The 460,639-nt window shown below is 40.9% G+C and overlaps 19 protein-coding genes and 1 long non-coding RNA gene across 56 annotated transcripts; 14 read left to right on the top strand and 6 right to left on the bottom strand.

Moving 5' to 3' along the window:
* Nucleotides 1-13,298: 13,298 nt before the first annotated feature.
* Nucleotides 13,299-21,273, bottom strand: LOC116692898 (protein Wnt-7a). Its single transcript, XM_032521483.1, has 4 exons — nt 20,889-21,273; nt 20,069-20,295; nt 17,116-17,387; nt 13,299-14,991 (listed from the first exon to the last, which is right to left on the bottom strand). Exons 1-4 carry the CDS (start codon nt 20,957-20,959, stop codon nt 14,509-14,511), a joined length of 1,053 nt encoding a protein of 350 aa, XP_032377374.1. The 5' UTR covers nt 20,960-21,273; the 3' UTR covers nt 13,299-14,508.
* A 657-nt stretch (nt 21,274-21,930) lies between these two features.
* On the top strand, nt 21,931-34,265 carry fbxw12 (F-box and WD repeat domain containing 12). Of its 4 annotated transcripts, none has more exons than XR_004332765.1 (11): nt 21,931-22,129; nt 22,228-22,265; nt 22,388-22,554; nt 23,713-23,837; nt 24,400-24,606; nt 25,106-25,270; nt 25,414-25,624; nt 26,079-26,260; nt 26,386-26,516; nt 26,652-26,886; nt 34,253-34,265. XR_004332765.1 is itself a non-coding variant. In XM_032521209.1 (11 exons), the coding sequence occupies exons 1-10, from the start codon at nt 22,031-22,033 to the stop codon at nt 26,746-26,748; spliced, it is 1,422 nt and encodes a 473-aa protein (XP_032377100.1). In that variant the 5' UTR covers nt 21,931-22,030; the 3' UTR covers nt 26,749-26,769; nt 31,966-32,558. The 4 variants fall into 4 exon arrangements, 3 of the variants coding, with proteins under 3 accessions (XP_032377100.1, XP_032377099.1, XP_032377101.1); XM_032521209.1 differs by lacking the exon at nt 34,253-34,265 and adding an exon at nt 31,966-32,558 and having other exon boundaries at nt 26,652-26,769; XM_032521208.1 differs by lacking the exon at nt 34,253-34,265 and having other exon boundaries at nt 26,652-27,876.
* On the bottom strand, nt 26,784-32,088 carry ptpdc1b (protein tyrosine phosphatase domain containing 1b). 2 transcript variants are annotated; one of them, XM_032521206.1, is made up of 11 exons: nt 31,845-31,970; nt 31,335-31,368; nt 31,172-31,259; nt 30,514-30,679; nt 30,310-30,390; nt 30,074-30,192; nt 29,860-29,997; nt 28,780-29,759; nt 28,133-28,315; nt 27,900-28,010; nt 26,784-27,799 (listed from the first exon to the last, which is right to left on the bottom strand). In XM_032521206.1, exons 3-11 carry the CDS (start codon nt 31,215-31,217, stop codon nt 27,665-27,667), a joined length of 1,959 nt encoding a protein of 652 aa, XP_032377097.1. In that variant the 5' UTR covers nt 31,218-31,259; nt 31,335-31,368; nt 31,845-31,970; the 3' UTR covers nt 26,784-27,664. The 2 variants fall into 2 exon arrangements, with proteins under 2 accessions (XP_032377097.1, XP_032377098.1); XM_032521207.1 differs by lacking the exon at nt 31,335-31,368 and having other exon boundaries at nt 31,845-32,088.
* A 1,079-nt stretch (nt 34,266-35,344) lies between the features above and the next one.
* LOC116692357 (protein bicaudal D homolog 2-like) lies at nt 35,345-82,196 on the top strand. The gene is given in 11 exon segments (XM_032520589.1): nt 35,345-35,860; nt 54,372-54,471; nt 54,474-54,583; nt 66,023-66,175; nt 67,051-67,265; nt 67,357-67,603; nt 69,303-69,560; nt 69,679-69,882; nt 70,107-70,655; nt 71,186-71,337; nt 76,434-82,196. Coding segments are annotated over 11 exon segments (2,556 nt in total). The 5' UTR covers nt 35,345-35,647; the 3' UTR covers nt 76,789-82,196.
* A 6,522-nt stretch (nt 82,197-88,718) lies between these two features.
* Nucleotides 88,719-142,100, top strand: fgd (faciogenital dysplasia). The gene is made up of 19 exons (XM_032521070.1): nt 88,719-89,038; nt 122,003-122,173; nt 124,276-124,477; nt 124,726-125,332; nt 127,550-127,639; nt 130,320-130,456; nt 132,009-132,165; nt 132,344-132,482; nt 134,032-134,090; nt 134,603-134,749; nt 134,846-134,938; nt 135,037-135,116; nt 135,714-135,744; nt 136,581-136,685; nt 137,146-137,199; nt 138,009-138,110; nt 138,275-138,403; nt 139,319-139,459; nt 140,554-142,100. Exons 1-19 carry the CDS (start codon nt 89,017-89,019, stop codon nt 140,782-140,784), a joined length of 2,697 nt encoding a protein of 898 aa, XP_032376961.1. The 5' UTR covers nt 88,719-89,016; the 3' UTR covers nt 140,785-142,100.
* A 12,488-nt stretch (nt 142,101-154,588) lies between these two features.
* Nucleotides 154,589-159,915, top strand: susd3 (sushi domain containing 3). 2 transcript variants are annotated; one of them, XM_032520980.1, is made up of 6 exons: nt 154,589-154,892; nt 154,923-155,124; nt 156,774-156,968; nt 157,874-158,021; nt 158,732-158,902; nt 159,022-159,915. In XM_032520980.1, the coding sequence occupies exons 2-6, from the start codon at nt 155,040-155,042 to the stop codon at nt 159,338-159,340; spliced, it is 918 nt and encodes a 305-aa protein (XP_032376871.1). In that variant the 5' UTR covers nt 154,589-154,892; nt 154,923-155,039; the 3' UTR covers nt 159,341-159,915. The 2 variants fall into 2 exon arrangements, with proteins under 2 accessions (XP_032376871.1, XP_032376870.1); XM_032520979.1 differs by having other exon boundaries at nt 154,589-155,124.
* Nucleotides 159,234-167,950, top strand: LOC116692577 (caspase recruitment domain-containing protein 19). 4 transcript variants are annotated; one of them, XM_032520984.1, is made up of 6 exons: nt 159,234-159,358; nt 161,687-161,832; nt 161,991-162,147; nt 162,723-162,791; nt 164,767-164,832; nt 165,046-167,950. In XM_032520984.1, exons 2-6 carry the CDS (start codon nt 161,749-161,751, stop codon nt 165,168-165,170), a joined length of 501 nt encoding a protein of 166 aa, XP_032376875.1. In that variant the 5' UTR covers nt 159,234-159,358; nt 161,687-161,748; the 3' UTR covers nt 165,171-167,950. The 4 variants fall into 4 exon arrangements, with proteins under 4 accessions (XP_032376875.1, XP_032376872.1, XP_032376874.1 ...); XM_032520981.1 differs by lacking the exon at nt 159,234-159,358 and adding an exon at nt 160,132-160,373 and having other exon boundaries at nt 165,046-167,944; XM_032520983.1 differs by lacking the exon at nt 159,234-159,358 and adding an exon at nt 160,135-160,388 and having other exon boundaries at nt 165,046-167,947.
* A 12,544-nt stretch (nt 167,951-180,494) lies between these two features.
* On the top strand, nt 180,495-233,402 carry LOC116692587 (serine/threonine-protein kinase WNK2). The gene is given in 32 exon segments (XM_032521007.1): nt 180,495-181,127; nt 181,517-182,332; nt 198,724-198,896; nt 199,022-199,242; nt 199,337-199,494; nt 202,787-202,875; nt 203,352-203,571; nt 206,301-206,577; nt 206,665-206,780; nt 207,100-208,008; nt 208,588-209,706; nt 210,781-210,975; nt 211,208-211,630; nt 212,333-212,668; nt 212,918-212,961; nt 214,094-214,253; nt 214,357-214,473; nt 216,729-216,899; nt 217,107-217,158; nt 217,453-217,551; nt 219,330-219,947; nt 219,950-220,036; nt 220,039-220,115; nt 220,711-220,768; nt 220,861-220,928; nt 221,125-221,774; nt 222,612-222,838; nt 223,044-223,259; nt 227,343-227,441; nt 229,854-229,898; nt 230,423-230,724; nt 230,841-233,402. Coding segments are annotated over 31 exon segments (8,334 nt in total). The 5' UTR covers nt 180,495-181,127; nt 181,517-181,690; the 3' UTR covers nt 231,207-233,402.
* A 388-nt stretch (nt 233,403-233,790) lies between these two features.
* brpf1 (bromodomain and PHD finger containing, 1) lies at nt 233,791-246,591 on the top strand. Of its 6 annotated transcripts, none has more exons than XR_004332731.1 (16): nt 233,791-234,044; nt 235,260-236,047; nt 236,410-236,599; nt 236,699-236,986; nt 237,617-238,134; nt 238,540-238,744; nt 238,834-238,965; nt 239,512-239,640; nt 240,116-240,551; nt 241,416-241,724; nt 241,855-242,133; nt 242,235-242,382; nt 242,696-242,801; nt 243,276-243,409; nt 244,516-244,631; nt 244,735-244,868. XR_004332731.1 is itself a non-coding variant. In XM_032520989.1 (16 exons), the coding sequence occupies exons 2-16, from the start codon at nt 235,305-235,307 to the stop codon at nt 245,659-245,661; spliced, it is 3,966 nt and encodes a 1,321-aa protein (XP_032376880.1). In that variant the 5' UTR covers nt 233,791-234,044; nt 235,260-235,304; the 3' UTR covers nt 245,662-246,591. The 6 variants fall into 6 exon arrangements, 5 of the variants coding, with proteins under 5 accessions (XP_032376880.1, XP_032376885.1, XP_032376882.1 ...); XM_032520989.1 differs by lacking the exon at nt 242,696-242,801 and adding an exon at nt 245,478-246,591 and having other exon boundaries at nt 244,735-244,889; XM_032520994.1 differs by lacking the exon at nt 242,696-242,801 and adding an exon at nt 245,478-246,591 and having other exon boundaries at nt 238,540-238,729; nt 244,735-244,889.
* On the top strand, nt 236,398-258,018 carry LOC116692581 (uncharacterized). 2 transcript variants are annotated; one of them, XM_032520999.1, is made up of 18 exons: nt 236,398-236,409; nt 248,453-248,667; nt 248,872-248,887; nt 248,995-249,099; nt 249,186-249,268; nt 249,397-249,468; nt 249,553-249,655; nt 250,128-250,276; nt 250,361-250,429; nt 250,522-250,588; nt 253,770-253,954; nt 254,047-254,094; nt 254,182-254,227; nt 255,414-255,565; nt 255,675-255,743; nt 255,830-255,881; nt 255,999-256,106; nt 256,297-258,018. In XM_032520999.1, exons 2-18 carry the CDS (start codon nt 248,569-248,571, stop codon nt 257,301-257,303), a joined length of 2,430 nt encoding a protein of 809 aa, XP_032376890.1. In that variant the 5' UTR covers nt 236,398-236,409; nt 248,453-248,568; the 3' UTR covers nt 257,304-258,018. The 2 variants fall into 2 exon arrangements, with proteins under 2 accessions (XP_032376890.1, XP_032376889.1); XM_032520998.1 differs by lacking the exon at nt 236,398-236,409 and having other exon boundaries at nt 248,361-248,667.
* An 843-nt stretch (nt 258,019-258,861) lies between these two features.
* Nucleotides 258,862-268,176, top strand: wu:fl23c11 (uncharacterized). The gene is made up of 16 exons (XM_032521000.1): nt 258,862-259,191; nt 261,412-261,439; nt 261,526-261,663; nt 261,856-261,930; nt 262,057-262,169; nt 263,258-263,369; nt 264,254-264,292; nt 264,441-264,568; nt 264,681-264,743; nt 264,842-264,899; nt 264,993-265,219; nt 266,214-266,261; nt 266,379-266,430; nt 266,616-266,711; nt 266,794-266,832; nt 267,165-268,176. The coding sequence occupies exons 1-16, from the start codon at nt 259,060-259,062 to the stop codon at nt 267,974-267,976; spliced, it is 2,160 nt and encodes a 719-aa protein (XP_032376891.1). The 5' UTR covers nt 258,862-259,059; the 3' UTR covers nt 267,977-268,176.
* Nucleotides 268,177-268,756: 580 nt separating this feature from the next.
* creld1b (cysteine-rich with EGF-like domains 1b) lies at nt 268,757-274,043 on the top strand. Its single transcript, XM_032521003.1, has 11 exons — nt 268,757-269,052; nt 269,906-270,026; nt 270,116-270,198; nt 270,589-270,699; nt 270,840-270,931; nt 271,134-271,313; nt 271,422-271,517; nt 271,614-271,697; nt 272,248-272,343; nt 272,436-272,576; nt 272,661-274,043. The coding sequence occupies exons 2-11, from the start codon at nt 269,910-269,912 to the stop codon at nt 272,879-272,881; spliced, it is 1,221 nt and encodes a 406-aa protein (XP_032376894.1). The 5' UTR covers nt 268,757-269,052; nt 269,906-269,909; the 3' UTR covers nt 272,882-274,043.
* Nucleotides 273,859-275,693, bottom strand: LOC116692586 (uncharacterized). 2 transcript variants are annotated; one of them, XM_032521006.1, is made up of 6 exons: nt 275,354-275,693; nt 275,106-275,180; nt 274,874-275,001; nt 274,727-274,786; nt 274,406-274,595; nt 273,859-274,304 (listed from the first exon to the last, which is right to left on the bottom strand). In XM_032521006.1, exons 2-6 carry the CDS (start codon nt 275,154-275,156, stop codon nt 274,194-274,196), a joined length of 540 nt encoding a protein of 179 aa, XP_032376897.1. In that variant the 5' UTR covers nt 275,157-275,180; nt 275,354-275,693; the 3' UTR covers nt 273,859-274,193. The 2 variants fall into 2 exon arrangements, with proteins under 2 accessions (XP_032376897.1, XP_032376895.1); XM_032521004.1 differs by having other exon boundaries at nt 275,106-275,242.
* A 124-nt stretch (nt 275,694-275,817) lies between these two features.
* mbd4 (methyl-CpG binding domain protein 4) lies at nt 275,818-279,967 on the bottom strand. 2 transcript variants are annotated; one of them, XM_032521001.1, is made up of 8 exons: nt 279,724-279,967; nt 279,293-279,607; nt 278,480-279,186; nt 277,441-277,506; nt 277,203-277,337; nt 276,954-277,103; nt 276,198-276,301; nt 275,818-276,107 (listed from the first exon to the last, which is right to left on the bottom strand). In XM_032521001.1, exons 2-8 carry the CDS (start codon nt 279,436-279,438, stop codon nt 276,033-276,035), a joined length of 1,383 nt encoding a protein of 460 aa, XP_032376892.1. In that variant the 5' UTR covers nt 279,439-279,607; nt 279,724-279,967; the 3' UTR covers nt 275,818-276,032. The 2 variants fall into 2 exon arrangements, with proteins under 2 accessions (XP_032376892.1, XP_032376893.1); XM_032521002.1 differs by lacking the exon at nt 277,441-277,506.
* Nucleotides 279,833-300,722, top strand: ift122 (intraflagellar transport 122 homolog (Chlamydomonas)). 3 transcript variants are annotated; one of them, XM_032520995.1, is made up of 30 exons: nt 279,833-280,001; nt 280,944-281,010; nt 281,104-281,188; nt 281,275-281,353; nt 281,443-281,519; nt 281,659-281,725; nt 281,813-281,959; nt 282,779-282,854; nt 284,286-284,477; nt 284,871-285,009; nt 285,475-285,677; nt 286,541-286,678; nt 286,866-287,030; nt 287,243-287,440; nt 287,768-287,908; nt 288,251-288,304; nt 288,949-289,110; nt 290,368-290,534; nt 291,321-291,492; nt 293,108-293,210; nt 295,424-295,564; nt 295,678-295,778; nt 296,029-296,097; nt 296,894-296,994; nt 298,145-298,310; nt 298,449-298,566; nt 298,655-298,783; nt 299,550-299,626; nt 299,747-299,911; nt 300,024-300,722. In XM_032520995.1, exons 1-30 carry the CDS (start codon nt 279,958-279,960, stop codon nt 300,108-300,110), a joined length of 3,630 nt encoding a protein of 1,209 aa, XP_032376886.1. In that variant the 5' UTR covers nt 279,833-279,957; the 3' UTR covers nt 300,111-300,722. The 3 variants fall into 3 exon arrangements, with proteins under 3 accessions (XP_032376886.1, XP_032376887.1, XP_032376888.1); XM_032520996.1 differs by having other exon boundaries at nt 295,681-295,778; XM_032520997.1 differs by lacking the exon at nt 296,029-296,097 and having other exon boundaries at nt 295,681-295,778.
* Nucleotides 300,723-301,307: 585 nt separating this feature from the next.
* exorh (extra-ocular rhodopsin) lies at nt 301,308-312,597 on the top strand. Its single transcript, XM_032521008.1, has 5 exons — nt 301,308-301,729; nt 302,542-302,710; nt 302,918-303,083; nt 304,179-304,418; nt 311,612-312,597. Exons 1-5 carry the CDS (start codon nt 301,369-301,371, stop codon nt 311,738-311,740), a joined length of 1,065 nt encoding a protein of 354 aa, XP_032376899.1. The 5' UTR covers nt 301,308-301,368; the 3' UTR covers nt 311,741-312,597.
* A 129-nt stretch (nt 312,598-312,726) lies between these two features.
* On the bottom strand, nt 312,727-377,234 carry plxnd1 (plexin D1). Of its 2 annotated transcripts, none has more exons than XM_032520986.1 (36): nt 375,842-377,232; nt 373,401-373,577; nt 369,645-369,776; nt 368,982-369,082; nt 363,854-363,983; nt 359,276-359,453; nt 358,909-359,017; nt 355,220-355,319; nt 352,823-352,921; nt 351,147-351,236; nt 350,735-350,843; nt 349,563-349,720; nt 345,640-345,785; nt 339,607-339,712; nt 338,113-338,252; nt 337,595-337,780; nt 337,137-337,221; nt 336,373-336,639; nt 332,818-332,967; nt 330,003-330,117; nt 329,311-329,418; nt 327,652-327,764; nt 326,485-326,589; nt 325,400-325,530; nt 324,274-324,472; nt 324,020-324,166; nt 323,691-323,847; nt 323,228-323,331; nt 320,260-320,323; nt 318,961-318,995; nt 318,238-318,342; nt 317,886-318,049; nt 317,650-317,797; nt 314,838-314,978; nt 314,648-314,722; nt 312,727-313,717 (listed from the first exon to the last, which is right to left on the bottom strand). In XM_032520986.1, exons 1-36 carry the CDS (start codon nt 377,051-377,053, stop codon nt 313,601-313,603), a joined length of 5,703 nt encoding a protein of 1,900 aa, XP_032376877.1. In that variant the 5' UTR covers nt 377,054-377,232; the 3' UTR covers nt 312,727-313,600. The 2 variants fall into 2 exon arrangements, with proteins under 2 accessions (XP_032376877.1, XP_032376879.1); XM_032520988.1 differs by lacking the exon at nt 312,727-313,717 and adding an exon at nt 314,408-314,507 and having other exon boundaries at nt 314,617-314,722; nt 375,842-377,234.
* A 3,208-nt stretch (nt 377,235-380,442) lies between these two features.
* Nucleotides 380,443-423,870, bottom strand: tmcc1a (transmembrane and coiled-coil domain family 1a). 17 transcript variants are annotated; one of them, XM_032520522.1, is made up of 10 exons: nt 423,753-423,849; nt 422,955-423,060; nt 422,648-422,726; nt 414,792-414,908; nt 412,191-412,236; nt 410,335-410,714; nt 386,016-386,273; nt 385,125-385,816; nt 383,138-383,273; nt 380,443-381,543 (listed from the first exon to the last, which is right to left on the bottom strand). In XM_032520522.1, the coding sequence occupies exons 2-10, from the start codon at nt 422,987-422,989 to the stop codon at nt 381,229-381,231; spliced, it is 2,058 nt and encodes a 685-aa protein (XP_032376413.1). In that variant the 5' UTR covers nt 422,990-423,060; nt 423,753-423,849; the 3' UTR covers nt 380,443-381,228. The 17 variants fall into 17 exon arrangements, with proteins under 17 accessions (XP_032376413.1, XP_032376416.1, XP_032376412.1 ...); XM_032520525.1 differs by lacking the exon at nt 422,955-423,060 and having other exon boundaries at nt 422,648-422,725; nt 423,753-423,870; XM_032520521.1 differs by lacking the exon at nt 423,753-423,849 and having other exon boundaries at nt 410,335-410,615; nt 422,955-423,215.
* LOC116692331 (uncharacterized) lies at nt 392,214-393,851 on the top strand. Its single transcript, XR_004332683.1, has 2 exons — nt 392,214-392,432; nt 392,628-393,851. It is a non-coding gene; the product is annotated as an uncharacterized LOC116692331 (long non-coding RNA).
* Nucleotides 423,871-455,716: 31,846 nt separating the features above from the next.
* trh (thyrotropin-releasing hormone) lies at nt 455,717-458,165 on the top strand. Of its 2 annotated transcripts, none has more exons than XM_032521654.1 (3): nt 455,717-455,912; nt 456,366-456,573; nt 456,987-458,165. In XM_032521654.1, the coding sequence occupies exons 2-3, from the start codon at nt 456,384-456,386 to the stop codon at nt 457,604-457,606; spliced, it is 810 nt and encodes a 269-aa protein (XP_032377545.1). In that variant the 5' UTR covers nt 455,717-455,912; nt 456,366-456,383; the 3' UTR covers nt 457,607-458,165. The 2 variants fall into 2 exon arrangements, with proteins under 2 accessions (XP_032377545.1, XP_032377546.1); XM_032521655.1 differs by having other exon boundaries at nt 455,790-455,950.
* Nucleotides 458,166-460,639: the final 2,474 nt, after the last annotated feature.

Below are 460,639 nucleotides of genomic sequence, written 5' to 3' on the forward strand. Positions count from 1 at the left end.
ATATGCTGATTTCTTGAAGTTTCAGGTACTCAAGTGTAAAAGTAGTTGAGAGATAGAAGATTTGAGCTGATTTCAGATTTAGCTTAAGACTTAGCTCAGACTAGAACAACAATGTTTTATATCTTATACTTGACATGTGCATATACAGAATGTTATAATTCAAAAGATCCTGGTACCAAATGTACATATCTTCTTCCACTGCCCTGTTTGAACTGTGTATAAGGTAAAGTGCAAGCAACAAACACACAAAGAACCACACACACGTGCCAAGATTCATGCACAAGCACAGGTATGCACACAGAGGGCAGCTCTGAGCCAACAATTCAGTGCAAATGAAGCCCTGCACCATGGCCAGGGCCTGCAGATGCATCTGCTCAGAACCCTGAAAACACCTGTGTACTCAGCGTTAAATGCAAACATTGTAAATGACCAGCCAACAGATGGGCTGCACAAGCAAAAACACAACAAAATGTTTTTACTAGATAAGCTTCGAGTCATCTTAAAAATCCCATGAAACAAATGTCTTTATTGAGTTTTATAATGGTTAGTTGTGCCCATGAAGTGTATTATGATGGTACGGCTACATGACAGGTCTTTGACGAAGGCCAGAAGCATGGTTAGTCTGGCGTTCCAAATCCCTTGGCAATTACTACACATATGGTGTTGAAAGAGGAGTTGTTGTGCTGTTGTTTTGGCTTACAACAGAGCCTGAAAAAAGGAAACAGTCTCATAGATGCAAGACACCTTAAACAGCCAGGCTCAGCAAGTGCCATTGGGTGCAGACCTGCACCTATCTGGCAAATAAAAACAGCAGTTTGGACCCGCAGATGCAGATGTGCCAATGTCCACCATCTCCAAATAAGCAGAGAAACAGCTTCCAATGAGGACAGAAACAGCAATCTGCAATTTTGAAGACTTCTACAAACTTAAAAATACTAACCAAATAAGTTTTTCTTAAAAAAAAAAAATGGAGAAAAAAGACTGCTGCTGTAACATTCATGCCCTACAAGTGGTGCAAATTACAATGGCAATTAAAAAATAGTTCAACGTTTTGGAAACTACGCTTATTCGCTTTCTTAGCCAGAGTTAGATGAGAATATTGATTTATGTAGAATATTGATTTCTTGGCCTGACGAGGTCACAACGTGGAGTCTTGCAACGAATACATAAAAAAGGAAGAGTCAAGTGAATCTCAGGTGCAAAGACGGTAGTATTTTTGGTATTTAACCAACCAACCATCAAACTGTTAATGCTAACATTAGCCGGCTCTATCAATAATTGTTCCTGCTATTGACGCTATTCCCCACATTTTATATCCCTCTGGACTTTTATCACTTTGCTGTCTAGTACAGTAAGCTACTTGTTACTTTGTTTGTCAATGAACTAAGTTAGCACTTGCTTTGTTTAGCTAACATTAGCCTGAAATACCTCTGTTGAGACGCCCAACATTAGTTTGGAGAACAACTGTTGACGGGAGAAATAATCCTTCAGTGTAAAAAAACACACAGGGAGCTGCAGTGTTGGTGAATGATAGAAAATGTTACAGCCTCTCTAGCTTACTGGTTGTCATGACCTTTGTGTGTGCTAGCTAATATAGGCCAGATGACTAGTAGGCTACAGATGTAATTCACTAAGACAAACTGCAAGGTATTGAAGCACACGGTCAAGTCCTTCTAGTTACCCTACCATGACAGGCCATATCATTGAGTCCAGCCTGTTTTAATCAGAGCCTTTATAAATTGATCTGGTTATGATTGCAGTCTTCAGTAGTTGTAGTTCAAATTCTTTCAAATAATAAATAAATTTAGCCCTGCATTCCCCATAGAATATCTAAGTGAAAGAGACATGATTGCTTCGGGACAGTGCACTTCTATTTTGGCTAAACACACACCTGTATTTTTTCTAGGCTTGAGATTTGATACATTTAGTAGGTCGGACCTGCCCTGTTTGGTCATCATGATGCAGTGTCCCTATCTCGGACCAAACAGGTTTGAGTTGAGCTATTACGTTGTACAGCTGGTAGAAAAAGCCATGATCTGTTTGGCGACCAATAACAAGGAAAACAAACGCTCACATTTAGATAAAAAACGTCATTCAGCATCACATAATGTGTTTTATGTCAGAGGTGAAACAACACATGACGTGATGGGTTATAGTGGGACTTGCCACCCCATTAACTTAAAAGAACTGGCACCAAAGTCTGGCACCAATGCAACATTCTGATGGTGTTACGGTGACGTAATGGCCCTTCCTTCTTTTATATATTGGAGTCTTGTAGTCACCATGAGGTTGCCAGGTGGTGACCGTGCCCGCCAAGAAATAGTCTGGTGAAAAGCTTAAAGTGGTGTCAATCTTTTAATCAAACTATCTGCAAAAAAGAGAATAATATATCCCAAAATTTTAAACTATGCCTTTTCTTTTTTTTGCATGGGGACAAAGTAGAACCCAGTTATGTGAAATGTTTTGCATCCCGAAAAAAAGACTAAAAAATAAATAAAAACAATTACGCAGTCTTATTTACTTTGGCATGGTGCTTATCTACCTTGATGACATTTGTTTGTTGGGTGGCCCTAAAAGAGAATCAAAACCTGGATATCCTACTGTGACTATCTACCGTTTGTCAATCTCAGTCAGGCTTTGAAGTCGCAGTTCCGGAATCATTTTGTTTATTATCTTGCGTTAGTCCTCGCTTTTTAAATCAAGTGACCTTGTTATGTGTGAGGTAAATTCATGATGGGAATAGATCTTTCACTACCCAACAGCTTTGTGAGATGTATCACCCCTGACAAAAGAACTTTTGTTTGGTCTGAATATCAAAAATCATGCGTGTGCATTTTCTTCCTGTTCTGTTGACATTTGACGACGTGGCCTTTTCTCTTCATGCACGGAAGTCAATTCAACCACTTTCGAGCTTCCTCCTTACATGATTATTTTTTTTACCTGCAGGCCTATGTTTTCTGAGTTTTCGCTCTACTCTGCCTCATTGACTCTAATATGGGCTTCCTGAAAGGGTTATCTTCAGACTTGTTCCCACAGGAGCTGATGACTCAAAATGATTTCAAAGATGCATGATGAGAATGCAGATCTTTGTGGTCTGAAACAACTGGATTTGTTGTGATTTATCCTACAGACCCTAATCAAAACTTCAAAGACAGGAAAATGTTGCAAACAAGGAACACAGAGGCCTAAGGAAAATGGCAGGACAGCTGTGTTTCTCTCTTCTCTACTTTGTGCAGATCAGAAGCCCTGTGGTCTTGAGGCAAGTGTGTTCCCCAGTCAGTCCACACCCTGTCATGTTCCCTCCCCATTAGATCGGTTATGCAAAGAACAAAAGCTTCTGAAGGCAACTGAATTAGTGTGAAAATTAAATTAAGAGTGACTTCAGAGCACAAATGGCAAATGTTGACTGGGATACAGTAAGGCTCTGAAGTTTACAATGTCAAACATGTATTGTCATAACTTAAAGTAGCTACAAGGAACTTTTAAATGTTCTGAAACTGTTTAATTTTCCATCTGATGATCACAAATGACCTGTAACAGCAAATGAGACCAACAGTGAAAAGAATGCGATTTTTATATAGTTTTTATAGTCACAAAATGATTTACGGCAGGTAGACGACACAAACAGAGCACGCATTCTGAAGGGTCACAAATTTCAGCTTAACACTAGAAAAACCTGTGTTTAAGAATCCTGCCAGGTACAAGGAAGCTGGAGATGTCTTTATGTAAGCCTAATTGTATTTTAGAAGTCATCTGTTGTAGTCATGGCAGATATTGGAACAGAACACAGAAAAGAAGGAAATGAAACTTCGAACAGCTAAAAGGGAGAGTGACAGAAGACGAGTTGAACACCAGAGTCAACCTCAATCGGGCTTTCAACAGATGGAGACAATTACGGGATTGTAAATTATTCAAAACCGACGGGATCGTTTTGTGGTCATGACAGTCTGCACTTATTAACCGGCAATAATCTATTCGTGGTCAAAAGCACTGGAGGCGTGGCTTCATACCTGAGATTTCATCAGCTGGCACAAGGCCTTCTACAAAAACCTTCTCTGCTCTCACAGCCAAGCAGCTGCAGAATGCTTGCAGTCTACTCTTAAGTGGATTTGAGGGAGGTTAATAAATTTTCTGTGGGTGAGCAATGGGCAGAGTTGTATAATGATGAAGAGTTGAGGCTTGCCTTGGAAGAAACAATGTCACCCAAGTAATGATCTGACTTCAAGTGTTTGTTATTTCAAAAGGCATTTTTCCTCTTCAAGGTGCAATCGTCATACAGTTGTGGACTGTGCTGTGGCATGTTGTACTCAATGGAAAACATGGAGAGGGATTTGTTATTGGCATTCCCAGAAATGCAGTCAGTCTGTAAAAAAAAAACACACCCAGAATCCAAAGATAGTATGTCTGGATGTGAAGTTGGAACGATTAGCGATTAGACATTTACTGGTTAAGGGCCTTGCACAAAAATCTCTTCTCGCCTGGATGAAATTGACAGTTCCAGTAGCTATTGTTCAAATTCTTTCAGCATAATCATCAATTTTAGCCCTGCATTCCCCATAGAATAGCTAGATGAAAGGGCCATGATCGCTCCGGACAATGCATTTCTATTTTGGCTAAAAACAGACCTGTCTGTATGGATCTCTAGGCTTGAGATTGGATGCATTTAATCTTTAAAATAATGGACCCTTTAAAATAACGATGTTCCAGCACACAAGAACAGGCAGGAATCACCACATGACATGACGACAGGTATGCCTTAAACTGACTTGCAAACTGCTGTTTTCAGGAATGAGAAGAAGATAAACAAACAAAAGTGTTTACCATGTTTTAATTAGCAGTTTTGAATGTAATGAGCAGCTGCCGAATGCATCTTTTAGTGTCATCTTTTAAAAAGAGGACAATTCAACTTACCTAAACACCTGGGGCTATTTAAAGCACACTGTTGCATTTTGGCACGTTCCGTGCAATATATGCCTGTTAATTCTTGCCACTTGATCAGTTGATTACAGCATGAGACACACTTCATGGCGACCATCAGACAAGTGTAAAACAAGTGCACCGTAAGACACTCTGTTTACCTAACCCAGAAAGTCATCAGGCATCGTGTTGACTGTTTTCTTTGTTTTTACCAGCAACAAGCAGCTGGAGTTTTGATCTTAAATCATTGTGTTCTTGGGTGTTAATGTAGGAGGATTAACCTGCCATCATGGCAGCCCTTTTATTGCCGTTCTCCTACACATGAAAAGAGGCTTCCATGTGCAAATACAGTTATGCAGGTTGGCACAGAACTCTGAAGGAATGTGCTGCTCTTCTTTTTATTGAATGCATAAATTCAGGAAGTCCAAACATTCGCCGACAGCGCTCACTACCCAAGATTATTCTCAGATAGCATGTTACCAAATGTAACTGCGCACACTCAGTCAATCCCACTCACCCATGCTGGGATTCTACCTCTGTCAGTGTGGCCCTCTCTGATGGAATTACTGTCATAGTTGGCATGATGACTCTCTTCAGGTGATAAAAGAGGTGTTGATACAGAAGCATCTGGCAGGCCTCTGAGCTCCCGACAGATTCTGCTCTCACCCAAATCTAACCACAGGCAACATCTGTTTGTGCTGAAGAATAGCCTAGTTAGCTGATATTGTGAATTGCAATTGGATTGTTTCTTTTGCAGAACAAAATATTGATTTTATTAACACAACTTAGATTAATCATAACTTCACCCTGTGGAGGAGTGTTCATACTCACCTAAGCCATCTTCAACATCTCCTCCTCAGCTCTCAAACAGCAGGGTTTTTCCTGAATATGTTGCCCAAGGCTTGCTTTCGAAAGGTTTTGATTGATCACCAGGATTTAGGGAGGAATCTCGCACAATTTAACACAAATCATGAAAGAGAGTAAACCACTGGGATGCTTGTTGCCAGTGGCATTCAGAGTTTTACACGGTTTGAAACAGACTGAAAGAGTACTACCAGTCTTATTTGGGATGTTGACAGATCTGTTAATTGAGATTTGGTTGATGACAGTTTACAAACTGACAGCCGATTTGAATGTTGTGTCAGATTAAACTTGTTAAAAGTTTCCCAGCGTTGGTATCAAATAGACACAAAATAAGAAATTATCATTCACATATACACATATACACTGTTTCTTCGGTATGTCAGAGTTTCCCCTTTTTTCAATTTCACACACACTCACACACACACACGCACGCGCACGCACGCACACACGCATGCACGCACGCATGCACGCACGCACTCAAACACATAAAAGCATGCAAAGACACTTCTTCAGTCTCTGATGTGGCCAAAACCCCTGGAGGGACCAAAGCCATTTTTCATGTAATTACAGAAAACCTGCCCGACTGGCTTTGAGGCAGCTTGTGAAAGGAGGTTTTTCTTACATTGTACAGTACATCTAACTAATGGCAAAAGTTATTTTCAGTTGTTTCACTTTCATTCGTTGGTCCAAATTTGTCGGTCACATCTAAGAATTCTTAGTCATGGCAGGTTGAACACCACAAGTGTGAAATCACCTCCTGAAACTGCTTTCTTAAATAAAGCGTAATTTGTGCTCGTAAAATGTGTTCTTTTGTTAGGTATGGAGTTGAGCATTCCATCTAAGTCTATTTTTAATGGATGACAATTTGTCTGTAACGATTCAACGAGTAGATTTCACCTGAGCTTTGTGTTCTCTTGTCTGGCCTCCATCTTTTATCCTGCACATGTCTGTAGTTTGAGCTTTCAGCTTTGCTGTTCATGCATGTGTTCACGATAGTGGAATTTTTCCATTGTCGAAACACACAAATATATCATCATATGACCCAACTCTGACAACTACAGTCTGCTACAGAGAGGGACAGTAGAGGAAAGGAATTTCCCCCGGGACAGATCAGTACAGACTCGGTGAACTAACGCTGTCTTTGGGGTGTGCGGCAAGCCTGCAGCGGCAACTGGAGGAGGCAGCTCTGAGGTAATGTTTGTCTCTGTCTCTCTTCAAGATAAACCTGTCATTAGAGCACCGATGAACCTGTCACATTCTGACTCTGTTTTCCTTTTTATTTCCTCTCAGTGAAAAAGTGCTGGACTTGGTGAGAATACAGAAAACATTGTGAGCCATGTTACACTCATCTCTCTTTTTGATGTTGGTCCCCGGCTGTGAGGGGGCGACTTTGCATTTTCTCACAATACATTAGCCCATTCTTCTTTTCCTGTGATGCCTTGCTAAATAATTGAGTTGTTTTAGCATGTCTGTGCCCCCAGGGTGCTCATTACTTTAAAGACTCACGATACTCTTGGTACTGCGTTACAGATTTTGTATAAAACTGAGACATGGCTATTCCACTGTTCATCTGACCTCCCTGACTCTGTGGGTGCTCAGGATTTTTACCAATTGGCGCATGGCTTCCCTATCTGCTGCAGCACAGTTGTTTGATGTCTTAACATGTCTCCCACTGCTTCCTTTGAAGGTCTGCCACCTGTAGCAAGCTTCCACCTGTTACAGGACGTCTACCGCTATCTCCTGCCAAGCTTCATCTTGTAAGAATTGTAGATCTTTTGCAAATTTGTTTTTCATCAGCGTAGACATCCCAATTCTTTTGTTTATGTTTTTTGTCAAGGCTGCAATAATTCATGTTTTTTATATTAACATTGGATCACATGACTACTTGTGTATGAAAGGGGTCGCTTGTAGATGATGGACTTTGGAGTTCCCTTCAGCTCTACAGAGCTTTTTAGCATCTTTCAGCACAATGTTTTGCTAAATATCAGCACAATACATACACAAACGACTATGTACTATGTAAGACTATGTAATTACTCTCAAATAATCACCATTGTTTGACAGAATTTTTGAAGAAGGCCCTTAATGGAATGCATCCTGATTCTGTGAGTCTGCTCTGCTGGTGTCTTCTCAGCAGAAACCATCAGGCACTCTGAGGACCTGCTTCCACGTCATCTTAGTTTCTGTCACAGCAGACAGCGCTGTGTTCGGCCTGCTCGTCCTCTCACCAGACACCTGCAGTATCCTTTTGAGAAGCTGTGATTTATGATTGAAGAGATCACTCTGGTATCTGTGGCAACTGACAATGCTTTGGTCGCTTTTGTTCCCTCTTCAGGAGTTGCAGGTGACATCAGATAATAGTCTGGATCATGTTCATCCTCTTCTCCTTGTGTCAAATGTAGGCGATATACATCTATTTCCCTGTCAGTGCATGGCAGGGTCATTTCTTCGGCTGAAAAAGGGCAAGGAATCTAAAGACTTTCTACCAGAAACCCTTCAGGGTGTTTGTCACTGTCTGGCACAGGATCAAGAGTCACTACCCATCAGGCTTTCATTCTGGATTTAACTAGGCCAAGAGGAGACACTCACTAATGAACACCCAGCCAAAGAAAATACCATTTGCATTGCTTTGTATTGTAAAGACAACAACAGCAATATAACATTACAATTACCATAAATCAACATACTGTAGGTACAAAGCCTCTGTAAAATCATTAAAGGCGAGTGAAAGTGATTTTCTCCCCTCCCTCGCTTTCTTTATCCTGCTTCCCTTTTGTCCTATTCTTTATCTCATTACCATCACTGAAGCTGAACTCAGAGCAGAGCATCCAACTGTGTTCCTCTGCCCTACAGACAATCCTCTGACCCCGCGCTGAACTGCTGGATCATCTAGCACTGTCACAGCCTCATCTAGCACTGTCACTGAATGACTCCGAGGTCAGTCGGTCCACATCAATACAATTCAGTTTGGTTTAAGGTGAACTAGAAACTTAATAGTGGTCGTGCATGTATTGTTGGGGAATGAGTGACAAATGGAAAATATCTTCAGAGGAATGAATAGAATGACCTGAGATACCACCTGTCAGACATATCTTCAGAGGCCTTTACCTTGTTTACAGCCAACACTGGCTATTATTTACAGGAGTCAGAGACATAAAACATCATACAAGTGGTTATTACAGTTCATGACATCTGTAAACGCAATTAACCACATACAAAGGCCACTTTGTGACACATACTGTACACACAGAATGTAATTGTGCGGAACGTGTTCAAAATCTTTTTCTGGGATATGCATTTCAATCCAGCAGCAGGGAATGAAACGAAGATAATATGATTGAAAAGGTCTGTGGCACTGACTTCAAAACACTTTTGTCACCAGCATTGTGGGATACATATCAAAAGAAGTACTTTCAGGTGTCTCTTTACCTCTTTTGGGCTGAAGGTGAGGGTGTTTCCATCTCTTGGCAAAGCATGAGTGGAGAGAGGGAGAAGATTAATGCTATAATAGCTCTGACCACATGGTTTAGTTATTTAAACTGGCAGCATCAGCTCAAATTGTTTCATAGCTTTCTGCAATGATACATTTAGAAACATGCCTAGACAGGTTACAAGATGCTAGAGGAGAGTCTTCATTGTAACTCCCTCTGAACTGTTGAGCCAAGAGACGGGAACTTGGAAGCTATGACACCATCAGTAAAGTACACGCAGAATGTTTACCTGTTTGTGCACCTTTCCTTTGGTAATTGGTTGCCTAATATACAGATTTCATTTCAGCACTGTCTCCATTTTCATGCAAGGAAAATATTTCCTGATCAGGAGATGACAAGTGAAGCCTAACACAGTGGTTTATGATGAAGCGGCCGGCTTGTCACAACAACAACAAACAATTAAATCAAAAAGCGAAGCTGCCAGCGCTGTGTGGGTATGGAAATGGCTGTCAGGCTAAGAATGTGGCTGGTTGACTGTCATGACGTCTGATGAAGATCAGTGATATTTCCTAAGCGTCTCTGAGTTTTGCGGGGTTGTAGTGAGTTTGGTGTTTTTGTTCAAAACATCCCGTGTCAGGACGCCCGAGACGTCGGTGGATTACTGTAAGCTTAGCTCAGGTGACGTCTTCTGGAGGAGGGGAGGGGTGAGCAGGTATGAGGGCCCTCTATAACCCTGTTTCAAACCACTCAAACAACAAGGAAAGTATCATATGGGGTGCTCAGATCATTTGAAGATACAACACTACACGCCATCAAAGACAGCTTTTAACACACTCACTGGAAGTTCTCATTACCCCATTTATCAGATGTATTACTGTTCCATGATTACATATTTGAAAAGCTTCCACAGGCAGGTTAAGCGGGCCGGTATGTTCACTCAGATCATTGTAAATGGCTCCTTCAAAATCCCCCCAAAGAGCTGATCCAGCCTGTGTTCTTACCTTAATGCCGCTCACAATACCTTAAAGCTATTTGACCACTGTGTTTACCTGTAAAATCAGATAGACCATGGGAAGTCAGATAGACAGCCCCCCCTGCGAGTGCCAAACTGTTGTGGATCTCTCTTGTGGGGAGTGGATATTGTGTGCTATCTCTGGCTTCCATCGCAGAGTCTCAAACAGCACTCTGTTAAGAGAGTGCATGATTGAGCTCTGCGCCCATGCAGTATCTCTGGAATCACATAAAGACAACCTTGTGCTCTGCAATTTACTGTGCAGTGCTCAGGTGCTTGTGCATGTCTCAACCAGAGGAAAAACAAAAGTATGACTGACATAATCATGTGTCAGAAGATTTATGGTCAGAGAGAGCGAAGGGGAGAGAAAAACTGGAGAGCATAGTTTCTTGCTCCTCCTCCTCCTCTTTCAAATTACTGTCTTTAGTGCTGTCCACTTGTTTGAGTGAAACGTTGGAAGTTGTTGAAACAGAGTAGCTCACACACACACACACACACACACACACACACACACACACACCACACACACACACACACACACACACACACACACACACACACACCACACACACACACACACACACACACACACACACACACACACACACCACACACACACATACACAGAGCCTTGAGTCAATAAAGGCCCTGTAAAATGTATGATTTAACTGTGAAATTATGAGTCATTTCCTTCTTCATTGGTGGTATATTTTCAGTCGTCTTTAGAAGTAAACACAAGATGCCATCTATGTTTCATGGGTAACTGTAATTCTGTGAGTATGTGTCATGCAGACACAAAAAAGAAAAGAACAGGTAAGACTGTATGGAGAAATGTGATCCCTTTGTTAGTTGTACTTAGTTTTAGCTTTATGAGATGAATTGGAAATAAATCCTGAATTCTATCACTGGTTTCAGCAAATGTCTTTTTAATTCTGATTCCATCTATCAATCTCATCATCAACGCTGTCAAGGCCGATCTAATGATAAAACAAAAAGCAGGATGGATCTTGCTTAAATATGTGTTAAAAGACTCATTGTTGGCTTTGACATTAATTGCTGGCTGGAGCACACTGCCGGGCCGCCCTGATGTATTGGGTCATGGGAGCAGATAGGGAAGCTGTGGCAGGCCTCCAGTAATAACACAGGGAGTGAGCCAGACTACCAACCATAAATCTGCTGCTACCACCAACTACTGCAGGTGATGGGTGAGTATGTGTGTGTGTGTGTGTGTGTGTGTGTGTGTGTGTGTGTGTGTGTGTGGTGTGTGTGTGTTCTCATAAACAAAACTCCAAAGGGTAGTGCAACCCCACTTCACAGCAACATGGATATTACACCCCTGAACATTTTGGCAACCCTTGGTCCTGTTTATGGAGAAACACAGCTAAGAGTATAATTAGCTTTTCAGTGATCCTGCAGGGTGTCTGACTTAGGCTGTGATATCAAAGAAGGTGGTATTTTGTGCTTGTGACTCAATGGCGATGAAGTGACTGTGGCCTCTGTGTGGTGGTGTTTTTACACCTGACTGGAAAACACTGCAGGTGGATTAACTAGAACAGTGGCTAAACTACATTGTTTGTTTAAAAAAAAAAAAAGACGTGTCATGCTGTAAATTATAGCATAGCAAGTTTTGATGGTGTAACTGATGAATCTGCATTAGTAGAACATAAGGGCACCTTGTAACCTTAGACCACCACATTCAAAAGTATCTACACAAACCTGGGGTTTTTACCCGCAAGTGAAGGTACAGTACATAAGTGACACATACAAAGGATTCTAAGAGGTACGTTGTTTTGTTCACGAGATAATGTCATGTGCGTCTTACACACAAAACTCTAGTTTAGGTATAACCAGAGCTTTTGGAGCAGCTGTCTTTTCTTATGCGCGAATCTTTTGTATCAATATTATGAAAGCTGAAAGCTTTTGTCAGACAGAGACAAGCCTCTGTTATTATCCCCTTCATGCCCTTTTCTCTTTATTCTGGACAGATTGTCACTGCCAATGACACATGATAGGGCTAATCTACTCAAAATTAAACCTGAATTCTCAGCTTTTTCTGTGGGGAGAAAAAAAAGGTAGGTTTTGCAAGGAAAATGCCCATGTGGGAATGTACTAAAATAAAAGCACAGGTGAAAATTTTACAGGCTACATTTGTCAATCCCAGGAGATTATTGGGAGCAGGTTTTCCGTCAACACCTCGGGCCTGTCTCCCCACTCCACTTCCAGGCCGGTGAGAGTGGAATCTGTAACGACTGTGGGCTTTAGCATCGTTAACATTTCCCTGACATGTCGGTCGGCCTCTCTTGGAGACTGCCCTGCATTTTCTCTGCTGCACTGGAGTTGTTGTAGCAACTAGTGGCCCAGGAGTGAATGAAGCAGATGTGCGAGTCATCTATCACCAGACAGCTCCCACTCCCCCGGCTGAGCAAGTCATCTCCGTGACAGTCTGCCCAACCAATCTCATCAATTACTCCGGTACCCTACCATTAGAACACAAACACTTTTCTCCTCTGACACATTCAACTGCTTCCCAGTCTGCAAGATGGGCCCTCAATTAAGCCTGAATAACTTTCCACTCTCAAAGGACATCGCTCTTTCTGCAGCCCAGTTTTGCACACATTGTTCTTGTAGGATAAGCACTTTGAGAACTGATTTATCTCCATGGTGACCATTTGAATTACCATATTTGAGAATATTTATCCCTATTTTATTGCCTGATGATGATGTAAACCACAATGTAGCTACCATTAATAAAGATTTACATTTATGTTCATTTGAAGATGTAAGTAATGAATCTAACGGTTATTTGATTCCTTTATAATGAGCAATTAAGGTACTATTTACATTCAAAAAACGGTCGTTGGCAGTTTTACGGGCAAGAAAATGTTAAGGTCAATTTTCTCTTTTTTTTTCAATTTTCATAGTTATGTACTACCTATTTCTTTGTAATATACTAATCTAGCCATTTGCAGCTCATTGCAACTGTAAAAAACAAAAACTCCATAGTTTCTTTGTTGATGTTATTCCCATGTTCTTTTGTCATAATCAGACTGAGACCTGGATGCAGGAGGAAGCAATAATGGAAATCATTTCTTTTTAGTGTTATTCTGTTCCTGTATTTCATCAGTAGTAGTCATGAAACGCAGTAAACACAGACACATCTAAACAGTTTCTATCATTTACAATATGCAACTATGGCAGTGACAGACAACAGCGGCCAACTTACTTATATCAGCTTTTTTCACAGGTGTCAGAGTCAAAACTTGACATTGAATATGCAAAATATATAAATAAGACATTCATATAAAAATAGGCTTTTACAAAATATACTCTATGAACCAATATTTACCAAAAGTGGAAAATGTGCCTGTGTTTTTGATCAGTGAATAAGTCCTGTTAAGCTAAATCGGCTTGAAGTAAGCAATGCCATTGAAGACAGTCAGTAGAGCGCACAGCCTTCGACCTCAACAAGTGGGATTCTCTAGACTAGCAGCAAAAAGAGGGAAGACAAACTCATGAGAGGGTCAGAAGGTCAATGTGAGTAGCCTACATCCAGTTTCATCTGGAAAAAGCATTATTCTAAAACACTAGGCAGATTCCAATCCAGTGTTTAAACAAGTGTGTGGACAAGTTTTGATTACCTTAATAAACTAAAACCCAACATTTAGTTATTTTTGATCCATAATGGACAAAATCAGTAGTTTTTTTCTTTATAGAATAAATTAATATTAATTATTTTCATTCTCTAAATACAGTATGTTAAATATTCCAAATGGCTGTGTCATTTCATCTGCGCACAGAGTGAGAACTACAGCAGTGTGTCCTGTCCAGCAATGGTATCCACCATAATGCATTTGCATAGTCCATTTACTAAATGTCCATATAGCTTAAAAGTCTTGAAATTTTGCTTTACTGGCACACACTGTGGGCACCCGCTCCCACATGCCAGGGTACACAACGAACACAACAGTCCAAGAAGAGGGGTGAACAGCTTTGTGTGCAAAAGAATCATGACTCCCCATCTTCATCTCACTGTTTACACAGTATAGTAGTTCCTCGTTATGTATGAAAAGACTGCAATAACAGCCTTCTTGTAAAGTTTGACCGTTCCAGTTTGTCCATGAAAACACAAAGACACGAAGCCACATTCTCACTTACATCATCAGGCACACACACGCACACACACGCACACACACACACACACACACACACACACACACACACACACACACACACACACACACACACACACACACACACACACACACACATATCCAATAAATATTCTCATTTGCATGTGTACACCTCTGTCCTCTCACTGCAGGTGTTGCATTTAACATAGCAGCACCACAGGAACTTGCAGTTGCACTGCCAGACGCGGGAGTACTGGTGTGTGTTGTATCCCCGGCCGCAGCACATCAAGTCACAGCCGCTGATGTGCTGCGTCATAGTCTTGTTACACACCCTGCCCTGTGTCCCCAAGCTCCCCGTCACAAGGTCCGCCTCACAGTAGTTGGGCGACTTGTCTATGTACACCAGGTCTGTATCCATGGGCTTCCGGTAAGAGTAAGGCTTCTTGATCTTGAGGAATTTAGGGCGCTTGTTGCGGCTGGCTTTGATTGGCTCCACGTGCACAGCATGGGCATACTTCTCCTTGAGAATGTAGCCCAGCTCGCGGAACTTGGGAAGTGTAGTCCAGCAGGTTTTGGTGGTGCAGGAGCCTGAGACACCATGACACTTGCATTCCAGTCGCATGCTCTTCTCCAGGACCTAGACACAGAAAAACAACTTAGTAACATGGTAACAACTGTAAAAACACTCCAGTGATGAGTGATAAATACACTCTGATGATAGGTTAATAACAGCCATAGTAGATTATTAAAATCAATTACCATGCAGTTTACTATAATAATGCCTTGCTTTTATCTGAAAGAAATATGATTGTGTTTATATTTATGTATTTATATTTTCCACAATAGAATTACGAATCATCCTATGTCTACGTACAGACATAGAATGAACCCCTGGTGTCTCTCAAACTCTCTTAATTCACATTTCAACTCTTGCACTTCAAGGTAAATGACAAATGTGCAACTTAATAACAATGTGACTGACAAATACAGCATGGTTGGGGATTAAATACAGCCCTACCACATAACTGTGTGATACCACATAAACAGAAGCCAAAATAATGTATCAGATTTCAGTCTGTGTGTGTGTAGTTATCACACACAACACGTAAATGTCAAGAGTGACTGTACAAGGCGCCGAGTGACTAGGATTACTGCTAAACCCCAAACTGATGACAATGAGAAGTGCCATTGACTGAAACTGGAATTTTCTTTAGCAACAAGGTCAATTGCAATTTCCTTTTTTCTAAAATGTTAGGAGTTTGGTATGCGATATGGTCTCCTAAAGCCATTGACAAGGTATTTATGCCTCCATGTTCTTGGCAAGTGAACTGTAACAATAAACCCCAAATACAGACGTGGTGTGAACAAGAATCGAAAAAAAAACCCTCTTCCTTAGCAAGCCACTCCATAAAACCCTTGGCTTCAACCCGTTAATCCATCAGTTGTTCTGTGACCAACACTTGTGACAGCTTTTGTCCGGACGTCTGCGACCAGGGAGCTGTGAACAGCGCTCCTGCTCAGTGTCACTGCTTTTGATTAGCATAAAAAAGGAGGAGGGGGTTACTATCAAAACAGAGAGGCCATTTATTAGCAAAGGGAAGTGAAATGAAATAGCAAAGTTTAAATCCACAAGTATAGTCTTTTTCCTGGGAGGCAATTTAGCTGTCCAGATAAGCCAATTTGAATTCATAGTGCACATAGAAAATGATCTACTGGGTACGATTGTGTGCGAGGAGGCTTTTCAGCCACTGTGGGGATGGACGTGTTAGTTGTGGGAATCAGGCTATTTGGCACACCGAGAAAGAGGGAGAGAGAGAGAGAGAGAGAGAGAGAGAGAGAGAGAGAAAGAAAGAAAGAGAGAGGATATGAGTTAAGTTGGGCAAAGCTGCTTCTTTATTCTTCTAACTCCAACCTCACTTTAGCTGTTTGGCACATTATTCCACTCAATCTCTAACCTCGAGACTTACTGGAGTCTCTTTGTGACTTTGCAGTGTTCTGCAGCCATGCATGCAGAAAAGCCATTGAATGAGCAGGTCAACATATCATGAAAACCCTCCTTTTCCTCATTGCATCATTGCATTTCGTTTTTATGTTGTATGAATGTCCTCTGTAGCGTTTGCATTAGGGTCCAACAGTAAAGAAAAAATCGCATGGTACATTTAAATTAAATAATATATAAGGAAGATCCAATTTGGACCTTATGCGTAATGACTTAATCAAAATTGTGATTAGAGTTGGTTTGCAAGTGAAGTGCATATCACTAAAATCTTCTATACAGCAACAGAGACGCACTAATCAATGATGATAACCAAACAGTAAACACCCCTGTGTTACAAGTACAAGCACATTGCATCTAATGTGGGTTTATGATGCCAGAGACATTGTGGGTGGGGATTGTCATGAAGGTAACTGTATTCTGTCCCAATGGTGCCGATCCCATGGGGAGGGGAGGGGGGTTTGGTCTAATGCCTTTTTGTACAGTGTCAATCGGTTTTCAGTGCAGAGATCTGGGTTGTAATCAAACCCTGCCAGTTAAAGGTCCCTTAAAAGCAGCCTGCTTGTTCAGTCTTGGCAAAGTTCACCCACACCACATCATCGCACTTATAATAGTTACTGAGGGCAGCATTAGACTTAGAAAAAAAAACTTAGATTATCTTTTGTCTTATTCTTTGTGCCTTTAAAGAATTGAAATTTGGAGAACAATTCCATGATCTTTAAAGTCATTGTGCCGAATGAGGAGACCCACTTGCTAATCACTTACCTTGCGTCCCACCTCATTATTATGGAGGTTCATTAGTGTCCTTGCATTCTGTTTGACTTCCCGAGCGTCGATAAATACTTTGGAGAAGCCCAGGCCGTAGCTGATGTCTGCCGAGCAGCCTCCCCACTTCCAGCCCTGGTCTTTGCTGTAGTAACCCTGCTTCTCCTTATCACAGCTACAGTCACTCAGGTTACCCTGTGTACAGGCGGCTGTAATGGCATGGGCCACCCCTGCCGCAATGATGGCGTAGGTGAACGCAGCCTCTTTACTGCCTAGTGGAGCAGAAAAAGAGGGGGATGAATAAATATGTTGCAGGTATACATTGCTATATTTTGAAATGGAGAATGTCATGGTGTTTCTCCTCAAGTTTAAGGGAAATACAACAAGTACGTAACAGGAAATAAATAGGAATCGGAGATGAATCATTAACAGTATGTGTGCTTACATCACAGTCTTGCTGACATATCACTCAAGGGCTGCAGTGTTTTGAAACCTGACCTGGAAACTGTCCTGCCCATGAACCAAAAATGGACACTGGCAGCATAGTCAACAAAGCAGTATGAATAAGAGGGTTGTCAGAAAGGAAGGGCTATTGATCCGCTCAGAAACTGTCACGTTCTGTGTAAACTCATAAGGCACTGACATCAGAATCTTCATTCTGCCGTTATCTCACCCAAGTCCAGCTAACAAATCATTTACACCCACACGGAAATATCGAGGAATAACTAAAGGTTAATATCCGACATGATTCATATAGACAAATCCTCAAGTTCTCAAGTCGAATAATAAGCGAGAGTCTAATACATCTTGATTCAAACAAAGCAATACTTTTCCCTTCTAAAACAATGTAAAAACAGCCCATGGTGTAATAGTCATGAACATGATAAACGAGTAGTATGTTTTTATTTTCAGATCTTAGATTTATTATCATGCAAATAGGAAACTCTTGGTTATAACGCACTACATCATATCTATGTGTAAATAAACTCCTCTTGTCTCTATTTGTTCAAAACAAACATACCGTGTTCGTGTTTCCTCCTGCCACCCGGTGCACTATGTAAAGCTGCCATGTTTTTTGATAAACATCTTGGATGGGTGCCCATGCCATTGAAAAAAAAAACTGATATTGAGGCATCAATTATGTGGACGTTTTTATAGACTTAATGGGCCCCGTGCCAAAAAAGAAGGTGTGTCAGTTAGTTCAGACTGCACCGTTGTTAATTTTTTCCCCTGCAGTTCTGAGTGCGTGAGTTCACCACAAAGAGATGATATGAATTCTTCCCTAACCTTCCAATGAGAGATGGAAGGTATTAAAAAAGAGAGTGGACAAAAAATTCAAACGCCTCTTTAAGTTGAACTAGAAGTGCCAGTTCACTGTTCTTCTGCCATGTTTGTTTCTCTTTCATCTCTGCAGAGTCATGCACCTCTCAGTATCCCGCCTCTTTATATGGACCTCATCTCATACAGCTTAGTGTAACTACAAAGTTCAAATGCAAACACAGTTGAGGCCTAAAATGGCTCAAAGCTGATGCACCTTGCATTACCAATAAGGATTATGTCAGTTCACGGGTCATTTGCTCTTTCGCTTAAAGAACAATTGCGAGCTCCATAGCTCCACTCAGCCTGGGCATCAACAATGGCATTCATTTACAACCATTGGCCTTCTATGCTATTCTGATCAGTGAAACCAATCTATTTGATATGGCTGTCCGAGCCATAGACTTAAACTCCTGTCTTGGAAACACAAACCAAGACTCTTGATGAGCTAAAACCACTCATTCATAAAGGAACAGATTGTCAAACTGTTTTCAATTCAACAGCATGAAGAGATAATCCGTTCTTTCCAATAGCAGCAGGCAAGATGGCCTCAAACAGCTGGTCCAAGCTACTGACCATTGCACAAAGAGGTATTTGGATTTTTTGTTTAACATCAACAGTTCTTATAAAACTAATCTACAACTAAACTACTTTTCACTAAATTACAATCATTGCAAGGTTTTTATCTAAAAAGTTTTACAAAGCATCATCTGTTATCAACCTACTACATTCACTGTGGCCATAAAGGCATCATTAGACAAAAGATCATTAAACCTTGTTAGGTATTCCTGCCATTGGTATCCTGGATATCCAACCGTCATTGATCCATTTAATCAGTTCATAGTAGCCAACAACAAAGCCACAAAACTCCAGCCGTAATTACAACATCCCCTGCAGTTCGTCCATTCTCGAAAAGGAGGCTTTTGTCTCAGCAGTACGAATATTAATTTGAACTCATTTGTTTCTCTAATTTAGTACTTTCAGGTCTTGCTTTCCTCTTGGCTTTGCCCCACTGTAACTTATACCCGTGGTAAGATCTACGTCCTTACAGTGAGAGCCACAGCACCCATCACTAGACAGGATAAAGAACAGAGAATATGTGTCTCCAGAGACTCTGCTGGGCTGAAAAGAAAGGCTGCCAACAGTCACAAGAGCTTTGTTACAGTGCTGGCTTCAGATACCTTTTATAGAAAAGACCTTCTCAATGAAACGTTCAGAGAAAATGACACTGACTCTTTATGGGATACTCCTTATACTATGAATACAATAATGCAGGACAGATGACATTCTGGTGCAGGTTTTGGCTGGAGATCAAGAGCACCAGCTTTGAGATTATATTTGGTAAAATGAGGTACATGATGCATGTGAAGGTCATTTTTTTTATTTTTCAAAAACATCGGATAATAATTTAACTTTTTGATTCCCCTAAATAAGGAAATTCTGTTTTGCACTGTGTTTTGGGAATATTAACCATTATGGAGGGAAATCACAAAAGTGCCAGAGATATGATTACTGTGCGCATTTTACGCACAATGCGCATGAATACCCATTGTGCAAGGTGATTGACACATTGTGTTTAATGCTGGAGGAAGACAAGTTTCAGACTGTAAACAAACGTTAACAGACAGCAACATACCCACTTTCAACTCTTTTCCGAAGACTGTCCTCTCTCCAAGCGCAGAGCAGTTCCAGCGCCCGTTTTTGAACTGAAACTGACACTCGTTGATGCCCATTTGGGCTCCCTCTCCGATGACGATAATGGCATCGGGGCGACTCTGGCAGATAATCCGTTGTCTGGGGGCCAAACCGGGGATCTTGTTACAGATTATGCTCGCACCTAGAGCCACCACCGACGAGAAGCCACTGTGAATGGAAGATGGATATGACTGAGAAAAAGTAGCCATCGACCATGCAGTTTCCAATTTTAATATGATTGGCTCTTAGTTAGAGTTTATTTTTAATCTCAAATGTACAAAACATTTTTTTTTTTTTTTTAAATAAAAAGCATATTTAGTTTAATAAATAGTAGTTAATGATCATAACTCAATTACTATGTCCGCGTAAATACGCTTCTTTACTACGACATTTGCATTTTAGCAGAATTGTCATCAAAAAGATTTTGTTCCACTTCAAAAGAGATTCTTTAACATCTCAGAGCTAAAATGCTCATTTTTATAAGTTGTAGATATTTTTTAATTATTATCATACCGGTATGATTTTTTCCCCCAGCCTTTATCATAAAGTAATGCCATTAGCCTAAGTGATAAGGACGCAGTTGCCACGAGTCCAACTGGACTTAATTTGTTTTCTTTCGTAGCCTATGTAAAATCACCTGCCTGCTGTAGGGCACACATGGGATACGATAGGCGCTTGAAGGACAAACCACAGATACCAATGTAAAGTATTTTGTGTTTGAGAATAAAGGACTAATGTGAAGTCAAATAAGCGCAGCTCACCCAATTTTTAAATAAACAATTCCCAGACAAAGTAAAACTCTTAAAATCCAGCGTCTTGTTCTCCGACTCATTGCGGCCCCGCACTCAGTTTCATGCAACGATCCGAAGAGCTGATGAATAACTCGGTTCGCTTATTCTCCGATCGATCACAGCCCAGGTAACTCCAAAGGAACTCCAAAATGACGAAAAGCATTTAAAAAAAAACAGTAGACGGTCGGGAAAAACTTTTTTTTTTACAAATTGACGACTAGTGTATCATCCAAATTCCCTTTATGTGGCCCCCTTTCGCTGGGCCCTCTTGTCATTGCGAGGGTGTCACAGGTAACTCTTGGTGAGGTGAGCAAGTGCGATTATCTCTTTCTCACAGTTCCTCTGCTACCCGCAGGTCTTGGTTATATATCTGGCTCATCTATCTGGGGCGTGTTCACAGGAGACATGGGGCCCTGCTGAAGAATCCCGCCAGGGCTGAATCTCACACACACACACACACACACACACACACACACACACACACACACACACACACACACCACACACACACACACACACACACACACACAAACACGCACACACACACACACACGCGCGCGCACGCATGGACACACAACACACACACACTCCGTTGCAGTGAGTTCACCTTGACTGATTGGGATGACGTTTTATTTGGTCATTATGAGCGGATCAGGATTCAACGTAATACGGACATACGCTTATTTCTACGCAGATATTACTCACTTGCCAAAAATAAGCATAACAAAAAGCTGCGGATAAACCATGTTAAGACAAAACAAGTAAGAAGCATTGCCTTTTATTTATTTATTTTTACTTCAAAAATAGACTGCGTTTTTATTTAATACATGCATGTAGTTACTTTTTTCTAAATCCACTTCTTAGTAACGCATCTGATGCGCGCTGCCTGTAGTGCGCATCGCGTCCCCCGGTCCTGGACATGTCCCTGGATCTCCTGCCTTTATTTTGGCGACATCTGGTGGCGCAGTGAAGACATTGCAGGCTAAAACCTGAACAGAACACTCCCCGTTGTCCCAGTGTTCTTTCCGTAGCCACCCAAAATGACGCTTCTCTGTTGACTTAGCCTACAGTTGGGAGTTATCGGTGTGAAGTGTTTTATTATTGACGTCAGAATGGATATTCATCACCCGCACTTGATCGGTGATTGCCTTATTCATATTTTTACATTCCTGACCGAGGAAGATTTAATAAGTGCCTCGTGTGTGTGTAAGGTAAGTGTCCGACTTGCGGAAGTAACCGTGCAATAAAAAGCTAAGCAATTATAATTCCCCAAAGTGTCTGTTTGATCACATCCATGATGTATTTTTAGGATTGGAATGAAGCTGCAGAGACTCCATGGTTGTGGAGGTACTTTCATCTATGTCTTAAGAAGTGAAATGTGTATGTTTGGGAAAGTTAAAGTAGAGAAGGCATCTGGGGAATAACATTTCAAATGAAAACGTTTGCACTGAATTGTGCGGTCCCCTCAGGAGGATGTGTCTGCAGAGCTGGGGTTTCTGTAACCTCGCTGTCCTGGGGAGTGGACACGGGGCCCACTCATGGAAGAGATACTTCCTGCGACGATGCCATTTAGAGATGAAGATGACGAAAGGGAAGACAGGAGGTTACACCTGCAAGAGCCTCAGAGGACACACAGGTAGGCTACGCCGTCTCTCTCTCTGTCTCTCTCTCTCTCTCTGTCTCTCTCTCTCTCTCTGTCTCTCTCTCTGTCTCTCTCACTCTCACACTCTCTCCTACAATTCTTTTTTTTCAATTTCATGATGCTTTATTGGCATGACAAAAAAATCCATCTGTGTATGGAGCTAGAATTGTTTCTTTATTACATATGAGAAAAAACAGCTCTCTTTCAAAATACTTTTTTAAACTCTAAAATATATATTTTTAGCTATCAGTGTGTGAAAAAAAAATCTTTTTTTCGTTTTGAGAGAAACACTTTTTTTTTGAGAGATTTCACAGTGTGAAAAAAATCTCTAAAAAAAAGGGCAAAAAATATATTTGAGAGTTTAAAATAAGTATTTTGAGAGAGATTCTTTTTGCTGTTGGTATAAAACCTTTTTCTCTCAAGCATTTTTTCATACCAGTAGCAAAAAAAATCTCTTTCAAAATACTTTTTATTTTTTTATTTGAGAGTTTAAAAAACTATTTGAAAGACATTTTTTTTTGCTACTGGTATGAAAACATTTTCTCTCAAATGTTTTTTTTCCTCATAAAATGCTTTTTTTGCTATCACTATGATAACTTTTTCTCCCCAAATTTTTTTTTTTTCTCTCAGATCATTTATTTTCTCGCATGTAATAAAGAAACAATTCTAGCTCCATATCTGTGTTGCCAATACATAAGAACATACATATAAACAACAACAATGAGTAAAAACATCTGATAAACTATAACAAAGAATAGAATAATAAAAATAATAATATCTAAAATTCTCTATATATTTGGCCTTATATTGTGGCAGTAGACGACATATTTAGCTGCTAGCCATGCCGTGCTTTTATCTTCTCCTAATAAAAAAGGAATCTTTTTGTCCTCAGTGTAGGTAATAAAGCCTGGTATACAGTATGTTTTTCAAATTTTTGGAAATATTTGGTTCTTAGGTCTTCATATTTGGGACATGTACATAGGAAATGTAATTCTGTTTTGATATCCTGGCGGCAATGTGCACAGACACTTTCCTCTCTTGGTCTCCACACTTTTAAATAGATCTCTCTTTCTCTCTCTCTTTCTCTCTCTTGGATCTCCTTTGCATGACTTCATAATGTCTCTCATCAAATGTTTCCATCTTGTCCATAAGGCAGGGTGGTGGGGTTGGTGTACCTGGAGGGGAATTCAGCTCAGCGTCCTGACATCTGGAGCAGCGGTGCCACAGTGTGCAGCGCCTCTACTGATGGAACAGTCCGAGCATGGGACATCCAAAATGTCAGTGCCAACACCTTCGGCATATCATCCTGCATTCTCAGTATTACCATGTTAAAGTAGTTGTACCAATGCAAAATGTTGTCATGTTTGGAGGCACAGAGTTTGATTGAAAAGGTATTTACTTAATCCAAGTTTCTGTATATATTTATCGATATGTTTTTGATTAGGTTTGTTTTTCATCTGTCCTAAATTGATTGCAGGACTTTCATACAGTAATTATGGATCATTCCTCAGAAAACATGTACAAGTCCACTTTAATGCTGTCCATATCTAAAACCTACATTAACCAATGTGGTTAATGTTTTTTTTAGACCCGAGATGGCAAAAGGTAAAGCCAGAGGTAAAAGTGACATTGTCTGAATGTGGGCATCATATTGCATTCAGACCTTTCATCTACTCTGGGCTATGAGTCATATGTACTGCAAGCCAGGTGTATGCAGGTTTCATTCCAGCTAAACATTACTGAAACTCTGACAGTTCCCTCTTCTTGGGTGAAAGTTGCAATTCACTAGAATAAATTCCCTCACCACGACACCTGATGTTGCTCCTTTATTTCCCTCAGGGTAAACTCCTGTGGTGCAGTCCCGTGCAGAGTCCCTTGACAGTGATTGTAAGTGATGAAAAGCATGACGTTGTGATCACAGCAGACTCCACAGGCCTCATCAAGACCTGGCAGGGTCAGACCGGCCAGGAGTTGGCCTCCTTTAAAACTGCATCTCCACCCTGTACTATACTACAGTATAATATCAACGACAATTGGTTTCTGACTGTAAGTAACTTCTGAATTTCTGGGCTTGGAAATCTTAAAAGTAATAAGTAATAGGGGTGGGGGGGGGAAATCGGAAATCGTATTGTGATGTTTTTGTGACGACTTTAGAATAGATTATTTTCCCTAAAATCGTGATTTTTTTTCTTTTCTTTTTTATAATAATATTATAATAATATTGTATGTAATTTTGTGTTTTTACCATATCAACGTCAGCAGCTACATCATATCCGTTTCCAGCTAAACAGAGCAAAAGCGGAAAATGCAAAAAATCCATGTTACGTATTTCTTTACAAATGAAATAAATGTCAGACTGACTGACTGACTGACATTTGATATGCATTATTTTTAGAAACCAATTCGTTTTTAGAAATGTCTCATGATAAATTGTCTCTACAAGTGTATTATTCAACTTTTGTTTTTCATGAAAGAATTGAATCGGGATGAAAGCATATTGTCCCAGCCCTAATAAGTAGTAATAAGTCATTATATTCTCTTCCAGGTTGGAACCAGTCAGGGATCTGTGTGTACGCTATCTGATTCAGCTTTGACCAAAAAGTCCAGCGTCATGGTGTGTGACACATTTAAAATCAACACACTCCTAGTTTCACCTGACAAGAAATGGATCATTGCTGGAACCAAGGACAATGATGATTTAAGTCCAAAGGTATTTCTTGTTGTTTTTGACAGTCTGTTCTCTTGTGTTTTCTTTTTACCAAATTAACTCACGGTGGGGAAATAAGTGTCCATAGATGAGAACAATAAAACATTACACACACATTTTTAGATTTATGTTTGGTTTGTTGGCAGGTGATTTACAGTGAGAGTTTGACCTCCCCGTCTGAGGACGAAGAGCCTCTGTGCCAATCTGTGCCGGTCCCCGGCTGCCAGGCTGCTGTCTTCATACCCACCCAGCCTGCCAGACTGGCCATCATCCACCACAACCAGCAGCCAAACAACAAAGCCCTCACTGTCTTCGATGTCAGCATTAAAAAATCTAAGTACAAGTCAGAGATCCAGGGTGAGGACTGAGATATGTGCAGATAGACTTTGATACTGAATGTGGTACTGAATCTTGTATAAGCCATTAGAAAATGGCAGTCAGTTGGTGAATCACTCTTTGGAAAATCCACTTTTGCCATAACTGCAGATATTGTAAAGCTGCTGGTACAGATACAGCTAGATTGGATCAATTTGTTATGGTGTATTTTACGTATTCCCTGGATGGCTAATATGCCAGCTTTAGTTGAATTTAATATTAGTAAATGTCATTATGGGAAATGCACGTAAACAAAAATTGAAATATATGGAAGGTAAACAGGTTGATAGTAAAAGTGGGTAACCCAAAACATGTTTATTACAACTCCATATCACAGAATTAATGCTGAAATCTACAGTTTGAGAATGCACAAGATTTTTCCCCTTAAATGTTTTTAGCTTGTGCTGATATCATTTTGAATGTCTTTTCATTGTAGTCCAGCAGGTGGAGTCCTTCCCCTTGACACCGACCACCGGGTCCTCACACGTCCTTCTCGAAGCCAAGGACAGCAACTGCTTAGTGTTGGCAGCTGATCAGCAGCTGTGGGTCTACTCTTTGAAAGGAGCCCTGCTTGCTAGCTTTAAAGAGCATACTATGCCTATTTCTTCTATGTCTGTGGTAGGTTGTTTTCACATTTGGAATTTAAAGAAATATCCCTTCATCTGTTGTAACTCTTTGTTTCTGATACAGTACAAAATACCCTCTGTGTAGAGAGCCAAGTATAAGTGTCTTCACAATTACAGGACAGCTTTCGCGTGGTGACAGCATCTCGGGACCTCTCCTTACGAGTGTTGACATGGAGAAATGACAGAGACCACGGGTTGACCCTGGAGAGCCGCTACCACTTACTGGGAGGCTCTCACACAACGTCCAGGTATGATATGCTGTATGCTGTAGTACTGGTCTGCTGTATCAACAACAGCATAGTTCCTAGTTGTCTGTATCTTCATGTTGCTTCTGCAGTAATTTCCTAATCTTGTTACGTTATGCTCTGTGCCCCGTTTTCTAGAGGGTTCACCCATGTTGCATGTGACTACTCCAGCATCGTGGCCACCGCAGAAGGGATAGACGGAAAAGATGTCTTAAAAGCGTATTCTTTCTCATGAGCGTCGCTGCTCCAAAAAAAGGTGCCTACAAACAGTTTGCACAACCCTCCAGAAGGAGGATCCTTTGCTTTTATTATGACCTTTTCATCATATATGCAGACATTAGGATGGGAAGTCTATGTTTACACTAACCAGAATGTATTACAGAATAGAAATCCTCTATTGGTACACTGTGTAATAAACGTGCTTGTTAAGAAAAAATAAGTTTTTAAAGATGTAAGGGTAATGTTCATTAACTACGCTTTGGAGCCGAGGTATGTCACTGTTGAATATGACCAGTCTTAAGGCATAAATGTTTGCTAAATATTCTTTTGTCACCTGTCACCTGCTTCAATATGTCACTACAGAAGAAAATACTCAGACACATAGTTATGTGTTAATGACAAGAATCTCTAATAAAATAATCTAGTGACAAAATGTATGGTGATACATTTTTATATTTAGCCCAAATTGGCAAGCTCTTGGAAAAGTTTAGCCTGGGAAAATCCTGACGAACTTCGGCAAATTTGAGATTTGTTCTGAAAGTCTGTCTGGCCAGAAGCCCATTCAAGCCCATTTCCAATTTTTCCAATACAAGGCACAAATCAGAACCGTTTGAGGCGGGCTTTACACGATTTCCGTGAACGGGCTCTGCAACATGCTCCCTGGTTGAGATGTTTTTCCTGTCGCTCTGGATACGTCATGTCCTTCCTCACTCTGATTGGCTTTAGGTCTATCCAATTGCACCCAGAGGCATTTAAGCGTCCGTTGGTGATGCCCCTTTGGAAATGTGCTGTGAGTGAACCTTCCCCAGACCCACTCTGTGACAACTGAGAAGGTTCTGGTTTCAACCAGGCTAGGAAAAGTTATCACATTTGAAACAATTTGCCCACAAGGCACAAAAGCATCCTTTCACCGTATCCATGTCTGGTAGTTCCTATGTTAAAGAGAAGGGAGACGTTGGCATCTCATCTGCTTTGATGACCCTAGATCTCATGTCCTCAAGGACACATCGTAGGGCTGTAGTCATGGATTCGTACACTTTGCTTTCATCCTCTGAGTTATTTTTGATCTGTTCAAAGGCAAACAAAACTCATGTTGTTGAAACTAAATCGATGAATGAATTAAATTGTTGAAATGAATCCCAATGATTAGGTGTTTGATTTTCTTACCCAGGTAAAAGCTTTGATAGTACGATTCAGGAAAGCATTTTCAACCTCTTCTGGTATTACCATCATATTAGCCATACAATTTAGTATGCATGTTAATGTTTGTTTAGAGGCCTGGAAAGAGATGCAAATGAAGGTTAAACAAAACAAAAATTATATTTGGGAGCTTCATAGTGCACGCAATTTTCTGTACTATTGTTGTTTCAGATGTGAAACAGCACATAGTACGCACTGACCTGGTCAAGTGTGTTGAGGACAGTTTGAGCATCAGTGTTGTTGGCGTTGAGGGATTTGGCGTCCTGGTTGGAGATGACTGGCTCTTTAAGCTGCTCCAGCCAAGCCCACATGAGCCCAGTGAGGATAAAGGGATCCCGCTCCATACATAGCCTTTCCCAGCCACCACCTTGGTTCAGTTCTGCCTGCACACATTCGGCAGTCGTGTTAGACCAAGTCTGCCTGTATGTACTGTGCCTGTTCCGCCATAGCAGCAATGTGAATTAGAATTTTTCACATCATTAAAGCATCTTTGAAATTATTCTAGACATGGGAGGTCTTTTGTGACACTATCAAAGCTATAGCACAAATGAAGATTAAAAACTGACATTTGTATGTCATGTACCGGTCAGATCATTATAGATCAATTTGTTTGGGGCTGGATTGTTCTTTACTTTTAATTTGGAATGGTCACTGTCCAAATTTTGAGTTGACAACATTTAGAGCAGTGTGCATACAATAATGCCTTTGGCTGTCATGAGCAGCTGTTAACTGACATATATGACATGTTAGCATAACGTTAGTCTTTGCAAAAAGTGTTTGTTGCATTTCTACATGAATGTCCTCCATTTCTACAAATACCACCGAATCACTGGTATGGCTCACTTACCTGCCAGGTCAAGACGTAGTCTTTGTGCTCTTCTTCTCCATCAAGAAATAGGTCCACTGCCAAGGCCTGTGCCACGAGCAACCTCCGGGCGTCCAGGGACAACTCTGACTGCAGGGTAATAAAGGGCACCTCTGACTTCTCCGAATGCTCCACTCCTTTGTCTTGAGGCTTCATCCCATTCATTACTAACTCTTCCCTCTGCTCTGCCTTCCATCTGGACAACATGCCACTGTATTTGGTAGTCTCATTGTTTCCCACTGACTCACTGCGTTGAAAGGTTTTCCGCTTCACTTTCTTCAGCAGAACGGATCCATCTTCTATATTCTTGATTTGCCAGAGTGAGCCTGTTAGACTGTGTGAAACGCCAGAAGTGTCATCATATGGGCAAAGAGGTATCTCAAGACTATTCTGTGAAAAGGAGCTCGGAGGTTGTGTGAGGAGGTTGAGCTGTGAGCCCAGTCGTCTCAGGTCGGACTCACTGTAGCTCAGACTTTTGCGATGGTAGAAGATTGGTGGCTCGTGGAAATGTCTGGGTAATGTGGGTGTACCTGGCAAGCGGGGCTTTTTTGTAAATAACTCAGGGCCCATCTTCTCAATGACGCTGAGAGTCATCTCTATGTCATCAATATCAGGGGCCTCAAGAATGTCTTCCTCAATCACCTGTCGATTCTCTGCAATGTCCAACAGCAGCCTACACACCAGCTGGACAATCTTTGGGAGGTGCCTCAGCTCTTTCCTCTCAGTGCCATGCAATATGTGTCTCTGGCGGTTCAGATACTGGGACAGGGTGACTGGGTTGAATCGAGGCTCAGCACAAGAAAACACACTCCTCAAAGGGGCAAGGAACTGGACAAAATGTCTGACACAACTCAGCTGACCTCGGGTCTGGATGGAGTTGGGCCGTTTAGCACGTACATATAAAATAGCCTGGTTAGGAGTCATCCTGGTAGCATAGGCCAAGAAGCATGCTAACAGCACACCTGTAGGGTAGAAAGGGGAAACTTGTCTTTGTATGTCAGAGTATACAGGTGAAAGACCAGGCTGTCCTGATACTTCATACAACTTTCCTGACAAATCTACCTGTTCTGCCAAGACCAGCGTGACAGTGGATTGCTATCTTTCCCTCCTGCAGTGCGAAGGCCATGACTTTCACCATGTCCAGCACAGTGGTGAGGTTGGCCACTCCATAGTCACTCCAGCCAAAATTGTAGAAATAAACTGAAATGGTAAGATGTTTTCAGTCAACCTGAGCAACAATACAGATACAATAAGGCTTATTGTATAAAGCACTTACTGTTGTTTTCCATGAAGACCTCTGGACGGTATGAGAAGCCGCTCTCTGGCTCCAGAGGGTTCCCGCAGCTGGCATGTTCACCAGGTATCTGTAGGTTGATCACTGTTTTAATACCATTCCTTGACACAGACACACACACACACAAACAGAGATATGAACACTTCATTATTCTCATTTCCTCAGGTGCTGTGTGCTCTTAGTCAAGAAGTTGCGGAAAGAAACAAAGTTGTGTATACCTTTTGAATTGATCAATGATGTTATACTTCTCAATGATTTCTGTTGAGGGTCTGGACATAGCGAGAAAATAATCAGAAACCCTATGACAATGGAGAAAAGTTAGTCAAATATATAGATACTGACACTGAAATAGAACAGAATGTTTGGAAAACTTATATTTTGTGGTACTATCACAACGGCTAAAGTAGAATGAGCATATGTACCAGGATGAGTAGAGGCCCTTTATGGCCTGTTGGTCATCACTCCAGTAACTTGGGTTGTCATACTTGCAGGCTTGACCTCCACAGCCGATTGAGCATCGCATATGTTCAGGAATAACATGACGTATAGCTTCTCCTACCATTGTGTACTTCGCCCTGGGGGCTCTGACTGGAGTTATTATAGGGTGAAAGAAAAGAAGATGAATCTGATATCACACAAAACTTTAATCTAAAATTGTTAGTAATATAAGTGACATGCATTCTATTTATTTTCCTTTGTCAAAACATACCAGCAAACTATTAGATGAGTGCTTTCTTAGCTTAGTAAACCACTATTATAATTCAGTACAAAGTTTCCTTAGAATCTATAGTGCAACACCAAATGTAGATTGTTCTAATTAACACTTAAATGTTTAAGATCATCAGTGATAATGTGCTCACTTAGATGTGTTTAATCCTTGTCTGGCATTGCATAGATTTCAACAGTGCTGTGTCAGCACTATATTGCTATATAGTGTATATATATATTAAATAGCAAGTCTGTCATCAGGGCGTTACAGTCAAAACAGCCAGTGGTGCATTAGAATTGCATTTTTATGTAGTCATTCTTTAAACGCTAAGAGATAAATTTTGTTGATGAACAACTATCATCCTTACTTACTGAATTCCATCAGAGCTCCACCTCTTGTCTTTGCTTGGAGTTCCATATGAACAGTCACTTAGACTCACATCCACAGTCATAGCAGAGCCTGGACAGACACATATCTACCTTGTTACACTATATCATACACTTTCTGTAAACTATCTGTGTTGTGGAGCTTTCCCTTAAGCCTGAAATACAGTTCTATAAGCAATTTCCTAACATAGTCAAGAAACGGCATCTCATTAATAACCAAATCTAGGTTTGCCCCTGATCTCAACCAGAACAAATATAAAGACATAACATGTCCACGAGATAAAAACACATTAACAGAACTAAGATATCTGCATTGTATCAACAATCAACAACATGATGAGATAACTCCAGTCATTGCATGATAAGACAAGTTAAAGAGAACCACTTACAAATACACATTTTGATATCAGATATCAACATCATGAATCATATTCAATCAAATGTAAAGCAGACATAATTCATTTGAAAGGATTAGCAAGCTGCTACTCTTAGCTGGTAGTTTGACGTCAGTAACTCATCCACATTCGTTATCACTCTTCAAGACCAATGTGCAAAATAATCAACTTTAAATTAGCTAACAAAGAAAAACCAATCTAACAACGAATAAAACTAAGTAGACTACAATATATTTAATTTGAAGAAAAAAAAAAAGATTTACCTGTTGTAAGTAAGACGAGATGCTTGTCACCACCATCTTCAAACACAATGGTTCAAAGCTGCAGTTGCCAACATTTTTAACATCAATCTCCACAGCTCTGACGTTGTCTCTCCCTCTCCAGCTCTGTGGAAAGTCAATCCTTTGGCCTTACTTGCCTTGATTCGTCTCGGATTATCCCTGTGCAGCGGATGTGACAACACAAGAAACCCACAGGATCCCGTGCGCTGCTGTGTGAATGCCACCTATCTCAACAGGATGACAGATCAAGCATGTGAATAAATTAACCTCAAGAAGGTGTTGAAAGATAGCAGAGATTGTGTGCTTTGTAATTATCTCCATGAACAGGTTCCTCCAGTCTGCAGCTCTGGGGGGGGGGGGGGGGGGGGGGGGTAGTGGTTGGGCTATTCCTGAGTCCTTTTGGATTAGACTAATCTTATTATAGTACAGGTATGAAAATAGAGCACCCACTCCTCAACAAAAAGTCATACTAAAGCCACATCACTATTGACTTCTGCTGAACAGTTGTGAAATACGATGAGCCACAATATTTTGTAGTCTATTTTATATTATAATCTGTTAATGCACACATTGTCATTAGGAAAGACCATTCCAACTGTTGACCTGACCCGATTCTCAACATGTCTAATATGTATTTTGATTAATGATATGCATGTCTATAGTTGTGAATACATTTTAACAGGTTTTGTATTTGTGTCATGCTGCTACAAATAGTGAAACCTTGGTGACATAGAAAGTAGATAAAATCTGATTGGCTTACCTCTCAACTCGCTAAAGCTTAGGTTGATGGGAAAAGATTAGTCTATGATGTACAGGATTTGGAGAGACTTCTAAGCCAATAATCCCAATGCAATCCTAAATTGTTGGTGTCCACATTACTATAAATGAAAGAAAGACTTTCTGGATTCTGGATCCATTCCTAAATTCAGAATATGATGATTGTGTGAGCAGAACGATCCACACCTTTTTCAACAGTGTTTGTTACATCTTATATAAATGCTGCTTAAAATTGGGAATTCTTGCATGTTTATCCTTACTCATGTTGTTTAAAAAAAAAAAGATTCTGAATATTGTATTATATATTATGAATAGTCACTTTATATTGTTTATACATCTAACATACTGTATATTTTCACTAAATCATTTATCATAAATCCTATCATCTAATTTGTTAAATTTGGCAAGATTTTGAATATGCAGTTTACAATTTAGAAATAGCATATATAAATAATCACTGAAAGTCTGTGATGGGTCTGTACGGATCCAGAAAATCACTTAAATGTATTTCTATAATTTGTTACAAACAATCCATTTTGTATGTCATCTAAAACCACCACTAAAGAAGAACAGGCACAAAACAGTCTGTCTGCACAAAACTAGTAAATGCCTTACATGTACTATACAGTATATAGGGTGAAGCCCAGAGTAAATATGTAAGACATGTTGGGTTTTCCACTTGGGGTCAATTATATGAAAAACTTAACATGCTATAAACAGAAGGATGGGAACAAAGAACACTTACACCAAGACAAATCAAAAATGGTTTATTATGTAGAATAATAGCAAATCATTTTTGACAGGATACTTATTGTAACATTTTGTAACTACATGAGTAAAATATGTTCACAGGCAGAAAGACACTTTTACAACCAAATGAAACCAGTGTTCACAGTTACAAGGGAACAAAACAAGTATCCAGTCATGAAACATGCAGGATTCATTATTGTCTTACTATAGAGCATATAGAATACACCAATACAGCTGGAAACATGTCACAGTGTAAAAGTAGTGGTGTGTAAAGAACTCCATTCACCACTTTAGTAAAAGTAGCAATGCCACACTAGAGAACTACAAGTAGACATATTGTATTTAAAATATGACTTGATTCAAAGTAGAGAAGTGTTATCAGCTAAATGTAGGCTAGTTAATGGTATATTATAGGTACTATTAGAAGTAGTATACTACATTTTTGGATTGTTGATGAATGAATTAATTCATGCTAATGATATACCGTTAGGTTATTTTATCTTAAAAAATAATGTCTAACTTGCAAAATAAATATTACATTGCCAGTGTGTGAGGGAGTTTTTTTCTGCTTTTGACCTATACTCGTCCCCCTCTGATACATCTGTTTCACGTTATAGAAGTGTATAGAAGTATTATTATAGAATTCTTTTTCTGATCTTTAACAATTAGCATATTTTTTAATTCACCATAGTTTTTGTAAATGTAACCATAGTGAAGTGAAAGTAGTGGAGTTAAAATATAAAGCAGCCTTAACTTTACAAGTAGGCCTACGTCAAAATGGAATATGCAAGTAGGATATAACCTGAATAAATGTAGGCCTAATTAGTTACTGAGTGACCGTCACTGAAAACAACAGGTGTAAGATAACATTAATCATATCTCTGTTTTCATTCAAGTGTCACCATAGGCTAAGCAAAGCGAGTGAGGCAGCATGCTCAAAACCTGGGCCATTAACCCCACCTGTGCTTGTCCTGCAACAAAACTTCAAAGTAGCCGCCTGAAAAAGGTGTAGCGTTATACTCTAGACATGGTGTACCAGGCAAGCTACACTACGTTTCCATAAATTAGATATTATATAATACAACAATACAATTAATGAAAGCATAAAGTAATAAAAATTTATGGAAATAGAGACGGTGAAGGTACCAGTCAACTCTGAGCCCTGAATAGCGTATAACGTTTTAAAAATATTGGTTAGCTAACCTAGCTAACCTAGACCGACGCAGCAGCTAGCTAGGTTAGTTAGAGTAAATAAGGCCTTTTATGTGTGGCCACGGGGACAAAGGTGTGAATAGCATACTGGTATGTTATATGCATAGATTACATGTGACTATCCAATGCATTTACCTGAAAAAAATAATGTATTAACGTTTCCGACAGATGGCAGCAGATATGCATTTGGCTACTGCTAAGGAGCAGTCGGTTGTTCGTTGAAAGCAAACCGAAACAAACGGCTCGGACAGATTTCCGTGCTCCACATAAGCAAATTAACAAAGCCTGTTGGGAAATGAGTTCAATTCCTGGCGTCGGTAGACCCCTTTCGTTGGCTTCACGTACTACAAGTACTATATTTCCCGACAAGCACTGCCGCCCTGTAGAAACTGTCCCAGCTAGTTACGTAGGTGCGTTTTTTTTCTTCAAACGGACCGTTCAGCTGTTTCAAATAAGCCGGTGTTGAAAACATTAATTTACCGGAAGTTGATCAACTGTGCCTTCAAAATAAATTAAGAGAGCGTGACACAGTCGACTGACGCTAAGATATTATCAATAGGTTTTCACGCAATTTGTACTCTCCCTTAACTGTATTTTATTCTCATTTCAATACGTGAACAAAGCAAAACAAATCCACAACGACACATGGTAATACATGTTTTCATATTTTCTTTGTCGACAAGCGTTTTATTTTGAAAGTACAAACCAGAAGTTTACACAATTTTTCTTGTCTTTGCAATTGGTACTCCTGCTCCGGCGCAATTGCTCCAACAAGCCGGGGGAGAGGTGAAGGAAACGCAGGAACTCAACGATGGAGCGTTTTTAGGAGATAACGACGAGCTCCCCCGTCGGAACTGATTCATCTACATGACCAAAGAAAGAAGACCAGCAACGAGAAACCCAAGCGTAACAATCATGCAATTTAAATACAGACGAATTTAAGCAACCGCTTCTTCTTCAAGGTTACACCTCTTGAAGACGCTCCAACACCCCCCCTTGTCGCAGATCAGCTGGCGTACGTTGGTTGATCGTCACCGGTACCGACCATGTCCGTTTGTTTGTTGGAGGCCGCGCCGGAGTGGATGCGGGCCGAGATCGAGCGTCTCTCCCGGGAGCTGAGTGAGACCACGAACGAGAAGATCCAGGCGGCGGAGTACGGACTGGCGGTGCTGGAGGAGAAGCAGCAGCTTAAACAGCAGTACGATGACCTGGAGATCGAGTACGAGGCTGTCAGGCAGGAGGTCGACCAGCTGAAAGAGGTAACGTTAGGCTGCAATTTAAAATCACAGAATATGCCTTAGATATCATCTTGCATTTCTATGCCCTACGCATCAACCCCAAAACCTTAACATCACATTTAATTTAGGCGTGGGCCTTACCCATTTGGGCAAAAAAAACCTAATGACTTATGGTATGGCCTAATCACTGGACTCTTCTATAAGAACTTGGTTTGCTGTGACATATGGACAGATATCAGCCAAAAAATAGTCTGTAATCTGTCATCCTACAAGGTCAAAACTGCAAGATGAGGAGGGGATGCTTCCTCTGTGGGCTGCATCACACCCCACCCCCTCTTTACTCTGAGTGTCCCCCATTGCACTGCCACCTTTATTTATTTATACAGTTCCTATGGCCTCTTTTTGTAGACATTCCTGTCTAACAGCTAGTCTAGGTCTGGTGTGTTTTCACCCCCACTTCTGTAATGTCTTAATCATGCGTAGATGAACTGACTATATTATTACAGGAAATCATCTGCAATACTTTGCTGTGCATGAGTGATATGGGACTTAAAAGTGATCTGAGTCATTCATTTGTATCCTGTTTTAAGTTAAGATAATTTCTTCAGGCATATTTCAACTTTTAAAATTACATTTATATGTTAACACTAAACACTTTTAGATGTTTTTGAGCATGGGCATTAAATGTCTTGTCTAAGTGTTTCTCTGCTTAGATGGGTCCCCCTCTGTGAACAAGAATTACTAGTTAAGTTGGGCGGGAGTAGGTTTGAATTTTGAACTTTCCCGCTCAGAAGACAGAGGGATGATTTAACTTGCAAAGAAAACCAGACGGGTTACGGCTGTTTGGGAATGGAAAGAATGTTGAGTGATACTTCAAGCTTGGCTAGAGAGTCAGATAAAGGATGTGTCTGTTTTTCTGCACAGTGGTCGGACTTATTCCCTACTGTTGTATCACACTGTGTCCAATTTTCTTCACTTGAGCAGCAGTTTTACATCTTGCAATTTAGAAGTATGGCTGGAGAGTGACGTTAGGCAGACGGTCCTGACGGCAACAACTGCTGCCTCTAACTCTGTCTGTGCCCCTTAAGCAGTCATGGAAAAAAAGACACAGGCTTGCTCATGGTAGCTCACATCCTCCTTTGAGATAATGGGTTCTTCCTGTGTCCTCCCGCTAGGCCAGACAACCAATGGCTGAGAAAGCTGAGTTCATGGTAAACCCCCTATTGCCTTGCCAGAAATCTGCTCATATCCCCCTTGGGTTTTTGTGCATTTCAGTAGAGAGACGCATACTGAGTGGTTTTCAGCTCTCTGCTTCTCCGTATTCTCTGCTCGTCTTCCAGTGACCCTCTCTCTATTCATTGTTAATATCTTTGGCAAGAAGGCCTCCAACTGCCACAGAGGAATGACAGCAGAAAGATGTGAAGAGAAGAAACGGTTTAAAAGAGTAGCCATGGCAGCAAACTAAAGCAAATAAAAGCAGGGACATTTGAGAAGGTTTTTCAAAATACCAGTTGAAGTCTTGTTTAAAGAAGCTCTCATTGTGAGTCTGGTTGTGCCTGATCTTTCTTTCTGTGTCATAATGGAACACAAACATCCATCTGTGTGGACAACACACTCAATTTGCACAAAGCTGTGGCAGAGGTTCTTTCTGTTGCCTCAGAGTTGGGTTATCCTGGTTGTAGATCACTGATCAGATGTTACTTTGAAAGACCATAGCTATTTTCCTCTATGCCTCTCTACCCCACCCCCCAACCCAGCCTCTGTATGAAGGGCAGACGTGATCCTATCACAAGAGAAGCACAAACACATTCTTCTGATATCTCTCTCCATTTCCTCTCTTATTGTCTGTAGAATAGCAGTAGTGGAGAGCAAACACAAGATACGCTACTGTCACAGCAGGGGCTAAAAATCAAGTTTGTCTCTGTGTTCAGTTTCCACTCAAAATCCACATTTATAATTCAATAGATCACTGCAATTGTGATAGACAAACTGTATTGATCTGTCTCACAGTCTTTGGCTCTGATTTTTAGGATGTTGTAGTTGCGACGTTGTAGCTGGTGTTGAAGTAGGTAGGTCAAACTGATCAGTGTAGCTTTGTTCCACAGCCGTTGCAAAGTAAGTATTTCTTTAGCCGGCTGTAAATGCCATGTTCCTTTTTATTAGACATCTTCTATTTACACTGACGGCAGCAATGTTTGGATGACCCTTCTTTTTTTTTCGAGAACTTGGGCAGATTGTCTGGGTGATTTACAGACTATGATCCTCTCCAGTGACCCCAAACATCTCCTCTCAATCACTAACTGGAATGCTAAAACGAAAAAAGCAAGTTGCCAAAAATGATTCACAGTGATGTAGGCTACATGCTTAGATACCCCTCTGTTGTCTCCTGCCGGATGTGAACACCCAATCAGAAATCCTCACGACAGGGAACCAACTTCCCCTGCCATTCAACCAATCCTCAGCCTCTCACCTACCCTTGGGCAGGGCACTTACATTAACACAAAAACACCCCCCCACATACATGCTACACTTGAGGCAGGAAGATGGAGGAATTCTGTGCACTGCTGTTGCTTAGTAACGGCACAGCGCTGCCTTAATTTGAGCAGAGATGTACATCCTCGTCAGCAGGTGCTGCTTTCTGAGTGTGTTGGTCGGGGAATTCTTAGGGATCATCTCACAGCTAGCTAGAATATCATTCGTCAATTGGCTGGAAGCAAGGTGCAAAATGAATTTTTTTTGTCCACCAGCCAAATGCCTTGTAAATTTTATCAACCACTCAATAGATTTTCATTGTTTCATCGCTATTTATCTGCTTGACAATCCCTTTTTGCAGCAATAAAATTAACGTGAAATTAACAAACAAAGATTTTTTTTTCTCTTTTTTTTAGATAAAACAGATGTTGACGGTTTTCTTTTGGGGACATAATTGAAATAGGGAAAAATTTGAAGTTGGAAAAAAGGTAATAAATTATCGGTTTAAAATCGGGATATTTTATTGTGACATAATTATCCTGATGATATTGTTTTGTGAGGCCTCTGGTGTTCTGTAGAATATATCTTATGGTCTTTGGCATACTCCTGCAGCTGCTTTTCTACTTCTTTTCTTTAACTTTACAGCCCTCTAACCACAAAAGTATTCACATCCATCTTTTCCCTCTTCACTCCACTGAAAGGATGGTACGCACTAAGTGGACTGTTTTTAGTGATGGGCACCATTTTCTTGTAGCACCTGGCAGAGTTGCAGTGCAATGGCCTAACAGAGATCCATCTGCTGGTACATTTGAGTGAATGCGAGTCACTTGGCCCGCTGCCCCAGGCCTGGAGATCTGGACTGTAACACACTGCCAAGACTTTATATGTTCTCTTTGCCTGATCATGCATTCTTTGTGATTGTGCTACTTTTCCTCATGGACATTTGACACACAGTACATTATAGCTTAAGTCAACAGCTGATTTGTACTCAATTATCTGTTCCCTCTTAAAACAGTGCTCTGATCATTAACTGCACGCTAGCAGTGTAACAGTGCAGTGTGGTGGAAGGCGGTGCTCCCTCAGCTGTGGTTGATATCCTTAAGTAAAGCCACTCACAGGTGACATGTGCCACACACCTCCAACTGTTAATGCAGTTCTGAGGCAAGTGCTTGTTCCTGCACATAGTCTTTGCCTATATAGAAGACTAGAGAGGAGATTGGAATCTTAGGCTTTGCATTGGGTTGGATGTTTAGCCGTTTTTCTACCTTTCTTAGGTGAATGTAATGAGATAGAACACAGTGGCCACAGAGATGTCATATCCTATCCAAAGACAACAGACCAATAGAGCAGTCCTCAGTTTTTATTTTCTGATACGGGTTCTTTATTTTTCCACAGACAATGACACTTTAATAAAGGCCTAGAGCTCCTCTGGTCCTTGTTGCACTGCGGCGGGTGTCTGAGACCACACTAAAGTCATTCAGTCGCACATTGACCCTGTTCCTCCCCTGCAACGCTCCCATCGGTGTAGCGGCAGCTGTGTTCTACGTTGTGGAATTCAACCAGGCAGTCCCAACCCAAATATTGTTAACCGCAGTAAAACTTGCATCTTCTGTGTTTGGCTCGTTGGCCCTTTGTGTGTTTGTCTGAGCCAACTGGGGTTAACAGTTCTTGGGTGTCACAGATGTAGAGAGGGTTAAATGCCAGCAGAACACAGTGTATGACAAAGGAGAGTGGGAGAGGGGTTCCATTGTGGCTACATTTGAAAGGATTGGTCACTTTTGTCCCTTTTTGAAATGGCAGATCACTAAAGGATATACCCCAATGTCCTTAAACAAAGCTATCTGGTTTGACTCTAAGCCATTTTCTGTGGTGTTAAATGGATTGGATGCTGATTGGATGTCAGTAGAAAATACAAGGACACAAAGCCCATCTGGTCCCTTATATGAAGAGTCGTAAATAAAGTCAGATTCATGTTATTGGATTGCCACACCATGACACCAAGCTATGTTTCATCAACAGCTGCTCATCGCTTACATGCTTACATACATTGATTTCTCTTTTTGCATTTACTTCACCCATTCTTGTATCTTATCCCAACCTCCCAGCCTGTCCTACAAGCTCATTCAAGTCACTAGACTCAATTATTGTTTTATTTCACTGCACATTTCTGTGTTTAGTTAGCCTAGATGTTTTTGCCTCCATCTGTGACTAACATATGCATAAACCTTTCAGTATTGTTTGGGGTATTCTTTTATCCATAATATCTTTTGCTGGACGGCAAGTCTGCAGTTAAGGGGTAATCTTTTCTAAATGGCACTAAATACAGTCCCAAATCCCCTACCCTCTGGGCCTAAGAGGATGAATCCCAGCCGCCATGCACAGGGCTTACGGCGGTCTGGGAGTCTGCCAGGCCCATTCATACGCGGCAGCCTCCATAGCCAGGGACAGGTAGGTGAATGTTGGGGTAAGTCTGGATAGAGGCTGTCAGCTGCTCTTGGGAAATTGCCCTGTTCTCCCTGTCCTGGCCTAGAAGCACACTGCAATGGCCGCCAAGCCTTGCAGTCTGTTCTGAGAGCTCGCACTTTTGCTATAGGAATCTCAGCCTCAATAAGAATGTGCAAGTTATTGCAAAGACCACCCACACAATACATTTTGTGAAGAAATGTCTACTGCAAAACAGTATTAAGTGCCCAGACAGGCTGGTCTCTCTACAAAAAGATCCATTCACAAAGGCTAATGTTGCCTTATGTGACACAGAAGGATGGCCATATGGTATTTCAAAGTAATGAAAGAATAATTCCACCCCGTTTAAGGTATAATGGCCTCACTGTTAATCTGTAGTGATTTTAAGGGCTTTTGTCCTTAACTCTGACAAACAAAATACCATTATCAGCAAGCATCCACCGTTTAAAAAAGAGGCTACATTTACTCTGGAGCATAGTGGGTTAATTATTTGGCTGCTTGGAATGTTGTTGCTTTTTATGTGATTTTATTTTATTTATTTTTTATAGTGATTTTGCAGTGTGTTCAAATGAAAAAAAATGAGGCTTTAGTTTAGTCCTGCGTTGATAATGGGCAGTGTAGAAGGAATATTTAGTCCTCATGGTATTTAGCAGTTTGTTGGCTGATACATGCCTTCAATTAAACTTACATTATTTCTTCCCAGGCCTTATAATATATATGTTGTGACTGCCCAAAGGGAAATTGTATAATCTAATTTTGTTTAAATATATAAAAATAAAGAAAAAATGTTTTTTTTAATATTTATTAATCAGAATCATTTAAAATGACAAACAAATCTTTAAAAAGTAAAATTAAAACGGACGGTCAACCATGTTATAAGTATTGGTATTAGTAGAGTATTGAAATTGCATATACTCTACATACCCCACATACTCTACAAGCCCCCTTTTGGGCCCACAGATTATTTTTTTATTTTTTTAATATTTTTTTTTCAAAGGATTTTAAATTTTCACATTTAATTTTGTTTTAATGTTTTATATTCAGAACTTATATATTTTGATTCCTTTTTGTAAAAAACAAATTTTTATCATATATTTTTGGAGAAACCCAAAAAAAATACGCTAAATAATTTTAAATATATTTTTTAAAAAAAAAATTTGTAGGGCCTTTAAATTTTTACGGTTTTTTATTTTTTTTTTAAAAAATTTTTTTTTATATTTTTTTTTAACTTTTTTTAAATGGGTTAGGAATATTTGTGAATTTAAAAAATTTTTTTTTTAAAAAATTTTTTTTAAAATTTTTTTTTTATTTTTTTATAAAAAAAAATTTTTTTTAAAAATTATTTTTTTTATTTTTTGGTTCTTTTTAAATTTTATATTTTTTTTTTTTTTTTTTATTAATTTTGGGGTTTAAAAAAAGATTTAAATTATTTTTTAATTTTTTCAAAACTTATTCACACTTGTTTGTTTTTAATTTTTTATTCGAATTATATATTTTGATGTTCTTTTGTAATAAACAAATTATTATCATTATTTTTGAGAACTCATAAATAATACGCTAACTAATGTTTTAAAATATCGATTAAATGAACAAATTTTGTATTGACGGCTTAAATCTTACGGTTTGGCTCTAGTTTGTAGACCCTGGGATCTCTACAGACCACGTTTTTTTTATTATTTTTTTTTTAACAGTGTGTTTTGGGGACAGGCAGCTCGCGGATAGTGAGGAGATATTTGCTGAATGTGACAAATGTTGTAGCCTAAAACATGCGTGACATTGCTGAGAGCACCTTTTAATATCTTATTATTCTATGCACTAAAAAAGTATGTATAAAGGCTTTAGGCCACCCTACACGTTATTGTAGGCTTAGTTTAATATGCAACTTCATTTCATACAATATCATTAGTAGGGTGTCCCTGCTCCATCTCTCTTTCAGTTACGGGGTCCTTGGTTTAAAAGACTTTGAAGACCCCTGCCCTAGGGTATTATGATTTCTTTAAAACATTCAAAAGAAGTCAAAATGACATGTAGAGAAGTTGTATAGCCGCCCAGCAGGGTCAGGATTCTGCCAGTGTAATCCAATTACTGAAGACCAGGGCCAGATCCGGCAGGAGCCCAGGCTAAAAGCAGTGGATGAGGTTCTAGTAATGGCTGTATGCCTCCGACAATACAACTTAGTTCACTCAGGGAATAGGCCAGTCTCCAGTTTCCATTCTCCTACACAACATAGCAGCTATAAACTATTCTGTCAACAATGAAGCCAGTGTGCGTACACGTGACTGAGATAGATGTGTGTGTGTGTGTAAGATATAAAAGGCCTATTTATCCCTTCTCCTCTGCTTCTCCTACATAGCCAGCTGTTGTGCAGTTTGATTGTCTTTTGCTTCCCAGTTTGTACTTTCACCATTAAACCTAAACCAACTCTACTTTACTTTTATCACCACAACTGGCCTTATTTTGTTATTTAGTGTGTCAATTTATCTTTTAAATTGATTCAGATTAAAATGTGCAGATTTTGTATGGCCATGGTCTGTTTGATAAAAACACTAGGCTGTGTGTTAGGTAGCTTCGCTCCACAGTAATACTACCTTACTGTATTTCATAACACAAGGTACCATGTTACATAAATGTCTGAAATAGATACTCTAGTCCCATTGAAACAAATTATAGATAGTGATTCAGTTTAGTTAATTTCAACTTAACCAGTTTGAGGTATGATCATATTTATTTTGATTGGTTTGTGGTTGGTTTGGGTACGTGTTTGTTTTCGACCCCGCCTGCATCATTCCTTTATTAGAGTCTTCAGATTAAGTCTGGGGGCTTTGTCAGAGTTCCCACAAACCTTCCTTATCTTTTGTGCTACATAATACAAGCAACATGATTGACACAGAATGACACTCTCCTTTTATGTAAAACATGCTTGTTTATGGCATTGTGTTTTGATAATAAAAAATGACAATAGTTTTCCTGTAACCATAAGGCTTCTTACTGAGTCCATGCAAAGCTCTGCTCCATCAAATCTTTCTTCTTCCTTCTATTGAAATGAAGTCAGAACTCACGCCCTCTGCCCCCGCTCTGCATCCTGTTTACTTGTGAGGAGTCTGGCTATTTACAGCAGATAGGAAACATAAGAAATATGTCTCTGTATCAGTCCGGATATCTTTTTAGTGGATCAGAGGAAATGACCACATAAGGTTCATCAGGCAAGTCACTTCTGTCACCTCTGTTCAACAAGAAATAGGTCTCAACAATGCAGTTTGTTTTAATGAGAGGAATGCGCTTGCCTTCCCTCGCTGTGTTAACATCTACACTCATTATGCCGCATTTCCTTTCTATGTTCTGACCATTTCCACGGCAACAGAGACAGGAACTGGCAATCACTACGAGCCATATAAAGTTCCCTAGCTTTAGTTCACACTAAATATTTTGTGCCTCAAAAGCTGTTGTAGTGTTTTTTTCCCCTCGTATCTGTGGGTGTTTAAGATATATGCTGAATTAATAATGATACGATTTTTAAATAATATCAGCATTTGTAACTAACATTCTATATGCATTGGGAACTTTTTTAACTGGTTAGAGGTAGATTTTCAAGATTTGAGATGGTGGTGCGACATCACACGTTTATATACGAATAACAGTAATAAGCGTGTGGTAGCTATCCGTGGACAGAAGGTGGGCGCCCCGTCCCCACTCCTGGATATACCCACACACATATCCAAATGTTAGGACTTTCCCCTCCCATATCCTCCAACTAAAGTGGAGTTTGTTGTGCAGTTTCTTCTCTGTCGTTTGTCCCTGGGCATTCTGTGATTTGGTGCAGTACATGAAGAGATCAGGGATGAGATGTTGACAGATAGCACTTTCTGTTTACACGAGTACATTCTGGCACACCCCTCTCTGGTACCTCTGAAATTCTACATAGTCCGCTCATCTCAATTATCTCCTGAGTGGCAGAGTAATGCCTCCCATCTCACCTAAATTAATTAAACCAGAGGGCAGATTCTCAAAACATCTTCTCGTTTTAATTATTCAAACATTAGCAAACCCAACTTCAAAGTTGCCCCTTTGCCCTAGAGGTCCTTTTAACTTCACACCACAGTGCAATCTGAGAACAGCGGTATGTCTCCAATCTCTCCACACTTCATACCCACTCCCTGCCACCAGCCTCCACTCCTCATTCCTCCCCCGGCTCCCACTGTAAATAGGCTAGTGGGTCTGGGTCCCCCTGTCGCAGTGTGTCGTACCCGAGTCTCATGGAGCCCACGCTTTGAAACCCTCAGGCATGGTTGAACAGAGGAGAGAGAGGGATGAATTGGGAATAGAAAAAGGGTAAAAAGGAGGGGAGATAGGACAGAGTTGTATAGCCAGGCAGGGGGTTGCCTGTACAGCAATAACGATATTAAACATTAGACTCAGAGAGAGCGAGGAGAGGAGGGGTTTTAATTGGATGCGTGCCAGTCTTTCAGGGGTCCTTGAGAAATCGGGATAGCACACAGAGAAAGGGAGAGAGGTCTGAATGGGAGGGGCACCTGGCAATGGCTGTGTTTCCTGTGGGAACCAGCTCACTTTTTAAATGACAGAAGAATATGGGTCCGTCTATCAGCTGGCTTAATGAGTTTAATGTGCTGGGACTTTAAATAGAAAATAACTAGCTACAGTATGTCTTGTTTTGTACAAACCTAGCTTAATAAATATGAATCTCATGTAAGAACAAATGCGTTTTCCAGCATTTGTTTAGGACTTAAGGACATTGTGTGAGAGTTGCGCTTATCTTTCATCTCTTTTCATTATTTTCTTGAATGTTCTGTTGTTAGAGAGATGTATAGGTATTGTAGAGTTGACAAAGTATTCTTTGAACATGGAATGAAAGAACATTATTTGTAACGCAAACCATAGACAACCATTTTTTTCTGCTGGATGCATTGCATACTGTTTTCTATTTTCATAAGCTTCGATACTATTTACACATGTACACTTATGTACGTATCAATCAAGTATCTATTATGTACAGTATTATGGTGAAGCTGCTAAGCCCCCACCTCCTTATTTTCTGACATGGCCATATATGGAAGGCTTGCCATCCTGACCCATGATTTCACCTCCTTGGTAGAGAGAATGTGCGCACACATCACATACAGGATTTAATTACAGCAAATAGGGAAGGGAGGTCATTAGTTTCTGTCTGGCCCGGGAGCAACAGCAGGACCTGCCCAAGAGACCATCTTCTGGGTTCGGGAGGGTGAATGGAGAGATAGTTGGAAGTTGAGGACAGAACATAGATTGAGAGATAACTTTGGCCTTGTTTGTGAGTGGAGGTCAAGCAATCAAGTGGCAACATATGAGGCAGCTTGGATAGAAAACCTCAATAAGAAGGCAAATGTAGTGTGTGCAGTCCCTCCCCCATCCTGTCAATGCTTCACCCCGATTGATTAGACGATGTCTCTCCACTTATGGATGAGTCTAGGATGATGACGGGATATTTACAAGGGTCTCATATATGATATTAATCTAATAGTTGATTATTGATAAAATGGCGGAGGGCCAAGGGTTTGATAATACTGTCTCCACTTACAAATAGATTCCATGTCAACTTCACCTTCTTCCTTCAAAGCTGACCTTAGGGGGGGTGTGTGTGTGTGTGTGTGTGTGGTGGTGTGTGTGTGGGTGTGTGTGTGTGTGTGTGTGTGTGTGTGTGTGTGTGTGTGTGTGTGTGTGTGTGTGTGTGTGTGTGTGTGTGTGTGTGTGTGTGTGTGTGTGTGTGTGTGTGTGTGTGTGTGTGTGTGTGTGTGTTGTGTGTGTGTGTGTGTGTGTTGTGGTGTGTGTGTGTGTGTGGTGTGTGGGTTGGTGTGTGTGTGTGTGTGTGTGTGTGTGTGTGTGTGTGTGTGTGTGTGGTGTGTGTGTGTGTTGTGTGTGTGTGTGTGTGTGTGTTGTTTTTTTTCCTGGCACCAGCTGCAGCCCCAGCTTCTCCTATCTTCTGTGATTTATGTAAACAGAGAGGGGCTCTTCAGCTGTGGATGTCATACGTAACTAAAAATTCCACAGGGAGCCGTTTTCTTTTGGAAAATATGCTATAATACTACTACTAATACTTACTAAATAGAGACTCAGTCTGATGAACTGATTGTTTACTATGATGTAGGCTTGGCCAGATAGCAAAGATCAAAAGCAAAAATACTTCAAATCATGAAGACCAGAAAACTCTTTGTGCGAGCAAATCTGAAATTGGAGGGGCATGGGTGAGGACTGTTGCCAGAGAAAGAGGGAGGAGAGCAAGCTGTGCTAGGCTGAGCTCTGAAACTGCCATCTGTGTCAGTGCCCTGCCTCTGCTGACCGCCTCTCGCTCTGTCACTGTAATTGGCATAGTAACTATAACGACGTCTGTTCCCCTGGGGTTTGGGCGCGTGGACCTGGGAGATCTCATCCAGCCCTAGAATGTCAGGCTGAAAGGGGACCTTGCAGGCTGACTACAGGCAGGCACCGATAAGGCTGCCTTTGCATTGCAAATGATTGAGGTTATGATTGGTATCAACGTTGCCGCGAAATGAGCGATGATTAAGAACTCAGAACCCAGCTCAGACGGCAATGAGACCTATTCAATCTCTGCTCTCCCTTGAGACACCGGCTTTCTCCTCCATTCTATAGCGGAATTAGCGGCTGAACAATAGAGCCAATAAGCAGCCAGGGATAAACAGATGCTTCCTTGTGATTAACTGACTGCTAAGATCAAATACTGAAGACAGAAGTAGAGTTAAAAACATTGTGGTTCATCTCTCCCGTTGCAGATGATTTTTTTTCATGTCATCATAGAAGAAACAAAAACAGTAACTCAAGTCAAGACAAACCTTCTCAGGAAACCCTTAACCAAACAGAAATCAGCTTTTTCTGCAAATGTCAATAGTGGAACATGGTTTGTTTTTAGGCTTAGCTTGTATTTCACTCAGGAGGGGCAAAAGGACCTTTTCTCATTATACTGCATATTTTGTAGCATGTAAACGCTGCTTTGGTTCACATATCATATCCACTGAAGGCTAAATAAACTGTGCTCACACCCAGGTTCTTTAGCTCACTGCCAGAGGCATAATGACTGTTTTTACCCTGTAATAATAACACAGAAGTCAGTCCGTGAACACCCACAGTATAGCGCCTTCAGGCTGACAGACACTATAATAGCAGTGGGGGGCTTGGTTGACCTCTCTTTGCAGGTGTTTCACATTTTATAAGGAAGATTCAGTACTGTGCAAAAGTCTTAGGCAAGTGTGAAAAAAGGCTGTAAACTAAGAATGCTTTCAAAAATATAAATGATTGCTTACTTTTATGACTTTGCAAAATCAACAAACAAAAGGAAAAATCTAAATCATATCAATATTTGGCGTTACTACCCTTTGCCTTCAAACCAGCATCAATTCTCATAGGTACACTTGCAAAAAGTCCGGCAACGTTGAGGATCGTAGACGCAGTGGTCGGCCAAGGAAACTTGCACTAAAACATAAGTCGGAGGTAAGGCTTTTTGGCTGCAACTCTATCATGAAGACCACTTCTGGCCAGACTTCTCCAGGCAGTAGATGGGTGTACCTGGGTCCCACTGGTTTCTGCCAGTTCTGAGCTGATATGTCACTGCTGGACATCTTTCGGTTTCAAAGGGAAAGAAGCTTGATGTGTTTTTCATCTGCTTGCACCAAGTTTCCTCGGCCGACCACTGCGTCTACGATCCTCGTTGCCCAACTTCTTGCAAGTTTCCCATTAGGAATTGATGCTGGTTTGAAGGCAAAGGGTAGTAATTAACGGTGATTTAAATGTTTCTTTTGTTCGCTCACGTTGCATTTTTGAAAATTGGTAAAAAATAAACAATCATTTATAGTGTTGAAAGCATTCTTAGTTTACCGCATTTTCTCACACCTGCCTAAGACTTTTGCACAGAACTGTATATTTTCTAAAGCTCCTGTCTTTGTAGACGTATGATGAATATAGATAAGCAAGCACCATGTTTGAAATTGAGCTCTGATCTGACCAAAGGCTGACTTCACACAGTTTTCGTGCTGACTTCAGATTAGTTGCCTGTGTAAAGTCAAATAAAACATGAAATGTAGATTTGCCCAGCCAGCTCTGAAGAAAGCACTAACTAGCGCTTAATCATTACAGATAAAATGTATCTAGAGATTTTATATCACAGATTGCAGCCCAATTAGGCTATTCTGATATTTTTATATGGTTGAGGACGACTTCTTCAGTGAGGCGTGTAAAGGGCCTCTTGAGTCTGATTAGCGGATCACTCGTAGCAGAGACGTGGTGTACGTGTGTGTGTGTGTGTGTGTGTGTGTGTGTGTGTGTGTGTGTGTGTACGTGTGTGTACGTGTGTGCTTTAATTGTATGTCTTCCTTCTCCCAATGGCTCCATCCCCTCAGGCGTTCTCTCCTTTTCTGTCCTGCCCTGCAAAATCTGGCACAGCTTTGTGGTAGTTTTTAGGAGGTTCACGCCCTTAAAGTCTCATGAGAGTTTATTGCTCAACCAGTCCACTTGAGGCAAAATCATTTCTTTTTAAGGAAATATGCGTCTCAAATACTCACACGTTGTTAGATTTATCTAACCTCTGCTTTCTTATATACACTGTTGTGGATTCCTTGCCTTTGGCATGCATTGCTTGTATGTGTTGACAACATGAATTGCACCCAGTGTTGGTGGAACCCCTAGGATGCCTCTTCCTCCTTTATCTCAGAAGGGAGAGCGAGCCTCAACACGGCAACACCAGGTGCTGCAGTACGGCCGACCTCGGGCACACTGGGGTGTTGTGTGTGTGTGTGTGTGTGTGTGTGTGTGTGTGTGGGGTGTGTGTGTGTGGGGTGTGGTGTGTGTGTGTGTGTGTTGTGTGTGTGTGTGTGTGTGTGTGTGTGTGTGTGTTGGTGTGTGTGTTGTGTGTGTGTGTGTGTGTGTGTGTGTGTGTGGTGTGTGTGTGTGTGGTGTGTGTGTGTGGTGTTGTGTGTGTGGTGTGTGTGTGTGTGTGTGTGTGTGTGTGGTGTGTGTGGTGTGTGTGTGTGTGTGTGTGTGTGTGTGTTAACCCAACGGCTCTGTTCTATGCGGTGAATCAATGTGGCTCCGTGCCAAGCAATAGCTAATTTGCATTTCTCTCACCCTCTTTTTCCTTCTGTTTGGCACATGTAAAGCCTTATACATCTGTTACATTTTTTAAATTTCTTCTACTTATTCTAGAATTACTCCTCTTGTAATTTTGCCATAGTAAATTTCTGCTTGAAAAGGTCCAATTTAAGAGCTGCTGATTTGGTGAGAAGCAAGAAGGGGAATATTTAAACCAGTGGAGAGTTAATCATAATCTCCACGGAATTGTCGAGGGATGAAAGTGAATGTTCAATCCCACTGAAGAGTAAAGTCTAACGTAAATAATTATTGTCTCTGTTACTCATTATAGCAAGTGTCATTGGTTTTGGCATAACATGCCCTAATCAGCTACAGTGCTGTCAGTTGAGAAAACTCAAACAAGCATGCACCGCCACGGGACACGGTTTGCATTCCTCACAGGACAATGTTAAACAGAAGGCAGAAAATGACATAGTTAGCTAATGTGTCCTAAAGAAATACATGATGTCTGTGTGAAATAGTGGGTCAATGTGCAGTGCTCAGTCATACTGTACATATAGGTTGTAGGAAGCCACTCTGGCCCCAAGAGATCATTATAATGAGCAGTTTGATAATTGACAGCTAAATATAGAAACACACCTTAAAGCAATCTGTCCCTCGCAAGTCGCTGGCTGCACAGTGGGCTGGGAATAGAGACAGAGAGACGGATGGAAAGAGGTAAAAAAAAGAGTGGACGTCTCTGTTTATCATCACTAACTGTGAGTCCACGTGAGCTGTGAATCACGAGGCAGAAGAATTCAGTCATTGTTTTGTTTTTTCCTGCTCCACCTCTCCTCCGGCGCGATCGCCTACAATGACAACTGGAAGGCTAACCAGCCTTCAGTGTTGCTGGACCACTGGCATCCAAGGTCAACTCCAACACTCTCACCATCTGTATGACTAACTAAATTGATCTAAATTGACATAGCGTTATATTGTTCAGCATTCGTCACAGGCTGTCTTTGTCATAGCACAAGAATGCTGCTGTAGAGACTGAAAATCAACCCACTCGAGTCCACAAGTCTTGCCAAATAAATGCATTCTCAAATTACATTTCTGCATCTTGAGTTTGTGTCATCTTGTATTGCACAGTAGGCATGCCCTGCTGCAACCTATCTGGCATCTTCTAGTGAGATTATTATTTCAGTGTATGTGTGTGTTGAATGTCCAGTGTTTTTTTTTCTTCATGATCTGCAGTAACCATATCTCTGGTTACATTTCTATTTTACCTTAATACCAGAGAGAAACACTAGTCTTGCCAGCGGGACAGAAACTGAAAATACATTTGGTTTATTTAAGCTCCACAGGGCCTCGGAGACTGGCAGTATCGATCTGTTTGTTACTTGTCAGAGACCCAAAGCTCTTCTCCCTTGTGCTCTTGGCTCAAAGGATCCGAAAAACATGGGCAGGAGGATTCTGAGCGGGGAAAACCACGGTGAACTCTGTGACTTATTTTCTCTATGCTTTAACATCCTACACCATGTAAGGGGTTGAACATTAGCAGCAGAGCTGGAAGCTACAGAAGTGTTTAGCATTCCCCCTCTATTACTTAACAGGCATCACATTGCAAAAAAAAACAACCCGTGAATGACCGTCCTGATTTGTCTCACCTTCTAATCAGTGGACTTTGCCTCTAAAAGCAGTGTCTTTGATCAGATTAGAGGACAATGCAACGATTACACTGTGTTCCAACATGCTTCCAACACAAGCAGTCACGCTGTTATAGCAACATTTGTTGTGCTGAAAGAAAGACCTACAGATTGAGTTTAACAAGTGGGTGTATAATACACCTCATTACCAGAGAAACCAGTGTTTTGATGTAGGCTGTACCTAAAACAAAAACTGCAGGAGTAGCAAGATCTTTTCTTAAATTAGTCTGCATTCACGCACCCATGCAATACTTTTATTTATACCTTTTGAAAGTTTCCATGTGTTAATCTTATGACTGGGTTCTCTGTTCTGGTGTCAGCAGTGTATGGGGAAGTAATAAAAATAATACTGACAGCTGAGAGAAAATGAACTAAGACCAAAGGTGACTCATCTCATGTTATCAACCATCCTCAATCACATGATGCTTTTGATCACAGTGATTTACTTTGATCTCCACATGGCAGCCCACAGTATAAAGACCAGCCCAGCAGGGTGTCTAACCTCAGCCCATCATGCATGTACTCATCTGGAATCAGACATTGGTTTCCCATAAGGGATAAATCTCCTGAACTATTGACTTTTTCTTATGCAGCGCCATAATGTTAGCCATAGCCTTCTGTGAGAAAATCCAGCCCAGACAGCATGCTAATGACTAAAGAACTGCCTTTGATTAGCTTTACAAGGGATTAATAACCCACCCATGCTAACATATCCAATGGGAAAAAAACTGTAACATATGGCAAGCTAAAGATGAATTTTAAATTTGGTGGGCAGCTCACTGTGGGATTACAAGGCTTGGTCGCGTGCGTCCCCAATTTAGCCTCCCCTAAAAGTAGCCTAAACCCATGCTTGGGTAGTTGAGATTAAAGTACTTGGGTCAGAGGGTTTTTGGCTAGGGGCTCCACTTTATGTTTGAAGAACAGGCCTCTTAGATTGGATTGATTGGAGTCCCTTGATGGTGGTGGATATCCAACATACAAGAGATGGGATTAACCCAATTAGAAACCAGGGGAATCCATTTTTATAATCTTGTTGTAAGGATTTTTAATCAAAAGGGAATTTCCCCATTGTGGGATGAATAAAGTATTATCTAAATACAGTCTCGTGCTGATTGATGGTAGGTTTCTGTTAGAAGGGAGGTAGTGGGAAAAGGTATGAGGATATTTATTTAACAGGTCCAATGTGATATCTTCAGTCTACATGTGTTTTTTTCTGACCAAGAGTCCAAAACCCAAAGGTATTAAGTTTACAATCACATAACACAAAGAAGAGCAGCAGATTCTCACAGCTGAGCAGATGAAACTTGGCAATTCCATTTTAACTTAAGAAATGTTACTATCCAAATTCGGATTTGTTTTTTGTCATTCAATTAATCAACTAATTTCAGTTCTCATGTGTTGGCTCAGTAGGTATGTTAACTGCTGAAACTGGGGGGAAAATGTTTTCACCAGCTCATCTAGAAACATTTTAAATGTATGAAATTGGCACAATGAGGCATGTGCTAATATGTGGTTTGCCACAGATGAGTTTACTTATGTTACTTACAAAGTTAGTACCATTTCAAACTGCTATTGCCTCTAAATAAAGCATATTGTGTCTCAGTGTGAGAGTTTATTTGTTCATCCTTGCTATCTCCCTGTTCACCATCTTTCCTGGAATGTGAGAGATATTGTAGCCACCCTGCACGAGACACGAGGCTACGCACGTCTGTAACCCACTGAAACAGTTTTAGTCCTGCAAGTAGGCCAGTTTGACTAATGCAAATTTCCAGATTTTCCATTCTCTAAAGGAATTACTCATTAATATGACACGCAGTGAGACAGAGAAAATCCTGCAGCAGCCAGTCACATGCAGATGGAAAGGGGTAGCAGGTCAGAGAGAAGAGCATGTACTGCAGCTGGAAACGAGGTCAGATTTAGTGCCTCAGGTGATTTCAGATTACTGCCTGCACTCGAGCTGTGAGGAGAGATGAGAATCAGAATTTCCATCAGATGAGTGTTTGGAAATGAACTCTGCTATCAGGGGATAATCACATTTCTAGAAGACCGAGTAGCCTATCCTAGATTCTGCTGCAGTTAAGGTCTCACTGTCTCTCCCTCTCTGTCTGTCTCTGTCTCTCTGTTCATATTTTGCTGCCTTGCAGTCGCCCATTAACAAATTTAAGGTCAAAATTAAGGCAGCCCTAATTATAGTGAAACTATCTTTCATATTGCACAGTCAAACCACAAGACTGATCTTAGCCTTTCAACTGCGAAAGGCAGAAGGCAAACGCCTTAGTCTATACGTCTACATAGTTATTTAATCTTAATGAATTTCATCCCTTGTGGGCAATCCGCAAAAACCAACTCATATCTGCTGACCTTCCCGTACTCTGCTATGATCTCCTAAGGTATTAAGAGCATTAGAATACAGGGCTTTAATGATCACCCAGAAACTACTCCATTTGCTCTACTTTGCCAGTTTGGTTTTTCTATCTGTGGAGTCACTGCAGAGCACGTGCAGTGGAGGCCACCGTCCTGTGGGTAGGGGAGTGAGAGATGGGGGAATCAGGGGGAAGATGGGATAATGCAGACCAGATGGAGCCTAACTGATTTTTTTTTTTTTGTTGTTGAGTTTTTTAGCACCAGTCCCAACTGAACCACAGTTGCAAAGATTACTGTCACTTTAAAATGGCTTAATCACAAAGCAAACCTTTGTCAGTTACAACCCTGATTGTATTTAGATATATTTCCACTAAATAGTGGCCAAAAATATATATCTCATATTTCTGAACACTGTAGCTTCTAACAGCTCTTTTCCTCCTTTACTGTATCTCCAGGCCTTTGGACAGGCCTACTCCAACCACAGGAAGGTGGCAGCGGACGGGGAGAGTCGTGAGGAGTCTCTTATCCAGGAGTCGGCATGTAAGGAGGCCTACTACGAGCAAGGGTCCTGGAGCTGCAGACCGAGCTCCGCCTGGCGCGCAACATCCTCACCAATACCCAGTCTGAGAATGAACGCCTCAACACCATCTCTCAGGAGATGAGAGAGGTAAGAGTCAGGGATACACAATCAGAATTAGAACAGAATTATTATTTAAAAGGGGGGGGTTACAATTTTATCTGTTCAGTTCGGTCAGCTGGAATGTATCATAGGACGATGCTACTAATGCATGCTGCATGTTTAGAAAACGTTAGAAGAGGACCGTGTAAAGTCACTTCAAAGAATATTTCTGTTCATCAGAAGACACTGTATCATGATGGTGTTTTTCTTGCGTCAATACTGTGAAAATGAACTCACTTCTGAGTTGAAACAGAGGGTCATGTCTGTTCCTGTTTGCCTGCAGCGTGTTTCTTAATGCTGCAGAAAAGAAAAAAGATACACATCCCGGATTAGGTCCCAAGCCCTGTGCTGTTTAGCACATTCAATCACCTCTGTTACTTTCAATGTTGTTGTCAAAGCATGTATTTCTATATTTTGAGTGTGACTGCAGAGTCAACAACTGGTATGTTTTTGACATGCTAAGAATAAGACTGGGTATCGTCACTGATTCGCTGAACTGATTTGATTCCAATTCACAAGGTCCCAATTTGATCTGATTTTCAATTCATTAAAATATTTTAGTTGCAAAAGCAATTTTGCTTGGATATGAAAGAGATTATACAATTATACAAGGTAAAAGGTAATGTTTACATTAAGAAATGACCCCAAGGCAGTTGCATTAAAGTACTTTTTATTTAACATGTACACACTATAGCAGTCAACACAACAACTCTACAGACTCTACAGTCAGGAGTACTGAATGTACTGTAGGAGTCCAAGGGACCCCTTTCAAAATGGCCATGACACTTTTTCCCCTTACCAAAATGCAGCCTGTCTTTGGAGCCTTATTTGACCCCCTTTGCCAACAAGCTGGCATGGTAATTGGTACCAATGGAATCCTTTAGGTCTTCTTGTTTCATATGACACAGACAGAGATCGATTCTGGATTTTTTTAATTGATATCAGATCATTCAAATGAAAAGCGAATTTGATTTAGAAACTTTTTTTATTTATTTTTTAAACCCAGCCCTAGCAAAGATAAAACTATGCACGTTGTACTAACTGTGGGACAGAGACCAGGGGAATTAAGCAACACCTTGCCTTCAAGCCATAATGTGATTTCCTCCACCCTTAATTGTGATGCAGGGTGGAGTCATAATTAAAAACTGAAACATGCTCTGTTGCAAAAGATGGCATGATCCTACATGAATAATGATTCAATTAAACACGTATATTTGTGTGAACCATTGAATGACACTAGTGCTTAACCGGTTGCCCCAGCTGTGGCATTAGTGACATGCCTTCTAAAACCCCACCTCAAACCGGCACTTTAACTGAAATCTGTTTTGCTGAAGCACGACAAAGCCATTTCTCTAAATCGGCGCATAACCGTCACACATTCCAGCAAACATTTTCATATTACTCTCTTAAGCTTCTCCAACCACTGTGTATCATAATTGCTAACCGTTATTGTCTGCGCCCTGCTTTGGACAATGTCTGACCTCTTCACTGCTTCTATTTCCATATACTCACAGCTAATTGACCTCATTAGAAGAGACAAGAGTACAGTGCAGCGCGTGGGTTGTGTGTCTTTGGCTTTACATTTGGCATTCTGCAGTATGACATTTAGCACTTATTTTTTCCTCCTCTTTGTATAATACTCTTGCTATGTGGTAGTTAAACCCATCCGTATTGTAAATCTCCCCATGGTTATGCACAGCAGATCTAGCTGAGTCTTCTGTTCTGCAGGTCAAGTTGGTAATTCCAGTGTAATTGGGAGGGAGGTGGGGGCGAGTTACAAAGGTGCCCCCATCTGGAGTGAGTCTAAAGTCTTCGGCTGACAGCTGCAGGGATCCCTGTTGTTTTTTGTGAGTCACTGCTTAAGACAGATGTCAGCTGCATTTCCTACTGAGAAAAGACTTCAAATTGGCATGTCCCTCCAAACGACTTTAATTCCGGAAAGCTCCAAATTCCACTATAATTAGGTCAGCTGCTGCTCAGCTCTGCAGCTAAGTTGGTATAAGTCGGGCATGATGGAAGCCAGATGTGCCTCATCATCAGACATGTTTTTTGAAACAGAACACGAGTTTCAGTGTATACAACTTTACTGCCTGCAGTCATTCAACACTTGGACATTATTACTTTCTACAAAGACACTATGCCTCTTAAATCTCCCACCTGAGGGTATGTACTTCCTATAATTTATTTTAAAGTTGAGAAAAAAGGGAATACCATGCGTCTTGGACATCGGATCTACTGCTTTGGTGTAACTGGTGTTGCACTGGTGGTCTGCATGATGGCCTTTCTGCAGGTGCCATTCCCAAATAAAAACACCCTAATGCACCATGGGCCCCGGCCAGCTCTAATTGGCAAGATAAAAGGGGCTGGAGTGTAAATTGCTTCATGTACGGGAGATAATGACACCCTTCTAATGCTACTTCTGGGTATGAGTGTGTGGCAGGCAAATGAAGGGAGCCTGGGCACTGACGCTGGCATTGTGACCAGACTGACGGGACTGAAAGAGACCTTTGTTTCCTGGGTTTCAAATTAGCCCAAAAGCTCAGGCAGGGAGGGAAGGGGGTGGTGGCGGCACTAGGAGACGATGAGAAGGGTACAAAGAAAGAGAAGGAGGCCTAAAATCCGTTAGAGAGAGAGAAAGGCTTAATCAGAGTAAATTCAGCACCAATGGTGGACTGTGCTGCTTTTCTGAGAAAGCATGGCTAATCATATTAAGTCACGAGGTTCAATAAATAACTCAATTTCATCAAGGAATGCATCTGACAGTCCGGCTGTAACTGTTGCCTTTTGTGTTTTGTTTAAAAGTGAAACGTTCACTTTGTAAAGGTACGATGTATTTAGGATTTGAGCTTTCATGACATCAGTACAGCTAAAAGAAGGTCTGTAAAAGCCTTACAAATGTAATTTGACTGTGTGTTGTTTACAAATCAATCACTAGATAACGTCATTATTACACTGTTCCACAGATCTGGAAGCTAGGTTCAGTGTTAAACGGCTTTTGTCTCTGTACGAACCAGTTCATTCACAACCATTTAGATACAGCATTTCAGCTGTGTACTGACATCACCATCTTCCATGCCAAAGACTGTTAGCCCCAAGCACTGATAAAACACATTTCCCTGCTACGCTGCAGTCTACAGGATTAAACCTCTACAAAGAGCCAGTATTGTATGGAGGCGCACTCTAATAGGCATGCCTTCATTAAATTCAATCTCATGTCTTCAGAGGAATGGGCCTCCAGTGATGACTGCCATTATCCTTGCAGAATGAGGATCCCCACTGCCTGCTTCTTAGGAAATTATCAAGCAAAGCCAACGATAAAAACGCTGAGTTGCGTGTTATCAGTGTTCAGTTCAGTCTATCTTTACTCTCTAGTCACACTCGGGAAAAATGTAATGCGTTTCCACCTCATCATCACCTGGTATATAATCACTGTTATATTGGTGAATACTGTATTGAAATCATGATCATTTAACAAGATCTTGATGACTTCTGGAAAGATGTTGCAATTATTGAACTTAAAAAAACAGTGGATAAAGTTAAATAAATCAACAGTAAAAAAACACATACATCTGTGAAATTTGCCTTAATACTTTTCCTCTGTAAACTTTTATTCTTTCATTCAGAACACAAGAAAATAAGAGTTTAATTGCAAAAGGTAATGAGCCAAATAATTGTTTTTCTCGATTAATTGCACAGCTTTATGCGATTTGCTTCCAGTACTCCCTTTGTCCATATTTCTATCTTCTATTTCATTTCTTATCTCCATATAACTCAGGTTGTGCTAAAACAGTAACTGTTGTTGCCTTAACAACTGTCATCCTGACATGATTCACTCGCTCTGACCATTTCTTCACTGACAGACACATAAATCACGGCGTTGTGCTTTTTGTCAATTGCCATAATGTGGTTGGCCATTTAAATAATAAACATGATCGTTTTTTTCCACCTCGTTGACACGGCCGATGGAGCTGTCAGAGATGAGGCTTTCCCCTTAATTGAAATGCTGATTCCATTGGCTGGATTATACACCTGACAGACGTGGGGGATTGAGCGAGGGAGGTATCTGCATTGATAGGATGAGTTTAAAAGGTCGGAAGAGGGCAGACGTTTAACGCTCATTGAAAGGAAGGCCATAGTAGTTGCAGTCAGAAGAAATGAGAGTGCAAGGCTGCAGGTTTTCAGGGGAGCAGATGGACATAGTAGAATTTCAATTGTCACGCCAGCGCTGGTGCTTTACCTTGATTATTTAAAGGTCAGAGGAAGGTTGATCTTTGTTCTCTGGTATTATTGTCTGACATGAGGCTAATGTAATAGAATTCCTAAAGGGCTCTGGTGCTGTTGACTGCCTTATCATATATTGTCACATTAATGTCGAGACAGATCACCTCTTGTTCTGTGCTAGTTGGAGTGGTTGGGCAGTATAGAAAGACTAACAGAGAAAAGGTTGAACATTTGGTCTCCAGATAACAAGCCTCATGACACGGCAGAGAAATATGACATGAAGAGGTTTGAAAACTCAGACACATGCTTAATTTTCCATATTTGCACCAGCCATTACTGCTACTATTGTCACGAGTGACCCACAATTAAGGCCTCCAGATGTTATCTGGCCACTGCACCTAATCCTACTCCCACTTCAGCTAGCTGCCTCATGAGTGGCATGTCTCACCAATTGAAGGCTATTGTTAGCCTTTAAGAGGGGTGCGTGTCTAAAATACATTTAGAAGATGTGCCATTGATCCCCAATGGTGTTTGTCTTTTAGTATCGGCATCAAGGAAGCTCTGAAAGTGTCAATCTTGATTTAAGCCCCTGGCTGACGCAAAGAAAAAGAGGTTTTCAATGCCGGATCCTAATAACTCTACTACACACACATATACAGGCCTACACAATCACTTCAGCTAAAGGGTGTAAATGTACTGATGTGCACATTTCTCCACTTTCAGCTAACGTGACCTCAAAATCAGTAATTCACTGTTAAGTGCAGGCTGACACACTTTCACCCCGGGGGCTCTTCAGCAGTCACACACTGGGCAAAGTACTATCAGACACGCACTCACAAGATTCCTTTGACTTTTTAGATTTTAATTTTCTCATTGAAGAGTGTGACCTTGACTGTGTTTTCTCTTCGTAATGGAGTCTGCATAGACATGACAATTGCTTGCAGCGAAGAGGAGGATAAAAGGAGATCTGCTTTCACCCACATTCTCCACTCTGACAGTAGCAATAGGCCCCTGAGCTTCATTATTCCTTTGCTCTGTCTAAATGGGGAGGGGGTGGGGGGAGAGCTGTAGTGCATATGTGATATATTTCTCATCTCCAAAAAAAGAAAAAGAAAAAAAAAGACATACACGGGGGAGGAGAAGGTGGGAGGAGACAGTAACAGACAGCCGAGTGGAGGTCAGTGGTATTAGAAATCCGAGAAGGGGAGAAAGGGGTTGGAAAAGCAGTATTGACCTGAACTTGGTGCCATCTGAGAACCCCTCTGCACTGTAGGAAAAGCAATTTGGGGGAAGAAAGCCAATGCATGTGCATTTTTTCTGAAGTGCAAAGTGGTCTGGACGGCAAGTGAAAAAGAGGTCAGCGGAGTGAGAGTGCCAGAGAGAAAAGAAAAAGAAGATAGAAAATATATATTTATATTGAGCCTGTCTGTGCTTTTATATCCATTATACAGTCTTGTGCCATCTGGGAGTTTGCACAGCACTTTCAAGGGAACGAAACCAGGGGGTTAAAGCTAGCAAATATGGATTTGCTGAAATGCATATTTACAAAATTCTCTGGAGTTATTAAGACCGAAACAGGGCCTTTTAATAAAGCATTAAAACAGTCCTAATCTACACTTGTGTTAAGCCTTAAACCTTGCCACCGTGGCTTACTAAGTGATGGAGTGGATTTCCCACAGAAGTATGGGGCTCAAACATATTGAAAAATTACTCCGAGCTTTACTGAGATTTAAGCAGGCTCAGCCCCACTGTGCTGTCGAAGGTAGTTTAATAATGAAAAGAAAGATTTAGAGTTGAAAGTGAGAGAGTCCGTACAGTTGGAAAAAGCTTGACCCCCATGAAACCACTTGTGACATTTTTAGCCCAGTTTGACCTACTAAAGGTTCATTAGAGCAAAAAAATCTATACTTTATCCTGCATTACAGTGGGTACGGAAAGTATTCAGACCCCTTTTAAATTTTCACTCTTTGTTTCTTGCAGCCTTTTTCCAAAAATCAAAAAAGTTCATTTATTTCCCGTAATGTACACTCCCGCAACCCATTTGACAGAAAAAAACAGAAATTTAGAAATTTTTGCATATTTATAAAAAACAAAAAACTGAAATATCACATGGTCATAAGTATTTAGAAACCCTTTTTTCAGTATTAGTAGAAGCACCCTTTTGATCTAATACAGCCCCTGAGGGGTTTGGGAAAGATGCAACAAGTTTTTTACATGGATTTGGGTTTTCCTCTGCCATTCACCTTGCAGATCCTCTCCAGTTCTGTCAGGTTGGATGGTAAACGTTGGTGGACAGTCATTTTCAGGTCTCTCCAGAGATGCTCAATTGGGTTTAAGTCAGGGCTCTGGCTGGGCCATTCAAGAACAGCCACGGAGTTGTTGTGAAGCCACTCCTTCGTTATTTTAGCGGTGTGCTTAGGGTCATTGTCTTGTTGGAAGGTAAACCTTCGGCCCAGTCTGAGGTCCAGAGCACTCTGGAAAAGGTTTTCGTCCAGGATATCCCTGTACTTGGCCGCATTCATCTTTCCCTCGATTGCAACCAGTCGTCCTGTCCCTGCAGCTGAAAAAACACCCCACCAGCATGATGCTGCCACCACCATGCTTCACTGTTGAGACTGTATTGGACAGGTGATGAGCAGTGCCTGGTTTTCTCCACACATACCGCTTAGAATTAACGCCAAAAAGTTCTATCTTGGTCTCATCAGACCAGAGGATTTTATTTATCACCATCTTGGAGTCCTTCAGGTGTTTTTTAGCAAACTCCATGCGGGCTTTCATGTGTCTTGCACTGAGGAGAGGCTTCCGTCGGGCCACTCTGCCATAAAGCCCCGACTGGTGGATTGCTGCAGTGATGGTTGACTTACTACAAACTTTCTCCCATCTCCCGACTGCATCTCTGGAGCTCAGCCACAGTGACCATTGGTCTTCTTTGCCTCTCTCACCAAGGCTCTTTCTCCCCGATAGCTCAGTTTGGCGGACGGCCAGCTCTAGGAAGGGTTCTGGTCGTCCCAAACGTCTTCCATTTGAGGATTATGGAGGCCACTGTGCTCTTAGGAACCTTAAGTGCAGCAGAAATTTTTTGTAACCTTGACCAGATCTGTGCCTTGCCACAATTCTGTCTCTGAGCTCTTCAGGCAGTTCCTTTGACCTCATGATTGTCATTTGCTCTGACATGCACTGTGAGCTGTAAGGTCTTATATAGACAGGTGTGTGGCTTTCTAATCAAGTCCAATCAGTATAATCAAACACAGCTGGACTCCAATGAAGGTGTAGAACCATCTCAAGGATGATCAGAAGAAATAGACAGCACCTGAGTTACATATGAGGGTCACGGCAAAGGGTCTGAATACTTATGACCATGTGATATTTCAGTTTTTTCTTTTTAATAAATTTGCAAAAATTTCTACATTTCGTTTTTTTCTGTCCAAGATGGGGTGCTGAGTGTACATTACTGAGAAATAAATGAACTTTTTGATTTTTGGAAAATGGCTGCAATGAAACAAAGAGTGAAAAATTTAAAGGGGTCTGAATACTTTCCGTACCCACTGTACATACACCACATGCATGTGCTAGTCCGCACTGTGCTATTAAACATCTAATATATAACGCCTATCCTGCATGTTTATGGTATGGCTGTACTGACTTAGTGTTTACTACCACCCACTTTGCATGGAAGTGACACGTGTGGGTGTGTGGGTGGGTGGGTGGGTTAATTACTTGAGCGTTTTGAAGCAGCTGTCCAGACAACACCTGAAGTGACAGCCGGCAGGGAGTCATCAATAACCACACAGGTCCATGCTCATGAAAGGCTACCCACTGACAAGCTCTTTATTAGTGGCACCTGACATGGCCTTAAAAATCCCACACCCCAGTATATATACACACACACACACACACACACACACACACACACACCACACACACAACACACACACACACACACACACACACAACACACCACACAACCACACACACACACACCACAATACAATGCAGTATATCACAAACATTCCGGGAGAGGCATACACACGCTCCTTATAATTAATGTCATTCACCTTTATAGCAGGGACGCACATGGCCACCACAAACCCTGACGAGTTTACTCAAATCAACTTCTGTCAGGAAGCAGGCCAGTGTAAACCCTCCCCCCCCACCCCCCGTGAGGGGTTTAGAGCAACAGAGGATGTGGAATCAAGGGGAAAGGTCAAAGCGCTGGTTTGCATTGTAATCAGATTGGAGGAGGATAATAATCAGGTTCAGTAGTGGCCTGTATTCATCGGGACCGTACAGCCATGACCTTCCAGCTGAGGCACATAACCCCGGCCAAGACCTGAACAACCAGCTGGCACAGCTTTGATGAGTTAAAAACAAAAGATTACTCCAGCAGTGTGGTGATTAGGCTGAGAGTCTTAATGAAATAATTGTGTATATGTCTGTATATGTAGTCGGATACTTCAAAGCTGACAACTAGAGAATGTGGGGGGGGGGGGCGAACTAAGTTGAGCTGAGTCCTTTGCAGCAGCCCGGGTTTGAGTCCGACCTGCGGCTCTTTCTTACGTGTCATCCCCCATCTCTCTCCCACCTCTCCTGTCTATCTACGGTCACTGTCTCTAATAAAGGGAAAAAATGCCACAAAAAACAACTAAACAAAGCTATTAATGGTTTGACTGATTCCAGCTCTTTTTTTTGCTTAAATTCAGTTCACGTTCAGAAGTCAGGACCACTGCATAGAGGCTTAGTGGTATGACTGATCTGTATTGTAAGCCTATGCATTATTCAGTAATGCATTAACATCAGGGCTTTCATACTGCAAACACCCACGCTCATTTGACATGCTCAAAACCCTGATGAATATTAATGCACCTTTAAACGTCAGCCACAACTCAGCTCTGCACATAGTGATGAGTTAGGGTGGTTTGAGCCTGTTCAAGTCCCCATACGGACCAAAGCATGGTGGTGGACTGGGGAGCTGGAGAGGTGCCGGAACACCCAACTGCTCGGGGCCATGGGCAGCCCCCTCACTCTGACATTTCTCTATTTAGTGTATATGTAGGTACTGAGCATGTGTGTGTGTAATTCAGGCCTGTGTTTAATGTGTGTAATAACAACAGTGTAAATTGTAATTTCCCCTTGTGGGATTAATAAAGTATACACTATTATTTTTAGTTTTTTGATAGGCAAGAGGAGCTTTTTTCATCACGGGACCCAGCAACATCATTTTTGCCAGTAAATTTCCCCCTTTTTAGTAACCCCAAAATGAGCAAGAAATTTAAAATTTAAAGAGAAAACAAAAAAAAACAAAATTTGTTGCGGTGTCCCTATCCCATTATTAGATATAAAGCGTTTTTTTATCTTTGGGTTTTTGAAAAAACCCCTGATTCTATGAATACTCACCATAAATGGTGAGATTAGGAAGTTGTCTTTAATGCATCACTGTTAAGGGGTCCGTCTAGTTTAAAAAGGGGGTTTTTTGGGCCCTCAGGATACCTGTCACCCCACTTTTTTCCCCTCCATTTCAGTAATAATACACTGTTGTTTTCCATTAAAGGGGCAGGGTGACATGAGAAAGTCGCAAAGTGAAGTTTCTCACATTGATTCCGCAATTGTTAAAATGACCCCAAAGCAGGATAGTGACGGCATGAGGGGGCCCCCACCGGAAAAAGGACGGGGAGGAAAATTGTCCCTTTTGGGTTCTGTCTGCCAACTCTGCGGGAAAAGCCACCCTCACACACAATCCCACTCCCAAAACACAATCAAATCCAACCATATGAGATAAAGGTCAGTTGTCCTCTTACTGTCTCACACTTGTAAATAGATATACAAATTCTACACTGGGTGTGGTTGTGGGTGTGATTAAATTCATGCGGACACGTAACACTGCGTGCTTTCGCACACCATCTGCCCACAGTGTGTGCAGGTGATGTGCAACTTAAAAGTGACATACTTGCTAGCACAAATGAACATTTAAGGTCAGCTCAGACAGTGAGATGTATTTCAGAATCCGCTTTATTTGCCAGGTATGAGGACACATAGAAGGTATTTTTCATATCCTTTAACCCCCTCTTTCTCACATTAAGTTCACACATCGCGCATGTTCGTTTATTCGGTTTAAAAAGTCCTTCAGGGAGTATCCCCTTACTTCAGAGCTTTTATCTGCCCTATCTCCAACGGCCGCCGGCTAAGATTTCCCCCACCCAAAAGTCCTGTTGGGCTCTTATGTTTTGGGATAAGCCAGTCAGCAGGGTTGGGGGGGCAGTGTCAAACCTTGAAAGATGAGGACGGAGGGTTAAACAGGGTGATGAGGTAGAAAGGATTCAGGTGGCTCAGTAGGGCTGATTGGATTCTTCGTTTTGTGTCAGTCTACAAGTGGGGGAAGGGCTTGTTTCTTTCCTCTCTGACCTTTTATATAATTAATGAGGCCTTTCCTGAGCAGCAAGAAAGAGCCAGCTGCACATACAGTATATTACAAACACTAGTGCTTGCTTGTAACTAGCACTTGCGTTATTAAAAATTAGAAAATGTTAGCATGTTAAATGAAAATGTCAGATTTTGAATTCCAACTGAAATTGAGACACTTTTTGCACAACTGGTGTCTACAATTCGCATGGATTAGTCCTTGTGTCTCTCTGTACATAGAACCGAGCCTAATTCAACTCCTCTATAGACATTTAGACCACTACAGTGCTTCTCGGCCGCTGAATGCCTGTCACCACAAGAGAGATAAGTAGGCTTCAGTCTTTGTGGTGCCGTCTGAGCTGGCAGGCGGGCACACTTATGGCCCACTGCCCGGTAAGACACCTGGCACCTCCCTGTAAAACAGCTGAGATGTTAAGCTCTCCCTGTCAATACACGTGCTAGAAAGAGTTTTGGTTTGCTAATATTTTATAGACCATGCCGAAATATTCACGCACAACAACACACACACACACCACACACACACACACACACACACACACACACAACACACACACACACACACACACACACACACACACACACACACACACACACACCAGGTTTGGCCAGAAGGGAGCCCTTCTTATTTAGCAATCTTTAGAATGTTAAAGAGCATATGTGATACTAACAGTAACACTAAAGCAACAATAACCAGTCAATTAGAGTCTCTCCCACACTCAGTCAAACAAGATTGAAAAAGTCCTGACAGCTCTTTGTCTTGTCCCTCTGTCTATTTGTTGGGCGCCACAGAGCAGCCAGGTGGTGGAGCTTCAGAGGAATCAGCTGCGTGATGACATCAAGGAGTACAAGTTCCGGGAGGCTCGTCTGCTGCAGGACTACACCGAGCTGGAGGAGGAGAACATCTCGCTGCAGAAGCAGGTCTCCGTGCTCAAACAGAGCCAGGTGAGGATGGAACACGACTGCAGCTCTAGATGTTTGAAGTTTGATTCATGCAGCAGAACATCCCCTTCTTGGTAAATTTTTTTCTTTGTGCTGGTTATCATCACGCACTCGTCTCTGTTAAGTTTTATTAAACTTGAAATTTCAGGCATCTCGTCCAAGTACCCCAGTAGTTCTTTAAACACACATGTACTGTGTATGCTATCTTACAGCATCTTACTCTAGTACCCTTACAGGCCCTCCACCTTCCACTCATCATCCTTGTACTGATTAAACAGCCCAAAGAAGCATGCGCGGCGCATTCAAATTCTGATTTAATTACGATAATAAAGATCCTCTGAAACAGTAAAGAGATAAGTGGCTGTCTTTGTTTTTTCAAATGCCTGGAGCTGCCGTGTTTGACAGACTCTTTAACAGCTATCATCCTTCAGACAGAGATTCTAACACTTCCTCGGTTTAGTCAAATGAAAACATCCACATCTGCAAACGTAAAACAGAGCTGAATTAGGATATTTCCATTTGATGTTAGCTTTTATGCTGGAGCTGTTAATTCTGGAGCTGTTAATGCTTTCCATATGTCATTGTCCTCTTGAAATCTGTTCTCTTATTTCCATCACAGAGGACTTATACTTTAAGACATCCAATATAAAAGAGATTTCCCAAATCCAATTAACGTAGAAACTAATTAGAAAGGGAAATTAAATGGACAGTTTCTCAATTAACATTTTCTTGAATAATCCCGTTCTTTGTTGATCCTGCTGGTTTGCCACACATGAAGTAGCCTGACAGCTCATTTTTATTGAAGCTGCATCAAGTTGTATTTATTTATCTGTGACTCTGAAATGCATTGAAGGTGTTCCCTCTCCTCCTTTGTCCAGGTGGAGTTTGAGGGTTTGAAGCACGAGATCCGTCGTCTAGAGGAAGACACTCAGTTCCTTAACAGCCAGCTGGAGGATGCCATCCGACTGAAAGAAATTGCTGAGCGTCAGCTGGGTGAGGCCCTGGAGACCATCAAGACTGAGCGTGAGCTGAAAGCGTCCCTGAGGAAAGAGCTCTCCCACTACATGAACATTGGAGACACTCTTTGTCACAGGTAAAACTCACGCAAACAAGACGCACACAGGCCTCAGCATGCACTGTAAAAGAACACTAAATGACACACTGCTCCCACCTTTTCCCCTCAGCCCTCTGAGCATTTCTCTGGATGGTCTCAAGTTCAGCGACGATGCCGCCACTGAACCCAACAACGACGACGCCCTCCACGGATACGAGAACGGCTTCACCAAACTGGCCAATACCATCACCTACGACAACCGCATCTCCGCGCCCAAAAAGGAAGAGCTGTTCCATCCTGCGCCCATCCTCGTGGATGACCTGCTGAGCGAACTCAACATCTCAGAGATCCAGAAGCTCAAACAGCAATTGATGCAGGTTTGTTCTTAACCCCCGTAGAAAACTGAAAACATTGTCTTTTAAATCGATCGCAATCTTACAGATTGGCATGTAAATCGTTTTTTTTTTTTTGTTGTTGCAGTATTTGCGGTTACTTTAGATGTATTCAGTGAAGAGAGAATCAATAGTAAGCGACTGAGAGTCAAAAGACATAAATAACCTTGACTACACCAGATATTCTTGATATGGGAAGAGATATCTCTGCTTATTTATCATACTATGAATACTGTGTTGTTCCTAAAAACAAACTAGATTGACAATAGTTACCAAAAAAACAAAAAAACTCCTGACAGCCGGACTATGTATTTGACTAGGTTGGAGGTGTGTCTGAAAGAGTGAGTTAGTCAGTAGATCCTGACCAAGGCTGCTGCAGGGATCTAAATCCCCTTCTAGCAAAGTTAATCCAGGGAGACACACACACCCTTCAGGCTCTGTTGGGCTGGGAGGCAGCGGGTGGTGGCACCAGTGGACCTGCCATCTGCTTGCTCATCACCCCATGAGTCCAGGGCCACGCCTGATTGGGCACCATGGTTACCAGAAAGAATGGGGAACCTGTGGACAACAATTGTTTTGAAGCTTAAGGGATTACATTTTATTTATTTTTTTTCTCCCGTCATCACACACACATCATAAACACAGTTGCTGGATTAATAAAGTAGAGTTGAAGTTACCTCTCTGCTGCCCTGCTGTGGGCACCGTTCTGGTTCTCAACCTGACCATTGGGATAAATCTGTCGGGCTGTGACAAAGCTCGGTGTTTGATATGACCCAGCAGCATGTCTTACTGCCTGCTAAAGCCTCCTGCCAGGTCATTCCACAGATTCCAGGCAGGAATCGGAGCAGAGTAAACAAAAAGCTTCCTTGGCTAATTTAGCTTTACTCTGTTCTCTTCCTACCTTATCTCATTCTATTGATTAGGTGCTCAAATGATCGATCCAAGACCTCCTCTGGTATTGCCCTATTAGGTCCCTGGCAATGTATAACAACACGAGGAGGATGGGCAGTGATGTGTGTTAGCTGCCCACAAGCCCTCTTCCAAATACAAGTAATGTTGTAAATATGTGAGAACAGTGTCAGCATATTTGAATTATGGATTTCTTTTTAAATGACAAAGGCCTCAAGCATTATACAGTGTCATGCTTTCATACTTTATATTTCAAAAAGTGATATGTAGAGGGCTCCTCAACATGACAAGCAAGCTTAAACAAACTTTCCATCTCTTTTTGAATCTAATCATCATTATATATTCCGTACTAATAAATAATGTATGCAGATGAGCATGTACATGATCCTTTTACATTATTTACAGATCAGCGAATTTACAAATAGCTCAGTGCTTATATCAGCAAAATATGTGTAAGACGACCCGCCCAGTGTTGCTGCCTGTGCTGAGCTGAAGCTAGTGCAGCAAATTATCAAAATTATCCTGACTCTGATGCTGGGCTACTGGGAAATGAGCCTCACATACCTTGGCAACACAAGCCTGATACTGGGTAGAGTTACCACTCTAGAGGACAGATAATCCACTGATTTAATCTTCAAAGGAATCATTCACATCATCATGTTACCAAGACATTCAAATGTGAAATTACTTGTGTGTAATAAGCCAAGCAGAGAGTACGGTACAGTATGATGACCTCACGTCTTGCCCCTCTTTGTTTCTCTGCCTCTCTCCTCAGATGGAGCGTGAGAAGGTCAACCTGCTGTCCACCCTGCAGGACTCCCAGAAACAGCTAGAGCAGGCTAACGGTGCTCTCTCCGAGCATCAGGAGAAGGTCAACCGCCTCACGGAGAACCTCAACGCCATACGCAAGCTCCAGGCCAGCAAGGAGCGCCAGTCTGCCTTGGACAATGAGAAAGAACGCGATAGCCATGAAGATGGAGACTACTACGAGGTGGACATCAATGGACCTGAGATTCTGGAGTGCAAGTACAAGGTACCTACATGTCTTCTTATTGTTGAGGCTAGACAGGACAGAAAAAAGTGAAACGTCCTACAACACATATCTTCTTTGTTTTTTGACATATTCTCAACCATTGCTCTTGCTTCGCTAGGTTGCTGTTTCTGAAGCAGGAGAGCTGAAGGAGGAACTGAAGACTCTGAAGACAGAATACCAGGCCTGTCAGTCACGTTACGAAGAGGAGCGCACCCGTCTGGAGAACGATGTCACAACGCTGGGAGGCAAGCTGGCAACTCTGGAGAAGACCAGTCAGTCAGAGAGAGAAGAGAAAGCTAAGCTAGAGAAGGAGCTGCGCAAGGTGAGAAGTCGCACTCTCTCTCTCTCTCTCTCTCTCTCTCTCTCTCTCTCTCTCTCTCTCTCTCTCTCTCTCTCTCTCTCTCATCTCTTATATCTATATATCATATATATAGATATATATATATATCTATATATATAGTCCTTCTGATAAGTGCTTGTTTTGATGTTTTTACAAACTTTGTAAGAAGACGTGCCTAGTTGATGCCTTTCTCTCTGTGTTCTCAGCTGAGCGATGTGGCTGGCGAATCCCAGGGTAGTCTAAGTGTGGCCCAGGACGAGCTGGTCACCTTCAGCGAAGAACTGGCCACCCTCTACAACCACGTCTGCATGTGCAACAACGAGACACCCAACCGCGTCATGCTCGACTTTTACAAGCAGGGTAAGGGTGGTCGGAGCAGCCCGGAGGGCCGTGGCCGACGCTCTCCCATATTGCTCACCAAAGGCCTCTTCCCCGAGCCTGGTAAGACCGACCTAAGCGACGGAGCCCCTTCACCGGTCTCCTCACTGCCTTCTCCTGTGTCTGACCACCGCCGCGAGCCGATGAACATCTACAATCTGGTGGCCATCATCAGAGACCAGATCAAGCACCTGCAGCTGGCTGTGGACCGCACCACAGAGCTGTCGCGCCAGAGGGTGGCCTCTCTGGAGCTCGGCACTGTGGCGGACAAGGACAAGGACGCCTGCATGGAGGAGATCCTCAAACTGAAATCCCTGCTCAGCACCAAGAGGGAACAGATTGCAACCCTGAGGACTGTCCTCAAGGCCAACAAGCAGGTCGGTTGTTTTGTCTTTTTTTAACTAAGTGGGTGTTACTCCCAAACATTTGTCCGTTTTCATTGAAAGACAGAAACAGAAGAAGAGGGTGCCGGCTGTTATAGGTCTAATCAGCTGTTGCAGCAAATGCACTGCAGATAAGATCTATAAGAAACACTGGTGGAGACAGCAGCAATAGTGTCAGCTGTCCAGAGTATCTGTGTGGTCAGGATTGGAGAACAGCCCTCCAGAGCACAAAGAACCATAACCCAGAGACACACTGTCCATGCAGTTGCTCTGGTAGTCCTTTTAAAGAATGTGTGTGGTTACTCAGTGACTAAAGAGTGCAGACATGAAAGCCCCTCATAAACCACACACCTATGGGTTTTAAACCAGCAGCTAACAATAGCAACTACAGGCTGCTGCCTCAATGACTTGAAAAATGGAAAAAAGACGATGTGGTCTGAGTTAGCAGACTTCTTGCGACAGGAAATACACCCCATATGCCTTCCAGCTGCTCTGACCCTTTTGTTCTTCTCGTCCACCCACAGACAGCTGAAGTTGCTCTGGCCAATCTGAAGAGCAAGTATGAGAACGAAAAGGCCATGGTAACCGAGACCATGATGAAACTGAGGAATGAGCTCAAAGCCCTGAAGGAGGACGCGGCCACCTTTTCCTCTCTCCGAGCTATGTTCGCCACACGGTAAGAAACCTGCTCAGTGGACCTCACTGGAAAAATATTTTTCACTCATCCTGCCTTCCAAGACTCATATATGAGAGAAAAGCATTTATCCGACACACCATTATAACCTCATTTTATAGTCACATAAGCAGTCTTTGTTTACCCACGTGGTTTTGCATGAATCGCAAACCGCAGATTAGTTTGAAGAGGCAGCCGGTAACACAGCAGACAACTAACTACTGCACATGCACCATACAAATATCATACCCACTATAACCAGGTAAACTAAAGATAATATCATCATGGTGTAATCCATGTTTACCATATGTGTCTCTGTGGTCTTGACATGTTTATAGTGTTTGTTTTTGCGAATCGCGGTCAGGAAGGGATACCAGCATTAATCCTGACTATAGAGCACAGATAGTATCTAATCTGGGTATCATTTAAATATGTCACCTACTGTAAAGTGTGTGTGTGTGTGTGTGTGTGTGTGTGTGTGTGTGTGTGTGTGTGTGTGTGTGTGTGTGTGTGTGTGTGTGTGTGTGTGTGTGTGTGTGTGTGTGTGTGGTTGTGTGTGTGTGTGTGTGTGTGTGTGTTGTGTGTGTGTGGTGTGTGTGTGTTGTGGTGTGTGTGTGTGTGTGTGTGTGGTGTGTGTGTGTGTGTGTCAGATGGGCTGACACACACTAATCTTTTCTGATTCCAAATAGAAGCCGGTCAAAGATTCTGTGCATAATCCCACCTCAACTTAGTCTGGATTAAGCATTCACGCCTCAACACGTAGTAGACTTACACACTGCTTGTTTGTTTTTGTGTGTATGCATAATGTGGAAGGTAATAAAATGAGTGCTAGTGCCCTTTGCCAAGTAACACTTACAAGGAATTTACCTTTTGTGGTTGGTGTATACATGTAATATGAAATTAACAATAAATACAGAAACAAGCAATACAATATAGCTGTTTAACATTAAGAAAAAAAGAGAGTACAGTTTAATGCAGGATGTGCAAAACTTGGAATCATAGTGGTTTCACTGTTGATGCACAACTCCCTTTTTGAGTTGCTTTTCCTCTCTGTGGATGTCCTTAAGATGCTCCATTTTCACGCAAATATAAGCTCCGGTCCAGATGGCTACGCTGAGATGCTGAGACAGTCTTTCTTTCTGCATTTAAGACTCCTCCACAATCCACAGCAAAGCTCAAGCTGTGCAAAGGGAGGAGAGGTAGAGGAGGAGGGTGGGGATAGACAGTATTATAGAGGGAAGGTGTGGTCAGCTCAGCGCCTCTCATCCTACCCATTCAGTAGTCTAATAGCTGTCCTGGATGTGTGCTCGCTGAAGTTACTCCGTATACCTGCAGTGTCTAATCAGTTGGTAACAGGAGGAAAATTCCCCTGTATGCAAATATGATAGTGTATGTTGTCATAGGGCTTTTGGCGCACTGCAGAGCCAATGTGGTTAGAGGATGGGGGTGTAATGCTTATCCATTTGGACTAAAGGCAACCAGGACAAAGAGGAAACCAGACCTTGCTTTGTGATGTCATTTTGTACCCTCTAGGGACGCATGAGTTGTATCACTTGTCATTGTTAGAGCAGTGCAGAGAAGGTGTGAGATCATATTTGCTGTGAAGAAGTAGAGCCATTGTGAAGTGTCTGTCATTACCTTAAGCCTCTCCAGCAAAAGAGGCTTAAAGATACACACACATACACATCCCAGCTTTCTGTTTAGCGCCTGCATCAACGCACGTGTTTTTCTCCTTGTGCACAAAACCAACTCCCCTGATGGTGATGCTCTTGAGACTCCAACCCCGGTAGTCTGTCACTGTTCTGGTGCCTATGCATGAATTACAGTCTGTCCGTTTATGGTATTCACATATTGGTATGTAAATTCTGTCCTACACGGCACAGAGCTGGGTCAGGGGACTCATTGAGAGGCTGGGGGACTCGCCCGATCGAGGTTTCCCACACTCCCCCCCCCTTCCGTCCTTCCTCATCACCAAACACCCGGTTCTATAGTCATCTGAAAAAGAAAGAGAGGAAGGGGGCAGGCCTCCAGTTAAAGCCCACTACAGGAGCCCAATTTGACTGATTTGTCTTTTTTTTCATGGTAATCTCCGCTCACCACACAAAGTCTGTAAAAGATTGATTTCTGAGACGTGGAAAACTCTCAGATACAAATGTGTGGTCTTTGAAAAAGGGGAAGAAAGGTGGAGTGGAATTGAAAGAATGTGTAGATTTTTGTGCCTTTGTGTGATTTCATGCCGCTCTCATAGATTAGAGTTACTTGAGATTTCTTTAAAGTGTATTTCGAGACACTGGGTTGAGTGTTTGTCTGTACGTGCTTCTCTCTCTGTTTCTGTGTGTGTGTGTGTGTGTGTGCATGCCTCTTCAGCTGCAGCCTCTGGTGTCATGTTAACAGTAAGCTCCTGCCTCTAACATTCCTAAGACATGTCACAACATGCTCGCAGCTCCTGCTCATACTGATTAATAGTCAAACTATTATCCCAGGTCACATTTTCACCTCTTAACTCACACCCTCAGTCATCCTGCTGTTCTCTGTTCTGTTGTTTGTTGTATTCCCTCTCCATCGTTCTTTCTTTCACTCTGTTCTTGCCTCCTCCTCCCTGCTCACTCTCTGATAGCTATCCCACCATGACCAATCAAGCTCCAGACAACAGCTGAGCTGAGGTTGTGTGTATTTCTTTGCTTTGGAGCCATTATGGATTGTGAAGTGAACGAAGAATGATGCAATAGTTTATAGGTTATTTTAGGCATCCATAAATGACATTGGTTAATGTAACAAGTTTGTCAGTGATGTGAACATGATGACTGTTCATCTTCAAAAGACTAGCAGCCGCCTCCCAACCCCCTTCAGACATTGTGCCACCACACCCCATCAGCAGGCCAAAAAGGCTTCCATTGTATCCCTCCAGTCCCAAGAATAGACTCCTCTGTTTTTTCCCGGGAGAAACACACTCTCTCCCCCCCCCCATGCAAGAGGGGCTGAGCCGTCTAAAGGCGCTGCCAGCCCCCCTATCCCCTCCCTCCCGGGTCGTACCCCCATCTCATAGTGGGTTTAATGAAGCAGCACTGATCCCTGTTGTCTGTGTGTGTGTGTGTGTGTGTGTGTGTGTGTGTGAGAGTCCCACTGGGAATCAAACTGCACACACAAAACGGGAGGGTATGGTTTGTTTGTATGGTGGTCTGGCAAGGCCAGAGTTCACGTGGCCCACAACCACGTGCAGCACCACACACAGCAAAAACATCTGCTGTTGTTGGTGTGATTCGAGACTATTTGCATGTGGGCCTAGACAATTCAACTTGTTCCTAGTGCAGCCTCTACATATAATAACAATCCCACAATCACACTTGAATGTAGGAAATATTTAAAAAACTGTTTATTTTGGTTGGAAAAAGGTCAAGAATCTCATTTTACTGGCAGATCTGCTTATTTTCAGAAAAATCATTTATAATTTTTCAGTGCATCATTTCAAGCAGTCAAACAATGACCAAACAATACCATTACATCTCACACGCCTACTGAAAAAACAAAAGTTATTGCTGGAATACAAAAGATGAGCAGCATGACATAAGTAGGATTTCTGCATTCTTGTGGTTTTGAAAGTTTAAAAGTGTTGGTTAAGTGTAGGTTGTGGCATATTAGATGCCGCTTGCAACATAACAACCCCTCCCTTCATAGAGGTGTGTCAGCCATTAATAGAGAATGACACTCCGATTGCTTTGTCAGCAACAAAGAAAGTAGGGATGACGACGATAGGGAGAGAGAAAGTGACTGACGCAGACAGAGGGAGACTGCATCGAGGAGGCGTCAGAGGAAGAAAGGCTGGAGAGGCATGATCAGAGCTGGGAGAGAGGATGTGATGGAAAGAGAGATGAAGGAGAAAGCAAGGTAATGAAAATGGGGAAGGTTTGGCAAAGGAGAAAAGCATGAAAACGAAAGGTGAGGACAAGAACGGCAGATGGAGAGTGTAGATATGAACCCCCCTGCCTAAAAATCCCTCTGGGTGACCCACTTTCTTTACCTGTCCAGCCTTAGACAGACACACACACACACACACATCGGGAGCACAGGGAGCCAGGTAATAATGTCGCAGTGCAGCACTCAGTAATATTTAGCGGTCGGGGGACAGTTGTGCTATTTGGTACAGAGATGGGAGTTGGAAGAGATGGATAGGAGTGATACAGTCTCACCCCAACTGGAAAAGTGGCGATAAGGTGTGAACACCTTCAGCCTGGAGCAATGAATCCTATTTCTTTTTTTCACATGTTCATTTTTCTCCTCTCTCTGACCCCTCCCCAGCCTGTTCCTCATGTGACATACAAAAGATCTTCTAAGGGACCCTTAGGTTAATGCTTCATCCTTAGTGTATGTGATGTATTCTTAACTTTGACCACACATACACTCCTCATATTATTCACAGAAGCTAAATATACAGTGTGTATATAACTTTTTTTTTACTATTCAGAGTGAATCTTGTGTTCCAAGCTCTTGGAATGTCGAGTCATTTTCAGGCATGGCAGGGGGAAGTTTACTATGTCGCATTATTCAATTAAGACATGTATCACCAAGTGATGGCAGCTGTGGACAGACAAAGGTTGTCACTATGTATGGTAAAGGTTTTACTCAAATTACTTAAAATGAGCCAAAGACATTTCAGTTTGTGAAGTTCGGCGGAGGTTACAGAAATGGGCGTTGAAATGATTAGTTAATAATGCCGGAGCTCTGCTAGTCTCATCAGGTCTGTACTATCTGGATCAATGGCTCCCCCTGGTGGTGGCAAAAAATACACTGTACCCATGGGAAAGGTCATGGTGCAAGTGCCTCAGATGTTTTAGTCTTCAAGACTGTTGCACTGCAGTTTTGCAATGCTTTAATGCAGACATGACCAAAAGCCAACTAAGTTTTTGCTTCATTGAGGCAAAGGCTGTTTAGTATTATTGGAACTGCCCGTAGGCTACTGTCTTGTGGAGAATCTAAATTTAAAATCTAAATCTAAACAGAAAAGGTTTTGATGGTGTAAAAACATGCTAATATTTTTCAATTACAGTTCAAAGTGAAAACAGCCGTACCTGACTACAGTTTTCTCTCTGTCTGTCTTGCAGTTGCGACGAGTATGTCACTCAGCTAGATTTGATGCAGAGGCAGCTGGCTGCAGCAGAGGATGAGAAGAAGACCCTCAACTCCCTGCTGCGAATGGCAATCCAGCAGAAACTAGCCCTGACTCAGCGTCTGGAAGACCTGGAGTTTGACCACGAGCAGACCCGCCGGGGAGGCAGCACCGGTCGGGCTAAGGCCCGCAGCAAGGCCACCAGCGGCACCTCTGTAAACCCCCACGTAAGTCCGAGTCTCACCTGCTCTGGCTCCGGCCGACCAGAGCTCAACAATGCTGTGCCCAACGGCATTCTGGGCGGCCCTTCAGTCTTTTGCAGCGAGAAGTACAAGATCTACTGTGACTGAGGCGGCTGAGAAGTCTGCAAGGGACTGCTGTGTACAGAGGGGAGGGGGCCTGATGGGCCAAAACCTCCCTGCCTTAGTGTTAAAGAGCCCCACTCGCTCGCTTAGCTCCCTGGCCAGCCTGCGCTCCTCTAGGGACTGCTGTGTGACTAACCGGCTGCTCGTGTGTGCTAGTGTAAATGCTTAGGGGAATGCGGATGTACAGTGTGCACTAGACGTTTGGACTGTAGTAGACATATATGGCATGTGGATTATAGGGCCCCGGTCATATTGGGGCATTGTGGGTATAATGGAGTGTCTATTCTTTCCGCTGTCACGGTGCTGTACGTATAATGTAAGTGGTGGCACTGACAGCTTTTGTGCTTGTTTTTTTCTGCCCCCCTGAGTGTATTGCCTGGTAACAGTAACATATTGTGGGGTTGGGGACTTGTAAAGATGTCAACCTGACGGTGTTTTGTCTGTCGGCATGGGTGCTCCTTTAATAAAAGCCCCCTTTTCTCTCCTGCCTCTCTGTCCTGGCCCCCCCAGGACAGAATTGTGTCCAGCAGCCCACTGTCTAAATCAGGTCACTTTTAAAGAAAAAGGAACTTTTTGAAGAGAAAGGAACTAAAAATATGCAATCTCCCTCTGCTTTCTTGCTAGGGGAGCACAGTATGATTCTACACAGGAATTCAAAAAATCATAAGTGGGTTGGCTACTGGTTTTATTATAGAATTGTTTGGGCAGAAAAGGAGCACCTGTGACCACAGGTGTTTATTTCAGGGTCATTTTGAAGCTGTGATGCTAGCACACCAATACAAAAGGGTCAGTAGAATCGCATGGCTTGCAGCTAAAAACGCTTATGAGCTTTTTGAACAGTTTTTCTGTTGTCAGATGTGTGATACAAAGCAAAAGCGTGTACTACAGGGCTCTACGCTGTAAAAAAAAAGAGGAGTTATTTGTTGTCTGGTGAAATACAGGAGGGCTGTTCCATGTGACCCATATTGTTGCGATGGATTGTTTCTGAGCCATATTATAAGAGAGAAAGAACGTTTGACAAATCGATCTCCACACCCAAATTAAGTGCACTTCCGCATAGGTGCCTCAGGTTCCTACTTCTATTAAAGTGGACATAATGATTACTGTGAGCAGAGATACAATATATAGTTTTGATCAAAGACCATTTTTTAAATACGGAGGAAATCCTAGAAGAGCACAAATCAAAAAGGCACCCACGTGCACACAGTAAATCTGCAAACAAAACCAACCGACCACTCGGCAAAAGTGCCTGTTGACCCAAACGACGGTATATTTATCTGTTGATGTAAAGCCCCGTCCTTGAACTGTTCTTTTTCTCTCCCCCATTCTCTATTTTTGGGTGAACGCTCAGAGCTCTCAAATAATTTCTGTGTGGTTAACGTGGCTTAAAACCCTTTCCTAATTTCTCTAATCTGTCTTGTCGCTCGGTCGCCACGACGACCGTCTCTCTTTTAGATTGTCAGCAGCCTGCTCCCCCAGCATCACCACTCACCCTTTAACTAGAATAAGGAATTGTGGGGAAAGTTGCCCTGAATATTTTCATCAGGTAACGTCCTTGCATACGTTGTGTTCCCGATATTTGTGTGTGTGTGTGTGTCTGTGTGTGTGTGTGTGTGTGTCAGCGTTTACGCAAAGGGCCCTCATGTGTGTATTATGTTTTTAACCTTTGCAAATGGAGGGTGACTGGTTTGCGAGGACAGCGACGTACTGTTTTTGTATCCACAATAGCTTTAACCCCTTGCAAGCTAGCATTACGCAAATAGGAAAAAAAAATAGTGGGGATTGTGTTTATTAAATCCATGTATCGCTTGTGGATCATAGACACAATAGTTTTGTGATGCTAAAAGCAGGGTTGATGTGAGAAAATCCTGCAAGATTCATCAAATTATGCATTTTCTACTACCACTATGCTATATATTAAAATCTATATTCTTAAAATGATCATGTTCAGGTTATAATCTTGCAGGATTCTACAGTATTCCTTACTCTTAAATATGAAGCGAGGGAGCCTAATTATTCCTCTGAAAATGGAACAAAGTCAGCGGTCAACCCTGCTTGAGTGTGCATCCATAAGCCGCAGCTCACAGCATGGAGACACGGCTATCGTACACACCTCCTTAGAGGTCAATCACTCTTAAGTTTGAGATTCACTTAACTTACAAGTGTGACGTATTCTTTCTATCAGTTTGCGCTGACGCAGAAAAGGTTTAGAGAGTAGCGGAGGGAGAACTACTCATGTTGTAAACCAGCTCCTGAGAGAGGAGATAAGAAAGCCAAACATGCTGGTGATGAAAGCCAGCTGTCAGGCTGAGAGCCGACCAATAAATGAGTCCAGGGGTTTCCTGAAGGAGAAACTCCTGGTCATTTTTGGAGGAAAGATAAAGAAACTGAAGACTGGTTGCTCGATCAACCAGAGGACATTGATTCAAATTCGTTAAGCCCCTAACCCTTCTCCTTGTATAGGCTCTGTGGAATCACTGAGCAGTAGATAGACCCCAGGACGTGATTGTGACTAGAACCCCCTCTCCTTATGTAGATGAATTCCCACTTTGCTCGGTCTGGTTTGAAATCAATGTCTGGCTTATCTGGTGTCATAACAGCATGCCACCTGACGAGCTCCTCCTACCTCTACTTGCAGGCTCCTCCCACATCACCTTAAGTTGTACCACACGATGCATCCAGTTTCTGATTTTATAGCAAGCCTGCATGTCAACAACATAACCCATTTTTCATTAACTTGCATGGCATATGAGAAAGACCAATTTCCTTTGACCTGGGTGGTCGGGGTATGGCTTCAACTCTGTGCTGTGAATCAAAGATTCTGGAACTTGTGAGTCATTGGCTTCCTAACTGCAGCTGCAGGAGAATTTGTGGCGAATGCGCTTTTTTATATCAGTGAGATTGGCTGCCTCAAGGCTCCTAACATGGCTTCTGCTGCTTTGACTAACTACAGCCGCCGTCTGCTTTGTCTGTGTGGACTCAGCTGCCATATTAACGGTCAGTTGACAAATAATGCCGGACTATGCAGCCCGGCATTATTGCCCAGTGAGCCGCCGGACTATGGCTGCCCGCTTGGCAAGTGAAGAACAATTATATTATGTGTTTAATGCTAACGCTGATCATTTGTTTGTTTCTTCATTTTTCAGTAATGACGAAGTATCAGCACAAGGTCCATTCTCACTGCCGATTGAGTTCGCCGAAACGAGTTGGCACTAAAATTCGGACTTGAGAAAAATTGCTAAAAGAAAACACTGATTTTCAGTCTAACAAACAGCCCTACTTCCTTCTTATTGCTTTTAAAATTTGATGGCTATTGGAATGAAATGTTTGCGTGCTGCTGCTGGAAGCCAATTTCTCACGGGTCTAATAAACTGAAATTCTGACAAGAGTTTGTGATTGGCTAATCGAAACCTCCAACGAGAAGCCAGGGGACATGGGGTTGTTTCTCAATGTAAATCAACGAGCAGTTTGGTCTGTTTTTTTATCTTTTGTTTTATTTTAGTTTATTGTTTTTTTGTTATCTGTGCACTTTCATTATATAGAATTATAACAGACTATAATTAACCTATAGGAAAATGTGGTAGTACTATGGTTTGTGAGTTATTCAGTATAGGTTATTATGAGACTATAGGATTATACGTCCTCCTGCATCATCCAAACTTAAATACTGTAACAGAAACTATTTACTCTAGTAAAAGCTCCACAAACCACAGACCTACTATTATGATTTCATCCTCAAGATTTTATCCATCAAATAATCCTGTTTTTAAATTGTTTTGTTACATCATATTTTATGCTGTTTGTTTTTATTTTTGTGTTTGTTCTACTGCCATGTTCATACAAAAAAAATCCAGGGTGATCAAATTCTGGTTTTTTTTAATGTATTTATTATTCCTAGGAATAGTTCAAAATAACACAATGAAACTTGACAACGCTCTGACTCGAATAGGTAAGTTGTGTTTTTGGGAAACATTTGAGTGGTATTATATGCTTTTCCTAACTTCTTACCGAGGGCGTTCCACTGAAACGGGATCACTGACTTTCAGAATTCTCTGCAAGTGCGACAATTAAATTCCAAATTGGAATTGTTTCATTCTCTCTTTGTTTATCGTGCCAAATCTTGGTGCACCGTTTAGGTTGAAAAGAATCAAGACTCTGAAAGAAGACAAACCGTCACTGAGAAAGACGTCGTCGGGGCCATGGCTCTCCGAGCGAGGGCCGGGGTTTTGTTTTGGGTTTGTTTAGTTCTTTGTTTCTGACCAGTAGTGCCTTCATTGTTTCAAGGGAGAATCTTAGACTAGTATTTTATGTTTGCTATTTTTTATATAGGCGAGGACTTTGGGTTCAAAATGACTGTGAGCGGCAATAAGTGCAAAGGGAATTTTCCCGTTTGCTTGAGTGACATGATCGTTTTAAAATTAGCTCAATAAAACTGAAATTGTATTGAATTCTGCAGGTCATTGATCCCACTCAATAAATTCAGGGGTATTAAGAAAAGGTTTTTTTTTTTTTTTTTATCAAACTTTGGGAACCAAATGATATCCCTTTGGCTATTGAACAAAATGCTCCAAGCATCTGTAATGTGTTGGAGTAGATTGGTGTACTATTGGAAACATCTCCGCATCTCTAGCTTTGTTTGGTGAAGGTAATGTGATATCAATAGTATTGTTGAAAAAAATGTGCAGAGAGCGCATTTTCTTTCTTTTTGTCCAGTTTGAGTTTTTGTTGTGTTTTTTTTTTATTCTTGAATCTTTTTTTTCTTTTTTTTATATCTTTGAACATTATGTTTTCAGGAAACAGAAAACAAAATAAGCATCAACAAGCTTGACTAGTGCCATTATAGCCAATGCTTGTTTGTTGAGGCGTTAAAGTTACCAATATGGACGAAAAAGCTAGGAAATAAAAGTGCAATTCAGATAGTTTTACATTTAAAAAAAGGAATAAAGTTTTCTGTTTGCTGGAAGCGATAGCATTGTGATAATAAAATTAGCTGTGCAAACTTTATATTGTCCTATTGTGTTTCAGTATTGATCCATAATGAGAGTTTGATATCTTTATATGAAATAACGACTTCACCTGTATGTTGGTATTTATTTGAATTGTCATGCAGTACTGTATTCTTATCAATAATGTGCATTACGATTAGTGACATATTGATTACAGCTAAATGTCATATGCATGTTTTTCAGTCATGGAACCTTTACACAGAATTGAAAATAAACATGTAAACTTTTGTCAGGGTGTTAAAATTGAGGGGAAAACAAATTAACTTGAGTCTGATGTATTACTGCTGAACTAATCCTATGAAAGTGTTGATGTTTTTCAGTAGAGAGGGGGGGATGTCTGTGTAAAGGTAGTCATACTGGCTAAAATCAATAAATGTGACTTAAGTTTCAAGGCGTTTGAGTGTTGTTATTTATAGCTCCTCCACAGCAGCAGCAGCTGATGAAGGGTTAACCACAGAACTATATGGTCTGCAGCCCCGGTGTCCCCTCAAAGTGCTCCCAGTTGGAAGCCAGGGGCAGGGGAACTTCCCAGCTGTCTGAGCGGTTCCAGGACGTGATCACATTTCACACAATGCACAAAAAACACTTCCACCACCTACTCCCCCCCCCCCCCCCCCCCCCCCACGCCAACCCTTCTCTCTCATTGTGTTTTTTTTTTCTGCTGTCTCACTTAAACCTCGCTATTCCCTCTCCCTCCTCAACTTTTCTCCATTTCACATTTCTTTTCCTTTCCTCCCCTCTCCCTGTTATCTGGAGATACACCCACACACGGATCCGAGCAGTTTCTTCTGACCTTTGGTGCACCCAGCACTTCCTGTCCAGGCTCTGGAGGCCGGGGCTCTGCCCAATTAATGCTAAATGTGTTCCTGTGCAGTTTTTTTTTTGTTTTTTTTAGATGGTGGAGAAATGCTGTTGCTCTTTCAAAAACAAAACAAAAAAACTTGAATTTAAATAAATTATTTCATCTTTTAAATTAGAAAAATTCTTCTTTACAGGTTGTGTAAATACAAGTCATTTTAAACCTGTAGCTTACTCTAAATGAACAAAGTTATGAGAACAAACAAAGGATGAACATATTAGAATAAAGGTGCATGTTGCATATTTTCCTACAAGACAGTGGTCTTGCATATGTTTAGGCTTGGTTCTTTTTTTCTATACTTTGGTCAAGTCTGTGTTTATACCATAGACTGTATATATATTGATTGATTGATGATATTAATATTAACGGTCTATGGTTTATACACTTAGAGTGCCAAATGCTAAAAGCTTTAAGCATGTATCCATTACCTTTTGCAGTTCTAATTTGAATCCTCTGCTAACTAGTTCTCACACATTCTTAGTCTCACATGTGAGGTGTCGTTTGTGCAGTTGGCTCATTATAAGTAGTAGTTTATTGATTTTGTAACAATTAACATACCAAAATCAGCCTCACACCAATTTGTAAGCTTTTATTTGTTTTGTTTTTCCTTCTAAATATGTTTTTTTGTTTTTTTTTAACAACATAATTTCTTTTATAGTTTTTTCAAATTAGCTACTCCACATTATCCTCTCATATTCCCTGGAAACTGCAGATGGGAACTGCTGATTTAAATGATATTCAAACAAAAAATGAGCTGACTTGTTCTGAGAAATAACTACAAACATTGCTCTCATGAACACACAGTTCCATATACCGTAAAAGGTCAAGTATGTCATTCTGACTTAATTAAACTAAATCCCGTGTTTGGCCCTAACAGCCAATTCTAATTCAGCGAGGCTCAACAAAGTGGAAATGGTCCGACAGTCACCCCTAATCCGAAATGTGAGGGTAAAGGGGGATTCTGACCATCCGACAAGTAAAGATTTATTTGAGAAATGAAGTGAAGTTCAAACCAAACAAATTGAATATCATCTTGACTGAGCCTTAACAGCAAAAATGTAGTTCAATGAAAATATTATTTAATGGTTACTCCAGAAATTTGGTAATGCACTCTCATAAAGTTGTGGGAAATACAAATTAAAAGTTAAAAAAGAAAGGTCCAAATTAAGGGAGCAGAGGCAAAGATATCTTAACTTTTAGCTGAGCTCAAAACACTTCCCATAATACAAATTAACAGGGCTGGTCCATCAGGGTTATTTTTTGGAAGTTTGGAAAGCTCTTCCCTAAGAGCCACAGAAGACATACCGTAAACTGAACTTCATGGGTAAAATCGATTGGGGCAACACATTATTCAAACCAGGCACGAAGGACTCAGGATTCCGGTTGTGGGCTGAAAAAGGATTAAGCAAAATTAGTGATCTTTTTTGGGGAAGGAACGTTGATGTCGTTTGAGCAGATATCTACTAAATATAATATTCCAAGAAAACATTTTTTTTTAATATTTACAGATATGGAGTTTTGTTCTATCTGTGCAGAATTGTTAAGCTTGCCAGTACTTTCTCCCTTGGAGGAATTAATTACTAAGAAATGCAACAATAAAGGATTAATATCAGTTTTTTACAGCTGGCTTGCATCAGGGTCTACTGAATCGTCTACCCCGAAACTTGAATTATGGAGGGTGGGATTGAGAGAGGATATATCTGAGGATGAATGGAGACAAATATGTACAAACTCTCAGAGACAGTCAGGTAACGTTAGCTTAAAACTACTTCAGTATAACTGGTTGATGCTGACTTATGTAACTCCTGTCAAATGAAATAAGTTTAATAAGAATGTGCCTGATACATGCTTTAAATGTAGAGAAGCTCAGGGAACAGTTGTTCATTGGGTTTGGGAGTGCAACATTATTAGAGAATTTTGGGTAAAAGTGATCAATATTACAAAGATAATTATATCCGTGAATATTCCTCTAGAAGCAAAAAGGATTTTGCTACACTTGTATCCAAAAAATAGGGAACATTTATAGATCTAGCTGTACTGCAAGCTAAAAGAATGATCGCTCTTGGCTGGAAGAGGACTGATCCACCAGTTGTTGGAGCTTGGATTAAGTCCATGGCACAGTGTATGGCCTTGGAAAAAATAACATATTTTAATAAAAACAAAATGAATGTCTACGAAGAGATATGGAAGACATTTATTTACTACATTAAAAACAACAATATTGGTCACTTTTTACAGGAGGTGTAACTATGAAGTAGGGCTTTTCATCAGTAGATTGGATTGTTTATTTATTTTCCTTTCTGTTATAGTGTCTTGCTGGAAAATGTAAATTTTGTGTGTAAATTACAGTAATGTATATTTGGTTTCTGGGTACCTGGCGTTATTTGTTGTGTATATAGATCCATTCTTGTTTGATACCTTTGTCTTTTCTTTTAAAGTGAAGAGAGCAATGTGTTCGGTTGTGTTGGGGTGGGAATTAAGTGTTAATAATGTCTCTTTGTGAACTGTCTTGTATAATCAAAATTCAATAAACACATTGTTAAAGAAAAAGAAAGAAATCGATTGACTCACAAACTTACATAAAATAACATTTCACTTACAGGAATAAGAAACTTGTTGGCCTACTCTGTAAATGCCTATCACTCATCATACAACCCAGTGACAATATTGTCTGCTCCTAGTCCTCTCATAATTAGATAACCTGGACTCAACTACATTACCTATCATGACACCCACACTGTGCTGTGATTCAGTACAGTGAAAACAGTTGTTACCATTTACAATATGCCTTGCTGATTGAATTTGAATGACAGAGTATAAATGAAAGCCAGAGGGAAGAGGTCAAATCGTGGATGACATCACTGTTTAGCAACAGTGCACCCTTTGTTGGTGCCAGTCTCTCCTTATATCATCCCCACCCAGGGCTTCACTGGAAATATGGGTCAGTGGGATTCATTCCGTGGCATTAGTGCTGCTCTCTTATTATGCAGGTGCTGTGATTAAACTGTGGACAGCGGAGCAGCTGTTTCAGATCTCAGCTGGTGCACTATTAACTTTCACCACCTGGGGTCCCTATAATGCAGAGTTTGACATCCTGGTGAGCAGACTGAATCCTTAAAAGTTACTTTAAGGTCTGGCCTTAAGAAAACAGAGACCGAGTGTGTGTTTGCACTCACAAGGAGTCAGCTCTATCATGTGATGAATCCATGTGGAGCCTAAAGGCACAGAGAGCAGTGATCAGCTGATTTGGAGAAGCAGCCCCAATCAACAACACCACACATGCCTCACATGGATTTCCTTCAAACACACACACTCACCGAGATACACACATTTCTGAACAGCTGTACTGGAGCAGAAATAATACCAATGAGGATGTTAACAAATTTATGACCTGTAGAGAGTGAGCTCAGCCATGATGCATTAAACATTCCTTAGTCCTGACACTGGACGCAGGGTGTGTGTGTCTGTGTGTGTGTGTGTGTGTGTGTGTGTGTGTCCTCCCAACTGTGACTCATGCATTATCTCCATCGAACTTTTGGTGTGGTCTCATGATGGCAGGTTTGCCTCAGTATCGTCTGTGTCATATAGTAGATGGAGTGTTGATTGAATCGGTATGAGGCTTTAATTTGCACCTGAAAAAAGAGTGAATGAATAAATTCTGAGTGTTAGAGCGTGATTAGTTGCACGACAAGTGTAAAAGCACAACATGGCTCATTTCACACTCAGCTGCACGAACCTTCACACCTATCCTTCGGATTGCCACGTCTCCTTTCTCCGTTAATAGGCCTTTTTAAATACATCTCACTCTGTCTCTCACTTTTCCCCCCTCTCCCTTTAATTTCCTTCCCCTCTCTCTTCCTCCTCCCTCCCTCCCTCTCTGTGAATGCTTTTGTTTCACTCGGCACTTGTGGAGGAGCCCCAGGGAAGCGGAGGAGAGGATGTATCCCAGGGGGCTGTTTGCTGTTCTGCTTTCTGTGGGCCAGCAATGCCCCCGGCGCGCAGACAGGCAGCTCCTTGCACTGGTAGGAACTACCAGGGGCACCAGGCCCCTGATCTATTTAAAACACGAGTTCAGTCATCCACAAAACACTTGGCCTTTCAGACTCTGCAATGACATGTTCCGAATTATTCACTAAAGGAAAAAGAAGTAAAAAAAAGAAAAAAGGTTCAAGCAAAAGGGGGGATGTGTTGTTCTATGCTGGTATTTGCTTGTGTCTGCAAAATGAAAGTCACGTTTTGCAACTACTTGATTATGTGCGATGAATAGAGAGAAGAGGTGATGTATAGATACAGCATAATAGAGAGGAGTACAGGTCAATGAAGTGGCCTATTGCCTGGCAAGCTGCCAGACAGTGACGATTTATCAGTAGAGACCCTGCTGTTGTCTGTTATTCTGAGGCAGATGAAAAGCGTGCAGGCACAAAAGGGGTTAATGATGCGTAGCTGAGTCGACACGTGTTTCAAAAAAGATGCTTGGCTGCACAGAGAGAGAAACACAGAGAGGGGTAAGGAGAGTTGGAGGCCACAAAGTCGTGCTCTTGAAGAGTGGTTGAAAACAGTCACATCATTGAGGAAATACAATGACATACAGAAAAAAGTGGGGGAAGAAGTATTCTGCCTTACTTGAGTTAAAGTACAACACAACACTAGAAATCCTTGATTACAAACAAAAGTTGTTATTCATTTCTTAAAAAGCATAGAAGTATTATCACCAAAATGTACTTAATGTGTCAAAAGTAAAAGTGCTACAGTAATTCTGCAGAAAAATGCACACTGTCACTGACATATTATCATACATGACATTGTTAGATTGTTACAGACGCATCAATGCAGAAGTACTTATGAGGATGAGATGAGATAATTAATGATAGTTGGAAAGGAGAAAAATAAAAAATAAAAAAACTTGTACACACACGACTTTTCTCTATTCTTGGTGTTTTGAAAAAAATGTCTTTGGGCCTCAAACTGTTTTTGGGGTTGTTTTTTTTTAAATGAAACCATCTAGGAAATTTAGAGGGGAAATGCAAAACACTCAAGGACATCTAGGGGAGACACTTGGCACTGCACTTGTGTGAGGGGACACGAGCTACAACAGTTTAACAATGTTTATCTTATTATTTTTTGTGTGCAAAATGTTAAACTGAAAGCATAGCTGAGAAATGTAGGTGGGGGGGGGGGTGGGGGGTTCAATATTTCCATCTGAAATGTTGTAGAGTACAAGTAGCCTATAAAATAACATGAAAAGAAAATTCTCAAAAAAGTAGTGGCTCACAACTGTACTTCAGTACAGTCGGCTACTTGAGTAAATGTCGTCATTTACCTGCCATCGCTGCAAGAGACCTGCAATGCTCCTTAAAAGACTTTGAATGGCTACTGCATGTGAATAACTACACTGCTTTCAAACAGTAATGTAGTCAAATAGTATCAGACTTTGAACTTTGGAAATGCTGTAGGCCTACAGGCAAATACACAAGCAACATAAACTACATTTTATGACTTTAACGATTTGCAAATTCAAGATTTGTTCTTGTCCTTCCTTGTTATTCTGCACATTGATTCGCAGAGGCAGCTGACAGCATCCATTCAGCTGGCTGGAAACTCAAGATAATCAATTAAAAGATCATGAGAAAGCCTGAGCAGTGACATGGAAATACAGTGCCAGTTGGCCTAGTATTCCTGTTCCAGGCTCTTTTTTTTCCACACTAATAGGCAGCTGTGGAGTTTGCAAAGCTTAGCTATCTCTTGAAATAGTCCTCATCCTTTTCATGACTTCACGTGACAACCCATGGCATGCCTCTGTGCCGATGGGCAAATCATGACTGAAGTTGTATCACTAGAAACCTATAGTTTAAGGTGACACGGAAACATCAGAATAAAGGAAATATAGCAAGCTATAGGCGATGGCAACTGCTTTAGAGACAAATATTGAGTTAAAGAACAACATTAACTTTTAGTTTTTTTTTCAATCTTTCATTCTAGTACTCAATGAATGGGGTTGTCGTGCTCGCGCCTCGCACCGGGAGCGCGCATTTTCTTTTCTTTTTTCCAATCGGCGCAGAGGAGAGAGTTCTGTTACTGGAGAGGGAGGAGAAAGAACTACATGGAGGACTACAGTTAGCTTTTTCTACACTAAAATTACCCGGGCAAAGTCTCTCGCGTCCGTTAGGAAACCATGAAGTGTTAGTGTGTGTGTTTTTATTATTCTCGGCGAACAGGAAAAGGGGGCTTGGAAGTGGACGCACTCTTCTGAGTTTAGTCCCCCCGTACGCTGGAGCCGCTGCTGTTGCCAGTTTCTCCGAGAAAAGGACGGATTCAGCAGAGAAAGACCGGAGAAGAACTTTGTGCAAGATGCAGGGGGTTTCAGCTACTGGTAAGGGAATCTCTCTCCTCCATTCTCTCTGTCTTCTTTTAAAACTATCTGCGGTTTCATCTTAAGTTTGTTTCCAAATGCCTATGGCTTGCAATGCGCACTGGATTTCATTTCCAAAATGCCTTTGCCAGCTGTCAACGGGGCAGCTGCAGGCCTGCATCAACTCCGAAACAACGCTTGCTTCACACGCGCTGATACACAATGAGAGGAGCATTAATGATCTATTGGGGGGGGGCTTCAAGCTGACATAGCAAGAATAGGAGCAAAGCCGTGCCAAACCCTGTGCCCCAATCTGACACACGCACACACACACACACACACACACACACACACACACACACCACACACACACACACACACACACACACACACACACACACAGATCACCAGCATAAACCAATGTCTGCGTGTTAAGTTGACTGAAGTTATTATGTGTGTAGATGTGACCGGAAATCAAACAATTAGAATAGCCTATTAGATTAGATAATAAATGAATAGAAGAGGAGTCATTCATCCTCCTCCCTACTGTGTGTGAGTGTGTGTGTGTGTGTGTGTCACACTCACACATTGTCTTTGTGTGGAATAGGATGTGAGAGGAGGAGAGAGTGCATTCGATTGTTTGCTACAGAGCTCATGAGATTAGAGAGGTGTTGAAAGTGTCTGTTCATCTGTCTTTACTCTGGAAGGATGGTATGGTGTTTGAGGAAGAGTGTGTGTGTCAGTGCGTGGTTTCCTCTCTGCATTACTTGCAGTTATTTTTGACCATGAGAGAGATGCATGTCTTAATCACACTTCTACACCACCACAATGACAAATGATGGCTACTTTTTCAGTTTCGTTTATTATTCGCCTGGTCCAGATCATTGTTCATGGGTTACGTGTTATGTTTCGCATAGTCTCAAGGTGACAGATCTATCTGGGTCATTTGGCTTAATATGCCTATCAGCTAACCTCAGTGAGTTACTGTGAGAACCAAACTCCATAGAAAAATCAGCCAAATCTTAACATCTTTCACAGATGCCTCGGAATAAAGTGCTAGCATGCAGACAAAGAAGGGGGAGGGGATACTGATAGAGATGAAGTGCTGATGGGATGATATCAGGCTGCAGAAGAGGTGAGCTATGCAGGGAGAAAAAAAAGAGTGTGTTTGTTGTGAGGCTCAGGGGAGGAATCGATCTGCCGTCCTCCTAGCTGACTTTCTTTTTCCGGCAGTCCAGCAGTGCATTGTTTCTCTCCCACACACACACACACTCCCAAGGCCTTGCTTTATTTTTTCATATACAATATATATATATATATATATATTTTATTCCTCTTTCTCTCCCACACTGTCCCCGATCAATCTCTCAGCCTTCCTTAACCCCCTCCCCAATACATACACACACACACACACACACATACACACACACACACACACAGCTCTAGTGCTCACTGCAAGCACCATCCGATGAAATATATCTATTTTTTACTCTTTTCTGAAGTTCCCTCAACTCTATTCCTTCCACATGGGAAACCAACCAGCCTGTGCGCTCTCTAATGCTTATTTTGGTGTTTACGATGGGAGGGTCAAAAGGGTTGTAGGCAGCTCACATCAAATCATGGGAGAATCTATTCAAATAAACCACATCACAAACAAACTGCAGTGAAATAGATAGCATGCCTCTTAGTTTGAATTCCACCTCATTCCTTAGGCTTGTTTTCAACTCTGAACACGTCAGTCTTTCTACACTGTAGACAGTATGAGCTGTCTCATATGATCTGTCTCAAGTGGCTGAATGTCTTCTCTACACTGATGCAGGACAACGAGGGTCCACGTGTGGCAGCTCGATGCTCCAGCGTTGATGTCCTGGCTTGCTGTTTTGGTTATTTATTATTAACAAAAGCTATTCGGCCCTCTGTGTTTAACCAAGCTAATGTAAACATCTCCCCTCCGTGTTAGATAAACACAGAGCACGGGAGTCAGAGAGGAGGATGGTGAGAATATTATGTTGCCCAGCCCCCCTTGTTCCCACTTTTTGGAGCTCAGATGACCCTGCTGTTACTCTCTTGTGCTTTTATGAACCTTTGCCATACGTCTTGGCAAGATCGGCCCATTCCATTGGTCAGTTTTACCCGTTTAAGTGATGAGGACAGAAACACAGAAATGATCCATGTAATGCAAAACCATGCTGCTTCATGTTAACAGTTGGCTCTGGTGAGAAATAGTAGGTTATTAGCGATGTGTTTCTGAAAGTTGATATCGAAATAATGATGGACTGTTTTAAACTACCAGGAAGTAGTTTTCCTTTTCCATATAAGAAGTAAATGTGGTGGTGATGGATGAGGTCTGTTTTCCACTTGCTGTACATTCCCTCTAATACTGCCAGTGTTTGTTGTTTTGGGTGGATTGTAGGCCATGTAACCAACCTTTTTATTTTCAGACGTAAGCTCAGGGACTAGTTATTTGGCGAACAAAAGCCGGGCCCAGTGATTGTGTGCGGCTTGTTGTCACAGTGAGGTTTTAAGGGTTTGGTACCATCTTTTGTACAGAGACCAAAAGCCTGTGCTCGCTGAGTGCATCTGACAACAAACACGTTACAGCCAGAGATGCTGCACAGAAACACTGAGCAGACAGCAAGAAATAGCTCAAACAAATACCTCCACCCAAAATCACAAATTGGCATTTTTCAATCTGTTTATGCATAGGTTAAACACATCAAATACAATGCACTAATAAGTCTGCTGTAGAGCCATACTAGGTGTTTCCCCCTGCTTCCAGTCGTTATGCTTAGCTAGACTAAACACCTCTGGACTCCAGCCCATACATTACACACATATGACATTGATATTGAGCTTCTCATCTCTTTCTCAGAAAGAAATTGAATAGAACTGACCTGGAAGGATGAATAAGTATTAAATTGGGTCATTTAAGTAGTAGAAATGTGAAAATGTTTTAGAAGTTGGTGCCTTCTAGACTGAGAAAAGCCAGAAAATGTATTTTTGGCTCATGTGGATGAAAGACAACAACTCCCAGAATGAAAAGTCAACTCAAATGTGCTTTTATTGTCATTTCAACCATATGCACAGAACACCGTGCTTTCACCGTAGCTCTAGTGGTGTTAGACATTTAAAATACATAAAAGTGACATTGTATAAAAACGACATATACATGCAGAACTAGCTGGCTGTAGTTCATAGCCTGTGGACAAAAATGCTTTGGATGACGCTAAATGACGATTTTTGCATCATCAGAGGCTTTTTTCCCCAGACCTACAATACAGAGAAATCTAGTCTCAGGGGGACATGAGGGAGGGAAGCACGGTCATTTGAAAAAGCTATCGTGTTTCTGCTGATACAAAGGTTATCAGTGAAGTATCGCTTTTAAAGTTAAATGTTGAACCGTTCCGTTCAGCTTCGTCAGCCTTGCAGACAGCTGAGTCACAGTGCTCACATTGGCAAAAGGGTTTCTAAATTAGGTTCTCAGGTTGACCAACAGACCAGTCACCTGACAACTTGGTGTATTCCTGTAAGGACTGATCTCTAACAACTCCCCCATTTCTGTGTGTGTGCGTGTGTGTGTGGTGTGCACGTGTGTGTGTGTGTGTGTGTGGTGACAGCATGACTCAGTTCCAGGCCCATTCAGAAGCTTCAGGCTCTTTCCAGTTCTGCCTGAGTGTCACATTGATTTTCCTAAGGGTGGTCATGTGTGGGTCCTGATGTTGCAAAGGCTTCAGCTAAGATGGCACTGCATTGTGTGTGTGTGTGTGTGTGTGTGTGTGTGTGTGTGTGTGTGTGTGTGTGTGTGTGGTCGTGTGTGTGTGTGTGTGTGTGTGTGTGTGTGGGCCTCTGATATGATTGACTCCTTTTCTGACAGGCCATCTTTTGATTTTTTTTTTTTAATCTGCACTGCATGAGCTGAAGCTAAAGAAGCTAAAGCCCCCGACACACCGACGGCTGACCGTCGGCAGAAAAGGCAGTTGGATTGATCAGCCTCCCCGAGTTGGTCAAAAAAGTACCTTTTGGAACACACCAAAGCGACGAGACGTAATACGTCTCCCTAAAAGCATGTGCTGCTAATCTGTATTGTCCCTCAAAAATGAAAACGCATCACATGGGTCTGGCTTGTTCACAATACGATCTTATATTGTGTTTCTGAAAGCATTTTAAGCAAGTAACAGGCCATGCAGTTGCTGAATCTGTCTTCATTTCAGATCGACAAAGATCAGTTAAAAAGATTTCTTTCCGATTTTGAGAGACTCTAGTCACGCTCATCCCGCTCCTCGTTTCCGGTTTTGCACTGATTGGTCATTTGAGTCTGACTGCCGGCAGCGCCCGTCTTCCGACTGAGCATGTCACGTCGGCCAAAATGAAAGCTGCCGGGCCCTCCGACGGACGACGGCTCGGAACACACTAAACAAACTCGAGTCACCGACCTCGCCAGACTGTCCGACGACCGATTATCTGATTGGTGTGTCACGGCCCTTAAAGACTTTGCCTGAGCTTTCAGATAGACTGTAAATGTCTATCATGTCAAGTTGTTAGTGTGTGAATGATCTTTGCACTAGATCAGATTTTACTTCATTGGTTTTGCTGGTTTGTCATTAGACTGATGTGGCCCAGAAGACACAGTGGTATAATAACTTTACACAGGAGGGGGATTAGAAACTGGTTTGTTCTGACGTACCTTCTATAACTGTAATGCACAGAGTGTGGCGTTACATCGACATTCCTGTTTAACAGGTTGTTGAGTCTTTTGCAAGCTGGCTGCTTTCAGAGGTGTGTTCAATATGCACTTGTAAAGCAATTGTTATTATTATGTACCCTTAGTAATTGAAAAATAATATTGTCAGAGTGACTGTTCTTTTCACCACACCTGTCTGTTCTCTTTAACTAGAAGTAGCCTATAAGACGTTTTTTTTTTTACAGTTTTGACTTGTGACCCCTGATTATAGATTCTAACTTTAGTGTGGACATGAGTTTTGTTTCTTTTTCTTGGATTGTGAACATAAAATTAAAATGTCTAAAGAGTTTAAAATAAATCTGAAGAGTTACATTCAAGCTGTTATAGTTAGAGATGTTCCAATACTGATACCAGTATCGCTATTGCCTCCGATCCGCCTCTGATCCGATACCACATAGTAAAACCTTAAAGAAAATCTTTGTTAAAGTACTTTATTTATGTTCTTCTTCTGTTATAACTGACAATAACTGCATAATAAAAGAAAGTTCTGTGGCATTCATTGTTTGAGAGTTTAACGTGTGCCAGACCGACCATAAAGATGGAAATCATATCACATCCATACAGGGATAATAGTGTACAGCTGTTAAAACATAATAAAATATATGACACTGGTATTGGATCAGTACTCGGTATCGGCCGGTACGCAAGTTCAGGTATCGGAATTGGTACCGGGAAGCTAAAAATAGTATCGGACATCTCTAGTTTTAGTAAGAGTAAGTTTTCTTTGTTTTGTAGGGCCCTGACCCCTAGGTTGGGAGACTCTGCAATAAGATGAAATTATTTTTTTATTTCCACATAATAATAATGACTAATCACTGTTTGAAAAAAAGGATCTTTATTATAATCTTAGCCACAGTTGTGCAGCCTTGTAGTAGTAGTAGTAGTAGTAGTAGTAGTAGTAGTAGTAGTGGTAGTAGTAGTAGTAGTAGTAGTGTTTGATACCCTGGGATGTAGGCCTGCACAATTCGGGGAAAAATATGAATAACGATTTTTTAGCTTAGAACTGACATCACGATTCCCTGCCACTATTTATTTCTCACAAAGTGTAATGCATATTAGACATATAAACCATGACAAAGCAAAAAAAATTGGCAGTACCAAACATACATTTTTTGGCACCTATAGCACACTGCATCACCACAAGCCTGCAAACACAGAGGCTTCAATGAAGAGAAGGGAGAGGATTGCAGAGGAGCGCTCTATGTATGTGTACACAGTCTACGTTTAAAACTCACAGAAGAAAGTAGTAGCGTGTGTGATGCAGTTGGCTCGTAAAATTAAATGAGAATCAAAGTCATTAAAAAAAAAAAGAGAGAGTGTTATGAATAATATATTAGAAACCACGTCAGAAGATCACACTAGTGTTTTATGGCTTTATAAGAGTAAGCTGGACTGTGACAGCAAAGGTAGCTTTAGTTATGAGTCGAATATTGTTTGGTAATAGGATGTTTCTGTTCCGGAATAGCACTTCTTCCTGCACAATATGTTTATACTGGAGGTCCTTTGGCTTATAGTAGGGTCTCACACACCACACACACACACACACACACACACACACACACAGGGCTGTGTAAGTGACCTAGTTTTCCTAAATGGTACCAACTGTTGAGGCCTTCTAGAAATGGACAGTAATACTTGGTGTCACCCAATAAAGGACTAAATTAATCTCATCCCGGTCGTCTATATAGAGCAAGTTGTATTATGTGAGCCAGATGCCAGTCTGGAGAACTTTTAAGCTTGGGAGACTGGGAGTGCTCTGGAATATTGACTAAAAAAAAAAATCTGAAATCAGCATTTTTGCATTGACCGATAAACAGGCCAGAGAAAAGGCCACGTTCTTAGCCTAAAATACTTTGTCTGTGTCTCAGTCACAGGACGAGAAGGTCAATTTTCCACTCTGTGTCTGTCTCACTGTGTCTCTTCTCCAGTCTGCTGTCTGTCTGTCTGTGTCTGTCTGTCTGGATTGGACCTACCCTGATGAGGGGGATTTTCCTGGGAAAGTCATATGGAAAAAAACAGAGCCTTAATAGTAAAAGCATGTTCCATTCAATTTCTCTCCCTTTGTGTGTGTGTGTGTGTGTGTGTGTGTTTTATGAGTTGAGCTCCTTTCTAGCACACTGAAGGCATTGTGTTTTTCCTCTCTGATCATCAGAAGAGCAGACTCTCTAGAATCGGAGCTTCCTGTACACACTGCAGTGAAGCAGGGGGATTTGGAAAAAAGGGAGGAAGAGGGGGAGAAAGAGAGACATAGAGCTATAGGTGGTGGTCACCTCTAGGTTAGTGGTGACTCTAGGTTGCAACACTGTAGTTTATTGTGTGGCAGTTCCACACACACCAGCCTGCTGGTGTAAAAACTCTCAACTCTCACCAAAGCTGCTGCTGAAAATAGTCCCCAACAAATACACTACTTTTCTCATATCTGCAGGTCATGTACAGTAATCATATATAATCTGTTTTTTAAAGATATACTGTACGTCCTCAGTAGGCTTAAACTGGCCACAAACAGGCTAAAGTGAGAGATAATTGAGAGATGGACTAATGAATTGTTGGTTTTGGTCTTTTCATGTGATTTGTTAACAGTAGCAAAAATAATCTATAGAATATATCCAGCCTTATCCTTTAAAGGATTCTCATTTGGTTTGTTTATGTTATGCGCTGGTCAAATATTGTATATATAATCCTCAAAAATCTCTGCTGTCTGTATTTCCCAAAGTATCTGGTGATTTTTTAGATGTATTATTATATTCCAGGCAGACATTCCAGGTTTTCATAGATTTCTCAGTGGTATAAAAATCTTCCAGAAACTCAGCTCATTATTTTTTCATTCTGTTTATGAGCAGGAACTGTTACTCCCAATGTTAGTGGTTTCAAGGACACTCATCCATTGAGATTTGAGTTTGCTATAAACTAATTACCAAAACACGGAATTGGTTAAAAGGATAGGTTGAGTTAGGTTATTTCTTCTTGTATTACATGTCAGTCTGCTGTTACAGTAAATGTTGGAGCGTCCAACAGTGATTTTATCGAAACAGTCCCTGCTAGCAGCAGCATTTCCACACGCTGATGTTACAGCTTCGACAATAAAATCGATTATCCATCTCAAATATCCAGAACTTTTTATTAGACAGTAAAATGAAACCAGTGACTTCCTGAAATGTAGGAAATCAATTTAAAATGTGATATGATGTGCTGTAGAAGATGGCTCAGCAGTAATGTAAACTGCCCATGATTTGCAAAGTCATGTATGGCCCTTTAAGACTTTTCCTCCTGGTCATTTTAGAGCTACGTTCAGCCCACTCCCCTTAATCACCACACACACTCCACCGTTCACATTCACTCACCTGATGTAGCCATAAACCATGTTGTAAATGTCGTCCTAGTCTGGCTCGTTGCAGCCAACAAAGGCAGCCTGTGTTGAATTCTCCATACTTGCTTCCCTGGGTGTCCTCCCACCCCACCGCCCCCTTCTGCTCGGCCCTTCTGTTGTCATTAACTATTGTCTCACCCCTTCCTCTTCCTCTCTTTAAGCTTGTGTATTATTGTTACGGAATAAATTGGACGGGGCGTTAGATTTTGCCGCTGAAACACGACACTTACATGAACTGCTTAACATTTTTGACATTCTTTTTTTAAAAGCTAACTCTTCACACTTCATGGTGGGTTACACACACACAAGACTCAGGGCCTGTAAGTCAGTAGGAAACTTGGCCTGGGTCTATTCTCCTTTTCTCTTTCCCCCACCACCACTCATAGCCTGACACAGATTAGCTCCTTTTTAAATGGAACAGCTGTTTGAACAGGGCTCTTATTTAGTGCATTATAAGGCATTGCCAGAGAGTCAAAGTTGTATTGTTCGCAGCATTTCTGTACATGCATTTTACCATTTAACAGTCTTCACTGCTATGAGTGTTTGTGCCTTGAGCCCTAGTAAGGGTATGGTATTAATTTAATACTGTAATTGTGTGTTTTGATGAGGAGAGATGCTGCTGTCAGTGGAAAAGCTTTGTGTTATGATTTATATCAACCTCAGATTTATTTGCCCTGATTAAACCCGGCTGCCTTATCATGTCGCTCTAAATCTCTTTTTTAACAGTCACTCATTAAATGCTGACTCATGACATAAAGCAGAAAAAACAGCATGTCCTGCACTGTATATAAACATCTGTCTTGTATTTATTTTGGTGTGATTTTATATTGTCACAAATGGTGATTTCATTGCCTATGTTTCTCAAAACAAATCTGTGAACTGCACTGCTGCTATGCTGAGTGTGCATCTGTTATTGTACCACTAGATGTCACTGTTATGTCATTCCTGCTGAGGTCTTTGTTCCACCCAGTGGTTAAATGAAGAGACAGGAGACTAAATGATCTTTTTCTCTTTAGTATGGATTTTAACTAATAATCACTAAATACTTTTTACAGTAAGAGGGTAGTTTAAAGCAGTGGTTCCAAATCTAGGGGTCGGACTCACAAGACAAAGACAAATAAATGTGACAAAATAAATGTGAAGTGTCATGAGTATGATTAGAAAAACGTGTTTCTGCAGCACAAAAACACGTTTATTTATAACTTTTTTCTCCTTGAATGAACTATTTCGGACTTATTGAAATTTATTTTTAAAAAAGCAAACAAGTTTCTCTCTAATTTAAGTGGTCAAAATGGGTTTATTATGTAACCGGTGGTGAGTGGTGGTAAGTAGACATTGCTTTGTTTTCAGAAGTCACAATCCCAAAAGGTGTGGAACCAGTGGTTCTTCTTTTATACCCATATTCTTAAAGGTCTTTGACAAAATCTACAGAAGTTAACGGGTGTTTTGTGCGCTCAGGTCATCATTGCCTCTCTCTGTGCTGTGTGACATTCTGGGTGACATCGAGGTGCTTCACACTGAAGGTCACCCTGGCAACAGCAGGCTGACTCGCCACTGTCTCCTATTATAGTCCCAACTGCCTGTCAGCAATTTATCATGCTATACTGCTCTCTGTAATGACTTTGTGAAACAAGATAGCATCATTTCATAGGAGCGAGATCTGGATTTACAGCTTTGATGGCTACAGCGAAAACTACACCATAAGATGACTTTTGGACAGTAGTAGATTTCTCCCTCCTGATGTTAAGGAGCTACACCTAGATCCTCCCTTTGTTTTAAACCGTCACCCAGGGATTTGAACTTGTGAGCTTCTATGGCCACTGCACTGCGCCGCCCTCTCCCCAGCATGCCTTGCACAAGCCACAGCTCTCATCACAGGACAGTCATAACACCATGTGCCTAATGAGGAGATGAGAGCTACATCCACACAGATGGATCCTGTTCCTGTGGCCCTCAAACAGTTATTTCAGGCTTTCAGCATTCTTTCTTCTCGCCGAGGCCCTAATTCACTAACAGGCACTTTATTAGATTTACATCGATCTCGAAAGGTCAAAATGTAATAAAACAAACAAACTGCCTCATGCTGCTTGGTATCTCTGTTTTAGTGAATGCATGTGTGTATCTATGACTGAGGCTAAATTGTTCCTTCCAAAAACATCCTTAAAATAAGAAATGCATGTGTTGTTGGTTGTTTAACTGCCATCTATCACTTTGCAAAGCTGAATGATGAGTCCTATTAAGCTAGGACACACACACATACACACACACACACATGCTGGCTTTCTGCTGCATCACTCAGCTGCTGTGTCTGTTTGTAATCGGTAAGGGATAGAGAAAAACAAAACATCGACACACGCGTCATCCTCCTCTAATCTATTTGACAGCTGGAAGAGTGTGCCAGTAATACACTTACAGCACTCACCACCACAGCAAACTTCAACCCTTTTACAATAAGTAGCTTGTGAGCTTGCTTTTCAAAATGGTGAAAAAGGTCGAGGATTGCATCATTGTTGTTTCTTTAACTACTCTCAGTTTCAGTGGTTGTGATAGCCGAGCTGTCAGAGGTATGAATGTGTCGACATGCAATGTGGATGTTTTGCATGTTGCCTTTGCTCTCACTGTTTATCTAGTGTTTAAATCACAAGCATGTCACTGCAATCGCTTCATCCTTATAGGTGTAGCTTAAAAAGTTGATGATATATATATTCATATATATTATATATGTATATAAAGTACACGTTGCAGTGTTCTATTAATGGCAAATTACTTTCTTGGGCACAAATAAGCATACAGGCACTTGCACTATACAATTCAAACAAATGTCATTGTTGAACAGATTCTATAGCTTTCCCTCCAGAGCAAGCGCTTCTTGTAAACGCGACAAGAGTTAAATGATGTTGGTTCAACGAAGCGTTGTTCATTTTTCACACTGCTCTTTTGGGTGTGCTTTACTTGCCAGGGTGTGATCCATCTTGTCACATCGCTGCTAGTGACAACTGCCCTTGTGTGTGTGTGTGTGTGTGTGCGTCCCTCGCTAGAGATATTCCCATCAGACACACACATACTCAAACACACATGCGCAGATCTTCCCCATCCAACACCCGCCGACCCCTACACACCTTTCCCTTTTAAACATGAAACCTGAGTGTCTAATTTTGGTTCTGCGAAACTAAAATGAATTGGAAATGATATGTAGCTGAAATGGTTTGTGTTTCTGTGCAGAAGGAGGTGTTTGTGCATGTTTGCCTTCGATACTGACGCATCATCACCCTCGCTCTATTTCTTTGACCTCACACACACCTTGTATTTTTATTTGATTTTGTGCCAACTTTTTCCTCATTTGAACTCTTTATTTTTAGTCTCTCCATTTTCTTTCTATCTGTGCTAAACAGTAATCTCTGCTGAGCCGTGCATAATCACAGGCCATCTGGGCACTGTAGGGAGAGATGAGCCTGCAGCTCATCAGATGACCAAACCCACCGTGGGTGCACACACACTCCCGTGTCCACACACACACACACGCACACACACACATAAACACACAGTCACACCTTTTATACCTACAAACCATCACAGAGATGCTCACTTCTATCACACCTTTCAGGACCATGCTCAAGGACATAAATACCATCCAAAGGACCATGTAACACAGTGGAAATAAACAGTAAGGCATTTGAAAACAAATCCCACCGTGTTCAGCACCACATAATGATGTTGCACAAGCAGAATGTTGCACTTTAAAGATGGTCAAACACACACCAAAAACATTTCCATTAACTGAGTCTCCAAAACCAATAAAACAAAAGATATGGTGATGTCAGTGGTTTCTCATTTTAGCAGTTTTTGCTTTACAGAGAATACAGTAATCTGTCCCCCAGACAGGGATCCAATTTAAAAAAACAAAAAAACTATGCCCTGTGTATTTATGGTCTGCTGTTTCTAATATCTAATAAAATTGCTTCACTGTCTCCTGGACTCCCTGCTCATCTTCTCAGAGGGGCTCCACAAGAGCTCAAAGGCATCATTACTGAAATGCTGACTGCTGGTTAATTCTAAAACATTCCCCTCTGGTTTAAAGGATGCTGCTCGAGACCCTTGTTGTAATTATGTTATTATTATACCACTGAGTTTTATGTTTTGAGTTGGAGGATGCAACAAATTAACATGTATGCTACAATAAACCCCAGCAGAACCCACCACAGTATTGAAGATGTTTGCCAAGAAATAGTGGTAGATACACATGGCTTGTTTGGAGCACTGGACAGATGGAGGAAGGATAAAATATAAAAATATATACTCTTTGACATCAGTCAGCATCTATTATTTTTGTCAACTAACTGTGTCCAGTAAGATTTGTTTCATAGTTCACTATGAGAGGAGCCACTGGAGTGGATAGGGACCAAGTCAAATAAAGACAGAGTATCTGCTTGGGTTGGGCGAAATGACAAAATCCCGTTTTATGCAATCTGTTATTTCATATCTGAATATTGAGATTGAGGTTATATCCATTTGAGGTGATCTTTAAAGATCAAGTAAACAAAAGCTTTACTTTTATTAATTATAAATATATATATATGTATATTTATATATATATATGTATATGTATATATATATATACTGTATAAATAATGCATAGAAGAGATATTAATATCAACTTAAACAGTGTGGCAAAATGTATGTATGTTGTTGTATTTTTCCACACGTTATTCAAAATGAATCTTCCAAAAATCCACTTCTTTATCTTAGAGGAAAAACAAAAATTGTATTTTAATTTAAGTTGACTTTTCATTTTAGGATCTCTTCCTTTAGCTCCTTGACTTTGTTTAAGCCAAAGGATCTCATTTTCTCCCCTTCAAGTTAATCTTTCCCCGTTTTGATTTGTGCTCTGCACCCTTCATCTCCACCAGGCCGCAGATCCAGCCCCCCCCCTCAGTTAGCATGGAAACAGTGTAGAAATACAATTTCCAGATCTCACCACCACCTGCCCGCACTGCTCTTAACAGAGTGGGAGCACAGCTCTAGTGCATCCAGTGCTGTGTCAGGGGGGTAACATAGATACATGGATTATGTGAGCATCCAGACTATTTGTTATTCAGATAAGACCTCTCTACTCCAGCAGGTTTAAATATTAATAATAAATTAAAAGACTCTCCTCTGGATGAAATATTAATGACTTCTTCTTTAAAGAGAGGCTATGACTCCTAAGAGAGGGAGGATGGCACTGTGCTTGTTAGAGTACTTTAAACATCTCTTTGATTTTAGCTGCTGAATGTGCAATGAGTTAAGGTAAAGGTGGTTGTCAGGGTCAGTGTTTGAGCTGGCAGATATTTGGGAATGACCATTAAAGATACTTTTATTCAAGGATAAAAGAGGCATACCAATTAAATCGGACATATAAGATCACCTGTCTTCATTCATAACTATAATCTAACCTTATTTCTTTCTAAAAGCTCTAATTGATCTGTAGAGGCAAAGCCCAAGCTTTAAGCCCCTGAGGGGCTGTTCCACGGGTAGAGTAATTGACACATTGTTTACCTTTTTGATCAATGAAAGTCATATTTGCAGTTAAAACCATTGGTTCCATTTATTTCATTGAGATCTTAGTTGGGTTTCCAGACAAATAACTGTTTTTATGTATGCCTGTGTAGTGTTGTGGTGTTGGTGTGTGTGTGTGGTCAAAAACTTGGATGTGCTACTGGGTTGCACCCGAGGAACCAAAAAGTGGTTCCTATTTATACCAAGAGCACTAATTGGCTCTAACATGATCCCGCTATTGAATCTTTTGAGAGTGCAATTCCCCTCTGAGAAAGCCGATCCATGGCTTAGTGAGTCAGTGTCAGGAACAGTGGAAGACTTTGGCTGTGTTAACTATGTCCTTCCTCCACCTCCGTCTTTTGCTGAGATTTGTCTGGATGTTGTGTCTTGCTGGCACTCCAGGACCTTCAGAGACGTGTGAATGTAAAAGTGATTCATTTTCACAGCTGAAGCCTGTGTATATCTGTCTCTCTGTGTGTGTGCGTGGAATTATTCATACGCATGCCTGTGTTGTCTTTTTGTGAGCGGTCTTTTTGGAAAAATCCTGGAGTTGGGTCAACATGCTGTGGAATGTGAATTGTCTCCATGACAACAGCCCAGTGTCCTGCTTCCGGCTTTCATCCGCAGGGTGCGTGCCGAGACAGCCAAACCAAGTGTGCCATGGCATCAGCTCACTGATTGATCTGAGTTATCAAAAAAACAGACTTGTTTATCTATGCAGATTTCTGGACCAGGTCCCCTCTGACTCTAACTGGGCTAAGTCCTCAGTGTCCCCGCAGTAGCCCGGGACTAGATCAAGAGTCCTTCTAAAGCTAGTCAAAAGAACTTCAGCAAGCGTTAAGACAGCGTTAACGCAATATTTTGCAAGTTATTGACAGCGATGTTGTTTATGTCTCTGTATTTGATGCTTGAAGGGTGATAAACGGTGGCATCATATGCTTCTGGTATGAATTCAGTGTAATCCATAGATAGAAGGGTAATCACTGACACAAGATTTGTTGCCTCTGTCTCCTGACCTTCTTTTTTGCATTAAGTGCTGAAATAAACAATTAGTTTTCAGGGAAAAATAAAACGTTGAGTGGTATTTTCTATCCCTGTGTAACTGTCTGACAGGATGGAAGACAGTGTGTGTGTGGTTGGTGATCCTATTGGGCAGATGTGTGACAGATGCCCTCCTTAGACTAGTAGAGCAAGGAAGATTTAGACTAGTCGTCAACATTGCAGTGTGATTGTGTGTAACAGAGACTGAGAGTAATCACACACACAAGTTTCTTCTTTGTGGACAGATGGAAAGAGATCATTGTAATTAGAGAGAGTGGTAAAGGGTGACAGAACGGCAGAAGAACTGTGCCGGCTCTGTATGTTTCCACCATCCTCTAACTCCTGTCAGTCAATGCACCACTCTCTGTGGGCTTATTCCTGGCTTTAACATGGAAATCAAAATCTTTCAGTTGTGCCTTTAAAAGCCAAATTCTACTTTAAGCATCAATTTGTGCCGTAATGAGCTAAAAACATGATAACAAGATGGCGAGAGGTTGAACATTCCTCCCTAACCCATAGCTCACATTCCTCTCTTTGGTGTAAAGACGGGGCACAAGCACCATGCCTCATTAGATAACCCACAAAGGCGAGGCTCCTATTCTCATTTGAAATTGGGTTTACCCCCCTTTTTTGGATTGCCCTTCGGGGGGCAGCTGCAGCACCGATATGTTATCTCGTCTTTCCCTCATGTGAGAATATTTCACCTCGGCAGGTCTGCTGGGTTGAGCAGCCGGCTTTATAGCCAGGGAAAGCAGCACCTGTTCTCCCGTCCATTACGATGCATAATTCACTGTGTTGAGAAATCCAATCAGTTCCTCAAGAGGTGGCCTACAACAAGCTCCTGTAGCTGGATGTTGTTATTGTTGCTGCTTCAACATGAGGACAGGAAGATCAATAGGGGGCCATTTTAACCCCCTCCCAGGAACTCTCAACTCACCTCCAATTTTAAAGCTCCTGCGTTTCTTGAATCTAAATCGAACACAGCCACCCATCCCCCCCCTTTACATTCTCCCTCTCTTCCGCTCCTCTCCTCACACCCAGCTTTAAAGCCCTGTTATCGTTTAGGAACTGGTGGATATTCCAGCAGGGTTTCCATGGTTATTGGTGGCATCCGTATGTGGGTTCAGAGCCGGTGTCGAGTAATGTCACCCTGTCTTTCAGGCCGATGTCACTCCAACCATTGAGTGGGAAAAGGTGGAACACAGGGCGATATGAAGAGGGGGGGTGGGGGGGGTGGGTGGTGGGGTTATAATTATATGTGCATATGAAGAGGGTTGGAGCAGCTTGGGCGCGTCATCCTGGCAGCTTTTGTGATCCACATGTCTGTGGGGGGAAGTTGCACAGAGACACGGATGTACTCCCCAGAGACTCCTGGTGAAGTCGCTACCCAAAGAATATAACAACATTTATTATTTACACATCAGAAAGACAAATTATTTTTAGGACAGAACTAGTGGTGAAATGATCAGTCAATTGACAGCAGCAATTTTGTTCGTAGGATAATCATTTTAGTTATCAGTTGGGCAAAAATGGCAAATATGTGCTGGTTTGGATGTGTTATTTTGTGTTATATGTTTTTTAAAGTACACATCAGAAATCCAAATTAGTTACTGTCCAGGAAAGAACAACTTTCAACAGGTTCATTGATTATCTTGATAATTGATTTTTGAGTAATTTAACTAGATCACATGCTTAACATTTGCTATTTTGATCTTCTTAAATGTGTTTTTTTGCGGATTGTCTTTGTTTTTGCATCATTGTAAATTCAATATATTTAGGGTTTGGTCTGTTGGCTGTCACAATCAATTTAAAGGAAATTGGAAAACATGTTTTATTTATAGACTAATCAATTAATAGATAATGAGAATAATTAGTTGCAGGCTTAAAAAGACAACTCTACCTCTGTACTGTGTTTTCAAAAGAATTTCCTCCCGAACCTTCTCTCCTCTCCAGTTCACTCATATCCACACACACACACACACACACACACACACACACACACACACACACACACACAGTTCAGGCACACCCACTGATACTTACGTACACTTCCCCCCCTAAATTTCATTCAGACACTTTTTTCCTCTCGCCCTCCTCCACACTACTCTCTCACTTAACTCTCCCCTCCCGCTCCATCTTCTTCTCCCCTCCTCCCTCCCCTCTCCAGCGGGCCGTCGTTAGTTTCCATGGTAACAGTTGGGCAGCATTATTGCCGTCTGAGAACTGCTCCTGGGTTCCTTTCAGAACGGCGGCGGCGGAGGCATTGTTTAGTCCGCTGCTCTGAATGGTGCAGGGATCAGGACGGGGAGAGCTCAGGACAGGAGGAGTCCTTTTTTTTTTGGGCCAGGGACAGTGCGTTTGTAGAGGGTAAGGGGGAGGAGGAAGAGGAGGAGGAGGAGGGGGGGAGGAAAGAGAAGGAGGAGGAGGAGGAGGAGAGAGAGAGGCAGCGTGGTGGTGGGTAGAGAGAGCTGATGAAGGAACAGGAGTAGTAGCAGTAGCAGACTCATGCCGTCTTTCCGAGAGTACTACTAAAACATCCAGAATCCTCAGGCAGCCTGCTCGTGGCTCAGTGCTGGACTCTGCTTTTACGTTTGTGTCGCACAGTAGGAGATGAAATGATCTACTGAGATTTCAGACAGAGAGTGAAAACAGAGAAACATCGAAGGCAGATGGCAAACTAATTTTAGCTGGTGAGTTACTCATTTTGCTTCATCAGCTCTAAATCGTAGATGTCTATGCATTTTATGTGGGAATGAACATGTGCACAAAACATTGCATAAAGATGTTTTCAGACTTTGATATGCTGTACGTGTATTTCAGTGTATGTATGTAGCAGGTGCTGCTGCTTTACTAAATGCATGTGTCGTCTAAACCAAACCTCTGTCTGGGTTATGTTTGGGTTGGCTGACGGCCGTCTGCTGAATGTGGGGTAATTCTCGCTGCCCTCTGAAATATACATGCCGCTCTGCATGTTTTATTGAGAACGTACATCGGGGGCAATTTTCTGCTGCCTTGATTCTTAGATTCCCTGCAGTGTTTTTTCAGGGAATTTCTGAGTGGGACAGCGTATGTGTGTTTTGGTTGTAGTTTGTTTGGTTTTCTCTTTCATCTACACTACAGTGGATAATTAGGGATGAGAGCTGAGCCCTCTGGCTTCTTGAACAAGTGATGTGTGGTGAGTAATGTAGTGAGCAGCAAACAGTGCCAATGTTTTTTCAGTTCATTGCCCCCTGTGTTGTCTGATTTTAAACAACACTGACTACTTTCCTCTGACAATTTTACAACTTTGAGTCGATTCATGCTCACTCAATGAATGTACAAGGTGTTATTGAATAGAAGTGGCACAGTGATGACCACTACTAGCTCAATGATGTCATTACATGGCTGCATGACAACGGCGACTTCCAATATGGTTTATAGCTCAACCGATTGCTTAGCCACTACTTCTCAATTTTGTCAGTTATTCAGCGTTGGTATGTTAGTGTTTGAATTCAGTCTCTAAGGATTTTTTTGGCACACTATAATTTAGCTGACTAGGTCTTAAGGAGTGGGGAGTCTGAGTGTTTCCATGACGACCGGCAGCAGCTGTGTGAGCAGAGCTGATGCTGAGTGTGTAGCAGACACTGTGGCATTGCCTAGAGACTGCGAGACTCTAATCAACAACCTTTTGACCCAGATCAATGCATTATGCTGAGCCAAGCAGCGTCTGGCCGACATATATACAGTACTACGACGCCGGTGTTGTACAGCTGCACAGCTGCTTACATTTCCTGGATCATCGCAGGCTTCACTGGCTTCAGAGCGGTGTGATCCTCTTAGATTGGTGGGAGTATTAGTGTAGAAAAAGGCTCCTCATATATCAGCATAATCATGCCCATTAGATGGATTTATTATAAGTGTAATTAAAGTGTGATCTTTGAATAGCCAAGTCTCTGTTGCTAGTTGATTCCTAATCTTGCTGTCCTTGAAGTGGTGTAATTTAACATGGCGTGGACAAAATCATGGAAACACCACATGTAAAAGGACTGAGAACAAAACCCCAGTACAGAGGGAAAAAAGCTACCCATCCAAATTTATAAAAGGTTGTTTACAGTACATATCAGCTTCACCAGTGTCTTCCATTCATCCGCTTCTATGTGAGTTTTTAAATGCTTTTTCACCTATGCTTTGCTACAACAAGTACAGAGTTCTTTAACTTCTTTAATTTGCCAAAGGCAAACAGTCTTAAAACAGACAACTACATCAGAAAAGAAGATTGGTGGTCCAAAGATGAAAATGAACTGGATTAGCACTTCTGTGTCACAGTCTCAACAAAAACAGTTCATCTTGAGCTGTCTGTCAAGCCATAAACACCATAAGCTGGTATTTATGGTAAGGGTGCCATGTACTGCTTCTCCTCAAGGCCAACACACAAAGACTTATACAGTAACCTTGTGTAGAAGGCAAAATATCCCAGAACACCGGGGCAGTGGAAAAAGTAGTGAGTCATGTTTCACCCTTTTTCCTACGTCTGTACAGGTTTACTTTTAGAGAAAGCCAAAGGAAAGGATGTCTTTAACCCACAGTGTCCACAAGTATTTAATACAAGGGTGGGTCTGTAACTGTGAGGGCAACAATTCTGTGGGAGTCATAGTTTAGATGATTGCTCTGTACACTTCCTTAGAGCCTTTACTCTAATGGTATTTCTATTATTTTGTCCTCCTACTGTACATATAAACTCATCAAAGTAATGCTGGTGGTTTTCCTTTCATTCCTTGGTTGAATTAGGAGGAAGGAAGTGCCCCATATTGGTCAGAGATGCATGAAAACTTGTGGCAATGCTGACCAATCCACACACAAGCAGAAAAACACACACACACATGCAAATGCCATGTTTAACAGTCACCCTGATTAGTGTACTAGTAATTATAACCACAACTTCCTCTGTACCCACGGCACCTAGGATGGCATTTCCTGTGGTGTTGGCATGATAATTATAGGAAATATTAGGAAGTGATTAGGTCATGATGGATCAGAAGACACTGCTGCTACTGTCTTAACCAAAAGAAAAAGTGTGTGTTTTATTTGTGTTATTTGCAGCCGTCTTAATACAGCACAGTTCCTGTCTGATGTTACAGTACATCCAGTTTGAACTTCTACTTGCATTCTTCAGGTTAGACAAAGGACAGGAGTGTGTTGTTTTTCTAGTAATGTGTGTCCTTGCGTCTTTGCGTGCATATGCCTTTGTGCATGACCTCTACTTCTCTATTTTTTGGGGGCAGGCAGTCGGAATGTGTTAGGAGCTCTCTTGTCTCCAGTGAAGCATGTGTGTTGCCTTTGTTAAGAGACAGGAGAGGAATATAAATATTACATATAATACAGTTAACACCCTCTTTCTGACAAATTTCAATGAATAAGTAAGATTTAACATATTTGAATGTGACCTGCTTCAGGGGGAGAGGCCATTTTCCTCTAATTGTTGCCTCAAGTTTTAAAACCACTGCCCACTTTGAAAGCCACAAGGTTTCAGTGTACACGCTGGAACTGTCTTTGTAGTTGTGTCCTACCGCTCATGAGAGGATGAGGGATGTCTTCTAGAGGCCAGTTACAAAATATTTAATGATTTTCTGCTGCGGGGCATCATGTGAGTACATGTACCCGTGTGAATTTGTGTTTGTTGCTATGTGCTTGTTTGCATGCATTTGTGCGCAGTTAAAATATATATTTCCTTTAGGGATGTTGGACTGGATAATCCTTTCCTGCCATTTTCACTTCAGGGGAGAACTTTAATGTCTCCTTGTAAAGTGGAAAGTCAGTACCTGTGCACACATGGAGCTGTTTGCAGTAACTGTGGAACTACCATAAATGGTAAATTTCAAGACAGTAAGCTGTTCTTAGTGATCTCCCAGTTTTGTAGTTCACAAAGCTTGACTGATGTTTTTTTGGCATTGGTGGAAATGGGGGAGAAAGGAAAAATAGGATGTATATTTTGTAGCATTTATGTGTTATATTTACTGAAATCAAGCCAACTGGGGCTTAGCGGCACGCTAGAAAATGTATGAATTGTGCAGCAAATTCAGCATTATTGTGTCAAATCACCCCGGGGATGTACAGAAATAGCTCTTGCCTAGGGCTGTTTCTGGTTGCTCATTGACGTTGACCAAGTAGCAACAATAACAGCAGCCCTCTAATTGAGCCCTCTTCCATAATTCCCTCCATCAACCTTCAGACCCCCTTGAGAGACAATCTGTTGCAGGTAACACCGATAACAGATGGCAGGTGGGCAGAGCCGCCGGCTGCAGCCGATTGCGGTTCTCTGCAGCTCATTCTATAGAAATTAATCAAGCTATGATTTAGCCATTTGGTCATGTGACAGATTTGTTATGAACAAGGTAGATGCTAGAACAAGTTTAAATGACACTTATTGATTTCATGACAAATATTTGTAAGGATTTTGTGTTTCTTTATTTGTTAAGTTTTAACTTTGTCTTGCTATTAGCTATGCCATGTGATACTTTGTTGTACTTAATAATTCTGCTTTTGCTTGTTGACTTTGAAACGGAAAAGAATAAACTGCATCATTCTAGGCTGTCCTTTAATCTACCGAGATGCTACAAAACGTTACCATATTACAGTGAACGCGGGCCCCAAAGCTCAAAAGAGATGGCAGTGATTGATCAATCTTTGCACATTATTTTAATGCTAATTGACCGGAACCCAAATTCATGAGGGAAATAGAGTTGTGAGAAGTAAAGACTAAAAGCTCAATCATAAAGCGTACAGTCTTGAGTTTACTGTACTATAAACCTGTAGCATGTTTTACTGTGTGAAAACTGAATAAACTTCTAATGAGATAACTATATTTACTTTAGAGAAATATATTTGCTTGATATAGAGCTGAAACAATTAGTTAATTAATAGATTTGTCATAAATTGAATTGTTAACTATTTTGATTATCAATTCTTTGTTTAAATGTTTCGTTCATGCAAAATGACAATCATCACCCTGTTCCAGTTTCTCAAATTTGACGATTTGCAGTTTTTCTTCAACTAATGTGATGCTAAAAGGAAAATCTGTTTTTTTTTTTTAAACTGTCATTTTGGGCTTAGGGAAACGCTAGTCGATATTTTTACCTTTTGCTGACATTTTATAAACCAATCAAATAATGAATTAATTAAGAATATATAAGCCGATGAATCTATAAAAAAATAATTGTTAGTTGCATTTCTGATTGGATCTAATTTTTAATATTCATACAGATTACAAAAGGGTCCTTTGATGTCTCGTCTGCACATGACTTATGTGTACATAATGGATTGTAATGATTGCAGATTTTATTCCCAAAGGAGAAAATCTGTTTTATGTAAATTAAAGTAGGCTGAAAGGGTCAGCTGGATTATAGCACCAACATGGTTAACTGTTTGATGTAATCTCTTTAGTACAAATACTGCAGCTCTGAAGACAAATTTGCATGCAGCAGTAGGTCAACTTTGCTATTTTGGGCGATAAAACAGCTTCCTATATTTGACGCTGTGTATAGGACGCTGGCCCTGGCCGTCCTTCTGTCTCCTGTGTGCACTAACGGGGCTCAGAGCACTGCAGTGCTGTGCTGTAAGGGGGAAAACTGGAGCCATTAGACAGGAAATAGGAGCCTTTATTAGTCTGTCTAGTGTACACCTGGCTTCTATAACAGGCAACTCCTTGTACAGTGATTTGTGTGTGTGCTTATGTGTCTTGGTATGTCTAGGCTTCTTAGTCTCATGTCTTAGCTAATTATGGCCCCAGAAACCTCATCTTGAAAAGGTTTCAGCGATTAAAGGTTTCCATTCAAGGTTCTTCCTACACAAATGAATTTAGGCTGCTCCCTCAATGACATTGTACGGTTTTCTCAGTTTTTAAATTTGAGTGACTCATCTTAGAAAGTGCAGCCCAGTGACTGAGTGTCAAAGTAATTCGTAAGTTTAGACAGACTGACAGGAGCTGCTTGCCTCAGATGCTCCTGGCCAGAGAGAGCCCATTGCTGACACTGCCATTCAGGAGCCAAGTGACATTTCGAAAATGATTGTGACGTCAAAGAAGACGCGTCAGTGTTGAGTGCACAGTGATCTTTTTGTCTCTGTGTGTATGTTGGTGAGAGTCCAGTGTGTATCAGCATAGAGCAGCAGTGACAGGGGAGGAGGCTCTGAGATACCCCCGGTTCCTCTCCCTTAACCTTTCTGTTTCACCAACCCAGCCTTTTACATCTACACACCCTTTCTGAATTAAACCAACCAGACTGAACTGGACTGGAATGGGCAACAAATTGACCTGTACTGGGCAGGGCTTTGCCCCTCTGGGACACTTTGTCTGTCAGCAGCCTTATAGACACTCCTCTCCACATGCTGACATCCATCCTGCTTGGAACAGATGCAGGGTGGTGCGTTGGGCACCCGTCCACCTCACCTAGTAGTACTACTACACAGCTCTGAGAATAGAAGCTGAGTTGGGGCCACAGGACATTAAAAGGATAGTTTTATACTTTGTATAAAGTTTGTAAAAAGTGAATGCATGTGGAGGCATCTCATTCAAGCAGTATTAACTGTTTTTCTAATTTCTTTCACAAAGTAAACGTAATACAGTACCTCTGGATGGATGGTGGACTATATAGGTGAAACATTGAATCCTGCCTCAAACTTTCCTGTTCTTATGGCAAAAAGACAGACTTCTACAACAAAGGTGCATGCAGTATGTACACTGGATTTGGTAGCCATGCTCTGCATACACCACTTCCCAATGTTGTTCTATTGGGGGGAGGATTGGCTTTTCCAGGGGTGTAATTGTGGTCATGAGAGGTGTGATTTGGTTGGCTGTGAAATGTTGTCTCAGTATGGGGTGCTTTTTATTTGGGGGAGGGAATGATTTGGTCAGCCGTGTTTTTGGTTGCTGCTGAATGTTTTTCTGTAGTCGCAGTGGAACACTTAGCAGCAGACAGCAAAGCGGTTCACAGTGTAATGGTAACGTTGATCCAAGTAAAGTGTCAAAGTGCTTTTGTGGTCTGTACTGCAGATGGGTTTCTAAATCAAGCGATCAGGCTTAGCCACCGAACAATGTATGCAAGTGCATGTTTAAATGCATATCGAGCACATGTGTTTGTGTGTCTGCATGCATGTGGAGGTTGGTGTGTGGATCGGAACCATTGTAGTCAACATCTACTATGTTTAACTAACACGTTTTGATTTTGTCGGAACATCAATACAAAGACTGACGCTGACTCAGTTTTATGACCACCTTACACCAAACGATTGAGACGATGAGAGAGCTCCCAAACTCTAGCAAGACTCTCATGATTTCATTCCGGTATTGGAGATTAGTCTGTGACAGTGGATTTGCCTGAACAGTCGTTTGGTGTAAGGTTGGCATAAGTCATTATTCAGTCAGCAATGAATCAATCATGCTGTCACCCAAATGGCCTGTTTTAACTGGTCCTGTACAACGCAATGATTGGTTAATCCCATCAATCAATAAATGGTCAAATTATCAATGCAGTCACACTTCAGAGACCCTTAGTCAGTATGAATAGTGATCACGCCTTAATCTAGAAGATTAAACTGCATATTTCTCATTACATTATAGCCTTCTAGGACAGGGAATGATTGAATTTTTTTGGGGGAAAATGCTATTTCAGGCATTGTGTGCTGTGATGACTCATGGATCAGACCTGTGTTTGTTAAGAACTCCCCCACCCCCAGTGGGAATGGAAAGAGCTGGAGTATATTTTTCCACCACGTGCAGTTAGAACCTCCCTTGCTTGTAAAGGTGTGTTACTGTTTAGTAAACTAAGGAGAAAAGAGGGACGCTCCCACCGTGATTGTTGTGAAAAACGGCCATTTGGGTTTTAGTGTTACACAGAGAAAGCCACCATTGAGAGCTGCTACAGTAGGCTTCAGTAGTTTCTGGGACAGTTAGGGTTAGTCATCTTTCTTGTTCTCCTGTGTGTGTGTGTGTGTGTGTGTGTGTGTGTGTGTGTGTGTGTGTGTGTGTGTATTGCCCTACTTGCCAATCTGTGGCTGCTTTCCTTTACAGTAATGCTCTGGGCTACTGCACTGCATCCAGACAAACAGAGGCTCACTTCTCTGCACTCTGTAGCATTTGTGGTTGTGGGGGAAGCTGTGAATTAGAGAGACTACTGTGCAGCTGTACTATTCTGGCATGTGTCTGATGATGATGATGATAAATATGAAATAGTAATCATCCCTTTGTCATGTTCTCATATCATAGTGTTACTTACTGTCCCTTCTGAGTGTTCTTCTGTGACTTAGACTGTGCGTTTGAAAGCTGAATAAAATGGTCAATGGCTCAGGTCAGTGACTGTGTCATATCTCACCCCCTGCTTTTCTTTTCAATGGGGAAAATAGTCTGCTCTTTGACCCATGTCATGTGCATGACGTCTACAGACTATTAATGTGTGTGCATTACATTTACTGGCTATGACTAAGTGCTGGATGGCGTTTTTTCCTCCGTCCATGGATGTAAAGGAAAACAGCAAGGATGCTTCATGATTAATTAATTTGTCAAGACATTTATAATGCTGCTGTTGTCAGAACTGTGAATCTAATGGAAGCCAATGTGGTTCTTTATAGTTCCCCATGACCTACCTACTATATTAGCAATATAGATCAGCATTGTTGCCATAGCAATAGCGTCTCCTTTGGTTTTCTCAGGGCGCAGTGAAGGAGAATCCTTTCTAGACTGACTTGATTTACTTTGGGTCTCCACAAGGACAATGCCTGTCTGATATTAACTCTTCAGTCTTTGCTTATGTTTAGCTCTCTGTACAGTTGCAGTGTATCATTACAGGAACTGAAAGCAGATGGGTGTGTTTCCTCCCCACTGTATTTACAGCGTTCACTAGGCTATTGTATGTTTGCCAACACAACTCATCACTGTTCTTGCCTTTGTCATGCTTCCGACTTTCTAGCAAAACCACTCTGCTATACTTTATCTTATCCCTCTACTGTTTCACTCATTTGCATTCTCAGTTTGTTTTCTGTTTCCATAAGAGCAGGCTATGACTTTCCTTAACACTTTCCAGCCATCTGTTGCCTCCTTACCCTTGTTCCACCCTCACAGTCTCTACCCATCTTATCCTCCTGAAATCCCAGGTTCTAATCTGTGGGAGCTGCTGGAATCCTCCCACTTAGTGTGGGAGACATGTCAGTGAGCCCGCTGCGCCCACTGACCTGATTTAGAGGGAGAGGACAGACCTAACAAGATGACTTACCTCCCCCTCCTTTGCCCCCAGCCCCAGGGAAGCCATGATACTGGTGAAACCTAAAACGCCTCTTGTAAACAAAACAAAAAAAGGTCTTTACAGAAGTCTCCACAGTAATGGAGGCTTTGACAAATAGAACATGACTGGCTATAATAACAGCATTACAAGAAATAGATGAATATGGATTTGTAATCGGGGGACAGATGCTACTGTAAAGTATGTGATTGGAGAGCTGTTGATCCTTTCTGTATGTGTGTGTGTGTGTGTGCATGATGGCACATGTGTGTTCATAAACCCTGTGGTGAAGTGGGAGTTGGAGCCTGGTTACTCAATAAAGGAGATCTGCTGATTGTCAGAGATTGAGGATCTGCTCTACCGTAGATACTGGAGCAGCAGTTGTTTTGACACCAATATTTCCTCTCTCAGTGTGTGCATTTGGATAAGTCCTCTTGAAGTGATGCTCCACCCAAACTTTTTTTTTATCAGACAAAGTTGTGTCTCAAACCCCTTGAGAGGTATTGTTGAAGGCTAAGTTCATTCACATTCGTAGGGTTAGTTTTTGTGCACTGTATAGAGTATTCCTTGATTCCTTGATTCCTTGATTCCTTGAGGGAACCTGATGCATTTTTCGATTTACTTTTTTTTAGAGTATGACTTTCCCATCTCACTGTCCTTAGGTCTGACACGCCAATATACTTAATTCAAAAATGTGTATTCATGTACTAGTATTCAAGTGTGGATTTCTAGCTCAAGGCTTTAACCATTGCGGTGATAACTGAAAAGTAGATCAAGGTCAGAGCACTCATTACTGTCTCCTGCTGCACAGGGAGGGAAGAGACAGGGTGAGGCGAGAATAGAGGAGTGGATATGCAGTGGTAGATGACATGGTGTTAAAACTAATGATGGTAGTTGACCTCTCCATTATCTTTGTTCCCTCCTATCTCTTGTTTTAGTTTTGCTTTCTCTACTCTTTATCCTGTGTAGCTCACTTTCCCTGATTCTGTTTAAAACACTAAATTGAGTCATGTTAAAGGGTAACTACCTTTTTTTCAACCTGGGTTGACCTCATCCACATTGTCGAAAACATTTTAATACTAAGCCTTTATACTTAAAATCTTTTAGAAAACAGGAGCCTATAATATCTGTAGCCTACTCCAAAACAACAGGCTACCTGAACGCTTTTATCTCGTCTCGCGTTTCACTCGCCACACCGCTTTTTTCAGACAAAAAGTCACGTCCTGAGATCAATAATGTTGTCAGACACTTTTAGTAACAATCTGAGCCTGTCATTAACAAAAAAAAACTTTTATTAGATAAAAAAGCCTCCACAATTGCTCCATTAGGTTACATTGTAGCTTGTTTCGCGCCAGCCCGTCATTGCGATTTTAGACCAAATGCAAAGATTTTTAGTCACAGTGTATTAGACATAAATGCATGAGGAATGCCTGGTTGCTTGATTTAGAAACCCATCTGCAGTACAGACCACAAAAGCACTTTGACACTTTACTTGGATCAACGTTACCATTACACTGTGAACTGCTTTACTGTATGCTGCTAAGTGTTCCACTGCGACTACAGAAAAACATTCAGCAGCAACCAAAAACACGGCTGACCAAATCATTCCCTCCCCCAAATAAAAAGCAACCCATACTGAGACAACATTTCACAGCCAACCAAATCACACCTCTCATGACCACAATTATGGGGCCCAAGTTGAAAAAAAATGGTAGTAACCCTTTAAATCTCCTCCTGTCTGTTATGTAGAACTGTAGAGCTGTGTAGAACTATTACGAGAACGTAACACTGTCATACTGGCAATTAAAACGTCCCTTCTTAATACGCTTCCAATGTAAGTGATAGGGGACAAAATCTACGGTCCTGGTGTTCTTTCAATGTTGATTGTGAACCTATCCTTTAAGCTCTGTCTCTCTCCGATGGCCTTTATAAATCGAAGAGCCATTAGATATAAAAGCTGCCTGTCTTTGACTCAGTCTTTTAGGCTAACAGACTAGAGAAACAGGATCAATATGGTTGAGACAGACCCAAACATGGACACAGAATGAGAGGAGAAGAGCAGGTTTAACGCAGGCAAAGAGACTGGGGGATTTGATGTTGATATGGGAATAATGAGTTGCCATGCCTCAGAAAGAATGTCATTGGGATTCAGCTAGGTCTTGGTGGGGAAGCGGGGGGGTGGTTGAAGTGATGGGAGCGGGGGTGTCAGCTCAGCCTCACCAGGGGTTGGTATGCGGGTAGGAGACCTGATTGACTGGCTGCCTGGCTGGGGAGACTGCTGAATCTGAGTGGTCTGTCTCCCAGACAGCACTGGGGCGAGAGAACTGTACTCAAGGGATGATGGGTAATAAATGACTCTGAGGGGGGTGCCTCAGGTCTGACGGTGACTGACGGCCAGCTAGGTCTGTGCAATTTAGGAGGATGTGTGTTTGTTTCTGTGTCTCTTGGGTGTTTATAGAAAAGGAGAGAGGACAAATGAAGAGTTAGTTCTTCTGTGTCAGATTAGCTACTGCAGATTATCACGCAGACGATGGGTTAGTATTCAAGGCTGATTGTTAAGGAAAATTGTTATATTTTGTATAATTAGTTTTTTTTCAATATTCTTTCAGGTCACACTTTTACTCCAAAATGAAAATACTATTACTATACTGTTTAGGTTCTGACAGAAAGAGTCAAGTACTAAAAGCTAGTATTGATTTGATTCATTTCATGTTAACTTATTATTTTTCATCAGATAATTCCCGATTTAAATCAAAATATAGATCTTTATTTAGGCAAAAGTATTGAGCAGCTGCTTGCGTTAATTTTCCATTTCCTTTTCTTTTTTCTGTTGAATGAGCAAGAGTCTACAGCATGCAGCTGAACTTAGGGACACAGTGGGGCTTTGAGCTATGCTAACGTCAGCATGCTGACACAGCAATGCTACAGTAACATGCTGATGTTTAGCAGGTATAGGCTAATGTTTACCATGGACACCATCTTAGTTTAGTGTGTTAGTTTACTATAATTTGCTCACCAGCAATACACACGAATGTCTATAATCGTGTATTGGACAAATTAAAAATGTTACCTAATGAGGCACTACGTGGAAAGTTACATCAAGGTTATTACAGGAAATTATACACAATTCATCCTGAGGGCGGATCATGAATCTCTGTCTGTACCAAATGTCAGGTGTAGAAAACATTATTGTTTTATTTGTACCGAAACTCAGGCGTGGTACCTGCACTAAAATGCATAAAGGTGAAATCACTTGCACACAGACTCATACACACATCGATGTTATGTGCTAGCGACACAAGAGGGACATACCTTAGGTTTTGTTATTGTGACGGCATCCCAGTGTCACCAGAGATTTGTTGAGCTTTTTTTACTCAGACAGAGAGAGAGAGAAGGCGGAAATGTCTTTACATTCTTTTAATGTGCCCCAAAGAATCTGAATATTTCCATGAGTAAGGTACACGGTGGCCCTTCACTATGTTTAGAAATACATTGTAATGCAGTCTTACAAGCTAAAATACTTGCTGTGTTCTCTGGGTGCTGTTCAAACAGGTAAGATAGACAGAAGATGTGTTAGCTTGTTCGCCTTATTCACGGTACGTATAGTGACTAATCGGGGCTAAAATTGTTACAACTGGGCGGTAGTCATGGTAACCCACAAGATTACAGGGTGCGGTGGTGATAATGTCCTCGGAAATGTTAATTCTTGTCTAATTGTCCATTCATCTGTCTTTTAGTAACTGGAACTGAGCAGAGGAAATTAATGAGCTCAGAGCACTGTTCTCCTGTGTGTCTTCACAAAAGCCTTCGTACGATTACACAATTTCAATAATAATCTCATCTCTTGAATCCCTCAGAGTCCAAATTAATTAGGTGACTGACTCATAGCTTCAAAAAGGGTTTTGGTTGTTGTCAGCTTTGCAAGAATGGAAAAACAGTGCAGTCTAATGATTTGTGCATGTTATGTAGCACTTTGAGATTTGTTTAAATATAAAGTGTGTTTAATTATTATTATTCCGTGTTTATAGGCAAGGCTAAATGCTGTGCCCCAGTTGTAAGATCCTGCTGGGATAGCTGGGCTCCATAGTGACTCACACGCATGTCACTTTGGCTCTTGGAGGAGGTACTTGGATCAAGTTTGGCATGTGAACAGACAGGTGCAGCTCCTCGAACACACCTGGGAAGTGAAGGATCGCTGAATGTGTTTGTGTGTTTGGGCGTAATGCAGGACTTTGCTTTGAGGTACTTGTTAGGGTGTGTGTGTGTGTGTGTGTGTGTGTGTGTGTGTGTGTGTTTGTTTGCCACAAAGCCTAGTCTCAGTTGCATAGCACACTTTGGCAAACTGGGAGGGCAGGATATGTTTTGATATTGACTGGATCGTGTGAGAGATTTTTCCGTTCACTTGTTCTTTGGACTTTGGATATGTGAAACTGAACAGTTGGAGGCAAGGTAATTAATCAGCTCCTTTTTTATTTTTTATTATTAATTTATAAATTGTAATTGTTTTTTAATTATAATTTTTATTATTATTATTATTACATTACTTTTCATTTATCTGACACTTTTATCCAAAGCAACTTACAATAAGTGCATTCAACCATAAAGGTATAAACTCGGAACAGGAAGAGTCACATAGAAGAAGTACATTAACTATAAATAAGCCACATGGAAGAACAACATGTAAATGCAATTTTTTTTATGCTGTGAATAAAAAAGTTTGAGATTTCATTTTGCTATGTATTTCTTAGTTAGTAGTTTAAAGTCTGTTTTGTAAGATTTTAAGTTTGAGCTCCTCTCTCTGTTGTGTCGTCTAGTTCCTGTTTGGTGTTAAGCAGATTCATATGAGAACCAGGTTTTGCTCTTGGGTAACCATGGCTACGCCGAGTTTCCATAGGTACAAGCCCCTATGCCTTCGTCTTCCACCGCTGTTTGTTTTTCCCAGGAGCAACTCAAGCCTGTCTAGGGTCACAGAGTTCTTCACAAGGCAGTCGTTTGGCTTTTTATGCCTGTTCACTTGATCAAAGGTCAAGCGTTTTCTCTCCTAATACCACCTCTAAATCAGAGATGACTAAAGGTCCACGACAATAGACACACAATATTTCTGTTGATAGGGACCAAATAGTCAAAATGAAAACCTTCCTACTCTAGGATTTGTGATCCTTTGTGGATAAAATACAATTTCACATTTTTTACCCCAGAGAGTTGTGATAGCAGCCTGCAAGCTTCATCTTTTCCCCCTGCCTGCACTTATTCCGCTGTGGTGCAGAGATGGTGGGAAAGCCTGCAGTGTGTTGCCACATGGGGCAGACAGCGTAACAGGACTCATTACAGACTGAGTTCTCTCCTTCCACTGCCTGCAGCACTGCTGAAAAACACCAAATTAGATGGGCCTGGACTTTAGTGGTGGCAATTTTGGGGTGTAATCCAGTTGAGAAAGAGTTGGGATGACTAGTATGAATCCATGAGCCTGAAGGAACAGACATGTGGCTGTAGTCTGCATAGTTATTAACCTAATCTACTGAGTGGCGTCGCTTTGTTCTAATGCACAGACACATCACATAATAACTAAAACTGACAAAAACACCGTCCGCCAATGTATTCACGATGTGGGTTATCGAGCACATACACGAATGAACACACAGACACACACACATACACACTGTTATTGTTGCAAAAGCTGGGTTTCTTTCCCTTTCACTGGACTTCTAAGATGTTGTATCTGCAGCTGACTGTGAGGCTACTGCCACATTTATTTTAAAACCTGCTGCTTTTGTCTCTCTGTCTGGGTTCACAAAAGTCAGTTGGATTGTGTATACTACAAGCTTATCTTTTTCAGTTTGTATTTTCCCCTAAATAATTGGATAGAAAATAGATAAAACAAACTGGAAAATGTAAATGTGAATGTAAACATGTATAACTGCTATTAACTGTCACATGTTTTGTTACTTACTGTAAATACGATTTGCTGAATAATTAGCGCTTCCTTTCTGTTTTATCACAACTTTACTTATCACTTTTTTTTTGACAGGAAGACATTCTGAGCTTTGCTCATCACAAGCGGACTTCTTACAGCAGGGACGACTTGACTTGACAAGCGTTGCCTGTGTAAAATAGCTGAAGCCTGATATAGCTCATTTAGCTTATTTAACTTTGCCATGTACAGGAACTTTCATTGTTGCTCCAGAAACAGTTAACAACACATACTTGAACCATACTGTTGCACTGGGTTTCATGTTCCTTTATTACCATAAACATGGGCACTGTAGATTATTTTTATTTGATCCCTACTGTACTGTCCTGGTGGCACTTAATCTGCAGCTGAAAATAGTCCCCAAGAAATATCTGTTTTAACTGAGGTACAGTTTAAGTAATACTCCTTATACTTCAAACCAATATGCTTCTTTAAATTGTGTATTTGAGGTATAATTAAGTATAAAAAAACGAATGAAACAAAATAAAGCACAGGTGCTTTCAAAGACAATAAAGGTCAGACTAATCCAACCGAAATCTGCCATTCCTAAAGGACACATTCAGAAACCCAGTCAGAAAAACACAATTGTCCAACAGAAATTTGTCTTTGATGTGACTCACAAACAATCCCCCATTATTAAGCTAATTTCTCTCTATCTCTCTCTCTCTCTCTCTCTCTCTCTCTCTCTCTCTCTCTCTCTCTCTCTCTCTCTCTGTCTTTCTCTCTCTCTCTCTCACGTCCACACAATCTATTTACAGACACTGTGTCCAGAGAATATTAGATATAGTCAATCAGATACAGGCCTATCAGAGAGTGTGAGAGAAACCAATAGCAGCTCTACTGCCTCAGGCCTGGTGTCAGGATCGATGCTGCAGAGGTGCTCTTCTCCTCTCTGGTCCCACTGCTCTCTGTCCGAAGGCGACATCCTGAAACACACACTGAGGTCATTCACCTACAGTGTTATCACTGCACACCACTGCATTGCTGTAGCAGGATTTTGCTGGCTTGTGGACGTGTGTTTTAGATGAACTCATTAAATTGATCAATACCTGATATTGTCCTTCTTCATGTCTCTTTTCTCCAGACCTCCCTGCCTCCTCCCTGCAGTACCAGTGCGGATCAGTGGACTACCTGTGTTCTCCACGGCTGGTAAAGAAAGGTCCGACTCCAAGACAATGTCACGACAGGCCTGCCATCAAACCCCGGCCCCAGCCCTCCACCTCACCCAGACCGCCAACTGCACAGAAACCTCAAGGTAATATTCTGTGGCACGGTGTGGCCCCGTTTCATGGCCAAATTTGACATTGGGGCTGTCATTATAATTGAAAGGGGCAGCAAGATCAGACCCCTGCTATTGAGCTGTCCTTTATACTGCTCTGGCAATCACTTTTCTATAACATGGTACGTGTCAGCTGTCAGAGTAGGTCACCTCTGAAACAGCTGCTGGTGTAAAGCAGGCCAGTGGATCCCAAGTGTTGATGCTAAATATGAAAAACATGTGTTGTTTTTTGTAGGACATTACACAGACTTAGCCCCAATATTTAACTATCCAAAGTCTGCTGGAGAATTTATAGAAAGAATGCTCATCCTCATTATTTTTACTATATATTGCCTGCATTGTTATTCATGATAATATGATTGTGATTGACATCTTAACATATACAATTGGGTGACAAATTGAAGGAAAAACTCACCTAATTTATCATTTGAGCATTTGCTATGTTTCTCTTCTCGTTGTTTCAGATTTTTAGCCCTTTGATTTTTCACCCCTTGTGTGGTTTTATTGATTGGTTGGGTTACGTTATGGGGATAACAACATTACTTGCGATAAATAAACAGATGTTAAAATGTACTCAGTTCTGCTTCTCTGCTGCTTTTAGTGTTCTTCTAAAATACACCCAATTCCTTATTGTATTTGAAACAAATAAAAGGAAATCATTCCAACGTTATATTGTTGAACATATTAAAATTGAATTGCATGTAAAAGGTACCACTAAAAAAAGGATTCATTTTACATTTTAACAGTGCAGTTTTCTACTGATATTTACTTTCAACTATCACAGAAAATCTCTGAGTATCTTTCGCGATATGTCACAGTGTTTCGCGATGCGTTTATTGCGCCATTTGATACTGCAATGACGATAAAATAAAACAATATATTGTGCAGGCCTAGTTCCTGGCCGGTGTTTGTGTAATTTTAGCTGCTCTCTTAGGATTAGTAACTAGAATTAAAGTGCTTGAAAAAAATAAACTATTTAAAAATATAACAATATGAACCACCAGTCATATAAACAGGCTTTTAAAAACAAAGTATTCTGTAGGAAGTAGGAAATACCTTTTATGGAACTACCAGTGATAATACTGTGCTTAAAGACGGAATCTAATTATATTGTATTTCCTCTGGGCCAAATGTGCTATCTTATTTCTAAGCATAATTCTAATAATGGTAGTACATTTGAATACATACAGTGTTTCCCACCTGACAGGATGAACTTCCTCTTTAAAGCCTTTCTATTCCATTTGTATGTGAGAGAATCTAACATTTCATCAAACTTCTTCAGGTGCCCTCCTTTACTAATTGTATGTAAAAGTACTGTAACGCCAGTTCTGGAGTCCCTAAAGAAGGATCGTGAAAAGCTCCAGTAGTCAGAAAATGGTAAAACTTGTAACTGCCAAATTATATGACAAACAGACTCGGGGACTTAACTAACTAAAACAACATGGGACCAGTCCTGTCATTTACACATAGTTTATCTCTCAATGTTTGTAAAGTAAAGTCTACTCAACCTCTCTTTTTCAGCATATCAGTGACACACACAGACACAAAGGAAGTGCTTAAATTAACAATGGTAACACATCATCACATGTCCTGGTTGCAGACATTTAGGTTTCTGAAAATGAAATACATGCAAATATACAGACTAGACAGTGAAATGCTAAGCCCATAGTGTGCAGGCATGCATGAGCGCAGTTTGCATTTTAAAGACAGTTTCGTCATTTTTTTGTCTGTGCTTTTTTTTTTCAATCTAACTGGAACCGTGATGACTTGCGCACACGCTCATCTCAGCATCCTGTTCTGAAATAAGGAAGTTGTCAGAAAGCTGAAGCTCAGTGTTGGTCTTGCTCTGCACTGCTACTATTCTTTCTATCTTGGACTGTATTTTGTTCCCTTTGGAGATTTGTCTTGACTTTTTTATTTTCATGAAGGAACAAACAGGCTTTACACAGAGATTCAGCCATGGAGGTTTTCTCACCCGGATTAATATATGTGACCTGATTGCTTTTGTTAATGTCTGCCGCCTAATGCTTCTCTATCGCTCTGCTGTTCTTGCCTCTTCTGGATTTCTACATCTGTAGTGCCCCCTAAACCTTCGCACCTGCTCGCCCTTGGGCAAGACAAGAAACCAAAGAGGATCCCCCCACCTCCGTCGAGGCCTCTGCCAGCTCCACCTCCTCCTCCTAAACCAAAGCCCAGTCTAACTCCTCCTGGTTTGGGAGCACAGCCACAGAAAGAGGCCCAGAAAGTGGGGCTGCTCATCGAGAGGTTCGAGAATTCAAGGTAAGGCCTTCAACTTTCTTGTCTTACTTGTCACATCATATATGCATTGGAATGTTTTGGGTATGTGTGGATGTGTGTCTCAACGTTCAAAGAGTGTCAACTTGAACGTCTCATGGGGGCTGCCTGAATTTTATTGCTTAAGGATGATATTTTTAACACTTTTATCTTCTCATTATTATTACAGTAAAAAAAGTGTAGTGATTCTTCATTTGACTATGATTGATAATGCACATTTTAAATTTTCCCAGGGTCCCTATCCTGGGGGTGCTCCCACGGTCCCAGCTGCACCTGTGTCTGAGAATGGACACTGCGTCTGACATCACGTCCTCCTGTGGCCAGGACATCACGGCGAAGGTTGCAGGAGACTCCTCCCCCGCGGACAAACTTGCACTTGGCACCTCCGAACGGACTGACGAGGTGTCCGAACTTTCCTGTCTGGCTTCTGTGCACATCGATGGTTCGGATGAGGCACCATTGGACGACTGTGACATCACACACGGCGTTGGTTGCCTTGATGACGTGGAGCGGGAGGATGGCTCCTCCCACGAGCTCCTGGACAATCCGGACTCCTCGGAGCAGAACGGAAAGATTCCTAATCGGGACAGTGGCATCGACAGCCCGTCATGCGCTGCAGAGGGGGAGGTGTTCCCCAACGAGGACGCCATCGATGAGGAGGATCATTACGACAGCGTCACTGAAACGGAGAGCGTGTCCTGCTGCGTTACCCTAGGCAACAAGCGAGACTCAACACAGGATGAGGACAGTGACTTGGATGAGGGGAGCAGTGGAGAAATACACTCTTTGACAGATACACAGACTGGGTATCTGACAGATGCACACACAGAGGCGCACAAAGTGAGTACCTCACATGCTTTAGCATTATTAAGTTATAACCATAAACCTGAACAACCATAATTAAAGTCTATAATTAAAGTTACAAAGTCTGAATCAACCCCCCACACCTCTGGGATGGTCATGAATGTCTCCCAGTTACTTCCTTCCCCTACCTCGGTAATTTACATTTCATGTTACATTACATTTCATGTTACATCATGACTTTGAGGAATTTTCACAGCATGTTTGAACTGAGCACACCTTGCAAGTTTAAAAGCTTCATCTCAGACAGTCAGACTGCCTTTCATGTAGTGGAAAAAGTTGCTTGTGTCTATTATTACCTCAGCCTGGGTGAACAATATCAAAGAATACTTCTGCATGAAATGTTAGAAAATGTTAGAGCCTCCGTTTGCGGGTCACAAGTGACTGACTTGTATCTAAAAGCAGCTTTGCTGTTTCATAAAAGGATGAATACCTGCCCAAAAGCTGCATCAGGAGCTTGTGATGGCTGCTAGATAAAAGAGTCCGGAGACGGATATCTCCCCCACAGCTGATATAAAGTTTCATTTTTCTCTTGTCCTTCAGTTTGACTATTGATTGTAAACAACACTGATACCTCAAGCAGCGCAGATACGATTCCTTGTGGCCTATATGTGCTGTCAATGTGTCCTTTTTGGGAGACACAGTTCCTGATATAAAAGCATCAGGGACAGGGTAAAGTCTTAAAATATGCTGGCATACTAAAGAAAAATAGATTCCGGAGGTGACGACTGAAAGATGAAACAATGTCAAATGAGAAGAGACTTTAAAGACAAACCCAGAAAAGCAGAAACTCAGTGCAGAGTTTTAGTAATTGAACGGTTATGTAGATTTACATTGAATTGCTAGCAGGGGTATGAGCAGATGTGGTTCTCAGTCCTGTTTTAATGCTGTAAAACACACCCAAAGCTTACATGAATGTCACAAGTGCTGCATGGTTATGCGTGTAGGTGGGAGACAGAAGTTGTGAAACCCACTTTGTCAAAACAGGCTAAATGTTTTGTGACCCTGATGTGTGTTGCATTTCATTGGGATGAACTTTATCAGCGAGCATCATTTCTAAAGTTTAATCATACTTTTTTATGTCCTCACGTGACCAAAACGAAAGATTGAGAGAGATCTTCATTTTCACCACCTTAGCTAATAACGTTTCCTATTAGTTTCACATGACACCTCTAACCTAAACTAAACCACTGACTAGAATAGAGCTTTTTGAATGTCAGTTTACAGTAATCTGCTCCGAATGCTGCTGACTGTTTCTCAGCCATAACTATTAAAGGATAAATCTGCTGATATTTTATATTTTTCGTAACTGTCAAGAAATCCCAAGGAAAAAAACTATACTAATATTGAATATAAAGTACAAATAAATGTTGTCTGTGTAGAGAAAGCCTGATATAGCGTATTTACCTTCTACCATAGAGCTTTATTGTTGTTGTTAAATACTCATTAATGAGTCACACTGTTGCACATGTTCTATTACAATGGACGTGAGCTCTATAGTTGATTATGAGGCGACCCCACATACACCATCCTGCTGCTATAAATACTAGAGCACAAAATCCACAATTAACTCCGGTTTGATTAATGTTTCCTGAAAACTACAGTGCCAAGCTGTTTTAATAAATTATTTAGGCTTTTTTTAAATGTAAACTGGGCCTTTCATGTGGATTTACATATTCGGTTGGAACATATTAAAGTTAATGCTGTTTGTGTTTGACTGATATGAAGTGGTGCTTTCTTCAAATATTGCTTTAAATTGAACAGTATATAACAAACCTATTTAATTGTTTTTTTACACCTACGTATGTACTAACAGTCCTCGAAACAAATCAACTAATGTCATTTATAAACAACTTTGATACAAGTAGTATACAGGTCGTGCAGGGGAGAGAGTTTTTCACTGTATTGTATGTTTTGGTTGACTGTGGTGAATATACATATATGAATGTGTTGATGTGGAGAGAGAGTCTTGTAGTGTTAGTCACATAATCCTGTTTGATATATGCCTTGTAAATGACATTAGAACTTTTTTTCAGAGAAGAATTTGTGACTTGTCTGTGTTGAACTTGGGTTAGGATTGTTGATGCTGAAAACTTATGTCAAAAACCGAATATCTAAGAGGGGTTCTGTTCACATGTTTATATCTTTGTTTTAATGCCTCCGATGTAATCCTTGGTATCTGCCTGTTTCCCTCAGTGCTCAGAGACTCAGAAGCTCCTGAACATCGCCAAAGAGCTTCTCCAGACGGAAGAGGCCTACGTCAAAAGACTCAACCTTCTCGACCAGGTAACTTTGGGCCTCCGTCTCTTTCTCCGCTAGCGTGTTTGTGAGTGTGACAGTCTGTTTTGGATGCCTCTGGTCCAAATTCCAATCTCCTAACTGTGCCAGTGGTTTTATTGACTGAGATCAGGGCTGAGCTGGATTAAAACTGGAACTGTGATGCCCTTGACAACAACCCGTTCCTCTGTTGACTGGATTACTCAGAGCAGCGTAAGCACGATCGTGTGAGAAACCCGTTGTGTGTGCGTGTTTTATATTTATGCATTTTCGGCATAAATATAGCTTTGTATATAGTTAATTGTATGTGTCCACTGTATAAAGCAACTCATATTTGTGTGTGTGTGTGTGTGTGTGTGTGTGTGTGTGTGCGCGCGTGTGTGCGTGTGTGTGCGCGTGTAAATGCGTGCATGCGTCATGCCCTCGCAGTGCCCTCCTTTACTAATTGTATGTAAATCTTGCAGATTAACAGTGTGTGTTTCTTGATTCTTAACTGGCTTTATAATAACAAAGCTCCTTAAAAAAACCTTGTTTGTCATTGATAATAAATTCGGCACCATCAAGTCTCTGATTTACAAAATTATTTTTTCGATGAATCTTTCAGTCATTTTTTATATAAAATACAAGTTGACATATTTAAATTCCTTGTTTGATCTGATCAGCAGAGCAAACCCCAAATATATTCAGTTTATTATTTTTGGAAACAAAGCAGTGCATTAAGTATTGATATGACATTTGAGTGATATAGCTGGAACAAGAACATTTTTTAAACTTTTGCTTAAAAAATTATTTAAACAATTACTTGATTATCACAATTATTGTCTAATTCTAAATCTCATGTAAGATTTCTTCATCATACTTTACACCCTGATTTCTCCTGGTGTTTACTCTCATAAGTTATGAGCTACTCCTTCACTCTGCTCTGGTGGCCTTTACGTTTGACCGTCTCTCATTTTTGTAAATGTGTTATTGTACATCAGCTTCTATTTGGGTTCACTCGTGTTTGTGATGTGAATTTACTTGTGGTGGTTGAGTCTTCTTCCTCTTTGTTCTGTTCATGTGGTACAGAGTTGTACAGCTGGCCAATCACAGAACAGATAAGGTGTATTTGCTGCTGAGGGCAGAGAACCCTCACAGTTAACTTCCTGTTTTTGTCACAGCACGTTTGCACGATACTGATTTTCATGAAAGCAATCGTATCAATTCATTGTTGTGACTAGCAGGGAAGCAAAGGGTGATGAAAGTGATGGATGATGCAATTTAAGTCAGGAGTTATGACACACCATTATGTTTAAATTCAACACTTAACCCGGACATTTTAAGACTGCTACTGCAAGATGAGATTTTATTCCCCGCTGACATTAACTTGTAATAGTACTGAAACAATCAGTTGAATAGACAGAAAATGAATCTTTAAATAATTATTCAAATGGATTCTCCACTGATTAGGATTGCAAGTTGTTGGACTAAAAATAAAAGCATTGAAGGAACAGAGGCTGAGATATCCAGAACTTGGTATGGGTCAACCACAAAAAACACAAAATTCTATGCAACCCATAGCATTTTTCATTAGAGCCTCCCTGTCTGTTAAACACTCACGGATTTCAACCTCCACATTTCCAGTTTGTAATCCAGACTATCTGTTACAAATGTGTCTTTAAGCGGAGATAACCCTTATGACCTCACAATGACGCCAACAGGCTTATTATTCTGACAAAGGTCCCCAGGTACATAAAGGACACAATACCTCACAGTGCCCCTTTGAGTCATTTATCAAGTAAAAAATGCCAAACGTTGGCTTTGTCTTAAATTTGACAATATATTTTATATCATTGTCAGTGGAAACTCTGTGTTTTGGTTTTGGTCGGACAAAACAAGCTTTTGGAAGAAGTCACTTTGGGCTCTGGGTAATTGTGATGGGCACCTTTCATAATTGTATTAAACAATCGAATTGAAGAAATAATTCTTAGTTACAGCGCTAACGTATAATCTGTATATACACTACCGGTCAAAAGTATGGGGCCACTTACAAATTTCCATTCCACTCGATGTTAGACAGAATACCAGCTGATCTGAGTGGGGGGCTGATCTTTAATGCAATATCTACATTACCCATTATCAGCAACCATTCATCCAATGTTCCAAAGGCCCATTCTGTTCACTAATCTGATATCATTAAAAAAAAACTAACTGAGAAAACATTGGAGAACCCTTTTGCAATTATGTAAGCACATAATGTAATATGAAAACTGCTGCGCTGGTTAAAAAAACAATGCAACTGATCTCAACTGGTAATCTGTCTATAATGGAGTGCAATGGAAATTTCGAAGTGACCCCAAACTTTTGACCGGTAGTGTACGTATAAAACAGGAATTGTGAAATTATTTTTAACATGTCAATTACAAATGTCAACAGTTGTTTTACCTTCAAAATTAAACTCAATAATGTATCCGTCAAGTTTAAATTTTATTGTTTATAAGTGTGTCCCAAAATGGCGGATGAGGCGCACGTTTGGACTCGTATCAAGCTGTTGGTCACACTTAACAAGCTGAAGCTGGAGAAAATGTTAACTGTATGTGAATAAACAACAACATGTCTATGTTTACATGCCTTCTGCATGAAATGGAGCCAGATTTGGATGTTTTTGGAAACAGCTGCATAAGTGTTTGTATCTTCTTTTTCTCTGCAGGTATTTTGCACTAAGCTCACAGAGGCTGGAATCCCTCAGGACGTGATTACAGGGATCTTCTCCAACATCTCCTCCATCTACTGCTTCCACGACAAGTTCCTGCTGCCTGAGCTCCAGACACGCATTACTGGAGAATGGTGAGGAATAAACGCCCGGCATTTCATTGGCTTTCCAAATGGCATCAGTGTGACATGATTCTAAAGATGGCTTGGCTGTTTGTGGTCAGTTAGGCAGTTGGTGTTGGCTGTAAAACGTAGACAGCTGGGCGGCAGTGAAGGGCATTCTTTTTCAGTGGTGTCAGGTTGCCACGTTGTGTGTTTTCTGTGTGTGTATCGGAGTTGCAGAATGAACCCATTTTCTGTATTTTTTCACAGTTTTTAGAAATGTACCCGCAGTGTGTGTTGTTGTGCCAGCATCAGCCACTCTTGGTAGATAAAGACTCCTCTAGAGGAGGATGTGTTCATGGAAATCATCTGTCACATAATGGTTAGCCACACATTATTCTCTGCAACTCATTAAAACGTATTGCTTTAGATAGAAAGATATAAAAACTGTCTGAAAAGTGCACCACAGGAAGAAGATTCAGAAGAAGGATTCAGTTGTAAAACTCCCCAGTAATGTTCTTAAGATTAGTCTCATTTTTTATGAGCCTTCATTTGTTTCTTACTTATCTCCTCATTCTAAATTAAATGAATTACATCAATGCTTCCTGTCTCAAATCTATGGTAATCTAACCCTTGTTGGTCTTAAAATGTTAATCTGTGTTTGTGACATGTCAGGAGAAAAGATGTCATTAAATCAGCTAAAGCAAAGCTTAAATTACCAACGTCACTTCACAAAGGGGCGGCTGCGGCTCAGTGGTAGAGCGGTCGCCTGCCAATCGGAAGGTTGCAATCCCATGTCGAAGTGTCCTTGGGCAAGACACTAAACCCTGAGTTGCACCCGATACTGCACATCGGATTGTGAATGTGTGTGAGTGTTTATCTGATGGGCAGGTGGTACCTTGTACGGCAGCTTCAGCCACAGTGTGTGAATGTGTGTGAATGGTTTGAGTTGAGTTGAGTTGAGTTAAGACTAGAAAAACGATATACAGAAACAGTCCATTTACGTTTACAAAGTCAGAAACGGGTGTTGAGATTTGAGTTTTCTCCCTAAGCTTTGCATCTATGAAAACTACCATAGGTTACTTAATGTACTGGGACAGGCTTTCAATAAAGGCTTGTAAGATGGAATTGAACTTTACAAAATGCTAGCTTCATAGCATAAGACAAAATAAAAACACTTGCAAGCTGAAATTCCTTTTTAAAATGTTAGGGAACAGAACATACAGTGAATGTGGTCATACTACTAACATATTGACTAAATGTGTGAACCTGTGTGAGCTACCTGAAAATCAGAATTACTAGAATTCTTTTATGGTTGTACTTGAATAACTCTTTTTTATAAACATTCATTTTCTGATCAGCTCCAGGACAAAATACTATGTAAGACATGGGAAAAAAAACATATACTTTACAGTATCATGGTTTATGACACTTAGTTTTACATGATAGCCATACAACAACAAAGATCAATCAAGATGTAGTTGTCCTGCATCAAATCGACCCATTTATACCCTGTGTAAAAAAAAAGAAGTACATTTTGAATTCGGTCTTGGATTCATCCGCTTGTTTGTTGTGTTCACTGTAGGGACTCTAACCCCCGTATTGGAGACATCCTCCAGAAACTGGCTCCATTCATGAAGATGTACGGTGAATATGTGAAGAACTTTGACCGAGCCATGGACTTGGTCAACACCTGGACACAGCGGTCTTCACAGTTCAAGAGTGTCGTCCAGAATATACAGGTAGGCGTCTGTCCGTGTATTTCCTAATCAGATTCATCCTTTGATGTTTGTCCTTTAACTAGCAGTATATTTTAAATTTCAAAGCCATTTTTTTTTTAGTTTCTCATGCACAACTGCATGTGCTAGAAAAACAATCTGGTCATGTATCTAATCAAATCGTTGTGTTTTGAACAAACAGAAACAGGATGTGTGCGGGAACCTGACGTTGCAGCACCACATGCTGGAGCCGGTCCAAAGGATTCCTCGCTACGAGCTGTTGCTCAAAGACTACCTGAAGAAGCTGCCTGAGGACGCTCTGGACCGAAAAGACGCAGAGAGTGAGACATCGGACCCACTGTTTTTACTGCTCGGTCACGACTGATCAACTGCATGTTGCAGAGACTTCTTCCAGTTACAGTTTTCTCTCTTCCTGTCAACCTGTTTTTTCCTCTGCTTCTCCTTTAATTTAAACTTTCACTTGTAATTGTTCTGATCGCAGAGGTGCGTAGGTTTTTTGTCTTTCAAAAACCTACCACAGAGTTCATGGTTTGATGCACTCACAAGATTTATTTATTTCACAAAATACACAGCCTAAAATATGCGAATGCAATGTTTTTTAATATTTCATCTTTTTAATTTTTAACTGTAGATTTTCTCATAGGTTCTGGTGCAAAATGTCAATAGAAGAATGCATCATTACATGGAGGATACATTTTGTTTTACTGGTAGTCATTTCCTCTATTAAGCTGAATAGAAGAATAAGTGTTCTCATTATGATAAAGATAAAAACGTCTGATCTTGGTTGGACTAGAATGCTGCCACTTAACTAAAAGTGATGCAGTAATTAGGGGTGGCATGAACACAAAACGGGTCAATGAAAAGACCGTAAAGTAGGTGAAGCGATGCAGATTCACATTCCAGAAAACACAGGTGAAGCAAAGACATGTCTGCTCGAGTTGATAATGCACGAATGAACAATTGTGGTTATCCTTATTTACATATTTGGCTCCATGACTGTAGAGGTGAAGGAGCATAAAGTACTGGGTGAAACTGGAGCTCCTGGTGAACATTAGTTCAAAGAAGACAATGATCACATCACAGTGCACATCCATATAGTTGCTGGTGCAGGGCAAATGTTTAAAGAAGATAAAGTCCGCACAACAGCTTAATGCTCCGAAAAAATGCTTTAATAGTGCAAAAAAGGCCCAAAATATGGCCTTCCTCAGGTGTGTTCCTCAGTGTCACCTGAGGACATTTTGGGTCAAAATGTTATGTGCCTTATTTGGATTATTAAAGTATTTTTAATCAAAAATCACATGTAGCATGCCCTCATTAGGGTAACAGGATACAGGATGATTTCATTTATCATAGATATGATTGCAGGATAGCAGTTCAAACACTTCACGTTAGTGTGTCTTTCTTTATGCCCAAAAATTCCATTTAACAAGATCTGATGCCCTCCCACATCCGTGTTTCCATTTACCCGAGCATTAACTTTACCACACGGTGTTTGGAGCCTGTGGAAGGTTTTTTTTCTCTCATCCACTCCAGTTGAAAAGCAGTTCATCACAGTTATTTTGGCCTCGTTTTCCCCGGCTGTGTGTCTCTTCTGTTTATGTAGACCATGATTTAAGATGGCTGACTCAGGTGCTTGCAGGGCTCTCTGCTGGCTAAAAGCCATTCTAGTGCATGCTGGGTGTTTTATGTTAAGCCTTTGATTCTGTTCAGTTTATATGAAGCTAGTGTTACATCTTATTTTTCAGTGAGAAACAAAACAATATTTCTTGATTTGGATCTGCCGTTTGATTCTGTTTTACTCACACATGATCTTATTGTTGTATTGTATTGTTACATGCTTACATTTGTATATGTGAATGCTTGTTACAGAGGCACTGGAGCTGATCTCTACTGCAGCTAACCATTCCAATGCAGCAATCAGGAAAATGGTAAGACTTTGACTTGTATTTCTTTTTCTTGTCACTTCTTTCTAAGCTCTTTTTCTTTTGCCATCTCATTGAGGTTCATAAAAAGCAACTAATGTGTTACTCAATCATGGGGTTGCTGATGCTGGGCTGTCATTCAGCAACATTGCAAGTGTGTGTCTGAGGGAGTGAACAAGTTGAATTTGTACAGACAGGAAGTTGCCGTTTCCTGCCTCGAATTTTACCGCTTGTGAAAGCCTTACTGACTTTTTAATTCTCATCCTCTTTATCTCTTTCCTCTTTCTGGCCATGTTACTCGTATTTCTCACATCCTTAAAAACAGCTCAAGCAGACAAATGCGTTTATGAATCAATAAGGAAATGTAATACCTGCTTTTCCTGCCCTGCTGGAAAACCCAATCAATGAATAAGAGTCTTACCTGATAACAAAATCACCCCCTCTGGTGGAGTTTTGCTTATAGCTATATAGTGTCTTCTCTGTCTATTCCTCATCCTCCTGTTGTGTCACGTTTTCAGGAGAAGATGCACAAGCTGCTGGAGGTTTACGAGAGGCTTGGAGGAGAGGAGGACATTGTTAACCCAGCCAATGAGCTCATCAAAGAAGGACATATCAAGAAGATGTCGGCCAAAAACGGAACAGCACAAGACCGATACCTCTACTTGGTGAGAGGACTGAAGTGTTAACTTAGAGACACATCTTTGTATATGTGAGCCTTGTTATCTGTATTGCTTATTAACCGCATCGTCTGTCTGATCCAGTTCAACAATATGGTGCTATACTGCGTGCCTAAACTCAGACTGATGGGACAGAAGTTCAGTGTCAGAGAGAGGATTGATATCGCTGGCATGGAGGTGCAGTTCTGCTTTCTCATTCTGTTAGATGTCTTTTGTTTCCTCTAATCTTTTATGTATTCTGGTGAATACAAATTTCCTCTGTTTCTTGTCCTCAGGTGCAGGAGAATGTGAAGCAGAACCTTCCACACACGTTTGCCATAATCGGCAAGCAGCGTTCACTGGAGCTGCAAGCAAGGTGAAGACATTTGAATAATTCACTATAGAAAATGTACAGAATGAACTGAAATTTGAAAATGTACTGGAACTTTATTCAATGCAATATATTCCTATGGGACCCCAGAGTGTTTAATATAAGACGAAATGAAATTGTGAAATATTTTAAGAAAATATTGCAACCTAATGGATTACAAAAATACCATTATCAATAGGGTTATCAATGTTTCTCCCAGTGAAACCTTTAATTAATGTCACATTTTCTTTTATAATGCGACTTAGATTTCATTATTACATTTTTCATGAAAGTGGTGTTGTCACCAGTCACCTTTCAGCCAATCACATGCAGGCTCAACAACTACAAGCTAGTTAACTAGCGGCATCTCAACCTACATATTTCGCATTGCTCGTGATGTTGTTATATACCTTTACATAGCTGCACATGCTATCTCCCAAGCCAGCAAACTAAGCTGGTTTAGATTATGATTATTGATGTATTTCATGATGTCTGCTAGTACTATGTGAGATGAATATTTGAATGGTCAAAGCTATTTCATTGTGATGCTCTGCTTTTTTTGTTGAAATGAAATAATCTCATGATCTTTTATTTGCTTTACAGGACAGCTGAGGAAAAGGAAGATTGGATTCAGGCAAGGATCACACACACATGCACGCATAGATATTCATGTAGTAGAAGTACACCCACGCACATATGCACACACTGTCTCTTGTGCACACATGCAGCATTTTGTGCCTGCGCCTTTTGGTATTTCTGCTTTATTAGAGAATGGAATTAGCAAAGATTTCCTCCCCATATTGATTCAGTGTGTTTGGGAATTATATTCTCTAATAAAACGCCTCATTATTGTTCATTTAGCTCATTAAAGCGGAGTAAAGATGATTAAAACATTTTGCAGGGTGGGAGAGAGGGGGGAGGGCAGAGGAGGATTTCTGTGGGATTTAGTCTGAGTGCAAGCATGACAGAGGGGCTGAAATGAATAGAGGGAGCATTCAGAACAGCAATGGACAGTGGAATTTAAACTTTAAGGTTTTTGAGAAAAAAGAATATGTTTTTGCCATTAGCAGGGCAGGTCTCTAAAATCCGACTATGACACTGGCTGGGAGGCTGTAGCAGTAGGACCATGATGCTTTTGGAGCTGTGATGTCATTGCCGTTCACCCGTTTGGTGCGTGGTCTTGCCAGAAAGCACGCCACACTGTCTTTGTTCCCCATTAGGCAGTGAAAGGAAATTTGGCTTTCTACCTCTCATTATCTTCTCTTTCTTTATTCTTATCCTACACAACCTAAGTATCGGACCCTGACTGAAGGATACATAACATATGACGAAAAACGTTTACACTGCACAGTTACTCTCGTGACAAGTACGTACAAGAATAAATGCATTCAAATGCTGATGTGAATGACCAATCCTTTCCTTTTGATTTTCCGTCACTCCTCTGTCTTCTAAATCTCTTCTGACTCTCAGGTGATCCTGGCCACTATCGAACGTCACAAACAAAACAGCGAAACATTCAATAAAGCTTTCAACAGCTCCTTCTCCCGGGAGGATGACCACCCCCCTGAGTCACCGGTCAGTCTCACTCTTCCATCATCCAGCTTTCATTGATCAGTCAATTAGTGGGTCATCCTGTGCAATAAATCATGGGAGACTAGTGATACATAGAACAAATTCATTATAGTCTGGTCTTTGTCTGCCTGAATAGCTATCCCTTCTATGGATGTGGTAGTATCACACACATAAAGAAGCTCTTTCTTTCCATCCCTGACAGTTGTACACGTAGCGTCAGTGAGTCTCTTCTCCCAGAACTCTCTCATGACCTAATAGGGAAAGCCCAAGTCAAAGTGTATACAAAACTCTTATGGATCTGCTTTGACCCACTTTGGGCCGGCTTGAGCTGGACGCTGGCCAAACTTAACTAACACAAGGCTGAAGACTTGATTCAGAAGGTCCAGACTGACACCTAGTGGTAGGGATATCTGTCTTTAGACAGTAGTTATTGGTGCTCAATATGTTTTTTACTTCTCCTCAGGGTCCCTGGTGCAACACATCTATCGACTCAGATGGTGAAAGACTGCATGAAAGGGTAAGATGGGAGCTCATTTAAAAAATGTGGTACACTGAAGCAGGGCTGGGCTAATCCAAGGCAATAATTAGCTGTTGGTCTTTACTTTCTCCCCCATTTCTCCCATGTCTGTGTATTGTGTGTGTATTAGTCAGTTATTAGTAACTAGCTTTTAACTTGATTAAAGCGCAACTCTCGCTAAAATACAACCTAGGGTGTTTTTTCTGAATGTACCGAGTCAAACTTTAGTTTAAAAGTATAATTAGGATGGAAGCGCCACTTTTAAGATTTACCGTTTTGTTTTTTTTAGCATCACAATCAATATTTTTAAAACACTAAGAAGGCTCAACACATGAATATTTGCTTTCAGTCTGACTGTGCTGTGAGAAGAGGCCTAATAAAGCTGATTAAGATAAAATACCTGTGTGGGTTAACCATTAATGTGTACAGGCTTTAAAGTGAAACAGAAAGCTTGAAACTGCAACAGCAGCTGCAGCTGTCCTTTTTTTGGAGTAACCCTACTAACAATAAAACAGAACATTTGTCTGAAAGGATTAAAGGTTTGTTTCTCATTGAAGTTATAAGGATTAAAAAGATGTTTTAAAGATATTAAAAAGATGAATTACACTACTTTTGTCACCGCCATGTTAGTTGTCTTTAAGAGAAGGGATAGTCTGTCTGTGTCTTTGTTGATAGAAAGGAAAATGGAAGACGAACAGCCAGACAAAGAATGAAGCAAGACGAGCCGTCGGACATTCCTTCAGTTGTGCTGAAACTGAACAGACTGGAGACCTTGACACGTGACTCCTGTGTTTTTCTATATTTTCCAGAAGAGTTCCAGGAAAAAGGACAAAGAGAAGCAAACATGTAAAGGCTGCAACGAGAGCTTCAACTTCACCAAGCGCAAACACCACTGCAAGTCCTGTGGAGCGGTGAGAACAGATGGAACAATAGAAATTTGGGCATTGTTTGGCAGGATGTGCGAATGAAAGGATGGAGAGAAAGAACAAGTGGACAATTTCTGTCAAAAAAACGACTGTTAACAACTGAGTGGCTTCTCAATGCCGTCTCTTTTTCTTTCTATGTCCTTCTGCAGGCCATCTGTGCAAAGTGTTCAAAGACCTTGGACAACAAAACAAGCAGAGTGTGCCCGGAGTGTTTCGAAGCCAGCCTCAGTCTGGAGACTCTCTGCATTAGTGAACAGAAAAGGAAAGCCGTGCCTGAGGTGAGACATGCTCTTGAAGCAAAACACACACACAAACCGAGAAGCATTTAGCATCATGTGCATAATAGTTTTACTTCTTCCTCTATTTATGTCAGTCCAATGCAATCCTGTCCATGTTTCCCAGTTTACTGACAGTCAATGTCAACCAAGGGTTAGCAGCCAGACTGAACAGCTGGCACTAAAAAGAGACACACTAGTAGTAGGCACAGTAGTTTACTTATTAAGTCCAGTACTCTGTTGAAATACTAAAGTCACTGTCTTGTTAGAAATCATTACACACACATAAACGTACATTAAAGACATGCAGTACATGCATTTATGAATTAATCCAGTTTCATATTGAAAGATCAATTTATCCCTCTTTGATGACTAATATCATAATGAGATCTCAGATAACGATGACCCATAATCTCCGCTGACTCCACAGTCTAGCTGCTTCAGCTGTCTGTCTGTCTGTCTGGGATGTTGTGGATGTACAGCCTACTCTGGTTATACAGAAAAGCTGACAGGTATACTGTTTAGATATATTCTCGTGGTTCATTCAGGCTGCGGTCTCAGCTACAACATCCACAAAAAAAGCTCATCTGCAGTGAGATGAGTCACCACATGGGGAGCTGTAAGCCTTACAAGGATTTAAAAAGGGGCAGCAGGAGCTTGAACACCTATCTGTGTACAAATCTCACTGTGTCCTACATTGTTGTCACGTAATGATAAACAGTGGGAGATCTGGGCTGTCGGTTGCTCAAGTTTAAATCCCCCAAATGATTCAGATGGATTTTAATTAGAAGCTAATTCAAATCAGTAATAATAATCAGGTTTTTTTAGAGCACATTTCAAAACGGGATTACGTGTTTTATTTTTTTTAATTGGTTTGACTCTTGGTATATATAGTTCTCTATAATTTAATCTTTTCAGAGACAGACATCTTTAACGGGGGAAAACTGCCTGCTATGTGGCCACCTTCAAGTGCAGGAGAAAGGGAAGAGCTGGTCCAAGATGTGGGTGGCTGTCACCAAGTCTGAGCCACTAGGGCTGTACCTGCAGAGCAATGGACAGGTAAACCAGACACACACACAAACGCACACATACACACACACATGAAGATAGGATGATCCACTTCTTAATTACTATTATTCCAAGTTTCTTATCTAATTTAGGGATTATATATTTGGAGGATCTTTCTTTATTTTACACATCAGTAAAGTAGTCCTCACTCACTTCACTGTACATTACGTGGAATATAGTACATCTAGTTGAAGTGAAGCAATGTATTGTACAAATAAATGAAAAACATTGCGCACAAGTTTCCCCACATGGCCACATAAATGGTGTGTCATCTCTTGTATATCCTCTTGCTTCACCCGTCTGGCCTTTGTATACGTCCTACCTTCTTCCTCCTTTTGGAAAAGGACATCTGTACAGTGTGGCGCCTGGGTACATCAGTAAGCATGTGTAAGTCAGATCTATGCAATCCTGTATGTGCCAGGATGTCTGTGCACTGTGTGCGCTCTGTAGCTTTGGGCCTTTGGGCTTTGAGGGGTTGGTTGTCCCAAATCTGACCCTTGGGTATAGCAGCTGCTGCTGTCGGGGACACCGCTTCACTGTCTGACTAGGTTTTAGTCTGCACTGACCAAATGAGGCAACACTGGATTTATGTAGTTCCTTGAAATCTTGGCTCTGTATGTAACAATAAATCGGCTCAAAATATCCCAAGGAGATGCATTTCATGAGTGGTTTACAGAATTAAAAAAAAAACTCTGAGAGCAATCATGTGTGGAAAGCTTTTTGCTAAAGGCTGTGATTCTCTGTCATTCTCATTCATAGTGGATAGCACAGAAGGGAAGTCAGCCTGTTAAAGCCTCCCCTGGTTTTATTTCCAAGATTAATATCCCAATCCCACCGCCGAAAGCTGCCATTCCAAAGATTAGGATTAATGGGAGTTGGACAAGCATTTCCTGATTATACAGAAAGAAAGAGGGGGAAGGGAGAGTGGGGTTTACTATAAATGCCTGGTGGAATATATTCTCCTACAACTGAAGAGACAAGCTGTCACTTGTTGTGTTTTACAGTATGTTTCCTCTTTATTCAAGAGAAACATCATTTTAAATACCACCAGGTTTCTGATTGACTTATGTTGCTGATTTTGATAGGACTCCAAGGGGGCGCGGGTGGTGCCTCTCCCTGGGTTCGAAGTGAGCGTGGTACAGCAATCGGGAAGCGAGAAGTCGGAGATGAAACACTTGCTCCGGCTCAGTCACACCCAGCAAACTTTGCTCTTAAGTGCCCAAGATGCAGAACTTCAGGCCAAATGGGTGGACGTCCTCTCCAAAGCTGCCCGCAGAGAAACGCCTACAGAAGCATCCACAAGCCTGACTGACTGAACACAGGAAGAGCCAGTAGTGGCCATGTTGGAGCCACAGGACTCCCTCCCTCTTTCTCTTGTGTATAGAGCACACATTACTTGAATTCACTTTACCTTGGCACTTTTTTTTTTTTTTCCCTCTTTTGAAAGGACCACTCAATCCTTCCTATGCCACTCCAATCTTCTCATCATGACCACACAGCTACGTGTTCTTCTCTCTTTATCTTCTTGTCTCTCTCAAACACAGAAAAACGACTATGCGATCAAGCCACTGTATGTATGTGTGGTTAGGATATTATAGTGTTTTCAAACGCTGGGGAGGACTAAATGTTTTATTTGTAATATAGCTGAAGAAAGTTCCTGTATGAGTTTTTTCTTAAGATTAAGTTTGTTGTACATTATGCGACTGTGTTGTGAAGCATTAAATCTTGCGTGTGTCTTTCAATTTGTGCGAAAGTATGTATGTGTGTGTTTGAGTGTGAATCCCTTCCCGTGTTTTTGAAGTATTGAATGTTAGTGTAAGAAACCTGCGCCACCTCTCTGTTCTCTTCACTCCTGCTGTGGACACAGTGGCAGTTCAGTGGGTATTGTACAATATGTATACTATAGTGCGATGTAAGAAAGCAAAGAAACAAAAGACATTTTAACTTAAAAAGACACAGAGATGTGTTTGCTTGTGGCTGGCCACCTGATGCTCCCACTGTCAGTTCCCACCTTACAGACGTTCTCTTCATACTTATCTCATTTATATAGGTAATAAATCCCTCCCGGCATTGTCTTTGGACTTTGGGACTTTTAATCTGAGTCTGATGCACCCCATTACCACTCTGTCATGATTGTGACTCATCCAGATGAGAGTACACAGCCAGAATTGGATCAAGTGGCCTCAGTCTCAATATCTCCACTTGTACACATGCTTAATAAATAATTTCCATATACTTCTCTCTCTTTCTCATCATAGCAACCGTCTGCCTGCTTCTCTCCCTTTGGTGATGTGATGGAAACCACGTACTGTACTGTAAAACTGTTAATTCTGCCTTGGCCCTGTACCCTGCTCCTATCAGCCACCAGCCTTTAAGCAAAAGTAGCAACAAAAAAAAAACTTTGTCATTGGATCTCTTTGTGCATGTAAACTCACTCATATTTATGTACTGTGCTCTGAAATCTTGCCCCTATACTATACCTCTTTTTATGCTCCAGAACTCCTTCTTGTCGTACTGTAAGTGAGCAGCAGTAAGTGTTTTAAACATGGATTGTGCACAGTGGAAAAGCAGTCAAGCATATCATCAATAAACAGACATTGTGATTCATTCAATACCACGTTGTCCAACAAGATCTTCACGTTTCACTTAAATATCTGTCTGCAACTATGTTTTTCTTTGTCTTTTTAAGAAACGCAGAATCTGAAAGACCAGTCTGGCATTGTCAGACCTATGTCCACAGCACTGTGGAGAAGGGAAAGACCAACCTCAAACAGAGGCATACATTGATGTTTATTCACTCCAGCCACTGAGCTTGTATTGCTATCACACACAAAACAGCATGTGAAATAATGCCAGGAGATATTTGGTTTAATATGCTGATGTGATATAAGAAGATAAATGACCATAGGACTACTGTATGTGTGCAAATAGGTTTCAGGGTGTATGTGTCATCTAGGCATACTATTCTGTAGTTTTAGTTAAATTGCTTTAAGTGTCATGTTCACTTCCAGTTTTCACTTCAGTTTGGAATCAGTTTTTTTTGCCTGACTCTCTTTGTACTTTGCACTGTAACAGCATAGGACAAAAAAATATATTGATTTAAAAAAACAAAACCAAGAGTATACAGCATACTATCAGCTCTGTGAGGCTGTACTCAGGCACCGTGGTGCTTTGGAATAGATGCTAACATTAGCCGATGATTTGCTGATATGTTCACCATGATGACAATTATATCATTTTTTATACATGCTTATATTTTCTAATTAGTACCAAAGGCAATGCAGTTTTATTTATAGATCCTGTTTCCTACACAGAGGTAGGTTTAAGGTGCCGTGCAAAGAAGTTTAAACCACACAATACAAAGTAACAAAACAACAGAATTTAAAAGAACAAAGAAGAAATAGATTCTAAATAGAAATTCAATTTAAAATAATTAAAAGAGCAAAAATAAAATATTTACAACAATACAATGATAATAAGGCCTGGGGTTTTAAAAACATATAGTTAAAAGTGCCTAACAACAATAAGGATTTCAGTCTGGATTAAAAACCGCGATGGTTTGACCTTTGGGCAGTTGGTTGGTAAGAGGTCTTTAATGTGATAAAAGACTGGTTTTCTTATGACATCTGAGGCTAAAGGGGAGTAGCAACAGTTTTTTTACAATTATAAAAACCAAAATATTGGGAACATTAAAATTTTGACCTGATGGTGGTGCTAGATGAAAAGTTACAATTCATCCTGAAAGGGGGACATAAATGTGTGTATTAAATTGTATGGCAGTCCATGTAGGCCTAACAGTTTTGAGATATTTGCGTCTGAACCAAAGGGCTGGACAGACAGAAAGACGGGCGGACAGAAAGACAGATGGATGGACAGATGGACGGACAGACAGACATACATTGATCTTTGAGCCATGCATGGAAAATGAAAAATGAAAAATAATTTTCAGTTCCGATTTCAGGCTTTTCCACTTCCCTGTGTATCGTTTTCATGCTCGGTTCCGGTCAGCTGTGATTCAGTTGCTTTGGCTCAGTGCAATTTGTTGTTTTATTTTGTTGTTGGCATGTGCTTGTGTGGTTTTTGAGTGTTTTGATATGGATTTAAACTGCTGGATAATATAGATCTATAGTAACTGTGATGCATGAAGTCAAGCACACTAAATAAAACACCATGTTGCCTGCGGTGTGCAGCAGTCACAGCTGTCACCCTGAGAACAGCAAACTCCCTGTACTGTGTTACCTTATACAACAAGCTTCTCAACGTGGAAAACAATACAGGCAGATCACTTCAGGGTCATCTGTTACATGTCAGAAGGTAATCTAGAGAGCCCCAGCTGTATATAGCCTACATGGGATGAATTCCATAGTAAAAAATGTGCTGTTCAAATACTTTTACAATATCAGTCAACTTAACACACAGACATTGGTTTATGCTGGTGATCTGTGTGTGTGTGTGTGTGTGTGTGTTTGTAAGTTACATGGAAATTTGATTCACTGAAAGGGTTGGGGTGGGAAATCCGCCATAATTCAAGTTATGGGTTATTTCACCTCTCAGATATGTGTGTATATTAAAGTAGGTGTGGAAAGGGTGTGTAAATGCTGTTGCAGCTGTCTTAAATTTTTCTTCATCTTGATTTAATTTAGTTTCATCCTCCTTGTGTTGGTTTTGTCTCTACCTTGTCATCACGCTTGTTTTTGCAGTTCTTATGGACATAAACGTGTCGATGTACATTTACAGAAAAAGGGAGAGAGGACAGCTATTGATAGGCTATATAAAACTTTTTTATTTAGCGAGTCAACACTAAGTGTCAAAATGATGAATTGGAAGGCTGACATCCCTGTAGAGCTGTGGTGCAGAGCAAACTGCTGACTGTCGCCTTCTGTCATTTTACATGCTGTACATCTAGAACAGAGTGGAGCCGGGTGGGTGCTGTGTCTACTGTCTACAGCTTTCATCATCTCTCCAGAGTCTTCTCCTAGAAAGCTCAAGTCTCTGTGTTGTTTTTTTTCTTTCCAACTAATCTTTGACTTTTTTCTCATATATATATATATATATATATATTTATACATATAGAGCGAGGAGCTCTTTTCTCAACAGTAGAATTGGGGTTTAGTTGGCTAGCGACCTATGTTTCTGGCAGGAAGTTTTTGTTCTGAATCCCACCTCTCTTTCTTGCTTTTTACTTCTTACTGCTTTTACTTCTCATCTGCCATTAAAGCTGCAGTGGAACTGTAACTTGTCCAGTTGATCTCCATTAGCGGCCTTTAGGTTCCCCGTAAAGTTCTCATATTATACTCATTTTAAGGTTCATAAGTGTATTTAGAGGTTATATCAGAATAGGTTTACATGGTTTAATTGTCAAAAAACATCATATTTTTGTTGTACTGCACATTGTTGCAGCTCCTCTTTTCACCCTGTGTGTTGAGCTCTCCGTTTTAGCTACAGAGTGAGGCATCTCACCTCTGTTCCATCATGTTAGGAGTCACACATGCGCAAGGACAAGGACTACTAGCCAGTCAGAAGCAGAGTATGAGGCCGTTCCACGCTAGCAGCTAGGCGAGCATTATAATGTGTTACAAAGTGATACACGTTCGTCACAGGAGTAAAGGCTGGACTATAATAGAGATGTTTGGAGCAGTTTGAACCGTGTTTTCTGTTGGAGATGGTAAGTCCCTTTGGCCTTTTTACTTTGTAAGCCTGTTACATGCACAAAACAGATATATAACACAATAAAGGAAAGGGGGAAAAGCCAAAAAGTATAACATGAGCAGTTTAATGCCTCTATTCATCAAGGGCGCAGACCTCTTTGAATAAGTAAAAAATGCAGAGTTGGTTGAACCAAGCCATTGTTGTCGCCAGAAAGGTATTTAAGTATACTTAAATGAATCCCGAGAGGAAACCATCAATAAGAGAACAGCTGTAGGTAACAGCAAAGCAGAACATTTCAAACATGATTGTTTTTGCTCAGGGTTTCAGATTGTGGCCACAATTATGTGAGGCTTGTTCCTCTCCTACAACAACAGCTGAGGGGAATGGTTTTAATGGGAAAGCTGTCGTATGCCACTGGAGCGTAAGCCTCTTACCAGCTGTTTGTGTGTGTGTGTGTGTGTGTGTGTGTGTGCGCGTGCATGTTTGTGCATGCGTGTTCATGCATCTGTGTGGCCCAGAAACATTTGCTTTCTGCATTCCTAAATCTCTGAATACACCACCCTGCTGACCTACCTATTTGGGGAAAGTAGGCAAAACATATTACCACCTGTCTTTCACATACAGTACAGTACCTCCAACTTCTCTTCCTTCCTCTCTATTAAGCTCTCTTTTCAGCCTCAAAAGCAGTGTCTTCCGTTCCTGTAGGTCCAACACCTTGGTCGACAGTGACATATCATGACAAACATTGTTGGATTGACATGAAATTTGGTATGGAGGATTCATAATCACTTTGGTGCAACCCTGAATTTTTCCAACAACACTTCTGAAACTATGACCAAAAATCCATAACACCCAAACCATGACCATTGCCTAATCCTAGTGCCTTCCAGGCAGCGTTGCCTGGAAGGAGACGTTGGGGTCTTAAAACACCGTCAACCTTTTAAAGCACAGCTTTAGCGCAGCAAGATGGTTCCCATTTGAGTAGGTCAGAAACCAACCTGACGAGCAAGATGGCTTGTTACTATAAAGTTACATATATTCTTACTCCGGTGCTGCTGAAAATTCTGCCGGATGCATGTATTTTCTGTTTCTTTCCGCTTTCTTTGTGTTGGGATTTTAAATTTGGGGGATTAATGAGCACTATTTTTAACTGCTCCTCAGATCTCTGCAGGGCAAATTGAGACAGCTAGCTAGACTATCTGTCCAATCTGAGTTTTCTCACGCACAACTATTTTTCAGCGGCTCTTTGCGGAGCAAAGCACCGCCCATGACAATTCTGATTGGTTTAAAGAAATGTCATTAAACCAGAGCATGTTTTCTTCCCACCCCCAAATGCTATGTGGAATAGCCAGACCCTCTGGCAAAGCGAGACTTCAAACACATAAACCACACCCATAGCTGCCAGTAGCTCCTCACCGGACGCTTACTAGTTCGGTTTGCTGCTGTTATTTTACTTGAAGCATGTTATAATTCTTTCATGGAACCCTGACCAGGCATGACAACATGGATTTTTGTGTGACATGTGATCCCAAGGTTCTCACATGATTTTGTAAAATGGCAAGAATCCAGCTGCTGTGTAAAGTAAGTCAGGAGCCTCCAGGGGTTGACAAGGTAGTAGGGCTGAAATATGATTAATGAAATGGGGTGAAAAATCTCAAGTTCCAATTTTTGTTTTTGTTTGGTCTAATTTTCCACTTGGGCCATTCACCCCCTTGGTTAAAAAAACATCCTTATGTGTAAATGTATATATATTTTTTGGGATATTGTTGTATATTGTCAGCATAATTTTATATATAAGCGTATTCTTTCTGTTCTGTCCATACAAGATAGTCATGATGTGTTGCATCATGCAGCTGTTTGCCATCATACTTCATCTGCAGCAACGCACACGCACATGCAAATGAAACCAGAAACTGCATTCTGTAGTGAAGCAAGTTCTCCATTCCTGTAAAGGATGTGGTTGTGACTGTTTCCTGCCATTTTTGTGTTCGGTACTACACACTGAGATGTGGGTTTGCCCTGCCAAGTTCCTGGGTGCAGTTGATGCAAGTTTTTATTCCACAACTCACCATTACAAATATGTCTGGACACATCCCACCCCATCCTCCTCGCTGAAACACAAATCCACCTGAAAGATGCCCTGGGGGAAATGTCCTTAATGTAATTGCATGTCCTGAAGGTACATGATAGAGATTTAGATTATGAATTGCTGTAATCGTAACAATAATTCACCAGAGACACCATCATTCATATCTTTGTCTGATTCACAGCCTGAGTGGAGGTGAGAAAAAAAATAAACCTCAAATAAATCTAATTCAGAGTCAAAGCCACTGGAGAGTGTTGGTCATCATATCATTATATTCTAATTAGAAACGTTAAGCTTGATTTGATCATGCTGATATGAGGTCTATTTAAGTGAAAGACTAGAGTGGCCTCAGAGGTGCTGTCTTGTCTACGGTTCCATTAGCTCTCCACAAATTCTTCTGGTTACACCCTTCCACAAGAGCAAGCAGCATTATTCCATGGAACAATAGATTATTTCTCAATTCATTCCTTGAAATGTAATTTATGGAGCTTCACACCTGCTTTTATTGTGACAGATGTGTAAATGTGTGTGAACTTGTGCGCACTTGCATTAAATTGAATTACGCTGCAGCATAAATGAGGTGTACACCACTGTCACTTCTGGGCCACTGAACAAATGAGCTGAATATCTTATTATACAGACCATCTAACATCTCATCAACTTGCATGGAACACTGTGGAATGACGTGGAGTAAGATGGCAGCTTCTAGACTTAGACTTAGACTTAGACTTCTCTTTATTAATCCTTTTGGGATGACTCCCGCGAGAAATGTCCAGCAGCAGTTTTAGCAAGAAAAAATAAACAAAAAATAGATGAAAGAGACAGTATAAAGACAACAAAATAACAATAACAATAATAACAACAATAAGAACATTTGTCAAATAAACAAAGAAAAGACCATAAATTATTATTAAAGTGTCAGTGCTGAGTCCAGTGTTAAAGTGATAAAGTGACCAGGTGTGAATTTAAGTCCAGGTGTGCATGTATGTATGTCTGTATGTGTAATGTATGTATGCATGAATGCATGCATGCACGTATGTATGTATGTATGTATGCATGTATGTATGTATGTATGTATGTATGTATGTATGTATGTATGTATGTATGTATGTGTACTGTACGTATGCATACACTCACTGAAGCTCACTGAAGGAAACAGCAGTCATGTGGAATAACAGTAATCATATCAGAATGAGTCATTTGGGTGTAGCGTACAAGTAAATTAAAAGTCAAGTGAGATGCATGCAGCTGAACAAAATCACAATGTGCACATACAAAAATATAACATTGAACTGTTTATCTAAGATACACAACAATGGTTATTATAGGACTGCATTCAGTCACCACTGGAGCAATTACACCAAATACAGCCTGACATGACAATCTAGGTTTTTAGTAAAAGCTTTACTGGACCCAGAGACAATGTTGTGACATTATATTGTGGCCCTGTTCGTCAAGTCCTAAATAATAAGGTGTGGTCCTGTGAATAGAGTTAGATGAACCTACAGAGAGTATGTTAGTTTTCTAACCTTCTAACTTTTCTAATGTTCAGGAGAGCTACCTTATCACTTTACTTTCTCTCAGTACATCCATTCCTGCTACCCTTCAGACTTTCTCATCTTTCATGTTGTCTTCAGCACCGTCGGGCTGCCCCGCTGTTAGCTCTCTGTCAACACCTCAGCAGGAATCGTCCCCGGTTGCACCAGCCCTGTTACGTAACATGCCATGGATGTCCAAACACTTAAGGAACCTGCAGGGTGGCTGTGACTCAATGAAACTGTTGCGATTCCCTTGCTACAGTATGTTTTGTGCTTTCCCGCAAGAGTGGTGAAAGGATCTGTGTTACTGGGTGTAGAGCTGTCGGAGGATGTATTTAACTGGAACTATTGCAGCAATGCAATTTAACAGCTGACTGGTCACTATATTCCTATGAAGTGTGTGAAAACATTATTTACAGTATTCACATTGTTAGCCACACTAGCTTTAGGGATTGAAATGCTGGTCAATCCACCACTTTGAATTATGAATTTTGGTATAGCACCGCTTTGATTCAGGCAAACATACTGAATATCAAACCAGTCCTTATACCATCTTCAGTTGTTATGAATAATTCCAACTGGAAACTGGAAGTGAACACAAAACCACAAGGAATGGAACTAAATCTGCAGTATAGTAGTAACCTTAGATGACATACGCATACACACAGAAACATATTTGCACACATACAATAGTTCCATGGTCATTAATCCTCTTACAGCCCATCCCTATATTAAATCAAATATCTTAAAAATATTTTTAAAGATTACATTTGGAGCTTTTATGGCCAATTAATTGCTAACAAGTAATTAGCTACAGTTAGCATGCTAATATCCTAAACTTCATTTAGCTCGAAGTATCTACAGCCTAAGTACAGCCTCACAGACCTGCTAGCATGGCTCCTGTTTTCTTTGAGTGCCAGTGCCAAAAACTGAATTCAGTTTAATAACTCAATTTATCAAAAGGCCATTTCTTTCAGTGCGTCTTACATTTAGCCTAATGCTTCAAATGGTATGCACTTGTGTGATCAAAAACAGTCACCAGCTGGAAAGGAAGTTCTTTGTCATATAAGCCTATTGATAAAGGGTGCTATTCATCCTGCCTAACAAAAACGTATCCCTGACAAATTAAAGTATACCTAACTGACTCAATTTCTCCTTCCAGTCCCGCCACAGTATCCCTCATCCTCTGTGGTGTCTGAGAAATGCTGGGCATCTGTACCCCATGCCTTGCAAGCTGTGCACGTCTGTGGCTAAGGAATGCTTGATCAATTCAATTTCCTCTGAAAGTCTCTACTTCTTATCTACCACCCGTTTCCCGTCTTTACTCGCTCTCTCCTATCGAGTGCATGGGGGTGCAGATTTATGGAGCTGCCCAGTCGCTGGTGGCCACAATCCAGCCTGAGCAAGTGATTTGTTCAGAGATTACAGACACCGAGGACAGAGAAAGGAGCGTTAATGATGTTATAGACAGATCACCAGGTGTGTGTGTGTGTGTGCGTGTTTGTGTGAAAAGAGAGAAAGTGGGTGTCATTTTGGAAGTGGTCTCTATACTTAATGAGGGTTTTCAGCCATGTGCATTTCTCAGCAGCACAGAGACTGCCCATCCTTAATGATAGTCAGACGTTAACATTAAATGGTTTCTGGGAGAGTCATAACTCTTTCACTTGAAAATAGAGTTTGTTTTGCAGGATTATGATGACTCATACTTATACCAGGGCCCCACTGAACAAAGCTCTTCATCCCCTATGTAGAAGAAACCTTTGAATAAAATAACTGGATGCAGTGCAGTCTAGTAATTACTGTGAAATCTTGCTGGATGTTTGTTTTTTTCACTTTAGGAACTAACCTAGGACACTTCGGAGAGGGCACCTTCAGTCTCCTCCTCCCAGAACTGCAGCCATATGTGGCCGGGTCCGAGCAGCAGTGTTGACATGTGGCCGTTGGCAGTGTTAGATAGTGCCCCTCCTGCTCTACTTAATTACCTGGGTGATGGAGTGGTACCCCACCCAGCAGAGCCACTGTGTCACACTGTGTCAGGGGCAGTGCGGACACACAGAGCTGACCAGTCTCACCTCCCTTACCTTTTCTCTGTCTCTCCTGTCGGATCAGGTTATAGTTTTTTTTTTGATTGCTTAAGCGCTGTTTTGAAAACAGGGACCAACACACTACACACAATTAGCACAACCACACACCCGATAGGCAGAACACCTCAGACCCTTTTCTGAATGATACACTTGCAAAAAGTAAAGTCAATGCATGCATTTTGTTTCGTTTGCTGCAGAAATTCAATACAACAATGAATGAGCCATCTCGGAGTAGCTTTATAGAATGTAGGGTTTATGAAAATAAGGATTGTCCTGGTACTCGTCTTCCTCTCCCTTGTGCAGGATTTTTTCTTACTTTCTTTGTGTTTGTCTTTACTGTATTGTTCCTTTTCCTCACACAATCAGTCCAAATAGGTCCTCTTTTACTGTATGTACTACTGTAACATATCAGAATCAGTCAGCTTTGGCCAGGTAGGAATTTGACATTGGTTACAGTAATCTTTGCTCTCAAAGTCCAAAAACCATCTTCTCTAACATATAAAGAATACTGTAAAAAACAGATGCTCATGCGGTTGAAGGAACCTCAACAGCTGTGTGTGTTTCCTAGATGGGAATCAGCTGTGATTGATCTATTTGCATAACTTCAATCAGCTGTTTTTCTCTCATTTACAGGGGATGTATTTGTGTTTCAATTTACAATATGAACAGCTGTTCACTTTCACTAAGTTAGGTTTAGAACATGATGTTATCTTTTCTGACATACAGTGTGAAAGCATTTGCAAATTGGTCAGTAAAAATCCATTGTTTTGGTTTTGGTTGAGCTTGTGTGTAAAAGAAGTTCAAGCATTTTAAAATTGTGTTAACTGTATGAATTTTATGTCAACAAGACGTGTTAATTGTATAGCCTACACGGACAGATGTTGTGCTAACTGTGTTAGGAGTTCAGGAAAGTTGTTAAAAGTATTGAAAGAATTGTCATAGCAATCGTAAAAAACTGTAAATATTTCAACAGCATGTGTGTGTATCTGCAAATATTTCTGTGCCTGTGAACAATCTGAATTTTCTACAATTTGAACTATTTTTATAATGGCAAAGCATACTAAAGATGAGAGTGCTTTTCATCATGTCCAACAGTGCGTAATTGGTTAGACAAAAATCTGGTAATATGAATGAAGTGTGTGGTATTTGGTGCAAAAGTTTGATTTTGATAATACTATATGTAGTTTTGTCTGCAGTGCTTTATTTTGCGGTATGAGGTATTTTGCAGTTTGGGTGTGTGGTTTTATAAATGTGTTAAGGATTTTGATCAAACCGGTCTAGTTTGCAAAATTGTGTTTTAGCAATTGGAAAAAACTGTAAGTTCACCAAACCCTACACAAGACCAATGCTGCAGACCGAGGAAAATTGAATTTCTTTCTCCATGCATACTCATGCCGCAGCCGTTTGACCCTCTCTGAAATCTGCTAAAAGGCACTTGATAAAGTTGTTTCATTTGAACCTGATGTCTTTTCAGGATGTGTGCCAGTGTTGACTGAGAAACTTGATGGACATTATTTAAAATGGCATGGTTTACCGATAATGTTGGCTTGAATTTCTCTGAGCCTTTGTTGGCCAAAATCATGTTTATGACCTCTCACTTCATTCTTCTTCTTCTGAATCCTTCCATTTTGGTTGAAGGCAGGTGAACTTACCTGTTGCATTTTATACAGTGCTTTAACCTGATTGGTACTGTATGTCTACAATTAAGCAATCATGTATTTGCACACCTGATGTCTGGGTGTGGTTATTTGATAGTCAGTGCTTGGGAATTGCAAGGAAGTGACCTTATGATATACTTCTGTGTCTAATGTATACAAGTGTGTTTAGTGTTTTGCAAATCAATGTGTATTTTTTTGCAAAATGTATGAGGCTGACATTGTGCTTATAGTAGTGCCTATCAGTGTGTAAGCAAGTGGCAAAAACTCTAATAATGAAACTGCAACAGCCGGAAAGCATTCTCTTTTTGGTCAATGTCTATTTCGGCTTTCATTGACTGTCCCAGGCGTAATTAGCAAGCCTGTCGGTTTTATATTGGACTATACAGAGTACGGAGCACACAAGCCTGGGCAGAGAATAAAGTGGAAGGCACTGAGAGTCCAAACTGTAGCTGCTGAGACTATGCCAGAACACATTAACTGTTGCTGTAGCAACCGTCTCCAAATTAAAAGAGAAAACTCAAACACTTTAAGCACACAAATTTCTCAAAATGTCCTCATTCCACTGTGTCTCTTCCTCTATCTTCTTCCTCCTCGAAAGGTTATGTAAAAATATTCTCAAACACTGAATTTGTAGAATCAAAAGTGGTATAAATGTGGACACTCAGCAGTTGATGATTTAAAGGCGCTATACACAGCTCTCACCACGCCTTTACTCCACTAGTTGTATGCTGCTATGTTTATGTCCTAAATGTTTTATATAGCACCTTTAACAAAATGTTTATTTAAGGAATCTGGCTTGTTTCAGCCATATCTGGGAGAACTGGTAGCAGAACACCAATTTTGAAATGTTATGAGACTTGTTTAATGCCTACAAACTGATGAAGAGTTTGTCCAGACAACCATAACATACCTGTGCTTCCTCCAGTTTAACACGGAGGGTACAATAATCATCACAGTTTAGGACAGTTATGAGCACAACTCTAGAGCACTTACATCTCAAATATGAACACTTTTAATCAGCCCTAATGTTTCATGAATAATGAGACACACTGCTGTGTGAACAGGGGCTCCCATTGTGTCTGAGGTGGTGTGTGGGGGTTTGCTCAGGTGAACAGGGCTACGCCTGGAGAGACACTTATCACCCACAGCAGAAGAGTCTCATGCATGCCCAGAATACTCAATTACTCAATGACATTAGAACGGCCGACGTGCAGTTTGAACAAGAGAAAAGTGCTCCTTTCAGATGAGACTGCAAAGTGTAAACAGGAACCTTTATATTACGCATGTGTAGTTTGTATGCTTTTTGTGCTCTGTGTGTGTGTGTGTGTGTGTGTGTGGTGTGTGTGTGTGTGTGTGGTGTGTGTGTTTTCCATCCACGTTACTCATTCTATTTAGAAACCAGTAAAACAGAGAAGTGAATCACTTGCATAATTCATATCATCCAGGTCACCAGTTATCACCTTCACCACAGGTCTAACAGAACTGTGACACAGTTAGACACAGACAGAGAAGTGAAAAAACACGATGTGAGATATGTAATCAGACAGAGAAACATTAAGGAGCAATGAGTGTGATTATTTACATGAAAACAACAGTTTCGACATTGTGTAGTTAAATGTATTCCCATGTAGGCTACTAGTTTCACTGAAATTGTGTCTTTCCCTCTCACACCTTTTATAAGACCCTTCTCTACTTTAGCCTATTATCAGTCTGACTGTTCCTCCCTCCTTATTTGGTACTACTGTTGTTGCAATTTGCCATCATAATAAATGTGCATCCTGTATCACATTAAAGCTTGTGGTATTAGTTTAGTGATGGAAGGTCCTAGTTTGCATATCTTCAGTGAAGTTTGGACATAACCAAGCAACCCATCTCTTTGTGAACCAGCTCTCTTTGATTTAGAATTCTCTTTCTCTCATAAACACTCAGGACTGATATGTGTGTGCAAACATTAACTGTAGAAATTTGGTTACTGGGGTCAGGATTGTAAGGTGCGCAGTGGCAAAATGTGTTCCTTGAAGGTTAGCTTTACATCACTGATTGTTTTTTCATCACATGTTCTACCCTGTCTGAAGCACCACATCCTGACTCGAAGAGAGCAGCGGTGCGACATCCTGCCCACAAAGAGCGGGTTTCTCGCTGCTGCTGTCGTCACTGTCCTGATCACAAAGCGCAGCTCGGATATCGAACTTGACCCTGACCTGGTGTAATCCTCAAACTAATTTCTTTCTTTGGTCGACAAGATCTCGACCGATCACTTCATTCTCTCTTCGTCCTCTCGAGGGCTCATCCACTTGCGCGACAGCGGTCACAGCGCGCTGTCCAAACCGGGGGAATTAGTATACGTTAATGTTGCGGCGAGAAAGCATTGTGGGAGGACTCTGTGGATGTCAAGCTGTCCCCTGGAAGGTAGTGGTAGGCGAATAAAATCGCGCGTAGAAGCTCACGCACCACTCCATTTATACGGAATCCCTACCGGACACGGTGCAGAACCGTTGCGCAGTCTTTACGCACAACCAAAGCGCGAACTGAGGTGGGCGTCCGTCTGTCATAACCATGTCGGCAGCAACAGCTTCAATAGCAGATGTGTCCAGGACTGATTTTACAAACAAAGATGACAGCCGTGACCGGAATAAGTCAGGTAAGACAGATCCCATCGCGAACCATGTGTTGTCTAATAGGCCTGTAGACCTTGAATTGAGCGTGTGGGACGGGGATATGTTTTGGGCACTTTCATTTTGCTCTTAGTCCAGTTCTATTATAAATATACAGGCTTGTATTTTAGGATTTTACATAAACATATTTTGTGACAAGGTAGCCTAATCTCTAAACTGTGTCTTGGAACCCTGAGTATGGGTTACCTTGATGCTTTAGAGACTTACAGTAGCCTACTGTAGGCTACTTGTTGTGATACCAATTCCCTACCAACTTCTATACGATTAATAGTATATAGCCTATGATATGATACATAAATTGCATTAAGCTACACTAACATAATTCAAGCTGTCAGCTGGGGGTTTAGAAGGAAAATCAATTGAACTTCGTGGACACATTTCTTCCAGATCTAATCATTTAAAACACAAATAAAAGAAGAAGTGAAAAAGGGAGGCAAGGCTTTCACATCATAAACTTCTTGCGCTGATGCACAGCTGAGCATCTCACACGCACGCTCACCCAGTCAAAAGCACGCACGCACACACGCGCGCGTTACATAAAAGTGATGCTCATTTATCGGAAGTCCTTGTGTTACATAAACTTAAATATGATGAGCTAATGCTAATAGCTTTCAGATAAGTATTTATCCCAGTTGAGGCTGGCTTTTTATAGTAAAAGTTGAACAGATGCATGTGTAATTCTTTAAAAAAAGAAAATGTGCATATATTTCTCTTGCTTTATTTTTGTTGTTGTCTTTTTGTCTGTATGTCTGTCTTTCTGTCTGTGACATCACAAACCTTTGGTGTGATATGGCACCCCTTTGGGTAGTGTTAACATGTTTCTCCAAGTGCACAGCTCCTGGCAAATTCTTGGATGTTTTCCTTCATTTGAAAATTATAAAGAGGACCACCTGAAACTTTCTCCAGTGCCACAAGTCCATTGTTTTTTAGTGCAAACCAGAAGTAGGTTTCCATCAGTAAACAAGATGGCTTTGACTTTTCCTGGGCCTAATCACATGTCCTGTAAGAAATCACTGACCTGGTGGCATTGTGTTTATTTGCATTCCAACAGCTTGTGTCATGATGAAGTGACACTCTTTTGTTGGAGGTTCTTCTTGCCAGACTGCTGGCGTACACAGTGAGAGACCCCCCTCCTGTATGCTGAGCACTGTGCTGTGCTGTATGATAACCGGTTGTTTAGTACGGCTCCAGATGGCCTGTGTGTTTCCGCTGCCTCGCAGGCCTTTTGTTTAATGATTTATCACGTTTCCCGCTTCGATATACTGTAAGAATCCGATACAGGGCAGCACCAGGCTGTTAAAGGGGGGCTGTTGTTTGTCATGCCGCATTGTGCAACCCTACAGGGGTTCAGTGGTGATAGCTGTGGAATGATGGTCCCATCCCACTATGAATCTCATCTGCAGTGCTTCATCCTTTTTTTGTTGTTCACACACTGCTCACCCTGAATAGTTGTTGTGCCTCTTTTGAATTATGAGTTGTCTGATCATCTCTGGGAAAACAAATTTTCCTTTGAAGATACATTTAATTAAACATTCATTCAAACTTTCGCTGAACTTTTTGATGATTAATGCACACCTAATATCTACAACATAATTCAAGTAGAATTTTTTTTTAGGTCAGAACCAGGCTCAGTGCACACCCATGCCCCTGCCAGCCCTGGGCACCCAGAGGATCATCCAGGGCAATGGCACGACTGTGGGCTCAGTCATTTCCCTGCAGTGCCCAGCCAAACACAAACTGGTTGGAAGTGAGCTAATGTGTGTCTTGGGCGCCAACAGCACCCAGTGGGTGGGGGAGAACTACTGTACACGTGAGTAGGAACAAAGACCTTGATATGTCAGTTATTGTAGAAAATAATGGGAGTCATTCAAACACTTTATAACCCAAAAATGTGTGTGCACTAAAAATGTTCCATATGCTTTTACTGGGAGAATTGCAGCAACTGCAAAACTTCCCCTGACCTGTCTGTCTGCTCACTATTCTGAAGAGATAGGATATATATATATATATATATATATATATATATATATATATATATATGTGTATATATATATATATATATATATATATATATATATATATATATATATATATATGTATTAAAGATTATGTGATAGGCATTGTGGTTATGGGCAATGTTACAAGAAGACACTTGAGGTTTGATTTGGCTTGCAATAATGAATTCTTATAAATAATGTGAGGACACATTCGAGAGAAAATAATTTCTTGCTTGGGGATAAAGCTCATTAAAAGAGATTATTAATGCTAATGGAGATAGAGAGGAATAATTTCAAGCAGGTGCAGTTAGCCGCTCTCTTGATGAGCAAGTGGAACAAGTGAGAGCAGGATCTTAATTATGTTTCAGGATCAATCATCATGGGAGAGAAGAAGCTGCCTCATGTAAAACTGAAAGAAATAAAAAACGGAATTGATGTTTTATTGTCCTTTCCGTAACAAGCTGGCATGTAAAATGACTTTATTTTTGCCAATCCCCTCTGCTTAAATGATGATGAAAGACTTGTGCTAAACCCGTCTATGTTGCTGACTTTATTTGTAATGCCTTAGATGGCAGTTTTGTGTGTGGTACCTGAGTCTGATAAGAAATTGTTGCACATAGATTCTGCAGCATGATTTATGGGGTTGTAATACGTTGAGTGCATGACATGGAAATAAAGTCAATAAATCATTCAACAGTTTTTTTCTCTCTCACTCCAGCTCTGTCTCCCTATGAGGACTATGGTTTCCGTGTGGCTGTGCTGGCATCCATCGTAAGCTTGGCCATAATCTTCTTCATGTCTGTTGCCTTCATCACCTGCTGTTTCCTCGACTGCATCAAAGAGGGCCAAAGGAAAGAGCTTGACAGGTGACTTAAAAGTAACAAAACCACAATGTAAAAGTAATTTATTACAAGTAAAAGTCATTTATTTCAAGTCCTTCTTAAAGGGGCCCTGTGGAGAAACAAAAGTTATGTACAGTATGTCATTGTTACTTACTGAAATGCATTGTGTGTGTCACTGAGCTCTAACAAATGTGTTGAACGCATTTCCTTCCTCATAAAACATTTGCAAAGCGAATTTTAAAGTATTTTAAATCCAGCATTGTTTACATCCATGTTTACTGGCTCGCTGTCTTCTTCTTGGCACATTGCTGCATATTTTTGTGCAACAATATGAAACCATTGTCAGGACTGTGCACAACGTCACCCATCTGTGCGCGCATGCATGTGTGTACTTGTGCATGTGATAAGCAAAACAGGGACCCACTCATAGATTAACAGCTCCATAGTTACTGGAGGTCAAAAACACCACAAGGAACCTTTAAGTAAAAATAAGGGCTGAGGGTCGAAGATGCTTAATGGAGTTGGAAAGATAATTGGAATAGGAAAAGATAATAGGTAGGAAAGATAATATCAAATGGAAATTACTTAAATCAATTGTAGGTAATGTGCTTAATTCTTTCCATTACTGGATGTAAAAGATGCAGAAGAGCAAAAAAGAGATTTAACAGAGAGTTCCCTGTTGCATTTACTAACTAAAATACTGACTTTGGTTTAATTTGGATTCTTTTAAACAGGGAGTCAGATATGTGGCATTGGGAGGAGCAGGCCCAACATCAGGAGGACAACAGCAGGTCTCACAGCGGCCATATAAGCAGGAACAACAACAACAACAATACCAAGGACAAGGTGCTTTCACTGTGGGACACCGATTACTCAGCCATGTGTGACAACATGCAGGCCTGCAGGTGAGATGTGGGCTGACTTTTGCTCTAACAGTCAAAAAAGGGAGAATCATTTTTTCAAAATGTCCCCGAAGACAAGCAGAGCAGCAGAAACAACAACTTCCTGTCTTTTTCCTCCACAGATGTCATCAGCAGTTTGCCTATAGTGCTGGCCGCACTCCTCTGCTTTCTACTCTCCCCGGCTATAACCAGCCTCTCGTACTCCAAAATTTAGAATCTGCACCGATCTCTGGTCCACCTGAATACAACGGACCTCCTTGGTCCTCCAGTCAAACTATGAACCCAGATTGCAAGATCTCAGCAATGGGGCCTGGTGTGGTGTGGCAGGATGGAAGACAGCAGAGCACTTTTTCAGGAGTGAACCCATCAACCAAAGACGAGTCCAACACGAGGAATAATAACCCTGCCAAAGACTTTTCCATTCGGATTATATCAGTGTGAGGACACATTACAAAGGAGGTGAAAACCATCAGTCAAGAACTTATTTACTGGCCAAATATGGTGGTCTGAATGATGATCACTATAGGAAGTAATAACTGAACATTCCTTGTCTTGTTGAAATTATGATGTCTGCAGTTCTGCACAGTATAACGGCTCTGTAGGCTTAATGATCTGACAGACAGATTATGTGCCTTTTGTAAACTGTAATGGCACACTGCCCTCTGTCTGAAAAGGGGAGCCATTGCACTTTCAGGACATCCGCCTTGTTGGATGGCACTCCATGTAATTAGAAGGTCATGGGACGTTCATGCCCTCAATTGAGCTTTGCAGAAACGATATCAAAATGTTACGTTTTGGTTGAAGTTAAGAATTATGTTTGTTTTTTTTTAATTTGTGTGTTGTTTTTTTTAGTTCACAATACATTGTAGACAGCTGGGGAAATTGTCTGAGAAACTCATTCGGGCCTGGAAAGTCCATTTTGTTTAGCAAGGAGAGCAGCTGGAAAGCACAATATGCCAGTGTGTACATTTTTTTTTTTTAAAGAATGTAAATAAATGAAAAACTTCTACTGATAATGCAATGGTTGGAGTTCAGCGTTGTACATTTCCCTTTGAAAGACCAATCTGAATGTTTACATGACATGGCAGCAGCAGTACAGTGACTTTGACTGTATAATGAGGTAGTTTACACACAGGTGTGTAGAGCCAACACATTTATTATTATTATTATTAGGTCTAATTGACATTGGTATAAATTGAAGAAGGGAATAAAACAAAGTGATAAATGTCACCTCTGTGTTGCTGTTTGCAACAGAAAGCTTAGATCCTGGTAATCTGCCTGTCAGCTCAGTTCACCGTCGCTGGCTGCGGACTGATAACCACCCTGAGGTCAGTGATGCGGCCCTCGGGCAGCGCAGCGTGGTGATGAACTGGACAGCACAAACCGTCACGCCGGGGAGACCTGGAAGTTTTATCAGGAGGCTGTCGGTCGGAAAGAGCAAGTCCCATGCGCCGTTTGTTTGTCAGTATGACAGGTTTGTGAATCACGGGTAAGATGTTTTCACTCGTTTTGGATCATTTACAGAAATCCATGCGCGCTGACTTCCAGGAATCGCTGACCACCTACTGCGCTGTGTGGGTGCGCCACTTGTTGCATCAAATCTACAGTTTTAAGTTTAGTTGTTGCTGTAGCAGTTATGAAATGCATTCATTTTGGCTTCTTGTGACGGAAGTATTTGGGTGTTACTTAACTACTCGGCCAACTACCTACTTTTCTGTTCAGATATCAAGCCTATAAATAAATCATCAGCGGTTTGAGCTTTCCATTATATTATTTAATAGAGCTACGAATGAAAAATGAATGAACAATGAAGCTTCTTCCTTGTGACAGTCACATCCAGATCTAAAGTTTGGTCAAAGGCAGTTTTATCAACTCTTGCTCTCTTTTTTTTGTTTATATCAGGATATTCTGCCTGACTTGTTTAAATATGTTGCCAGTTGTATAAAGAAAATGTAAAACTAGATTTACTTGCTGACAAATTTAACACAGAACTAACACGATTACATAATATAAAATTGTAATTGTAATGTGGACATTTTTCAGAAGTCCTATTGACTGATGGGAATCACATTAATGCTCAGGCAAAGACCAACAATGGTCATGAGTAAACCCCTAACCAAGTCTTACTAAGAGAGACTTAATAGGAGATCTGCTTCTATGCTCGTCACCTTTTTGTCATTATGACCCAAGTGTCCCTTTACACCTCAGTGATGAAGATGTAGCAGGGGAGGACATCAACAGTGAGTTGGGAGGAAAATGTGGGATTTGGTGGCAGAAATTGCTATAAAATACAGCTTTAAACGACCATTGAGTGGAACCATGCAGCTCCTGTAACAGTCATCAAAAAACTGGTATCTACTGCATGCCTCACAGGCTCTACATGATCAAATCTGTCTGTTATTTATGCACGCCCTAACTCAATTGACTTGGTATTAATGCAAGTGTGTTTAAAAATGGACAAAAACACATTTCTCAACCGCAGACTAAACCTCTTAGTCATTTATTTTCAGAACAGGACTGATGCCAAGACCCGCTGTGTACTAAGAAACTACTTAAGACTTGACATAAAATCTGCGTGCCTTCAATTAGAGCTTTGTAACATGCTCTAAATGTACAGGGTCATACATTTTTGACCTGACCACAAAATGGTACATGCAATGTTAGATCGCTGATGTGTTTTATGAATATGAATTTTCAAGTGTATATGTAGTGTAGAGTGCATTGTATTTGATAACGCCTCTTGCTCGTCTTTCCTTTAACGTTGTCATTTCTATCGTTCTTGACTAGACATTGACGATTACCATGAGCAGCTCCAGAGGGACGCCCAGTTCCTGTGTTCAGACCAGAGGATGGAAGCGGAACTGGTTGACAGACTGGTGCTGCAGCTTAACAGGATACACCCCCAGATACTCAGTGACAAGGAAGCCCACATGGTCACTACAGATAACATTTGACAACACAAAACATCCTGTTTTGACAGTCATCATGTCCTTACACTTGAGTCTGCTAAACTAAAAATGGAACTTGCAACCAAAGTATACAGGTATACAGGTGTGTTTAGTGATTCAATTCAGCGTGTGTCTCCCTGCAGTTCAGGAACCTGAGCGTGCCCACCAGAGTGCGGCTACCTGAGCTGTTGAAGCACCTGCATGGGAAGGGCGAGGAGGCGTGTTATGAATTCTACAGAGGACTTCACATCCACGCTGAGGACGTTTACTTCAGCCTGCCCACCAGAGTCTTACAAAGAGGTAAAATCAAAAATGTGGTCCAGCAGAGTCACACCTGAATGTATTTTTCAGATGAAAGTGCAGAAATGCCTTGTAGCAGTTTAGTGGGTAGATAAAATAAAGGTACAGTAGAATCAGAGCAGGTTTTATATATCGTCATGGTCCAAATAAATAAAACGGAAGAGACATCAACGTCCAGAAAATCCATATGGATCTGGCAAAGTAATGTGCCAGTGTTCAAACACATCATCTTGTGGGTTGGTGGTTTAAACCTGAAAACCTCTCTGCTTACACAAGTTGTTTGTATAAAAACATTAATCTATTTATGCTCACCTTAATTTTTCATTCATGTTTTCAAAATGATGTTGTCCAGTTTCTCTGATATGTTTTAGGTGAGATGGGTTGGCAGATCTTACTAGCAGCTTCCCCCGTGTCCCATAGTGTAATTGCCCTGTCGGACCTGATTGAGGCTTATCCTCTTTTCAGAGAGAAGCCAATGTGCTGCCTGGACAGTTCAAGTAGTGGATGTACCACTACACAGGCTGTTATTTAAAGTGTTTGATTTACCCATTAACCATTTTTACTCACCGTTCTAGAGGTGGCCGATCAAAAATGGACTAACAATGTGGCGATCCACCCGGAGCGACATGTCCTTAATGAGAGAGGTAAATCTAATCAACACCTCACACTGCTGCCGAGTACAGTAGAGCATTACATGAGCTTTCTGTTTTGGATTTATTTCTTTTTTAGTTAAAATGCATATATAGACATCTACTATGTGGTGTTAGAAAGACCACAGCTATTTTTTTTAGCCAGTACAGTCCATGTCAATTCAATTCAATTTTGCAGGGGTACAGGGGTTAATCAGTTCGGCTGAGGGTGCAAGGCCATTCAGCGATTTGTAGGTTAAAAGGAGGATTTTGAAATCTGTTCTTGCCTGTATGGGTAGCCAGTGGATTGAGGTTAAGACAGAAATTATGTGGTCATATCCCATGGTCCTTTTCAGTACCCTGGCTGCTGCGTTTTGGACGAGCTGCAGGCTTCTAAGTGAACATTCAGGGAGGCTGGAAAACAGGGCATTGCAGTAGTCTAGCCTAGAAGACACAAAGGCATGAATCAGAGTTTCTTCATCACGCTTTGTTAAAATCAATCTAACCTTTGCTATGTTGCTCAGATGGTTGAAAGCAGTTTTTGCAACAGACTTAATGTGACCTTGGAAGTTTAGTTGAAAGTCAACAGTAAACAGTTTTGCTCTTAGTGATGTCGCAATCATCTATGAGCAGAATGTATACCTTAATAATAACTTTTCAAAACACACATGTGTTGTTGGATTGAGTAGGCCTACCTGTGTTCCAGGAAACGCTATGGAAATCACATTGGAGTGACTTCAAAATTTAATTTGACTAACGTTTGTTATCATCAAGTAGAAATGCAGTTGCAAGCAGGAACTAATATAGCAACTAATAACACTTTCTCTCCGGTATATTCAAGAACACATGATTGTTCATCTATGAACTTGACTTCTTTATATTTAATTTGGTTCCATGACAACAGGGCTTATAAGTGCACATATGCTCTGTTCATAACAGACATTTCTCAAACCTAAAAACCCCCTTTTTAAAACCGCATTGCAATGTGATGATAACATAACTTTAAAATGAGAGGATGACAAAATGGGCACTGTGGAGTTTCATATTTATATCAGGGAAATGAGAATGTTCTTTTGTGCGTTGTTCGTTAGCTCTTTTCATGTTCTTTTTCAAAATGCAACACACATCAAGTCAAACAATGGGTATTTGGGTGGATTGTCTTTTCAAGGAAGGTGTCTAGTCTTTGCAAAATGACCTTTAGTTCTATATACTGGCATGAACTGAAACCGGTGGCTGCCTGGAAAGTAGGAAGTCATTCTCAAAACAAATTTTGAATTTTTTAACAAATTGTGGGCAGTAGTGTAATGTTATAATGATTTGTAGTTAATGGGCTTCAACAAGGCTTTAAGCTGCAGTTTTGAAGTTTCATTTTGAAGCATGACTACTAAGGAGTTTTTTGTAATATGGTACAGTCACAGTGTGTCAGAGTGCACTCTCAGATAAGCCGATTAAGCCCAAAAGGTTTGTTTTTTAACAAACATAGTTGTCTGCTGAACCTGTTAACCCCAAGCTTCAGACTGTGGGCCCGGCCTGCTCTGCACTGTATCACCATTCGTTACATCCAGGGCTATGGCATTGTGGGTCAGTTAAGCCCACATGTAAACCCCTCGACAAAAATAGCTTCCTCTGTCATGCATTCCTTTGAACAGTGTGGGGCGCATCCACAGGGTCAAAGGTGTGTCAGCAGGGAAATGGGTCATCAGTGATGACTCCCAATCATAAGTCATGCAAGGAAATGATGGTTTCTTTAGACAAAATGGCTTGTTTGAACAGCAAGACAACTGTCTTTTCACAGAGCAGCTTGGGCTCTTGACTTGTGTCATATATTAGTGCACTTTTCAGTTTTTCTAAGCTTTCTAGTTCATATAGAGTTATTAGAAAGACACTGACCCATGCACATTTCTCATGCCCACCAGCTGATTAAATTCCTTTGTTTATAAGTGTTATTCATCACCGATGAGAACATTATCTCTTATCTTTCTTTCTGCAGGACCAATGTTCTTCCTGAGGTGTTTGAGTTTTGCTGCTGGGATTGCAATGTTCTACTATTACGGAGGTGAGTCATACAGAAAGATGGAGAAATGTTCAGACTTATTTGTCCTTGGGCCTTTGAAATGACATCTGAATATAAAGAATTGTACAAAATCAACCAAAGCCCATCTAAACTCTTTTATCTCATATTTAAAACGTACTCTGTTTGTGTTTGTCATTTCCAAAACCACTCCCCATATATCTTAAAACTCTTTTTTGCCACTCTCTCTGCCCACAGAAATTGAGACACTGAGAAGCACTGGTCTGTTTCTTCACTGCTCTGCAGCAAGATTTAGTAAAGGTGCTATATATGTTTTCATTTCTTCTGCTGAGGTTAGAAAGCAGACAAAATTAGGTTGTTAAGATGCTGAAATGCTCAAGAAGTAACCCTGTGAGAAGAACAAGCTGTAAAATTTGCCGCTTTGGGGTGCCAAACTCATATACTCTTTGAGAACTAAAAATGTCACGCATTTGTAAGCACTAATTGACTTTTTGTTTTTATTATCTAAAGCTGACATTAGCGTGAGCCGCTCTGTCTTGTAGCCCCACAGTTAAAATCTCTTTACATGAAAAAAATGTAATGAGTCTGATCTGGATTTATTACGTGTACAGAACTAATGATTCCAATCAGCTCAAATGAGTAACTTGTTTTCAATCACTCTGGCAGATTAGACCTCAGGTTGAACTAGTTGGAGTTATGCTTGGAATTATATGATTTCACCAAACTCTACATGCTATAACGAATGATAAAGGGTTAAGTTGCCGTAACAGGTACAACTAAACCAACAGAAGAGCGAGGGAGATGCAATCAAGCACGATTTGTACACATGGGGTCTATTTAGGCAAAATAAGTGAAAACATCAGTGTTGGTAGCTTGAATCTGACAGTGTTGTGCATGCAAAACACATACTGCCCTACAGTTTTTCATAGACATATATTTCCACCCACTCACCCTCTTTCAGTGCCTTCTAATACAATAATAAAGAGACTGTATAAGCCTACAGACTAAAGCATTAAATACCAAAATCACACAATGGTGGGTTTGTGTCTGGCACTGTGAACGTGAAATGTGAAATGCAGATAACACGATATAACATTTATTTTAGTGATTGAACAGCATCCATAAATACACTAGAGGGCAGTGCTTCCTCATTCAGTGTACTAAAGCGGGAAACATGATGGAAAATGTTTTGGTGTGCTATATCAATAACAAACTAGAGCAACAGACAGCCACATTAATTAATAATGACAATCAAAATGATTGATTGAATAGAGTCAACTTAATTAAATGCCTCATTAAACGTTGTTGACCGCCAAAGAAAGACATGTGTGCAGTCCAAATGCCTCTGACACTCACTTTAAGCCCTTTCAAGTATTTATTATAAAAAATGAAGAATCAGTAGGGCAATAGCCATATTGATGATGCTTTACACAGTACTCAACTATCTCAGAGGTCTGATCTCAGGGGATTTTCGGCACTGAGATCACTTTTACGCCTCTGTCTTCTCTGCAAAAAGAGAGCAACAAATGAGAGAGGGGAGTCAGAGAGAAACGAGGAATGAGGAGATGCTAAAGAGGGTTGAAATTGTCCCCAGGGTGATTGTTCAGTATGAATACTGGTATCCACATTCCCAAGACGGAGCTATTAACGCACACAACCCCAATGATCATCAGCATCCTGTGATGTTGGACCCCCACAGAGCCGCTCATGTTCCACTTCAGGACTGAGATGGAGCCATAGACATACATTATGTTTATATATATATATATATATATATATATATATATATATATATATATATATCAGTCCACAGATCGGCCCTGAGTGGAGCTGTGTGTGTCATCAATCTGGCTCTCGGCTCGTCTGGCTGTTTCCACGGTTACCAATGATAGATGTGGAGGAGGAAAATTATCAGATTGTGACGTTGGTTTGTCATCTGAAAAGTGCTTTGTCACAATCCCGTTGAAGAAGATACAGATAGGAACATGAATGTTCTTCAGGTATTTAGTAGATGGTTACGTGAAACTCAAACTGCTTTTGTATCCTTGTGTTAAACCACTGGAGTGTATAAAATGAGCATTTGCTTGGACTCTAATTGGGGTTTTAGTGACATTGATGAAACACAGTCTAATTAAGGCTTCTATTTTAACAAGCAGTTCTGCTGGGACCGTGCTGTGTTGACTCTGACTCACCAGCTGCTGGTCCAGAGAACCACAGTCACACTCCAGCTTTGCTCAGAGCACAGAGAGTGAGAGTCATGGCACAAGCAAGTATTGTTATAATTGAATGTTAGGCACGACTCCTGTGGTTGGGGGCAGATGTGTTGGTAGTGGTAAAGAGCTGTGGAGGTGAGACAGATCTTTGAGTCAGATGAGGCACACCCTGCGTTGCCTACATTTGTTCAGCAGACCCGTCAAACCACCTGGTCCGAGCTGTCTGGAAATGAACCGTGACATCTTGCTTGAACGTCATCAATGTAATTAAAAATGGAAGTATGTTCTGCTGCCAGCATTTGTGTGTATGTGTGTGTGTGTTTGTGGGTGTGTGTGTTTCACTGTGCTTTTGTGTCTGGCCAGTGCTCAGGGTCACTCTCGGGCAGCAAAGGAGACAGTGTGACCTCACATGTGCCTGACTGCAGTTGTCTACACTTTCCTGTTTGTGCACTGAGAACAAATGTATTGTTTACGCACCAGACCCCTTTTGTCACTACTGCCGTTTTTCTATTGTTCACTGTTTTGTCTTCGTGCAGGACAATGATTTTCTGGTAAATGAACAGTAGTTGGATTTTGTGAGTTGTTTTCCATTGGAAATTTCTCTGAGAGCCTGGAAAGGTCAGTGTGTTTGTAGGTCAGGTAGGGGATTGTGAAGTATATGGTTGGTCAGGGGAGGAGAGGCCCAAAAACATGCTGACTACATGGACGTCTATGGGAGACAACTGCATAGTAAGGCAGGAGAGAAAATGCCTGTTTGTATAGAGAGAGGGGAGCAGAGAAAGAGGGTGAGCATAAAGAATACAGTTGTGGTCAAAAGTGTACATACACTTGTAGAAAATCACAATGTTATGGCTGTCTTGAGTCTTCAATAAGTTCTACAACTCTTATTTTTCTGTGATAGAGTGATCGGAACACATACATGTTTGTCACAAAAAACAGTCATAAAGTTTGGTTCTTTCATAAATTTATTATGGGTCTGCTGAAAATGTCACCAAATCTGCTGGGTCAAAAATATACATACAGCAACAAAATATGTCAATTTGGTGATGTAGCGAGATGTGTCAATCAAATTAGCTTCATGTCATGGCCTCTTCACTTCTTCTAAGTGATTCTGATGACTACAGCTGTTGACTTCTCATGAGCCCATTTAAATAGGGCTCATTTGACCCAGTGATTAGACTCAGCTACAAAAGCTACAATGGGAAAGTCAAAGGAACTCAGTGTGGATCTGAAAAAGCGAATTATTGACTTGAACAAGTCAGGGAAGTCACTTGGAGCCATTTCAAAGCAGCTACAGGTCCCAAGAGCAACTGTGCAGACACTTATACGCAAGTATAAAGTGCATGGAACAGTTGTGTCACTGCCACGATCAGGAAGAAAACGCAAGCTATCACATGCTGCCGAGAGGAGATTGGTCAGGATGGTCAAGAGTCAACCAAGAATCACCAAGAAGCAGGTCTGCAAGGATTTGGAAGCTGATGGAACACAGGTGTCAGTCTCCACAGTCAAGCGTGTTTTACATCGCCATGGACTGAGAGGCTGCCGTGCAAGAAAGAAGCCCTTGCTCCAGAAAAGGCACCTTAAGACTCGGCTGAAGTTTGCTGCTGATCACATGGACAAAGATAAAACCTTCTGGAGGAAAGTTCTCTGGTCAGACGAAACAAAAATTGAGCTGTTTGGCCACAGCACCCAGCAATATGTTTGGAGGAGAAAAGGTGAGGCCTTTAATCCCAGGAACACCATGCCTACTGTCAAGCATGGTGGTGGTAGTATTATGCTCTGGGGATGTTTTGCTGCCAGTGGAACTGGTTCTTTGCAGAAAGTAAATGGGATAATGAAGAAGGAGGATTACCTCCAAATTCTGCAGGAAAACTTAAAACCATCAGCCCGAAGGTTGGGTCTTGGGCGCAGTTGGGTGTTCCAACAAGACAATGACCCAAAACACACATCACAAAAGTGGTAAAGGAATGGCTAAACCAGGCTAGAATTAAGGTTTTAGAATGGCCTTCCCAAAGTCCTGACTTAAACCCCATTGAGAACATGTGGACAGTGCTAAAGAAACAGGTTCATGCAAGAAAACCATCACATTTAGCTGAACTGCACCAATTCTGTCAAGAAGAGTGGTCAAACATTCGACCTGAAGCTTGCCAGGACCTTGTGGATGGCTACCAAAAGCGCCTAGTTGCCGTGAAAATGGCCAAGGGACATGTAACCAAATACTAATGTTGCTGTATGTATATTTTTGACCCAGCAGATTTGGTGACATTTTCAGCAGACCCATAATAAATTTATGAAAGAACCAAACTTTATGACTGTTTTTTGTGACAAACATGTATGTGTTCCGATCACTCTATCACAGAAAAATAAGAGTTGTAGAACTTATTGAAGACTCAAGACAGCCATAACATTGTGATTTTCTACAAGTGTATGTACACTTTTGACCACAACTGTATATGTGAGCAGCAAAAACAGAAAGTGTGTGTGTGCGTGTGTGTGTGTGTGTGTGTGTGCGCGTGTGCGTGTACGTGTGTGTTTTCTTGGTTAGTCGCTGCGGTTCGGCCTGCAAACTCCAAAGGTTTTAATAAAGACATTGACTACCACTATGATAAAAACTGGCCTGCGGCCAAGTTTTCCATGCTGTTCATCCTCCAATGCTTTTGTTCATCGTTCAGATTCCATTGAGCTGCAGACAGAAACAGGAAATACAATTAAACATCACACAGACACACACTCAATGAATGTCCAATCAAGCATCAGCAGTCTACTTGATTCTGGGACTCATGCCAAGTTATTATAAACAGATTTACTGCCAAGTATAAATCCATATATACTTAAGTCTGGGCTCAGGGAATTAACATGTCCATGAGTGATCACACAAAAATGCAGAAAATCAAATATTTCATTTTGACAAGGGCATAGGAGGATAAGGGAATCATATGATTTATTTTTTCCCTGTGCTAACTGTTATTTTTTTTAACTGAACTGAGTAAAATGTATGTATGTGTATGTATGTGAAAGATATTGTATAAATTATAGTAATAATACTAATGTTCTGTTCCGGTTCCTGGAGATTGGGGCCCTCTTTAATAGCTCAAAAATATAGTTTGTTGTTTCTTCACCTTGATACTTCATGGCTTTTCCTATTCAATTATACTGTAATCGCTTACAAACATGATTTGTGAACTGATAAAATGTTTAAGATGTTGCATAACTTCTGTCTGGGGTCTGAGACTCCAAAATAAGTCTATTCTATCAACCAGTTTTTTTTCTAGAAATCAAAATAGACTTATTTTGATTTCTAGAAAAAAAACTGGTTGATTGTGAAATTGTTATTGTTATTTTTATACAAACATCAGTGGGGTCTGTGAGAACCCAGACAATCAGTAGTGGCAAAGCTAAGTTCAGCAAACGCAATGAACTCCATGTACATTTTAGTGTTTACATAAGTACCACACAAATGGAATATCATTTTCAAAAATGTAGTGGGAATGTACGGTATAAAATCAACAAACTATCTTTTGACAATCTGTTGACAATTTTGTATGATTGATAAAATGTTGTGTTAACTTTTGTACATGTGGTTCCCTTAACTCAGTGTCTTTACTTTCAACTTAACATCCACATACTTGTGATCATACTCTATGTTAGGCGTCAATCTATTGCTGTGGATTCAGCCATTTATGTCAAAGACAGCGAGCTTCTGATTCAAAGTGCACAGAACAAAACTGAACAATAAAGGGAAGAGTGAACTGATCAAGGGAAGCTTGTATTTCCTTTTTAACACAGCTTAATTTCCAAGTGCTTTGTTAACACCTTAGTCTAAACAAAATGACCAATAATAAGTAATCGATGTTGTAATAATGAGAAAGCAACTTATAAAAGTTGTCATCTTCATCATCACAGGGGCCTCGTTATGACTAAAAAAGTGAGATGTGATCAAGGGGAGTATACAGTGATTCCACAGAGACATTTTACGTGCCTGTGCATGTATGTGTGTGTTTGTGGGAGATTACCAAAGGTTAAATGGTGTCCGCGGCTGTGTGTGTCTGATCTGCCTGGGGTGGGGTAGAGTGGTGTTGGGTTGGGGTGGGGGTCAGTGGTATGTAGGCCATTCACATCATGCACCACTGGCTCCATTTAAACAGAGCTGGATCAACGCTAGAGGGAGGGGAGGAAGGTGGGGGAGGGCAGAGAAGGCAATGGGGTTCAGAACAGTCAAAGAAAATGAATGAAAGAGCAATGATAAGAGAGTGGTTTAATATTCTGGTGGAATTCAAGGGGGGGGGGGGGGGGGGGGGGGGCGGCTGGCTTGAAGATTTGGTGGATGGAGAGGGTTAAAAGGGGGCATGCGTTCCTCGAATGTGTGATGACTCTCAGATGTCGACCAACCTCTTTATGATACATGATCCTTTAAGATTCAAAAATCCTATTTTACAGTTAATATGACTGATTATTATAATGATGATTAATTACAACTATTGTGATTTTTGTGAACACAGCACATTTTCAAACTTAATAGATTTACTAGAAAGAGGTTCAAGTAAGAAGAAGAAAATCAAAGCTAACATTTATGGGGGGCATGACCTAAGCTTTTTAATTATAAATTCTTTTTAGATTATTAAGATTATAATTTACTATTGAGAGAGGAGTGCAATAGAGATAACTATTTTATGTATTACTTCTAGAGAAATGAGTCATTGTGTCCTGGCTAAAGTCCACTGAGCCGCTGTTCAGTCCTTCAGAGGAAAATGTACTGCAGTCTCTCCTGTACTGGTTCTTTTTTTTATCCTAACTCATTTTACCATCTTAATATACCTGTTTTTTTCGACCTCTGGATGTGGCTGCTAAATGCAGACATCCTCATAATCTCTGGATGTGTGAATATATGCCACATTTAGATTTAGTTGATTTCCTTTCTTTCTATTTACTCCAAGACATGCATAGAACATGAGCACCGACACATATTGACACATTTACACGCACATACAGCGAATAAACAAAGGAACCTTCCTTCATCCACTCCCACAGGGGCCGACAGCCGCACTAAAACCTTGTGAACTCTGACCTGGTATCCGTTATTGTTGCCATAGTACCAGCTGGAGTCAAATTGGTAATGAGTTGTGTGCCTTGACATTGGTGAACCTTGCTGAAATGCACACAAATGGTTGAAGGTTGAGAGATGTGAAGCTTGCCAGACAAAAACACCTCTGGTGGGCTTGGGATCTGTATATTTTCTCACCTAAGAAGATAAGCAGGACCCCGACTGTGACTTGCAGGAAAAGGGAGATGCTGATTAGGGTGATTATGGGGGTTTAAAATGAGTGGCCCCTGCTTTAGTACAGCCTTTAGCTGGATAGCGTTGGCCATCAATAGAGCCTCATCCAGCATGCTCTCAGCTGCACTCTTCTTATTAGCATAGTTGTTCATGTTCATAGGGACTGGGCTGGTGGGTCCGGCATCTGGATCGGAGGCCTGGGGAGAGAAGAAAGTAACTGGCCCAGAGATGATGTTTATGGCTTTGAGATAGCACCTGAAAAGAAAAGCTTGACAATAAACAGAAAGGCATTCTCTGTGCTGTGGTTTGTTGCAACAAGGCAGCATGTTTAGGAGACTTAACAGTAATTTTGTGCTTCATGTGCATTGATGGTGAGGAACTGGTTATCATTCTGACCTAATTAGCATGAGGAACAGCCATTACAGAAGAGTGACCTTTTGAAAACTGAGCAATTAATGCAGCAAGGAGATACTGACACGTTGGTAACAGACCGGTGAACATGGACAAGTCACCACGTGCTGTGTTCAAGGCCCACTAGCTATGGTTTCAAATGATCACATGCAGTCTGCACATTTTCTTGTTCTCCAAGCATATTCTACCATATGTGTTGCTGTGAGCTCTCTAGTCCACTAGTTGTTGACTTTATCAAATCAAAGCAGTGTGTCTGACACACTGGTAGTGGATGATACTGTGACGCTTCTGTAATTTACTGCTCATATATCTCTGTCTTTTAAAGCAGGATAACAGATTTATCTGTGTTACCACAGAGTAAAACCCAAAACAGATATTTTTACAGCAGCAACTTTCTTCATTAATCATTTTGAGACATATTATTTGTACTGTGATATAATATATATATATATATATATATATATATATTATATATATAGCAGGACTTAAGATGGAGGAGTGTCATTTAGGCTGCATACCTTCCATAAGTGAAGAGGTGAAAACCAAAAGCATGAAAGAAAAATAGTTTATGTTGAAGTCTACAACACTATTGATTCTTGTGTGGGTGATGATTATGTAACACAACATCTGTGTGTGTGGTGTGTGTGTGTGTGTGTGTGTGTGTGTGTGTGTGTGTGTGTGTGTGTGTGGTGTGTGATTGTGTGTGTGATTGTGTGTGTGTCTACTCCATCCCAGTGGACTCTGCACCACAAAGAGAAAGACTAGTATTGCGGCCAGCAGGTAAATGGTAGCACTTTATATACTTTTTTACCTTACCGGAACAAAGCGCCTTACAATTTGCCTCTTATTCACCTATTCATACACACATTCATACACTGATGGTGCTGGATAACCAGTCTGCCTATTGATAATTTAAAAAAAAAATCACTCGCTTTTAAAAATGATGAAACTACATCTTCCTTAGAGCACTGATGCTGAATAAACATTCACTTTGAAGCTACTGTTCAGCAATGAGGATTTGGTCATGTCAAGGCCAAAACCTGCACACTCTGCAAACGCAAAGTAATGCTCGGAGTCTCTTCCTTGACACTGAAGCCTTCCCATTTTCTCACAACACACTCCTGCAGCTGCAGAGAGCATAGTTTGTCAGGGATTAACCAAACCATTGACCTGATACAATCTGTCTTCCTTCTGCTCTAGGTATAGAGAAAAGAAGAGCTGCACCCTCTAATTTGCTACAGGGTAGGCTACAGCTGAATTACAATGTATTTGGTAGATTTACAACAATCAGCTGGCACAGTTAAATTGATATATGAGGGGGAAGTACAAATTGGTCGTGGAAGGTGTGGTTGTGTGGGTTGAAGAAGAGCTGTTTGCTGTAATTATTGTGATATGTTATTATCATTATTAGTATTATTATTCATTTTTAATCCTGTGATAACCACTAGACAAGCTATGTTTCTTTCACTGCAGAGACATCCTGACAGCATTCAGCAAACCTTGAAAAATGTCTATATGGGTGTTCTTTTCACTCTGAGCCATAATGCCTCTTGGCAAGACTCAAAACAAGAATTGAACAGCTCTTCAAAACATGTTCCCAAAAGTCCACGGAAAAGCAACATGGTGCGGTGTAGAGCCCTTGTGACTGTTTTTTTTTTTGCCAAACGCCACAAATGGCACACTGTCATGACGTGTCAGGGTCAGCCATTCTGCTCTCAAACTCTGACAGAGGCTTTTCAGAGACAGCCCTTTATCCCAGAGTCAACAGAACAGAGTGAGATAATGCTTGTTGTGAGATCTCAGGTTGGAAACATGCTGTCAGTATGTCTAGAAACACAGTGGATGGATTTTCTCAGAAATTCACCAGCAAATGTAAATAACTCTTTTTGATGTTTAGTATTGGCTCAAGGCCAAAACGAAAGGCCACCTGCAAGCTTTTTTTTTGAATACTTTATTTTAATTTTTCAAGAACAAGAACAAACATAAACCAACAACTCCCCATCCCCTCTCCCCAAAAGGATGCTCCATATTTTAAAGTAGGAATACAATGTTTTGAGGTCAGTCACATTCTAAATATATTATCCACATAATCTAGGTAGGACTGACAATTTTTAAATTTTCTTTTATTAGGGTTCTGGTATTCAGTACACACATTTGGGTTGCCAAATACATATGGTATAATATATGGTATTTTTTCTAAAGGCACACAGTTATTAATTTATAAATACCATTTAGTTATGGATAGAGAGGAATCAGACTTCCATGTGACAGACATACGCTTACTGGCACTGCCAGGGCTATTTCCAAATTTTTTATTTGAAATTTATTAAATGGTTTGTCAAAGTTCTTAAGGTTCTCGAGCAAGCAACATTCTGGGTCAACAGGTAATGAAACTTGAGTAATCTTAGTCAAGACGTCACAAAAGTCAATCCAGAAATCTCTCACCTTCACACACAGCCAAGTACAGTGTAGGAAAGAGCCCACATCCGCAGCACATTGGAAACATGTATCACATAGATCAGGCTTAGACTTGTGAATTTTCTCTGGAGTCAAATACTGCTGATGAAGGAAATTACAGTGGAAAAGCCTGTACTGTGCATTATTGTGGCAGATAAACTTGACACAACTCGGCCAACTTGGCCTTTGATTGTGGTCTGATTCCCACCTATTCTCAGACCTGTACAGAGCCAGTTTAGGACATTCAGATCTAAACAAAGAATATACTTTAGAAATAAGCTTGCATGGTTCACCATCATGTATCAATTATTCAATTTCAGTGAGTTTGGGTAAAGCCATAGTATTTTTCAAAGTGATTCTCAGAAAGTAAAAAAATAAAGTATTGTTGGACAAATTGTGTTTTCCTCTTAATTGTTTAAAAGTCAAGAAAAGTGCGTTCTCATAACAGTCCTCCAATCTATGAATCCTGTTATGATTCCATGCTTCCCAGATCTTATTGTTTACAGTCAGAGGGATACGTTTGTTTTGCTTTAAATGTGATTTTGGTGACAGTCCTATCTTCTTGCAAATGGTTTTATGTACATCGTACCAAAGTTTGGTGAGATGTAATCCAATTGGGTTATCAGTCTTTTTTGACAAAATTTGGTAGTGTATTTGTATTTGTAAACATAATCACTGAAAAAAATGGTCTTTCAAAGAATAAAATGCAACATGAACCCAGGATGGAGTTGTGTCATTGTTAAACAGAGACAAGAGAACGCTTTTTGTCATGCTTAATCCTGCTGTCTACTTAAATCACAGGGCTGAGAATATAGGATAACAACTAGAGGAGTTGATGTAACACATACAGCTAGTGAATACAACACTTCACATTAAAAAACACCCACAAAAGCCCATATTTGCACTGAATTGTGTTATTCCATTTGAGAAACAGATTGCTTGTCAGTCATCCGGCCATTACAGAGCTATTGTTATTTTGAACAACCTATAACCAAAGGTGTTCATTAAGGTAATCGCTCTGTAGGCCTACTGGTCCTAGGTTTCAATATATTTGAGGTGAGTTATTCACACTGCATTTCTTGTCTGAAAAAGACTCCGGGGACACACTGCGGAGAGAGAAAAGGGGGAGGATGACATGGAGAGAGAAGACAGAGGGAGATAGAAAAGTCGTGCTGTTTTAGCCCCCAGTTCATTGTGTCACTGTGGAAACACAGCGTCATATAATAATACTGAGCATGTTCTGCTTTCTGCAGAATATGATCAGGTGTCACTAATATTTCAGTATGTGGGCGAAGGAGAAAGTGGTTCAAAGGAAATTAGATGGTTAGGTCATTTAACCCTTGTGTTGTCCTCAAGTCAAACTGACCCGTTTCAAAGTATTTTATGTCAGAAATATGGATTTCTTTCAATCAAATTGCCCAAAAATAACATGGATTATTCCATACAACGTTCTTCGGGTAATTTTAATGATTACTTTTATTAAATCTTTTGGGTGTTTTATTTAATCTTATAGCGTTTGAATTCCTTTTTTTAATAGTTTCAAAACAGTATCCGAACTAAACTGTGACATATACTCATCTGTGATCCACTCAACATAATTTCTGCCTTTTTAACTAAAAACGTTTGTATAATTTGATATAAATGAGGTTTGTTGACCATGAATTCCAACAATAAATTTAAAACCTGTTATTAAACTGGCTCAGGTTTTTAAAAAAAGCACCAAATGCATGGAAAAGGTGACAAATAAATCAGAATCAGCGACAAAAACATCGGAAAAGCACAAAAAAAAACATTTTCAACTTTGACCAAGAAGGACGAGTTCATGGTTAATGGGAAGACAACACAAGGGTTAATTAAAAAATACCTCTTAAAATGATTAAACTTGACCAAAGTTCTATACAGAGAAAATCAGGTACATTTATATAACTTAAATAACTTGATAAATGAATAGATGAAAAATACCTCCCAAACAGCCTGGACTGTTGTACCATAAATGTGTGTGTAAATTATATATATTACAAAGAACAGATAAAATATGGACTTATTCATTATTATTAAACATGTATGTAGATTGAGTAATAAAACCTCACAGTGGGTAGCTGTTATCTAGTCTAGGAAGAAACATTGAAAATGATTGATCGCTGTTGAATGTTACCTGAACTGTACAATGGAGAGGAGTAATTGGGCTGAAAAACTAAAAGACCTGGAAGTAATTTAGGGAGAGATTGGGACAAAGCGAGATTTAAACCGGTGCCAATTTATGCAGTGTTTAAAAAACAAATAAATGACTACATTTTTACATCAGAATCAGAAATACTTTATTGATCCCCGAGGGGAAACTCTGTGTTACAGTTGCACAAATAGTAGAAATATAAATAAAGAAAGATAAGGAGTGTGGATATTGACATAGCTAAATGAATATTATGAGACAGTATTTACATAATTAACATAATTAAGGTGTTGCAATGGTGAAAAGTAATAATAATAATAATAATAATAATAATAATAATGATTATAACATCAACAGTTATCCACCACACTTTCACACAGGAGAGATTAATGTTGTTTCCCATCATAAATAACTGTCTTTTCTGTCTGCTTAATATGTAGTTGCAGGGCATTAGGTTCTGGAAAGGCTGTGATTTCAAAACACTTTTATCTTAATTTAACCATAAGAAAATTGTTGATTGTGTTTCAAAAGCCAACTAAAGCTTTGGCTTACTTTCAAGCAAAAAAAATGAACTCATTCAACTCTCACCTAATCCTAAACTTTTCCCAAATCATCACACTAACTGATTACTGCTGAGCTTAATACCTGCATATCAGTTACTGATGTGAGAATATGTAATGACTAATGCTTTGTACCACTCTGTATCTGACATGTAGAAAGCTCTTACAAGAGACACCACTTAAGACATGGTGAGACCTTGCATATATTATTTAGTTAATTGAACTTGCTGCTGGATAGCAACACAATGAAAAAGCAAATGAACTCGCATCAGTCACTGCATGGGTGTTTCCCTTCCTTCTTTTTTTTTTTTTTTTTTCATACATCAGCACTTCTTTGCCTACCATCCATCACGTCCACGTCAGCAGGCTTTCTTTCTCACTCACCTCAAACTCTGGCCCTCCTCCAGATGAGGATCGATCCAACTGTAAATCTAATTTCCATGATTCTCTGTTGGGCTTTTAGTTTTACAGCCTTACACAGTGCAAAGGAAACAAGGTTGTTTCAAGGCGTGATCCATCCCGCTAGGGCTCATAGACTGAAACACTTTCAAATTCCAGAGAATGTTTTAGTGTAAAACCTACTGATTAGACATTCTCAAGAATGTGCTAGCAATGAAGTGAGATCTGACCCAGAATCAGATGGGTTTTAGATTTCAGTGTGGAAAACAAAAGGAGCATGGATTGATTCCATTTTTTGTGATATTGTGTTTTTTTTTTAGAAATTAAGAACAATTATCAACAATACACTGAGACATAAGAACGTGTCCCAGGGCCAAAAAAATATAGAGAGGAAAGACGTATTGATTCCATCCTTATTGACTCTCCCTGGTGGGAGACACATTGTTAATGAGACCAATTGCGCATTTTATTGAGCGTAAGGGTGTCACATTCTGCCTTTGTTGGCAGAGCTCTGACAGTCACAAGAATGTATCTTGGTCTCTCTCTCTTCCTCCTCCCTTCTTCTTCAAACACACACACACACACACACACACACACACCACACACACACACACACTTGCACATCAATCTGAATGGAAATGATGCTATAAAAACAGGGACTATGGAGATAACATAGTGATGCCCGTTTCCTTACCCTGTAAAACTGCATCTGAACTATCATATATTATAATAATTACTTGTAAAATGGAAAATTCAATTGCCACATAAAACACAATAAACACTCCGTCTTTTGGCATGAAGTCGGATGACATTATGTAAAAGTAAAACTGTGTGTGTGCATGTCTTTGTGTGTTTGGCCAGTGAAGTGGAAACAAAGGAGGGGATTCATTATTTATAAAGTCACTCAGGTGCCAACAATGCTCCACTCCTCAGCTGAACCATACTCGTCATCTGATCCTGCATGCCTGAAACAGACATGAAGATCTGTCTGTTTTTTGTTTTTTTATTGACTTGTTTTCGTGTGGACATGCATCATTTCTGTTTTGACCCACCCCTCATGTAGATGACATGTAGGCTGATATAAGAAGAGGTGGGGTGAAAATGCCTTACCCCCTTACATAAAAATGCAACAACGCCACAAACTATTGCTTTGAAAATGACCACTGAGGAAAATTAACATCTGTCTCACAAAATCCAAACACAAATTTAAAAATGTAAACTTGCTGCCAAGACAGCTGCATTGAATTTTACTCAATTTTCCAGGTCCCTCTTTAAGCACTTGTTTGGTACTTGTTGGAGTTCCCTATAGTTGGATTTGGATGCAGTTGTTAGCAAGAAAGCAAGAATTAAAAAAAATACTTTTGGTGGACAGAGAAACATTGCATCCGGGCTCTCATTTCAATTCAATTCAATTCAATTCAATTTTATTTATAGTATCAATTCATAACAAGAGTTATCTCGAGACACTTTACAGATAGAGTAGCCTAGGTCTAGACCACATTCCAGAATTTACAAGGACCCAACAGTTCTAGTAGTTTCCTCCAGAGCAAGCAACAGTGCGACAGTGGCGAGGAAAAACTTCCTGTTAGGCAGAAACCTCGGACAGACCCAGGCTCATTTCTTGAAGTTATACACAACACACAATTTATCATATAGATTATACCTCAAAAATCGGTTATCACATACACAACAGCACAGTATGGCACAACGCAGAGGTCACCTGTTTCCCATAATTAAAAAAAAATCTCACCTCAGACCCACTTCCCGTGTTGCTGCTGCTGATCATTTTCCCACGCGTGTGGCTACAGCAACTCAGCTGCAGGATATGCACCTTTGAGAAAATGAGCTGAAAAGTGTCCTGTTGTTGGGGAAGAAACTGCAAGCACGGTTTAGTTGACAGATTAGCAGATGTTGCCTACATGCAGTTATTCTGTTACATTTTCTATGCTATTTTGTTCTTAGAAAATTGTGTTGTAGGCTACTGAAGGCTGTTTAGCTCTGAGGCAGAGTCACACATGAGGGATGATTGGATGAGTTGGCGAAGGGCGTGAAAGAATTTTTACAGACGATAACAGGCTTTTGCATGGAATAATCATTTTACCGCTTTGTCATTCCCTTGCATGATTTGACACAGTATTTGTTGGTCTTTTCACGTGAGATATGTCCCACTCAATTACCGTTGAACAGTACAACAGTATGAGTGGCTCTCCGTGATGTCCCAGAGTGCTGTTTGATTGGACGGCCTCTCCAGTCGTTACCAGGGGCGTGGAACCATGCGAGCTGAATGGGGAACACATTTGTGTTTCTCGCCGTTGTATTAACCTAGCTAACTTATTGGGGAGCGACGTTGACAAGAGAAAACGGTTGTCCGCGTAAAATTGGTGAGGGAAGGCAGGAAAACTAACATTCCCCGTGTCTTAAAACCCGGCCCATTGGTCTTTAAATAACGTACAAGCTCCGCATACAGTAGAAACCGCGGAGAGACTCGGCATCGTTACGTTATCTGCCACCGAAGCAAGGGATGAGGGGACTTGAAAGGAGACAAATATAACATATTCGTCGTTTTTTTTCCTCGTTAATATGAGGTATGTGGTCACTTAGTAAAGACTGAGTTGAACCTGTATTCGTTTACGTCTTTTGGGTAGCTTTTGTACGTGAAAATGGGGACACTATGCAGATAGGGCGTTTTAAAGTCCACCTTTTGCCATGGACAATCGGCTAACGTTAGCGATGTTTTTATAACACTGGACCTGGCAGTTCTGTCTGTGTCGTGTAACGTTAGCGTGGGTTTAGCCGAGGTTTTTTGGTCGATTTTCTTCGCTTTTTGAACATAGGTAAGTCATGTCCCATGTTGGTTCAATGGAATAACATGTTTGAAGACTAGCTAACCTATATTGTTATCTAAATGTTGACGGTAAAGTAGCAACAAACGTTAGCTCTGAATTGCCAAACTTAACGTTAACTTGTGTGGTCGGAGCCAGCTTGCTAGTTTTTCCCTCACTTGGCCGATGATGGCTTTTGCTAACGATATGTTTTAACTCGTGGGCTTGTCTTTTTATCCACCGGCGTTTTATTAACATTAACGCTAACTAACAGTTAACTCAAAGTCCGACGTGACTGACACCCATAAACCCAATATAACATCATAGCTTCAGCAGCACTGTCCTACAATTGTTTTTTTACCCCACTAGCTAACGTTAACTGGCAAAATTTATTTTTGCAGCTCCTGATATCGAATGAAATCTCGTCTGTCACTGTTTGTTAAGGGCCTTGGCTGGTAAACTGCGTCACCGAGTGGGAGCTGCAGGTATTCATCTCTACTGTAAATCTACATATTGGAAGTCTAGCCATGGCACGAATGACCTGGAAACCAAAGTGACTGCACCTTTAAATCATCATGGAGCCGGAGGCTAATTCAAACTCCACGGCCCACCAAGAACTGAAACACCCATCTGTACCCAACTCAAAGTGTGAAATGAATATGAACAAGGCCACGGGGGATGGAAATGTCAATCTTGTGGACTCAGTTTTGAGAGAAGGGAGTGACCCCAGTCCACATCCTTCCTCTAGTTATCAGAGGAATGTGCATCAGAGATTCATCAGGAGAAGTCTGTGGTTCTCGGAACCAGATGAGCAGGCCTTTGAAGCACCTGAATGCAATAACAGGAATAAGATCCTAAACATAAACCTGCGGACAATAGTGGACAGGACACGAGGGACTAGCTGTGGGGTACAGGAAGGTTCCAGCACTGAAAGTCAAGGTGGGCAAAAAGACAGTGCAACAGAGAGTGCCAGTGCCGATGAAGAGAAGGATAGAGGTGGAGATGCATTAAATCTTACATGCAATGAAAGTGGTAAAGCTGCTATCAAGGCATCCAGTGAAGAAAATGAGGAGGAGGCGGAGATGAAAGCTGTTTCCACGTCTCCAGGAGGAAGATTTCTCAAATTTGACATAGAGCTGGGGAGAGGGTCTTTTAAGACGGTCTACAAGGGCCTGGATACTGAGACATGGGTGGAAGTTGCCTGGTGTGAGCTGCAGGTAAAGTACTAAACTGATTTGCAGTCTATCCCTGTGATACCCAATCATAAAGTCGGTGTCAGTTATGGATAGACTAGTCTATATCCTTGACGTGTTGCAGGAAATTCCACAGGATGTACTGTATGTATTTTCTGTTTCCTTCCGCTTTCAATGTGTTGTAATTTTAAATTCGGTGGATTAATGAGGGCTATTTTTAACTGCTCCTCGGATCTCTGCAGGGTAAATTGAGACCGCTAGCTAGACTATCTGTCCAATCTGAGTTTTCTCTCACACAGCTATTTTCCAGTGGCTCTGCGCGGAGCTTAGCACCGCCCATGAAGATTGTAATTAGTTAAAAGAAATGCCATAAAACCAGAGCATATTTTCTTCCCATACCTGAATGCTATGTGGAGTAGCCATACCTTCCTTCAACATGCTTTGGAGGAGGGTCTGGGAAAGTTAGACTATGGATAGACAAACCATATTCGACAGCCACATTTACAGGAAGTTTTTTAACTGGAGACGTGGGACACAATTTCAGTAATAAATATCTTTACATTGTTTTTCTCTACAAGAAATGCACTAGTTGGTTTTCAATCAGTGATTTATATTTGTCGAGGAATGCCTGACATTCACAGGAAGCCTTCACAGAAGGCCCCCTCTCTGTCTATGACTTTAGTATAATGGTGATGTCTTCAGGGAGCTGTCAATCGGCCTCATTAGGGAGTCAGCTAAATAGCATATGGGCTACCAATACATTTTAAATGGTTTACACAGGAAAAGTGATTGACATGAATTAGCTGCTGACGTGAAACCTCTACCTTGTCTTGCATTACACAGACAGGAAAACCCCAGCTTAGACTGCAGAGGTATTAACTAATTATTTCCGTCCTTTGGAGACTGCAGCAGAGATTACCTCTCTCTCACAGTCACAGGAGGCTTAAGGGGGACTACAGTAAGCATGGTCAGCCCTCTCAAAGAAAGAGAACTTGTACTGTGATTTGTTATTCTTTCAACGTTCAGATTAAAATTCCGTAGTTCAGGATTCATTTCCAACAGTTAACGCTCAACCATCCTTTATATTTTGTATTCTAGTCATTTGCCCAGCTGATAATGTAATGACACTGAGCACAGTTGTTGGAGTGGATAGTGCAGGAGATGCTTGTGTGTGTGCTCTGTCCCAGCAGTGTGTCTGTATGTTGTGAGCTGTGCTATTCCCTGCCTCCCTCCCTCTGTGCAACAGGAGGTAGGCAGACAGGAAGCAGCTCAAGTGCGCCGTAGCATGCTGGGAACCATGTGGCGGTCCTGTGGCATCAATAAATACTAAATCTCCTAAGGTACTAAAAACATGCTGCGTCAGTAACCTGATTGACTAAAGAATGCATTGAAAGAACTAAACCTGTTTATTACGACACATCTTATCACTGGAAAATACTTTAAATTTAACTATGAATGAGTAAAGCTATAGTTGCGATGAGAGGTACAATGATTTAATTTGGGTGATGATGTCATGCAGACTGATAGTAGCGGTGAGCAAAACCAGACCTCAACTTGATAACACTGAGTTGCATTTGGATGATAGGATGTGGAACAGGAAGCAATTTATTTTATTCTCCCCTAGTGACACAATAAAGCTCCCTCTAGTGGACGGTCAAGAACACTTGGTAATCACAAAACCAGTTCTTTCCTTTCTCACAATCATGTTCTCATTTAGTTGCTCTTTTATATATTGTAGCTTTGAGCTCAAAGTCTTCCATGAAATGGTTGGATAAAAAAAATACTATGCTGACCCAATCATTGTGTTTCTTCAGAGTACTCTTTAGTTCATTAAAGGGCTGCACAATTAATTGCAATTTCATCGAAATCGCAATATGGACTAGTGCAATATCCAAATTGCACGGGGCCGCAATATTTGTTAAAGGCAAAATATGTGTCAAACCATTCTTTAAGTATCGTGGTGCTGCAGAGACGTCCTGGCCTAGAAATTGTAACCTATAGACTAAAGAAAAACATCTTCTTTTGGTACAGATCCTTGCAAAAATCATAAAAATGATAATTCCTCCAATATTGTGCATCATATTGCAATCACAATGTCAGTCAAAATAATTGCAATTAATATTTTCCTCACATCGTGCAGCCTTAGGTCTTTAGCTTACCGATCAGAACCATTAAGTGAAACTTTGGATGCCTGAATCATTAATGTCTCATGTGGTGCCTTCCGTAGTTGATCAGAATTGCTTGTGATCGCATGTCGATTATTCCTGCCTTTTATAAAATTGACCCGCCAGTGAGTTGGACCTTCTAAGGTAGGGTGACCAGACGTCCCCGGTTTCCGGGGACAGTCCCTGATTTTGGCGACCTGTCCCCGGAAATGTCCCCGGTTTTCACTGTGACTGACAGACCCGAAATTGGAATGAAGGAAAGAAAATACTGACAAAACGGAGCCGATAGTCGCACACCCTACACACGCAGGCTCCAGGCAGCCAGAGCCAGCGCTGCTCAGGGATGTTTTAGAAGCCATGTTTTACGATGCTAAAATCACTGATTATTTACATGGAGTCTGGTGGGTTTAGCGAACGCAATTTCGCAGACGTTTATGTTTAAAAAAGGATCTTAATCTTTAACAGAAAGGTCGACCTCCTTAGAAATCCTTTCCATAATGGTGTCAGACACTTAGAATATTAATCTGAGTCTGTTAGCAGCAAAACGAGCACTTTTATGAACGTAAATACAAGCTGGACAATTATCCCATGAACTCACATTGTTGCTTGTTTCTGCTGACTGGAGCAATCTCGTTTAATACTGCATCATGTCAAAGGAAAATATGTCCTCAATAGTTTTTACAGCTCTAGGTCTAGTGTCCCTTTTTTAAGTTTTACAAAAGTAAAAACATGACGTGTTTTGGAGGTAAATACGCTTCTGAGCTGAAATGTCCCCGGATTTTGTCTGAGAAATCTGGTCACCTTATTCTAAGGGGTTTCAGTCAGTTTGTTAAAATGAAAGAACCAATAAAACCAGCAAATATTCCCATGAGAGAACTGCCAGAACCGGGGAATTTGGGTGTTTTTGCGTAACAATTTGTCAACGATTGATTAACTAAGCGTTTCAGCTCGTCATTTTGGATATTTCAGTATGTTTTAAGTTGCTGTATTACACAATCAAAGTGCCATTTAATGTTGAGCCTTTTGGACAAGGTCTAGCATTTCTTCATTGTGTGATGGTGTGCTCTGAGCAAATCCTTAATCTGAGTAGGTCTACTAAGCTTGGCCAGCTGACACTTTACCTTGAGTGCGGCAAATTAAATGTTTTATTGACTTTTCTAAAAGTGAAATTTAGAGTTTGTAGCTCCAGTGGGATTTACTAGCATGCTCAATGTTGTTGTGCGTCAGGCAAGAAGTCAGTTATAAAGACAGGTGGTCTGAGCCAAGAACTCACGCTGCCCACAATCTAACCAGATCTTCTCAATCATATTCATCACCATAGTACAGGTATCAACTGGTTTTAGGATTGCACCAAAAATAGTGAAGAATGTATGCCTGCCTTTGTTATGCATGTTTACTCTTCAGTGTTGCATGTAGATGATGCCTGCACCTAGCTCAGTGAACTGTGGTGGAAGACAGAGGAGCTCTCTGTGGAAAACATGATTCTGTGATTTTCCAGTTTTCCCTCCTTCCAGTGGTCACATGGCCTTTTTTTTTTTTTTTTTTTTTTTTTTTTTTGCCTAGACATTTTAATCTGGTTCTGTGTTTATTCTTTCGGTCTCTCTTCCCCACCTCACTCTCTCTTAACCCCCTGCCCCCTTTCCTCCCATTCCCATCTCCCCCACATCTTTGTTTCTGTGCCAGGCTACTGGCATATCACAGATGGCCCTGGCTCAGACAAGGATGTTAATCTCAGAGAAAGATGCCTGTTGTGAGTTTTTCCTTGTCGAGAAGAAACACTGTTTTGCCTTGTCTCCTTTTTATAATTGCTCACTAAAATGTATTTGTTAAACTTTGGAAACTTCCAGTTTCTGTCAATTGTGGCTCTGTGTATAGCATTTTTATTTCAGTGTTCAATGCTGTGTGCACACACACAGACACAGAGTTTATTTACTTTACTAAGTATAGAACTATCTCTGGTATTTGGCTGTGAGCGTGTTGTTCTGTAGATTAAATCTTGTTCTCAGCTTGTGAATGCAGAGCTGGCAATGATACTATCGCAGACTATGAAGCTACCTGTCTTTTGAGTGTTTTCTGAAGATCTGGGTATTTATGAACCAAACTGACCTAGAAAATGACACCATGGGTCATTAGGTCAATATCTTGAATTTAAACACTGGGGTTAGCTGTAATGGTAGATTACACTGAGCCATGTTATAAGGATAATAATGTATTTCTAAGCATAGTTTATGGTTGTCTCTTTTGATTAACATGCATAGCGCTAACAACAACAACAACCGTCTTGACTGCTCAGATGGCAAAAGAAAAACAAAGTTGTAGATGCTCAAGTAGGCCATTGGTTACAGCCCATTTGGCATTAAGAATCACAGTGATGCAAGGGCAGCCAGACGCAGTGGCTGTAGCTAACAGTGCTTGATCAGTGGCCTCATCTTCAGGCATGCCTGAGCTCCCGTGTCACTCAGCCTACTGAAGAGAGAAGCAGTACAAGCCTGTTAGAGCCACAGAAATGAAATGAATCAGGCTTGTTGGAAAAGGCTATTAAATGGAAAATAGATCTATATGTAGGAGACAGACACTAGCATTGTACAATTTTTATTTTTGCACAGTCAGAAATATTAATATTTTAAAAGACATACTTTTCAGTTTCATGTTGTCAGTTTTACATTTTTGTATGGGCTTAGAGAAAAGTTTGACCTGGCCTGAGTCCCACATAGTCTTAAGGGGAAGGATGCCAGGGAATAAATGTTCCATAATCTGCTTACTCTTCATCGTAAACAAATTCACGCTTTGCTCAACCAATTTTTGTATATCTTTTTGTTTAGCAAAGGCCAGTGGGAACACACACACACACACACACACACACACACACACACACACACACACACACACACACACACACACACACACACACACACCAGTTGTAGCTCAATTAGTGTTGACAAATGAGGGAAGCTCACCCCCTTGTTTAGTTTAACAGCCCACTAGCAGAGTATTGCTTATTGAGAAAGTTATTATAATTTGTAAGAAAATCAGCAAAATTCCAAATGCCTATGTAAGTTTTATATGCTTGACAGTAAGCGCTTCAATCAACACAGGTAGGAAAAATTAAAGAAACACCTATCACCTGTCTCTTTTAAGACCACAGTTTTGTAGTATTGTCAATTCTGTATTTCATTCAGTAATGGTAAGGATCTGTTTGGGCTTAATATACCTCCACGCTACCTACCACCTTGCCAATGCATTTGGCCTGGGTTTTTATAATTGAGACTTTTCCCCTTGCCACATTAGAGTTGGACTGCAACTAATTTTAAATTTAATTTAAATTTGTTTATTGATCCCCAATGGGGAAATTACAATTTACACTCTGTGTCCACACTTTGTTAGTTATCACACACAGTCCTGAACTACACACGCTCAGGATCTGTACATGTACTAATGGAGAGATGTCAGAGTAATTGGGCTGCCAGCCGAACCAGCGCCCTGAGCGGTTGGGGGGGGTACGGTGCCTTGCTCAAGAGCACCTGGCTGTGCCCAGGAGGTGAAGTGGCATCTCTCCAGCCACCAATCCACACTCTGTACTTTTTGGTCCATACGGGGACTTGAACCAGTGACCCTCCGTTCCCAACCCAACTCCCTATGGACTGAGCTACTGCCACCCCTATATAACTAAGTATTATATCTGTGACTAATTATTTTGCCAATTATTTTCTTGAATAATTGTTTGGTCTATAAAATGCCAAAAAATAATAAAGACATAGCCATCTACAGTCCTTGGGGAAGTTAGCCAATGTTTTTTGTTTTTCTTTGAAACAGCCCAACCTGTCCAAAACCCATGATAAATGTGCTTTCTGTGTCTGCGCATCTATCATTTGATCATACCAGGTTTCAATGAGTAACCCCCAGAGAAATACCTTTACCACACATACGCTCCTGCAATCTAACCTTGAACCGATGAAGATTTAACTAAATGGCCTTTGACCTCCCTCGTCCCTCCCCCAACAATAGAAATTGTAACAACATCTCATTAGAACTAGTAATCCCTTATGGAATTTAAGAAGATTATTTGTATGAATGAAATCTGGAGCACCTCTGTATCTTGTTAAGGCCTCCTGCTTAGTATAGGCTTTGTGGTATGAAGACACAGGTATTTCAATACACACTCTTGTTGACCTCTGTATCTCTAAGCTATTTACGTAATAATGACTTAAATGGCCGCACAGTAGCACTTGCATCTTAAGTCTGTAAACTGTTAACATTTTGACAGCTGTCAAAGGCCTGAATAGAGTTTTTGCTCTGAGTTTCTTCTGTTTAGCTTTAGTAATTTTACTGGTTGATGTGGCTGCGATACATTTTCATTTTGTATATGTCACGCATCCATAAAGGGGTTTGCTGGGGTCTTATCATGTTCACCAGCGTCAGAGAGTTGCTGATTCAAACGTGTGGTCACAGAAGCTATACTTTTTGTTGCACTGGATTAATTTGTTCTAAAAAGTGTTGATGATATTTTGTTCACATCCCAATGGGCAAAATATTAGAAAAAAAAGTCATTGTGCGGCAGTGGGTGGGGCTCTTGATTTCCAATGTAGTAAAATGTGCTTACTTACCAGTAAAGAGACAAATGCTATGATGAGTTGTTTTCATGTCAAGTTTGTTCCTTCATCGGCAGTGATGCATTTCAGACAGCATTCTTGGTGTCGTGCGTGTGTGCTTGCATGCTGGTGTGTGGTCAGGTCAGGGTAATATGCTGAATCAAGGCTGTCTCCCTGGCTCCCACACTGCAGCGGCTGATGAAATGGTGGTGGGGGGGGGTTGGCAAAGATCATCTCTACCCAGCACACCACTCTTCTCTGCCTTGTCTCAGCTCCAACCATCATCATCAGTGGTGTAAGACTAGGGGCACATATGCAAGACTGATATCCATTCTCACTTTCTGGCTGACACCAGCCCACGCTGGCTTCTTTAGGCTTTAGTCATTACATGGGCCTTGAGCACCCTGGGTGTCATAGCACCATAGCTATTCATAGCTAGCTGTATTAACTACTCTATGGTTTTTACAGTGGATCTGCGTCGCTACTAGTCGGCCCTCATCTGCCTTTTTTCATAAAAGCATAAACGAATTAGTAGACAAGAAGGAAAAACAGTGAGGAAGAAAAACAAATGACTCTGAGTGCACACAGAAGGCTATTCTCATGTTTCAACTTCATCTCATCTGATATACAATACAAAACTGGCCAAAACGTTTGTTGAAATGTTATTTTTCAACAAACGTGTTATTGTTAACATGTTATGTTAATTGGAATATCTGTTTCTGGACATTTTGTCAATAAGATGGCAAACATAAGAGGTACACAACTACTAGTTATTTGTAGGTATGCATGTATATATGTGTAGGTATTTATTTCAACATAAACATGTCTTTTTAAAAGATCTACATGCCTACACATTACAAAATTAACTAATACAATACTGTACTATACTATATAACTTAAAATAAAGACCGTAAACCTCTCTCTGCCCTGGTTGGTGCTAGACTGATATTGAGCCCCCTAGGAGGCATGCTAGCTAACTAGCCAGCCACTAAATTGGTCAAATGTAACAACTCAATGTTTCATTAACACACTTTTGTCACATCGTAGGAAAGCGCATTGCTCTTTCCAAATGTAACCATTGTAGCATGAAGGTTTGTTGGGTGGAATTCCCAAGCTGATATTAGCTAACTAACAGCTGTTGTGTAAGTGACCAAGCCGGCCATTTCCAAAGCCTTGCACACTTCCTGGGGGCCTGGCCGCTTCTGTTTCGAACAAAAGCCGTTTAGTTGTTGGTATCATCATAGCAATGTTTGTATTCAGTTTTCCTTTTTGAATGATGAATAGATTGCCGCAGCTTGCTGGCATGAAGAGTAATATCCTCTCATGCAGGCGCAGAACATGCTCAGTAGTTAGCATGGATGTTTAGTGTCTGTGCAGGAGACGTTGAAGACGTTTACCCCAGCTGTCGTACCTCCCATTTTCCTGTCTGCTAGGAAGTCTTGTTCATTTGAAATGAAAAAGTTAAGAAATAATGGCCTACTTTGATCTTTTCTGCTTGACTGTAGGATGACAAAGGATGAATATAGACTAGTTCAAATAGTTCCCACTAAAGAGGAGTATAAGGAAGACCGGTGTAAATTGGGGTACTTTAAATCTCCGTGGACGTTAACAGGTTGGCTGTGAATTTGATTGATACACCAAGATTTCCCCAGAATGTTGTTTAGCTGATGTAGTAAGCATTTGAAACATTTGTGATTTTGGACTAGGGGGCCATCTTCTCCTGTCATTAATTTAATCAGTAGTAGATGACAACCTGAACAATAATCACACCTATTGAATATGGGGCGTTTGTGTGAAATAATCCCTCAAATTTTCCCCTTAAGATCAGTAATTTATTTCATAAGTGTATTCATCCAGTTATGTTAATGGAGGAGGCGTTCTCTGCTGTTTTTCTTTAGCAGTCATTAGAAAATCATGGGACTCCTTCCCTCTGCCTCTTAGTTTCCCTGTGTCTCTAAATTCATGGACATTTGCGTTTTTTTTAAATAACGGGTAAACCTTCTAAAAAAATCCTTTCCCATTGCCAGTAGATGAGTATGCCTGTCTGTTTTCTTTTCTTCTGGTGTGCCACCAACTTTCCCTACTACAGATTTCACTGCCGCTGTGCATTCACTGTGCCATTTCTCCCCCCCCCCCCCCTATCTTTTGACTTTTTATAGACTAAATCATTAATTGTTCAATCAAAGAAATAATGGACAGATGTATCTATAGTTTCATTTATTGCAACCCTAGTTGGCTTATTAAAGTTATATACAATATGTTTACCGTTATTGATCTTATTGGTAGCATTTAGATTTAGATTTATTTGTAAAAAATAAATGTCCTGTAAAGTTTACAATTGCAAAATTTATATAGTTATATTTTCAGTCAGTCATTTTTGATAATTACGTTCAACTGTAAAATATTTCATATCACATCAAAATTCTTTGTAACACCTCAAATGTGAGGGATTTTAAGGAAAAAAAGATGTGATCAGTTGGCAGTTATCATGGCTGTTGCATAAGAAGCATTTAGCCTTTTTGAGGAGGCAAGTGTGTAATCAGACATTTTGGTTTCTTTATCTTTGTGTCAAAGAACTGTTTGTTTGTACGACACCTACACATTTAATCTGTGACAGGAAAGAGGTTTATAGGAGGTTTTTATGACCTAGTCTACACTGGCAAGTCCCAGTCACAATCAGCCAGACACACAGTTATACACTTAAACACCCCTGCAATAAACGCTCACTATAGTCCACTTACAGTTGGTCATAAGCAAAGCTGTGACATATTGCTTTGTTTTTCTGCTGTCTCTTTTCTGTTAACTAAGGGTGCTGGGGGTGTGATGGTGTCTGTCATATGTCTCCTTCTCATAGCTTCTCCTTATCTCTTCCCCCTCATTTTGATAAGCTCACTCCCTTCAAACCCAAACAGCAGAGTAGGCATTTGTCCGTAGGCGGATTTTAACAGTACTGTTGTCTTATTATCATAGAAGGCTATCTCAGTGGCTTGTCATCTTTGTCGGTGTTCCAGGCTTTCAGGCTCCTCCTTGACAAGGCTTGGTGATAGTATGCACATTTTTGCTCTCATAGCTTTACAGCAGTCTCACCAGCTCCTTCTCATTTAAAATGTTGTACTGTGCCACCCTTAGTGCCAGTGTGTATGTCAGAGTAACAGTAAAATAGAGATAAGAGAGCTGCTGGCCAAATTCTTGTGCAGTCATGACTGATGGGACACAATTCAGCTCTGGACACTCTGCTGCCTCATTGCTCACCCTGCACCACTTTTTTTACGGCAGCAGAAGCACTGCAATAGTCATTTGTTATTGGGGATGGGTGCAGAGGGTGGCAGGGTGACCAAGTAATTTGGCATACCTCCGTAAACCTAACAACTAGTCCCATGATTCCAAACATCCTCATGTTGAAATGTCTAATAAGACACAGCTTTAAGGTGTCATGTTCTGTTATTTCTTGACTTCCAGTAAAGACAATCATCTTGCATAGATCAATAAAGCATAACATTATCGTTGTGACGGAACCTAAGCTTTTCATTGCAAGGTTTAAATGCTATACTAAGGCCTGGTTGCTCTGTGGTTTCAGTGTGTCCAGCTGTGATAGTGAGTGAGGCTTACTTTGTCTGGATTTGATTTGTTTTTATAAGTGCTTCTTTGGGTGAAATGTTTTCTTAAAGTTCTCATATCAAGCTCGTTTTCAGGTTCATAATTGTATTTAGAGGTTATATCAGAATAGGTTTACGTGGCTTAATTTTCAAAAAACATCATTTTTGTTGTACTGCACATTGCTGCAGCTCTTCTTTTCACCCTGTGTGTTGAGCTCTCTGTTTTAGCTACAGAGCGAGACATCACAATTCTGTCCCTTCTTTGTTCGGAGTCACACATGCGCAGTACCTAGGTAAGCACTGCTAGCTAATCAGAAGCAGTGTATGAGGGCATGCCACATTAGCAGCTAGGCGAGCATTATAGAGTCTTACAAAGTGACATGTTCGTCCCAGGAGTAAAGGCTGGACTACAGTTGAGCTGTTTGGAGCAGTTTGAACAGTGTTTTCTGTTGGAGGTGGTAAGTCCCTTTTGGGGTGGACTTTGGGCCTCTTAACTTTGGAAGTCTATTACGTGCACAAACAAGAGATATACATACATACATACATACATACATATACTACATACATACATACATACATACTAAGGGTGTGACGAGATCTCGTTTTACGAGATCTCGCAAGATTAAAACATGACGAGATTTCTCGTCGAGGTGAAAAGTTGTCTCGTGAGGCGATGTGATGTCAGCGTGATGGAGCGTGAAATTACAATTGAAGATCCCCCTGCCACTTTTAAATCCTTTGTGTGGCAACATTTTGGTTTTTTGTTGTTTGTTTGCACAGTTTTGAGAGAGCAGTACTTTGGTTATTGATACACTTACTGTTTGCATTTAAAATGTTATTTTTCTGTTATTTACACATTCATTTTATTTATACTGTTTATTTTTTTATGTTCGGTTTGTGGAAAGGAGTTAGATTTCTCGTGTGAAATTGTACAGGGCAGAAGCCAGTTGGTAGAGTTTATACAAAACATTTTGCAGTGTTTGCACGTCCTTTGCAAAAAAAGTTAAATAACATTCATCATTAATAGTTGATTTCAAAATGCACCTAAATTGTTTTGCATTTTGTGATTTTTCAGTTGAATAAAAAAACTATTTTCCATTCATATATTTCATCGAGGATTTCTTTAAATTTTTTTAAAAAATCTCGTCTCGTCTCGTTCTCGTGAACCCAATCTCGTGATGTGTCTCGTCTCGTGGAGTAAGCGTCTCGTCACACCCCTAATACATACATACATACATACCACAATAAAGGAAAGGGAAAACGCCAAAAAGCATAATATGAGCACTATAAACTTCCTTAGCCAAGTGTTATGGTATATATCACGCATACTGGGTTTAGCTGTATAGGTTTTATAGTTTTTAAGGTTTTAAGTTTAAATATAAATTGTTGTCACACCATTGTTACTACACCCAATGTGCTCCTTGTTAACCTAGGATCATGATGAGGCCAACATAATGGGTGAAAGAGAAAATGGTACTTAGAACACAAAGCTGTGGAGCAAGACCAAGTTGATTTCTTTTAGCGTATTTGGCTGTCATGATTTGAACTAATACAGAAACGTGTTGCTCTCTTAATAAGTTTACTCGTTTGATTGTGGGTCTCACTGGATGAGGGATTTTAGAGATTTGAATATTAGGTAAGAACCTGTGAACTATTGTGGTTTAAACATGGGTACTGTGAAAATATGAAGGATTAGATTGGACAGGCTGCAAGGTGTCTAGATGGTCACTTGGGTCGTGTGTGTGCGTGTGTGTAAAACAACACTCATGAGTTTTCAGCTTTAGAATTTCTGTTTATAAAGTTCTCAGTTTAAGAACACTATCAGCTCACTCACTGTTTTTTGTGTGCTAGGGGCAGTCTGATTCTATTAGTAGATGATCAATAGCAGACACTCATCCTGATATAGCCTCAATCCTGTGGCACTCTTTTTTTTCTTTTTCTTATTAAGCAGAAAGTGCAATAATTGTAGAAAAGAATGGGCTGCATCATTCTGCGGTGTTTTGACTCACTAGTGTTAGTGATGTTGTTTGAGCATAACAAGTTTTTCTATGCTTCTGTTGATGGCTGGAATTCCAATTAAATGGTAAATCTTTTGACATGCTTTCTAATGTTAGTACATGTGTCTGTTGGAATGCTGAATACTCCTGAACTATGTTCACATGAAGGATTCTCATTGTTTGACAGATATGTGAGGCTGTGAGTTTTTTTTTCTCAGCATTAGTTTAATAGGCCGATAATCAGGGTTAATTGATGCGATGCCAACTACATTACACAAACTGGCTGGTTTTTTCTTTAAAACACAAAAATCAAAGCTATTTATTAAAGGTTCACCATGTTGTTGTTGTTGTTGTTGTTGTTGTTGTTGTTGTTGTTGTTGTTGTTGTTGTTGTTGTTGTTGTTGTTGTTGTTGTTGTTGTTGTTGTTATTATTATTATTCAGTGTGCCGATGTGCTGCAATAGCCGCAATTGGTAGAATGACTATTATTGCCCATACTAATTATTTCCGATTTTTCCAATGTGTGTGTAAGTGGCCGGAATGGTGAGTAAGAGGGGAGGACAGATGGGGCAGCTGCAGTACAATTCTCTGAAATCTTTCCAAACAAAATGCTCTTTCCCCTACAGTTTTCACTTTTCATACACCATGGTTTGTCAAAATATAGGAAATCTTGTGCCGGTTGCAGACATGCAATTATGGAATCAATTGGACATAAACATTTGGCTCTGTTCATACCAACTGTTGATAGATACAACAAAAACATGCAGCTGTAGTTATATTCTCTGATTTCCTTTTTTTTTTTTTATTTATTCTTTTCCAAACAAATTGCTCTCTCCCCTACAGTTTTCACTCTTCATACATCATGGTTGGTCAAATGTAGGAAATTTTGTGCTGGTCGGAGACTTGTAACTATGGAATCCATCGGACTTAAACTTTTGGCTCTGTTCATACCAACTGCGAAAGGAACAGAGAAAGGAAGGAGAAGAGGTGTTATTTATCAGCTAACATGTCATGATGGACTAACTGACCAACTGACTGACTCCTAACTGGCCTCAACACCAACTGCTGTTTTCACAGAGACAAGACTTGAAGAGAGGAGTAGGAGAGAAAGGAAGGAGAAGAAGTGTTATTTGTCAGCTAACATGATGTCACAATGGACCACACCCACCAGACTCCATGTAAATAAACAGTCATTTTAGCATCGTAAAACACTCTTCATTAAAGTGGACAGAAACCAAAAAAAACTATGAAAAGCCGTTTTTTGGTCTTCTCTACACTTTTCCAACCGTCACAACTCTAGTGTTGCTGGAAATAAATACATACTTTACCGATTTACATGTGAAAAGTATACACGCTAAAAGTACTGTTTTTTTTTTTTTTAAATGGAGTCTGGTTGCTTTAGCGCTAGCTACGTCATAGCTGTTTCTGCTAAAAAAAGGTCTTAAGTAGATTTTAAAATTGTCTATCTCTGAAGGGTTAAGACACGTAACACTTTTAGTTTTAGTTTTATTGTTATTCAGATGTGCACCAAGTAGTAGGCACACAGTTAATATCTTGCGGAATTTTCCAGTTATTATTATTTATTATTCACTATGTTGCACTTAGAAACGCAAAAAAATAATTAACAAGGATCCAGATATATTAGCGTACTTGTAGACTTGTCTAGGAATTGTCCACTTTGCTGGCACTATAAGGCACCTGGAGTGATACCATCTACTAGCGCATACCATACATTCTGTAGCATAGGTGGCCTCAGTTCAACTCAAACTCCAAACTAAGGCAGTATTTGTGCCATGCTCAACCAATGGAGTGGACAGTGCAACAGCTAGAGCCTTTTATATATATCTGTTAGCTGCAGTTACTGGGAACTATAAGTCTTACAGATATTTAAGTAAAGTTGCTGAGGTGATCGCCATCTCTCCACAATAAGGGTGCTTTTTTTTCAAATGGAAAGCATGCATTATAGACATGTGACATTATGCCAGGAACTTGAATTTCAACACATAGTTTTGCAATTACATGGTATGTTAGCCTGGACAGTTCCCAGGACTAACATTTTAATCTATTATCTATGTCTTGTCGGATATGTCTACCAGAGCTGGGGAACTAATATAGTGGGTGGCAGCAGTCTACAGCACAGCTTTATAGATTGCTTCCTGCTAATGTCACAATCGTGTGTGCGTGCGTGCGTGCGTGCGTGCGTGCGTGCGTGCGTGCGTGCGTGCGTGTGTGTGTGTGTGGTTACACACATTGCTGTGGCAGGTTGAACCTTTTCTTCAGCCATGTGTACAATAAAGACGTGATAACATTCTAAAAACGTACATGCTTAGAAACACTAAATGAACTGTATGCAGCAGATTTCAAATGTAACTAGTCATACTTGTTGAAGCTCAAACCCCTTACAATTACTATGAAGCAATTAACAAATCTCATTTACAAATGCTTGCCATGATATCCATTCTTTTAGTGTCTCAGTGTGTAAATGTCTGTGTATCTCGCCATGCAGTGTGCACAACACCTGAGCCTACATGGCCTCTAAATTATGCAGAAGCCCCAATGTCTGCTGAGAGTGAAAACAGAAGTGGGAGAGCAAATGGAGGTGTGTGATTGGGACTTGGGGAACACTCTGTGGTGGGGGTAAAGGGGTTATTTAGGAATAGCAGCAGGATTCCTGAAAGATGAGTTAATAGATATTGAGAGAAGGAGGGAGCAAGAAAGAGGGAGAAAAGAGTAGTGTCCCCTCAGGGAAAGAAAGCTGCAGTGCTCAAGGGTTAAAATTTTCTTGAATCTGTCTGTCTCTTTCCTCCTTTTAGACCTGTGGTTCAGGTACACTTCAGTCAATGTGATGCTCTTGTGCAGCAAAGAGCATCTGGGGATAACCCAGCCCAACTTGGGCGGCCCCAGCCCTCCATTGCTCAGCTCTCCTCAGTAGAGAAGGTTCTCTGCAGAACTGAATTATTCATGGGACTTTAGAGGAGTGCGGTGAAAATCCCCACCCCCCCACACACTTGCACACAAAACCTAATATGACACACACACACACCCCCACTATGCTTTATCATCATATCACTTTACTCCTCAACGCATTGCATCACAGCACATTTAGAGTTTGTTAATTTTTAGGTTATTCAGGTTGATTTAATATTTGTTATGCAGTTTCATCTTACAGGCAGTTCACTGTGGTTGAATTATTAAATAGATCTCGCTAGATTGTGTTAATCGCATTCCACCGTTAGTGTCGTCGTTCCCTGTAAGGGGTGGGGTCGTGCTTCTAGACCATGCTCAGTGCTGCTGAGTGTATGTGTGTTTGTTACATAAGCTGTTGCTGTGGTGGTAAAAGAAGACGGGAAATTTCAGTGAAGAACCCATTGGCACTACCTAGAGCGAGGGGCTCTCAGAGTGCGGTCAGCCTTATAGGGAACTGTAGAGGGAAAAGATTGAGAGGAAGCGCTAACCGAAGATGTTTCTGTGTGTGTTGGGTATGCTTGGTTATGGAGAAGGGAGTGGTTGGTGTTAGGGGTGCAGACACAGATTGCAGATATGGGGGGAGGGGGTGGAAGAGCAGAAGGTAGTGGATGAGAGTGAAAGCAAGTGAAGGAGATGGAAGAGATTGATAAGGGTGTGACCATGTTAATGTGTGGGTTCATTCTCCCAAGTCACTCTTCTTACACTTTCAATGTCTCTTTCCACAGCCTCTGTTTCTGGATAAATTAAAGCTTAACAATTGAGAGGTCACATCTGAGTGGTATTAAACTAAAATACTTTAAATATAATGCATAATATTTAGGCTGAATTTTTTTTGCTGCTTAAGAAAGCCACTGATTATTCCCAAACAGACCCACGGCTGACTGTTATTAGATTTAATAAACAAATGGTCCAATTAGAGATGTGCCACGATTCCGAGTTGCTGAAACATACTGGTTCCATGAGTTTAAAATGCGCAAGGAAGCGCCTCCAAGGTGACAGCCTCTTCCATCTGGCAGTTCCTGTGAAGCAAATATGTTATAAGTATTTCATCATTAGTGCTTTATATTCATTATTTCTAGTGCATCTGTTGTTTTTCCTCTAGGATCGCAAGCTGTCAAAAGTGGAACGTCAGCGCTTTAAGGAGGAGGCAGAGATGTTGAAGGGTCTTCAACATCCAAACATCGTCCGTTTCTATGACTTTTGGGAGTCACCCCTTAAAGGGAAGAAGTGCATTGTTTTAGTAACAGAGCTCATGACGTCGGGAACGTTAAAAACGTGAGTACCGTTGAAGGTAAATGTTGTACAGACAACTCTGACAAATGAGTGGAAAAAAACACTTATAACTATATTTTAAAAACTCATATGATTGTCAGGTAATGTTTTCCTCTCCTTTTTTGCAGCTATCTAAAGCGTTTCAAGGTAATGAAGCCAAAGGTCCTGAGGAGCTGGTGCAGGCAGATCCTGAAAGGCCTTCACTTTCTCCACACCAGGACCCCTCCTATCATCCATAGGGACCTCAAATGTGACAACATCTTTATTACTGGGCCTACAGGCTCAGTCAAAATAGGGGATTTAGGACTGGCAACACTAAAGGCGGCTTCCTTTGCTAAAAGCGTCATAGGTAGACTTTAAAATATAACTTGGCAGATTAATGGTTCTTAATAATACATAAAGTAAATAAATAAATTATCCATTTGGCATTCTTCTGTCTTCAGGCACCCCAGAATTCATGGCTCCAGAGATGTACGAGGAACACTATGATGAGGCTGTGGATGTCTACGCCTTTGGCATGTGTATGTTGGAAATGGCCACCTCGGAATACCCCTACTCTGAGTGTCAGAATGCTGCTCAGATATACCGCAAAGTCACTAGTGTAAGTTCAGATACTGTACATTTTTCTAGTTTGTTTCATGAATGAGAAATTTAGGGAAAATATTTGACTAAATTTCACATAGAGAAGTTGTTCATTAGCCTAAAATTATAACGGATAAAGATGAGCGTAAGTAATTTTATTAAACATTTAAACTCACCTCGCATTGACCAAAGTGCTGTACATAGCACATTCGCCACAGAATATTCAAATAAAATAAAATAAATACACTTACAGGTCAGTAATTTAAGATAAGATGCCATCAAGAGACAAACATTTAATTACAAGCACAATTGGAGAAGACAATTAAACACAGGGAAGACCCATGTAAATGGGTGAGTTTTGAGCCTGGTTTTGAATATTGTAATTGAAAGGGGCATTTCAGATGTCAGGTGGTAGTTGGTTCACCAGTTGAGGGCCAGCAACATAAAAGGCTCTGTCACCTTTTTGCTTAATCTGGGACCGTGGGGCATGGAGGAGACCTTGGCTGGAGGATCTGAGGGACTTGGGGGCTACATGGGGGTGACTGATACCAGCTAAGTAGGAGGCCAGGGTGTGAACCATGATAACCATGCAAACAGCTGTGAAACTATAATACTAATAATAAATAGTGCTATTATTGTACAGACAAAACAGGGTCTGCACTAATTGGGCATTAGCTGTCACACATACTGTATTCAACAACTTTTGGAAAAATATGTACCATATTTTTTTATTTAGATTCAGTAGTATTGGTATATAACAAAATGGTTACAAATATTCTCCTCATTCTCATAGTATGCATACAGTGTAATTCTATAATACCCCTTTTGCACCGAGGGCTCCACCTCAGTTGACTTTGTGTTTTGACAGGGTAACCTGTGTTGACCAACTCGGCTTCGCGACCCGAGAAAGGCCGGACGCTTGGCGATTTCAATGTGAATTGCACACGACCAGGGTCACCGGTAACAACTGGGGCGGGACAAACTATGTACGGTAATTGGTTGGAAATCGGGGCGGATAGTTGTCACAGGTCGCTGAACACTTAGATAAGAAAAACCACAACATAGATTTAGTCCCACTGTGCTTTAGAACGTAAACGAATGGGAATAAGTTTTATTTCTCTCGTTCACAGCATCTCCGCTTTCTCTCTCGCTCGCCCGATACACACGTCTGCAGTTGGTGGTTGTTCAGTGTGACCGCTGGCTCTTTGTCTATTTTTTAAATAAGTTGGGAAACTGAAAGCAAAGCCTAACTTTACTTATATTGTTATAAAACATTGATAAATGTTCTCCCCTCGTCCAAAAATTTTCATAAATTTAAATTGCAGGCTGCAGAAAGCCTACAGTGAGGAATTAAAGTATAAAACACTAGTTCTGTTGGTGTACAGCTTGACTGAAGTATGTAACAAAATTAGCTGTTCACTGAATGTGATGTGTAAACCCCCGCCTATTTCCAGCATGTGAGGTGAATAATATGCATCGCTCCCAGGTTGTCACCCAGGTCGTATCTAAATTGTCATAACCAGGGATCAACCAATGTTGACCGGCTTGGTTTAAATTGACAAAAGAAAGGTTGAACACAGGTCCGATAACCCTGATCGTTGGTGTGAAAAAGGTATAATTGTGTTTCTAACTTGTTTTTGCCATAGTGTTCCTCCTTGTAATATGCATCTTGTAATAACTCAGGCTCACGCTCAGTGAACCTGTGAAATAGGGCGCAATGATGTTAGGGATATTTTAGTTGCTTTGCCACATAACTCCAGGGAGTTTTTAATTGCAGAAATGCAGCATTTCTTTTATAGCACAAGATTTGCTCTGCTCTGTTTCTTGGGTGAATAACCTAATGAGCCATATGGAGTCACAGAAGGAGTCAAAGTCTCCTTTGTTTTTTAGATAAAGCCTAAAGGCTGTATTCCATTTCAACGAGTGTCTCTGCAAGCAAAACATACTATAAACTACTTTTAGAATAGGGGGTGTCTAAAATCATGCTAGTCTTCCTGATTTGAGGAAGGGTAGTGATTTTCCACACTTGAGACATGGCGGTGTGGGAATCTGAGATATGACTCTTTCTCCTGCTGTTGAAGAAGAGTAGACTTTATGCCCATATTAATGGTCGGGCACATCAGTGTAGCTGTCTTTGGATACTGTTATCTGCATTGTTACTGTATGCATATTAGAGTGTCCTGCAGGGACCACTGCAGGATATTAATAGGAAATTGATCAAAAAGAAACCCTGAAAGCTTTATATTACTCCCTGAGCATATACAACTTGCAGCTGCATAATGGGTAGAAATGTTAATTCAGATGATGCATACACAGTATTTTATGTTTTATAAGATGCTGAAAGTGAGGGCAGAGTGCTAAGCTAAGAAAATGTACCATTTTAAAAAGTAAACCACAAACCAAAATCTATTGAGATTCAAACACTCACAGTGGAAAAGTATATAAAATTGTCTATTGTAACTTCTCTTAACCACTCCTGCTGTCAGTGTCCATCCATATGCTTAGGATGTTCTGAGCGGTCATAATACCATAGTAATAAGGTATAACCGTGTTCTAATTGTAGTTCACTTACAAAAAAAACATCAGGAACCAAGGCAAACTCAAGACCGCTGCTTCTCCTAACCAATGTAAGATTCAATTCAAAGTTACTTATAGTATCAGTTCATAATGAATTATCTCAAGACACTTTACAGATAGGGTAGATCTAGACCACACTATAATTTACAAGGGCCCAACAATTCTAGTAATTCTCCCAAGAGGAAGCATTTAGTGCTGTACTGGCCTGCCTTGCTCTACTTTGATTATATTATTGATTATATGGTAAATTAATCTGATGACTATGACAAGAAGGAGGTGGGCCGGGCTAGGCCGACGCTGCAAGAGATCAGGGGACAGATGCGACATGCGCAATTTAGCACACATCAGCCCACAAACAAACTCACCAAGGTTGTGCGTAAGAATTGAGATGGATGTTGTGTGTTAAGCTGTAATTTAGTGAACATACTGAGCTCTCTGAGAAAGAGAAGATGACTATGCTGCAGGAGTGGTTTGAAAGATTTCTTTCAAACGCTTTGATGCTTTTTGGAATCCATTGCAACTCACATGGTCAATCAAGCTGACCTCTGCTGCCATGCTCTGTCAAGGTTGAAAAGCCTACAGGTTGTGAGAATTTGAAAAAGATTAGATTTGGGGTGGAGTATTACAAAAACATCCTCACGCTGTTTCCTTTTGTTTTTCCTTCATTGTTTTTCATTAACACAGTATCCCTCCGTGGCATGCCCTCAGCATTTTGTTTGTTTCCACTTCCTCAGGGAGTGAAGCCAGCCAGCTACAACAAGGTCATGGATCCTGAAATCAAGGAGATTATTGGGGAGTGTATCTGCCAAAAGAAAGAGGAGCGGTGAGTGACTGTGCCCATTATTGTCCAGTGTCCAGCCAATAGGGCCCACAAGGTGCCCTCTCATCTTTCATGCCTTGTCTCACCTCCCCCCCTTCATTGCTGTGGTGCTGACAGTTGGGCTCTCAGTAGCACTACAGTCTCCCACATATCTGCTGGGTGTTTTTCAATTTTTTACATAATGAGTTTGTGTACAGAGTGGGAAAATATCCCTTAATAAGCTCCCAGTGGCTTTTTATTGAAGCATGATTGGGTTTAGTGAATGACTTCAGTGGCTCTGTCTCTGCTCCAAAGGTAATCCATGTCCATGTATGATGTAATTACTGTGCCAATATGTCCTTGCACTATCAACACACCAGAATTCTTGTTTCACATCTAACCATAGTGACGCCAATGCTATCTGCAAACACTATACATTACACATAAATGGCACCAGTGGGGGAAATTTTTGTCTTGAGCTCTGGTTTTCCTTTTCCCAGGTACACCATCAAGGACCTGTTAAACCATGCTTTCTTTGCTGAGGACACAGGTGTAAGGGTGGAGCTAGCTGAGGAAGATGATGGGAAAAAGGACTCAATAGCCCTGAAACTATGGGTGGAGGACCACAAGAAATTAAAAGGGAAGTACAAGGAGAGTGGAGCCATCGAGTTTGCGTTTGACCTGGAAAAGGAAGTCCCTGAGGTTGTGGCACAAGAGATGGTGAGTAAATGACAGATGGTGTAGTCAGAAGAACTTATTCATACTGTACATGGAAAATATTTGGAGATAAATCTGGATTTGGAATCCTTATGCATTTCTTTGTTTTACATTGTGATGTCTTCCTTAAAAATATGGCATCTACACATTTTAAATAATTTTGTTTTTAACTCGTCGTAGTTATGCAGTTTGTCATAATTTGCATGTCTTTCTGGCTTAGTGTGTGGGGAATGGACAAATGCAGATTGCGACTGCTTGATTGCTTGCTTGGTTTATTTGTTTACATTATTTTCTCAAGTGAATGCCATCAGATAAGGCACCCACAGGCCCTGCAATAAAAACATGGCCCAGAAAAATTGAAGATTTGTAGGAGAAATGATAATACCAACCTCAAGTCTATCTCACTCATCTAATATTCTGGAGCACCATGAAATTATTTATTGGGGTAATGGATTAAGACAGATTAGGGTAACACAGCTCAACGACAGATGGAAAGTCTTAGGGCTGTAACAATACATCAAACCCATGATTTGATTCTTATCACCATTTTGGACCCACGATTCTATACAAACCTTGATTCTTTTTTTGTTTGTTTTTTTGGGTGGGTGGAAGATTTTGAGGAAAAAAATAAGATTTTTATTAAATAACATTTAAAAACCCTATATAAACTGAATACCAAAGAACAATATTAACTATGCAAATTATTAACATCAACTCAAGTAAAATAAATAAATAGCCAAAGCTATAACACTTCTATTTTCTTTGTAACAAAATACTGTTAAAAACAAGCATGTTGAAAATTCTTCTTCAATCAACTTCTCTCACATTTCTAAAGTAAATCAAATGGCTACTGTTTCACAGTACTGTGCTGGTTCCGAAATTAACACTCGCCAAATGTGTGGGCGGGCCGAAACACAAACGCATAAACACTGGCGCACACACCAGCCCCTACTTTCCACTACCTTTACTGATAGCTAGCGTTTAACACAGTCTAAATAATTAGCTGGTAAGGTGCGGTCAGCCTTCCAAAAGAAAGCACAGGAAACGGAGTATCTGCAATGTGTTATCAGATATTGCACAAAGAATCTAACAGGAAGTGGGAATAAAGAAGTCAGTGAATGAGAAGTTTTTGTGAGTTGTGTCTGCTGCTTTCCTGGCCTTCTCTTTTTCTGCCTCTTGTTTTAACGAACTTCTTCCCTCTCTCTCTCTCTCTCTCTCTCTCTCTCTCTCTCTCTCTCTCTCTCTCTCTCTCTCTCTCTCTCTCTCTCCACACACACATCTCTTCCTTTCTTTCTTATCTGCTCTTTGTCCCTTAATTTATCTGTGCTGTTTTGGCCTTGGTCAGGCTGGGAAAGAAAAGCCTCTCTGTAACAATCGCCTTGGGCAGAAGAGCAGACATGTGGCCCAACCCCACAATAAAATTGTATGGCCAGCATGTTCCCATGTCAAGTCACTCTTCATCCACTCTGAATCATTTCTCTACAGACAGGCACATGAGAGATGTGGTTGGTCTTCATTGATGGGCCTGGATCTTCTTTGTTTGGTCATTCATTCTGGCTTGTCTGCTAATCAAACTGTAAACCTTGGGCCCTCTGTGTGTGTGTCCGTGTGTGTGTCCGTGTCTGTCACCGTGTATTGTCTTTCAAATATCTCAAATCGGTTATGCAATCTACTTCACACTAGGCCTTCTGGGTACCCAATGAGCTTGGCATTTGGAATTTGGAGCAGTGTGGACAACGTTCGATATTAATAAAATGTGAATAAATTTAAACAACTGCACAATAAAGGTTGAGAAAAAAAAATGCTGGACAAAAATGCAGCTATAACCATAGATTAGCTGAAATGTTTATTATAATGATTTGGGGCCCCAGGAGAATATTTCCATTCAGAGAAATTGTTTTAATTGGCAGTAATAGGAGAAGTACTCAAATCCTTTTTTCCTCAAGTACAATTCTTAATAGTAAAAATAATTTGCACATTAGAAGTCCTGCATTCAAATGTTTACTAAAAGTGAAAAAAGAGATATATCGGCACAATGTATTTACACTAACTTAACGTCTATTCAAGGCGGAGCTTTGAACTCTATTTTAATGCTGGATAGTTTAAGGAATACAATGCATCACATTTTAAATGTGATATTTTCTGAGTAAAAATCTGAATCTGCTACTTGACCGTAACATTTCTCTGTCAGGTCTAGTAGTACAATGTTTTCCTCTGAAGTAGAAGTACACAGTAAGTCAGTAGTATAGAGTGGGTTGCTTCGGAGGCCTTCTGTAAGTAATTTGGTGTCACAATGGTTCTGGAGAATGCTACATGCAGCAATACCACAGGCCAAGCAATTGGCCCATTCCAAACAATTACTGTGTTTACTACTATGTGCTTTCTATGACATTTTAAAACCATGCATTCTGTGTGCTGCACAGATGAATGAACATGGTTTATTTAAATAGCGTTAGATTTAATGTTCACAACATATTGGCTTGTCTAGCTTTTTTCTTTCAAGTATTTGTACTGCTTTATGTTGTGTTCTTCCTATTTGATTTTGAGATAACTGGACTGTTTTAGCATGTATAACATGACAAAAGTAATAGGTCGCCATTGCTCTGATCCCCTTGAAATAGATTTGATATTATTTGCCTTTCTAATGTGTCTACATAATGTGATCTCTCTTTTCTCACATGCTCTATGCTAAAATATCCTGGAAGTCATGCCTTTTCCCTTTTCTTTGTCAGGTGGAGTCTGGCTTCTTCCATGAGAGTGATGCTAAGACTGTGGGAAAGTCAATCAGGGACCGTGTGGCACTCATCAAATGGAGAAGAGAGAGAACCGTGTCTGCTGCGGTTCCAGTGGAACAAGGTGAAGGGAGGCACACAGTCCAGATGACAACATCTCAGGGCATCCCTGCTGGAGCTGCACATGTAGGACAGCTTGGGCTGGAACCAGAAGAGCCAGAGGCAGACCAGCACAACAGGCTGTTTAACCTACCAACCAGTGCCACCTCAGTGACATGTAAGAGATTCTGTTCTCCTCTACTCAGAAATAAATTGGCTTAATTTCTGACTTTTTTATAATTGCAAGATTTCTGTGTCTCTGCAGCAGACGGCACACTTGATAGTGGCATGGGCTCCACTGTGTACTCAGAATCCCACAGCAGCCAGCAGAGTGTCCTCTACCAGTCCCTGCTGGAGCCTATTACTATGGCAACACAGCAGGTCTGTATCAGGAGCATACACACCCAGGTGGACCATGTACATTCAGATTTATTAAAAATACAAACACTCTTTGAAAGGCTCATGCCATGGCTCACGTGGCATTGGAACTGGGCACAGACGCTGTGTCCACACACTTAAAAACAATGTTCATCTGCACAATCAACACATTTCTGGACATTTGCACATCAGTCGTCATTAACCCAGTCATGCACAGAAAGTTTGTTCGTCCTGATCTCATCATATAGTTTTTTTTTTTTTTTTCTACAAGCTATTCATTTTGAGTAACATGTGTTTTGCTTTTGGGTTGGTCCTCGATCAGTGCCACAGCCGTAGCCCTTTTCTGACAACTCAACCTCACTCCTGTGAAAAGGGTGAAGTATGGGGGGCAACACTGAGCCCAGAGCTCAGGACTCGATTGGGAGCTGCAACCCGGAGAGGAAGTGCCCCTGTTATTGACACTCACAGGGCAGACCACATTGCTCAACTCCATGCCCTCATTCAGTCACAGAGATCAATCAGTCCCACCCCAACAGTGCCAGAGAAACGGTTAGAACTCAGCCCCCCTGAGATTCACTCAGAGGCTAAAAATCGGTTCTCCTCTCAGGGTGCTCTACCAGTACTGCAGGCCTTCCCTGTCTCTTCACCCTCTGAGTACCGGCGCTGTAGTGACACCAGCATCAGACTGTTATCAGAGTCCACCAGTGAGAACCTAACACTTCCTGTGCCAAGTGTACGCAGACATTCTGACCTTAGTAGTCTGACTTCTTGTCATAACCACCATTTTGCAATGAATAAAGGCCACATATGCCAGGCCTGCCTCTCTTTGCTTCTTCTAAGGTCACGAGAAGGGAGCCACCGCCGTCCTTCTGTTGCCATGCCAACACACCACTGTCCATGTGACTTTAGACAAAACTTGTCCTCTGGTGGAGCAATGACCAGTCCTACTTATGGACGGCTGAAAGGTTTGAGTGATTGTTCCAATTTCTCACTCCTGCAGCTGTCCCTGTTTAACATAATCAGCCGCAAAGCAGCGCCTTGTCATACCATACCCTCCCAAGCCTCCATGCTGCACTCCTCGGTTGCCCACAGGCCTGTCCGCAGTGATGGAGACAGCAGTCTGAAGAGTAATCTTCTGAATTCCAGTATGGTTGGTGACCGAGAACCTCGTCAGGACTGCGAGGATAGATTCTGTGCCAGAGAGCAGCAAGTTACCAGGGCTGTGGGAGTGGTAGGTCACATTAGCAGACAAGTCGCTTTGGTTTCCCATATGGGGCCAACTCCTGCTTAACTGATTTCTCCCAGCCTGTCCGAGATACAGCCTTATTCAGCCTAGAGCTGGTCTGATCTCCTGTCTACTGTCTGAGTCTTTCTACCTGTAGGCTTAAAGAGCTGAAAATCATAAGCTTGCTAGTATTGAAAGACAATGGCATAATCTCTAATAGACTGTTTCCTTGCTGATTAACCAATCCCTTCTAAAACTGATCCAGATGTTCCTTTCTGCTTTAATGGCCCAATGCAACAACTGTCTTGCTTTAGCTTGCCTTGGATAGATAGCGTCTGATTGAAGGAGATGGGGCAGCTGTCTGATTTCTCTTCTCTCGGTCTCTCCTAGCATTTTTCTCTTGTCTTTATTTTAGCACACACCTTTCACCTGCTCATTGTTGAAATAGATGTTTCATTAACTTATTTTTATACGTCATTCACTCATACTTAATGAAATGGCCACAAATATTAGCTTTTTATTCTTCACCGGTAAAATTCACTCCCACAAGGGTCTAATTTGAATTTCTCTCCTTTGTTTTCTTAGGCCAGTTCTGCAGGTCACCAGAATCAAACATCTGTACAGGGCCTGCCTTCTTCCAGAACAGCAGTGCACACACCACTGCAGTGCCTCCAGCCTGGACACAATTACCCTGCTGCGCCATATGCTGGCCAACACAATGCTGTAACAGCAGCTCCAGCTAGTCTATGTTCAGTCCAGCATACAGTCGGTGCTGCTGGCTACACACCTCCAAGTGTGCAACAGACCCAGGCTGCAGCAAATATTTTAGCATCAGCTGTGCCACAACATGTTGCACAGAGCTACCAAGCACCATGCCACCAACAGCAACAGGCAACAGCAGCAAGCCCTTTGACTTTTCCTTTGAAAGCCCAACAGACTTGTCAGAACTGTGTGTCTCAACAACAGGCTCACTCTGCATCAGGATATCCTACTCCAGTTCAGCAACAGACTGCTGCAGCAGCAGCTGCTCTGCCAGCACAGCAGCCAGCACAAAGTTACCCTTTTGCATCTTTATCCCCAACTATGGCAGCCATTTCACAGTGTCATGATAATAACCAAGCTCCCTGCACACTGCAAAACGTCAAACTGCCAAGTCAGCAGCCTATTCAGAGCTCCTCGACACCAGCACTTTACAGCCAACAGATACCCATTCAGCAAGAGCACCAACTAAATACTCAGTCCAATATACAACTAACACAACATGCTGAGCAAGCTCATATTCAGCCTCAACTCCAGCATAGCCAAGAACCTCTGCATACCGTACACCAACAAATGGCACAACAGCCTACCCAGCTTTCTCAAAGTATTCAGTCTCCTGGTCAGCAGCAAGTACACACCCTAACTCTACAGAAGCACAGTCAGAAAGCCATGCAAACTCCAGTTCCACAACAGAGCCAAGATGTATCCCAGTCTACAGTCCAACAGGTTCATATCCCAGCTTCTCACCTTCATCCGACAGCACACCCAGTTGTGCAGGTTGCAGCCACACACCAGAGTTACCCTGCTGCTGGTCTACCTGATGCTGCCTCTCAAAACTATGCACATTCTGCCCTCAATGCGCTGCAGCAACAGACAGCATCAGCTCAGAGCCACTACATGTCTGCACAGTCTACTGCTGCTCCCCAGACTTACAGAGGACAACAGGTGAGGGATGATACCTACACTACAGTATATTGTAGCAAGATGGCATACATATTTCCCCAGTTTCTAATTTGTTTCCCCTCCTCTGACATCACCCGGTTTTAATTTTTCATCAGTTTCAACCTCATCTTTGCATCACTGCTTTTCTGAACCAGGTAGAACGCTTTCGTCTGAACGCAATTTATCAAAGTGGGAGGGACAGAAAATAATGCACTTAAGGTGCTCATATTAAACACTATATTTTTTTTGTACTGCCCATTGCTGCAGATCCTCTTTTGTGTTCAGCTATCTGTTTTAGCTACAGAGGGATGCATCTCACTTCTGTCTAATCTTTGTTGGGAGTTGAACATGCGCAGTAGCTAGCTGAGGACTACTAGCCAGTCAGAAGCAGTACAGAGAATGAGGGCGTCCCAAGCTAGAAGCTAGAAGACGAGCGAACGTGCGTCACTTTACTTCTGTGAGGAACGTGTTACAAATAGTGTTAGTGAATAGTGTTTTCTGTTGGAGATGGTAAGTGCCTTTGGGGTAGACTTTGGGCTTTTTCACTTTGTAAACCTATTATGTGCACAAAAAAGATATAAAACACAATAAAGGAAAGGAAAAAAACCCAAAAGCATGATATGAGCACTTTAAACAAGTAAATATTATTTATGGCAATGCCATTATTGCTTTTAGGCTGCTCATATTAGGTAGTCTGGTTTTGATTTGGTGCAGCTAAATTGGTGGCAGCTGTGTTGGTGGACAATAGGGGAATAAAAAGCCTAACAAGAGTTTCCTTGGACAACAGCCAACAAAGAGATGAAGGAAACAGTAATGAAAACAATAACAGTGGTTTCAGCCGCTGCATCTGTCAGCCCTCCCAGGCTTGTTCTGTGTCTCCTCTGGGATAAACACAGTGCTCAATACTGTGCAGCAGATTCAGACTCATTCCAGGCTTAGGGACAGGATGGAAAATGTCAGCTACTCTGATCTGGTTCAATAGCAGGAAATGCAGATATCCAAACTGAGAGATCCAGAAACCCTGCCATTATTGAACTTCCTCCTCTTTTTCTCCCTCCTCTTTTTGTTCTTCTGTAGAATATACTTGCTGGTCATAGCATATCACAGCATGTACAAGATGGACAGAGCCATGGGCAGAATCTTAGCCAGTCAGCTTCAAGTGCACCAGCCCAGGCACTGCCTCCTGAACAGTCAATGGCTCAGGCTACTGTCCAGCAACAACTCCAACCTCAGCAGATTTCAAACTCTCTAGCACCAACACATCCATCCCAGGTATTGTCTGTTCTCACATTTTTCACAAGTATCTCACCCAGGTAATAGCCATTCATCTTTCTTGTGTCTGAATTTTTGTATGTCTCAGCAGTTCTTTCTGCCTTGGATTATACAGAACAATAATAAAATAGATTTAACGCAGGTTATTGTGATGCCTCATGTTTGTTCTTTAGATTATTTGATTTTCCTCTGTTTTTATCCTTTTCCCTTTTCCCTTCAGTTTCCTTCACAGTATCCCACAATCCAGGTGATGACAGCTGTGACTGACTGTGAATCCTCTTACCCTTACTCCTGCACTGCCCCTCACCCTTCAACCTCTTCTTCTTTTAATCACATCTTCCTTTCTCCTGGACAGACTCTCCCTGTGACCCCCTTTGTCTCCCCCCTTTCTCCTCTGCACATAGAAAATGTGTTAGTTTCACCCACTCCAGTGTCCCTCATACCTTCCCCCTCACTAATGCTGGGTAGGGTGGGACCCACATCCCCACAGCACCAGCCCACTGCTGCTCTGCAGCAAAGTGTTAGATCGGAATCTTCTCATTCACAACCTGCATTTATATCAGCACCAATCACCCAACCCGTACACACATACCCACTTGCCACGTGCCAGAACACACACCCTCCCACAAATGGCAGCAATCAGCCTCTGATGCAGGTAATTATGATGGCTGCAATGGAGTGCAGATGTTTACAAAGAGGGTGTGAACTGGAACCTTTGATTGTGATAATCTCTGTCGGATTGTATTTTTTTTTTTTACATCTTTGTTTGCATCCCAGAAACTGGGTCACTGGGCTGTTATTCTGTCGCTGAGTGAAAAGTCAGATAAAGTAAATAATAAAACAAATCAAATATCACTATTTTTGACCAAATACATAGATGTCGATAATGCGGCGATATTGTAGGGTTTACTGTTGCTGTGTTCAAAAATGTTTTACACAATGAGAGTTTGGATACAATGACTAATTGGGTAAAGGAAAATAATAAAACACCTAGTAAGTCTGGTGAGTTCAGAACATGTCATCACTTTACTGTATGCAGACTTTAAAAATAGGAAAAGACAACACTTGTGTAAAATTTCTATACCCAAAATTTAAGACGTTAGCCTCAAATATAGATGTCGATATTATACCCATATATTGCCCAGCCCTAATGCAGATAGAAAAACACTTAGATCTTTGCTAATAACTGTTATTCATACTGTACTTCATAGTTGGAAATCCTGTTAAATATTTTTGAGGAATTATTATCAAGAAAACAGTCACATGTTTGAAAATCTTAAAATGTCTGCAAAGGACTGTCTTCCAGAATAACATCATTATGTATAACACAATTGTGTAATTTCTTTGTCTTTTACAGCAGGTTCAGCAGGCCCAGATCAGTAATCCTGAGCTTGTCCCTTCTGCTCAGCCAGTCCAGCCTGCTCAGCTCACCCAACCTGCAGTCTTCTCTTCACCTTTGCTGAATGGGTCAGACCCATGCACAGTCACTACTGTAGCCCAGCTGGACAACAAGAATCCATGCCAGCTGGCCCTGCAGGCCCAGAGTCAGGTTCAGAGCCAGATTCCTGTTCTTCAGCCCTCTGACTTTCAGAGAGTGTCATCTGGGTCTGCTAGTTCCTGCCTGACTCAGCAGACACAGCTCAATAGTCTCACTGGAGCTGCAGGTCAGGGTCCAACGGAGACCAACACTGAGGTATGGGCAAAGAGTGGGAGAACTAACAAAATGTGGAAATCATATGCATATGATTTCCACATTTTGTTAGTTCTCATTTTGTCCTCTGCCTACCTTTCTTTACAAATATATACCAGTGCACTCACATGTTGCATCACTGTACTGTCTCTCAGGTCACTGTCAGGAACGTAATCTAAATTACCCAATACATGTTTATCTATTTTATGCCTTCTCTCTGCTTGTTTGTTTCTGTATTCGTTCTTTCTTTAGGATCAAGCTGCAGAGAGACACACTGAAGGACATAGCTATGACAGGTACTAGCTTCTTTCCCTCGACCATGTTTGTAGGTGACAAGTCAGTGATTCTAAGAATTATAAGAAATGCATATTGGAAGAGAGTATTCTTAGCCAGCTCTCAGGTTCTGTCAAATGAACATTAATCCCTAGTAAGGCTTCTGCCTGATATGAATGTTGACATGATGCAGTTGGTCTTGAACAGTTTTCCGTCCTCTTACTTTAGACTTAAAGAATTAGAGGCTCTATATTCAGGGAAGTGCCATGTTGAAAGGATGCCAAGTAGAACATTAAACAAAAACTAATTAAACAAAAAGATTAAAACACTATCAAAAGCACTGCCTTTGCATGTTTTTTTCCCTCTCTGAGGCAAAGGAGGCAACCTTGTTTGCCTTTTAGAAAATATTGATGGAACAACTAACTAGCTAACTGTTCCTCCTAAAGTAAAAACCAAAGTCCCATTCCTTATACTGTATCATTGGTTGTGTAATGTGGACCTAGTTGATAGCCGTGAACCTTTTTTTTTTTGCATTATTTTGACGAAAGGAAAGCTCTCCAGCTATACACAACTGTCTGTAAAACCGGAGTGCACTTTGATGAACAGTCATTGCATCGTTTAATCTGTCATATCATTGTGACCAGCAGCTTTACAATTCAGAAAGTTCTGTTCTTTCATAATGGATATAAAACAGCTAATCCTGCACAAATCTATATCCCCTTCAAGCTCATGTGGAGTTTAGCGTCTCCCATGATTTATACATCAGGCTTTTGCCAAATCCTGCAGGCATTCCAGAGCAATGATAAAACTTTAAAAAAAAGTTACACTAAACTCCATATTGAGGCAGGGAGGTAAAGACCCATAAGCCCTATTCCATTTCTACTGCAAGATTTAATAATTGCACCCAGAAGATTGTGTGACACACAATTCCTTTTTATTAGTCACACACCTTTTAAATACTGTTATATACGTATATTATATACTACTATTGTCAATCCATCATCTTTATTTGGACAACAGTTTTGAACATGTTTGACTTGTAATCTTGAAACTAATAGCCCATTTCAACGTAGAGCTGTGTGCTCAGTATTAATGTATTTATGATTAAAGCAATGCAGGCTTACGCTACGGTACTTCTCTCCTCAACAAAACCAGTTTAAACTCTGATGCCACGTCAGGGAAGGAGATGAGTGACGGTTACGAGGGGACATATGGAGCTAAAGGCGAAGGGAAAGTCCGCAAACACCACCGCAGGTCCACACGCACTCGTTCTCGGCAAGAGAAGACTAGCAGGCCAAAGCTCAGCATGCTCAATGTGGGTAACCAAAATATATTTCAGCAAGGAAAACATTTCTTTAAACCAATGTTCAAAAATAATGTAATAGACAATTAATTGATTCTTTCTGCTCTTGTTGCAGGTGTGTAACACTGGTGATAAGATGGTAGAATGTCAGTTGGAAACTCATAACCACAAAATGGTTACTTTTAAGTTTGATCTGGATGGAGATGCACCGGAAGAGATTGCTACATACATGGTAAGTAGGAGACAAAGTCACTTCCCCTTCAATTGATGCAAAGGTATTTATAGTGTGTGGTAAGCTGCCTGAGATGCTTTTTTTAAATGGCTTAGAACTCTGAAACTCCGTGTGTTGCTTTTCTAAGCTGCAATGCAGGAAGTATGTTTGTCTGTCTCTCTGTCTTGCTATTTCTCTCCTCCAATCCCAACTATTTCAGATGGACGGACGGATGGATGGATGGATAAATGGATACAGTCCCTGACAAGTCTTGTCGCTTATCTATTTTGTAGAAACACCTGCTATTAACCTGACTTTTAATTAATCAATTGGTGTAAGAAATAGCTCATATGAAAAGCTAAAACCCTCCCAAATGATGTTCAATGCACTGAAATAAATTAGTTTCACTAAAAAAAGATTTATTATTTAAACAAGACAGAAAGGTCAAATTTTGGCAAGACAAAAGTTCTGTCGCCTATACATAAATTGAACAAATTTACTACAAATACTAAAATATGTCAGCAAATTAAATAGTGGTGCTGTGAGATTCAAATGTAATATCTTGTATGATTTCCATGAGCTTGAAGGACTGCATCCATGCGGTTTGGCAAGGATTCATACAATGTATTGATGAAGTCATCAGGAATAGCTAGGAAAGCAGTCTTGCATGCCTCCCAGAGTTCATCAGTATTCTTTGGTTTGGTCTTCCATGCTTCCTCTTTCATCCTACCCCACATATGCTCCATGATGTTCATGTCTGGTGACTGGGCCGGCCAATCCTGGAGCATCTTGATCTTCTTCGCCTTGTGGAACTTTGAAGTGGAGATGGAAGTATGCGATGGAGCACCATCCTGCTGGAGAATTTGGTCTCTTTTATGGTTGGGAATATAAGAGGTAGCTAAGATTTCTTGGTATTTGAGACTATTGATGTTAACTTCCACGCTGCAGATCTCTCGCACACCCCCATACTGGATGGAACCCCAGACCATGATTTTTCCGCCACCAAACTTCACTGTTTTCTGGGTGAATCTTGGATCCATGCGGGCTCCAGTAGGTCTCCTGCAATATTTGCGGCAACTGTGGTGTAATTCAACAGAAGATTCATCTGAAAAATCCACTTTCTTCCACTTCTCCAGCGTCCATCCTTTTAGCAGGCTGTGGGCCTTGGCAAATGCCACACGGTTTTCAATTGTCTTCTGTTTAGTGCTGGCTTCTGGGCACTGATTCGACCATGGAGGCCATTTCGAGACAGAATCCGACAAACCGTTCTGGTTGACACAGGGACTTCAGGGGACCAGGTCTGGTGGAGCTCTGCTGCAGTGGAAAATGGGCTGGCCTTGGATTTTCGAGCCAACAAACGGTCCTCTCGAGCAGTTGTCTTGCGGGGTCTGCCTGACCTGGGCTTGTCAAAAACGTCTCCAGTGTCTTCAAATGTTTTTTTAATCCTCTGTACTTGACGCTGAGACACATTGAAGGTGTCTGCGACATCAGCAGTGGATCTGGTCTTCAGCCTCTTGATAATCAAAACTTTAGTCTCAGGGTGAATCTTAGGCATGTTTCCAGAGGTCTAGTTGCAGTTGAAGTGAAGGTCTAGTGTACTGGGGTTGTTTTTATACACACCTGAGACCTAATTGATCCATCATTAGTCCCAGGTGAAGCTCATATGACAAGGTGACAACACTTATGTCTTTGCAAAAATTGACTCAATGGACTTTACCAAGCTGTGAATATTAGAATACTTTTTGACAGTTTCTTTTTGCACTGAAACATTATAACAGAAGCTGTTGGGATTAAAATGAGCCATTTCTTGTAAATAAATCTTGATTAGAAATATATTTCAGCGGCACTTCAGGTCAATTTGTACACAAGCGACAAGACTTTTGTCAGGGACTGTAGATTGATTGATTGATTGATTGATTAATTGATTGGATATGGCTCCACCAACTTATTATGTATAATATAGGTTGTCCAAGGCAAACATCTACTTGTGAAGTTTACTTAAGCAACATATTGAATTAACGTTTATGATGTGAAATGCTTAGAAACCTAGATACTTAATACACTTATTAAATTATGCAAAAGTAGTCGATGGATTTTCTTCGGCCTCAAATTGAATAGAGAATGTATCTGGAATTTACTTTACTTTTTAAAATGTTTTTCCCCTCCTAAACATGCTAATACTTCTGTTGTCCCTGGAACAGTATTGTTTTAAGGATTGGTTGCTAAGCTAAAAGCTTTAAATGTCCTGTTACCTTTTTCTCCATTGTGCCCTTCAGGTGCAGAATGATTTCATTTTGCCTTTAGAAAAAGAAGTGTTTATCGAGCAACTGAAGGACATCGTGGACAAGGCTGAGGACTTGCTGAGTGAAGATGCAGAGAGTGAGAAGAACTCTGACCAAGGAAGCAGTCCCAAACAATGTGAAGGAGCTAGCGCTCTGGGAACAGAGGTGAGAAAGTAACCGTCTCAAGATGACTTTGCATGCAACACTGCCAAAAATACCATTCTTGCTGATGTGATATTTTGATCTGAATTGGTCTTTAACTTAATTATTTTTCTGATGTTCAGCTCTTTAGCTGGTTGAGGACATATTTAAATGCCTATTAAATTGATACACTTGCATCAAATCTGTGTAGTAATTCCAGCTTTTTTTTAGGGATTGAAGGCTTTTTCACCCAGCACACCACAGCTGGTGTACCAGCAAAATGGTAAGACTCTGAGCCACCTGGATCTTATAGATTCACTCAAGAAAATTCCCTCACACCTTTTAGTTCCAGTTAAACTTAGCTGCCTCCCTGTACATCTGCATTCTAAAGAGGCCTGTGGTGAAGTGACTATGGAATGAGTATGCATTTATGAATTACTTTGAAATCTATTTGTGTTCTCCCACGCTTTTTGTTTTTTTGATTCCAACGTGTTAATTACCTTTTAGCTATTCTACTGAATTGATTTTATTGTAGATGTGCATTTATGATTTGTTTCTTTCTCTCTGTCCTTGAAAGTCCTCCACACAGGCAAACGCTGGTTTATCATCTGCCCTGTTGCTGAGACGCCTATGTTGGATAAAGAGAAGACTACGTCTCACACCTCTACAGCCCAGGGTATGCACACTCAGAAATACAGAGTATCATTAATGCTTCCTTGATGTCTTGAGATTCACTACTTAGTAAGTGAATTTCTTTAATATGAGCAGCAGCTTTCTCTGCCAGGAGTGTATTTTCTATAGGACGGAAACTGAATCATGCGTCTTGCTGCTGTTGATTGTGAAGACGCTGTACATGCATCACAGTGTGCTTCTTTTTGGTTCATCCGTTGGGGTCAGTTATATAAGAGTGCTTCTTCAGTGGTTCTAGGCAGAAACGAAGGGCAGGATTTACACTCCAGCTGACAGAGGCTGATGGGGGAAGACAAGCAGTGAACACACAAATGTTACTAGAGAGACGCTGAGGAACTTCAGTGGACACGTCTTTATATGGCAAAGGCTACATTTTAAATGGATGTCTGCCAATAGGCCTAAAACATCACATATATGGTTATTATGACAGAAACTGGGACTCCAGGTTAATAAGATTCTGACTCATTAGCAAGATATGAATTCAGTTGTGATTCTGTGAGAATTCACAGATCCAGTTTCTATTTTTAATCTTTCCCCCTATCATTTAAATGAATCTACATTTATGTATGTGCTCAAATATGGCTTCTGGAAATAAAATAAAGGAGTAAAATATGAATGACTAAACAGACATTAATGAAGAAGTTCCCCAGCACATTGGCCAGGAGTTATTCTTGATGCCTACTAGCTTAAACATTTCTTTCAGATAAGGTTGAGGATGATGGGAATGTCTTGCTGTTTTCTTCATTTTCAATCATGTTGCCCTCCATACTACTAGGCTATGTGTTAACGTTAGCGCCATCCATACTACTATGTGCTAACGTTAGCGCCATCAAGCCGGAATGATTTGCTGTGAATTAATGCAAAATGCCGAATCTGTTGAGTTGTCTTAGTTGTGTGTCAAATGCAACGTACAGTAGATATATTCCCATCCATTTAGATCGAATATGGTATTGATGACGTAAACAATAATAAGATTAACTCCAGTGAAATTATGTGAAAGGTGAGGACTAGATTAGGACTGGATTGAAACTGATTCTGGTCTCCAACTTGGCCCCAGGTGTGTCTGTTAAAACACAGACAGAGACAACTTCTCTCTAGCTAAGTTTTCATCCACTTGTCAATTGAATCACAGTATCTGAAGTTTGGTTAAAAAAACTCATGCGAATAAAGCTGGTGAAAGTGTTGATGCTTCATTAACATCAACGTGCAAACTAGCTAACAGGTGAAGAACACACCAAAACCACTAGCTAACTTACTTTAAATGTCCAAGAACTATTGACTATTAACAGGCTTAAGTAAACTGACAACATGAGTTAGACGACTTACAGTTCTCAAAGAGGCACACACACAATCTCAGCTGATTAACCTCCGGACAGCTGGTCTTTTTTTCTTTTCTCTCACTTTTTTCTCCGTGTGGCGCGCGCACCCGCTCACGGTGTGAGGCGCGTGTCCGCGCTATTGTCCGACATGACAACCTCTTGTACAAAACGAAAGTAACGAGCCAATTTTGTAAAATGTAAGGAGTAGAAAGTACCGGTATTTGTGTTAAAATGTAAGCAGTAGAAGTAAAAAGTCGCCACAAAAATAAGTAGTAAAGTAAAGTAAAAATATCAGAAAAATCTACTTGAGTACAGTAACGAAGTATTTGTACTTCGTTACTTCCCATCTCTGATGCTAACACATTGACACCCACAGAACCCAGCCTCTCTTCATTATGGCCTTTACCGTTACCTCTAAATCAACTCTAATCTTTTATTTTTCCAGAATCTGAAAAGTCTGCCTCATCATCAGTCGGCCCAAACAGCAACACGACTGCAGTGACTCCCCCAGTCACATCTTTATCCTCCCAAAGCCCATCCTCCTCCCCTTTGCTCCCTGCAGCTCAGACCTTAGTGCCACCTCAAGACCAAAACATTGAAAAAACACGGATCCAGCAGCCTCAGCCCTGTATAAATAAACATCCCCTTGTTGATGTTGGTGCCAGCCATCACAACTCCCTTCCTGTGGAAGAGCCTTGCATCTCTGCTGTCTCTATGGTAACGGATATTCCATGCTGCGCTATTGTGCCACCTGTCTCTCTGAATGTGAATGCTATTGATAAAGAAGCAGTTAGTGGTTTGACCTCTTCTCAAAATAATCAGCCGAACCAGAAGGCCAGTCCTACTGGAGAACTACCCCCTCAGCTGGCCTCCCAACAGTCTGTGGTCCTGCAACAACCTTATGCCACGCCCATGCAGCCTGGGACAGTCACCTCCCAGCCCCAGAGTCCAGCACATCAGAACTCCCAGTCCACAAGCCACCAGCAGCCAGTAAGTGGGGGGCCAGGAGAGTCGGACGGTGAGGGACCACGCAGAGTGGAGTTTGCAGACCGCACCATCAAGACTTGGATGAGAAGCTGAGAAACCTGTTTGTACCAGGAGCATGCTCCCCCCAGGCCTCTAGCACTGCATCTGACCCCCAGGCCTCCAGTACAGAGGAGTAGGTTCACCTCCAGTCTCTGAGGGCCAAAGCACGGAGGGATCACTTACAAAGAAGAAGGGGGAGCAGCTGGTAATGTGTGTGTGTGTGTGTGTGTGTGTGTGTGTGTGTGTGTGTGTGTGTGTGTGTGTTGTGGTGTGGTGTGTGTGTGTTGTGTTGTGTGGTGTGGGTGTGTGTGTGTGTGTGTGTGTGTGTTGTGTGTGGTGTGGTGTGTGTGTGTGTGTGTGTGTGTGTGTGTGTGTGTGTGTGGTGTGTGTGTGTGTGTGTGATCTGAGCATTCAACATTGGATGTTAAGGAGCTAAGTTAATGGCATCATCTGAATCGTTTCCTCTCATTGATTTGACTATTGGCTTGGCTGTAAGTAGCCAGTAATAGTATAAACTAATACTGTGATTAGAAAAAGGGTTAGGGTAACAAAATGACTACCTTCAGCACCATAATTCATTGTGATCTCTTTCTCTGGCTGCTTCAGTTGTGTGTGCGTTTCTTTGTGTGCATGTTTCCAAAAACAAACCAGGGTCTGACTCATTCAAACAAAACTGAGGTCAGGAGAAGATAATGTGTGGCCTTACCACACTGATCTAGTGCATGTAGCGATTTACCACTCGCCACTATTCCAATGATTGCATCCTCCCACATACACACCCTTCTCTTCTTCTCTCTTAGCCTCAGATTGCTGAGAGCACAGATAGCGTGGGTGCACTAAATGACTCTTCAGTGGCAGGTAGGTAACATTATTTATGTAATGTCCAAATCACAATATTACTGCATGGTAAGATAATAATTTGTTTTGAAACCTTCTTCCTCATCCTTCAGCCACTAACATGGTTTTGAACAGAAGAGATGTGACCTCCAGTTCATATAGCTCCAAAAGCCGTTTTCAAGTAAGCTGCCACTTTCAAAACCCTAGAGGGCACATCTGCCCAACATAAATGTCTTTTTGACCAAATAAAATTATATTACAGGTCATGACTTATGCCGGTGTTTGTCCTGGGTCCAGTTTGTTGCTTAAAATTCCTTTGGTTGATGATGTTTATGGACCCTGATTTTGTTATGAACAAGGGCTTCTCTTCATTTCAGATCATCCCCACTCCACCTGATGCCATTTGTCGTTTAGAGAAAAGCAAGACGTCTTGCAGTTCCCCAGCACCCTCTAGTGGTTCTGGAGGATCTCACAGCCAGACCCGGGGCCCAGGCAGGAAAGAGGACTGTGTGGCCATGGGCAGATCTGTGACAGCTGCAGCCTATTGTGAGAATGCAGGAACATCCAAACCCCACAGTAGTAACCGTTACTCTGCCCCTCCAAATTTCTACCAAGCCTCCCCCACTTCCAGCCCTGATGTCACCCCAGGCCATATTCCTCGGGCCCAGACTATCGATACGCCAACTCATCACAACTACCACCACTCCTCTCACCACTATTCTGACTCAGCAGATGAAGACAGCAACAGCATAGCCCTTCCTCCAGCCCACCGCGTTCCCCCAGCTCATGCCCTGTCTGAGCACAGTGGAAACGACCTCATGAAGAGGGCAGTGGCCTTCCTGCGGCGCTCTAATCGGAGCAAAAGTGAGCAGAGCTCTGATTCACCGGGCCGAACGCCTGTGGCAATGAATGGTCACGCTCCCACGCCTTCTGCAGGACATGCCCACTCATCCTACATCAGCAGTGACAATGACTCTGAGTTTGAGGATGCAGATATGAGGAAAGAACTGCAGAAGCTGAAAGAAAAGTAAAGTAACTTACACACACATGCATTCATCCACAGCTGCAGAAATGTGTTGCATCGTCTGTATGTATGTGTAGGTAAGCTCCTTGCACAGTTATCGGAAGTCTGTGCATGATTATATTTACCATTATGGCATTTGGCAGAAAACAAGGTTGTGATAACCAACAGTAGTAATTGACGATACATATTTAATGGTCATGACTGCCTGGTAGTCAAGACATTTTGGCAAAGGAGGCTTATCCTCTCTCAATGTTATTGATTATTAAACTATTACATTACCAAGGCATTACAAATAAGGGTGCTTTACCACTTTTTAAAAAAAATGACTTATGGCTAACCAATAACTATCACTTAAGGCTGCAATTAGCAGCAAAGTAAATGGTATTAAAACAAATGTTAGTAACTTTTTACCAACAAGCAGACCGGGCATGCTAAAATTTTGGTATTCATTTTTGGCAACAGGTGTGGTACAGGTGCAATGAGAATTATTTGACTTTGATACTATGGTGCATCCAAATACAGTATGTGACTCATTGCTTTGACTACTATATTTGGCTCCCAGATGCAAATGTTCAACATTACTGTGATGGTAATAACGGTAAACTGAAAGACATGGAGATGTTTTTGAATGACTTTTGAGTTATTTGACACTCACATTAGGACAGTATGTCCCTTGATGCAGGTTGTATGACTGCAAGATCAAATGACAGTGGCTTTAGTGGACTACATGGAGAGTGTATTACTGAGGCAATGCTTAATAAAAGACAATGACTAAAAAGATGTCGAAATGAAATAGCAGCCAGTTAATTTGTCTGTTCTCTCCCTGTACCTTCTCACAAGACACATGAAGGAGATCTCTGAGCTGCAGGCGTTCCAGAGAAGTGAGATTGAGCATCTGTACACTGAGCTGGGCAAAACGCTGCCCCCCAATGTCGGCCTACTTCATGCTGTACCCCCAAGTGGTCGCAGGCGTAGGGCCAGCAAACACAAGCTGAAGGCTGGAAAACTGCTCAATCCAATGGTGCAGCAGCTCAAAAACAATCTTAACACCTCCACAGAGAGGAAAGGTGTGTTGGTTTGGATGGTGTAGTGACGAAATGGTTTATGGGATGACTTGTGTGTATGGGAGAATATTTTCAGACTGAAGCACACAAGTGAAAAACACAGGAATGGTGTCAGGTTCCGAAAACCGTAGGAGTGTGTGATTTGCAAGTGATTCACTCTGACTCACATTTTTTTCTTTCTTTTATTTATTTGTTTTTTTGCTCCAAGGTGAGAGTGCTGCCAGTTCATCCAGCTCCCCGGCTAAAAGTTCAGTTCTGTCCGATGGCCCGGGTGGCAGCTCTAGCTCCAGCAATGAGTCCAGTGCCGCCCCAGAGCAGGTCCACACCCAACAACCCTGTTCCTTAAAGGGCTCTTTCTCCTCAGACAACATCTACGCTGGGCTACATGGTGATGGAACAGCCAACCAAGCTGCCCCTGGCCAAGGTACACATTATAGGTTCATGTGCATACTGTTGTGTGTGTGTGTGGATGGGACATGCTACAAAACAGCCACTAGGGACAAGGTAAATGCTTAACAGTGGTAATGTTGTCCATTCTGTCCATGGACAACATTTTGCAAGTAGAAGGTTCAAGAGTCTCCTTTTAAAGGATTACAGACACACAAACACACCTCATAATGTGTGTAGTACCACTTAAAATACTACATACAGTGGTGCTCAAAAGTTTACATACACATGCTTAAGTTGAACTAAAAAGAGGAAAAAAAATCATGTTTTGGAAATTTATTTTAATACCTAAATTAAAAAAGAGGTAAAATCCAACCTTTAAGGACACCAATTTTCTTTGTGATGAATAACGTATTGTAATAAATAATGTTCTTATTTAAATACAGGGTCATAAGTTACATACCCCTATGTTAAATTCCCATAGAGGCAGGCAGATTTTTATTATTAAAGGCCAGTTATTTCCTGGATTCAGGATATTATGCATCCTGATAAAGTTCCCTTGGCCTTTAGAATTAAAATAGCCCCCCATCATCACATACTCTTCACCATGGCTTAGAGATAGGCATGGTTTTATTTCAGTTAGACTAATACCTGGTTTGATTTGCATTGAGAGATGATTTTATAGAAAGTATCCCATGCCTATCTCTAAGCATGGTGAAGAGTATGTGAGGATGTGGGGCTATTTTAATTCTAAGGCCAGGGAACTTTATCAGATGCATAATATCCTGAATCCAGGAAATAACTGGCCTTTAATAATAAAAATCTGCGCTGCCTCTATGGATTTAACATAGGTGTATGTATACTTATGACCCCTGTATTTTAAATACGAACATTTATTTATTTACAATACGTTATTCATTCACAAAGAAAATTGGTGTCCTTAAAGGTTGGATTTTACCTCATTTTTTAATTTAGTATAAAATAAATTTCCAAAACATGATTTTTTTATTCCTCTTTTTAGTCAACTTAAGCATGTGTATGTAACTTTTGAGCACCACTGTATATAACATTTTAGCCATATGGTACACATTTGTATATGTATTTAGGAGACGGCTAGCATCTGTCTGATGGAGAGATGGAGAAGTGGTACTTATGTGCTATACATCAATATGGCATTGTATCCTGGTATACAGGTAAAAGCCAGTAAATTAGAATATTTGAAAAACTTGATTTATTTCAGTAATTGCATTCAAAAGGTGTAACTTGTACATTATATTTATTCATTGCACACAGACTGATGAATTCAAATGTTTATTTCATTTAATTTTGATGATTTGAAGTGGCAACAAATGAAAATCCAAAATTCCGTGTGTCACAAATTAGAATATTGTGTAAGGGTTAAATTTTGAAGACACCTGGTGCCACAAACTAATCAGCTGATTAACTCAAACACCTGCAAAGGGCTTTAAATGGTCTCTCAGTCCAGTTCTGAAGCCTACACAAACATGGGGAAGACTTCAGATTTGACAGCTGTCCCAAAAGGCGACCATCGACACATTGCACAAGGAGGGAAAGACACGAAAGGTTATTGCTGAAGAGGCTGGCTGTTCTCAAGCTCTGTGTCCAAACACATTAATAAGAGGCAAAGGGAAGGAAAAACTGTGGTCAGAAAAAGTGTACAAGCGATAGGGATCACCGCGCCCTAGTCAAGATTGTGAAAAAAAACCCATTCAAAATGTGGGGGAGATTCACAAGGAGTGGACAGCTGCTGGAGTCAGTGCTTCAAGATCCACCACCAAGAGACGCTTGAAAGACATGGGTTTTCAACTGCCGCATACCTCGTTCAAGCCACTGTTGACCAAGAAACAGCGCGAAAGCGTCTCACCTGGGCTAAGGAAAAAAGAGCTGTGACTGCTGCTGAGTGGTCCAAAGTCATGTTTTCTGACGAAAGCAAATTTTGCATTTCCTTTGGAAATCGAGGTCCCAGAGTCTGGAGGAAGACAGGAGAGGCACAGGATCCACTTGCCTGAAGTCTAGTGTAAAGTTTCCACCATCAGTGATGTTTGGGGTGCCATGTCATCTGCTGGTGTCGGTCCACTCTGTTTCCTGAGATCCAGGGTCAACGCAGCCGTCTACCAGCAAGTTTTTAGAGCACTTCATGCTTCCTGCTGCTGACCTGCTCTATGGAGATGGAGATTTCAGGTTCCAACAGACTTGGCGCCTGCACACAGCGCAAAATCTACCCGTGCCTGGTTTACGGACCATGGTATTTCTGTTCTAATTGGCCAGCCAACTCCCCTGTCCTTAGCCCCATAGAAAATCTGTGGGTATTGTGAAAAGGAAGATGCAGATGCCAGACCCAAAAACGCAGAAGAGTTTGAAGGCCACTATCAGAGCAACCTGGGCTCTCATAACACCTGAGCAGTGCCAGAAACTCATCGACTCCATGCCACGCCGCATTACAACCGCAGTAATTGAGGCAAAAGGAGCTCCAACCAAGTATTGAGTATTGTACATGCTCATATTTTTCATTTTTTTTAATACTTTTCAGTTGGCCAACATTTCTAAAAGCCCCTTTTTTGTATTAGCCTTAAGTAATTCTAATTTTGTGACACACAGAATTTTGGATTTTCATTTGTTGCCACTTCAAATCATCAAAATTAAATGAAATAAACATTTGAATGCATCAGTCTGTGTGCAATGAATAAATATAATGTACAAGTTACACCTTTTGAATGCAATTACTGAAATAAATCAAGTTTTTCAAAATATTCTAATTTACTGGCTTTTACCTGTATACCATCTGTAACATTATGCAAGTAATAGGAATGGACCGATTTGGAAAATTCAAAATTTCTGATAACGATAACCAATAATTGTTTGAAAGCTGGGGTTGGCCCATTATCCAGTAATTCAATGGTACACATTTTAAAGTTCACAATTTAAATTCACAAACTTGTTCTTTGTTTATGTAACCTGACAGAAATAAATCTAAGAACAGTGAGATAATATTCAGTTTATACTAAGAACTTGACACGTACATGGGTTCTAAAAAGTAAAATATAAAATCTTGGAAATTGATTCTCAGTTAATCTACTATAATCCACAGTAAAGAAGATAAGATATTGATGATAAATAATACTTCATAAATATGGCTCATTGTTTTTTAGCAGCCAATATATAACCAAATTATTAACCATGCCACGTTTAAGTCTACATGACACATGTTAAAGGCTAAAAGGTTGGTCACTCTGTGCTCTTGGCTATTGTAAAACCAAGAGCGGTCTACATTCCAACAGACAGTCTTTTATGTAGTTTGCTAACAGTAGTTTGGAGTTAGCAATAAGACGGGATGCCCTTCTTAGTGACCACAGTATCCAGCCCTTCTTTTATAATTTGAATCTGTAGCAGTTTGCCATGTTTTTTAGTTTGAAAGGTTAAGGTCAATTAAACTTATTGTAAGATAGTCAAGAACTCAACAGCTTTATGCAGCTAATAAACATATATTTTCGTCTTCTATCTTTTTGTTGCATCTACACCTCTGCCAATCTTTTTTTTTTCTGTAACTGGCTGATTTTTTTTTTCTTTGAAATGTATTTTCTTTTTAATTTACTCAAATTTTTTTAACATATTATGTATTATTATTATTAATTGATCATTTTGACGCAACTTAATAATGTTTTTAGTTTTGTTTTATTCAGTACAGTTCTTTCCTATTTACTATACAATTCTACTACATTTTAGTCTTATGTTGTAGTGTATTTTCTGGTTTTATGTTATGACAAAAGCGCATTTAGACATATGTGCAAATGACTGCATGCTGTAAATCTGACCCCATTAAACAAGCAATATTAAATTAGTAGACAAACAAACCAATAATATCGAGGTCAAATCCCAAGCATACAACCACAATACCCTTACCGGTAGTTCCTGACCTAATAACACACTATTATCAGTTGTATTTGGGCAAAATATCTCATTAATTACCAGATATTATAGTGGGGTCCTGTAATCGTGCACTGCTTTTGATGGTGGGGGTTTCTCATCCCAGTCTCTGTACACTTTTACAAAGTGTCTCTCTTGTTTCTTCTCTTCTTCCCTCTTATATTCATTTTTACAGGCTGGACGGTTTACCACCAAACGTCAGAGAGAGTCACCTATAAATCTAGTAGCAAACCACGCACTAGATTCCTCAGTGGACCTGTGTCTCTGTCCATCTGTTTGTATTTGTTCTTTAATATTTCCCCTCACTCATTTCCATCTTCTGTTCATTTAACCTGCCTTTCTCTTCTATCAACCAATTTTTTTTTCTGTAATATAGTGGATCTTCTATTTCACCCTCCACACAGGCCTACTCATCTGAAATACATCACCCATTTTCTATCCCTATCCCTCGCCCCCTTCCCTTAACAACCTCAAATCTTGTGTTGTGTATGATATATTTTTTCTGACCACCAGAGAATATTCAGCACATGCACAAATTCAATTGAATCTAGCTGACATAGGCACACGTCACCAGAATCAAAACAAAGCAGGACATTTCTGTGTAGCCTGTGTTTTGTCCTGTGACTTTGCTGGGAGTCCCTTTACTTGTTACCGCTATTAGACATTGTAGTTGGTGCAGAAGTGTTTTGTGGACACTAGTTTGTGGCACTTAAAGGTTGAAAATGACGCTTATGGTTCAATTCCATACCCAATAGCCAGGGCCACGTTCCCAGTCGTGTTTGTCACTTCCAACAGAGCCATAATGTGACTTTGATTAAAGCCACTGTGTAGAATTAAAATTTCTGACTTTGGTGCCCCACAGTGGTGGTAGTACCAAAAAAGACAGACCGCTACTCATGTTTAACAGTTGCAAATCCAACGCCAATTCAAGTGGCATGCATTTGGAAATCAATTTTGAAAAGTGATACTGACAATAGGGCTGAATTTTGTCAGTCAAATTGGATATGGCTTTTTTCAGGTTATCAGCAACGCTCTATTGATCTGCCAGATTTTTGAATGATAGTCTGTGGGACGTTTAGGATGACAATCCATGACATTTTTCTTCAATCCCAAAATGTTGTGGGGAATAGCCAGATCCTCCTCCTGCAGCCCTGTGGAGGAAGGTCCGGCATTGTGAGATTAGGGTGACAAAGGCGTTCACGTAAATAAGTATACAAGCCAAGTCAGCCTTCTGAGCTAATGCATGCTGCTAACTTCTGTAGTCAAGGGTGATAAAATAGAAACACGCTGCCAGGATGGCCAACAGACTTTCATTAACTGCCATATTGACAACAACCGTGCAGTCCTCCAGGTGGGAAGCACCGTCTCTGGTGGTCAGAAAGAATGAAGTTCAACAAAAAGTGACTGGTTCTATAAATTCAGAATTACCCCAAGGAGTTTGGACCCCATTTTTTGTGTGTGTGTGTGTCTGTCACAATTTACAGAAGCACTGTTCCATTCATAACCATACAATTGTGGGTATAATCCCCCATCCCACTCCTACAAATGCTTTGTGCAGTGCTTCTGGCTTAAAGAAAACAAGACCCCACAATCACACTGTGGCTAGTTCTAGTTCTCTCCAAACATGGGCCTGAGGTCAGAAAACAAGACAGTGTGCCTGTTCGCACAATTGTGTCTGTACATGTGTAAGAGAGAATGCCAAAAACCTTTTTATTTGTCGTGTGTTTCCATCCCCTCTTAATTTTGATTGTGTAACATCTCCCTAGTAAAGGCCCTTTGCCCAAGTCAGTAAGCCTCTGTATATTAGCACAGAGAACAACCCCCAGCCCCTCCCTGATAGGCAGGGCTCTCTTTGTCCCTCATGTTTGGACGGAGAAGACGTGCATGGTGCAGGCGCCAGGCAGGGCACTGATCGAGGCTTGCTCCGCCATATGAAGGGCTGTATCATCAATATTACTCCTTTTTTTTTTCCCTCCTTCTACCTCTCCTGAATTACCTGCATGTTTCTGAAAAGTGCTGACTCTGATGAGTTCCAGCTAGTATCTGTGTGCTCTTTTAGTTTTAAGTTTTATTTATTTTGGTTTCACATTGTTTCACAGGCATTCTCACATCGACAAAGGAATCTCTTTTTAATCCAGGCTCCAGTCTTCCTTTCTTAGAAAATTATCTTGGGCTCTCCCTACTAACTAATGGATTGTATCATTCGTACTACATTTTACAAATCAATAAACAAATTATTCTACTCGATTTAAGAATATAGTGACAACCTTTTACCGGATTTCTGTCCATCACAAAAAAGAAGAAATATTTCTGTTGTATTTAGTTAATTTAAAAAGCAGCATAAAATATGGTGGTCTTCATCCTGACATTGTTGCTATAAATGCTGGAACTTTGACAAGCAACATCAGAAACCAAAGCTAGGTGTGCTCTCTCTTAAGCTTGTCAGGTCCAGTTTCTAATAGTCAACTTTTCAAATAATTGTCTATTTAAAAGAGAACACCTAGGCTCTTTCTTCCAGTCGTCCTCACTGATTTTTAAAACCCCTTGTCCTCCTTTTCCCTCTTTCTCTCTCCCCAATTGTTTTGATAGCTGAATGTGCTTTTGAAGCAGCTTTTCCACATAATTGTGGCGTGCAGTGTGTCCTGGCCTAACTGTTTCTGTCTTGTGCTGTTTTACCTTTTTATAGGGTCCACTCTGAAACGACTATGTCTAGGCAAAGAGCGCAGTAGTAGTAACTATCTCATTTACTTACTCTCTGTCTTTCTTACTCTGTCATAACTATTTTAGTCTTCCTTATGTTTGCGTGTGCACTTTATTTTCTCTTTTTGTTTTGTTTTGGCACTTTCAAAATGTGGCAGTTATTGTTGAAAATGTGGGTACTCTACAGATTGTTTATTATTTTACGTTTCATGTTTTGCATGGCAGTGTCAATGTCGTAATTGCTGAATTTTGTCATTGCTTGCATATCAAACATTTCATTTGTCTATAATTACCCATGAAAGTCATTCATGGTGCAATCCTTTGGCTGCTGAGTTGGCAAAATATGTCACAGTAAATAAGTTGCATACACATTTACTCTGGCTTCAACCAAGTCCTTAGGACTATTCTTAAAGTTGGCTTTCATGGCGGTGATATTATAGGTATATTATGTCATAACTGCTTTATATTACGCCATAAAGCAGCCAATTGATTTTCCTGTCAAATCTTTTTTTTTTTTAAACTGGCCAGATTTTGAATGCTTTTGTGTTTTTGCAGGGTCTACTCTCAACACCACCACAGCTCAGACAGCCGCCAGTCAGACACAGGCGTTACTCACCACAGCTACACCGTCACCATCTCCCCAGCCAATCACACAGCTTGCTCAGGTCCAGACCAACAACAGCAACAACAAGAGAGGCACGTTCACCGATGATCTTCACAAACTGGTAGATGACTGGACGAAGGAGACTGTTGCTGCAGCTAATCAACCACGCCCCTCCCTCAACCAGATCAAACAGCAGAGACGCCAGCAGGACCTGGAGGGCAGAGCGCCACCCATGGGAGCAGCTACACATGAGGTATTGGAACTGGAGATGTGCACTCAGGGATAGATGCTAAAAGGATCAGTTGTACTTTGATCTCTTACATTTGAGGCAGTCTTTGCACTACTTAGTACAACTCCCTTCTGTTTCAGATGAAACGCCATGCTGGTCCACGTAAATTCCAGCTGCCTCTTTCCTGCCCCCTGACTGCTGCTTTAGGCCCTGGTATGCCCACAACTCTAGCTCCCAACTCCTCAACTATGCTTCCTCCTGGGTACCTTTTGCCAGCAGGCTCCTATGGTGGTATGGTTCCTGGTCCTCTTTACCCCCAGCAGTGGCCGGGCATGCCTAGACCTGGCATGCCTAGTCCTGTCGGGTCTGTGGGTCCTGTAGGCCTGGTTGGTGCTGCAAGAATGATGCCCTATGCCACAGTGGCAAACGCAGGGATCCAAGCCTACCCTCTGGTCACGCCCGACTCCCAGAATGGCCCTTGTCCAAAACCCACTAGGACTACTTAATCTGCAAACTATTGTTTGATAGTGTGTATGGGCACGATTGTTCAACACCACGCTGGTCTGGTTCACCAGAGCCACACATGTACATCATTTGATCTTGTAGTGTTGATATCCTTTATATCTGTGCGTGCGTGCGTGCGTGCGTGTGTGTGTGCGCACTTTTGACTAAACTCAGCCATACAAGACGATTTGTCTGCAGTCACACAAAACATCTCACTTTATTCTTTATAACTGCAGTTTACACATTGATTTTTGCCTTTCTCTGTATTACGTACACTACATTTGAATCCAAATACCAGTGGTTTGAGATACAGTAACAGGATATGATGAAGATATTTGAAGGAATGTAGTGCCTTGAACATTGATTTATAATTTGTTCTTCTGTGAAACAAAGCATGTCTGCATCAAAGTTATTTTATTTAAAGGTAATTTGAGTGCAGTCCCTTTTTTTTCTCAATGCATTAATGACACTTGTTTTTGTATACATATGTATGCCCTTGTATAACTGCACTTTTAAAACAGTATATGCTCTTATTTAAAATAATAAAATCATGTTTTAACCCTTGTTTACTTTCCACCCCTGTGACAGATGGATTTCCGTAGTGGTGAGATGTACCGTTGCCTTGCAGAAACAAATGGTTAATGTACGACTGATGAGAGAAAAAAAAAATAATTACGCCAGCAGCCAAATCCACTCTTTCGGGTCAAATGGTTCAGTCGGACACAGCCTCTTTTTGATAGGACAACTGATGCATTGGACAGCAAAAGGGTTGGCAATGTTGTAGCCTTGTGCTCAGAGGAGAGGTGGTGTCCAGAGCCATATATACTGTACATAGTTCTTTCTACAGAATATGCCTCTGGAAGTGTTCTAATCAGAATGTAGCAATTAATATGTGAAGGTTTGAGGCTTAAAAGTGCAATTTAACCCTTCCACAAAGCTTTGATCGTGGCCTTGCCACAAGCCTTATCTCTGATGTGTGCAACAGGAGCAAGCAGAAGAGTTGAACAAAGTTACAAATCACCAAGCAACAGACAAAAGTTACCGTGCAAAGTATAAACCTTACAAACAACCAAGCAAACAAGTCACTACTGCTTACTGTTCTTTCAACTTGGCTATCCTATTACTCAGCATACACTACATGTGAAATGTTATGTGCAATCACCAGTTAAGTCAGATGTTTTTAAATGATTTGATGTTTAAAGCTTGACTTTTTAATGCTGCTATTGTTTGAGGTGATTCCACTGTACAGTTACGCATTACAGTCGCATAAGGTGGTACTTAAATAAGAACAACTCTAAATTAAATTCACAAACGAGACCCTCACAAAGCAGTGTTTTGCCCTGTTGAAATGTTGATTTTTTTTAATTTATTTTTTTCTCCCCAGGTTGCTTTGAACTCATTTCAGAACTTAAATGATACTTAATGTGGGAGATTTGCACAACATATAGTCTCCCTTAAATCTAACGTGTTTCCTACACTGTATATAGTGGCTTCCACCGCCTGTACTTTTTTATCACTGATAAGCATGGCCAACTTTTCATGTTTCACAAAGCAAAAAAACAATACAGCTACAATGGTTAAATATTTTACATCTCAACACATTTGAACGGTTTCAGCACCCCGATTTCTGCCAAGCTGTGAATTGTACAGTTTTCTTGTAGTTTATATTTGTACTTTTTTTTTTTTTTTTTTTGACTGTTTAGAGGTGGTGGTGGGAGGGGTTGCTTAGATGTATATTATTCCATAAATTCAGTTTGAATTGGACTTTTATAAGATATTATGCAGAGTCTTCTGCTTTGGTGAAATACTTCCAGTAGTAAGAGATTTCTGTTCTCTGTTACTTGTATCTGGTTTTGTTCCACCTCCTTTGCTGTTAACTCATAGTTAGCGGAGGAAGGAATAACTATTATTTGCATATTCATTTGGATGCAGTGATTAAACAGAGGGGGCTGAGATTACAGAGGAGGAGGAGCAGCCTTGGCCCTTTCTTCTCTGCTCATCTCACTTCGCTCTGGACAGTATTGCCCCCTGGTGAATGTGCTCTGATTGTCAAAAGGCTTGTATTCAAACTGTGTGGGATTGCTTCTGCCTGCTGAATGTCCCACTGCATTACCCCACCCAACCCTGCTGCACTCTATTCATCACAGACTGTATGTTGAGAGAGAGAGAGAGAGAAATAAATATTATTTTGTGCTTGATGATATGTGTTATTGTTTTTATTGCCTTTATTGTTTTTCTGTAGCATGGAGTTAAGATGAACAGTTGGGATAAATTAAATCAATGAATTTTAAATAATATATATAAAAAGTGTGTGCTCAATTGTGTGTAGACTTGTTTAAAAGTGTGACGCGCAGTCAGGCCAGGATGTTTTCACTTAAGTCCTGCCGACATCTTTGAGACAAAGCCACAGATTCGCAACAGACAACACGAATGTAGGAAAGTATTGGTCAAGTAGAAATGAAATAAATAATAAATTATTTAATATACTCTCCGAACAGAACATCATTTTTAGTATTATAAAGTATTGGTTAACGTGCACACAGGCTCTATTTTAACACCGAAGCCGAGAAATAGACCCTGCTTTGTATGGCGAATGTGTCAGCCCGCGTCTACGGCGTAACGTTACAGCAACGGTTGCCCCTTTTGTTCAACCGAGTTCCTGAATTATCCCCAACACAATGAAATGATCGGGATGTTATATTGTTTTATAAACACATTTCACTTCACCTACGCGTCCTGTAAATCTCATCTGGGATTATTTTATGCATTAAAACCGATCTGCAACCCGTCCGATCTGGTGTGAGGTTTCCGAAGCACGCAGTCTTGGGGAACGTGGAGTAGTAAGTCTTTATAACGTTAGTCCAGATCTGTAGCGTTAAACGATTGAAGGCTGGTTTTGTCCGAAAAATTGGGTCACATTTTGACAAAAGGTTATTCAGAGCTGAATGTTGTGGTAATTTCCGTATGTCATCTTAACTCACTGTAACCTGAAAACATGAAGTAGCCTAGTAATGCCCTAAGCATGCCTGCCTATTCTCCTCGCATTTCATAGCTATTTCGCCACAGAGAATGATTATTAATTTGTTGGTCGAACTTACGTTAGCTATTTAATTAAGTAATATACCCTGTGCCGCATTTTGTAGTAGTGTGGTAACGTTAACCCGATGAAATGTAGTAACACTGTCATTTTGCTGCTCAGATTCAGGGATACACGGGGTGAGGTCATTGTGGAGGGAAACACTGTTACAGTGTATCTAACTTTAAACGCTCGTGTGTATTATTTGTTATTATTTATGCAAAAAAACTGCAACGTTTAAGTAGCCCTCCTCTTTATATAGCTAGCTAACGTTAACGTATGTCCTGGGGATAGAGCTACAATTAAACACGCGAATTAAAACGTAGTGTAACGTTATTGAGCTGAATGAGCGTTGATTAAGATGACCAGTTAACGGAAACAAGCAAAAACGTTAGCTACTTTGTAACGTTAACTCGTGAGTAGTAACTGTAGTATGTGTGCTGTTTGGAGAGGGAACTGGTGTTGTTGTTTGCTAGCTGCTGTTAGCTTGCTGGCTAACAGCGTCAGGCTGCAATGTTTCATTGTCTGAGGAGAAAGCATCAGTGAAATGCTAAGGCTAACGTTAGCTGGATAATAAAGTCCTAGGGTTAGTTTTTTGGGGATCATCCAACTATATTTCGTCCCGTGCACTGCTGTTTTAGCCAGAACTCATGGGTTGTAAACAAGCTGTAATTTATTGGCAACCAGGCTTACTGTTATGTCGTCTGTTTCACTGCATGTCAACCTGACATAACTTCAGTTAGCAGGGCCAAAATATTGACATAAATGCACCTGTTACTGGGAACCAAACATAACAATTTGTTTCCTACTGGGAGTTGGGGACATGGTCACGTGACTGCACTATAACAGGTGCACGACTTGTCTAGACTTTGTCTCTAACTGCTACAATTCAATGCCAGTAGCTACTATCTAACTAATGTCTTGTAATTAAATCTCTGGAATAGATCCTCTTATGGTTCTTTGTGTTCCTCTCTCCCAGATGTAAACTTGAACAGCATCTGTCGCAGCAGTGGCTGTTGGCACAATGGGACTGGACTTTGATGTAAAGACGTTCTGTCACAATCTGCGTGCCACCAAGCCCCCTTACGAGTGCCCTGTGGAGACTTGTCGTAAAGTCTACAAGAGCTACAGTGGCATTGAGTATCACCTTTACCACTATGACCACGATAACCCAACTCCTGCACAGACTGTGCCCCAAAAGAAGAGAAAAGGACGGCCTCCTCGCGCCTCATTGGCTGGGTCAGGTGATACGGACGATGGTGGAGGTAAGGGAGGTGGAGGACCGGGGCACGGGGGGAACACACCGGGTAGCCCCAACCGGTCAGATCACTCTCACTCCCCGGGCAGAGAGACAATGACCTATGCCCAGGCACAGCGCATGGTGGAGCTGGAGTTTCAAGGACGCATCCAACGCATTAGCATCTTTGAGAACATTGACGTGGTGTCAGAGGAAGACAGTGATGCAGAGGATGCACTTCCGTCTGGTACTGGTGGTAGTGGCGGAGGGGTGTGTAACGGTAGTGATGGTGGAGCAGGAGGCAACGAGGTAGGAGGTAGTGGCAAGGACCGGCCAGATATCCCATCTTCTAATGGGGGGAAATCCACTCCAAAGTCTGGGAAGCATAAGAGTAAAGAAAAGAAGAAGGATGGCTCATCTCATCATCACAGCGCTCTGTCCGGCCCGGCAGTCAAGCTCCCTGAGGCGGTGTTCAGAGAACTGGACCAAGAGAGACCGGATGCCCCTCCTCGACCCTCATCTTACTACAGGTCTGTAATGAAAATTATTAATGCGGTTCATTAATAATGTACATAGCAGGTAAGAATTAGAATTAGAAGCAAGATTATTGTTAAGTACACGGCAGGCAATTTAATAGGGTGCATGTATAGAGAAGGTATCTTTTGTTAAACAGAAATTTAGTGAGTCCAATATTTGATGCAACATTTACACAGTATGACACTTTTTTTGCACTTGTACAGCTCATTGTGCATGTATAATGAAATCAGTTTGACCTCAGATTCCTTGTATTAGTCTGTCATTATTATTTTGTCATTATTTTTCTACCCTTGTAGTAATATGTAATAATATATGTATAAGACATCTTCCTCTACTTTCCCATTCTGGTGTTCAGGTACATTGATAAGTCTGTGGAGGAGCTGGATGAGGAGGTCGAGTATGACATTGATGAGGAAGACTACATCTGGCTCGACATCATGAACGACAAGCGGCGGCGTGACGGTGTTACACCCATCCCTCAGGAAGTCTTTGAGTACCTCATGGATCGCTTGGAGAAGGAGTCGTACTTTGAGAGCCACAACAAGGTACCTAAATTTGGAAGCTAAGGGAAAAATAATATTAGAACACTGAAACAAATAGAATGTGTCCAACTCTGACATCTCGTTATCCTCTTTTCCCCCCAGGCTGACCCCAGTACCCTAATCGATGAAGATGCTGTCTGCTGCATCTGTAATGATGGCGAGTGTCAGAACAGCAATGTGATCCTGTTCTGCGACATGTGTAACCTGGCAGTGCACCAAGAATGCTATGGTGTTCCGTACATCCCAGAGGGCCAGTGGTTATGTCGTCGCTGCCTGCAGTCGCCAAGTAGAGCTGTGGACTGTGCTCTCTGTCCCAACAAGGGGGGTGCTTTCAAACAGACAGATGATGCACGCTGGGCACACGTTGTGTGTGCCCTCTGGATCCCGGAGGTAAAATTCATACACCACCACATGCATTTTTTTTTTTTTTTTGATTTTTCTTTTTGTATTTTCCTCCTTTCAATTTTTGGCAGGGTGAGAAAGGGGGGAGAGAGAGAGAGGGAAGACATGCAGGAAATCATCACAGCTTGGAATCTTACCCTGGACCAAGGCGCGCCTGCTCTACCACTTTCCAACATGGCCAACGCCACATGTATTCTTGATAAGAACAGCATCATTTTGCAGATATTGCAGTACTCTGCATTGCTATGTTTATCTGTGGTGCACACAGCCTTTAACATTAGTCTGTTTCATTCAGACTCAATGTTGCTTTAATGTTCCTCAGTGGGTGCATAAGGATTTAATCGTATTGACAGTCTAGGACTGTGAGGACGATGTATTGCACATACAGTATATAGAGTAGTAGATGGTTGTTAAGTGCCAGTGGTTTGATAAATAGCACTAGATGCATACATTATAGAAAGCAAAACACAACAAAAAAATGATGTACACCCAGATGACTAGATTAACATCAGTGTTAATGTACAGTTTATCAGGGTTCAGCCAGTCTGTTATCGCGTTACTACTCCAACACTTTAAAAAGAGTATTGCAATAAAGTGAATTTTGATGCCTTTCCGCAGGTCTGCTTTGCTAACACCGTCTTTCTGGAGCCAATTGACAGTATTGAGCACATTCCTCCTGCACGCTGGAAGCTCACTTGCTACATCTGCAAGCAGCGTGGTTCAGGTGCCTGCATCCAGTGTCATAAAGCCAACTGTTACACGGCGTTCCACGTCACCTGTGCCCAGCAGGCGGGCCTCTACATGAAAATGGAGCCCGTCAGAGAGACTGGGGCCAACGGCACCTCTTTCAGCGTCCGGAAGACCGCTTACTGTGACATCCACACGCCTCCCGGATCGGCACGGCCTTTGGGAGGAGTGGGCGGCGCCAGCATGGGTTCGTCTCACAGTGAAGGAGAGCTGGAGGAGGATGACGAGCCCAGCATTGGCCATGATGATGACTCCAAGGGCTGGAGCTCTGAGCGAGCCAAGAGGGCGAAGGCCAAGTCCAGGCTAAAGATGAAAAGAGCGAGGAAGATCTTGGCTGAAAGGAGAGCTGCTGCGCCAGTGGTGTCTGTGCCCTGCATACCTCCCCATAGGTACATATTAGCATTGCATGATTCAGAAAAGGTCACGATTCGATTCAATATCGATTTTTAGGCTCAAGATTAAAAAAATATTCTCAATTTTGTTTTAACACAAAACTATGTGGATCAGTAGATTAAAGAGAATCAAAATGAACGCGTGACTTATTGTAGGTCCCTGTGTTTTTAAATGCATACTCATAGAACACGACTTCTGCAATGTGGCAGCATTTAGGGTTCTGACTTAATAAGAAGGGAGATGTGTTTCAGTAATGTTTGGTATTTAGACGCCGTCTGAGCCTTAAGACATCATTTTTAACAAGTCGCGGTAATACCGTATACCGCGGTAAAATAGGGAGGAAGTTCAAAGGAAGAAATCAAAATTTGGATACCGCCCAACTCATGTATTTTTCTCTACAGGCTGAGCAAAATCACCAATAACTTGACGGTACCCAGGAAGAGCCAGTTCATGCAGCGACTTCACAGCTACTGGACCCTGAAGAGGCAAAGTCGTAATGGCGTACCTCTGCTACGCCGGCTCCAAACCCATCTGCAGTCCCAACGACATATTGACCCACTCCCACCACAACCTCCATCACAGCTCCCTCCGGTGACTTGTGTAATTGTATGTGATTGTATATGTTACTGGAATTCTGGTCGTGACTCATACAGTTGTCTGACACGTTTGGGGCTTTGTGTGTGTTGGTGTTGCAGAGGGACAGCGAGGAGAAACAGTCGGCATTAAAGGAGCAGCTGAAGGCATGGCAGAGACTTAGACATGATCTGGAGAGAGCCAGGCTACTGGTGGAGCTCATCCGCAAGAGGGAAAAACTCAAAAGGGAGACGGTGAGATACAAATAACCTTTTATGTCTGTTACTAACTGATATTAAAAACCCTAGCTAACACTAGCCATAGCACACTATGTTTTCCAGATTTGTTTTGTTAGTACGAAAGTCCTCTCTTTGGATTGGACTGGCTTCTGTGCAGCCAATGAAACACTATCTCAATAATGTGTTTGTTTTTAGTGGCCAGGTCTTGGGGGTGTGGAAGGGTTAGGTGCTGCCAGGAAGCTCTGACACATTTAGGAATCAGCTACATATCAGCAATGCATTCGTTGGCTGTTTTCTTCCTATCTACATGAGAGTGCACACACATTTAATTCACAGTTCATAAATCCACTATTTTGGTGTGCAACCCAAATAAAATCTTTACACGGAAAACCACACTTTCCTTTGCTACTGGCAGTTTAGCACAGTCACAAATGAGTGTGTGAGTGTATGAGTGTGTATGCATACATTTTAATTAGATTTACAAACACAACGTTCTTTCTATTCATTTATTAATTCAGCGAGTAGGTTTGCACTGTGAAAATAAATGACGTCTGTGTTTAGATTAAGGTGCAGCAGATGGCGCTGGAGATGCAGCTGACTCCCTTCCTGGTGCTGTTGAGGAGTACTTTGGAGCAGTTACAGGAAAGAGACATTAACAACTTTTTTACTGAGCCTGTACCGCTGGCAGAGGTAAATGCTCACACACACACACACACACACACACACACACACACACACACACACACACACTCGGGAGCATAAATGTGTGCACTTTTCATATAAATGTAATTTTTTAATCTGATCACATCAGTTTAAATTGGTACTTAATGTACTGTATGTTAACTTATATATTGCACCTCACCTTTTTCCATTTGCATTTTATTTATAACATTTATAAAATTATTATGAAAAATTAATTAAACTTAGTTGTATATCCCAGCTCAGTATCTTTGATACAAGGAATCCTCGCCAAAACAAATTGTGTTTAAGTAAACAAATATTGGCTCTCATGTTGCCCACAACGTTTAATTTTCGGCACAACATTTAAAATACTCATTCTGTTTGACGTCTACACACTGACATCTGCACTGAACAGTCCCTTTACATAATACAAGAGCTTATTAGGGCACACAGGTCATGCCTTTGCCTGATCACTACTATCCAGGTGCCAGACTACCTGGACCACATTGACACTCCAATGGACTTCCAGACCATGTGGAACCTGCTGGAGTCCCATCACTACCTCACGTTTGAGGCATTTGAGGCAGACTTTGGCCTCATTGTCAACAATTGCCTAAAGTACAACGCCAAGGACACAGTCTTCTACCGCGCTGCCCTGCGGCTCAGGGAGATGGGCGGGGCTGTCATAAGAACCGCCAGGCGCCACGCTGAGCGGATAGGCTTTGACTATGAGGCTGGCCTACACCTCCCCCGAGAGCCGAGCCCAGACAGTCAGCGTGACCAAGACCGAGACAGAGAAAGGGAACGGGAACGAGAACGAGAACGAGAACGGGAACGAGAACGGGAACGGGAGCGGGACAGAGAGAGAGACAGAGACAGAGAACGAGACAGAGACCGGCCATTGTCCTCTAATGAAGAAGGTATGGAGGTTTATGGCAGATGAAACATTTTTTTCACGCACAATTTTGTAATGACTAATCTTTTGCAAAGAGGACTTCTAGGTGGTCCAACCACTTTTTAGAGGCAAATTGATACCTTGCATTTAGAGACAAATCAATATGTTCTATAATTACACACTTTTGGCTGGCTAGATGAAAATGCATACTTTTAGCATACAAATGTGAGTGAAATACTGGAGAATTAGAAGAATTAGGGTGGGAGAGAAATGTGAGGAGGAGTGTGGATGGCACAAAGGTGTAGGAGGGCAGCCCATGAGTCATGGGTGTAAGTCGAGATTAAGTTTAAAAAAGAGGGAAAGGTAGTAGGAATATATTTACGTTTAGTTTACGAGGTGAGGTCCACGTTCTTGTTGGTGTTTGTCTTTTACCTTTCAGTGATTGAATGTCAGTTATGATACATTCCTTATCATGAGAGCGGTATTAGACATATGTGGAGTAATATGCTGAATACAGAAGAAAGGAAAAAAAAGCTCTTTGGCACAGCAAAGCCTGTGACCAATAGGTGGTGCATGACGTTTGTTCAATTCAGTTGCTACAAACATTTCCAATCCATGTTAGGTGCTCTCACAAATTTCATTTTAACTTCCAAAATTATTTTTGAACAGTCTCAGATCAAGTTTGATGAATCTGGCAGACATGCAGAATTTTGTACACCATATACCAATATTACACAAATTAGCATGATGTTGTCAGATGTTCGGTAGCTCAGGAATTCTGCCGAACATCCACAGGGAAACGGTCCACATCTCTTCCCTTTGTTAGTGTTGTCATATTTGACTTCATTCATAATTATTCACCTTTTCATTCTCTCTCTGCCCCTCCCAGACCTGCTCCTGCCAGAGAACAGGCGACGGCTGCCACTGGAAGAGCAGCTGCATTACTTACAGGCGCGTCTTGATGAGGTCAACTCGGGAAAGCACAGCATTGGTCAGTCTCGTAGAGCCAAAGCTCTGAGAAAGGAGGTCAGTGTAATCAAGAGGAAGCTTGCGCACCAGCGGGAGGGAGGCTCCGTTATGGGGGGCCGGGAGTCTGTGGGAGGAGGAGACCGGGGTATTTCCCTCCCCCATCACCCATCCTCTTCGGGACACCATGATGAAGGAGGGGAAAGCAGCAGCCAGGAGATTGGTGGAAAAGGTGCGTGTGTCTAGGAAGATGTAAAAAATAATTAATGTGCATGAAAATGATAACCGCTATTACAGGAAGATAACGTGATAAGCATTTGCTTGCATTTTTTTTAACTTTATGAACCTCTCTTCTCCTCAAGATCTGAGTGTGTCCTCGTCTGCCCTGGCTTCAGAAGTGGGCCGTCGAACATCTGTCCTCTTCTCCAAGAAGAACCCAAAAATGGCTGGACCCCCCAAAAGGCCAGGACGCCCTCCCAAGAACCGGGATGCTGGCTACGCTGGGGGGGGGTTGAGCCAAAGCCCTATCGGCCCCCCTCAGTTGCCCCTGCTGTCACAAAGCAGGCACAGGAAGAGGCCCCGCAGCCCGCGCAGCAGCTCCAGCTCTGACAGCGACAGTGACAATGACGACCTGCTCCCCGGTACAGTAGACAAATGCATGATAAACTCCTTAACTAATTAACATACAAGTTTTGAGTCACACACGCTCACTACACTCTCTCTCTTTCTCTTTCTTCCTCAGGTCTGCCAAGTAACGGTTTCGATGGAGGAAGCCAGCCAGTAACGGAGAGCTTCCGCGTGTACAGAAGCGAGTCCCGTCTCCCTCGGTCCAGCTCAGACTCTGAGTCCACAACCAGCAGCAGCAGCAGTGCAGCTTCTGACAGGACCAGGTGATTAGTGCACCGACATGACCTCATTGTTCGGATTTTACAGCACAGATTTACAAGAATGGGTTTCTCTCAGCACTCATCAGCCCTGTTTCCAGCTGCTCCAGGCAGCTGTTTTAAGTGAACAAGCCCAGATGAACCCACTGTACAGCAGACACATTAGCCATACCAGCTTCATAAGGCGAGATCATGTCAGGACAGTGTGTCTTCAAGCCTGTTGAGGAGTTCTGCCTCCAAGAGGCCAAACAAAAATCAGTTAATGCAGCTTTAAAGGAACAGTTTGACATTTTGCTAAATATGCTTATTTGCTTTCCAGTGACTTCCTGGAGTCTTGTCATCACTTTGATGTTGCCAGGCAGCCAACGGAGACTCCAGGAAGTCACTGCACCCAGCCCCTGGTCACCAGGAAACAGTTCCAGCATGTAAATCTCTGTGAAACAGCAACTTGTTGTTGTTACATTATTGTTCATGTATATATTAAGAAAGCAAGATACAGTGTGTTCATTACTGAGCTTTTGAGGTGCTGGTAGGCATTTTTTTTCAACTTTGACTTAAGAAATGTTAAACTATCCCTTTAAAGTGCTTTCAGATATCATGTTGCTGTAGTGCCAGCCAACCAGATCTCAATGGTATTATGGCTTTTATGCGTGTAATAAACACATAAATAATTAAAAAAAACATGTAATAAGTGTTTTAGTAGCACTAAACAGATCATGTATAAAAGAAAATGAGATCACCATCAACCTCCTGTTTACCACAACAGTCAGTACAGTAAAGAAAAGCATGGTTAGCTGTATTTTATGGTGTTGACATTAATAGTTGATAACCAGTCACATTGTAAACACTTGTTTTAAAGTGATTTGGATCTTTATAGTCCTGTGTCTCCTCTCTCTCAGCACGACCCCCTCTAAGCAGGGCAGAGGAAAGGCGTCGTTCTCTCGCTCGGCTTTCCAGGAAGACAGCAGTGAGGAGACATCGGGTACTGAGAATGATTCCTACTCAGTTGGAGGATCGCGGAGTGTTTCACATTGTAAGCACATTTTCATATCCTCAAACACACACACACACACACACACAGACACACACATCCATTTGTCCGTGCTTACACCATTAGTTTCTGTTAATGGAGACCGTGAGTGCTTTCTCTGAATGATTTGAATGGTAATGTAAATGTAAATTCAGAATGAGCAAACTGTCTGTAATCAATCTAACATGATTGCAGTAAGCATTTATTTGATTTAATAGGATCTGACATAATGTCTTGAATACCAGTGAAAAGATTACTAATGATGTCGTCATGACACTGGTTCCGTCTTTCAGTATGTACTGATCCAAATTATTTAAATAACTGACATTTCCTTTAAAGGTTCCTCTGTGACTTATCATGTATTTTACAGTGTCTGGGCCCAATTTTTAAAAAAAAGAAAGAAAAAAAAAAAAAAAAATTCAATGTCTCTTGGTTGTTGTTTTTTTTCCCAACTTTGGCTGGGGCAACAATCCATGCCAAGAAAATAAACCTTCCCAGTTATTCTACCAAAAAAGATACAAAGGATAGGACGGAATTGGTCTTTATGGCACAAAACATCACCACAGTATTTCTGCAAAATGACGCAATGCAAATATATATAACAATATGCAGTGATAGGACTCCTACTTATTTTCTGTTGTGTTATAACTAAAAACCCGAAGCTACTAAAAACTAAATTTTAGAATCGGTCACTGCAGTGAGCTGCACAGTTTCAAACATGACATAAGACACACTAGACATAGGCATGGCAGCTGCTGAAGGTGTTTTCTATGATATTGAAAACATAACAAAAGAAAATGCAGATAAAGAGATGAGCATTCACCGTGTGAAAGTGTTGAAAGCTCAAATGACGACCAAGGCCTTTTGTTTAGGACGCCCAACTCAGCTCTCACCCAGTCTTGTTGGAGCTGGATCTTTCACAACCAGCCCAGATGTCCCATTACAGAAACAGATTCATTTTGTTATGTGTTTCTCACAATTTCCAAAGAAAAGGGCTGTATCTTCTAATAAACATTGGAAACAGTGTGTGTACATAACCGTTATTTAGCTAGAAGTGGGGTTGCACAATGATGAATGTCATCCTGTTCCTGTGTTTCTTTTACTGTCAGTGGTGCGTGGTCGGGCCAGGTCTGGATGCTGGATGACCTCTGACGACTATTCTTCTCTGGAAGCTCTGGACCTGGTGTGGGCCAAGTGCAGAGGCTATCCTTCATATCCTGCTCTGGTGAGACAAAAGTAGACCCTGCAAATAGCAAAGACCGAGTCGGGACATTCTGCAATTTAATGACTGTATGTGTAACCCTCCTCTCGTCCCTGTCTGCCTGCAGATAATCGACCCGAAGATGCCCAGGGAGGGGGTGTTCCACCGCGGTGTCCCGATCCCTGTCCCGCCTTTGGATGTGCTGAAACTAGGGGAGCAAATGACCCAGGAGGCCAGGGAGCACCTGTTCCTGGTCCTCTTCTTTGACAACAAGAGAACTTGGTCAGTGCTCTGATTCATCTTGTCTCATCTTTTTTTTGTATTACCTAAATGTATCATCACTAATCAGAATAACGTTTGTTTCTTCTTTGTTCTGGCAAACACAAGATGCAAGCAAAACAGGCTTCTGTTGTTACGGGATGTGTGCACACGAGTAACTGTGGCAATAGTTCAATGGAAACTGCACTCCTTGTACTAAAGCACAAGGCGGCAGAAATAGGGCAAATGTGGTTTTTTGAGAATAGAAGAGGGGGAAAAACACGTTGTATTTTAGGTCATTGCATGCTGCGCAATCATATAAGTTCAAGGTTTAGCTTTGGTGAAAAACGTGTTGACAACATGATGACAACAGCCAGTGTCACTCTCAACCGCCTTGATGATCCTCGTCTTAAACTGCTTCCAGCTCGTAGCCCTTTTTAAAATCAAGAGTTAAAGAACCAGGAACTTATTTCATTTATCTTCCACATGATATCACCCGGCCTCTAATGCCTGCAGAGGGATGTTGATTATTTAGTTTGAGTTTTTTGTTTCACTATAAATTCAATGTACTGTACCTCTGTTTAATTGGAAATTACGTTTGTGTGTATCCAGGCAGTGGCTGCCGCGCTCTAAGCTGGTGCCGCTCGGGGTGGACCAGGAGCTAGACAAGGAGAAGATGCTGGAGGGAAGGAAATCCAACATCCGCAAGTCCGTGCAGGTGGCCTACCACCGTGCCATGCAGCACCGCAGCAAGGTGCAGGGAGACCCAAGCAGCGAGACCAGTGATAGTGACTGAAAACACACACACACACACACACACCTTATGCGTTGGTCCCTGCGGGTGTTGTTGAGTATACGTTTCTTTATCGAGAGCCCAGCCCTCCATCACAGAACACAAGAAACCGTGCCAGTAGCACAGTGTGGGTAAAAAAACAAAACATCCACTACATTGGCCCCAAGAGACACACACACACTCGCACACACACATACATCATGCACACTAAGCCGTATTTAATCTGACGTGTAAAATATTGTATTTAAGAGAATTAAAAAAAAGAAGGAATTAATAATAATGATGGAAAAATATGCTATGTTTTGAATCCCCAATCAAAAATATTCCTCATATGTGGTCGATATGTTTATGAACAAACAAGAAGATGGTTTACAGAAACAAGAAATGAACAGTGTTACACAGCTCTAATTTTACATTTGGACAGGGAAATGTATGTAGTGTGTGGCAGTCAGTGCCATCGCCCTAACACATCTTCACATATCGGCCACCTCTTGAGGAAAAAAAACCAACAACCAACCAGGCCTGGTGCTAGTGTCGCGTCATTTGTCAGTGGAGCACAAAGAGAGACTATTACAGCCTCAACTGTGGGCAAACCAACGTTGATGTTATTTATTCTGCTTACTCCTTAACAAGGTCCACAAGCACGTTTTTATCATGGACTACTTCTAATCACTCCTGCTACACAAGACATCATTGTGTGGTCCTTTTTTTTTTTCATCTGTCACTCTGTGTTCATCATGTCTCCTGTTTTTAGGATTTTCTTAATGTACGTCTGTCACACAGGCCGCTTGTCAATGAATAATGAGGACTAAACTGAAACACATGATCGCCTCACTGTCTGTCTTAGTTTCAGGCTGATGGCTTTAGAACTTTTATATATACAGATTGCATAAAGATAGAAGTTTAATAAAAAAAAGAATTGAGTTTTTTAAACTTGTGGGTTGTGTTGTGGTCACTGTGTGTCTGCTTGTGAGAGTTGACTGTATTTTCAGTGTTCTTCCTGGGTTGCTTCATGTGTAGAATATCTGTGTGTCTTCAGTTTAAAATTCTTACCTCTTGCCAAGGAAATTGTGACTTATAAGTGCTTCTCAAAGTTGATTACACTTTATCTTTCTGATTTTGAGGGGGAGACCTAATCAGGCAGAGTGGCCTAAAAACTCACTGCCTCTTAATCATTACGACGGTGTCCCAGCAGCTGACACCTTGTGAATATATGATACCTTGCTCAGCCAACAGGCTTTCTTCACCATACCTAACAGAGTTACATCATGGTATATGTGCCCAACCATCGTAAGTGTTATATACTGTATATGGTGTTAATGCAGAGTCCTTCACATTGCAAGTTGTTTGCTTTGTGCAGTCCTTTGTGGTATATAAAACATAGACTTACTGTTAACTGGCTCTACTGGTTGGATAACCTTTACAAAACCACTTAGTACCACGTACATGTTAGTTTTTTTTTGCCCTGTGTGCTGCATGTTTATCTTACATGCCCAGATGTTGAGACAGTGTTCGTTGATTTTGACAAATGAACTTCTCCATAATAATCCCAGATCCTGTGTTAACCTTTCAAATCTTTAAAATGCACCTAAACAAGTTGCAGGGCCTTAATACAGGATATCACAAAATTATATCAACCGTGTCACTGCCGGTTCAGGTATATTACCAGTATGACTACATTTTACTGTCACGTTAATTACATTTTCCACAAGTTGACCAACTGTATGCATTATCAGTTGCGACATGAGTTCATTTGCCTGTGATGACATCCAATGTGTCTTTCCTGTCCACAAACCAGAGTTGTTAATCTTTTCCACACAAGATAAAGATCCCCCACCCAACTCGAACACCCACTCACCACAATTTTGATGTCTTTAGATTTGCAACCAAAACGGCACAACTCTGAGTAAAGACGTCTTGCTTCCTGCTGTGCTCAACAAGAGTGGAAACCACCGATAAGCATCTGTCAATGGTTTTGACACAACACACCTCGTGGTGTTGTGGCAACCAGTTGCCTGATGATCTACAGCTGTTCCATACTCTTTCCATTTCTTATACATGATTTAAATGGACTACAAGGGATGTTCACTGACTTGGAAATGTTCTATCTATCCACTGGTGTGGGTGTGTTTATTAATCACCTTTTCCTAGAGTTGCTTGGAGTGTTCATTTGTCTTTATGGTGTAAGTTTTGTCACAATACTAACTCACTTTTCAGATACAGGTGGACTTATAGAATCGATTGACTTCTAAAACCTATTGGCTGCACCAGTGATGATACAGGTATTATTAAAGGGGGCAAGTACTTGTGCAAACATCTATTTGGTATTTTATTAATACTTAAAATTGAGTCTCTTTATGTGTCTGGGTGAAATTGCAATACTGAAGAAGAAAAAAAGGTGCAAGGTGCATTGTACCTGGTGTGTGTGTTTGTGTGCGCGAGAGAGAGAGAGAGAGAGAGAGAGAGAAAAAGAGTTAGTGCAAACAGTAATGGGAAATTGTTGTTATCCTACAAAACCAAATCCTAAGACGTATTAGGTTTAAGAACTGCGAGTTCCATGGGAGTGTTTTCTGTTGGGGCCCCAGGAAGGTAAAACTAGGTTTGGGTTCAAAGCTAAGTCTTCCTCCTGCTGTATGGGACTCTGATAATAGGCGGAGTTGAGTTGTCAGTGAAACTTTTTTTTTATCGAACGCCCTCCTAGTTTAGTCATTTGGCAGGACCTGAGCGTAGTCTGCTTGGGGTTATGCTAGCTCATAGAACCGTGCGACACAGCCCCTGTCTCTGGCATGTTTAGCAGCTGAACACAGACTATGTTAGGCTAAAGTGTTAGCTCTTACCAGCAGAAACCAGCTACATGGACCAGCGGGAAAACTACGGCTTCGCGAGGGCACACACTTGTGGCTTCTAATTATGCAAATATTTGCCTTTTTTAAGGTTTATGGCACCGCGTTGGCATTTGTTGCCATCGTGGTGTCTCCACTGCTGCTGGAATGTACCACAACATGTCGGGTGAGTTTAACATAATAGTTAACTGGATACATCTCTGTTAATATGTCAATACGATTAGATGTATTACATTCAAAACACTAGCCTAACTGAACTGAACGGCCTACATCTTAAGTAAAATATAGTGATGTCATGCATGGTGGATGAAATGGGCAAATGCAGTTTTTGTGCTAAACTTATGTTGTCTTTCTCTTGTCCTTATTTTAGATGGGAAATCAAAATGGTACGTTTTGTAATTTCATGTTGAAGGCATCATAGCATCATATCAATGACTCCATGTGGAAGCCACATGCCACTTGCTGTAATAATGCTCATGCCTTGTCTGTACAGATTATGTTGAGGGAGACTGCCCTGTGAAACTGACCTCAGTCCTGGGGGACAATGGGATGATTTACTCTGAATGTGTTACTGTCCATGTTTGGATGAAGTCTGGTGGTACGGAGTCAAGCGGCAACGTCAATGTTGTTATCTTCTAAAGCTGCCATTGTAGCATGTCTGACAAAAACACTATTTTCTTCCAGACTTCTGTGAGGCCCCAAAGATTGAAATTCAACACTCTCAACAACCCCCAACGATAATTAGGCCTACCATGAAAAAAATGAAGGTTAGACTCGGCCCCAAACTCTGCACACATGTCAAATGTCATTATGAGCCTAAAGTTCATTCATTTATTAGTTTAAGAGTGTGGAACACAATGATATCATCTCTCTTTCTCTATTTTCTCTTTCTTAGTGTGGCAAAAAAAAAACGGAAAACCGAGTCAGGTGTGACACACAGCCACATAGCAATGCCAGTTTTGCTCTGGTAAGATGCTTTCTCCTGTTTTAGGCTCAAACATGCTGTTGTGAAGACAGTTCTGCTGATGACGATGGTGTCTTTTATTTTCAGTGGGAGCTGGAACATGATTGTGTTGATGCTAAACCAAACAGTGTTGTTTCTGTGTCCTTCAACACAACTTCAACAAGCTGCAGTGTCAGTTACACAGTACCAGGTACTTTGACCTCTTTTGGTTTAATTTTTACTTTCTGCTACAGTTGATCCTTCCTTTTTGCTTCTTTCATACATTCACATTAATTCTCTCCACCAGACCCGCCTGTGCAACACAAAGGAAATGTAAGAGTCAGGTGTGATATATCCTGTCTCAGATGGGTGACACATTTTAAAGAAAAAAACCCACACAGGCCTCCAGAACAGCGCTAATGCTCATTTGTATGAGTTTTACAATAATCTCTCTACCTAACATATTTACTAATTTGGTGTTATGATGATGGTGGAGAGCTGAATTACGTGCCTTCAGTCTAAGAGTAAAAGCAAACCCAAACCATCTGCATTTATTATGTTTCTCAACTTCACTAACTTATCCACGTTTTTCCTTCAATGCGTCACCCGTCTGTATGTTTTGCGCTGTATGTGCTGATGATTATATATCGGTACTTTAGCTAGTTTTTTTGTGTGTGACTTAGATCCCAAGCCAGACTTTAATATGTCAGTGAACCTGTCGTCTAAATCCATCTCTGTCACCGTGGAGCCTGGAGAAAAAGTTTACGCCAAATGGTGTTACCAAAAAAATGAAGTGGACTGCAACGGCGGTGTACATTCCCCCCAAATTACTGTAAGTATCAGAGGCGCATTTCTCTGCATATGTGCACTTTTGTTTTTACACACTAAAGAAAGTAAGCACGTATGTTCTTTTCAGATTGATCCATCTCAGTCTCGATCAGCTCTTCTTAACATCCGTTACCTGCTGCCCTGTGTGTGTGTGCAGGTACTTCCAGCTCCATATCATTTTTTTTTTAACATGCAAAAGAATTATTTTGTCAAATGACTGTAATTCCTGTACATGTTTTATATTGACAGGTATATTACACCCGTACAGATTCCCTGCGACATACAAAGTGCCCATTTCAAAGTGAGAGCCTCGCAGGTGAGTGTGATGAATGATTCATATCAGTCAGATTGAAAGTAAACATTTCAGGGATTTTTATTTTTATTTTACTCTTGTTTTGTAATTGACACCTGATAGACTCCCATCTCATGATTCAGAAAGAGAAAACAGGCATTCCCCTTTCGTCTGTTGGGTGGTGTCTTGCAGTCTTTCACAAGCCAGTTTTAGATCTTGTTACAGTTAATACAAATATTGCTTATTATGTTATTTCCTTTCTGTGTCCATTTCTAACACAATCGCACTCTGTACAAAGTTTTTTATGTCAGTATTTAAATTGTGTTACTGCCCGAATCTCCTAATGTTGTGTCAAGGGCGTTCCACATTCGAGAAATTATGGTAAACCCCAGGGAAATGTGCAGGGCATGGTCTTTGTCACAGTGACCTAAGCCTTGACTCAATAGCATTTTAAATGTGCCCCATTTAGCTGTTTTTTCCAAAAATGAGCCTAAACTATTTTCATGGTGAACATTGCACTGGTCACATAGCTCACTGTACATCTTATAGGATGTGCACGGTAAACTAGTGGACAAACTGGAATCTCTTCCTCATTGCTACATTATTTAAAAAGACATCAGGAAGAGAACATAAACAATATTCTGAACTGTGTAAAAAGTAATCCGTTTGTAGTGGATAATGTAGAGTTTTGTGATGATGTTGTTGTCACTTCTGCTGAAGTTCATGAAGCAATATTTAATTTAAGAGATAATGAGGCATGTAACATGGATAATATTACAGCGGAACACATTAAACTCGCCAGTAAGAAAGTGTGCCCTCTGGTGGCTATATGCTACACAGGTTTTGTTGTTCATGGAGCGTTGCCTGATTCTATGCTCTCTGTTGTGTTAGTACACGTTATTAAAGTTAAAGTAGGGAAGCTGAACACCTCAGATAATTACAGGCCAACAGCTCTGGTCAGTGTTATGTCCAAAGTACTTGAGAGGTACGTCCTGTTAGATTCCACAATGTTTACGTGCTTCATTGACACCTCTAAAGCATTCAATTGTGTTAATCATGAGAAATTATTTTAAAAATGGTCTAAAAGTGGGGTCCCAAAAGTGTTTTTTTAATTCGAATCTTGGTTTATTGGTACTTGCATCAGATGGTGAGAGTGAGATGGGGGAATGTAACATCTGTTCCCTTCTAAGTGACCAATGGTGTTCGCCAGGGCAGGATTCTGTCTCCTTTTCTTTTTAATATGTACATAAAGGATTTGTCTTTGATTTTAAATGCACGTGGTACAGGTTGTACAGTTGGGGACTCACTAATCACCTTATGTACGCAGATGATTTAGTCATTTTTAGCCCATGTAGTGCTGGTTTCCAACAACTTTGGAGAATATGCACACAGTATGGTGCTAATTTTAATATAAAATTCAGTGCTAAAAAGAGTAAGATCATGATTATTACAAGTAGAGAAGACAGACAGTCAACCTTCCCTGACTTCTATCTGTCTGGCATTACACTTAGGGTGTGCAGTGACATTACATATTTGGGCCATATTATTGCAAATGACCTGTCTGATGACAAGGATATCTATAGGCAGCGTGGGAAGCAGTATACTCAAGCGAACATGCTGTGTCTAAGTTTAGCATGTGCTCTGTATCTGTGAAGATCTCATTCTTTAGAGCGTAGTGTACACCTTTATATACTGCCTAACTGTGGTGTCGTTATAACCAAGGCAGCAGTAGAAAACTCCTAGTGGCTTATAATGAAGAAGAAGCTCCAGTGCACGGCAAATGTTTGTCAGTGTCTGGGTACCTACCTGCTCTGCTGTTTTACTTAAACTGATGTATAGATTTATGTGTAGGGTATCAGAAAACAACTTAATCTCAGTTTAGGCTAAGCCTGTACGCAGTACTGTCAGATTCTGTTAGATACTGTCAGATGTTCTTCCAGACTGGAACCATCGGCAAATAGGTCTATATGTTAGACACTGAACATTGTGGAAGGCTCTGTATTTTTATGTTTTTTATATATATATATATATATATATGTGTGTGTGTGTGTGTGTGTGTGTGTATATGTGTATATATGTGTGTGTATATATATATGTATGTGTGTGTGTGGTGTGTGTGTGCGTGTATATGTATACATGACTGACTTTGTGTAAGATGTATCACTTTTATTAGAGAATGGTATGAATGAACTAAAATTGCTGTATTTAAAAGAGTCAGGTCACTAAAATTACAAAAAGAAATATTAACCTTTAACCTAACCTACATTAACCTATTAGAAATGTAGATAGTTTTGGTTTCATGTATGTGAAGGTTTTAAGAAGGTGAAGGGAACTTTGGGGGGCTTACAGCACTGATCATTTTTTGTTTTTCAGATGCAATGACCTCATTGTGTCCATTTCCCTTTCTCTTTCCTTTCAGTGGAACTACTTCCACAAAAATAGACATTGTTCCTATAAAGACAATTTGGTATTGAAGTTTTTCAAATGTAATTTTTTACATTTGACGAGAGTTAGAAGAAGAGTTAGAGAAGATCTTGTATCCAGTAGAAGGCTACAGCAAGCAGCCAGTTAAGTTAGCCAAACAGCACTTTTAGCAAAAAGACTGGGGAAAACCGCAAGCAGGGCTCTGTCACAAGGCTATGTCACTGTCGCCGGCCAAGATATGGTTCCGGCACATAACCCTCCATAAAACTGTCACACAGAGCAAGGCTAACTGTTAACCTTGTTTCCAGCTTTCATGCTGAACTCTGCCAAATGTCAGGCTGTAGCTTCATATTTACTGAGCAGATGTGAGACTGGCATCAACATTTTTATAGAAGGCAATACAGTGAAAAAGCATTTCCAAATTGTTAAATGATCCCTTTCATTTAAGTCACCTGGCTTGTACTGGGATGGCGGGTGCAGTATTAGAGACAAATATCCCCAAACGTCAGCCGCTAAAATCAAAACTGTCTGCATATCTCGACACCAGAAGGGGTGAGAAGAGAATGTTTCATTTTGTAAATTGGGGTAACTGACCATTTAAAGCACATGTTCTTACTTGTATGTATCAGTTTGATACTTTACTCTGATACAGTATTCTAGTTTGGATGTTTATAAATTAATATTTGGTTGGCTTACCACAGCTGCATCCTTGGATTAACCGCAGTCAGACACATAGTCTGTCATAGAGTTGTAAACATATGTGTCCGTATTGCCTCAACAGATGTCACTGATGTTTGGCTCTCCTCTGAAATCACACTGTATGAGTCAAGTTTAAAGTGGAGCTCAGAGTGTCCTGCCAGTGACCTGAGGATCTCTGCCTCGCTTTGCTGGAGGCAACACGAACACCTCTGCACACCTGATCTCAACTCTGTACTGGAGAATGAGAAGGAAGATATGCCGGACCTGGTATGTTTGGCTTGCCTGCTGTTAGTATTGTTGTTAGATTCCTGATATAAATTAACTAAGTTTTCTCAAACCCCCACTGTGTCTTTCGACAGATTTATAACACATCTGCAGTGGACAAACACCCTCAGATGTGTGTGCAGGTGAGGATTAGCCAAATGTGCTTGGATTAATGTCCAGTTGCCTGTGTTTAAGTTGCAGATTCATTTATTCGTGTTTATTTTTTACAGTTTTCTCTACATGGCAGCCATCATATATCTTGCCCCTTCCACGCTGGTGAGTCAAACAGAATAAAACATTTTTTTGTTCTCTCTCAGCCTGTCTCATATATCACCTTCTTTATTCAGGCATAGCTAATTTAGATATGAGCCAATGTATATAAAACTTACTAAACATAGTAATTCATATATATTATACCGTTGCAATACACAGTACACACATAACAGTTACAGAATGAGAAACTAAATATGCACATGTACATTTAGAATACATGAACCCATAAAGAAGACATTTAAAGTGGTTAAATGGAAACAGCCTGTTCAATTTCATTAGAATCTGCAGGCTATTCCATAGAGCATAATACTCTAATGCAGTTTTGCCCAATTATGTCATAACAAATGGAATATTTAGGACCAAGCAATCACTAGTGCTACTGTCATAGTGATACGATTTAAAATTGTTACATATACAGGCAATTATTTGATCAAGGCTTTATGCTTATCATCTCGGGCATGAACAATATCACTCACAACCTTAGAGGCCGCTGATACAGTGCAATGCCCAGGTCAAAAACCAGACCAAAAGACATTTCGAATATTACAGTCAGATAAAAAAAAAGATATTATTTGATTACTTATTAGACGTTCTTAAACTTTTGCTAAGGAGGGTAGTTTTGAAATTGGCCAATATTTATTCATGTCAATTGTAGGCCCACCGTTATGCAGAGGAGTTACATAAGCGGTCTTCCATACATCCAGAATTCTCTCTGATGATAAAGTTAAATAAAAAATATGGTGTCAAAACATCAACAATAATAGGTGCAGCTAATAATAAAAGACTAAGATCCAATATGTCAGCCCCATTGGACTTCTTCGGGGCAATGTGACCGAGAGCATTGAGCACTTCAAGTCTCGAGAAGGTCTGAAAGAGAAACTGTGCATCCCCTGATATACAAGATGAGTTGTCACTTTTTGGAACATTTAAGCCTGAATTCTGAAATATGTAACCGTCAACAACAAAGTGTTTCTTAAAGATATCACATAACTACTTCTCATTAGAAACACTGACAGAATCCTGAGTAATCTGACCGGATAAGGATGAGGAAGGACTATGTGATATAGATTGAATTACTCTCCCAAATGTTGCTGGATTTCCCTAGCAATCAGATAAAGAAGAAAAACGATTTAGCATTACGAATTACCAGTTTCCCTCTCTTGACTCCCTCTCTTCTTGTTCTTCACAGACATGTCTTCATGGGAGGTGTATATCAGACCGGGCAGGCTGAGTGTGTTTTTGTATCTCACCTCTTCTGTTCCTGCAAAGTTCTCAGCTCAACTCTGTGTCCTTAATAAGAGGGGATGTACACCCATGGGGTTGGTCCACTCGGTGACAATGGTAAGCACACGTACTGGTTTGTGAGAGAGAAAGAGCTGAAGAGAGAGAAAAAGGTTGTAATTAAATGTTAATGGGAGTAAATATGTGTCATTTCTTATCCATTTTACAGCATGGGGATACTACTGATACAAGGATAACTGTGCCTCTTCACTTTCTTGCTGAGAAGCCGTGTGTGCAGGTGAAGTGCATGCCCGAGAAAGGTGTTTCTGGACACGGTGCATTACCTTTTCTCTCTTCTCACTCTTTCAAACTGCTTCTCTGCAGGTGTGGCGGTCGGAGCCTGCTCTTCATGGTAGAAGAATTCTGTGCCCGGACTGTGAGTGTAGTCAAGATAAAAAAAAAAACAAGCTCAAGTGTACCATGACATTATGAATGCATGCATGCGCACACAACTCCCACAAAGTAAATAAACTCACATTTTCTGTTCCTACAGACACGCACAACAGACACGGCCTGTATGCTGTGGCAGTTTTGGGATTTGGGATTATTGTTGCTTCACTGGGGTTTTGTATCCACCGTCTCACCAAAAGTGCAGCTGCAGGTTGGTTCAGTTGCCTCTGTGTTTGAGTGGTGGCATGTCTTCATCTTCAAATGTCAAATACTTTTAATTTCCCTATTGTATTGCCTTAATTGATTAGTTTGATTAATTTCCGAAGGTAACTGTGCTTCATTTAGGAAAGGAATAATTGAAATTTAGCCAACAAATCCCCTGTCTTTTCCCGTAACTCTAGGTTGGCTTTGTATCCAGGAGCCAGTGTTGCTGGTGTGCTCATCAGAGCAGTCAGACCACATCTCTGCCGTGTGTGCGTTAGCCTCAATCCTGCAGGGGGAACTAAGAGCCAAAGTGCACATGGATTTGTGGGCCCAAAGCTCACAATCACAGACTGGGACTGGAGTGGCAGATCTGGGTCCACTTCCCTGGCTGTACGGGCAGTGGGAAGCTGTGCATAAGGCCCAAGGAAAAGTTCTGATTATTTGGAGTCCTGAAGCCACGAAGACTTATGAGAAGTGGAGGGAGGAGAGGGCAACCATTGATGAGAATGAGAGAAAAGAGGAAGATTACAGCAAAGTAGAGGTGAGACATGAGAAAATAATAGTAGAGCAGGACGAGGATTTGAAACTAATTGGAAGAAGACTGGGAAAATGCAAAAAAGAGAAAGATGCAGGAAAAAAAAGTTGTGCCAGATTATGTAACGATAAAGACTGGCACACCCAGAGGGAGTCCTCTACAGTGATCATACCAGTGTTTACTGCTGCTCTGGCCTGCCTAGAAGGGGTGCTGCAGGAATGCAAAGGCCAAGGAGTCGCCCTGGTCTACTTCCAGGGCCTCTGCCACAGTAGGGACATCCCAAAGGCCTTCAGAGGTGTCCGTCGGTACTGCTTACCGCAGGATTTCAGGGGTTTAATACAGGAGATGGGAGCGATGAGAAGGCAGGCACAAACTGGTGAATTAAGGTGGAACTGCTGGCCCAGACTCCTGTCTAAAGTGTTGTCACTATGGCTGGCACATCAGCTCGCCCAAAGACTAAAAACACTGCTACCTCAGACGCAAAGGAAGAAAATGCAAAAGCTGAGCATCCCATCGTCACTAAAAATTATTCCAGATAAGACTCAAAGCAGGCTCAAGTTGCCGCTGGCAGCCAACGTGGAAACGCCGGGAACTGTACAAGAGCACGAGCCTCTCCATGTGTTGCCATGGCGAGAAGAGAAACTTTCATCTCAGGTTTCAAGTGTCTGATGGGGACAGACCTTTGTTCTGCTGGAAACATGATACATATACATAAGACGGGGGAGTTAGTGTTACAGTGTGAGCGCTTCTGAGCCAATCACTCTGTAAAAACTTTTCATTACTTGACACCATCATGTAAAAAAAATGCCACCATTCATTTTGCATAGTAAGAGGTAAACACAGCATTTTGTCTTCTGCATTAAGCTTTTAACAGAGGCTCTTTATGTTGCTTTCGTAACTGAAGCCATAGCAAACAGTTGCCCTATCCACTGTATGTAAATATGCTAACGACTATGAAAATCTGTTTGCAAATAAGATCTCACTTTACAGTATTAATAATGCATTTATCAGTGTTTGAAAGTGTTGTAACATCACAGGTGCCAATCGTTGGGATTTTCTAAACCGGGACGTAGAGCCAAAGCTGTCCCAGGATTTGTTAGAGTGCAACAGGTGGAAACATTAAGTGAATTTATTGAAATTGAATGTGCTTGACCATTTAGCAGGTAATGCATGTGGTCATGTACTACTAATAGTGCTTTTAGCATAGGAGCACTATTATTTAATATGTGCACACATACTACCTCCTAAAAACCAAAGTTTTTTTTAATGCACTGCTTAATTTAGCAAACATTTGATTGCCCCTTGAATAAGTATTTGTTTGACACTTGGCATTAGAACATTTTATATGGAAGATAATAAAAACTCTTTTAAAAAAGATTAATGTGGCATGTGTTTTCTTCAACTTGTTTTTGAAATCCGTTACATAAACGACCAAAACATTGACCAGACTCCAGTATTCTGATGCTGACACACCTGCTTGACAGGATTATCAGTAAGGAAGTAGGTAATACAGTAGATGTAACACTGAAACCATACTGCCAAAACATTCACTGATATGGAAACAGAAAAAGGGCTGGGCGGTATGTTGATTTTGCATTTTCATGGTTGGTCAGTAAAGGATCCCAGACACACACTTAACACAAGTGACAGGGCTCAATAACATGCAGCAGATAAGTAATAACAGATATTGCTTTCTACAACAGTGGTCTTACTTATCACTTTTACAAGGTTAATGATTAAATTAAACTAGTAGTCCAACTGAAAACATTCACACAACAGCCTCTATGTTGGGTGCAGAGCTACTTTAGGGTTAATGGGGACAACTCTAACCACAATGTCACAGGGTCAATTCCCACAACAGACATACATGGTGTACGGCTATATATTACTGGCCATATTAACGGTCCACTGAACTGACACGCGGTTCTACTTTTCAGTTTTAATACCGTTGTCTGTGAGAAATATTTGACTTTAGCTGATGGGCTAATAATTAACAACACATTTTTATTCGAACAGTCCTATGCATCGTCATGTATGCTGCCGACCAGGCCTGCTTTGGGCTTTATGTTGTTACAAACTGGATCGTATTTATTTTATGATGTAATTTGCACTGAGTGATAAGAACCAAGCAGAAACTTGATGTGCGGTGTGACAAGTTTCTTTTATTGCCCCTGGGAAGCCATCGCTGAGACACGCCCCATTCCCGAGCTGTCGATCATTGGAAAGGACAATTGTTCGGAGCATCGCAACAGTGTGGGCGCTGGACAAGTCACACTCGTTTCTCCGATGAACTATCACTGCCATGCTGTGCTGCTGGGTGGGTTTCAGGATAACGCGCTCTACTCTTTGGGTTTCGTAGTGTAGCCGAGGAGCAGGACGCAGGAGAGAGACTCCCAGTGCCAGGCGCAGAGGCGCTCTCCAAGAAATGGCTCTCACGCTCCATCGGGTGCAACATGTTTCTCTCCCGCTGCTGTCACTGCTGCAACTCTGGGTCTTCACGACCACGAGAGCGCTGGAGATGAGGGACCATGACGCACCTGAACTCATATGTAGCGAGGTAACAAGTCCATGATCACAACGGCATCCAGGCTTGGGTTGGTCTGTGTGCACTTCTCACTATAGCCGCGGTGTTCTGCGCCAAACAAAGAACGTTCAGAAAACAAGATAAGTTGAAATGGCACACATGTTGTGGTTTTAACCGGAGTAGAGTGGTGCTTCAGGTAGCGGGTGTCAGGTTTCTGAAACCAGGATATGATCATTTGATAGGATTTAAAAGCGCAACAGATAACAGATACAGAGTGTGTATTTGTCCTCTGTAGTGAATTTATTCCACTTTACTATAACTTACAGGCCTAATTAGTGTTTGTTTTTATTAGGTCATTTGTAAAACCATTTTCTCTTATATCAAGAGACAAATAATAGAGTAAGTTATCAGTTGTTTATAATTTAGTTAATTTAGCTATACTTAAATATTTCTCTGTTTATTTAGGTGTTACCACCTTTTTATTGTTGTATGAACACTCTAGCCAATCCATGAATGCAGCATTACAAAAGTTTAGAGAGCAGGCTTCAGGTCTTTGGGTGAATTAGTAGAGAGAAGAGAGAGAGAGAGAGAGAGAGATCAGAGTTTAATGTCCATTACTTATTTACTATTGTGCCTGACACCTTACTCCATTGCTCAATTTCCAAGGACGAGATGTTGTAGCTTGAACTTTCTCTGAATTTAGTTTCAGAGACTTAAATCAACCAGAGAGTACACCAGCCTGTGGTCTGGATATAGCTGGAGAGGTGCTAGTTTAACTTCTGTGCACTGCTGAGGTGCCCTTAAGCAAGGCATTGAACCCCCCAACTGCTCAGGGTGCCCCTTCACTCTGACCTCTCTCCATTTGTGTGTGTGTGTGAGTTAAATGTGTAATATACATAGTTTAAGAATTTAATTTCCCCTTGGGGATCATTAAAAGTATTTATTTTTTTATTAAAGTACAGTATAGGCCTTTTAATAAAGGTTATTTTGACATGTCACAGAAGGGAAAATGTAATGTATATACAGTATATATAGTATGTAAATGGCACTCTGGAACTCTACTGGGAATGGAGCGTCATGCTTTTTGATTAGTATTGATAATGATGGTGTAGCAATGTCTAACACAATGGTCCAAAACTGTGTCCCTCCCATGCAGTAGATCTTAATACAGATGTCACTTTACTGTTCCTACTGAAATACTATTATACACTTTAATTTGTCACCTGTCTGTAGTTTTAAATTCAATTCAATTCAATTTTATTTATACAGCGTCAAATCACAACAACAGTTATCTCACAGCGCTTTTCAGAAAAGAGCAGGTCTAGACCGTACTCACAGAAACCCAACAGTTCCCACAAAGAGCAAGCACTAGGAGACAGAGGCAAGGAAAAACTTCCTTTTAAGAGGCAGAAACCTCGAGCAGAACCATGGCTCAGGGTGGGCGGTCATCTGCCTCGACCGGTTGGGGTGAGAGAGAGAGAGAGAGAGAGAGAGAGAGACACAGACAGACAGACAGAGAGAGACATGGAGAATTGTAGCAGAGGTGGCAGAACATGGAGGCAGCATGTGACTCCAACCACAGACCCAGAGCCAGAAACACCTGCAGGAAGCGATAGGAGGAGAGAGGGGAGGGACGAGAGAGCACAAGACTCCAGGAAAGGGAAGAAGTTGAGTTAGTGACATGCAGTAATGGAATGAGGTTGCATACAGATGGAGAGAAGGAGGAAGAGAGAGGTGCTCAGTGCATCATGGGAAGTCCCCCAGCAACCTAGGCCTATAGCAGCGTAACTAAGGGATGGTTCAGGACTCTCCTGAGCAAGCCCTAACTATAAGCCCTAACTATAAGCTTTATCAAAGAGGAAAGTCTTAAGCCTCCTCTTAAATGTGGAGATGGTGTCTGCCTCCTGAACCCACACTGGAACCTGGTTCCACAGGAGAGGAGCCTGATAGCTGAACGCTCTGGCTCCCATTCTACTTTTAGAGACTAGGAACCACAAGTAAGCCTGCATTCTGGGAGCTCAGTGCTCTGGTGGGGTAGTAAGGTACTTTATTGGTAATTCATGTGGAATTTAGATGAAAATGTATTGCAGTACAATAGCATATAATAGTAATAATAGTATTGCAGCTTTTATGCATGGTGAAGGATCTGAAAACCTCTTTCACCACTGTTAACACATACACTACTCAAGAGGTTTTTTTTCATGTGGAATGGGTGAAAATTCAATTCTCATACTACAACTTTTCTTTCCTCAGGGTTTGACTGACTGCCTCGTGAGCTCAGGTAGGGATCCGATCAACACGAGTGCATCTCTTATCACGGTAATAGCCTTACAGTTTTCTAAAGCAGAACGGCTCTCCTATCCCCAGCCTTTCCGTACGCTGCTGCTCTGCCCGATCCAGATGATACAGTGGATGTTACACATGTTCAGCTTGAAGTGATTCTGTGCTGTTCAGCCACACGTGACAACTGTGAACCTTGCCTGCAAATCAACATAACAGTCCAAGGTAGTTTTGTTGTAAATCTTGTGACATTGTCAGTTAGGGTGACATTCCTTGAATTTTTTATATTTTTTATGCAGCCAATAAAGTCAAGTCATCTCATGAGTATTTTTTTCCTGCATTCTTATAGTTGTTAGACTTGTTCTAAAACATTACGTTTGCCACTGTCATATTTACTGACTGTGATTGTTGTTGCAGAAGTGGATAATGCCAAGGAGGTTTCTGAGGAGTCTGGTGACCATACTGATGAAGAAGAGTTACCTGAGCCAAAAGGTATACAACCACGAGCTCGACCTATGACTCACACTATGTCACACACATTGTATTCTATAAAATAACTTAATGAACTTTTCTATTTACACAGTTTACTCTTCTTCTCTACTCTCTGTGGTGTTACAGCTTTGGTGAATATGTGTGTCAGCTCCCCAGGCTTCAATTTTTGCAAGACACTCCAGTTTGGATCAAACTTCTCCGGTTCCAACCAAAATTCTTCTCAACAGCCCACACATAAGGTAGATAATATTGGGCAGTTGTAAGTTGTTGTTTCTGCTCTTCACTAATTCATTAACTAGTCTCCAACGGTGGAAAGTTACTATGTAGATTTACTCACAAACTGTAAGTAAAATGTTAAGGTAGGCCTAGTTTTATTCATACGGTACTGATATCCATTTTTTTTAACGTAACTTTAAACTTGTACTTCACTAGATTTAATTGACATTCAGCTTGTGGCTCCTTACAAAAAACGCTGGTGTCTGGTTTCTCAGATGTCTATTAGTTATTTACAGTTCCACCAAAGAAACATTTCATCTCTAAACTTCTCGGATGGCTTAATTAAAATTTCTGTTTGTAAGATATTTAATTATTTTACAAAAAAAGTAAATATTAGAACATTTTCAAAAACTGAATATTTTTTCTTCTTTCCTTTCCAATTAATATTCTCCTGGCCCGTCATATGTATCTTGTGACTTTTAAGAGGGGCTAGATGTCTAGGTCGGGGACCACTGCACTAAATGCAAATGAAATGCAGACAAGGATAGGCAGACTAATGCTGTTATAATATTATATATTAAAAAATGAGGGTTACAAGCAGAGAGTCCAAACGTAGGCAGCAAGCACGCAAGCAAGCAACAGGCAAACAGGTTGCAGGTAACAAAACAAAAAACATTAACGCAACAATGACTAACTAACAACAACCACAGAAAGTGGACCAGTAAAGGAAGTAGGAGTCACTGTGGAGGAAAGTTAGAACAGCTGAGCTGACTCAGGTGATTGCAGGGCTGTGTGGACGTGGAGAGGTTAGAAAGTCCAGGGCATCTGGTGGATGGAGGGAGAATGTCATACATATGGTTTGAGTAGTAGGACATGTGACAGTAATAGACCGAGTCTTTTTGACATTGTTGTATTATGTTAAGGATCTGAATTCTTCATCCACCGCTGCTATTCTCTCACTGTCATGCACTCCTGCTTATTAAATATACTTATTTAATAAGTAGGAGCTGAAAGGTAAGTTTCCAAAATAACTTTTGTATTTTAGCGTTCATGTTGTTATGTAGTGATTTAAACACTTTGTAATGTGTATATGTATTTTCTACAAATGCAGCTGCTGTTGACCGAAAAAGTGACCTTTGGCATTTCTGTTGTGGTTGAGGTCTACGAATATTCAAAGAGAAAACACAACATTCAAAATATCACAATCCCATCTTCAGAAGAAGGTAACTTTTAAGTGCTGTGTATTAGAGCCCGACCGATAAAGGATTTTTAAGGCCAATACGACACAAATATTTGGTTATTTAAAAATATGATATCCCTATATATTGTTCGTTTTTATATTTTTTTTTAAAAACCAGATATACGTAACAAAACAGACAGATTTCCCTAACATTTGTTGTTTTTTTATGAGTTCTCACAAAAATAATAAGATAATAATTTGTTTTATTATCACAACAGAAGTTCTGATAAATAATATGTATAAAAAATACAAACTTGAAGGAGAATTTCAATCGATTCCAACATGTAGCGCTGTTGTTTGTAAATTTGGAGTGATGTCAGTAGAGAGAAAAATGAGAACAATCGGTGCTGCCAACACCGTGTTATCCCCCTGCTAGAGTTAGCACCCAACAGGCTTAAACAGGGCAAGTTTTAAACGTGTTTTTAGCCTCTAAACATGTTCAAAGTGTCATTACAAGTGCCCAGCCATGTGCAGTTATTCCATCCAAGTGAACACAGCAAATGTGACTGCAGTAGATGTGACAGAAAGGCATAAAGGTTGTGTTAATCCAGCCAGTGCACATACCTCCTTTAAGATTGAGTGTTGCCAACAGGGACGTTGTAGAGTGCCCTCAGGTGGACAAACTGTGCAACGCCAACACTCACAACATGATTGACCGTCCGTTTTTATTTTATTTGTTAAATATTAATTCATAAGGATCATGTCATTACAAATGATTCTGACGAATGACTATTTAAACTAGATAGTTCGGGAAAGGCCTAATATCAGTCCGCCAATATATCGGTCGGGCTCTACTGTGTATGTGAGCAAAAACACGCTGAATCACTGACTAGTAACGTCACTGAACATCAACCTCTGTTCTTTCAGTTTGCTCCATGAGCCTAAAGGGAGCTGTAAAGGAATGTGGTAAGAGATGTTTTTGAGAAATGAATAATAGTCACTCATTGTTTATCTAGACAAGTATGCACAAGGCAGTGCCAAGCCAGTATTGGCAGTTTTACTTCCTTATAGAGTGAGTCAGCCTAGTTATAAGTTCTGATGATTGATGTCTCAGCTCCCAGACTCCGAGTTGATCATAAGAGAAATGTGGTCCTCGTCCAACTGGAACACAATGATACCAGAGAAGAAGAGCTCATGTGGAAGATGGTGTGGAATGACAGGTCTGGGGAGGTTCTTCCGTGGGTCAGTCAATGCTAAACCTTTTATATATATATATATATATATTTATATAAATATGCTCTGTTGGTCAAAAATCAATCTAAAATCTATTTAACTTTCTTTTTAACCTTTGCAGCCCAAAGGCAGGAGAGAAATGGTCATTTCATCCAACTTTGTTGCACCATGCCTCTGCTTCCAGGTAGCTAACATGTTAATTGTAACCGAGAAGAAAAAGACAAACATGTTTTGGAAATATATATTTTTTTTAATTTTCTTTTAAAAATTCTTTCTTTTAAGGTATGGCGAAAGGGAAAGACGCTTCATGGGGAACTCTGCCCTTTCAAAAACGAACAATGTAAAGGGAGTTCACTGAGGTCAAACTGAGAGCAAGATACATTTTCATTGTAAATGATTTCACAGTTCAGCAATGCATTGTATATATTTACAGATGCACTGGAAAGCATGCAGCACAATGTGTCTGTGTCTGTGAAGGAGTCTCAGATGAGGGAGGGGGACGTTGGGCTGAGCTGGAATGTGACTGCCCCCTGCAGACTGGAGGCGGAGGTGAGGCTGTGCAAGAAAGACCTGGCAGGAGGCCAGTGTGAAGAGGTGACGGGCTCCAGACAGACACTCCACAAACATGCTGGCTGGCGTGCAACACGCAGTGGACATTGGGTAAAACATCAAGAAAAACCTTTGCTTTCTTTACAAGCATTCACATCCTCAGAGTTGGAAAGTACTTTTTACTTTATACTATATATATGTATTTATCTGACAGATATTAAACTACCCAACATAATATAAATTAGTTAAACTGTGCTCCATCTTGATACAACATTAAAATGTGGCTTAATGCATCGGTAACATTAATCCAATCATATTATAATAATACAACACTTACTCCGATTCTCCACCGGGCACGTCTGTGCTGCGTTCCGGCTGCGGCGCGGTTTTGTACCGTCCTCCGCCACGCGCCATACCACATTGGGAGTGCCTCAAAAGTGGAAAGTCTTGCTGCCCGACTAAGAAATCTCAATGTCCCTACAAGTACTTTACAGAACAATCAAGTGTTTATTAATATCTACGTTCCACTCCAACCACTCCTGTAATTTTACTCCATGCCTTCTCTTTTCTGGTGTTGTCTCTCTGTGACACGGGCATATGCATGCGCAGAACAGCCAATAGGAATGCTCTCTCTTTCTGAAATGACCTGTGATTGGCCAAAGTCTCAATTAATTAATTGCAGAGGTATAGTTTTTTTCTCAGACTACTTGAATAACATTATTCTGAAAGATTTTTATGACATTTTTGCCCAACAATGCCAAAACAAACTGCCTTCCGCAGCTTTAATATAACCATTTATTTTTGCTAAAGAGTACTTTTTCCTCTATTACTGTGCATTTTTGCTCAACAATGATCATTACATTTACATAAGTAACATTTTGAATGCATGATTAGTTTTTATATTGGGGCATTGCTATTTTGCTCAAGTAAAGGATCTAAATACTCCTCCACTGCACATCCTAACTGCAATTACCCTCACCCTCCAAAACGTGTGATTATTATTAACTATATGCTTTAAATTATTGTTGCATGTTTAATGATGGATCTTCACTTTTGTCTCAATCCTTATTTCATTCATTCATGTATTTTTTCATCTACTTTTCAGAAAACAGGAGAGTTCAATGGGTCGTCACATCCTCTAATTTGTGTTCAGGTGGTCCTGATATATTAAATATAATCTTTTACATACAATTGTAAACATATTTCACTGCTTTATACTTCAGTAGCCTACATACCGTGCTAACCTTAACTCCTTCACTATTTTTTTTAGATAAAGATAGATGGAATGGAGTCATACTCAGAGCCCCATTGTCCATTTGCAAGTAAGACGATTAATTATTATCCAGACCCAGATGTTTACTGTTTAACTCTTATTAGCTAAAACAAGCTACATTTTCTCATTAGAATGTGGTCAATAAGTAATTACACATTCACTGTACACTTGTCACCGTCTGTGAATCCTCTTTAACATGCTTTTTAAAGACTTAATCATTAATTTATTTTCCAGCACCTCGATGGAGATGGAGCCTGCCACTCCTCATTGGACTACTACTGATGTGTTTGGCCATAATAGGAGCCTATCTTATACAAGGGGTCCTTAAAGGTCAGTTTTTAAATACAGTATAAATAAATAATAATAGCACTTTAGCAAAATACATCAATGTGTACTTCTGTTTTCCTTCTAGGCTACATGTGGAGATGGTTGAAAGAAGAGGATGTTAAAGGTATGTAAAGGCCTGACATTTATTTCATATTGGGCAACTACGATTTTCCACATCTCATTTAAACGGTTAACACTATGAATGAAATGTCATCCATACATTTGTAGTGATTTCTGACTATTCATTTCTTTGTGTTTAAATGCTCCCTTGCATATATTACCCTTCCTTCTTACATTTACATTCTGTATCTTTTCCAGTAGCTACTATTACTGTAGCTGCTATTGTGGCTCATTCTTTTTTGCAGAAAAAAAGATTTTCGGACTGTTGGACAGAGACAGCTGTTGAAAATATTCTTTTCAAAATTTCTAAAAGGTTTAAATCTTACTCTGTTACAGGAGCTGTGGGTGGTGGTCATGTCGTGTTGCTGTATCCACCTGACGACGACCAGGCTTTGCCAGAGCTGATGAATTACCTGGGCTCGTCCCTCCAAGGCCTCGGCTTCAGTGTGTCTCTTGACCTTTGGAGCCAGGCCGAGCTTAGTGTACTGGGCCCCGTGCCATGGCTCCACTCAAGACTGAACCGACTGCAAAAGCAGGGGGGCAAAGTGGTGTTGGTCCTAACCCAGGCTGCCTGGATAAGGGCTGAAGAATGGGGAGCCCGGAGCTGGGAAAGAAACACTCCCAAGGAGAGGAACAGGGTCATGGAAGAAGGGGAGGCAGAAAGAATCTACACCGCTTCTTCTCCCTGTGTAGATGTTTTTACTGCTTCATTGAGCTGTGTTCTAGCAGACTATTTACAGGGCCGCGCTGGTGAGCGGTTTATGTTGGCACAGTTTGAATCACTTCCACCTGAGCCTCCCGGTGGTTTCCGGCCGCTGCCAGAACTTTTCCGCGGCCTTCATGTCTACAGCCTCCCCTCCCAGAGCCTGGGTTTTCTGACGGAACTGGCTGGGGCTCGGCAAATGGCTACCGCATCAGCCAGACGGAAAAGAGCCGGGGGACTTAGACTGGCATCCCGAGCTCTCGCACGAGGGCTGTCAGGGTTTACAGCAGGGAAAACTTTATTACGTCTTGCAGGAGTGCCCCAAAGTTGTGTTGGGTTAGGAGTAGAGGACTCTGGGGAAAGGGTGCCCTTGCAGCCATGTATTAACACACCTCCCTCCAGCCCTGACTCAAGCCCCAAGGTCAGTGAAATGGAATGGGTCTGACAGCAGGAGAGGATGATACAAGACCAAGCTTAAGTTTTGGGATGAACAGCCAGTTTTGAGTTGAAGTGACACACAAATGTTCAGATATATCCATATCAGTTTGGCAGCTTTTGCATTTGCTGATCTAAACATTTAGGGACTAGTGGCTATTAAAACAGGGGTGACATGTTTTGGGAGTGGAAAGAGTATTTCCTTTATTACTAACTTGAGCTCTGGCTTCTCCAGATAAATAAAAGTGCACAACACTAAAACCTCACTACTGTGTGTTTAACCTATTTACTAGTATTCTACATTCTGCATGCACATTTAAGTTATTGCATATAAAGCCTTGACTTGAAGATTTTGTTTCTAACCGTTTTTTCCATTCTCTTTAAAGATAATCAATTGCTTTATCCATGCATGGTGAGTCTGTTTTATACTGTGTTTTGTTCTACTGTTTAAAGTGTGATTGAATAAAGAATTTGTCTGAATCATGTTGTTTCATGCTCTTTTGATCACAACATGGCAAATGATTACATTTTGGAACCCACAAGTCTTTCTCAGTGCAGTCAAATCTTAGGTTTTGACAAATGAATTAATTGTCATTTTAATTAGTAATTGCAGATATCTTGACTTGTCTCTAAATGTTTACATATAGATCAATAAATGCCTTTTAAATAACTGATTATGTGTTGTTTAAATGGCTTGATGAACATGATGTGTCTACCTTTACTCTGACATCGGAGTCCCGTCTGTGTAAAAGTGGATGTTGACGGATTGGTTAGTGAATGAAATCCCAGCAGGGTTTGGGCGGTGCCATGTCCTGTGTGGCTCAGCTGCAGCTGCATGGAAACGGAGAACCAACTGGAAGCAGCATCCATCCCACCCGGTCTCTGATCCTACCGCAGGGCTAGCTTTACACGAGCCTGCATGAGCACTACCAGCGTCAGCTAGCTAGTCATTCAGCTGGCTTACCAACAAAAATGGCACAGTTGAAGCATAAAAAGTGTCCTTCCAAAATGTGAAATTCTGCCTGCACAGTGGGAACCAGCAGGAAATCAAACAATACTCGGCGGACGCGGTGGCTTTGCAAAAAGGTAACGTTAAGAATGGAATGGCCAAAAGAAGCAGTTCAGCTAGCTAATATTAGAGTAACGGAAACGGAAAGTGTATTCAAGAGTACGTAGTAGATATTTCCTTAAATATCGTTGGGAGTATGTAATTCATTATAGTTTAAAGATAGCTACACCGGACAGATTAGAGGACAATGATAGACAACGTTAGCTTAAGCTAGCAGCTAGCTAACTATTGACTTAGCCAGCTGCTAGTTGGCTTATTTTGTGTGGTGCTGATGCTGGTGCGGAGCTAGCTAGCTAGTTAAGCTACACTAACGGTGACTGATGATCATCCCAAACAGACTGGAATAAACCGACTGTATTTAGATCCCGACCAGGCTAAGCTGAGTGTTTTTAAACTTTTCAAACAAGGCTGAGTTAATAGAACAATATTTGGAGACACGTCACTGAGCTACTTGAAAAAACTTAAATCTGTATCGTGAAATATTAATATATTTGATGTCACAGAGGGTGAACTAAATAGCATGGCATACATATAATGCAATCCATTTCGACGACAAAAACTACAGCTTAAAAAAACCCGACTCTGACACCGACTGTCCCAATAAATACTGAGCATTATGCTTCACAAGAGTTATATCTCATGGCTTTGGACTATGTTATAATGTACAGATGTTCTTGTTTTGTCATGTATCCTCTACATACAGTAATAATGCATAGCATCCTGTTAATGCATGATAGCTAAAGCTTTTCAAAGTAAGTGTATTTGATGGTATGTGCTGTGATGATCATTAAGAAGTATTTAAACACAAAAATGTTGTAGTTGCCATACTTTGATGTGTATAATATGTATTTGTGTGTGTATATTCTGAAGGATCATGTGGTGGGCCTGGCCATTCCTGCCTGCTCTGGTGCTCCTCTCAGAGCTCTCTGTTGTGAGAGTTCAGACTGCGCCATGCCAGACCTGCCGAAAACTCACAGAGAGTTTCATTAAGGTACTGCAGTTAAGTTAATGTACCGTCAGTTTGTGCTTGACTTCTTAAGCGAGCAAGTATTTCTTGGAATGTTACCTTTTTTTTTTTAGGGCTTGGAGATAACAGCTAACAAAAACTTTGGGGGAGGAAACACTGCCTGGGAAGAAGAAAAGCTGGCCAAGTATGCACGTAGGTAAGATCAAGCTTCAGTTGCAGTCACACCTACGCTTCATTTAGTTGCTTGATCTATAGGGATTGTGGAATCAATCAATTCTTGATATCAAAAATGCCAAAAAGAAAATACTAACTTTGATTTTTTAAATTTGTAATCCTGGAACCATCCTAATGTGATTTATTTTCAGAAGTTCTTTGTCTTCTTTGCATAATTTATGATATTTTGTTATGTGTGAATGATTATATAAGACAGTCTTTTTTCAAATTTTACAGTCCACTGAGGGAATCCTCTCAATGGACCAGAGAAAGGCCCCCACTATTGTTGTGGGTTGGCAGGGTGTGTGGGAGTGAGACAGCATCTGTGCTGTTCTTCCGGCTAACATCTCTAATTGCTGGTCTCTTGTTTTAGTGAGACTCGGCTCCTAGAGATAGTGGAAGCTGCTTGTGAAAAAGCAGATTTTGAATGTAACCGGCTGCTGGAGCAGATAGAGGACCAAGTGGAGACATGGTGGTTCCACAGGTAAATGTGATGTGTATTACGTAGTACATATTTTTTTGTTCTGTTTTTTTGCTGAATCCCAGAGAGGCACATGTTTTGATAATATATAGTACCATGCCCGTTTTTAACTTCATGACTGACATGATTTATGTGTCCTTTAGGCAGCAGGAGGCACCGGACCTGTTTGAGTGGCTGTGCATAGAGGAGCTAAGACTCTGCTGCCCACCTGGACGCTTTGGACCAGACTGCAAAGGTATGAAAAACATAAAGCATTAAACAGAAGCTTTCTGATATCAGTGTAGAAAAACCTTATCATGCCAAACCTCATTTGTACTTGGTTGCCCAATGTGGAGATGATATATATTCCATAAAGATGTGCAAATCACCATGCTAATTCAGAGCCTTGGCTGTTAAGAGTTCCAGAGTACCACTAATAGCACATTTATCCAATATAGAGTGTCCATCTGACCCTGGTGGTGTGTGTGGAGGTCTGGGCCGCTGCGAGGGGGAAGGGACTCGCCTCGGAGATGGAGAATGTGTCTGTGATCCTGGATACTCGGGCCGTCTGTGCCAGAGCTGTGCTGATGGCTATTATAGAGAGAAAAGCTCCAACATCAGCATAGGAGCCTGTGCAGGTGCCTGAAATTCAGACAATGGTTTCAACTCTGTACATGTATGTAATTTTGTTTGAGGTCCTCCAAAATTGACCTTCCTGCTGTCTACTGGTCTTTCACACTTTGTAGCTTGCTACCACTCCTGTAAGAAATGCGCGGGGCCACAGGACTATAAATGCCTCGAGTGCAAACCCGGCTGGATCCTTCATGACAACAAGTGCGTGGGTGAGTTTGGCTTTAGCGGTCATTTGGTCACATTTCATTGACTCTGTGCCAGTTTTTTGTATGTGTGTTGTTTGACTGCCCTGGGATGTCTTTTAGACATTGACGAGTGTGGTACAGAACTGGCTCGTTGTCCTTCTAACACCTACTGTCACAACACAGAAGGATCGTATGAATGCAGAGGTATGTTCTCATTTCTAGTTGCTAAGTTGCTGTTGTTTGTGTACTGTATTGAACCTAAGGAAGTACGCTCCTTTCAAGGTTTTTTAGATTATTTCTGCAGCTAGTGTGATTTTTTTTTTTTTTCTATTTCCATCATCGATTAATCTTCTGTTTTCTAAACTTTCCCACAGCTCAAGTATTGCATACAAGTTGCTTTTTTTCCTTTTCTTTTTTAAATCCGATCAAAATTCTAAAATCAGAGACGTTAACCTTACTGACATATGTTAAAATCTTCACATTCGAGAAGGTAGAACCAGTGAACGTTTGGCATTTTTGCTTGGACAAATTACTAAAATGATTAAATGATTATCAAAGTAGTTGCAAATTCCTTTTTTGTTGACTAATTGTTGCAACTCTAGTTGGACAGGTATTTTTCACTTCATTAGTTGCAGTATTTTTGTGGTAATGAAAACATTTTCAACTGTGTGACTAATTCAGTTATTCATACAGTGTAGCGCATAATGCCCAGTTTAGTGCGTAATGTTGACCACTGGGCTTTTGTTGTATCCAGGCTGTGACCAGTCATGTGTGGGCTGTATGGGTAGTGGTTCCGCCCGCTGTAAGAAATGCGCACGTGGCTACAAATTGAGTGGAGCCAAGTGTCTTGGTAAGGATATACCGCTTATTTTCTGTATTTCTGTGCCGCACCTTTTTTTTCTGATTTCCTTCAACTGTTTTTCTTTTTGCTTCCTCGCACAGATATAGATGAATGTAGTGATCGTGCAATAGCATGTCCAGGACTCAATGAGGCCTGTACCAATGAGGAGGGCTCCTTCCACTGTGACTGTGCTGATGGATTCATCAGAAGAGATAGCATTTGTGTTGAGAACAAGCCCCCTGGTAATTAGCAGTAAATATACAGACATATATTGTTGACAGTGTCTCTGATCTGTTGACTAAGTTTCTTTTCCTCTACCTCCTCAGCTGGCCCAGAGAAGGGGCTGTTTGACGATATGACAGATGATGAGGTCCTTGTACTGCAGCAGATGTTCTTTGGCGTTGTAATCTGTGCCATAGCAACGCTCGCCGCAAAGGGAGACATGGTTTTCACAGCCATTTTCATTGGAGGTGTAGCTGCTATGGCCGGATACTGGCTGACGGAAAAGGGAGACTTAATGCTGGATGGGTTTCTGAAGGGACGCTAGACTGCTTGAGCCTTGATTTGAGAAAGGACACTGGAAAACCAGCCAGTTAAGGTGAATAAGACTCAACTGGGGGCAGGAGCCTATCCCTGTAATGCCAGCCATTCAGGAATTTACTTGGGAGTTACTTGAAAGGGCTTGGGTTCATTTATGTTTATAAATAGCATAAGATGAGACAAAGTGAGAACTTGAAGGCTATGCAGCCATGAATCTTGAAGAGGAATATTAAAGCAACACTGCACTGATATAAAGGGAACTGAACTTAATCCCTTACCTCAACTTTGTTGGGAACAAGGGTGACATGAAAACCACTACTGATTGTTAAAATCTATTATGCATTTGGATGTCTCATCTGACCTCTGTGTTGAAATTATGTTGTTTTCTTCCACACAATCAAAACCTCCAGTCATCATGTCCATCCTGTCTTCTATTATCTCAATGCTGTGAAGCTGAGGGTTTCCCGTAGACTGAATGGTACGTGATTTTAGTCTGTGTCAGGTTACTGCTGCACTCAAAGCTTCTTGCAATGGGCATGTGGTAAAATATGGAATGTTAAGGATCCCCCCAAAGAGAGGTCATCGAAACTCTGGGATATTTCCATTATGAGCCACTGGTTATTTGTGTTCACATAATTATTTTTACCTCCTTACTGAAAGATTCTTTTTAGTAATAATGCATGAAAATAGGATTTGAAATGACTTAAATGAATGAAATGATAATGAAATGAATTAATTTATTTTACTTTGGCATGGAAGATTGACTTTAACAGCTACTGGATCACCAACACAACTGCTATTGACCATTAAATGTGTGTGAGGGAATGTGCTTTGGTAAACACCAGCTCTCATCTGGATGACTAAGCCATTTTTGTTGCCTTTTTATTTATTTTGAAATCAATATTTATTGGGAAGATGGTTGTAATATTTTGCTCTTGACATTTCCACTGTGGATTTATATGTGCATTTTCCATGCAGTTAGTCTTTTTTTTTTTTTTATTCTGTTCAATTGTAATTCTAGCAGATATAGTAGCATCATGTTTAAGCCACTGAAGCATCACTTCTTACCTAAACATCTACTGTCTTTGATTGTCTTAGCTTGAAAGGTTTTCCAATCATTATTCGTTATATAGATGTTTGCTTTCCAATAAAAAGTCCGTCGCTCCTCATGTTTTGTATTTTGATTTTATTTTATTTCATTTTGTCAAGCTTCCTCTGCTCTTTACATTACATTATATGTTGCATCCCATTTGATGCTTGCCCAAGGGTTATAATGAGGCCTGAGTCTGAAGTTTTGATTCTGGATGTTGAGGTACCATCTATTTCAGTGTTCCACTCCAGTTAATGGGGTTGAGACACAGCAGCTCTCTCTCCTTTAGGGTCTCCTGGGAACGTGTTAGTGCTCTGTCCCTCCAGCTCTGCTCCATTAGCTACACACACAGCAGAGATGGACAGCATATTGTTGTAACATGAGAGCATTAGGCATGTTGCAGCATTGTCAGTGCATACAATATGTATGTACAGGACTTACCCTCTTGTTCTCATCTCTGTAAGCTGTCATTGCTTTGCTGTGCTGGATCCTTAAGTCTCTTTCACTGGATAGGGCGAGGCGGTCCACTTCTCTTAGATACACTGCTTCCTTCACTTTACTGGCCAACTGCAGCTTTAGAGCTGCACATTTCTCCTCCATCTGCTTCTTTAACTGCTCTCGCAAATCTTTCCTACAGGAATGAGAACAACTTTTCTTTGTCACCAATGAATGGTAATAAGTATATATGCAGTACGTGTTGTAATGCAATCCCCATTTAGGGGAGTATACTTCAATTTTGGAAGTGAAAGTCTATTATTTCACCTGTACTCTTCTCTCTCACTGCTGGTCCCATAAAAAGGTTTTCGCCACACTTGATGATACCTGACACATCAACCAACTACAAGTCAGTGACTTTGAACTGTCATTAAGAAAATGAGTTACAATGAGGTATTGGTCAGATGCTCCTACCTGTGGTACTCTCTCCTCTGCATAATCAGTGTCCTCTGGTGGTTGTGGTGGTTAACAGCTGGCGTCTCCAGACTGACAGTGCGTTTATAGACCAAAGGTGGATGTAAAGGGTTCAGTCTTGGAATACTCTAAAGAGCACATTTACATTAAAGAAGTATTTGTTTACCTCAAAGCAAACACCATCTTCCTATGAGACAGACAATGGACGAAGAGTCAATGAATCTGTGCTCACCTTACTGCTTGTACACAGTCGAGCAGAGTCTGAGATGCTGGGAAACATCATGGGAGTGACCACCAGGCAGCGACTCTGTCGGACAGGAAGTGTGTTGTGAGGAATACACACTGGTGTGGAAGCTATAGAGATGGCTGCTGTGGTTAGGAAGATTGAGATGAAAAGAATCACAGCACATGTTTAACACGTCTATTACGTAGAAACACTAAAATAGACAATAAACGGGAAAAACAAGGCCATTTTCTTACGTAGTCTCATTTTGTAGTTCACGCTGTTTCTTCTGTTCGCCCACCAGAGTAGTCTTTTTGGAATGAAGCTTAAGTGTCAAATCCTGCACAATTGAATTATCTACTTAAAGTAGCATTTCTGATTTCTAGTAAATCATAACACAATCATCCAAATGTACAGAAAATACAGCAAATTACTGTACTGGCACAAGTTAGAGATTAAACTGTGACATGCCTGTGCGTTCACTGAGAGTTTTGCGTTGGCAACAGTTGCCTTGGGAATCAGGTTACCCCCCCCCCATCCACCAGAAAGAAAGCTGCTACGTGGAGTGAGAGGTCATGCATCAGTGCGCTCACAAAGGAAGATTATTAGCCTGTGACAATGGACCAACCAGATACAGTCAGCAGATCAAGTCCACAGTACGTATAACGACATGGAAGACGAGTCAGAAGTCTCACTGAATTATGCACGCATGAATCATTCCAACTTTCATACCAAACATTTTATTACACATTAAGTACAAAAAAACAGTTTAAAAGGAAGAGGTAATATAATTAGCATAATTTGAAAGGTGTCCAGGTTTAATATTGCATGTACATCATAATACTACTATTTTTATGTCTATTGTTTATGTGATCAAACTGATTTTCTTGTCTGCACCACATCAAATCTTCCTTGCAGTTCCTCATATTATGTGTTTCAGATTCCAAATGTTTCATGGTTCTCCCACAGCCAGGCGTGGTATTTGTTTAACATGTGATCTTCAGGTTTCACCTTTGACATAAAAAAAATAGCATTAAAACATCAGATTTAGCATGAATGAACATCACAAAACTAATGTAATCCAAAATAGTTAAGACTCACATCTCTCCACTCGCCCACACAGAAGATCCTATAGGAGTCGTTGCCGTACTTCCCAATACCGTGCAGCTCGATGGGGTAACGCCACTGTTTAGATAGATATTCATCTACACGGGAGAAAAGGGGTTGTGAATTTTTCTGGCAACGGTCTTGCTTCAAAATGATTGACTAAAAAATACAAAATCTCCAGGGACATCCAATAGTACTGTAAATCAGAATCAGAATCAGCTTTATTCGCCAGGTATGAGGACACATACGAAGAATTTGTCTTTGGAGCATTGTTACTCGCACTGTGCTTACACATACATATCAACCAAAACAGAAATATACACACTAATATATACACAATATATACATACTCTAAACAGAAACAATATAGAGGCATGAGTGCAATGAAGAGATCTATACAATTACTTAAATGTGCGTAGTGCAAGGGTACTGGGATAAAATAGTATTATGTTATTATATTACAATATGAACAGTATGAACATATGAACAGTTCTGAAAAATAGGAAATGAGAAGGATGAATAAATAATAAAATATATAATTGAGATGTGAGAGTGGGAATGATGAGTAATACTAAATAAGTGGAATAATACAGGTGCTGTATAGAGAGTGTTACAGTGTTATTGACCAGAACTGAACCTGACGCTGTGGGTCAGAAGTCAGCTCTTCATCAGAGAGATGGCTTGTGGGTAGTAATAATGTTCATATAGGGGATAATGTAATCCCTCACAATAAAAAACAAGCACATTCACCTGAGAATCGAGTGAGTGTTTTGGCTCTAAGCTCATAAAGGCCTAGTGGCTTCATAAGTTCGGATAGGGGCTTCCAGTCGGCCTCACGGGTCACCTCTGCAGACGGGTAACGTTCAAAGAACTGCCACAGTACTGGTATGGCCATCTTGCCTGGAGAATAGTAAGACAAAAAATACAAATGCTAGATTTGAGTACTGGTTGATACCATGCAGTTGCAATGCAATGCAAAGTGTGTATGTTGTATCTTACCACTGGTCTTATTCAGAAAAATGGTGGCCACCAGGAGCTTCCAAGGGTCGTGGAAAAGGGTTTCCTGTACGAGGTTGTAGGGTGAGCGAGGGGGTGTCCACTTCTTGAAGGCCTTCCTTCTGGGTGGGCTAAGGCCTGTTTACAGACAGTGTACATGTTGAGGTGTATCGTATATATCTCACACATACACAAGCTTTCTCTTTGCTTCTTGTATTAAATTAACCATTTTAAACATTACCCTCTCTGGTAGGTTTCCTGCTGAAATAAGGGCTTGTTTTTCGCTTGTCTTCCATACTCTTGGACACTAAGTAGACAGGAAATAGTTTTGCATAAAAACAGAACAAATTTCTTATAACACATAATGTCAGAAATCCCCATGATGCCGCCTGAGGCAGGGTGCAGTTACTCGACCTTAATGAAAGGCTATATACTGCCTTCTTCACTTTGTTCTTTACATTTGACCTCATGCATGTTGTTTGTTCTGTAAGTGAATTACCTTGTTTATTATTTGATTTACTTTTTTATTGCACACAATTTCTGTTGAGATGTTTGATATGATGTTAATAATGTTGTTTGTTGCAGGGCTTAAAAAAAAGAAAAAACACTGAACTGCATTTTTAACCTCGGACTCCTTCCTCATCTATGGGTTTCTCAAACACATTCAGCCTACCCAATAGATTAAAAACTGTGTCAAATATTTATGTGCATAAACCCGAACATCCTACAAAAATAAAGTAGAAATGAATGTAGGGAGGCACAGTTGGTGATTATAATACTTGGTGGGAATTAAAATGTTTTTTTTTTTTTAAATTCCCACCACCAGACTGTGCAAATAAAAAAATCATTTGTGCATTTTTTTGGTCCTGTCTGAAGTTAAGTGACTATTGGAAGTACGTGTGTGATGCCCTTAAAGAAGTATTCTACAAATCTTATGCCACCACCATGTGTATTCCCTGATCTTGCCTCAAATAATGGCAATGGAACAAATCACATCTATTATGTAATAATTGACATTTCATGTTACCTCCCTTTTTATTGAACATATCTCCATTCCGCTTTTAAAAGGAAAGGAATCTATTTTTGTGTTCCATAATGTATTTGTTTTATTTTTTCATTTGGTATGTATCCATAACTGGAAGAAATATGTAGAAGAAACGTGAAGGCAGTTGGAAACTGGATAAAGAAAACAATTGAAATTGTAGTGATTCTACTGCACTGTGTAAGATGCTGAAATTAAAACAAGTGAAAAAAAATGAGTAGATCCAGAGAAAACTAACTTGAACTGCTACTTTTATAAGGTGTCAGACCGTGTAGATCATCATTCTGGGAATATCTCACTGGTGTGCAGCTCCCACCAGCGATGTCAGGTAACAGCTCGCCTCCCTCATCTCGGTGACTTCCAGCGACCACCCCCAGTTCCGAATTAGACTTGTTGTCACCTTTGCTGTGACTCTGTATCTCACCTCCGTCTCGTTCATCCTCACCCTCGTTCTTTATCTCAGTGGCAGGCTCCACATTCAGAGTCGGGACAGAAGGCTGCAAGTCTGCCTCTTCGTCCTTGTGAACAATGAGAGTGTTTTGTTGGTTACTGGAAGGAGCCAGTCTGAGTAGCTTCTCTCTCAAACTCTGACCCGCCATCTGAGGGCTCCTCTGCAGTTTGACATCATCCTCTGTGGTTGTAGGTGCAGCTTCACACTTCACAGTTGCACTCTTTACTTTGCTGTCTTTAGTTTCACTTCTGAGGGAGGAAGGGGCTCTTTCAGATTTATTTGGTGTTGCATCTTCTGTTGTCATCTGCTGTCCGTTTGCATTCCTTTTCTTTCTTCTCCTCTGTTTTACTTGAGAGGGGAGTAATTGTGAAGTGGTGACAACATTGTCCTTAGATGCGGTGAAATCAAAGAGGTTTATATCTAAGTTCCCTTCTCCATCTTTTAGGAGGAAAGCATGCAGGGATGCTCTTGAGCGGAACTTCTGCCCTTGGGGACTTACACAACAGAGAGAAAAATCCATTAGACACTTATCTGCAAAGCACTTAGTCAAGGTTCAAGGTATGATTATAAAGACAGGGTTACAGGAAAAGAATTAGACACCTTGTAATGTAGATATCCATTTTGCCTGCTGTCTTCCCTTCTTTCCGCTGCCTAACTTCTCTGATCCAGCCAAGGGGCAATGTGGAGGTGAGGCATGAGTCATCTATGTCCTTGTGACTTTGGTGGATTTCACAGCTAGTATGCATTTTGGGAGATGTGCTGTTGTTCTTGTTGTTGTTGTTGAACCCGGTTGAGAAAGTGGTAGGTTTGTGGTGGAGTCACTGTTGAAGCTCACTCACTGCCTTCGATCAGCTAAATGTCCAGCAGCTGACTTTTTACAACCAACATCAGCAGCCATTCCTGAATCTTCTTAACCTAGAATGTATATCATTAACAAAACACGGATGACATCTATACATAATACAGTGCAACATAGCATGGATCTACAGCAGATGCTGATTTGATAAACAGCAATACAATTGTTAACTAACCTCAAACTATTTCTTTTTCTTACAGCAGTGCATGGGTGCTCGTGCTGTCTTGCCGGATATTTTCTGATGTCAACATTGGAGACTGGCCTCCTGCATGCAGGAAGTAGCGAGTAGATCCGAGTCTGCGCAGTGAGAACGAATTATGAAAACGGAGCTTCATATGAAAAACCGATCGAATAAGAGCAAGAACTTGTTGATACAATCATCAGTCCCGTTTGCTATTAAAAGGTGGAAATGAGAGCCGTTCTAGCATGGAAAGAAACCATTCGGGATCAATGGTGAGGGTCTCGATGTTTGTGTTTGCGCTGTCAACCTGGGCCCAATGCTGGGATGTAACGCTAGGTGGTTAGCAACGGCGGTTGCTATGTAAACTATTGTTAGCCCGCTGGCTAGCATTAGCTAGCTAGCTAGCCCTCAGTGATTCGGTTAACGTAAAGATGGTTAACCTACAGGTTATTGTATCTCAGTTTACATGTTTGTAAACCCGCTGGCTAGCATTTGCTAGCTAGCTAGCCCTCAGTAATTCGGTAAAGATGGTTAACCTACAGGTTATTGTATCTCAGTTTACATGCAACATATTTATTCTATCAATGGTTTAGCATGTCAACTTTATTGTATAGCGAGATAAGGTTAGGTCGAAGCTAAAGTTAGCTCTTGTTAACGGTTAACACCAAGTTACCGTTAGCTAACGCTAAGTCTTGGTTATTGCTGCACACTGTTGCTTGCTGCTAATGACAAAACGTTACATTTTCATTTAAGATAACCTTCTGTAGCATATAGGTTTCCCTCGCTGTACACAAGATAACAGATTTCTAAATTAACAACCATAACTTTATTTGCTTTACTAGTGCTTTCTAGTTTATTTCCAGCTGTAAAGCCTCGGGGGAAAAAACCCAAATGGACCTTGTGATACGTTTTGGCGTAGGCTACTTTGTAATGCAAACAATTAGCCTTAAACTAAAAAAAAAACATAGTGGAAAAACTGCGTTTCTCTATTTCCACAACCTCAAGCTCTTCAGATTTCTTTTTGTCCGATCACAGTCCAAAATCCAGCGATACGTCCAAAGATATTCTATTATTAAAGAAACCGAGCAAAGCAGCAAATCCTCACATTTGAAAAGCTAGACTGGATAAAAGTTAGACATGTTTATTATAATACTTTACGAATAAATCAATTCAAAAACCGTTTCAGAAAACAAATCCATGATTGTCTTTTGCAGTGTTTATGATCTTGCCTTCAAGCCAGATGGCAGCCAACTCATCATTGCTGCAGGGCTTCGTGTCCTGGTGAGGCTTTCCTGTTTTCTTTGGCCAAGGCACTATATCTAAAGAACACACATGCATTATTATTACATGTAATGTATTGCATTTTTGTTGCAGGTTTATGACGTAGCAGATGGAGCTATTATCCAGCCTTTAAAAGGACACAAAGACATAGTGTACTGTGTGGCCTACGCTAAAGATGGTACTCAACTGGGTTTTCCTTTGTACATTACATTTTCCTTTATCAGTCATTATTGTTATCTTACTAACCAATGCATTCTTCTGCAGGTAAAAGGTTTGCCTCGGGGTCAGCCGATAAAAGCATCATCATCTGGACGTCTAAACTGGAGGGTATTTTAAAATATACGTAAGTGTCACGTTTACTCATCACTGTAGAATAATGCATCCTCTGCAGTGTGTTACTCCATCTTTTTCTTTTCATGTGTTTATTTGTAGTCACAATGACTCTATCCAGTGTGTTGCCTACAACCCTGTCACTCACCAACTTGCCTCTTGCTCTACTGGGGATTTTGGTGAGTGCATCGTGTGTTTGAATCTATTCTGGACTTTAAATTATTGTGCATAATATACTATCAAATCTATAAATAGAGAAATTGCCCACATGGATCACTGGTCATCTGAGTACTTTTTTTATTTTGGAAACATTTTTAGGTCTGTGGTCCCCGGAGCAAAAATCTGTGAACAAACATAAAGTGAGCAGCAAAATAACATGTTGTGGGTAAGTAAAGGCTGTTGTTATAACTGTCTGCAACATTGGTATACTTTAATGTTAGCATTAATGTTAAAGGGTTTCATTTAATTGAAGGTGGACGAACGATGGCCAGTACCTTGCCCTTGGGATGATGAATGGAGTGGTGAGCATTCGGAACAAAAACGGAGAGGAAAAGGTCAAGATAGAACGTCCAGGAGGCTCCTCTTCTCCCATCTGGTCAATAGCCTGGAACCCTTCGAAGTTAGTCTTACTTAATTATTGCAGCATAATATTTAAGAAATAAAATAGCTGTAATAGTGGCAATTTATTAAATGTAATACCTCACACTACCGCACACGTATGCACTGTCCATCCATGTTGCTACAGTTTTAAGTAATGATGTGCTATTGAGATTATATTGAATTTTAAGTGAATAGCTTGTGTGGGGCCAGCAGGTGGCGGTGGTCAACCAGGAAGTATTGGAAGGGAGACAATTATGCCTTGAAGCAGCGGTCCATGTTCTTTGATGCCCCCTACAGCCAAAGCCAGGAGTGCAGATGTAGCCATGACAGAGGACAAACAAACAGGTTAATTGAGAAAGAAAAGGGCACTCAGGAAGATAAAACTTTAAAGTTAAGAGGGCAGTGATGACAGACAATGACAAGATCTACCAGATATATTATTATTGGGTTGTTTTATGGAATAAGATTTGGTCATCACAGGGAGGTCAGAGCTTGAGGTCATCCAGGGAACAGCGTCTCTTGAGCTGCAAAAGATTCTGTTTCTTGCTCATGGACGCTAAGCACACAGGCTTATATTGATATATATATGCATACCAAGGCTTATACAACCATAAAGAACATACAATTACATTGTCCTGATATTCAATTAAAATAGTTTAGAATAAAAACGTAGTAAAGCTAAAAGCTTTCAGTTGTTAAGGGAAAGGACTTGGCCATGCGCTCCCTAGATGAAGGGTGACTTCTCAGCTTTTATTAACAGTCATCACTTCCTAAACATGAAAGTTCTGTCAGTACGGTATGTTGACAGGAGTTACTTTTTGTTGTTGTATTTTCACAGGGATGAGCACAATGACATTCTGGCTGTGGCAGACTGGGGTCAGAAGCTGTCCTTCTATCAGCTCAGTGGAAAGCAGGTGAATACCACAGGTTTATGTAAAAAAAAAAAAAAAAAAAGTATAGTCTATATCCATGACGTTCCACTTCTGGGATTGCTCCGGGGTCGCCAGAAATGCCGCTGGATTTCCCTCTTTTCGGCCGGATGTCCGGTACCTCCCGCTTTTCTTTGTGTTGGAATTTTAAACTCCGGTGGATTTATAAGGACCATGGTTAACTGCTCCTCCGAACTCTGCAGGGTAAATCCAGACAGCTTGCTAGACTATCTGTCCAATCTGAGTTTTCTGTTGAACGACTAAAACAACTTTTGAAGGTACACACGTTCCACTAAAACCATCCCAAGGCTATTTTGTAGCAGCACCGTTGCTCTGTCAGACACTTAGTGCCGCCCATGACGATTGTGATTGTTTTAATTAAATGCCAATAAACCAGAGCACATTTATACTCCCATCCCTTAATGCTATGTGGACTAGCCAGACCCTCTTTCGCAACGCTGTGGAGGAAGGTCTGGCAAAATGAGACAAGCCTATTTACAACCAATATAATGACTGTACCAATACATACATACATGCATACATACATACATACATATATATTGAGTCTTACTCATGCAACATGGTCTAATAAAAGACATTATTTCCCCTTTGCCACTTCAAATTGTTTAAAAGGACATGTAGATGACTAAATGTATGCAGTCATTACCTTGCATGGAAATGTTTTATTGCCCTTAATTGTGGCAATAACATCTTTTCTGATTCTGATTCTGAAATACCAGAACACTGATGACATTTTGAAACACTCAACAACTCAGCTTACTTGCTATAGCAACACAAAATGACAATACTTTCTGTTTATCTGTCCAGAATATATCCCATTTAAACACTTTTGAGTTTAAGACCTGTGTTCCCTGTTATAATTAGTGTCTCATGCTCTATTGAAACCATAACAGTACATTGGAAGTGATCCTGCTATGCTTTAATGGCCCCCTAACTGACCTGCCTTCCTCCTAAATTCCCTGTTGGCAGTACCGTAATTATAGACAAATATGCACTGTTCATTACTCTGCCGTTATGCCTTTGGCTCATAAATTGTCATTGGCCTATTTATCTATTTATGTGAACATTCTGTTTTGATTACAACACCAGAAATTGTTCGCAATGAAAGAAAACAAGTTAGATTGTCAGCCAGCCTTTTTCCAGACTGAGGAGAAACAGATGCACAGAGTCGACGAACTGTTTTGATTTTTTGCAAATGGACTTTGAACATTAATACAATAGAGGAGGGGAACACTTTTTTTTTGTTTCATCAAACACAAAGGGGACGGTTGAATGTACTGTGAACTTTGATGTGTGTCCACTCAGACAGTTGGAGGTGTTGGCCCAGGCCCCTAGGCAATAAATATGAGGTATACTTCTTGGTTTAATGTCCACTTCTCCCTTTGTCTCTTTCAGATTGGAAAAGACAGGACTCTCACCTATGACCCTTGTTGCGTCAGCTACTTTTCCAAGGGCGAGTATATAGTCATGGGGGGCTCTGATAAACAGGCCTCCCTCTACACTAAAGATGGTGTGCGGCTAGGCACCATTGGAGAGCAGAATGCCTGGGTGTGGACATGCCGGGTTAAGCCTGACTCCAACTTTGTGGTGGGTCCACAGCTTGTGAAGCCATATGTCTGGATATAGTTATCCCTACCTATAAATAATAGTGTGTCAGAGTAAGAAAAGAGGTAGGAACATGTAATGCAAAACACTGATAAAGCTCAGACCAAATATTCAGAGTGCCAATCAGCATTTGATAATTTTTTCTTGATCAGTTACACCACTCATTTTATATTAACAGTAACACCTTAGCAATTTTCCTTTCACTATATTTAACTGAAAGTGATAGGGCATGCAAGAATGAGTTGGTTGCTGACAGATTGTCTCAGTTTTACTGTGTAGATAGATGCTTTAACAACAGGAACATTTTCCCACTCTCACAGTCTTTTCCAAGAGGTGTTAATAGGATGTACTGTTACGTTGTCATCTCTTATCTAGGTGTTGGGCTGCCAGGATGGGACCATCGCCTGCTACCAACTTATCTTCAGTACAGTTCACGGCCTCTACAAGGATCGCTATGCTTATAGAGACAGCATGACTGATGTCATTGTCCAGCACCTCATCACTGAACAAAAAGGTGGACTTTTGCTTCGGCAACTGGATGTTGAGTGTATAATAGAGGACCTATTGTGATGACACTTCAAATAATAATGTATATGTCTTGAAGCAGTACAGATAAGTGCCATGATCAAGGATATAGAGCCACTATTTTCTGAACTAAACTTTAAACATTACCAATACCTTTAATAGGAATATATTGTAATTTTTTATATCCACCGTTTCTGTCCTATTAACAGTCAACAAATTACTGTTTTTGTTAAGGGTTTTTGAAATGGTGCATTTCCCATTTCAATCTTCATTTGTTTTTATAAAGGAGAGGTAACAGAGTATTTTATTTTTTACACATACAGGGAAGGGCAGCATGACAGATTATAACACTAAACCCTGAAAAAACTCATTCAACAGGATGCATTGGCTAAGATAACTACATTTTCCTCACCCTCACATGTCACTCTCTCCCTTCATTTCCTTCTTTCCCTAGTGAGGATAAAGTGCCGTGAGCTGGTGAAGAAGATTGCCATCTACAGAAACCGTCTTGCTATCCAGCTGCCTGAGAAGATTCTCATCTATGAGCTTTATTCAGATGACTCCTCAGACATGCACTACCGGATCAAGGAGAAAATTTGCAGGAAGTTTGAATGCAACTTGCTGGTGGTCTGCTCCCAGCATATCATCCTGTGTCAGGTCAGAAACGATACATTTCTGTTGTCATTGTCCAGTGAAATGCTCATAAAAACAGAAGCATCCAAAAACATCCATTGACATTTGCTTACTTAAAATGTCTTGCTTGCTTCTTATAGAGCCTGTGTTTTGAGTCATTTCAGGTTGCAGAGACATTTGAGCACTAACATGATGGACACAAAGTTAATCAGTGTTTATCCACTCAATACTAGCCCAAACAGTAAAAAGGATAATATCATGAATTTGCTGCTGTTCCAGATGTTTCTGCCTAGTTTGCAAAAGGCTCCAGCTGTGCATGTGCTCTACAGGCTCTGTCTCTCTCGCATTATTAACCTTCTTCAAACTGGATAAAGCAAGACAGTTAAAGGAAGGGGAAGGACCCTAGTATGTTGAACCAGTGGGTGTCTCTCGGGGTATCTCTCTTCTTCTTGTCTCTATGTGTTTGACAGAGGCTGGTAGGGAGGAGGCGCAGCCATAACACAGAGTTTTTTTTTTTTTTTTTTTTTTTTTTTTTTAAATATGTCTGTGTGTGACAGAGGTGCTTTAGATCTCTCTCTAACAGGCATGTCTGTATTTCATGCCTCAGACAGCTTTTAGATCATATAAATAGGCTGTGCTAGTATGAGCTGTGTATGTCTGTGTCTTTAAAGCAATGCTTTCTGATGTCAAGCCACAATTTACAGTGTTTAAAAAAGAACAATGAACTAAGATTTTTTACATTTAAAAGTATGCTTAAATAAGGGAAAGTGTGTGATTAACATGCTGTGAAATAATTAAAAACAATAATTTTGTCATACTGAAGCAGTCGGTGTTTCATGTGTTAAATGTAATTGTGGTCTCACCCTTCCCGCTCTGCTCTTGTGCAGGAGAAGAGACTCCAGTGCCTGTCCTTCACCAGTGTCAGGGAAAAAGAATGGGTGATGGAGTCTCTAATTCGCTACATCAAAGTGATTGGTGGCCCACCAGGCAGAGAGGGCCTACTAGTAGGGTTAAAGGATGGAGCTGTGAGTATTTTGAGAAAATCATGCTCTTCAGCCAGGGGTCCAGGAATTTGAACATAAAAGAAACACCTTTCGATTTATTTTTATGTGGACATTTATTCCTGTTTAGGGTTTGCATTCATTACAGCTAGCTGTAGTTCTGATGCTCTATTCTGATCTTGCTCTGCTCTTCATTGTGTTTGTGATGTAGATCCTGAAGATATTTGTTGACAACCTGTTTCCCATCACGTTGCTGAAGCTGTCAACCTCAGTGCGCTGCCTGGACATGAGCGCCTCTCGCAATAAACTTGCTGTGGTGGATGAGCACAACACTCTCTTAGTCTATGACATCAACAGTAAAGAGCTGCTTTTTCAGGTCAGCAGGCAGTGGAGAGAGTTCCGGAAATGATATGATGATGCAATGGGATGGAATAAAATACACATGTACAGTATGTGTAATTATTTGTATCAGATACAGGTACATATCTTATATGTACTCCTGCCTGGTCTGTGTTCCACAGTCACCTCTAGACCTTATTTCCACGCTACCCTCCCTTACCTGCCTCCTCTCTTTTGCTCTCCCTGTAGGAGCCAAATGCTAACAGCGTGGCCTGGAACACCCAGTGTGAGGACATGCTGTGCTTTTCTGGCAATGGCTACCTTAATATCAAAGCTAGCAACTTCCCTGTGCACCAGCAGAAGATGCAAGGCTTTATGGTTGGCTACAACGGCTCTAAGATCTTCTGTCTCCACGTCTATTCCATGTCAGCTGTGGAGGTGCCTCAGGTGTGTAGTAAGTTGTCAGACAATTGTAGTCTGAAGGCAATAACGGTGTTCCACATGGTCTTAATGTAGAAATAAAAGCACACAAATGCCAATGGTTGGTTGGTGTTGGAATCTTATATATCTTGGTATTCTGTTCATGGTATTTGTTTGTACAACAAAGACAAAAATCACTTACATTAATCGCTTTTTAATCAGTTATTGAGCCGAGTGTGGTGAAGATATAATTTTGTTTGTGGTCATCTTCTTATTCATTGATTAGTTTGCTGCTGTTTTCACAATGTAAAGTTTGTAATGCGTTTTTGCCGGTGGTGTTGTGGCTCTGCCCAGTCAGCGCCCATGTACCAGTACCTGGAGAAGAAGATGTTTAAGGAGGCCTACCAGATCGCCTGTCTAGGTGTGACGGACAGTGACTGGAGGGATTTAGCCACTGAGGCCCTGGAGGGACTTGACTTTGACACTGCCAAGAAGGCCAGTCACACACACACACACACACACACACACACACACACACACACACACACACACACACACACACACACACACACACACACACACACACACACACACACAAATTGTACAAAGTAGCAGCAACTCCTCCAAATGTGGTGACAGTACCTTGCTTTTACCTTAGCTTTACTTTTAGACTTCATGTCACGTATGGTACCTTACCCAGGCAACCAAATATAAATAATTGTTCACAGTAACTTTTTTTCAGGATTTTAAAGAAGCTGGTACTACAAAAGAAAACACAAAACATCAGGTTCTGAGAGGCCATCCTCTAACATATATCTTGTCTTTTCCCAAATTCAGGCCTTCATTAGAATCAGAGACCTGCGCTACCTGGAGCTCATCAATAGCATCGAGGTAATACCTTCTCTTAAAAAAGGGAAAGAAAATCCTTCAGTATTGGGGAAAGCCAAATTCACATTTTGTTTGGTGGTTTCTGCTCCAACTAGAGCTGACATCATTACATTTAGACAAGGCTTTGGGGAGATTGGGTCAATTACAATTCTTATGTTCATCATATATTAATTGCAAGGGTGTGCCCTGAGGAACAAGGGAGGAATCTGTGTCCTGAATTACCTCCTCTGGTCCAATATACACAACGTGCAAGCACATTTATACACGGCAAAGCACACACACATTCCTTGACAATATGCATGCAGAGCAGAGGAACGTTTTTTTCAACTTGGCTAGTGCCAGAACAAAGTTTAAGCTATTTTCAAGTTTGAAAAGGGGAAATGTCCTTCTTTGAAAGTGTGTTTTTTTTTTCCGGTGATATGAAAGAATTGTTTACTGTATTCTATAAACACTGTATTTGTTTTCTAGTTTCATTATGACTGATGGTGTAAGAGTTTAGTGTGATTTCAGAAGTGAGGTTGACCACATTCAGCAAGCCAATAGTTGTTAGTGCCTTCTGTGTTTTTTGACTCATTGTGTGTGTGAACACACATGTTGTGTGTGTACATGCATTTTTCTCTGCTGTGTTTGTATGGACTGATTTGCAGGAGAGGAAGAAGCGGGGTGAGAACGACAATGAGCTGTTCCTGGCAGACGTCTATGCCTACCAGGGGAAATTCCATGAGGCAGCCAAGCTTTACAAACGTACCGGCCACGAATCCAGAGCCCTGAGCATGTACACTGACCTGCGCATGTTTGATTATGCCAAGGTGATTAAATCATTGATTGGCAAAAATGCGCAAGACATACATACATACATACGCATGTTCAACATACTTTTGTATCAATATGGACAGAAAAACCTGCAAATCACTGCATGTTTTAGGGGTCTAGAACATATGCTTTTCCTCATCATGCAGTTATGCCAAGTTGGGGCCCTGAACTGTGTTCAAGTGGCCCCCCCTTTACCGTTTGTCTTTCATCTCCTCATATATCACTGAAACCTCCACATATATCATCTGATCAGTACACACACACTCACAATTCTCTTACAGACATATCCATGTACAACACAAGGGTAACTTACACACATAGTTAGAGTTGGAAATGGAGCACAAATGGAGAAAAATAAGGTGAGGGTTTGCTTTTACGTAAATACTTTGATGAGGAGGTCAGTTGGAGTTGAGACAAATTCATGCTTTATTATGTTTACACGTGGGGGAACACTTTGATCATCAGTGTTACATTCCCATTGCTGTAGCAGATGACACAGCTTCATGTATGTTTGTGTGTGCATACGTATCAGATTATGTTTGTTTGATGTGGCGGCTGTATATTTATGTGGCTGTGTGGCCACCTGGTCCTACAGACTGTTTGTTTTAGGTAGGATGGACACGGGAAAGCTAGCCCCCTGCTGTCTGTGTGACTGTCTTTATCCTGTCTCGGCCTTGACTCAAGTGATTCTGTCCATCTGAAATGGACTTCTCTTGCTTTCCTCTCAGATTAACTGTTACATATACTCCTCGCTTTTCATCAGGGTTAATGGGGATTTCAAATTAACGTTTTTGATTGGTATGTTGGTAAATTAGTAGTCTATATTGAAGTTCCTCTTCCGGGATTGCTCTGTTGCCGCCAGAAAATCCACCGGATTTCCCTCGTTGCCTGGAACTTCCTTTGTGTTGGCATTTTAAACTCTGGTCGATTTACGAGGACTATGGTTAACCTTTTCTCAGATCTCTGGTTGGTCTGTCCAATCTGAGTTTTCTGTTGCATGACTAAAACAACTTTTAAACATAAACACAAAAACAAGTTCCTTCCGAGCCTGTTTTGCAGCGGCGCTGCTGCTTTTCACCAACTCTTAGCACCGCCCAAGACGATTGTGATGGGTTTAAAGAAATGCCAATAAACCAGAGCACGTTTTCCTCCGATTCCCAAATGCTTTGTGGAGTAGCCAGACTCTCCTTCAGTGCACTTTGGCGGAGGATCTGACAAAGTGAGACTAGTGTCTCTCTGTGTCTTTCTTGCAGGAGTTTATTGGAGCAACAGACCCTAAGAATTCTCGGATCCTGATGACCAAGCAGGCTGACTGGGCTAAGAGCAGCAAGGAGCCCCGGGCAGCAGCAGAGATGTACCTGTCAGCAGGAGAACATCTCAAAGCCATAGACATTATAGGGGAACACGGCTGGGAAGACATGTAGGTGTCAGTCACTGTATGAAACATTCTAGATCAGTTCTCCACCGTAAGATACGCTATTATTCCTGCTTAACCTTAACTAAATCACCTTTAGATTTGTGTGCATGATTTTTCTACCCAGTCTATAAATCTCATCCAAAATGCTTTAGGCACATTTCTAGTCCATAACTAAACAAAAGAAAGTAATGTCAAGTTAGTATAGTTAGAAATGTTCACACTCTCAGTCTAATTTTAAAAGGTATATTTGATATGCTGAGTGAAAGCCATGATAGCTAAGAAAGTACATAGGGAATTAGTACCTTTCTATCAGCTTTCTCTCATACACGTATTGCGGGAATGAGGGGTGGGAGTGTGTATTGTTGAAAACCTGGCAAACTGATAAGCCAGTGGTCTGGTGGTCATATCAGAACTCCCCACTGACTCCATCTGACCTATTATCTGCCTGCTGTAAGTCTCCTGTGGTGCTACCAGTGGGTCAGCACTACAGCTGAACAGAGTCAGGGCTCTTTAACCTGAATCTGATTCAGCCAGTGACCCTGACTGGTTCATATTCTTTTTGGGGTCATGAGCATAATTTGACCGCCATGTAAGGGTTTTTATCTGCACTCGACCTCTGTGTGTGTGTGTGTGTGTGTGTGTGTGTGTGTGTGTGTGTGTGTGTGTGTGTGTGTGTGTGTGTGTGTGTGTGTGTTGTGTGTGTGTGTGTGTGTGTGTGTGTGTGTGTGTGTGTGTGTGTGTGTGTGTGTGTGTGTGTGTGTGCTCTCATTCTACTCTCCTCTCACCCAGGCTGATTGACATTGCTCGTAAGTTGGACAAGGCTGAACGCGAACCGCTGGCAAAATGTGCGTTCTATTTCAAGAGGCTGAAGCACCATGGCTATGCTTCAGAGACATATTCCAAGATGGGAGACCTGCAGGCTCTAGTGCAGCTGCATGTGGAAACTCGGCACTGGGAAGAGGTACGACACACTTATTCACACAGACGGCACACCTGCTCTGCTTATCACAATTTTTATATATAGTTTCCTGAGACAATCACATAAATATAATGTGAACCACATGGGACTGCTCTAAGTAAACTATTGTGGTACTCAGAGACCCATATAACAAAACCCTTGATGTTCATGCTTGTTCAATTTAAGCAGGGGTCTCACTAGAAGTGTATTGTATTTGTTAAAGTAACCACAGCCGAATGCAAACAATAAGACAATGCATTTGCTGGATTTTTTTATACACTGACAAACTAAAACCACACACACACCACACACACACACACACACACACACACACACACACACACACACACACACACACACACACACACACACACACAGAGCTAATCATCCAGCTTTGGATTTCTCTGAATCCATGCCCACATGATGATTAGGGAGTGAGAAGCACAAAACACTACTGCACTGAAAGAGTATCAGCTTAAAGCTCTTTTCTGCTTCCAATCCAATTCCTCCATGATGCTGCTCAGACAAGAAGAACATTTTTAATCTTTAATCGAGTTTAGGGCGTTACCAAGATGCACATTGGTGATTTGCATGCTGAAACAGAAAAGCCAAAAACAGAACATCAAATCACATGGTTCTGCTGTAGTGTCTGAGGAAGTATTCCTGGATATTTATTTGATCCTCAGAGAGAAAAAAGAAAGAGCAGAGAGAGGGAGGCTTGAGGAAGGGTTGGGAGAATGGTTAGGCTTTATGTGCTTCACTGGGGGAGGTGGACACCAAGACGGGACAGAGCACAGACTTTGTTACAGAATGGGCCATATGGATGCTATTCACTGCTCCCACTCTTTTCTACAACAAAGTATTTTTTAAATGACTTTGCGCTCACAGGCCTGGGACACACACAGTCTCTAGCTCTCTTTAACTGTATTATATGACTGGTGTGTGTTTCCTGGCTCAAGTTTTGCCACAGGACATTTTGATTAATCAGTCACTGTGTTAGGCAAATATGTGTCCGCAGTGCACTTCAACAGCTCTTTATACCCTGTCATCTAAACAGCATAAGAGCTGCAGTTGTAGTTCCAATTCAGTGTGACATCTTAGCTCATACACTTTTTCAATTCAATTCAATTCAATTCAATTTTATTTATAGTATCAATTCATAACAAGAGTTATCTCGAGACACTTTACAGATAGAGTAGGTCCCAACAGTTCTAGTAGTTTCCTCCAGAGCAAGCAACAGTGCAACAGTGGCGAGGAAAAACTTCCTTTTAGGCAGAAACCTCGGACAGACCCAGGCTCTTGGTAGGCGGCGTCTGACGGGCCGGTTGGGGTTAGAATAAGAGTGGAAATAACAAAAATAGAAGAAAAAAAAGAAAAAAAAACTTGTTCTCAACTCAGTCATAAAGCTGTACTGCAAAGCAGCTTTTGACAGGAAGTAATGTTTGTTTCTCTGAGTAATGTTTGGTAACTTGCATGCCACTAATCAACTGCAGTTCATCTGTACTTAATTGTAAGTTTTCTCAGTATTACAATCTGTGGGGCTTACACAGTCTCATGTCAACTTGTAACATACACTGTATTTTATGTCTCTTTTTTGCACTCACCTGTCCATTCTCAGGCCTTCTCACTGGTGGAGAAGCACCCACAGTTCAAAAATCACGTATATGTCCCTTATGCCCAGTGGTTAGCAGAAAATGACCGCTTTGAGGAGGCACAAAAAGGTGAGTTTCCATCACCGAAAGGGCTTTACTTTCACCTTGAGTCAGGCTATTTGGGATGCTCCGGTGTGTACATTCCCAAATGTTTTTTTAAATGTATGTTTCCAGGATTATTTCACAGCCAATGTTTACATATGGAAGTTATAAAGCCTGGCCAGCTCTTGAAGCAGACATGTTTCATTACTTCCTTAAGATTCTCTGAATTCATTGTAAAACATGATCCTCTTTGCTGGAGCAGAACAGAGCTGAGCTGCCTGTTAACTGAATGACATGCATGCATGCCTCTAATCACCAGTACTACAAGCGGCTCTGATGATGATTACCAACTGTAACCATAGTTATAATCAGCTCATAGATTTGTAATTATGATCTCAGCAGGCATATTTCCTCTTCTACATAATCTTCCTCTGCCTGTCCCGACATGGAGCTCATGACTGAACAGAGCTTTCTTATGGTCATGCAGTATTGTGTTACTAGTGATTGTAATTGAATCTAGGATTCCAGCCTGGCTCCTGTCTGCTGCACTAGTACTTCTCAATAACAACTTGAAAAAAGTTAACACTAGGCTGAATTGATTGGGAACATATTTTAAAGTGTAACTTAGTTTTTCCTGAAATGGGGTTCTGAACCTCAAGGAGTCCATCAAGAGATTTTATTGGGTCTGCTGCAGTTTTCCTTATCACCTAACTGCTGTTTGACTGTTTTTGTATAACCAATGTCATAAGTTTTAATACATCTTCTTATAGTCATATTTCTCAATTGCATTCACTCACATTCCTTATCATACTGCATATTGGATCACTCTACAGTTTTCTAATTGATTGATCATGCTATAAACTTTGATTGACCTGATTTCTGTTATACACAGAAACATACATGTTGGTTATTGAGTTCACAATTGTCCAAAGCATTACCTTGTTAATGTGTATTTACTATGAAGTTTCAGGTTGTATTAGTCCGTTGTGTTGTATTTTATTAGCTGCTTAACACGGGGTCAACGGTGCATTGAAATATATTCTACGAGACAGGTGTGAGCTCCGCAATAAAAGCACTAGTCGCTGCAATAAGAGCACTTGTCATACAAAGATAAAAAAGATAAAATTGCAAAAGTTTGTAAAATATGATGAAAGGACATCAATAAAATATAGCACTATATAGATATATGAAAATTAGGATTGTGTCTAATAGTAAGTTAAAAGTTTGTCAAAGAGTATTATGACACAAATTTGTTTCGGAGCTTTGACCTGAAAAGGTTGGTAACCACTGCTGTACTCTGCATTTTGGTCAGCTTGTGTTTTGTGTTTCTTTAAAGGCAAATGAGTGGGTGTCACTTCCTAACATTAACCAACTGCAGCTGAATGTGGTCTTTAACCAGTTAGGTAGACTGAAAAATATTTGCAACTAATATATCCTGACCCCCACTGTGGTTGCAGAGGCAGGGTCACTGGTGGGGTTGACTGCCTGAAGCTGCTGCTAATTACCGTCTGATAGGAACATGAAGAATAGCGCTCACGTTTATTAGGGCTTTAATGTCAAAGTGCTTTAATGTTATTCAGGAGCAACTTCTCTGTTTGGAAAAGACTTATGCTAGTAATTACATGGAAAACATTTGGAAAACTTTCTTCTTTCCATTAGGTTTGTATTTGTGTGCGTGCGCGTGTATTGCTACACTTTTATGTTTTTTTTTTTTAGGTACAGTATAAATCTCACGGGTATGAGAATCCAATTGTGTTGAAAAACAGCTAATTCTAATGGATTATTCCCAGATGTGTGAGTGTCGACAGAATACATTAATAGAGTATACATCAGATATTTTGTTTTTGTATTGTCAACCTACACTTTCATAAACACACAATGATTTCTTTTGTACTTTTTTATTATTAATATGACATAATCAACCCAAAGCCAGTTCATGAAAGCAATGTTGTTCTTAACAGTGTCTGGTAGCTTTTTCCTTTCATAAATCTTTGCCAAACAGGACACGAGGGGCACCATTGCTGAAAAAAGTTTTCACCATACTTGCCTCAGGCTTAATTGTGAAATAATATCTGGGGAAGTGTAGTGCAAAACCACCACAACAATGACAACTTGGCATCAAATATGTCACACATGAATGTCAATAAAGGATGACTTTAGATTGGCAAATCTAGTATTGCCTCAACGACACATCATAACAATCTATGAATCACCAATTCTTTATTTCTTTCACTCTATAGCATTTCACAAGGCAGGGCAACAGAACGAAGCAGTTAAAGTCCTCGAGCAGCTTACCCAGAATGCAGTGGTGGAGAACAGGTTCAACGATGCAGGGTACTATTATTGGATGCTATCTATGCAGTGTCTGGACATTGCTAGAGGTGAGACCCATCGTCACTGCAATGGAAAGAAGCATTTGTTTTTACTGGAAAGCCTAATGCATTTATTGTTTCCCACTAATCCTTTTGGTGCAACTGTGTATGTTTGTCTGAAACAGAAAGTGAAGACCAGAGGGAGGAAATGCTGAAGAAGTTTGAACGTTTTCAGCATCTTGCCGAGCTCTACCACGTCTATCGCTCCATTCAGCGCTACACGGTGCGAACGTGATACTTTGTCAACCCTAATCTTTTATAGCCAGACCAGACAAAAGTAGGAGGAGGCCTTAGAAATTAGGAGGCAGACATATGATTGGCTGTCAGATTGAAAGCCCTGGAAACAGTACTTGCTATGTGGTTAGGTTTCTGTTTGGGAACAAACACATTCATGTTCCTAACATGAGGTATACTGACAGCCCACTGTGTTGCTGCCCTCTTTCTAATCAACTTCTGTACTCATATTTCTCAAGACCGCTGTGGGTTTGACAAGGAGAATTTCTGGCTCTGCAAGATTATGTCAGTCCAAAAAAAGACTCAGGGTAAAGGGAATATTAAAATGTGCACAGAGGTTTTTGGTAACGTGAACAACAGTGAGTTGAGGGTGTTAATTTCAGGTGGAGACCACTTAAGGGAATTTGATCACATTGAACTACACGAAGCAACATTATTAAACGTTTGTGCAAATGTATAACTTAAAAGTTGACTAACAGAAAAGAATAATGATAAACATACTACACATAACGGCTCTCAGTGATAATGCCCTTTATGCAACAATCGAAATGGTTCACTTCCTGTAACTTCTCTGATCCATATCACCATGGTAACCAGCTGCTTGATTGATCTTGATGATTGACTACTGCATCAGTGACCTTCTCTAAGCCCCCAGCCCTAACCTACTGACAAACAAGCAATCTCTGGTTATGAGCACTAAATGGGTGACCTGGCCTGTGTCAGTGTCCTCAGTTTGTTGTTTCAGCTTTCTGCTCGGCTACACCCCTGCAGAAGAGAGGCTTCGCTGTGATCCAGACCAGAACAGGAAACCTCTATATCTCACCTTAACTCTCCGGGGCAGGCACTACAGATTTGAACTCATTACCTTTTGGGATAAAGTGCAGTTAGTGATAGCTTTAACACATTCTTCTTTCCCTGTCACCCAAACAAGGTGAGTAGGGCACTGTGAGGTGGATTGAGGCACTGTATAGGGTTTTAGAATGGGCTAAAAGATGAAACAATTAAGCAGGGAAGTACGAGAGATGGAGCTTTAAAAAAATTTAAATGTAAACCACCCAAATTTGAGTAGAGACATTCATTTTTCAATCCTCTTTCTGTCTGCAGGATGAGCCCTTCAGTTCCCACATGCCAGAGACGCTCTTCAACATCTGCAGGTTCCTTCTGAACAACCTCACCAAGGACATACCGCCAGGCATTTCGAAAGTGTATCCTTCTATTCAAGAATGTAGTCCTGACATAGCGAAAGATATCAAGCAAATATTTTTTAGAAGAAAGTATTGTGGGGTTCTTCTTCTCTGGAAAACTCTCAAGAACAGACATGCAAATCTGAAATCAAGACTGGCAGAGAGACCGTGATGATAAAGTGGTGGAAAAAAGATGGAAGTAGAGAGAAAACCGAAAAGTTGGCACCACTGGGGCAAATTATGCTGCTGCTGAGAGAGAGAAAAGGGGTGATGATGGGGAGGAGGAGAAGATGCCAGCAAGAGGCACATTCTCCGTTATCTAAACAAATGCTTTGATTAGTGAACTTGCATACGTATACATACATACATAAACACACTGACTAAACAATGTGCTTTAATTTGAAAAAATACACACACACCAAGCCACCCACAGCCACACAGACATATCCATGTAGACACACACAATGGAGGCAGAGTATGAGGAAGGAAAGCCCAGCCTTTGAGGAGGAAATCAGGCTGAGCCGCTGGGATCCTCTGCGGCCAAACTGAGGTGTTCCAAAAACTTTAAACTTAGATTTATAGACTTAGCTAGAATATGTTGGAAATGGTTTGAACAATTAAACAATGTCACAGAAAAGCTTCACTAAACAAGTTTTACAATAGGAGGACATGCATTTATCAACATTCCCAGCCATGGAACAGAACTGGGTGTGTTGGTGGAGCTGGAGAGTAGCTGAGTGGAGAGGAAAGAAGAGGAGTGGTGTTACATTTTAGGTGATGGAGGAGTGCCAGTATATAACTGTTGCAGCTGCAAATCATTGACCTGTCATTGCCACTCTCAGAGATGCTCTATAACAATCCATCTCCATATACATACAAATAAGCAACAATTTTCTCAACTCAGACACAAAAAACAGGCACACATGCTTGTATAAGAACACACACAAGCCCACAAACAACCTTAACAAGGTATTACTTTCAAGGCATTCAGCCAATGTTACTACTCATTAGTTAGTAAAAAATGAAGGAATATACAGTTATGTCTATTTATAAATGCAAGTCTAAATGTTTCCATATAAAAAATAGGTCATTTTCAATAAGATTATCTAGAAATCAACATCCCTGTTCCAGCTGTGTCTCTTACATTAGTATTCCTTAACCTTATTGTTAGTAACACCTTGTATGCGTTGGCCAAGCAGAGTCGAAGACTAGGTGCATATAAGCTTGCCAGGTATTCCTACGAGAAACTCCAGGAGCTGCACATTCCCTCTCGCTTCCAGGAGTCCATAGAACTGGGCAGCCTCACCATTCGCTCCAAACCATTTCACGACAGCGAGGTGCGTTAAAGCGTTGGATGTACATGCTGGTATATTGAACCAGCTCTGAAATATTGCTCATAAATGATTATATGAGCAGTTACTCCCGTCTTGTGCTCTTAAGTGTGTGTGGGTCACCCTTCCATGTGTTCACTGCAGGACCTGATTGAAGGCATGATGTGCTACCGCTGCTCCACCAACAACCCCCTATTGAACAACCAGGGGAGCGTGTGCATAAACTGCAGGCAGCCTTTCATCTACTCTGCCTCATCATATGGTCAGTGACACACAAAAACATGGTGTGTAGTATTGGCCACAGAGGATAGCATTTGTGTTTCTAATGTAGCGTATCTCCTTGTTTACAGAGGTGTTGCCTCTGGTGCAGTTCTACCTGGAGGAGGGCATCAGTGATGAAGAGGCTGTGTCTCTAATTGACTTAGAAGTTCCTCACACAGATCAGAGGGATGCACGCTGGCAGGATATGGACAACGGTGGTATCCTTTGATCATCTACATCTATTTAACAGCGTAAAAAATACACACCACACACACACACACACACACACACACACACACACACATATTATTCACATGCTTTTTTGTTTGAATTATTAACTCCTCACTCTGCTGGTCCTGAGAGGCTGTATCCCTGCCCTAACACACTGCACATCTCCTCGAAATTAAGCATGTGACTTCCCTCCGGCGTGTGACAGCTCTAAGAAGCTGTTTAGACTGCGTTGGCCTTGATTCTGAGCTGGTGGGTAAGCTGTCAGAGCTAAGTCATCTTAGCTCTTGAGCTAATAGGGTTAGCAAGGCTCTCATGTATCATCTTAATGACACTAACCCTCCAAGAGCCATAGCCACAGTCCTAGTGCATGGATTAACCTGCATTAGCCAGCAGACATTCAAGGGCACTGAGGTCTGCGCTGTTCCTCCAGAGCCACGACGTGACTGACGGGCACGACTGATCAGCATATTTGAACACTCTCACTTTTAGAATAGTCTTTGAAGGATAATTTAGTAAGTGAGCAGGTAAATAAGTAAACTTTATTTACAGTATATAGCACCTTTCACAGACAAGAGGGGTCACAAAGTGTTTTACAAACATTTTATTTATAAGAACCCTTATAAATAAATAAAAACACTTTACATTTAAGGTTTTTTCTTCTCTTGAAAATATAAAATAACAGAAAACACATAACAAAAAATATGATGTTGAAATTTGTGCATTTGCTTGAGTTCCTAATTAACACCAAATCAGAGCTGCAGGCTTTGAGGATGGATGATGGTTTGGATGATCCAGAGAAAGACCCATTTACAGCCAAAATGAGCTTTGAGGTAAGAAAGGAAAGAGAAGATGACGTGATTAATATTCCACCAACTGGGCAAACCAGCTGGACAGGGTAAAAGGACGGGCTCCATAATAGAATTTGGATGTGTTTATGTGCGTACAAACAGCAGGGAGGCTCAACCTTTGTCCCCGTCAAGGTGAGTCGCTCGGTGCTTCGCTCCATGAGCAGAAGGGACGTCCTGATCAAACGCTGGCCCAGGCCGCTCAAATGGGAATACTTCCGCTCCCTGCTGCCTGATGTGAGCATCACTATGTGCCCCACCTGCTTCAAGGTACAGCATTTATCAAACACACTATCACTATACACACATCTTCTATACGTTACATTTATTCTCCGATCTGTTTTCTCTGGGCTGATGTTCCTATCTTTGTGTTTCCTCGTAGATGTTTCACAGTGAGGATTATGAGCTCCTGGTGCTTCAGCACAACTGCTGTCCTTATTGTCGCAGACCCATCGATGAACCAAACTGATCTACTTAAAACTAGAGCGGCTATTTAAAAATTGTACCCTGAAGCCGAATTTTTTTGTCCTTTTGGATATTTATCCTGCAATTGATTTTCGGACATTTCATCATTATTCTTTTGCATTGTAATATAGTTGTAACTGTAATTTACATAGACTGTTTATTGTAAAGTTAACTTAAACGTGTTGCATGCTATTCCTGGAGTTCCCTCTCAGGAGCCCTCTTTGTCATCCAAGGATGAGTGACTGAGGTAATACCTCTAGTGTCTGTGTGTGTCTGTGTGTTGTCATTAAGAGTGTAAGAAAAGTGCGCCATCAGCCAATCAACTCCATTGGATTATAAGGATCAGATTACCTTAATCTGTTACTGAGTACATTATCACTTTAAAAGGCGCATGGGTAAGCTAAGAAGAACATTTATTTAAAAAACACTATTTTAACCTAAAAGAAAACCTATATTTGTTGTGTAGAAGGCCAGATGCAAACAAACCCATTTCACAGACTTATATACTGAAGCTGTACTGTACGTTTTATAACAGTCATGAGAATGTATCTTTTTATATTGTTACAAAGAAAGGAAAAAAACTTTTCAATAAAATATTTTGGTACTTTTAATTACAGTAAGTTTTTATTAGGGTAATATATTAACTTCTTACTCTTTCAGATTGAACTTTAGGTTTTTGTGCTGGAGCAAGAGTGCATGCTATAAGGGATATGCCCCACTGACTCTGATTACACTCAGGGCTATGAGTTGAGCTCTGCATTATACAGTGGTTAGGGATTAGGCTGTCACAGATGCAAATAAGTTGGATTGCTCAAGAAATTTCATCTGTAGTCTGTCCACTCTGAAGGGTTTAGATCACAAATAGGCTGGTGCTATCTTTGCCTTCTCTCCTACTCTCTTCTTATTCTGATGATGCATTGATGCGTGTGACAGTAATGATGGGTTTGGTTAGTCGCGGCTGTAACCACTAACCAGAGTTTTCTCCTGTAGTTCTTTGTGTGGGGGGGAATGTGAGAGAGGGGGAGACTGCAATTCTTAATTCCATCTCTGCTCCATGCAAGTCCCTAATCCGCTCTGCTTATTAAAAGGTGCTGCATCACGTAAGTGGGTTGCAGAGCACGTTAGATCCAGCCTTCCTTCCACCCCATTTGCACTACGGCTACACTACAAGACTCCCTCATAGTATTTTATTTTGAGAAGAGGCACAGACTGTTACATCCAGTGTTAAAGTCTCAGCGGAAAAAACCCCACCAACTGCAGCCATGAATGGCACAGAAGGGCCCAACTTTTATGTCCCCATGTCTAACAAGACTGGGTTGGTTCGCAGCCCATTTGAGCACCCTCAGTACTACCTGGCTGAGCCCTGGAAGTACTCTCTTCTGGCTGCGTACATGCTGTTCCTCATCATTACTGCCTTCCCCATCAACTTTCTCACACTCTATGTCACCATCAAAAACAAAAAGCTGAGGACGTCTCTGAACTATGTCCTGCTCAACTTGGCGGTGGCCGACCTCTTCATGGTCAATGGGGGATTCACAGTCACTCTCTACACAGCCCTGAATGGATACTTCGTCTTGGGGGTCACCGGCTGCAACATCGAGGGATTCTTTGCCACCTTAGGAGGTAAGAGATGGGGATGAGAAATTTTTAATAAATGTACCTTGTGTGTGAAATGCTTTCATTATTTATTATTTATTTATTTTTTAATATTGACAAAAAGCAGTATACAGAGAATCTGGTAAACAGAAATAGCATATGTACATCAAATGTACAAACTTATGGAGATAAAAAAAAAAACATGAAGCAATACAAACAAAAATCATTACACAGAAAAATAAATTTAAAGAGGTACATGAAAACAAATTTACAATCACTCAGAGGTTTCAGGGAAAAACAGTCTACCGTTTCCACAATTTTAATACTTTTTGTTATGCAACGATCTAAATGACTTAAGTAGAGATTTAAATTCTATGAGAAAATGTACAAAATTAGGAGATGAATTAGAAAATGTTTGCTTGTGAATATAAAATTTGGCGTACAGAATAATGAAGTTAATTAGATATTCAAGAACACCATTTCCTGAATTATCGTACAAACAGATGATACCTTTAAGGATAAAGGTGTAGACAACGTTGGTGGGTTCCAAAAAGTAAGACTCCAAATCTGTCCAAAATCTTTTGGATATTTCACAATCACAAAAAAGGTGAGATGTTGTTTCAATATTCTGTTTACAAAATGTACAGGAAGAGTCAATGTCGGCAAAATGCTTTTATTTAGATTTTGTGTCACTTTCAAATTGACAAAAAGATACAATTTTGAGAATATTTGCTGGAGTGTGAATACTTGAAATCTAAAATACTGTGTCTGTGTAACTGTAACATCAAATAAATGTGTTCTGTATTAAATTTACACCTGCTGTATTATTTGTGTCTCAGGAGAGATTGGTCTCTGGTCTCTGGTGGTTTTGGCTATTGAGCGCTACATTGTAGTCTGTAAGCCAATGACCAACTTCCGCTTTGGGGAGAAACATGCCATCGCTGGGCTGGCATTCACATGGATCATGGCCCTGACTTGTGCTGTTCCCCCGCTGCTCGGATGGTCCCGGTACTGTATGTTTTAATGTCTAGACTGTGCTTGCCAGGCTTTAAAAGCATACAGATATTTTACTCATTGTTTGCACACTAAAGTACATCAGAGATTACCTTTATTTACTGGCAGCACACTTACTCAAAGACACAAATAGCGTAGTATTACATACTGTGTGTGTGCTGGTGTTGCTGGTGTTGACTATTATTATGTGTGTGGATGCAGGTACATCCCAGAGGGAATGCAGTGTTCCTGTGGGATTGACTACTACACTCCTAAGCCTGAGATCCACAACACCTCATTTGTCATCTATATGTTCATCCTTCATTTCCTTATCCCCCTTATTATCATTTTTTTCTGCTACAGTCGTCTACTCTGCGCTGTGCGAGCGGTAAGAACCCCCTTGCCAGACAAAATAATATAGAGACAGCATATATAAATTATGTATCTGTAGTTTTTTTTTTTTTTTTTACCTTTTTCCCCTCCACAGGGAGGTTAGTATTATCACAGAGCGGAGTCTCTGGCGATGTGAAGGATTTAGTGGCTCAAGGACACTCCAGGAGGGCAGATCATTGCCAACATCACCTCCTCTAGCTGAGGGGCAGTCTGCCTGCACAGTGTAGTCCTGATGCCCTCATTAATAATAGTATAACAACATTAATAATGTATTAGCAGTCATTAATAGTTCAAAAATGATGCTGAAATTCTAAAGAGGCTGTAATTTAAATTTTTATATTAACAAATAGATGAAAATATGAAAAACATTTTAAGTGAGTTGCCGGTTGTGATGAACCTGCAGAGAATTAACGCCTGAATCTGCAGCTCCACTTTACTGGTTTGGTTCACTCTCATCACAACTTTTTCCTGCTGCAACAGGCAGCGATTGTTTTGTGAGGAAAAGCCCCAAAAACCTATCACATCTTACCTGCTCAGTACCGAATGGTAGAAAGACACACTTAGTGACTTGCTGGCAAACATAGTAGAACATTCAGACACTAAATAGCCACACATTTCCGTCAGTAGTTGGTGGAGACCCAATCACAGTTTGTGGCTCTGATGTATTAGCATTCAGAGGTGACAGTTACCTATGTAAATCCAAATGTTTGGCTAGTAGAGATCAAAAACAGCTAAAAGAGAGTGAATAATGGACTTAGGTTCACCTGGTGGCCAGAAACACAACTCCAAATGAATAATGTGTTTATAAGCAACTGTTCACTAACACGTTCACAATAACACTTACAATAACGTTCACAATAACTTAGAGAAAATATGTCAATGTTGTCTTCACAATTTGCTTCCGCTTCCCCCAAGTGGCCAAAAAGTTGTTATTACATGTTCCAATGTGATGAAGCAGATTGTCAGTAAGGTTGGTTGTCTCATCTTGTGATTTTCCATTTTTGGTAATGGGCTTACCCTTTTGTTTACATTTGGAGTACTGGGTGACTTAACTTCAATAAGGTGAAAACCTGCATCTGTGTGTTCTCAGGCCGCAGCCCAGCAGCAAGAGTCTGAAACCACCCAGAGAGCGGAGAAAGAGGTGACACGCATGGTTGTCATCATGGTGATCTCCTACCTGGTGTGCTGGATGCCCTATGCATCCGTGGCTTGGTACATCTTTGCCAATCAGGGAACTGAGTTTGGACCAGTGTTTATGACTGCTCCGGCTTTCTTCGCCAAGAGTGCTGCTCTGTACAACCCAGTCATCTACATTCTACTAAACAGACAGGTCTGTGGACAGTGGCAGTTAAAGTAACAATCCATGACATTTTTATGACATACTGTACTATGACATTTTTATGACATTCTAATATTTTTACACAGTGCATTTTAATGACATACTATACTATAACATATTTATGACGTACTCTACTATGACTTTAAAAAAAAGCTTTTTCATGAGACATACTATACTAAGACCTTTTCATGATATAGTATACTATGACTTTTTGGGACTTTTTGACAACATGCTCTACTATGATTTTTCACGACATACAATACTACAACTTTAAAAAAAAACATTTTCATGAAATTTCTATGACATTTTATACAATGCTTTAAAAAAAACAACTGCTTTAATGGGCATGTTTGCCTTTAATGGAAATGACAGCTCAGGTGTGTAAGGTGAGAGAAAGGGCGATGATACAGAAACTGTCACAGGTTGGACTCAAACCCTGGGCCATCTGCACCTGCGTATGCGCACCTGCTCTACCATCTGAGCCACAACCACCTATGCAATTTTTTTGACGTATAATATTATGACAAATGTATAGCTCAGTCTGTAAAAAGACTGGGGTAGGAGTCCAAAGTTGGTCAAGATACTATACCATGACTTTTCTATGACTTTTTTTGACATACAATACTTAGACTTTTTTATGACGTTTTTCCAACGTACTATACTATGTCGTTTTGTTGACATACTATGCTATGACAGTTTTCTGTTTTTTTTTTGACATACTATGCTATGACCTTTCTTCTTCATACTATACCATTACTCCTTTCAACACACTATACTATGACGTTTTTGACTTCTTATGAAATACTAGACCTAGTTTACTATTACAATTGTATAGCTCAGTCTGTAAGAAGAACGGTTTAGAAGTGCAAGGATGAGAGTTTGAGTCCCATCATTGAGAGAAAATCATGCATTAAATAATTACTGTTTTCGACATACTGTACTATGACTTTATTTGACACACTATATCATGACTTTTTATGACTGTTTTCGACATACTATGAAATGATTTTTTTCACCATACTATACTATGACTTTTTTTGACATACTATACTATGACTTTCATAGATTTTTTTTGACAAATTATGCTATGAATTCTTCATGACTTTTTTTTGACATACAATGCTATAACGTTTTTATGATGTTTTTCTGACATACTACACTACAACTTTTTCGACAAACTATAAAATGATTTTTTCCACCATATTATACTATGACTTTTTTTACAACTTTTTTAAACGTACTATAGTATGACTTTTGACATTGTGACTTTTTTATCTCTTCTCAACATTTTAAATAATTTCAATCATATAGCTCACTCAGTAAGAAGACAGGTCAGGGAAATTATGGTTGGGAGTTTGACACCCATGAGTTCTGAAAATGTTATTCTCAAGCATGACTTTTTTTTTTTCCATGACGTTTTTCCAACATACTATACTATGCCCGCTGCATTGAGGAGTAAACCTATATATGGGCGCCTGCTCTACCAACTGAGATATCTGGGCGCCCTGGAAATATCATTCTAAAAAATTATTTTTTTTAACATACTATACTATGAATTTTAATGACTTTTTTGGACTTACTATACTATAACTTTTTTCGACATACTGACATACAGTCCCTGACAAAAGTCTTGTCGCTTATCTATTTTTGTAGAAACACCTGGCTTTCAATTAATCAATTGGTGTAAGAAATAGCTCATATGAGAAGCTAAAACCCTCCCAAATGATGTTCAATGCACTGAAATAAATTAGTTTCACTAAAAAATTTTATTATTTAAACAAGACAGAAAGGTCAAATTTTGGCAAGACAAAAGTTTTGTTGCCTATACATAAATTGAACAAATTTACTACAAATACTAAAATATGTCAGCAAATTAAATAGTGGTGCTGTGAGATCCAAATTTAATATCTTGTATGACTTCCATGAGCTTGAAGGACTGCATCCATGCGGTTTGGCAAGGATTCATACAATGTATTGATAAAGTCATCAGGAATAGCTAGGAAAGCAGTCTTGCATGCCTCCCAGAGTTCATCAGTATTCTTTGGTTTGGTCTTCCATGCTTCCTCTTTCATCCTACCCCACATATGCTCCATGATGTTCATGTCTGGTGACTGGGCCGGCCAATCCTGGAGCATCTTGATCTTCTTCGCCTTGAGGAACTTTGAAGTGGAGATGGAAGTATGCTATGGAGCACCATCCTGCTGGAGAATTTGGCCTCTTTTATGGTTGGGAATATAAGAGGTAGCTAAAATTTCTTGGTATTTGAAACTATTGATGTTGCCTTCCACCCTGCAGATCTCTCGCACACCCCATACTGGATGGAACCCCAGACCATGATTTTTCCGTCACCAAACTTCACTGTTTTCTGGGTGAATCTTGGATCCATGCGGGCTCCAGTAGGTCTCCTGCAATATTTGCGGCAACTGTGGTAACAGAAGATTAATCTGAAAAATCCACTTTCTTCCACTTCTCCAGCGTCCATCCTTTTAGCAGGCTGTGGGCCTTGGCAAATGCCACACGGTTTTTCAATTGTCTTTTGTTTAGTGCTGGCTTCTGGGCACTGATTCGACCATGGAGGCCATTTCGAGACAGAATCCGACAAACCGTTCAGGTTGACACAGGGACTTCAGGGGACCAGGTCTGGTGGAGCTCTGCTGCAGTGGAAAATGGGCTGGCCTTGGATTTTCGAGCCAACAAACGGTCCTCTCGAGCAGTTGTCTTGCGGGGTCTGCCTGACCTGGGCTTGTCAAAAACGTCTCCAGTGTCTTCAAATGTTTTTTTTAATCCTCTGTACTTGACGCTGAGACACATTGAAGGTGTCTGCCACATCAGCAGTGGATCTGGTCTTCAGCCTTTTGATAATCAAAACTTTAGTCTCAGGGTGAATCTTAGGCATGTTTGCAGAGGTCTAGTTGCAGTTGATGTGACGGTCTAGTGTACTGGGGTTGTTTTTATACACACCTGGGACCTAATCGATCCATCATTAGTCCCAGGTGAAGCTCATATGACAAGGTGACAACACTTATGTCTTTGCAAAAATGGACTCAATGGGCTTTACCAAGCTGTGAAAATTAGAATACTTTTGACAGCTTCTTTTTGCACTGAAACATTATTACAGAAGCTGTTGGGATTCAAATTAGCCATTTCTTGTAAATAAATCTTGATTAGAAATATATTTCAGCGGCACTTCAGGTCAATTTGTACACAAGCGACAAGACTTTTGTCAGGGACTGTACTATACTATGACTTTTTATGACATTTTTTGACATACTGACATGTTATACTGTGACTTTAATATTAACTTTTTGGACAGACTATATCAAAACTTAAAAAAAAAAATTTGACATACAATACCATGATTTTCTTTTTTGCATGTCAAAAACAGTCATTAAAAATAGTTAATTTATTTACAGATTTTTATCGTTATTTTAATAAATCATGAAAATTCATAGTACAGACATTTTATGATTTTTGGACATACTATACTAAGACTTTTTAATGAATTTTTATACATACACTATAACGTTTTTGTGACTTTTTTACAACATACTATACTATGACTTTTAAATAATTTTCTTTAACACTTTATACTATGAAATCTTGCGACAAATAAATGAAAAAAGTAATAGTATAGTCCATCCAAAAATCATAACAAGTCATAGTATAGACATTTAATGATTTTTGACATATTATGCTAAGACTTTTTAATGCCTTTTTTGACGTACTATACAATGACGTTTTATGATTTTTTTCAACATATTACACTATAATGTTTTATGACTTTTTGATGACATACTATGCAATGACTTTTTTGACATACTGTACTGTGACTTTCAATGACTTATTATGACTGTATTCATAATACGATATAATAATATCTAATACTATATTGTGACTTTTTATCACTTTTTGACACTCTATACCATGACATTTTTCAAGGAAATTAATGAAAAAAGTAAAAGTATAATATGTCTAAAGAATCATAAGGTTTCTTTGGACGTACTATACTAAGACTTTTTAAAGACTTTTTCAACAAACTATACTATGACTTTTCAGACCTTTTTTGACACACTTTTCCATTACCGTTTCATGATTTTTTTCAACATAGTATACTACGACTTTTATGATTTGTTTTGACATTCTATACTTTTACTTCATTCAACATAATATACTATGACTTCATTCAACATAACAATGCTACGACTTTTTATGATGTTTTCGACATAATATACTATTACTTTTCATGACGTTTTTGATATAATATACTATGACTTTATTCAACATACTATTGCCAGTACTTTTTCGACATACTATACTATTACTTTCAATGACTTTTTCAACATACTTTACTACGTCTTTTTCCAACATACTATACTATGATCTTATTGTGACTGTGTTTGATGTACTATGCCATAACTTTTTTTATCAATTTTTTGACACTCTATACTATGAACCTTTTCAAGGAAATGAATGAAAAAAGTAATAGTATAGTATGTCTAAAGAATCATAAGAAGTCATAAGATAGACATGATTTTTTTGGACTGCAATACTAATACTTTTTAAAGACTTTTTCAACAAACTATACTATGACTTTTCAGACCTTTTTTGACATACTTTTCCATTACCTTTTTATAATTTTTTTCAACATACTATACTATGACTTTTATGATTTGTTTTGACATACTTGACTATGACTTTTTCCAACATACTATACTATGATCTTTTTTATGACTTTATTTGACATACTAAACTATGAATTTTTCAACATACTATAACAAGACTTTTAATGATTTTTTTCACATACTATACTATGACTTTTATCCTTTTTCAACATACTATACTGTTACTTTCAATTTACCTTTTCACACTATACTATGATCTTATTGTGACTATATTTGATATAATATACTATGACTTTTTTATCACTTTTTTGACACTATACTATGAAATTTTTCAACCAACAAATGAAAGAAGTAATAGTACATCCAAAAAAATCAAAAAAGTCATAGTATGGACATTTTACGATTTCTTTGGACATACTATGGACATACTTTGGACTTTATAATGACTTTTTCAATATACTATACAATGACTTTTCAGACTTTTTTGACATACTTTTCCATTACCTTTTCATGATTTTGTTCAACATACTATACTATGACTTCATTTGACATACTATACTTTTTAAAGAATTCTCTCGACAAACTATGCCATGACTTTTTTCAACATACTATACTATGTCTTTTTATGATGTTTTTGACATATTATACCATTACTTTTCATTACTTTTTTTGACATACAATACTATGACTTTTTTCAAAATACTATGCTGTAACTTTTTTTGACATACTATACTATGACTTTCTACAACTTTTTTTTAAATACTGTGTCATTACTTCATTAGACATACTATACTATGAGTTTTTTATGACTTCCTTTGACACACTATACTAGGACCTTTTTCAACATACTATACTATGTCTTCTCATGATGTTTTCGACATACTATTCTATTACTTTTTATTAGTTTTTTGGCATAATATACTTTGACTTTATTCAACATACTTTACTACAACTTTTTGAACACTGTTTTTGACTATACTATGACATGTTTTACAAATTAATGGAAAAGTCCCTAGTATGGTATGTCTAAAAATCTAAAAGTCATGGTTAGACAGTTTGATTTTTTTTAGCAAAATTTATTAATTTTCAGACTTTTTTTAACATACTATTCCATTTCCTTTTAGATTTCTTTTTTGACATACTATGATATACTAGATTTTTCAACTTACGTACTAAGACTTTTCAATGACTTTTTTGACATACCAGTATTTTACTATGACTTTTTTCCAACATACTATACTATGAGTTTTTATGATGTTTTAACTTACTATATTAGGACAATTGTATAGCTCAGTCAGTAAAAGAGTCTTATGATTTTTTATGATTTTTTTTGACATACTATATATGGGCTTTTCAACTTACTGTTCTAAGAATTTTCAATGACTTTTTTGACATTTTTACATGACTTTTTTTTGACAAACTCTACTATGATCTTATTATGCTTTATTTAACAATTATACCAAAACTTTTTTTTCACTGATTTTGCACTCTTACTATGACATTTTTCGACAAATGAATGAAAAAGTATTGTAAACATAGACATTTTATGATTTTTTGGACATACTATGCTATGACTTTTTTTTGACTTACTATACTATGACTTTTTTATTTAATTTTTTCAACATACTTACTATGAGTTTTTTATGACTTCTTTGACATGCTATACTATGACTTTTTCAAATACTTACTATCTTTTATGTTTCGAGATACGACCAAAAATTTTTCATGATTTTTTTTTAAATAAATACTTGACTTTTCTAAACATCATACTATGATTTTTTATATTTTAAACATACAAACTATTTTTTTCTGAGGTTTTTGACAAAAAATTATACAGACTTTAAGACTTTTTTGACATACCGATTTTATATGACTTTTTCCCAACAAACTTACTTGGTTTTTAGGTTTTAACTTACTATATTAGGACAATTGTATAGCTCAGTCAGTAAAAAGACTGCTTCCAAGGTGTCCAAGGTGTGGAGTTTGATTCCCATCAGAAGCACAATTCATACATCAAATCATAATGTTTTTTTCAATATACTACAACATACTATACCATGACTTGTTATGCCTTTTTTTGACATACTACACTTTGATGATCATATAGCTCAGTGTATACAAAGACCGATTTAGGAATGGTTGGGAGTTTAATTCCCATCAGAAGCGAAAAATATTTAAATTATGCCTTTTTTTGACATACTATGTTATGACTTCTTTTGATATACTATACTATTACTTTATGACATACTATACTCTGACTTTTTATTTCTAACAAGTTCCTTCAGACTTGATATTCTAACATGCTTTTTTTGTGTAATTTTGTAATTTTTTTAATCTTATAATTACTTTTTTTCAATGTGTATGTATGTATTTCTGAATTATCCTGCTGGGGATTAACACATGCTAATCTTATCTTACATTTTGCTGATAATACTTCTGTACTATTACTTAAGTGGGATTTTGAATCCTTCTTAATTCATTAGTAGTTTGACTTTAAAGGATTTGAATACTGATCAAAGGTGTAACTATGATTCGGATGTTCTTCTTCTTTTTGGCCTCCAGTTCAGAAACAGCATGATCACCACTGTGTGCTGTGGAAAAAACCCTTTTGGAGATGATGAGGGCGGCACCGCTGGCACCTCCAAAACTCAGACTTCGTCTGTCTCATCCAGCCAAGTGGCCCCCGCTTGACTGACGTCCTCTCGTCCCCCTTTAATGTCCCATCTGTCCCTGCACACCTAGGGACCCATCACCACAAAGCAGAACCATGTTCATTTGGCCAATCCTCTTGACTTACATCTCCATGTGTCTTCACTGCATAAACACAACTGCACGTTTAACGGGACTGACATGGTCATGAGCCACCATGAGTATTTTCAATCCATTTAATCATGGAACGTGTTCAGCTGGCTTCACAGATTTGAACCCAGCATCAAGGGGGTGTTGTCCGTGTGATGATCCAACTGAACACATTTCAAGCTCACCACTACCCAAAAACACATAACAGGTGAAACCAAACCAAACCAGATGATTTCATTCACACTAACTCTTATTCAAGTAATTTTTGCAGCTATTTATCCCCAAAATGCGCTTTAAACAATACATTTTATGATTACTTGTAACTGTGTAATTAGTCATAAATTTGTTTAGATATCTCAGATGATTTTTAAGGCATCAGATTGGGCTGCCCTCTGGTCCTTCCTCTTTATGGTAAAGAAGGTGTGGTTGTTAGTTAGCTCTTGGCATTGACTGAGACATGAGTGTAAACAGATGGACCTGAAAAGAGCCTCTGCAGGGAGAGGGCGCCTCCTGCAAGAGAGAAGATGCTTGTGTGTGTGTGTGTGTGTGTGTGTGTGTGCATGTGTGCGTGTGTGTGCGTGTGTGTGCGTTGGATGTCAGACTGCCAGTGTGAGAATTAAAGATATATGGGGATATTATTTGTTCATTGTGTAAAGGCTATGATCTTGTTGTTCTGTGTCCTGCAATAAAACAAAGCTAAACGTCTCACCGACTTTTCCCTAACACACGTTTTCATGAGAGGTTTTACAATGCACTCTGAGAAGTTCCAGATGCTACTTTGTGTGCTTTTGTGTGGCAAGCCATAATAGTTTTCAAATGCTGTCAAGAGCTGCTATGCTGTAATGCATGTAGAAATTAAGCACTTTGAGATCATTAGACACATTAAAATCCTAAATAATGTAATTTATTTCACAAACTCTGACAAGTCATTTGGCATCACAAATACAGTCTCTCCTTATATTGAGCTCACATTTTTTCTTCTTCTCATAAATGGAAATTTCCCTCTTTTTAATTTGTCAGAATCCAACATGAAATTCATTTGTTTACAAGCACACCAATCAACACTTCTATACTGATGTAGCTCTTCCCAGTGAACCACATTACATCTGACTTCATCAATTTCAGTCATTTTTATTCCTCTCTCCACTCCTCCTCAACCCATCAGCACATTGGGACGTATTGTTCAAAGCACCGATGGCAGCACCCATCTTCACCAAGCACACCTGAGAACATTGCAGACTTAGGAGATGGGAGAGGTTTTTCACTGTCCTTCTCTTACTCATCCTGAAGAACAGGCCACTTGAAAGCATTTTAACACATCTATAAATATTGCTATGGACATTATAATACAGTACAGTGCATCATTGGCTCGTTCCCTTAAGAAAAGGGTTCAGTGCGTTAAGATCGCTACCAGGGCTTACTGCAGGTCCCAGTAACTGTAAAGACATCCAGAAAAAGCCTCATCCCCAAGTCCCTTCACCTTCCCTTTAAAGCACAGCTGAGCCAGACTAGAATTCTGTCCGTGTCATGGAGAAAGATTTGGGTAAATTGCTCGGCATTCCCAAATCAAAGGAGGAACACCTCGCAAATGTATGATGCTTGAGAGGCAAGTTTAAGTCCATTGGCACTTTTCCACACTTCTTATGAAGGCTAACACCTTAGTGGCCAACATTCCCATGTAACTATGTAGATAGGAGAAAGGCAGCTGTCAGCCGGAGAAAGGAATGGCTAGTAGAAAAGACACTGGCAGGTTCAGGCTTCGCTGCAGCACTCATAGATGTTGTCCTCCACAAGGGCAATGACCTGCTCGAACTTGTGGTGCAGCTGAGTGCGACGTGCGGTGGGGTTGGACTCCAGAGCGCTCACCACCTGACCGAGGGAAATAGAAAATAAAAACGTAAGAAAGACTTTCAGTGCCTGTCAAGCATTCATGCATCTATCTATCTAGGAGAGGGAGACAATCCGCCACCTGCTTGGACATAGAAAGTTGAGCGGGAGAATAGGGAGAACTGCAGAAGAACAACTTGTAATGTGCTTCAGCCTCTTCTCCAGCTTTCATGCATGCCTCCACACCACAAAAGTCTATGCTCTTCATATATTTACAAAACCCACATCTGCTCTGTTTTTCATGCCCAATAGTTGTCACATTTTTAGTGGGATTTATGGGTTCTTAGTGCCAGTGTGCTACAAGGCAGAGCGAACTGAGCTGGGGAGAGAGAATAGGCAATCAGGGGCCATTCATAGGGCTCTGTGAATCAGAATCTAAGCCCCAGGCCCACGTCATTACAGTAGCATGACAGAGGAAAGTAGCTAAACCGTATTATCATGAGGGTGCTCCATTAAGGCACAGTCACCACTGACTAAGCTCTCCTGAGAATAGTCACAGCAGTAAGGACACATGAGGGAGGACAGCGGGGGCTTGAAGAGGGCTAGTTCAAAGACAAACAGGAGATGTAAAGCAGCAACTTAACTGTGTCATTAAGCAGATAAGAGTGATGGATAAAGAAAGGATAAACAGCAGGTTGTTTGCTTAAAGTGAATCCTTATATATTTTTTAGTATGTGAAGGGAGGATTGGACATATTTAAGAGGTTATAAGGCTGTTTCCAGTGTACTACATCTCTCAACACGCACATGATCCTCTACACTGATACGTTGCGCTCTGATACCCATCTGTGAAATTTAAAACCGCAAAAGGGGTCGACTGAGGTGTGATGGCAGCAGAAAAGGGTGAGTTTAAACATGGGTAACATATCTAATCAGAAAGACAGAGAAGTAACGTAGGAATCTCTTTTCTCACCTGGTTTCTGTATCTCTTGGCGTATTTGTAGATTTCTGTCAGGGCCAGGTTGGTGTTGAATTCATTTCTGTATTTCTATAGTATGAACAACATACTTATATCAGATTTCAAAATTAAACATGTATGTAATTGTAGGATTTTGTGGAGCCAGATCACTAACAAACAGTGACTTTCTGAACACTTTACTCACTCGGGACTCCTCAGCCAGGTGAGCATTCATCTCCTGCTCACTTAGAGGGGCCATTTCCTGTATCTGCTTGTAGTAGCACTGCACTCTCTTCTTATACTCAGGGATCTCCTTGGCATACAGCAGCTTGTTGGTAGGGGAGTCCTGATAAACAACAACATTTCAGTCAGCACAGCTCTAACCACTTTTACTTTGGCAGTGTGGCTCTGCCCATTTGATGATCTGGTATAAATCTGAGCAGAGCATGAGACACACAGCATTTGATGAACATGAAGACATCAAAATGTTCAAAATCCCTGTTCAACTGAATGCTACGGAAATGGACTCTCAATGCAATCAAGCAGAACTCTTCTGAGGTTTAATTAATAATTCAGTACTGGACCTCAGTCTTGAATGAAGGGAGTTTTTACATTATTGCGCAGTCTGCAATCAGGTGCAATAATAAGGAGCTGTTCAGTTAGACTGGATGTTATTTGTCCATGACCCGATCTAAACCAGTCTAAAGTGAGACAATGGAGGGAGGGAACTTTTTTTTCCTCACAACAGGAGACTCAAAAACTCAGAGTCAGGGAAGGAGCATTCCAGTCTAAACAAATACTCCTTCATACCTCAGCCACTCTCTCCACAGTCACTTCAGGCTTTCGCACTGGTGTTTATTCAAGGAAGAAATGTAGCAGGGCTAAGAGGTTGTGGGCATACTCAGGTTTTAGTGGTGACTACTGTTGCGAGCGAGTGTGTGTAGGTCTTTGTGTGCTGTGTGCGAGAAAGAAAGGGACAGAGAGAAAGTAGGACAGGGAAAAAGAGAAGGCCAGCCTCAGCTTTCAGCATCAGTAAATGTGCTTACAGCGCACCATATTTTTTATGTGTCATGAGTTATTTGTGTCACCTAATGTGAGTGTTTGTATGCATGTGTATGCATGTATGTGTGTGTGTTAATTTAAAGGTGCTGGGGGGGCGGGGGTAGGATGGGGTGGGATGGGGTGGGGGTTTGGGGCGGTATCCTGCAGTCGTATAAGTCGCACCTTCTGATAGGGAACCCTCTCTCTTCCTGTCCACAAGGTCACTTCCTGCTGCTTGCCCATCTGCCTGGTAACCCCCCTGTGACCCCGTGGCCCTCAATGTCTGCATCTCGCCAGATAAGAGAGTTTCCGTGGAAACAGCAAGCGTTGCTCGGTTTCCTACCCCTCTTTCTCACCCCTGCTGTGCTCCTGCTAATCCAGACCCCGTACCCTTCACTGCCTTGTCCCGAGGCCATCACACACATCCATGCAAATGCACAAACAAGTGACTGTAAACACATTGAGGAAAATATAGCCGTGTATAATGCCAGTCTCCTTGACATACAGGAGAGAACATGGCTATATCCTTGAACCTGGTGACTCCACAATACGTGCAAAGCCAGATGTGACATGTTAATGAGGACTCTGCAGAGTGTGCAAAAATGTCTCATTTCTGATTTTATGTACGCCTATGCATCCGTAGGTATGTACATGCCCTGTGAATATTTCTGTCGTGAGTGCGCTGGCTCTTTGGCACTGAATTGAAGTATATAAATCAGACTGTTTCTCAGTGAAAGAGGAGCATCATTTGATGAGTCCTTGGCTCCCTCCAGGGAGGAAGCCAGTCAGAGGAACAGGAAGCAGAGCATGCTCAGGGTCACGGTGTCTGAGGGATGAGACGGATTTGTGAGCAGTGAGGACATTGACATGCGAGCACACACACACACACACACACACACACACACACACACACACACACACACACACACACACACACACACACACACAGACACCGACAGACATTCAGACAGACAGACAGACAGACAGACAGACACATGCATGAACACACACACACACACACACACACACACACACACACACACACACACACACACACACACACACACACTCCCACAAAAAGAGATCCCTGGTGCTCGTGACCTTGGATCAGCCGACTTTGCTGAAATAACATGAAGAGAGGTAGATGGAGCTGACAGTCTGAAGGCTTAGGGATGAGGGTTCACAGGGGGACTCGAGAGGTGTGTGTGTCTGTGTGTCTGTGTGTGTGTGTGTGTGTGTGTGTGTGTGTGGTCAAACTCCTGGAGAGACATGAGGCAAATTTACTGCATGCGGTGTAAGGGATAAGTGTGTCAAAATGTGTACGCCTACTCAGATTAATAACTCAAATTTTACCATGTACATGATACACATATTTCTTTGATTCAGTGTGACTCACACCTCTCAATGACATCATTATCTCTGATGTCCATAACAAATAAGCATCCATAAATCTGCTTAGAAATCAAAACCTCTTTATAACTCCAGAACTTGCCTGAGAATCATGATGTTTTTAAAGTATGTTCTCTTCTATACCAAAATAATTCAGTAATTTGTCTGTACATCCATGGGTACATTGCAAAAAAGGAACTGTCGATAGCTAATTTGGCATACTTTTATTGGTGCCAATTTTGAAATATAGGCTAAAAAACAGCTATCTAAGGAGTATACAGAAGTGTTGGGGGACACAGTTCTCTCAGTTCTGTCTGAGGGGGGAGAGTGTGCAAGAGAGAGAGAGAGAGAGAGAGAGAGAGAGAGAGAGAGAGAGAGAGAGAGAGAGAGAGAGAGAGAGAGAGAGATTTCAAAGATGTATACAATGTAAATTTAAAATGAAACTTTCTCCTGGGAGAAGGAGACAGGGCTTATCCACACACACACACGCACGCACGCACGCACGCACGCACGCACGCACGCCGCACGCACGCACGCACGCACGCACGCACGCACACACACACACATAATTTGAATTTGAAACTTACCTTTCCCAGCTGCAGGTCAGAAATGGAGCAGGCGTCTATGAAGGCTTGGGCGATGACAGACAGACAGGCGTCCATGTGATCCGTCTTCTCGATGTCAAACACGAACTGAGGATTCTTCAGGATGTTCACCCAGAAACGCAGAGGTAAACTGCAAAGACAGGGTAAGATGAGCTTTTAAAGCACTTACACAGGAAGGTGACCAAAGGGGACTTTATTCACAGAGTTTAAATGTCTACCTGTTGGTTTTCCAGATGTGCAGGGTGTCTGGGTCTGTGATGCCCCGTTTGTCAGCCTGCTCCTCCAGGAAGTCAAAGAAATATTTGATAGCCAAAGGGGGGCGGTCTGGAGGGATGCTGAGGATGGCTTGAAAGAGGTCATCCAAAAACTTCTGAAGAGTTCCCTGTGGAGGTAAAGAAATAAGGCGGCTCATGCTTACGTAGAGATATGGTTTCATGGGATGTGGGAATTTCTAGAAGCTAATATGGGCCATAAAAACAAGAAATGAAAAAATGACTTGAGTTTCAAGCTGAAACTTAAGTATTAAGTAGTTTGTAGTATTGACAACATTATCTTGTTTCTTGTGTTCACCTTGGTAGACAGCAGGCGTGTCAGGTAGATTTCAGGCAGGACCTTCTTGCGGTGGCTCTGCCTGTGTGACCTCTTGGTTTCTGTTAGGTCGTCATGAGGTAGGACCTGAAAAATCAGAAGCCAAAAAGTCAACATATTGCACACAGGTTAAAGTAATAAACCCCATCACAAGAAGCTCAATGAATGCTCTACTGTTTTAGCTGTCAGAGGGGAATTTTCTGTTTTTTGCATTAGAAACATGATCCAGAAATCACATCAGGGTATTTTGAAGCCCAAGATAAAACACAGAATTTGGGAAGTAATGGTAGTTGGGGAATTCTCATAGTTTCCTCCAGTTACTGTGTACAAGATCATGTCTCTGACTTGCCCATACAGGTTTTAAAAGGGATAGGGGAAAAGAAAGAAGCAGTCAAAATCCACCTACTACTAGATCACAGAACTGTCGTGTAAAACTAACTATTCACCCGACAAATTATGTTTCAAGGAACTCATTATTCTAAAGTCAAAGGGGCCATATCTTGGCTGACGTTTATAAAAGAGCTTAAGCGGCATTAGTGCTGTCATGTCCTTTCAGCAGCTTTGCTTTTCACCTCCAGTCACCCCCCCCCCCAACACCCCCTTCTCTCTGTCGTCATGCCTGCACCAGGCTGACTGGAAAAGCTTTGTTAATAAACTCAGAGCACACTTATAGAAACATTCGATTACCTATGAGGAGGTACTCACCAAGTGTACATACTTCTCCGTATCCAGATCTTTCACTAAGGAGAAAGACAAAAAAGAAACACATAGCTTTAAACAATGTGCAATCAGCAAGGTGGAGACCTGAGTGAATGAGAGGAGACAGGAGGAGTGAGCACAGAGGAGTATGACAGATAGAAGGGAGAGAAAAAAACACTGGGGGAAGATTGACAGGAGAGAAAGGGAGATAGAGTACATGCGAGAGGAGAAAGTGATTAAGGTGGACTGTGGGTCGGCAGAGGAGGGGAGCTGTCTGAGAGAATGAAAGAGAAAGATTACGAGTGAAAGGAGAGAGAAAAGAGAGAGATTATAGGAGACAGACACACAGAGTCTGTGATTGGTTCTGGAGCCGGTCTAATGAGATGGTAATGCTCGGCCAGCGCTGTGAAAGAGCATTAAACCTTGCTGGTTTATATATAGATCTAAACAATAAAACACCCGTGTGCATGTATGAAAACATACAAATACATAGACGCATGTCCAAACACAAGCTCACTGCAGACAAACATACAGTAAATCATTGCACACATACACCAGCAAAAACAAAGACAGGCATACACACAAACACAACAGCATTGTGAGCGTGTTCTCATTACAGCTGGCTCTGCCAGAGATGCTCCTGCCCAGCGGGCCTCAGTCCAGACCCTCAACACTGATCACAGGCAGGCAGGACAGTGTTTTATATTAGCCAGGGAGCACTACAAGCTCATAACACCCCCTTGAAGCTTTGAAGCTGGAGCCAGGTTTGGCTCACATAAGCCTATTCTTGGCCCACTATGAATGAGAGGAGAGACTTTGATGGACAGAGCCTGAGTAGAGTTGAGCTCTGGTCTGGTACTGATTATGTAAGGTAGACCCTGGACGAACAAACGGACAAGCCCATCAAAAGCTGCATGTAAACTCATCTGTCAACAGTCAGAGCAGTCATCATGTTCCGAGTTGAGGCTAGACAATAGGCCCATTTGTGTTCATTTTTCCACAAGCTGACATTTGCCAATGAAATACATCTATAACTCAGACATAGAGCTCTGAATGAAGAGGTAGCATAATTACTGCGCATAGCAGGAGTGTTGTGATTTATTAGGTGCATGTGTGTTTAGATATCCACTGTGTCTTTTTGGGGATGGTAGGGTGTGGGGTTTCATGCATGTTTACATTATTGTATCATGTTCTCGTAAGCAGGTAAGCATGTGCATGTGTTTCCTGTGATCAAGTGAGTGTGTGTATTTATCCAAGTGTGTGTGACAAAGCGACACAGAGTGGGTGTGTTTGAAGGTGACGTACCTCTCCCCAGGGTGTTGTCCCTCTTGTCTTTCATGCTCATGGCCAGCGATGCCCCCTCTAGGATCTGTGAAGGGAGAAAAAAAGGACGAAAGACAGGAGAGGACAGAGGGCACAGGGTCAGGGGTGAGCTGGGGTGCACCAGAACAGCATCATTAAGCATGCCCTCGAGAGGAATGCGGTGTTGAGAGGTGTGTATGTTTGTGTGTGTGCTTGTGTGTAAGTCTTGCGTGCACCTAGAGTGGTGGCAAGTCTGCAGGAGCCTGGCTGGGCTCATTAAAGTCAACCTGCGGTGAAATGGATTGAGCAGCCTTGCCAGTGAACCCAGACTGTTAGTACATGCTGCAGCTCAATGCTTTCACAGCTCTGTCCCCATGGCTCAGAAAAAACTAAACAGAGCACTTAAGAAACACAGGTAAAGGGTCAGAGGTCGAGGGTCACCCAACGACTGTTTACTCATTCACAAATGAACGCAGACATAAGCAAATGCACATTGACACATGAAACATTCCTAATGGGATACAATTAAGAACTAATTAGTTGTTGCTAGGTTGCTTGAAAAAATATTGAAGTGAGTTTAAAAATAATATATGTATATATTAATGATCATTATTTATATAAATATATATGTATACTGTATATAAAAATGAATTATCTAATATAGATAATTAAATGTATACAGTGTATATATATATAGATACAAATGTATCTATATTATATATATATAATATAGATAGATAGATAGATAGATAGATAGTTAGATAAATAGATAGATAGGTAGATAATATATATTATCTATATTAGATTGTTCTTTCATATTATTTTATATATGCATATTATTATTATTATTATTATTATTATTATTATTATTATTATTATTATTATTATTACTATTATTACTATTATGGTGCGGCTGTGGCTCAGTGGTAGAGTGGTTGCCTGCCAATCGGAAGGTTGGTGGTTCGATCCCCGCCCCTGCAGTCATTGTCGAAGTGTCCTTAGGCAAGACACTGAACCCCGAGTTGCCCCCGGTGCTGCGCATCGGAGTGTGAATGTGTATGAATGTTTATCTGCTGAGCAGGTGGCACCTTGTACCCGGCCACAGTGTATGAATGTATGTGAATGGTGAATGTTTCCTGTAGATGTAAAAGCGCTTTGAGCAGTTGTTAAGACTGGAAAAGCGCTATAGAAATACAGCACATTTACATTATTGTGAGTAGTAGTTTAATAAACTAGTAAACCTATATTTTTTGAATTTGTAAGTGATGATTGGTCAATTTCCTGCATTGTAGTGTGCAGCATGTAGTCATTTTTACAGTACATATTAATTCATGATTAAGTATCTTAAATATCATCTTAAGGGCTCATATAAAATCAGCTGTTATTTAAAATCTCCACCAAAATGTTTAAAGAATACTCTGCTTTAAATAAACAAACTTAAAATTTACAAAGCATTTATCTGATCCCCCCCCCTACCCTCTCACAATAGAAGACATTTTTTTTTCCATTGACAGCCATCTCCTCCAGTGAAAAATCCAGAATCTATGAATATGAAAATATTGTTTATTTTGAAAGAGTAACTGTTGGACGCAAGATGTCTCCTTGAATACCAAGTCCCTCACAAAGTGTGTGTGGAGAGGAGGTTTCAAGTTTCCACATCACACTTGTGTACCCCCCTTCAGCAGATGAATGTGAAAACACTCAGCACTGTGAGGGTCAATCATCAAAGTGAAGAAATAATAAGAAAAAGACATTTTTGAGCAGAGGGGGTCATTTAGTAACTACCGAACAATAATTTGCAATTCAAACACTGGCACACTCTTTTCTTTTTTTAAATAACTTAAGTCACTAAGTCACTAGTTTATCATTTACAAGTGCCCCACTTAGTCTTTAGTTGTCAGACAGACTGTATAAAAACCTGGCTAATGGATTTGAACAACCAATTATTAATGACTTAGACTTTAACAGTTAACAAAACATATACAACAAATTATTATAGCCCTTCTCCATAAGGAAGATGATTCATTTCACTTGAAGATTTGACCTCCACTGTGCAGAATGAGCTAAGTGCAAAGTTTGTTACTACTATTGATCTGCTGAAAGGGAAAATGTGGACATACAAGCATGATCCAATCTGCAACTTTCACTGAGAATGGACTTTTCTGTAAACTAGGAGACATATAGTTTAACGTTTGAAGAGAATGCTTTGAGGTTGTGTATGCACATCCCACGATGATATCAAGTACCTAAGCAAAAGGCAAAAACAATTTTAAGAGAAAAGGACACCCGATAGATCTTCCTAAAAAGATGATTTATTAAATACAATTATGACGTCATGTCATTTTGATATTACCTGATGAAGGCTAGTAATTTTACTTAACAAATAATCTTTTTGGGAGCATCTATTTAGTGTTTTGGTGCCCTTTTCTTTTGAAACTTTTTGAAATGAACAATATTTGCATATTCATAGGATCCATTAATGAGGTAAAATAGGTCAATTTTAAAAAGATAGGTAATCTTTTTTGGGTAAAAACATATCAGACATATCAGGTCTGGAGCGGATCTTTAAGTTAGATGTAAAAAAAGTACAAAAATCATGCACGTTACCATAGAAACTGTTAATTAACAGTATTCAAAACTAATGTTAAACATTATAATTATCAACAGTTTTTTGTAAAATGTAAGCTAATTACTGTGTTAATTACACTGTATACTGTATGCCTAAATACAATCTTCAGAAGCACCTACAAATAACTGACACTTAGAAACAAAGGGTATCCTCCAACCCATGGACAGCCAGTGACACCATTTACAAGACCCCATTGTTGTTGTTACAATATATACAGGTACACAATGACAACACCTGTCATAGGATTCTCACACAAAACACACACACACACACACACACACACACACACACACACACACACACACACACACACACACACACCACACACACACACACACACACCTGGTAATGGAAAACAGTGTTGAGTTTCTTTCTGCCATCTTCCATCAGTGAGGAGTTATCCAGGTCCTGCAGGACCTTACTGTTGCTGCCAGAGTCAAACCATTCTGGAGAGAAAAGAGACAGGAGAAGGGATGAAAATGATATTAGACAATTTCATCCTAAATTTGGAAAAGAATATGCGAGACAGAGGGCAGCCGTGTGCTAACTCTCTGTGTCACGACCTGTGGAAATATTCTTACGCCATTAATCAAATCAGCTCTGCAGGCTCCACAGCTTTTGAAAGCAATAACTCTTTGTGATTATGACTGTACACTCTCCTCCATGCATTCTGTCATTTATTATATTGCAGCCTCAGGTTAGTTGAGCTTCATGAGAGGAATTGACCTTTTGCAAAGGAGATTACTATATCTCAGAAGGTAGGGGAGGGGAGAGAATGAAAATAATCAGAGAAAGGGGCTCTTACCCAGGTCTACATCCTCTGCTCTGGGCCACTGGGAGAACGGCAGGTTTTTATAAAAGGCTTCGAGGATTTTTTCCTTAACCTGGCAGATTGTGTCTGTATTCATGACCCTGATAGACAGCGAGTCCATGCCACAGCCCTGGAAGGACACGTTGATGTTCTGCAAAAATAATACACATTTCAAACTTTGCAAAGTTTGGAATTTCAGCATTGCTAAAACTTTCTGGAAGTCAACTTAATTGGATGTGTAAGTTTGACATTGACCTTTCTGAGCTCTAAAAAACAAAACTGAGGGTGTGAAAGATGAACTGAGAGTGTGCGAGGTATCAGACCTGTGGCTTGGCCTCAATGTTTTCACGGAGCAGCCACTCCTCATTGAGGGTGTAGCGGGCCTTCCCTGTGATGGCGTCTATGGAGCCCTTGTTGATCTGCTGCTTGATTGCACACAGCAGCAGGAAGAAAGGCTCACCCACTGTTTCCTGAAGATTGTTGCAGAGAAGTGAAGATAAAAATCAGATATGTGGATATTCTTTTTAATCAAGCCTCCCTCATAACTTTGCTGAAACTCCTTCTTTTCCATCCCCACCTTAAGGTAGCTGTACATGCAGATGGACATCCAGTTGGTCAGCATTTTCTCCACAACAGACTCGGTGCGGCGCAGCATCAGTTTGGGGTTCTTGGAAGCCGAAGCATCAATCAGGTCCACCAGAAGATCTTTCATGATACTGGTGTAGTACTCAAGCTTACCATGAAGGGCAATGGTGAGCAGTGACGCCAGGCTACATCTGGAAGGTGAGAAAACAGATTAGCAGAGGAGACAGATGAGCAAAAACATGCTCTTGCAATCATGCCCTGTCAGTGCGTGTGTGGTCAATGGAGAGTTTAAAATAACTACATTGCAGAAACAACAACAAGTTTTCTTCTTCCCCACAGCACCTGTGACTGCAGAGCCAAATAAAGGACTGATCTAATACAGGGAGTGTCTGGGTGAGTAAATCCAGAGGTGCAGGGGATTTCCCTAACAATCCCCCTTTAATCCAGGAGAAGGGCCACATCAGTCAGTAAGTGCTGACACTGAGCTGGGAAAGGGATGTGGTCTTGCCTCTGGAATCTTTCCCTGAATGTCCACAATGACTGGCTAGTTTTAGGACATCAGGACCAAAACAGCTACACTGATAAATCACCAAGTGTTTACAAAGCTGTAACAACCACTTTTCTGAACAGTAAAAATAATACTACTTTGGTTGTTTAAATGACAAGTTAAAATATTAAATCAGAATTAATACATTTTTTGGCCACTGCTCTGTTTTGGTCTCCATCAACTTTTGAGAAATATATCTGAGTTTTTAGTAAATATTTGTTCCACTATGATCACCCACCAGCTAGTTGCTAAAATTGTCTTTCTGCCGTTTGGATGTGGGCCGGTAGTGTACAGTGGGTTGTCAGAGGCTTTTCGGTGAAAACAGTTGCCAGTTGGGGCTTTGAACAAAACAGTAAAATTGTGGGCCATAAAGCCAAAACAATGAGCTGAAAGATAGTAAAAAGCTCTGTAGGGGTGATGGTGATATCTTTCTGTGGGTTTGTTACTACAAGCAACACAGCTTACATTTCAACATTACATCTCTTGGTAATAAAAAATATTGATTATGGAAGCTTTAAAAACACCTCACAATATGATAAAATCTATAAATTCTATCAGTTGATGCATTTACCTGTCTCGTACAGCAAAGTCCTTCTGCTGCTCCAAGGCGTGGACAAACGTGACCAGGAAGTGCTTGTTGTTAAGAAGAGTAGAGAACAGAGTGATGCCCTCCTCTACGTTAGGCTTTGTTGTGTTGGTAGCCTGAGGACAGAAGGTGGATGAAACTGTTATTTCTCTGTGTGATTTCACCTAAACTACATTACACACTTGCTGCGCCCTCCCTAATCTATCTCACGATCTCTTGAACACTTCAACTTTCTATCACACCTCCTCCTCCTGCTTCTTCAGGTAGCTCCGTCTACGGTAGGTGTATCTCCCGCTCCGGTCTCAGACGGTGTGTGATTGTCTCTAAATTTGCAGAGTCGACTTAATGAGTATAGCCTATCTTTGGGTGCGAGTCCGACTAAGCAGCAGTGTGATGAAGTCTTCCCTCTGGACTGCAGCCATATGGTGTGGTTTGCAGCCTGACAGAAGGAGAACAGGGGTGTCCATTAAGATAAATGCCCGCCTGTGAGATTTATTTGCTATGACCTGGAAAACACTTCCTGGGAAGACGGTGTGGATCCAAGGCACTTCATCACCGCTAGACAGCCTCCCCCGGCTGCCGACCCAAAACTAGCACTGCAATCGTTATTTTTTTCTCTTCCTAATGTGCACAGGCACACATGCATGTGCAGCTCCCGTTCGCACAGGGTTTTATGGAAATGGACTAAAGATGGATCTTAATGTGAAAGCATACTATTCGGTTGTCCAAAAGCCAGTGGGAAGTGTGTCAACAACCTGCCAACAACTTGGTGAGCGGAAGTTATTTTGACAATCTGAATTTTCACTGACTAGCAACCACTGTATGACATGCATTAGTATTCATATGTGCACACACAAGAGCATGTGAGTTCACACAAACACAAAGCACGCTGATTTACCCCTCGGACATTATAACAAGCACCCAAAAGCAAAAATGCACAATATCCTTTTCTTCACTCCTCATCAACCAGTGTGACCCAGTTGAGGAACAAGAGAGTGAAAAAGGAGCTAAATCAAGGCAGTCTGGCAGAAGAAAGCCTAACCTAACAACCTAATGGCTTAACCCTTTACCTGCCAGTCCTGCAGCAGCGGGTGGGTCTCTGGCAGCACACGTGGTCCCAGGCCATCATTCTCGTAGGCGGGCTGGACCAGACTCTTCTCGTAATCGGAACACATCTGAAACACACATAAACACACAAACAGACAACTGTAATACAAAGTCAGCTCTAGTCATAAACACAGGAAGATGGATAGACAGGAAAAACAATCAAGCTGGCCTTGAGACTTTGTTGGTAAATTTGCAGTCTGGACCAAAAGGACAGAATTTCATGAAGAGGCCCTGAATAGGCCCCTTACTGACAATGAAAACGAAACATAACACCATGACACGAAACGTCATGAGCCTTAATGGCTTCAGAGACAAACTGACCCAGAGCCAAGAGGCAGCCTTTTCAACTCTGTCTGCCTTTTTTAGCATAGCTACATTTGGCTTCTATTCTAACTTTGTCTAAGTCTGTGTCAAACACTGTGTGTTGTGTGTGTGTGTGTGTGTGTAATCTAAGAGAACCAGAAGCTCTGGTGGGAAAAAAGAGCACAAAGGGTCGTGAGTAGAGTGTTTGCTGTTTTAGTGGAAACTATGGAGAGATGATACTGAAGCAGAAACACTTGAATTTATGTTTCCCTCTATGCAGCTTTTCAACACTCTCCCCCGCTCACTTCCTTCACAACAGAAAACAGTGTCCCGTCTCTACTGCAACAGACAAGGGCGGCTGCAGTTGTGCAAGAGCTTGTGTACTTGCAAAACACAGTGTGTGTATGAGCAGAGTGAGGACAGTGTTTTGAGAAATCATGGGGAAATTTTCCATGTCTCGGTGCCCACCATTGTTCTGTCTGAAAGTCCATGCCTGTGGTTGGAAGACAAAGCCCGCTGAGTTTTGTCTGTCTGTATCGGTGGGAAGATAGACCCACAGTCTACCTTCAGGGTGGATCACATCAGAAAAATGCTTACCTATAGAGATCATATTAACTCTCCTGCAGGGTGCCAACACTGAGCTCCACTTCAGTAAATGCCTACTGTATGTTTAAAAGTTTCAAGGTGAATTTTCATCCTGCATATTACAAGCAGTGGGAAAAATGGGACATGTAGGGGGGAAGAGAATATTAAAACCCCATTGAGAAAAATGCTATTGTCAGTCTGCCAGCTGAAATCAGATAGTGGGGAAAAATAGGCTTCCTCACCTTGGGGAAGAACGTGCGTGTGACAAACTGTTTGTACTCCAAAAAGGGGATGCCCTGGCTGCGATTCAGCTCCTTGGTCAGGTCTGTCATGTCCGTCTGCAGCTCTGCAAAGCCTGAAATGGCAAAAAAACAATGGAAAGACCCAAAAGGGTTTAAATCATGGGACTGATTTTGAATGGCTAATTTGAATCTGCATGCTAACACTGTAGCCCCTTTATTGGATAGCATGTTCTATGAGAGGATAATGTTCTCCTCTAATGAGACGCAGGAGATCCCTTTATGGAAAAGCTTTTCCTGTCACAGGATGACGTATTTGGGTTACAATGCCAGTTTCTTCAGACTGTGTTGGTGTAGGAAGAAGAGGATACAAGACCTTAGGGATTTGAATCCTATTTCATTTACTGCACCAGGTTATTCATTCGCCATCTCACTAAAGCGTTCTCTAAACCACCAGTCAGTTTAAACCATCAGCACCTGATTGGATGCAGCAGACCTGAATACCAAACCTCCCCTCTGCCTCACTTTTTAAACAAATACCAAAACGCTCCCATTCCTGTAACCTGGAATATGTCAATTTCCTATCTCTTCTCCTGCTTTTATTACATCTTTCGTCTCAGCAGAACTATCTCTCACTTTGTGCACATTCACCCTGAGCGCAGCCACAAATCTGTGTCCTCTGACTAAATAACCTCTCCTCCTCTTCTCTACTCCACTCCACTCCCTCCCACGCTTCTGCTTCTCCTTGGACTCATGGCCCTATCGCTTCCTCCCTCCATTTCTCTTTCTCTATCCGTCCCCCTCATCTCTACGCAATAAATCTGGTTGCTCAGACGTGGAGTGGCCTTCACACGGCTTTACTCTAATGCCCTGGAAACACAGACACAGGCTCACACGGACACACAGACACACACAAACACACAGACACACAGACACACAAACACACAGACACACAGAGCACTAAGCACATACACTCACAGACCTTGGTCCTAGAGGGTATAGACACAGCAAAAGTGATGTGGCCAATCAGTGTGCCTGTGTCTGACTGATCATTTGTCAGACACTGTGTTTTATGAGTCACGCTTACTCAGCACAAAACTGTCAACTGTTAAGATCCCTCATACTTCAGCCTGGAAACGTTAAACAAACACACACACACACACACACACACGCACGCACGCACATAAGCACGCACGCACGCACGGGCGCGCGCACACACAGAATAGAATAGAATAGAACAGAATGTCTTTATTGTCATTAAACACAAGTGCAGTACCTGTGCTATGAGATTGAAGCAAACCCTTTACAGTGTTGACACAAAACATAAAAATACAAAATATAAGGAAATAAAATATAAAAATAAAGTAAGTAATAAATAAAGTATAGGTAGATAGTGCAGAGTGGAGTCCTGACAGCAACTATATACATATATAAAATAGCTTTGTGTACATATTGTGTGAAAAGTAGTTAGGTATTAACAACAAATGAATAAATATTGCACAGTAATGACAGAAATGGTTAAATACACACAGACATTTGTGACACAAGGTCTTTTAACACAAAACATTATTTGAAATCTAAACAACTTCACAAAGCAGAGCTTGTACAACAGTGTAGGATGTATGAGTGTCTGTTCATTTGTGGGTTTTTGTGTAAACACACCTTTACGGATCTCATCTCTGATCTGGGACTCCATCTCCTCCATTTGGAGTAAGGTTTTCTGCCAGTAGCGTTCCGCCCTTCGGCTCTTTGTGCAGTACACTACAAGAGCTGAGAAAGACAACGTGCAGTGTGTTTTAACTCAAAGACCGTAATCACACACTGAAAACTTCCAGTAAACCAGAATCTAAAGGATCAAAAATGTCTCTGAAATGACGTTCAGAAATGGTTTTATATCACCTTTTGTGAGCCTGTGAAAAATATGTGCATAAATGTATCTGACTGTGAGAACATGCAAATGAAAATGTTCTTGTTTGTGAATGTATAAATAGAATTTGTGCAATATTATTTCAATGGTTATGTCACACCTAAAGATATAAGGGTTTTGTGAACATATGAGAACAAACTCAAAGCAGACAAATCCACCATAGCAGCAATTTTCACCCATACACCTGCCCTGCAAGCACACTCACACAAAGAATACAGAAGTACAGTACGCACACATACACACGTAAGCACACAGACAGCAAAGGGAACAGTGGGGTCTTTGTGCTTTGGGTACTGAGGAGGGATGAAGCAGGAATGCGGGAAACTATGACCCGAGAATTCCTTTTATCTGTTCAACATCTGGAGCATCCATCGCTACAGAAGGCACACATACATCATCTGATGGTGAGCATGTGTACACAACCTACCCACAGTGCACAGCAGCAGCAGCACGCAGCACACCACAATGGATACAACGATGGCCAGCTCACTGCCGCCGAGCTGCACTTTGGCGATGGTGTGACGAAAGTTCCCCACTTGCACCTAAGAGGAAAAAAAAAAAAACATTTTCTTCTCACCATTACATTGGCATACAAAAACATATCTCATCATGTCATATTTTCTTTAATTTTCTTTTATATAAATCTTTTTTTTATTGTAGTAGTTAGAGTTGCCTATTTGTTTGCCGCCCACATGGACACAAAATAGACCATTGCAGTGGTGAAATCTTTTAGAAGCATAGCACAACTTCTTACATTAAATCTTATGTTGCTAACAAAAAACTCTTCTCCAAATCATTATAAATACAATCTACCACAAAAACATCCTTCCATATACACGATGCAAGTCTTTTATATTCATTCAACTATAGTCATAAGAGATGAAGGTCATTTTAACAAAGCCGTTAAATATGACATAATATAGATACTGTATATATGTCAATAAAACTCACTTTAATCACATTAAAAACTAAGCCTATCTTTTTTATATCGACCATCAATCTTACCCAACCTACAGCTGATAGTAGTAAATTGAAACGTGTAAAGATATTTGACCTTTTGGTTAGACTATGCTTTACATAACGCTCTAGTTTTGTTTTTGTTTTTTGTTTTTTAAGAAACAATCATTTTAAATCAGACCATACAATAACAGACCATCGTTTCAACTCAAAAACAAACATTTGCATTTCGTGAATATTACTGTACACTAGGACATGTCTTGAAAAGCCACTGTTTAAATTTTGTCACAAGTCTACTCCAAAGCTGTGTAAGGAAAAAAAGGAAAGAGGAAATAAAGGCCTGGGCTTATTTCTCAAGATGTGAAACTGTCAAATACCTCCCTGGAACCAAGGTTGTCAAATGAAAGCTTTGAGTCATTCCAATTCTTTACTTTCTCTAAAAATCTATATTATACTAATGTAAATCTTGTACATCTGGTTTGACAATACTGTACTTAATTATTACCAGCTGAAAACGCAAATTTGATTTTGGCAGACAATGCATAGTAGTTGCTTTTAGTATTTTCTTTGTGATACAGTATAATAGTGCATGCAGTATAACATGGCCTTTTTTTAATGGAACCACAAGTTCCTGCACACATCCACATATGCGCAGACACAACATATTTTTCATGGACACAGGTCCAGACACAAAAATTAATTACATTGTAGATTTTGAAAAATGGCCTCTCGCTGCAACGAGCTGTAAGAGTCAGCCAGTTCAGAGCAACCCAAATGTGACAAGAAAAGGACTTTCACTTCTGCCTTCTGATTAGTCAGCAGAGTCTCTGTGGTCCCACTTCACATCCTTCCTTCTCCTTCCCCAATCCGAACATACTTCATAAAAAAGCCTCGGATAAAAAGCCTCCAATCCTCAGACCAAATCCCCCTTATGCTGGTTCAACTCTGAGGGGGGAACTGGCACACTGGGCTCCCTATTTTTCTCATTCCATCTTTCTCTTTCTAGTCCAGGCATTAATCTACCCAGGCCAGCGAGGGAAGGCCGTCTTCCAGAGACTGCATCAGCCAGGCCTGGTGTAATGGAGGGGAAAATGCCATTGTTCCATGTTCTTATTTCGCTTGGGGTATAAACTTCCCTAGATCCACTTCTGCAGCTCAGCTCCACTTCAGAGCCAAGCGAAACATGGGCATGTAAAAATAGATATGCCACCAAAAGTAAGTGAAGAAACATAAATGGCCATAAGCTATGCAACGGCCAAACATACATACATTTATTCAAATGTGCCGACACAAAGGAAAATGTCTTGTGTTTATTTCCGTCAAATGGGCATATTAATCATCCTCTCTGCTTATGTGCAGGCAGCCCACCCTTTTGTGTTATGACATCTCATTTGACCATTACCCTTCCATTATGTATTTGCTAATTGCCTGTGTTTATTCTCAGACATCCTGAGTGGCAGAGCGGTTAGGTGGGGAGTGGGGACGAGAGCGAGCCACAGGTACGCAAGGTGGGAGAGAGACAGAATAGGAGGGAAAAATGCAAAATGAAAGAGCTCTGCTTCTATTTCTGTGTTAAAGTGAAGAAGCATTACAACTCAACTGACAGATAGAGACGGAGTAACATGTGTTTCTGAGCTATTTCAGCAAACCACTCACAGTCTAGCTTGTATTTAAATATAGATGAATGCTTTTCCTCCTTAATAAAGCCCAATCAGAATGGCCGACGACATATGGGAAACGTGGGTAGAGGAAAGAGAGCGTCTAGTTTTTATCAGGAATGTGCAGTACTTGTCCACATCTTGATTAAGACCATTAATTGCGATGTAGGGAATTCGGAGACAAAACAAAAACACAAGCAAGTGAAACCATCGCTGAGTCAGGTCTCACTTAGTGTCTACATGGTAGGTGATTGTGTTGGCGATGAAAAACGGACTGATAAAGGATTAAAGAGATAAAGGATGCTAAACATTTCACAGTTGTTCTGTGGCATTGTGGAGCAGAGTGACGGCTCACCGCCCCCTAACTGCTGATTCATGGTGGCATGCTCCGAGACTACAAACCATTCGTAGTGCTTGGGGAGAGACACATACATATCACTGCATGGACCTGTGCAAATGAAATCTGTTTCAATGAACATCCCAGATGGTCTGGGTTCTGACTAAACGTTTGGCTTACGAGTACTATGTGACTGATGGGTGACATCCTTTAATTATCAGTGTGTATCCAACAATATTTTCATGTGTATTTGTATTTTATTGTGGCGTTTTATATGTTTGCATACTTACAGTGACAGGCAACTCTCTCTCGCTGGAGCTCAGCAGTCCATTGATGGTACAGTGGAACAGCTGGTCGTTGTGGAAGCTGATGTTACAGGGATAGGAGCCAATCATCACCGAGTATTCCTCCGGCACCAGGTCCAGATCAGTTGGCCCTTTCTGCGCCAGAAATGAACAAAAACAGCCGTCAGTCCGTCGGTTGAAAGAAAACAGAGGGGGCTGGTTTGAACAGGCACAAATGACATTTATGAAGGCCACAGCATATTGAACCTACACATACATGCACACACATGCATTCTCTTATGCGGGCACACACGCACACACACACGCACACGCACACGCACACGCACACACACACGCACACACACACGCACACACACACGCACACACACACACACACACAGAAACCGAGCTGCGGCAGGCCTGTCATGCAGCGGTCACACAGAAGAAGCCAGCAAAATAGTCATCCAGTTTGGGCTTAGGTTCAGCTTAAAGCAGCAAACATTCCCGCAGCCCCTCTCACATGGCCAGGGAAGTTTCTACAAACAAACCCACTGATAGTCATCCCTGCCTCTGCCCAAAAAAACATTCTCAGGGCCTTTACAGGAGCCTGTTGGAATAAGCTGTACAGCTATTTTTTATCAATCCAATCTCCTACCTCTCACTGCTAATTTCTGGTTCAGTTAAAGGGGCACTCCAACAATCTCAACTTGGGGATTTATGACAGAAATCCAGTGGGGCACGGAGTTTTATAGACGTTTACCAAGCAAGAAGGGTTTACTGAAAATACTATTAGGTTGCAATATGGGAAATGTAGGATCCAGTGTTTTTGGAGCTTGTTGGTTTGATTTTTTTTGTCTCTATATGTCATCACACTTTCAAGAAGTGCAATACTGAATCACTGAAATAACCCTTAAAGGTCCAATATGTACTGCTGACAGGTAACGTTTAAAATAGTTTCTGCATTCCAAATTCAAAATACTGGAGAGAGTCGTCTACCCCGGCCCCTCCTCCCCAGTTCACGGAGGTTGCCAGGTTGACAGGGCTTCCAACAATGTTGCTAGATGCTAGTGTCACATAGCAAGACATTACTCCACAGCACAATGGAGTAGCTAACGTTAGATGCTGGCAATGTTGACATTCATAAAAGCCCATGCTCATGCAGAGTTCTGTAGACTGACAACCACCCTATCTTGGTTTAAAATAAAAAAAAAAAAACTGCTGCTAAAACACCACTACCTTACAGTCCTCTCTACCCGACTGCCAGACCCACTTTTTTGTCTAAAAATTACGGCATCAACCGCTAAAAACACCACTACTTTGCCATCTTCTCTACCCGACTGACAGACACACTTCTTGGCTTAAAATTGCTGCATCAACGGCTAAAAACACCACTACCTCGCCCTCCTCTCTGCACGACTGACAGACATGCTTTCTCATCCTAACATCATGGCAACGGCCACTAAAAATAATCTGACTGCTCTTGTTTCTTGCCCTGTCAGTCTTCTTTTTCAGGATGTAACAGCATTCCTAGAACTCTTAAGTTAAATTTGTATGTACCGTGTAATTACTAATGTAGGAATGATGCAAAAAAAAAACTACAAAAATAGGACCCAATTTGTGTGAAACTGCAATTTCCCTTTGATATAAGAATGATGAGTAAGGAAGTATGTGTGTGTGTTTATCCCCAGTGTGCTTCCTTGCTTTGATTACACCCTTAGGACCCTGTCCTGTCCCTACTGCAGGATGCCACCCCCTGGGTCTCTGTCAACAAATGCTTCCTTACACAGACAAAACACGTACACACAAACAAAGATGCATACACTCATTATACACATATAAATAAAAAGTGCATCAAACTACCATACAAAATACATTTGAGCATATTGTAAAACATACTTTACACAACATTTTCACACTTAAATGTTTTGGACCAAAACAGGATGAAAGCAAACAAAATCCACCCACATTCCAGCTCAGGTCCTTAATATAGGATCTGGCTGACTAACAAGTCCTTCCCCCCTTCAGGTCCACCACAAGTGGAATCCACCTAAGAAAACAGGAAACAACAGACGAGTTGTCCATGTAGACAGGCTGAGGCAGTGATTCCGCAGGGGCCTCATCCTGACAATCACAATGCATTGTGTTCAAACTTCCCTGTCTGTGCTGTTAGCATTTGAATGTCGTACTGTGTCACAGCCCGCAGCCCTTTCAGGTGATGAATCCATGCAGACAGGTGCTTAGATCAGCCAGACCACAGGAGCATGGGACCTCCCACTGAGCTGCCACTGCACCCCCCCCCCCCCCTATCCCTCCCCCCCTTTCCCCCCCTCCCCAGACCCCCAACTGAAATCAACACGTCTCAGGGTATAGGCCTTTGATGTGCTTTATGTGCCTCCGTTTTATGTGAACATGAATAAAGGAACGCTCAGCCTTGTCTGCTGTTCACAGTGGGCAACAGTCTGTTTACAGCAGTGGAGCTTTTGGAGCCAAGAAACCTTTAGAGAATACCATCACTTGTTCTATGTAGAATTTGAATATGGGTTTTTGAAAGCCGAGATTGTCAACAGCTCATAATGGTGTTTTCTGCTGATAGTATATTTTCTTAAGATACATTTTTGGGGCTTTTTCCCTTTATTAGATAGTGACAGTAGACAAGAAAGGTGGTAGATAAATGGGGGATGACACGCAGCAAAGTGCAGCAGGTCGGACTCAAACTGGGGCCGCTGCAAAGGACTCAGCCCACATGGGGCTCACGCTCTAACCGGATGAGAGCTAGAGGTCGCCCCACTGATCTTTAAGTTTGACCGTTCTCAAAAAATATAAAACACAATCTCCAGGTACAAGCAAGGTCACTTGGTTGACCGGTCGGTCCACTTTCTTGGTCCAGAAATATCTCAAAAAACGATTGGATAGTTCAGGCACTCATGGTCCCCAGGGGATGTATCCTCCTTTAGTAATCCCCTAACCAGTCAATTAGCGCCAACATGAGGTCCACATTTTTGGTCTCAACAACTGTTTGATGAATTGACAAGACATTTGGTGCAGACATTCATGTTCCCCTCAAGATAAATTGTTATTGCTTTGTTGATGCTTTGCTTTTTCATCTATCTTCTTCCCCAGGTCAAATTTTTAATTTGTCCAATACTTGATTTGGGACCAAATACATGCAAACCTAATGATATCAGACTAAACTGTACTTTATGTTTAGTGCAAGTTAGCAAATGTTAGCATGCTAATATGCCAAGCTATGATGGCAAACAAGGGTAACATTACCTGCTAAAGATCGTCATTGTCACTATGTTGTACACAGAAATATTGAGGTAATAATTTAGCCAAATAACAATTATGTAATCTCTCTGCCAAAAATGTTTTATTTATTTTAAGATTAATTTTTTAAATATTGTAATTTCTGTTACTTAAAATTGTTCAACACATTTAATATAAAGTGTATGTAATCAATAAAACAACATTCGATCCAATTAGTGGTGAACATTCACTTGTCTTCATCAGAAAACCAATGTGGCACTAATCTGAACTTCCTGTCTCAGCAGTGTCACTCACGTTGATGATGAGGGTCAGTGGCTCTCCTGGGTGGTGTTTAATCAGTTTCTCCTTGTTGGCAGTGAAAAACTGAGGGTCCTCCACATACTCCAACGGGAAGTGACCCTTGTGAGGTTCCTCCTCCTCCTCTTCCTCACTATCATAGGGGAAGGGGCTGTCACCCGTGTAGAGGATTCCGTTTAAGATAAACTGCGCTGAGGTCTGCTGGGACTGGCTGGACGCCGGGGATGGGCAGGTGATTGTGAAGGGGGAAACCACTGTGCAGCGCTGAGGTAGGACCAGAGAAGACAAGGGAGCTTAAAATGCATTCTTTTCCATTAACCTGTCAGATGGTTAATGACATAATCTACCTGAAAAATAATTCACTATATGACTAAAATAGCTAAACTGTATCTTTCTTAAAGGGATAGTTTGACATTTTTGGGAAATCTGCACATTAGCTTTCCTTGCAGAGTTAGATAAAAAGATTGATACCAAAATCAGCCTACCAATACCTCAAAAGTGAATCAGCATATTTCTGAAAATCTCAAACCAGTCCTTTAGATTTGTTAGGTTGTTAGAAGTGTGACTTCATGACACATAAAAATCAAAAGTTTCCCATTATATTCTACTTATTTATAAATGACCACAAGTTTGATGTGTGTATTTTTATAAACTTTATAAAACTTATTTCACACCCAGGGGGATCCATATCACAATAAAACACACATGTTGGTTTGAGAGTTTTATCAAGTGAAAAGGAAACAATCCAGCTGATTACTCACTTTTTCTCCAATTTCCAGGACGTCCATGGTGGCACTTTGCACCAGATCAAAACCCTGGCCTGTCACTGTGATGGTCCTGCCACCACTGTGTGACACACACACACACCCACACACACACACACACACACACACAAAGAGAGAAAGAGAGAGAGACACATTTCAGCCATGACAAAAATGTGTCAAATTCATACTGGTATGCAAATACTGGGACACTCACACTGCACCAAACAGAGAAACAGAGGACCAGATAATAATATAACACAGTTCACAGTGCATATCTGCTATCACATACATGCTGTGCTATTTAGAACACAATAAAGAGAAACTGCCGCAAATCAGGACGACATTACAGTAATGACTTTTGTCAGTGAATCTAGGAGGGGAACCGCAGAGTCCTCCAGCTCGAGACGTTTAAGACAACGTGGTTTTTTCGTAATATTTCAGAAACAGTCTACTACCTGAGATAGCTCTTTTTGGGGTAGATCGAGCTGATGGTGGGGTTCTTCTCATAGATGTAGGCAGTGCTAAGCTCTGCACTTTGACATGGAACGTTTTCAAACTCCACACACACTGACACTGTGAGTGAGTCAGTGTGTGCCTGTAAGGCTGGAGGCATGGTGCACTCAATGCTTTCATCTGTTTTCCTAAAAAAAACATGAGGGGAATATCGTGACTGCATATCTTGTTATGTCTACAAGTGCCCAAACCCAAATCTGTTTCAGCTTAGACTTAACGTTATACTATACATATTTCATAAATATACATTAAACATTACTATAGCTACAAGCAGAGCACCTGACTTTAAAGGGACACTTAAAGTTATTGTGCACAGTTTCTGCTGCCCCCATCATAAATTCTACGTAATGACAACAAAACTGTTGGCACGCCCACATGATACAAGCACCACCCCCTTCCTCCCCCCAGTTTACAGCACCATTAAATGACACATTGCTGTTTCAAAATAATCAGTACTCACTCTATAATGGTGCACTCTAGCGTGTTGTTGACCATGACTCTGACCTGAGAGCCAATGTCCAGGTGCTCCCCTCTGATGATGACTATAGTTCCTCCAGCACGAGAGCCCTTCGTTGGCTCTATGGAGAGCAGCTTTGGGACCTGAATACAGACGAGAGAAATGACACATGAATGAACAAAACAATATTTTTTTCACTAGACATCTGACAGCTTCTGTCACAGGAAAAGACAGATTTAGTCAAACTGTGTTTTGTGCGCTGTGATGTTTTCCTTGACAAATCTTTTCTCATCCTTTGAGGTTCAAATATCTTGTCTTCAGAGATTGGCTGAGACAGCTGCTGACTATTACAGTAAATTAGGGAAGAAAACTGTGAAGACAGCCCACGCTGCAATATGTTAAAGTGCTGCTGTTGAAGCCAACAGGCCTTTGGGCTCAAGCTTGCAGGACAGCTATACAAAGAGGCAATAACGTTCATGCATACACATGAGAAACTGCATGCACATACAGTCATATGTACAGGCAAACACATATATACACATGCACATACACACACAAATGTTCCTGGGGCGAAGATGTATATCTCTGTCCAGCTCTGCATCAGCATTCCCTCTCTTTCCAAACTTTCTATCCCCGCATTGAACCTTGCCTCCGGGGATACCTCTTATCCTCCCTGACAGGATTCACTTCCTCAGTGTGCACGGATGGAGGAGACCTATTGTATGTTTGAGTGCCGGAGTGGGCGTAAGGAGGCAGATGTTTCCGTCTAAAGGTTCGAGGAAGGAGATGCAGTAGAGGCACATATCCTGTCTCCAAACTGTTTTCCCTTTCTCTCACATCTTCCCCGCAACACACATTGCTAAAAACCCCTCTCACAATGAGCATCTCAGAGATGAATAAGGAAAACCAAAGTGAGTTCCCACAACAGCACAGTATAATGTTTTTTGTTGTGGGTTTTCTCCGTCAAGATGGGGGTAATTTCTCTGTGGGATGACTCACAGGCAGAGCTGGTCTTAGGAGCTGCTGAAATGATAGACCGCTCCAGCACTGAATTACAATAAAAAGTCTTTATCTATAAACAAAGAGAACCAAAGGACTTACATGGGTATTTCCAATGGCTGAATACTCTAAATCCAATGGGAGACTGTGTGGGTCGAGGTCGATTAACACAATAATGGCTAGCTTGCCTCTACCAGTGATGAATTCAGAGCAAAGGGACATTCCAACAATCGCCATATTTGTTTTTGCTGGCAGCAAGTGCAGCATGACAATGGTGCTAAGTTGCAGCCCAGATGAATGTTTGAAGATTCCCACACACTCACATTCTTCAGAATCATAAAACACATCTGTTAACACTCAACTGACACACTTGGGAAGGCTTTCCCAGTAGGGAAGAAGGAACAAGAGAGCACAGAAGAAGAAGAATGTGGAGGGAGAGACGGACAGAACAGACAGCAATGAATAGCAGGAGGGTATATATATCTGGCGAATACTCACTAAGTATGAGAAGATCTCCTTCGACGTGCCCGTCCCACTCTGATCCACATCCACTTGGACAATATATGCCCTGTCATGTGCAGAGCTCCCAGTGACACACACCAGCCTGGGAAATTTAACAAGAGTGTGACCTCCTTGTTTGGTTGTCAAAACATTATAATCAGAGATCAGTTAATAATAAAAAAAACAACTGATGATAATGGATGAGAACCCTCAAAAGAGCATCATATAATTGTAATCTAATAAATGAATTTATTAAAAAAAAAAAACTAAAATTGCAAGTGAGGGGAACCAATATGATCATGACAGCTAAACAAAGACATAATTAATCTTGGAGAATGGTGGTTATGAACTAATTCATCAGACCATATTGCATTTACATATGGAATCCAATAAAGCCTTGAGATATCAGATATTAGGAGATGTAAGGGTTCAAAGCGCCTCGGACCAGATGTGTCTAACCACAGAGGAGATTAAGGGGCTGCTGAGACTTGTTCTCTCGCCTCCTGGCTGTGATTAAGCCTTGTGTCATCAGCGTACGCTCTACAGGGACGTCTCATATTAATGATACAGTGGTGCACCGAAGCACAGGGATCTACTGTTCTGGGTCCTCACTGGGATAAATGTTCTGGGGGGGGGGGGGGGTAACCCAACCTTTATCAACTCACATGTTCCCCCTCCAGCTTGACACCCTGTCGGTTTATTTAGTCAGGTGCCTGGTGCTACAGTGGTTATAAATTCTCAGCGAGTGATCGGATGATTGACAGAAGAATTATGGGGAATTTACATAAGCTGAGGAGCTGTGTTTTATGTAGGAGGACCTGGCAGGACATACGGTGAGATGAGGCTGGGTTCGAACAGATGGGGGCTCGGCTGGGGTCAGGCCGTCGGGTCTGGGACCAGGGTTGACTGAACCCAAACCACTGCAGCATTTAATTACTAAATCAATTGATAATAAAATCAATTTAAACATGGATTTTCTTTATAAGTTTGAAAAGATGTTAAAAATACGTTTACATAACCTGCAGTCCAAGCCATCTGTTAGTCAACGTTTAATTACAGGAGGATCAGGTAAAGTCATTACACTCAAATTATACTCCTGTCAGACGTGTGCCATGAAGGCAGAGGAGCACCTGTTTGAAGAAAATGTGTCATTTCACATGCTCTGATTTAGGATAAGAAAGAAAAATAAAATGAAACACATGATTAAACACAGATTCAAGCCTGAGGGAAATAAAAGCAACTGAAGCCTGAATCAGTCCGAACCTGCAGGATTGCTCCGGGCCTAACTGGATTCAGGCTGAGAATCTAAATCTGGTCAAAAATTACAATGTATCTTGTAGAGTACAGAGAAGGCAGAGTATACAGAAGGTGTGATGAATTAAGCCTGTAGCATTGAATGATTTATGGTTTCTTAAAGACATTTTAATACCACATAGAATGCAGTTAGTTTGTAATACCTCATTGGCGGAAGTATAAAAGCGTAATGGAAACCCCACAGGGAAGATATGGCCTTGTTATTTATCATTATCATCATTCATATTACTTTTTTTAGTACTTCTGTGCAGATAGGGTAGCTATTTTCATTATCATTTCTCCTGACAAGTGTTTTCTTGATTAATTTAATCTGAAACACAGTTTAAAAAAAATGTCCATTACAGTTTTTTCAAAATCCAAGCATGTCTTCAGATTGTTTTGTCGATTGTTTGTTGTGTTGAAGCTGGAGCCAGAAAATAGTTGGCAGTTTGACTTAAAAAAGTATTAATTATTAAAATAGATGCTGATTCGTTTTTTAATTGTTGCAGCTCTTATCCGCAGTATACAACAATCATTTCTAATGACATAATTACTGAAATTACTGTGACATGGACCCAAAAAAGATGGATAGACGGATTAACCAATAAACATTGCAGCCCGCTATTACAAACAAAGACATCCAAAAATGACTTGCAAATTTAATGAAATACTTTTTAAGGCCGTTTTCGAGAAAACTGAAGATGTTTGCAGACTTACAGATGCCCTGGTGTGTGTATGTGTTTTTATGTGTTTGTGTATGTGTGTGTGTGTGATGTAGATGCAGTGTGATCCCATTTAAAGGACATGCAGACTTCCCTGAGCAGATAGCGGCTGGAATGACCCCTGCTCCACATTCCAGCACCGCAGAGATATTTATGGGTTTCAGAGAAGGATATTTTGTCTAGTTTTGAACATGTCTCTGATCATTTCCCCTGAATGGATGAAAAACAATCATTATCAATCATGTCTGGGAGCGTTTGGATGAGAGTGTTGTCTGCGGTGAATCTAAATAGACAGGGCGAAGGCCACTCAAGGCTCGTATGAAAATGTTACAGAGGGCAGCAAGAAGGACCTGAGCCAAAAATCTAGAGAGGTACTCCAGTAAATGAGGTGTGCCTAGGCTGACTGTGCCATTAATTAAAATGTTGACACCGAGTGAGTGGACCACAGTCTCTCCAGTGCTGCACATTCTTCTTGTGGCACACAGCTGTGAACTTTCACCTCTCAGCACACGAGCAGACACCTGTCTCAACAGGCATGCTAAATGAGGTCACACGCCGGTGTGTGTGTGTGTGTGTGTGTGTGTGTGTGTGTGTGTGTGTGGCATTTGTGCAAGAAACAGTTTGAATTTTAGATTTTCTGAATGTGAATATTTTTTGTTAACAGGGTTGCTCTTTTTAGTCCTTACATCTTCAAGAGTCTTTTTTTCTAAATAAGGTTTAAAATAAGGGTGACTGTAAGAGCTTTAAGGGATGATCATGTATAATCTAATCAACATGAGGTTCCAACAAGGATAGGAATGTAAAGATGTATGAATGTTTATGAAAGTCAAATGTCCTGACATTGTCAGATGCACGGATGTGTTATGATTTGTCAGTGCCACTTCCCGCAATGAGGATATGCTCTGCTGTCATAACAACCGGCCTCGGGAGCCAATGAGGAATGACGACACCAGATGAGAACACCTCTGGAGTGAAATGTGATTCGCTGTTTTTGACATACTTTGTGAAATGTGTCAGGGAGCTGGAGTGACAGGTAAGACCCGCAGGTCACCCTTTAACTGGTCTTAATACAATGATCGGCTTCAGTGGAGCAAGACCAGATAAACAATTCCATTCAAGGAACATTACAGATACTGAATGGAAGTTTGGATGTAACTGTAGAGTTACTGACTTTCATTGAGGTCTACTTTGCCAGAGTTAAAGTGGGGTCCTGCTGTCTCCATGGTGACAGTGTGATGGTCCCTGAGCTACGGAGGGATGGCTATGGAGTCAATTAAAATGAGATGTGTGCTGCATAATAATATTTGTGAAAATAAGCCTCATGAATACATGAAAACTAAACCTTGCGGGATGGTTGACGTTCTATTTTCAAGACTTGTGGAAGTGCAGGAGGCTAATTATCTATGATGGTGATTTGTGAGAAGCGTGGTTGGAGATTTTTGGGTGTTATGATAGTAGCGGCTAATTTTTCCTCAAGCTTTTAGCCTCAAGCAGAGTTTAAGAGCGGGCTACAGAGGTCTGGTAAGATGACTTCTTTCTAACTTCTCACCCGCAGTTTTTATATTTTTAAACTTATTGTCTCCCTTTGGAGCCACAAAAGACTTACTACAACTATTGTTCATATTTGCTACAGAACTCCCCAAAACCTATAAATGGAAAAACATGCCAGAATTTCTTTAAACAAATATGCCACCTTTGTTGACATGTGGTTATCATTCACTGTCAGGGCATGAAATTACCACCCGCCCACCCGCCAAATGCGGGTGAATTTTGCAATTGGCGGGTAACACTGTCAATCTACCTGCCACGTTGGCTGGTAGCTAATGAGAATTGAGTAATTCAGATGCTTAACTATCAGTAGGCAGGGTACGCAGTCGCTTACAGGCCCAGACCAATCACAGGAAGACACTGATTGACAGCCAGTGCCCCCTACCGCATTTTCATTACTTGCGACAATCCCAGCAGTCCCACGTGCAGCCACTGACCCAGCGGGAGTGAGAACGGGTCCAATTCATTTCCTTGTTTCTGATATGAAGACGAGACGTTTGTGACTCGAAAATCTCACCATCAAAATGTACAGCGAAAGACATCCTGCCAACCTGTAAACATTTTAACATCACTGAACGCTGTAACGTTTTTTCACTAAAAAGTCGTTACAAGGGCTGCTGCTCCGTTCCCCCTGCGACTGACGCGCACACACACAATCACACACGGTGGATGCAGGAAAAACCGCATGTGAGATGTACAGCATGACCTAAGTTGAGGACAGCTACATTATTGAAGGTGCAATGATAAGTTAAAGTCCAATAAGTACTTTATTAAACTGTATCCCAGTCCGGCCCCCCTACTACAGCAATGGTGCAATGTCCATGAGTAGGCTCATAGAGACACAGAAATTCCTGTTTTTACCTTGAAAAAGGCAAAAAAAGTGGCGGGTGGATTTTTAAATCCACACACCACTGTGGCAGGTGGTCAAAAAAGTGAACTTCATGCCCTGTTCACCATCTTTTTTATATTTATATTTATCTATACTTATAGGTGGGCAAACTCATTATTGTATCAGTGCATGCATTGTCTTAGTCCAGCAGCACCACCACTAGCTTATCTTAGCATAGTAATAGGAATCCTATGTTGCTACGTTGTTATCATGTCATGAGTAAAAGTGACCCAACAACAAGGATAACAAAACCTAATTACTTGTTGTGGCCTGCGTATTCACAACGAGTACAAATAGCAATGCAGATTAAGACTAGATGATTTCCTAGGCAGATATTGACTTGGGACTACAGTATAATTCAACTCAATTAAATTTTATTTATAGTATCAATTCATAACAAGAGTTATCTCGAGACACTTTACAGATAGAGTAGGTCTAGACCACACTCCAGAATTTACAAGGACCCAACAGTTCTAGTAGTTTCCTCCAGAGCAAGCAACAGTGCGACAGTGGCGAGGAAAAACTTCCTTTTAGGCAGAAACCTCGGACAGACCCAGGTTCTTGGTAGGCGGTGTCTGACGACCGGTTGGGGTTAAAATGAATAGTGGCAGTAACAGTCACAAAAAATAGAAGTGTCACAAAAAATAGTAGTATATTGGGTGGAAGTAAGCTACATCCAAAGCCCTGCTACTCAGGCGCAGAGATATCAGAGGTATGCTTCTGGATCTTGACCATCTGAAACGTCATCCTCTTTGTCTCTCGTAAAGTCCACCATATTCATCGCCATTCACTGTCTACTGTAGGAAAAATAGCCAGCTAATATTCACGCCGGTATGCTGACGGAAGTTGGGGGTTTTTAGGTGCTGTGTGAAATCTCGGTGCCCACCCAATATAGTCCAATATCTGCCTAGGATATCGTCTAGTCTTAATCTGCATTGCTATCTGTACTCGTTGTGAAAATGCAGGCCACAAGAAGTAATTAGGTTTGGTTTTTGTTCTTGTTGGGTCACTTTTACTCATGACATGCTAACCAGCAACATTTGATTCCATTTACTAAGCTAAGCTAAGCTAGCAGTCCCTGCTGGACTAATACAATGCATGCACTGAGACAAAAATGTGTTTTCCCACTTATATAAATATAGAGGAGACGGTAAATAACCCTGTTTCAACAAACTGAGGCATTTTCCTTTAAGGCTTATTATCTTTGACAAATCAGTTCCGTATCTGTATCTCTATTTCTGCCTGCTGTCCACCTGACCACTCACCTGGCTGAGTGCACGTCAGGTTACCATGACAACATGTAATTGTAAGCTGTCATCTCTGCAGTCTTAATTGCAGCACAACTGCTTATTTTAGAAACATTTTAAATATAAATGGTGTTCTGAATAGGATGTGCACTTGTCACACGCAGCTTGTCGTTCAGACAATGTAGATGATGTAAAACATAATCAAATAAGTACAAAGGGAAAAAAGTGTTTGCACACTGTTATGCTTTAGCAAACACTTCAGGAACAATTGACATAACTCTATATATGCAAATTTGTGAATCATAATTAAGCCATGTGTTATAGTACTTACTCTACAGAGACAATGTAGAGCTCAGGCTGGAGAGTACATAGCACCTCTCCAATAGAGACCTTTACTGCTCCAGCCCTCCGTCCCAGGTTCCTGCCCTGTACTGTCAGCAGGGTGCCTCCTTCCAATGGACCGCTCAGGGGAGAGATCTGACAAAGACAAAATGAAGTAATAAACATGGGGAAAGAAAAGCCTGTGAAAAGCCGTAATGTGCACAATACATTAGAGCTTGTAAGTAGATTATCTCCCTTAAAATGTTCCACTGATGACGGGTGTGACAGAGAATTAAGAGAATGGAGATGCTGTCTCTGATGCTGACATGGAGGGTGCCACACAGAGAGATAAGGACAAGTGGCCTGTGTAAGTATTCTTCTGCTGAAGACTGTGATCTAATATAATTGACACACAGTTTAGGTGTATACACACACGCGCAAAGCAGACTCTTAACTGTGCCAGTCTGAGACTCTTCAGCTTCTAATCCTCTACAGCACATGCAAATAAAGAGCAGCCTAAGAGCCCCCTTCACACCCCGCAGGAGACAGACAGAGTGAGAGAGAAAGGGCTGGAGAAGCGAGGTGGAGAGCACAGCAGAAAGGTGGATGAGTGGGGAGGCAATTTAGAGAACTGAGTGTCGAGAGGAGAGTGAATACTGATGGTAGTGGTGAGAGAGCAAAGCCTCAACAGGGAAATGAATACAGCGCTATTCCCTTTCATCTGTTATCCTGTGTCTGCTCTGTCAAATTCCTTAGTCCCATTTATGCCGTTGTTCAGAGGCATTCTCACACGCATCATTTCAGCCCTTGCCTTTGGTCTCTAAACTATATTATACATACTACATTCAAGAGCCACGGAAAGAAAAGATAGAATAGTCCCCTCTCAAGTCACCACGCAAACACAGCTTCAGAGATAGCATCTCCGACGCCCAGACAGAAGCAATCTACCCTCATTTTGCCACTGTAGCACAGCTAGCCCAGCTGCGTACATGCTTTTCTGAATGACCCCCTGGCTGCGCTGAGGTCAGTGTGACCCCTCTGTGTTATTAGCCCGTCTCTGGCTCTATCACAAACCAAGCTTGAGAATGAAAACAGCCCTTCTGTTTGGTCTAGGTGAGGGAACAAGGTTTGGCTCTGCATACAGATAATTTGAAGCCTGCAAGAGTGACAGCGCAGATAAATAAACCATTTTTTCGCAGCTAAAATGGGAAGGCAGTTAAGTAAAGAAAGAGTGCATTATTTTTAATATTGTGTGAAAATAAACCAACCCAATACTTACAGTATTTCTGTGGGAACTACGCCACAGGAAAAAATGCAAATGTTTTTGTGCATTTAGATATCAAGTGTTACCACCCTGTGCCTACATATAGAGTATATATATACACTTCCTTTGACAAAAAAACACATCCACATTCCTTCATACACATGTAATGCCCAACGACTTAAATGCATGCATGAGCACGTATACATAAATACTGTAGCATGGCAGACAAATGAAAAGCACCCACCGTCTCTACAGAGCTCTGCAGTAAGCAGAGTTATTTATCATCACTATGCGTCTCATAGCACCTAGTGTGTCTCTGTGGTGCCATTGAGCATAGACATAAACATCAGCTGGCATGCTGTTCATTTACACCTCTTACAAGTATGTGAATCTTGATTTACAGCGCAAACTCTGCCAAGCCTCCAGGGAGATCACAGGGTGTGAATGGGTCTCTGCGAAAAGTATACTCCAACAACAAGGAATGTTGGAGCTATGAAACGCATTTGAGGACTAAATTATTCTACATCCTTGTATTGAAATAAAAAAATGTTATATACTTATATATAAATATTGTACATGCAGATATGCCACCTGCGCTTGAAACTACCTAACAGATTAAATCCGTATGTTTTATTTTTATTTTCTTGTTCCGAATAGATCTCTGTGAGGCCAGAGCATTCATCTTTCTCTCCTCCCTCCAGTTCCACTGCATCACACTAATCAAGGAGGATGTGAGGACAAAAACAGGAAAAGGCTTCTCACTATACTGTACCCCTCTCCATCCTCTCTCTCAAACCATTTATGTCTCACCCAGATCCCTCTGTTCTCTCTTTCTTTTCATGTTGTGGATAAACTATGTTTGGCAGTTCCTGTTTTTGACGCCGAAGTACGTCTAATCATTGTTTTTTTAAACAGTGAAATGGCCCTCACAACATGATAATAAAGGGCCTGAGGATATGATAAATGTCTCCATTGTCTTACGTCACTGCATTGAATAGAGAGCATTTTTCCCAATTAGGTTCAATTTTGAAAGTTTTCAAAGTTTATTGCATTATTGATATTGTGGTGCTTGTGACAGAGATTGCATGTGAAAAAGGACAGCAAGAAAAACATTTAATTAACTTTGTTGTACACACAGTCACTAGGTCTATACAACAACAAGCTGCTTCGGTATGTGTGTATGTGTGTGTGTGTGTGTGTGTGTGTGTGTGTATGCGTGTGCGTGTGTGCGTGTGAATGTTTAGGGAGAGTTGATCTATCCTCTGTAAGCCTAAGTACTCTGGCTCAAACCCCTGTGGATTCTCTGGGAAAACATGGCTGCCAAAGCATTGCATCATACACTACGCAGAACCACAACCCCCAGTATCCTCTCTCCAACCAGCTCTCCCGAGAGAGCCAGTTTGAGTGTGTGAGTGTGTGTGTGTGTGTGTGTGTGTGTACATGCGTGCGTGCGTGTGTGGGTGCCTGTGTGTGTGCGTGTGAGAGTGAGCAATAGAGAGAGTAAGAGAGAGTATTGCAACAATGGTCTACCCACGCATACGGCATCTCATCCCGGCTAACTTCAGTCACGTCCACATAGTCCACATAGTCCATATAAGTTAGACCCTCACAGAGCATCCTGTTAGTCACAGTATGCTGACAGCTACAAAGAATGAGGGATAATCGTGAATGCTTCAATATGGCCTATTTGTGTGAAATATTTTGTGTATGTGTGTGTGTGAGAGAGAAAAAGAGAGTGTGTATGTCCGTCTGCTTTGTTTTGCTTGCTTATTCTCCTGGGCTGACCAGGTTTTATCTACAGGAAGTTCAAGCTGACTGGGTATCATGTGAGCCGTGCTTCCCGTGACTGCCTACGGTTGCTGTGCTGATATAAGGTTTATTAGTGGCAGAAAAGGTTTGAAAGACGGCTCTAAACACACTCCCATTACAACTTGACAAGCAATGCATGCAAATAAGCTCCATAAACAGTTTAATGAAAGGCCATGCCGTTAATCGTAATGACCATTTTTATGTGACCGCACTCAGATCCTGTGTGTTTTTTTAATTTAATTTTTTTTATTGAATTTAAGATTATTTTTTGGGCATTGTAGGCCTGGACAGATGAAGACACGAAAGGGAAGAAAGAGGGGGAATGACATGCAGCAAAGGGCCACAGGTCGAAGTTGAACCTGTGGCTGCTGCGTGGAGGAGTGAACCCCAACCCATGGGCGCGCACTCCACCAGGCGAGCTACCCAGGCGCCCCTGTGTGTTTTCACTTTTGTAGTTACAAATCTAAAACCCTTTCTGGTTTTTATTTGTTTGTTTTATTTTCTGTGGGTTTCTACATAAAGAGCTTTACACATATAAACCTTTCACATAGTTTACACTCATATTGTAGTTCCACAGGGCAAAAGGTGTTCCCATGCCCTTCTGAGTGACTGCAGATTGACTCCACTGTGTCCCTTGAGGGCTGTGGCTAAGTGAGTGTTATTACTGAGTGAACTGCTTTATTGAGACTCTATTCAAATACTCCCTCAGCAGCTGATGCTGGACAGACAGGGCATGAGGCACCGCACCATGTGAGTGACCCCATAATTCACCATTTCATGGCTTGAAAATAGAGCCTTGAGGCAACAGAAAGGCGGTGGGCAGTATTAATGCAACTATTTCTAGCCTGCATTCATCTTACCTTGTGAATTTCAGGAGCTGGACATTGATCCCTGATTGACTGGCAGTCATCCCTCGGCCTGCAGCTATTTTCACACCAGCCACAGAGGTGGCCCTGATCCTCCCGGCCCCAGCACTGGGAGCAGTCTGAACTACCCACTCCACAGTTGTACACCTCCACTAGTGGGAGGAGGAGAGATCGGGGAGAAACAGAGAGGCAATTATTGTAATACACCATTTCAGGTCTGCGTTTGCCTTTTCTGGTAAATTTAAGGTACTGTAGAATTCAAAAAATCTTTTATAGCTGATATGAACCACATGGGCTGCATGCTCTGTATAAACAGCATAAGCATTTGCAGGATGATATATTCACGGCTATAAAAATAAACCAGGAAAAAAAGAGAGCAAAAGGAGTGGAGGAGAACAAAGCCAGCAAGAAACAGATGATTATGTTCATGTTCCAATGTGCCTCCCAGTGAGAAATCCCATTTGTATCACTGCATGTGCATCTGTGCATACATTTTGTGTGCATATTGCAGTGTGTGTTTGTGCGTGTGTGTTTGTGTGTGCATTTTTATAAATGTGATGATTCTGCATGTTATGAAGCCAACGTCATGTCCTTAACAGTGCAGAGTGTTTGTCAGAGGCCCAGGGCTGCTGTTCACATGCTAGACACATGGTCTGCAAACGGCACATCTGGGACTGGGATAGACAAGGGTTGGCATGTAGCTGCATTATAAACAACATGCCGAGTTCAACAACATGCGGGTCACTTTCCATCATCTCACCATTGTCATGGAGCTTAAATTGTATTTGCAACAATACATATGGACATGGCTTGTAAGGGGCATTGATAACACCTTAAATTGCAGCGCCCATGTTCTATAGTCATTATGTGTAATTAGATGGTAGCAGAATATGATATTATGGTAAATTACTATTTGGCAAATTATGTGTTGTGTTGTGAAAGGCAGTCTAGAACTGTTTGTCCCTGTAAGCAATTCTTAATTTTCTTCCAGGTTTAATCAATTCCACCAGTCTCATCAGAAAAAACATTTGTGCACAGGTGAGCAACGCTGGCAGCTATGTCAGATTTTTTCTTGTTTTTGTAGTTTCTAATTATGCTGAAAATACAGGAGAGCTGAGAAAATAGCTGAAGCGTAGCAGATGTAAGTATACATAACAATGTCTTACCTCTCATGGGCTGAGGGCTGTCGACAAAGACGTCCTCCCCCTGCGGACTAAAGTATCCTCTCCTCTTCAGGTTGAGGTAGTAAACCTGGCTCCTCTGATTAGTAGACAGCTACATGGGAAAAAAAAAGTAGGGGGCAACAATAAAACAGATTGTGGATCTCCTCAGTGTGAAAGTTTGTCAATTTGCCTCTACATGCATTTACTCTCTCTTGCTGTTGCTCTAGATAATAATGGGTTCTTAGTCAACTTATAATCAAGGGTTTTAAACAACTGCAATAAAAACAGTTACAAACTAGGCTTAAATTGTCCAATAATGAATACAATGAACCAGTAAATGCACAGTAACTGAGCAACAGCTTATCTGATCTTTAGTCATACTTGGAAAATTAGATAGGTCATTGCCTGTACTCACTGTTACTCCGCTGCACCTAACAGCCGAGCTGTTCAGCCATGTAGCCTCAAATCGCCGCTCTGTCCCAAAGTCACACTCCAGGTCCTCCCTCTGTTATGCAAAGCACTTATTTTAAACAACATATTTCAACAATAACAAGTGAGCAATCTGTGATATCATGCTGTTCTCAAAATGACATGACCATTGCTTTAGTACCCAACTCAAACGTCTGCAATGAAAATGCTCTCTCAAACGTGTCCGGTAACAATTGACAACTCAAAATGAGTACCAGGAAACCAAAATAACCCACAATAATTGTCCCTGCCAGGAAATTATACAATCCATTGAAAATTCATATTCATAAACATCTGGACTCCCACACCTCTGCAAGTCATATGGGAGCCAAAGTAATGAATACAAATTCATTCTTGATCAAATCAGAGCAGTGAGTTTAACTGAGCCAAGATATGTGACGGTATGACCATAAAGAAGCTAACCTAGGTAAGAGCAGTAAAAGAGAATCCAGCCATCTTAAATTGGTCTACTTGTATCGCCCTCTCCAGGACTTTACTATTTTTTTGTGCTTTTTGACACCAGTGAAGCTGGATATTTTTGGCTTCTGGCAGGTTTCTTTTTTCCCCAGAAAAAAACTTTAACATACCACAAACTGAAATTTTCCCTGCTCTTACGTTCAGTCTAAGAACTAATAGATACTGGAGGACAAACTTAGAAGCACTTGCTTGTTGCTTCATGTTTATGACAGTTAAGTCTATTTATTTTAAGGTTTGTCCAAAGGAAAGTGTGGGAACCAAACTAAAATTCACCCCAAATTCCAGAACTGTCTAAGCAATTGATGCTTCTCACGCCACATTCCCTGCTGTGTTGACTTGCTGACAAGATGAAGACATTTTTCAAACAACATAAATATGTAAAAACGATCCTAATAAAGAGTTGTATGAACAGCCAGTCACATCCAGGCTTCCCAGGGGAAGTGTGTGAGTGTGTGAGTGTGTGTGTGTGTGTGTGTGTGTGTGTGTGTCTGTGTGTCTGTGTGTGTATGTGTGTGTGTCTGTATGTGACTCAATGTCTGTGACCATAGCAACACTCCAGGAGAGAGCTCCAAATGCCAGCCAGGGTTAGGTGTGTGACTGACCACAGCTGACAACTAGTCAGCTCTGGAATTTTTGGAGTATCCCAGTTGTGTCCTCATCAGTGATGCAGGATCAGCGCCTGACTCACTCAGCGTGGATTAAGGATGAGAATAGGAGTTTTAAAAAAAAGATCTGGAAAGACTTGCTGAATATAAAACGAACACAAGTGAAATAAAGCTCCTGCCGCATGCGCTGCCTCACACTGACTGCACATTGTACACTGTGCTGACGAAGACACAACTCAGCTAGACACAGTTAGATACCAGAGGCATGCTGGGCTCAGACAGCTGAGCCGTGAGCAACATAAGCATAAAGATACTCGGTCATTCTTCATTTTCATCTCCGTCTTATAACATAGAGAACGCCCAAACTCAGGTTTTGCTCATTCATTGACCCAAATCACAGCACACAAATATCCACCTGTGTTTATTAACTCAGCTTGAAGCAAACACACCATATGCTTCTGTTTTAGTCCAATCATTTTCACAACATGCATATTGGACAAAGTCCAAGTCTAGCTCCATAGCTGGAGGTTGTCTGGCGTACCTCCTGGATGTTGCTGAGGGATATGGTAAAGTCTTGGGCCATTTTTGATGGTGATGGAGGAACCTCTGAGGCAACCAGGCGGGGACAGGAAGCCACATTCTGTGAGGAGATGGGGTGGAGGGGCAGGAAGTGACATATAGGAGTTAAAAAAAACAATGTCTCCCATGCACACATCCGCAAACCCAAAATACCTGTCCTGTTTATCTGGAGGAGGAGGAAATGAGGGGGTAAAGTCTTGCTGTGAGGGACACAACAATAGCTTCAAATAGAGAGACGATGAGGGATTAGAAAAACAGACCCACCGGACACTGTGATGGACTCACCAGAACAGGAAAAACCACCTCCTAATCTCCTTATGACCTACATTACAAATACCTAATCAAGTTTCATGTTTAAAAAGAACCTACAATTTAAACATTGGGAAGTGACTTAGAAAGCACAAGCCTATTGTGCTTCAATATGTTTGTTTTTGTGGGATCAGAAGCAGCCCGCCTGAGTAGGATTTATCGCATTTGCTTAGAAAACTGCAATGATGTCTTTGTTACTTTACTTGTCTAACAAATGGAGCTCTTTCCCTTTTTTTTCAGTAGGTCTTGTGATATAAAGTGGAATGTAAAACACTCAAAGCAATAAAACACTAGAACAAGACCACTTGACCAGCAGCTGACCAGAGGACTGTGAGTCATATCCTCTTCCCTCTAACTGGGGCCAGTACTGTGAGTGGACACAGTCGGACCCCTGCACCCTCAGGGCCAAAGTCTGCTGAGAGGATGCCTCCTCACACAGGTCATAGAGTTTGGCTGGACAATAAAACTCCAGAGGGGACAGGAATAATAATACAATGAATGACTTAATCTTGAAGTTGTCAGGAACACGCACTAAGGACAGTGGTATCTTGGGAACTGTAATTTGTTTCAATGAGGCTGTTGTAGATAATTTTCCCAGTTTTACAGTCTTTTTGTGCACTTGTGCCAAACTTCTTATACTATTTGTGTGCTTTTTATTTATGTAAATATGTATGTATTATTGTTTGTGTAACAGGGACAGTGAACAGCTTCTAAGCTGTACCAGAGAGTTAGTTATGAGCTAATTTACATCTTTAGTCCTTGGGGAGGAAACAGAGAACACTATCTCTTACATTACCAGACGGGACTTATTCATTGTACACCAACATCACAAGCAACAACAACACAATTTAAAAACAATACGACACAGTAACACATTTGTGGGTGCATGACTGATTTAGTTTTAGCCATGATATCTTCTTGAATGTAATTGATCAGCAGATCATTGATCACTTTGATCACTAAACTAGCATCAGCAAGAAACACAAAGCTGTCAAAAGTCAGGAGATTATACTTCTGAATGATGTTACAATGATGGTAACTTGACAGCTTTTTGTCCAGTGTTTTAAAGGGTTATTATGCAGTTTTTAGTTGAATTAATCTTAGCTTTGGAGTCATTGGAATGGTTATATGACTTTTTTTGGGTTGAATGGTGGCCATCTTGATTCTAGGGCCTAAACCACCCTTGCAACAAAAAGTCTCACATACACACCCCCATTCAGGAACTGGCTAGCTATAAGAACATGGTAGCGATGGAGTCTTTCACACTATTGTAAAGGCTGAGCCAGCAAAAAAGAAGCAGAAAGCTAGGAGAGTATTGTTAGAGGAACCGAGAAATAGGAATCGGCAGACTGACCGAGCAAGGAGTCAGACAAAAGTAAACATAGGATCTGCAAAATATCTATTCCAAAGCTGTAGGGGGAGCTCTATAGAGAAACATGCGAGCAAATGGCAAGAAAACAAAAACCGCATCGCACCCATTTAAAAGTTTTTTTGTAAAGTTTTTACAGTGGAGCAGTATGAGATGTGTGAAGCAGAGACGAGTAGATTACACCCTCATGGGGTTGTACATTGCCAAACATACATCTACATAATCCATTTATACAGTTACCTACTTAAAATGAAAGGCTATATCAATCCATAGCTGTAAATGTAGGTGTAGATTTATCTTCTTCTATCTATCTTCCCTATAAAAATAGGAACACAGTGAATCTACTTTTCTCCATGCTGAGATATCAAACTAAACTGACAAAAGAGTCAGAAGAGCTTTAAAATGGTATATTTTAAACCAGAACCTCCTGAGATTTTATAGCAGGTTTCAACATTTCTACAAACAGTGGTTGAGACACTTGTAACCTCATACTGAATTACCACATGATTGCTCTTGCCTAACCCGTCTGGACTCAGATCATTACAGCACACAGGGAGTTTTTGGACAGCAGATTCTGGCTAATATCTGAGTATCTGACTAGTAGGATCTTAATATTATGAGATCCTCCAGGCGTCTATTTGGTTGATCTATTACTGTAAAGGAAAAAAGAGAATTACTCACCTCTAGAAGGTTGTGCTTTGACTCATCTTTACTAGAGACACATTGATACTTGTCAGGGTCCCAGTAGCACTTCCATCTGGTGCTCAGGCAGCTCACACATCTGGCATAGATGGACACACATACATGGAAGGAGTTGAGAAACAAGGATAAAATTGAACTAAATCTGGCCTGTTTTCTCCACTGTATCTCCCTCATGATCTGTTCACATGCAATAGTTGGCCTGTTACGAATGTAGCACAAACTTAAAGGCCGAACTGATTACAGTCAACAAAGCTTTAGCTTTAATAAAAGGGAAGTAATGATTAGTCACAGTAGAAGACACATTCATTCCACAGTTTCAACTGGGCTAAATCTGCTGAGATAAAACAAAGCACTTCTCTATAAACACTCACAGCTTGTGTGTGTGTGTGTGTGTTGTGTGTGTGTGTGTGTGTGTGTGTGTGTGTGTGTTTGTGCGTGTGTTTGTTACAAAAAACATTACTTTTGAACGAAGAACTTAGCTTAACTGTTTCTGAAAAATGAAAATTTGCTCATATGCAATAATAAACGTTGCTGCTAAGCCTCACTTGGCATTTCTTGAGCTTTTGAGATATTAATCTCTGATATTTCTGCCACCGCCTCAATATAATATGAAAATTATTTGTTTTGTAATATGGGTTATCCACCCTCTAAGATAGCCTATGAGTTAAGGTTAGAAGTGCAGTTGATGAGAATAAAGGCAGTGTTGGGGTTATCGATTTTACTGTGTTCGTTTACTGTGTTTCTTCCAGATAAACTACCTTAACTGGAACGCAAACACCTCCACTGTACAGTATATGTGTGTGAGACAAGTGTGTGTCACTGAATTGCCTCCAGGAAGCGACAGATGTCCCACACTAGGAATGATAGCGCCTCCAGTGATAACAGCACTCTGAGGGGGTCTTTAGACAGGGGGGAGTTGATTGGGATGGGTGTAAGGGGATGAAGAAACGTAATCGAAATGTGTGTGAATGTGTGTGTGTGTGTGTTTGTGTGTGTGTGTGTGTTCTGATTAGAAGCAGACGGGCCCCTCAAGGCTCTTATCGGCTGCAGCTTTTCTGTTTTCCCTGACTCCCTTTCTGTCCTACTAAAACACCTATACACACACACACACACACACACACACACACACACACACACACACACACACACACACACACACACACACACACATTGTTTGCACCCTCGTCTCTCTCTGCTTGACCTAACACTGAGAGCGAATGCCCTGTGACACTGCCCACCCAGAGTCATAATGACCAAGCACACACACACACGCACACGCGCGCACACACACACACACACACACACACACAACACACAAAATACACAGTCAGGCTCACACTCTCAGGGCCTCTTAGTGGACACAGCGGTTAAACACACATCCTCAATCACGTCTCTGTCAAAGAGAAATACATCCAGAAGAAAAGACCAGTTTTCAGGGGGAGTCACAAACAGATACGGTGAAAGGGCTGGCAATGGACAGAGACATACGGAGAAAGGGGGGGAAACTAAAGGAGAAGTGCCAAAACTTGAGACAGAAAAAGCAAATAATTCAGAGAGTGTGTGTGCATGTGTGTGTGTGTGTGTGTGTGTGTGTGTGTGTGTGTGTGTGCGTGTGCGTGGCTGACAGACATGAAGAGAGTGAGAGAAGCAATGTGAGAGGGCAGGTTAGGTGGTTGTGTACTGGGCTGTTTGGTAAGACTGGAATGCTATCGTCTGGTTGTCATTAACACTCTGCCTAGTGACCACTTTGAATGGGTCATGGGAGAACTCTTTCACACACAAATACACATGCGCACACAGACACAAACAGAGAAAAACATCCAAACTGATTCAACACACGATTATCGTATGAATAAAGACATCTAAAAGATGAAACTCGTAACTCTCATCTAGATTGGTGATGTGTTGTTCAAACTTTACCAAAAATAAACACTGCCATGCTTACCTTGATAATGATAAATTAAATGAAATTTCTTTTCCTTACGTTAGTGGAAAATATTTCCTTATTACTAATATGCTTATCTTGCTTCACAGCTAGTTAAAGGGGCACTCCAGGGATTTCAAATCACACTTTTGTTGATTTGGTGGACTCACAAGGAAGACATTAAAAACAATACTGGTCAAAATTGAATCAAAGGAGACCAAGACATTCTGAATTTCAGTCTTTAGTGTGGGCAAAGCACCAAAAATACTGGATCCTACATTTCCCATAATAGAACTTAACAACATTGAGACGCAGACTGCTAAAGTGCCGACGTCAGGCACTGCAGAGATTGGTGCTGGAGCCGCCAGGAGCAGCCCAATCGGAGCTTCATTTTGACTCTTCACATACCTATGGGGGACGTCACGAAGACTACGTCAATATTTTATACAGTCTACCGCTGTAAAATCTGGTTTAAAATTCCAGAGCATTCAGAGGTACATTGCTGACATTGTCTCACATTCTGTGTACTTTATTTTGACTCAATCCCTTTGCAGTAATTTACTTTTAGAGTACTTCATATGTGAAATTGATTCACCCATGCAGATGACATAAAATATTTTAAACCCAAAACATTTAGGATTTAGCTGTAAGATATGAAAAAAAACCTAAGTGATGGAAGAAATCAAAGAGACTATCTAGTTTTATTGTGGAGAAGTGGCTCAAAAGAGTCTTTAGGGATTATTTAAAAAAAAAACCCAGCTTAAAGTGATTAAAATCAGACAGAGTATAGCAGCCCCGCAGTTTGCAGCCCAATGCTCATCCTGTGAGAATGGCACTTTGCTCATTATCACCTTCAACAAACCACCATCTAATTTCACACTCCTGAATCTTGCCGAGCACCGAGGCTATGTGCACATTTTGGGTGCAGTCTTGCACACATGTACCTGCAACTGCCGTGTTCACACCTCCGGACTGTTTTCAAAAAGTGAACAAAAGAGACACACCCAAATGATATCACACACACACACACCACACACACGCACACACACACACACACACACACAAATGTCCCTTAGCCTAAAATCTGCCCATCAGATAAAGTGGATCCTCTGACATGGTCCAACATGCAAAGGAAGCCAGCTGGATTGCCTCAAGATATGAGAAAACCCTCTTTGTGACCAGGCTATCCAAGTCACAGTCCTCCACAATAACAAACACCAACATGGCCAGCCAGACATACATATCCAATTTCCTTTGGCTTAACGTTTACAGCATATTAATCCAACACTTGATCCTGCACTGAAAAACCTTGAGTAAGCCAAATACACAATAAGCCCTCCAAGAGGACGTGTCGGCAATATTTACCCACTGAGGTCTAAATAGAAAGCAGAGGAAAATATATGACAGGAACAGGTTGGGGACTAGCCTGTGATGTTCTTTTAGCTGCCAGATATCTACATCATGTACATCTACAATGATTTGAGACTCAAACTGACATCTATAAGTTAAGCTCGCAGATAAACATTGTGAGGAAAGCGTACAAAACTTCCCTCTGGAATGTAATGGAGAATAAGTATAAAGTACAAGTAAATGTTAAATGTCAAAATTGTACTTAACTACATTTCTTGAGTAAATTTCTTGAAATTGGACAAAAGGCATCAGGATGAAGATGTAAATTGGCTCAACATCCCATCATCATCAAGAATTTGAGATTAACTGTGTTGACAATGGATGTGTGACTTACGACGTCTTGGGGTGTATTGCTCCGGTCCTCTCGCAGTCGTAAATGATGAAGCTCCCAGATACCACGAATGTGCCATTCACTTTTATTGCCACAGTAACAGTCAGATGATCTGTAGAAACAAAGGCATGTTTCGAGCATTCAAGATGGTATCACTGTCATAGCACAAACTAGAAACAGTGAGGCATCTTCACGCTACACTGACTTTCTGCATTTTGAAAGATGAAAGGGGAAATTACATTTGTTGCAGTCCAGCACAAGATCTTTGTGAATACCAAAACGAATCACATCCTGTTACTGGACTTGGATTGTGTGGAGCGACATGTATGGCAGCATTGGCCCACAGCCAAACAGATGTTCTCAATCTCACCTGTGCCAGGGAGGATTGGTTGGTAATTTTCTCGAGGGAGCAGGGGACAAGTCTGGATCTGAGCGGGACCATAATCCAAGTGCACCGTGGCAACTGTAGAAAAACCCGGCTCATATTCACACTCCACCCGGGAGCCAACCAGATCAGGAACACTGCCATTTATCAGAATGCCGACATCCTACGACAGAAACAGATATAGGAGCATAGATATAAATACCAGCTCTTTGTAACATAAATTAATTACTAATTAAATTTCCCATGCCAACACACACATATTCAAATCCAGTTTATGTACAGTTAGTATTTGGTAGAGAGCAAATAGAGCTGGAATTACTTCAAGTTTGTTGAAGTTTAGGCAGAGAGATAGAAACTAATGTGCAATGAAGAAACAGATGGCACAGTGCTACATTCACATCTAAATGTGGGCATGTGAAGAAGTATGACAGATGTTAATGAGAAACATAACACTTCACTGACATGACTGAATTTCAGCTAAATGATTTTAATGTGAGTGGGAAAAAGGGAAGGGGGGAGTGGCGAGAGAAACATTGTTAAGTAGAGGAAGAGCAAGGTGACATATTCCCTGGCTCAGCAGATCCGAGCTGAAGTTGCAACATGTGCTAACATGTCTTAAAAATCCACTCTATTCTTCGGTGGTATATTGACTATTTCCTGCCTAAGGGACGGACTTCCTGCCTGCTGCTTCCTGTTTAGCGAGACAACCTTGAGCCAAGCTTCCTGTGGCTCTGATGAATGCAGCTGGTAGATCTATTACAGCCCAAAGCCAAACTGACCTACATAACAGGCAAATAACCACAATCAATGAACCAATTAATGACCTGTCGTCTCTCAGTCTCGTCTAATTACGAGCTGTAATTAAAGGTCAAATATATTCCAAGTGTTGGAATTCTGGGAGCTAATTATCATAATGTTATCATGCTTTGGTTACATGATATACTGACAGGAGTTCTATTCTATTCTATTCTATTCTATGATGCAGGCCAGAAAATATAATCCTGTCAGGTGTGATTCAAATCAGACTGGTGGTGTTGTATGTAATATTCAACAGTTTATCTGTGTCCCAAATCCATTCAATACAAGATATATGTGTGGGGTTTAAGACAACAGATTTTGTGCAGCTATGTGAAGCTATGATGAAGCACATTCTACTCTAAGGTTCATTTTCAGTGTGGCAGGAGAGCCGCTGTGTCTCTTTTTCATTTGCATGTGAAATTTGTATAACGGGACAATATTTTTATGCAAATGGGGGCAACAATATAGAATGTGAAAAAATAAATTACTGTATGGAAATCAAACTGCCACTTTGGAAAGCTACTGCAAATTAAATCTAAAAAAAAAACAAAGCAAATGTTTTTTTTAATTTCGGTTGGTCTTTCCCATTGACATTGAAACAATGCAGTGACTCTCCCCAAGACCTTTTAACAGACAAACATTTCTGACAAAGCAAAGAGATGAAAATACAGCTAATCACACATTTTTAATAAAGAGCTGCTAAATAAACTCTGGCTGCTAAAGGGCTTCATTATTTTAACCCCACCCTTAATTACAAAAAAGACAAGGCTACAGAGGTTGATACGGTCAGCAGAAAGAACAACCGGCTGCCCCCTACCCTCCCTTGATGCCCTCGCCAGCTTTCGTTGCCTCTCCAGCTCTAATAATAATTATCAATGACCACCTTCACCCTGGACACTACCTGCTCCGCTTCCCTCTGGCCAGAGGTACAGGAGCATAAAATCCACACAGTTTCTTTCCATGGGCCATCAGAACACTTAACACACATCCAAACCAATAACAGGCCTTTATCATACCGCAATAATATTACAATAATCATTCACCATGTGAAATATTTTTCCTGTCCAGTCCAGTCGTGTTTTTTATGTGTTAAATTATTCTTGTTTTTAGCTATTTATTGTGTATCTTGTTTACTATTTTTAATGCACCGGTTGTGGCATTTACAATTTTGTTGTATATGTCTAAATGACAATAAAAGTTTATCTTATCATATCTTAAATAGCCTAAAAATAAATATGAATTCAATCAGATGTTGTTGTAGTCTGATGTGTATGTGATCAGATGTCTGACTGTTTGCAATAAAGTAATACCACAATGCCAAGTGGCGTGGCCAGGCATGTTAATGTTTACTCCAGAAAGCTGTTCCAGAGAGTGCACAGTTAATCAAAACACGCGTTAATTCCTTTGGTAGATTAAAGTTCGGAGCTTGCCGACGAGCCGAAGAGATAGAGAAAGCTGGGTGCGGCATGTTCTCTGTGTGCAATTTTGGTTGTCCCACTCTGGATTCTAAATAATGAAAATAATGACATTAGATTATATTGTGGCCTGTATGAGAGCAGATGTTTGAATGTCATAAACCAATTACATGACGGCCTAACTGCATAACCAGGCGTGTTATAGAAAATTTAATCAGGCGCTGTTATCTTATGAGGCAATATTAACGTGTAATAATAATCAGCTTCTTTTTTTTTAAATGTATTCTGCGTTGAAAAGGTTGGATATTTTTATAGTCCAGTCTGCTCCCTGGACTGAGACTGCTGCTGTTGATGGAGAAGATTTTAGATGAAGCAGACACATTATTTCTTGGCTGCACAGTTTACGATTAATTACATTTACTTTGGATTTGCATTACAGAAGCTGGATGAGGTCATTTCCCAAGTAGCACCATCAGATAAGAGTAAGGCTGGTATCGTATAAAAAATCACAATCCCAGTACCAACACTAGTACCCTTTACAAAATACCGAAACCAATAGACTTCATTTGTTACCTTTCTGTTCTACTTCATACAAGACCCATCATGTGAATGGAAGCATTCAGTTTTGTAAAATGCCATCCCCACCTTAAAAGGTATGGAGTAATGATACCCAGAACTGGATACCAAACACTTCCACATGCACATACCCATTCACCATAATTTTAACTGACAAAAATGAAAATCTGGGCCTCCTTCACAGGTGGGGCTGTCCTGTGCACTAGTCTGCATCATGAGGGGCTTGAGAACAGTAAGATTTATGCTTCACCCCTCGCATTCCAAATAGCAAAACTTCATATGAATTAGATCTGATAGTGTTTCCTCAGATTAAGTGTCTGTCTGAATGTCCGTCATAATTAAACCAATTTGTCTTCAAGAATCTGAACCTGGCATGTTTTGGAGCAGCAGCTGTTGACTAACTTTCCTGGCAAATATCTAAAAACAAGTTAATTACTGCCAGTAAATGGTTAAAGCCACTGCTCACACACATGCTGGTTGGCTTTTTACGACCAAAGTGATTCATATCAAAGTAAGTTATCAATGTCTTGATAGCGTGTGTATTCAGATCAGTTTGTGGACTAAAGGAAACACACATGCAGAACTGATCATATCGGTAAGGGTGTTAATTATTAACATTCCACAGTGGCGACGGCAGCATGCGTACAATTTTTCAAATTGATTTTATACAGTTGGGAGTTCTGGATTAGCGGAATAAGTTTATCATTTCCCATATCTCTGCTAATGATGGGAATGAATGGTACATGAATGGTGAGTGTTCGTGCTGGTCATTGGTGGAAAAGGGGGGAGGGGGGGGGGGCACTGGTGACGTAATGTTTGTTGTTAATGTAACCGTAACTGTTGAGTAAGAGCACTATTTACTGCAAAACTTGCGAGACATCTGTACATTTTCTCTGCAATATTTTGAGTGGTTTCATAAACATTTCATAATTTTACTCTTCTCTCTGACTATTACAGTGAACATGTGTATACAGAACTGTGAATAAATGAATCGCCAAATCCAAAGTACATTGGTTAATTTTGCGCCGAAAAAGCGTCCTAAACAAGTTCACCTGTGCGCCCCTCTGTGGCGTATTTAAATATATGAGTTTTGTTGAAAGTCACCAAAGCTATGACTATATTATTTTGATAATGTGTGAAAGTATGAATATTGGGTGAGAATGTGTATGTGTAAGTGTTTGTTACTTACACGTTGTAAGTGGAAGTGTTTCTGTGTGTAGCCGGCAGTGTGTGGTGCATTTGGCCTCCCGCATGATTCTGCAAATATGAGCTACTAAATGAGAGCTGCAATGATGATTGTGTAAACTCGGCCTGTTTGCTGGTATTTGAATTGCAGTATGGCTAATCAGTTTTATGGTAGTGTTGTATCTTTAAAAAAAAGAAAGAAAAAGCTAACTACTAGCGGGCAGCCGGTTTTTGTAAGGGCTGAAAAATATAATCCTGCCGGTGCCACTGACAATTTAAACTGTAAACAACAACAACACGTGTCATTATATTCTAACTTTGTTTGGCACATATAGCGAAACCAACGCAAAGCGTGTCTTTACCAAAACCTAAGCACTTACTGTAAGGAGTAAATTGGGGTGAGGGAGGGATCTGCTGCAGCAAACAGTGTTTGCAAGACTGTGGTGTCAGGTTATGAGGCATAGTGATTCATCAGCTTTAAATACACTGCCCCCATTACAATCATAACTTCATCAGAAACAACAGTAATGTCTATTTGACTTGCGAAATAGGTGTGACGGACAGTTAATAATATGTTGGGAGTTTTTACCTTGATGTCTGCAGCGATGCTGATCTCTGGAGGTGTCAGAGTCATGGAAGGACATTGCTGGGGGCCCTCACCCATGCTGATCCAGGATCGTGCCAACAGCCCCTGAGCACACTCCTTCTGGATGGTACATCTGGACAAAGTGACATTGGGACAGTAATCATGTTTATCATGTCATATATTAAGGGGAAGGATAGCTTACAGCACAACAAGACAGGGTTTTTGGGAGATTGTCTGAACTGAACATGTCATGGAAACTGAAATCCAGAAATTCATATATAGCAATGGCTTGTCAATGCCACAGCTGGTCATTGAGACCCAATCATTGGACTACCAGACTAAGCTTTTGGGTCAATATTTTATCCTTTGTGAGGAGAGGACAAACTTTTGTGTTTTCATTTCATCCCAAGACTTGACAAATTCTCACCGTTGGGTTTCATGGTCTGCTTCACACAGATTTCTGAGGTGCTCTGGTCTCCTAATGTCACATTCAGACCCTGGCTGTCAGTTTGTCTGACTCAACACAAGAGACTACTTGACTCTAGGTCACACACATTGCTATGGCAACCCATCCAGCAGGCACTAAGATCAGGGGCAAGTTACCGTTGAATAAAAAATATGGCTGGTTCTTAATCTGTGTGGACCAACAGTGCATCCATAAATGTATATGTCAGTGTGGACATGCATACAGAATACAGTGTGTTTGTGCCCATCTGTGAGTATAAGGAATGTCTTGCTCAGAACAATTGTAAGAGGGCATTCAATAACGGAAGGTGGCCTCATAGTCTCTGCTTCACTAATGAACTTCACTGGCCGTTGGCACAGAGATCTGCAGAGCAGACTGGAAGGACAAAGTGACCTCAGAGTAAGGAGAAACCAAACAGGCCACATTTAGCAATGTCCCTACATGCCACATAATGAGCTTGGCACATCCCACTGCCCTCTAACACTTCTATAGTTGTTTTCAAATAAAGCATGTGTCTGTGTGCCCACATGCCTCTGAGTGAGTATTTGTTCTTAAAGCAAATGTCGAGGTACTCGTTCCCATTGGCACTGAGGGACTGAGAGGGGCCATGAGGTCGACGGCTAAACTAAAAATAGAACTGAGTGCCTGTGCATGCCACACAAAAAATCCACTCGACACAACAAAACAAACTCAAACTCATGAACACATGCTTAGCAGTTTAATACACTGGAGCTACTGATCTAATTTATATTTTGAACATTCTTCTTTCAGTATGACTGGGTATCACGGCTGTCAGTATGATACCTGAGTTTCCTAAGAATACCAAAAGAATCCTATTTTTGGCTTTACTACATTTCGTACAGACATTGATGGCCAAAAGAGGATGAATTCTAATAACTTTGGTCTCCTGATGTTTCATCTAGCACTATAATCCGGTAAAAATTCAATGTTTTATGATTAAATACCTGCCACACTAATGACATTCCAGCAGCCTCAGATGGTGAATATGGTAAACATTAGTTACTTGCCAAACTAGCATGTAAGCCTTGGCATTAAGGGCCCGTTTTTAACGATCTAAGCACATGGTGTGAAGCGCCTGGTGCAGGTGCATTTAGGGCGTGTCCTTATCCACTTTTGCTAGTTTGACGGCAGAAATAAGGGTCAAAGCACCGGGCGCATGGTTCAAAAGGGTTGTACTTAGTGTCTTTATTAATTCATAGGTATGTTTTGGGTGTAATAGTGTCATCTCTCACTTTCTTTAACAGTCAGGCGCATTTGTACCTTGGTGCAAGCTATTATGATGGTGGATTTGCAACGTAATATTTTTATTTTTAATCTTTTATATGTGTGGGCTATTGTGCTTCCCTGTGTGTGTGTGTGTGTGTGTGTGTGTGTGTGTGTGTGTGTGTGTAACAAGCATAGTGTGCATGCGCTGTGCACAAGGCTAGGTGCATTTTACTAATGCACTGTTAAAATAACAATGAAATGATGGGCGCAGGATGGAAAATTTTGGTTTTGCGCCGCGCTGCGCCGGGTTCAAAATAGAGCCCTATGATCGTAGGCAGGCCGATGTTAGCATTTAGCTGTGCACAGCCTCACTGAGCTGCTAAGGTGGCTGTAGAGAGTTCTTTTTTAAACCCATTTTAGTTCTTTTAACTAAATATGCCAAACTTCTCAAACAAGAGCTTTGCCAAAATAAGATATTGTAAAATTAGCAAAAACTTGACTTAAATCGGGACGTAGGCCTATCTTATGTGGCATAAAAGACAAAGCATTTGATGCTAACTTTTGGCACTTTTTTTGATACTCAATGCTAAAAACACACTTTTGGTCTGCACTCAAAACGTATTGAGGTTGGATATCTGAGGCATATTTTTTAGACTATAATTACAAACATGTGTCATCTGTCATATGTTTTGAGATTTATTTACATATCATTTTTAAATCATGGAGTAAAACACAACTTCCTCTTGGGTCACGACAGGTCAAAAGTGCCTTCCTTTTTTTTTCCATCTAAAAGAATATATATAGATTGTCAAGTAAACTCCAGATTGTATCTTGAAGTACTAAGTACATCATAGATGCCACTTGGTGAAAACGGAAGCAGGCATCCAGGAAACATCATCTTACAATCGCAAAAGAAAATGACATGCAGTCTCAGATGAACTTCAACAAACGCTGTTTGATTTTAAATGACTGGCTGGCAAACTTGCATCATGATATCTTTTCCATTCTCTATTGTATCTATTTTTTTTATTTAAATGCATTCATGTCTTGCCTGCAAATTCACACCACCCTTTGATCAAGTGCAGCAGTAAGGAGAAATACATTCAAAGCATCTCTCTCTTCTCTAAAAGGCTGGAACAACAAATATCCATACAAATAGACAGAAAGTACCCCCCCCCCCACACACACACACACACACACACACACACATGCTCATCACCTGCCTCACAACAGTATGCTGACTTTAAAACTGTTCAAACAGCTCCTTAAAATAAACAGAGTCAACATATGCAGCTAAAATATGACCTGAGAAAACTCATCACCTCCCAAGTGTCTGTACTCCAGATAAGGTGGGAAACCAGTGAGACTGTTAAACAGCCGGAGAACATATGAGCTTCCAACTGCACACACACAAACAGGAAGACACACATACTCACACAAAGTCATTGTGAGATAAGCATGACAATTTAGCAAAGACTGCACACGGTGCATAATTTGATTCAAATAAAGATATTTAAGTACTTTCTTGTGACATGTGGCAGATTAAACCGGCTTCGGCATGAAAAGAGTGATCAAGCACTAAGCTTTATCTCAGCTGGAGAAACTATTTCTCGCTCTCTTTCAGTCAACAATGCCAACTTCAACAAGCAAACAGCCATGTTTTCATGCTCGCTGTACACGCAAACGTGCTGAGAGACGTCAGAGCCATGCATAAAACCAAACAGGCACCCACCAAGACAGTTGTGGCTTTACAGATTGTGAGATAGTTCTCTTGTGGTCCTCCCCCCCTCCACTCAGTGTGTGTAGTTGTATCAGACAGAGAGGTGATGGAGGAGACCATCCACCCCCACACATCAACCTCCTGATCCCCCGGGCTGTGAGGCCACAGTGCCAGCCCAGCGGCTGGCAACACTGGCCAAACAGTGCATCAAACACACACACACACACACACACACATACACACACACACACACACACACACACACACACACACACACACACACATGCATACACACACGCATGACATCAGCTCCCTGGCCTCTGAGAGCCAGACAGCGACACACACTCATGCTCACACTTACACACAGGCTTACACACTTTGACATTTCCTTGTCAAAAGAACCAGTGTGCACTCTCCCTCCCACCACCATCATCACAATCAACGCTCCTTTGTAGAGGGATAGAGAGGAGGACAAGGGCACTGGGGGAGGAGGACTAGGGAGACATAGAGGGAGGTTGAGAGAGGGATAGCTAAATTCAAAGCTACTGGAAAATTTGAGGGCAAGAAAAGAGAAAAAAAAAGAAGGCAAAGACAGAGAGAGAACCACTAGGGTAAAAAAAAATGCAGTGATGCGAGAAAGGGACTGGGATAAAGAGACGACAGATAGATAAATAAGAAGAGGAGACAGGGAGATGACAGCGAGACAGTCTGACCACACACACACACACACACACACACACACACACACACACACACGCACGCACGCACCACACACACACACACACACATACACACACACACACACACACAACTCTCATCAGTTCCACTCTTTCAGCTCTGAATGGCCCTTGGCAATGCCAGAGCCTCCAGAGCTGCAGCACAACTCATCACAAAATTCACTATCTCATCTGATCTGCGTTAATCACCAAGCAACCACCCAACTTACATACACACAAACATGCATGCACACACACACACACAAACAAACAAACAAACAAACAAACATAGCTCGACACCACACATATTCTCCCTGACCATCAGTGAACACAGAGCAAGAGAGCCGGTACTAACAGAGCCGTATTAATCACAGTGTACTTTCACTCGCTCCCAGTAACACTTAAGCCAAGTCACTCCTCGCTGGGCCATCCCGGCCTGCCAATCCCGGCCAAAATTACCACACAACCAGGGGACCACTCCGAACAATGATGTTGCTCGCCAGTCTGAGGCCTAATGAAAAGCAAATCAATTCTGCTCGATCCAACAACAGTTTCCCAACCCCTAAACACACTCTCTTTCTGCCAAGACTCATTCAGCTGAGCTACATTTTGAAATTGAGGACGATGAAAACCAGCAAGCATGCCTCAGTGGTTTTATCGATTCAAACGCTAAAAGTATGAAATTGACAAATTGTTTTACTATGCATTAATCTGATCTTTTATTGCTTCAAAATGAGCATTGACTTAACCACTCATAAAATATAAACAGCTGCAGCTGGATTACTGCTTAAATATGGAAAGTAGACATTCCCCCAATTTCTGAACAGATTACATTTAAAAGCATGTGCCATGTGTGTGACACCAAAGCATATGATAATTATGGTGGAATTATATGTTTTACTGGCAGCAGAGGAGAAGCAGAGAGTCTGAGGGGGGCATTAGGCTGGATAGATGGAGAACAAACAGACAGAGAAACAAAAACAAACTGTGTGTTTTTCTTACTGATTCTCCAGAGTACACCAGCCACAGTGGGCGTCGCCGGCTCCCAAACAGTCGCCGCAGCTCCTCCACTGGTCACAGTCTGCCACTTTCACCCTGAGCATCTGCAGACCACAGCACAACCACAACATATTAAACAGTGTCACTATATCAGATGAAAACAATATGTCAATCAACTCATTGTGTAAAAACTCCAAAAATTCCCCGGTTCTGTGAGAATTTGCTGCTTTTCTCTGTTTTGTAAATTAAATATCTTTGGGTAAATACTAATTATCTTTTTGGATAGTTGAGCAGACAAAAACAGGCCATTTAAAGAGGTTATCTTGAGCTGAGTGGAACACTGGTTAAACTAACAATCAGGTGCACTTGCACTGTAAAGTTCTGCTGGAGGTGCAACCACATCCTGTCCTAAATGTTATGAAACATATTGGTTTGGAAATGTAGCACTGAATACCTATTGAATGTCTGCACATGTGTCTATCTTCACCACAAGTACGAGAATGTTCTGCTAAATTGAGGTGAGGAGGAATAACGGATGCTAAACGAGTTCTGATTGTTGCTATTACAATTCTTTTTCTATGCCGACATGAATAAATCACTGACAGGGGTGGCAAAAATATACAGACAGTCTTGAGAACGAAGCCTCGTCTGCATCCAGGTTCTTACATGGTACGAGGTCATGAGATAAAGGAAGTAGCTGTCGTTGGGGTCGAAGGCCATGATGTGGTGGACTGGTTCACCGGCAGCCAGCTTTAGTGTCCACTGATTGGCCACGGTCATGTTTGCCAAGAGGGTCAGCTGTGAAAAAGACATGAGAGCAGAGGACACAGGTTGGGTTAGGTGCATAAGGTTGCAAAAAATATTTTCTTAAGGTTTATTGTAAGTGGGAAATGTCAACTGAGCAACAATTTGCTTCACATTCACACCAAATAACTCCTCAAATATTTGAGAATTGCTCGATATAACCCCAGTCGTTTTCTGTTGATCAAGCAGCTCAGTTCAAATTCAGAGCCAGGCGATTTGCTCAGCAGCACTGCAGAAGAAGCAGCTTTATTATTCCCTTCCTCTACCTGCTTTTAGCAGAGGATTCATGCCAGCAATCCACATCGTGATCACTCCTCAAACTCTGAGGAAACTGCTACTGCTAGCACTAAGGTGTTTTAGGAAGATAAACACATTTATTTTTATAGGGAAACTTTAGCTGCTTTGAACCTGACTGAGGAGACAGCTCTAAAAACTGAAATGAATGTACAGTATGCATGTATGAATCAATAACTGACAGATTTTGCTAATTGTACTTTCTTTTTCTCTAATTACAAATGCTCCTTTCTTTTATTTCAAAACATTTCTTGACCCTCAAATATATTTTAGTGTTTCAGCTTTTGTTCAAGAGGTGTTTCTAATCTTGTTTCAACAAGGAGTGTTTTATGTACAAGCTGGCCTTAACGGGTGACATGTTCTCACATACGCACAAACATATGCACACACAGACACACATACAAAGCTGTGTAGAAAAACAAACAGTGCTGAGTGAGACTTCCTGTCACGCAGACAGTGAAAGCTCTTATTTCTGCGATTTGTCGGCCCTCCCCTCGATGGAGACATCCTGAGGAACTGGCAAAACTGACCGGCATCTGGTGACAAGCACGGGCTGTGTCACTTCTTCATCCTTTAAACACACAAACACCCTCTCACACACACGCACACAGAACCATCACCACCCACTGAGAGTGTGCTGGTTAATGTTAAACTGGAGCAGACAGAAGCTCAGTAAACCATTGGCTTAACCTGTGATGAGAGGCATTATCTCAACCTCCAAATATCACTGTCGTTTTTTTAACACCACCCACCCATCTACACACACACACACACACACACACACACACACACACACACACACACACACACACACACACACACACACACACACACACTACTGCCTTGGAGATATTAAGCAGCTGTGCAATGTCTTCATCCCACACCCCAGTGACTTCAAACACATACGCTAAGTGACATAGTGAGGAGCGAGTAAACAGCAGCCCACACACCTGGACAGGGAGCAGAGTAGGAGCAGAAAGGAGGAGTAGTGAGGAGAGCTGTTACAGTGCGCCACCAGGTCAACCAACAAAACACCTGCTGTACTGGCAGGTCCCACTGACTCTATTCTCTGTCTATCTGCCTGCAGATGAAAGACCCTATTCAACCAAGTAGTGCTCAGCTGCTGTGCGCTCAATCTCTGTGTGTGTGGTTGTTGTGTTGGTGTGTGTGTGTGTGTGTGTGTGTGTGTGTGTGTGTGGTGTGTGTGTGTGTGTGTGTGTGTGTGTGTATATGCTAGTATGGATGTGTACCTGGGCGTAAAGGAGAGAGAATAAAAGCGATGGGCAGGGGAAAGAGGACAAGAGAGAAAGAGATAAAGTCCGTTTGTCCGCAAAATGAAAGAGCCTTTTATATGAGACGGAGTAGGAGAAGGGACAATGAGGCAGAGCCCGATCGATACAGGATTTTAAGGCCGATACCGATCCAAATATTTGGTTATTTAAAAATCCGATACTCCAAAATATCAGCCAGTATATATGTTTTAAAATCCAGAAACGAGAACCAAAACCTAAAAAGATTTCCCTAAAATTAGTTATTTGTAGTTATTTATGAGTTCTCACTACAATAGTATGATAATAATTTGTTTTATTGTCACAACAGAACTTAAGATATGAAACTTAAAGTCCTTTGAACAAAAACAATAACTAAAAAATGTGAGTATTGCCAAAAGGGACGTTATTTGTTGTTATAAATAATTCTGATAAATTAATATTTAAAATACAATATACAGTATATACATTTTTTTTATCAGCCATTATAAATGCAAATACCGATAGTTTGGGAAATGCCTAATATCGGCCGATATATCAGTTGGGCTCTACAATGAAGCGTTGAACTAAGAAGTGGAGGGGTGGACTGACTGATGAGTAAAATTGGAGAAGAGTGAGCGAGATAAAGGTGGTCACTGCAAGGAGCAGAAAATGGAAGTCAGCTGTAATGGGGAGGGAGAGACTTCATTAAAAAAATGCATGTAATTACAAATTACTTCACTGAGGGCCCTCTCAAAGACAGTAAAAGAGGCCTAACTTAATCTCAACCACTGTTCCCCTGTGTTTAGTCTGAGCCAAACTCACAGTCAGAATCACATTACACACACTAACAGCCCCATTAACCTCTGTAACAGCTCTATCCTCAGGGCACACACACACACACACACACACACACACACACACACACACACACACACTGAGGCACAGACAGACAGACACTGCCACACAGATACATACACAAATAATAAAAGACATGTAAAGCGAAAAGTCACAGAGTACATTATTGCCCAAGGTCACAGAATTACTATGCTCCCTATATAACAAGGTTGACACACACACACACACACACTGAGAAAACACATATAGCATATAATCACAGGGTGTGCATTCATCTGAGTAAACACATGAAATCACTAAACCACTCACACTGGCCTACAGACAAAGTTAAACACCTAAAAACACAGTGAAACCAGCAATCACGCGAACAGACATACACAAACACACTCACATACACAGTTTCTTACACCATCCCAACCAATGTTGTGCATCTGGTATAAACCATCCAAAAACTAATTACTGCATGCACAGCTGGGGCAAAAACAGTGCCTTTATCTGGGGAGGAAACAAGGAGCTCTTTAAGCAGACTCAAAACGAAACACCCCTCCAGCAGAATGGTTTTAATGTTGTAAAAGGTACCACCCTAATTTAAAACAATAGGGTTAGAAAGCTTTCAGAGTCAGTTTATGTTGTTTCCGCAGACAGCTGTGGAGCAGCTAGTGGCGCTTGCAGGCAGGCTGCCTCTCAGCTCAGTCAGGGGTGACTAGGAACGGGGTTGAGACAGAATTAAGGAATGCTGTTAATTGGAAGGGAAAGGTTTTCACAAGCCGGACCCTCTGCAGATGTTGCAGACCAACACACGGCAGTACTAGGTCATACTTCGTCAACCGCTCTTGTTAAATGGCTTTCTGGTGATCTCTCAGACAATAACCAGGTCTGAGGAACATTAGAGCACATGATTAGTACTACTTAATGGGCCGTGATGGGTCATGGATGAATGGAACAGAGGGGGTTGGGGGGGTTGACAGTGCTGAGAACCTACGAGATGAAAGCAGACATTCCTCTGAGGGTTTCATCACACACCTAAGTTTGGTTTATTGAAAGAATCAGTAGCCACATCAGAGAAGCACTACGTAACTGTTACTGTTTTTCCAAGCTTAAGGGCTCAATCACATTATAAAATATTAACTCCATTCAGTGGTGACCAGAACTCTGTGTGTGTGGTGTGTGTGGTGTGTGTGTGTGTGTGTGTGTGTGTGTGTGTGTGTGTGTGTCTCACCTTACGAAGACGTCCATTACTGGTTCCCAGAAAAACCACAGTGTGGTTGTGTACATTGTCCACCGAGACCGAAGTGAGACCCGTGTATTCAACCAGAGGAATGGCCCTCAGGGACCTCCGTAAGGCCAGAGGGTGCTGTAGGTGGGCCGCACCACAGTCCAGCTGGTCGGGCTGCAACTACAACACAGACAAAATGAGAGTCACTTTAATGCTCATTAGCTCTCGAATGGAAGCACACCATACAGATTAGAAAGCTGGGGAGAACACAGCACAAAAAGAATACCGCATGATGAAAGAAAAGTGGAAAACATGAGCTGATAGTAGCTATCACAACGGTGCCGCTCATTCTTCTAAATCACTTTTAAGATATCCCAGTGAATACTTGAAAAGGGCTTACAAGGGTCTTCAACACTCATAAGGCTCTGCTTTTGTCAAATCCTCAGCAGGCAATGATAAAACATTAGTGCCATGCTTGGATGAGCATCAGGATCTACTGGGAATTCTCTGAATATTTTAGAGCATGTGAAGGCAAAAAAAAAAAAGAATTAAGCACAGTGGATATTTGTAGAGTCTTTTCCCACGGGCCCTTCTGCTCGCGGCCTTGTCTCTCTTATCATAAATTGTGTCTGGCTTTTCCTCAGTGCTGGCCTTCAGACTGTCGACTACAAAAAAGATCACATTTCAGCGGCCATGGCAACAAAATGTCAAACTTAAGAAAGACTAGCTTCATTCTGTGAGTGGTAAGTAGGTGATATTACATTAGCAGAAAGGCCACTCTAAACCACTTTGAACTGAGCAACTGTCTGTCTGACAAAGGCCTGTTGGCCAATTGAGATAGTATTCAGAAAACTGGTCACGGGAGGAGTGGCCCCAGGGCCACAGCCGACAAGACAGTGCCAGCGAGTAGGGCAACTTTCTGACCTGACACCACAGTGGGCACGGGGCAGCCGCCTTTGACCTCAGCGCTGTCAGTCAAAATGAAATGAAAAGCTGGAATTTCACTGCATTCCTAAGAAACTGTGCAAAGCTTTCTCTGCCTTTATTATCATTCATCATCAACATAGTGGGAAAACTCAAGGGGTAAAAATGGCGTGCAAGACTTGAGTTTCCTTAAGGGCAAATATTCAGTTTGGTATGCCAGTGGAAAGCATAGTTAAAAACAAGATAGGCCTAATATCTATCCATTTGTTGACTACAAAGCTGCTCATTCAGTGATAATGTGCTAAATTTGTGGTTGAGTTATAGCTATCAGCACACACTAAATAAAAAAAACTCTGAGTTTTAACAGATAAACAAAGTAGACTATTGACCCCTTCCTCTCTTCATTTGTTGAATAGACAAGGAGCTGCTGGGTGTGAGGGGAATCTCACGCTTCCCATAACCCCCAGCGTGGCTTTGAAGCATCTTTACAGCCATCATGTCAGGAGCCTCGGGGCTAACAATAGCTGTTGTAACCAGAAATGGAAACAACCAGAGATTTATCAGTCATCAGTGAGTGTGTCTTGTTTTCGTAAGGGTCAGAACAAATGTAAGGACTTCACAAATCCAATTCAGATGGGATTAATGGCCAACAGTGGTGGAAAAAGTACTCAAATTCTTTACTTAAGTAATACTACCCCACTGTAAAAACGCAAGTAATAGTCCTGCATTGAGAATGTTACTTAAGTAAAACTCTGTAAGTGTCATTAGGAACATGTACTTAAAGTATTACAAGTAAAAAAACTGAATGTAGAAAATTACATTTTAGAAAAATTGTTCTGTCAATCAAGTGTTTAATCAGCTAATCATTCAGCTGTACTTGTAGGCCTATATATTGTTGGCTAGTTAAATGAATAATAAAACATAGCGTTTCAACTACATGTGTTTTATGTGAATCCTAATCTGTAAAGTAATTAGTAACTGAAGTTTATCAATGTAGTGAAGTGAAAAGTACAATATTTCCGTCTGAAATGCAGTGGAGATGTAGAAAGTGGCTTGATAAGTTAAGTACTAGTACCTCAACGTTGTACTTAAGTACAATACTAGAGTAAAGTACTTAGATATATTCCACCACTGTTGGCCAAGTTTGTTTACACTTATAAGGACCTCTGATTTGCAGTGGTAGGAATTGTAAAAGAAAGGGTACTAACTAAAAACTCAAATTTTCATCACCTCGAGGCTTTCTCCACTGGGGATATATCCATTTTGAATCCAATAATGTTTGCAAAATAACGCATTCATAAGAAATGAAAACATAAAGAAAATCATAAGATAATAGTTCTGACTGATAACTTATTGTGCCCCATCCAGATACTGTTTATAGAAACTTGGTTCAAGTGGAATGAATTAGTCGATTACTTTCCATTGTTGTTGTTTTTACTTTTAAGTTCACTTAAAAAATTTGCAAACCATGCAAATCAAACTATAGTAATTTCAAATGTAATATTTGTATAAGCGCTTACCACCAGATTTCCCTTCTGAATGCAGGCTGCCCCGGAGCCCTGGATAACGCTGTCCAGCACCTGCACATCGCTGCTGGGAGAGTTGGAGCAGTTCCTGCGGCCTTGTCGGATCTCCTCCTCGATGTCTCCGAACTTAAAAGCGCACAGAGCGGACTTTCTGTCCCCCTTGGAAAACACTCCAAACAGGTACGGTTCTGGGCTCTTTCCTTCGTCTGTGTGGATCTCAGCGGGGTAAACGGACAGCAGCCGGTTGTATATGTTGCCGTTAAATCCACACTGTAGGGGCATCTGGATGTAGGATTCCGTGAGCTTCCTGCTCTCCGGCCCGCTGGGTTTTCGGGGGTTCTCGGTATCCAGACATATCCTGGCGAGAATGCTGTTGGGCTGGCTCTCCTTGAGGCCCATTTTCGCATCATTATTGAAGGCGATGTAGGAATAAGTCTTCTGCATGAAAGCGTGGACGAAGTCCAGCTTGTTTTTGGTTTTAACGTCTTGTTTGATCTTGAACACATTATCCTCTGAAGGGTTAATGTCATAGGTGAAAAGTCGGGATAAATCCTTAATGTTCAAGGAGCGGATGGCGATCTCCGGGGTGTTCTCAAAGCGCAGGTCCTCCTTGCTGTGGTTCTTTGGGAAAAACTGGGTACCAGCCCCTGTGTAAGTCGCCCCGACAAGAAGCCGGGTGTTGCCCCCGTGGCTTTTGAAGATGAGCCCGACAGTGGATGCGTTCGGGTGATTGGCAGCGATGTTGAGCATGCTGGGGAAAACGGTCTTCTCGCCCTTATGTGGGAACTCCACCGCTATCTCCGAAATATTCTCCATTTTTCTGAGCTCACAGAAGCCTTGATACACTGACCCACACACCACCACGACCCCTTGCTCTCGGTCCAGCTTCAGGAGCTTGTTGTGGTTGTTAGTGAGGGATTTGGGATGCTCGCACGGAGCCTGGGGCAGCTGTGGCGCATGGCACAACAGGTTGTCCTCCACCGGCCCGGTCCTCTTCTCCACCTCGATGCTCAAGGTCCCGTTCAGCTGATAGACTGTGTTGACGGTGGCCAGGTAGACCTTTCTGGACACCGGGTCCACCACGAAGTTATTTGTCTGATTTGGAGACGCGAATGTCTGTTGGATGTGAAGCGCGCTGGCACTCCGGCGCGTCTCCAAAGCCAGGACGCCGAGAAGCAGAACGGCTATCTCTATCGAAGGAGGCATTTTTCCTTCTGACCGGCTTCCGCGTGTTCTGTGCCGAGGGGTGCATTGAGTAAAGACAAAATTGTGTGTTTGTTTCTACTGCGACAATCCGAGAGGAAAGGCTGTTTCCTGCTCAACGCCTAAACCCAGAATGACGCGATAAGCGAGTCGTGCTTCCTTTTCAGGCTGCCTCCCCTGTCCCTCTCTTGCCACTGTGCAGCTCAGTAGCCTCTCTCCCGAGGCGAACTGAGCCACAATACAACAATTCGTTGACATTTTTTTAAAAATGATTTTAAGCAATAGCTTAGTAAAGAAAAAATGTTAAAGATGTTTTGTTATTACGCAATTTCTGGACAATGTCATGCCCGCACAAAAGTGATCAAACTTGCTTGGAATCATGTTTTAGTCCGACGTATTCAAGAATGTTCTCATAATAAATAATGAGACTAATAAAAGTACAAATGTAAGTACAAATTGGGGCGTCAACTCGAGAACCCTAAAGAGTGGCACTGCCACCATATAATGTCAGCTCCCGTCAAAGCACTCTGATTGGTCAATGTACAATTACAGGATGCAGCTCACTAAATTATAACACCTAATTTTACCTAAATGTTTTTTTTTTCTTCATGTTTAGCTACATTTGAAACTAATTCGTTCTGATCCTACCATATGTCTAATAACTTAATTTTCAATATTATTAAGGACTTAATGGGAGCTCATCCTGCCAGATGAACCATATAGCCTACTGTTTCTTTCAAGATGGGTCACTTGATGATCCCCATCCCTGCATGGTTCCGCTCATCTGGGGGTTAATGACGGGTCACCGTCCCACCTCCTGTGCTCCCCACTCCCTCGGCTCTCAGATTAGTTCTGCAGATCTGGAAGGTTCCGTTTTGGGCACATACGGCACGGTAAGCACCGTGAAAGTGCTGCCAGATGGGCACATCAGCACACCTTTTTGGTTTTTTGACAAACACGTCTTTCCAACACAGCTTTCTTGTGCTCTTTGCTTCATAAATATTCAAGCACAACACATGCGCCCCTACTCAAAAATGCACGAATATGGTAAGCATTTTTGACTCTGGATGGAGTGTGCATATGCTCACATCTCTGAATAGAAATGAATGATCCCTAGTAGGCATACGAGCATGACTGTGTCAGACACTGCATAAATTGCTGGCGAGCCCGGAAAGTGTTATCTCTGAATACATGCAATAATTAAAGTTGATGCTAAATCGTGAGCTATCGCTTGCTCCATTTACTGTGGACTCACTCTCTCCTCTCCGTCACCACTTGCAGCTTTCAGTAGGGCTGATAAGTGCGCCCCGTGTTTACCTTGGCGCACAGCCATGCGCATCAAATCTGGCAGTGTAGAATAGGAGGAAAGCGCTCCGATAAAGTGTAACATAATGACCCCCCCCCCCCCCCCAACTGCACAGCACAATGACACAACAAACACTGCGCTTGCGTGTGAGTGCGACCCTCAGTAGGCAGTTAGGATGCATACATAAGGTCCTGTGGGGATAAGGCTCAGTATGGGTCAAAGCTGTCAGCGTTGATATCACCGGCGAGGTGTGACTGAGTGCTGTGGCGTGGTGCTGCTCAATCAAACACAACACTCAATGGAAATAATGTGTGAGTGTGTGTGAGTGTGTGAGTGTGTGAGTGTGTGAGTGTGTGTGTGTGTGTGGTGTGTGGTGTGTGTGTAAGAGAAATGGTAGAATTAAATGGGGGGACTGTGTTTGTAATAAAAATATTGTCCCTGGTGGCCCACTTGGACTTTTGGCAGTAAGACTGCGGTTAAAGGGGCCTTCCACCCAACCTGTTTCCTTCCTGATAAGGTGCAACACCTCATTGTGTTCAGACTCCCAAACTCCCTCATAGACCTCAAGACCATTCACACAAACTAAAACACAGGCAAAAGATCTCCATCTAGTGGGTACATGAGGAAACTGCAAGTAGGGCCTATTAAAAAGGGGATTCAGAGAACAAAATGTGTGTAGTGAACTCATCCTGCGGTTATTAATCCCCCCATAGTAGACACGTACCCCCAACAAAACACACACATACCTTAACTTAAAAAAAAAAAGTCTTATGAATCATGTTAGTCAGGAATGCACTTTATTTATTCCACACTTAGAAAAGGACTTCAGAAGGCACTGGAGTGGTTCAGCACACAAGCCCACATCATAGGTGTTACTGTAAGGTCAAGCTGAGGTCAAAGGTCAACTCACTCTCAACTTGTCTGCTGTGCTCACATTAGCAACATTGAAATAGATGAATAAATCTACCATTTTAATTGCATGTTCAACTTGAGTAAAACCAAGTTCATCTACATTTTGACAAGAAATAAAATAAATTCCTCCCTGTGGGTTTTATCTTTAGACAAGGATGACAGTGATCCTGACCTGAGTCATCTCTTATTCCACTGAGGCATTCTGTCTTAAGAGTGACAACTTTTAAAGTGTCTATCAAAGGTTTCTCAAACCTCAGCCTGGCTTATATGTTATCTAGTCGTGTGCTAAAGTGCGGCTGTACAGTTCAAACGATCTCGCTATCTGTAAGGAAATCGACCTCTCAGCATGAAACGCAGAATTAACTATTCAATGTACTAGGTCATCTCGTTGTGTGTTTGACTTGATGAGAGAGAGAGAGAGAGAGAGAGAGAGAGAGAGAGAGAGAGAGAGAGAGAGAGAGAGAGAGAGAGAGAGAGAAAGACTGTCCACCCAGACAATGAACTGTACTCAAGAGGCAAGGTGTAGCAACACACCACTAAAGATCTGGCATCAAGTTCATGTTCAGGTTGTGAATTCTCTAACAGATTTCAGAATAATTTCTGAATAAAAGTGAGACCACATGAGCAACCTCCCCTTTCTTTCCTTTTTAGCTTGGACCCTTTGGGTGCTCAGGTATCCCTGGGTAGAATAAGGTTTGGCACTGGGTGATTACACCATAAGATGGTGTACTTGTAGAAAAAGACGGACGGCCAGAAAAATAAGGAAGTCTGATGAAGAGTACAATATCAGTGTGCATTTGACTAACACGGCAGTGGAGACGACTTGCACTGTAGATATAAAGCAGCAGCATTCCTGTTCCAACTGAGATGGAGCTGGATAAGCACCAGAGTTCTCTCTTTCCTGACCTGATCACATCAAATATGGCGGGAGGGGAGACAATTATGCTGACAAATTGATTTTACTTGGACAATGGCTATGTGTCATTGCTTTTAAACACAAAACTGTCTCCCATTGTATTATTTCGTAATGAAAAGATCCATCATTGTTTATATATTGCATGTATGGCTAGATACTTTAACAAAAAACAGATGTTCTCTGTGTGCTCATGTGCCGTTTCTATGGTGAGTAGCGCATTGTAGCTTTTCCTTCTCAAGCTGGCCCATTCTGTCTTTGTGTTTCAGTTATAATCTCCCCCCCCATTAAACACAGTTCTTGTTTTACTTAAAAAAGGAAATAAGTAAAAACATGTGATCTTTGCTATTAGAAATGGTAAGGAAGCACAAAACTTGTTTAGTCATCCGACACTCAAAGGTCATGATCAGTCCTTCAAAATGTTCTGTAAGAACAAATATCTATCACAGCAAGAAACTCCCAGGAAGGTTTTGATCCAACTTCAAATACATGTTATACATGTACTTGTTGGTTCAAATCTACCAATCACAGCTAGGTAAAAGTTCTTTTCCTAAAGGCAATCAACCACGTTATCCCATTGGCATGTCTCAACAATTGGACTGGGCCTTTGGAGCAAATCGCCAACCCAGTTTCCTGACTAAGCTCCCCGTCCTGTAGAGCGAGAAGAGCGTAGTGCTACATGGTACTGAATAAAATAACATTGAAAAAAATAATAATATTATTAGAAATAATAACATTATAATTGATTAAACTCTAAAGATAAAAACAGTACAATGTTGCATTATGAGAGACAGCAACACAATAGTTCATTTTTAAAAATGTAAACAGTCTCGCCCTTGCTAAATAACAATCATGAGTGTTCTCAACTTTTACTCTGTTTCTTCCACTTTTTCTTGATTCCGCGTGCATACGTGCTCGGCCGTATTTCCCGTGCCTGGCCACACAGCCATTCTGACGGCAATCACATTCTTCAAACTTCCTGCATGATTGCAGCTAAAGTTACATCACCTGGTGTCACCAAAGCAACATGTGCTGGCTTCAATCTGGTCATCCTGGGGGCTGCAGAGCGCGGTGCGTGTACCCCGAGAGAGCGTCCCAGTTTCTCCACAAGAAGGCCAGCAAGAGGATGAGGAGGAGGGTGGAGAGTGTGCGCAAGCGCGTCTTCATCAGCGGGACCACACAGTTGGCCACAGTTGAGACAAAGACCAGAAGGACAGCCATAAGGGCCAGCAGCACATTGATAAGTTTTCCCAGGAGGGTCCGGGCGGTGGCATTTTCCAGCCCCTCCAACTGGACGACCTGCTGTTGCTGCTGTTGGAGCTCCATCTTAGAGATCCTGGTCTGACACGCCTCCAATGCTTCCTGCAGAAGAAAAAAAACAACAACCAGCAAAGTCACCTAGGAGTTAAGAGAACTAAACCCACAACATACTATACACTTAATGTCTACTTTACTGTACTGGACTGCATTATGTTCAAATGTTATTAATTATTATATAATATTCTTGCCTTTTCATGTTCATATGGTGTGCATAAAACATGAGAAGCATCACTGAAATCCTTTCTAAACTTTAATAATGAACACACACACACACACACACACACACACACAGACACACACACACACACACACACACACACACACACACACACACACACACACAATATATACAGTATATGTAAATAGTCCTGAAAATAAAAAAAATACATTGAATGAGAAGGTGTGTCCTTTGGCCTGTATTGTGTATATAAATATATTTATATAGACCTCTACTGCCTCCTGCTTCCGAGGAAAAGAAATGCAGCTGAGGGGCAACTTAACTATAAATACACTTCATGCAGGTATACACATGTAAAAAACACAAAGCTATACGCTATGATGGATAACAACAGGGCAGAAGCAGTGTGAGTCAGTGACAAGGAAATGCTTGTGTTTTGAACAAACAGAAAAGCTAATAGACAAACTGGATTTTACGTCTCATCTTTCTGTTTACAGTCAACATGGACAATGAAATACTGCCTTTAGCTATTTGAGGGGTGATTACCTTATACTTAACGTCTAGTCTGAGCAGACCAAATTAGCTTACAACTATTTAAAGTGAGGCGGAGCTCTCTTTAGCACTTTCCATTGAAAGACCTCTTAGTGTGGAACTCTAAATGGCAAAATAAATAAAGACTGTGTGATATGATGAAAAGAATATTTACAGAATACTACATAAATAAGACATTTTGACATCATTTAAATGATTAAAACTCAAACAATTTTCATTGGGAAATGACATTTTGTCACTCCTATTCTAAAGCTAGTTCAGAATTTCTTTGATGTTGCTCTAGTTAACAGGAGCTATGTGGCTATATTCAGTAGCAGCTGTTGCGTGTGCTGCTAAGAGGTTGAGAGCATACGATTGGGTGACGGGCCAGGGAGCAAGGATTAGTGACAAGAGCATTAAGTGACATTATGAGCACAAAAGCATCGCTGTGAGAACAGACTTCTGACAAGGGTATTCTGAATAAAACCTATTAAATATGGACAAAACCTAAATAACTTTTTATGAAATTATTGTGAGTGGCTTATTTCTTTAGTAAAATGACGATTATATCAACACAAGTATCTTTATGAGTAAGTGCAAAAATGTAGTGCATTGCTGTATGCATATCAAAATCTAATACAGTTACTTGTGTGTTTATTAGGTATTCTGTAATGGCTTTCAATGGCTCATCGCTCAGAAGTGAGGACCAGAACTTGTCATTTAATTGAACATTTTGCTTTATCCTCTTAAAAGTCTAATCATCCCTTTCTGACAGCTCATTTGTAGAACAGACTGCATTTTAAACAGCCAATTTTAAGTACAACGAGAGACGTGAAAAATGTAATTTCAACTAATCTGATTTTTGTAGCCGTTAATTTATTTCTGACATGGGCGGTGTGCTTGTGGACGTTAACCTGGCAGACAGACCTGTATGTCTCTGGCTCTCTCATAGGACTGGTAGGCGATCTTCTCCTCCATGCTGGCCAGCTCCTGTTTGAGGTTAAGGATCTCATTCTGGTGAAGCTCTGTCAGGTCGTTCAGCTGCTCCTCCAGACGTTCACACCTGAACTCACAAGCACACGCGTCAGAGTCTGGGGCAGAGTTAGCTTAGACTAAAGAAACACATGCAGGAATTAGTAGAAACCGACCCTGAAGGCATCTGACCACATAACACCTGACTGAACTAATGACTTGCCCTGACAAGATTAGGGCACGCTTACTCATCTGCTGATCCAGCTGGCCAATCACAGCGAGTCAGCAGTATGAGAATGACCAATGGGAGGTACCCAGCAAGAGGAGAGGGAGCTAATACTGCTGCTCATTTTGGCAGGCACATAAAATTGGAAGGACAACATAGCACAAGAATAAACATTAGCCTAGTCTTCTATAATTACTATTATAGAAGACTATGAAACCCAACAAGTATTCAAAAAAATATGTAATTAATAGAGTATCAGAATTGTTGTTGATTAGTTTTCTGTTGATAGGTTAATCGATTCAGTGCTACATTGATCACAAACTAATTACTCGTTATTAGTTTAGATAGTCAAATAGTAGGCATTTCTTAGTTATGCAAGAGATGGATTCAGTCCCTGAGAAAATATTTAGCAACAAGACTGGTTTTTGATTGATTATTCCCCAGAGGCGGGCTGAAAAGAGATCCTTAGTGGTCATTCTGTTCTGCTCGGTATTATTTTGGTCTTAGAGGACAAACACAGACTGTTCTTGACTCTGATGGACATTTTAGGGAGAAAAATGCTCGTGTTTTTTTTACTATGTAAGCAGCTCACTCTATCTCCCTTCCTTTCCATTGTCCTGCCCTCTTAATCTTTGTGCCCTCTTGTCAGAACATTCTGGAGGAATGTGAGGGGGTTTCTTACGGCCAACTGCCCACAGACAAACCAAAACAAAAGATGCACCTAGACGTCGGCGTCTAAACACGAGATATGCAGAGCAGGGACAAGGGCTGAAATAACACCAAAGACCTTTGTACTTAGATGACACTTGTGAATTGTGCCGGTGTGTCTGTCACTTTTGTGAAATTCTCAACTGCTGTCTCAAAACAAAAAAAAACTGACATGATCGAAAATGTATCGACTTTGAAAATCTGAAGCTGTTAGATAAATTTCTTTCCCATGGCGATCATTTCGATTTTTATAAAACTGAAATGTGACTTTTTTTACAAGACATTTTCATTTCAAGCAATGTGTGCCTTCATCTCAATTGTGTACATTTTCAATAAATAGCCATAATAGTTCCCGCTTTGTGTGTTTCCTTCAATTACTTTAAAATCACGAAATAAATATCTAACCTTCAATATTTAAGGCTATTTACAGTACAAACCTTGACAATGAACTATGAGGAAAAAACAAAAAATAAACAAATCACTTATTTTTTTAAATTATCGTTCTCGTGGTGTAATGTACAATTAATCGCGATATAGATTTTAGATCATATTCTGCAGCCCTTTGAAGCTCGTCACATCTGAATATACATTTCAGTCTAATTGTTAGGGCAACTTGTTCAGGCAACAGAGTTAGACATTGTAATAGTACTGGTTATGGGGAGTCATAGCAAATAATAAGATTTCCACTCAACATCTGCATAATGCATGCGACAATGGCACATGTACTTTGATGCCCAGGTATAAAGACAAGGTCTAGGTGCAAGTTATGTTTTTATCTACATTGTGTACTTGCTAAGATAAAAGCTCTCCCGAGAGATGTCTCTGAGAGATGTCAACAGCAACACAGCATAATGAATGATCAGGATAGTATTTAGAAGTATGTTTCCAAAAAATATAGCTCTTCCTGATTACACACTGTAAGAATTGTAGGGGATTTCTTGTGCATAACAGTAACCTGTTTTGGAATGTATGATACATGCGATCGTGTTTCCCCTTTGCTCTCTGTACCTGAAGCGTTCCTCTTGAAGTGCTTGCATAACAACTGTGTAGTCCCTCTGATAGTGGCTCTTCAAACCATCAAGGCTCTCCTCCAGCCTTGCCTGGCCTTCCCTCAGCTCCTGCATCTCCTGCAGTAGCATGTCCAGACTGGAGCTCTGACTCCTCTCCAGTGTGTTGCCCTTGGAACTTGGGGGACCTCCGGGGGCACCTGTGGTGCTGTTGGCCCCCGCTGAGCCTGATGTAGCACTAGAGCAGTCATCCTCACTACCATACCTAGGACTGGGCTGGAGGTGATGCCCAACGCTGCCCAGTGAACGTCCGCCAGCCCCAGTCACACCTTCTTCAACTGAGGGGTCGTCAAGAGAGTCTTTAAGAGAGGGGATGTTATCAGCGCTGCCGAATTTGTTACGAATCAGCGACGCAATCTCACGAGGTTTGGAGACGACGGCCCCAGCAGCAGAATGGGTGGCCTGGGAGAAGCTGGAGAGGCCTCCCTTCACGCTGTCCACCACGCCTTCACTGAAGCCTGTGACTTTGGCTCCAACATCCTTCAGGCCCTGCTGCATGTCCCGCAGAACATCCTTGGGCTGGCGTGGGATACCGTTGTGCTCCACTTCCCGCAGCTTCCGGTGGTAGTGCTCCAGTTTCCTTTGCAGCTGCTGGATGGTCTGCGCCGACTTCTGGTTTTTTTTCTCAAAAACCTGACAGCCACAAACAGGCTTCTATTAGTAAGGGGAATACACATTACACTGCAATAACCCACTCCACTTCAATTTATTTAGTAAGTTCTCTCCCTATACATAAATTAAAAATATAAAACAATTAGTCCCCTAGATCAATGTGTCTTATCGATTTATACAAATTAATAGTTTAGTAAAGTGCAACAACTTCTAATTTCACCTGTTTGATGCGTGTGCTTTGCTGTTTGTCAGCATTGTTGGCTAGTTTGAGGTACTCTGCAACGTTGTCATCCCTGGCTGTCTGCTCGATCTTAATTTGCTCTGTGAGTTTAAGGATTTTCTGCTGCAGCTGGGCGATTGCTTGCTTTGTGCGCTGAGGGTCTGGGGTGCCATCGTCACTTCCAGGGAATGAACAGTCTGCGCCGCATGAAACAGCCAGGGGGGTTTGTCCCAGCCCGCTCACCTCCAGCCGCTCAATCTGACAGTGAAAAGAAGAGAGGGAGATTGGGGTAGGTAAAGGAAAGGAAAGGAGGGATTAAAGAGGAAAATAAAAGAGAGGGGGGGGGGGGGGGTGAAAAAAGTGTGAGTTGCATATTGAGAGTTCTTATTCCTTTTGCTGACACACACTACAAATAGAGGCTTCTGCATTTCTGCAGCCAGTCATCAGGGAGGAGGGCAAATTGAGACGGCCACTCGCGGTCAGTTTGTCTAAAGAGGAAGATGAAAGATATTATGTTTTCATTCATTTACAAAGAAAAGAAAGTAGAAGAAAAAAATGATCCATAGAAAACTATAGGATTTCAAAGTGTGAATCCAAGTCTCCTTTTATTTTGTAAAACAGGCAAGAACCGAGTGAAAGGAGTATCAGCCTAATCTCTGTAGGGCTGCAACTAACGCAGAAAAAAATTATATATTATTTAATAGCCTGTCAATTATTTTTCTCGATTAATCAATTATTTTTCTGATCTATAAAATGTCAGAAAATTGTGAAAAATATTGATCAGTGTTTTCCTAAGCCCAAAATGACGTCCTCTTGTCCCAAGCTATTCAGTTTACGGTCACAGAGGAGTTAAGAAACAGGAAAATATTGTCATTTAAGAAGCCAGAATCAGATGTTTTCCTTTTTTGGTAAAAATATAAAAAAACAAACCACTTAATTGAGTATAAAATAGTTGCTGATTAATTAATAGTTGACAACTAATCGATTAATTGTTGCTGCTCTAAATCTCTGTTTTTGTTTGTTCAGAGTGCGACAATATAGGACAAGATTGACAGCAGATTAGATTTTTGCTCACAACAGTTTGACAGTTTAAGAATTATTTGTCTGTTTAGTTCAAACACTGACCGTATTTTGTCAAACAAGGCATTTGTTGAACATTTTTTAAAAACTATATTAACTCTACCTGAAAAGATGATTTACCTAGTAGCCTAGTAGCACCTTCAGTCACAGACAGCCAAGAGCCAATGTGATTCATTTCCTACAACGCCTCAAGGGAAGAACACACAGAACACTGGGATGCTGCTGGAGCTAATCACGCAGGCATGCATGTACATAAATTACACAGCTGACCCTGACAGCACACCTTGGAGGCGCAACAGCCACCCAGAAAAACAAAAGGCCAGGGAGGACCAGGGAAAGAGTTAGAGCAGACATCCAGCACTCAGCCTCTGAAAAGGCTTGTCATCATTACCACTAACAGGTAAAGACAAAGCACCCACACACTCACCTGCGTGCCCAACAGCATGACTAATGATGACAGGCACCCCAGATCATCACAAACCACAGCGTCTCCGGTAGAAAGCAAAACCCCATACAAAGCTTTATTTCTGACAAAATGAATAAAAGTACACAGAAACTACCCCAAACTAACTCTTTTAGAGAAATCATCTTCTGTCACAGAACCGACTTTAACACGCGCAGAAAGCGGCTCACCTTTCCATTCGTCAAACGGAAAAATTGTTCCCAGTGCATTTTTCCCCAAAAGTGAAGGCGAGCTCTGTATTTTCATCAATGTGTCAGGCACTTTGTTGAAGTTAAACAGCTAAATCCGCGCCGGTACTTTTAAGTTTCGCCGGGCACGGCTGTCGCTCCAACTCGCCGGGCTTGTTGTGAAAGTTAAAGCTCACCCAACAGGGCAGAGCGGGAAGCCCCGCCCCCTCCCCTGCCAGCTGAAAGATGACATCACCCATTGAGTTATACGGCAGGCAGCCGTCAATCATCCTCACCAAGAGCAGAAATAGCTCCTTAGTCAGGGACTTTCTGTTACTGTAAAAGATTTACTGATTGACTTACAACATCCACAGAACAACAGGAATACTTACCAGGGTACCACAATTACTATGTTAGAATTTCAATAGTAGTTACATTGATTCAAGTACCTGAGGTACTTGTATTTGAGTTTTTCTATTCATGCTACTTGTTACTTGATATTCAGAAGGAAATGCACCTTTTTTACTCCACTAAATCTATTCGACAGCTGTAGTTATTACTAACCTTTCAAACTAAGATACATGCATACACAATACGTGATCTGTTTATAACATATGATGCACAATGTGTAGATTAACATATACAATTGTTTAGATTAGCTCTAACTTAACCAATTACAACAGTAGACTGCTACTTACACATAAATGCTTAAATGATAATCATGGGGTACAGGAATTTCAACTAGGGAATTATAACATGGGGATGTCATTCACACAGTAACTGAGCTCATTGTTGCCAACAAATAAATGAATAAATTACATAGAAGAATGAGCAACAGAAAACACTTGGTGATCAGTATCTCGAATCTACACCACAAAAATGAGACAGTTTCTTAGTATATAATTTTTTTTTTTTTTTACAGTATATTGGAGATTAATGTTTTAAATGATTACTGGCAAGGGTGGCAAACGTTTTGCCATCAGTGTTAATATGTGAAGTGAAATTGAGTTGAACAAGAGGCTACAGAGCAGATTGAGGGTGTGGGCCCAGATGTGAATCTCTCAGTTTGTGTCAGCAAAAACAGAGTAGCTCTAGAGGGCAAGAAAAACCAGTTTGACATCCCTCCAAACACGCACGCAAGCACACACACACACACACACACACACACACACACACACACACACACACACACACACACACACACACACACACACACACACACACATTCCTTTGAGCACAAGGAAAACTTTGGCAAGTCATTTACAATGTTTAGGTGATTTGGCTTCACAATGAAATTGTTTTTCATTATTCTCGCTCCTTCCAGTATTTCCTCTTTCTTTTAGAGTGAAACATTTCATCGCAATCATATGTTGTCATCTCAACCAATATATTGTATTATTGTTTGGCTCTTTAAATAAGAAAAAAAGATGATCACAAAAAGGTGGATTACTGTACAACAGTGTTAAATAGAAAGACCACATCATGAGTCCACTGACCTAACAACCGTTGTGTACAGTAAGTCTAATCATGACTAAATCCCCTTGACGGGCAGCCAAGGTGATCAAATAAATCAGAGAAACAGAACAGCCTGCTGGGCTGGCACAGTAGAGAACTAAGAGGTGACGTATCAGAACGGCACGTGGTCTGTTCTCGACTGTAAACAAAAAAGTATTAATAGCTTTATGCGGGCGAGCATGATTGAAGTTCTTATTTAATCCATATGAGCATTTCATTGGGTTAAAATGTGAAGATTTCCCAGTTTGCTCTATAGTCTTACAGAGGACTACATTATCTGAATAATTAAATATGTGCCCTCTGACTAAAGATATACCATAGATAAAAAGGGCAAAGGACAATTCTGCTAAACCCTTTGGACTGGAGTACTGTGGAATACAGAGTAGATAGTGGTTTTAGACACTATGATAAGAAGACCTAAAGATCTGTACGCACTGGTAATAAATCAACAGCCTGTTATTGGTCATTGATCCATCAGCAGAGTTCTTCTGTACTGTATTTGAAGGAACCAAACAGCCGTTTACAAGAGCGTACCCTCTTTCACAGCTCTACAGACAGCTCATATTCTCTGTGACTGTCTAATTTTTTATACAGACTCATACTGTCATGTTCCCACACACAGCAAAGCAATGCTTGATCCCCAGCTTTCTGATGCAGATAGTTCCAGTTACTGAACAGATTGTCTGTACAATCAGTGTCATCCCCAAATGGTCAAGTTTTTCTGTGACTAATCACGCATGTAATTAAAGATGGTGCGCTGAATGATTAGGCTAATTTCCCAGGGTTAACAGAACCAAACATGTGGATGTGCTGAGCCACTGAAGCAAGAAGCGATAGGCACTGCATCACTGGAGCTTGTTGCTTAATGAGGGAAGCTGAGTGTGTGTGTGTGTGTGTGTGTGTGTCTCTGTAATTGGGGGGCTGCCTGATCCCACTGTGATTAGACTTTATCAGTAAAAAAAAAAAAAAAGACAAAAAAAGACAAAAAGGTTTTGCATGGACCTGCCCCCTGCCCTATGGCTTCTTGCATACCCACACAGAGGAAGGAGTCTGTTCATAGTCCACCCTCTTCCTAAACTGGGTCCAAGTTGCGCAACAGCCTCTTATCCAAGTAAAGCTGTTTAGAGCTGTGAATAAGCAACCCTGACTTACCTTAGATCCCCTAAAGGCCTGGGAAAAGCCCAGCCAAACCTAAACTCTCAGACCTCCGGCCATACGTCTTATACACACAGGCATTCAGAAAGCTTCCTAGGCTAATGTTGTTAGATATGCATCAAACATAATTAGATACATGCAACAAGAACATCTTGTACTGGCCCATCTCAATCTCTCTCTCTCTCTCTCACAGCTACACATTCTGTATGCTTCAAATTCCTTGCCTGCTCAATGTATATCATAGAGCAGAAAATGGACTGATGCTGTCATAAGACCCTTTTTGGTACCAGGGCCGCTGCGGTAAGGACTGAGCCTTGGTACATGGGGCACATGCTCCACCAGGTGAGCCAGCAGGGCGCCTCTGCCATCTTGTTTTCTACTCCTCTGAGTCATGTTTAACATGCTTGTTGTTTTGTAAGATAACTCATGTGAGTTCAGGTTCATTAAAGGTCAAGATGTTCTGATAGCTAAAGAGTGGAAACAGACAGTCTGACCAGGTCAGGGCGAGTGGAAGCTGAACCCCTTTTCCATCGACTGCTGCTTACCTTTTTTTTTAAAGATGAAGAATTTGTATACCACATGTTGAAAAATGACACAAACCCCTCATAATATTTATGTTTTAAACTTATAGCTTATTTAGTTGTCTTTAATACAGCATGTACTGTAAACATGGCAATCATAAACCACAGCAGTGAGCCGAGCTTTGATTGTTTTGAATACAAGCATTTCGGTCTAGTTAGTTACCCTTTCTATTTTCTTTTACACAAAAAACTGTTATCTATGGTCAAGGTCAAGTTTCTATTTGTATTTGAGTGCAAACGTACAGTACCTTGTTGGTTGTTATGCTTCGCATTCCTGTGATGCCAGCTTGTGTGTGTGCCAAGATGCATGACCAGGATACTGTACTGTTCTGCTCTACACCTCTCCTACTGCAGCATTCTTTGAAGTATGGAAAAGGTACAGCACTGATTTGTCACAGCACATCAGAGTATTAGCGGTTAAAGGTTGGTTCTCCAACCTTGCTTATCTACGGAGTCCAATATCCATGAGCAACGGGACCTTGTATCCATGATGGATTGAAGAATCAAGGTTTTTAGATGTACGCTTAGTGCTGTGTAAACAGTCATTTTGAATTTTACAGCTGCCTTCCCTCCATTTATACCACTTGGATCTTCCTGACCTTATCACTCACCAGGCCTCAAAGCCAATCAACTCTGACTGACTGAACTTCACACTCCTGATTAGTTGGTTTGATCTTTAACCCTGGAGTCCATCAAAAAAGTGGTCGCCATAGAAACGATATGACACAGTGACCCTGATTTCTTTTATGAAACAGATACATTTGTATGAGTTTGTGCCTGAACTCTTTAGTTGTTGTTGTAATGCAGAGATGAGCATGCAATGAAGTGCATGCGGGTCCATGGAGTGTGTAGCTGCAATTAGTTACTGATAGTTATCAAAAACATCAGCACATGCAACAAATCTGTACTATATTTAACACTAATCCTTTTTTTCTACCATCTCCTTTTAATTTCCTCATGGTTTCAGTTCCCATCCAGGCATGCCACATTAAGCAGTGCTAAAAGTGACACAAAAGAGATGTTTCTAATAGAAATCCGCTTTGTGTTTCCTTTAAGTTTATCCAATGTGGCAACAATGAACCCATTCACCAGATATGGAAAATTACATAACTCCATGTTTTGCTGGACAAGAGGCAGTTTACTCAACACATTCACTCATAAAATTAGCACAAAACCAAACACAATCTGCTAACAACCATGCACAACAGACAGGCACACACACACACACAAACAGCCAATGCCTGCCAGTGCAATTCAGAGGGTGTGAGAAAAGCCTTTCATGTTCACAACCAAGAGAAAGAAACACATCAGCTGAGAGTGCAGGTCGGAGGAGAAAGAGAAAAAAAACAGAGGCTTTTATAGGGCCCCACTATCACAACAAAGACTTTCAATCCCTAAGATATCAAGACAAAATCCTCCACACACCAAGAGTTTGGTCTCCACCCAGACTTTGCGGGTGAGTTCTGAAACACCTTCTATGCTTTCAACACAAATTCCTATTTAGACACAGGACACATAACATACTCATTTTAATGTGAGTAGCCGTATAAACACCATAGCAATGTAAACATGTACTGGAATCATGACATGGCTTGAAACATTAAGGAAGTGAATTAAATGAGTCAAAATCTAAAAAACATACTATTTACAGGTGGAGACTCACAGTGGTGGGAGTAGGAAGTGGAGAGGTGTCAGCAGTTACCAGGTTGAGGATGACCTCCATGGCGGAGAGATGCATGCACACGGCCTGGACTGGACGTTTGTTTGGTCTGTCTTTCGGTTTTAGTGTCCCTCGGCAGATGATCACCGCCGGGTGAGAGGGGGAGAGCGTGGCCCTAGGAGAGCACTCATCACTCAGGACAGTTCTCTCAAACAAAGTCCACTTGACTCAGAGTCCACCGGACAAAAACTCTAATTGACAACAAGGAAGTAGAGACTCTTAGGAATTAGTGTTGGCTCGATTAAATATCCAGAATTCATAGAGTGCCTGGTACCTCCAGCAATGAACCGTGACTATTGATAGCCGTAGAGTCTAGGGAGTGTTGTGCTGCTGTTTCACAGACCAGTCGCTCCTCAAAGCCCATGACCACGCTTCAGTGCCAACACACGCTTCGCAGTACACAGCAACCGGCAGAGAGCCTATGCTCCATAGGCTCACACATATATGCGCTTCGATAAGCATGACTCCCACAGACAGCGCGCATTCGCGGGAGAACAAGGACTCCTCTGGAGCAAAGGGTCCGTCTCATGTGGGTTTGGGGTGACAGAGCAGAGGAGGTTAATCAGATGAAGACTTGCAGGGTTGAATGGTTAAAAGAAGGAAGAGTTTACTGTGAAGTTAAGTGTTCAAAGCGTCCATTGGGGATAAAATCCTCAGAGGGTGAAAAGAGAGGCAGAGGCCCAGAGGACGGATGTGAGGCGAGCGAGGGAGCAGACACCAAAAAAAAAAACCCACCAGGAGCTGTCACTGAGACGGAGCGAGAGAGGCAGCTAAGGAAAGAGGGGTTGTGAGAAAGCTTTGTGAAGCGGGTGGGGTGGGTGGTGGGGGGGCTTTTCTTCTGTTGGAGTTTCTAGGCCAGCTCAGCTCCAAAACAGGGGCTAACTCAGGCATAAAGAAAGAGAGAAAAATCTTCCTCTCCCGCCTTTTAATTATTACACAGTATGATTGTCGCAACCAATCAGTTTCCTGGGTTATCATGCTGTAATGAACCACTGCATGTGTGCGCTAACAAACAGGGCTATACCAAATGTTTCTGCCAACCTACACTCACAAAAAGACCTTATTTGTGCTTAAAGAGGCATTTTTTTTTTTACATACATTGTAAGTGTGAAATACAAAGATGCAAAGGATTGGACAGTTTTGGTTTAATGTAGAGAAAAAACACCTGCACCGAAGAAAGTCCTGGTTTACACAGATTACACGGTCATATGATGATTACAAAGCTGCTATTCAAAACTGTGTATACGTGTGCACACATGACTATAGCCTATGGCAGCGTCACTGCGCTACTTATCCACTGACGAGAATTGCTTTAACACTGCGTTGGTAATATTCTATTGCAATTTCACAGCAACAGCATGGTGATAACTTTTACTCCATATGCTTAATTATGTTCGCAGGAAACAATTCATAGGCACTATTAATGGTAGGAAAGTTGTCACTTTAGATTTATCTTATTTGTACAGGTAGTATAAAACCTTTGTTTTATCTCTTATACTCCTATTTTTGTACATATTCAACTACAATTCAATGGATATTTGTATGGTCACTATCACAACTCAGGGGTTAACAGTCTGCATTAAAAACACATAATGAATCACATCTAATAAGCTTAGGCGCATTGTTCTCCATAATAAAATCTTGTTGTTTGGGAGCCATCACTTCCAAAAGTGTACAAACCAATTAGGGAGAAAGGGGAAAGCAGGGAGCATAGGGGGTAAGGCAGGACAAGGGCAACCAAAGACTTCTGTGCAGAAGCCGACGGGATGGAGGGGGAGAGGAGAGAATGAATACAGGCTTTAATGAGAGAGCAGGAGGACTTAAGCAACTGGAAAAGAGAGGGTGGGATTTAGGGAAAAGGCTGCTTATATAAGAACAAACCTAACTTTCTCAAATGGGAGGGCATGTGTGTGACATGTGTGTTTGACCCCAGTACAATACAACACATGGCAGCATCGGTTTAGAGCACAGTCAATGCAAAAAAACAAAAAAAACATTTATTACAAAGGTGAATAACATGAAAGCTATATTTCCCTTTTTTCCGTTCACTTTTAACACTTTCCATTGACAAACATTTATACATTTCACTGTCTTTATTATGTAATTTATGAAAGCGGCCTCACACACCCACCCATTGGGTTACACCAGTTATTTGTAAGGTCCTTCCTAAGACCTTGGTAGCTACTGGCTAGTGTCACACTAGTGATTTTCTAAATCAGATTCCACCACTGAAATTAAACAATTTTAACAAAATGTCTGTTTTTCTTTAGTTTAGAAGCTTCTATTGCAAAACAGTATATTAAACATACCGACCAATCATTTATTTGTAGGTTTAGGTAGGTATGACTTTGTTTTATTTATATATGCATGGATGGAGAATGATGTGTATTTCTAATTAAAAGAGGAATATTTAAAATATAACGCTAACATCTAACTTACTTTAGTGTTGGCCGCAATGTTTTGTAATATGGAGGACGTACATTTTGTTTTTTGTGACATGTGTAATCCTAGTCTTCCCAGTTCACATCAATATTAAACAGAATTTCAATCTCAAGACCGATATGTTGACAATATCAGCAAAGCTAACGTTAGCAAGCTAGTTTATTTAGCTAGTTGCACATGGCAGTTAGTAATAGTAAATACTTACTAACAAATAATATCTATGTAAGAACTAGTTTGTGTGGTGTAACCCTTTTTAATTTAGTGATTGGTAATTTGCCACTTAGGAATAACAAGGCCAAGTTTGAACTTAAGAACAGCAAGTGAACTTGTTTCTAAACTGGAACCATAAGTACATGTAAATCTTACTTGGGCTAATAAAAGTTGAAATTGTCATAAGGTTGTTGTTGTTTTTGTTAAATGGCTTAACTGTCAATCATAAGTCACTTAGGGGAAATCCACACTGTTAAGTCTAATAGGTTCCTTTCAGACATGATTCATTCTTTGCCCTGCGCTCAGTGTCATTCTAGCCTGAGGTCTGAAGTCCCCTATGGAGGATATGTGGCCTCCAGCAGTTCCTGACACTCCAGGAATACCCAAGCTTTCAGGGTGACTCAGGACAGGACTGTTAGCATGCCTTAACATTTCTGAAATAGCAGAGTGGCTCCGCAATGACAAATTCAAAGAGGAGAGGTGGTGGGATGGAGGTGGGCGTTTACTTACACTACTTGGATGAGATTTGGAGTAAGTGTGTATTTCAATACTGACTGCCCAAAGACTGTGTGCATCATTTTTCATTAGACGCCATGTTGTTTGTTTTATTCTCCACTTAACATCAATGTTGAACGTATATATTTTCTACAGAAACACATCTGGGATTGGAGTTTTGTCTCAGTTTCCAGAACATGTGAAGGAAACTGGCAATTAGTTAACTTGGAGCGTTTACAATAGATTTTTATATTTGTATTTAGTATATTCGTGCTTATGGGTTCAGTTAAAAAACACCGTAAAGATCCTTTTGTGGGAACTCATTTAATGGGTTTGAGACAGATGTGCCTTGCAGACAAAACAATGACCTATTTGATAAATGAAATTGTGGAAAAAAAAAGTGAAATTTTTTTCACACTCACACACATGCTTTTTTCGCATGTGTTAAGGGGACATGACCTGCTTAACTGGTAATGTATGTGGCCAATCCAAAAGCAGGCATGCTTATCTAGTTATATGACACAGCAGTAGGTCAGTATCATGTAATCTATTCAGTAGCTTCTATTACAATGACTGGGAACACAGAATATACAAGACACTCATGCAAAAATGCACCAGTAACCAACTCAGGATTGACCACTTGTTCAGTGGCAAGCATTCAGACACTAATGTGAGTGATTTGTGAGTCATTTATTGCAGATTTCAACTTTCTAATATTTTTGTTCATAGCTAGTTATCAAAATATAGCAACTCCATTGCTTCTATGACAGCAAGCAATTACACAATCTTCACTCATAGCTCCATACTAGTAAAATACTACTGCTTTAAAACTCAGTGCTGCCACCCTTGTATCAAATTACGCCAGTGAAACTTCTATCTAATGTTTCACATGCAGGGGTTTTTTGATTTCTGGTTTGAAAACAGAGGTACTGTACATCTGTAAGTGGACTGGAATTGGAGAGAGGATGAACTGAGTAAGCTTGATAAACAGATAGCCATATAGAATTAAAGTAAAACATACAACTTGAATTTAATTAGAGAGCTAACACAATTGGGACTACATGATGTTATAAGGCTTTCAAAGGATACATTAATTATGCATCTTATTGTAGAATTATTGTAACTATTGTTTTGCTGTGCCAACAACACCACAGTCCTATCCATGTGATCGTAAATTTTGATGGGTTATGGTGTGGCATGGTTTGGGGGTGTGAGAGGTTACGTAAAGGCAGAAGAGCGAGAGCTTTGTCTGCATGGACTGGGGGTAATTCAAGCCTGAGAAAGTAGACAACCATGACTCGGGGCTCAGGGCTCGCATGAAAAGAAGCCCCATGTCCAACTCTGGCTGTCCAGTCCTCCTTAGTCTAAGCTCCAGTATAATCAATGGCCCTATTAGCAGTTACATAAACCACTGGGCACTTTATACACAGGGGCCATTATGACTGGCGAGGTCAGAGAGCGTGAAACATCTTAGTAGCCAACTTCAATACCAGCATCAACAAGAGCCAGGCAGGAAGGACAATAATCAAATGTCAATAAAAACCCAAACATTTAGGTGTTCTTAGTCTTATTTCCTAACCCATTCTCACTCCGAACGTGTGAAATATGGACGTTTGGACAGTGGCTGTCCACATCTGATGCGACAAAAAAGGCACCCTTCGGCATGTGTGTAGAACATACTGGGGCAGCATCTAGAAGGGGTTTAGCGAGTAGTACGTAAGGGAGATTTTCTGCGTAGGGAGGTTGGTCGGGGTGGTGGACGGGTCAAACACACAACCTTCACCCAGGAGAGCAGGGTTTGTGTCCTGCGTGTGTTCTCAACCGTCCTGTTATTGCCGCATGTCAGGAAAGACGTAAGCCCACCCACAACCTTTTCCTAAACCCAACTGTCCCATTCGCGCGAGTCACAGAACCGTAAGCCCACCCACAATCTTAACAGGATCAAAAGGGCCGCCAATAGTCCCGACCAGGCACGTGTTATATGATGCTAAAGGAGACGACCAAGTGCAATAACAACAACAAAAGGTACCTGACCGGACGAGATGGGAGTGAGAATGTGTTGCATTTCTGGTCTGGAGACAGATAACAGTGAATATAATCAGTTCAGGGTCAAAGAAGTAAGTATGTCTGTGCCATTAATTAATTGAAATATAAGTATGTTTAAAGTTTCTGTCTACCCAAATTACTATACACAACAAAATATCTTCTAACTTACCACTTGTGGTATCAATTGGCCAAGATTAGGAGATATCTGATTTGGAAATGGAAGAATGACATTTGAACAACTTAACACAAACATGTCTTTCTAGGAAAAAACTTTGGTAAATCTGGACCATCCACATACCTTGACGTCAACCGTTTTCATGAACTACTTTCTACTAAAGAGAAGAGTCTGCGTAAGAGCCCTAGAGCTGATCTATGATAAGTACAGCTGATTACAGGTTGGAATGTATAAGGGTTTGCTAAGGTACAGTGTAATGTTGGAACATTTGCCAGTGAATGAAACACATTTGTTGGGGGGACTGCCTGTGCATTTTATAAAGTGTAGGGAGATGACACTGGGAAGTACATGTATATTGGCATGCCAATTTACCCCAGTAGAGCTAGACCAATAAATAGGTGTGCCTTTATGTAGGCTAATCAGCTTATTGCAGACATAACAGTGTTGGCGTATATATTAGCCAATGAGTAGTTTTGGTAATTAGATGTGTTGATGTCCTGCACTTACACTTTGTGGTCAGTTATTCAATTAAAAAATGAAGGGATCCTTCAATTGTTTTTTTTTATTTACAGTACTTACTCTACTACAGTACTGTAAAAAAAAAAAAAAAAAAAAAAGATATTGCATAAGCCTAAAAAAATCCAGTATTAGTTGGGTTATAACCTTGAGTGTTTATCTTTTTTGTTTGCATATGTACGAGTAAGAATGCAGGTGATGGTGTAATAAGTGTACTGTAAGAGACAGAGTGGGTTCATCAGGTAATAAAAGTGTGTATGTGTATGGGAAAAGTGTGTTTGTACAGCAAAGCGGGTATGTGGTTGGTATTTGTTGCAGCTGCTTGTTTATACTCTGCCCATCCTGGTTATGCAACATGGAAACAGAAAGGGCACTGGCTCAAAAAGTGTGAGTTTGTCTGGCTGACTGCTGTACAATACCCAGACTACCATGGGGCAGTATGCAGGCCCAAACAAACTTCCAGCCTATTCATGAGCAGGAAGATGAAGAATCTAGAACAAACAATCCCAGCCTTTTTGGCCTTATTTGGTGATTATTTGGTCTGGCCATTTTCTTGCTCCCTCTACTCAAACCCCATTGTGGCCCCTAGTTGACCTCGCTACCCACTTTTAAATGGACTTATTGGATAGTCGGGGTCTTGTGTACTGTTTGGGAAGTTTTAGCAAAAGTTCACTGTGTGAAATAGGCCACTATGAAGCAGTAGAATTCACAACCGGAGGACAGATAATGAGGATTGGCATTTTGCTAATAGGAAGTTTTCATCAGCGCTTGACAGCTTTTACCTAATGAAAATCTTAGAGGGCATTCTCTCATTGCCCATTCAGATTATCTAACAATGTAATGAACTGTCTCATTTACTGAAGCTAACTTCCAAAACGGAGCTCATGATCATCAGTCAAGATTAGAGTTGAAACCAGATCAGACTCTGCTCTACTTTGGGTGAAAGCTAAGTGCCTTCCCTACTCACCTCCATGTCTGTTGCATCATATTGTCCACCATACTGAACACAGAAGGTAAACAGATCTACATCTACATTATATGAAAATGTAACAGTCCATAAGACTATAAAAGGCTTGTTTAGATTAGATTAGATTCAACTTTATTGTCATCACACATGTACAGGTACAATGCAACGAAATACAGTTTAGAGAGTTTAGAGAGCCTCCGAGCCGCAGCTAGTGAAAGCGCCGCCACATGCACTCTGAAAAGGATATATGCAGACAGCAGGATAATACAAGACATAATATAATGCACAAGACTACATACATGAAGGAATAATTGGTGTATGGTGTCTGTGGATGTGAGTGCGTGTGAGACACAAACTGTGTGGGTTGTTGAAAAACAACCTTGTACAAGGCTTGGTGAATAACTATTCCAGGGATGAGTGTAGATTATCATACCATTATAGAACAAAAACGCAAAATGTAACAATAAATGAATATCTACTAACTACAGGCAACTTAAATATTAAAAATCAACTACATCTCTAATCCACGAGGGGGAGCTAGAGTACAAAATATTCTACACGTGTCATCTGCTGTATGGACAATTTATCTTTGACAGCACATTTCCTGACAGGTTTCCTGTCAATAACCCTTCTTATTTTATTGCATTCTTTTTTTTTAATCATTCCTCCTACTAACAGACATGAAGCCCTTTATGTAACATAATTCTGACATAATGTGGCAGTCACATTAAGGCACACAGGGAGGAAGGGAGGATATGTCAAGGAGATGAACAGAAGACATGACAAGAGTGAGGGGGGGAAATAGTGTAGCCCTTGTGGTTATATATTATTTCAAGACAGATCATGAGTAAAGATTAGAAAAAGTCATAAAAGATGCGTGTCTATGTCAGCATGCAGATGCATATTTCTGATGCTATATAGATTTCAAATGGGTTTTCAACCAACTGCAAAATTTGCTTGAACAAAAACAAACATACCTCCAATGCTGTTTCAGGGGTTTAGAAGTAATTTTCCATTCTGTTGCAAAAATTAAAAAATGAAATATTTGTAGGACACTGACTGACACACATGAGAATGCGAGAATTGGTTCTGGCTTTAGTGGACTCAAAATATGACAACATTTCCCTAGAGGTTGTGATCAGATTTGAATTGTGTGTGTGTGCATGTGTGTTTTAAGTGGGTCAGTGGAGCAGAGCTGAGCTCAGCGATCTATAGCCTCATCTATAATTCATCAGAATTACACAAATGATAAAAGCTAGACAGAGCAGGGAGTGGCAGGGATGCAGAGTGTGCCCTCTCTGGGTCTGTCTTCCTGTTTTTTCTACTCTCCCTCTCTCAGAATGAGCAATTTCCCTTTTCAAACAATCTACTCACCTTTAAAGACTACTACTCTACTCACCAGTAAAGAGAAGAAAACCAAACACACCAATATGTTTTTGTTAATAAAAAGATGCACAGCAGTGTATTTTGACAACACAAGTCAAGTCATTTTTGTACCTAAAACTGTTGCCTTAGTTAAAGACAACGCTGTACACCATAGAAATTGGTCTGTGTTTAAGGAACAGACATGTGGGTCAAGAGTGACCAGAACATCCTCTGTGACTGAGTATGACCAAATATGTGGCAACGGCTGAGAAAATAGCATAGATGCACGTGCATGACCACACTAATGTCCTCTTTCACAAACACAAACCAAAAGGCTGCAGGCCAAAAATAAATACACAAAAGATTACCCATGGTGATTCACTGCTGACATGTACACATAAGTGCACATATCCCCTTTACATTAACAGCTGCACCTCCAGTCATTTGTCCGTCAAACTCCTGAAGTTCGAAGACGACCCCACCCCTCTTGCACTTATCCCTGAGTGGGGATGAGAACGCTTACAGGGGGAGATTTACCACCTGGTGACCTGGTGCAGTCAGAACAACTTGGATCTAAAAAAAGACCGTGGAGAAGGTTGTGGATTTCTAGTAGCTGCTAGAACGCCCCCATCCCCCTGGGTGACTTCCCAGTCAGCACTCTGGAGCCCTTTCACTTCCTGGGCTCCATCATCTCCAGGATCTCAAAAAAGCCCAACAGAGGATGTACTTCCTGCGACAACTAAAGCAATTGTTCAAGACAATGATGGTGCACATCTCCTCTGCCATCATTGAGTCCATCCTCACCTGCTCCATCACCACCTGGTACGCTGCTGCCACAGCCAAGGACAAGGGCAGACTGCAACCAATCATTAGCTCTGCTGAGAAGGTGATTGGCTGTAATCACATGCTATATTTCTACTGTTGTGAATACCAATAGCAACCAGCACCGGATTAGGGCGTTGGCCTATATATATTATCAGATATGATAATTAAAACAGGCTGGGGCTATGCTTCAAAAGGAAGCACAAATTATTGGGTGGAGAGTTTAACCACACACAAAGACACATGTGCGTTATGCACACACATGCACGGCTGCAAACACAATATAAGCATTTTATTCAAGGCTACTCTCTGGATTGTACATAGTAGAACAAAACATTCACATTGCTTGTATTTATTTAGTTTTTTTATTTTCTTTGTAGTGAAAGACAGGAGTCCCATTGAGGTCTTTTAACTATCAAGCCACACTTTCCATTACTGACACTGCCACACAATTCACAACTCTCTTTGTACATCATTCAGAGGACTTCATTCAAATACGCATCAGAACAGGAACAGGAAACAGGCGTTTCTTTAGCACTGAAATGTAAGTGATAGGGTGCCATTGCAACACGTCTCCTCCTGTGTAGCTCTGGCATTTGACAAACTTGACAAAAAAGAAAGCTTAATTACAAGGTTTAGAACAAACAGTAATTAAGACAAAGTATTTGGAAAAGAGTCTAATTTTAGAAGACACCCTTTCTCTGCTCTTAGAGGTTGCTTTTCCACCACACAGGCTGATGAGGTGGCTGTGAGATAAGAGGGTGAACCTGTGAGCATTGAGCTGGGTAAAGCCGCTTGAACATTATCCTGTTACCATGGAGATGGGCAACCGGCTTCACTGTCTAAGAACTGGACACAGATGAGAGGGAGAGAGATGAGGAAAAAGTGAGGTCTAAAAAAAAAAAAAAACACAGTCTCTACATGAAGTAAGACAAACAGTGAGGAGGTAAAGAGTGAAGATAAAGAAGTAAGAAAAGAAAAGAGGTGAAGCATGGCAATACCAAGCAGTGGAGCAGATTGAGATCCTTATTCAGTGAGGAAAACCTCCTGTTTGATAACAGCTCCTGGACAAAGCCACATGTGTCTCACAAATGCACATATATCTGACAGCTGACAAATTGGAAAGGAAGGAAAAACTTAAATAAATGAGCGTTGAACAAATGTACGTGATGAGCATAAAAACGCTGTAAATCACACGCTCTGGTCTTCCAATGTCAATCCAGTTCAAGGTTCAAGTTCACGGTTCATTCGTTGTCATTGTACAACACGGGGTTGCACAATGAAATGCAGTTGTAGTCCCTTTATGCTAAGAAATAAAATAAAAAACAGTAGTGCATTCCTGAAAGTGTTTCCCTCATTCAGATCAAGGGTCTAAGGACAGAGGGTGTATACTGTACAGATTGTAAAGCCACTTTGAGGCAAATGTTTGATTTGTGATATTGGGCTATAATAAATTAAAATTACTTAACTTGACCAGGTGAAAGTTACTAATCCTGTGAGAAATGTGGTTAAATGTTTGGTTGTCAAAATAGAGATCGTAAGACATGACAATGAGATTTGTAGCACATCCCCAGTCCAGAATATACACTGACCGATGGAACATTGTAAGCACTACTTAACAATAAAGTGTAGAAGCCTTTAGACAGCGCTCTCCACCACCACCATTAAAACAGCAAATGAGGTGGTACTCTTTCTGAAGAATGGTGTTTGAACTCTCCTGTAGAGTTTGAAGACTTGTTGAATCTATGCCAAGGAGCTTTAAAGTTGATCTGGTGCCTCATGGTGGCCCAACACCTTACGAAATTTGACATCCATCTGAATATGAACAAAGTACACAAACACACACAAACAAACAACTACTTTATTTTAAGAGAAAGCAAAGAACAGCGGATCCATTGTGTTTGATTCAGTAGATGATGGTGTTTGTTCTTCTGATCAATGACTGTCTCCTTTTGTTTGTCTAAGATGAGATGAGGGATAGAAGACTAGTGAGAAAACGACAGGGAGCTCAAATGACTAAAGGGTTAATAAGAAGGCAAGGACAGGAGTGGAGGAAAGATTACACAGCGGAGAAGCAAGATTAACACAATTGCAAAGAACACATTTTTTAGACCTCCAAAACTTGGTACAAAACCACAAGCCACAGATCTGCAAAACCCAATTACTACTTCCTCATTTGACTGGAACACAGTAATAAGGTCTCATAATTAATGTCAACAACTCAGAACCACAGAGAGTCATGATGGTGCACTGACAACAGCAACTCAAACATGCACAGTGCCAGAAAAACAATTTGCTCTGGGCCGGGTAGTTGGCAAACACAGATGGAGTGACATCACCTCCAGCGTGGACTAAGAGAACATGCTTCATCATCATAGCTGTAGCTCTCGCTCTGCTGAAAAGGCAATCGAAACTCAGTTGTTTAATTATACACAGGTTTGACTGTGCGCTTCTGTGACTGTGCTTACTGTGACTAGAGGGAATCTGCACTGGCAGTGATAGGACTTGATAGTTAGCATATGCATCTGCAGCCCTTGTTGTATAGAACTGAATGGAGTTTGCATTGCCAGACCTATCGCCACAGCACTGGTGTATGGCCTGGTTACACCACCTATCTATTATAGGTTAGGGGAAAAACATTCTTGCCTGTTTGTATTCCTTTAAATGATTCACAAACCCCCGCCCCCCCCGACAGCAGAGAAAGTGAGAGGGATGGGACATCCGAGGTCGTGAGAGATGTGCCGGATGTCAGGCTATATCCCGGCAATGTACACATACACAATGTTGAGCTAGAACAAAAGTAAAAGTGACATAGCAATAACCTGTTTGTCTTTTGCAGCTTTTCAAAAAACTCAATGTCACTAACATAGTGTCAGGACGAGCAATGGGGTCCTGCTGGAAAAGGGCACAAATGCTTTCATCAACACACAGCCAGTAGCCTGGGGTGGTGAGAGATGATGAGAGCAATGATGAGGATGTTAAACTAGCAGGGACGGAACAAGCCTCAGGGGACCAGGTGATGTTCGGCACCTCCCACTGACTCGTCTCCTTACTGCTCTGACAGCACAAAACAAATCCCTCATACCAAACATGGCTTTAAAAATCTATGGAAATTGTAAGAGTGGGAAAAAATCCTTTGTACTAAGGCAAAAAAAAACTAATGTAGAGTTTGAGGCATTTTTAATGCATTGTATTTATTTTGTCCATCCTACTTCAACAAACCATTTTCATATTATAATTCATTACTCCAAATTTATTATTTTATTACTTTTTTCAAGTTGACCATAAAGTTTAATTAAATTCAATTTGTTACCTTACAATGTACCACAAGACTTTTCTTGTTCTTTTTATCAACGTAAGCTCATATGGACTAAAACATAATATATTTGCCTCTATTAGATTTAACCGATATACTCACAAAGTCCCAGACCCTCTTCCCTGTGATTCAGTATTTTCCCACTACACATTATGTACAAACTATCTTGTTTCCAAGAGGTTTATTTATTTTTCTCTTTCTTAACCAATCAGTTCATTTAAAGAATAATTATCTTAACTGGATGTTGCTCCAATAAAGTGATTAAATATGAGGTATTTTCTTTCAAGATAGTTGAGAATAACTGCAGGAGAACATGGGATGTTGTTTTTGACATAGCAACTAAATATGGCAATAGACAAAGGAAGACAAAGGATGAGCAGGAAGACAGATGGAAATATGGCCTGGCCTGGGGGACAGACACCGGGTCATCTTGGCCCTGGAGAAGGTTAAGTTCTTCAAAGACAAACACAGCTTTGGTCTCTCACAGACACAAACATTCTAGACTGTGAGAGCCTCAAGGCTTGGCTTCTGTTTCATTTCAACTCACTAGCTCATATCCCATTACAGCCTACTCCCTGGTTCTTTCCCATCTCATGTCTTCCATCCGGACACTAGACACATCGCACCTGCTTTTACTCCTGTTTTATCTCTCCATCCCTTCGAGAAGAAAGAAAAGACCAAAGGAAATCTGTCTGGGATCAGGCCTTCCAGTCTGAAAATGAGACTGTGTGTGTCCATGTGCGCATTTGCGCAAGTGCATGTTGATACTTCCACACATATGGACACCCAGCAGCACCATTAGACAGAACAGGGAGGGTGTAGTCAGTCAATCAATTAATCAGCAGCTAATTGTAATTAATGAGTGCCAGCTGCAGAACAGCGGGCTCTTAACAGAGTCTTGCTGAGTTTTAATACAGTCCCTCTACTCTCTTTAACAACACCACCACCAGATAGATAAATCAAACTCATAGACAGTTGTAGAACACAGTAAACTAGCCTGTTCTTGCAAATTAGTCATAAATATGCTGCAATCTGCAATAATCAAATATTATATTTATTGTATTAATTACATCCCCTGGTGACGGCTCCTACAAACCTTCTACAGGGTTTCTGCAAGTTTTACCAAGTCAAATTTAAGACCTGTTTAAGACTATTATAAATTAAATGTAAAACCTAGCTGACTGGCTGCAATACAAAATGCATGTTGGTCTCATTTGTAGTCATAATACAGCAAAGTATATTTGCTCAATGGTGTTTTTTCCCTCCAACGTTGCCTTCCAGGCAGCTAACCCTAACCTTAATCCTAAACATAACCATAGCTGCGCTGCTTGGAAGGAGAAGTTGGGGGCTAAAAACACTAAACACCGTAATATTTGGACAAGCGGAAGAAAAAACTACAACCCCGCAGAATAAACAAAACAAACAATCTAAAGTGCTGCGGGAGGATTTCAATGAGCATAAGAGATTACTCTTTAAACGTTATTAAAGTACAGTGCGACATGGATTTAGGAAAATTGAAACCTAGAACACATACTTGAGCAAATTTAAAAAAGGTCCCATGGTTTTTTAGTATCTTTTTTAAATATTTTAACATTAATATGCATTCCCCCAGCCTGCCTATGGTCCCCCAGTGGCTAGAAATGGCAATAGGTTAAAACCAAGCCCTGGGTATCCGGCTCTGCCTTTGAGAAAAGGAAATCTCAGATGGGCCGATCTGGAATCTTGCCCCTTATGAGGTCATAAAGAGCAAGGTCATCTCCCCTTCCTCTGCTTTGCCCGCCCAGAGAATTTGGCCCACCCATGGGAGCGAGATATCATGGCTTTCAAACGAGCAAAGTGGCAGTTAGTCAAGGCCACACCCCCACTCTCCACCTTGCCCCCCCTCTCCTCCTCAATAGCTACAGACACAGAAATGGCACGTCCTGAGGAAAGCCCATTGTGGGAATGGCTCTAGTGGCTGTAATTTTGCACCAAGGCTAAATTTGTGGAAAGAGACTTCAGATATGGTATTAGGGGACCACTAAGGTCTATATAAAAGCATCCAAAGAGCACCATGTCATGGGACCTTTAAGACGTTTTAAGGCTTAAAAATTTGATTTTAAAATTATAGATTTTTTAACACCTCACAAACACCATGCTTCTAGGCAGCCCTTCTTACTACTGTAGCATGAGTTAAATTTTTAACAAGAGAGATAACGTGCAAAAACAAACCACTCAGTTACTTTATGAATCACACTACATACAAGTAAATGGAAACTGCAAAAATGACGCATTAAAAGCTTTCTCCCCAGTTGTCAACTGGCTGAGATATTAGTGTGCATTATTTCTGCAACTAACAAAAGAGTCAAACTTCACTATTTTGACAGCTGTCCTGAACAAAGCACTGCTCAAGCAGCCAGAACAACACAAACTCTTGACACAGTACCAAATAGATGGAAGACAGAACGATGAACTACCACAGGGCTTTGCCAGCAGAAAATGTTTACAACAATTGAGACTTTAGCCATGAATGGAGCTGCATTATGGAGCTAGAAAGACACAGACATGGTTTTAATGACTAAACAGCTTGTGTTTTTTAAGCTTACCTTGGAGTACTGTCTACGAAGACTGAAGCGCTGTACCATCCTGACTGATGGTACTGTCCTCACAGCTGGAAGCCCTGTCTAATCCTCTCCAATGATATCCCTCCAAAGTACACACTGCCTCACATAGTACAGTCTACATTCACACATATACACACACACACACACACACACACACACACACACACACACACACACCACACCACACACACTATCCTCCTCTTCAAACATTCATGAGCACACACATTACTAGTCTACACTGCTTTCGTCTACTATGCAAACACAAGTGAGGACAGAGAGAGAGAGAAATAAAAAGGGATGGAGAGAGAGCAAAGATAAAGACAGCTCAGCTGTGTTGCCCTCTACTCGTATTCACAGTGATCCCCTGAGCTCACAGACACGGTCACTCACACAAGATGCTCACACCACATGGCTATCAATTCAATGCCCAAAAGATTTCCAGTGTACACACACACACACACACACACACACACACACACACACACACACACCCACACACACACACACACACACACACACACACACACACACACACCACACACACACACACACACACACACACACACAAACACACACACACACACACAACACACACACAAAAATTAGGTCTTCCAGTCACACTCCTAAACATCCTCTTCTAGATAACATTCACACAACATGCGTCACACACAGCCAGTGCTCAGCTCTCACTCATCTAGGACGAGGCAAGGTTGCCTCCTGTTTCCTGTCAGTGAGCTGAAGGGTGGAGTGAAAAGGAGGTGGTGGTAAAAGAGGAGGGGGAGATGGTAGAAGAGGAGGGACCAGCTGACTGCCTATACTAACTATATCCAGGGACATAGGGAGGGGGAAAGGGAAGGAAAGAGGAAGAAAAGGCAACAAAAGTGCAGGGGGGAAATTGGTGAGAAAAGAAGAAAAGAGAAAGAAAGAAAGAAAGAAAGAAAGAAAGAAAGAAAGAAAGAATCATCATTTCCTGATACACCCTCACATTTAGACAAGCTACTCAAACCCCGACCTCCACTAACAGCAGTATGTCACACACCTCAAAAGTCAACCCCACTGTTACTATGGCAACCCAAGCAGGGCATAGCTAAATGCAGCTTGCGGCAGGATTTGGTGTAACAACAGCGACTGCTTGGATGACCTGAATGACATTGCTGTGTTGCCGTGTGGAGACAGGGCTGAGAGATGGACGAGACAAGTAATCATCTCTGCCAAGAGCGAGCAACGGACCACAGAGAGGTTGATGGTCGTCCATCACAGCAGCAGGACTGAAGGAGCATAGATGTCTGGCTCTTAGCCCTACCCTGTCATCCCAGGTGAGGTCACTCCCATAGGACTGAAGGACACTTAATGTTACAGATGAAGAAATAGGAAACAAATTTCTTAAATTCAACTCCCAGATTAAAGCCATTGGTTCATATGGATATCAACGCCTACTGGTCTAGACCTACTGGCCAGTGCCCACTGCTGGATTGATAACATCACTTAATATGTGACACACTGATACGGAGTCCTTGTCATGGCTTATTTAATTTGCCCACAGATCAGTCTAGTCTACAACAAACATGAGCTCATAATTCATCACCTCTACCTCCACATGAACCAAGCCCAGTGCCGCTCACAGCAGGTTGGCTGATCTGACAGTGACCTCTGGTGGCAGACAGAACAAACTGAAGTATTGTGGTCAGGTGGTGAAATTACCGAACTTGAGGTAAAAGATCGGACTGTTAAGGGCTGGGAGGTTTTAACAAACCAACATACACAACACACACAACACACACAACACACACACACACACCACACACACACACACGCACGCACGCACGCACGCACACAGGCACACGCACAAATTGATGCTATTTTCCATTACGAACATGGCAGAACATATAACCCCATTCAATACTTTTAATGATTATTGGATTAAACACACAATGGTCTTACAAAATGTATTTTAAAAGATAACTTAAGTACTACATGAATAAATGATTATTCAAGCAGAATACTAAAGAAAGGATTTTAAAAAAGTACACTGATGTATACAATTGTTGTATTAATACTATTTCTTTCTAAAAAAAAAACATTAAAAAATGTTTTTTAATACTCCTGTTAATACTGAACATTAAAAAAATTCCTTCCCTTCCAATGGACGTGATGGTTTACAAAATATAAAGTATATTATATTACAAACAATATAAGTTATTATGAGCAGTCTGAGTTGGTCAAATCAGGTGAATTTTTTCAGAAGTCATTTTAGTGCAAAATTCCTCCTTTTAGTTTTTCCCACGCATAGCGTTCACTGCTGCACTATGGTTGAGGGATGGTAACAAAAGGCCGGTAGGAACAAGAGAAATAATTAAAGCAAGGAAAACTTGTTTCAATGGCACCTGACAATTGTTTTAAGACTCTCATAAAATTGACTTCACTGTTATGTATTATTGTGTATCTACACGTGTCTCATTTGTTAGCAAGCTGCTCCATAGATATCTGATAGACAGCAGTAATGGTAGACCTAATCTCCGCATTCACAACTGATTCTGCCAGGGATGTTACAACAGCAGCAAGGTGAACCTTAGCTTTTGATTGACAGTTCACTGACAAACAAGGCCCGACACCAGTGAAAGTAAGTAAGAGAGACATATCGATAAGCCTGTGTAGTGAAATCTTGTGCAACTGTCACTTACCCTGTCCGTCTCCTCTGTGGAGTGGTAACCTGATGACAGCACCACATCGCCCCCGGTGCATCCGGGTGTGGGGCTGCTGGGTGTGGTTTCACCAGGGGAAGAGGAACGTGGACGTCTGATGTGCTGCTGTGGATCGTGGGTGTGGCGGCGGTGCGGGGCCTGGGGGCTACCTTTCAGCAGAGGATCGCGGTCTCCGCTCCCAGACCCGGATCCTTTACTGCGGCGGCTCTGCAGGCTGGTCCCACGCCTCATCATGCCCACAGCGCCTGAGCCCTGGCCAGCTGCAGAGGGAACCACAGGAGCAGAAAGGTGGTCAGATTCAGGACAGCAGGGCCCCAAGGCATCCTCAGGGGCAGAGGGGGAGGAGCCACCTGCTGACACTACAGAGGAGGAGGAGGAGGAAGACGAAGAGGGGATGTTGGAGCGAGAGAGGCGTTTACGTTGCTGCTGGAACAGCTGTTTCAGTCCCTGGCCAAGAACCCCCATGCTCTCCCTGGCGTTTTGGCTCATCTTACTGAAGGAGGGGTGCTCTGACTGGAATGGGGCCCTCTTCAACCCTGGGCCTTGTGATCCCCCTGCTTCTCTTCGCGCTCCAGGAACTAAAATGGGGCCCACCCCCTCTGACCCCCTTTGACTGTCATCCCCCTGCTGCATGTGTCCCTGCTGACCTCTCCTGAATAGCAGGGAGGAACTGCCCTATTAATCAGTCTGCTAACACTTCCCTCTCTATATGTAACAGATGCAGAGGGCCAGACCAGGAAAATGACTAAATGACTACAGGAGAGAAGAAAACAGTAGAGTACAGTAGAGAACAGTGGATGGAGAGAAGGGCCTGTCTGATGGAGGGTTGGATCGGCTCAGTGGTGGTCAGAGGGATGAATCCAAAGGGGGAGCATGCATCTTTGATTCAGGAACAAGTAGCCATGCTGGTCTAGCACAGAAAGAGAGGAGATGGATAATGAGAGGCTGGAATGTTTCCTAGATCCAGTGGCATGAAATCACTACTTTTCACTTTAACTTGTGACCATTTTTATCTTTGAAATTTCATGCAAATGGTAGAAATTGTGAATGCAGAATAATCAGTCTGCAGGTTGGACAGCATTAGGCCCTGATCAGACGGAGCGTCTTTGCAGGATGCAAAATGAAAGCTGCATCGCACTGCGTTTTTTGATGAAGATGCCCCGATCAGACAGAGTAATGCTTTTGTTATTCTTGCCAGGCAACCCCCGAATCACCCGTCCTTTGCCAAATGTTATTTTGCTCTGAAGTTAAATTATGTTGAGGGCTTTTCAGCTTTTAATGGAAGTTGTTTTTTACTGAAGAGGTGCTCCTGCAAATGCATGAGGGGCACAGAATGGAGAAACGTGTGGTGCTCAGCACCGCTGAAGCAGCAAACAATGCTTCACTTCACTCACATTGAAAACAATGACAAAAAGCTGCCTGGCTGTGAAAACACACTCAGTCTAATTGGGTCCTTACTCTGAATTTATGTACCAAAATGAAATTGCAATCTTAATTTTAAAAATAACATAGGACATATACTGTCAGTTTAAAATGTTATTAGACAGGCTGACTCAGTGACTGCTTTGCAAGGCATCTGAATCATTCTACATTCAAACAGGCAAATGTTACATGAGCAAACATGAAGTAATGAAGGAAAAAAGCTGGATCCAGGTTAGCCAGCATGATACAAAGATCACAAAACAAAGTACACATTATTTCAAAAGTAAGCAGGTAAAAGAAATCAGGGGTCAGAAAGGAATATGAGGCAGGCAGAATAAATGAAAGGATAAAGAGAATAGGGGGTGAGAGAGGGAAAGATATAAGGACTCACATTGGGGAAAAACCCCACCTACCATCAGCCCAACTGTCAGCCAAGCGTGACTCACTCTTGTGGATTACCTGAGATGGAGGGAGACCAAAGAAAGAAAGAAAAAATTCAATCTTCAATATAATCACCAACCTTAAGATTCTCAAACAATCAGGCATATCATTTGTAATCAATAATCATTTTCACTCTGAAGTGCAAACATGATAGGCATACTGAAAAGAACATGTGCAATAATGTGTGGCACAACTTTTTTGTGTGTGTTCCTCCACAGGCTCATATAGTGTCCCCAAAGGCATCCCTTCCTTCTCCTGTTGTGGTATTAAGACACAATGGCTTCCGCACTAGAAACAACATACAGCGCAGTGTCACACACACTGAACACAGTGCATGAAGGCCTCCTGCAGCGCTGCACACTGCCCAGCTGAATCTAAGTCAGTGACAACGTCAGAGTAGATGCCGGATAACAAGCAGAAGGAACCTTTTGGGTGGAAGAGAGATCACCTCAGAGACCCATAGACACACAGGAAGGCAGCCCGAGCCTCCATGCAGCATCGCTCATTTAGAGCATAAAAACAAGCGAGGCAGAGGGACAGTTATATACTCAAACTTCATTCCTTCAGCTGAACTGTCAGGTCCTGAAGAATAACACAAAGTTGGGCAGACCGGGACATACACTCAAATAAATGAAGCGGTGACAGGCTTCATTCACATTCACTATGAAAACAATCATCTGTTCAGTTTTACACTACGTCCAGAGACAAAAGGAGAACGAACACGAAGCTACATGCAGGTAGATATCGCTTTTCACAATAGCCACAATGTCACAGCAAAGAGAAAGCGTATTCATGCACATAAACCCATTCACACAGCAACTTTTACTTTCTCCACAAGCTGATCTTAAATCTGATCTGGTTTAATCTTTTCTGTTTATCACGCAGATTCAGACCAGCAGATACTGATGTGCTTAAAGAAGTTATGTGTTAATAATTTTGGTGCCAATCAGTTAAATGTGACTGTGACCTGCCAGAGAGAAAGAGAGCAGGTGTTGAACAGGTTCAGTCACTGGCTATAGCCTTTCATACTAATAACAACACAGCTTTATTTACTGATTACAGCTGGGCAATATATTTTAATAGTTTGACCAAAACTCATTTGTTTTTACAAAAGGTTAATCATAATACACAATTATGTTGCAAATGCTCAACTAACTATACCCCTCATAAAATATATCAAGGACATCTGCTTGTAGGGCCTGGAAATAATAAAGAAATGTATTAAAGTATTAAAAAACTTATTTTACAATGGAGTTTATTGCAATGAAAACATTCTTATTTAACAAAACTGTGCGACGGTTTCTTTTTTCAAGTTAATCCTATTTTAATTGTCAGTTTTCTTTTTCTTTCTTTCAATCCTATTTTGTTTTTTGTTGTTGTTCCTTCCTGCGGGAATAAATAAAAACTCAGACTTATGCTTGCCGATATCAATAGAATAGTGTTATATGATTATTGCAATATGAACTTCCTGTATGACCACACAACACACACACACACACACACACACACAGAAACAACTACATCCTGTTCCTTTGGTGGAAAAGGTCATTTTGCAGTCAAGCACGCACACATGCATGCATGCAGATAAACATGCACACTTGTTTTTGCATGCACCCTCAAACTGATTGGCATTTTTTGGCCATCACAGTAAAGTGTAATTGATTATGAAGAGGCACTGAGGGGTTTTCGGAGCTTGTGAGTGGAGGGGTAAACCTAATCCTGTCCTGAAGCTGCAGCCCTGTCCTGACCTTGGTGCCCATCCTTCCCTCTGTGTCTATAAATCCCCTCCTTCATCCCTAGGATGATCCCAAGCTAGATTGGATGTTTTCTTGATTGCCTACAGTTATATATTCAAACTAAATCCTCTTTCAGGAGCCTTCAGAGGACAAAAGGTTTATTGTCAGACTTTGTGTATATTTGTGTATGTGTGAGATGTCTTGTATCTTTGTTTAATTGAAGAAAGGCTTGTCGTTCCACCTTTATGAGGTGATGATGCTAAAGGACACTAGATGGATCTTTGAATGACGACAGTCCTGTTCTGACCAAAATTACCAATATATACTACTTGGACATCAAAGCACATTGACATCAGTAGCCAAACGCTACTGAAAAACTGCACCAGTTAGTCTTATTCAGCATTTGAGAAAAATTAAATTGAGAAATTGAGATTGAAAATAATATGGGAGGGATAGACATCTTAAGTTCAATATCATTTTTCCTAACACTGAAATGTTTAAACGTCTTTGCTCCAGATAATGTTAACAAAAATGTGATACTTTGTTGATCCTCTTAGGAACATTCTCCCTTCACCTTCACCTCGGATCAACCTGCAAAACACGTATGGATGTATTTTGGTTTATTTAAGCCCTGTCCTCCACCGAAACAGATCAGTGATTATCAGTGAATAACAGGTGTCAGTGACAGAGGGGATCAGCAGCCTCAGTGAGTCAGCATGTTTCTCAGAAATGTCACAATACTGTCAAAGGTGAATTACAAACGACCACATGGACAATGGCCTCTCTGGAACTTTGTTACCCTCACTCATGCCCTTGTATAAATACACACACACATACGTCCTTGTCCTTAGTTCTGCAGCTCATTCCATTCAACCGAGCTGCCACTCGTCCAAGCCTGCTGTCATTGTCTTTGGAGAGATGGTGAAAGCTCAGCAGAACACTGGCACTGGCAGACTGGGAAAAAAAAACAGCTCACACTGACAATTTGTCATTTTGCAGACTGTGGCAAGCATGTGAGAATTGCTGTAATATAATGGATCCAGTATTGTGATAAATAGTCTTCTTTTACTTTCCTGATTTCTTTGCTTTATTTTAACAAAGCTCTGTCAATTGCTAGTGTTTAACAAGGAATAACAATATCACAGCTCCCTGGAAATGCTCACTTTTGCTTTCTGGATAGAAAACAGATGCAGCTTCATCAAAAAGTCAAACAGGTTATATTAATTAAGCTGTGGAACTTAAGTGTTCTAAAATTACATCCATTATCCTTATTGAAACAAAGAAGACCAGCAAAGGTGATTATTCAAAAGGAGATTAAGCCCCCACCGTTACAATGGTGAGATCAGTTCAAATAGCTAAGTGACAAAGCAGACAATGTGCAATCTAGCATAACCTGAGATCATGTATCACTACAATGCAAAGTATTATAGTCTTTTCATGCAAATTTTGCAATAGGCACTTACTCTTCTTGACTCTTGAATTTAGTTCTGCTCTTGGCATAAAAAAGTTGCAAATTTAGCATGACCAACACAAGTGGGGGTCAATCTGGTCTGTGCTCTTTTGACACTAAAGCAGCCATGTTGTTGTTCATTGCTAAACACACAGTTGGTTAACTCAAAATATGGCCAAAGCCTAGACAAACCCATTCAGTATTTCCAGAAGAGTCTGAGAGTTGGCATGGAATAGACCACTCTTTGTTCCCTCTGCACCAAACACAGGCCCATCGCTGCTCTTTGTGCTTCGCCTCTTTCACTGACAGACACACATCAATAAGAGGGGAATTAGGCCAGAGAGTTCTGGCAGCGATGCTTGTGTGTGAGCGCATGCAAAAATATGTGTGTGTTTTTAATCGGAGAATGCCAGAAAAGGAAAGAGAAAGAGAGAGATAGACGGAATTATTTTGTGTGGGAATGTGCATGTGTGTGCGTATGTGCGTGTTGTCTTTGACCGATGGAAACTGGACCATATCTCATTCAGCAGCTGCATCATGACAGCATAGGCAGGAAACAGGAACAATCGTTATTGTATTTATGTGTGTATGTGTGTGTGTGTGTGTGTGTGTGTGTGTGTGGTGGTGTGCGTGTGCGTGGGGGGGGGGGGGGGGGGGGGCAGAGAATAGCACAGTTGTGTCAGTTCTGACGGGAGAGCGGGAGATGACTTCAGCATACTGCAAAGAGTGTGATAAGAGACACAACTCTTTGTATCAGACAGGGAGAGTGAGTAAGTAAAAGAAGAGAGAGAGAGATAGAGATGTACAGAGGGATGTACAGAGCGTGTTACGCCTGGCTGTGTCGGGTTCACCTCGGGCGCCCAGTACAGAGCGTGTCTGAATGAGGAGGTGAATGGCAGGTAGTTCCCTGACAGAGGGAGGCACAACGCCCTATTGTGCAAGATTAAACCCCAAGGGAGTTCCTGCAGCCAGAGTTGCGCTCAGCTTTCCAGGAACAAGACAAACCAAAAGCCACACAATCATTTACTCATGCTGACATTGAAAACCACAACTACACATTTTTCTTAATGACATCATAGACTTGCATTCAAAAGAATAAAAAAAATGTTGTCTGCTTGTACAGCTTCCAAGAAGACTATTATTAGAGATTCCCACATGATATCTGTGTTAACCTGGATACACTTTTTCAAAATAGTTTTAATCTTGAACATATATGAATGCTAGCTTGAATAAAGAAGAAGCTGCATGTCTGGATGCGGAGGATACCCAATATTTAAGTCATTTTATCTCTTGGGCAACAGGAGCCATTGTCATCTGTAAGTACATTCCTTGTTGGCAACCCCCACACATATTGCTGTGAAAAAAAAATACAAAATGTACATCACAAAAAAACAGATACAAACACATATGCACACATACACATCCACACAAATGGAACAACAGGTGATATACTGGGTATAAAGCAAGTCTGAGTAATCTGACTACCTAACTGAGGATGTAAGGTGGAATGATGCAAAGACAAATCAACATTGAGACTTATTTCATTTCATCTCTACAGAGGAACAATTACAGTTGTACAGGGCTGTAAATATGTATCACTGAGGTATAGGTTGTACAGAGGGGTCGGAAAGTGGACAAATCTAGAAAGCAGCACAGTGGAGGAAACATAATTGGTGATTGACAGTGAGTTATCAGGCTGCATGTTTAACATGTTGGATGGAGCTATACGTTTACTGGGGATGCCTTGTTTAAGTCACATCTGTGCTCAACACCACAGCAAGTGCCCTAATGCATAATCCACCATGTGCATGGAATTGACACTGGTCCATGTTGACTACAATTACAACACTCTAATTTGTCTTAGCTGACGGAGTGGTGGTTTTGAGGATTTCATTTTGTTGCTGTTTATTACTAAAACAGATGTTCTGGGGGGGGGGGGGGGGGTAGAGAAATTAGTAGAGTATGTAATGCATTTTAATCCCTACAAAGTTGCCTTTACTTATACTAAACTGATAGGTGTTTAAGAGTGGTCAGGCCAATTTGGCCAACATGGCTCATATTCCACCCGCTCTGGCAAGGTATCATCAACTGTCAACAGGCTGGAAACCACAGACACACCAGCTGAAATCCCATACCAGGGATTGTGTTAAAGTGGCAAAACCAAAAGGAATGACAATGCGTGTCAGTGTCAACACACACTTTGTGTGAATGAAGAGAGAAACCTGCCAGGCTCACATGTCAAAGGGCATCTGGCTCTTTGTGGTGCCAGCAGGTGAGAACAAATTTATGTAGTCAGTTATAAATCATTCACATCATCACATATTTAAATAAAGGTTCAGCCAGATCTCTGAGCACAGGTAACCAGACACCTCTACAGCGTGGGGATGAGCACATCCAAGCTCTGGTCTTTAAGCTCTTAGGGTTTATTCAGACTAAATGAGGCGGTCAAGCTATTCGCCGCAAGGTTGTGCAGCAGTGGGAGCGTCACTTAAATGGCTTGTGTTCTTTAACCCACCCGATGTAGCACAAGTAGACTGTATTTGTCAGATCTTTTAAAGATCTTAGCATTATTGACCGCACTTAAAGGCAGCTTCATTTCAAATTTTTCAGCTGTTACACTAACTCCTGGGCAGTAAAGTGCTTGTTACACTCATAGTGTTTTCAGTTAGAGAGATAGATAAAGGCTAACTGAACAAGACTCTCACACTGCCTCAAAATGGACTGACAAATCTGATTGCCGGTCACTAGACAAATCTTTTAATCCTCAACATTTTCTACATAAACTTGTCCTTTAATACTAAAATGTTTTTAAAGTGAAAACGCTGGTGACGCTATGTGATCCCTGCTTCTTTTCTGCCTCCGTCTTCAAACAGGAAGGGATCAGAGGGAAGCAGGCAGCTCGTTGCCACTAGAAACCACAGCTTTTCATAAAGGAATTTCACCTTCATTCTGGAAATGTGGGAGTCACTCCTACTGGAGAGAATAAACCCAGTCTGTCCACATGAAAAGCACAATGGTACAGCGTTTTACTAGTAAATGTTTCTTGATGGCATTGGGAAAAAAATAGAGCAGGGGGGGGTTTCCTCTCTGAGATACCACACTTCCTCTTTAGCCACGGCTGACCTTTGGTTGAGAGAACAGCCAAAGCAATGCCTGAATGATGCTGAAATTGTTCAGACTCGAAAGGACAGAAAAAACTAGAATGCTGCCTTAAAGTTGTCTGACTCCGCCAACAAGTAATGTTGCAGTTTACATCTGTGTCTGTCATATAACATATGCAAGGAAGGAATTTGAAGGAATTCAATAAAAGACAAAACGTAGATGCTTCACACACATCTTCAACCTGGCAGCAAAGAAGATCTATGGTTCTAGCACAGTTTCAAGGTGGGCACTCAAGATTAGTGTTGCTAATTCAGTATCAGACCAAATGTCTGCTCTTCTGTTCCTGAGTATGGCGTAGAATAATAGCCCGAAAAGCATTTTCACATAATCACCGGCAGCGTCCAACCAGCGTAAGCATAGGTTCGTTTCGGTGGAAAAGAATTCCAATGTTCGACCGAAACCGAACCCCATAGAAAAGCCCAATATTCGGCCCAATCCAAACATGAATCCTAGATTCGGTGCATCGCTACAGTATATCAGACATCAGTATGCGCTGTTTATCAGACATATGTGTAAAATGTTATTGGAGTTATTGCCAAAAATGTGTAATGTGAAGTCACAGTGACCTTAGGCTCCCATTGCCTGACCTATCGCCACAGCTAGGTCTGGCTACACCACTTATCTATTCTGGGATAAGGGGGGGGGGGGGCACAGTCAAAGCGCTGCTTTGATTGCAAAATAGATAGAGAAGATAGCAGAAGGGGCTGGCACATCCTGTGCGTGAGACTGGCTTTATCCCAGTAATGTACATCTAGTAAGCTAGACTACAGTGACCTTCACCTCCAAAATCTAATCAGTTCATCAGGTGCAGGTGAACATTTGTGCCAAACTTAAAGACATTTTCCTCCAGGCGTTCCTGAGATATTGCGTTCACGAGTATAGGAGGGATGGACTTAAGTACGGAAAGACGTACGGACAACCTGAAAACATAAAGCCTTCGGCCACGGCTGGATGGTAGGAAGGCACTTACTGAACATTTTCACATTATTTGTTTGAAAAAAAAAAAAGCACAACGAATTTAAAAGTACAACCTATTACTAGTAAAATCATATAATACTAGACAATATCTAGTGTCATACGGTGGTTAACGTGATATCATGACTTTGCGTAAACATACACGCTCACTTGCTTCAACCAAGCGACGTGCTATCTGTATGCATTATGAGCTATTCGCGAGTCTACTCTGTATAGAAATCTGCATGTATGTAAACACTGTATACAGCGGACATAAACATATTGCCAGGTGCCGTGTTATTGCGAGAAGAAAGTAACGGTTGAGTTTAGGGAACGTCACACGCGGGTGGGTTTAGGAAAAATAATCGGTGGAATTTAGGAAAAGAACAACAGGGTTGGATTTACTAAAAGAAGAAAGCGACGGTTGAGTTTAGGAACCGTGACATGTGGGACGCAATTCCCGGTCTCCTGGGTGAAAGTCCTGTGTTTCACCCATCTACCACCCGACCAACTTCAGCAAATTTTTGCCCCTTTCATACTACTTGCTATGGCGCAAATTCCCACACATTTGCAGGGTAAAGTAAGTCAATGGAAGCCAAACGGCGATGATATGCCATTAAAAAGTGAAAATGCGTCTTGATAACACGCCAATAAAGGAATAGTAATTGGCGTGTCATACATACGCCATTTCATGGGATCAGTCTGAGGTGGTTGTTTCACCTCAATTATGTTAGTATGCAGTGAAAACTGCATTGGCAAGATTACAGAGCAATGTTCATTGTGTTTTTGTTGAGAATCATCAATATTATCATATGATAATATTGATGATTCTCAACAAAAACACAATGTTGTGAAAATGTTGCATCTATTATATATATATATATATATATATATATATATAATAGATGCTATTGGTTTGTTTTTAAAAATTGTACAGCCATGTGCCTTCTGTGCCAAACACTTTTGTCCAGGTGCCCTCAACAACTAGAAGGACTCTAGCGCAGACGCAAAGACACGATCGCTTACCAGCGTCCCACTCGCAAAAACACTGCCGGAGGTTGTGTAACACTGCCAAGAATGTAACCCAGGTCTTTGCTGTATGTCTCTCTACATTACACAACATGTTTTCATCTGCAGCAGAGGGGAGGATCTAAGCATAAAACAAGAGAAATGTATTTGTTTTTGCTCAAAATGTTCTTTACTTATTGAATTATTAAATGTGGCAAAATATTCTGAAACATGAAATAATGCATCTATCCATCTTCTATACCACTTATCCTATTCAGGGGTGCAGGTGGCCTTAGCATGGCATACATGTAGCAAGAAATCTAGTACATCTTGGAAGGAACCCAGCCTATCACAGGGCTTAAAGCCCTGACACACCAACCCGATTATCGGCTGTCGGACAGTCGAGGTCAGTGACTCGAGTCTGTTCCGTGTGTTCCGTGCCGCTGTCAGCCGGAGAAGCCGTTGGCCTTCATTTGGGCCGATTTGACATGTTGAATTGGAAGGCGGGTAGTCGGACTCAATGACCAATCTGATTAGTGGAATGCAAACCCGGAACAGATGAGTGGGATGAGCGTGAATAACGCCTCTCAAAATCTGACGAAAATCTTTTAAACTGACCTTTGTTGATCTGAAATGAAGACAGATTCCGCAACTGCATGGCCCATTTCTTGCTTAAAATGCCATGACGGACTGGCTTTGAAATTCCGGAACAGCCAGACCCATGTGGCGCATTCAACCAATTTGCTGCCGGTTTTCATTTTTTGGGGCAACGATACAGATTAGCGCCACATGCTGTTATGGAGACGTATTACATCTTGTGCACACGTAGAACGTACGATCAAGTCAGCGTCGCTTCAGTGTGTTCCGAGGAACTTTTTTGACCAACTCTGGGAGACTGTCAGTCTGACCGCCTTTTCTGCCAAAGGTCGTCCATTGGGTTGGTGTGTCAGAGTCTTTACACATCTTCATAAACTGACAAACACAGTCACACCCATAGGCAATTTAGAGGTCAATTCACCCAAGCTGTATATCTTTGAACTATGGGGAGAAATCGGTGTTCCTAGAGGAGATGTAACTTATTTAAACAAACCCTAAAATATCAGAAGCAATTTTCTTATGCAGGAGTTTCATGCTGATTGTAAAATAAATTAAACTATTATATAGAACAGCAGTGGTTTTGGAAATATTACTGGCATGCAGAACAATAATTTATGCATGACATTAAGTTTCATTAAGTTCAATTTCTCGTTTTCGTGTCATCTCTTTTAACCCAACTCTAAATTAGACATTGCCAAATAGACCCACACACATTAAATTTAATGTAAACAATCAAAAGATTGCAGCCACTCTACAGGACACGTGACGTCACACACAAGTAAAACCACAATATAAAATATCTAACTTCTTCCCTTTTTGCATCATTTCCTATCAAAACATCTAAAGTCTTTTCAACAGAAGTATCTACCAATATGGATATTACATGAAAACATCACACACCTTTAACTAGAATCTACTTCATGTCATCTTTCTAATCCAGTGTCAGTGTGCAGCTTAGTTGTGAGAAATTCTGACTTCCTGTACACACGGCCCATTAATCAGCCCCTGTGACAGTCAGGCAAGCATACAGCAAGCTGTGTTAATCTTGTGATCTGGTCTAGGATAAGCACATCTTCACCACAACCAATGCTAAAGTTTTACATTAAGCTGAGTCAGTAGAGATGGCAACTCCATATTTAGGGAAAACTGAGTTCTATTTTGTTAGCATTGTGCACGCAAACACTACACATACACAAACACATAGCACTCCTACAAAGACTTTCAATTCTAAGCTCAGCTCCCAACAGGGAGGAGGAGGAGGAGGAGGAGGAGGAGGAGGAGCGTCATCGTGGTGGTCTGACTGTCGGAGTGAGACATGAATGGCTGCAGTGCCCTGAAGGGGCAGCCAAGCTCTCAGCCACTTAGCATAGTATACTGAACAGATAGTGGGATACATATCCCTGACACTTCTATATGTGTGTATGTATACTGTTCATACATGCAGTACAGGGGAGAGAGAGAGATGAAAACAGTTAGCACAGTTATCAGATTGGATGAGAAGAGTAAGGGGGTGAAAACAAACCTTCAGTCGACATTCACAACAACATAGTGGATTTCCTTCATTGCAGAGAAGATAACCTGCTACATCAGCCCCACAGGTCTTCAAGAAAGAGAAGAAAAAGTGAGATGGAAATAAGGCTTCCTTGGCACATTGTAGTTTCTGCATCTGCTCGACTGTGTGTGAGAGTGTCTATGTCTCTCTCTAAACACTGATAAAAATAGGTTGGGGTGGAAAATACTCCACTTTGAAAAATATTAGGCATCAAATGTAATAACAAAAAATACTAGGCATCAGATGTAATAATGAGGCTGCGGATGTCCATCCTTACGGGCCATGTAATGTCTTTAGCCCATCACATTGCATTAGCCATTTGAGACTCAGGTCTCTTAAAGGTCTATTAAAACATGTGTAGGTTGCAACTGGCAGGCCCCTGGCTAATATCGTGAGAGACAAGGGACTCATTGATATGACTGCATCATAAATTAAAAATGGTTCATGAATTAATTGGAAATGAACACCTAGCTAATCACAACTCTTAAGTCCATAACAAGCCAGCAAAGTCTTAAAACAAATAATCTTATTTCCTAAGAAATTGCAACGACACAAACCTGCTGTACATGTATCTATACTATTCTACAATGTAATTACTTGTACTGAAGTAGGCTACTGCAGCAAAAGAACCGCATGCGAATGCTATGACAACACAGGAGATGAAATATGACGTTAATGACTGTTACGAACGTTAAGTTGAAAAACAACATACTTTACGCTCTACAGAATTAGTTAACGTCAAAGTAGCTAATAACAAACGAGCATTCGTTTATATTGTGAAATTATGTGAAGCAACGTGTATAAAGCTAAAAAAAAAATCGTTGAAATGTTAGTTCAGTGGCATTCAGTGAGTAGCAGCAGTGTGTTAACCTATTTTATAAGTCTGTACTGTGGTAACAGTCCCGTTAGTGTCAATGCACAAAGCTACTGTTTTGATGAAACATCTAACGCTACATCGACACTCTTAACAGTTTTTCAACGCGGCACAGAGAGACGCCGCACATATAACACAGAGGTACAAACTCACGGTAAACCCACCCCAAAAAAATAAACTAAAAATATATTTCACACTTACACGGGTGATAGCAAACTGTTGGAGCTGACACAGACGTTCAGCGAGCAGCACCCCTCCTCCGAGTACCGTCCGCCCCACGGTCGCTCGTCCGCTCTCAGTTCTGACGTCATGGCGTAGGACGTAATCTAAAGCGAAGTGGCCAAAGACTGACACATAAGATATGTTGTGATAAGAAGCCTCACTTGCGTATTAAAAATAGCTACACCTATAGCTACACCTCTGTTTCAGACATGAAGCCCTTTTTTAAGTAGCCTACCACATACATGTGTGTTTAGCATTACTAACCAAGCAAAAATTAAAGTCTCAGTACATTTTAGTTCCAAAAATGGGTTGCTGATTTTTAATTGGTTTAAAAATTAGATCAGGAAGTCATCTGCTAGTAAATGCTTGGATGACATTAAAGGGTTGGTTCACGGTTTTTCAACCCAGACATTTTATTGATGCTTCCAATAAAGGCAAAACAATGAATTCAACTCATATACAGTATGAGTGTTGCTTTAGTGAAATAGTAGCGGTAAAGTTACTGAGAAAGTGTAAATGGGGAGAAATTAATGACTCATGTTCTTCCCTCAATCCTGATACCCAACTGAGATGTCCTTCAATCAAGACTACTCCTCTTCACTCTAAACTTATCCAGATCCGAAAGCCTGTAAGAAATTAGCACAAAGGGTGTTCACCTTAACTATTTTAAATCAAAGTCTGTTCTAACTTTTTCACATCTCTTCAGTACTCCTCATACAGTGGTCAATTATAGTGGTCTTTATTCTGGATCCATGTCCACTGTACGCGAGCAGACTGAAGCTTAAAACCTGATAAATGAAATGTCATCATGTACAGTGGTTCCACATGTAACACAACTTCAGCCTTTCTGTTCTCTTGCCCGCTTGGAGGTTAGCATCACGCACTGTTGGAAGTGTTTAATTTCTGGATAATAAGTGCAACGTGTCCTTCTCACAGCCATGGTTTAAAACAATTTAAAATACATTTCCAACAGCAATGCTAACTTTGTGTTTAGTAGAGCGAAACCTGTACACACAATACATAAACGTACAGATTGCAAAACAAGTATTTTCTTAGTCTAAGATAAATTATTTCTTTAGTTTCAACATTGCTGTGGCAACACTCCCACATTTGTTGTACAATCATTAGGAAAGCTAGAATTGAGGACAACTGTTCAAGGTGAGGAACGTTTAGGAGTTTTAACATATAAATATATATTGTATATAATTCATGTTTGAGGTCTTTTTACCTTTTTCACATAGTCCCCTATTAATCCCCAACAAATAATTCATGATACAGATACCTTTTTTTTTTACACAAAAGCAACAAAATGTCTGCTGTGGATGGATACTTCTTAAAACTTAGACTCAAATATGTAGGTGATGTATATTTGCACGTTTCATTCATCTGGCAATTTAATTTCTGGAGGATCTATTAAATGCTAAATGATGGCATTTTATGCCGTACTTGTGCTGTAATTTCCTTCCACTAGATGGAAACATTGACACAGACATGCACGTAATAGCAGTTGTGTGTTTTGATGGTGGTCTGTATGAGAACATTGCCTGTCTCCTTGTTATTCAGCTTTTTAAGACAACTTTTTAACTTCATTTTGTGTACTTTGTGAATGGCTGCAGGTGATGAAATACCCTGTCGGTCCAGTTTATATATTCTGAGTGGTAGCTGAATTGGAGAGTGAATGGACTCCTGATAGTGTTTGGAGGAGATAGACTGAGAAAGTGGAGGGAAGGGGAATATGAGGATACATGAGAGTTTGAGAAGGGAGAGTATTGTCTGTAGTGTGTGAGTGTGTGTGGATGGGTGTTTGTATTTTTTTTGCTTCCCCCTAACATCTTTTCTCATTGGCCGCCCTCATGTCCCTGTGTTAAAATGATTGTTTTCTTTTTGCCCTTATAGCGTAACTCTTGCCAAAATGCAACCTAGGGTCTTTTTGTGAATGTACCCGAGTCAAACGTTCATTTAAAAGGATAATAAGGACGGAAGTGCCATTTTTAAGATTTACCGTATTCTCGCTTTGGGTCAAATGACCTTTTGAATGGGAGTGCTAGGGGCACTTCTATCATCACATCAAAATCACTATTTTTAAAACACTACAAACACTGAAAACTTTGCTCAACGTATCACCAGGGGCTTTAGATTAGATTAGACAATACTTTATTCATCCCACAGTGGGGTAATTCCCTTATTACAGCAGCAGCAGTTTCCTACAGTAAAAGCAAAAAAACAAACAAGGAAACACACAAACAATAGGCAAACAACAATGAGCAGAAGGTATTGAATGAATGTAAAGTGGCATTAAATAAAAAGGTAAAGTGTGGTTGCCATAGAACAAAAAACTATATTGCAGTTTAAGTAAGTTAGTGACATTAAAATTAAATTGAATATGTCCCTAAATAATATAGCAAAAGTAAGTAACCATAATATAAATGATATTGAACTGTGACCATATATAATATTGAAAAAGTAAGTAGCCTACTTGTAATGGAAAAATATAAACACAGATAATAAAGATATACAGAGAGTGTGTGGAGTAAGTGAAAAGCAGGAACCGAAACTACAACATTATCATGTAGTGCAGGTGATGGAGAGTCTGACAGCGGCCGGGATGAATAACCTGCGGTATCTCTCCTTCTTGCACCGGGGGTGTGTCAGTCTGCTGCTGAAGGAGCTGCTCAGGGACCCCACAGTGTCATGTAGGGGGTGAGAGATGTTCTCCATGATGGATTTCAGCTTGGCTAACATCCTTCTCTCCTCCACTTTCTCTATGGGGTCCAGAAGACAGACCAAGACAGAGCTCTCTCCCCTGATCAGTCTATTGAGTCTGCTCCTGTCCTTGACCGAGCTGCCCCCCCTCCAGCAGACCACAGCATGAAGGATGGCAGAGGCCACCATAGAGTCATAAAAAGTCCTGAGGAGAGTCCTGCACACTCCAAAGGACCTGAGTCTCCTCAGCAGATGGAGGTGATTCTGGCCCTTCTTGTAGAATGCATGGGTGTTGACAGTCCAGTTTAGTTTATTGTTTAGGTGAACACCCAGGAATTTGTAGCTCTCCCTTACCTGAATGTCTGATCCCTGGATCCTCACTGGTGAGAAGTGGGATGTTTTCTTCCTAAAGGCGAAGATCATCTGCTTCGTCTTGCTGGTGTTGAGCTGAAGCTGGTTGAGCTCACACCAGCTGACAAAGTCCCTGATAACCGACCTCTATTCCAGATCGTTCCCCTCAGAAACACATCCAACAACGGCTGCGTCATCGGAGAACTTCAGGATGGGGCATCTCCACACGTAAACTCCAGCATTGAGAACATTGTTTGTGTAAACAGAGTTTACTAAAAAGAGAGTTTTTGAACGACTCACTTTAGCTGTTGGTTTTTCCGGTGGCTGCCATCTCGCCAGTCAAAAAGAGTCTGTGTACACAAATCATTTCCTCAATGCTCAAGTTCATGTGTAGAGCTCCTGATGATACTTTGAGCAAAGTCTTGCACCTGATTCTCAACAACTGGACCTGGCAGTGTTACCGGTATGCTTAAACCTACTGAGCACCACAATAACTTTGTTGCTGACCGATCAATCAGTAAAGTTTTTTTTTTTTTTTTAACTTTTGTTTATTTTGTAGACAAGATGAATCCCACACTATATTGGTTGAAAATAAATATTTTATTATAAGACACCTGCCAATATATTTTAAACACAAGCAAACCATATTATTGGGAAACTGCTGCATGTAAACTCCTAATCCATGTTTCTGATCACAGTATCTATCTACGCAGATGTGCCTTTGACTTGAGACACTTAGAATTAAGTCAGAAAAACAAACATGGTGATAAAGGATAACACTTGCATTTAAAAAGCAGAGGATAAGAGATTTGTTTGTCAGTCTCATTTGGCTGATAAGGTGGAGAAACCAAATCTGCAAGACACATGAAAAAAGTTAAGCAAACAGTTAAGGACACATTTAACCCCCCCCCCCTACCCCCCATCCTCCTAATACCTTTGAGTCTTTCCCTGACCCTGTGTGGCCTTTTTATGTGTGTTGCCTTCACCCAAGAATGAGTCGTCACATCACCGTTGGAGGGAGCAGGTAAAAATGGTTACATTTTTCATTAGGCCGTCAACAACTGTAACTGACCCTGCATATCATTATTGCCATGCTGTAAATTGCTTTAATTTCTAAATTAAAATGTTTAATCATAACGATCAAGAAATAAAATTGGATCTAGTAGAAGAATTAATCACCAGATCAGCTGTGGACTAGTGCTATAAAGAGACACGTATAACAGATTGGTAAAGTTTGCAGTTTTTAGGTTCCTGCCTCTGCTGTAAAAGCTCTTAATGATTGTGTCAGAGTTGTTGTTGACACAACAGGAAGAGCAATGCTAAGCAGAGAGGCAAGTTTACATGAAATACTCACCAAAAAAAAAAACACGTGTATGTCCTCAAAAAGTAAGCTGTCAACAAGTGTCTTATATGGGTGTAATGGTGTTCTGTTTTTTACATGATGTGATCAGACCTGAGCTCCCATTAGCCAAGAGACTCAAACTAAGCTTAAGCACACACAAAAACACACTTAAGTATAACATACACTACAAAAACACACACTCCACAGGAAGGCTGTTTTTCCTGCTCCCACAGTAGAGCAGAGGATAATGGGAAAGATTAGTGTGAGTGGCTGATACCTGGCGGCCTTTTCTCTGAGAGCGCCGCAGATGTGGATGCTGGCTCTCAGCGGCCCTCGCCAATTACAGCATCTACTCTAGCAGGCTGAGCCTAATGAAGAATCCAGAGCATGGGAGTGGAGGCGGGCAGTCAGGGATCAATCCCCGGCCTAGTGAGGGCACGGCCGGGTGGGCAACCAACATAGAAAAGCCTGGGGACTCAGGGCGACCTACATAGGTCATAGGTATAGGTCTATCATACGTGGTACTAAGGATGGCAATGTCTGTTGGCCCAGAAAAATCTCAACGACTATTAGATGGATAGCCATGAACTTAGGTACAGTGAGTCACGATCCCAAAAAGATGTAACCTACTGATTTTTGTGAGCCCCTGACATTAACTCCAGCGCCACTGTAAGATTGATATTTTTGGTTCTGAGTAAAATGTCTGTCAACATGAAATTTGGTACAGATTTTCATTGTCCCCAGAGGGGGAATCCTAATGACTTTGAGGAGTGTGTTAGCATGCAGATGTTAGCCACTAGCTCAAGTCACCACTGAGCCTATACAGTCTCACATACGTAAATGCTAGCATGGTTGCAGACTCTTAGTCTATCTTGTTTTTAACAACTACTCCCCTGAAGAGATTAATACCAACAAATCATTTAGTGAGTGTTGTCTGTGCAGTAGTAAAGCGTTGCCAGACCTTACTCCGCTGTGGAGTAAGGTCTGGCTAGAACACGGATACATTCTTAGATAGGAGATAAAAAATTATTTTGGTTGTTTGTATTTCTTTAAACTAATTACAATCATCTTGGGTGGCACTAAGCTCGTGGTGCAGCGACGGTGCCTCTGCAAAATGGTCTCGGGAAGGAACTTGTTTTAGTGGACCATTTGCATCCCACAAAAGAAAACGCCACACACAATATTAACTGAAGTTCACTACTCACACGAGAAGGTAACATGAGCTATTTAAATTAGCTGGATACATGGTTGAACCTAATTTGTTCTTAACAGTGTATCACAGTGTGTACTTTGTCCTTAGCAATCATACTGCAATCCCAATTTTCTTCAACACTAGCCATTTTTTAGCATCTAGCTTGCTAGCTCAAAGTTTTTTGTCCAAGGGGATTTTGAGAAAGGCAACACACAGAGAGTAGAAGGTGAGGGACATCCAGATGTTAGGCAATTATACTGGAAATGTACTTCCATTGATCCAGACATCTTTGCAGCCACATTGCTGGCCATGGGCAATACAAACCAATGCCACTCCAGTGTTTTCCACAAACACATTGAAAAGCTGTCCTGTTGCTTTGGGTGTCATACTCACTCTGACATCTCTCCATGTATAGTGCATGTATAGGTCCTGAGCATGTGTGTGTATTTCAGGCCTGTGTGTGAGTACTAACAAAAAAAAAAGTGTGTACACAGAGTGCAGTACAGTAATTTCCCCATTGGGGACTAATAAACAAATTATCTTTATCTTTATCTTTAATCTTTTATTACAACTTTTTTTTAAACACTAATAAACTTAAGTGTACAGCGTCTTTATTCATAGAAATTTAAAATAACATGTCAACCAAATAACAGCATGACTTTATGTGTTTTTAACATTTTGGCTTTGTTATTTTAACGGGATTGGTAACAAGAAACAGTTAAAATACTAGCAGCGGTATCCTTTAAATATATCCATTATCATATTTGATACTCTGTTAGCATGTAAATGTGGGACTTCTACACACCATTTTGACTCACTCACTCTATATTCTGATTATTCTCTGCTGCTCAGTCTTTGATAAGGTCAGGACACTCTGCCTCCTCCTCAGTGTTTCTGCATGTCCACAGTGATCAGCATGCTAATAGAGCTAATTGCCATTTCTAGTTTTGGATTAGCATTCAGAGTGAAGGGCTAGCCAGCAGGGCTGACAGCTGTTGGCTAATGCTAACACAAGAGGACGGTCCAAAATATTTAACAGTAATAATAGTTAGACACCATCAGGTCTAAAACATGCAACAAAAGCTGTTCTAAATGGCCGCTGTGTGACACCTGTTGCAGGTGCCTGGGTAGATTTTCTGGTAGAGCACTCGCCCATACAGTTTCTGGTAGAGCACTCGCCCATACGGTTTCTGGTAGAGCACTCGCCCATACAGTTTCTGGTAGAGCACTCGCCCATACGGTTTCTGGTAGAGCACCCGCCCATACGGTTTCTGGTAGAGCACCCGCCCATACAGTTTCTGGTAGAGCACTCGCCCATACGGTTTCTGGTAGAGCACTCGCCCATACGGTTTCTGGTAGAGCACTCGCCCATACGGTTTCTGGTAGAGCACTCGCCCATACGGTTTCTGGTAGAGCACTCGCCCATACGGTTTCTGGTAGAGCACTCGCCCATACGGTTTCTGGTAGAGCACTCGCCCATACGGTTTCTGGTAGAGCACTCAGTATATAGAGGTTTACTCCTCAACGCAGCGGCCGCGGATTTGACTCCAACCTGCGGCCCTTTGCTGCATGTCATTCTCTCCCTCTCCCATTTCATGTCTTCCTATGAAAATAAAGGCCTAAACTGCCCAGAAAACATAATTTAAAAAAAAGAAAAGAAACACCTGTTACCATGACAATTAAAGGACTATATTTTGCCAGGGCCATTGTGGCTCCAGCACTGTGAACGCAGTTTCAAAGTGCTCTATTTCTTCTATGTATGAATGAAAATATTGTTCAGTTGGTCGCAGCATCATGGCGGCATTGCTATAGGGATGAAAATATCTGTATCTTTGTCTGTCAGTACCTGGCCCACCACTTTTGTCCAGACTTAAATATCTCAACAACTATTGGATATATTAACATTAAATTTGGTTGACATTCATCTACCCCAGAGGATGAAGCCAAATGACTTCGGTGATCCCCTGATTTTGTTTAGTTAATTGTCCAGACAACGACTGAATGGATTGGCACAACATTTGGTAAAGACATTTATGAGTCCCAGACAATGTATGCTAATGACTTAGGTGATACCCTGACTTCCATGAGGTCAACATTTAAATTAGTCCAAAAGCCTACTTTTGTTTTTCTTTCAGATACCATATAAACTCCTTGGGTTGCACAACTCCATCTCTGCTTTAGATGACTATCTTAAATATAACTGCATGTGTGAACATTTCTGCCTGTCTTTTAGCTCTGGAAAAAAAGTCTTTAAGACAAAGCTCAAAATTGTATTGATTCCAACTTAAATGGACAATGTTTTAAAGAGACATGTGAGGTATCTCAAGGTAGATGTAGAGTCATTGATAGTCATGGAATAGAGGAGAAGAGCCTTGTGAGATATTTTGAGAAATGCTGTGAAGAGGAGGCCTAATTGCTTCTCTTTGAACCTGATTTACAGCCACAGGCTCTTGTAGGCGTGCTACATCAGGGAATAATGGTTGACTGTGATTCAAACACTTCATAATACAGTGTGAGTCATGGTATGAGTTATTTTATACCTGAAGTTCAACAAGAGGGAGTTCCATTGATGAGTCCCTTATAGCCCCTGAGGAACTTTCGATTGCATGAGACAGACAAGAAAAAAGAGCCAAAACACAGGCTAATATATGAATGTAGAAGATACTGTATAAGACGCGCAAAAGTTACCCTTTAAAAGTTATTGAAAAAATAGGTCAGTTTTCTTTGTATGGCAGCATATGTTCATTTGTGCTTTTTGCATGTTTCATTGTTGTTAATATTGTTAGTATCACAGAGCTACTGGCCAACAGGCTTAAATGGGCTTTCAACCTCTAAGCAAGAACAATAATTGCTGGTGTGGATTACAATGAGCAGCGACATGCCTTATTGATCTGAGATAATTTAATGAGCGGGATTGTGGAAGAACACAAGTGACCCATATGGCATCAGACCAATATAATGAACTTTTGTGTCGATGCAAATGGACGATTGCAAGCTTAATCGAATCCTAATTGTTGCCAAGGTGTGATCAAATTCTACTTGTATGGATTGTTTAATTGATGAATGGAAATAAGGAAATGTACAGAGTAAATCTACAAACAATATAAATGGATGAATGAGCATTTTATCTGTATTCAATATTTATTCTGTAAAAAAAGTGTTGGTACAGGGAAAAGTATTGTAGTATTTAATTATTTGGATCTAAATAAAGACAGAGTATTCAACTGAGAAAAGTAAAAGATTAATTAGGGACGCAAACCGACGGCGGTTCAGATTAATTTTCTATTTTGAATGAAGGTCGAAGATTGGTAGCAACCAGTCTCATCTAAGCTGACAACAAATATAAGTTAAATGAACTCCTTATTATCAGTTATCAAACCACAGATGAGCATTGAGTTATACACTAAACTGTATTTGGTGGAACGTCCCTTAACTATGTGGGTGTAATTTGTCAGCCTGATTCCAGGATTAAGTATAGTGATTCTTAGGATCTCAATTTCCCGAATAGCTAAATTGAACACTGCTTTTAAGTTCTCTGTGACTCATCACTTCTTTGAAATGCTAGAACAACCAGATGTTATCTTATGTTTGATGTAAAGCAAACAGGAAACAGAGCAAAGACACCCTTCAAGATTGATACCACTGTCATGTGTTTCCGTTGAATATGCCCTTCTTATTGAGAGGATCTGGGCACACAATTGCCCAGGGCTGAGTGTCGATCTTGACTGGCATGATGCATGGTCTAACATTCCAGAAGTATCTCGCAATCCAGACCATCAGCAGATTCATTACAATTTTCTTCATAGGACATATCTCACCCCCGTGAAAATGCACCACATGAAAATAATTAACAGCCCTTTATGCACTTTCTGCCCAAATAAAGCTCAAAGTACATATCTTGAAATGTTCTGGGAGTACTCTGCTTTTGGTCAGTTCTGGAATAATACCGCATCCAAAATTTCCGCCTAGATTAATGTTACTGTACCCGTTACTGTAAATGTTTTAAATCTGAATGACCTGTCAGCCTTCCCCCTCTCTAAAGCTCAAAAACATGCTGTGTTTGCTGGACTTACAGCTGCTAAGATTGCAACTAATTGGAAGCCACCTCATGACATGTCTATTCGTGCATGGACCTTTGCCTTCTTGGTTGTTGTGTACATGGAACTGACAACGGCACACATCCATGGCGTGCCATAAAGGATCTTGGACACTTGGCGCAGCATCGCTTGCTCTTTGAGATCCGGGCCGTAGCAGCCTTTACCTCAACCTGCGCATGGGATTGGTCCCTTGTCTTGTGTGTGTGTGTGTGTGTGTGTGTGTGTGTGTGTGGTGTGGTGTGTGTGTGTGTGTGTGTGTGTGTGTCTATGTATGTGTTGTTTTGTCTCTCCTTCTCCCAGCTTTCCTCTCTGTGTTTTTTGGCTCTGGGACGCGTTCCATATCTCAGTGCATTGTTTGTTATTGTTTGTATATGTTCATTTTTGAATATTAAAGAAAATCTAAAAATGTGATCACAAAAAATTATGAAGATACAGTTAGACAATATTTAGTTTAGCGCAAAGACTGGTAACAGGGTGAGGCAGCTATCCTGGCTCAGTCTAAATCTAATCCCTCTACTGGCATCTCTTAAGGTAAAAAATGAACAGTGTATCTCATTTGTTTAATCTGCAAAAGAAAATTATGTTTAAAAACAGGCAGATGTTGTTACCTTTAGACAGAGCCGGGATAGCTATTTCCCCATTTCCAATCTTTATGCTAAGATATCGCCTAGCTAACTATCACCTAGCTTTAATTAGCAGACAAGCATGAGAGTGTTATCAATTCTCTTATCAGAAACCAGACAGCACATGAGTTTATTTCTCACGTCAAACTAGGCTATTTCTTTAAAAAATGGATAAGCGTCCTAGAAAATAATCACGCAGAAGTCATCACCTTGTACTTCATCAATTTCAGCTTTGTAATTTTTCATTATTCTATTTTCATTTCCCAATGTAACAGCGGGCGAGCATTTACACTAACCAATGCTAAGCTGTGAACTTGCCGGGGATTTATCTAATTTAAAATTGCACACGGATCAAATTAAATGTAAAAGTATCAGTCAAAACACTGAGGAAATGAGAAGGAAGAAGGATAATACCTGCTCTGTGTCATCTTGACAATTTTTGGTGATTACCTGGGTGACAGGCCGACAGGCCTAATGTGCATCAGTCTGTGCCAGTGACACACAGAGACTTCCCATTCTTTTTACGTTGTGCTAATAGGACATGCCACTGTGGGTTCCAGCTATATTCTGTCTTATTAAAGTTCTACGCTGAAGTTTGGCAAGTCTTTTTAGGACATAATGGTGAGAGCAATTAAAAGCCACATTTGCAGTCTTTTGGACGACAAGGCCTTCTGAGGACATCAACAGTTTCTTTGCACCTTCCTTCTAATATTCACAATATGATGAAAATTTGTCTTTAAAGTGTGTAGAATTTACATTCACATATAAACAGAAATTATTATGCAATTATGTGACTAATATAGCAAGCTCCTGGCTGTAGATAGCTTGTGTACATTCGCCCTCAGTCTCAATGAAAAAAGCTTCACGAGACGTGAATGTGTTCTCCAAAGCCAAGTCTCTGCACATCGGGATGCTGTAGAGCTCCCTGACTCTGCCTTTATGTGCAGTACTTAATCAATACAAAGACTCCTAAATTGAGCAGTTATTGCATGCACACGCACACCAAATACATGTATACGTGCACACACAAAGCCACACGCACACACACACACACACACACGTGACAGCTCTGACCTTTCCAATGACAGCACCTGCCCCATTTAGTGCCTTGTTACTTTGTCAATAAAAGGTGAAGAAAGTAGGAAGCTCCACCAGTCCGCAGATGTGTGCTTACATGCTTACATATTTACATTTAATGATATGCAGATCCTTCACACCTTTCTACCATACACACTTTACATTCTTGGCTAGCTGCAAAGTCGGCTGATAAACAGCACTCCTAGAATCTCCTAGAGTAACAACAGTCATATAAAGGATATGACATCTGGTTACACAGACACCACAGAGGCAGCCCTGGTTAAGCTGTTTGACGCAGGTCAGTTCACTCTCATCATCCCAGGATTCACATAAAAGAGAGGTTTGCAGTGAGGTGCAACTTTTTACAGTCCCCGAGCAGCACATTTACCACATTCGAAATGCTTGTACTGTCATAAGCTGAAAATAACGAACAAGGCTTAAACTTGATGACCACATGACTTCAGGAGTAGAGGAACATCAATCTTGATGCATATATCACCAACGTGCGGAGTTAGTATTCTGCCTATACGGCGCCACCTCTATCCTTTCTTAAAACTTTGAAATGTGTGTGGGTGGATGGATGTTGAATTAAGGAATTGTTTCCTCTACTGACTAACTTTGAGTGAAATGTCTCAGAAACAACATGTGTGTACGGGCATCCATTGGGGTGAACTGTAATCACTTTGACCATTTTTAGCGCCATCATCAGGTAAACATTTCCATTTCTCCAATGCAAATACTAAATTGACAAAACACCTGCAAAATGAATGGCATTCCAATGAACCTCAGTTGTACTTTATGTTTTGCACTAATTATAAAATATTACCGTGCTAACTCGCTAATCTAAGATGGTGACTTTGGTAGACATTATACCTGCTAAACATTAGCATGTTAGCATTGTCATCGTGAGTATTGTTAGCATGCTGATGTCAGCATTTAGCTCAAAGCATTTTGGTACAGCAAGTGTTGTTACCTGGGTGTTGTCCAGTGTGACTTAGACTGGCAACACCGAAACTTATCAGCGTGTGACCAGGGATGCAAACACAGGGGGGTGGGTTTGCGCTCTCCCTGCAGATTTGTTACCCTCAGTCAATGCTCTAAATGCTAAATACCTAAACGCATTTTTTTCTCTTCACATTGTCTGAATTCTTATTATTTTTAGATTTCTGTCTTTTAAATATGAAGTTACTGCCAGCCGCTTAGTGATCACATTACAGCGTCACAAAGCCACTAGTCCATATCCTTGACGTTCCACTTCCGGGATTGCTGCATTGTCGCCAGAAAATCTGCTGGATTTCATTAATTTAAGCAGCATATCCATTGCCTTGAGCTTCCTTGGTGTTGGCATTTTAAACTCCGGTCAATTTATGAGGACTCAGATCTCTGCAGGGTAAATCCAGACAGCTAGCTAGACAATCTGTCCAATCTGAGTTTTCAGTTGCACAATCCAACCAACTTTTAAACGTATACTGTACATGTTCCACCAAAACAAGTTCCTTCCAAGCCTATTGTGCAGCGGCACCGTCAAAGACGATTGTGATTGGTTCAAAGAACTGTCAATAAACCAGAGCGTGTTTTCCTCCCATCCTCTAATGATATGTGGAGTAGCCAGACTTTCCTCCAGCGCTCTTTGGAGGAAGGTCTGGCAAAGTGAGACTACAAAGCCACTAGCATGTCTGTCGCCTAAGTGTTGTTATGGATATATTTTAAGGTGTTTCCTCTTTTGTACTTGTGGTTGCACATGTTTATTCCCCCATAAGACATCTGTAAAAACTAGATTCAAGACAACAAAGTTGTCAAAAGGTGTTTTGGTGGCCTTTGTTGCATCTAATCCCACATCTTTGTTTCCTCTCCTTAGTATAAATAAATGACAAAAAGATCTGAAGACAATAGGAAGTGATGAGTAAAGGATGAATAAATAAAAACGTCCACTTTGTTTTTGTCCCGTGAGTAAATAATTACTTGAGGATATACACGTCCCATCCTATTGGCAAATTGACAGTTAAATCAGTTGTGCACGTTTGAGACATGCACATTTGAGATGTTCCTTTGGCAGGAATTTGTAAGCACTGTGTTGTTCAGGTAATTGGAGACAGTAAATTGGATTATCTTTCTCTCTCCCTGTCTCACCCACACACACACACAATGTCGTGCTGCAACAAAATGAGCAATCTTGTTATCATTTGCCAGTTCTATTCATTTATTCATGAATTGGGTCCTTAAGGGGGCTAGGGGACAACCATCGGCACAGCAATGAATCCTTTAATAGAGAAACCCCTGCTGAGACTAGCGGATGGACGGATAAACGGTGGGAGGGGGTGGCTGAGAAGAATAGAAAGCCGGTAATATTACTGAGGGCCGTTTCTGGTTATATAAGACTCAGCAAATGTTAAAGAGTTAGATGAGAAGAAAAATAAAAATAAGAAGTGTTATGGGAAGCGCAGAGAGGAGTTTAAAGTTGCAAGTTTACTGTTAAATGTGAAGTACACAATTTAGGAGGCGTCGTGTTGGAGCGAGATATTGCTCAGTCATTTTTGAAAAATGGCCCAGCTGACAGAGAGACAGGTGTGCATCTGGAGAGGCAGGTGCAGCCTTACTCACAGGGTTTATTTCTTAGACAGTGTCTTACTTTTTGATATTTTTATTGTGTGCACATTTCTTGTTTTATGCATTTTAATGTAAGGCACAATGTAATGAACTGAAAACAAAGCACCTTGCCTAGCTGTCTGTACATGGGAGAGAAGCAGAGAGAAGCAGGGATTGTTTGTGTGGAGAAAGAAGTAGGTGTGACTCCCCTCTCACTCTACTGATTACAGATGGAGAGGACTCTGTGGAGTTCAGCAGCAAGTTCCTGCTGCCTCAGTGTCGAGTGTGCCTAATGCTCTCTCCTCTCTATTACAACCCACAGCACTGCGGCCATCTAACACACACACACCACACACACACACACACACACACACACACACACACACACACACAGCGCAACAACACCATTGCTATCTTTATCTCTGTACTTCTCTACTGCAGATACCATACTGTTGCCTACAAACATTACAAGATCCTGCTGGGCCATGCTCTTTCCCTCTGTAGCTAATGTAAAGCGATATGTGGGTGGCAATGCTGTCAGCAAACCCTGTTAATTAGTAGTTTCATGTAAGCCTACCTTATGCTAACGGTGAAGACCCTAAATTACTGTTCATGTATTGTAATGGGCTATGTTCTTCGCACACACGAAGAGAAGCAGATGCGGCAGCTCAAGATCACTGAACTGTGCTGTGCCGCGTACATAGATGATATTCATAATCACAGATTTATGGATGTTGACTGCTGTTTGTCAATCCATATCTCTTTAATTCCGCCTGTTCTGGTCATGGAGAGCAGCGTCTAGCCTGTGATGTGATCAAGCAAATGGCCCCAACTCCCTCATTTTGCACATTCCAGGATATTTTACAGGACAGTGACATATCAGAGGAGTTGGATGTTTTTTTTCTTCATAAAAATTGCATTTAAAAGCATTGGGAATTCATGTACCTTCTGAAACTCGTCATTGATCCAGACTACTAGGTGGTTAAATCAAACTTTTTGTAGCATTAGTCTCCAAATCTTGTATTGTTCCGATTTGTGGAGGCAAAACCGGGGGTGTTGATTGTTACGTACTGTTCATTCAGAGATTAGGGGTGTCTTTAGAGAACCCATTCGAGGTTAGTGAGTCAGCATGACTGTCAGCCTTGTTGTTTCTTAGCTCCATCACTGTGGCAGCAGGCAGGCTTTGTTTGGCAGGGTGGCAGGGCAGCAGGACAGTGACAGGGGTGTCTGACAGGAAGCACAGACACGAGGCCAGGGAGGCAGAGGATGGTGCAGGGGGGGGGCTCGAAACTGGCACATTACTGCATGAAATCTAGACCTTTCCTCTTTGTTAGACAAGTAAATAACAAGCTACTGTGTGTATTGTATGTCAAGGGCATGACAAATATGCTTCTACACACAATTTCTGAAATGGTCAAGTAATTAAACCAGATATAATCCTAAAGTGACAAAAAAATGAGTAGAAATGGCTCAATTTCCTTTTTGGTAATTTCTTCCTTTCACTCATTCAATGAAAATGATCACAGTGAAACAAATCCTAAGTGGGTTTGTGAAAGCTATCATCTCAACTCTCAAACAATCAAAACTCATCAAAAGTCCATCAGAGTTTTGACAGCAGACCGAGATCAATCTCAAATCAATCTCAGAGATTGTGCGGAGCGTGTCCTTGGTGAAAGTCTTACAAGTATCTGTTCTTTGAGAACTGGACCCGATCGCAAAGCTATAATCTGTGAAAGCTAAGTCACATAAACTCCAGAGAATCAAATGGTCTGCCCTCTGTCATTAAAGTGCCCCTCCAGACACATTTTAAAGTATGTAAAAAATACTCTGCTATGATTCATATTTTGTTTAACATTGTTTCCCAGATAAAAAAAATAAAAATGTGAAAAAGGGCTGGAAACACATCTACTCATTCTCCCACAGTGAGAAATTCTGGATCTGGATTTGTTGCTGCGTCCATCACAACTGCTGGTACTAAGTTGACTGGTCAAAGAACAGTATTCATCAAGATGGCCGATTAGGAGATACTCTAGCATGCCTGGGATACTTTTAAATCTCTGATTTTAGGGAAGTAACAGACATTTGAAAACACATCTTTAGAGACAAACTTTATACCGACACAAGTGAGTATAGTATAGTTTAGTCATTTTAGGAAACACATTTGTGGGTTATGGCCTTTACAGGCCATATTTACCTCACACCAACGTAACTGATTTTAACAAAAATAAAGATCCCTATAGATCAGAGGCAGGAGGGAAAAGTGAAAAATGAAGCAAAACATGGTAGGAATACTAAAGGTCTTTTTGACAGAAGCTGGATTCATCTTCAACGTGACATTTGAACTTTTTTCCTCATGGGAATAACTGCATCATCCATAGACAGGGGAATAGGTCAGCCACAAGTAAACAAGACAGCACAGACAATTCATTTTGAGCATCAGTTTGAGCCAATAGACAATAAATGATCGCTGTATTAAAATCCTATCTCATCCATAGCATCAACGTGCCGGAGCTGTGTGTGTTAATGCTGTAGCGAACAATAAGGAAGCTACTCACATCACAATCACCACAACATTCTTTTTTCTTTAGCTGCCTTTTAGTAAAATCAGCTTACTTTATGTGCAGCTCAATAGTTTTTCAGGAGCAACAAAGGGCCTAAGTAAAAATGATTTAGTGATTCAGTTGACTCACATGTGATGAGATCCCATCTGTCCAACCTTTGTCAGTGTTCCCTCTTTTAACTTCCCGTCCCCAACAAAACCATACCCATTTCATTCAACTATACATACTCTGAATGAATCAGTCTTCATTATAAACAGCCATCTTTGAATAATGCGATTTCAGACATTCAGGTGCTATTCTGAAGTCCTGAATATGCAGATGATTGATTAGATATTGTTCTGTTCTGTTAAAATTCAAAGAGCTGGAAGCTGCATTCTTGAAGGGTAAGGCCAATCATACTCCGACGTTTATCATATTGTAAACAATTTCCATGAAAATGTTTTTTCGTTTGAACCACAAAACAAAATAACGAGAAAAAACACCTTTTTTGTTTGTTTGTCGTTTCAAACCAAAAACAAAGAAACGGTGAAAAAAAAAAAAAAGAGCCGTTCTCCCGTTTTGGTTTTTCAATCCAAAAACAAAAAACGACGAAACCAAATTCAAATAAGGGTCAGATTTTGTTTTTTTTTAATTCCCATTTTCATTTCTCCTTTTGAAGATCTACATTAAAAGAAAGACAGGTGGGCCAAGTGACCCGGAAGTGACAGTAAATATAGCCTATAAAAATAAAAGCCAAGCTTTTAGAACGGTCATAATATGCAGCACTAACTGTGCTTTCACAAATCCCGTTTCTTAGCCCTGCTGCTCAAAGCATTAGCCTACTCACCAAAATGAGCTCTTTCTCCTCATAATGTTTGATTGGCTGATTTACATGTGTGCTATTATACTGCGTGAACAGTTTTAGGAGTTGACTGTGACACAAATTTAAAAACATGTCTCGCATATAGGCCTACAGTCCATTACGGTGGAAACCACATTAATTATTAATTAAATTATATAATATAGCGCTAACAGTAACAACTCTGCACACACAATAAGTTCTTAGGTTACCCTGTATTACCAACACGGATGTGTATGTGGATAGGCACGATGTTAAATCCCTGTAATAAACTACTGTTGCTGACATATTTCTGTCGGTCCAGGTTTATAAGCTAAGCCTATTTCTCAATTGATTTGTTTTCTTCTAACGTTACTCTGGTATAACGTTAGTGCTGCATAGTATGACCGCTCTAAAAGCTTGGCTTTTGTTTAGGCTACATTTACTAGTACTTACGGGTCACTTGGCCCACATGTCTTTCTTTTAATGTAGATCTTCAAATGGAGAAATGAAAATAGGAATTTCAACAAAAAAAAAAAAAGTGGTTTAGTGGTTTTTCTTTTTTGGATTCAGAAACCAAAACGGGAGGACGGCTCTTTTTTTTTTCTTTGTTTTTGGTTTGAAACAACAAACAAAAAAAGGTGGTTCTACACTTCCTTTGATGACCAAAAACTAATGAGCCACACTGTTGCCCTCGGTGACCTGCCCCTTCATTAAGATTAATTTTGAGTTAATGCCACACCGTTTCTAATATTATCCAGTTGGTGAAGTCCAATAGTGCCCCCAATTGCCATGGCAACTGTTGTTGCTCATTTTATGACAAATGTATACCTAAAACAATATTTCAACATTTTGTGGAAAATGCTGTTTTGCTGAGAGTAAGATGAGAAGGTTGAAACCACTCTCATATCTGTCAGTTAAACATACAGCTACAGCCAGCAGATGGTGAGCTTAGCTTATTTTAACTTAAAGACTTAAAGCAGGGGAAAACAACACAAACTAGCATGGCTCTGTCCAAAGGTAGTCTATATAGTCTACAGTAGTAGTAGTCTATAAAGGTTATGAGGTTGATTTATGAGGACTATGTTTAACTGCTCCTCAGATCTCTGAAAATATGTTCCACCAAAACAAGTTCCTTCTAAAAGGCTATTTTGCAGCGGCCCATGACCGTTGTGATTGGTTTAAAGAAATGCCAACAAACCAGAGCACGTTTTTCCCCCATCCTGGAATGCTGTGTGGCCTAGCCAGACCTTCCTCTGTAGCTCTGTGGAGGAAGGTCTGTTAAAGTGAGACTAGTCCAAAAGTAACAATGTATGCCTACCAGTGCCTCTAAAGATCAGCAAGTCACATGCTGTAGCCACAGTGTTTCTTTTATATACATTTTTCAGCTGTGGCCCACTTCAGAATTTTATGAAACGTCACAATACCAACTCTGCGGACCTGTCCGCTCCACTGAATAAAAAAAAAACAGTTGTCCGCCCATCTTTGAGGAAGAACCACTTTGACAGAACATCAATAACTCGCAAAGTAATGACAACCAAATAAACAACAGCATAGTAGGGTAGGCCCATTGCCTTTTCTCTTTATAGCAATAAAATAGCAATTAGAGGCATCGAATTTGATGAATTTAGCCAAAATAAGCCAAGAATTAGCTAGCTAGCGCAGCCTGTGGTCCCTCTGCCTTGCTCCCTGCGCTGGGAAGATGGACGCTATTGTATAAATTTTATGGGATTTGCTAACAGTAAGAAAAATAAAGAACCGCAACACTTATCCTTTGACACTGTAAAGCAGGAGGTACAGAGTGGTAGCCCTAATTGCACTTGTCAATTACATGATTCTAACATCCATTGTCACAAGACAATTATGTTATTCCATCTGTCTATTATCAAATTTCAAGAAATTTGTTGCCAATAACAATAAAAAGCTGAGTGTAACTACATATTTCCTCCATCACACATTTCCTCTTTATGAAGCTGCTGGGCAGGAAAACAACACATTTAACATCTAAAAATAAAATATAGTGTCACAGTCAGGAGAGAATGGCTTTGGTTTGGTATTTTTGATAATGTGGGCCTGTCCTGTGACTTACTTCCAAGGTAGTACAACTCTATCGGCATCTTACTGAGCTGACAAGACTTTAATCATCACAAAACATGATTGTCTGCCCCTGAGATCAACTCTGTGCAGTCTGACCTTTACAACCTCTCCCAACATCGCAGGGAGAACGGTGTATCTTCATCCACGCCTGCGGACAATTAGGTTGGCGGGACGGATGACCCTGTCATTGTTGCTCTTTACTTTAAACAACGGCTGTGTTGTCATCCCAGGAGACCGCAGACTTGTCTGTCAGAGTGATACAATATGGTCCAAATTCAGATGGAATGACAAAAGCAAATGAAATGGCAGCAGGCCTAAACTGAACACAACTTCATTAGCAAAGATATAGCAGGAGAACAATAGTTTTGACCTAACGGGTTGTGCTTTCATTTAACCCTAATGTAATGTAAAACAACGTTATTAGTACTGATACAGGCGCACATCTCTCTGTGGTGGAAGTAAATAAAGATGTGGAGTATTGTTTTCCGGCTACAGCCTTACCACAACTGACAGAGCAGAGAGCACCTTCCCGTCTGCTGTCTCCTGGGAATAGGTCAATAGGGAGAATCACCTCCTGCTGCTGCAGAAATACATGTAAGGGGGTTCCTCTGGGATCCAATTGACTGCCCAGTTGGCCTTTCCAAGCATGAACCACCCTGAAGAAGACAGCAGGATAGGACTTTTCTAGTTGCGTGGAAGTTCATCCTATCTATTTGGAGTGGTTTCACGTGGGAGCCTTTTCTTGGCAATCCCAGGAGTATCTCTGATTGTTGGTTCTTGGATCTATGTGTTGCTCATCAAGACAATCACACTGCATCTCCCATCAATCATCATGGCAGACCTAAATACCTGCTTGCACTCTGCTCTACAAGTACACTATCAAGCGATCTTTAGCAAGCCTCCTTTAAGTCCACCTTCTGATAGGGAGCTCAAAAAAGCCACAAAAACAGGTATGATTGGGTGTACGTGTGTATGTGTTAGTTTACTTGTTAGAAAGACAAGACGACAGAACAAAGGTGGGAAAAGGAGGAAAAAGCTGAATACCCGCTCTAAAATACAGAACAGAGTTCAAATCAGTTCTCAAGTCATTCTGTACAAGCCTAAGTTGCATCTTGTCAAAGCAAGTCTCGAGTCAAGGCACACATCTTTATAAGCACATCGCAAGTCAGTTGCAATTCTTGCGGTTGTAAGTAGGATCGGGACAGCCAGGAACCCCTGTGACAACGTTGCACCCTAAAGTCTAGCTTAGAGTCTACAACTCTGCTGTTTAGTACAACTAATGGTCTGTGTGGTTTTACAGGATTAATTTACCCCCTTGTCTTTAACTTAACCAATCTGCAACCTATATATATATATATATATATATATATATATATATATATATATATATATATATATATATGTATTAGGGCTGTAACAATATGCAAAATAAAACCAAAATTGTGACACCCAGCTCCACAAACCTGTGTTGGGGTTGCGACACATCCCTCCCCACTCCTAGAGTTATCCTTCCCATCCAGATAAAATGTTACCACATCTTTACATTACTATTAGTATTTGGGGACTTTTGGGGACTCTATTTGGGGACTTATCCCTGTTTTCTCTGGTAAATTTAGCTAACTGTAAAGATGGCTAAAAGCGAAGGGGTGCACCGGTAACACTAACAGAGGTGTAACGTTACAAAGGGCCGCTGTTCTGGCAGGGGTGTCTGGGTCTGTTTCCCATTGGTTCAGTAAACTTCCGTTAGTGTCCTTAGCACCAGAGTTAGCTAAGTGCTGACCAGGATAGCTATAGCTGGCTGGGGGCTGACTGTGGATGTGTCCCCGGGCCGGGGCAGTAATGATAGTGGGTGGTTGCTAGCAGCTGGGGGATGACTGTGGAATGGATGTTTCTTTGGGACTGTTGTCAGTTCTCATCCCGACTGAAGCCTTGCAGCGCCGGGAGACTGAGGCAGAAGACAGGGGTGTGCTAGCTAGCTAAATTACCATTAGATTAGCTAGTTGTATATCTGTACAGTTAACGTTACTGATTAATTTGTGGGTTGGCCCAGAGTTCTCATTGTCACTTCCCGATGTAAATTGAGTGCAGATTTGAGTCGCGCATGTCCAGTGTAAACGGTTTACAGCATAACGTGTCATACCCGATGACAGTCGAGTCAAACCGGCTCTAGTTGAGTGCAGATGTGAGTTGACAAATGCTCATATTTAAACGGTATACAGCATAACATATACTGACATTTGTGAAATCCATGAAATAACAAACTTTTCTCATTACAAACAATAACAGAAAATATTTTAGCTATCTATGGCTGTTTGATTGCTAACGTTAGCTCAAAACACCATCCAACTGACAACCTTTATGTGTTCGATTGTTAACTTGTAGCCAGCAGTGAACGAACTGCACTAAGTAGGTCCATTTTTATTGTAATGACATTACAGAAATCTCTCGTTAGCATCTTGTAGGCTACTTGTCGCAAAGTGACGCATGTGCAACTCACATCTTCACTTATTGAAAAGTGACGGATGCGCGACTCAAATCTGCACTCGACTTACGGGGAGTGACAACAGTGGTCAAAACAATCATAGCCTACTAAAAATAACTGAGCGTATTGAACAGTGTCGTAATCTTATGTTAGCCACCAAGAATTACAATAGCATTAGCTACTTGTCAACAACAACCAAAGCACTTTTCCTCTTCGGTCCCCTACAGGTTACCATTACCATTATCATTATTCTTATGTCTCATTCCAATGAGTTAATGAAAAACTGAAACGATTTTGGAAACATTATTTTAAGTTACAAAAGAATTCTTGGTGTTGGATCGATCAATATTGAAATCAATCAATATCAATAAATAAGGTATCTGTTGTATAACTGTGTTGCAAAGTGGGATGTAATCAGTGACAAAACAATGCCATGTGGCAGCAAAATAGTTGTATTACGTTTACTGAAGTATATTTTGTGTGCGCAATAAATATGACATAACCATTCCATCCTGTGCAGGAGAAGATGGCAATGAAGAAGAGAGCAGCATTTGCATGTTGTGGCATTTAGATTAGGTGATAAATATACTTTTAATATGCTTTGCAGCTGCATACCATCCTCCCTTATTAGATTAACTTAATGTCTGCAATCCCTCCTAGTTACCCACACAGGACGGATTGTTTGCATGTGACTAAACAACTCACAGCTACAGCTTTTTGAAAGTGATACACCAGTAGCACCTCTTGTTACATCCTCACACATTCCCACGCAGTCACTGAGGACCCTAAAAGGCGGAAAATGCCAGATCTCTCCGAAATGCATGTAAAATATTCTGAGGCTAGCATAGCCTTGTGAAAAATAATTTAGCGCTGTGGTGCTAAAAGGTTTAAAAGTCTAAACCTCTATATCTGGAGGCACAGAAATCTGAAGATATTGTAGGACAAGTACACAGAATGACTGAAGAAACCAGAAACCAGGACTAAAATGTCTGGCTAATGACCTTAATGTCATGAGGAACAACATAAAAGCCTTAATTCATGTATGACATCTCAGTCAGAGCCCAAAGGCAATATATCTCAAACAATTTGTCTCAGAATTCTTGCCTGTCTGGCTTCAAACGTGCAATCAGTTTTTTGGCCACTTGGCAGTGGAACAGAAACAAACACAACACAGATGTAATGTCAACAATCTGATATGGATATACTGTAACCTGTTGGCAGCTGTTTGTTAACACAACAAGCAGATATGGAGTAACATTAGCATTAATTTACAGTAGTTTTTTTTTGTTTTTTTTTGAAGATTATTTTTTGGGCATTTTAGGCCTTTAATTGATAGGACAGTTCAAGACATGAAAGGGGAGAGAGAGGGGGAGTGACATGCAGCAAAGGGCCGCAGGCTGGATTCGAACCCGGGCACCCGCTCTACCAACTGAGCTATCTGGGTGCCCATACAGTTGTATTTCTGGTCATCTGATGATTGTTAATCTAATAGTTACTATCCTATTAGCAGTTTTTAGTTGCCACTAACTCTAGAGGGAAATATGTGGCTCTTTACCTGCCGTTTATAGCAACTGGCTAGTTTCTAACTCAGCCGTTAAGTAGTAGTCTGATTTTTTTTAATGAACGGCCAAAAACGGTGCCAAAACCACAATAGTATAAAAAAAATGTCCCATTTGACCAAAAACCTATTAGTCCGATGGCATATTATCCCAAAAACAAAAGCACATGGCTCCGAAGGTCCGTTGCCCTGAAAATACATTCTCTCTTTTGAGTTTTGCACTTGTGCAGTAGCCATTAGTGTATTTTTCACGTACTGTGGTCTTTCCCTTACCAGGGAAGTTAATTTGTACAGCTGAGAGGAACAGCAGAGTTGGCTGTTAATTCTCAGTGGGTTATATGGTGGGGCTCAAAAGTTTGGGCACCCCAAGTAAAAAAATTTATTAACATGCATGAAGAAGCCAAGAAAAGATGGAAAAATCTCCAAAAGGCACTAAATGACAGATTAGACATTCGTATAACATTTCACAAAAAGTTAGATTTTATTTCCATCATTTACACTTTCGAAATACCAGAAAACAAGAAAAGCAAAGAGTCTTTCAATACTTATTTGAGGTATCTTCGCCCATTTTTCCTTACATCTTACAGTTCTTTGAAATTTCTGGGTTGTCTGTCACACACTGCTCTTTTAAGGTCTATCCATAGATTTTTAATTATGTTGAGGTCAGGAGATTGTGAAGGCCATGGCAAAACTTTCTGTTCATGCCTCTTGATGTAATCCACCGTGGATTTTGAGCTGTGTTTAGGATCATTATCCATTTGTAAAAGCCATCCAGCTTTTTCACAGATGGCATCAAGTTAGCGTCCAAAATTTGCTGAAATGTTATTGAATCATTTTTCCTTCTACTCGTGAAATGTTCCCTGTGCCACTGGCTTTAAAACAACCCCAAAGCATGATTGATCCCCCCCCCCCCCCCCCCCATGCTTGACAGTTGGATAGAGGTTCTTTTCATTAAATTCTGTGCTCTTTCTTTTCCAAAAACGTACCTTTGTTCATTCCAGCCAAAAAGTTCTATTTTAACCTCATCGGTCCACAGAACTTGTTTCCACAATGTATCAGGCTTGTCTATGTGTCCATTTGCAAACCTGGGGTGCCCAAACTTTCAAGCCCCATTGTAACTACGAGCGACCCCTGTCACATAGAAGTAGTGACGTGATACCCCAACCCTGACAAGCACATTTGTCTGCATAGTTTTTTTAAAACAAGTGAAAATCTCTGCTGATTGTTTCAGGTAGTTTTGGAAACATATAGACTGTTTTAACGATATATATTTAAAAATGCTCTTTTTTTTTAAATCTATGTATAGGCTACAGATAAAGCCGATAAAAATGACAATTAAGTATAATTATCAACATGACAGGATGAAACTATGATCTACTTTTCAATTTGTTTTAAGAAAATAAGAGGTTTTAGGACTCAATTTTAGTGCTCTGATTAGGGACTCTTTATAGAATTTTTTCACCCATGGAATATGTTCCCTTTCATCACTCCTGGTGGAATGAAATAATTTATTTCAGCCAGGCGTGAGACTGAAAGATCAGCTCAATCTAGCACGATTAAGGCTGGTCCCAGACACTACCTGACTGTGATGGAGGGCTGCGAAGACGAGCAAGGATAGACACGGAGGGAGAGAGAGGGAGCGTGATGATAAGTGAGTTGTAGCATGTGCTAGTAGTGCACTAATCATGGTCTCCGGCTGAGGAAACACACAGGCGCCTCACAGGTTATTGAGAGATAATGGGATTCTCAGGGCAACAGACACACAGCTAAAGACAGATGCAATTTGAAAATAAATAATGCAAAATACTCTCTCACTTGCTGTGTGTGTGTCTGTGTGCATTTGTGCCCGTGTGTATACAGTATTGTGACTCCAACTAACTTTTCTGTGTGATGAAAAATGAGGAAATAAGGCATTAGTAAATATGGGAACAGAAACACACCCAGCTTTCAGAGTCTGAAAACCGATTATAGATTCCTGGTCACAAAATGGCAAAATAAAAATCACAAGGAAGGAAATTCTGATATCTAATGACACTCATGACCACTGCTTCTGGATTTGGCATTCTTGGAAAACTTTTGTAACTTTGGTAAACATGCATTTTTAAGCCTCAATAGAATGAATCGGATTATCTTCCTGTGAGAAGAGCTCAAATGCAGCTGATGGTATTCTCAATCTTTTTTTTTTTTTAAATCATGCCATGAATTGAAGGGTTAGTTGTGTGACAAACATGGGTTTACTTGTTGCCACAGTCCGATACGGCCATTTTGAAGCTGCAGTGCGCAGGAATGTCATCACTGTGATGGATCAAGGTCTTGTGATAGAGTTGTTATTTTTATAAACAGCTGCAGGGGGCTCATGTAAAATCACCCACTGTGTGAGCCTTTTAACAACCCATTTTGATGTTTATTTTGAGTATGTTGCCAGGGAATATACACTCTGATGCAAATTGCCCCCGTCCTTTCTCATCATTTGAATCTGGACCCCCAGTAAGCACTGCTGGTCAAAGATTATTCCCCAACAACTCCAACAATTCAAGCGGCACAGATCTCTAGCGGGGCATGCAGGGCAACCAGCCACATCTGGTCACCCTAACATTCTTTTGTGTGGTGATTTATCATCAAAAGATATCACAGCCGTTTTAAACAAATCTACTGTTAAAATTTTTTAAAACAAATGCATCTATTGAAAGAGAAACAGTAGTGAGAAATTCATTTAAAACCAATCATGCATAGCTATGAACCAACACATTTGAATGCACATGACAAAATATTCCAACTGGAATCACTACTAAGAAGTTTTCCTTTTATGCATATTATCATGCAAGACAAAGCCAACATGCTGGCCACTAAAACAAGCTCTGTCTTACTGAACTGTTACCCTCACACACACACACACACACACACACACACACACACACACACACACACACACACAGGCACACCCTGTAAGTTGTCACTCAGTCCCCGCCACACTGACCTCTGTCAGGCCTGTGTCACTTTCGGGGGTAAGGGTTATCACGCTATCCATACGCACTCACTTTGTTTGTTTATTTGTTTGTTTGTGTCGCTTCGTTTCCCAGTGTCTGCCTTCATCCTGTCCGTCTTTGACTCTACACTTCCTACACAACCCTCAAATGTCTTTTAACTCGCCACCTCTGGCTGTTTTACCCTGACGTGTCAGGGTTTCACCTGTCTACTGAGCCACTCTCTAGAGAGTTTCACTGAACTTTTGGAAGACTTTTTTCATTGACTCTTCCTTCCTGAACTCATCTGTTTTTGTAAAACCAAAAAATCCTTCATTCCAAGCCTTGAAAGAAATACTGGAGAATTATTAAGCAGTAAGTCATGAAAGTATGTGTCTCTGTGATTTTAGAGCTGCTTAAAGACATTGTTCTCCACTGTGGATTACTGCAGTATGGTTTTTGAACAGTATAAATGCCATGGTTTGCCAGACCAACCTGCTACCCTATGACAGCACAATTGTTCATTTCAACCTGCTATTATACATTTTTTTTATGTTATATAACAATGGGTCAGACAACTATATGTAATGTGAAGAAGTCACTCTTGGTGACAAACCCACTCAACGTTTTAGCATCTTTCAGCTCATTGAAAGATCATGGTTTGGTTTTTTGACCCAGTCAATTTATTTGTTCTTTAAGACCACCTATTGATTCATTACCTGAATAAACAGCTGCCTTCCATGTTAAAGTTCAACAATTTGTTGACCCATCCATTAACCCTGACCACCTCCTTACACGCAGACGTTGCCGCTCTATTATAATGTCATAATAAACGTCAAATAAAATGTTTTCGAGGCACTGAAGCAAAGTCATTTTGTAATTTTCTTTGGGAGGACAGTCCCCAGCAGGCAGCTGTCTTTGGTGAAAAAGCTTTTAAAACGCAATGTGAGCTAACTGTTTAGCACCAAATGATATACAGGCAAAGATGGCAACTAACTGGTTAACAAAGTGGAGCATTCAGCTAAAGAGCCAGAGATATCCCTCAGGAGTTGGCAGAGACCAAACAGAGCTAAAGGAGACCTTTGGACCATCGACAGGTACCTAGAAACACAACTCCAAATAACTGATGTTGCTCTTTTTCTGTTAGATGTGAAACAATAGGAACTGTTTGCTAGCACATTCGCTGCATGAACTTTATAAAGTGATACTATGTCAGTGTTGTGTTTACAGCTTGCCCGACTTGCCCCCAAATGGCAAAAACGGTCACTGCAATGCTGGTGCAGGTTAAAAAAACAGAAAGCCATCACTCAAAAGTCTCAATATGTCTGAGATGAGGACCAGATATCTCTGTTTTATGAGATTTCATCTGCAGCAGATTTGTTTTACTGTCGTCTTCTTTGGTGAGTCACAAAAATTACATATCAAGAACCAAATTCAGATCACGTCCTGCTCAATGAAATCCAAGTCAACCTGACAGCCAATAAAACACTCTGCTCCGGACTGAAATGGAGGATTAATGGGAATGATATCACTGGAGATGCTAAGAGTAATACATGCCGAATTGTCAGGAGATAGTATTTGACGCAATTTAAGTTGAATTTACAGCAAGATGCATGCAGTAATGTCAATTCTTTGTGTTATACTGTATGTATTGCTGTGTAGGAACCAGTTTCCTCTCTGTGAACATTAAAGTTTCAGACGTAGTCAAATGTCTTGACATGCTTGTCTCTCTAGTCAATGGTTGTGTGTGTGCTTGACGTACATGGTGATGTTATACTGTTTACTATTATACTGACACACCAAACCACAGCTGCCTTTGACTTCCTAGTACTGAAAGAGCGAGGATTACACTGCAGTCTGCTGGGATCCTTAGGCACGCAAGTTATCAAGGAAAATATTTCAGTCTCAGGAGCTGCCCACTGGAAGACAAGATGCAGGGACTGGGGCCGAAATCACAGAGCAAGTTCAACTTAGTCTTTGTGTTACATCGCTTCACTGAGACTAACTAACTATTTTTGATCCAGGATAACAGGTATAACAAACCAGGTTATCAACTGGCTCGGTTATCTCACATGGTGGCTCGGTAAGGCATGTTTTTTTAATGAAAAAAAAAAGGTCTTAACTAACTCAAAGTTTGGCTATTAGTTTATTTTAAGCCATAGCCAAAGTCTCTGTTGAACATATTTTGGAAAAGGTTAGCTGTGTGCAGCATTGGTTACCATGGTGATCTAAACAAGAAAGGCAGCTTTGTGATACTCAAAAACCTGAGTTAAACCTCAGAGTCACCACAGGCTTCTGATATGTACATTAACCTTGGTATACATGTAGCCATGCTTTGCAATAACTTTCTTTCCACAATAAAGAAGTTCATCCAGACTTTATAAAGATATATTATTAATAATAGCAAGAGTAAACAGAGGACGGAGGCTAATGCGTCTTATTATTTTCTTCCATTCCACAGGGTGTATACTTAACCTGTCCTCTTCCTCAGTACATGAGGCACATAATCCTGACCGGAATGCTAATTGTTAGGATTTCCCAGCTCTAAAAGTCTCTGACAGCAAGCTTCTTTTTTGTTGTGCAGGATGAGTATGAATTACTCAAGAGAAAAGGGAAGCATATTTCAATTACGGTCTTACAGCAGTAAAATGGCGGGGAAAAGTGGCAACAAAATGCTGCTACACCTGCAGCAATCATTAGACTGCTTTAATTGTTCTACATCTTCGGTATCAGGACCCAGCGTTCATCAAACAGATTCTGCAGATTTAAAAGACTTTGACTCAGTGCATGCTGCCCTTTTAAACTGCTTGAAATCCAACATGCATACATTCTCTTGGGTAATTAATTGGTTCCTTTGGGAATGTCATTACACACTTGGTCAGATAGGAAGCTAGGGACATACATGACAGACAAAAGGAGGTTGTTTCCCATAAAGATGAGATATGTTTTAATTATGCCGCTACCACTTTCTGTGTCTGTCTGAAGCAATGCAGCGCAGAAAGAAATCCCAAACAGACAGAGAATGGTCTTGGGCTCACTAGGAATTATTCTTCCTTCATCACAATGCCACTGAGTTTAACTGAGGAGCGAGGCATTGAACTCATCCAGAGAGGTTTAACAAAAAAAGCCCAGGATGCAGCAACAATACCTTTGTTAAAAGTTAGCAGAGATAGCGGAAAGGGGGGGCGCCGGATGTTAAGCTTTATCTCAGAACATCCAAAGAGCCAGACTATGTTACATCTCAAGATGAGTTTAAGATTTCTGACACTATTCAATGAGAAATCTGTGATCAAGCACACTGTAGCTAATGATTTCCACCGTGATCTGTGAGGGTCTAAAACCCACTTGAAGTATTGGACATGACAGCACCTTGAAAGCAAGTAATTACAGCATCACACGATCAATTCAATTCACAGCAGCATTCATCAATGACTGAGTCTTACTATGCAGGAGTGATCAGGAATCCAGACAGTTCCATTCAAATTCAGTTATTCATTTTTTTTTAAGTAATAAGGTAAAGGGTAATGCATAAGTACTCATTACCAAGACCAGCTCATTCATGACAACACTCAGGTGAAGTCACCAACCACCACTGACCTGACATCCACCTGAGAGGAATGCTGTGTATTTATATCCACTTCCAGGTTGCATGATTTTGTAAGGGTCTCAAGCTGATACATCACATTTCCTTTAGTGTAAAACAAATAGTTGGCGACAGATCTTAGACAACAGATATTTGCATTTTGACACCTCAGCGAATCCTATTAGACATGTCTGGATGAAGAGAGAACATAAAAAGGAGAAGAACGTAGTTGTTCTATAACGGAACTTAATGGAACAGAGCCATCATTGCCAAAATGAGTTTCACCTTTGTTTTTCCTCCTGTAGTCAAAATGTCTGCTTTGGAAGTGCAATGCTTGGGTTTCTCTAGTTCCACAACCTTTCACCTGCAGACGTACTGTAGCTGCATGGGTCACAAACCCAATGTAATCAAATTTACCAGTGATGGAAGACGTACTCAGGCCTTTTACTAAAGGATAAGTATCAGTTCCACACTGTAAAAATACAAATAGTATGTACGATATTGATCAATCGAGATTCATTTTCTGTTAGTTGACTAACAATTCATCCAATCACTTTCAAGTTCTAATGTATACACCATGCAAGGTAACCATTAACTCCAGCTGTCAGATAAATGTAATGCAGTAAAAAGCATTGTAGTGGAGTAGAAGTACAAAATACCAGAAAATGAAACTATTCTACTATAGTATGTGTAAATATTCTAGTATAGATGTGTACATTTGTACTTATACAATATCATGTTACTTTTTGACAAATTATATTAATTAGCAATAAATCTGTCTTCCGAGGTCACCACATCTGCTTTTTTCTTTTTGCATCATGACAAACCGGGTGAAAATCCTTTGCTCCCACTCCATGTAAAACTTGTTAGAACTGCCTCTAATACGTTCAGCTGGGTTGCTTCGTGACCAGAAAGTGCATTATTTGAGCTCAGAAGAACCAGTGGGATTCAGCTCTCCCTCCTGAGTCCTGTGACCTTAGGGTATTTATGAAAAAAATTACTTAATCTCTCTACAGCCTTTACTGGTGCCCTAGGAGACCTTTAGATTTTTTAAAGATATGCAGACCATTTATGTCATCTGAGTGGCAAACAGCAAGGAGATCGTATAGAAACCTGTTGTACGGAGACTCAGACTCAGTATATTAAAAAACTGAATAAATGAAACATTTCTCCACCAAAATGAAAGATTATTCAATGTAAAGAGAAAATGGTTTGGTATGAATAAGTGACTTGTGTGGTCTTAAACAGGGATCTTCAACATTTTTTAAGCCAAGGACCCCTTAACCAAGAGAGAGACGAAACAGGGACCCCCCTACTAGCCTACATATACAATTAAGGTAAATAATAAACAGGGCCTACAATAAAGTGTGGGCAGCCTAAAACCTTTAAACATAGCTTTTTTAGTACATACAATACAAACCTACAATATTTGTTGGCATGATTTTAAATAAATACAAATAAAATAAATCATGTCTTAATGTTGAAAAGACGTGTCACAGTGAATCCTTAGGATAAACTATATCTCTGGATGGCTACCTTAGTTACTTCCTCACCTATAGGCAAGTAAGCCTATCATCAATGTGTTTATTTTCACAAATAGGCTCATTTATATGTGCTAATAATATGGTGGATTCATGTTAAGACATTTTAGTTTTTGAAAAGACGTTCAAAAATTAACAATAATTTAGAGGCGCTCCCACAGTAACTCTGAGGAGGGCCCCTGTTAAAGATCTCTGGTCTAAAATACACAATTTCTAAGAATGAATTCATCTTATCCAGACATCCTGTCGTGCTTGCTGTCTATCTCATACCCCAGCGTTTATTTGTTTTTCAAATGACAAATTGGGCAGCGGCCCCTATTGGGCGATTATTCACCACATCCAGTTGCGCACGACTTGGTGACATCAGTGGGGTCGAAGGATCCCAAAAAAATGACTCCAGCGTTGGTGTGACGACAGTGACCAGTAACTATAAATGCTGAGATGGAAAGTTATGTGCTTATACCTCCAGACTGGCCTTTACGGCTAACCAACCGCTGAGGCTGAAACAACTCATCACTGTGCGCTCAACGGACGCTGGGAAAGAGGAGACTTTGGATCCATCCCATGTGAGTCAAGCGCACCTCAGAAGAAACCCTTTAATAAAGTAAATATGTCTATATTTTGGGTTGATGGCTCTGCTTTCTGGGTGGGTCACATTTATTGTGTGTTATTCCATTTTTATTTTAGACAGCGTGAGATTCAGTTTACATCTATTCGTTCTTTAAAACAAGTTTAAAATGCTTTGGTAATTACATTCCATTTGTTTCCATGCAGGTTGACTTGTTTAAGGATTTTATAAGAACTTGTCACTGGTCAGAATAAAGAAAAGCAGTCAGTTTACAAAAATACTCTTAACAAGCTGAAAAAAATTGAAATTTTGCACTGGACCAACTTTCTTCTCCGATTCATTTACACATCTTGTCAGAAAAATGGAGCTCCGGGTCTCGATATTTTAACTATTTTAAGCCATGTTGAGATAGTTGTCTTATACTGTATGTCCCGTCTATTTCTCTCAACAGACAACCAACTAAATTATCATGAAGTCATCATGCCTTCTCATCTTGGCTTCCCTCATGGTCTGCAACTTGACTGTGTGTGGAGGACAGGGCGTCCCCGCTGAGGACGAGACGGACGGAAGGACCATAGACGACATCATACTACAGAGAGCAGAAAGTATCCTGTTACGGTCCATTCTCAAAAAGATGCAGGATGAAAACGGCAGAAACGGTGCGTAAATGTTTGATCAATTTTACAAGCAACGACTGATTTAATGCAAAATAGTACCAAACAGTATTTGCCATCAAATTGAATTTCCCATTCCCGTGTCATTGATATTTGGGCTGTTTGTCTCATTTTTAAAACTAAGTCTTTAACTAAAGTTCTAAACAATGTTCCAAGTCGTATTGAGCTTCACGCACAAGATAATTGTAATAATCAAAAAATAATGAAACATGAAAATAGGCAAATCATCTTTTTTCCAATTTGTTATGATTCAAGGAAGATGGACCACCAACATTCGTTTGTGCGCAATTTACGCACGGCATAGACTAGCTGGGGAAACGCATTTTTGGCAGTAAATGAATATTAAACTAGACTTTGGGCTACTTGAAGTACGCTAAATAATGTTTTCCTTTCTCCAGAGGGATCTTCCTCTCTGGCAGAATGGGTAACAAAACGACAGCATCCTGGTAAGAGATACAGCGAGGATTTTGAGAAGCGCCAGCATCCGGGGAGGAGAGAAGAAGACGAGGATGAACAGTACTTGGATGTTCAAAGGAGACAGCACCCGGGTAAGCGCGAAGATGAAATGCACTCGTTCATGGAGCTCCAGAAAAGGCAGCACCCGGGAAAGCGCTTCACTACGGGACAGATTTCCGAAAACCCCGTACTGTTCCTGAGTGAACTTTCAAAACGACAGCACCCGGGAAAGCGATACCTGGTGCTGCACAGCAAACGCCAGCACCCAGGTAAGCGTCATCCCGAGGATGAGGACGAGGATGGGGAGTGGGATGCGGATGCTGATGGAGACGAAGACCTCGTTGAGTTGGAAAAGCGTCAGCACCCCGGAAAACGCTTTTGGGATAACTCCATTCCGGATTTAGGCACAAACAGTCCGTGTGATGTATTGGACCCTACGAGCTGCAGAAAGACCAGTTTGCTGCTCGACTTTTTAGACAACATCAACAAGAGTCATGTCGAGGAGAAGAGACAACACCCGGGTAAAAGGATTGCACCCGAGGAGGATTTAGTGGAAGAGTAGATTAAACACAAGGCTGGTGTGCGTTTACTGCAGTATTGTAAACAAATAAATATGTGACCATAATGAATTATTAAAAATGAAAAAATATTTTACATCATTCAAACGTTTGTGCCACCGTTTTTTTTTTTTTTGGCCAACGGTTACTGTATAACCATTGCAACGCATTTATCTGCTGTTTGTTTCCTTTGGAAAGCTTGTGCGTAATTGTCCTCCAAACTGACTATCGTTGTATGATTTTCATTAGAGTGCGTTCCAAATATTGAACCTTTCTTAATGAGTTATTATTGGAATTATATATTTATTGCGTCAATTAGGCTACTTATGTTAAAAACCAAGTCAAAGAATGAAAGCATTAGTCTACTGGCGTTTGCGATGTTGCCTCTGTGAGGCAACACAGCTTGTCAGTACAATACATGCTTTTATCAATGAAAGGGGCTAACGTTTACAGCTTTGCAAAATGAAATCCCTTCATTGATTGATTTGTGTTTCATTCTTTTCTACTTAAAATATAATGAAAATAACGCAGCAAATAAAATGTGCCATCGATTATTTTCCAACATATCATTGCATGCATTAAGTTTATTTAACTTAACTGTTGTAAATTAACAGCTACCTTTGCCTTAAAGTCAATCACCAGTGTTTTTTGTTGGACAATAAAACGCATTGGTAAAAATGTATGGTTTGCTTTAGTTGCAGTAATTCATGTCTAAGATGCACTATTAAACTCTATTAAACTGTTTATCCAACCCAACAGGTCTAATTAGTGTGTAGTCCAACAAAACAGTCCCTCTGTTTTAGCCTAATCTAGACTGATTATTGCAATTCAATAGCAGACACATGTCAGTTATATCCTCTTCTCACTTTAATTGGGCTTATCCCAACAGAGCAGCTGCACAGGCGTGATCAATATGCAAATTATTCGTCAAGCACATGAGTTAGAACTGGAGATTTCATAGAGAACCTCCACTGAAGCGCACACACAACTATCGACTCCAGCGATAATAATCCAGTGGATAAACAAACCATTACATTCAGGGGGAAATGCACATGATCCGATATGCATGATGAACTATTGCAGATGCACAAAATAGTTTAGACAACATGAAATGGCTTAAGGACGAAGATAAGCAATGCCAAATTCATAATTTACATGTAAGTTAGTGAAATTCTTTAAGAGTTTCTTTCATGTTTAGACCATACATAATGTCTTTAAAAAGTACACAAGCCCATCTGTGGATGTGAAAGTGATATGTACACACCCCAGCACACACACTTCAATTATTCTGTGGCTAGAGTAGCCTAGTTGAGTGGTTTCCAACATGTTTGGTGTGTGAGCCCTCAAAAAAAAAGTCTACTTGGGACTGCTCATCACCCATTACGTCCTTTGTGGATGTTGTTTAATTTTCCTGGATTTTTTCATTTGAAGGATTTTTTATAGTCTTGAAAATGGTTAAACTATCCAGGATTGTACGTTACAAAAGCGAAAATGATTTACATTAAACATTTTACGTAACAGAAATACTTTTTCATTCTTATGCATTCAGTCATCTTTAGATTTATGGTCCTGACCCCTAGGACTGAGAAATGCTGAGATATAGTCCAACCAATTAACTGGCTAACTAACTAAGTGTCTCAGGACATAAATGAGCGTTGGGTCCCCATGGACTTCATGGCTCATGCATACGCCATGCTACACCTGGCATCTTAACTGTGTAACATCTACATACTGTCCATAACACTATAAACGGAAATATTCAATAAGTCTTGAAACCAGATTTTCACAGGGACACTCTCCACTCTCCCACTGCCTTTAGTCTCTTATCATTTCAGGTCATTTTGTAGAGCATATTACTGAACAAATTTGCAATAAATTAAATTGTCCCAAACCATTGACAGACATTGAACCCGAGGCCCCCTGTGGCTGTTTCCCGCTTTGCACACCAACCATAGCCCACAGCAAGCACACTCAATTTTTTGAGCAGCATGAACCGCTCGTGTTCATGTTTCAGTGACTGAAAGCCTGGGCCATTTAGTTCACTCATAAACAGCCGCCAGAAAACAAAAGCAGAATCAAACAAATAAGAAGCACAGGAAGAAACACAAAGGTGCGATGCCAAATGATACTTAAGCATTGGGGTCCAGTGCTGTGATGGCAGCGTCCTCAGCAGGTGAGGGAACGGCTTCCGGAATGAGAGACCAGAGTTTCCGTTTGGGATGATACGGAAGTTAAAAGTGAAAGAAAAGATGGTGGAAATTGATTAGTTGAGGAGAGAACATAAAGAAAAGTTCTGGTCCAAATAAGAAAAATATTACTGACAGGCAGGGGCGTAGCACAAATTCTGGGCCCCGTTGAAAGGCAATTTCTATGGACCCCTCCCTGCATCCACAGCTATTCATTCTAGCATCTTTATGGGCAATCCTCACATGAGGGCCCTGGGTACTCAGTAAGTACTCAGCAAGTGGTCAAATCAGAATGTACAGTAATATCGTGAAAAGACTTTAATTCCCACAATTAACTTTGAGGTAGGGGCTCATTAAAGCTCTCTTAGATGAAAGAGAGTTGGTATGTCTGATATTTGATCATTTAGTTGCATACAAGAGAGCCAAGGCAGTAGTGTGAGGAACAATGAAAGAGTTGGATAGTGAAACTGGGAGAACTGCCTCAATAGCAGAAGTGTGGAGTATGATTAAGAGGATATGCAGGAACAGAAGGGAATGTGAGTAGGCTACCCAGGTTTAGTTTATGAAGCAGAAGCAGAAGTAGAAATATAGGCTACAGGCAGGGATGAATCTGAAATGATGGTGAAAGCATTTGTTCAGATAGCCTACATAGTTCAGTATATCTGACTGAATAAGGAAGGAGAGGACAGATATCTGAAATATCCAGGAGCCTTGCAAAGGAGTAGCCTTAGGTCATTAAGCAATCAATTTTCCATTTAGTTTAGAATACATGAAAATAGCTATTTAAATCAGATAATAGCCTACGTATCCAGATAAAGTTCAAATATGTCCTGTAATGTTGAGAGATCTTGA

Source organism: Etheostoma spectabile, chromosome 7 (assembly GCF_008692095.1).
Source record: "Etheostoma spectabile isolate EspeVRDwgs_2016 chromosome 7, UIUC_Espe_1.0, whole genome shotgun sequence".
Classification (NCBI taxonomy): Eukaryota; Metazoa; Chordata; class Actinopteri; order Perciformes; family Percidae; genus Etheostoma; species Etheostoma spectabile.

What these genes read in the sequence shown, in the direction of transcription:
- tmcc1a (XM_032520519.1), bottom strand. Translation starts at nt 423,088, where the DNA reads ATGAGTCCCTTGTCTCTCACGATATTAGCCAGGGGCCTGCCAGTTGCA. An exon ending in GGCTGACAGTTGGGCTGATG is followed by an intron (nt 410,715 to 412,190) that starts GTAGGTGGGGTT and finishes CCTCCTCTGTAG; the next exon opens with TGTCAGCAGGTGGCTCCTCC. An exon ending in AGAGAGCCAGAGACATACAG is followed by an intron (nt 381,544 to 383,137) that starts GTCTGTCTGCCA and finishes TTTCTTCTGCAG; the next exon opens with GAAGCATTGGAGGCGTGTCA.
- susd3 (XM_032520979.1), top strand. Translation starts at nt 155,040, where the DNA reads ATGTCGGCAGCAACAGCTTCAATAGCAGATGTGTCCAGGACTGATTTT. An exon ending in CCGTGACCGGAATAAGTCAG is followed by an intron (nt 155,125 to 156,773) that starts GTAAGACAGATC and finishes ATTTTTTTTTAG; the next exon opens with GTCAGAACCAGGCTCAGTGC. An exon ending in GGGGGAGAACTACTGTACAC is followed by an intron (nt 156,969 to 157,873) that starts GTGAGTAGGAAC and finishes CTCTCACTCCAG; the next exon opens with CTCTGTCTCCCTATGAGGAC.
- creld1b (XM_032521003.1), top strand. Translation starts at nt 269,910, where the DNA reads ATGTGGTGGGCCTGGCCATTCCTGCCTGCTCTGGTGCTCCTCTCAGAG. An exon ending in CTGGCCAAGTATGCACGTAG is followed by an intron (nt 270,199 to 270,588) that starts GTAAGATCAAGC and finishes CTCTTGTTTTAG; the next exon opens with TGAGACTCGGCTCCTAGAGA. An exon ending in GAGTGGAGCCAAGTGTCTTG is followed by an intron (nt 272,344 to 272,435) that starts GTAAGGATATAC and finishes TTCCTCGCACAG; the next exon opens with ATATAGATGAATGTAGTGAT.
- ift122 (XM_032520995.1), top strand. Translation starts at nt 279,958, where the DNA reads ATGAGAGCCGTTCTAGCATGGAAAGAAACCATTCGGGATCAATG. An exon ending in AGCAAAATAACATGTTGTGG is followed by an intron (nt 281,726 to 281,812) that starts GTAAGTAAAGGC and finishes ATTTAATTGAAG; the next exon opens with GTGGACGAACGATGGCCAGT. An exon ending in CCGCCAGGCATTTCGAAAGT is followed by an intron (nt 296,995 to 298,144) that starts GTATCCTTCTAT and finishes CCTTATTGTTAG; the next exon opens with TAACACCTTGTATGCGTTGG.
- wu:fl23c11 (XM_032521000.1), top strand. Translation starts at nt 259,060, where the DNA reads ATGGCTCTCACGCTCCATCGGGTGCAACATGTTTCTCTCCCGCTGCTG. An exon ending in CTCAACAGCCCACACATAAG is followed by an intron (nt 262,170 to 263,257) that starts GTAGATAATATT and finishes CTACAAATGCAG; the next exon opens with CTGCTGTTGACCGAAAAAGT. An exon ending in ATCCTCTAATTTGTGTTCAG is followed by an intron (nt 266,262 to 266,378) that starts GTGGTCCTGATA and finishes TATTTTTTTTAG; the next exon opens with ATAAAGATAGATGGAATGGA.
- plxnd1 (XM_032520986.1), bottom strand. Translation starts at nt 377,053, where the DNA reads ATGCCTCCTTCGATAGAGATAGCCGTTCTGCTTCTCGGCGTCCTGGCT. An exon ending in GCTGCTGCTGTGCACTGTGG is followed by an intron (nt 329,419 to 330,002) that starts GTAGGTTGTGTA and finishes TGTCTTTCTCAG; the next exon opens with CTCTTGTAGTGTACTGCACA. An exon ending in CACGCCTGCTGTCTACCAAG is followed by an intron (nt 318,050 to 318,237) that starts GTGAACACAAGA and finishes TTACCTCCACAG; the next exon opens with GGAACTCTTCAGAAGTTTTT.
- fbxw12 (XM_032521209.1), top strand. Translation starts at nt 22,031, where the DNA reads ATGGATATTCATCACCCGCACTTGATCGGTGATTGCCTTATTCATATT. An exon ending in GAGACTCCATGGTTGTGGAG is followed by an intron (nt 22,266 to 22,387) that starts GTACTTTCATCT and finishes CGGTCCCCTCAG; the next exon opens with GAGGATGTGTCTGCAGAGCT. An exon ending in ACGACAATTGGTTTCTGACT is followed by an intron (nt 24,607 to 25,105) that starts GTAAGTAACTTC and finishes ATTCTCTTCCAG; the next exon opens with GTTGGAACCAGTCAGGGATC.
- fgd (XM_032521070.1), top strand. Translation starts at nt 89,017, where the DNA reads ATGCAGGGGGTTTCAGCTACTG. An exon ending in AACTGCACAGAAACCTCAAG is followed by an intron (nt 122,174 to 124,275) that starts GTAATATTCTGT and finishes CTACATCTGTAG; the next exon opens with TGCCCCCTAAACCTTCGCAC. An exon ending in ACTGCAAGTCCTGTGGAGCG is followed by an intron (nt 138,111 to 138,274) that starts GTGAGAACAGAT and finishes GTCCTTCTGCAG; the next exon opens with GCCATCTGTGCAAAGTGTTC.
- LOC116692581 (XM_032520999.1), top strand. Translation starts at nt 248,569, where the DNA reads ATGCAAATATTTGCCTTTTTTAAGGTTTATGGCACCGCGTTGGCATTT. An exon ending in CTACCATGAAAAAAATGAAG is followed by an intron (nt 249,269 to 249,396) that starts GTTAGACTCGGC and finishes TCTCTTTCTTAG; the next exon opens with TGTGGCAAAAAAAAAACGGA. An exon ending in AAGAATTCTGTGCCCGGACT is followed by an intron (nt 255,882 to 255,998) that starts GTGAGTGTAGTC and finishes CTGTTCCTACAG; the next exon opens with ACACGCACAACAGACACGGC.
- trh (XM_032521654.1), top strand. Translation starts at nt 456,384, where the DNA reads ATGAAGTCATCATGCCTTCTCATCTTGGCTTCCCTCATGGTCTGCAAC. An exon ending in GGATGAAAACGGCAGAAACG is followed by an intron (nt 456,574 to 456,986) that starts GTGCGTAAATGT and finishes TCCTTTCTCCAG; the next exon opens with AGGGATCTTCCTCTCTGGCA.
- exorh (XM_032521008.1), top strand. Translation starts at nt 301,369, where the DNA reads ATGAATGGCACAGAAGGGCCCAACTTTTATGTCCCCATGTCTAACAAG. An exon ending in ATTCTTTGCCACCTTAGGAG is followed by an intron (nt 301,730 to 302,541) that starts GTAAGAGATGGG and finishes TTTGTGTCTCAG; the next exon opens with GAGAGATTGGTCTCTGGTCT. An exon ending in ACATTCTACTAAACAGACAG is followed by an intron (nt 304,419 to 311,611) that starts GTCTGTGGACAG and finishes TTTGGCCTCCAG; the next exon opens with TTCAGAAACAGCATGATCAC.
- LOC116692577 (XM_032520981.1), top strand. Translation starts at nt 160,346, where the DNA reads ATGCGCCGTTTGTTTGTCAGTATGACAG. An exon ending in CACCAGAGTCTTACAAAGAG is followed by an intron (nt 162,148 to 162,722) that starts GTAAAATCAAAA and finishes TCACCGTTCTAG; the next exon opens with AGGTGGCCGATCAAAAATGG. An exon ending in AATGTTCTACTATTACGGAG is followed by an intron (nt 164,833 to 165,045) that starts GTGAGTCATACA and finishes CTCTGCCCACAG; the next exon opens with AAATTGAGACACTGAGAAGC.
- brpf1 (XM_032520989.1), top strand. Translation starts at nt 235,305, where the DNA reads ATGGGACTGGACTTTGATGTAAAGACGTTCTGTCACAATCTGCGTGCC. An exon ending in GCAGCTTCTGACAGGACCAG is followed by an intron (nt 242,383 to 243,275) that starts GTGATTAGTGCA and finishes CCTCTCTCTCAG; the next exon opens with CACGACCCCCTCTAAGCAGG. An exon ending in ATCCTTCATATCCTGCTCTG is followed by an intron (nt 244,632 to 244,734) that starts GTGAGACAAAAG and finishes GTCTGCCTGCAG; the next exon opens with ATAATCGACCCGAAGATGCC.
- ptpdc1b (XM_032521207.1), bottom strand. Translation starts at nt 31,217, where the DNA reads ATGGAACTCCAAGCAAAGACAAGAGGTGGAGCTCTGATGGAATTCA. An exon ending in TGGAGCTCTGATGGAATTCA is followed by an intron (nt 30,680 to 31,171) that starts GTAAGTAAGGAT and finishes TAATAACTCCAG; the next exon opens with TCAGAGCCCCCAGGGCGAAG. An exon ending in ACTACGTCTTGACCTGGCAG is followed by an intron (nt 28,316 to 28,779) that starts GTAAGTGAGCCA and finishes GAATGTGTGCAG; the next exon opens with GCAGAACTGAACCAAGGTGG.
- LOC116692898 (XM_032521483.1), bottom strand. Translation starts at nt 20,959, where the DNA reads ATGAGTCGGAGAACAAGACGCTGGATTTTAAGAGTTTTACTTTGTCTG. An exon ending in ATTGTTTATTTAAAAATTGG is followed by an intron (nt 20,296 to 20,888) that starts GTGAGCTGCGCT and finishes TTCCATTCACAG; the next exon opens with TGGCTTCTCGTCGGTGGTGG. An exon ending in CGGAAAAGAGTTGAAAGTGG is followed by an intron (nt 17,388 to 20,068) that starts GTATGTTGCTGT and finishes CTGCTCCACTAG; the next exon opens with GCAGTAAAGAGGCTGCGTTC.
- LOC116692586 (XM_032521004.1), bottom strand. An exon ending in AGTGAGAGAGAAGAGTACAG is followed by an intron (nt 274,596 to 274,726) that starts GTGAAATAATAG and finishes TCATTCCTGTAG; the next exon opens with GAAAGATTTGCGAGAGCAGT. An exon ending in ACAGAGATGAGAACAAGAGG is followed by an intron (nt 274,305 to 274,405) that starts GTAAGTCCTGTA and finishes CTGTGTGTGTAG; the next exon opens with CTAATGGAGCAGAGCTGGAG.
- mbd4 (XM_032521001.1), bottom strand. Translation starts at nt 279,438, where the DNA reads ATGCATACTAGCTGTGAAATCCACCAAAGTCACAAGGACATAGATGAC. An exon ending in ATGGATATCTACATTACAAG is followed by an intron (nt 279,187 to 279,292) that starts GTGTCTAATTCT and finishes CTGTTGTGTAAG; the next exon opens with TCCCCAAGGGCAGAAGTTCC. An exon ending in TTTTCTGAATAAGACCAGTG is followed by an intron (nt 277,104 to 277,202) that starts GTAAGATACAAC and finishes ACTATTCTCCAG; the next exon opens with GCAAGATGGCCATACCAGTA.